The 570,446-nt window shown below is 39.7% G+C and overlaps 7 protein-coding genes across 7 annotated transcripts in view; 3 read left to right on the top strand and 4 right to left on the bottom strand.

Moving 5' to 3' along the window:
* Positions 1 to 17,092: 17,092 nt before the first annotated feature.
* Positions 17,093 to 19,537, bottom strand: RFESD (Rieske Fe-S domain containing). Its single transcript, XM_009820194.2, has 4 exons — positions 19,460 to 19,537; positions 18,417 to 18,597; positions 18,292 to 18,326; positions 17,093 to 18,058 (listed from the first exon to the last, which is right to left on the bottom strand). The coding sequence occupies exons 1-4, from the start codon at positions 19,535 to 19,537 to the stop codon at positions 17,765 to 17,767; spliced, it is 588 nt and encodes a 195-aa protein (XP_009818496.2). The 3' UTR covers positions 17,093 to 17,764.
* A 7,988-nt stretch (positions 19,538 to 27,525) lies between these two features.
* Positions 27,526 to 51,599, bottom strand: ARSK (arylsulfatase family member K). The gene is made up of 8 exons (XM_059833726.1): positions 51,441 to 51,599; positions 46,040 to 46,169; positions 43,827 to 43,986; positions 37,869 to 38,151; positions 34,505 to 34,676; positions 32,836 to 33,060; positions 29,600 to 29,824; positions 27,526 to 29,491 (listed from the first exon to the last, which is right to left on the bottom strand). Exons 1-8 carry the CDS (start codon positions 51,597 to 51,599, stop codon positions 29,217 to 29,219), a joined length of 1,629 nt encoding a protein of 542 aa, XP_059689709.1. The 3' UTR covers positions 27,526 to 29,216.
* Positions 51,600 to 52,139: 540 nt separating this feature from the next.
* On the top strand, positions 52,140 to 100,275 carry SKIC3 (SKI3 subunit of superkiller complex). Its single transcript, XM_059833586.1, has 41 exons — positions 52,140 to 52,243; positions 53,146 to 53,243; positions 53,745 to 53,888; positions 54,946 to 55,037; positions 55,701 to 55,776; positions 57,161 to 57,301; positions 58,494 to 58,592; positions 58,684 to 58,792; positions 60,616 to 60,756; positions 62,446 to 62,547; positions 65,482 to 65,615; positions 66,290 to 66,376; positions 66,466 to 66,569; positions 66,682 to 66,808; positions 67,992 to 68,171; positions 68,959 to 69,083; positions 69,533 to 69,786; positions 72,225 to 72,327; positions 73,136 to 73,312; positions 74,270 to 74,414; positions 74,584 to 74,662; positions 74,784 to 74,845; positions 74,967 to 75,023; positions 76,020 to 76,088; positions 77,062 to 77,136; positions 77,768 to 77,909; positions 79,094 to 79,187; positions 79,756 to 79,833; positions 81,141 to 81,265; positions 82,114 to 82,237; positions 85,106 to 85,324; positions 86,138 to 86,210; positions 86,901 to 86,954; positions 87,069 to 87,180; positions 88,456 to 88,584; positions 89,212 to 89,333; positions 91,195 to 91,353; positions 94,091 to 94,243; positions 95,971 to 96,101; positions 97,770 to 97,893; positions 99,415 to 100,275. The coding sequence occupies exons 2-41, from the start codon at positions 53,154 to 53,156 to the stop codon at positions 99,490 to 99,492; spliced, it is 4,689 nt and encodes a 1,562-aa protein (XP_059689569.1). The 5' UTR covers positions 52,140 to 52,243; positions 53,146 to 53,153; the 3' UTR covers positions 99,493 to 100,275.
* Positions 100,276 to 104,350: 4,075 nt separating this feature from the next.
* FAM81B (family with sequence similarity 81 member B) lies at positions 104,351 to 158,905 on the bottom strand. The gene is made up of 8 exons (XM_059834046.1): positions 158,751 to 158,905; positions 125,518 to 125,761; positions 121,813 to 121,931; positions 116,575 to 116,704; positions 112,937 to 113,043; positions 109,423 to 109,558; positions 106,890 to 107,085; positions 104,351 to 104,457 (listed from the first exon to the last, which is right to left on the bottom strand). Exons 1-8 carry the CDS (start codon positions 158,903 to 158,905, stop codon positions 104,351 to 104,353), a joined length of 1,194 nt encoding a protein of 397 aa, XP_059690029.1.
* Positions 158,906 to 168,368: 9,463 nt separating this feature from the next.
* Positions 168,369 to 449,970, top strand: MCTP1 (multiple C2 and transmembrane domain containing 1). Its single transcript, XM_059833339.1, has 21 exons — positions 168,369 to 168,947; positions 274,143 to 274,257; positions 293,197 to 293,339; positions 296,128 to 296,207; positions 296,771 to 296,876; positions 303,673 to 303,711; positions 317,967 to 318,137; positions 319,732 to 319,862; positions 332,265 to 332,451; positions 337,348 to 337,441; positions 349,410 to 349,512; positions 351,628 to 351,730; positions 352,083 to 352,184; positions 352,530 to 352,604; positions 354,426 to 354,545; positions 394,977 to 395,096; positions 412,192 to 412,245; positions 441,945 to 442,054; positions 445,127 to 445,236; positions 448,684 to 448,781; positions 449,899 to 449,970. Exons 1-21 carry the CDS (start codon positions 168,369 to 168,371, stop codon positions 449,968 to 449,970), a joined length of 2,712 nt encoding a protein of 903 aa, XP_059689322.1.
* Positions 449,971 to 467,601: 17,631 nt separating this feature from the next.
* On the bottom strand, positions 467,602 to 501,857 carry SLF1 (SMC5-SMC6 complex localization factor 1). The gene is made up of 16 exons (XM_059833597.1): positions 501,744 to 501,857; positions 501,512 to 501,587; positions 498,897 to 499,140; positions 496,516 to 496,678; positions 491,488 to 491,619; positions 489,987 to 490,040; positions 486,004 to 486,156; positions 485,270 to 485,436; positions 483,742 to 483,879; positions 482,879 to 483,044; positions 475,320 to 475,467; positions 473,031 to 473,176; positions 470,891 to 471,060; positions 470,284 to 470,417; positions 468,207 to 468,299; positions 467,602 to 467,813 (listed from the first exon to the last, which is right to left on the bottom strand). The coding sequence occupies exons 1-16, from the start codon at positions 501,855 to 501,857 to the stop codon at positions 467,602 to 467,604; spliced, it is 2,310 nt and encodes a 769-aa protein (XP_059689580.1).
* A 38,446-nt stretch (positions 501,858 to 540,303) lies between these two features.
* The window catches only part of KIAA0825 (KIAA0825 ortholog), a 210,175-nt gene continuing 180,032 nt past the window's right edge, over positions 540,304 to 570,446 (top strand). Inside the window, exons 1-3 of the mRNA XM_059834124.1 lie at positions 540,304 to 540,437; positions 551,038 to 551,206; positions 556,290 to 556,959. Of these exons, the coding sequence (XP_059690107.1) occupies positions 540,307 to 540,437; positions 551,038 to 551,206; positions 556,290 to 556,959 (970 nt within the window). The 5' untranslated portion in view covers positions 540,304 to 540,306. The remainder of the gene's footprint in view (positions 540,438 to 551,037; positions 551,207 to 556,289; positions 556,960 to 570,446) is intronic.

Raw genomic sequence — 570,446 nt, 5'->3', positions numbered from 1 at the left:
GGGTGCCCACCCGCTGCCCACACGCCTCAACCTGCTGCAGAGACGAAGGGCTGAAACAACACTACATGCTGCAGAAGAAGACACCCCGTTCACAGTGGGAAGAATCGCAAATGTAGATGTACAGCTGCACCACGTAGTTCTCACGTCATTCTTGGACAAGAGTTATTCATCGCATTAACACACAGGTCAAAGGATCAGAGAGGTATTTGATATGTTATTTCCGCTGCTTTAGCAACAGAAGCCGTCGCCCCGAGGTGGGCACAGACCATCACGTCACGCAGAGGAGCACCATCCGAAGCCCGCGCTCCCGGCACAGCCTGCCCTGGTTCTCCTTGCCGAGGCTTGTTGGCTTGGCCTGGTGCCGAGGCTGAGCTGCGGGAAGAAGTGGGCACAGACCAAGCACCAAGGGGAACGGGGAAGGAGCAGCTGCTCCCTTCCAAAGAGGTGGGGAGGGACTCTTCTGGGATGGCCCAGCCAGACGTACTGACCAAACCGCTCCACAGGTCTCTGCTGCCTGGGTGGCCCCTTCCACAAGGTGCTTGGAGAGGCACGGGACCACCTTGGCAGAAGAGGCTGCTGTAGTTTGGGGGCAGGGAAGGGATGGCATATGATCAGCATGTTTTGAAAGTGCTGGGCTATTTTAATCCACTTAATGATCCCCTGGATAAGTGCTTAAGACCCAGTGACCCAGCACGTGAGTTCTACAGAGAGAAGTGCCTCAAAACCACTTAACGTGCTCCTGCAGGAGCTTTGGCCTTTGCCTGCCCACAGTTTTGTTCAGTAATGTATAAAGTTTCTAGTTTTTCTTGCAAAGAACATACTACAGGGGTGCAGATAGCATTCTTTAAACAGGTAAATGAAAGCGATGTAATAATGTCAGCTAAACATGTGAATAAATGATGTGATTCAAGAAGAAAAAATTAAAGAACAAAGAATTATAGCTAGATATACAAGTATCTGCCATATAGTATATGCATAACAAAACCAGGTTTTCACCTGTAGTTGTAAGTTCTCAATGAGTCATAAATAAAACTTCACCAGGAGTCAGTTTCCTGTTTGAAGTTACCTTCTAACTCTTTTTACACAACTGCACTTCTCCAGAATTAAAAGACAGAGCACATTGTTAATTAGCTTTCCTTATACAGGTGTTAAACACCTTCCAAGTTGTCACTGGATGGCCATTTCATATTTGAAAAATTGTTTTCGTTTCCAAAAATCCAAAGATCCAGTGCAGGTCTGGGCTTTAAATCGGCTGTTTATTTATTTATTTATTTACTTATTTATCTTATTTCTGCTTTCTTATTTTCCCTTCTGTTATGATTTCACAGCTATTTAATACTCCTGGTTCTCACTGGTTCTCAGCCTCCTCTGCCGTCTGTATACCTCTAACTACAGAAGCATGTACCAAGGCAGCAAGAGGGAGGATGATCTGGGTGCGGAAATGGAATGCTTTTCATGGATTTGAATGTCGTCCTTACAGCCTTAACTGCAATAGAAAATCACTGAATTTTAGTCTCATAGCCTCTCGCATTCTTCTGCACTCTTACATTACTTATTCCAAAACCAGAGCACACGCTCAAGAGGTATTCAGCTGCTCGGAAGCCTTTGCTGGGTGACGAACTATACATGTGATGTGAGAAATGGCACGTGCTAAAAGGACATAAATAAAAATATCTTTATAAATAGACTTTTTTTAAGAGCAGAAGCCAGTGAGTTACTCTTTTCCTGCCTCAGATCCTGGGTATATCATGCATAGTCACAGAAGGGTTACTGTTTTGGCTGTTGTCTCTATAGGAGTGTTACTGAGGTCTTGCTGCTTGAACAGCCTATTTTTACAAAACTAATAGGAATTTACAATCTTCAAGGCTTTTCCACCATCATTCCACTATAGTCAAAGTTTACTAATAAGGGCTGACAGATGGACAGGTATGGACAACATGACTCTACACATTGCTTCTTGTGGAAATCAGGCTGGCAATCGCTCCCTCTGAAGAGGAGGGAGATGGAAATTCACAGCACTGTGTCATCTTTTATTTTCACAATCCTTTCTTGGAATTGTTGTTGCTGCTGTTTGGGTTGGTTTTTGTTTGTTTTGGTTTTTTTTTTTTTTAATTTGAAGTGCACATCTGCGCTAAATACCTCACCTCTGAAATCCCTAAGGGGGACCAGGACGTATTGAGTAAGTTGTCAAGTAAAAAGTTTTCAATAAAAAGCTGACATTTCTGAATGTCTGAACTGAAGCAGAAACCTTGACTTAATCCATAAATCAGCATTGTACTTTTAGCCTTACTTAGACTCTAAGTTGAGGTAAATAAAAGTAACCACAAATTACCTCGTATTTGTTGTTGGTCTAGAGTTTGCACATGTATAAACTGATTGATTAGAACTAAATATTTTGTGGTAACTGGGATCAGTGTTTATTGCTTTATTAATAGTATTGTAGTCGCAAGAAAAATGAGGCCAAAAGGCCGGACTGGTCAGCCTGAAAGATTGTCTGCTCAGAAACAATCAAAATAGATTAGCATTAAGGACCTAGAATTTTCATATTGGAAAAAAAAGAGCAAGAAGAGGAATTTTCCTATATTATAACAACATACTATTCTTGATACTGCAGAAAAACTAAAAGAAACGCCAAACAATTTGAAAAAGGACCTGGCAAGTAATTGCAAAGAGAGTTGGTTGAGCTGGATGAAAAAGTTACATACCTGTTTTGTTTTCCACTTTGTGTCTACGAAGGTCTAGCAAACATTGCAGTCAGTAACTTGCCTAAACTTCCTTTTTTTACTACTTGTATTTTCTTTTTCATGGCAGGTGTGGTTCTTTTCTGAAGGCAGTATATGCATTATGAATTTCCATCTGCTTCTCATCAGTTAACCTCACAGTAAAACGTCGTGCTTTGTTAATAAAAAAGAATGAGATTTTGTTTGAATTTCATAAGTATTTTTCCCTCCGTTCTTAATGTTAACCTTTTCTCCACTGAATTGTAAGAAAGCACAAAATTGGTATTGTTTTCAAAAATCATGTTCGTAGTCTGCTAATGATGACATCTCACTTCCCAGTTTAAACTGAAGACAGAAGCAGCATATGACAAATAGCATCAATTTTATTGTGGCAAAGGCCCTATTTTTGCCTTACTTTCACTTCAGAGGCACTGGGTAAGTCTCCAAATAATTAAGATCCTCTGACATTCTTACAATGCAAGTATAAACAGTACACACTACTAAAAGGTAACATTTCAGGCACACATTTGACATGCTTTTTTCTTCTCGGAAAATGTTTAAAAAAAAAAAATCAAATCAGGGTTTTTCTGCAAGAAAAGATTTGGCAGTTCTTGGTTTGGTGGGGTTTTTTTTTGTATTTGAGTCATCAGTAATCTTCAGTTTTCTACAGTGAAGAGTCTTAAATTACATTGTGATTTTCAGTTACGTATTTGGCAGCAACTTAAGCCATAGTCTGGAGTGTAGATTCCTATCTCCAGAAATCTTGCCAGGGTTGCCTAACATTGCTTTTTAGTCTAACAAAAATAGGAAAGTAGGGGCATGATGTTTGAAAAAGACCGAGCAGAGCAAAATATTTGGGAGCAAGGTAAAACAAAGTGGAAAACAAGCTACAAAGAACAAAATCAATTGTATTTTCTCGTTAATAGCAATAGTGGTTTTCTATAAGCGTCAAGGTTTATAGACTTTCCCGTGTATTTTACAAACAGTAGTTTATTCAACAACATCCCTACAAGACGGTTTTATTCTCTTCTTTTTGTTGACTTTTGACACAAATGTGTTCTGCTGCGACAGAATATTCTGGTTTTACACTTAGTTTCCCCCTCTGAAAGCCGATGCTCAGTGAAGTCTGTGTGCAATGATTTATGCAGCTTGTGGTTATTAACAAAAGTCTTTTCAAGGGAGTTCAGAACAAAATAATATACAGCATCATGACTAAACCAAAAATAACTCATGCTTTAAGTCCAAGAGTAGAGTTACTTAGTGGCTGGGCTTACCTCTTTTTTACTATTCACTACATGAAAATTTGGAGAAAAAAAAAAAAGAAACTTATTTGAAAAGCTTTGGTCTTTAAGAGTATTTTCCATTCTCTATCAGTGAAAACATTTGTACTAACTTAAAATTGAACTATCAGCAAAGTAATGAGCTAGTATATAGAAATATTTTATGTGATACATTTCCACAGATTTCTAAATGGGATTTAATTAGCTGAGTTTTAATCTTGTTTTGGTACATCCATGGTTTAATAGGTACTTTTCTGCTAGAGAACCTGTTGTTTTACAATCCAGTCCTTTTATGAGTTTAATTCCTGAGCAAGAGAAACCTTCAACAACCAGTCAGTAAGAGCAACAAATCTGATAATTGGCAAAATTTTTGAACTCTCTAAAAAATAATCAGTTCAAGCCAGATATATACTACAGAAACCTCACATGCTGTGACAGTAGGCTCTTCAAAAATCTTATCCACCTTCTTGCAACCCCTGTGTCATGGTATGGAGCATATATGGTAAATGCCTGTCTATTAGATATGTCACAATATAAGTATCTCCTCAGAAGCTCCAGATTTTCTAAACTCAAAAAGGACTAACTTTTTATGAGAGAGCGATCAAGGCATTTGCTCATGATGAGAAATGAACATTTTATGGTTTTGATGTTTTGAACTCTCCTGACAGCATTCTGCATCCATCTGAAATTGTGACTCGCTCAATTTATATTATAAAAAAGCAGTTTGCTGACCTGAATTTGCAGTTTCATATTTGACCACTGAAGACAGGAATCGCTCAGCAACAGGAAAAACAACTTGTCGAAGCAGGTAATGAAGAAAACTTGAAAGAAAATGGATAGTGAAATATTTTGCCTGTGATTAGATGGTATTTTTTGCAAGGATGAGGATGAGCTCTTCATGGCTAGCTTCATGAAAACCGCTTCACTCGTTTGGGACGGTGAATCTTCTGGCCTGATTATTGCAGGTGATGGCCGTGCACAAGTAAACTTTGAGCACTCCTGAGGAGATGGAGGTCCAGTCCTCTGCTTTATAAATGAAGTTTACAGAAACAGTACCAGGCACCCAGCTCTTCCACCACGAGTGCCTGAGGTTAGCTCCATGCCAATGAACCTCAGAAATTTTATCAGTGATGTCACCTAATTCTCTTGGTGTTCGAAACGAAACCCTCCCAAGATGCGGCGCGAGGGGAAGGGGGTAGCCAGACCTCAGTCCTTGCTGCTGGACGTGTTTCAAAAGAAGGGGTTGTGCCCCGCTGCCACCTTACAGTCTGTACCGAAATTTTGAAACAGAGTTTTATGAAGGATGGATTTTACCGAAGAAGCATTGGAACGCCAACCCCTACTCCCTAGCAAATATTAGGAGTGTTGCTATGGTTATGTATAGAATGTATACATGAACACAACAAGCTAGGGATTTAAATCTAAAGACTTCTCATTTAGATTGATCCCTAACCTGGTATCAGGCAGACTTTGAAGGCTAATGAAGAATTGCTGTCATTCCTAACTGCCAATCTTTTGATCCTTTGTCCTCTGTCTCATTTCAGTTGCCATGTACACTCTGATTGTAAGACCACAATCTTTGTTATCAATAAGAGAAACTCTCCCCGCCAGCCTGCCAAATCCGGACTTAAGAGACACTTAAAATAACTGAGGAATGGCATCAGTTTCTGTATGGATCACCCTGTTAGGGTCTTTTTGTACAATTACGTGAGGATTAGGACTGAGGTCGGTTCTGCTTGCACGCACGGTATGATGCTCTGCCTTCACAGCAGAGCAGCAGTGATGCACAAGCAAAAAATCAAACGGAGTACAGCAAAGAATGATGAGATAGTAAGAAACTTCAAAAATATCAATTTAAAAGGTATAAACACTGGCATAAAGTGTTGAAACTAGTTCACGAAATTATTTCTTATAAGAATATTAAGGGGGGGAGGCAAACCAATCCATCTTTACTTCTGTCACTTTAAAAGTAATTAAATACTAGCTTTGCTGTGTCAGAATAAACAACCAGCTTATCACATTAATTTTTTCTCATTGCAGCCAGCAGAAGTTCCACTTCTCTAGTCTTCCTTTGGGTGATGAGCTACCCATACTGTGAAATTAGCTGCAGCAGATACTCACAGGCTATTAAAATAACCGTCGTTCCTCAGAAGCTTCTCAGGTAAGTGCTGGTCTAGAATAAAGTCATGCCAAGACAGTGAGACATTTGGAAAAACACTGTTGTTTTGCAAAAGGGTTCTTATTAAACACCGTGGCTCCCAGAAGGAGATCCTGCAGAACAGTTTATTTGGCTCTCCGAGCCAGATCCCCACATGGCAGAAAAATAAAGTATTTGTGTGTGTCTCTGCACTTGCATCTTCTCAGAACATCAGTCGAAAAGTTTGCCCTGAAAAATCAGTTTGTTTTTATTTCTGACCTTCATATGGAAAGGAGGAGGAAAAGATTTCATGTCAGGCAAATTGCCACAGGGAAGGATCACATAAATTCATGGTCCCATTACGTAACCTGGACATTTGGAATTGGATGTATGAATTAGGCACCTAAATAAATGAGATGCATCTGATGTTGATGTCAGCTAAAAGTCTTGCTGCCTGAAGTAAGGGATGTAAGATCACACATGCAAGTTATGTCATTACAAGTGCTAAGGATGCTCAAAATTAATAAGGTATTTTATTAATCTAGTATACTGAAAGGAAATAATAAAGTGTAAAAATACCACGCCTAGCTATTTTAGCCTCACTATTTGCTTTTAACAAGCTTAAAGAAAATCTCTGAACAATGTTGCATCGTAATTAATGAAATAATAGAAATTCTCAGGCCTTCAAACAGGTTCTGCATTGCTTGTTTTTCAGTAATGGGTTTGATTGCCATTTATTAGCACTGAAACATCTTGCATTGTCCAGAGATGAATCTATGTCTGATTTCTTCCTTGACACCATCTACCAGTAAATAGATCATAATTGTAATTTCATCTAGTAAGACATTATGAAGTCCTCCAGCTCATTTTGGTGGATTTTGGCCAGTAGTATTAGGTGATTTGGAATTGGAAATCATGTGTCAGACACCTGGTTAGGATGTCATGCAACCAGCTACAGGAACGACAGCATTTTCTGAGGTGTCTTCAGCATAGCTTAAATGGCCCTTTTAATGTCTCAGAAGGAGGGCCTCTGATGTAATACGGTAAATGATAGCAAAACTCTTTTTTTTAAACTAGTTTCTGATTATTAAGCATAATGGCAAAAATGAGCACTAAAAATACAGTATTAGCATTATTATTGGGAAATGCAAGTGAAGAAGTTAATTATAAGAAAGGAAAACATCAGCAGAGTGATGTTAAAATGTTATCTGTGTTTCAAATAGACCTTGTGCTGCTGTTTCTTGTCCATTTGTTTTCAATACCAATTTAGGCCTTCCCAGATTTTTTTCAGACTTTCTGTTCTGCTAGAATCAACTAATGAACATTTGTCCTTATTGTCCTTTTCTTTTTTTTTCCCTTTTGGCCACACTACCCTATACCTGCACAGTTGTATATTTTCAAGTAAGTTTTTTTAAAATGAAAGCTTAATTACTTGAGCACATTAAAGACATTTTGCTGACGGAATTCAGTTTCTTTAGAGGCTATATACCGTACTGTCATTAACTGTGTGCTAATTGTTCATCGAATGCCTTGATTAAGGTCCGTTGGGTTTCCAGCCAGGAGACAGCAGCTCCGGGCACTCCGGACAGGCGGTCTCTCCACCAAAGCCAAGCTGTGCCTGTGACCCCCCCGACACGGTCCCTCTCTCTCGCCCCCAGACCTCCAGCTGGGATTTCATCCATACTCCTGCGGCACTCACACCAGAGGAGCGCAGGGATGGTGACGTGCTGAACTCAGGTCCCAAGAAACTGGGACTGCTCCTGACAGGACTTGGGAGATGCCCCGAGACCAGAAGGCACCTGGGTCATCACTTTGTGCTGCAGCTCCCATTAAGCAACCTGGGTCTCCATGAACATTCACCTTCCACCTTCTCCTCTTTTCTGTAGCATTTTAATTCTCTTGTTTGTTACATTCCAGATTAAGGGGAAACAATGATGTAGGATCTCAAAGCCATGACCAAGGTAATAGCAGGAGGTTGGGACAGCAGCTATGACCATGACAGCATTACAAAGGTTCTTGTCTCAAAACTTTGCAGTGCGCCGTCACGTACAGCTTGAGTGAATGAGTTCATTATAGATGTGAAAAATTTCTAGTTACTCCTAAAGGATTTTCTCCATGCTAGAATTCTTAAATAAATTTAGGCAAGTCACTTGAAACAAATTTTAATGGGCAATGACTAATCATACATTTCTCATTTTCTTGACACTTTATGCTAGGATTCATTTAACTACAGAGTTCTTACCTGAAACCGGCACTGGAGAAAGCTGTTGTTTCACATAAAAGAGCTGTATGTTATTAGGTACTCAGAAAAAAACCCCAGGTTTTCAGTGTCTCAGTTCAGAGGTATGGGACTGGACCCGAAGTTAACAAGCACTGTTTATGTTAATTTTTGCCTCATTTGCCAGGAATAATGGGGATCATTATCCTTTGATCTTGCTAGAAAATTGTGGTAAGTTTTTCAATGAAAACTTGGATAGTACAGTGGTACAGTTTGAGACATACACAGAGCAATTAAGGTAAAACAAAGCTCAACAGTCAGAGACTATTTAACACATAAGTAAAGACGCAAACTGCTGGACATCAGGTCTTTAATCCTGCAAAACAGTGTATGTGCCTGTGTCTTTATTCACCTAATGGATTTTGCTAAACTTGCCTTTGCATCAGTCAGCACTAATTAGGGAGTGGTATGAGATTCCCATATCTTGCTGTATGAACTTCCTGTGAGAATCTCCTAGTCTTTTAATCCATGAGTTTTGCCCTTAACTTCAAGGCTGTCATGGTTTTACATTTGAAAAAAGGTGGCGTGAGACACGACTCCTCTACCACATCGCGCCTGGAGAGGATGAGCTGTGCGTGTGAATACGCTGGGATTCTAACACAGCTCAGGCCAGATACAGGCACTACTTCAAAATGTATTACTAAGTCATGCCCTCATAAAAAAACACTGGTTTTCAGCTGCTGCAATACCCCTAAATTATAAGGCTTATGTTTGTCTGTTGGAACCTGGATCGTCAAACTCAGAAAAGGATGAACACCTGAATGAAGAAATGATCTGGCAGCTACCTCATTTGCCATTCACCGTGTGCTGTAGCCTAGCAGCTAGAGCTTTATTTACAGAGAAAGTTTGTGTAATATGGATATATATGCATAACCATGTGCCTTACCTCCTCTTAACCCAAATTAAAACCAACCTGTGACTAGGTACCATTCCCAGGTACCACACAACGTTGTGCCAAGGTCCCACCTCAGCAGAGTAAGCATCACGCACGCCCCACGTTCAGCACGACAGGACATGGCTACAGCCATTTCTCAGACGTGCATGCTGTCAAGTGCTGCTGGGTGTGCTGGTTTGGGCTGGGACAGGGTTAATTTTCTTCATAGCAGCTTGTATGGGGCCGTGTTTTGGATTTGTGCTGAAAACAGTGTTGATACACAGGGATGCTTTGGTTACTGCTGAGCAGTGCTTACACAGAGCCAAGGCCTTTTCTGCTTCTCACACCACCCCACCAGCGAGTAGGCTGGGGGTGCACAAGGAGTTGGGAGGGGACAGAGCCGGGACAGCTGACCACAACTGACCAAAGGGATATTCCAGACCATATAGTGTCATGCTCAGTATATAATCTAGGGGGAAAGCTGGCCGGGGGACCACTGCTTGGGCTGGGCATCGGTCAGAGGGTGGTGAGCAATTGTTTTCATTTGCATCACTTGTCTTTCTTGGGTTTTATTTATCTCTTTTTTAAATTTTCCTTTTAATTATTATTTTATTTATTATTATCATTATTACCATTATTATCATTGTAATTATTATCATTATCATTATTATAATTATCATTATTTAATTTCAATTACTAAACTGTTCTTATTTCAACCCACGAGTTTTCTCACTTTTACCCTTCCAATTCTCTTCCCCATCCCCTTGGGGCGGAGTGAGTGAGTGGCTGTGTGATGCTTAGCTGCTGACTGGGGTTAAACCGTGACAGTGGCTTAAAAAAGACCTTGCAAAGAGCGAGCACTGCTTGCTTTGGAAACTCAGTTCCTCCCCTTTGAAATAAACCCTGAAGGTTGCTGGCTGTTGGGCACCTTGCCCTCCATTGCTCCATCCCCCTGCCTGCAAGGAAACTCAGAGATGGGTGATACGTGAAAGAACTTGACAGTGATTTCGTTAGTGGTATTCATTCTTCGCTAAGGTTTATCTTGCTCCTGACATATAGAGGCGACGTTGCAGAAGCCTGTTTTATGTTAAACACCAGGAGTTTTTCGGGGGTCCCAATGTGAAGTTGCACTTTTTATCTCACCTGGAACAACTCTGGCCAAATAAAGTGACATTCTCACTGTCACTCTTCCCACCTGCAGCTCCCTTATCAAGGGACTTGGAGGGGTCTGTGGGAACCCCATCCTCCTCTGTAATCGACCTGGTGACCGATTCCCAGCTTCCCCGCAGCAGCTCCACAAGCAGCCCCGCCACAGGACCCCAGCCTTGCCACGCAGCCATCAACAGCTCTTTGCAAAATACCCTGAGCAAAGTCATCCAAGGAACGGGCACAGACCCTCCGGTGCATTTCTGGCTTCTGCTGGTGACCACCTGAACCACTGCAGCTGTATCAGGAACCGCCGCTGCTCACGGGTGTGCGGATTTCATTGAGTCCGAGATAGTCCGTAAAGGAATACCCGGTCCCCTCGGGTCCCAAGCACAGCTCCCAGGTGAGCTCTGCAGAGCCAGGCGCGGGGAGTGTTCGGGAGCTTTCTGGCAAGCAGCCTCGTACGTGCAAGAAGTGGCTAAGTATGTCACTGCTTAAGTAATGGAAAAGCTAGTCGTCACCGTCACCGCTAAAGAGCGTAAACGCTGCCCTTTGCAAGGGGCCGCAACGACAAAGCTGTGTTGCTTATCTGAAATCTCAGGAAGGGGATTTAGAATAGCTGGTTTTGTTGCTTTTGAACTTAAAAAGACAAGACATCAGGCTTATTTTGCTTAGCCCAAAGGAATTTTTGGATTCCTTCTTGTTTCCACTTTGCACTGGGGACATATGGGGAGAGTGTTTGGGTAAATGCCAAAACCACGTTGAGTATTATTTTTGTTTCATTTTCAGTACTTACACTTTTTTTCTAGAAGAATACTCATCTACACCAAAACTAGGGAACCTTTCAAATGTTAATTTCTGCTTCAGTTCCACAGCTATGAAGTACAGATAATATTATTCACCAAGAAACTGACTAATAAAATATGAAAATACAGGCTATATGAGGCAATGTTATTGACTTACTGTATTTTACTGCTATGAATGTTCTCGGAAAGGATTCTTCCATTCTGCACAGCAAAGAAAAATTTTCTAAAAGATGTTCATAGAAATGAACAGATAATTACCATTAAAGCTTGCATTGTCCAAATTACAGAAGCAAAGCCCACTGGGATAACAAATCAACACAGAAGTAGCACACATTTTTAAATGCCAGTAGGTTTTGTCTATAAAGTTGATCAGTTACCAGTTATTAAAGAAGCAAGGGGAAAAATAAGCAGGAGTACAACATTACATAAAGTGATAGAATCACAGAATGGTTTGGGTTGGAAAGGACATTTAAAAGTCATCTAGTCCAACCCCCTGCCATGAGCAGGGACACCTTCAACTAGATCAGGTTGCTCAGAGCCCCGTCCAAACTGACCTGGAATGTGTCCAGGGATGGGGAATCTACCACCTCTCCAGGCAACCTGGGCCAGGGTTTCACCACCCTCATCATAAAAAATTTCTCCTGTATAACTAGTCTGAACCTACCCTTTTCTAGTTTAAAACCATTACCCCTTGTCCTGTTGCTACAGGCCCTACTACAAAGTCTGTCCCCATCTTTCTTGCAAGCCCCCTTTAAGTATTGAAAGGCCACAATAAGGTCTCCTGGAGCCTTCTCTTCTCCAGGCTGAACAACCCCAACTCCCTCAGCCTGTCCTCACAGCAGAGGTGTTCCATCCCTCTGATCATTTTTGTGACCTCCTCTGGACCTGCTCCAACAGGTCCATGTCTTTCCTGTGCTGAGGACCCCAGCGCTGGACACCGTACCCCAGGTGGGGTCTCAGCAGAGCGGAGTGGAGGGGCAGAATCCCCTCCCTCCACCTCCTGGCCACGCTGCTTCGGATGCAGCCCAGGACACGGTTGGCTTTCTGGGCCGCGAGTGCACATGGCCGGCCCACGTCCAGCTTTTCATCCCCCAGTACCCCCAAGCCCTTCTCCGCAGGGCTGAGCTCACTCCCTCCATCCCCCCAGCCTGCACTGATACCGGGGGGTGCCCTGACCAGGTGCAGGACCTTGCACTTGGCCTTGCACATGAGTTTAGGTAACATCAAGCCTCCTTTCTGCTTAGCATACGCCAAGCTGGTAAGGAAAATTGCTGTGAACACCTGCATCTCCAAACTGATGTCGAGCTTCAGGTTTTCTTCCAGTGCCGGGTCTTACGAAAAATACCATGAGCACTGCCAGGCGACACAGCCTCCTGGGAGGTGCTGTTCGTCCTGAACAGCTATTGCTTTTCAAATTCAGATGATGGTGCTGGTTTCTTGGGTGCTGTGCCAGTACAGCACCCGGAACACTGCAGGTCCATATAACCCGTATAGGGGACGGCCACCCCTGCACTGCTCTCCTCTGCTTCCCTGGGCCAAACCGCAGCTACAGAAGTGTGCAATTTTCCCTGGGGCTACCTGTGCCAAATAAGCACGGAAATTTTTCAGGATAAAAAAGATTGTACTTTTTACTTGAATGAGGATATAGCTATGTGTCTCGGATGTTAATTGAAATCAAGGCAGGACATTTACAAGCAGAGGTAACATCTCCTACTAAACAACTCATATGTAAACACAAATAAACCAGAAAAGCTTTTAGGCACTACAGCCCTACTTCAGTGTGCCTAAAAGCTTTAGCACTTATTCCAACTACAGTGGCTGGCTTAATAAAAAGATTTTTCCTTTATCTGTAATCTCTGTGTTGTCTGGGTCCTAAGTTAACCACAGCCTCAGCAAAATACCAAGAGTGTATGGAGAGCCACAAACTGAATAAATTAATTTGTTCATTGTAATCTGAAGAGTTGAATTAATTATAACTTTTTTTTTTAAATAAGATAACAAACGTTTTACCATAGCTTTCGTATAGGATAATTATTTTTGAAGCAGTCTTTCCTTCATAAGCCTTGGATGTCTAACTACTACAGTTTGCAACGACAAGCCGTACTCCTCAAACATCTCTTTTAGCAAAGCTATCCCACTGTTCAAGCATCACAGCCACTGCTTGTCAGGGCACTCTCTTCATCTCACGGAAGAAGAGTCATTAATGGGCTAATCAGCATATCTGCATCGGTTTCTCAGTTTGTGTGCCTACAAGCAGAACCAGCATTTTCACTGTTAGCCCAGTTCAGGAATTTATAGATGCCAGATGTTGAGAACTGTGCTTACTCTTCATTCAAGTAAAAAAATCCACTTAGCAAAATCAGTAGCTTTGCATGAATAAAACCCACAAAAAACCTGCCGGAGAGAGCTCGAAGAACTGACCCAAGCCATCACACCCCCTGAAGCCTCACCTACTCCTCCCGCATCCCTGCGCCGCTTCAGCCACTGGCGGAGACGGCCGAACTCGCCGTCCCGGCAGAAAACCCACTTACCCCGGATGCCTCGGATGCAGCTGCGGGGGGGAGCCCGCACTGCTCAGATCCGCTGTGGGACTGGCTCTCCCACAGCACTGCCAGCGAAGGGCAGCCCCCACACACAACCAGAGGCTCAGGTACCTCTCTAGCAGTATTACGCCCATTCCCCATCCCCTGCTTCCCCCAGCGACCTTCGAAGGCAGCTGCCCAACCAGGCGGGCAGAGCGATGAGATGCTTGGGAATCGGCGGGCGCTGACTCTCGCAGCCCACGTTTGTACGGTCAGCAGGGGAACGACGTGAATTGCTTTTCCTAATCGTATGGGAACGAGCAGGTGCAAACTTCAGACCTGATTTCATTCCGAAATTAAGCATGAGATTAGGAACTGCACAATGCTATTGAAAAAGGCTTCAACAGCGAAAGGTTGGTTTTAAAATTGTTTTCCTACAGCCTAGATGTTTCTCCCTGCCTGGTGTGATCCCTGTCCTGCAAAGGCTGCTCTCACCTCTGTATGTGCTCCATACGGGGTACGTTCATAAGCTTCTCAATCCTGACTTTATCACACTTCTGACATTGAAGCTGTCCTTTATTTCACCGGCAGCACCAAATGAAGTCAAGGAGACGCTGCAGAACAAGGCTCTAGACGCAGAAGGAAAACGTACAGCATCCAGCCTCACAGTTAATGTTGTCTAATTAAGGTTTATGGTGCAGCTATATCAGGTCGAGACTCAAGCTGCAGTTCAAACTACTACAGTCATAGTTTTCACCTGTCTTTCTCGAAAAGATGGCTCCATGATAGGATAAATATAACTTGTTTGTTCTGTTCAAGCCACTTGTGAAAGCAGCTTACAAAGCGTGAATGTCTCACAGAGTCATCATGAAAATTTTCAAGCCAAAGCACAAAATATATTTCTCTGTTCTTTGCCTGGCTGATTAATGATGGGAAAACAGATGGTGTTTTCTCATTTGTCAAATTAAACTAAACCCTCAAAACTATCACCAACAAAACACTCCTCCTGAATGATTTGGAGGGTTGATCTCAACATCGCTCTCATTAACACATCTCTCCAGGAAGCTCTAATTATCCAGCCAGTGACTTTTTGGTCTCTTGCTCACAACCACTCATTCCTTCTGTCTCTTCATTGTTCCTGAAATGCCGTCTCAGTCTCACTGCCTTGACTTAACCATTCCTCACCTCCCTCCTTATCCCGCTATTAGTCTCTAATTGCAAACAGCCGCGTCCCAGCTGTCCTCCACCCTCACCAGCAGTTCCCTGGATGGCTCTCGGTCCTCCACCCTGCTTCGGTCTCTTTGCTCCCGAAAGTGCCTTTTGCTGCCTTTTCCCTTTTTTTTCCACTGACGCCTCCTTCCCCGACAAGTGCCAAGACCTCCTCTTCTCACCTGTCCTGACACTCCTCACCCAGCTCCGGCGCCTGCCGTCCCTGCTCCCCCATCACATCCAAGATCCCCCCGTGTTCCCCCTCCATCCCTCCTTGCCGATCTCCAGACTGGCTCCCTTTTGGGATAACCCCCGCATTTTCCATGTCTTCACGCGATATGCCTGTGAAACTGAAGACCTAGACAGACAGGACAAGAGACTCAGAAATGTCCAACTCTGGGTCATTAAATGGTTACAGCATTTTCAAACCAGGTGCATATTCTAGCACTTCAAAGCTCAGACAAATAAAGCTGAATAGCGCACATATTTTTTTAAAGGTAGGAACTTTAACACGCTGTAGGTTTTGTTCTTTGCTGTCAAAAAATAAAAGAATAAAAGAATAAAAGAAAAAAAAAGGAAAATCTAACAGCCAGCCAACTCTCCCTCCTTTGTTCACAGTCACCAGAGTTAATGATTCTCTGTTCCTCCTGTGATCGTCAACAAGAAAATTGAGGGGAAAGCAAACTAACTGACAAACTTCAGATATTAAATTAATGTGATCTCCGTGAGAATAAGAACATGTTTAACGTAACACCTTAAAAGATAGTGTTTAACTAGCAGATAGTTATTACTCTTGAGAAGTACTGAAGAAAAGGGACTTATCTAAGCCTGGACATGCATTTCCACTGATTTCGTACGGTTAACAGTAAACACATGCTTAAACAGTTTGCTGGGTTTTAGCCAGAAAAGTCAATTCTGCAAAAGGCTGAGCACTCTTCCACTAATATGAACATGTTCATGAAACTTGCAAGTTCCTATTCATCCATTCCACTTCCTATTACTAACATTCTACTAAATGTCATACAGGCAATAGCATATTACTCATAATTGGTGCTTTCTTAAACTGAACTGCACATTTATTAATTTAAATTGCCAATTTCTATTAATGACGTGCTTTAAAAAACAAAAGGCAATAAAAATACTATCTAAGCCACCACATGAGTCGGTGCAGGTACATCTGAAGAGCTCACAATACTTTTCCTTTATAGGATCCGTGTCTTTCAATAGGACGAGACATCAATGCTGAAGTTCTGTTGCAGGCGCGGGTAGTTGGGTGAGGTGGGAGGGAAGGGAAGCAATTCTCCGTCCCCCTCTGCACCACCCAAAGGGATGCGTGCTGCAGGACCCTTGGAGCATCACCTCTATCCCCGCCCCACCTGCTTTACCTTTCTTGTGGCTGCAAAAGGAGTGAGAAAGAGAGTATTATGTATTCGTTTAAAAACCAACCAACCAACCAGAAAAACCCCACAGAACCGGTCAGTAAACAACGGCCTTTTCTAGCAGATGATGAAGATGTGATTCATCTGACAGAAGGCAGGCGTTTGCATCCGATCTCCTCGGCACTAGCTGGCTGAGTAGTCAAGGAGAGGAGGAGGAGGAGAAAACTGGTCCTGTGCCGCAGTTCTAAAATACAAAACTGGAACAGGTCAGCTCAAGAGCACCTTGAAGGTGCCACGTCTCCCTGTCGACCACAAAAACCGTGTAAGGAGGCATGAACAGCGGTGGACATCTAAATTTAAATGCGGTGAAATAAATTGATTGCGTGCTTTGCTGTTTTCATTGTGATCAGTTGGGCACAGATGTTTTCCTCCGATACTTCCCTATGCCTCAGTACTTTTAAATATGTTTATATGAACAATGGTGTTGACACAGAATTACCCTTCTTATCCTTCACACACATGAAAAGCAAGACAACCCACTGCATGCACCGGAGAAACTCACAGACCAGGCAACTTCAAACTGAAGCTAATTGCGACCGAACTTTGCAAACAGCCAACACATCACCCAAAAAGCACATTTTTTCAAAGGAATGTATAAAAATGTATTTACGATAAATAAAAACAAACAAACAAGAGCCACTACATTATGTATCAGGTTTTTATACCCAATAACTTCTTTCTTATCCAAGAGAATCAGCAAGAACAAGCTATACCCGACAAATGCTTGTGACATGATTTGATGAACTACCAAAAGGAGCTCAGTGCAAAGAAGGAAAATAAATACTTCTATGGAATCATGTTAGTAATACACAAAGAGGCATAAAGAAGGTCACTAAAATATGCTCAAGTTTTGTACTTCTTTTTGTGGCACTTAATAAACATCCAGAGATTGGTCACATATCTAAAACGTTAAAAATTTCCATGTCATTCATACCAAAGGCATTATAAGTATAAACTGTTAGGTATATAAACATAACCTTTACCCCTGGCTATTTACCTTAAACTATGTAACGTGTTTTATAAGCAGTAATATACTACATACCCTTCTAAAAATCAAAACAATTCTAGCAAAATAGGATTTCTAAAATACCAAATGTTATGAAGCACTCTGCTGTAAATAAGTCTTTTTAAAATGGAAGTGCAAAAAAAAAAAATCATTGGCACAAGATCAGTCACATTTCTGACAATGCAGAGCTTCTTATCTTACTCAATTCCCCGTGTTTCAATGCTTTAACATAACCTTAACACTAGAATTTAGTCTGGAGACAATCTTTACGGCCACAGTACATTTTTATTTCATGACCGTGGTTCTTCGCTGGTGCATTCACCAGGATTTTGCTTTCTGGCCACAATTTACTCTGCTGCTTGTGAGTTGCTTTGTTTTTCCATGGCTAAGTCACCACCATTTTTGTACTTATCAGCAAAATAATCAGAGTCAAAGCTTACAGACAAATCTGGAGGACTCACATAAACATTTCCATTGTCTATTGTGACTTTATGAATCCTTTGTTTGACTCCTTTTGATAGCCACTGTGGTGTCGGTGATGGCTCCAAAGGGTTTATTCCTTCGTATAATCCTTCTCCTGTTTCCAAAGTAATTGTATACTTATGCCAAGGGCAAATAATACACGCCTGACCATTGATATCCTGCAAAGAAGAAGAAGAAGAAACAATAGCAAGTCATCGGCTTCTGATGCTTCTCCTGGAAGAATCTCTAGGCTAAAAGACGTGTCTGGTGATTCGGCTGTATAGCTGTATGCTATTTTACATCTATCTCCATTTCTTTCGATGTTACTTTCGGATAAAAGTATTAAAAAAAAATGCATTAGAGATTTCACATGACTCTATGCCCCTACAGTATTTTTATTTTGCTTACATACCTCTATTTCTCCAAGACATAAAGGGCCTCCTTCATCTGAAACATGGTAGAACACAGTATTAATTTATGCAGCAGGTTATATGCTTAATTGTTGCAACACTGAGATCGTATGTGCAAATATCTTACGGTAGCAGCGAGAGTCCATAGCATGAAATTTCCCTTCGTGGTAGAAAACAACAATTTCTCTGCCATTGACTTTGGCTGTTATTCTTCGGGACCTCTTTATGTCATCTTCTTTGCCAATTAATATAAGACTATCTGGCTCCATTTCAACTGTTCCTGTGCTTGAGCTGGACGAATCCACATCCTTAAAACACAAAAAATTCAAAAAGCCACTTTTTGAGACAGCTTCTGTTTGAATTCCTACATGTAGAAAGGGTGTCTCGATCCCGGAGAAAACCCCGACCCATTTAACACGTGAAGTGAAAGGAGAAGAAGTTTTAGCAAAAGCCTATCAACGTGCACACGAAGCAAAGCGCGTGAGTTCGGAGATAATGTTTGGCCAACGTGTTCACTTACAGAACTGGGGCTGGGCAAACCAGCTGTCGCAAACCTGATACCTGAGGCTGAGGCAAGTTAAATTCTAAATCACTATTCATTTACTCCGCACTTTAATCACTGTATCCCCAGGAAAGCTACATGCAAAAAAATGCAAGGATGCTACATGTGAAATACTATACTATTTAGCTATGCGATGGGTAAACGGTTGCATTTACATGTAAATCCAATACTCTTTAAATAATATTACGGCTAGAAATACAAACTGATGTAAAGTGATAAAAACCGGAAAATATCATCTGCAAAAGGGAAAAAAACTTGTTTACTGAGAAGCTGTATTCCACCTGGGCTTTTTAGCAAATGTGCCTGCCTTTCCCTTCCTCCTCTTACATATTTCAAATGCCTAATAGCCTCTCCCTCTCCCAGCAGAGGACTTACACAGTTTTATCCCAAAACCTGCCTTCCTATTAAATTTCCTCACCATTACCTACTGTGTTCCAGTTCCCTCTAGATTCCCAGTACAACCATACTACCCTTGCTCCCGCTGAAAAATCATGCAAAAAAACGTGTTTGTAGGCGCTGAGACTGCAGGGGAACCGCGGGCGGGGGGGATCCCGCTGCAGAGGGGTGCAGTGCCACGAAGAGCAGCGTGGCAGCAAGCCACGCCATACCTTAGGTCCACGCCAGATCGCAACGGAGATGAGAAAGCAGATGAAGAAATGGAGGCTCAGAATAATGAGGTCCAGCATTGCCTCTCTTCGCTGTGCCTATCGCAACTGTCCTGCCTTGTTTGCCTATGTGACGGCACGCGTCGCAGCCCCTCTTTACGTGCAAATGGGAGGCAGTGGGGCTGGCCCCTATGGCACCAGGGGCAGGATGTATGGAGGCTCAGCGTGGCAGCAGCCAGCTCTGCCAGGACTGATAAGGAGCGGGGACACACCGGGGCTGGCCTGATAACAGAAGAAGGGCGCTCAGGGCTCCTCCTGCCGCCTTCCTCCCTGTGAGCCCGTGCCACCACCGCCTCCTCCAAGCGGGACGTGCCAAACCGAAACCCTGCTCGGAGTCATGCGTTACGTTACGTGTTTATTTGAGATCAGCAACCGCGTGTTTCCGAATAAACCGTTACAGCGGGAATACTGGTGTAGATAACAGTGTGGCGTTTTCAACGCCAGTTATCTGATTTGCGGACGATCACCCGTAAGGACCGACTCTCTGCTCTCCAGTTCACAGGAACTTCCACCCAGCCTTACACAGAAAGTGAAACGTCACTGTCGGACTCACAGGGCCATCCAAGAAGGCAGTCACGCTTACTTGCTTTAGAAAATAAGCACAGCGTGTAGCAAACTAACCACAAGAACCAGAGTAGGAAACCCCCAGTTTTTTACTCTCGCCTTTTGGCTGACTCTCCGTATAAACTTCCCAAATTGGCCAGAATCTTAAAATGCAGACACCTGTAGTCAGAAACACTCTTACGAAGACACCTCTGAAAAATTGTATATCTATATACCTACATGTACAGAGATACAGACACACAGACACACATATATCTACATACACCAACATGCACACATACATATATATGTGTGTCCAGAGCAGTACTAAGATAACACTTGGCACCAAACCTCCAGTTCATTTAATGATGACATTTCTACAGTCAGCCTGGATTTTGTATACATAAATTACCCAGGCATCCCCGTCTGTAACCTGGCTCAGGCTGTCAGCACCTTGTGGACCCTATATGGCCCAACCGACGTAGGCAATCAGTAGCCAACGGCGTCATTTTTCAGTGAAGACTTCCACGGTTATCTACAACCAACTGCAGATGAGAATCTGCCTTGGCACATCAGAGGTCCTCCAGAAGAAAGCCCTCGAGGCAACGTATGCTTGTTAATACACTAACGAGTTTGTTAAATGCATGGTGGCAAAAGACATTCCCTTAGAAAAAGAGTGCAGCTAAGGACTCCTCATCATGGCAAGATGTGTAACTAGACCCTCTTACTGCAGGCCTACTGTTGGCCCCTTTCTCATCCATGAAGTGGACATGTACTTGCAAAGTATGAACAGAAAACGAGAGATTTCAACCTAGAGCAGCCCAAGCGGCACTGAAAGCCCCAAAGGAGGCAGCAGTTTCTTGCCTCGAGGAGTTCCCTGAGCTTGGGACAGGACCCAGCATAAGGGAAGGGCAAAGGACCTCCGAGGTGGTTTTCGCCCAACGTGACATTCCCCTCTTCCCCCTCAGCCCCCGGCTTGGTGCCATCTGGACAATGTTTCCTCCACAGCTGGAAACAGGCGAACAAAGACCTGCTTTCTCCTCCCTCTCTTTAAAAAGCGCATCCGCAGGCATTGAGCCCGGACCAGGGGATAGCTGAGCTGGTGAGTGTCACCTGCCTGTCAAAAGCACATTAAAATGGCAATTTGCCTGCCTGCCCTCTCACCGCCTCTCGGGAAATGCGCTCTCCATCACGCTCTACCTCAGGTGAGGTAATAACCAGTTTCGCTTGCTCCTGCTTTTTCCAGGCTGATGATCGCGTTAAAACCACCCATTCAGACAAGACAGGGAGTACGGTGGCCCACATAACACCCCTGCCCCAGGTCCCACCACAGAATCCTGAGCTACCAACCAGCTCCCACAGCGGCACCTACCAAGGGACGTGAGAAGATTTCAATCGAAAAGAAAAAAGGTTATTTCCCCCTACACACGCTTTAAGTTGATTTTCTACTAGATTTTTCCTAATGTCTTCTTAATGAAGAGTTTGGCTGCTTTGACGTTTTCCGAGTCACTGCGCACCACGCTGGACGGCGGCGTCCCCGCAGCCAAGAGCCGTCTGGTGGGAACGACAGTCAAAGGGGTTTGGGAGCAGCGAAAGGATTCGTTTTCCGGCTAGAAATACAGCTGGGTTTCCGAGTCGTGGTCATTCATTGCTGTACCCTGCTCTAACTCCTTCTCCTCCTTCGGGGAAAGGGAAAAGGACCTCTGCCGCGCGGGGCGCGGGCCCGACGTGCCCCGCGGACACGGGTGGGCGGGCGGGGGGCCCTCGGGGACCCCTGCGGAGACCGGGACAAGCGGCGACGCGACCCCCAGCTCCCCCCTCGCCTCCGCCGCTCGTCCGGGCTGCCCTCCGGGGGTGCCCCGCTGGGGTGGTGGGGGCGGGCAGCGGCGGGGCCGCTCGGCGGGGACGGCTCCGCCGGGGCGGGGGGTGCTGCCGGCGTCGGGCGGGAGCAGGTTGCGGCGCCGTCGGGGGAGGATGCCCGCCGGTGTCCGGGGAGAGGACCCCCGAGGGAAGGCGCCCGCCGGTGCCGCGCTGTACGGGGGCTGGGGAACGTCGCGGAAATTTGCCCGCCGGTCCCGGGCGCTGTAAGGGGATGAGGACCGCCGGGAGACCGCGCCCGCCGGTCCCGGGCGGTGTGGGGCGAGCGGACCGCCGGAGGAAGACGCCGCCGGGGTGCGGGGCTGTACGGCGGTCGAGGAACGTCGGGGGAAGACGCCCGCCGGTGCCGGGGGCGGGGGGCGTGCGAGCCGCCCAGCGCGCAGCCCACCCCCGGCGCCGGGCGCGGGCCGGCCCCTATATATCTGCCTCCGGGGAGCGCCGCGCCGCCGCCGGGGGAGCAGGGGGGCCCGAGCGGCGGCTGCCCGGCGGCGGCCGGGGCGGGCGCCATGGAGGAGGACCGCTTCCCCCCCGGCCTCAACCGCTCCGCCCCCGGCGCCCCCCCGCCCCTCCCCGGCCCGCGGGCGGCCGCGGCGGGCGCCGTCCTGCTGCTGGCGCTGGTGGGCAACGGGCTGGTGCTGCGGCGGCTGTGCGGCGGGCGGCCGCGCCGGCGGAGGGACCTGCTGTGGGGCACCTGGCGCTGGCCGACCTGGCGGGCTGCGGGCTGGCGCTGCTGCCGCGGCTGGCGGCCGAGCTGCGCGGCGCCGCCGGGCCCCCGGGCGCCGCCGCCTGCCGCCTGCTGCCGCTGCTGCAGCGCTGCGGGCCGCTGGCCTCGGCCCACGGGCTGGTGCTGCTGGCGCTGGCGCGGCGCCGCCCGGCGCTGCCCGCCCGCGGCCTGGCCGCCCTGGGCTGGCTGCTGGCGCCGCTCCTCGCCCTGCCCCAGGCCTTCGCCTTCCGCCCGGCCCCGCGCCCCGGCGGGCCCCGCTGCCGCAGCGTCTTCGAGGAGCTGCCGCGCTGGCAGGGCCTGGCCTTCGCCGCCTACGGGGCGGCCACCGGCTTCCTGGCGCCCGCCGGCCTCCTCTGCTGGGCCTGCGCCCGCAGCCCGGCCGCCCTCGGGGCCGCCCGACGGCCGCGCCGCCGCGGGGGGCCGCCCCGCGGGCGGGCGCGGGCGCTGCGGCTGCCGCTGGTGCTGGCGGCGCTCTTCGCGCTCTGCCGCCTGCCGCGCTGCGCGCTGGAGCTCGGCCTGGCCTCGGCGCCCGGCGGCGGCGGCGGCGGCGGGCGGCGGGAGGCGCTGGCGGCGCTGGGCGTCGTGGCGGCGGCCAGCAGCGCCCTCAACCCCTACGCCTGCCTGCTGCTCCACCGCCGCCGGCCCGGGGCGCGCCGCCTCCGCCGGGGCCTCTGCGGGAGCGGCAGCGGCAGCGGGGCGGGGACGGCGCCCGCCGCCGCTTGCTGCTGCTGCCCCGGCCTCGACGGCCGCCGGCGGCGCGGGGCCGCGCTCCGCCGCCGCGCCGGCGCCCCGGGCTCCCCCGGCGCCCCGCCGCAGGCGCGGTGTTAGAGCAGCGGCGGGGCCGCGACACGCGCGGGCGGAGGCCGCGGCGGAGACTCGTCACGGAGGAGCCCTCATCCCGCCAAGGGGACGGGAGGGGTCGGGGCTGTGCGTGGGGCGGCGTGGGGGCAGCGCTGCCCGCGCTCTCTTACCTCGGCCTGGGCTGAGCTTGGGGGATATACTCGTCGTTCGGGTTTTTTGTCTTTTCTTTCACTTCTCTGGTGTGCTTTCGTCTCAGACACGCTTACGGAAGAGGGCAAAGTCAGCAGGGGGGCTGTTGCCACGCAAGCTGCCCAAATGTTCCCGTTCAGAGCCTGACTTGTCATCCTTGCAAAGCCTCACGAGTATTTCGGTCGTACGTTGTGGGTCTGGTGATACCTCATTCAGAAATAAAATCGGTCAGTCCAAGAAATTGTTCTTCTTTGTTGTTGTCGTTGCTGCTGTTGTTTAAATCCACTGGAGAGGTATAGATGTGACCATTTAATTTCAGGCGGGATGGTGTAATTCTTGCATTAGTTAACTGATCAGCTGTATGGGCTGAGCGAGGGGCTGTAACAGGCACGCTGCAATGGGATGTATGTGCAAAACGCGGCAAAAGTCTTCTAAAACACGGTTATATTTATTCCTGCCTAGCATGTTTTAAGGCAGAGCCATGAAGGAGTACTGCATTGAGTCTGGCTCCTTCTCATTTAGCTGTGGTTTTATTTGTAAGATTTCCATTACACCCGCTTCACCAGCTGAATATTTTGTCGTGTTGACGCTACCAGTTAAGCCAAACCTACATTTTTTTGCGATACGAGAGCTCTGTTCCTGTAGGACTGGGCACGAATAATGTGCAGTGTTTATAGCTGGCAGCATGTGTGTATCAGTACCCTCCGTATGTTGGTGACAGCTGACATGTATGAAAGCGATGGACAAACCAGAGCAGGTAACAGCACTGTACCTGCAGACAGGAGCCGTGTTAGGTTCCATCATCGGACCTGGGAGGGACCTCACCGATTCCTGACGGAGCGGGAGGTACACCTGCATCCCCGCATCTGTTTGCTGCGGTGGATTCCCAGTCCGACCGACGCACTCGAGCCCGAGACGCTGAACATGAACTGAAATGTGTTCATGCTGTGACTGCGTGAAGCCGTTTCTCCCCTGAAGACGCCGGCTGTAGTTTCTGGGCAGGTACTGTACTACCAGCCTGGGGCACAGCGTGGCCATCCGTGCAGGTTTCAGCGGCTGCACAGCATTTTTAATGGCAATGTCCGTTTTCAGGGGAAGCAGCTGAGTGGAGCTTTCCCGTTCTCGCAGAATCACAGAATCGCTAAGGCTGGAAAAGACCTGTGAGATCACCAAGTCCAACCACCACCCCAACCCCACCATGCCCACTAAACCATGTCCCGCAGTGCCACGTCCACACGTTCCTTGAACACCTCCAGGGATGGTGACTCCACCACCTCCCTGGGCAGCCTCTGCCACTGCTTCACCACTCTCTCAGGAAAGACATTTTTCCTAATATCCAGCCTGAACCTCCCCTGGCGCAACTTGAGGCCGTTTCCTCTCGTTCTATCACCTCGTACCAGAGTTACTCATAAAGGTACCAGATGCTGTCTGACAGGCAGCTGTACCATCTCAATCTCAACAAGCTTCCTCCGAGGAAGTCAGGCGTAAGGTGACTTTTCTTAGAAGGCGGCATTACTCCGAAAACAGTGATCTCGTGATGTTTTAACAGAAGCTCATTACAATAATGCATGTCTACTCATAATCACTGCTGCTGATAAAGGGTTATTATAAAGGTGGGCGAAGCTGAAACTGTGCTGTGTGAATGGCGCTGAACTTTGTTCAGTAAGGAACAAATGGTGCTGAAGCCTAAATCCCCACCCAAGCAGGCAGAAAGGGGCTGTAAAGAGCATCCCGGGGGCATATGGTCTGGCTCCCTGATCTACTGCAGGATCACACATACCTTGGCCATTCCTGACAAATATATTCAACTTATTTTTAATAAATTCCAGTGAAAGTTCAGATAGCTTGACAGGCTGTTTTAATCTTTAACCACTTACAGTTCATTTTTTCTCCAAACAGCTCATGAGAACAGCCCTGCCTGAAAACCAGACATTTTCTTCCGCTCTCAGGGGCAGCGTTTGAGCCTTGCTCATAGTTGACTTGTCAAGGTTTCTCTGGTGGCTGAAACACACCTCGTATGATTCACAACCCCCTTATTTATGTTATTTTCCTCCGATCCTCTCATCTGTTTACGTCCTTGTTGAAAATCAAAGCCGTGAAGCGGACACAATACCCCGAGGGTTCACTAGTGTTAAGAATAATAATATAATTGCCTCTTGTGTCTTACATACAACACTCCTCAAAATCACCCTTGAACGTCACTTGTTTCCTTTGTCACCACATCACGCTGTTGATTCATACTCTGCTTCTGGTTCTCTATAATCTCCAGGCCTGTGTGGCTTTTCTTCCTACAAAACCGCAGCCTAGACAGTTCGTTGTTCACCATTTTCATATTTTTCACTTTCCCTTTTATTTTGACCTTTAACTAACCCGTGATGAATTGTACCTGACTGATTTCAGATCATTTTTCCAGCTCATCAAGACTATTTCAAATTTTAGCCTACCCTCAGAAGTGCTGAGAGCTCTCCCCGGGTACATTTTCTTACGTTTAATAAGAAAAAAGTGCCTACTCCTACATTCAAATTACTTCCTAAAAAAGTACCAAACAGCACTACATCGAATTCTTGCAGACCTTATTTGACCAGCCTTCCCACTTCTTAATTTCTGGTATCTACTACTGAGTTTGATATTTGATATTCACTGGTTGTGAACCTAACTTACAGTAATTTCATCTAGATTCTATTTCCATAGCTTGCTTTAAATAAGATCAGATAGGCTGTTGCCCAAGTGCGTTCAAAGTCTGGATTTCGCCACTGATTTTTCCCTTACTGACTAGGCTAGTTATCCTCACAAAGGCAGCAGATGATTATTTTCATGTGATTTGTTGGCAAATTGGCAGTGCCAGTCTCTTACCTCTCCAGTGACCACTAGGACCTTGTATTTATGAAAATAATTCCCATTTTTGTTCATCAGGACAGCAGCACCTCTCCTGCCTTTGTAAGCACTTGAAGGTAACAGTTCAGAAGCTGATCAGGCCAATGCCCTTGGTAGTCTCGGATAACCATCTCACGAGGCTGTGTTGACCTGGCTACATCCAATAAATACACCTCAGCCTGCTGGCATTCCAGCCTTCCTTCTCCCTTTCACTCCCCAACGTCTCTTCTGTATTAATACTGCGTTAACTCGTTCAGTGTGATGGAAACCCAGGTTTTTTCTCCTGTGTTAGCTGGCCAACCTTGCATGTTGCAAACCTGATTTGATTTGTGTTACGATAATGCAGATGCATTGGCATAACTAAGAGTAACTGGCTATGACCACATTGTTAAATGTATCTGTTCTGGACTTAAATGAGCTCAGTTCTGTACCAACACAGGTAGATTGTTTATTGCAAATGAAGGCAGGAAGGCATTAGGGGGCTTTTGCCATCTCTAACTCTTCAGAACAAAGGTTCACTCACACACAAATAACTTGCAGAAGTCAAAGTTTTGCTTTTAACAAACAAGTCAACGTTTTCTTTTTAAATAAGCATTTTAAGGAGACCAGATGCAAAAAGAAGTATTAGCCTAGACGTACTGACTTCAGATCTTATTGCAGTCTGGTCACAGGCCACAGAATCACCCGAGGTTCTAGCTCCGCTAGAACCAGGGGTTCCCTGCATTGCCTGGAAACCTGCTCCTGCACACTGGGCTTCTGTGGACAGCCTGTGACACAAGAAGTTGTTGCAAGGAGTTACGGCAAGAAGTTTGTTTTTCCGACTTGTTTTTCCATTCCACCGAGTATCACAAATTGCACTTTTGTAAGCCTAACTCATAAGTACATCTTAAAAGCTCGTGTCTTTGAAGAAAGCGCTGTCCACAGAACTGACAAAATAGTTTTGCCCAGTAATTTCTTTAAATATTCAGTCTTTTAAAAAAAAAAGTACACACACAACACATCCAGTTCCCCATAATTTTATTTTGCTGTATTCTGTACAACGTACTGCATTCTGTCCAGACCTCTGGAAACTGATCAGTTTATTTATTCTTTTCCCTGCTAAATGAGGCTTTATATGGATATATTTATTTTCTCTTCTTATGCAGCCATTTTACATTACACTGCTAAGATGTGTTTTTCATAAAAATTATTTCATCGCTATCTGAACTCATTTTAGCAAGGATTATAATTACATGTGCTACAGTGTTTGAAGGCTTATTTCAACTATTAATTTGTTCCTTGCCTACAAAAAAGAAAAAAAAAAAAGAAGAAAAAAAATCTTACCGTAGCAGTAAGTAGTGTAAGGTTAGACCTAATGTTCTATGAACACAAAAATATAAACCAGCTAAAATATTCACAAATATGTACCTAATTCTAGTGTGGTAAGTAGTTTACAAAATGCATGTAGAGTGCTTAGCCATCAGAAAAGACATGTATTTTTCAGGTTTATTTTTACTACCTTAGTGCTACTGCTGAGTATTTCATTACAGGTTCCAGAAAGCATTTAGGTATTATGCATAATGTCATCCTGAATTGTTACTATAGCAGCAACAACTGTGATCAAGACTAAGCAGAGGTAAGTGCTGCTACAATTACATTTTTCCTTAAGCAGAAGGGTTACTAGCTAAATCTTACCTTCTTCCAAAACCGCTTTCTTTTTTTATCACATCCCTGAAAAAATGTAAAATAGTATTTTTATGTTAACTTCCTCAGCAAGGTTCAACTGCATCTCCTCTGCGTACACTGCAGGCTCCAGTTCTCCACTCGCTGATCCACATTAAAACACTTACCTGCACAATCTAACTGCATAACAGAGATTTATTTAAGCAGCTTTCATCTTATGCTATGCAAATCACACTACCACTTTTCAGAGAACTGCTCTACTCACAGGTTTGGTCAGAGAGGTTTGTTTTGGTTTAATTTCCAACAGTGATCAGAAATCAGATTTCTCTTCACTTGCACACATGTTCAATGAGTACCCTATGCATATTATTAAATTTTGAACAGCAAGGAGTGATCAGGACCAGATCCAAAAGCAAGAGATTAGAAGGCAGATCTTGAGAAGATGGAGAGTCAATCATGTATAAAAGAGGAATGCTGACATAGTAAGTACTTGAATAAACTGCATCTACATTCAGACCAATACTAGTTGCTAACTTTTTGATGATACTCTTAACTGCTATAGCTTCTCTAAGGTGGAGGGATGTGTATTCATTGTGGACTTAAAATCTGTCTTGATGGAAATTTGGCTCCAGCACATTCCATTGTAATTGGTATCCCACTACACTAAATTTTATAATCCTTGCTTTAGGCTGTCCTTAGAAATGGAAATTCCTGTTGAGTTCTAATGCTTAATACTCTGCCTTTTTACAACCGGCTAAATATTCCATACATGCAATTAGTACTTACGTACTACACTTCCTATGTATGCTTAAGTGTTACAGAACTATAACATGTAAAAATCTAGATTTGTTGTGATGGCTAGTTGTATAAAGTGCTTTTGACTTCCTAACACAAAGCGGTAATTGTTCGGGCATCTTTCCTTTCAATAGCTTATATAAGACATAATTCTAACACTTGAAATACAGCATAATATTACAAATGCAGAATGTTTTCATATCCTCAGTCCTACGAAGTCTAGATTGTTTTTATTTACTTACTTTGACTAAGCCATTTGTCAATTGCATTCTCGTATTTTTTTGGTTCCTTTAACCAGTCTTGATGCCACCTAAGGTTGGCAATAACATTTGAGTAATTCTGACCCAAACTTTGTTTCCAACTGATAAACTGTCTTTTGTTATACTCCTGAACAGAAGAAGAAACTTTTGGATAGTTTACTACAGAGCGGAGTACTTTGTCCAAGGAACGTACAATTACTGGGAACTTTATGGCAACGTTTGTTAGCTCATCTGGATCATCAGAAAGGTCTGGAACAAACAAAAAGTCAGTTAAGAGCCAATTTGCATTTAAGTAAATTGTCGGTTTAAAGTTGGTTTAAATAAAAAGTCGGGTAGGACACAAAAGTTGTAACATACCAAACAGCTGTGGAAGTACTGAACGGCCATCTGAGTACGCGACGTATTTCCATTTGCCAGTTCGAAGCATGTACGTGGAAGAATTCACATTGCATCCATGGAACTCACTCAACACCCATGAGGGCCTCGGCCCTCTGGGTGATACTTCGTTTTCAGCCTTTCCACGTAGCAGCGGTATAAGAGAATATCCACTGAGGTTCTGTGGGACAGGAATTCTTGCTATATCTAAGCAAAGATATACAAAGTCAAAATGCTACTCCAGTTACCGTGATTAAAAAAGCCTAGCGTAATGCTACAGGTGTCTGAACATAAATTCTATTTCAGTAATAAAACATGCATTCCTAATTATTCTCCTTGTAGAACACAGGAACCCCAAAATACACAAAAAAAATAAAAGAAAAAAGCTTAAGGAACTTTCCAAAGTCAGCTGCCCACCACCTTGATCAGAACCAGTATCGGCTATGTCCAAGTCAATGTTTAATGAACAGATGTTCATTAAAACCGATCGTGATAGCCTCCAGTGATGGGTGGTGCTTTTTTATTTTTTTAATCATGGTTTTATACATTTCCCTTCTGCTCTGACCACATCAGGCAGGAGAAAGAGATTGTCATGGCATGAAAGGACTTTAAAAGCTCCATATCCAACACGGTCTAACCATTAATTTCTTCGATAATAATGGTGCTACGCTCCTATCTAGCATTCTTCATTAGTAAGTAACAAAAGACTTTACATAAGGTAGCCAATATGGTTATCACCTATAAGTGGTGGGGAAACTGAGGAACAGGGCCACTTGCTTCTCTGGTAGGGATGGAGATTCAGATGGTTATCAGAGGTGGTATCAATACATGTACATATGGAAAACACTGGATGACTCTATACCCTACTAGATGGCCCCTAGCAGATACTATAACTTGAATAAGCTCCTCAGTATCAACTTACATCACAAGTGTCTCTAGCTCCCAAAGATCAGGTCAATATTATGAGGCTGCAAAGATCTCTCAGAGACATTCTGAAAAACATAGTTCAGAATCCCAAGGATGTTACCTAAACTTCAGCATGTCCTAAAAACAGGGTATGACCACTACTGCTGTCTTTTATCACCCTAGTGAACATAGCATATAATCATTCAAAATTCAACACTTTCCATTTCACAGAGCACTGTGGTAGTATTTTATCTTCTGTTCTATGCTGAGTGGTGATACCCAGTGTATACAGATTGCCTATAGGTGACTTTATCTTCCTGCTTCTCCGTTTCTACAGCATATATGCCTGTCATTAATCTGTAGTTCTTCCTCTAGTAAATAAAAAGGCCAGCATTTGACTAAGCACTAGGAAGACCTGTAACATGTAAACCCAGTAGCTTCCAGGGTGTCGCCTAAAAACTTGAACAAATACATACTACATTTGAACAAATGAAAAAGGGATATAGGCCTTCCTCTTCTGTCATCCTAAATTAGTAATGCTATTAATTGCAGTAACTGCATTCTCCACGTGCAAAGAATGCTCCAGGCTGGCACCTTCAGTAATTCCTGCTTTTCCAACAGAGATCCAAAGGTATTTCCACCCAGACCAAGAAAGCCACTGCTGTCTGGAGGAAAGCTCATGCTACATCCTGTTAAAAAATGGAAGAGCTGTTGCACTCCTGGCTGAATTATCTGTATCACACAGATTCTGCTGGAATCATAACATCTGTACCACACTTGCTATGGGGTGCGCCTAATCTCAAAGTCAGTAAAGGAGGAAGTATTGAGCAAAGCATTTGGATGGCATCTTAAGAGAGATTGTTGCCCTGAGACAACGCAAAGCAAAGGGATTACATTTATCACAAAAAAAGACTCAAAATCCCTTTCCTCATTAGTCAGCAGTAGCATGCAGCCTGAAGAGATAATAGATGACAGAGATGATTCTTCATGTTTTCACATTCATCTTGACGTATGTGCCTTTTTTGACATTCCAATTACAGGAAAGTGGAACTGCCAGAACAGAAGGAAAGGACTTACAAAAACAAAGTTCTGGGAAGAGAAAAAAGGAGGAAAAGAGCAGGAAGGAGGGATGTTAAACCACCTGACCAATTATGTTATTTGGGGAAAAGGCACAAAGAAGAAAAAAAAAAGAGATTTTTAACTCTTTACATATGACACCACAACTTATATAAGAACCATATCTAATACATATTACTTCATATATATAAAGATTTGACATCAGAATTTGGAAGAGAAAGCTACTCAGATTATATCCTATTTTCAACTGGGTAACTGGTTCAAAAGTTTTGAGAAGAGTCAGATGGATAAGTATCTTTTGTTCTGTTTTTAGAAAAATCAACTTAAACCAATATAGAAAAGGATTTTTCACTGGCTTTTACTGATAGAAGTACAGTTTCACCTACTGCCCCACATTCTCTCAGGTGACTGCAGTGTACATGGGACATTTCTTAGAGAGCAAGCTTTGCAGACTGTCTTGAAAAGACCATTTTTCTGATCGGCAGCCTAAAAGATCCCACATAAGGCTTAGAATGGCAACTTCACCTAATGTTTAGTTCCAATGAGATTCATCTCCTGCATGCTTTATCACAGGTAACTGTTCAAAACAAAAATAATCACACTTAGAAGTAATTTCCATCTGTAAGTAATTTGATGTCAGTCCTTTTTATTTGATTCTCTGCCCCATAATGAATTATTTCCATATCCAAGATGTTAAGAATGGATGGCTATTATCATATCTTATTACGCTTGCCCAGATCAGTTGTACATTTCCTATACAAAGTTTTTAATCACATTTCTTCCACATAACCCTTCATAAAGGACATTCCTTTGATAAGCTAATGAAGCTGCCATACTTTCAGGTTTAATCTCATCTCCGGATGCATCTACACTATAATTTTTACAGTAAACTGTTAGGTATGAAGGCTAGCAAGGATTATTCATATCTAAACCACATCTGATTGTTTTTTATCACCTTTTTTTCTTTTATAACAAACAATCCTGTATATAATCATTCACTGTAATTGTGCTGATGACAGTAACAGTGATAAGGAACATCATCAGCTCCTTTATTTAATTTTTACATCAATTTTTTGCACTTTGTATTAAATCTGTATGTATGCTCCACAGATAAATTGTTATCTCCTGTTATGTTACTACATTGCCTCACAAAGTGGAGACGTAATTCTGACTATAATACAAATGCGTAATAATAACTGGGAAAAAAAAATTTAATTTGAAATTACTTAACTCACCAAGCATGGTAGGATATATATCCACGAGAGATACCACATTTGGTACTTGCTGCTGTTCTTTTACACCTGGCCCCATAACTAAAAGAGGAACATGGGAACTTCCTTCATACATGCTCATTTTATAGAACTGCCGGTGTTCCATGGCAAGTTCGCCATGATCTGCAGTGAATAGAACGATTGTTTTTTTAAGAAGCCCAGTATGTCTCAGAGCTGAAATAACCTCACCTGCAACAAGAAAAAGATACTGAAAAGGATACCTTCAAAACATTCCTTCCAACTTCTGTACCTGCAAAGCAGCACGCAAACCCTGAGGAATCCTAGACGGAGGGTTGGAAACTCCTCTCTCTGCCACAGAAGGCAGAGCCCAAAGCATTCAGCCCAGAAGAGTGTATAGTCATCAGGGAGTTGAAGGGATCTGTCTCCCAAAGAAGTGTGGAGGGCACTGAATAACAATCACAAAAATTTCAAAACGCAAGGATGCACCACAGGACAAGCTGCATTTTTGCTGTCGTCACTTTTTTTAATTTCTAGCGTAACCAGTAATAGTTATTTCAACAGCAGTAAAATAGGTCAGCAGAAGGCCTGACACTACATTTAGGGTGAAGGACTCTTGACAGTATCCACCTTACACACAATCAGTGGAAGTCTCTCCTTCCCGTGCTTATATCCCCACAGGAGCCCCTTGCACATACATCCGTGCAACTAAGACAAGGTGAAGATCAATGAAGTCGGTAACAAAGCAAAGTACTCACACATCTTTAACGATAAAACACTAAGATGATTCTTGCTTAAGCGGACTAGTTAAAAACTTAAAATTATGTTACCAAATTAAAGGCTGGTGCAGATACTTTGCAATAGCTTCATTCCCTAAAACTGTCAGGCTCCTGTTGATCTCTTTTCTTTCATAAAATGTGGAAGAGTAATTTTGTGTCTTTTAAATTACTTTATCATTCTAACATTACTAAAAGGTTAGCTTATTTATTAATGAATTTCATACTAGAATGCAAGGGAATTCTTGTTCTTTCATGGTCACTTTTCAAATTAAGAAATAAAATACTGTAAATGAAGACCGATTTGCATTATAATTTTTATGTATGTAGACCTTGCTGCACACTAGGAAGAATTCTGCATGCCTAATAAGTTGGGTTTTTTCCCCTTCTTCTTAACTTTCAATAATAAGATGCTAAGGGAGACTTCAAAGGTAACCTTCCTGTTTAGTCTGTGCGTAATAGCTGTCATCCAGTCTGTGCATTTGAAATCAATCTCCAAGGAAACTGCTTATGCCCTAACATTTATCTTTCCTTCCAGCTTTGCTTTGCCGGTCTGTCCCCTTCACAACTGTTTCCATTATTTCTGTTAGTACTTAATGAAAGAGTATGTAGTTCCTCTTGTTCATGGGTCAAGCAATGTTTTGCTGCAGTTACTGGGCTTTTACAGGATTTCTGACTGGTGGTTGTGATGACTTTTCAGAGTACTCTGAATTCACCTTGCAATAGCCTTAAAAGCTATCCAGTTATTTATCATATAGACTGATTAAGCAACATCCATGTGACTCACTCCCAGATCTGAATTGTGCTTTTGATTCTTTTTTTCCAAAGACCAGCCCTACCAGCATTTTCTTCCAAAAATCAGAACAAGAAAACCCACTGTATAATGAAACATTACCTACCCAGCATGGCATCTGTCTCCGCACACATAGCATAATAAAATGCTCTAATATTTCTCACTTCCTGCTTTGTAAACTCTCCTGTGCAATTCTTGGTGTAAGATGAGTAATAGTCTACTGGATGCATCTCTGAAAGAGAAGACCACTTGGGAATTTTAATAGCTTCATAAGTTACCTAAAAAGAAGAGGAAATTAACATTACTTTAGCAACTGAATTAAATAATTTTTTAAAAAACAGATCTAATTTAAAACTTCTTAGCATAAATTCACAGTCCTCAATTTGTGGTCCAGGAAACACAAGCTGCTTATCTGTTACATGGTGCTGCTACTTCCTCCATACTTTCCCTCTGCTTCCACAGGTATCAAGGAATTTTAAGAGAGAGCTATAAAAATGAGCTAGAAACTAAGGCTAGGAGCCAGAAATACATGCTTTACCAGCTGATATCTTTTTTTAAGAGAGATACCGCAGAACAATCTTCTAGAACTGTGCTCTAGAGTTAAGTATTGGCATAGTGCCTCATTAACTATAGGATAACTATAAACCGTATGTATCAAAAAGATCAGGTGTTATGTGAGCCTACAGAACAACACAGAAATTTACTTAGTCTGGGAAGGTCTCCAGGACAGTGGATGACATGTCTTGACATCTTGATAAAAAGAATTCACTACATTAGTCCAATTTTCTAATCCTTTTCTATTTGTTTCTACAGGTGTCAATCCCTTTCGTTATAAAGAAGTTAAGATCAGTTTGAAACTAAAAAGTAGGAGCCAATCAATTACAAATAATGCTGGATTTGTATATTCAAACTGGCATGCTCACAGACACTGTGTGCTGCAGTACCAGCTTTACAGCCTCAAAGTTTGACACACAGATTTAGCCTAGGCAGTCACACTCCTAAGCATTCCCTTAAGTAAGCGCTGCATTTAACAGAGTTTGTTATTTCTATACTGTAGACTTAAAGCACAAATTACCACAGAGCAGAGAAGATGTAATCTCAGACTGGAAAACTTCAGTTTATTAAATAAAACCACACCTGTTGCTCTCATTTACCTCTGAAAATCTTCTCTAAGAAACAGAGCTGAGGCCTAGACTACGGCACAGCAACTCCGGTGCCTGTGTGGCACGGTCCCAGGGCTGCAGCCACAGCTCCACTCGTGGGCTGGCCCCAAACGTGGGCAGCACGGGTTCCTGATAAAATAACCGAGACACTTACTGTCCAAGGGGCTCCCTGCAGCACAAAAGCAATCAGACTAAAGTTGCCCCTTGAAGCATTACATGCCTGTTTATTGGTGTAGCAATTAAAAGTATCAATCCCTGCTGAACCCAATTTGGTTTTGCCCCAAGGTGTGGCGTGGATAACCAAGAGCTGTCTGGGGAGCTACTAGCGTAGTGTCTGTTTCTCAAGCAGTGGTAGATCTCTGACCACCAGTGCCGTAATGGTCGAGTGTTCCAATACCCACAAAGTTCCACCCCCCACAATAGTCAATATTCTCTCTTGAATCATCTAGCACGTGTATTAAGTCATCTAAACAGTTCATAAGACAGCAAGAGTTAAAGTGCCCATAACATAGGGATAAAACCTAGCTTTGTAATAGTCACACAGCCATACCAAACCCTAAGTTTCCTTAGGTTGTATAGAAAATACACTGCAAAAAGTTATCATGGAAGATAAAATAATAGCAGACAACTGCTTCAGTCATCTTCCTGTTGCTGAAGGTCCTTGGCTACACAAAGTCATATTTTAGACTCCTCAAATGGTATTCATTAGTTGCTTAAGATACAATATGAGCAAAAAGTGTCCCTCTCCATCCACGATTCGTCAGAAGACTGAATCCTTTTCTACAGGACTACAACCTAGTTTTAAGGAGTCACAAAGTCATAATCCCTTTGTCTGTCTGTGATAATTCATAGCTAGGAAAGAAGCCACCTGCCCTGAAATGTGCCAGCTTGTGCAAAATACAGGGGACCATCTGCTTAGCAACACAGGGCTTCATAAACATACCATGTTGATACGCCATTCTGTAGTAGCTCCCCAGTAAACATAAAATTTAATTCAAGTTCTTCATCTATGCCCTCAAACTTCTTCATGAGATTGATCTATGTCATTTTCAAAGACTGCTTCTTCCATGGCCAAAACATAGATACATTCCAGAAGAATCAGCCAATAATCAATAAATGATAATATGTGTTTCACTGAGTATGTACATGTAGTGGTGGAAAGGACCTCAGCAAACTATGGAGTTTAAGTACTCTAACTGGATTAAGGATGACAAAACATTTGTCAGAGATGTTAAAACTCTGTCTGTTACTTGAAAAAAGGTACCCCCACTTCCCAAGACATGTCTAGCCTAGCAATTAGCACCTAGAAAGTTTTCCTTAATGTCCATGCTACATACTGCTTTTTGCAAATGAGGGTTTTTTTCCCCCCATGCTCTTCCTCTCCCCACAAACTTCTCACCATTCCTAGAAGAACCCACAACCCTCACTATTATGAAGAAATTCATGTCGCTCAACCTTCATTTGTATATCCTTTTTTCTAAGTTTTTGTATTTTTGTTGCACCTACATAAAGAGATTTTTCTGTTCCCCAGTAGAAAAGGCCGAATGAGTTATATAAATTGCATATGGGTTTTTTTGAAGTAAGCGTAAAGTCTTTTCAACTTAATTCTCAGTTCTTCAGCTGCAGAGAATCTTAATGCCTTTATGCAGTGAAAGTTGTTGTAACCCATTTATATTTTTATGACAGATAATGGCGCCTAGAAACCACAAAAGACAGAAAAAGTATTTACTACCTCTTTGGAATGGAGTGCTATCTGTTAGGTTTCCACATACAGACATAATGGGAGTCTTCTGCTCTCTAAAAACATTAAAAAGCTACAGTAGCATGGAAAGAAGTTAACAGAAAAGAGAGGCTTCTGCTGTGTTGTACTACTTCACGTTCTAGGTCCATATTGCAGGAAAAGTCAATATCTCACTATAAAACTCAGAGAGAATGATTGCATATAGCATCATTTATAACAAGCACAATACAGAATGCTACAATGAACTTCAGACCATTACTGAAAAAAATTGCAGCTAAGTATAGCAATGATTTCATTCTCTGTTTAATGCGTTTCTAGCCACTGAACTCCAAATGTCTTTCTTGATTCAGTGACTACTGCTAACAAACCATTTTCTACAACAGAGAGAAATTCTGGACTTCTATTCGCTTAGCCTTAAATCAGAAATCTAACATCCAAGTACTTTCTTACTGTGTACTGAAATATCAAAACTAGGTCTGTCTTGAAAAATCACGTGATAAATAAAATACTGCTCATAATATGTACAGTTATAAATAAATTTATATTTAAATTTCATCTTCACATACCTTTTCAAGCCAATAGGGAGATGTTAAAAATGTAGAGGACCCAAAATTTTCTCCCGTAGAGGGTGATGGATATGGGTGTGGTAAATTTAGTCCCAAGTAAAGAACAAACGGTTGAGCAAGGTTAACGGCTTCTTCCTTTATCCAGGTTACTGCTTTATCAGTATTCTGCCAATCTGCTTCCATCACTCTCACATGCTTCTTATCACCAGTAAGATTTACCATGGGTCTCCCTTCTTGCCGGAGCAGGAAGTCGACATCCCTAGTCCAGGCTTCCACACGGTTACTGAAAAATATATACTCAAGATACATACTCAGTGGAAAACGTTTTCTTCACTCTTCCTCCAAGTCAAAAGAGTTAAGAATTCCTGAAGAACTTCCCCTATACTTGTAGCTGCAATCTATTCGTAATTTCTACATAAAGGAGATTTGTTATTCAAATGATCAATAGCTATTGTGCATCTATTTTATACTCAAAGCTTTAGCCATTTTTTCTGCTCCTAAATGTTCTTTCTTATTTATTATCACTTCATGTCAGAATGGTTCTTCTCACATCTACAAAATATATAGTATTTAGAAATAACATCTCCATCTTGTTGACCCTGCTTCCCGTTCTGGCATGGATTCACATACTATTTACCTGGTAAAGAGGGCCTTAGATTTTTGTTATTTGAAAGAGTCCTCTGGGAAGTAACTTGCCTGGCAAGGCTGCCTTTAGAAGCAACCGTCTGGTTTTGGATTGTACTGTCACAACATTTTTAAACACTATCACTTACGACAAAAATGTGTAACAGCAATTTATCTTGTACAATTGCTTTTGATATAGTTGATAAATGCTATCAAGAAAAGGGAATAACAGAAGAGAAGGGTGTGGAGAAAGCAAGAAGGGGGAAAAAAAGACAACACTTTAATGATAAAATATTTTTGGAACAGATTTTCTAATATCATGACAATTGTTTCCTCTCTAAAACACTGAGAAATCTGAGCTGCAGATGGCCTTTTTTCTTTGCCAGAGTGAATGACACCACAACTGCCATAAACAAGGGTTGGGAGGAAACAGCCTATTTAAGACCTTGACTGATCTTCATTTTGGTCATGGCAATTTCAATATAAGCAAAGAAATGATAGAAGAAAATATGAAACTGCTCAAGGTTTGATCATGTACTTTCATCAAAACACAGCATTACTAAAGACATCTAACCAGTTTTGACCCCATAGGAATTTTACCAGTGCACTTCTAACCTCCAGAAAGACTATTCAGAATTATATGAACAACAATTTTTTTATTGTTTTAACTCCTTGTCTAGGCTCACACTTTCAAGGGAAACAGGTTTAGCTAAATTACTTAGAACAAATTAAGGTAGCTAGATGGCCTATAGAGAAAGCACATTTCATAAACATTAAAATGAAATGATGGTAAAGGGGGCTGTGTGTGTGTCAAACTGCATCTGATGTCATAATACTGTCTTGCACAAAAAAATTATTATCTAGGCCACAGGCCAGTCTGACTATCCGATCAGATTGAGGTTAGGATCAAGTTAAAAAAAACAAAAACAAAACCCCCAAAACTAAAAAAAAAAAATAAAATTAATAATCCCACTTCAGACCCTTTCCACATTCTGGAGCAACAAAGGAGGTGTTTTGATACATCTAAGAGGAAAACTAATCCTCAGGCAAAAGAGGAGAAAAAAATATGCCAAAATAAGAATCTTCAAAAAGCCAGGTGGAGCATTGAAAAAGGGGACAATACTAGATTCACATCTTGAATTTAAAGGAAAGAGCAAGGGCTGGACAGATAATTATTTAAAAGCTTCAGTAATTAATTCCAATTTTCAACACTTTCAATGGGAATGAAGGGGGATCATATCACCATTGCTAGCAGATAGTACTCCAGCAGTTGTAACAAACACACAATGGAAAAAAAGCCAATAAAGGACGGGAATACAACAATTCAACATTGAAGACAGAGCTTAATGAACTACCATCATTATTAACCCAAGTGCAAGTAATTACACGACAGTCAGTAACTACACCTATTTTAAATTTTAAGTGAAGACGGCCACCAGCATTCAAAAAGACAAACGGAGTCTTTTTGACAGGAAGCAGAGGCTTCACTTATTCAACAGTCCAGAGGCTGAAGATCCAGCTCTTTCTTGCTGTCAGTATATATTTCGTTGTGTGTACTTCCTAGAAGCCCTCTTCCTCAAATCTGATTAATTCACAGCTATGAATAATTATCTTATGATTAAGTCACATTCAAATGGATACTTAGTACATTTCACTATGGATTTGTATTTTTAAGATACGTAAACTTCCGTAGTTACAGAGACAATTTGTGTTCGCAATGCACTATTTGCAATAGGTTAGGACATAGCAAAATCAATCTATGTCACACAACTTAAATGTTGCAGCAGCAAAGTTAACAATTATTTTCTTACTAGGTAAATACGGGATCAGGAGCAGTGGTGGTTTTGTTGTTTAAATAAACAACATATGTGCTTAAGAAAAGTTTCCAAAGAGATTAACACTGCCCACTGAATCTTGTGCTAGCTGAACTGTTTTATATCCCTTCGCTACTTTCCTTTTTAACAAGGAATTAAAACAGCAAGACATTTTAATTATCTCCACGATGAACAGGAACCTTTGCTATAACTCTTCTACACTATTTATAGATTACTTAATTGGCTACTTAGGGTTTTTAAATGTCTACACAGATGCCATGCTAGGAACGAGACGTACATTTTTCTCTGACTGAGGAATTGTATTCGCAGTTTTCATTGTTTGAATTAAAAACCATGTAAACTGCCATTTGCAAATTCCTCTTGTGTAGGCATAGAAAGGCTGACTAACCATGTGTTTATTTTCATTTATTCTCAACCCCTACCCACACTTATTCAAATAACAGTAAGGGCTTGATCCTGTTAAGTACAGATCTCAAACTCTCACTGAAGGGAAAGTTAGAAAAAACGTATCAAAAATTTGCACCAGGTAAAAATGTAGGATAAATGCCTAAATACAAGAGAATTAAAAACTGCAACACCATAGATGTCACAGTATTTTTCTGTTATCTTTGAAGTGCCTAAGAATTCAGCCTCATGGGTCCAAGAGCTATGCAAACATGATGTGATTATATGGTTACATCATAATTTCTGTTTGTGAGACTCGAACCCTATTGCTAAAGTAGGTGAACCTATGCATGGCAGAATGAGGAAAATCAGAGCACATGATTATAACTCCACTGATACTGGTGCTGCTACAGTTTTGCAAAACCTGAATTGTCTTAATTTATTTCTCATCTCTGGAGACTTGTAACAAAAATATTTAGAATGGTATCAATAGAACCATTCAAATGTGAGAGTACCAGACAAAATAAGTATGAGAGCAAGGTTAAAGCAATGCCATGCATCGACAGCCAAGAACATGAATGACATCAGCAAAACAGGTCAGTACTGAAGAAGGGATTGTCAGTGTTATGATCACCATACAGATGACTTGTCAGTGGCATCCTGATAGCAGGATGGCAACCAGATCATTGTGCGCTCTGTGTGCTATTCCTCTTCCTGTTATTCTAATAGGAAAACAGAATACAGTAAGATAGCCACACTAAGGAAACAAAAAGGTTATTTGCCTGATGTTCCTGAAGACTGACGTAAGCAAGACACCAAGGTAACAGTATCACACCATAGCAACTTTCCACTCCTAAAGAGTGTAAAATACCTATGCAAAATGCCATTTCATTATTGCCAATCAACAGAAGACTAGGAAAGACCTCACTGGATGACATCCCTTGCCCTACTCCATGCCAGCAATCCTGTTCATATTACTCGAACACGAATCTTAGTATTTGCGGGTATGAGATTATGAGCTGGCAGAGTTTACCAACTTAGAAAGCTAAGCAACATAAAAGTTACGTTCCTCTTCTATATATTCTCACATTAAGGTTTTCTTTGCATTAATTCCTACACAACAGAATTTATTTGAGAACTAAGGACTATCTGTTTGCTCAGCTTCGCACTTCCCACGTGAAAGCCTTTGTACTGAAGCCAGAATTCACCTATGGTCTTCAGCTCAGGCAAATGAAAGCAAGACTTCTGGAATCCAGATATTTATATGCAACCAACCTTTTTTTCAGTGCCCCCTTTATGTTCCAGTTATCATATGAACAGCCAGGAACTTCTGGAATTACTTAGACCTGCTCTTCTTTAAACCTGGAGTGACTTTAGATTATAGATAAACAGATTTCAATGTTATAAAACATTTCTTCTTTCTCAGTGAAAGGCAGGGCGAGTGCATACTATATACTATTTAGACAACACAGAATTTTCTCTGCACAAAAGTGATTCAGAAGAAAAGCATGTCTGTATAATACTGCAGACAATTTTAATTTTTCAGAGTAATTTACTGAAAATCTATTCTAGAAATGCGTAAGAACGACACACCCACAGAATAATTTCTATCTTGCTTCATTACACAGAACAAAATCTGACCCTTTGCTTTCTGAAAGAATGGCCTGTTACTGTCACTTTACAGAAGGCTGTTAAGACTATGCACTTTTGAAAAGCGTGAATGCCTGAGGCAGTCAGAACAAACCACCTCTACACTACAATAATACTAACATCTGGAAGCGTTCATCTTAATGTTCAGTTACTTCTGGCCAGAGAGGAAACTTTCCCAACATTCATATCAGCAAGCACAAAGAATCAGAATAACACTATAGCAGATGACTTTTTAGTACGTTGTACAAGTGATTGTTTCTTTCTGGAAAAAAACAAAAAAGTTTTAAGAATAATGCAGTCTTCAGAAACATATTCAAAGCAAAAGGCGAGGGGTTGAACACCCATCTGTTCATAGTTAGATGCTAAGTTACTAACAAGAGCTGCACCCAGAGACAAGAGAGAAGCATCAGTAGTACACAAATAGGTACACTGTCTGGTGAAGTAAGTAATCATGAAGTTTTTGCTGTAAGTCTGTATTTGAATAACCTTTTACTTCCAGCGTAGAACTGATATATTGAAAAAGGGAAAAAGCTTTCTTTTCTTTTTTGACAGTCTTAAACTGGAGAAGAAATTACTACTTTGGCCAGATTCCTAAGTGGATACGATTTATAAAGTATCTGGTAAATAAAAAGCAGTGTGTACGTGCAACATACTATTAACTACCCATGCGACCTTTCAACTTCCAATTGCCCATTTTAGTGAGGGAATTGAGGAAATTTTAAGTAACACTAACCAGTTTATATAAAAGAAAAATCTACTCTCTATTATTATTTCAACAACAGACATCATTATTAGTCAGGGAGATTGTGCATCTTCATAAAAAACACACAGAAGAAAGCCACCATATTTTGTCCCAACTGTCCAGACACATTATGCTTATTATTTTTTGAACATAATGCAGTTAGTCTTTAGATTTTTTTTTTCACAAATTGCTGTAATTCTAGTCAAATTTTTTAAAAGAAAGGTTTAGAGCATAGGAAGTACAGCACAAGTCTGTGAAAACATATGGCCTTCAAAAAAAACCCCAAACACACCTCATGTTTTGTGACGGTAGATTTAATATTAACGTATTATCAAATACATTTCTTTGTTCTGCTTTTCCTACACTGCTACTATAATCAAGCCAGGAAGACTCAAGGCAAGGCAAAAACGGTTTATGAATTTCACATAGGGAGCAATACCAATGATCAAAAATAACCTTCCTTCATGTTGGTCAAAGCCACAGTCTTGCTATTCACCATCCAGCTACAGGTAAAAGCCAAAGCGCATCTGCATGGGATATGCTTGCTTCTGCATAAAGTTGCAGGACAGACCCCTGCTAACACAGGGGTTCCTGTGCTCCTAACACAATTTCTTTTAAATTAAAGCTACCACCATTTCAATCAGAGACAGAAACCACTTGCCCGACCATTACATGATTTATTCACTCCTGTCCACTTCATAGCAGGAGAACCTAACTGATTACCTTACTGAATGATGTCCAGAAGTATAGTCCAATTTCCCATACTTCTGTGTGTGGTAGCCATGCTTCTCCATGAGATCCATCCATGTTACATAATCTGGATCTAGGCCTTTGAAGTTATTCCAAGATTCTGTTAAATGAGTGAAAAGACCACTCCACATAGCTGGGGGGGAAAAAAAAAAAGAAAAAAAAAAGAGGTACAGTTTTTGATGAGTAAGTGGTACTTCGTGTCTAAAGCTGAATATACTTGAGAAGGGATCAATCTTCTCATTATTTTTGATGTTAAAAAGTCCACATTGTGATCCAATAGAGCAGGGAATACAAAGTATTACTCTTCCAAATCTTATTTTCATCATCAATATGCATAACAACATTTACTAAAATAATCCCCAGAATCACAGAAGAAGGTCCCATCTTTCCAGGTGCTATGCAATCATTAAATCAAGGTTTTCTGTAGATCAGGAAATATTCTTATTGATCACAGAAAGAAAATGCCATGGTAGTCGAGATCCTGATGAAACAGTCATGTCTTTACACGTGTTCCAGAGTATTATCTCTCCTTACTTCAGTTTGATTTTAATGTGAATTTAAAGTTAAGTATGTTTGTGGAGGGAATTAGAGTATAGTCTTTTTATAAATACTATTTGCCCTCAGTTTTATCCTTTTTAGGTAATCTACTTCACAATCAGCTGTAGAAACAAAGTGAGATTATTAAAGAAGAGGCCAAGAAGAAATGAAACCAAGGGAAGAGTTGCAAAGGAACTATAAAGAAAGTTTTTATTAGCGAATTCCTGTGTTTCATTGCAGCTTGTCGAGAATCGTTCACTCTTCCCAATGCTAATTTAGAGTCAAAGGGAGTCCTGAAACGAAACTAAGCTGTGCTATAAGCAATGGAAATATCCTGTAAGCACAAACAGTGTGTCAACCCCAAAGCCATACCATGGCAATACTCCTACTTTGCCCACCCCAAAGTCCTCCTTCCCACCACCTCTTCTAGTATCATCCCCAACACCTCCACAACAGAGGTATCCTCAGTTCCTTGCAGGTCTCCAAGCTACTGGCTAAACAAGAGATGTCCCGCTGGTTCAGTGCTACACTTGTGATGACTGACCAGTGGTCGTGATGATGTTGATGGACCACCTAAAATGCTAAACAGAATTGATGTATCATTGAATTCATCATGCAGCCTCTTCCTCACTGAGAGCACTAGCTGCTATTTTCACAAAACGTCTTAAAATTAAATAACCTAACACAAGGTTATTGTTCTCAGCAACAAAGACTGGCTGAAAGGCTCAAAAATCAAGAAAAAGAAAACAAGACTAATGGCGTGTTCATGTAATCTCACTCACTTAAAACGTGACCTTGAGAAACAGAAAAGGGGACTAGGTTACCAATAAATGGAATACTGAACACTAACACTAAATTTGACAGCCTGTGCCTGCTGCAGTCAGGACTGGTTGCTTCTTCCAATATACGCTTGAGAGAAAGGGGGATCTCCCTTTCAGCTGTAGAAGAAATTTCATTTACATCACCTCTGGAGGGTCTCTGCAACAACTGAAAGGGCTAGAAATGTTTTAAGATGTAACCTTTGATTCAGAAATATAGCTTCCTTCTAACTTCCCAGCAAATTCTGGAAGGGTGAAATTGAACACAGGGCAAAGACTGCAGCAAGTAAAGAAAAATACTCAAGTATTCAATTAAAGCTACTGAATGATGTATCCAATATTTAACAGAGTGTTTGGAATAAATGTCATTGGAAGGCAGTGCTAACAGCCACCGATTTATTCAGCTGTTACTATTTAATACTTTTTCCTGAGAACAGGGAAGAGATTTATTAACTTTGTATGGGGAATGGAAAGTACTTCCAAATGGAGCCTCAGCACCGCAGCAGACAAACTGATGATTTCTCCAAAAATCCTTAAGATTTTTAAAAAATACTGAAGCTTCAGTACAGTTTGCAAAATGATTTGGGAGCTCACACATAGCTGGAAAAAGGAGAACAAAAAAAAAAAGAAAGGAAGAAACATGAGAAACAGAAAAGAGAAACAGATCAAACATGAGAATACTGTATCAATTCAGACACAAACTAAAAAAATCGAGTCTTATTGAAAAACAAAACAAATCCCCCAAAATGAAATCCTTTGAAATTTCCCATCATTACCACATATTTAAATTGACATGTGCAAGTATTTATCCGATGTTTTGCTTGGTCCTACCTGCGCGGGAAGGACAACAAATTGGAGAATTGGTATAGGCATTGAGAAAGACAGTGCCGTATCTTTTCATAAAATTTATGAAAGGCAAATCCACAGTCTGATTTCCTGGATAAAATGTCAAGCGTCCATCCTGCAATCAAACAGAGAAAAAGAGTATATAAACAGCATTAACCCAAACTATTGGCTGCATTAAATCATAGATTTGTTACCTTGAACTTGTATTACTCAAATGTTGTCAATTCTACTCAGGTAAGTGTTGAGAAGCTACAATATAAAATTGATTACTTATGAAAAAATGTTATGTAAAAGATAACTGGACTTCTTCACAGTAACATTACTTCCTTTCTATTACTATACATATTCTAAGCTCCAATTCTTGCAGGAGTAGGGTCCTACCATGATGCATTCAACAGGGATAGGTACGGTAAAAGATGAAAAGGAGTCAGTCTGAATCCCAATGCAGATGTGTACACTGGTACATATTTCTGTGAAACCAGAACTGATCCCTCATCCTTTTCCTCTTTTTAAAGGTTTATCCACGCCATGTCTCTGTGAACTTATTTTAAACTATGGACTGGAAAAGTGGTCAGCATGCTGAAGGAAGGCTATTCTCCCACTGAAATGGCACCTGCAACGGTTCCCTTTTGATACTCTATTGATCCTTCATTTTACCTATTTCTTTAGCTTGAGTTTTTAACCAGTAACTTTACAATGACCCAAAATTTTGAATTGGTACTTTTACTGTACAAAATTATGATGTGAAACCATGTTTCATGTTCTAGGTCACTGTCTTTTCCTGTCACTTATAAGTCTTTCCTTGGTTCCATAACATGTCCCAACTCAGCCCCAGCCTTACCGGTCAGCTCTTTGGTGGAGAGACTGTTGACAGTAAGTCTGCACAGTTTTACTTTATCTCCGAATGTAGGCATCTGACTAACCGTCCTCTAGATTTGTGACAGAAGCACAAACACCTTAAAGCACAGGTAGCTTAGAAGTTGTGTTTTGCACAGCATTTCGTTTGCAAGAGCATGTAAGCAGGCAGACAAGAAGACCTGGAGAGTGCATCAAACGCCAGTTACAAGTTCACCAGCTACTGGCTCATTTGTTACAAAGACAATGTACAAATTACCACATCAGCCTCTGCATAACAAATGCCATGCCAGCATGCAAATTCTTACCTCTGTTCTATATATGGGCAACAGACCATGCTACCAAGTTACTTTAAATTTTTTTTTTTTACATGTGAATAGTTCCTATATGAGGAACCACAGCAAAACAGCTGGTATGTGATTGCTTGTAACTCTGCAGTAACTTCTTTGTATCCGCATGCAGCCTACCAGCATCAGCAGCCTACAAAAAATGTTTTCCGTGCCAAACGTTGAGCAAGCCTCATTTGGCACAATGGATTCTTGGTGTCTGCTGAAGCTAACAGTCATCATTACAGGACATTAAGCACAAAATTGCCCTGTGGATTTTACCGTTATTTTTTTGTTACATGAGAAATCTTGAAAACAATTATTTAGTAACATATTACCTCTTCAACAGAAAATATTCAACTGAACGACCACTTTGCTCCTGCTGAATCATAACCAAAAATCAGCAGATATCACCAACAGTGAATCATGGGAGTTACTTTCTCTTAACACTGCATAGGTAGTTTTATTTGACTAATAAAAACTCCATGACCACTTCAGATGGAGACCTTTGATCAACTACATCAAAACGTTAAGAACATGTACAGTCTCAAGGGATGCAGGACCAAGGCCTTACCTTCTGTGAAATTTTAGCTTTAGATAATGGTACACTTGAAACAGGTACAAACACTTCTCAGGCATCTGAATCACAGTGAAAACTCCAAATGATAACAGAAAATGATACTAGCTTAGAACAAAACAGGTAGATGGATGCAGGGGTTCTGAAAACTTCTAGCCTCTACAGTTTTTAATTAAGAAAATGCATTTTTTTTGAAAGACTGTATTTGTTTTGAAAATAACTGTTTGAAACAAACATTGTATTTAATATAATATTCTCCTATATGAAACATTAGGCAAGCTTACACGGAAAGAACAACAGTTTCTTTCTGTCTTCAACATTTAAGAATACAGATAAGACACTGTAAGACTTCCTATCAATTTCATACTATGCTGTTTCTGCACATTAGCAGATATGTTTCTGAATTTTCACTTTAGTTTTACTAGTTTAATTTTCTGGAATCATTTGTGAGAGGACAAAAAAACCCAACACCAAAGATAAGTGATAGCAGACCTGAAGAATTTGCAGTCTATGCTACTGCTGCTTCCCTTACCCAGGATTCCCCAGTGGTAGGCACTAATCGCCCAAGTGAAAATTTACAAAGAACACTGCATATAATCAGAGTTTGCAACATGCCAGAAAGAACCCAGAGAAGAATTAAGCACAGCATAATTGTGCTCCACAGTAGGAAATAATTCTTTTAAATTACTGAAATATTTTAAGATTAGAATTATTCTGTCATTGTTCAAAATATTTTAACCTTACATCACGAGCGCTTCATTGCCTCACTAGCAACTCAGCCACTGCTCATATACTAAGTCCACAGCCAGAGAGTTAACGTCATTTTCTTCACTCTTTAGAATTCAACGCAGGGACTGCATGCAGAAGAAAACAATTCCCTCCATTTGTTTTCTGGCAGAAAATGCTATTGGATAACACGGCGTTGTAGAGAGAATCACTTCATTTGGCACCAGGAGAGCAAACTGTGGCATCCCAGCACCACATTGCAGTGGACAACTATACAGTAAACCGGGCCATTGGAGATCAGAGTATGATAAAAGACCGATCGCCTTATTTTGTCCACTACTACTAATGGCAATCAGAACAAGCATTCAGTAGGACAAACTGGAAATAAGCTGTAATCCGCAACATGAACTTGAAAGGAACTTGAAAGTGCTCTTCAGAAAGTACACAACTGATTTGTCATCCTGTCAACAACATATTCACAAGTTTCTCCAACAAAGACATTGTCTGTTTGAACAGCTGGAGACAAGAGTTCATTCTTTCGATACTGGACAGACAGGCGACATGTGTATTCAGTGAAAGAAGTAAGCTTCTTCAACAGGCTGAGAAGGTGAAAGGTCTACAGCTACTCCCAGAAATCCGCTCTCCAAGAACTGTGTAGGACTTGCGGGTTTTGCAGTACCTCAGGCAATACAATCATTCTGAGTAACACAAGCAAGCTCATTTCACCCAGGAATTTGAGCTGCATTGCAAGCAAAGCCTGTCATCATTCAGTTAACCTCAAGTAGCAATTTAGGAGCTGAACTGCCTACTAGCAGATTTCACCAGCAAGCCCTGCGAAAAGGACAGTGCTTGATGTGACACCACAGCAGACAGCTGGCTGTTCAAGCAAGAGGTCACTGCGCTGGAGGCCAAGCACCATCCAGCATCACTGAGTAGAAAATTTGTGTCACACCTGCGAAAACAGGTATGAGTCTTTCGTAGACAGCATCACCCACGACAAAGGCAGGCACACTTTCAAATGAAAGCCTATACCTTTTGACAGCCTCCAGGACTTAAGCTTTTTTTTTTTTCCAGAAAAACTGTTAGTTTCAACAGTACTCAACTCTTCCTGTTCTCTACTAGTGATGTAATCAAAATGGTTAAGCCACTTCTGCCTTCAAATCCATCTCGTAAAAAACTTATGCAAGACATCAATTCTTTTAACATATTCTTCTTTACATGCACTTCGCAAATACAGTTCTTCTCAGAAACAGCACCTTGTTCTTAACTGTTTTTGTAAAGAACATCACAAACATCTGGGGTTTTGTCTTTCATTTTTGTAAGGGTTACCTCACTAATCCCCGTAAGATAGTCAAGAGAATCCTCCTGTTTACAGGACGATATACAGAAGTCTTACTAAGATCTGTCTGCAGCTTCTGCTAGCATCTGGAGACAAACTGGCCATTGACAAACTCCCAGAACCTAACTATTATAAATTTGGCATTTTATTGGTAAATAATATAGTGAAAGCTGAAAACTTGGAGAAAAATTCTTATCTACAAAAACCAGGCACTACTTTGGAATGTTAAGAAAGATGATATTCTCAAAATAAAATAAAAATAAACAAAGAATACAGTCAGAGGAAGGAAAGTAAATACGGAGCTATTGCTTTACCTTTGAAATCATAGCAAACACATGTTTTAAGAAAGGCTTTGAAGGATAATACATGTTTACTTAGGAAGAACTCATCCCAAGAATGACAAGCAGCAGGCAAGAAGTCAAGCGCTCTTAACTGTGCCGTCAAGGATGGCATTCTGAGATGTCTGGGAGCCAAGCGCTGATTTCTCAACAGTGAGCGAGAAGTCATGAGATGTGAAAGTCTTGGCAGTAACATCATGGGGCTTACGTTTGATTTAACAGAAAGGAGAGCTCAGACGAGATAGAGAAACTAAAGCTTTCCCTTTCCTCAAAGTAAAACCTTAATAAAAGCATTTCCAGTATGCTGAGTGGGCAGATAGAAGCATGGTGAGAAAAGGGTGACAAATGTGCTGTCTGTAGCTGAAAGCAAGGAAATATACTTAGTATTTGAGAATGGGAAAAAAAAAATTGTCTGGGTTTAAAACAAACTTATCAATAAATCACTCTAATAAAGCCACTAGAAATTTATAAACATGTACCTACTGGTTCCTTTATCCTTTTAGCTGTAGTTACTCATCTGAGAAGTTTATTGTCATATTTGTTAGACCTAATAAAAGTCTGAGTAAGTCACTATATGATGCCCAACAGCTAAACTCAGTCATCTCATCTGTGATTACAGAAATTCTCCATTTCATTTGTTGTGGAGACCTAACGTTCTCAGGATTTACAATGGCAAGAGTAACAGGGTTTAGTGACCTTCCATTTTGCTTTTCAAGCCAAAAGAAAAGCATTCATTTCACACCCCAGGTCTGTTCCATTAATTGCTGCCCTGACCCACTGTCCTGCTGGCATACCCCCACCCACCGTAAGCTGCGGTGACGAGTTCTATGTGCCACAGGAGACCGCGGGAACCACCTATGCAGAAGCTTCTGATTATTGCAAGGCACCTGATGAAAACACGTAGCACACTCCTGGGAAGAATGACGAGTTTGGTTTAGACAACAAGTTACCTAAGGTCTCAACGACACGGGAGGCCTGCCCTCATCATCCCAAGCAAGCCCTCCACCCTGTGGAGGTGGTGGAGAACAGAAACTGCCCTGTTCTCGCAAGCCTGTGGTCGCAGCCCGGGCAAAGCCACAGAAAGCCCCCGCTGCCACAACCTCGGAGGTCCCTGTCAGGCGAAACGCCACCGCCGAGGCAGCCCCCGCCGCTCTCCCGCCCTCCCTCAGCCGTTGCGGCGGCCCGGCCCCGCGCCGCCGGCTGCCATCCCGCCGCGGATACTCACCAAGGAGTCGCAGGCCACCAGCACCACGCTGGGCCGGGGCTGGTCCCCGGGGGCGGCGGGCCGCGGCCTCGCCCCCGCCCAGGGCGCGGCGGCCATGAGGAGCAGCGCCAGCCGGAGCAGCGCCAGCCCGGCCCGCCCCAGCGGCCCGCCGCCCCTCATCGCCCCGGCGCCGGGACCCCCGCGGGGCCTCGGCCGCACCGGAGGACAACAGCTGCGGGGCCGCCCGCTACCCGCGGCACGGCGGCCTACAGCTCCCCGCGTGCCCCGGGGCGGCGGGAGGCAGGAACTACATCTCCCACAGTGCCCGAAGCAAAATGGCGGCTGAGCGCGGAGACCCGCTGCGCTGAGGTGGGCGGGGAGTGCGCATGCGCGCGGCCGGCGGCGGCGGCGGTAGGTGAAGGTGAAGCTGAAGCTGAAGTGGCGGGGGGCGATGGAGGGGGGTGGCGGCGGCGGCGGCCCGTCCCGGTCCCGTCCGTCGTGTCTTCCCCCGCCCGGATGGCTGGCGGCCCGGCCTGCGGCGGGGCGAGCGGCCGCGGTCGGAGGGGCTGCCGGCGCGGAGCCGCTTCCCCACGCGGCCCGCGGGCCCCGTCCGCGGCCCGGCCTGGGCGCCCCTCGCTCCGGAGCAGCGCTGCGGAGCCGACCTCCTGCGGGGTGCCCGGTTTTGCGCTGACGTGGTGTCTCTTTCTCTGTAGGGGAAAATGGAGCTCGGACTGGGAAGTGCCGACGGGGGGGTGTGTTTGTGATGGTCGAGGCGTCTGTGCCCTCTTAGGAAGCAAATTTATCTGCAGGAGCTGTTGGGCAATGTAAGTTTGACATTTCTTTGCATTTTTTAAGCTCTGAGGGAATCTTTGAAATCCGCCCTCTTCCTTTGTCCTTTGATTGCTAATTTCTCTCTGGGCCCTTCATCCACGCCTTTATCTTTTGCTCTTCAGCTGCTAAAAGTTTTTTTTTTTTTCTTGTCACTTTTTCAGTCTGTTTCGGTGCCTGCACCAGCAGTGTTTGTCCTCAGCCTCATCCCATCTAGGCAGTTTTGACTATGAGGTTTCTAAAGTTCATCTGGGGCAAAGTATTTACCATTTGCATGAAAATAGTGCATGATTATGTCAGTTCAAAAGTGCGAATGCCTCTTCAATCTGTCCTTAAATGCTTATTATTTTTCGCTATACGGCTGTCGTCGGAAGCAGGGTCAGCCGTAAGTGTGTGTGAAGGGAGCAGAGCATTGTGGACCGTGCCTGAACATCGGTGACAGGCTGGCCGTGGTACTGCTGTAGATAGCACACAAGAAAAACTGATCCTTAGGAACTCCGTGAGCACATGTCCAGTGCGATATGCCCCTGAAGCACAGTTCACTGCTTAGTAATTCCCCTTTCCTTGGAAGACACCCTGCATATAGTTTCTTTTGAGTCTAACCAAGGTGACTGTCATATAACACCTCTCCTCCTGTTCAGATTTGTCTTAAACCTCAATACAAATGTCATTCTAGTTTGTATCATTTAACTGTTTGGAATATTGAGTTAATTCTGGGTTGGAGCTAAGCCTAAGTAACTAATTTTAGCCATATTATTTGTTTTTAGCAGTTTTTAGTGCTGTATGCATTTTGGCATATTGAGCTGTACTTCTGTGTTTAAAATACTCTCTATGCTATTACAATAGGATATAAACATCTTGAGTTTATAAGAACTGATTATGTGTCCTTTTTACTTAGTAGCCACAATGTCAAACAAGGAGGTGAAGGCAGCATTAAAGAGTGCTAGAGATGCAATACGAAATAAAGAATATAAGGAAGCCTTAAAACATTGCAAGGTAATTAATTTTTTACTTGGAAGGTAACATTTTTGTATATTTTGTTTGTTGTTCCCATACCCCTAAAGCTGTATGGTAATGCAGAGTGTGGAGTACCTTATTAACTTCATAGCTGAGATCGATTTTCAGATTTAAGTTCATTGATCATTCATGTTAGTTGCCGACACGTAAACTTTTATTCCCGTTCCTTTCGCATTTCCATCTGTGTGGCGATAAGAATACTAAGTCTAGAATGATGGAGATAAAAATCAATTTCTAATCCAGACCTCAACAGGAGTGCTTTAATTGCTGAGCTACAGGTATGGTTACTGGCAGAACAGTTCAGATTTGAAGCATTCTCTGCCATGAAAAGCTGAAGTTGTTAATCTTAGTCTTTTCCTAAAAATTACTTCTAATACTACCATACAGAATAATTCATCAAACTGTAATGGTAAAACTCAATACTTGGATCTATGAGATGCATTTCATTCATCAGTTTAACTTAAAATTGTGTATTTCTAGGCAGTCTTGAAGCAAGAAAAAAATAACTACAATGCTTGGGTATTTATTGGCCTGGCAGCTGCTGAGTTAGAGCAGCCTGATCAGGCCAAAGGAGCATATAAGAAGGCTATTGAACTTGAACCAAACCAGTTACTGGCGTGGCAGGTATGTGAATATCCAGATTCACTACTTCGTTCCCTGAAAAGTGTCACTATGGAGTTAAATATAGGAAAAAAGCAGAGTTGAGACTTGCGTCTTGTTTTCTTGAGGCCCTTAGTTCTACTGAAGCTTCGGAGTAGCTGAGGTTTGTATTATTTGTGCGTCCAAAGTAAAGCCATGGGTAGCTGCATGTGTATAGCAGGGTGAACTTTAGTTCCAGTATATTTAAGTTTTGTGTTTCTTGTGTAGGCTAGTAGCAGTGAAACATGCAAGGGTGAACATGAATTGAAACAGCTACAGTAAATCCATCCATGCTTAGGAATTTCTGTGCTTGTAGCTCAAGAAACGTTTGACAGTGCATCTCTCGTAGGAAGGAAAATGTTTTATCTAGTAACTTACTTTTCCAGCTTCCAGCATTGAGTGGATTGTTACTGAATTTTGTTGTTGTTACTTTAAAACAATAGTATACACTTAAAATAGCTGTGTGCTGGGTGGTGTGTGCATGACAACGTATAACAGTATATAGTTAAAACATAAAGTTGTGTTATTTGGAGACTTGTGAAGCATAAGGTTCCATATTAAGTCTGTCTCTGATACGAACAATCGATATTTTTCTGAGGTAGTAAGGTTCTTAGTATTTTCAATATAAATACCTTTCTAAAGTATAACTGTTGCTGCCTGATTTCACGGTATATTGAAATTTCCTCAGTTTTGCAATCAGATTCTGGCTTTCTGTTGCTGTACAAGACAACATGATACGTGGGTATAGATCTTTTATCATCTGACTTAGTGTGCTTTGTATCTTCTCTATTATGCAGAAAAGATTATGTCATACATAGAAGTTTCAAATAGTTATTGGTACTAGTTAAGAAAGTGAGGAAAGCTTTTCATTCAGAAGTCTGTACAGAAGTATCAACGTACATTCTGCTCAGAGTTTACTACATTAACACTTGACCCCATTAAAAGCAATGGAATAATTTTTGTCGGCAGAACTTGCAGTGTTCTCATAACACATAACTGTTGACATCAAATCTTAGTTATTTTTTATCTTTTTTTTTTAAAGGGATTAGCAAATTTATATGAGAAATCCAACCAAACAGATGTCAAAGAAGACTTAGCAGATGTTTACCAAAAGCTCTTGGAACTCTATGAAAGGTAAAAGATACTGAACACCGTACTTCAGTGTAAGATTTCTAGTTCAGTGAGTGCCATTGCTGATACACAGGATAAGCTTTTCTTTTTTTTAAAGCCTTGTCACATCAGGGGGTCGGCACTTGTTACTAAGGTTTTCTGTACCTGTGTAAGGTTTCTTAATCCTGTCCCTTTTGATAGGGCAAAAACTCTTGGAATAATAGTACTTGAGGTTAGTAGTGTAGAGAATTCTGTATTAGGCTATGTCTTCTGTCTAAACTCACTGTCTTGAAGCGTTTAGCTCTGATAGTTCATTGTCTGCATTAATAAGTAGGCTTATTTTTCTCTGCTTTAAGATCACAGAATATATGTCATCCAATTCATATAGGTACAGTTCTAAACAAATCTGACTCTCAGCTGTCACTGTAGGTGACTGGAGTGTTCAATTTGTTTCCTTAATTTGAAAATAGTTCAAAAAGAAAATTACAATTCCTTAAATTAATTTGTTTTTAACTAAGTTACAGCAGCAATGAGTAAAACTTTTAGGGCAATCTATAGGTTTTATTCTAAATATTTGTTACGTAACTGAACCTACTAAAAAAAGTAATTTGTCAGAATTTGAAAAATGTTACATTATTTGATGGAAAACTTAGCTTGTTTGTGTGGGATTTTCTTCCTCCTTTCTAGTGGTGACAAGCAGAAATGGTGTGATGTATGTAACAAGCTTGTGGAACTGTATCATCATGAAAAGAAATATTTGGAGGTAGGTTAAGTACTTTACTTTCTCTCTTCTAACAAGAAATTTCCATTTGATCAGAACTAACTACTTTTTATCAAGGAATCCCCAATTTTTTTGGCCACAGACCACTTAAGATCGTCCTTGTGGACCACAACCAGGAAGAACCGATTTTAAGTATATTCCTTTCTTTTCCACTGCGTAACACTTGGATGCAATCCATTAAACAGACAAAACTTGACAAAGAACATTAGTATACAGGCTGAAAGGGTGCAACTTCATTCTTCTGCTTTATTTCTAGAAGTCAAACATGATCCCAAATGCACATTTACATGCAGTCTGCGTGAGTCAGGTGTCCTTTGCCTCGCTTGGCCAGTTCTAGGTATCTGATCAGCTCTTCACTGGTGTGCTGATCCCTTCCTAGACTGTCCCTGATACTTCATGACAGAGGGTAAGGTGGAATTTGTGCACAACCTGAACTCGATTGCCTGTGGCTTAGGTACTGCATTCCATGCACAACGATAGGGATGAGCAAAGCTGCTCCACGGCAACCCAAGCTTCAGCCCACCTAGTGCTCCCAAAGTCGTGTCAGCATGAACATTGCAGAAATAGTTGTGACTTTTGTCGGTTTACCACGAGGTGGAGCTGTTAAATGCCTGAATGGTTCAACAGTAACGTTGCTATAGTCTCTGTAGGAATGTTGCACGATACCTATTTTTGCAGTTCACTCTTCCTTTACTGTTTAAAAAGGTTGCTTTCTTACAAGGTGGTGCATGGTCTTACTCCATGTCATCTTCTCCCCTTTCCTCCAACGACGGAAAATGAAAGATTTTACATATCACTTAGCATCACGCTCAAGACTGTTAATTAGTTTCAAAGCCTCTTTGTATACCCGTTTCTGAAACTAAATTCAATGCTAATAGTTTAGCATATAAAGGCAGACTTGCTCTGTGTGCAACAGGAAACTGCAAGTTAGCCTTCAGGGTCCTATTTTCTCTTTTTCAGTTCTGTTGATTCTCCCACACTGGAATTTCAACATGGACTGCTGCCGTTCTTTTTCTGTTCGTCGTGCTGTAGATCCAACAAGGCTTCAATTTTTTTTTCTTCAGAGTTTATCAGAGGACTGTTAGGTCTATTTTTACTGTTGATTTCCTCCAGGAACCAGAGTCAGAATTCATACTCTTGATGTTGCCTCCCTTGTTTACTGTACCTTGGAAGGTGGACAGGTCCCACACAATGCTTTGGAACTTGTTATTGCTTTAATCAGAAAGCGGGTAAATCTGGGTCGTTACGTTAAATGTTACCCTGTTGTTTACCCTAGTGTGGTAGAGTTGACAGTAATTAGAAAGCTTGTGTCAGACCTCCAGTTCTTTAAAGAGTGATAGCATTGTTCATTTGCTCCTGTTGACAGGTGGCTGAAACATGGCAGAAACTGATACAAATGAAGCAGGAGGGAGGTGCTGAGAAGGCAGAGCTTCATCAGCTTTGGAAGAAGATGATCCAGTTGCTGAAAGACAGTACACCGAACCAGGATAATAAGACTGGACAGTTGGTAATGTTTCTCACTCCTACTCATCTAGATACATAGATATGTACAGTGCAGCTAGACTTCATTTGAAGCCTTAAAAAACATGTAAATCTTGTGACTGTTTGTCTCACTAATGTTCAGCAGTACTAAACTTTTCAGGAAAAGGTGGGTGATTTTGACTTCTGATGAAAACAGTGAGGGTGCAGCAGCCTGAGATGGGCCTTAGGTGGAATAAGGCACCTAAATCCAAGCAGTCGTCCTGGAACTCCTTCATTAACTGCCTCCTAAATTCTGCAGGAGTCCAAGTTTGCGCTAACACCGGGATGCATTGTTCTACCTCTGCCTGTTATGAGCAGCATCACTCATGAGCTTTGACAGTGTGGTGGGTTGACCCTGGCTGGATGCCAGGTGCCCACCAAAGCCACTCTATCACTCCCCCTCCTCAGCTGGGCAGAGGAGAGAAAATATAACAAAAGGCTCATTAGTCCTTTGAGCTGGGATTAGATGTGAAGAAGAGTCTCTGTTCTTACAAATTTTGCCTTCCTTGTACCCATCTTATGTTATGAAACAGTATACTACTGTTTTATCTTGTACTAGATTAACAATTAACGTGCTTTGGATCCTATTTGAGTACTACTTCATGATAAGGAACTTGCTTTGTGACTTTCTCTGTTCACAGTACTAGTGTAAACTTAACAAGTAGGTTCCAGATAATGACATGTAACTATCCACTTAACTATGGAAGGGCTGGAAGGCATGTCCTATGAGGAGCGGGTGAGAGCTCTGGGTTTGTCTAGTTTGGAGAAAAGGAGGCTGAGGGGCGACCTCATTGCTCTCTGCAGCTTCCTGAGCAGGGACGTGGACAGGGAGGTGCTGAGCTCTTCTCCCTGGGATCCAGGGACAGGACGCCTGGGAATGGTTCAAAGCTGCATCAGGGGAGGTTTAGACTGGGAAGCATTTATTCACCGAGAAGGTGGTCAAACCCTGGAATAGGCTTCCTGGAGAGGTGGTCGACGCCCCAAGCCTGTCAGTGTTTAAGAGGCATTTGGACAACGACCTTAACAACAGGCTTTAACTTTTGGTCAGCCCTGAAGTGGTCAGGCAGGTGGACTAGATGATGATTGTAGGTCCCTTCCAACTGAAATATTCTATTCTATGAAGATAGCATTTTCCTAGAATCATTGTTTGTTGCACTCCTAATTATTTCTTATTTCAGCTTTTGACTGCATTTGAACACGCGGTAAACTCTGCTGACACTGTTCCTGGTGAAGACCACCAAAATCTTTACAAGGACTTTATTCAGTGCTTGTCAAAAGTAAGGTTATGTTAATCTGTCTTCATCGGTGAGTAGATGTAATATTCCACCTCTGATAATTCACACAAACAACTATTTTTTTCCTTTCAAGTTTCCTCATGAAACAGCTAGGTTGGAGAAGGCCTGTAATGATATGATGGCTTTGTATCCTACTGTGAGCTATCCTTTGGAAGTACTTTGCTTGCACTTTGTTCAATCAGGTGAGTAGGACGCATTTAGACATTTTTGAGGCTTAAATTATTTCTTTTATAGTTAGTTTTGTGACAATCTTCTTACAAGTTTTTAGCCTTCACGACCCAATACGAGTAGACTATTTACTTTTATGTTATATTTCTGTCTGTCTGGAAATGAGAAGTGTTTGGTCCTATGGTTTGCTATTTCCTAGCTCTGTAATTGAGTGGTGACTGTAAATTGGCAAAAAACTTCTGTGAGTTAAGTCCGGCTCTCGCAGTATACAAAGTCGTAAAGAAAGAATGCCTTACGAAAGTCGAAAGCAGCCTCTCCAGATAAATGAAGGTTATCTTTTGAAGCTTAGAAAAGGGAATGCAGAATGTTAACCAGTGCTCTAAGGCTGAGGACAGGCTACACTTAGGTTATTTTTGACACAGAAGAGCTCTCTTGGTGAAAAAAACCCAAGCAAACATTTGTGAAACTTTTTTCAAAAGAAAGCCTGGTGAATAGGGAATAAACAGATCTGTTTAGATATTTCTTCTAAGTAGAAAAGGAGAATCTCGGAGGAAAAAAACCACCCTGATGTGTTCAGTTGTGCAGGGACCTGAAAGTATACAATTGCTATTTTCAGTAGTTCACTAAACAGCATTGCAGTACTGTTGGACACTTTCTCAGCATTTTCAAAGATAACTACTAAATTTTGCTCTTTCATTTTATTGTTTAAGGCATCAGAAGTTGATTTTATTTCTTTTTAAAACAAGGAAAGAAAATCAGGAAAAAACCCCTCTGGTTTATATAAGGAGAAATAATTTTCAGCTTAGGTAGAAGAATGCCTTTTCCATTTTTGAAGGTAGCCTTCATGGAATTATGTAGCAACATAAAACAAGAGAGAATTTTTCACTTTGATTGGAAAGGATGAAGTCAAATGAGGGCCAGACTCTCATTTCCACGTAACAGTACTTTACAGTTTGGAGAAACATACAAAAACCAATTTCCAAAAGAAAAGGAGCATTTGGTTGGCACAGTTCTTGTATACCAATGCTCTGACAACATCTCACCATCCCACAGCCATCTTGGCGTGGGGAGGATGATGCTTAGGTTTTAGTAAGGCTGTTTATATCTGAGTCATTCCAACCATGTCATAGTCCTTCATGCCCCAAACTTGTGAGCTTGTAACTCCGATGCATTATTAGTCACCTTTACCAAATGCAAATCAAAGGCAACCTTTATGTCAAATGAGTCCATAATTTTTTTTAAAGAAAACAGTAGTTCAGAGACTGATGTTGCAAGTCACAACAGTTGCTTTAAGCAAGGACTGCCAAGTCTACAATTACAGCTGAACACAAGCTTAGAAAGTGAGTGGCATCGATTAAAATTAAGCCAAGACATTAAATTATGTGGTTTCATAGCAAGACTGTTTCAGCAAGCTCATCATAGCAGGTTTATAGGTACATAAGGCCTACTCTGGAAGGAAATTATTTTGATTTATTTGTGGCAGATTTTGGTATGTGGGCATTCAGCTGGGCTTACATGAGAAGCATATGAAGGAATTAGTTTTTATTAATAAAGGAGCTATACCTGTAGTAATTTAACACAAGTGGTTAAAAGTTCAGGTTTCAGACTGACAGTTTATTTTGTTTGGTGGTACTGGGTATTTAGATTACTGCTTGTTTTTTGGGTTTGGTTTTGGGGGTGGAGGGTGATAAGTATGTAGTACCTTTGGAAAAAAGTTCAGTTAATAAATTCATTACTTTGAGCTCAAAGGATAAGGGTCATATTTATGTAGGTAAGGTATACTGTTGCATTTTTTTTAACCTAAAACTCTATAAAATATTTCTTTTTCTGAAACCAGGTACTTTGTCGGAAGAGGCCCTGCACTGTTTTTCTAGGCTTTTGGAGATGGATGCAAGTAGTGGTCCAGGCATCATTGGTTTTGGTATAAAATGCCTCCAAGAAAAGAAATACAAGGAGGCTGTTAAGAGTCTTACTGAAGGTAAATGTGTAATATGAGGTATAAGTAGTCTGTAACTTGAACACCAGTTAGTTTATGCTGGATATTTTGGGAATCTTATACTTGCATAGTACTTTGCCAGTTCTAAGACCAGCTAGATTTTAAAAGAATACTCAACACTTTCTCTGACTGGGCATTGGAATTTTTTTAAATATAGCTTTAAGTATAACATCTCTGAGGTCTGTCATTGCTCTTATAGTCACCTCTGTAGTATTTTAGTGTGATCAGCTTTAAACTGTTTTTTAATCTGACAGTTATTGGGGAATTACCTAGATCAAGCAGTAAATACAGCAATAGCAGTTAATGAAGGAATGTGGAATTTATAAAGTAAAATACAATGCAGCTTCCCTAATCTAGTCACTGCATTTCTATACCTGAACAAAGATGCCTTCCCCTTAAAGTTACATCATTTTAAGACCTCTTTAACACTTACATTGGGTAATTGGGTATATAAAGAGAAATATTGGAGGATTTTTTTTTTTTTTTACAGTAGCCAGATTTGCTGAAGAGTTGGCGTACTAATCTGTAATTATCTTGCTTGTATTAAAATAGCAAAGCTCTGTGAAAATTATTCATAAGTATACTAGTGGGAAAATAGGACTTTACACTCTAGCTGTGCTGGCCATGGATAATTCAAAACTGCTTATTGAGAAAGCTGGGTAGATAAGCATTTGGGATCTAAGCAGTCGTGAGTCAGTCAGGGTATGCTGTGATTGTCTGCATCCTTTCACCCAGGTTTAGAATAAGATTGTTTCGGAAAATTTAAGAATATTCTAAAATACTCTACAGTTGCTTACCCACAGTGAAATGACATGTCTTGCCTAAAACCTGAAATAAAAATTTCAGGTGCTTAAGAGGAAGAAGTCTTCCATGGAAAGCAAATTCTTCTGGCTTAAATGGCCATTGGATGTTTTCACAAAACATACAGCCTGTTTTTGACAAAAGATATATCTTCCAAATAATTTTATGGATTTATTTTTACTTTTACATGTAAAACTCTGCTCATGAAGGGGAGAACGCAAAGGGGAAGGTTCTTGGTATCAGCAAAAATGTGTAAAGCTTGGAAATAATGTCCCTCCCAGTAAGCCAAGTGTTTGCATGTTAGGCATTGAAGCTTCAAGGCATTATTTAGTAGTAATATTAATATATGTATATATCAGAAGACTCAAATTCAATTTTATTACTGAATCTTTAATTAAGGCAAGTTTATCAGGAAGTTTCGGTTAAACACTCTTGCCATCATTTTTTTGCTGTCTTAAAGTTCTATAGGCCTTTCTGGTTTCTAGTGAAAACTTTACAAAGTGGTCTACAGGCTGCTAATGTTAATGTCTGATCAGAGTGAAGGACTTTTTTCTTTTTGAAACACAAGTGCACGTTAAGCCAATGTTGTATATTTCCTCACTTTTTCCCCTTTTTCTTTTTTAGTATATGTAATGTTATATGCAAAATTAAGCCTAACAGAAGCTTGCATACTTCTTAGTCTACTGTATGGAGATCTGTGTGTTTAAAACAGTTTAGAAGACGACTCAAAAAATTAACTGCAAGTCTTATTATCTGATTGATAATATGCTTTTGATGGCATTATATAGTCATACAGGATCTGCCAGCTACAGTGTCTTTGCAGCCCTAAGCAACTTTTTTAGTGCCTTTTTTAAACTCTTCGTTTTTTAGGTTTGCAGAAGACTAGCCAGTGTCCAGCCGCGTGGCATTATTTGGCAGAGGCACAGATGAAAATCCACAAACACAGGGACGCTGTCCTGTCCTGTAATCAAGGTAACTGCCTGCTAATTGAAAGAGCAACTGCAGGGTTACACCACTTTATGTAGTCCAGCCAATGTGGCCTTTGCATGGTAGGTTTGAGTTAGCAGCAGTCATAGTCCTTTGCTTTTTGCAGTCTCACAGCTTGTGCTGGTGTCCCCTGCTTCTTGCGGTTTATGACAGCTGAAAAGCGCCTTGTGCTGCTTAGTTTCAGGAAAAGAGAAAATCAGAACCAGAAAGCTGTCTGATGGTTAATATTTAGAAGGTTTGCATGTTCTGATGTGCTTCTTCAGCTGGTGGTTGACAAACTCTGCCAAACAACAGATAATTGCCTGAAACCACAAGAGTAGGTGTCACAAATTTTTAGTCTGGTAGACTTCATATTTAGACTTAAAAGATAAGATTTTAATCAAGTTATTGTAAAATGCAGAAATGATGTGTGGTACACCTGCACCTTAAGAAACCTCACTGTGAGTGTAAGTCTTCATCTGTGTTAGCTGGGAATGAGGGCAGTTATTATGATCCAGTGATGCATATCTAATCTGAACAGAGCCATTATCTGATGGTTATAAATGAAGGGGCAGCCAAAGTGGACTTTTTTCTGACAGAGACAAATGCAATGAAAAACTTCTCAAGAAAGACTTGAAGAGGTAAAAGTATGCAGACCTGGCTTAACAGTCATGGGAAATTAGTAAAAGCAAGGGGAAGTACTTGCCAGTGAGGGAGATTCAAGAGGCCTACAAATTTGAGTGGAGGAAATGTGAAAACAGAACAAAGTAGGTAAAAAGTAATTAATTGCAGAAAGAACGAAAATGAGGTGATTCTTTTCACATCTGTGTTCAGTGTGGAAGAGCTCAGGGTGACTTCTACACTATGACCCTTCTTTTCAGGGGATTCATCAAACAACTTGTCTGTGATTATAACATTAATAGAAGTTGCTATAAAACAGGATAAGAAAAATTAGCATTAAGGAACTATGACTTAGGGATTGACTGAGGAACACAAGGATGAAATTGCTAAAGTAGTAAGTTGTTTATGTAACTGCTTGCTTAAACTGTTTTGACACCCAAGTGCTTGAAGGTAGATAGTGTGACCCTAACTTTTAAAAAGGGTTCTAGGAAGGATCAGGGAAACCACCAACGAGTCTGGTATGTTTACTGGTTAAATTAGTTAAAACTGAAAGAACAGAGTTAGGGAATTTATGTAGAAAAATTATTCTGTGGGATAGACAGCATGGCTTTTGTGAAGTGACATTGTGTTTTTAGAACTCCTTGAAGGAGTTTATGAGCACATGGATAAGGGACATGTGATTATAGTCTACTCTGATTTCCAGGTGGTAATTGATAAAATCACCTACAAGACTGTTAAGGAAACTAAGCAGCTTTGTGTTAATAAGTAGAGTTGTAGCACTGAGTGTTTTTTATCAGTTTTAAGTAAGTTAAAAGCTAGACCCAGTATAGTAATAACATCTGTTTTCAGGCTGGAAGGAGGTGTCCCTGACATTTTCACCACTGTCTGTGTTGTTCTTCCTCTTTCCTAGTCCTTTATGAATGTTGAGTAATAAGGTTATGAAGTTTGTTGCTATTCAAAGCAGACTGAAAAACTCTGAAAGTATATTACCAGAGTGTGTAACTAGGTGTTAAAATAATGAATAAAATTCCATAGTCTTAAATGCAAAATCATGCAGTTGTGGGAAGAAATGTTCTCACAAAGCTATTCTACAGTCTTGTTGAGGTAGACAGCACAGAAGTCCTCATTTGGTATGAAAAAATAGGACTGTTTCTTTCCCTTTCTATGCTTTACAGGCAAGTCAAATATTAGGAATTACAGGGAAGGGAATGGTCACTGAAACAGAGCACCAACATGCAGTTGCTTTAAGAACTCTAGCAGCATGGTGAAATCTGTGTGCAGTTTTGGTCGCCATGCACCCCTACTCAAAAAGAAAATAATAGTAGAATAATAGTACAAGTTAATAGACTAGTAATAAGGATGAAATAATATGGAAAATGCAGCATATGAGAACAAGTAAATAGCCTGTAAGTCCTTTTCCAGCCTGGAGAAGTGATTTTGAAATCTGTGAAGTTGTAAGTGATGTGGAAGATAAATAAACGTCAAGTGTTTTGTTTTCCTATGTGAGGTCTAGTTAGTATCAAATGAAACTAAAAGCTGGCAGGTTCAGAACAAACAAGTTTTGTTATTCAATGCAGGGTGTAAGTTAATATTGTACCTTGCTAAAAGATACTGATGCAGAAAGTTGCCTTGAGTCCACAGAATGTGTGGAAAGTGGGAGAGAATTCTAGGAAAGCTTTGTTTTATGCTTGGCCTGTCTTACTGGCTGTATCAAGTCAGAGAAAAGTTTATCATATGTGAAAGTAAATACAGTCAATTGAGTTACTCAGCAGGTTCTTGCTGGAAAATGCTGAAGCTCAACAGAGATGAGATTATACTGTGTATTGGAGGTGAGATTATACTGTGTATTCTCTGAGGTGAGATTCTCTGAGGTGGGATTATACTGTGTATTGGAGGAGTAATCAATGCTGCATAGAAAGATACAAAGTTACCTTTACATAGCCACAGAGTTAAATCCCTGGTTTCAGTAATAATTTTTTCTTTAAACACTGAAGTGTAGAACAACTTGTTTATTGAAAGGTCACTCTTTCTTCAGAACACAGATCAGAAAAATGTGGCATTCCATTTATAAGGCCAGCAGCTAGAAAGCAATCAGTCTGAGAGGACCTTTCTAAAATGATTAAACTTGAATGGATAAAAATTTTACAGAACAATTTTCTTCAACATGAGGGAGAGCAGTCAAAAAAATCGTTCTAGTAAGTGGTGCTCTATTAGACTAAAAAATTGTAATAACATTTAAAAAAAATATTGGTAACAGTGGTGCTTTTTATAGTTCCTTTTGTCTGTTTTCACTTGATGAAACTTTTCTCTTGTCAACAGCTCTCGAGTCTCTTGGAACTCCTGAGGGTCCTAATCTTCGGTGGAAGAACCTTATCCTTCAGTTGAAAGCAGAGGCTTTGATTAAAATAGCTGATGCTGATGCTGCAGAAGAAGCCATTAAAGCACTTGAGCAGGTATTTTCCTTGACTAAAGTGTATATATTTTTTTTTATTTTAAAAAGTGCTCTCATCTTTCTGTACTAAAAACTCAAGCTGTGTATTTCTCCCCTTGCCTCCTTTTTACATTCTGTGTGGTTTAGACAACTCCTACCAACTATGGTGCAATCCAAACATTCCTTCATTCTCTTTTTTTTTTTTTTTTTTTAGGTTTTGCTACAACTCTTTTTCACTCACAATTCTAGTTTTAGAAGCTGTCACTTTTGACCTTGAGCGATCTTGCTCAGTGCTGCTGGATTCTTGCTAGTTCTATGGCTGTTGTTCATCTTAATTTGAATTGTTGTTACAATCCTGCTCCCCATGTCCTTCATTCACTTGTCATTAGTCATGAACGAAAGCATATTACTTTAAAGATGGAATTCTTAAGCTTTAAGCAGAACTTGCTTCCCCTCTTTTTTGCCTCACAGTTTCATGTAGAATACTTCTTTGCTGTTTAGACCTTCTGGACCCTTGTCCTTGCTCTCTACAATCTTCTACCTGTTCTCCATCAAAATTATTCTGTTTCAGGCTTCTCAAGGGTATTCTATCTAAATGGTTTTTTGTCTTTATCGTCATGCAGTCTGCTTTTGCCACCTTTGATTTCTAATGTGGGGAGAGAATAACTTGGTCATGTCTATTACTTGGTTTTCTAGATTGTGGATGCAAGCAGTGATCCAGTGGTTTTGTCTATCAGAGGTCAAGCTTATCTAAACAAGGGTTTAATGGATCAAGCTTCAAAGGTTAGTGCTGTATTGTCCTTCCTGTAAGCTAAGTAGAATTCTTGGTTTCATAGAGAAAATAACTAGGAAAGAATGACATCCTTTTGCAGATTTCACAAGAGCTTCTGTTGTCCCACCCTGATCTGGCTGAGTCCCATGCTCTAGAGGGTTTCATCCATTATTCCCAAAAGAACTATGAACAGGCAGAAAGAAGGTAGATTTATTTTTTTCTTTCTTCTAACAGGGAAGTGTGGGAGGAGAATAGAACACAGTGTTTTGCAGCTTTTGAGAGTTTGTCTGATCTGATGTCTATTTCGTTTATTTAGTTTTCTAAATGCTATTGAAAGAAAGGCTGAAACTGCAGAGTATCATCAGTACCTGGGTCTCACATACTGGTTCATGAGTGATGAGACAAAAAAAGACAAAGGAAAAGCACTCACTCAGTTCTTGAAGGTAAAGGCTGCTTTAACTACTCATGTAGAATTAGTGTTTTCCTGTATCAGAAACCAAATCTGGAAAATACACTGACTGGAATGACAGATTTGAATATTCTGCTTGTTATCATTTACAAGCCTCCAGAAGCTGTGAACCAAGTTCAGTTGTGCAAAAAGGCATTGCAGGGAGTTGTGCAGTTATCTGGAGTCTCCCTGCTTTTGTTTTCGTCTTCTCACCTAATTCTCTAGGCCTTTGATTAAGCCAAAAGTAGTGGTGATTCTCTCAATCTTTTCTCCTGGAGGTCTGTAAAATCGGGGCCTCTAGATGGCCAGCACAGATCTTTGAAGACATTTTGAAATGGGGAGGGCAAAATTCAAATTGGAAGAGAAATGAGGAAGGAGAAAAGATGAGAATGGTGTTAGAGTTTCAATGTCTGTCCAAGGGGGTAAGTCTGCAAAACCCCACAATTTATATACTTTTCCTGATCTTTGGGTTTTTGGTGGTTGTGGCTTTTTTTCTTAACATAGGTAAGAATGTGAATCCAAAAGATTTAGTCTGACATCTTTATTGGGAACATGGAAGTATAAAAAATAAGACTGTAGACATTGTAAACTCACCTTATAACTTCATGATAGGTGTTGGCAGCTCAAATCATTGCCTACTGTTTGCACTTCAATAACAACAGAGTACACTGGAGCATGTAGCTCAAACGAACAATACTTTTGGCTCTAAACTGTCTTTTTTTAATTATTGTCAAAGCTGTTTTCTGCTCCTTGGGGGCTGTGGATTTCTTAATTATAAACAAATGTGCCAAGTATATCTAAAAAGAAACTTAAACTTTAGAAAATGCTGGAGTTAATTGTGACGTAATATGGTATGAGTACGAGCATAGTGGTTGAAATGGAGTAGAATATGAAAATGATGGGATGTAGTAAGGAATTGTTTTCTCCTAGCACAACTAGCTTGCTAGTACTCCATGTGCAAAATGCTTTGTGTCATGAGGTTTGTAGCAGATTCTGCAAATATTTAAAGCTCCAGTAGTCTCTGTAATGTTAAAACAAAGTTTGATTCCTCAGATGTATCACAGAAGAAGCTTAAATAAGTTGATAAGCAGAGATTGAACAAGTAGTTGTCACTGGACCTGTCCATCAGCATAATCTTTCAAAATGCTGTCTTATATTGTGTTCATATTTCCTTATAGGCTGCAAAATTGGACAGCTACTTGGGAAGTGTCTTTTGTTATTTAGGTAACTACTACAGAGACATTGCTGGAGACAAAAGTAGAGCTCGTGGTTGCTATAAGAAGGCTTTTGAACTGGATGGAACCGATGAAGAATCTGGAACTGCAGCCGTAGACTTAAGCGTGGAACTTGGAGACATGGTATTGTACATTCAGGGCTTTGGATTACTGATGGTTTTTTTTTTTCTGTTAATCCTGCTCTTTGAGGAATCGCTTCAGGTTTCCTCTGTATTTGAGAATAAGATCTGAAAACAGATGTTCTGTCATTGCTTAGCAGTTTTCATAGTTGGACCTACTTCAATGTTATGCTTCAATTCCAAATTAAATCTATCTGGGGAGAAGGGTAGGGCAACCAAGCATACCACTGTAGTCATCACATATGTGATAACGTGAAGAGAAAGTTAGTTTTCTTTTCATAGTTAATTCATGCTACTTCTTTTCTTCATCCTCCACCTTGCTGCTCTCAGGAAAAGCACACAAAGTCTTCAGAACATTTGAAAATTATTTCTTACATAGCATTGTATAAAAAGTTCTTAGCTTATGCTACTACAGTGCAAGAAAGCAACCCATGCTTTGACAGACTCTATTGGAACATCTGGAAACTCAGTCTAAGTATCTGACTTGCTGCAAATATTTGTATCCTTCTCTAGTTTAAAATTAGTCTCTACAAAAATGCAGGACGCTACTGTCTATTTGCAAAGACAGGTACATAAGAAATAATTACGTCTTTAGATGTGATAATTTCCTCCTCTAATCTGCCACTCAGCCTGCCAGCTTTAAAAAGCCCCTGTAACATTTCTTCATTACAGTAATTAACAGATTAGACAGTTTAATGGTTTGCTGGATTAAGAGTATTCTTCTTCAAGAAGAACTTTGTTCTTTACACATACATATGTTTACTAACCTGGTATTTTTGGTGCTTTGTTAGGACACTGCTCTGTCAATCCTGAATGAGGTAACTGAAAAAGCGAGTACTGGTACAGCAAAATGGGCCTGGCTTCATCGTGGACTTTACTACCTGAGAACTGGTCAGCCGTCACAAGCAGTGGCTGAGTAAGAGAACTAGTGGTTGGTTTAAGCCATTTTCTACAAATTGCAATAAAACAGTCTTTGATCTTAGCAAGTTTTGAAAATAAGCTAGCAGATTATAGGATGGCTTGTACTAAACAATGGGAAATGGGTCTGAGCAAGCTGTATCTATCTTCGGTTCCAGAATTAGCACAATGTAGTCTTTTCAGCATAGCAGTGTTCTGTACTAACAAGCCTGGTGACAGGCTTGTCATAGACAAGCACGGTATAGCACTGAATAATGAGCCAAGATTAGGTGCAATGTCTAAGCTTGTACAATGTGCTCTGAAGGTGAAAACACTACTATGCTGAGTTTAAAAGTTCTGTATAATTATGTGTTTGTGTCTTGAGAATATATAATGCAAGGAAATAATTTGTTTATGTTTAGTTGTATTGTCTTTTACTTAAATAAATTTATATCTTTGTATCTTCAGTTTGCAGGCAGCTCTTAGGGCTGATCCAAAGGATTCCAACTGCTGGGAGTCTCTAGGGGAGGCTTACTTGAGCAGAGGTAGCTATGCAACAGCTCTAAAATCCTTCAGGAAAGCAAGTGAGCTGAACCCAGGGCTTGTGTACAGCATTTACAGAGCTGCAGCAGTTGAGCAGATTCTAGGCAAATACGAAAATGCTATAGCTACCTATCAACAAATCTTAAAGAAGACAGAAGATTATGTGCCTGCACTTAAAGGTAATATGTCTGAATTTGAAAGTGTTAAGTCTTTCTCTCTCTACACATTGTAGTGCTTCAGCCTCATGGAGAGGTTCTTGGTGTATTGAGGTTTTCCTGCATGGTAGTATAGGGTTGGATTTTGGGTATGTAGTGCACTTGTGATCCCCTGCTGGAAAGCTAGTATGTAGTAGCCTGCAAATATCTGAAGAGCTCGTAAATCATGATGCGTGGGAGTGATTATTTCTCTTTCAAGTAACTATGAAAGGTAATTATTCCTGTATAGCTACAGGCCAAGTGGGTAGAAGCATTGAAGATAGATAGAGGAAGCCAGCTAACGATGCTGCAGTTTCATCTAAGCAGTCAAACGCTGGCTCAACAGGAAATGGAGTCAGGCTGCCATTTCAAAGAGGCGGGCAATACTAATTTTCTGCTGCTCCTGACCATTCATTCCTCACTTTTTTGGTTAGTCCTGGTGGTTCAGACCCCTCTGAGTGTCTTCAAGTGATGAAAATAGCAGTAAAGTATGCCAAGAGGTCTCACAAGTGTTAGAGGTGGTGATAGGTAGAGGTCTTCAGTATATAGCTAGGAGCCGAGATAAACGGGGGGAACTGGAACTCCTTTCTGGTGATAGAACTGCGATTCTCAAGATCAGTAGTATTGGGAGCATATAAAATTTTGATAGCCAATGAATAACTGGTTCACATTCTCCCTTCTACTTAATCTTCAGTCATTCTCAACCCGTACATCTGTCTGAAATAGATACTGTTTGCTGCTTGGTACTGGTATGAATTTTTAAGGTACGGAGTGTTCTTCCGTTGTGTGTAATGCCTTTTGATTTTTGGGTAAATGTAAGCTGATTCTTGTAAGACTAAGTCAGAAGGGTTAATATTGCAACAGTAAGCTTTTCATCTGAAAGGATGGCAGGGTGGTTGTCCCACTACCTCCTCCTGTATACTTCTGTCACTTGGAATTTGCCAAACTAAAGTGACGTGACAAAAGCTCTGTGATGGAGTTGGAGAGTATTGCGGATAAGCAGTTTTACTAGTCGTCAGGCAAGAAGGCAGCAGCTGACTGCAACAGCCGTTTGCAAAGGTGTATAGAAGTGTTCATGTGTATATCACTTTTTTGGTGTCTGTAGGTGACAGTTGACAGCATTACCTGGAATAAAATGCTTAGAGAGGACATAAGCACATGGTATCAAGGTTTCTCCCCCTCCTCGGTTGCATCTATACTTATTCTTTTCTTAAATCTCCGAAGTCTTTTCTCATAATCCTTCTCATCCTAGTCTGTGATTTTAGCTCTAGATCCTACTTTGAGTCCCAAAACAATCTTCACCTTCTTAGAGACTGTTTAATGTTTAGTCTGGTTTGCTAGCTTTTTTGGGCCGCCTTAAAACTCTCTGAAACATACATCAGTGTTCTTTTGGTACTGTTCTGATCAGTTGAGACAGTTTCTGAATTGAGTTGTTGGAAGCATAGTCTCCTAGTAGGTGAGAGAAAACTAAAGTGATGTTACTTGAATGCATCTTTTCGATGTATTTTGTGTTATTAAATTGTATGGTTATTCTGCCTCTGCTTTAGCATATCATTTAATGTATAACTTTGAGGAGTAAAATAAATTTTGTTTTTAGATTACAGAGCTTACTGACATCTGAGAAGCTCATGACCTTGGGACTTAGGTGTGGTCAAGACAAATACCTAGTGGGGGCAAGATAAAGATGCTTACAAAACATTACTATTGTGATTACTAGTTTGGTATAGGTACAGGGTACGACAGCATGAGGAAGGTAGCTTCAGAACTGTGAAAATAATACTGCGAATGAATGGTACTCATAGCCAGTGACTTATTGCCAGACAAAATCAGTGCTGGTGCCAGCAAGAGTATAAACCAAGCAATTATCCTGTTGGTTCCAAAATGCTAGAGATTGTGGCATTAGATGCAGTTCCTTCTTAACAGTTGGATTTATTTCCACATTAAGTAAATTCTTATATAAGTAGGATTAAATAACGTTGATTTCAGGTCTTCAAAGAAGACTTCCCCTTTTGCCTACCTTGACATTCTTTCTTCTTTTTGTGTTTTGGCAATGATTTTTGATTCTTGTGAACTGAAAGTTGGTGTATTGGTCAAAGACTTACCAACGCAGAGCAGATTTCTCACCAGGGCTTTAGACAGTATTTGAGGACAAATCCAATCTTAAATGCTATGGTTTTTATAATTAATTAGGTTAGTTTTAATATTCAAATTATTCTACAGTTCACACTTGACAGGATAGCTTAAAAGCAAAGTCTCTGTTGTGAGCACTGTGGGTCTTTCGATTTTGGCATAGCATGTGCAGGGTATAAATCTTTATAACAAGCAAAACGCTGAGCAGGCTTCCACCGTCCCACCACACCTCCTTTATCAAGCATATCATAAAAGCATCTCTTTACATAGAGGATATTTTCTTTTATTTTCAGGACTTGGTGAGTGCTATCTCATGCTGGCAAGATCAGCCCTTGATAACTATTTTGATAGGAAGGCTGTGGATTACATAGAGCAGGCTCTTGAATTTTTTACAAGGTTAGTACTAAATATTCAGTTATTTAATTTCCACTGGGACTGTGGGTTGACAGGCAGAAGAATGAGAGTTAAGTGTTCAAGGATTTTCAGTTAAAATAAATCGAATGGACCAGGCTTCTAATCTAGAAGTAAGAGTGTGCTTATTGAAAATGGTTTGAATAATGCATTCTGGACTTAGGCTGCTTAAATGAATGGTAATTATAGAGTTTTGTCTTTTCTGTTTAAAGATACAGAGCCATTTGATTATAACACAAGTGCGAAATGACACACAGTTCTCTCCAGCTGTCTTCCTGTATATATGGGGCTGGGAGGAGGGGATTTCTACCAAAAATGGTGAATGAGAGGAAATTGTTCCTTCCCTCCCTCAATCTTTTTGTTTTGCATTTCACACAAAATGCGTTAGTGTCCTAAATTGAACCTTGGGATAGCTGCTGTTACAGGAGAAGGTCCATCAGGTTTCTGCAGATGAGTCATGTCTTATAATGTAACATGATAGTGCTCTGAAATGCAAGAGTGGGTGTAGTTAGCTGACATGTTGATAGATAATAGATAATATTCAGAACTGACTCTTAGTCCCAACAAAGTTGGGATACATTGGCATTTTGTAGTTTCTCTTTTTTTGGTTACTTCTGACCTTTTAGACCTGTAGCTTGAATAGGAGGAAAACTGAATCAAAAATATCAAACAGCTCATTAATTAATTACATTTGAGTTCGTGCCACTCTTCAAAGTGGTGAACTTTCTTTCAGAAAAGGATATTGAAGTGTCTGAATGGGTGTTGTGTGGATTTTCTGTATCATTAATTACAGGGCAACAAAGCACCGTCCTGATGTATCTTGCCTCTGGAAACTGCTTGGAGATACCTGTACAAGCGTGCATGTTATTTCACCAACGAAAGTGAACGTTCAAGTTCTAGGATCCCTTCTGGGTAAAAATGCAGGCAAACAAATGCTGAAGAAAAGTGAACTGCTCAGACTGGGAGGAAGGTAATAAGTTTTCACTGTCAGAAGCTTCTGTGCAGCTTGAGTCTCTATAGACTTTGAAGTATTCTAGACGATTTCATTTCTAGAAAATGAAAGACATGCTGATCTGTCGACACCTGCATATTGAGCAAAGATTAATGAAGTAGTAAATAAATGCTTCTTCCAAATTACACTGCTCATTTCAGAATACGTTTGCTGGATTGCCATAGTGGCTGTCAACACTTCATATAGCACCTGCTCTTCTCCTTGTTTCTGTCTCCAGAGCGTGGCTATGTCCTGCCTGTCATTCCACAAATTGCACCTCTTTAAATGCAGTGGTTGCAGTAGTGACTAACTAATTCTCCCAGGACTACTAAAGTCCAAGATAATACTTTAAGCTTTCAGCCTGTACTTCTTTCTTATAAAAATGCCATCAATTCTTGCCAAAGGTATGGGGTCTACAGTACATTGGAAGAGGGAGTTCCTTGTTTCTGGCCCTGGAAGCTCATGATGGTAGAACATATTTGTACTATTTCTGTAGCCTCTTCTGTGACTCCCTTTGAACTTTGTGCAGTTGGATGTGTAAGGCAGGAAATGCAGCTGCTTAGTAAATCTCAGCCATGATATGTGAAGTTACATACTTCCTAGAGGAAGTCTGATTAACTGCAAAAATGACTGATGTTTGTTTTAAGTAAAAGCATGCATATTGCAACTGACACAGCTTTGATTTAATGCACATCTGTGGCTTCACAAGCTGTGGGCACTACAGACTGCCTTTAGACCAGGATAGATTCTGTGAAGATAACTGTGTGAATGAAAATCGGGTAGTTGTTTGCTTTCCATTCTTGTCTGGTTTTGTTTGTATTTACGCGTGTTTGCTTGGTTTAGGTTTTTAAGCACTCTTTTTGAATGTTTTTTCAGCTTTCTGCTCTTCATGTAGAGAGACTTGGAATAATGCTTCTGTGATTCATGTTTCTGTAGGTGTTACGGCAGAGCTTTAAAATTGATGTCTTTGCCTAGCATATGGTGTGATCTTGGAATAAATTATTATCGACAAGCAGAGCACCTCACAGCAGTGGGCACTGACATGAATGAGATCAGTGAACTGCTAGAGAAGTCTTTACAGGTATTGCCTGTTTTTCCTGTTACATTCTTTAAAATTTAAATTGGTCATGGTGCTTCTCTGCATACTCTCTCCGTCCTCAATAAAACCTACATCTCTGAATAAGTAAGTGCATAAAATCTTAATTTTTTGCTCTTCTAGTGATGTAATCCGCATTTGATTTTTCTTCCAGTGTATCAAAAAAGCTGTGAGGCTTGACAGCAAAAATCATCTTTATTGGAATGCACTTGGTGTAGTTGCTTCCTGTAGTGGTAAGTCTTCAGCAAAACCCCTAGCTCCATAATGTCCTAGAGTAGAAGGCAACTTGACTAATGGTGTTTATGAAATTCACTTAGATCTAGCTCTCCTTTTTTCTTTTTTTTCCCCCTCCAGCTATTGGGAATTATGCTCTTGCTCAACATTCGTTCATCAAATCTGTTCAAGCTGAGCAAATCGTAAGTGCTGTAGGCAGCTGCCATCTGTTTCAAGTGGGCTTTTAAAACTTTTTCCCCCTGATGCAGTTATTTTTGAATATAGTGATAATACATTTGTTTTAACTTTATTTGTTCTGTCTAGAATGTTGTTGCCTGGACCAACTTGGGGGTTTTGTATCTGGCAACTGGAAACATTGAGGTAACTCTCTCTCCCCTCCTCAAACGTAGTTTCCCTTTACTGGGGTTTTTTTGTTGTTTTTTTTTTAAGGGAGTGTATGGGGAGTGTATTTGTTCTGGAGGGGATAAGTGAACAACTTCTGAATTGGTGAGGTTGCTTTCCAAGCAACTGGATGGAATGAAAAGTATTTGGAAGGACTAAGAAGTAGTTAATCAAACCAATGCACACCAGGTTTGACCAAGAACTCTCAGCTGTAAGTCACAAACTGAACTTTGAGTTTGAGTTTCTGATAGGTAGCTACTTTCTGCTCATCAGCATGTCTCATGATTCACTGTAATTCTGTGTAAACTTCAGAGTTTCTCTGGAGAAAAATTAGAGTACATCTTCAGTGAAGGCCAGAGTTCCAGTGCAGCTAAAACTACATCCTATCCTATTTGCTGGTCAGAATTACAGAAATTTTGTTTAATTGGAAATGTGGTGGTCAGAATTATTTTTAATAAAAATAACTTGATACTGCAGACTGCTTACTTCTAAGACTACTAAAGCTAAGACTTTGTTGAGGGAGGAACTCTAAACGTAAGCAATCCACAGGAAGAGATAGTTTGTTGGTGGTAAACAGTTTTATGATTTTGAAAATGTGTTTGGTGAACTGTTTGCCTGAAGGAAAAGCAAATTTTCAAAACTGGATTCTCCAAGAGTCAGATTTTATAATAATAATTGTTCTAAGAGGTAATCTAGCTCCTGAACTGTTTTAAGAAGGAAGTGTATTTGGAAGGGAGGGGAACTTTGATCTTGTAAAGATTCTTTTTATTTTTTTTTTAAATAAGACGAAACTGGTTTGTTTCTCTGGGCAAAGCATTGTTCTCTATGTTGCAGTAGATGTTTTTAGTAGTGACCTAATTTCGTCCGTGGAATAAATCTCTTTCCATCTATTGTATGTCAATACCTGTGTATACTCAAAAGTCCTCTGTTACCATGCCAGACAGTTCAGTAGTACTGTTATCTTTGGTTCTACAGCAAGCTCATGAAGCCTTCAAGGTAGCCCAGTCTCTGGAGCCTTCTTACTTACTGTGTTGGATTGGGCAGGTAAGATGACGAAAAAACACAATATTGCGCACCAAAACCAGTTGTTAGTCAAAGACAGGACTTGGACTCCATCCTAGTAACTGGCACTTAAGCATGTTCCTGCAAATTAAATATTTTAAGTAAAGGGAGCTTCCACTACCCCTGAAGGTGGATGGGACCCTTTGTGTCCATAGTGGTAATACAATGAAGCTACATTCATCAGGTATCTTTAGATAATGTTTTTCTGCCTGATGTGAGTTCTGTGAGAAACTAGCTATTAGAAAAACAATCACTGTTTGTGCTCTGAAGCTTTTTATTGAGCATTGTCAACAAAGCACTGTCTTCATAAGATGCTAGTTATTTCAGCTTCAGCTGTACCTCTAGCATATTATATGGTGCTGCTTAACTCTCTTCTCAGCACCCCTGTTTCTAATACCACTGTTAGAAAGAGCAAGTCTCTGATGTACTTGGGACAAAAGCAGTTCTTACTTCCTGGGAGGTCCCTTCCTTTCCCTACCACTGAGGGTTGGATATGCTCCCACTGGTATCTAGGCCATCTCTGAATAGTGGAAATACTTGTGACTCATAATTTTATGATCACTGTAGTTGCACTTCGTAATCCCATGCCACTGACCTGCTAATAATACCTAATTGAAACTGGATTCTAGGGAAGAACTAGCACCATCACATGTTGAAAGTCAGCTCCTGTCAGATGTTGTAAGTTGTGCTAACATGCACAAAGCCTTTGTCCTGAAGAATGTAAAGTAGCAGCAGAAGACTTTAAGTTTCAAGTGCTGTTACAGTGGAAACTGCTTGTGCTCCCTTTAATTGTGTTAATTTTATTCCTAAAACCAATGTTTCTTGGAGAGTATGAGGAAAAGAAAGTGTCTTCATGTTAAATGCAGATGTGCCTGAGGTAAAGTGTGCTGAGTTTCTTGTCAATGTCATAATTTTTAAAGTACCTGACCTGACCACAACTCCTGCTTCTCTGTAGGCTCTTATTGCAGAGACAGTAGGCAGCTATGATACCATGGATCTCTTCAGGCACACCACTGAACTTAGTATGCATGTAAGTGTAATGGTTGTATCATCCTGAAGTTTCTGCTTATCTAATCTCTCTACTTAGGTGATGTAATTTTTTAAAAAACAGGCATGTCTTGAATAATAAAACAGTTACGGTCATGTTCCAAATGAGATTGTCTGACTTCCTGTTGTCGTTCCTGGCCTGTGCTGGCACTGAATTGCAGGCAGTTATCTTATTAAATGCTTTAGTCCCAGTGGTCCAGGAAATCGGCTCCACAAGTTGTGAGAAAACATTCTTGATGTTCCACAGAATTGGACAGACATCAAAGGCATGAATTACAACTACTCCAGGAGAGACCAAGGATATTGCCAGTACCCTGAGTTCTAAGAAAGTGGAGGACTTTACATTCTCTTACAGCTTTTTTTGTCTGTCATCCATCCAGTGGTGCAGGAAGTGATATGTTAATGTAAGAATTATCTTTGCCCAAAGGACAAGTTAAAACTGTGTGTGGAGTAGTTCAGTTTAGTGTTTTCTTCTCCTGCTTAGCACTGATGCAGATTTTTAGCCAAGGCACTGCCTTAAAACACAGAATTGTTATTATAGTCTTTAATTATTTCAGTGTTGCTTGAGCAGGTTTAATGACTACTATTTTGGGGTTTTTTGTTTGTTTCTTGAGACTGAGGGAGCAAAAGGCTATGCCCACTGGGTATGTTCAACGCTGCAGGATAAAAGCAACAGAAACACTGAACTATACCTGTACAACATTGTTCAAATGAATGCTATTCCAGCAGCCCAGGTGGTCTTGAACAAATATACAGGTAGGTAACTTAAATGCCTCACTAACCTGTCAAGCGTAAGAGATGCATTCAGAATGAATGGATACACTTGTACTAGTTCTCGCAAAGAGTGATCTGGCTGGTTTGGGGAGAGGGTTTTGAACTGTAAAATAAGTAATCAAGACAGGGTAAGTGGGCCACTGATTTTTACTACCACTCAAAGGTGAAATAGATGTGAGTTCTGTCTTCCTACTCATTCCAGCAGATTTTGTTTCAAAGACCAATCAAAATAAGGACCAGAGCATTATCACACTTGTCATCAGGTGTTTGCTATCCAGCCTCCTTTGGGTGTATCTGTATGCATAGGTGCAGATAGATGCTAGCCCCTCTACCCCTGTGATGTTTGGCAGAAGCCAGCTCCTGGATGCTGTGTAACTCCATAACCTCCAGCATAGGGTTGTGTTAACCTTTAGCAGGAGACGGACTGTGTTCTTGAGCATGGTTCCAAGCCAGTGTGGCTTCCCTGTTGGGGTAGGCTTGTGTATGTCTAGCCCCAGAAGGTGATAGAGCAAAAGTGCGTTTCCTTTAATCCGCATCTATTACTGTAAGTAAATCCCTTGATGGATAATCTGTTGTTGATTTTTGAGAGCTACAAAATAAGGTGCAAGCACTTAAAATGAGATAAATGTGCGACTGTATTTCTTTGTCTGTGAAATCCCTGTTCTTAAATGGACTGCGGGAGGGGCCTACAGGATCCTTCCTAGTCTGGGAGAAAAGGTTAGAAGTCTGAGGTGAGATGACAGCTGGCAAATCTGTGCCTTAGCTACTAATAAGCATTTCAAAGTTGTAGTATTAAAAATGAACTGTAAGATTCTACTAGTATTTTACTAGAGTCAATACAAACGGAATAGTTTCCTATTTCATTACAAAAAACCCCTAACCACTGAGGGCTGAAAAACTTAAAATATATTGAGTGCATTAATTCTGTGTCATAAGATTTTAAACATTTTTGAGCTAACCTGTTGTCATGTTGTGGGTCTTAGTATCTCTTCTGTATTTGCCTGCAGCCTGTCAAAACGGTTCCAGTCAGGAGCTGACAGAAGCACTTGGCAAAGTGTTTTGTATATATGCATACGCTGTAGCATCAATGTAGCAATGTTTTTGTAATGCTTTTTCACAGCTCTGTCTGATCATGTTCTCTTATATTGTCACTTCTGATTTTCTAGAAAGAAATCCAGACGATGCGTCTGCTTTCACAATGCTTGGTTATTTGAATGAGTATCTGCATCTAAAAAGGCAGGCAACAGATGCCTATGAGAGGTAAACTATACACCCTGAAAAGTTTACTGATAGAAGGTCCTTGACCTCTTTCTATGCACAAGCTGAAAAACTTAAGGTTTGCTTTAGTAAACCTTACTTTCTCAGTTCAGCAGTACACTTCAACTAAGTTACTGTAAGGGAGGTGTGATCATGTTCTTGTATCAAATTTGGAAATGCAGAACACAGAACTGGAGAAGTAAAGGCATTCCAAGGCTTGAGTCTCTTACCAGGACAATAAGAGAATCCACTGTATGGGATTTAAGTGAAATTTTGGTTAGGTTGATTTTAGTTTTGGTCTCTACCCCATTCTAATTAACAGAGGTGGTGGAGCTTTGTTTCATTTTTTTTTCTTCTCTCTTCTTTTCAAATGGTAGGGGGAAGTGGCGAAGGAAACCATGATTGGTGAACATGTTTGCTCATGCATTAAAACTGAAAAATAAGCTCTGTTTGTGCTTAATTAGCATAGAAAAGCTGCATAAAACATTTGTCCATTCTGCTCTGAGAACTATTGTCAAAATATGCATGTTATAGTCAGATGGTAATTATTCTTAATTGTGGTTATTTTCAGGGCAGCTTCATTGCTGAAGAACTCTGACGATACTGAGAAATATAATACAGCAATGCAAAACTATGGCAGGTCACTGTGGTAAGTGTTTTTTGACATATTTTCCCAGGCCCTAACTTCAGCTTTGGATGTGGTGAATACAGTGATGCAAAACATGGGCGAGGCTGAAAGGTGAAAGGTAGTTGCTAAAAATAATGTATTAAACATTCCTAGCTGTAGACAAGTTTGACTGAATTTTGTATGTGCTCCAGAAACGACTAGTGTTTTTTTAAAAAAAAAAATAAATCGCAAGGAATTGCTATATGTCTTCACAGTTTATAACATAACAGTGATTCCCTTATCCTCACTTGATACTTAAGTGCCTTAACATAGTCTACACAATGTAGCTGTTGTATGGTCTCCAGAATAAATTGAGTTTTTTACAATCTCCGTGCTTGAGATATGCAGTAGGCTTAGTCTGAACAAAATAGCTGCTCTAGGGTTTATTTGAAAGCCCTTTTACTTGCCCTTTGAATTTATATTGACTTGTACAACCTGAAGCATGTGGGGTTGGGGTGTTGTGTACATGTATGTGATCTGTCTACTGATGACCCTCTCTGCTGCAATCCCACTCACAATTCACAAGTTCCCTTCACGATTCCCTTCTGGTTCTGAGGGAATGCAGGACACAAGTCTTAACAAATGAAGACTTTCAAACTTCTTTTTGATATGAGATAGCTCAAGCTCTGCTAACTAGATTTTTGTCAGCCCTCTAGGGAAACTTCATATATTCTTAAGTTTCTGTACATGACACTGAAACTTCTAGGCTGTGATAATGTGATAATTCACTCTAACTTCAGGGAAGATTTTAGAAGCCACTCTTCAGTTTCCCGTAGTCTCAGATCCCAGCTGTATGCTTGGTGATTCCTGTGTGCAACTAACACAAGAGCAAAGCTCCAGTAACTAATAACTAGTTCTAATAAACACAATCCTGTATAATTTCTTCCATAGTTGTCTTAGAAGATGAATGCTGTATCTCCGTCTGTACATGCACTTGCCTGAATGTGTGCACGCATACTTTGATTTGCTTTTTTCACGTTTCTCCTTTGCTATTTTCTCCTGCTCCATTGTGTTGACCACTAAGTGACATCCTTACATAGAGCTGTTGTGCTATATGTAGAACTTTTTCCTATCAATTATTCTTCATGTAACAGATAGTTGGAGAGAGTAACTGCTATAACAGAAGAAGGGTGGGGAATATTGCACATTTTGTCCTAATCTTGCTCTTTTCCAGATGTCTGCTTACAACTGGTGTGGAAAACAGGGTACTGGTCTGCAAGGACAGTTTGTCTGAATCATAGCAGCGGTTGCTACATCCTTCATACCAGTGACTGTTTTTGTTTTTACAGTGCCCTTGGTCAGTGTGATAAGGCCATTGAGGTTTACACATCCACACCACTAACTGAGTTTGATGGCATTGTGGGGATAGCGTTAGCCTACTTCAAGAAAGGACTTTTACAAGAAAGTATCAAAGGTAAGAGTCTGCCTAATTCAAAGCGTTATGGGACACTTCTCTTGAGATGAATCTTGTTTGTCTGACCAACCTAGCTGTAGTTCAGTTTACTTCACTATTTCAGTCCTAATGCATGAGTACAAATTCCACAACTATTTTAATCATTGGGCTGTTCAGCAGGGTGCTAGAACTATTAAAATGTACAAAGGGAAAGCTACATTTCTTCAAATGTTTAATTCTTGTCCATTAAGCTGTTGTGCTTTTAGCTTCCCTTGTTCTCAAATGAAATGGATTTCCTGGAAAAATCAGTTCTGGGTAGGAGATTAATGTGTTGTTGAAAGCGCTTTAGTGCTAAATATAAGTGCTGTAGTGTTGTGTTCTGCATTGCTAAGAGAGACTTCACAAAAAGGTATACTGAATTGTCAGTGTAGAAGTGTAAGTACTCACAAAGAAGCAGCCAGCTCACCATTTTAAATAACTCTTAGTTTTTAATTGGAGTGATGCGTGCCCATGTGAAGTACTGTTTCATAAATAAACTATCACAAGGGAGTATTTAAACTGTATTCTTTTGGGCATTTTCTGGATATCCCAATATTGCTTTTCAGTTCTGTTTCCACTTGCTACGTATTAAACAACTCCCAGGCTCTAAAAAGCCCTGTAAATCTGGTGTTTCCCAACATACAGTTACTTCCAAAGTCTTAGTCAACTTTTTTTTTCTTCTGCCTGTGATTTGAGGTGTGAAAATATAGTGAACCTGAAACCAAAGTGCCTCTGTGTGTGTGTGTTCTAATATCATGCCTTTCCTAGAGGCTTTATAAACATTGTATATTTTTCTCCTGCTTCAATTCCATGTCTTGAATTTTTACCAGCATATGAAAAAGCCTTGTCTGTTGCCGAGTCTGAACAAGATAAAGCACATATCCTGACTGCCTTGGCAATAATAGAGTATAAACAGAACAAAGTCGATGCTGCAAAGGCGCTGCTGTTTAGATGGTGAGTGGAGGGAATAATAATTGGTATACGATTTTTTTATTGTACTGCTGAATCCTTAAATTTACTTATTTTGGGGATCTCAGGTGGGTATTTTCTTTTTGTGTTGCAGAGTAGAAGTAGGAGTGGATGCAGTGTTCTTTTAAGCTTATTCACGTGATATATCTGTTTTGTTTTATGGCCTGGGTCTTCTTCCATATTCTTAAAGCAGTATGGAGTGGAAGGGTTAGTGGGCTGGGCAGTTTGGATGTCTAATATCCTTGAATGGTAGTTTCAATAGGCTTATCTTTTAAGATAATATTTATCTGTAGTTGTCCTAAGCACTAGGCAATATTTTTGCTCTTTAGCTGTAAGAAACTTAGATGACTATTGGAAAACATTTTCAGTTTTAGAGGTTGGAAACCTCAAGAACAATTGTTTTCCAAGCATCATAGACAAGGACACTCTTGTAGCTTCCCCATGAAAAGAAACAGAATTGTATCAGTTGTTCACTTAAGTCATGAATGTCTTTTTTTTCAGAGATGTGGAGGCTAAAAACCCGTGCATCATTGTTAGTCTTCTGGTAGCTATGGATTAAGAGCTAACATCTCAGCCTTTCAGGACCAGCTCTCTGTCAACAGAGAACTCCAGTATTGGCTGTACAGTCTCTGTCTTGCCAGCAGTCTCCTGAAGTTACTGAAATAGTGAAGGTCCATGATCTAGTACCCTCTAAATCCTGAGTAACTGATGATTAACTAGTTAGGAACCTGATATTTCCTACATCCTATTAATCACTGCAGACTTCTATTTTCGTCATAAACATCAACAATGAGAGTTTTCTAGATGAGGTTAGCTGTTTGTGTTTAAAGAAAAAAAAAGTAGTAAATAGTTTAGGAAAATAATACGACAGTGAATATGTCTGGATCTGAATTGGAAGCACAGTGCTGTAAAGGTATTTGTTGGATTTTAGTAATAAGAACAAAAATGGTGCATTCTAGTCCAATAGATGTCTTTATTGACTGGAATTCATGCTAGATGACTTAAAGGGCCTGATTAGGACCTTGAACAAGAAGCTGCCTGCCGCCTTTTCTCATGGCCAACTTGGCACAGAGATTTTTCACAGTGAGGGTGTCTTTATAGCTAATATGATAGCATCCCACTTCTTACTTGTCGAAGGGCTGCACCTTTGCACCAGATAACATACTGCTGGCTATTTCTCGTGGTTTAAGCCCAGCTGGCAGCTAAGCACCACACAGCCACCTCCCCCCCTGCCCCAGTGGGATCAGGGAGAGAATAGGAAAAGTAAAAGCGAGAAAGCTCGTGGGTTGAGATAAGAACAGTTTAATAAGTGAAATAAAGTAAAATAATAATAATAAAAATTGTAATGAGAAACACAAGAAATAAGAAAGGCAAGTGATGCAAATGAAAACAATTGCTCACCACCCTCCGACCAATGCCCAGCCCAAGCAGCAGTCCCCCGGCCAGCCTTCCCCCTAGTTTATATACTGAGCATGACATCATATGGTATGGAATATCCCTTTGGTCAGTTGGAGTCAGCTGTCCCGGCTGTGTCCCCTCCCAACTTCTTGTGCACCCCCAGCCTACTCGCTCGTGTGGTGGTGTGAGAAACAGAAAAGGCCTTGAGGCTGTGTAAGCACTGCTCAGCAGTAACTAAAACATCCCTGTGTATCAATACTGGGTTTAGTACAAATCCAAAACACAGCCCTATACTAGCTACTATGAAGGAAATTAACTCTATCCCAGCCAAAACCAGCACACTATTCAAGTTTATGTTTAACAGCTCTTAGAAATTTTTCTTGTTAGGGACTGAAAACAAAACATAGAATTGGAAGTTTACATTCTTGTATTTTTTTGAAGGCAAAAATAATCATTAGAGGCTTGATTAGGAGCCTGTAGTCACCTGATAAGTAAAAGTAAGCAGCACTTCATTCTCTAGTTATGTTTAGGACATTACAGTGAAGTAACTCCAAATTACTGTTGCCATGCACTGTTTTGTTATTTGCCTCCATTCAGTTTGTATTGCAATTTATTGAATTGCCTTTATTGTAAGAACACCTACAGCTAATACATCAGTTAAGGTCTTTGATTTTGGTTGTTTGTACTGAGCTCACTGTTTTCACCACAGTTGAAGATCAGGGAATTAACTTGAGTTAAGACTTCTCCACCTATACTAGAAAAAAGTGCTGAAAAAAATCAGTAACTGTATCTAATGGGTCTCCAAAAAAGCTTGGAATACTATTGATAGGAGGTTAAACTGCTTCTCATAATGAAATGAATGGAACAGTGCAACTGATAGTGGTACTAAAATTGATAGATGGTGAAAAGCATGCTCAAACTACCTTACGTAGGAGCAAATCTTGATGTAAACATGGCATAATTTCTCAGAACATCCCTGTTCTCAGAAAGAGCAGTTCTATGCAGCAGGCTCATTTCTGGCTTTTTCCTTCCTGGATTTCTGTTGCAAAGCTGTAAATAGGCACGCTACAACTCAGGTTTGATATTAGTTAGGAGTACAAACGTCTTGAAGAAAAGAAAATAGTTGTTGGTGTTACACGTTACACAGGATCTTACCATCCATTTTATGGCTGCTGCTGAAGGACAACTAATGTGTTGGAGTCTTGCCAAGTAGGTATACATTATAAGCTTGAGTGCTGAAATGGCACATAGCCACTGCTGTTTTCCATATCCTGAGATCTCAAGGATACTGATCTAGCTTGATCCATCATCCCACAGTGAGAGGCTGTTAATTCTGTTTACCATACATGATACATAGGAGCAAGAGGACTCAGAAGTAACAAGTACTGTAATGTTAACAATAAGTTTAATTTATGCTCCAAAATAGTGTCTTCTTCCCTCCCTCTGATTCAACAGCTCATTAAAGGAACCTAGTATGGAAAGTCTGCAGGCTTTGTGCACGCTAGGACTGGTAAAGCAGGATGCTACACTTGCAACAGCAGCCCTAAAAGAATTACTGAAGCATGAAAAAGGGGATGACAGGATTTATGAGAGGTGCCTTATTGCGTCTGCTGTTTATGCATTACAAGGTAGAAATCTGGGGGTCCAGAGAGAAGTCTCCAAAGCAATACATAGGTATGTATTTTGTCTTTCTTTAGATTGCCTTGTAAATGTGTTGCTTTGATTACATTGAATAGTAAGCAAAGCTCTGTTCGCTTGCAGCATTCTTCTAAAAAAAATAAAAATTGTTTTTCAAACGTGAAGTCCTCACTTAAGGTTGTAGCATCAGGTGACGAAGCTTGCTTTCTGATATATGGGATCAAATGGCAGAAGTTTCATGGCTTGTTTGGGGTTTTCTTGTTACGGTGGCTTCTTTGGTAGCTAGATCAGCTATAAAAGTATTTTTCATCATTGTAGCAGAACCTTCAACCTAGAAAAGTCTCTAGGGCTTTTATTTAATATTTAACAGCCTCTGAAGCTGTTCATTCTGTTAGCTAAATGTCTGTGTTTAAATATGTTTCGATTAGCCTTAAAAATATAGAAAGGGGGGGGATTTTAGTCAATGCCTTTAAACAAGCCACACCTCATAGTCTCTCCAAGTGTTTTCAGAAACTATTCTCTATGCAAATTGTTTTTCTTCAACTTCAATTAAAATTCCTTGTTCTTCAGACTATGAGGACAAGACCTGTAGTCCTGGAGTTTATTTTCTTCCCATGACTATTGATATGTATATTGTACAGTTTATTTCTTTAGCCAGCAGTATAACTTCAATATTGTGTTGTTTGTTTTAAATTACTACTCATGTCTATTTTCAACCACACTGGGTTGTTTTCTTAATAAAAAAAGATCCATTTGGGATTTATAGCAACTGCCTACTGAGTCATGAAAGACCAGGTTCATATCTAAACCCAAAAGTCCTTGTTCTTAATATCCTTGTTCTTTTTCCAGTAACCCTGATAATCCTGCCCTCTGGTCTCTTCTGTCTCGACTAGTTCCACTGTATGCATCACGAAAAGCAAAAGTAAGTGCACCGCTGTAATACACGTGTGCTGTTTACATCCTGAGTACTGTGTGTTGTTTCTTGACTAAAAAAAACCCCTGCCCTTCAGTACATGGACGTTCACTAGTTAATATGAAAACTTAAGGCCTACATACATGAGCACATATTTCATGGGGTAGCAATTCTTTATCTTCTTGAAATAAACTTACAGGAAAAATATACTAGAATTATTCCAACAAGAGAAGGCTGCTCTATATATAATTTTTTGTTTTGCTTTATAAGTATGTATGTGTGTATATAAATATATATTAGCATTTATCTATGTTTAATTTGGTTAATCTAGTCACTTTCATGTTTTGCATTGGCCAGTATTTCCTGGCCTCTTTTATGCTTATTATTAGCTCTTCTCCAAATAAAAACTTTGTCTTAATTTATGCCAATTATGTAAACAGAGACAGCACCTGAAAACAAACCGCCTTTCTATATGGGCCTAAAATTAGAAACATGACATATGGATAAGCTGTAATCCTGAATGTCTCTTCCTAATTCTTTACAAAGAGATCGTGCTGAAGGCAAGGAAAAGATCTCATTGTGCAAACTTTGTATTTCTGATTATCAAAGATAAAAGGATCTTGGCATTACATTTTATATAAAATCTCTTAATTAATCAGTTGTATAACCAAATCAACTTTTTTCTTTTTAATCTTGTAGGGTGGAGCTGTGGCAGGAAACATCGCACATGTACTTGATGTAAACCATGGAAAGGTCTGGCTTTCTTTTTCATTTTAATGCAGACTTTATAAGTCCATAAACAATACTAAAATTAATTCCATCTGATCACTTACAGCGTTAAGTCACTTTTATGTTCTTTTTTTACAGGAAGTCCTGCTGAATATTGCAGTTAATCAGTTGGCAGCAGGATGTCACATGTTAGAAGATGAGAAAAACAATCCTTTGAAAAATATTCAGAAGGCAATCCACCTCTGTCCAGGTTACTCTTTTTTTCAAACACAGTAGTGATTTTTTTGCCCATCAGAAACAAAATTATTGTGCTAACAAAAAAAAAAATCTACTCCTCTTGGGTTGTTTTGCTGTTTTGGGTTGTCCATGCATGTTTTGCGGAGAATGCTTAGACTTGAAATTTTAACTGTCATTCCAAGTTTAGACATGGGGAATTGAACTAGACAAGAAGAAAAAAATTGCTGAGTTTTAAGGCTTGTTCTGAACACATGGGCAATTTGTTAATCCCTCAACAGAAGAAGAGGTATTATTTTGTATATTAGACAAAAAAGAAAAACACTTGTTCCCTCAGAGACAGTATGCTACACCAAGCAGAAGAGATTTATTCATCTAGCTTGAGAATTTGGACTGGGATTGTTCTGTTACAATATGCCAGTTAGGAACTATAGGCAACTGTTCACCTATTACTAAATGGTGATCTTCATTAAATGTATGAAGTGCAAATCTAGTGGGGTTTTCAAGTGCTGATTTGCACTTCATCCTGAAATACCAAAACTTGTTTCCTCTGCAGTAATTTTGTTCTGATGCATTGGTGTGGCTGCAAGTTAAAAATTTCAATTACTTTCCTACAGGTACACACAAGACTGACTGCTATTCAAAAGCAGTATACTTTACATTTTACTTAGTTAGATCGTCAAGCTCTGTTTCATTTTGCTGGCAAAATTCATTATCTTTGGGATGAAAATTTACATGGGTGAAATCTTTAACTGAGCTCTGTCCAGTTCAGGACAGAGACAACTCTTCCAGTCATAGTTGCTCTTCACATGGCGACATCAGGGTAAAGCTGACACTGGAATTAGCTGATGCTAGAAGTAGGCACCTATCACCGTAACTTTTATGCTAGTCGTCAGACAAGACTGAGTCTGTATGACTGAAAGCTGTGGATGGCATCTTAGGATTTTTGCTGCCACAAGTTTATTGTGTGCATTCGGAAGAAAACTGACAGCTTCAGGTTAGCACACCAGTGGCTATGTGAAAAAATGTATTAGTTGCCTTTAGAAACAGCATCTTTATCTTACAATTTGAAGAATCTTACTAGTTAGAGGCAAATAGTTACCAGCTGCCTTGGGCTGAGCTGATGTAAGGGTCTGATTGAATTACTTGCCTTGTTCTTGCTATCTCTTATTTACAGTGTGTGGTTCCATTGTTGGCTATGTTTTTATGCTTAATCTGGTAAAGACTGTTCCAAATGAACTACCAGCATATTTAGAATGGGCACGAGTTGCCTTTAACCATTCTTTTTTAGATAATCCTGCTGCCTGGGCAGTGCTAATGGCAGCCTGTCATGCTGAAAACACCGTTGCCTGTCTAAATAACACTCAGCCAAAGCGGACGGATCTAGAGATGACACTTGTATCTACAGTTTCAGCCAAAAGTAAGCTATACAATTTTTCTAGTTTAAAAAAATAAAAGAAAATTGAAACGCTCTAAGCTTGCAATACTCTTCTGAATTTCAGAAACTTGCAAATAAGCTGAGAATTGCTCAGTAGTGCTTTGAGCTGCAATTGTATTTTATGACATAAAAATGCTAAATCCTAATGCACAGCTAGGGTTAATTAGTTAACTGCAGCTTGCTTTCCCCTCCAAAGCCTCAAATGCTTATTTAAATTAGTACTTCTGAACCCTGATGCCTATATGTATTGCAGCACAGGAACACTGCTTACAAGGAAAAGCTGAAGTACTCTTGAGTTCTGTAACTTTTCCAGTGGAGGGATAACCTCACCCTCAGTCTTGCCCAACATCCGTAGTGTTTTGAAAACTGGAATTAAAATTCTGTGTTTCGTTGATTGATTGTTCTCAAAGCATTAATTCAAATGGTGTATTCTTTTTTCCCCTCTTCTTGCTTTTAATTTTACCATCTCCTAATGTTCCTACTAATTAAGGGAGCCATGTCAGGTTAATACTCCTAAAAGTTCTCCCTCACCAGGTCTAGAGCATGTGACATGGTATGGCACTACAGTATATACAGTAATCTGGTTAAGTGTTTTATCTGTTTTTGCAGCTGGAGAAAATAACCTTCCGCATAATTATATCCGGACTCTTGAAGACTGGTGTTTATGTCAAGCTATTACCAGTCTAGAGGAGACTGGTAAACTCTCAGAAGCTGAAGCACTTTGTACCAAGGTATGATGCATCATACTGGCAGATTGTGGTAGAACTATATAAAAATCGTGATTTGTGTGCTTTTTGCAAAAAGGTAATCTTTGAATTAGTAATGGTTCTATCAGCTACAAGAAGCAATAGTTGTTGGCATTTCCCCTCCTCCCCAAGATACTTACGCTATTTGCAACACCAAAACTGTGTTAATAGTTGAAACAAGCAGTGTATGACATGACAAAGCTAACTCTGCCCTTTCTGCCTTTATTCATTAACCTAGTATTAAGCAAAACATTACTGAAATTCAAAGCAAGAAGTTCAGATAGGAGAATTGCAGGGGACTTAAATGTCTTCTGGTCTGTTCTTTTGGTACTCCATTTCAGATCCACAAGTGGATGCTACAAGTTTAATTACTAAAAAGAAAAGTCTTGAGGCAACACCGCTGGGGAAGTGGACTGGGGTGTTAACAAGCATCAAGTGTGTGCCTCTGTGTGTGTTTCATGTGTTCATGAACAGAAGACTTGGCAAAAGATAAGCAAAAAACCAATTGGACTCATCAGCGCACATCCCTGACTTTCATTAAGGAAAATGGCTAATCCCATGCAAATGCGCTCCTTGCTTATGGCATTTCTGTATTAACGGGGAATGATGTTTTTAAAAAAAAAAAAAGCAAACCAACAACAAGAAAAAGACAGCTTCTGTGAACATGCTGGTTTTCTAGGGGAAAGTACTTTCTTGTCTCTTTCTTTGCTTGGTGAGGAGCTGTTTTCCTTTTCTGGCCAGCAAGTCTACTGACCTGTCTTACATTAACAGGAATCAGAGATTTCTAGACATGTAAGGTGGTGTCTGGGCATGGGGGAAGGTTATGGTGGGTTTTGTTTGTTTTTTGTCAGTTAAATAGCTTCGGGAGAGGACAGTCAGTGCCTGCAATTTGTGAAGAAACAAGAGTAACACTCTCTGGTACCACAAACTCTCATTGATGGTTTTGGACACCAGGATTCTCAGAAAGCAGTATAACTGGGAGTGATGAGTCAGGCACTGCAGTTGTTCAATTTGAGACAAGCAACTTGATTCCATGCTTGTAAATGGGTGAAAATTGCAGGAAATACGAGCAGCTTCTATTGTGTTTCAGAAAGTCTCTGCCCATCTATGCATTCTTTGCAAAGCAGCAGCTTGTAAAGGACTCACAGACAATGTTTTGTTTTTTAAAAAAATGGGTGAAAAGTACAAATGTTGTTTCTTAGAACAGATCTGGTTTGAGTTATAATTCGTGGAAGTATTGTGATTTGAACAGGTAAAAGAACTTATAATGTGACTTGCAGAAGCTTCACATGTTTTGCCTGAGAAGGGTAAAGAAACAGATGGCTGGTTTTCTGTCTTTGCTTTTTTGCATGAGTTTATTCCGAAAAATACTCTGTAGGTATCTTCTGTTATTGAACAGGAAATGTTTAATAAAGTGCTTCTGTTCCAGTGAGACTAAAGCACCTTAGCTGGGAGAACTGAAATTGCTTGGAACATACTCAAGGTCACACAGGACAGGTTTTTGTCTCCATTAGCCCAAAACTTGTGATGATTGTGAAGCCAAAGGAGAACTAGAGGTCTGCCATATACTTATCTACCTTTCAGAAACCTCTAAGCGTAGGACAGGTACAAAATTTAGCATAGACTTCAAATGTATTTTGAGGACAGAAAAAAAGTTATCTATTTTCATGTGTCAATTCCTGGAACACTCCTTTCTGCATATTAGGAGGAAAACACCATGTTGCAAGCATCCTAAGAATGCTTTCAATGCTGTTTTCTGTAAAGACCAAGATGGAAAAATCAAAGTATCTTTTGGTATTTGGAAATGATAATTCTGACATGATGTTGAGCCTTGTTTTGGTTTTAGGGTTTAAAAAGCTGCCCTGAGCACCCAGCTCTGTTTTTGCTCTTGAGACAAGTTCAGTGTAAGCAGCTGTTGCAGTCTCACAAAGAACTTCCAGACACCATCCTGGAGGAGCTTCACAAGACAGTCATGACCAGTTCAACCTCAGTTGCAGCCTGGCAAGTAAGTGTGATTCTCTCCCTGACTTTGGTGTGTCACTCTCAGCCGAGTATGCACTGTAAGTGGGTCAGATTTTGTTTCTGTGCTAGCTTTTATTTGTCCGCCGACAGCCCGTGATAGAAAAAACAGCTTATATTCAGTTCTTTATAAAGTTGTGATATTTTGTTAACTTTCTTTAGTAGTTGAAATAATAAGGACTGTTCATAAGAGCAAGCAGACATGGAGGCAGGAGAATTACAAAGTTGAGATAAACCCCTGGCACCTGTGTCTTCAGGGACCTGTGACTTCGCATGTGAGCAGAAACCAGTGAAATATTTCATAACCCATAAGAATAGATGGAAGTAAATGGTTTCCTAATGTAATACACAATTTCTTATTCAGGGTCTGAAAATCTGAATAAGTCTCTTTCTCCCTAATCTCCTGGCATCACATGTCACCGTTCTTTTGAGTAAGTTGAGTCTGTAGGAAAGAAAAATCACTCCCAGTAACAGTGTTCACTCGCTCCCTTCCATGGGATCATAAGAGATCATTTTTAGTTAATATGAAGGTGCTATAATTTGCTTCATATGTTGCTTCTGTGAGACAATCTGAGAACTCTGTCTCACACATGCCAAGAGATCTTTCTGGTGATGCAGCATATTTATTTATTTACTTTCTAACCATTGTTGTTAGTTACAGTTACTATCTTCCTTCACCAATGTTAGCGTCATGTTGTTTAGAAAAAATTCTGTGAACTTTTGGAGTCCTTTATGTAGTTGCAGGATTTACGGTTCTCCCTCTGCCTGTTGAACAAATACAACCCTGTTTGTGGTAAGATTCACTAAAGTTGATTTCAGTCATAGAAGATCAGTACAAGGCTGCTGTAGAGATCATTATCTCACTTGTCAAAAGGCTGCACATCTTTTTCCCTTCTGGAACATATGAGTATCTTTTGTGGAAAAGTGCTTTTTTTGACACATTTTTTCTTCGGCTTGGGAGACTTGATCTTTTTGAACTGCAGAACTCATTGAGATTGGATTTGCAAAGTGTGAGGGCATGCAAGATACCTGGTTGTATCCTCTGTTTTAGTAATATATTTTTAAAATGGAATTAGGGCTTATATACATTCTTGAAGCACCCCTTACATAGCCCAACGTCATATTGCTTACAAGCGAGGAGAGGAATTGAAGTGAAAGTATATGTGGTTTGGAGGGACGAAAGGGTTGTTTTGTTTTGTTTTTTTAATCCAGGCCACAGTTTTAATCCAAAACACAGGATGATGTTTTCAGTCTTCAATTAGAGAAGTTATTTCTCAGGGCTTGGATAGCATTCTGATAAAGCCTGGCTGCTACATCTGTTCCTAATGGATAGACCTTTCATGTTTTCTGGCTCTAGACTTCCTAAGAGTTTGATAAATGTTTTGTCTTACTCAGAATTATCCATAGTGATGCCTTACAGTTTTACTAAGTTAGAGGGGCCATTAACTTTGGGTTTTGCTCAAGTTCTTGGCTTTTCCCTAAATGCTGGTTTTGCAGGATTTAGGAGTGCTGCTGAGCTACTGTTCTGATGGCTGTTCTATGTTCTATGCTGTGGCTTACCAGGAAAATAGAGAAGACCTGGTCTGTCAGAGCTGCTTGTTGTGCCTTTGCGTGAGGCTTCCCTTTTCCTTCACATCTTGAGTGCTAGATATCTTCAGCTGCAAAGAACTGCAGCCAAGGAAAGCTTTTTTTTCTGCACATGAATGGATGTTTTACTTTACAAAGCAGTCCTGCAGCTTCATGTCAAGGATGCACAATCTCACTAGTGCTAATAAATACTTTCTATGTGTATCTTCTTAATGATAAATAACTTCTATGCATCAGAAAGGGTTAAGAAATTTGCCCCTTCTAACACTAAGCAGTCTTTAGCTAGTAAAAGTCTAAGGAACTTTGCTTAAAAGCAAGGGAATTGTTTTTTAAGAAGTTGCTTTGTTTGCTTGGTGATCCAGCGAAGAATATTTCTAAATGTGGCTTCTGTATCTTGATGTATATCATGTACATGTCAGGGATTTGCAAATTTGTGGCTGCATCTGCTTCAAAAAATGTGACATGACTACAGACTTAAAGAGGGAGGAGTTAGAATGCTTTTCCATCTTTTCATGAGCAAATCCAGGACATCTTGTGCTGTCAGAGTAAGCAGCAGAAGCATGAAACTGCACAGATCCCAGTGTCTACTTCCTTAGCCCCATCTAGCTCTTCCAGCATGACCGTGCTGGGTCAGAAACTGCATAGCCCAACCCATCACCTGAGCTCAGGCTCGCATTGTGATGTCTTTCATGTTCCTGGCATTACTCAGATGGGCTTGAAAAACCTTTGTTCCAGAGGAAAAATTATCTTTCCGTCTCTACAGAACTTCTAGAGACAAATGAGGCACCACACAATGCTCTTCTAGTCTGAAGGATGATTTTCACAAAGCCAATCATGTTATATGTTCACCTGTGAGCAATCTTCAGATTAAGACAGCTGTCAAACAGTTGTCCATGGGTGGTCAAGGGAACTCCGAAATAAGTTACTGTAGTGCGGTGTACTGCCAGCTCTGCAGCAGCCTACGTTTTCCTGCAGGGCGGTGCGCAGTATGTTGTTGGAATGAGGGCTGGGTGGGTGGTGGTCTTTGAGCTAATAGTATTCTGTGGTACTCTCATAAATTGAACTAAATTATATTACCTAATGGATGTATTGTTTTGGTGGCTCCATAACTGATTTTGTTGGATGTTTATTTTCAGTGGCTGGCAAAAGTGTATCAGTCTCAAAGAATGATGGTTGGAGCAGAGATGTGTTACAGAAAGAGTCTGCAGTTGGCATCACAGCAGGGCAGCTGGAACGGGAAGTTATCCAGTCTGCTCAGGCTAGCTCTGCTCGCACTAGAAATCTGCATGGTAGGATAATCAAAATTACATAACTGCATGATTTAACAGGAGCACATGGGATGTAGGGCTACTGCAGTCTTTATATGAAGCCCCTGTTTAAATGACTTTGCATTTTATGAATGACAACTAGAGAATAAAATGAGACTGCAAGGGGCAGTGGACTGTTTTTAGAATGTCTCTTTGTAAGAGAGATTGCTGTGAAATAATCACATAGAACCACTGTGTAGATAAGGAGGCTAACTTGTTTAATAAGGCTTATTTGTCTAAAAACAGATTCAGTTCGATCATCCAAATTGATGTACCCTTCAAGTCTCTGTCCTCTTGTTCAGACAACTGCCTTAATAAACGTTTTTCCTGCACTGGTGCCTGGAGACTTCAGTCAAGTTTCAAGTAACTTTATGCCATATGGGCATTTCTAGATATGGTGCCTTGCCTTGAAGTATAAAGATAATCTAAGGGAAGTGTACCTTGTGGTATAAAGAAAATTATTCTCCTCCTGGCACTGAGGGGCCAGGTGGACATAAATTCTTGGCGAGTGTCTATTATCTTTCAAGCATTGTCACTCTAGAAACTTTAAGTGCACTACCAGACTTCTTTAAAGCCTGGTGTGAAAGGTAGATAGATAACTGCTGTGATCTTGGCTAACACTTTTTCATGTGTTTTGACAGATGATGGAGCTAACAGCAATAATCAAAATCAGGCAAAGGAACCCCGTATATCCTGAGCGCTTATATAAGAAAAGGCAGTCATTTTTACCATGGATAAAGCTGCAAAGCTGTTGCTCCTAGTGGGAAAAGAGAATCCCCCTCAGTGTAGACAAGTTTCTTTCTCACAAGCCATATGCTTCAAAATGCAGAATTTGTCAAGTGACAGGTTTTTTCATCCCATGATTCTTCTGTCTGTTTTGTAGTGCTTTCCTATAGCTCCTAAATGTCTCCACAGGTCGCAAGGTACCCTCTAACTTAATTAATACTACTTCTTCAAATTCTGGCCTGAATTGCCTGAGAATATAAAATACTTTGTTTAAAAATGTAATTAGTGCAAATTTGATTATCTCGTCTCTACTTTTTGCATGAGCAGAGCAGCTATCAGTGGATTTCTGTTTGGCCTCTCTGATGTGCACTGGCTTAATGAAATGTGCAAAAGCCTGGTGAAAACCTTACTCAGATCCAGGAAAGCTCTGTGTTTGGAAAATTGCTTATCTCCCAATTACCTGTCCAAATGAAAATTTGAACACCCCTTCAAGTACAGTAATTTGAATGCAATCCGGACACAATGGGGATAATAAGACTTTTCTTAAGCCAAAAGATACAGGGATTTGGTCAATAGTTGCTGTATTAGGTAATTACCATCTTGGAGTTGGTTTTTACTTCTGGTAAAATATGATGTCACTTTTGGGGATAAATTCTACATTCTAGAATATTCTTGTACATGGGATGAAGATTTACAAGCGGAAAAGCAAACAAGGGTTTGTGATTAAAACAAGCATTACTAAAACATGTATGGAAAAAATAAAAAGATTCTTTGCATAAAAGAGCAAGTGGAATGCTGGCAAGACTGGTCCTAGAATATTTAATGTGGCTTTTTTTTAACCTGCCAAGTACTTTATGTAACTCAGAACAGCTTGAATTAAACCTGCTCTCTAGAGAGCTGCAAACAAAAACTGATTTACACTACACACTACAATAAAGCCCTTTCTTGTTTGTTTTTTTTTTTTTCTTTTTCTTTTATGATAGGCTAATGTCTCAAATGAGCACTGGCCATCCTTGGTTCAGGAGGCAACAACTGAAGCTTTGAAACTTTCTTCTTGCCCCCTGGCAGCTCTCCTACAAGCACTGCTACAGTATAATCGCAAAATGGGAGCAAGGTATGCATGATCTGTTAAGTTTAAATGGAACACACTGTCTAAAAGTACAAGCAGTTATTACCCCCAGATCTAACTCCAAGAAAATTCTTGAAGTAGTATGGCAGTTAAAAGGGAGAGGGAGGGAAGCGGTTAGTAGTGTGGGGAGCAGGAAGCAGCAGAATCTTCCTCCTTTTCTCAAAAAAAATGTAGATGGTATACCAAAAGAAAAACAGCTGTAAGACAACTTTTATTTTAATAGCATGTTACCTAAATTAATTAATCAGGAAGACTATACATTTCTCAAAGATCTTGTTAAATAGCACAGTGGAAACAGATATTACTACCTTCTCTGCTGCTGGGATTCATTTTGATCCTAAATTGGGCTCACAGTTAAAGCTCGTGTTCATTCCCAAACAACCAGGTGCTCATTGTGGCTTTTCAAGGAAGGGGAGGGCGATCTGGGGGAGGGGGCTTGGAAGCCTCCTACTTTGTGAGTTTGGTTATTAAGTCTAGTTTGTCTTTTACAGTATTTTTGCTTAAGCTGTGGGAAATTGGAATATTCTTGATGGTTTTGTTCAATAATTTCACCTGGTTTTATAGATAATTCTAACAAACCGGCTTACTTTCTCCGTGGGCTTTTATGAAGGTGACAGGCAGCCTAATGTGATCGTGATGGTTGTCAATTTTAACAAAATTGGGCTGAAAACTTATTTAATCAATTAAAATCAGTCTTATAATTTCAGATGTTAACTTACATGAACAGTAAGGTATATCACAAGATCTAATTGATCTGCTTAGGTGTTTCAAAATCCTGAAACAAGAAATTAATAGCAAACAAAAGAACAGATGTAACCTCTCAACAGCCCATTAAATCACAATATACTGAAAAATCACATTGTTTACAAAGGACAGAATTCTTCAAACAAGAGCCAAAGCTGATGAAGTAGCAGTGAATTAGTATGACTTCCCTAACCTTAATTGCCCATTTTTACCAGTTTTCTAATGACACAGTGAATTTGAAAATGTCTTGGTTAGGTATAGGTGGGCAGTGTTGGAAGGTAGTATCAGCCAAATAGAATTTTAGACTTTGTGTAGTACTGTATTCCAATGTCCTTCTCTTCTGCAATTTCACATCTTGCTTCTGTGTTTGCAGGAACTGCAGTACTTTTTGTGAGTGCCTGGATTAAATAAATTTGTGTATGATATTAAATTGTATTTGGAGTATTAAGATTTATTGTAGTACCTGCTTCTCTGAGGTGCACTGTCTTCCGAAAGATTTATTTCATAGTTCTTGAACAGGAGAATACCTGCTGTACTTGTTCGGCAGATCACATACTGAAATCAGGGGTTGTGCTGAGTTCACAGACAGCATGATGTTTATCATGTTATTGCAGCAGTCATAAAATCTGCTATGTCAATCTAATTTGGGTAACTTGCTAGTTAAAGCACTAACTTGAGTGTAATATATTAGGCATAACAGTGGTGGCAGTATTCCTTAGCATTCTAGATGCAACTACATAGGAAACAAAGGAACATACAACTCTGCTATCTCGCTTTGTTGGGTGGTATGGAAGTAAGAACCTTCCCTTACTACTCTTCATCATTGTTGCTTGCCCTGGGATACTGGTATGTTACATGCAACCTAGTCAGCTGCATTTGATTTGGATTGTGTTTTGGTTATGCTTCTAGGGAGACTCGTCGGATGTTGGAAAGAGTGGTATATCAACCAGGGAATCCAGAAACCATAGTGTCAGTGGCACGCTGGTACCTCCTGCAACATCTGTACGCCAAAGATGATTATGAATTAATAGATGTAAGTCCATTTTATATAGAAATTCAGTCTATTTGCATTGAATATTGTGCTTGCAACTTGGAAGTGGGGTAGAGGGAGGCTAGGGAGGTGCTGGCTCGCCTGCTCTAGAGGTTGCAATGTTTAAGGATTCTATACTGACAAAATGTACCTCAATTTTCAAAATCTTATCCAGTTTGTTTGAAAGTTTTCCATTCCTTCATGCAATACTAATGAAAAACAAACAGTAAAATGTCTCTCTAATCCAAACTGGCAAGAATTCTACTAGTGACTCTTCAGTAGACATGAGGACAATTTTATCAGAATTTTACCAGAACATATTAATGCACTAAAAATGTTAATTCTCTCTAGCCTGGCTGGAACAGTGTGGTATCCTTGACCCAAAAGATCTGAACAGTGGAGTGCTGTACTTAAGATTTTTATTGTATCTGTAATGGTACATTATTTTCAGTACATAGTGAATGGTACATTAGTTTCTGTTGATTGTACTTCACAAATGGATTTGGTCAAACTTACAAATACACACAGCTCTTTTGCGTGATGCAAAGGGAGTGGTTCATTTTGGCTTGTAATTGGAACCACTTTGCTGCTCAAACTCTGAATACGCTCTCCTAATTATCTCCTCACTGCTGCCACTGGCACGAGCTCTTTTGCCCAGGTTAACAGCTGTTCCCTGGTGAAGCGTTGAATCTGTAACAAAGTACATTTGGAGGTACAACACACTAAGCAGGCTCAGCGTTGAGAAAAATCCCTACAGAGACACACAGGTTCATAAAAAAGCTAGAATTAATGAGTTCGGATGATCCTGATATGATCTCATTGCACTTGCTTCTGCAAAGTCATCTGTCCTCTCTACCAATGGGTACGATAAAAATAATGGCTAGAGTAAAGATTTGCTTGATTCTACTTAATGGTTTTCCTTTTTAATATGTATAATGTGATTGGATTACAAGAGAAGTGCCAGAAGCTTATGAACATCTGTGAGCACTAGGCTGTCATGGGAGTTTTTTTAACTAGTAGAAAAACTGGAAATAGGGGGCATGGAAAACAAACCAAGGAAGGGTAAATTTAAATGGGAGAGGCAAAAGGATACCTTGGCAGTTTTGTTTAAGAGCTGCAAAAAATGCTCCTATTTGGCAAATTTAGATTTATACAAATGTACTAGCAGAAGGCAAGTGTGCGTCAGCAGGGAGATGGGTCTCATCTAGCTCTACTTGTTTCATTGCCAGCAGGTAACTTACTTGTCAAACTTGGTCTCAGCCTCAAGTGACAAATGGTGCTGTTGTAGTGCATTGCAAGTGGCTACAGGTTTAGCAAGTCACTAGAGGGTGGGGTTTTTATGTGCCTGATGTTTTTAAGGAAGCTGATGTGTAATGTTGAGTATTTCCTATCTGGGCTTATGGTTTACTTGATCTTTTAGGGAAATTGCATAGCAGAAGTTAAAATGCATATGAGATTGCCAGTAAAATACTAACAATAAAATTATTAAGTTCCCAGGTTTTCATTGTTTGTTTTTCTCTGCAGGTGCTTATAGAAAATGCCAAAGCCAATGGAGATGTTAGAGCTCTGGAACTAAATGAGAAATTGTCAGCAAGTGCCTAGTATAGACTATATCAAGTGAAAAATCTTCAATTCATGCAACTTAATCAGTCCATCTTCCAGGAGCATATGTGGTTTGGGCTTTTTTATTTGTTTGAGTCTGGTTTTGTTTTTTTGTTGCATCAGTTGCAACTTTGTCTTTAGTTTTACTTTTTCTTGAACAGAAGTAGTTTATTTTCTTGTTGACATGGGTTCCACCATAGAAATACACTTTATTTGAAAGGAAACCCCTGAATTTTGCTTTTGTTTTCTTCCTTACTGAAACTTCAGTGCTATTCGCAATGGAGAGTGCTTGTCTGTATTTCCCTGTTGGCCACACACAGAAGTACAATATTAACTGCATTGGCAGTGATGCAAGGTTTTCTTGGCACAGAATCTCACCAGCTAAGTAGCAGCAAACTTTTCTTCTCTCCCAGATATTGTAACACATTCAGACATTTAAAAAGCTTATATTCCTCTGTTACACTTTGTTTTGCAGTTGAGACCCAAGTCCACTTGGAACTTCATGTGTGGTGTCAGTCTACACTTTTTTAAATATATATTTTTTTTTAGCTAATCTTAATTACAGCAGTGTATCCTCTTGACTGCAGGCTTCAGTAAACATTCCCATCAAGAAAAGCTTGTGATCGTCAGGGACAGGGTCATATTTATAAATGTGTATAACAGGCTGTATTTATGTCTTGGTAATTCTGCTGCTGACTGCTTAATTGGATGAGTCATGACAGTGGTTCTTAAGACGTGATGTTATTTTGCCTTTATGTACATGAAAATAAAAAAATAAAGCAATGATTCTACTCTGTTAGTGTTACCATTAGGGATTTTCAAGCTGTTGACAAGAGTCACGATAGCTGTCTATTTCCTGGCTTAACATTTCTTACAATTACACTCTGTCCACCAAAGTCTTACGACGGCTCATACGATCCCATGTTACAGAGAAGAAAGGGCACTTCCAAGGCATGCAGTAGGACCGCGTGGAACACACAGCTGGTTTCAGAACCAGTTGCGTCATCCTGAAAGAAAGCAGGACGCTGAGCTGGGGTGTGTGGGATGTGCATCTCTGCGACCAGCCATGCGCAGTCATCTCTGGAAAGCAGGCAAGAGCCGTGAGCGTGCCACTGTCCTTTTAAAGAGGAAAACTAAGCTCGGTAGGCTGGGGTTTCTACTCTGTGGAGGTGAGTAGAAACCTCTCTGAATGGCAAGAATCCCTCCTTGTCTCCCACACTTCCATCCTCCCACCCATCTCAATGCAAAATACCTTCCTTAAAAAGATTTTTTTTGGGTAAATTTAGATCGATTGTGCTTCCCTTCACAGCCTCCTGTCACATAGTCTTGAACTATCAGTAACTGCGAATATGAAAAGGGAATGTTGCAAAAGCCAGACTCGTGACTCTCGAGACTGGCTGTAACTTTTTTTAGCGTGCTGCTATTAAAAGCCTGGAAAAGTTCTTACAGCTGATAGTTCGTATCCTTCCGTATGGTCTTGATATTCGTGCCTCCTACTCTAGTGGTGGGAGAGCCATCATTGCCAGCCTGACGACAGCACAGTAAGCGGCTGCCTGCCCTTGTTAATGCTTTAGACAGAAATGCTTCTACGTGAGCGTTAGCCTACACTTTGTTCAGAACTAAACCTTGAATACTTTCTAACACCTAGGAGAACAGAGAACAACAGACCAGAGAAACCAGCTACATAACTGTCGGCTGTGAAGATTCTGTATTGGGAAAAGAGAGAGACAGTGTTTTTTCTCTTCAGAAGACCCTGAAGTTCCTTTTGCTGTGATCAGTGATGAACTCCTTGAACAAGATAATTATACAGCCCGAAGTTGTATTACATGCCCTGTAGGAAAAAAAATACCCCACATATCTCTACCACCTACTCAATGAAAAGTGCTCAGGGAACATGAGTTTAAATTTAAGCTGCTGCAAAATCAGACAATCATTTTTTAACAATGTATAGCCTCTACAAAAGCAGCACGTAGAAGGTCTGCTGTAACACTGAAAAAACTCGTACATTTGTTCAGGTTGAGACAGCCCTGTATTTTACACTGTTGTAGAGCTCAGCTTTAGAACGCAAAGTACTGTACAAAGGCACATAAGCATCACTGAGTTGGGGAACAGAGAGTTGTTTATGGATTTCACCGCCTGGGAAGTCATACGTTCGGCTGCTATTACTGTAAAGGGGAAAAAATAAACATTCCCCAACTGTAATTTGTTTTACTATGTTGACTTATGCTGAAGGCAGAATGGAATGAGATCTAATGAATTTCAAGGTAGAACTTTTCTCTACTTCAGATACGAAGGGTTTTATGTGCTTCTTGCATATCCTTTTATACAAACATGAGACAATGGCTTGCTTCTGAGAATTTTATTTATTTATTTGGGTCATGCATGTTCATCTCATTCTCTGTATTTCCCAAAAATTGCTGGATTGGATTTCTGCCCAACTTCTGAACTTCTCTCAAAATGGTGTGATGAAGTACAGTGGGCAATTACATTAATTTAGTCTTGCCTAATCTTAAAGTTTAACGAAAACACAGATGTATACTTCTCTGTCCCCAGTAGTTTTGTTTGATACCTTTTATATTTAAAAAAAGATTTTAAAATTCATAGATATAAAACCCTTGAGAACTGTTTTAATGCTGCACAAATGCAGCTTTGCAAGGAAAAGTACATCCCTCATCCTGCAGCCCAGTTGGATATGGTCCTGGATGTCTAGAATTTAGCTTTCCTTCTCTCCCAGTTAATTTGCTTTCTACTGATTTAACTGAACGGCTGACAGCTAAATAACACTTGAATTCAGTGTTCTCAGGAAAGAGAGGGGTCATTTTCAGTCTGGTCGCAGTGTGGTGTGATAAGTACCGAGATAACTCCTTTATGCAGTGAAGCCACTCAAAACAATAGCAGCGTTCCAAATATATATTCATGTGTGATCTGAATTTGTAATAAGGCCCTCAAACCATTCTACTATCATCATACAAATCAGTGCTTAGATAAAGCAACATTCAGTTGTTCACACTGCCGTGTGAAAGGATGGATGGGTAGATAGATAGATAGGACATGTACAGCAATAGTTCTCTCCTTTTCTCTGTTCCAGAAGGTTGTCTTGGCTTTTTTTTCTGTCTCTCTCTTTTTTTTTTTTTTTTTTTTTTTTTTTTGACGCCATGTGCTTTTAGAAACACATTCATCAATAACCTTGTATTTCATCTTTTTGCTGTTCCTGGGTATACGGAGAACCACAGCGCCCAGGGTACTTGTTTGGGAGGCAGGTACACCAAGCCATACTAACTGCTTCTTCCCCGCCAGCCAATATATGGGCAAAAAATGGCAAGAATGCCTAGAAGGAGCTAAAGAAAGACAGTTTGGGAGGCTGCCCGCAACACCAAACATCTTGCTGTGACTGCACTAATGGACTTTAAGTCTGCAATGAAGGCAGAGCCCCCTGTAATGGACAGAACGTAGAGTGAGACCGAAATAGGGATTCAGAGTACATCAGAAACCACCGCACGTTACCGGGATTCCGGTGTTGCTGGTTTCCTGCATCTTGTAGGAAACGTGGCAAACACAGACCTGACCTGAGAGCTGGCCTGAGGCTGGGAGACTTTCCCAGGGAGTTCAGCTCTGAAGAGCCTGGCTACAAACAAAATGCAGAAAGCTTGTCTGCAACTTTAGTGGCCGTTCTTTGTCTTTTACAAGATGTGAATGATTTCTAGGACCTTTTACTCACTGGAGGAAGTTTAAACGTACCAAAGTTTCTGCCTGCAGGAGCAACGTGGTTAATTGCTGAAGTGGCATTCCCTCCTGGCTGCATGGATTCGGTTTCAGCCGTCATGCTGTGCAAGTCTGGCTTCTCAGAAAAGCCACCTGAGATCCATGGCTTTGAGAAACCTGCTTTTCTGTAGAGCAAAAAGCACAACAGACTTGACATACGGATTATTGGAGGAGGATTATCTGAGACCTTTTGAATTTTCTTCTCTGGGCAATGGATGGTATTGGACTTTGTGGAAACAAATGTGCTGTAGAAATTCAGGTTTCTGTTGCAATTGCATTCTGACCTCCTTTTTTAGCCTCCCCGCTAAAGAACTTGTATTAGCTTCTGTTGGGAAATTATACTGATATGTTTCTTTTGCCCTACTCCCAGAGCTTTTCTCCTTATTTCCAGATTGGTTTTCTTCTTTTTTGTAGCAAAACAAAACCCACAATATCAGTTACATTTTTGAGCATCTTGCTGCAAACCACCACTGACTTTTATTCAGTCAGACAAGATGGAAATAAACCTTAATAATGCATCTGCTAATAATTGCATTTTGTCACCTGTACCCAATTTGTAAGCTACTTTTAATGATCCAGTAACTAATTATAATAGGTCCAAATTGTGCATCAGTAGATATTCTGATACCAGTTTTCATAATGCTATTACTACATACACCTTGTGTACAGCTGGAGGAATTTACTAGATCTGATTTTAATAATTACACTGATCTAAAACCGATGCAGCTTATGGAGGGGCTGGGCTAACCATGCCTAGTAACTGAGTGCTTGTTTCCTTAAAGTCCTTCAAATACTATGAATATTTTTGTATGACATCTGCTTGTAGAATTCTAAGTCAATCTGTAAAGTTTAACTTTTCTATAGTGAAGTACTCTGTTGTAAAAAACCCCAACACTGTTGGTGTTACAGAGTTGTATTTTTGTGGCTGCACAATATCATAACTAGCAATAACATCCTACAGGGACAGGGGAAAACAAAATCAGTTGTGTCTGAAGGCTACTTCTTTCTTTAACTCAATGCTGCTCCTCACTGGAGAGAGCACCTGCAAGAGTGGACAAGGCTTGCTCTTGGTCTTCAGTCTTCTGGGCGGTCGCTTTCATTGCATCTTTTTTGTGTCTTTCTGAATTTTCTTTTTTTCAAGTTTCAGCTTTGTGTTCTGTATTTGTTTGAGCAGCTCCAGAGACTCATGAATGGATTGAAATCCTGGTAGAAGAATAGACACAAGTAATTAAATAGTGATTGCTTTCAATACATTAAGAGATTCTTCTTTTTCTTTGCAAAGGTTTCTGACCCACATTTAATACAGAGCACATTACCTCCACTCTGTTTCATCATTTTGTTGAATACCATGGACATGCATTAGCAGCTTGGGTTGCAAGCTCCTTGCCGTAGGAATCCTATCTTCCAATACATTGGACAATACCAAGCATGATTACGCATAGCCGTAAACTGCAATTGACATCAGATTTGCGGTGTGGAGTAAAGAAAATGCTGTCTGCCTTTAAAACCAAGGGTATTGTTAGCCTTGAAGCATATTGTTCTTCCATTGAGCATTGGGGTTTTTGGTTTGGTTTGGTTTTTTTAAGTCCACAGTCCTTACTTTGAATCAAAGACTCTGTGTCATGGCAATCTGACACTGTTCCTCTGCAGTCTGCCTACCAGATAGCAAGGTTGGTGCCACGGATCTCCCAGAGTTGTAGCAACTGTAAATAAGCATTACTCTTCACCTGAGATGGACACTGTTTTGTTGTGCGCTTCTGGGAGAATGGGAGCTCAACTTCACTGGCTAAGTGTTTGTGCATGTGTATATAGGTATATAAAAAGAGAGAGATGGGAGTGTGCAGGCACACTTTTTCTCCAAAAACAGAGCTACGGAGCACCTGATGCACATTTTTTGAACCGATGTACAGTCAAATATTGTCAATAAAGACTGGAAAATAGAATCGTGAGCTGCGATTACCTAGCTGTTTCCAGATCGCAGTAAGTTTCAAATTACAACGTAGTAGTTCTTCACACCTGTCCAGCGTGTCTCATAGGTGTTAACTCATTAGCAAGCAAGCAGCGTAACAGCGGATTACAATTAATTCTCTTACTCTTTTTTTTTTTCTTAAGTGCTTATTGTAACGTGGCAGCTGATTACATATTTTTCTTTTTGGAACGGTTGTTTAATATGGATTAATTTTGTCGCTGCTACACTTAGATAGTGTTCAACCAAATCACTGCATAGTGCTTAGAATTTTATAAATTCCAGACATGTCTCTGATTTCCAAGATGCCAACCTGTGCTGAAGCACAAACAGCTGCTGAGACAAACAGTCTATAGGCTGCCTCTGTGCCATTCATGCTGCTCCACACCTCTTCAGTGGCCTCTTTGCCCCCTTTTTGGGGGTCAGCCCCTGCCAGAGGACTGCCATGGGAAAGCGCAATCCTTCAACCTGAGTTTGAACACAAGGATGGCCAAAGTTTGGTATAAACAGATCTTTTCTGTTGTTAATTTCTGCAGGCAGGAATTTGAAGTAAAGAACTCTCTCCTTTCAGCACCAGAATCTTTTATTCTGAAATTTCTTAGCCACAACTTGCTTTGAGATGCTGCCTTGTGCTCGCTCAGATGGTCTTGGAGACAGCCGAGCCTTCCCGTGTCAAGCTGCACAAAGACTTTAGCTGATTTAGAGCTTGGTTTGCTACAGCCTTGGAGCAGGGCTTGTAGGTGGGTTGCAGATAATGAAGGAATTGGAGCTGGGGTTCTTGATCACAGACAGCTTTGGAGATGAGAACCAGATGCTTGAGTTTCAAGTGAGAACGTGTAAGATGTGAACCCCTTGCGTAATGATTTTCAGCCATCTGTTCCCTTGGAGAGAGGGCTGAATGATTTTTTTGGATAACCTGATGTGCCCACCGTGTTACCATGATCAGCTGCCAGTGGAGGGTATTACAACAGATTAGGTTTGAGTGACACAGGATAGATTACAGTGGGCAAAATCTTCCTTGTGAAGGCCACATGCTCAGTGCCAGGTGAAAGCCTTTCTAATTGCTGCTGAGTCAAACAGACGGAATCATCTCAGATTGGTAAAGTAGTTCGTGCTCTGTGAGTGTCGTTAATGTGACTGTCCCCATAAGAAGCAGCTGCCATGATATTCGGCAACGTTATCTAACCGCGTCCCTATTCACTTGCACCACGTATGGTCTGTGTCGGGCAGCTGTTACTCACCCAGATGCCTCTTTCTCCAGCTACTGTTGATTGAGAAGGGGGAGTAAAGGATGCAAATGATACAAAACCGTCAAACACGATCTCGGGAGCAGGGTTGGTGCAAAAGGGAATGACTTTTCCTCCCAACAAAGGTTAGTGAACTTGCTAACGGAAGAAATAGGTGCTTTAAAAAAATCTGGAAGACAGGTTGTGAAATCGCCTTTTAAATGATCTTACCTTGCAGCTCTTAGGAAAAGAAAGCAACCTGTGTGCAAATTCATGCAGGCTCTTTGCAAAGACAAGCGGGATAACCCATACCCCTCTGTAAATGGTGTTTGGGAGAGAGAGCTAGTCATTTCAATGTCTTTCTGTCTTTACTGCAAAGTGTTTTCTGGAGCAGCAAGTTACTGTAGAAATTTATTTTAAATTGCATGAAAGCCCGTCCTCACCTGATCTGTATTCATTTTGGATTTCCTCAAGCTCCTTCCAGATCTCTCTTTCAAATGCGGTGATTCTCGCATGCAGGTTTTTTTCATCTCTTTTCATCTGGTTCAACTGCTTTTCGTATTTCTGTGGTTTATCCATTTGTTCTAGCTTTAGTGACAGAAGCAGGAGCTTTTCTTCTGCTCTTTTTTCTGCTCTTTCCTTTAAATACATAACACAGGTAAGACATTTTAAATATGCCCGCATTAACCTGCCTCCTGCCAACCATGCGTGCAGTCAGTCTTGCTTCCTAATCCCATACATGACAGCGCTGAATAAATGCAGGTGAGGTCTGGCACCCCCGGGGATGTGCCGACCCTCTCTTCTCCAACCAGCCAAACAAACTGTGAAAGAGGGGCTGGGCCAGGACGAATGTGCTTTTTAAATTACTATTTTATTTCTTTATTCATTTTTAAATCCAGTGATTTGTTGTCACACCTTGCAACAACAGACAGGGAAGGCCAAAACAACCTGTTTCGGTTGTTTTCACGTGCCCGTCTCAAGCCCGACCTTCCCGAGCTAAGGGCTGCAACGCTGCGGTGTAAACCCAGCTCGACCACTGGCGTGAATAAGGAGGCTGAGCCCCGTAAGAGCTGCCTAACCGAGGGATGGCAAGCAGCCCTCTCCCTCTTAGAGGGAGCTCTTAGACGCAATTCCCCCTCCTCAGAGGCATGCTCAAACCTGAGCTGCGCAGCTGTCCACCCCTTCCTTAGTCTTCAAGTTGCACCGAGTCCTCTGGTCAGCTCTAAATCTGGCCAATATGATCGAAATCCTCCCACCTCCTTTAGCCCTTGCAGCCCAAGGGAGTCGTGTGGGCCCAAGGCAATGGCTCTGCTTCTCGAGGAAGGTGTTTGCAAACCTGGCAGAGCTGTCTGAACCTGAACAGAGTTTGGCACGGCGATGGAACACGCTCTGAGTTTACAAACACTGCCGTGCAGTGCGGGTGGCTGGTGGAGTGAGTCAGCTCCGGGAATAACCGAGCTGCTGCTCTGCACTCCCAAAACGCCTCCATCGCCAGCACGTAGCCTGCCAGACCCACCGGCCCTCCGGTCCGTGCGGCCCCGGACACAGGCAGGGTGGTACGTCCTCTCAGCCTGACGGAAGGACATAAACCGGACTGTAGACTGTGTAGAAGTGGCACTGCAGGACATGGTTTAATGGGCATGGTGGGGTTGGGTTGGTGGTTGGACTTGATGGTCTTACAGGTCTTTTCCAACCTTAGCGATTCTGTGATTCTGTGACTGCTGCTGAAGAAGGCTGCCTACGCTGCCAGGGCCGCTGCTGAGCAGGGACAAGAGCCTTCCTGGCGCAGGTAAAGCTCGTCTCCAACTGCTTTTCTCCAGCATTCATGCTGAGGTTTCCTTCAGCTCCCAGGGACTGAGCTCTGCTTCCACTGAGATGACATCCAGAGGACCATATTCTGTGTATGCGTACACAGAAAAACAAATTCAACCTATTTAAAAGTGGCTTTGAAAGCTTTAACACCTGTTAATGCCATATTCTTTTGGCACAGCAGCCTCCCTTAGGGGACAGTAACCACATATATTGCTGTGTTTTCTGCAAAATAATGACAAAAACTATTAGTGGAGGAAGGGAATTCAAATGGCAGCTTTGACATAGCAGCCGACAAGTCAGAAATGTTTTTAATATCTTCCTGGCTGCACTAAGTGTTGGTTGCATTGAGTATGAGAGATCATCATCAGGCAGAATAAATGGAGATGAAAGTTCAGGAGTGTTTTAGTTCCAAGCAGCTTCTGAATCTGGTCTTTGATCAGCAGCCTTCATCCTGGCGCTAAGACGTGGTGATCGTGTTTCGATCGCTTTTGAACTCTGAAGCGCAATGAACTGCACACAGCAGAGGAGGAAAAGCTTTAAAAGCTGTGAAGGAATTAATTAAAAGGCATTGGTCCTGTGCCAAGTGCTAACTGCTGCTGTGGAACCAGAACACGCCGCGTTTTAATGTACCGACCGCAGGATGGTGAGGGTTTGTCTATATTTAAAACCAGGCAGAATTTGCACAGATGATCCCTTTCTTTTCCGAGCTTGTCAATGAATGAAGCTGGGTGGTGTTCCATGGTGGCACCGGTGCTCTCCTTGGGATGGGAAAAGGGGAACATCGGGGTTACACAGATGTGAGGTGGTGCCATAATCAGGGAAGACTTTATTTCCCAGCATGCCCAGAGCACTGTGGGATCCCCATCCTCGGAAACAAAATCCATTTGGATGAGGCTCGAGCCCTGACTTTGCTGTTGACCCTGTTTGAGCGAGGGGTTGAACCTTATGACTTCCAGATATCCCTTCCAAAATAAAATAATCTGTGATTACATGATTTCCACAGCCTGCCATTTTGCTGCCTGTGCCCTGAGGCACCTTGTTTTTCGTGTGCGTGATTTGCTACCTGCTGGGACCGAGGGGTCGGGAGCGGTGGTTCTCGCTCCCGGTCCTGGGAGGGCTGGAGGACCTCCCATTGCCCCGGGCTGCCGCCCTGGAAAGTCTTACCAGCCTCTCCTTCACCGAGTTCAGCAGCTGATGCCTGTGCTGGGCTTGGTCTTCTTCAGACCGTGTCAACTGCGATTCCGTCCACTTCCGATGAGTCTGTATCTGATTCCTGATGTCACTTAGAATACTTGTCAACCTGAAATTATGGTTATTTTTTTAGTAACAAGACTAAGGCTTAGTCACTGGACTTAGTCACTTAGTCACTCAAGACTAAGTCTTGAGTCACTTGGATAAATTGTTTAAATTACTCCAAATCTCCTCAATAGCTTCCTAGCAAGTCCTAAGCTCAATTATTTTATTAATCCTTACCGTGAAGGTGGTACCTACATGCCAAAATGTGATTTCTGTAGTGCGGTCTACTTTAGGAAAATATCTGAGGGCTGAAAAATGTTAATTTCCCATTTGAATTAACTCTGTGTGAAGTGGATGAAGAAACTACGCTATCCCATTGAACATCGACTGCTTTGCTGGGCATCAGGGAGAGCAGCAAAACCGCTTGTGGTCTGAAAATGAAGTTCATAAGGATAAAAGCAGTTTAGAACTAAACGAAAAAGAGAATGCAGAGTTGCCTTTGAGGCAGCAGTTGGACAGAAATGTGAAAGCCCACCCAGAGGGAACAGAGCTGGCAGCAGCCGGAGGAGACAGGGAACTGCAGGCAAGAGTGGTAAACAAAAGCTGCTCGGATCAAATCTGCAAAATGCCAAGTTAAAGGGAACTATATGGTTTAGATTTTGCTTTTCTTATGCTGCAACCTGTAATTTAGAACATGAACCATGACAAGACATGAATGTAGGCCCAGGTTGCAGTCATACATATAAATTTTCATGCTTATGCATATGACCTGACTGTAGGAGTGTCACGGAAAAATTGAATGTACCTATTAATTTCTAATTCTAATTAATTTCTAATCGTTTTTTGCATGCAAACAACGATTGCTTGAAATTTGTTTGGGCCTCAGTTAGGATACAACCCAAGAGGTAAGGAGCAGGATTTTATAACCAGACTTAGTGCTTACGGCACTTCTAATATTTCATATCACTTTTCAAAAGGGTGTTTGAGCTGAAGTGTTTTTTATACCGAGTGATTGATAACAGCTCTGTATCAGTCTAATGAAGTGATAATTACCATCAGCAGTCACTGTAAATGTGTTAAAAAAAAAATTAATGACAGCAAAATCTCTCTAAGTGCTGTGTTACTGCAGTTCTTTTCAAGATGTTCTAGATAAGCAGCCTGTTAGGTCAGTTTATCACTATTACTCATTTTAGTAGTTCTAAGATTTGATTTTTCAAGATAAAAACTTGTAGAATTGAGTTTGTCAGTTTAGTCCTACCAGCACGTGTGAACATGCGCACAGAGCTGGCTTCCTCGAGCGCTGATCTTTGTTCATGAGAAAATAAAATGATACTGTGATAGAATCCTGATGATACAGAGCAGTATCCAACGGGAGCACGGGAAGGGGAGGTGTAAAGGGCTTTTCTCAGACGTAACAGTGAGCCATCTGACTGGAATAACAGGAATCGCCACCCAAAACCTGTTCAGGCAGGGATGGAGACAACATTCGGTCCAAGCCACCGCTGCCTGCCCTAAGGTCATTGTTCATCAGCGCGGGATCTTCACAGCTGCGGATCAGGGAACGGGCTGGTCATCGCAAGACGTATAGCTCTGTTCGACCACCGCAGCAGGCGATTACAGGACTGGTACCTCTTCAGACAGAGCTTTCATGTGGTTATTTTCAGACATATATATATAAAATCAGGAGGTTTTAATCCATCAAGCATAAAACAAAGGTCTCACGCCATTGTTTGTGTTTAGATTACTGAACAAATTTGGGGAATACCATTTAACAGGTGAAGATAATTAACCATGAATGACAGAATTGATGGTCAGCTTTGTTCAAAGGCTCAAAACCAAACTTTCTGTAGTTGGCAGCTGGCATTTGACATTGCTCCGATCCAAAGTTGGAAAAGGGGGAAGAAGGAAATATTTTAAACTAAAAATGAGTCGAGTTTTCCATAACAATATCAGTTTGTACTTTTACAATACAACTGCCAGACCACAAAGACAACTGGGACCCAGACAGCTGTGTGTCAGCTGAAGAGGTAACTCTGGGCTTTACAGCTGATTTAAACATGCCAAGTTTTATGGGGAAGCTCCAGTCTGTTCCAGAAGTTAAATTTTATTTCAGTTCTATAAAAAGAATACATAAATCTTTTAAAGGACTTTTAAAGGAGCAATATAAAAGGAGACAGACATTCCCCAAAGGGCATGCTATTTTAATTAAATTCTGTGTTAAGTGGAATAAAATCTCAACATGTAGTATATAAGTATTTTGGATTTTATGTTAAATACACAATGCCAGCACATCTCAGTGTCTTGAAAGCCACCTCTTTTCACGCTTCCTATTCCTGATGACGATTTCAGTAAGGTCTCATTACCTTTTGAGAAACTCAGCATTTACATCAATTCAGTTTTCCAATTTCTTATCTGGCATAGTTCCATTTTTCTTGCCATCTGATTTTGGTTTCATTTCTTGTCCCTTTCACATAATTTCAATCTCCCTCATTTACTGCTCTCTGTCTCCCTGTTCCTCCTTCCCTTTTGCCAACTTTAATTCATTGCCCACTTTACCTGTTATTTCCCCATTCACCACTATCCCTTCTCTTGTTCTCTTGGTGAGAACTTTCTTCTGTTCAAAGTTCTAGCCTATTTTTACCTCTGAATACAATTTAGGTAAAATCTTAATTAAAATAAGTCTTTATTCAAATGCTTCACCATTTTAAGGAGGGGAACTACTGCCTTTGAAATACCATTATTGCAGGATTATTATAATTAGATTTTAAATTATTTGTGCTGGCTCTGCTATTCAATGCTGGGGTCTTTTGCATTGTTCTGAACACGCATGCCAGATACTTTTGTTCATTGCATACTTCCCTGGAGCTCCCTCCTCTCTGAAACTCATCAAGATTAAAATGGCACCCCAAAAGTACTTCTGCAGCTAGAATGGGAAAAATATACCGCCTGAGTGAGAAACAAATAAACCACAAATCTGTGGGCACCTGAGGCTGTGCAGCTACTTCAGCTTTGTGTCCACCTTTCTTCATCAGCAGCTCCCTGCCCCGGACGCCTGCCTAAGAAATGGGCAGACGGTGCAAGTGCATAAAGAAAACGCCTTGTTCTGCATATTAGGCAAGTCACAAATTAGCCCCAATTATAACGGTAAAGAGCGTCTTTGTATTTGGTGCCCTTCTTTTAAGTATGGGAAGTTAATTGGTTTTATACCTTTGTTCTTACAGGGTGGCATTTAGCGCTTCATTTTAGCAATTAGCTTCTTGCAAGACAATACACTTTCATTATGTATTGTCATTATTTTATGGCATAGATCTTCATTAAACTTCGCTTAGTGTTTTGAATGGATGTTAATGAACGGCTTTGTTTTGCTGTTTCATGGCAACCTGTTCATCGCACTAAAGCATTCAGGGTGAATTATCATAATGCAAAACCCTCCATCACCTACTTGAAATCCAGAAGTTGCAATTCGTGATGTTGATCTCCCTGGACTGTCTTTAAATTCGAGCTTTGATCAGAGTTGGAAGTCTCTATCTTGTCTAATAGCTGCATTACCTAACGAGAATTCAACAGAGAATGCCTTTATGAGCCAGACTATGAGCACTTACATTTAAATATGCATTATGATTGCAAGTATGGAATAAAAGGGCTGAGATCAAGGTATAGCTACACAAACCCAAACTTTTCTCACAAATAATTTCATCCAGTAAAGACTGAAGACTTGAGCTCAGAGTCACCAAGGCTGAAGTCAACGTGGACGCAGGCTTCGCAATCATCACATGCACAGTTGAGCCACACTTTTTATTTGAACGAGACACTGGGCACCGCTCAAATCTCCCCAACAGTGACAGGAACCGAGGGGTAAATCCTTGAAAGTGCGTGTGTGTTGCTAAGTGTTGTCTGTCCGACACCTAACGGGATCCCAAGAGGAGCGAAGAGAGGAGAGGCTCACCCGCAATAACAGATGCTTTGGTGGCTGCAGCACTAAGAAGGTGCCTGGGGGACCCCGTTGAAAGCATCTGCCCCCCAGGCTGGGGTGTGCATCCCCAGCTCTGCGCAGCACCGTGCTCTCTAGGCTGCGGGACGTCGCCGGTACCTGATGCTCTCCCACACTTCTTCAGTTGGAGATGCCCCATTTCGCAGGATGGTTCCTTGTTGGGCCGAGGGGAAGAGAGACCACTTCAGCAACCTGGCCTCAGCTGGGTGCAGAGGACAAGACGGACTCACCAAGTGAAGCCAAGCACCCCATGTCCTGTGGGGACGGACACGCGTGCGCTCCCCTTTGGCGGCGGTGGCCTGACACTATGGGCAGGAAAAGCTGGAAAGATCTTGTCTGAGAGTGTTATTTCAGCCCTCAGAGGGTCTGGCAAGCCAGGGCCCTGCGCTGCTGGTCCATCACCTGCAAATACCTGTCTTCGTACACCACAGTTAGTGTGGAGGTGCAACGCCAAGGGCTCCCAACGCATCAGAGATGCAGCGCAGTGGAGCGGCTTGGAAACACTGTGGGTGCTCCAGCAACTGCATCTGCTATTTCAAGAGAAGTTGGGTGTCCATGTGCCTCTGGAAGATGGAGTGCGAGTGACTCAGGAGAGCGGAAGCCACCAGAAACCCATTTCTCGCATGACCTCTCCCTCCAGGAGTTTTCTGTGTACGACCTGGGTTATGTTACCCACTGCTGCAAGTAGACACTTGATCTTGAAGGGCAGTCTGATGCGAGGGATGAGGGATTCAGCCTGCCTACCCCCGGTAAATAAATTAAAGGGGATCTGAAATCCCAGCAGTTTTCTTCAGACATTTTACACCAAATGAGCACAAAAAATCCCTGGTGAGGCGGTGCCACCGCCTGTTTTGTAGCCTTGGCACATCAATGTCAAAAAGGTGCCACCGAAGGTTCATTATGTTGATTCGCTACCTTCTTCCTTTACAGCAACAGACGACTCCTTTTCACAAATTATTTCCTTTCTTCTTTCCTACAATCGTGAGAATATTTCTCTTCCCTTTTCAGCTGAGGAAGTTTCTTCTGCATCCTGCTCAATGTCTACCCTGACTTATTTTCACATGATTTTGTGTACTGTTTCATGTCACTCTGACACACGCTCCATTCCCCATTTCCAGGTGAAGAAGAACTTTTTTCATAGATGTTCAAGGAGACAGTCCAACAGTGTCTTTTAACAGAATTCCAGGTAAGATATCTTTGTCTGAGTTCTGTCATGAGTAATTTCTCCTTGGAGAAGAGGGGCTTGGGTAGGCAAGGTACACGATGACTGGCACTGTGCCTCGTGCAGCCGAAGATGCAGTCACAATACGGTAACAACACTATATTCGATACCAGCATGAATGAGAAATTGAATGTCCTACATCTGCCCAATCCTGGCAGGCACGGGCAACGTCTAGTTTGGAGCAGGAGCAGAGAGCCATCATGCTGCAGGTTTAGAAAGCTGAATTTTCCTGTACAGCTGGATTCTTGTAAAATATTACTGCTAATGCTCCTGATCCTGCGAGACGCTCCAAAGCTGCTACTAAGCGTAGTGAACCTCTCACAAGGAAAGACCAGCTCTAGGGAATGACAGGCAGTAACAGTTGTTATCTGCTGTCAGCTTACCCACTCCATGGAGAAAAAACCCACTTTCATACAAAGCACCATTTTCCAAAATTTTTTCAGTGTTATAGTTTCAAAAGCCTTTGAAACACTGTCAAAATTAATATGGAATTAGATACATGCTATTAGATGCCTCCCTGCCACTACCTTAAAACTAAAGAAAACCCAGTGTATTTAGATGGCCTTTTTTAGCTCCAAAATGCCTGCAAATGAATTTCCAGATACACTTGAATATATGTCATACTGAGAAACAGTAATGGGTCATTTATGATATGAGGATGCCCAAACCCTAGAATATTTTTATTATCTGCTATTACCTTACAACTATTATAAACGCCACTACCAGATGGAGATCAGTGATGAGTGGTGTCCCTCAGGGGTCCATATTGGGACCAGTACAGTTTAATGTCTTCATCAATGGCATAGACAGCGGAATTGAGCACACCCTCAGCAAGTTTGCAGAGCGCACCAAGCTGAGTGGTGCAGTTGACACGCCTGAGGGACGGGATGCCACCCAGAGGGACCTGGACAAGTTGGAGAAGTGGGCCCAGGTGAACCTCATGAGGTTCAACAAGGCCAAGTGCAAGGTCCTGCACCTGGTCAGGGCACCCCCCGGTATCAGTGCAGGCTGGGGGGTGGAGGGAGTGAGCTCAGCCCTGCGGAGAAGGGCTTGGGGGTACTGGGGGATGAAAAGCTGGACGTGGGCCGGCCATGTGCACTCGCAGCCCAGAAAGCCAACCGTGTCCTGGGCTGCATCCGAAGCAGCGTGGCCAGGAGGTGGAGGGAGGGGATTCTGCCCCTCTACTCCGCTCTGCTGAGACCCCACCTGGGGTACGGTGACCAGCGCTGGGGTCCTCAGCACAGGAAAGACATGGGCCTGTTGGAGCGGGTCCAGAGGAGGGCCACAAAAATGATCAGAGGGATGGAACACCTCTGCTGTGAGGACAGGCTGAGGGAGTTGGGGTTGTTCAGCCTGGAGAAGAGAAGGCTCCAGGAGACCTTTCAATACTTAAAGGGGGCTTACAAGAAAGATGGGGACAGACTTTGTAGTAGGGCCTGTAGCAACAGGACAAGGGGTAATGGTTTTAAACTAAAAGAGGGGAGATATAAGGAAGAAATTTTTTACGATGAGGGTGGTGAAACCCTGGCCCAGGTTGCCCAGAGAGATGGTAGATGCCCCATCCTTGGAGACATTCCAGGTCAGGTTGGACAGGGCTCTGAGCAACCTGGTCTAGTTGAAGGTGTCCCTGCTCATGGCAGGGGGTTGGACTAGATGGCCTTTAAAGGTCCTTTCCAATCCAAACCATTCTATGATTCTATGATTCCACAGTATCATGGAAAACTTATTTTTTTAATTGAAAATCGTGACATATTTTATAAATACTGTATCAGTCTTTAATATTGGTCAGCAATTAGGAAAAGAAGCTATATCTATATATGCACAGTCACCACTCACCAGGTATTTCACTGTAGGCTTCTCTACTCACCTTCTTCTCAAAATCCCCAACACAATTTTTGAGGGCAGAGCGAAGGCCATAAATCTCTTTTTCAGTCTTCTGGGCCTCATGTCTGATAATACTGATGTCTCCCGACAGCTTTGCAATGCTTGCCTCGCATCTGCAGTCAAACCAGAGACAATCCAATCTCAATAAATTAAATTAAATCTGAAGTGCAAATCGAGAGGCTAATCTCCACTCTGAGCACCCCCAGCTTTTGGATGCCTACCAGGAGAGACGGCACGCTGCTTCCACAACCGCCCCAGCCTGCAGCCTCCGCCGGCTGGACGCAGATGTTGGGGACGATCACGTTCAGCGCCAAAAAACATGGTGTTTTGTAAGGAGCATTTGTCGTTTGCTATTTAAACTCTTTCAGTTGCATTCACCAAAATATCTCGTTGCATTTAGAATGGACAAATGAATGACGTGAGAGTGGCGGCATTAATTGAGTAGCCCAGGGATTGAATAGCATTCAACCAGCTATCCTTCCCAGGTAGAATGAATGACTGTTTCAGCCCCTGTCTTTAATGTATGTATATATATACACACACACACAGTGTATGTATCATATATATGTATATATGTAATATATATATAAAAATATATTTTTTTTAACATGAGCAAAAAGACTTTCTTTAGTGTATATGAAATTATACAGATAACATGATACATGTACTTATCAGGAGCAAGGAGACATAGACTTCCCTTTCTGCACCCCTCCTGCACGTTGGCCCCCCAGAAGTAACCGCCTGCCCCAGTGAAGGTAGTACTTAAAACAAGAGTGTGGAAAAAAATACCTTAAGGCCACAAAGTAGTGCACAATTTAATATAAATAATGGAATAGAAGTTGAAAGAGGAAAACAGCTAAGTTTTAAAATGCCAGAGAAATTATCCTCCAAAGCATCACCACAAAATAAAGCTGGTGCTGTTGACAGATAAAGGATCTAAAGAGAAATTTTGACAGTTTAAATAGACCAGCTTTTTGTCATCTCCTGATGATGCTTAGATATTGCGAGACACCTACAGAGTGTGTAGATCAAGGAAATACAAAAAAGTTGCCGCAGATAATAGAGGCTTTGTACAAAGGCCAGAACTTTGATCAAAAGAAACCATTGATTCGGAAAACAACTACAAAATAGCTGAGAAGGCGAACATGGATCTGGAGAGGGAGGGGGCTCTTCCAGTGCTGGCTGCCATCACAGCTTCTCTACTGCAAACCTCGAAAACAAACCAGGAGCCGGCGAGTGGCAGATGCGGGGGGACCTGGGGGATGGAAGGTACCCATGGGGACCGGGGACAAGCGGCACCCCGGGGGGTCGGGGGCTCCTCGCACCCCCAGGGCTGGGTGGGATGTTGAGGTACGCGTGCACAAAGGAAGCGAGGCTGCAGTTGAGATGCAAGGCTGTTGACCGACTGGACCCACACGTAGACCAGGTCTTTCAACAGAGATCAGGGGATTGGGGCTCACCGCTCCCTTGGGAAAATCCCACCCCAAGGCAACAATTACAAGGCTTTGCAAGAAGTGCACAGTGTGAGAAAGAAGAGGATTAATGGATCCGTGGCAGTAAGAAGACATAACTTCAATTACAAGAGAAAGAAACCTGAATATTCTATACAGAGAATACTTAAAAATAGAGGATTTGATGGTAGGATCCAAAAAGCCCGAGAACTAGGCTCACAGCGTGGGATTAGTGCAACTACATCTGCATTACTGCGTAGCCTGAGGGGTCAGAGCCCTGCCTGGGGACCTGCAGATGTGGCGAGCTTTGCAAAGACCCTCAGCACTGCTGACGTCCCTTAAATCTCTGGTGTTGCTCAGATCTCACTTTCCCTACACCTAAAATTACTATGTGCAAAGTAGTTAAATGTATTATTGCTGTTTGGCAGATTGAGTCCTGAAGAGAATGGGGATACTTGGGACTTGCTTAAATCTTGCTCTAATTTGATATTTCACGTAGGAGACATTCAGCAGCTTACCGTGAGATCATGGTTTTCCAGTCATACAGAACAGAGTCCGGAGAGTGTGCAAGCAGCAGTGGAGACGGATGGGGAGCGGTAAAGAAAGCGTACTCCTATGAGATTTGCATATAAATTAAAAAGTATAAAGAAATAAAAGCCTCTGATGGTTATATCAAAGCATTTAATTAGAGCTGGGAATATAGCTACCTGCTATATGTTCAAGGAGCTTTATCCGCCAAAGTGGTGGAAGGAACAGTATATATTGGACTCCTATACTTGCCAAAGTATTGCGTTTTCTGAAGGGTCGAGTAACGTCACGGGTACACACCAGTGTTTTTGATAGTCTAGTACTATGTCTAGTACTAGTCTAGTACTTTTTCTCTGAGCAACAAAAATGCTCGCAAGAAAAATAAGTAAAATGTAACCATCTGTGTAAAATGCGTTGTTTATTCATTTGTGCATTCATTTATTCTTTTGTTGGTGGGGCTGAAGAGAATGAATTAATATTTATCAGAAGAGTGGGGGTTTTTACAGTTGATTACCTAATTCTTATTACTGTAATACATATTCCCATGCCCAAGGGAATTCTTATTAAGAGTTAGAATACAAATGAAATACACAGTTAATTCACCAGCAATGCCACTGTAGCTGAGATGCTGAAGGCTGTTTTTTTTAAAGATCACTGCTACTTGACACATACATGTTTACAGAGTGTAGAAATGCAGTCAGGAGGTCCAAGAATTAATGGGCAACCACCCCAGTAGTTGGTGAGAGGTCTCCATCTCTTTTTCAGGGAAAGATAGAGTAAAAGAATAGACACAATTTGAATTACAAGAGCTAATCCACATTAACCCTTTACACATGGCAGAATACAGAAGGATGAATCATCTGCTGTGAGAAAGAGCGGTGGCTCCATTTAAGGTTCACTTCATCCCAGATAGTCTTGGATTAAGGTTAGGCTACAAATCAAGAGGAAAACTGTCATTGCAAGTTTGCATTTGGAAGATTTCTATTAATTCAATAAATGTAAATTATATGAACATGTGCATTTGTCTCCAGGCACTCTGGGCTCTACTTAATATACATAGCAATTTTAAATCCTGAAAATCAAGAGCAAAGAAACATGAAAAATCAAAATATTAATCATCGCTGTAATGGCAGTCCTCTGTCTGTCAGTTCTGGCTGACTCCTCAACCACGATGCTGGGGCAGGTACGCAGCTAAGGCTTGGCATTTCCAGAGGGGAACTTCAGCAGCAAGAAAAACAAGAAAGTGCTGATGATTCATGAATCACATAAAACTATACTATGCTTTAGCTTAATGGCAATCGTTCACATAAAACTGCATTATAATATTGCTGTTGAAATGCCAGCTCTGGCTCTGCAATTCCAGTATGTCTGGATGAAGCTAGAAAACCTGCCACTTTCATTTTTCTCTCCTTAAAAATAAATGGGGTCTAAGGACTTATTTTTCAGCATCGTAAGATGATGACTTTGGTGCCCTAATGATAGGTTTTTTTACGTGCGATTGCATATGTGTGTTTTGGGATCCTCCCCTCTGCCCGTGGGAAAGGACAACCCGCGCACCCGAAAAATGGGTGAGGAAGGAAGAGGAAGAGGGGCCTCACAAAACAAGTTGTTGTGGGCCTCCACGAGTGCTCGAACTCTTGTTTGTTCTGGTGGGTTTTTTTTCTTTAGGCAAGTAGAGGTGGACTGGTCATTTTTTTCCCCATAATTACCCTGTTTTCCTGTTTTCCCCAAGTACTTTTTCTTTCCTTTGCTGCAGGCAAATGCTCCAGCACAAAAGATGGGAGCAAGCCCTGATACAGCTGACGAAGGGAAGAATCATGCCTAGGAAAACGCTGGGAAAAGAGGAGCAAGACACTTCACCTGTCAAATGTTATGGCTTCACTAAAAGCATATGGTCTAGAGAGTCTGGCTACCCGAATTGGAAAACATCAGGAGGCTCTTGCAGGATCACCTCCTACTTTGTTCCAATGTTAATCAGCCACAAGGTTAAAAAAAAAAACCATCTTTTTCCTGCCAACTTTGAATGTGTTGGCTTCAGCTTCTCATTTTGGATTCTTGGGTAGCTCTGCAGTAGTCTGGAGTCCTTCGGTACCCTATGATTTTTTTTCCTTTCCTCTCCTGGTAGTTATACATGGAAATGAAGACGTCTCTGGATTTATTTTTTTCTATAAACTGTACATAGATGTATACTTCTCTCAGCCAGAATTTTTCCTCATCCCACCATCACATTCCTGGCTCTCCTTTACACCATATCCAGTTTTTAATTCCAGAAAGGGGACTGTGGGCTCGGTACGGTATTCCGGTGTCAATCTCTGTGCCATACATGGAGCTAAAATAACGTCCCTGTTTTACCGGTCCTCTGCTTCTCTTGTTTAAGACCATACTCCTGGCATTTCTGATGCTGCATCATTGTAAGAGTTCACAGTAAGTTATTTACCTGCTGTATTCCCCAAAGTTTGCAGGGGGCACTCAGTAGTGGAACAGTTTCTTGTTGGGTTTATAAAATACATTTTTTTCTCAGTCAGCCCACATTGCCAATATAGCTGGTTATTCTCAATTACCAGCTTGTCCTCACTTGACCAATTCTTGTGCTATCCACAAATGTCAATAACAGTGTTTTATAGGAAAAGCATATGACTGACCTCTGGAGAAAAAAAAAACATTAGAAACACACCAGTTCAGGGAGTTTTCTTTCTTAATTATTACTTTTTCCTATATATCAGTTCAGACATTTCTTAATCCATGTGCTCTTTTGATACTACATAGCACAGTTTCACTTTGTCTTTCTTTTAATGGTAATATTTTACATTACTAAGTGCCTCATGGAAGTCCACCCATGTTACATATGTGCAATTACTTGTACCAATGAAAACTTACAATCTCACCAAAAGAAGACATCAAGTTTGCTCAACAAGAGCTACTTTCCAAGAGAGGAAGTAAAGATTTTATTGAAACAACAGGAGAGTTAAGTAGGAAGAAATAACCACTTCAGCTGAAGACTAGGCGGACTGGAGAAGAAAAAATTCTCTAAAATGTTAAGTGTGTGATAAAGAATGAGACAGGAAAATATGGGTTTTTCTCCCTGGCTTGGTAATTTTTCTAACATGGAGAGTGTGAAGCACAGATCTGGCACTAAAATGGGGATATAAAATGAGTGCAAAGTACTTTCATGCCCACTCTGAATCTGCTCTGCACAAATCGACGAGCAGAGATGAAAATGAGGGCCATTATGCATTCCTTACCTTGCCACTCTTCCACGCAGGTCTCCAAGACCCTGCATGTATTTATGGTCCAGACTTTGAACAGCAAAATTAGTTTCTACTGCGGCACCATCCCTTGCTCTTATTTGCCTCTCCAAAACCTGTAAATTCAAGACCATTAATGCACTTCTGGTTTTCTGCTTTGTTTTTTTCATTTCAAAATAGGCTTCAAAGCACTGTTTATGGTGCAGGTCTAAAAGCTTGGTTTTCTTTCTTGGAGAAAGTAACTGTGTGTTTTTCCTTTGAAAAACTGCATCTGCATAAGTTATATGTCCATTTTTCCCTTTACGTTGAGAAGTCTAGCACGCAAAAATTAGGAAATGCAAAAACCGGGAAATGAATTTTATTCTCCCCCTCAAACACCTGCAGTCCAGTGCAGCCCTTAATAAATAACACCCTTTTTTTTTAAGTTAGGCTCCTTTCTCCAGGGGATGCCGGGTGTTTCTAGGAGGGAGGCAATCAATAGCTAAGCTGAGTGTTTTGCAGCAGCCCGATGGCATTGCAGCAATGCTTTGGGGGGGGACAAGGCAGAGCAGAGACGGGTGCAGGATCTCCGTCCCGAGCCCAGTCTGCCCACGCTGCCAACGCACGACGCTCATGTCCAAGCCAACGCGCCGCACTTGGCGTGTATAAAAACACGTCCTTAACGCGCGCAGTCCCGCACAGGGCAGGTTTTGGCTCCAGCAAAGGCACGGACCTGCTCTTAAAGCGCTTTACAGATACACCCAGCCAGCCCTGAACATGGACGCGGGTCAGTATAAGCAGCTCCTTAGTGCCTTGTTTTACCTTTGCCGTTCAGTCTGTGGCCTGATTCCTGATTTATCGCACAGTATTAAAAGTCTGAGCTGGAGATGGAAGGAGTAACCACCCTGCAGGGTCTTCTGAAGTGGCTCGTCTTGATGGTATCCGAATGCTTCACAAGCGTTAATTTTAGGAAGCCTTTGTGCAGCTACTGTGACCTTCTACAGATACGGAGTGGAGCGGGGGAATGATTTCTAAAATCTCCCAATTTTACTTCTCAGGTTGAAAGGAGAGGCCTGGGGCTGATATTTCAGTGTAATTCAGCACTACACAGCGCTTCACCTGGTCAAAGCGCAGCTTGTATCCTTTTTTTATGCAAATATCCTATTTGTGCAAAAATAGGCTGGCTTTTATCGGCTTGTTATTTGAAACGTTCCTCGATGAGTGAATGTAAAAAAAATAAAAAATTAAGAAAGGGCAAATATCAAGGAAAATTTCAACTGCAAATGCTTAAAGTTCAGCCAAGTTGTTGCAGGTGGGTTTGCCTGTCCCACGGGTCGCCGAGGCTTGTCCCACCGTCGGGGCTGCGGGAGGGCACAGGGTGGGTATCAGCAGGGCTGTACCCCTGTCCTGAGCTCGTGCCTCCAGACATAGCATCAGACCCTCTTCCCATGCAGCCGTGCTCCTGCAAACAGGGTCAGGGCAAACGTTTCCCGGTCGGTTGCGAGCAGGGAAGGTGCAGCGGCACGTGTGAATACCGCTAGCTCCGAGCCCCCACGCTGACCCGCTTCTCCCGCAAAAGGAGACAGTGTGGGACAGAAATGGGGCACAGGTAGGTGGGGAAAGCTGCAATAACTCTGGAGTAACATTTAATTCAAATCTGTCATTTATGCAGTTATTCCTGAATAATCCTGGCTGCCCTGCACACAGGCTACGGATTACTGCAATACTGAGCTGGGACCGGGTATTCCTATTTTTGTTCTGTGTCAGGAAATAGTATTCTCAACGGGCTGAAGGTACTGCGCAACTCAAGTGTATTTTTGGCAGTGTATTCGACAATGCCACAAATCCGCGAAGACAGAGGCACGGAATGGGACCACCGCTCCCTCGCTGGCAAAAGCAGCACAAGACACTCTTTCATTAGGATGGAAAGCAGCAGCCTCCTGTTTATAGAGGGAAATCGATATTCTCCTTCTCCAGCTCGTTCCCTGGGCTCCTGGCAGCGCTCCCATCTCAGAGCTCACCAACCCTGGGCAAGAGAGAGCCACAACATTGTGCCTGTGATTGATGGTGACCCCTTAGTCTGTGTGCACCCCCCCCGACCGAGACACGGTCATCTTACGGTGTTATCGGAGGTGATGCCAGGCAAGCCTCCCCTCTGCCCCTAGGTTTGTAGTGTCGATGCTTTTCTCTTGCAGTTTGCAATCTCCTCCTGGGATTGTGAAGGATGCCTTCGCTAAAGGTCTGGCCATTTTCCACCTGGCACTAATTGTGTTGACGTCCCTGATGCAGCGGCAGCCGCATTTTCCTGGCTCTGCAGAAGGGTGTCTTTACTTGGGCTCAGCTTCGCTCCTGGTGGCAACAGCACACCAGCGTTTTCCCCAAAGCAGACTTTTTTGAAGGATATTCCTCCTGCTTTGGGGAAGATCTGGAGTATGAGTGAGTCACATATCCTGGCGGATCCTTTTTTTTTTTGCTTTTTTGAGAAATCGACGTCGCTCAACCACTCTCAGTTGCTGCGTGCCAGGAGCAATTCTCCAAACCTCCACCAATTCTCTAGCAACTTTGATTGACAGGTCTCACTGTGCTGTTCTCTCTGCTGTCGTACCAAATCCTCACAACCAAAATACACAAAGCAAACACGAACCTGAGATTAGGACCTAGAGAAGAGCAATGTGCAACCAAGGGAAAAGATTAGATTTAGATGCTGATAGCATCTTAGGCATTTTTCTAGTGAAACAGTCCTGTACATACTTGATCTGGATAGGGTTATAGGAACTGGATGATCTAAAATAAGCAAGTGGTTTTATAGCATTGCTTATCACCATAGTATCAAAATCATGAAAATAAAACCAGTATGAAATGAACACAGAACCGAGCTTTCATTCAGATTAATTTCAGGTGAGCCATGATTGCATAGTTAGGATAAATGCACAGAAGATCAAGTATTTCTCCAAGTACATGAAAAACAAAATGTATTGTGATTTTAGTGGCATTTGTAAGACATTTAACACTTCAAAGGACAAAACAAATCTCTGGAGAAGTCTATTTCATGATATTTTTGTACTTTACACCTTTGTCCAAAAAGAAAAACCAAACAGTGCTGGTAAATATCACATATAAATTCGACAAAAAACAGCAAATAATCAAAGGTCTTTAGCCGGAAAAAGAGCGTCCCATGCATTTCCAGCACAGAGCCATCAGTCAGTTTAAATAAAAGGTGAACCTGAACCTCTATCCCTGTCTGCGGTGAGCTTTCTGAAGAGTTTCTGCACTGTTTGATTATGTTTGCATGCAGAAGTTATGTAAAGTAGTAGAACATCTGCGTCAGGAAAACTAAGAAGTAAACCCAAACCTGAATCTTGATGTTATATGTTAGACGAAAATACAGCTTGCTCCTTACTTCCCTTAAACTCTACCTCCCGTACCCCAACAAAACTGAAAGCGAATAGAATCTGAACCTTTCAATTCAACAACCCCAAAACTCATTAATCCGCTTTTTATTTCATTTTACTTTCCTTTTTTTTACTTTACCTTCCCTAGTCCCCTTCCTTCTGTTTTCACAAGCAACTGCAAGTGCCACTATGTAAGAAAAATCAGAACTTAACTAAAACATAGCGGTCACGTTGAGTGCTTTTCTGCCTCCAAAGCCAATATTACTGCTGAGTGGACCACCGTCTAGAGCTGCACCACTAAAGCAGGGAAACGCTCCTCAGCATTTATTACCTCAATGTCCTGGCTGAGCTTTTTCATGATGCTCGTAATGGTCTGGATATGGTTTTCCAGCAGCCGCCGGGCAGAGGTCTCCCCGTGCTGATAACCATGGCTTCGCTGGAGGTAGGAGACGATGTCATCTTTAATTCGGAAAGCCTGATGGAGGAGGAAAGCCGTGGTCCTCTCCTGGCTGGATAACCGCTCTTCCAGCAGGCGAGCCCTGTCTCCGGGATGAGGAGGAGGGGAAGGGCCTCTCCTGTGAACACCAAAAACCCCGGTGTCAGACCAGCCATGGCAAACAAGCCGAGGGGTGCAAGGGTGGAGGGAGTGGTGATGCACTGGAAGAGGCTGCCCAGGGAGGTGGTGGAGTCACCATCACTGGAGGTGTTCAAGGAACGTGTGGACGTGACACTGCGGGACATGGTTTAGTGGGCATGGTGGGGTTGGGTTGGTGGTTGGACCTGATGGTCTTACAGGTCTTTTCCAGCCTGAATGATTGTGTGATTCTGTGGTTCTGTGTTGGCGGTCTCCTCTCCACAGCAGGACCAGTCTCAGCCCCGGCTGTCCAGATCGTCTGTTGTACCAGGGGCTTTGATGTTCCCGTGCACTGCTTATGCATCCCTGCAATACCACTAGTAATAACAACCTCTCCATGCAGGGCTAGCATTTGGGCATTGGTCCCATTAATGGCCTTGGAGATGTAAATGGCATTTTTGCAGCTATTAGGGAAAACCCATACAACTTAAGGACCTGGACTTATTTTTCAGAGGCTTTGAGGTACTTCTGTAATATATCATCATTGCAATCCTCATTTTAGTCTCTTCCTATTTCGTTTTAAATAAAGGAAAAACCAAATGCATCCAGTGACCACCTTTGGAGACATACTGGTGGATATGGTGATGCTCGTGCAGAGCATCCCTAGGAACACGCACTGGCTGAGAGCAGCCAGAAGGAGAGCTCGTACAAGTACAGCAGCGCTTGTGTTTGTTTGGTTTACCTTTATATTGTTTACACCTACCCACTGGAAAGAAATCTGAAATCCTAGTGGTTTTCTTACAGCTTACTGAATCCCCACCCGCCTGCTGAAGCACAGGGGAATGAGCCAGGGACTCAAATACACTCGGTGAAACTGCGTATAAATATAGGAGAGTAGAAGGATGTTGCAAGGATCTGAAACTGGCAGGTACAGAATAAAACTTAGTTTAGATAGGCACAATCTGGAGTTTGAGGGAAACTAGAATCACCGTTTATTTTTTGGTAAAAAGCCAGAGAGGTATTTAATTACTGCAGAAATTGAGGTTTGCATGTTATCCACAAGATTAAGTTTGTTTTATGTCTTAGTTTAACCTGAATGGCATATTTCTTACAGTCTCAATGCTGTATGAAGTACCCTTCCATCACACTGTTTAGCTAAACTCTGTAGCTTAATGATGAAGAAAAATACCCAGTTAGTCATCTGGGGAAGAAGTCATACACGTTTTCTCTTGATCTCTGCTTTTAGACTGCTATAAATAAAAGTTCTGACACAAAAATAATTTTTAAAAAAGAGAAGAAAGTTCAGCTGCCCTCCTCAATCAATACACAAAATGCAAACCTGACAGTTTAATGACCGAAGTGCGCCTGAGGATACTCTGCAACAAATTTTACAGCCATATGGGCTGCAATGGTGTTCTGCAGCTGGCTTATGGCTGTGTGTACCAGGAGCTACTTTACATTTGTCTGAGCAATTAAGGTTTTAAAATAAACATAACGTTTGGCAGCCATGAAGTACTAACAAGATCTGAACACTTAATTTCAATCTCTTCTTGGTGAAAACTCTAAATATCAGAACGATCGGCTGACTTTTTTCTACTTGTGACAGCAGAAGTCGCTGGTTGAAAATGAAGAGTGTCCATAATCTGTTTTTGCCCTTCAGTTTACAAAAACATCTTGTTGCTTACAAACCACCTTTTTTAAAAAAATAAAAATAAAAATATGATGTTTTAGAGGAAAATGGTTGTATGAGAATGTAAGTCCAGTGAAGACGACTGATGCACAGCTTACCTTTCATAGTCAGTCTCAAGACTGATGCTTGAGGTCTGGTCATGCAGCTTGACAAGTTACAAAATCTCGCCTGATGTGTCCATGACCATGACTGCAGACCGTAGTACATGTGGAACAGGACACCGTAAATCAGTGCACTCTTAGGTAAGTCTGAAACAAGTCTTCCCGCATTGCACTTCTTGTGCACGCAGCCACATGCACCACGGCTCCGCTGGGCTACAGCAGTGCAAGAGCAACGGCTCGATTTGAGCCTGAGCCCTTAGCAGGAGCTGCAAAGGACTTAAATGTATAATCTCCGAAGCTTTATTCCCCTTAGCCTCTCTGCCTTTCCACCTGCCTTGTGGCCAGTTTCCTCCTGAGGAGTCCCAGGGAATTCCCCTCGGACCATTCACGGGTAGCCAAGCTGGTCCGGTGACTCCCATGTTGCTCTCCCATCCGTGACGGGTGTTGCTCTCCCGTCCCTCCCTCCTGCTCTTTCCTCTGCTCCTTTTCCCCGCTCACAGTCACTCGGTCCCATTTTTGCATCCAGATCAGCACGGGGGAGAGAGCTGAGGAAGCAGCGAAGGGAAAAAAACCCACAAAAACTGGAAACCAGCGGTGGCTCATCAGGCTAACGAGACGTTTTGCTGTCACGGTTACTGTCTCCGGCCCCTCGTGAAGAACTGGAGCCTGCAGGATGCCTGTCAGAGCCAGCACCCAAACTCGAGGGACTTCTGAACCTTTTCATGTCGCTGGCCTGGAAGCCCCCACCGACCGGCCAGACCCCGAGCAAGCTGTCGCCGTCTTGCAGTGCATCTCTAATCGTGGACATCTGGGACCACGAGAGATGGCTACCTCACTCCATCTTCCATAAATATCTTCCTCCTTGTCACGAGGCTGGGACTACCATCACCCTCTACCCTCGGTCACCTTGTGTCGGTTTGAAGGCTTATATGCATAATCGGGGCAATAAAACACCCTCGATCATCTGTCGGCACCGGGAGTTTTACCAAAGATTTAGATCCATCATTTACAGAAATTAACTTCTGCTACAAACCTCGTTGGCCTTCTAATTTAATGACAATTTTAGATTTGATGTTGTTCGGCTTTAGTAGAACGAACATGGATTTAGGAGGTCCAAGCCACTTTGATTTATTAATGACCTCCTTCAAAAGGGCAGTAAGCTAACCCTGCAATCTACTGCTCTAAACGCATCAATTATTATTATCAGTCATAATTAACCGCTGAGTGGAGAAGCCAAGAAGGTTTTCAGATTCCAAGGACTTCATACCCTAGAAGTACTTCACACCGGTTGCTCCTCCCATGCCAGGATGCTTTCTGCAGGCAGAGCCACCTCCTGCCAATGCCGATGAGATGCTCTATTCTCCGGCTGAAAGCGTACATGCTAATGGCCTTTAGTATCCAGCTATTACCAGCAGAGATACTGCTAGAAAATTAAGGAAGCTGCTTGAGTAAGAGCTCCCTGGTCCTGGATAAGTTGCAGTAGCTGCTCCGGTGAGACTGAGGTGTAGAGAGCCAGGAGGAACTGGCTGTATCAGAAGACATCCCAAACCCTGAGCTCGGGTGCTGATGGGGTGTTCAAGAGAAAGCACGCCAAGCAATCGGAAGACGAAAACAAAGTGGGGAAGCAGGATCAGCTGGATCAGGTCTGGAGTGTCTGGGTCTGAAGACCGAGGCTAGCGGAGACGATGGGAGCTGGATGGAGGTGGGAAGAGGAGAGCTAAGAGGTAGGTGAAGGCAATCTGGGTCATACCGCTCTCGTTTTATCAAGTAGGAGAAAAATGGAAGTATGACAGCCCCAGCCCCTCCCCTCCCCTTGACAAGTGTCACTGGAGAGGTACAGAGGTTTCTGGGGGTCCCAGTGCAGCTGACTGGCATATTCACATCCCCCTTTTTGGAACTCTCCCCAGGAGAGGCAAAACCAGGGCTTGCCATGGGTTGTTGGAGACCACGCTTGAACTTCTTGTATTAAACAGAGCCCCATTCAAAACTTCCTGTGAACGTTCCGCGGTTCCCAAAGTCTGCAGTTTTATGGCCCCTCACCAAAATAATCCCTGTTCCTGTTTCCCGTGACCTTTCCCATCTGTCAGGCCGGGATGCCTTCGGTTCCCCATGCTGCCCCTGAGACCTTCCCTCCCTCCCTCCCTCCCTCCCTCCCCGTAACACAGCCTGCAGACCCGCTCCACCACCCAGAGGCAGCAGGCACGGGGTAGCTGCAAGCTGTGCTTGAGCTTCTGTGTGCTGCTGGTTGGAAGACCAAATAAGATGAGATAAAATTGAATAAATGACCTTCACTTCACACTGAAGATCAGCACTGACACTTCTCTGCAGCTCCACAGGTCTACTGATTCTCTCTAAACTTGAAGGAAGCTCAAAACTTGGAGCACTAGGCTTCCATTGAGTAGGTTTGAAATGTCCAAGAAATCAAAAAATTGTTAAAAGCAGAGAAACATCATTTTCCTCGAAAAGTAGACTAACAGCAGTGCAGGGATACTTGCAGGGAACTATTGCGCATAGAGAGAAAAAATATTCAAATGGGGCAAATACTTCTGGTTTTCTTTGTTTATTTTTGTTACTACTGAGAGTGCTTTAGTCAAAAAAAAAAAAAAAGAGGGGCATTTGGCTCCTAGCAAATAACTTCATTGTTCTGCCAGTTAGACTATGAGCATTTCCTAACAGACTTTTCTGGTGGCACAGCTGCAGTTTCAACTTTGGGAAACCAAGTTTAAGTCAGTGGCCCGCAGGGTTAAAGAGACTGCAAGAAAATATCGAGAAAATTTGGAGGAGGAACATTTATAAATGTGACATCAAGGGCAGTTAAGCAATTTGCCGTTACTTAAAGTCGTTCCCTGAATTCTATGAAAAAAATGAGTAAACTACCGCGATGGCACTTCATGGTCGTGAGTAATCAACATGCACCTTCAACTGACATGAACCTTGAATGTTCTCGGTAGATGCAAATCCATCCTCATTTCTCTGCTTACTCAGCAGAGAGCAGGGGAGGATATGTCTCACAGAGAATCTGGACTTTTTCCAGTCAAGCTGCTGATAGGGGCGTAGGAGAAAATACATCTAAGACCTAAACAGCGAATATATTTTTTTGTGTTGTTCCAGGATACTGCTGCCGTTCCTGACACAGGGACTTCCTCACCAGCCTGTCCCTCCCTGACCAGCCACCTCCACCGTCCCTGCACGGTGCTAATGCCAAAAACGCGTCCTGCCCCGCACGATGCTCACTGACTGAAGGGCAGGGATGAGCAGGCAGAGATGTTCCGCAGAGCTGAAAAACAGCTCCCGTCCAACCCGAGTTGTTGCACGACTGAGTTAATTTATATATTGCATAAATTATTTATTTTTATGTGGCTTTCGGAAATCCATACCCGAGGAAGAATTTTTATAAGCACCGACGGGCAGTTTGCCAGCGACTGCGCGTCCTGAAGATTTTCACCCGCTGGAGGTAGAGCAGTTTGCACTTTTGATGTAGGTCACTCTGCCCTTCCCGCAGCGTCACCGTCATCCTTTCTTCCCCGTTGTAACTCAGTCACAGATTTTTTTTCCCCATCTCCCCTGAGAACCGGGGACTGTACCTGCTGTGCAGAAGCTCTGTTAAAAAATACCAAGGCCAGTTTTAAGAACTGTCTGAAACACACAGTAAATCTGCCTGCACAGGATGGTTTCACTGGAGCTATTTTAACAGGGGTTTTGAAAAAGCCTTCCAAACCTTGTGGAAACTTACTGCATAGCAGTATAAATTATGTGCAGCTGCTGTTGCAATACAGTGATCACTATTTACCTCCTAGCTCAGTTACTATAAACATTTCCCATACTTCAGCATGGGGAAAAATATCTGTACCAAAAAGCTCTAAGCTGGCTCTGTATCATCTCATACCTGTTTTTTCCTACTTGCAGCAATTACCCACAGCACCTTCCATGCTTGCAGCGGCTCCGGGCACAGCGCAGAGGGAAGGAGCCCAGTGAGCTGTGAGACTCGACTGCTCTGAGGCAGGCGACCTTGAAGAGTCATCGAAGCTAATAGCTTAAAATGTCACACTTTGGCCCATAAACCAGACAAAAGTGTCATTTTAAGACGTGTTCTTATGAGCTTATTCTCCCTGCTAGAGAAATTAGCAAATGTTTGAGATATGGGCTTGAGACAGTATTACTCCTCAAGCAGAAGCACAGTGCCAAGCCAAGCGTGGACTTGTGAGTCTGTAACTTCAGCTGCCGGGACGGCCGAGGGACGGTGCACGGGTCACCCGTGAGAAGGAGGATAGAAGGCAAAGCGCTACACTGAAGGCCGTGCAGATGGCTCTAGCGACCCTAATACGAATATGCATAGGGGTGCGCAGAGATAAAAGCCAATCTGGCAGTCAACGTTCAGAAAGTTCATGATATTCGTTGACCGTCTAGGAAATGCTCCTGGTCTAGTGGTGGATGGTTGGTGAGCGGCATGAGGAGAAGCCAGGAGCATGTCCCACAGCTCTCCAGACAGCACGGGAAGCCAATCCTTGCCCAGAGGCACAGGTCACGGCACTGATGGAGATCTTATTTCAGAAAAATACCTCCGGCTGGTTCCAGCAGAGAGCGGAGCAGAGCTTGGGGCAGGCCAGGACGGGAGGTTTGGGAAGAGCAGTGCAGGCACCAGTTCACCACGGGGACTGAAACCAATTTTATGGGGTGAGGGAACCACAACGGTGCAGGAGAGCTGCAACCACGTGGAGCTCCAGGAGAGCCTCAGAGGTCCTGAGAAAGTACGTTACTGGACTGCAGAGGCTCACAATACTTCAGCATGAATCACTCAGCTCTTAACAACAGTCTTCATCCCTGTTGTAGAAAAGATGCCTCAGAAATCAGTTCACCGACACAAACACTCTTCTAGGCAGAGCAGTGTGTTTCATAACCATGCTGCGATAACCAAGGTTACCCTGGGAAGGACAGCAGCCTGGGAATCAATGAATGCTGTGAGATGGTGACTTGAATTTATTTACACTGTTCTCTAAGTAACCTGCTGAATAAAATGATCAGTGATGTGACCCATCTCCCAGTATCGAGATAAATATGGATGTAAATAGTGATGTATGTCCGAGAATACTGAACTTAAGGTCGCTCTTCTAAAATTATTATCCCTTGTAGCTATGAGCAAGCCAAGGAAAAATTTGTCAAGTAGTTTATTTTTAATTTAATATATTTAATATTAGCATATATCTAATACATTTTTTAATTTTTTATATATATGCCATGAATTACTAACTGGTTTTTATTTTATATATTACAGAGCACTCACCTCATTTCTACTGCTCATCAAATAAATCATTATGAAGGCTTCTGCATGAAGAGAAATGAGACTATAAAATAGGCACAAAATTGCATAGCTGTTGCATAGACATTCTCTTAAATAACCAACACACAACAAAGGTGCACACAATCCCTTGTAAAATAAAAAGCACAGCAAAGTAATGTGAAATGCAGTACTGTAAGCACAGCACAATACGGCTGCAATTTCAGTATTGCACCCGGCTGTAGCGATGGCTTTTTATCTCATGGGGCTGTAACGCCGATAGATGAGTTGGACCGGCAACAGAGCGAAGGTCTGACCTCCTCCATCCCACCCCTGTACCACAGCGCTCCCGGGGGCTTCTGGCCATCCTGGAGTAATGAGGGTGGGGATTTTGGGGTCATTCAGCTCTTTTTCCATGTTGTTTCTCACGAAGCAGCAGGGCACAGCCTGGGACAGAGCAGAAAAGGCCGTGGGCGAAGGGCGGGTGACCCGCAGCTGAGGTGAGCAGAAAGTATTTGATGAGTTTAACTCCAGGCTTGTTCCTTGCTGAAACCAATAACAAATGTTTTGCAGCATATCCACAATAACGATTTGTCAGCATTGCCTAACTGCTTCTGTCACGAATTAAATAATCCTGGTGTTCTTGTTAGCAATTCCTTGATAACATCTGCTGAACAGGAGGTTTCTAAGCAATGACAGTGTCTAAGGAGCTCAGCAAACGCTGCTGCACTCAGATCTGTCTCCTGAATTTTTATATAAAACAGGCTGAAGCATGAGCTGTCTCTTCCCATACCAGATAAAAGCCAGACAAGCCCGATGCCTTGCAGAGCTGGGTTTAGAGTTGTTGAGTATCCTGAGTAGAGTGAGTACACCAAGCATCGTTGAGTAGACCATTTAACAGCAGGAAAAACTAGCATCAGCGAGAACTTCCTGGCAAAATGGCTCAGACTGGGAGAGCTATCAGCCATCGCCGTTAAGCTGAAAGCCGTGCTCCAGGGACAGTGGGCAGCTGCTTGGCGGGTGGCCGAAGCCCTTCCTACGGCCGCCTCCACGAGGCTGCAAACAGGCAAACTGAGAAGAGTCCGCGGGGTTTGGGGATGCCCTCGGGAAGAGGCGTACGGCTTCAGTACCGCACCACGTAGGCAGCACAGACGCTATGGCTGTGGTTTGAACGTGGGCTTCAGGCTGGCTTTGGTTTCTCCTTCTTGGTAGTGCTCTTGGTTCATCCCTTAGCTTGCTTACTGTGGCTTTCCGAGGTTTTAAACCCTGAGGGCTGCCGTGATCGTCTGGCTGGTCTTCCCATACAACATGTTTCATCAAGCCATCCTACAGTGGCTAAACACAGCGGACAGCCTGCAGCAATTGATCTCAACCTATGTTCAGACATAGGATCAAATCTCCAGAACTGGGGCCAAACCCTGACATTTTATTGCCTGTCCACCAGATGTAAAATTTTAATATACATCATATAATTCCCCTCACATTTTTATCACCACAGCAAATTGGTGGCATGTATGCCTGTAATTGTCTAAAAGCAGAGATACCAAATGCATGCAGAACATTTTAAATTAGAAAGTCTTCTGAGACCAATCAGTCCACGATGTTGTGCAGAACATGGATTCAACTACTGCAAAATTGTGTAATTGCAGGTCTTTTCCTCTTTTTCCTTGACCAGTTTCGGTCCCTATTTACAAAGGCAAAGGCAGAAAAATAACTAATACTTGCAAGCACTTTAACTAGCTGGCTCTGCTAGTCTGAGGCTGCACGTCTCTGCCTGAGCGCGAGGAGGATGCTGTCTGCGAATGTTTTAACTCATCTGTTCTAAGAAACCCAACCGCAGCCCTCATGCGCTGTGTCACTTAATCGCATTTGCAAAACATTGCCCCATCACCTGCCTGTGGCAGTTTCGGCGCTGAACGAAAAATATTTGCAAAAAGCTCTGTCTTCAGCCCTCCACCCTGGCACCTCCCAGCGCTTTCCTCTTTTTCTGAGGAGCATCCCTTGCGACGCTCCGGAGGCAGAGTCTTCCTTATTCTGGCTGTGGGCACACTCAGAGGATACAGATGTGCTCAGGGGAGTCATCATACCTTTGAAAAGCCTCTCAGAATGAGGCTGGAAATAAGGACTACCTACAAGGCTCAGCAAAGGAAAGGCTCAGAGTTCCATGTTTTTGTGCATTTAGTGTCTGGACGTGGGCATTCCCGTACTCAGAGCGCCAGGAGATGTTCGTGCCATGGACTTGGGGTACCAGCTCCCCCGTACCTCCGCCCGCCACTGCATGGAGTGCACAGCTCATCCTTAGCCCCATACAGCGGAAGGCTGGGACTCAAGTGGCGGCTTCAACAGTTTTAGGTGGGCTTTCAACACACCCACAAGACATTTTAGACATTTCTGAGAGCACGACACTGTGTCAGCCTGGACTTCCTCTGCTACGCCTTCATGAACACTGCCAGACCCAGCAGGTTGGGGAACCGGGGCTGATCTCCCAGGGAAAAGTCTGATTTCAGATCCAGGAGGAATGACCTTGCTTTAGCGCAGCTGAATCCTCTTCGCATAGAGGATGCTGAAGGGGATGGCCATGTGGTGAGGAAGAGGCACAGCTTTCCAGGCTCTACCAGTCGTGCAAATAACCGCGAGGCTCTCGGTTCCTGGGGATGCCAACCGCGCAGAAGCGTCCGTTTTCAAAGGACATCAGTGAAAGGTTTTATTAGACAGCGCAAACACCACAAAATGTGTTGCCTGGCATTAGACAAGGCACATCAAAGAGGAAAATATCCAGACTGGTACAGCTGGCAAATATTCATAGTTTAAAATCACAGAATCACAGAATCACAGAATCACAGAATCACAGAATCACAACGGTTGGAAAAGACCTGTAAGATCATCAAGTCCAACCTGGAAAAAAAAAACAAAAAAAACCCCAACCCACGCAAGCCAACCACCACACAACAACAACAAGGCACAACACACCAAAAACCAACCCACCCAACACCACACAGCACCATGTCCATCAAGCTACATCCCACAATGCCACATCCACACGCTCCTTGAATACCTCCAGGGAGGGTGACTCTACCACCTCCCTGGGCAGCCTATTCCAATGTTTCACTACTCTCTCGGTAAAGAACTTTTTCCTAATATCCAGCCTGAACCTCCCCTGGCGCAACTTGAGGCCATTTCCTCTTGTCCTGTCACTCGTCACTTGGGAGAAGAGGCCAACACCCACCTCCCCACAACCCCCTTTCAGGTAGTTGTAGAGAGCGATGAGGTCTCCCCTCAGCCTCCTCTTCTCCAGACTGAACAACCCCAGCTCCCTCAGCCGCTCCTCATAAGACTTGTGCTCCAGACCCCTCACCAGCTCCGTCGCCCTTCTCTGGACACGCTCCAGCACCTCCATGTCCTTCTTGGAGTGAGGGGCCCAAAACTGAACACAGCATTCGAGGTGCGGCCTCACCAGCGCCGAGTACAGGGGCACGATCCCCTCCCTGCTCCTGCTGGCCACACTCTTTCTGATACAGGCCAGGATGGCATTGGCCTTCTTGGCCACCTGGGCACACTGCTGGCTCATCTTCAGCCGGCTGCCAACCAACACCCCCAGGTCCTTTTCTGTGGGGCAGCTTTCCAGCCACTCGTCCCCAAGCCTGTAGCGTTGCCTGGGGTTGTTGTGACCAAAGTGTAGAACCCGGCACTTGGCCTTATTGAACTTCATCCGGTTGGTGTCAGCCCATCGATCCAGCCTGTCCAGATCCCTCTGCAGAGCCTTCCGACCCTCAAGCAGATCAACACTCCCTCCCAACTTGGTGTCATCTGCAAACTTGCTGAGGGTGCACTCTACCCCCTCATCCAGATCATCAATGAAGACATTAAACAAGACCGGTCCCAAAACTGAGCCCTGGGGGACTCCGCTTGTGACCGGCCGCCAGCTGGATTTCACCCCATTCACTACAACTCTCTGGGCTCGGCCGTCCAGCCAGTTTTTTACCCAGCGAAGAGTGTACCTGTCTAAACCACGGGCCGCCAGCTTCTCCAGGAGAATACTGTGGGGAACAGTGTCAAAGGCTTTGCTGAAGTCCAGGTAGACAACATCCACAGCCTTCCCCTCATCCACCAGGCGGGTCACCTGGTCAGAGAAGGAGATCAGGTTGGTCAAGCAGGACCTGCCTTTCATGAACCCGTGCTGGCTGGGCCTGATCCCTTGGGTATCCTGCACGTGTCCCGTGAGCGCCCTCAAGATGAGCCTCTCCATAACCTTCCCCGGCACCGAGGTCAGGCTGACAGGCCTGTAGTTCCCCGGATCCTCCTTCCGACCCTTCTTGTAGATGGGCGTCACGTTGGCAAGCCTCCAGTCATCCGGGACCTCCCCCGTTGACCAGGACTGTTGATAAATTATGGAGAGCGGCTTGGCAAGCTCCTCCGCCAGCTCCCTCAGCACCCTTGGGTGGATGCCATCAGGCCCCATAGACTTATGAGTGTCCAGGTGGCATAGCAGGTCGTTAACTGCTTCCTCCTGGATCATGGGGAGCCTATTTTGCTCTCCATCCCTGTCATCCAGCTCAGGGAGACGGATACCCTGAGGATACCTGGTGTGGCTGTTAAAGACTGAGGCGAAGAAGGCATTAAGTACCTCAGCCTTTTCCTCATCCTTCGTGACAATGTTCCCCGCCGCATCCAGTAGAGGATGGAGATCCTCCTTGGCCCCCTTTTTGTTGTTAATGTATTTATAGAAGCTTTTTTTGTTGTCCCTCACGACCGTGGCCAGGTTGAGCTCTAGCTGGGCTTTCGCCTTCCTAATTCCCTCCCTGCATGACCTAACGAGGTCCTTGTATTCTTCTTCACTTGCCTGCCCCTTTTTCCAGAGGTGGTAAGTTCTCTTTTTTTCCCCGAGCCTCAGCATAAGCTCCTTGTTCAGCCAGGCCGGCCGTCTTCCCCGCCGGCTCTTCTTACGGCACAGGGGCACTGCCTGCTCCTGCGCCTTCAAGATTTCCTTCTTGAAGAAGGTCCAGCCTTCCTGGGCCCCTTTGCCCTTCAGGACCGTCTCCCAGGGGACCCTCCCGACCAGTGTCCTGAACAGGGCAAAGTCTGCCCTCCGGAAGTCCATGGTAGCGGTATTGCTCACCCGCCTCCTTACTTGGCTAAAAATTGCAAACTCTATCATTTCATGGTCGCTAAGCCCAAGACGGCCTCCGACCTTCACTTCTCCCACCAGACCCTCTCTGTTCGTAAACAGCAGGTCAAGCAGGGCACCTTCCCTTGAAGGACACCAGGAAGAAATTCTATTTTCAGTGATTCAGAAACAACTTTCTCAGAACCAGTACGTTTGTATCAGCATTGTCAAAACCTACACTTTTGGCCCATAAATGTCTACCATCACGTCAGTACTGTAAAAACTTATATAGATGTTTAAGAAGAGTTAGGCTGGATAATAAACATTTTCCTAACATTGCTAATGAGAAATCTGAGTAAATAACCCTAACATACTTCTGTCTGTCGGTTCGGGCATTGCTTGCACTGCGTGGTGAACGCATAAGAATTCATAAGAATGCATTCATAAGAATGCATAAATTAGGCTTGATAATACACATGGTTATGATTCTGTAAGAAAAGCAATGGTAAAGGGTTTCCATAATTCAAATGTCTGAGCTGGTGCTACATATGTAATACTGGCCTAGGCAACAGCAGTTTCGTCTATAAGCTTCTTAATTAAACAAAGGTTTTAAAAGCAAAGAGGCTAACAGAGCTGCAGGCTGGGACTTCTTGTACAAACACCACCCTAGTGCCACAACAGCACCGAATTGTCCCCTTCGACAGGAGCAGCTGAAAGCCTCAGGAAAGCCATAGACTCTCTGCTTTGCCCTGAAACCAACAGTTTCCTCTCCCTTTGTCTTTGGAAACTTCAGCTAATCTTATTCCTAGACAGCCAGAGCTCCCGAAGCAATTGCCAAGGAAACAAAGGTCATGCCGAAACGGTGCCGGACTCCACTCCCCCAGCAGCCCGCAGCCACTTTGCAGGTTTGCTGGGCAGACCAGAAAAACAGCAAGCAAGCCACAGACATGCTTGCTGCTAACCTCCCCAAAATCCTGTCCCCTGGGAGCAGGCAAACTGCTTTAAATTAAAGTAAGATCAGAAAGGTGGTCAAAACTTGCCTCCTTAGCATGTTGCGGCAGAAGCAGCCGTGCAGAGGGGCTACCGGGTCCCCGGTTGATGGGGACTGCTGCTGCCAAGAGGTTTGTGTTTGCTCCTGTCTCCAGGAAACCCCGGTGCCTGCTCCGAGGAGGAAATGTGCTGAGCTTTAATAGCTGCCTTTCTCTTGCATACCTCTTCTAAATTGCCGTGCTCAAGTCACGATCTCTCGACCTCATCCAGGAAAGCGCGGTGGGGCTGAGGAGCTGCCTGGCAGGAGAGGAGCCATGTGGGGGTACTGGGGGTGCTGAACCCTCCCCAGCAGCACCGCACTGACTGCTCCATGGTGGGCGCTTGGTCCCTTCTCTGCAGGTGTGTGGGTCCCTCCACCTCTGGTTGAGAAGACCCCTTCAGCTCCACGTTCAACGTCTACCCAAGAAAACTAGGGCACAGTAGGTTGCCCTTCAAGGGAAATATATGATCACAGGTGAATAAATTACAAGTGATTCAGGGAGCATGTTGGCACATTTGCAGATAATTTCCCCAAGACAAGTTGCACAAGACCTCTCAGGAACCTCTTCTGAAGACTGTCATCATTACCATTCGCCTGGTAGTTGCGGTGTCAAGGCGATGTCCAAGGGCTTGGGACCTGATTTGGCAGAAACACCCAACGTCGTTCTTGATTTCCAGGTGGGCTGGAGAAATGTAAAGCCATAGCCAGCATAAATGAGATGGATGTTCAAGAAATGGTAAACGCTGCCGTCTCCATGCGAGGTCGTGCACGCAGCACAGCTGTTGGTAAGGTACAAGGGCAGGGCTGCATGTATGCAGGGAGGTGGTGGAGTCACCATCGCTGGAGGTGTTCAAGGAACGCGCGGATGAGGCACTGTGGGACATGGTTTAATGGGCATGGTGGGGTTAGCTGATGGTTGGACTTGCTGATCTTACAGGTCTTTCCCAACCTTAATGATTCTGTGATTCTGTGTGATTCTGTATGTGGTGCATGTCATCATCAGTATCTGGAGGTACAGAGAAGGATCACACATGAACGTAAATGATCAGAGAATCACATTTGACAGCCTTCTTCATACCAGTGAAACCTTCTAGTGTTTTGCTTGTGCAGCGTGGATGTGCAGGGGACAACACAGAGCTGATCATGTCAAGATGCAAAACGCTAAACAACAGTCCCTTCCTTTTCCTTGATGCTTCTGCAAATAGAAAACAACTGTGATTTTCTACAAACATATGTCAAAAGCAAGAGCTGAATATGCAAGAAAATTAAAAGGCCCTTAAGGAAATATCTCTGAACATAGGCAATATTTTAGCTTGAGAAAACACCCTACAAATCAGTTTAAATCCTTCTGTGGCACTGTAAAGTGTCATATAGTGACAGCTGGATGGCTGTACTAGGGCAGCCGAAACACTCCACAGCCAAACATCTGGGCACTCCTTCTCAGCTCTGCTCCGGCAGAAACGACCTGCGAAGCGGCCGTAAGGCGGCATTTGGAAGTTCGGCAGTGCTGAATCCTGGAAGAGGTGAGAGTCCTGTCTGGTAGCACCCATTTTGGGAAGGATGGTGTGAAAATCAGCCTCCTCAGTGCCTTGTGACTCCCCCGGGGGTGACGCAACCCCGGGCAATATCACAGCACTTCTCTCTTCTCAGAGGAGAGATGGCATTTTGCCGTTCATTGGGACAGAGGGGAACCAAGTCCAAAATCCACCACAACTGACTGCTTCAGACTTACCTCTGTGCCCTATCTGATCCCCAGGGATCTCCTTTCCTCCCTCCAAAATATAACCTTCTAGGATGACCAGAAGAGGAACTCCATATACGCTTCATCAGTTGTTGATGGAAAGGAACATGCTGGAAGTAAGGATATTGCCTAATTTACCAACCAAACTGAAGGTTAGCTATTATTAGAAACTCAGATCCATTGAGTACCAAAGCTTGCAATGGAAGTTTGTGACTAGAAAACACGATAAAAAACTGAATAAATCACCAATATATAAAAAACATGCATCATATTTTAAATAAGGAGTTAAAATTATTTATGTACATTTTCCAAGACTTATTTCAAGACTCCCTGTGCACCTCTGCAGCTAACAGAAGGTTCAACCTACTTCTCAGACAGAAGACAGATAGACAGATAGATAGATGTATGCTTCTTATATATATATAAATATTCCTTTATGGTCCTTATATATATATATGTTTCTTTCACAGTAACAATGCCCTGCAGAGGCATAACAAGTAATGGTCAGTAGTGGGATGATAAGGTTAAGATACGGAAGGCCCTGAGGGTTTTTGTTCCTGTTTCTCTACCCAAGGAGCAAATCTGAGCTGTGTTCCCAACCCCGAAGAACTATATTTTGGTGGCAAACAGAACCCTATAAAAAGTGCTGAACAGAGAACCTGAAATCTAGCCAAAGGCCAATATTTTGCTTGTTGAGGGGAATCCATAGAGAAGACAGAGTAACTGGAAATTGTTATAAAATGTGGCAGTAGCTCTTGTAGTCTGAATTTTTATCAAGAAATAACCTTGAGAAATACTAGATAAACCACAGGCATTTGAACTTTTTGGAATGTGTCCTCAACTTGTTGCTGTCTTAATGGATTCCACTGGTTTTGGGCAACATTTGCAATAAAACAGAGAGAAGTGATGATGGGGAAGTCCTGACTGCCTGAGCATAAGAGAGGCTTGAAGTAAATAATTATAATAATAAATGATCTTATTTACAGAGCTGGTCTCCCTTTCTTGCCAAAAATTTTTGTTGCTTGGATCGAGTGGTGGAAATTCTTTTCCCAAACAGAATTAAGAAAAAACTAATCACACTTAGATATTAAACCAAAAAGCCTTAGGCTACATTGGAAAATCTGTATTTTTCAATATAAAGGATTATTGCTCCTAAGTTACTTCTAAGCAGTTGTAGTAAGAGTTTAAAGACATCATTTTTGTTACTTATTAAAGTGCATTGTTATCGCTATAACATCTTCTAAAAAAGAGGAAAATTCTAGACTTGTACAGCATTGGATAAGGGGATTTTTTTTATATAACCCCTCCCAAGAGAGGAAGAAATATACTCTTAACAAATATTGCTATGGACTTACTTTAAATTCATTTGCACTGGAAAATATTTCCATGCTGTAGTGTCCCCTGTCAACATCTGGATATTTGTGGTGGTGCATTCCTTCCCCCTCCCTTTTTTCCTGAGCCACTCTCAGGAATTCCAGCCTGGCCTTGGCCTTTGCGCAATGAGTTGGGCGGTTAAGCATCCCATGACACTACCAGGAACTCTGGCATGGCTAAGGTGGGGAGCAGCACTGACTGTACCAAGCACTCCTGTTACCTGACTCGAGGTGGGTAATGAGAGTGGGAATAATCAGTCATCCCCTGACAGCCCTGGAACATCCCTTTACCTGGGCTGTAGTCCGAGTGGAATGGTACCAGTGCTACCGGAATTCCAGTAACTTTCTGGTAACTTGCTGATGACTAAAGCCAATCATCTTATGAACCTATAAACAGCAGTCCCAAGTGAGACCCTTTGAGATCTCCTGGACCGCACTGGGCTGCAACCAGCATCTCCCTCTGAGTGGGACGCCTCTCAGAGTTTCACAAACTCTCCAGTTTGTGAAATTTGGAGGACCGCTGCCGAAAGCTGGTGACGGGACCTGGGCTGCAACCCTCTCCTCGTCGAGGCTCAACCCTCACCCATTGAGAAATGCTGAGACATTTGAAGTGAACTTGAGGGGGATTTTTAACAGGTATACCTTTACCTATCTCCTCCTATATGTGTATATATATTTCTATATCTTAGTGTCTCTGCGTGTGTGAATCAATTTATGTACACTCAATAGCAAGTATAATACCATCATTCCAAATCTGTAATCAAGCCACTGTTGTGATTGTAGTAAATTCTACCAACTCACTTTGAAAATGTTAAACTAATATTAAGTGGTGCTACAATTTTATGATTTACCTTAAACTGTGAATGAACCCTAGATTGCTACTAAATAGATGTAATCCTTTAGACATGAACAGTTGACCAAGTCTGAGACTAAGTCTGGATTCAGCCACACCTAAACTCCTCTCCCAGAAGGTTAGAAAGCAAGGGGGTCCATTCTGAACCTCGTGACTCAGTGGGAGCGTCCTCTTCACCCTTTTCTTTCTCTGGTCTCTTTGTATAAACCATTCTGATTTGATCCTAATTAGATTTTCCTTTGTATGTTTTAGTAAGTAATAGAGGGAACCTTGCCATCAAATTCTGTTAAGTCACATTTTTATAAACTTCTCTTAAAATTGCTTTTGCCAATATCTTGGATGGTCATTCTTTTAGGGGCCTAAGCAGCTCATTCGTGATAATATTAGAGTAAATATTATTGAAATAAGCTAGAAAAGTCTATCCTAAAGCAGGTAGGATAGAAGACAATGGGGTAGAGTCACTGTTTTCTTAAGTTAGTGACTGAAACACCTGGTTTTTAGGCATCTAGTTGGTGGAGCGGCACCCAAGCTGCTGGCCGGCATGGGCAGGTCCCCATGCTCCCTGCAGACCAGCCGCTCGCGCTGACCTTTAAAAGACGTAACGAGAGGTCCCTCTTTGCCCAGCAAGGGCCAGCACCTCCGGGGCTGGTGCGGTAAAGCAGGTTGTGTTGCAGTCCTCCAGTGGTGCCTTCAAAGTCTTCTAAAGATCCTGCCCCAACCCTTCGTTGCATCTCGAGGCATTTTTGCTCACACCTTTTTGGTCGGTGGGAAGGAGCAGAAGGGCATGTAGAAATACGCTGCTACTCGTTTCAGGAGTGTCACACGACACTGAAGCCATAGGATGGGTTTATAAGGGTCTGGTGTGGGTTTGGGTTTGCTGTCACCCTAGGGAGGGCACAAGCGATGGGCTCCTGTCATCCGACGCTGCCCGATGAGACCCTCTGCTGCGTTTTCCCCAAATGACAGTAAGATGGAGAGTGGTGTTCATGGTGCCTGTGACAAGTTGTATTCTCAGGCAGATGGGCTCCCACGTATCTTGTACCTCCGAAAACTCCCCAGGGACCTGGCAGTGCTGCCGGATAGCCATGTGTTTCTGAAGGCAGCCCCTGCACGGCAGGCTCCGGAGCGCTATCTTTAGCGCCGGGATGAACAGATGGGCTGTTTGCACGGTGCGCGTGCAGGCTGGATTCCCTCGGTGTGAAAATAATGCATATCTCATCTAGACGGGGTTTAAATGGAGACAGGGAGGATTCTCATGGAAGAGTTGCTTGGCTTTTCCCATGCTGGGTTTTTGTTGATGGTGCACTTCTGAAAGGAAGGTAGGCTGCTCCAGAATCAGGTTTCTTGGAAGTTGTCCGTTTACTGCGACTTTTCTCAATCATACCCCTGTGTTCTGCATAGACAGTACTGTCTACTCCTGGGTATGGAGTCTTGAACGTCTACCTTTGTTTCTACTCCTTCTAGTTATTGGGACTTATTTTGGTGTTTTGTTCTTCAGCAATTATCAATCCCGATTAGCGCAACTCTTTCTCTGCAGATAGTTCAATAAGCCACAAAGTCAGTAAGAGCAAAAATAAAACCATAAATTTTTAATATTTATTTCAGTAGTGACCCATAGAAATTGATCAGTTAAATCCTTCCCATGTTATTTTAAGAAAGCTTTTATTTATGGAGGTGGAAGGTTTGAGTAGCAAAATGAGGCGTGGGCTCCTGTTAGTGTAAAAGAAACCCAAAGTTCAGAAAAGCACACTGTGATTAAACCACGTAAATACAGCGTGGCTAGCTCAGAGGTGTACCCCAGTTTTGTGCAAACTGTGACCTAAACCAGAGAGGGAGAAGACCCACAGAAGGTAATGAAGGTTTGATCGTGAGGTCGACGGCTGGTCCGAGCCCCACGCCGTGCAGAGGAGGTGGCCGGCGGGCGGGAGCGGAGGGAGCGGCGAGGTGCTGTCGGAGGGCAGAGGGGCTGTCAGTGGAACCATGGGGTGGCTGGGACACAGTGTGGGACCCCCGAGCTCCTTCAGCTCCAAGCTCCCCAAAGCCATCAGGAGTCCACCAGCACCACAGGGATCAGGACAGGGAACCCGGCGAAACCCTCGGGAGGGGAGATCGGGAGAATCTCTCGGAGGGGCGTCACCGACATGCAGCCTGTAATCGCTCAAGAGACCGGGGCAAGAGCTAAAAAGCTTACAGATGCTTACTTTTTTTTTTTTCTTTTTTGGAATCAGATGGATTACTTGCATCTGAATAGCGCCAAGCTTTCAACTGCTCCGAAGGAAGACGTTGTATTTGGCCTCAGTCGGGAGCAGCCCGTTAGTGCAGACCTGCTCTGTGAACTTGGACTTGGTAGTTGGGTTTTTCTTTTCACATTCCTAATGCAATTAAAATTATTGCTGCTTTTATTCCAATGTAAAATCTGGCTATTCTTGCTTCTGTAAGCAAGAATCATGACATTGTCTTACAATTGAACATTTCAAGCTAAAAAAATACATGTGTCAAGAATACAAAAATGGAGAGTGTCAGTGGGAGCAAAGATGATACCGCAGCAGATTGTATGGGTGTGTATACATATTCAAACAGTGTAAACCACAAAATTTTGCAGTGTTAACCACTTGACAATCCAGATCACTTTACGTTAAAAGATCTAGAAGACAACAGTAGCATGATAATACCACTATTCCCCTGCGTCAGACTACTAGGTCTAGTGTGATAACCTGTTTTACTGTTTTTTATTTGCTGAATGACTAGACAGTAATTCCAATTAGATTTTATGGCTTCCTATCTGAAGGGTATTAGCTCCACATAAGTAGGAAATGTTGTTTCAATTATCTTAGCTGGACATATGGTCATAATATTTTTCAACAATGAGCACTACAGAAGTATTTATTAAATTCAGTGAATCCAATCAAATAGACTGACATACCTAACACAGCACCATAATTAAATAAATACCACTATAAAAGAATCTTGCAAGAATACAACTGTTTTATCCCATGATTAAATTAAGTAGAGACTTACACTGCATATGAAACATAGTAAAGCCCGAATTTAACTATACAGAGGATATTGTAATGAGCAATTCAAATTTTGCTAATCCTTTTTTTATCTGGTAGGAATAAGATGCACTTTGTAAACAAATTAAGGAACTTGACTTCATAACTTCTTTTTTATTGTCACCTGACTCTTCTGAAGGGGATATTTTGCCTGAGGCGGGTTACATGTTATTGTTGGAGAAAGATCATTATATATTTACATTAACACAAAGACAGACATGCAAAGCACAGAATTTCCCTGAGATTGTGGTCTTTTGCAGACATCAATAATACGGATTACTCTGTTTCTCCAATATTATGTTTCTTCTCCTCTTAACTTTGTAAATTCTCCTTAAAGTAAGAAACATGAGAAAGACATATTTCTTGACAGATCAAGAGGGGCTGCAGATGTTTAAATTTTTGTAGAAACATGAAATTGCTAAGTTATTAAGCCTCTACTTATTTTTAACATTTTTATCCTAATGATAGGGTACTTATCGAAAGACATAATATTGAGTAACAAACATAACAATTTTAGGGATTAATTCAGAAAAAGATCAAATATGTTTAGGGGCATGTGTCAAGCCGTTAGAGCACCCACCATCCTTTATTACATCTGATCAATAGTGTTGACTCTGCAGTAGATGGGCAGGAAAATAATTTCTGCACTACGTGCTCTCAGAAGTAAAATCTCCTCTGAGCGTCACCCAAGACAAAGAGATTGAGAAAATTTCTTATTTTGTAGAAATAAAAATAAATGTGCTCCCTATTATTATTTCTTGTTTCACTTCAACCTGGATCCTTTCTAAGTGTGCTCTTTCAGCAGCATAGACTGCGGTTTCTGCTTTTATTACAGAATTGAGTACACTTTCCTAGCTTCATGTATCTCTCCCAAAAAAAAAAGAAAGATGAAAGCTGCTTAATATTAGCAGCTCTAATGCTGATGAAATAGGAAAAAATGTGACTGCCTACCTCAGTTAATCCTAAAAGGAGAACAAGTATTGCAGCTATTACTGGGTTTACATACGCGCAGCGGGGAGGGCACGTTTGGTACAGTGCTGTAAAAGACCTCACGATAGACTAATCCCCGTGCTACCAGCAAGAGTGCTCCATCATGAGTATATAAACTCTGCATCTAAGATGTAATAAAGGTGTAATTTCACATTAGTGACATAATAATGTTGTGAAACAGATTCTTTTAAAGACAGAAAGTATTTGAATACACTGTTTTGTAGTTGCTAGTCTTGTGTAACTGATCCCATGATATATTTGTATCAATGCTTTATCAATCTGTTTGCAGGAGTATGATACTAGCACTGGACACATCAACCCAAAACTTTGAAGGTTGGCCAGGTAAGTATGGCATGCACTAGGAATGGCCGAGCAGCTCTAAAATAGGCCACGCTTCCCATAATCTCCGCCCCGTTCAAAATCATTTGGTGTTCCAGTCAATGCTTAGGAGTGGAAAATGCTTTATGTAATGAAGCTCAGCGCAGTGACGTCAAGTCCCCTTAGAAAACCCAATTTATTTATCACCCTTCTGACCCTTACTGGTCCTCACAGCAGACAGCTGAGGAGAGAGCAGGATTGGACCGGACGGGTCATCACCGGCCACCCTGGGATAACGAGCAGCTCCGGCTTTGAGACCTGCTCCTGTGTGCAGGAGGACATCTCTCCATTAAGATGTTGTCTATGTGCTTTAACTCGAACATTATGCTGCTTACTTAGGCAGCTGATAGTTTTTATCCACAGTATTCATTATAAGAATGGTGTCTCCTTTATTTTAGAAATTGCAGTGCTTGCAGTGGGTGAGGCAGGGTCAGTTTTAGCATGTTCCCCTCTTTGGTCAACACGTAACTTGTATTTCAGTATTATTTCTCTGAGAGATTCAGTGAAAGCATGAGACAGGCTGTATGAACGCTTAATGCAGAATGACTCTCTTGATAGCCATGCAGAAGACCAATTAATGTGGTTTAAAGCTTGGAGTAATAAAAGTATGAAATCATCTCCACAGAGAGAACGGACATGTAGTCATGTTCCTCTCAAGTGTCTTGAGACTCACAAAAAATGACAAAATGAAAGAGCCCTTTTTGGTTAGTGGAGAAACAGCAGGAGCTGGCTCAGAGAAATGCATCTTGTAATGTAATTGAAAGAAGCAATTTGGCTTAGAGTTGATAGTAGAAATTAAATATATTCGGGTTGAATATTTTTCAGTCAAAAAATATAGAATATTTTGTGGCCAATGGAGTAAACCAAATTTGATGAAAACTGACACAGAGTCCAGGATGAAAAAAAATGCAAAGACAGATAAACATAGGGGAGCCTAGGAGCCTTGCCTAGGCACCAACACGAAAGTAGTGAAAGTTGCCAAAGAAAAGGGGAGCTTGCCCATTGCCATCATGCTGGATGGCAGCAGAAGAAAGAAGAACTCTCAAATCCTGTCCCTGTTCCAGAAAAACAAAGTACCAGAGTTAGACATGGGTATCAAGAATATCAACCTTCCTCACAGCTCAAAAATGACTGTTTGAGTCTCTTAGGAGACACCTCTGAGTGTATTGATTTCACATCGTTCTTCCATTTATAGCTCAGGTTTTTTTGGCTGGACATAGTAATGCCTGACAAGAATTATGCAATATTATCCAGAGGAACAAAAAGCTGCTATGGAAGTCATGTAAAGTTTTGCTGCACTTACTTATAAACACTTCCTCAGAAGATCCTGTCTTTTTAATTAATTTTTGTTGAAATTGATGAAGCATGATGTAAATAAATATAAATTAATATTTTAATTGTACAAAAAAGTATACTGAAGTATCAAATACACAGTATAATGAAGATAATATTTAGCTCTTCTAATGACATGACATTTCTATTACATGGCTTTGAACCTTTAAGTCCCTGCCAATGACAGATCATCGGCTTATGAAGATCAGAAGGATGTAGGTATTATGCAGTCACTTCAGATGGAGGTGTTTATTACTAATCCTCTCTGATGTTTTGCTAAGCATTGCTAAATAAACTTGTCACCAACACATTGTCCCTAAAATCTAGGATATTTAATGCACTTACCACATGCCAAAGAACTTTGCAGTGAAACTATCTTTCCAGAAGAAACTGATGGGTGAATCCTCCAGACTTGTGGAGCCCACTGACCTGGTGTCCCTTTCCATCTGTTTCTTTCAGGAGGTCACACAAGACATAACCAACGGCAGTTGGTAGCCTCCTCTGCCATTCAGGAAGAACCAACATACCCTCATTCCCATCCCTAAGCAGTGCTAGGGCAGCTGGGGTAACCTTAATTCCTGGTGCAAAGTACAACAGAGAAAAGTACATTATTTTTTCCTATGTGACAATGACTTTCCAAAGCTACGATGATGACAAACATGGAGAACTACTTTAAAAAAAACCCCTGAATATTGATATATTCCAGGCACAAAATTACTCATAGGCTCTTTTATTGTTGTAACACCCTTTTATCATTTGATCGATATTCTATATAGGAAATTTGCAAAAGACTGGATTTGTCTTTTTTATGGCTTCTTTATGCTGTCCCAAACCACTTGGTGTCAGGTAGTGGTCCACACATTTATACAGATACTGGATATGGTTATCGTCCCATACGTAGCAAGACAATGAGCACCGTTGTGCATGTTCACTAAGGAAAAGGCGTCCTGCATTAAAATGTCATTTATCATATTATTAATTCAAATGAATGCTTGAAGAATGTCTAAGAAGGTTTCATCAGCTGCAGCAAGAGAGGAGGGACAGAGAAACTCACTAGAAATTCCTCCGGAATATTGCTACTTTTATCGTCCTCCAGCTTGGCTTAACCCTGAAGTGCAGGTTGACCTGAATTCAGCTAAGAGAAATGTCATTTTGACTTAGTCCAAACAGGCATCATCCTGCCCGCTGCCCACATCCAGGCAGGCTGCGCAGCCTGGAGATCTCGGCGGACGGCAGATTATGTAGGTCTCTGCAAGGAAGCGGCACTTGTAAACAATCCCCTGTGAGTTCTAATTACAGGAGCTGCGAAGCGGTGGTGATGATGGGTATGGACAGCGGGCTTTCTCAGCGTGTGACAGTCCGCTTCTATTAAATAAGCAGAAACCTGCAGCCTTGTCCACACGTATTACTGCTGATTTCAGCCGAGTGTCGCAGGGCTGTTTCAGGTGGGAAAGATGTGGATGTGGGTTCCCGTTGCAGAGTTACTTTTGCAGAAGTGAATTTACTAACATACAGAATAGTCCCCTCTCACGCTAACATGTACTCACATCAGATTTCTGATAAAATGTCGTCTTTTTCCCAATAGACACGGCCATCGAGTTCTGGACAAAATAATTGTTGGCAGTATTTTGTGATTACTCATTGTTTTCCACCTGACTGTGAAAGACTGAATTAATTAAGCCTCTCAATATCCCTATGAAGTAAGTGTTACATTAATCAAAACATGCATGGCCCCAAAAAACCTACCGTACATCTAAGAACTCATATTGCAGCATAACAAAATACAGGTCAGCTTTCTCGTACGTTAATGAAATGAAATGAGAAATGGATCTGCACACCAGCTTATTACAGTGCTCGAAGTGAAAGGCAGATAAATGCTTTTTATGGGCTCTATTGCATACCATCGTTTTCTATTGGAAATCCATACCAATAACAAGACACCAGAAAGAGCAAGCTAGAGAGGTCTACTGTAAACTCAGAACAAAAGGGAAGAATATGGACTTTTATATCCATCTAGGGTTCTTTTTTGGGGAACTAATTGGTCAGTCTTTCTTAATTAAAAATAAAAATGATGCATGACACAGCGAGCATGAATTTTACAAGATGTTGTTTAATTCTTTGTGTTCAGAATCATGAGGCAATGACTGCCTCAGAAACAGGTGGATTAATTAGCTTTGGAGGCTAGCAGATGAGGGTCATGACAGGCCAGGTGTCCTTCAGCATCCCACTCTTTGTGATCAGTGATAAAGAACACTATCTTTATTTATTCATACTGTGTCTTTTCCTAAACAGTTTTCAGGCCAGCTGAACAACCTGCCAAGGGATTTTTTTCAGAGAGTAAAGATGCTAGTCTACAGCATTTTCCATCTCCGATGTTTTGGGTCAGTAGTATTATCCTTAGGTAGTATTATTGCTAACCCAAAACATCGGAGATGGAAGATGCTATACCCTTAAAGCCCATTGCTGGGACAGCGTTAGTAAGAATACACATCCAACCCATATTGCAGCACAAGGGAAGAAAAAGGAGACAAAAAGCAGCATTCCTGTGTCCTGTAGTTATTTTCAGGCTTACTGAAGAGGCTGTGAGTGCTCAATAGATGGGGTATTTTTGGGCATATGTACGTTTTCTTCACAAACACTGAATTTAGAAGCATAATTGCTCCTGCACGAAAGCTGACGCAGGAGGCGGTGGCCTATACAGCAGCGTATTAGCCCGGTGCCATAACACAAGCCTGCACGAGACCTTTGGGAACAGGAATGCATTGGTTTGACGAAGGCGTGTGGAAATGCAGGTGAGGTTCAATTGGGGTGGCACTCCCCGCGCTGCAGGCGACCCCGGCTTCCCGCAGCACCTCGGCAGGGACCTGGGGACCCCAGCACATCCCAGCCCGGCACGATCCACGCTGCTGGGAAGCCGCCTCTGAAGCGGGACTCCCAGAGACATTCAGGGTTTCCAGGATTTCGGACGTGCAGCGGGGGCTCATAAAGCCTGGGAGCTGCCGCTCATCGGAGAGCTTTGCAGTTGGAGTCCTTGGTGTAAACTCATTTTCAGGTTTTCCTAAAATTCTCCTGGATGAGTTTTCTGTATGTGCCAGCGTCAAGTTAAATGCCGCAAGGTCAAATGATCGGGCATTCACAGCATGGTATAGCTCTGCACATCATTATGTAAACAGTGCACATCCACCACCCTTCAAGAGTGCAAAGTCTACAAAAATGAACATTGCAGTACCTGCCTGTGATCCTCGCTCATAGTTATTTGTACATGTATTTTACACACAAGTGAGTATTTTTAAATCAATTTGTTTCACGGACTGTAGCCTCCATTTCAGGAATGCATTATGCATCAAATGATTTCCAGCAATATTCAATCATCCATTAGCCCTTTTGATTTAGTTGAAAACGTTCACATTAGTTTCATTAGATGAAAATTAATTTTTTTATGCGTAATTAACTCCTTGACCAGCTGTTGTCACTGGTTCTTTGAGAAAAACACATAAAAAGAGCTCATTATGAAAGAGGAATCATTAAACCTAATTCCTGATTTCCCACCAATGACTGGGTTTCTCATGGCTACTTTCAAGGAAGAAGGAAAAATAACCATGGGAAAAAAGCACATCTGTCACGAGTGAGAAACAAATGAAATATCTTTTGAAAAAATGTCTTTAAATATCTACGTAGTGTAAGCAAGCAGGGAAATGTGCAAGTGTTGCTTAGATGGATTTTACTTCTTTACTTTTCATCATAATATTCCCTAAAGTGTTCTGACACTTTTAACTTCTTAAATCTGCCACTCAGAGTTAAAATGTGGTATGACAGACTGTAGGACTGAATCCGACAGAATTTCTGATTTTGCTTGAAATGAAAAGGCAAAGACAACTCTGAAAAAGCAAACAAGTCAAAAGAAGAGTGAATGAGAGAGATGAAATAGCACCCAGAAAGGAATAAACAGAAAAAGGCAGAGAGTAATCACAGTGCCTGAAAGGATCAGTGGGCGTGAAATGATGGAAAATGTATGTGGGCAGTGAGAGCACTCACAATGTGGGTAAGAACGTATCATCACAAGAGGAATTTGGGTATCAGAGGATGAAGGCAGCTTGCTCAGCTCCCATCTTTTGGGATGCTGTTGGAAAAGCATATCATGCTGTAAGATAGAGCTATAGCTCAAGACAAATATGTACCCTTGAATGCTTGTCATACCCCACATCTGCCCACGATGGCCCAAAGGAAGGAAAACACATGCTTACCGTGCTGCAGACTGGCAGAAGGAACAAATCTCTTCGGGGGAGTTTGTCATCCTGCAACAACTCGACCTGTAAAAGCACGAGGGCAGCACCGTACTTACCTTGAAAGACCAAATCCTCCCTGTGCAAACCATAAGTTGTGGAAAATCTTTCACGTAAAACAGTAACTGCTTGTTTCCTTACAAAGTCCATAAAAGAACGGGTGCTAAGGAAGCCTCTTGTAGCGCATCCAAATTTGGTTGGTCCTAGAAGAAAGGATCCGTGCTTGTTTTCCCAATGCCAGCTCCTTTGGCTTTTTACATAAATACAAAGTCCTGCCATAGGTAGCCTGTACAATTAGGGGTGGCCCTTCCCGGGGAGAGGTGTGGGGCTGATGTCTCAGGCGGCACAGCCGTCAGACAACACTTCTGCTCCTCAGCTCTCTTCAAAACTGGTCCTTCTTCAGCAGAAAACATGGCACAAACCGGGGGAAACACAGGTGAACCCTTCTGAGCGCTGCGTACGTGTAAATATACACACATATATGGGTATAATTCCACATATTTAATGGAAAAAAAAAGTGTCTTTATATAAATAACAGACAAATAATATGCTATTTACCATATTCAAGAGGTAGTTCTTTGCTTCAAATTAAAGGTTAATCTTTCTCACTCGAGAATATTCCCATTACAGATGACATCAATTCAGACTGCTACGCCAAGCAGATCATCTTTTTTCTAACTCCTTGTTTCCAGCTACTCTACTGTTTCTAAATTTCTGCTTTTCCAACTGAAGTTCTCTGATCACAACTTTCTAGACAAAAGGGATTTCTCAAATTATTTGATCAAAATAAGAATGCTGTTCTGCAAAGTAGCAGACAAGGGTTGGGAATACTTACTCTGCTGCTGAATAACTGGTAAATTTTCTTTTAATAGCTTTACAAGCAAAATGACTTTTATGTTGTGCAGAAAATTAGTTTACCTGAATTGAATTATGAGGCTGCTGACAGATTAGAGGGACAACTCCTCTCCTCCTCTTTGACTACCCCTGCTTCTTCAGTATTGTCTCCCCAGGGCCACGTAAATAAGTGAAATGCTCTGGCATCTCCCTACAACCTTCTAGTGAACATGCTATAAACCTGAAAACCAAATTATTGCTCATTTGCAGTACTGCCTGGCTGCACTTCATGCAGCAGAAACCTCAGCAGCATGAAAGTCCCCTTTGCATCTTTGCTACTTTTGGTGAAAACCGATAGTAACAAAATATAGGGAAAAATCAGATTTATTAAATTTTTTCATTTCCAATGCATCAGCTATACAGAGATAGACAGAGATATACAGAGATACCAACACTGGCTCCCAAAGACAGCATAAATTCTGAAATGCTGAAGTTTTGAAGTAGGAAATAGTTTTATATTTGTGGGTGCTGTTGCTTAAATACTTAAAATAGATAAGGAAAATGTCAGACAGAGCTACCTCTATTAATTCCATCACCTTACAAAAACATCAAATCACTGTCTGTAAAGTAACCATGAGTTACTGCAGCTGCGACATGTCCCAGTGATACACTCACCAAGCATCAGCCCAGTGCTTCAAATTCAACAGATGTGAATGGGCCAGAAACTTTCAGCAACGCTTGAGTACTGCTTTCTGAGGCTTTGGAGTACTCCCTCGTGTACAAAATTGTTCAGCCAGAAGCTAAAAGGTTTTTCAGCTTCATTTTCAGGCAAAGTCTGTTTCACATCTATTCACAGATGTAAGAAACCTGATCTCTTAATTGCGTATGTGACTGTATTGGGTTTGCCTGGACAGGTTTTGGTAACGGGGGCATACAGGGGTGGCTTCTGTGAGAAGCTGCTCGAAGCTTCCCCTGTGTCTGACAGAGCCAATGCCATTCGGCTCCAAGACGGACCCGCTGCTGTCCAAGGATGAGCCCATCAGCAACGGTGGTAGTGCCTCTGGGATAAGAGAGTTAAGAAAGGGAAAAACAACTGTGCAACAGCAGCCGGAGAAGAGTAGAGTGAGAATGTGCAAGAGGAACAACGCTGCAGACACCAAGGTCAGCAAAGAAGGAGGGGAAGAGTGTGAGGAGGAAGGAGCGGCAGAAATGACGTGTGATGAACGGACCGCAACCCCCATTCCCCATCCCCCTGCGCCGCTCGGGGGGAGAGGTAGAGAAATCGGGAGTGAAGTTGAGCCCGGGAAGAAGGGAGGGGTGGGGGGAAGGTGTTTGTAAGATTGGTTTTTATTTCTCATTATCCTACTCTGATTTGATTGGTAATAGATTAAACTAATTTCCCCAAGTCGAGTCTGGTTTGCCCGTGACGGTAATGGTGAGGGATCTCCCTGTCCTTATCTTGACCCACGAGACTTTTGCTGTATTTTCCCTCCCCTGTCCAGCTGAGGAGGGGGAGTGAGAGAGCGGCTTTGGTGGGCACCTGGCGCCTAGACAGGGTCAACCCACCACACTGACAAACGTATAGTAATTATAACACTTCCTTAAATGAAAGACAATTACTTTGTTTTGTCTTTTATTGGTGCCTTCTTGTACAAGACGAGTGAGCCCCGTCTGACAACCAGCCACCTGCGATCAGTAATGAGTACGAAGAAGGGTAAGCTGTAGTTCTAATAACTCATCAAGGAAAACAGGTACTGAATATTAGCAGGTATAGCTATTCTTGATTTTGTAAGACAAAATTCTGGATTAAAAACTGCATTTTAGAAAGTATTTACCTGCATGTTATGAAACAAGCTCACATGAGAAGTGCATACCCAGGACTCAACATGCAAGATGATGCACGCATTTTGCACATTAGACTACATGGATTTTGTAAAGATACGATCTCAGTTGCTTGTAGGCCACTTCCATGACACAGATCAGCCTCCTGGAAAATTTTGCTTGGTGGGAAAATTGCAAGAGTCATGCTTAAACTCAGTGATAGGGTAATGAGAGTTTGAGAATAATATATTCAGATGAAAATTTCTCATGGTGATCAGGGAAAATTAATTTATTTGTGGTATGAGATTGCTACAGTTTGAAAGGACTAGTCTCACGCTGCTGAAAAAGGATGTCCCTGGCATAAGGACACATTCTGACTAATGTATGCACTGTAGAAAAGATAGCAAATACAAAATCATTTTAACATTCAGAAGTATTAAATACTTACAAAATGAATTTCAGGTGAATTGTATGCATAATCAATCTCCAGCTGATAAACAAATGGCGAATGGGATTAATAATGGGCTACAAAATCTCCCATTTTCCATGAGAAGTCCTTGCTGGGAATGGATGGGAGCTCAAAGAGGGTTATATTCCCATGATAGCAGCTCTGTTGCTCAACAGCAGCTTCATTTTTCAGAGCTTTCAGACTGGCACTTTTTGGGTTCAGTTCTCAATGATGTGGCCTGCAGTTTGGGCATTTGCACACGCAAGTAATTAATGCGGTAATGCGGTAATTAAAGTAATGCGGTTAAAGCGTGTGCAAATACTAGTTGGTAGACATCCAGGTGAGATTTTCAATGCTTAATTCAAAATATAAAGCATAATAAAACATGTAAGTTCCATACATTTTTTTAGAAGATTACATGTGCAAGCAGGTAATTAGATAACAAGTTACTACTGCTTGCTTACTGTCATTTAAAAAGTCCAAATGCAAAGGAGTACGCAGAAAATATGACATTGCACTCACAGCTCTGAAAATCTGTCTGTCGATGAACACTAAATTCGCCATCTGGCTTCTGCGCTGTAGATGCCTTTGCAAACCCTCAAAAATCAGTTCTGTTTGGGCTCGTGCAGGATCCTGTGCACCAGATGGCACTTTTATTGAACTTGGCTCTCAAGTAGCTGGCCGCAGATTACTATGCGTTTTATCAACGTCGTAAAAACGTTTGTCATTAAAGGTAACTCTAGCTTACCTTTAAAGTTTGATACTCCCTCTTGACATGTGGAAGTGTTCGTGAGGCAGAATCCAATGAAAAAGGAGCGGAGAGCAATAAGACTAGAAGGTAACATGAAGAATCTGTGGTGAGATGTTAATAAGTTAAAAAGGACAGGGAAAGAAGGAAGATACTGGATCATTTGCTGGGTGAATTTCTAGGAAAAGGTAGCATAAAAATAAGATGTGTCTAAAACACTGAAGCTTCTGTAGGAAGAATCACTGCAATCACAGGTAACTAATGTTGGTATTCATTTTGTCCGGTGCGCCATGACGACTCTGGGAATGGCAGTGCGTCGGAGGTGGATGGAGCAACCTCTGACTGCTAATTCCCCCTTACGTCTGGGTGGGGGAAGAGGCACAAGCACACCTTACACACACAGGCCGCGTTACATACTGGGAAATATATATATATATATAAAAATATATATATTCCTTATCTGGAATCATGGAAGACTAATAACATCTGAATCTGAGCTATGCTTTTGAGTCCCATCTGACCGAACCTCAAGTTTAGGCAAAATACATTTGCCTAATTTGCCTGCACGTTGTAGTAGGATTTTTTTGGAAGATCTTTTATTAAAAAAACCCAAAACCACAAATCACTTCCTAAGATGATTATCTGCCATCCCGATGCTAATTCAGAAAGCGTTTTTTTTTTTTTTTTAATGTGTAAAATGCTCCTGAGGGAACAATGTCCAAAGGCGGTTTGGAGGAACAGCCGATGCTGAACAAAATAACTTGTTTTGTTTTTTCTTGTGATGAAGACTGGGCTGTCTCTCACCTCGTTTCAAATAGTGATAAATCAATCTTTAGATGATAATTGTTCTTTTATTATTGATTTGTGTAGGCTAGCTTTCAAATGCTGAAAATCATGAAGTTCTGTACCACACCTGTAATCCCCCAATAATCAAGTTCATCAAGTTGTTTCTTTCAGAAAGCTCTAATACTCATCTAAGCATACAGTATAGACATGGAGTGGCCTATATACATGGGCCTGACTGTTGTGTTCATCTTTGCAATCACTGGTAACTCCTAAATGAGGCTATATCAGCTTTTTGTGAGAAGTGTGATAAAGAAGTGATTTATAAGTGAAATATCTATGTTTCCCTGCTATCTCATCTTAAGTAAAAAAAAAAAAGAAAGTATTTTTCTTCTACTCTGTTAAGAGCAACAAGTAAACAGGACTCTTTTTTAAGCTCTGCTTATGTGAATTAGTGTATTAGAACAAAATATAGTTGTGGCTTACAGAAAAATGCGTGCAAGAAACGTGATGAAAACCTTCTTCATTTCCAACCTCAGCCATTTAATGAGTCAGTAAATGTTCTCCTTTCTCATATCAAATGCCATCCACATGGAGACAGAGAAACATAAATTATAGGGAAAAACTTCAGAATAAGACCTAACATTAAAAAGCTTACTCAAACGCCGGAAGACAAAGAGAAAATATCCAAAATATCAACAGAATGATCAAGGTCCATAGCAGAGAAATAGTTAAAAAGTCATACCGTAGTCACGTTAAAGCAATCCGAATCATAAAGCAGCAGTGTACCAATTACTTCTCATGAAAATATGAATTTTTAGCACTTAAAATTACTAGTTATGATCTTAAAACCAGCACTGCAGTTTTACTAAACACATACGCTTCCCTGGGATTACATTGGAATATGTATTCATGTTTAATTGCAGTGCCGTTACTGAAAGAAATGCAAGCATCTTGCGTATGCTTATTCACAATGTTCTTTCTGATTTACCTTCTCCAAACTACAACTGCAAGAAACGGGTACCAGTAAGCCGTAGTGAATAATAACTGGATTCCCAGAAGGTAACCACGCCGAATGTGTCGGAGCGGGTGCAGAAAACGCACAAGAGGTTTCATCTGACCAGGCAGGAGAAGGAGTGCCGTCTTGTCTTACCGCCGCACGCCGCAGGAGGTTTGTCCGTCTACCACTTGGTGCTGTCTGAACTTCTTCAGATATGGTCCGCACTGGGGATACTTCACCCCTGAATGTCCTGTAGCTGCTGAGGAAGCAGCTATATTGACGTCCAAATCTGCTTCATATCTTGGCATGTTCCTAGCGAAGCCCTTGCTAGATCTGTGGGACCCAAGGATGACGGATCATGGCAGGAATGGGGAGTGGAAGTGCTCTGAAATTCTCTACCTTGACCTACAAGACGTGTTCCCTGAGAAGCAAAGAAGAGCCTGAGCTTCCTCAGTAGTGGAGTACGCAAACAGCAGACAGAGCTTCTTCTCTTCCACCAGCCTCCAACGCCCTCCCCAGCGCATGAAGGACAACAAGGTGTTGATCACCTGCCCATGGAAGACAAGGTCTCCCTGTTGTGCAGAAAACAGAGCAGAGCAGTGACCGAGAGGCTCATTCTGCACTTGTCCTTATTAGCTTTCTTCGGTCATTGATTACTTCATAACTCATGGCATTGAGTTTGACCAGGTGCATCTTTGCAAGGATATATCTGATGCTATTAGAGATGTACATGTGAAAGGAGTCATGTACAAATCGATTGAAAAATATCTGGAACAGTACATTCTGCATGGGGATGAATTTTATGCTGTGCAACTGGTGAACCACAAGAAACTCTTCCTCTTTACAAGGTGGGATGTGCCGGGATGGAAAACCTCCTCACACCCGTGCGGTTCGTGCTGCACAGCACGGACCTCGGGCACACGCTTACGGGTGTTTCTCCTGCTGAAACCAGTGCACCAGCAGCAGCAGCACACAAAATTTCCCACCGGTACGGGACACTGCCTTACCTTAACACTGGTCAAAGCGGCACATCTTGGGTCTAAGGGCGCTGCCTTCTGCCACTGTTGACACATCCACCACGGTGTTAGCATCGCTGAGGGAGACAGCCTTTTTGTTACTGCTTGAGTGTTAAGGAAAGGAATAAAGACATGATTTACTTTCTCTGGGGGCAGGAGACAGGCTCAGAGCTATTCCTCCCTTTATCCTCCTGAATTCACTGGTCTGTGGTACTAGTGGGACCGCCGTGGTCGCAGGGCATCAGTGAATGTGATGGTCATAAAGACTGACTCGATAGAAATGGTTCTTTCCTTCCCACCTGCTGTCCCAAATGTGCTTTAAGTTTGGATCAATGCGGTCACAAGCGGGATAGGTAACGGATGCAGACCAAAGAGGAGCAGCAGACGGCCTTGTCGTTGATCCAGCGTGAGGGTGATCAGCAGCTCTGAAAGATGCAAAGAACGGGGAGAGCAGAAATGCAACAAGGTGAACTCAGGAAACTGCTCGAGTGTAGGCTCTGTAGCTGTGGGGATGGGCAATACAAGAGAGAGACATCAGTAACTTCTGACAAGGTGGTAGTTGTTTTGGGAGCAAGAACAAAATAAAAATAACAATAAAATAAAAAAAAAGTTTAAAAAAAGAGAAAAAAAGAGAAGCTCACAGTAGTGAATACTCAGTTCAATAAACTAACAACGACAGCTACAAAGATGGGTCCTAGTATTGAGGAGGACTTTGGAGACGAAAGAGAAGATATAAAGATAATAATAGCTCTGGAGCGTCAGAGACAAATATTGGAACTTCAGGGCTGTGATGAAAATATTATTACTTTAGGACTGCTACAAGGGGCCAAAAGCAAATCGTCTGCACTGCGGCTTGAAACATGGGTTCACAAAGACGGGAAGGTGGCAGTCAAATAAAATTGCAGCTGAAAGGATACATCGGAACAAAAACTTTATTAGAGTACATTCAATTAGAGCACGGTTATTCAGTTACAGAAACCTCTTTTCATTCTCAGTGCTGCCAGAAAATCGAAAAAAATAAGTATAGAGACAGCTAAATTGAAAAAAAAATAAGCACAGGGACAGCCAAGTATTTTTTAATTTAGGTAACCTGGTAGGCAGTTATAAGAAAAAGGCTGAATTTGCAGACAACCAAGGCACTAAAACTCTCAGTCAAAATTAAGAACCAAGACATTTTTTAACTTCATGCCAGCTAGCTTTCTATGTCCTTAGACATGAAAACAGTTTAAAAAATACGACCCAGAGGAAAAATCAGGCAGCTATATGCAACCAGATTTATAGGCTGCACAAGCAGTGTAACAGAGCTAGTAAATTCAGTCCTGCTCCAAGAAATTCAAAATGTGACAACAGCAGTACAAATGCAGACAACGGTTTTCCTAGAACAAAAGTTTTGCAAAGGAGGGGGGAAAAAGTTTTGCAGAATACTAATCACTGTGTTAGGAAACTCTGGGTAGCCTCAAGGAAATCGTAAAGTGGTTGGGAAAAAAGCAGCAATTTGGTATTTTGGGAAATGCAGAGCAGATGGGTAGACAAACAAGGAAGGTCCAGGGCCAGTATACTCTTGGATCATAATATGTTCAGACTGAAATGCAGTAAAGAGAGGTATTTGAGGTCAAACAACAGGGACAAACAGACACAGTACTGAAGTCATTAAAATAACTTCAGGAGGCTAGAGAAGATGTGTTTAGGATTGACGCAATTGTACCTCAAAGGGATACTCCAGAAGTCCAGCAGTCAAGAAGTATTGCTGATTACTTAAAACGCACTACTTGACTGGTCTTATATAAAGCATAACATACGATCAAGCAAAAAGCGCCAAAGACTGAAAAATGAAATACTTACATTCTGTGCCTCAAATCATTATGGTCTATGGAAGAATTTATTTGGGAAAAGACAGTCTGTACAATACATAGATGGAAGTCATATGTTCAAAACCAGAAAGTGTGATAATATGCATTTAAATAGATTGTTTCCTGTATTATTAATACTTCCAGAATAGAAGGGAACCAGAGCAGGTATTTGTATGAGAAATTATAACTAAAGGAGCTTGACATTTTGGTGATTGAAATACCAGAAAAAAGCAGTATGATTCAGATTTTATATATAAATATATGTATTTATATGTAAGCTCCAAATGATTCTCCAGTCAGCTTTTTCTTTTCCCACTCCTCCTAACGCCAGTGCTAGGATGGAGGAGGAAATGGAGGAGACCATGTGAATCCTTCACAATCCCTCATTTTAACTGGAATTGAAATTGCTCATTCTGCCACAGGACCCCACTGTCATTTGAGGAATCAGGGGACAGTTATAAATGTGAGCAAAGTTAACGTGAAAAAAATCACAAAGCTTATATCCTCTTGGAATATTGAGAGCTCAGAAAACAAGAAGGCTGTTGGGAGGGGAGATGATTTTAAGTGGAAATGACCCACGAATAAAAGTTTAAGAGAGAAAAAAAATCATAAGTTTCTCTAAATTTGTTCAATGGTAGTTAAAACAGGTGAAGCGTATTGACTGTAAAGATCAATAAACGTTCTGGGTATTGCAGTATTTTGAACTCTAATTTATGATTCACGTAGTCAGTTCCCCATATAACTACACAGGGTCAACAGAGACACCTGAAAGAACAAGCAGGAATGGAAAAAGGGGCTCACCACTGGTGATGCTCCAACAGGGACATGAAAGCTGTCAAGGACTACTGCCCAGGAAGACTCACTCTGAACATCCGAGGTGCTTAACATCCAGACAAACCTACAGAGATGCTTTTTTGACCGAAGGGTAAAAACACAGAACAGTGAGAAAGAGTAAAGCTGTTAAAAGAAGATTCAAGAGGCACTGTGTTAAGGTGGCTAAGGAACCAGGCAAGATCTGAAGGATGAGATGCCTAGCAACAGAAGATGCTATAATAAGATGAGTATGGAGGGTATCTGCATTTTTAAAACATTTTTTTAAAATTTCTTTTTGTTTCTAATGCTAAAATAAATGACATGCTGGTTCTGAGAAGACTCTCAACTCAGTGGCTACTGTGCACGCAAAGGAAGGAACTAAAGAAGCCTGAACTTCATACCCGGAGAGACACAGGAGTTATGGAGACAAAGGTCCCAGCCTAAGAGAGAATCTTGAAATTTCCCTGAAAGCTAGCCAAAGGCCTAAAAGAAGCCCCCTGAGAAAGAGCTTTCAGGGGGACTGAAAGGGGAAGGAGCTACAGCTGGCCCAGTAACCCCGACAGATACCGAAGGAAACACCAAAACCTGTCCTAAGGAAAACGCTGAGGAGCAGTGGAAGCATTTCAAGGTTTTCCCATTGATCTAACAGATTATGAACTTGGAATTTTGTAATGATACAGAACTAGTTGGGTCAATCAGCAAAGATAAATTTAAAAGTCAACATGACTATTAGTAATGAATCATAAGCACTGATGGGTTTTACAATACAGGAATAAGAAAACAAGGCTGAAGTTGAGATGAATCACAGAACAGAAAAGGAAAATCGATGGACATATTTTGTTGTGCAAAAATACTTGTCATGCTAGCAAATAAAGATTAGACTAGTAGAGGAGGCCAAATAGTTAATACTGCCAATTCCTGATCCTACATGCATTTAAAGATACACGTTTTTTAAATAAATATTTGTTCATATTATAAAACCAGCACAGATACAATATAAATTAGGCATAGGGTAGTTTGAAATGTTGTGTCAATGCAGACTTGCTTGTTAATGTTTATACACATTAACTGTAGAAATACTGAAGATGTCAGACAAATTTAGAATAAAATTGAAGCTTTATAAGATTTCTAAATTAATATTCCAATTTAGCACTAACATTATTCCAATTTAGTACTAACATTAACGATGAAAAAAGTGAGCCAGAACCCACTTAAAGAAAAAGAGCTGCATACGCGGTGGAGGAGACCTGAAGGGGAAAAATACCTGCTGACATCAGAGGGAGTGCCATGTCTCGATGCTCGCTCCTCGCGTGCTTCTTCCCAGTTGTGAGACTATCTTGCTGGATTTCCCACCAGTGTGTGTAGACCGGAACATGGTCTGACTACATGGTTTGGAGTGCTGCACGTGGCTTAGGGCACGCCGATGCCCTGACTTTGTAGTGCCCTGTGACTCTGCTTTTCCTCCCCTTCAGTCCCAGGAGCTGCATCAGACCTTCCCGCACATGTTGGTAGAGGAACTGTGTCAGGCATCAGCACCAACGATTAAACAAAGAGCTAAGGAACATTAGCAGAAGGCTAGCAATATGGCTAAAATATTAGAGACAAAGATGCACATGAAATGAAGGGAAATCAATCTCCAGTACATTGACTCAAATTCTCCTAAGGGTGCATCCTATAACCTTCATGGTACTTTGCTAATATAGAAAGCGGTCTAATTCACTTCAGGAAAACATTTTGAAGCCTGCGCTATCCTAGATTAATGGTTGAATCTGTACTGTCATTGCTACACCCAAAAAACTCAATAGCTGGTTAAAAATATTCAAAACTGCAGTAAGACGACGAAGTATTTTGCACAGCGAAATTGCAATTGGCTTTGTGAGATGCTATGTTTTGTCAAATTAGAAGAGCCATATGTGGTAGGAGCATAATTATCTGTATAAAATCCAAGAAGAAATGTACTCATTACTGTGTACTTGTGGGTGAAGACAGGACTTGTAGTACTGCCTATAGCTAAGGTTGCCTGAAGCTTCGCATCGTATGACACGGTTTCAGCACTTTCCAAATTTCAGAGCCCTTAGCTGTTTTGGCTACAATGCTCTATGCCGGATTTCTGTTTCATGCTGAATCCCAGTTAGGAAGTTTCAGGTAAATGCTTTAGCCACGGACAAGAAGAGTTAAAGAACGTGTGGTTGTCTGCATAATACAAAATTTCTTACAGCAAGTTGGGGAGAAATTGCCCAAGATACCGCTTATCATGCCAAGACCTGAAATTCGTCAGCGGGTTGCCTATGTCCCGTTGTTACTGTGGGGAAAAAACATGCAAAAAACAATATTCAAGGCTGTACTTAAAAACCGCGTTACAGACAAGAACTTTGCCATTTGAAACGTAACTCAGATGAAAAAAGGAAACACAAATTCATAGTAATTCAGACTGAAGAGACACTGAGAAAGAATAAGACAAAATGACAGCAGTGAACATATGCAAATGGTTTTAAAACGTGGTTCCAGGCTGAGAAGACCAAAATCATGTTCAGCCTTTGAGCCTAAGGCCATCTCCAGTCAAACACTGCTCCATAGTCATCTGGTATGCATTTCAAAATGTTACCATCTTTGCTGTATTTTAGATTCTGAATGATGGGAGAAGGGAGGGTGTATCAAAAGGAGGAGTTAACTCAGATTTTAAATATATTTCCAAATAGAAATACATCTAGGTAATGACCTAAATATCAGAAGCTAGAAAGTAACATTTTTTTTCAAGAAATAACCAAAACCAGACCAAGAGACTTTTATTTGATCTAAATCACTGGAGAAATTTGGGGCTTTAGAGTGTTAGAAAATAAATTTTGTGAAAAGCACAGTGCTTAGCATTGAGTGGTACATTTGTTTTAGCAGTTTAAATTAAACTAATTAGCATAATGACATATATAGATAGATGAAATACAGTTCTGGGGAGACTGATAGTTGCTTTCCTCAGAAAACGTTCTTCTTTTTTGACATGTATAATTGATATGTTGGAAATAATAAAAAAAACACCACCATTCTCTACTACGAATCTCCTTGGCTTCATATTTGAAATACCGGATCATTCTTTTTTTTGTTTCCTTTATGTTCTGTTTTGGTTTAGCTTACGAAACATTGAAGCAATAACGTGTGAAGAAACTTTTTCAGATATCCTTCTTTTATTTCTAAGGCTAATAAAGGCGTATTTGTACATTTTGAAAAGTGTCATTCCCACCGGTACAGGTGTTACATCCATATTCTTGTTAAATGTTGAGATTTCCATTTGAATGTTGCTTGAAGCCTTGCTGTGATCTTTCTGCCAGGTTCAGCTTCAACTCTAATAAATGAATCTAGCTCAGAGAATTCAACAGGCAGAATGACTCACTTTATTATAAAACTGTTTACGGTGAATTGATTTGAATTAATGCTAGAATAATCCCACTCTGCCTGTTACAGTGCGGCCATATACTGCCTTCTGGTCCCAGATCCACTTTGCCCCCAGGACAATGAGCGTTTCTGCAACTAAACAGCCTAAGCTACTTTGACCTTTTTCTTTTATAAGCAAATCTACTTTCTGGCTGGATAAAACGGACACGAATTAGACGGATTTGGAAATGATGATGTAATGACACAATTTTAATGTAAGGAAAGCTTGTGCAGGCATTTGTGAAAAAAGAATCAGGAGGCCTGCCAGCGTGTTCTTGGGGATGACGCAACGCAAGGGTCACAAAAATGCAGCACAAGCTGGACGGAAAAGACCAGTCTGCAGTGCTATGGCTTGTGCCCACTCCTCCTAGGCAATGAGCTTCCATGTAGTATTGCACTTAGGAGATTAATTGCTGTCGTGCATGTATCTACACAAAAAACAAAACTCTGGTCTTTTTTTTTTTTAATAGGAAAGTGATCGCTGCTGAAAATAACTGTCATTTAAAGATATGAGAGTAGTTCAGAATTCTGTCGAGTAAGCAGTTCTTCTGAATGCAATGTTGTGTTCTTCCTATACCTATTGGCTTTGTGAAGAGAGTATTCACTTCTCTGTAACTTTAATAGAAATTACTCTTGATCTGAAAAGCTGCTTATTTTAGAGCTGTTTCAGCTGTAATGTGAAAATAAAAACAGCAAAACACAAGGCAGATAGATATATTGAAATACTTCTTTAGATAGCCTTTGTCACTCTCCCCAGCCTGGATGAAGAACCAAATTCATCTTTTCTTTTACTCCTTTGATTCCTGCTCATTGAGTAAATCCATTATTTACAAGAAAGCAAACCTTTTAAAGAGCTTCCATTTCAGCACATTTCTTCTTTGATTTAAAGATGTCATCTCAGAAATTGAGACACATAAGCTTCCTCCAGGCCTTGATCTATTTCAGCTTTGCTATCTGACGCTTCTGCTTTTAGGTGGTTAGAAGCTGATTATTTGTATTCACTTCCAGGGATCAAAGTAGGTTGACTTATCTGTGATTTTCTATCTTCTTTTTTTTTTTTTTTTTTGAACTATGACTAAGTTTGGCTTTTTCTGGTCCCAAAATGTCACTTATCTGACAGGACTTCTCAAAAATAATCTCCAGTGGTTCAGAGGTTATTTTGGCTATTCTCTCAAATAACGTAGACTGAATTCCCAAGGCCCTGGTGATTTGAAGCCATCCATTTTATATCAGTGCTTTTCAATTGTATTCTTCCTGTTCTGTTCAGCAAAAGTTGTATTGTCAAACGCCTGGTTGCAAACTTTTTTTGGGAAAGCTGAACCAGTATATAAGTGGCCAAATCCTCAGTGGTGTAAAGTGACTTTTGAAACGAAACACAGAAAGTACACTGGATAAAGGTATGGCTCACTGTACGCAAGGAAGATTTCTTTTGCTGTGTTTCATGAATACATAAACCTGTTCTGAAATAATCTTGCTGCTATTAATTAAAAAAGAAACTTTAGTGAGTGTTAAACATCCAAAAATGCAGTGATGGGGCCACTAGTACAGCATGCTATGGTGAGAAAACAATGTCATTGTTTACAATTCTTTTTTTTTTTTTTTAAATATGAGTGTGACAGGTGAGCTGAGGTTTTTTCCCCCCACATACTTTAAGGAACCTGCCCGGCCGGGCTGTGCATTTTGCCTCCAAAGGACAGATGTGCCCCTTTCGGTACCGCAGCTGGCGCCTTCTGCTGCGCTCGCCACGTGTGTGTGAGCAGAATCACAAAATCGCTAAGGTTGGAAAAGACCTGTCAGATCATCAAGTCCAACCATCAACAAACCCCCCCATGCCCACTAAACCATGTCCCGCAGTGCCACGTCCACACGTTCCTTGAACACCTCCAGTGACGGTGACTCCACCACCTCCCCGGGCAGCCCGTTCCAGCGCTTCACCGCTCCCTCCGCGCGGGAATTTTTCCTGATGCCCACCCTAAATCCCAACCCTCGCCCCACAAGGTCACGGCGGGCGGGACCGCCGCTGGCGGCCGTCGCGGGTCCCCACCGCCACCCAAAGCTCCGGCTCTCCCCCGGCCGCGGCCCCCCGGCAGCAGCGGCCCCCCCGGCAGCAGCGGCCCCCCCGGCAGCCGCCGCCCTCCCGCCGGGCCGCGCCGCCGTTTGCCCCCTCATTGCTGCGCCCCGAAGGAGGGCGCAGGCAGAACCCGGGTGGGGAGGGGGGCAGGACGAGCCCACTCCCGCCGTGTCCCTGCACTGCCGCAGGTATATATAGGCGAGCCGCCGGCAGCCCGCGCCCCTCCGCTAACTTCTCCGCCGGGCTCCGCGCCCCTGCGCAGCCCGCCCCCGCCGCGGCCACCGAGGGACGGCCCGGGCGGGGGCTCAGGGCGGCGAGCTTCCCGCCCGCCGGGGCCGCGGAGGGCGGGGGGGGGGGGGGCTTCGTCCTTCCCGCAACTTCCGCGGCGCGGCTCCGGCCCCGCCGCCAGCCCCGGGCTCCCCCGGCCGTGCCGCGCCGCGCCGAGCGGGGGGCGGCGCGGCGGAGCCCCGCGCTCGTCCCCGGCGGCGGACGCCGCTCCGGCCCGCCCCGCGCGGGAGTGAAGGCGCCGGGCTCCGGCGGGCTCTGCTGCTGTTGCTCCCGCAGCCGCCGCCGCCGCCGCAGCAGCAGGAGGAGGATGGAGCCGGGCAAGGAGCCCCGGGCGGCCGCGGGGGAGAAGCCCGGCGAGCCCGAGCCGGCGGTGTCCTTCCAGGCGCGGCTGTGGAAGAACCTGCAGCTGGGGGGCAAGGGCCGGAGCGGCGGCGGGCGGGCGGCGGCCGAGCGCCGCACTGCGGAGCCCCCCGCCCCGCCGCCGGCGGCCAGCGGCAAGGGCGACCTGCCGCCCGGCGCCCGCTGGGGCGGCTTCAGGCGGCGGAGGCAAGTGCTGGACCGCGTCTTCTCCTCCTCCCAGCCCAACCTCTGCTGCTCGGCCGCCGAGCCGCTGGAGCCGGGCGGCGAGTCCGGCTCCGCCCTGCGCCGCCTGCGGGAGCACCTGCTCCCCCAGGGCAAGGGGCCGCCGCCCGCCCGCCGCGAGGAGCCCGCCGCCGGGGATGAGGGGCCCAAGGGCGGGAAGGAGGGGCGGCGGCCCGGGGCGCACCTGTCCCACCAGAAGAGCTCCTCGCTGCCCAGCACCGCCTGCCTGGAGCAGCTGCTGCAGGGCTCGCCCACCGCCGGCAGGAGGAAGGAGCAGCGGGCGGAGGACGGCGACGGCGGCGCGGTGAGTGTCGGCCCCCGCCGCCCCCCGCCGGGTTGCGCTAGCGGGCAGCGCCGGCGGCCCTCGGCGGGCGAGCGGGCGGTGCCGGGGGGGGGGCGAGGCGAGGCGAGGCGGGAGGGTGGTCCCCGCGGAGGGCAGGCGAGGCGAGGCGGGAGGGCGGCCGCTGGGGAAGGGAGGGGAGGTGAGGGGACAGGCGGCGAGGCGGGAAGGCGGCCGGGGCGGGCGCGCCGCCCGCCGGTGCGAAGCGCCCTTCGCCTCAGGGGAGAACCGCCCCGGGGCCGGCCTGCGGCGGTGCCCCGGCACGCCTTCCCCCGCCGCGGGGCTCGGCTCGGCGCCCCGCGGGGCCGCGGCGGCCGTCGGGACCGGCGGTGTCGCGGGGCCGTGTCGGCGCCGAGCGGCGGGCGCGCTGCGCTGCGGGGGGTGCGCGTCCCGCGGAGCAGGAGCGACCTCCCTCAGACCTTCCCTGTGTAAACCATACAGGGAAAGGGGGTCCCGACGGCCGGAGTCGGAGCTGGGGGCTCCTGCCCGCAGCGCGGGTTCCCTCGCACCTTTCCCCAGAGCCACCGTGCCTCTCTGTGAGAGCCCCTCGCTGCCGGCTTCGGTCCTTGACGCTTCCAGCACGGCTTGTCACAGAATGGCTACGGTTGGAAAAGACCTGTAAGGTCATCAAGTCCGGTAACCTCCGCTTTTCCTTGCCTGGATATCCAAATTTGAATTACTACTCCATTTAATTTCTGCGGGACACCCGAACAACGAACACTAGTACGAATGTAATAGACAGTAGATAACCAATTGGCAGAACATACCGGGCACCGACAGAGGCGTCCGTCGGTTCAGGCTGATGAAACAGTCCTTCTGCCCTCGTAGCTGTGGGAAGGCGGGGTACAAAGCCATAGCTCTTCCGACTGCCAGCTTTGAAATTAAGTGGTGAAGCTGGTGTTGAGAGGGGCTGCCGAATCGTGGAATAAATTTCCTGCGAGAAAAGTGCAAAACATATGAGTCATTCTGGAGTTTGTGTAATTCTAAGCAGTCATCCACTTTTTGACTAATACGTATTAATATATATTGTCTTCTGTCATAATTAGGGAGAAATGAGAACTGAAGTAAAAGGCACGCTCTGGCTGTTTGGCGTCAAAAAGAAAAGCTGTATGAATATACTTGGCTTTTGCTAGGGCTACAGAATCTGTGGTTGTGGTCTAGCGAAGAGCGGTAGTGGTTCTGCGACGACTTGCAAGCATCCCTTCAAATCAGCGGGACTTCCACGTCCCTCTGGAGCGCTCAGCCCTCATCTTTACGAACGCGGGACTGAGGTCTAACTTTATGTCTGAGTCCCACGGGGTTGTTGTGGTGATAAGAACCGTACTGGCTGGAAGCTACTGTGGTTACCCCTTGTATAAATCATGTTTTGGGTCGTTGCTTCTTGAGGTGGGATTATTTTGACAGGTGTTTACAAAGCAGACATTTCCCTTCAGTAGTCAGTCCCTTTCTCCCCCCACCCCTGGCTCACAAAAATGTATTGCACATTTTAAGTATGGTTGTTCCAGACTACAGGATATTCCTCTGTTTTAAAGAGAGTTACATCTAGCAATTAATAAATATAAAAATGTGGGTGGGTTTTTTTTTCAGTGCTGTTCTGCTGTTGTGTTCAGCAAAGAAACAGCACATTTATTTACAAAACATGTCAATTGTTATTCAGTTGTGAGGGCATTACTCCTCTTGTGAACAAGGTACAGTCATAACATTTGGAAGGAATACTGCTAATCAAAACAAAGCGGTACCCAAGTTTTCTAACACTTGTCTTTAATTAGCGGGATTATGGCCAATTCCTCCGAGCAGTTTCTAGTATTAACTTGGACTGTGCCTGCATGCCAGACCTGCTATTTTTGATATTACGTAAAGCTTGTTACGTCCCTTGCGTGCTGGTGGAGTTTGCAGAGCTACTCATCATGATGTTTGTTTTGGAGGGATGATTTGAAACAGCTGTTCTGCTAGTCCATCATCAGCACGTTTTCTGCTCTTCGCATCTCTAGAGGTGTAATCTCACTCAGATTATTAAATCTGATTTAATTCCGCAGCTTCGCTGAGCTATGGAATAGTTGGGGAAATGAGACTTGGACTACAAAGCGCTGTTGGACTGTCCTCAGTTGTGTCTGGTACTCTTCAGCGGTCTGTTACAGAGCAAGTAACTTCCACTGTGGGCAGCTGGGGTTTCCAATTCAGTGTATTTCAGGAGTCAAGTCTTGCACACTTACTTGCTGTACCCCCAGGTCAGTAAGGTCCCTGCCTAACTTCAGTCGTGGCATTTACACACCTCTGAGGATTTGGGATGAGAAGTCTGGTAACATGAGTTTGGAATAACTTGCATTTTTCAAATCCAAGTTCTACTTACAGCAGCACAGATTTTCAGAGGTGTCTGGATTTTTATTGCCCAGCAGCCTTACATGTCCAAAGATCAAAAAAAAATTCTAGTAACTCGCGGAATCACAGAAATGAGATTATCTAAAAGTAAAACAATACTAGAATTACAACTTGCTTTAAGATGTCTTTTAAGATTTGATTGAAATACAGAGGCAAGCAAATGCTGCTGCCTCTTTCAGATCAAGCATGTTGAATTCTTTAGCAGATCTGTACACAAAAAAGACTTACTAGATATTTTAAGGGGGATGGTGGGGAAAAAAAAAATCCCACGGGAAGTCAAATTTCTTGTGCTTTTAAGCTGAAATAATACAGGTGTCATCAGTGAAAAGAAGCACAAGTCAGTGTGGTGGATGGGAGGACTTGCAATGTAAGTTGCACTACTCTGTCTGGATTTAATCTTGGAATGTACGTTTTGGCATAGTCAAACCATTTAAAAATAATTTGAACGAATTTTAATTGAGCTAATTTGAACACATTTTAATGCGGTATAGCAATATTTCATTGGACAGGGACAACCTGGCGGAGGCCTAGTTTTCTCAGCACTGAATAAAGCTTCTGTTGCAGTGAATAGGGTTAGTGTCTTGGTTCAAGTAAAGGTGCACACTTAAGAGTGGGGTCTAATGCAAAGAATAACCCTTACACGTGAATACTAAATACTGATCTGGTTCTCCCCTGAAGACTGAATACTTCTCAAAGCTGTCCTTGAGTAGTTTTGGGGAGAGAAGGGCATCATAACTGATATATTTGTTGGCAGAAGACTTGGGTTCCTTTGAAAGGGTAGCCAAAGTGTGAATATGGTTTATTAGGACAAAGAAATAAACGCATGTGAAATTAAACATCATCGTTCTTCCAGCTTCCAAAGGCTATATGGCACGTTTGCTTGGCCAAACCTTTCCTAACCCTAGACGTGGCATCCAGTCACCTTCATGTAGCTGAGGGCTGCAGGACACCTGCTGCATCCTTGAGGGAGCCAGCCGAGGGTGACGGAAGGCTCTCAGAGTGTTTCATGGGCAGGAGATGACAACAGCCCGCCAGGGGTTCTGCTGCTCCAGTGGCTGAGCGTGCTACCATGCCCCAAGGCAGCGCAGCAAGGGTTCTTCCACTTACCCCTTATAATTTGCCAGCGGCAGCTTGGGTTTACCCAGCAGTGGCTGTGCCAGCATGGCCTTTCTCCTGGCTGTGAGATGTAGCTTTGCTTGGAAGGCTTTACACCACTTGCAGTTTGTCATAACCACGTAGTGAAAGCCAGGGGGGAGGAAATATCGCTGTTTCTCAAGATTTGCAATCGTAAAGGACCTACAAGTGTTTCATCGTCTTTATCAGAGCACATGGGTGTGGGCATATGTCATCTTGAATCAACAGTGGACATGAAGAGCGCTTAGGGAGAGGGTTCCTGTCTGAAGGGGTGTCCAGGCTGCAGTCTGGCTGCCGCAGTGAGAGCTCTGGTGGGCACGCGTCCCCGCTGGGTCTTCTTGCAAGATAATGATAGGGGAGCAACAAACTTTGTGCCTTTTTTTAAAGTATGTCACAGGTTGATCCATTAAGTTGAAAGAGCGGGCCATTTCTTAACCGCTTCCCCCCCCCCGTCTGTCTCCAGTTCTGTGGTTACGGGGGTAATGGTTGGACTTGATGATCTTATAGGTCTTTTCCAACCTTAATGATTCTGTGATTCTGTAAATCGGAGACGTGGGAGGGCTCTAGGGTTACTGCAGGGGAACGAGGCGGGGGAAGGCTAGGGCTGCCGCTCAACCTCTAGATGCATAGCCGTAGGAGATGAAGCTTCATTAGTTTTGCTGCACACAGAACTATTTGCTTAATTAATAAGGCATCCTTCAGACCTACATTTGTGGGTCTTCAGGGTCGGACATTGGGTAACAGTGGTCTAGATTATGTAACACAGCGTAATGCAAGAGAGAGCTAGACAATGAGAAAAACTGGAGATAGGTGTCCAGATACAGGGTTTCTCCCATTCTCTCACTAACGTGTAAGTATTTCTCAATGAAGTTGGTGTAAGAGAGTGAGCTGTGTGGCGCATGAGAGGGGTCTGCAGAAAAAGGGGAGTTTCGTGAGCTGGGTCGTATGAAGAGAGGTTGCACTTTGAGGGCAAGGAGCATGGTGTTGTACTGAGATGTCTGGGAAGGAGAAAGGGAAGAGTAGTGATGAAATAGGAGCAGAGGCAGAGCTGCAAGGAAGCCTGAAGAGAAGAGAGGACACTTTTGAATTTGGTGTGAAGGGGGATGCAGAGCCAACAAAAACATGACTGGCATACCGTGCACGTTTTTCTGCCTATACCGGAATAAATCTGTATCTGGCTTAGAGCCACTGGAGTCAGTGAAGTTACACAAGGGAAAAATTTGGCTTGGTTGTTCTAATTGGCGTATGCCACAGGTCACGTTTCAGTAATTGATCCAGCCAGTGAAGGCAAAAGAACAAAATAAAGACACCAGAAAAGGCAGAAAATGTCAGTGAAAAGCTGCATAGATAATGTCACCCAAGAGAATCTTAATCACTACTTCAGATTTCTAAGAAACTGCCCTGGGAAAGGTGAAGGTGGTGAGAAAAATCAAACACTTTTGACTGTCAAGGATTACCTTTTCCTGAGGCAATGCCAATGCAAAGCAAAGAGTTGGAGAGTGCGAGTTTGCACAGGTATTTGGAGCATGATTTGAGGGCAACAGTGTTCTGAGAATAAGAGGGCAAAATCTTAGACGACAGGAGAAAGCTTGCTTTTGGGGATCTGGCCAGTGACACATAGGGAATAAGTAGATGAGTAAATGTTTAGGCTGGGTCAGAAGAGCCTGGAGCTTGTTAACAGAAATTACATAGCAATAGAAGCAGGAGTAAAAAGCTGTTGCTAACGTTCATTTCTTTTTAAGAAAGCTGTTGCAGTCTCTGAAGGCTGTTTGTTTCTCCAAGTGTTTAATTATACATCTGATTTTATCAAGGGGTGTCCTGTATTGCCCTGTTACATCATTGTATTAATTTCTGATAAAAGGTTTATCTTTCAGCAGCTTGCGATGCATTGGTCTGTTTCTTACGCTCTGTCACCCTCAGACCGGTCTGTCAACTTACAGTATGTAAACACAGTCTGTGTATATTACTGGCATGAAAATCAAGAGATGGCACAGCAGAATTGTATTTAATTATATCCTGAATAACCTCTGCTTAATTAACTAAAAAAAAAAATCTCTCCAGAGTTTTCAAAGTGAGCTGCATAATTTTTCAAAATTGGCCAGTTCGCATTTATCCTTGTGTGAAATACTTAAATATTTTAAAGTGAACTAGTAGCAGCTGGTGATCTACTGTTTATTCATGACCTCATTTAAGATTTACTTTCTCTTTTTTTTGGCCCCTGCCTTCACTGCTCATATATAAAGGTGTTCATAGCAAAATAATTGTATTGAGAATAATAGATGGTTGGTGGATCGGAATTGCAACAGTCCTTGCACTGAAGGAACAAAAACCTGCTTATTTTCTACCGAATGACGCTGCTGTAAAGTGATTAACTTTCAATGTAGGGATTCTAGCTGTGTCAAAACTCTGTTACTCGGTGTACTTCATGTGCGTATTTCATAACACACTGAACTGTGAACTTTTTAAATGTAAAGAGACAAACGCCTAAACGTGGTTCTAGCATTAAACTTTTTCCCAAGAAATGGTGAAAGATGTTTTTTCCCTCTTGTTAAAATGTTGGATGCAGAACATTATTAGGCTTACCAACAAGACTCATCAGCAGTTACTATACTGTTGCAAAGAGAAGTACTTTTTAGCATTTTAAAAAAATATCACTAAAACAGTTTCAAAACTGCCAGTGTGTCATTCAGCATCCTGCCCTGTAGGTAGTTCTAATTGAACTGTTTTATCTTGTGATGTGATGCTAACATATTAATAAACCCAAGTGTCATCTTTTTTTTTTTCCTCTTGGATGAATTCCTGGTCTTTGGCAAGGCGACTGAGAACTCTGTATTGATCTGAAGACTGAATTTGGCTTTTCCTTTCTAATCTTACTATTGATCCGAGATCTCAGATAACAAAGGTGTTATCTTCTAGGGAATTTTAAGAAGGTAACTATAATGTAAGCCCTGAAGCCTTAAGTTTTAAAAAGAAATTTTTTCCTCTTCCCTTGTAAAAAAAGACACAATCCCCCCAAACTTCATCTGTGGTGGACTTAATTTATCAAAACTACAGATTAGATCACCTTTAGTTCAGTACGGAGTTTCATTTTATGTAGACTTTGTGTTCTGCTCAGGGATGTAGCAGTGTATGGTCCGTGTATTTCTGTAATGGTGAACTGATGACAAACCATAGCAAGCACACAGAAAAACGATCCCTCTGGACTTCTAAGTATTGAAGTCTTGTGGGATAGCTGATTCATAGCTTGCCACCAAGCCAGAGGTTTCCCATTTCAAATACTTGGAGCTATGATCAACCATCACTGTCGGAAAACCTAGTTTTGAAAGTTTTGTGCTCTGCATGTGAGAAGTGGGACCTGAGGATAAAGCTGCTGCAATACTGGGATATTTGTCAGTAAAGCCACCTTGTTACTCATGTTCCATGTGAGTGATTTTTTGGTGAAGAGGAAGATTATGTCTCAGCACATCAGGTAATTAATAAGGACACCTCCTTTGTGCTCTGCTTGGATGTTGCTGATATGCTTTCCCATGTAGTCATTTGATGAAATAAAATCCATAGCTGCAGATTATTGACCAAATAAGAGTTGTATTTTCAAAATCTTAAAAGTTCGCAAGTGCTTAATTCCTTCCCTAAAGAGAAGGAATTAACTAATAAGTGACTGGAGGTGATTAAGTGTATATAAAAGCCCTAAAATAGATTCCTTTGCTTATTCCAAACAGAGCCTTTAGCAGTGATTAACACGGAACAGTGCAATACAGAATAAAGATTTTCTTGAGGGGTAGTATTTAACACCGCGCTGAAAGATATGTAGCAAAGTAATGTTGAAAGGTCTTGCCTTTATGGTGTTCTTTTTAGTATTTCCATTAGTATTTCTTTTGTAGGCTACGTCTGCCACTACAGGATGACCGTGCTGTAAGGTAAATAGATAATTTTTGTCTCTGGAGCAATACATCCACCTCTGGCTTGTTTCTGCTTTTCTGTGGCTTGTGGAGTTGACATAATTTTGCATTTGTCTGAGAAGAGATTCAGCAGTAAGTCATTAACAAAGCATATGACGTTCTTCCTCCAGAAAAATTAGCTCATTTTCCAGGTGGACAAATCCCACCTGGAAAATCCAGTAACTTGACTTGTAATTTAGCTATGGCCCATCAGTAGAGCATGTCAGGGGAAGGGCCATGAGATACTTGTAGCCTTGTTGGTTCATATAGTTGGCTTTAGGTTTGCATCTCAGCGAGAAAATGGGAGAGACAGTAGTGCTATACCATACCATATACACCATACCATGTTTGGGCAGTGCCTCAATACTTTCAGATTATTGTCCGTTAAGTCCTATTGCTTCTAGAGCAATGTGATTTTTCAACTTGTTTTTTAAAAAAAGACTAAACATGCTTAACGTTTGTGTTAAGGCTTCCCTAAGGGAGTAATGATTTGGCAATGTATTTGTGCTGCTCTGTCATCAAATTCTTCTGCGGATGGTCATAGGAGTTTCTAGTCATTAGCACTGATAGGAGTCTGGTAATTACTTAGCATTTTATCCTTACAAATGAGGGCTTATGTTTAGAGCATACTTTTTCCTATTAAACCCAGTTCTTGCTCTGATGCATTTGAGATGTAGCATCGCTGATGCTTAAAATAAAACTTTTGGCTGTTGCTGGGTATGGTGTGGTGTTCGTGTTTTGCATGTTCCCACTTCAGCAGGGAAAGCCTTTAGCTGCTAAGTTGGGTAGCAGGTGCTGTAACTAGGTACCAAGCAATGGATGCTGAATTCTTGATCAATTAATGAATTTTTCCTTGTGGAGCCATGTCTATATCCCAGAAGATACAGGCTAACACTACAGGGAAGTCGGAGATGATGTGTAAACACTACCCCAGAAAGATCCTGTACCAATGTTTTGTGTCCCCAGTGAAGTTTTTCTGATCTGAAGACGCAGGTTAAAAGAGCATCTTGACAGGTTGTTTTCTCTGGGAGCTCTAAACACAATGCAAGTCCTGTCAGGCATAGTGCATTTGATGGTCCCAAGATGGGGGTAAAAGATGGAATTCTTGACTTTATTATTCTTTGGGATTATGCAATTGCAAGGCTGGATGTTTTTTGTTTCCCTCTAAGCAGAGAAACTCTGCAATAGATGACTGATATTTTAACCGCCTCTTATCAGAGGGATTTTGATCAACTTACCCTTCTTCTGCCACTTCCCCCCAACTCTACTGAAATAAATGTTATTTTCTTACTGATCTTATGTAGATAAATAGTTCATGTCTCCAGGACTGTTGCTTTGTGCTGCGCCTGCCCCCCCAAAATGTAGCAGAGCAAAAATCTGGCTTGAATTACAGACATGCTATTCTGATAATGTGTCTTTCCACAGCCGAATGTACGCCATGAATGTTGGACAATGTTGAGGCCAGGTAATCGCGCAGCAGAAACACATCTAGAGCTTTTGGTGTCAGTAGGAAGGGAACTTAATTCACTGGGACAGATTTTGTTGAGCTGTCAAAATGTTAAAGTATCTGCAACACTTTCTCTGAACTGTCTCTTCATTTTGATATTGGGAAGTGTGAACCTCTGTGAGCAGAATTTATTCCTTCCTTCAGCCTGTATTCTCTGTCATTCTTGGCTGTTCATTTTTTTAGATATTCTTAAAATAATTTTTTAGCTCAAACCCTTCCTATTTTTCCCACCTCTGTATTTCCTCCTTCATACTAAGATCACAAGTTGCTGCAAAAAATCCAGAGGCAACAACAGTGCATGCTTCTGAATGAAATGCTGTATTTCAAACTTTGCTCAAATATGTGTAAATCTAATTCTTTATAGCCTTGTAATTTTTCTCTAGCTTCCCTCTGCTCATTTGAAAGGGGAGGGAGAAGTAAATTTCTTTCCAGAAGAGCAAAGCCAATTTAGTCAATTGTTTAACCACTCTTGTAACCACTGGTATTGTTAAGATGTTCTATAAAACTCAGTATCGAAACAGTTTTTGAAATGCTGCAGTGTTCAAGCTTTTGCTCTCCTCCCTCCCTCCTATTCTGGGGAAGTTCTGCAACTGTTTCTCAAGAAAATCATATTCAAGAATGAGTCATGAAATGTGATATCAGGCAGATCAGATGTTTTTTTGGAGGAAGGCTGAGTGCTATTTACATAAGGGAGTTGGCTTTAGTCTGAACGCCAGGCGTGCTATGGGTAGGATGCCATTTGGTTTTGATGTGTTTGATCTGGCGGCCTTCAGCTTACAGTCTCTGCTGCACTTCTGATCAGGAGATCACGTTAGGCAAAGATCAACAATCCTCTGAAGGCTTGCAAAGATTTGATGGAACAGGATAAAATTAACGTGCCTCACAGATTCTTTGTGTATTATATCCAATTAAGCCATTTAGTACCTTGCAGTTAACGAATATTCTTATTGGTTTCTCACCTTGTGTGAGCAGTTCTGTTTCGTATCTCTCATGTAAGAGATGCACGTACTGGTGAGACACTTGTTTGCTGCTTCTGATGTGCATTATTAAATCAGCGGCTAGACTGCCCTGTAGCTAATGATAAATATTTTATGGAGTTAAGTTTTAGACAAATACCAAAATCTTCTGTGTAGTGCCAGAGGGGCAAGAATGCAGGCACTTTTCTGTTGCCTGTGTTTGGTTAAGGTGGCTTATGCTGCAGTTCATGTAATTACAAGAGAAGAACAATAGCTAAAGCTTTTGTTGGTAACTGTGGGCCAAGTTCTCTTTCCAAGCCTTTTCTACCCAATTCTGGAGCCTAGAACAAAGCACACGGCAGAGGTCACTGGCTAAAATGTGGTTTCTCTCTGTGCTGGCTCTCTATATGATGGCAGACCCAATGCATGGTAAAGAAGTTGAGACCTTTCCCAGAAACTAATTCTTGTCCAGTTCGGACAGGACTTGGTTTTCAGTTGTGGCGAAGCCCCTATGCTCTGTCCAGAAAATGTAACTACCTTCCAGGAACTCTTAGATCCTTTTTTTATCCCCAAAGCTAGAAAATTCTACCTATTGATTTAAGTGTTGGCTCAAAAAATCCAGGTGATTCTATCTGGCAAATGGCTCCAAATTCTTGAAGAGAGGGGACAAAACTCTTTCCAGCAGGAAAAAGCAAATGCTGACTTCCTACTGTTGTATTTGCTGGGTGAGGAATGATTATCAAATGGAACTTCATGCACAGCAGAGCGGGAGTCTGAAGTTCTAGGGGGCTTGATGAAAAGTAGGAAGAATTATTGAACTCTGTTAATTGAAGGTAAGAAATTGAGCTTCCACCTTTCATTTTAAGGGCATCCTTACTCTTACAGTTAAAGGCTTATTGCCCTCTTTGGCACGGACTTTTTATATTCTGTTAGAGTTTTAATAACTCCATTTTTAAATTTTGAACGTTATTGACATTAGATGGGTGTTTTGATGTTCTGCATTACTGTAGTCAGTATAGTATTAATACGAAAATGGTTTTATGCCACAAGAACTGGCTTTTGCAGTTTGGTTTTCTACTACATTTTTATGGAAATAGCAATAATACCATGTGGGAATCAGCTGGAGTCCAGGAAATGTGGAGGAATAGATGCGTATTCATAATGTAACCCTGTGTGATGCATGAAAATCCCTCTTTGAATTACAAGAATTGGGAATTTTAATCTTTATCATATTTATACTATTTATATCTTAAGATTCAGTTAATAAATGTAGTTCAATATTCAGGGTAACAGTTAATCTTCTCATGCAATTTACATGTTAAGATTTATGTTACAGTGTTTTCTGTGAGTTAGTGTGGAGTCACAGTAGAAATAGTCTAATCATCTTGATGTGTTGGAGATCTGCATTTCTGAAACAATCTGCAGAATGAAGAGATTTTCCTTTTAAACTTGTGCCTACACAGTTTGGTGTGGGAGGGTTTGGGGGTTTGTTTTTGTGTTTTGTTTTTTTTCCTGGTAGAGCAGTCAGGTGCTTTGATTGCCTGGCTTTCAGACTAGAAACATATGGTGGATGGCTATGTGGTTCTGTGTGGGGAGGACACACTGGGTGTGATGCTATAGCAGTATTTGCACATATAGCATGTTGCGTATAGGATTCCAGATGATATGTTAGGTGTAAGACTTAGGTTTGTTTTGGTATGCTGAAAATGGGTTCCTCAGCTTTAGAAAGTTTAAGTGTATTGGTCATCTAATCTGGGATTTCAGTTTTTCATGGATCTCTTAGAGATGTAGTGTTTCTTAGTCGCCTAATGCAGAAGAACTGAGCAACTTCCCTGTTTGCAGGTACCTCCTTATGTTAACCAAGACTAGAAAAATGAAATAGGAATCATCCTAAAAATTCTGACGTGATAGAAAAAGGTATGTTTGTAGTATCATGAATTATACCTCTTTCTGCTTTTCTCAGTAGACCCTTTTTAGCATTATGTCAACATACTAAGTGCTGCCTTATTTTGATTCCAAATTCTTGCTTCTTTTGCTTTCTAATTTTCCTTAAAACGTGGGAATTTTGAGAAAATTCTGTTCCTTCCCTGTGAGTATAAAGTGCTAGAAAAAATTGTCTCTAAAATGACAAATACACACAAACGGAGCTTTTCAAGGACATTCAAGGTTCCCCTGTGCTCCCCAAAGGTGGTGTGTCAAAGGACAGCATGTATCTCAAGCCTTGTTAAATAATTCAAATGTTTAGAAGCCAAATATTAACCGCAGCCGTACAGTTTTCTGCTCTTTCTGCCGGTGTCCTGTTGTGCTGTTCTTCCAGACAAACGTTAACTTGAGGCCTATTTGTAGCAACGTTTTGAATAATACAGGCTGTAGTTAGTCATGTATTGCCAGAAGCCTCTGCCAGTTGCAGAATCGCAGGCTAATATTGAATTTACTTGATCATTCTAGCTGGTGTTTTTAACTATGCATATCTTGGCATTGAAGGCCTGCCATACTGCAGATAAACCATTTACTAACGAAAACAAAGTAAAAGCATAAAAAAGTATGCTTTACAATTATTCCTGCTTGTTTCTGCTTATACTTCTTTTTTTTTGCTATAATGGTGATCACAAATGACACAACTGAGGTGGTGGTACACTTTATTATTTAGAAAAGAAACACCAGCACTGGGTTTATTGGCCAGTTACTGTATTACATGATCTGTACTCCAACAACAACTTTTGTCAAAATCCTGGTGTCAGTTGCTCTGGTTATAGAAGGAGGAGCAGCTGCTTAGTACGTAAGAATATTCCTGTTTTTACAAGTGATTGAAAATATCTAGAAGAGAAGGAAGAACTTTTATTCGTCCTTACATCAGACAGTAGGTGTTTGGGAGCAGTACAGGCGCAGTTGTCCGGCACTCACCAAGAGGAGATACCAGGGCCTTTTAGCCACGTGCCTGTAGCGCTTTTTCCCTGCTGTGATGTCTCTTCCCAGAGCTAGCTCTGGGTATTTTGTGGGGCTCTTGGATGTGTCCAGAAACCTAAGGATTCAGTTGTATGTGAGTGGAGGGGTGAGGAGGGCAAGGGGGAGAGAGATACCCGTGATGTGCAGGCAAGATGGGGCGCACAGTAGTGTATTTTGTTCACTTCTAGTGTAGTAAGTGATGCAAAAGAAGAAAAGGTGTTGACATCGCTTAACTGGAATTAAGTATGGGTTGTTGTCTTGCTAGGCACAGAGATCTTGACATACTTGTTTCCTTGACAAATGCACTAGAGAATCCATACCAAAGTTTTGAGAGTTACTGTTGGGAGAGGTCCATGACATCCAGGAGAAATGGGTCCCAGACAATGCACAAAGCATTTTGAAATGGAGTAGTTATGCAAGAAAAAGCTACTCAAAATCTCTGCAAGTCCCTTTCTAAGGAAAAGGATATCAGTCAGTTGCTTGCTCTGTCTCAGTCCTTTTTTTAGCAAAGAAGAATGACTTCATTCTGTTGATTTATTCTGATATGGTTGATGTAATGTGTGTTGCTTTTATTGCTGTTGAGATAGGCAATGAGAGCCGTGGAGGGAAGAAGAGATGGGGTAGTAAAAGGGGATTATAAATATCATTCTTGGGATGCAAGGGGAGATGGCCAGTCATGGGCAGGTGCTTTGGTCTGTAAGACTGCTGTCAGCTGGTGCTGGGAAATCTGTTCTGGCAAAACAGGTTTGAATTGGTTTCAGAGTTAGGTGACGACAGTGTGCATGTGAGTGTGCACGTGTGTGCATGCATGCATGGAAGCGGGAGGGAAGTAGCTGAAGTGGAGGGGAAGACACAGGGCAAATGGGCAGAAACTTTTGTATTAGACAGAAGTCCATTCTGCCTCACTCTCTCATTGCCATGCGTCTTCATCGGTGCCATAATTTCTGTACTAATGGTTTATGTGCCAATAGCAGGAGCACAATAAAGTCCCAAGAGATTTACCTAGTGAATTCCGGCAGCTTTTCTGGGAACTTGTTTCCTTGTCTCTTAAGTCAATGTTCCGGATGGAATGGGGGTCCTTCACTGCCCCAGCTGTTGTCATCATCAGTGTTTAATCCTGTTTTATAATGGGCCCATTCTGGACCATTTATTTCAGATTTTGTTGTCATCTTAATAGTATTGCAATGATGTTGCAGTACTTAAAAGCATCAGTAGCTCTTCAGTCTTTCTGTCTTATTTATGTAACACTCTTATTAGCGGTTAGTGTTACAGGTTACGGGTTTCCATATGTGCGCTGCAGTTTAGTTGCTTGGTAAGGCAGATCTGTAGGTCTCAATTATTAAAACAGTGCAGACTTCTGCAGCACAAGGGTGTGATGGCAGATGGCATAGTGATGCCAGATTGCAGAAGGGTTGCACTAGTGTGTCGCTGTCACATTATTTGGGTACAGCCTTTAGAAGCTACTGGTCTGTTCCCTTTCACTGCCCAGAATCTGCGGTCATGTTGTCCTTCGGAAGGCACTTGGGAAAGGACACAGGAGAGGTTTTCTTTCATTCCCACTTTCTAGGGCATCCTGGCTGAGGTAGTCATCATTTGGTTTTCCTGAATTCATCGGGGAACAGAGTGGTTTTCAGCTATATATAGTGCATGATGAAGTCAATATTTCAGCACTTTGAGGTTTGGCAGAAAAAAGGATTGACATCTTTTATTGACTGAATTTGTTAGGAGTGGGGCAGAACTACAACCCATGAATTTATTTTTAAAATATGGAAAGGTTTATTACCATGTTGCTGAAATCTTTGTTGTTGGGCATAAGATGGAGGTATTAGAGACTTACAGGGTAAAACTGTTTGATGTTATTCTTGTTTTCAGTACTAAAAGTGAAGATTGAGATTTGAGAAGGCAGCAATTTGAAAATGTTTTTTTTTTTAACAAATCTTGTTGAAAAGTGGGTTATTTGTGACCAGTACATACAAAAACTTGAAGTTTTATATATTGTATTCTATCTGAAGTATTTGATATTTGGGGAAAAGCTTACCTATCTTGTGAAAAGTGTATGAAATATTTAACGTGTCCTGTGCTATATATGCTTATGTCATGTACAGTCCTTGTCACCTGGTGATGTTTGTTTAAAAGAAGCAATAGTTATTGCAGGGGTAGAGTATAAATTTTCACAAAATCCAGGATTGCTACTTAATTCTCATTAGCCAGGTATAGTTATTCTGGTCAATGTTTTGCTCATTGTCCAGGTTATTGGATGTGAATTATTTGTTACATCATATAATTTAATGGAAATCATCATTTTTGTCTTCGTTGTACTGCATAGGTGGGAACCTGTAGTTGTATTTCACAGTTTATCTTCAAATTTTCAAAAATTCCCTGTTATCCAGTGACAGGACATGGGGAAATGGTTCAAACCTGCATCAGGGGAGGCTCAGACTTGACATTAGGAAGCTTTTCTTTACTGAGAGGGTGGTCAAATGCTGGAACAGGCTTCCTGGAGAGGCAGTCGATGCCCCAAGCCTGTCAGTGTTTGAGGCATTTGGATAATGCCCTTAATAACATGCTTTAACTTTTGGTCTTTAATAGTATGCTTTAGCTTTTAACTTTAACTTTTGGTCAGCCCTGAAGTGGTCAGGCAATTGGACTAGATGATCATTGTAGGTCCCTTCCCACTGAACTATTCTGTTCCTATTCTATTCCTATTTTAAATTTGATTTTTAAAAAGTGGGAAAAATTGCAAAAGCACTGATGATAGTAACACTCAAAATAGCTCCGTTCCAGTTGTTCAGCAAGATTAGGGGCTTCTGGTGTTCACTGTATTTGTTCATCAGAAAAAGAAGCATTTTAATAAAGTTGTCCTCTTAGCCTGTCAGAGGAATTGCTTTCCTAAATAGAGCTAAATGTCAACTGAGTTGCGAGTCTCAATCCACTGTGTTGTAGTTTGCTTAGACAAACAGAAAACCAATGCCATTTCCCCTGTTTGGGAATCTACAGTTGTAACCCATGGGAGAAGAACAAACTAGCATTATTTAGTTAGTTAGTTAGTTGTTTATTCATTTAACATCAGAAAGGGCCAACCTGCTGTAAGTAACACTTGCATTTTATTTGTGCTGCTTGATTGCCTATAATGGAAAAAATGCCTTGAGGCCTAAAATACATTAAAGTGGTGGGTCTTTTTTCAAAAGGACACTGTGGCTCCAAAAAAATAATTGAGTAAAGTTACACACTTCAGTTTTTTCCCATGTGGCAGTCATGCATCAGTTCATGAGCAGTGTCTAGATGAAGTGATTACAAAATGTGAAAGACAAGATTATTACTGGACTAGCCATTATAACAATAAGCAGGAAGGGAAATCTTTTGTGCTTCTTTATGGCAGATGTCTAACATCGTTTTCTGCAGTGCAGCCATAGTTACTGTAAAGGGTGGCCAGTTAGACTACTCTCCTAATAACCCAGAAATAAATTTTGCATCACCTCAGTCATCGGTGCCCAGATGCAATGTCTGTTATAATTGGTAAATGTTAAAAAACAGGCAGAAAATCAGCCGTACCTCTCTTCCCGCCCTCTCTCAATCCCGACAGCTTTCCCTGCTTTTGTAGGTTTGGCTTTTATAGTACTTTATACCAACAGGGGCAAGAATTTTTTTTGGGGAATTGGAAATGATTGTATTATGATTAATCTGTTCTGCTTGTCTTTATATGTAAAATATTTCTGTTTCAGAGGTTGACTTCACAAGACTCTTGTATTTATCATTTTTGTATTGATGTCAGTTTAAAAAGACATGCATGTTGATCTGTGCTGATGTAGTAGTATTTTTCTTAAATATTTTCTGATACTTTTCAATGAGAGCCTCTGAGAGTCCTCCATCTCCTTAAAATGCCAAGAGAAAAAAATTAGACATGTAATAAACTGGCCTCGGAATAAGCTACTCTCCTAGTCAAGCAGCTTTCCTGCCCACGGAGGAGCTTTCCAGTACAATTACTTTCAAAACATGAAATACACTTGCTGAATGACCTAGTAATGGCAGCATGAGATTAATGTGCTGTGCTTGTGAATATGACGTTGAGCTGTGGTTTGGGAAAAATCTTTGTGCTTCCTGAAGTATATGATTTGAATGGTCATAATGCACCTGTTCTGACAAGAATAACTAGTCATGGATTTTCCTACCGTTGCATTTAGGGGAGAGAAATTTTCTGATAATTGGTATTTTAGTTTCTTAGCAGATCAATAACTCCAATTAAAAAGCTTTCATCAGAAGTGCACCAAATTTTTATTTTAACCTTCAGACTGAAATAATAAATTTTTGTGTTATTACCTAAGAATGGTAAGGCACAAATATATAGGGAAATGAGAAGGTTTGTTCACAGAAGTTTAAGGTGAGATGTAATCTGGTAAAATGTGATAGCAGTCACAAGCAAACAGCAGAGGAGGACAGTGAGACATTTAAAAGCAGAAGAATAAACACCATTCAGCTACTCTGTTCAGTAATTGCTGTTTCTAAGGAAGCTACTTAGAAACTGACATATGTGATATCTTATGTAAAACTGTGATTAATTTCTTTCCTTGTCAGTGAAATATGATACATGGAAAGTACGCCAGACTTCCCTTCAGGAAGGGAAAGGTACTGCTAAGATAAGGATGAACTTTTTGAAACAGTAAGGAAAACTGTATTTTAATTTGAATGAAAGCTGGCTTTTCTCCCCGAGGTGTTTGTTTTTCAAAACCGGACCATGTAAAAGGGAGCTTCAACCAGCAGAGTGCTGGATCTGTCACTGGGCTTGGGATGTACTCCTTCATTACATTTTCCCATCTGCCTGCAGGTTCTGGATGCCTTCTGTAGGATCTGTTTTGTGCCAGCAGGGTGAGTTAATCGACTTGAGCTGCTGGAAAATGAACCTGTTTCACTTAGTGGTCACGAAATCGCTTGATGTAATGCACGGGAAGAAAACATCCCTTGAGAGAGATCGAGAGTGATCCCAGATGACCTGTCTGATAGGGCATTTAGGTGGGTGGTAGCTGACATTATTAAATTCCAGCTCCAAATTAAGCAGAACAAGATGCATTTGAACTTGTCTCAGTTACATTGTTAAGATTGTTCTACAATGGGATATTGTGTTTAAAATGAATATGTTATCTCCTTCTGTTCGTTTTCTCTGATGTCCTGAAGGGTAGGCATACCCCAGGCATTTCTGCCTTATGGCTTTGCCCAGGCTGCCTAGATGGGAAGATGCTTTCTGTGAAAGTACCGAGACGGTTCGGACAATGGATGGGGTTCAGAACAGCTCTGTGGTGTGGAGTATCTGAAACCTTGATATCTGGAAGGCTTTGCTGGAGGAAATGAAAATGCAGACTTCACGTGCTCCTACCTTTAGGTGGCATTTGACCAGGGATGCTGAGGGTCTCAATGTTAGTGTTGGATACCAGTTCTTCCAAGTTTGGCTATGTAAGTGTCTCATGAAATTCCTTCAGTGGTACGTTGTAAGACACGACCTTGAGCCAAAAGGCTGTCAAGGATATTATTTGATAAATAGCAGTATAAATTTTTTGTTTGGTTCGGCTGAGAATATTTCATATGGACTTGTGGCATGAAGAGAAAGAATTGTTACAAACATCGGTAACATCAAATCCCAGAATCTCTAACGCTGCAGTATGACAAAAGCCTAAGTGCTTGCAGAGGTGTATGAGATACACAGGTCACACTTGGTTTACACTGCCTCCCTCACCCAGAGATTTTGCTTAGGCAACGTCAGCTTTGTGTCAGGAATTTGAAATGACCCTGTCCTACAAAAGACTTTCAGAAACTTGGTATCTGCAATCTTTCATCCACCTTTTCTCACCTGTTTTGGCCTATTTCAGACTCGTAAAATAGCAAAAAAAAAAAGAGTAAAATTCGGGATCACATTTCTGACCCAATCCTGACAGGATGTATTTTTGTAGTCTGTAGTGTTGCGTGCACCGTATTCAATATCATACCACTTCTGAATAACTGTAGTCTTTGTTTTTGTGTGCAAACACAAAATGTTTTTCTGACGTTTTTAATATCATTGTTTGTTGTGTAGTCAATGTTCTGCTAAAACAAAGGAGTTGATGTAGTTTATCACGTGTATTTTTGGACAAAGGAGAACTTGCAAGGTTTAAAGTGAGGTTCAATATTTTTATGCATAAAATACTATGACTTATTTGTAAAAGTGAAAAAACAAAGCCTTTTTCTCCCCTGTGATCTAGCAGCAGCTTGACAGTACCTGTGTGCAGGTAATACACAGGATTATTCTAGAGCCTTTCCACCTGAGAGTTTGCATGGCTTTGATAATCTGGGAACCCTCTCACCCTTGAGCGCTCATATTCTGTTGTTCAGTGTCAGCGATTCTCTTTCCTTGCCCCTCTTCCCCACCCATGCTGCTTAAGTTTTGTTTGCATTGTGTGGGATTTATCTTCATTAGCTTTACTTTCTGAGCTTTATTACTTCACGTGTGGGTTATCTGAATGAAAGTATGGTGAGTGGTTTAAATTTATGCTTATATTTAAGATAATACTTGCTTAATATACGTGATTCATATTTCCACACACACCCCCCCTTTTATTCTTTCCCCTGTAGAAGTAAAAAGTTGCATTGAGAGTGAAACATTCAGCCTCTGATGGTCCTAGACTGAGACATGGAAATTGTGGTCTTCCTCTTTTAGAGTGGTCCTGTCCTGTGATGCTGCTGTGCACATGGAGATTTACTGCAGGTAATCTCCTCCTGGTCTGCAGCTGCAGACAGACTTGATTTACATTGAGTTCTGTCTGTATGCTTTTTTCTTTTTTTCCTTCCTCGTGTGTTGATCTAGGCAGAGAAGAAACACAGATGAAATGGAGCAATATCATTTTAGCAGGCAATTGAAGAAAAGCTAATTAGCATTTTAATTGTTTCGAATTTTAAGTGGCTTCTGCTTATTCACTGTGGGTTGAAGAACTCCTTTCTATGCCTGACCTGATTACATTAATTACTATTCTTAGTGTAGACTACTTCTATTACTTGGAATTAATTTTTGTATAAGGTTAGATCCCCAGCTGGTATTAATGGGTGTACTTCTGTGATACGCCAGGCAGAGGATCAGTTTATACCTGCTCAGGATTTGATCTGGGTTTGGTATAATTAAGTCATGCTCTAGGGATACAGGTAGAAAGGTGAGGCATTTAGTTCTACCTGTCAGGAATTGCTGAGGAGTCCCTTTGTAGTAGGCATTCAAACCCATTAAACGTAGCTGTTTGACTTCAGAGCTCTCCAGAGGCAGGTGAGTCTGCTTTGTGCTCCTCTGGAAGTACTGCAGCCTGAGCAGCCCCCTGCAAAGTTTCTATTGGAACGGGGGGCCTAAAACCAAAGTGGGTCTGTGTCTAAGTGCCCTGAAGAGCTTGTTTTGCTAGTCTGTTAGGCACTGCCCAGTGGTGAGATTGGGATCCCTACAAAAAACTTGGAGAAGCTGTCTTTTACATCCTGTGATGGACAAGAATGTGGTTGTGTCTGCCTCCCAGCCCATCATGTTGTAAGAGGTAAAACCTGTCACCTAGGAGTTGGGAGACCTTGGTTCATTACCTTCCTGTACAGAAAATGTTGAAATTCTCATCTCCTGCCTCCTGACAAGCTAGATTCTTTTCTAGAATGTGCTTATTGTTAAAGGTGTGCTACTGTAAAGGAAAAAAAGTAAAAGATGGAGTGGTAGTAGAAGACACATGAGTAACATGGATCTATCACCTAGGATCTAAGAATGTAGATGCTAATACTTGTTTAATTGTTGCTGGTTTTTTGGGGGGCAGGGTTGTTGTTTTGGGCATTTTGGTTCCTTTTTTTTTCCTCCATAAAGAATGCTTAATGTGAAATTAAGCAAGAAATGGCATAAGGAAGAGAACTTGGTTCACCTTTTTGTCCAAGATGATACTGAAATTTTTAGTAGCCTGCAGGAAAGAAAATAGGGTTTGAACTGAAGGAAAAGCTTGGTTGCAGGAAATAGCTGTCTTACCATTTCAATACCAGTTTACAAAACAGGTGAAATAATATTTGTTTCTTTTGTATGTTAATTTTTGTATGTTAAAAAAATGGGAATACATTTTAATTTAATTTATGACATCACTGAAGTGCTCTGTTAGGAATTGGTGCATCCATGTGACCACAGATGCATGCATAGCCAATTAATAGTAAAGCTATCACCTACTTAATAATAGGTTTTTCCATGTGTGTTTATTCCTGTGTTAATGCTAGAGATTTGTCCAATTCATTTACTCAACATATCTTCATTCAACAAGAAAAAAAATTATATAAACACATCCAACTGTCAATGTTGTCCTTACCACTTTTATAATAATGTAATGAAAAGTGAGGACTAATTTGTCTATTTGCCATGTAAATGTAGGTAATTCTTGATAACCGTTCTCACATATTTGATTAGGATGTGATACCTGGATGGTTAAATATTTTTTCCTGTGTGTGCACATCATCTAAAAGTAGACAATTCAAGTAACAAATCCTGTACAATTTAATCTTTGCCATCAAATGAAGCTTGTTCTATCATGGATGAGTAGTTTTCTTTTCTGAAGTATTTTGCTGAAGGCAGCCTGTTTAAGTTGTTATTTTAATGTGGTTCAGCTTGGTGTTTGTAAAAGGTCGATGTTTGCAATAAATCTTTTCTTTTTTTCCTCCACTTCTATATGGAGAGCTACGCATTTGGATGAGGCTTTTTTTTTGTATTGTATTTTATTGGAGAAACATATTGCTGCCTCCTTGTTTATACTATCAGATTGCCTCTCTTACCTGTGTCATGATTAACAGCCTTATGGCAATTTCAGTTGCTTGCATATAACAGACAGTATTTGTAACATTTGTATTTATCTCTGTTTTAATACGATTTAGCAGTGGAAACTAGGAGAAAAAAACCCCCAAAAACCCTACATACTGCCCCTCCCCAGCAATATGCGACAAGCCAGCTGCTGACTGGCAAACTGTAAAAGACTTCTGAATTGCCACTGATTTATTTTTAGAGTCAAGTTCTTGCTCCTCCTGGAGAAACTTGGAGAGAGGCGACTTTCTTTTCATCTGTGGGATTATGTACTATTCCTAGCCTTTCATGACCCTTTTATATCCCGATAAAGTGTCCACTACTTAACCCAGCAGCCCAGATACAGGTTTTTGTGGTGTTTGTGCTGCTTTGCACCGTTCTGAAAACGCTAGAGCAGCACTGAGCAGCTTGATGTGCCTCTTCTCTGGGGTGACATGTTCAGGCATCTTTTGCCTGCCCCAAAACCTGCTCCTTGTGTAGCTGTGTCAGATGTTCTGGACATGTCTATTTTCACTTCAGATGCTGGAGCAAATTCCTTCCTCTGGTGTTACCGGTTGTAGAAGTGTACATGCTTAGGCTCAGACAAACATGGCTCCTTTTTCTGCAACTTTTTGTTCCATTGTGGGTGCAAGAAGCCCTCTCATGGGTCTCCTTCCTTGCCTGTGAATCGGTCGCAGTAGAGCTGAGGTCCTATTTCAGGCTGTCTGGTGGCGTGCTTGTCAGGGGAGCCAAAGCTGGAGGAGAGAATGCGTTCAGGGAGATCTCCATCTGCCCGCAGATTTCTCTAGCGGCAGTTCTGCATCCTTGGCAGCCAAAATTCGGCCTGAAGAAGAACCCCTTACGTTGGTTGTTACTATTCAATTTTAATGGTAGAAAAAGATCATTCTATTCTTGGTAACAACTTTTATTTCTGGTAACAGTGCAGCAGACAGAGCCAAACTTAATTTTGGTCTGAAGTTTTTTATAGGATTGGGGGGGAACTTCAAGCATTTGGTATGGAAAACATTGAAGAACAACAAACAATTCCATGCTGCAATTTTTATAGAAAAAAAGTACAGAACCTAATTTTGAAGAGGAGTTTCACTTGGAAATATGATGGTAGATAGCCTCCGAAAAGCTAACCTTTTTGGTTTTGACTTGGAGTACCTTTAAGTGAGAATTCTAAAAATATGGAAGAGTGATAAGCAGGGACAGGCCAAAGCTACTATATTTTGAGAAACAGAAGGTACAGAGATTAAGATGTTTTTCATCCAGTGACCTAGGAGGATTTGTTCTGAAGGCTGTACATTTCATCTCAATAAATTCAAAACCATTGCATTTTTAGGTCAGAGCTGAACAACTACAGAGTTAGATTAATCTCCCTAATTTATTCCTTTGTGAACAGTCATTACAAAGCTTTAGGAAAAAGGCTTTGGCTTGTAAGGAAGACCTGAACTAAAAATATCAGAGAAACAGTTCAATCTCTTGTAGATACTTCCACTAGATAGCAGTCGTCTATTTATTTTTTTTTTCCCCCATTTCAGAGTTATTTAAGCATCATGAATTTCATGTGGCTTTATTGTACCACCAGTTATAATGTTCTTTTGTTCCTCAGAATTTCAGAATCTTGGGTTTTGAAGGAGCTCTGCTTTTGCTTGCATGAACATTTTTCCACCCAAATGTGCACGGGTTCTTCAGCTAGTTTTCAGGGCGTTACCACTGTTGCTGAAGTGATGTTCTGTGGTGAATGACTTATTCTCTCTTCCCCATTTTATTTATGACTTCAACAGTCTGTTTAGAAAAACAAAAACAAACAACCCACACCTTTTTTTTTTAAACCTAAAATGTTATCTGATACATTATGCAAAATTAATTGCAAATGGAAGCGAGGTAAGTTGTGTGCTGGAGTTGCTGAAGCTCTTGTCTATCTAAATAATGTTGTTTCCTGTTTCTATCTAGTGGATAGCTACCTAAGCATAGTAACCACTTAAAGTATATATGTTTTTGATACGTTTTCTTGTTTGCACTCTATGGTATTATGATACTAATTAATGAATATGGTAATAATATATCAGAATGTAGAGTTTGGGGTCATAGGTTTTTTGGTTTTCACTGATGAGTGATCAGATACTTAAGAGTATCAGGTGAATGTTGCAAATAAATATGAAGTATCATGGAGTTTTTACACATTCTTTTAAGATGACATTACATGTTGTGAAATGTGTTCATCTGATTCGTGTCGATATGGAACAATGCTAGGGCCGCATGATGAAATGTGACTTTCTGTCCTACATACCCTTGTTAACCATAAGCCTAAGAGACACAGAGTGGTTAATGTATATAGTTCCCATAAGCCTAAGAAACACAGAGTGGTTAATGTATATAGTTCTTGTATCTTGCAAGGGTTGCCTGACAAATATTCCAAAACTGGTTTTGTTGCTAACCGCATAGTATTAAGCAAACGAAGTCTAATGTGAGGGATACCCCCAAAAGCGATTTTATGCGAGTGTGATTTGGATTTCGATCCGAGTGACTATAGTCACGGGGTGGATAATGTGGAGTTTGGATAATGAGGTGGGATTCCTGTGCACAAAGAGCTGTTAAGACTGCCCTTGCTATCTCTTGTGCGACCCGGGGGAGTGGAGACTCGCCCGGCTAACACAGGGTGCAGATAAGGAGGGGGCCCTGTGGAGGCAGGATAGCCCTGCTTATGGTCAGCAAAGACAGTAAAATAACAGGAATGTGAGAGGTCCTTTGTTCTTCGAAAAGGCTTCGTGTCCGATAACTGACCTTTGCTTCATTACCTGTGAAATGCATATTACAACTCACACCCCTGCATATGCTAATGAAGATTATAGAGGTCATGCTAAACATATATGACTATAGCACTCGTCTCTCCACCCAAATCATGCTACACGTCACATATGGGGGGGGGATGACACCTAATTCATTTACAAAGACCAACCTTTCCTATGAATATGTAGCAGCAAGAGAAATATAAACCGAAAACAAGAACTGTACGGTGTGCGTCTTGGTGGAGCAGAGACTCCCGGCGCACCCAGCGCTGTTTGCTTGCCTTTATTCGTTTAATAAATTGTAAACTTTAATTGCAATCCTATTTGGGGTTGAGTCATTTATCACACATGTCAAATAAGGTGGTAATAGATTGCAGCAGACAAAATGAAAAATAATTAAAAACTTTTTTTTAGGACAAGTTTTATTTTTAAATAGTTTTATTTCTCCAGGGAAAGTATTTTTCAGACTACCTACCCCATTCACCCTCACAGACAGTGGCTCCTTTTTGGTATTGACTGTGAAGCCAATAACTGTTTTTTACCTTGGACCGAGAATATGTGTGTACCAAAAAGCCACAAACATGATACCTCAAAAGAAAAGTAATTTTTTTCTTTTTAAGGTATGTAAGCATATGCATGTGATATTCATTAACCTTCAGTATGCTTGATGCTGAATTTAAAAAACGTACCATATAAAAATTTTGTGGTAGTGTATGTACTATCTTTATTCCCAGTGATACTGTGATACCCGTTTAGACATGGAACATTTTTTCAGTAGCGGTGGTTTGTTCAGGTTCTTGTGTCTATGTTTTAATGATTCAGTAGGAAACCTGATTTTGAGAAGTGTTCAGCAACTTGTGTTACAAATGGAGCTGATGAGGGCTCTGAATTTCAGAAGTCAAGCTGCTTATTTAAGCTCTGAAACACAGACATGTCTGACTTAGGCATTCATTTGAAAAACACCAGATCTTGTGAATAATTTGTACTCATTGTTAGGCAGTACTTCTGCTGAAAAAGAGAAGTATTCTTAGAAAATTCTGTAGCTGATCCAAAAGTTGTTTTTTCCTGCCTTGGAGTTTTAACCCAGAAGATAAAGGGGCAGCCCTTGGTGCTACCAGGGGTTGCACAGAGATTTTTAATGTTTTTTATTTTTTCTTTTAATGCAGCTAACTGTTTAGTGAAAAGACAAAGTAGTAATGAATAGAAAAATGAGAAATTATCTCAGCAGTTTGGTTCATATACTTGACATAATCATAAGCTTTAATCAGTTACTAGCAATGTTTGCATCCTGTATTTGAAGGCAGATTCTGTTAGGAGGAAGATTACCTTTGGAGCAGCTGCTCCAATTACTGTATTAAAACTGCGGCATAGAATAAGAAGACAAAAGCTTGTGGCAGGAGTGTGGCATGCCGAATATAATGGTGCTCAGCGTCACATCCGTGGCATTGTTTTGCACCTGGAGCTGCTGGTTTGTTATGACCCTGGTAAGAATGGCACTCTGTAAAGTTATAACTTAAAATGCCATTTATTGGAGCCAACACTCTTAGGAAAAAGGGTAGGTACAGGTAATTTCGCATCCCTTCAGGTGCTGGGAACCGAGCTGTGTAGCACTGCTGTCAGGGTGGCATCCTGTCTGTGGAAAGATTATGTGACATTTTGGTCTTTTGAGCCCTTAAAGAATTTTCTTGAAAGAAAACAACTCTGTTCATAATTTCTGTTACCAGACAAAAAGGATGTTCCCATGAGAACCTGTTGCTGCGCTGTTAGATAAAGACAAGGCCAGGCAGGTGGTGTAGTGGCCGGCAGAAGGTGGGAGCTGCCTGCCGGCATCCCCATTCTGTCAGCCGGCCACGCTTATCGTCTGGCAGGGGACGGGCAGGTGATCTCCGCTGAGCGCCGCTGACTCCTGGAGGTACCGTGGTGTTCTGGACAGGGTCACCACCATGAAGCGCCGCGCACGGAGGTGATGTGCTCCGGTGGAGCCATTCCTTAACCCCTGCCCTTGGCATCGCCTTGGGACTGTCACACCTGTCTGAAAACAGTAAGTGGCAGGGGGTAGAGACACCTCGCCACTGTCAGCCTTCCTTTTCACTTTAGTAGATACACGTCAGAGGTACTGACTTTCACTTCCTCTTTATTTGTTTTCGTAAAAGTATCCTTCAACAGCTGAAAGAAGCACCAGTGCTGTTTAATGCTGCAGCAGCGAGGGGAGGGCTGGGTCTCTTTTTCCTCACTCAGTGCATCCCGAGCTGCTTCCTGCGCTCGCTGCAGCTTCCATTTAAATTCAGATTGGGAGAGGTCTCTGTGTTCCCATATGGATCCAGCCAGGGCTTAGGGGCGAGAGGTGTGAGAAAAACCCATCTGGCCTTTCCCCTTGCACCCTATACTCTTCTGTCTCCCCTGTGCTCTCTTCCTCTCCTCGCTTTCCCAAAAACTCTGTGAAGACTGCAGTTTACTTTGAGCTGGTGTGAGGATGGAAGGGGAGGAAGACTAGCTTCAAGCCTTGGTGTACTTTGTGTGCAGTAAGGCCAGGTGCTATCCCTCCCGTTGTATTTTCTCCTGTCTTCCTCAGCAAGACCTGCAGATCCAGGATGGCACGTCTGGCAGAGACCAAGCTGGGTAATGGGCCCAGTCATGGAGGGTGTCTCTGTTGGGGGGCCTAGTGAGGGATGGATTTTGCAGGGTGTAGTGAGGGAAACTCCTTGCTGGCAGCAGCTCCCGAGGAAGGGAACGCTCTGGTGCGGGGTGCGGAGGGCAGACTGCTGGGTGGACGCTCCCTCCTGGGGGTGCTGGGCTTGGGGTCAGTGTGGGACCGTGTATGTCTGGGGAGGGAAAGGCAGTGTGGATCACCACGCTCGGGGACCTGCGGCAGCGTCGCCCGTCAGGGGCTGATGCAAGGTGAGGCCGGAGAGCAGGCGCGTCCCTACCTGTCGGTGTGTGGAGAGGGTCAGAGGGCTGTTTCATAATGAAAAAAGAGAAGCGACGTTTACAGTCTTTGAGTTCCTGCTTTGCACAGTCTTGTGTGGCTGTGTCAAGGCTTGACATGCTTTTTAAGCATTTTCTTTTCTTTACCACAGGTGGGCCCAAGGGTTTCTGTTTTGCTTGCTGGTCGCAATACTTTGAAGCATTGACAGCCCTAACATGGGACAAGGCTAACATGAACAAGTCTTACGAGGAGAAGCTGAGGGAGCTGGGGTTGTTCAGTCTGGAGAAGAGGAGGCTGAGGGGAGACCTCATCGCTCTCTACAACTACCTGAAAGGGGGTTGTGGTGAGGTGGGTGTTGGTCTCTTCTCCCAAGTGATTAGTGATAGGACGAGAGGAAAAGGCCTCAAGCTGCGCCAGGGGAGGTTTAGATTGGATATTAGGAAAATTTTTTTCACTGAAAGGGTTGTCAGACCCTGGAAGAGGCTGCCCAGGGAGGGGGTTGAGTCACTGTCCCTGGAGGTATTTAAAAGACATGCAGATGAGGCGCTTGGGGACGTGGTTTAGTGGTGGACTTGGCAGGGTTAGGTTTACTGCTGGACTTGATGATCTTAAAGGTCTTTTCCAACCTAAATGATTCTATGATTCTGTGATTGTAATAATGCATGAGAAGTTTTGAAAAAGTCCTTGTGGGGAAGTAAGGGGGTTGGTGTGGAAGAGGAAAGGGCAGAGGAAGAAAGAGCCAAAAGGAATTATGTGCATGTTTCTTCTCTCTAGACCTTTAGGTATATCCTCAGCTATTCTTCTCTTCCCTGGGATGCCTACCTACAACAGAGCTTCTCAGTATGTGACCAGAAATTAATTTTTAGAAGAAATTAGTTGGTACAGGCAGTCCTGTAGGAAAGCAAGATAGATTTTTTTTTTTTACATGGCTCTAGTCGCAAACTCTAAGTAAGAATGGAAACAAAAGGTTACTAAATCCTACTTACTACATGTCTAAACATTTATGTTGTCATTATTTCATTTTTAAGGAATCCATATCCTGATTTTAAAAAAGCACCTCTGTTAATCCAGACTTCTGGCTGTGACTGTCAGTTACTTAAAGTCTTTAAAATTCAAGTCCTGCTGTTTTACATTACTGAAATGGGATCGAGCTGCTAGCATGATTCGTGCCAGTTCCTGGTGAATGCCTTGCACGTGAGGAATTCCTGGGTGCTGAAGGCCTCAAGCACCCTCAGCCGTTAAGTCTGTAGCACAAGAGAAGTTTGCAGATTAAAAAAAGAAGCATAGGCAGCTCTGTATCCTGGCAGCCCCTGCTTTTCTGAATGCTCTTCTTGTCCCAGAATCGGGCTGCAACTTGATCTTAAGACTGCCTGGGGCAGCAGTGTGGCTGTTGTGGTTAGCCCTGAGCCAGAGTGGTATAAAGTTATCGATCTGCACGTCCTTTGTCTGACAGATCCTGTAGCACATTCAGCTTGCCAGTTGGGAGAATCTGCTCTTAAAATTTGCTTTATATTTAAAAGTTGTTCTCGCACCCCCAGAAGACATAAACTCATGCTGTTTACGTCGAGGTTACTAGCCTGTGGACTAGTTGCTTTGTATGTGCGTGCAAGATAATTGTTAAAGGTGTACTGTGGAGCACGCTTTCACTGTGTCAGTGGTGCTGAGAATTCTCGGGTTTCTTGCTGTTACAGAAATGGAATATTCCTCTTAAACATTTGTTACATGTTTGTCACTGAGAAGACCAAACAAGTTGCTGGGAGAAGCTGGGTATCAAGACAATTACCTAGAAACACGTGGAGAAAAAGTGCTATCCTGTTAGAGCGTAGATTTAGACTTACAGTAACCACTGCAGGCACAATGAGTGCTCTAAGAACTAACTGAGGAGGAAAAAGGTAATTGTGCATTTATCTTGAAGTGCAATGTTGTACTGCCGTCGTTGAGTGTTCAAGAACGACTCATGCTTCTTTAAGTTTCAAGCTTAGAAACTTGAGAGAGTGAAACTGATGTTTTATTTTCAGTGCATTCTGAGGCTTCCTTTTGACTTCCAAGAAACATTCATTTCTCCTGAATCTTCAGACTCAAAAGCGCAATGGTTATTAAAAGAAAAAAAAAAAAGGAAATGTAATTAAAAAGGCATTTTTTTACCTGAGGTGTAATACTTCACTGTGATGTGTCAATTCTAGGAGCTCTGAAGAAAACCTCAGAATATCATGAGACCTGTGATAAAAAATTGGGGCATCTTTCACACTGAACGGACGTGTGGTGCGTATGATCCCGTGTGGTACAATAGAGGAAATTCCGCAGTAAACTCTGAGTAAATACGAGTAGACAGACTGTAGGTATTTTGGTATCTTCTCCAAAGATACTTGTGAAACTCTTATGAGTGAGGTGAAGCTAGTGTTCAAATAGGAGACATTTAGTGGAATAAAAACGAAATACAGATCAGGGTGAACTTTCCCATGCATTTTTGCAGCTGTTCGTGCTAGAACTCTTTCTCATCTGGTATAATCTTTAAATTGGAGCTATCTCAGCTGTGTCTTCATTCATAAAAACAATAATAACGTCCGAAGGATGCAGATACAAAGTTATTATGCAGCTGCTGAGGTTTTCTGTGCCAACATCTACCGTACGTTGCTCATGGGGAAGTTCTGGCTTCCCGGCTGTCCATATGGCTCCCGCCGCACCACACCTGGGAGGTGGAGCGGTTTAGGTAGCCCGGATCCTTGATTCATTTGCAACTCTAACCTGAAGGCATTGGCAGGACCCCACTCCTCACACCCTGGTCCTTGGGCTGTGGAGGGGGACAGAAAGGAATTCCAGCTTTCTGAAGGGGAAAAAAGACAAGTTTTAAAACACACACAAGGTAGAGGATTTCCGCAGCTAAGCCAGAGGAGAGGAGAGAGAGGGTGAGGGATCTCTGGTAGAAACCCTGTTTATAGGAAATCTCAAAAGTATTTGTAAACAGTTTCCAAGTTTTCCTTCTGCACAGTGGCCTCACATGCTTAAGCACATGAGCACTTCATTTGAAGTCCAGTTAAAAGTGCTGCCTGAAGTTCAGATAACCCTTCAGACTGATGGTGTCGATATGTCCAAGGACAAAGGTTAACAGACGCTTTTTCTGTCTCTTAGGTGATTTCTGAATGCAAAGCTACAGATGCTGCAGATGACTGCTTAAATTAAATACCTGTCATCATTAACTAAACTAACATTAATGAATGATTAAATTGTACAGTGGTGTTAAACTATTGCATATGATCATGTTAAAAGTACCTGAGAAAAGCCAGTTAGGCTCTGAATTTTTTTAGTTCTTGAAATTTCTTGCTTTATTGTGTTGGGTTTTCTTTTTCTTAATCAGGTGTTAGCTGTTGGTTGGTTTATTTTGACTGATTTATCTTAAAGCATGAAATGACTTTGTCAAGATGGGGACAGGAAGGAAACTAAACCAGAACTATTCAGGTTGAAGTGCTTTATCAAAATGTTTATGGGGAAAAATGAAACAAATGTTCAATAAAACTTTTAAATAATGCAAAGATCACAGTGCAGCCATATGTAACAATAATGTGAGCTGCAAGGAGTCATGAAGCCATAAAGGGATAAATTTATATATGCAAGCATGGCATTTTAAAAAATAAGTATACTGCAGTTTATCACATGGCTTGTATTTTATCTGTGTGCTTGCTGGGTTCCCTGCATACTTAGCTGTGCAAATAATATGAGTGAGTACGTGGGTATGTATACATATCATGTATGATGCTTCATGCCATTGCAGACTTTGTATAGGGTCTACCCATACACTGTAAATGGAAGACCTGTAGTTGGTAGGTACTGGTAAGCCAGAATAGTGGACACCACAGAGACAATGGAGTCCAAATTTCTGGTCTAAGCTTGTTTTCAGCTTTAGAATTTTTTTTAATTTTTAAAAATCTGATATAATGCAAATTCTACCCTTCTTTAGATCTGAATGGTTGTCCATTGCTTGGAGCCTTGTGGGGTGTTAGTAGGAAAACTCACGAGTCAAGTATTTCTTGGGTAAGATACTGCTAATTTATGAAGAATGTACAACAGTCCCTTCTGCACCTCCATTTTGCTGGACAAAGTAGGAGGAAAAAAAACCCCAAACAATCTCCTTACTTATAATTTCAGGCTAGCCCAGCTAGCCGTTACCCTTCCCAAATCTTTTTTGGCTGTCACCTTGGCTTTCTGTTTCTGTGATTGCTTCTGCCATACACACATACAACTGCATCCAAATCAGTTCCTAGCTTCTGTGTTTGTATTCAGCCTGGTCATGTGGCATTTGTCAAGAGTCCCTAGGGTTGTAATTTTCACAGTTTTGGCCGGTAAATATCAAGCTTCTCTTTCATTTAACTACATTGAATGTTGCTATTGCATTTTCAGCTTCACCAAGGCTTGTGGCTGCCCATGGATCACAGGCAGCCACAAGCCTCGATGAGGCCTTGCATTATTCAGCATGACAATGCTATATGCTTGCAGGCACAGGGAACACTCAACAAAGTAAGTACCCTAAATAAAAAAGCCTACTTCTGTATTTGGAAAAGTCACTGTTATGTTGTTGCAAAACTGGGGAATGAGTACAGACAGCTGCAGCCAATGAGGTTACTAGAGCATATTTTATTTTACATTTGCAGTGGGCTGAGGACATTTTCCTGAGTCAGTTAATATAGGTCAGCTAATAGCCACTTACTAAACCACAGTAGGTCAAAAATATGTAAGTGACTTGTATGTACATCTGTGAGAAGAGAGAAGGAAGAACTGCTGAGCAAGACAACTTTGCCTATTCAGTCTGAGGAGAGGGAAAGGATTCCTGATGAGGCAGCAGAAAGTGCGGAATAGGAGGAGGACCAGCAGCTCCAATGTGCGCTCGGTTCCTCTTGCTTCGTGCTTTCAGTCAAGCTTGCAGAATGTCTTCTGCTGCCTTTTCCTGGTGATCGGGAATGGTGGAATCAAAGGACAGACTCCGTGTCTCAAAAAACATCCAGTCGAAATGCTACTTCTGTTCATTTGTTGTTACTGATGTCTGTGTAAATATCATGTTTGCAGGGACGAGTGTTAAGAGACTAGAGAGACCAGAGATTAGCTTGTAATAGAGAAGCGGAGCTCTGAGAACAAGTCAAGGCATGAAGGAAAGGGAGCTGCTCAGGTTAGTGGCTAATACAAGCTCCTTTTCACTGTGCCCTTAACCTGGTTCTTTTCTTCCTTCTCACACCTGACCATTGCTCAGAAACTTCATACAGTGAAAGTGACTGAATATTTTAGATTTTAAAAACTTTAGAAATCACTCCATAGATTATGGTGCATGTTTAGGCCAAGGACTGAATGAAAGAAATTTTTTTGGTTGTATTTATCAGTTGTGGAGTTGAAGATCTTCAGGCTGTCTTAAGGCTTCAGGGTGGTAAGTTTGTTGTTGTTACTAGGTTTTTTGACGTTGGCTGCAACTATCATTTTATTTTCATATACTAGGAGCCTTCATTTAATTTTTGTCAGCTTTATCTTTACTTCTTGCTGAATATAAGAAGAGTTCCAAAAAGATTTGAGTGCATTGCATAGACACTGAAATCAAAGCAGTAGAACAAAACCCCCAAATTTCTCTACCTACTTCTTGTGGTCTCTTTTCCCTAGCTTTTGAAGATTCATCTTTTGATGCTTTAGAAGCGTATTTCACCTAGTATGTTCTAGGGTGGTCTGAAAAAAGGATATATGGTTTAATCTTCTACCAGTCTCTTTTGTGCCTGTCATACAAGGTTGTTTAGGAGTTTTTTGTGTGGACTAATTTTGAACCACAAAGAGGTTGCAGGCAAGGAATGGATTTTTTTTTTTTTTGAAAATGAAAACAAACCTTAAACTTCTAATCAGACAAAGCAATGTAAAATTGGTATGACTATCTCTGGCACCAGATACTGGACCTCCTTTATCTATTGAGTAAAAATGTTTGTGTTATTTTGTTCCCTTCAAGGTTAAGATGGTTTGCATGTCTTCAGACATTAACAGATTTTTCACACAGCAGAAAAAGGAAAATAATGCCATGTTTCTTATTTTAGTTGATACCAGCTGGCCATGAGCAATTTTGTATGTGTATTGTAATTGAAACTAGCAAAATAGATATCTTAATGAGCCAGGTCAGCTGGTGGAGCTGATTAGGTCATGCTGCTCTTTCTGGATTTGAGCTGTTTGTTCAGCAAAACACAGCTGTGTTTCTCCCAGTGGTTTTGAGCAACATTACCTGATTTGTAAATTCTGAGGTATTTTCACTTCAGGATCACTAGTTATACATCAAGGGGATATTTTTTTCAGTTACTTTATAGTATATTAATTTTATAGATTAATTTTTTTATGTGTACCTTGCTTATGTCTGCAGAGTAACACAGATTGCCATAGGACCAGCTGTAGTTAGTTGCTTTCTATAAATGCTGCTGCACTATTTATGTCACTAAAAAAAATGATTGTGATGCTTTACAAGGTGACAGTTGACTCTGGCTGCTCTATACTAATTTGGGGAGTATGGAAGGCATCTCTATTGTATCCACGAATGTGACTCATTTTCCTAACTATTCTTATGTCGTGCGTGGTATAAATTCAAGGGGTTAACTCTTGCTTCAATCTGTCCATCTAGGAAAAGGAGCAGTGAGTAAATTGTTAAGTCTTGCACTACTCTTTAACGGTAAACACAATAAGGTAGTAATTGGTTAAAATATGTTTTCTGTCTTAAAAGCAAAGCTGGATGTTTGAAGCAGCAAAGCATAAAATTGTGACATTTGGTTCTGTTGAGAATTACTGATACAGATACGTATCATGCAGTTTTCGTGGATAAAGCGCAGAGGCTGTTGTGGCGTGGTAAGGTAAGTAGGGACATAATGTTTTCCTGTACAGTAGGGCACAGGACAGACACCCTCAATGCTACTACAGACTCGAAACATCCATTTACTCTGATGCATGCTCAAGTCTGGGGCAGGGCGGGGGGAAAGTCCTCCCCTGAAAAGGACTAATCAACTTGTGCATGGCAATCTTTGGATATAGGTACGCTGTCTCCTCTTCTGGAGTTGCAGTTCTGCCAAAGTAGTTCAGATCTCTACTCCAGGCTCTGCACATCCTGAGGAAGGTATGGGTATGTCCTAAGAAAGGAGAAATTGGAAGATAGCTTAAATCATGAGCACAGACCTTCATCATTAATTTAATCAGAATCTCTTGAGTTCGGTGTTTCTTTGGAAAAACAACAAATGAAAAGATTGGGTTTTATCTGTGCAAGCGGAGGATTGGGTCGGCTGGGTACTAAGGCAATATGGATCCTTCTGAAGGAGGCAGGTCAGTAAGAAAGAGGGGTGAAATTCAGAGAAGCCCTCCATGAGTGAGGAGCCATGGGAGTGTTGGTGAGGCCCCTGAGGACTTCCTCTTAGCAGGAACCAGGTAAAAGAAACAGGGTGTGTGCTGCAGTCTGACTACTAGAGATCTTTGGCTTTTGATTGAAGCAGAGAAGTTAGCTTTGAAACTACCTTCATAGAATGGCATTTAACTTAGTCTTTTAATCCCTGAAAAAGGCTCATTTGTTTGTTTCAAATACTAGTTTTCTACTGCTTTCCAAATGCAGAGTGTGTTTCCAGCTGGCAGCTGAGAGCAGTGAAGCACAGAATTTGCCCCTACCCTGTGAGTTCAGGCTACTTGCTTAAGAGGAGGGTTTCTGGTTTAACAGAGCTCTGTTGGCCATGCTATGGATCGGGATGCTGGGGAGATGTGTACAGGGCTGTGGCGTCTCCCGCAGCGGGGATGACCGCTCCCAGAGAAGCCCTCCTGACCTTGACTCAGGTATCTGTTATCTCTGTGCTGCTTTGGTGTGTCTGCCCAGCAGAGAGGGACTGAAGTGTAATGTATGAGAAACACACTCAGAATTTATCGTACAAGTGAGCACGGTCACTAAACAATATGAATTGCTCATCACAGGTCAGCACATACTTCTATTAAAGTATTTTACATAGGTTAGTGGATTATCAAGCACAAAGTGTTTGGATTTGTTAACATGCTAGTGTGCTTTTGTAATGCAAAGCACACTAGCTGGAGTTGTAGTCCTGCCAAAGTAGTTCAGATCTCTCTGCTAGCCTCTGCACACCTTGAGGAAGGTATGGGCATGCCCTAAGAAAGGAGAAATTGGAAGATTCTCTGAAAAGCTATCCTAGGTACCGGTTTTCTTAAAAACTTCGAAGACCAAATTGGTCTAAATTGATGTATACAGGTTCTGGGATGTTTTCACATACTTTTTGTTTGATGAAGATCCTTCTAGGAGCAAAGAAGTGGAAGAGGAATAGGAAACAGGTGAAGAGGCAGAGCAATCTGGTAGTGTGAAGCACCAAGAAGGAATAGAGGGTAGTAGTGGAAAGTATTCCCTTTTCTATTTGCCAAGTAATGCAGTCTTTCTAGGTGATTGTCAGGGTGCCAGAGAGAGTGCTGTGTTCCTGGTCTTTATACGGTCTCTCTGGGAACATGTTCTTTTAGCCTCGGGCCCCCCTTTTTTTTCCCCCCAAGGATGAACCCTGTAACCATAGGCTGGGGCATTGGTTTCAGCTGCTGGGTTTTATCCTCTCATGATTCTTTTAACAAAAGAACTTGAACTCCTGTGCAAGATTTAGCCTCGTTGGGAGGTATGCAGAGAGCAGAAATTTTACCACAACACATGGTGACCTTTTCAAAAGAAGCCAATGTTTATTAGTCAACTTGAATACAGCACGTTCTGTTCTTGAGCTGCAGTGCTGAAGAAAAACTTTTGTCTGTGCTGGCAATGTTACCTGCCTCTCTGGCAGACATGGCCAGGATTTCGCCTGCCTTAGTATACGAGGAGCAGCCGAATCCTCAGTCAGATACGTGTTTCATGTCTTAAGTCTGTTTGCGTGTTCTTTCTTGGAGCAGATGACAAAAAGTAATGTTTAGACAGCTATGTGTTGGGGTCATTAGTTTAGAAGACTAGTTAGTTCGTGTCAGCTTTTATTATCCTCTGTCCTAGGGAAAGAATTTTAACCCTTCCATCACACAGTGTATCAGTGTGTGGATCAACTGAGTGATAGGTACATTTCATGAGTGTAATTTAGAAATTTCCACATTCAACGTGGGTATGTGTCAGCGTTTCCCTACTGTTGAGCCCCATCTGGACAGTGAAGACTCTACGTTTACTATTAATGACATTTATTTTCTTTATGTATGGAAACTTACAAGTAGTATGACTTAGCTCAGTATCTTAGTTGATGGTCTTAGTTGCAGAGAGACTCAAGATTGAACGATTGTGCGGTCTGACTTTGGAATTAATTTGGTATGCTACTATGCTCCAAGGAAAGCATGAGGTGTTACTGGTTAGGAAGAATATTTCCGCCCCCATCCCCATTTCCTAAAGACGACTAAGTGGGGATCATGGTTGTATTCTGCTGGATGCTGTAGTGTTGCCCAGGGAAGGGTGCAAGTCTGAAGTGCAGAAGCCAGGGCAGGAGCTGCAGTTACTGCTGGCAGAAGCTTTATAGGAGCTGGACTTGGGGGTCTCCGTAGAGGGAGCTTGTGAGGTCTGGGAGCAGAGCAAAGATGTTCATGTACCGCTCTCTCTTCTGAACTAGGGGTAAGGGAGCAGAATTCCAGTTTCTGACATCTAAAAAAATATCTTGTCTCTGCCAAAAGTGGGTTAAAATCTCCTTTTGTCAGTCAGGGTATGAATTATTTCCTTGTTATGAATATGGGGGTCTCCATGTTTAGCTGTGGAAGTGCTGAGCACTGGCTGATTTGCAATGGTTGCTATCAGTTACTATTCTGGAAAGGGAAGTTATGAAATTTCACTATTGAAGAGTATTACCCTACAATTTGCAGGATGACATTAACACCCCCCCCACACCCCCCCCCCCAGCTAGCCCAGCTAGCCGTTACCTTTCTTGTACTAATTCCCTGTACTGATCCGAACGATGAATTTTTTGAAGTGGCATAAAATCAAAATGTGGCAAAAACAGTAATTGAATGCAAGGTTTCAGAAAAATAGTGATGAAAATCTCCATGTTTGATTGTTTAAGTGCCATTTATATATAAACCTGTATATATGGGAGAAATTTGGTATGTGGGATATATCATGATGACAATGTACAAACTGTATTAGACTAAAGTAAGAGCTACTGGGGCAGTTCAGACTGAAAATTCATCTAAATCAAATGGAAGAATATTGTAAAAACTTAAATTGAAACTTTGTTTGCTAGCAAGGGTTTTAATTCTGTTAAAATGCATGAAACATTTGGCTTTTGAAATGTGAAGGCAAAATGAGTTTTAGTGACTCGGAATCTGATGAATATAAGATACTGTTATATGGACAATCTGACATGAAGGGATTTTTTTAAATTAGGATAGTAAATCCTGAAATGTATTGATTTAACAGGGTTAGAATGTATCAAGTAAAAGGAAAAAAATTTGACATTTATAATCAAATTTTGGGATAATTATTTTGATAAAATATTTGGCATGTATGTTCAAGTTAAGTAAAGATAATACTGGAACTCAGTTTGCATGCAAGCATTAGATTAAACCAGTAGAATAATGCATCCTGAATTTGTGTGTCATATATGCCATATGTGACCAATCAATGTCAATAGGTGAATATGCTAGCTGCAGAGGGGGAGATGCTCGAGTGGTTCTCGGAAGCTGTTCTTACAGGTGATGTCTTGGTACCTGCTTCTGACCTTAATTTAAGCAATGAATTTGGGTAACTTTCGGTTTTTGTGGTACAAACTCAACTCCCTGTAATATTTTCATGTGATTATTTAGCAAGACAAAGCCAACAAAAATAAGAGTTTTGATCTTTAATTACAATTTTTTTTCCGGTAAATCCTGCCCAATCTCCACTAATCTTGGACTCAGAAATTTCTGAACTATGGAGGGGTTGTGTTCAAATCAAGTCACCTTTTTTTTGACGTGCTCATGCAACACTGAGTTTTTTTGTCTTTGAAAGTTTTAAGTAGACAAGACTTAGTAAGCAACAGTACTAAACTACAGAGGAAATCCTGGCAGTGAACAAGGCTGAGATTTCTGACAATAGAAAGTGCAAAGAAACGGGAGAGGGAAGGTAAAAATGGTATTGATATAAACTTTGGTAACGTCAAGGCAGAGACTGATGGATGTATGCAGCTTTAGGAGAGCTCCTGCTGGTTGTCTTGAAGGATTTAAAGAAGGTAGCTAAAAAGAAGAAAAATTCCAAATAAAAGCAAAAAGAATTGAAATAAGTTTATAGCTTAACTTCGACCTGCGCTACGCTTGAGCAAGAAGCAGAAATCCACAGGATTTACTCAACCAATGAATGAGACAGCTAATCTGGGGTTTTTTGTGGTGTAGGATACCTGTGTGAACACAGGAGATTGACTTCCCATGTTACCACAGTCTATTCAAAATCTAGGTCCAAGAAACAAATTAAGGAGTTTGTAGAAAAGTGAAAGAATGGTTGCTTTTTACTAAAGGGACAACAGGAAGAATCTCTTCTGATGGTAAACAGTGTCCTTTAGTTCTGGAAAATTGATAAAACTGAAGACCAGAAAATTCTGTCGTACCTTCCAGTACTATGTATTATTACATTTCTGGAAGAAATAGACAAATGGAGAACTCATGTACTTGAAGGTAAATGCCTAGAAATAAGTATGTGGTATGCTAATCTCTTGTGAGCCCAAGAAGAAAAATATTTTAAAAAACATAGAGTGGTTTTTTATTTTTCTTTAAGTGTTTTCGTACACGTTAGGAAGCAAAGTTTTTACCACTTCATCTTCCTGAATTATCTAGATTTGAAAACACAAGCAAACACATTTATTTTATGAAAATTATATTTTTATATATACACATTTATATTATACTTATTTATGTTATGAAATATAAAATAAGAACTGCAATTAAAAAAATAAATAGATTGAAACAGATTAAAACAGAGAAGCCAAATATGATAGACACAGAGAAGTGTGCCCTAAACTTCAGTGAGCTGTTTTAAAAAAGTAACACTTCTGAACATGCCTCCTCCCAACTTCAGTTCATAAAATCTGATAGTGACAAAACATAAAACATGTTAGAAGAGACAAGAGATTTTGCACATATTTGTACAGATACGTAAGAGCAAAGGATTCCAAACATGACAATGCTTTTGTTGTTAAAAGAAAGTTTTTAAAAAAAATTTTAAATCTTGTAGAATTTTGATATATGAAATAATGTTTTGATGCTACTAACTAATTTACTACTTACTAATGACCCTTCATTGGAAGGGTCAACTCAAACACCTTGCACGTTTTTTGCTTTTTGTTTGGTTGGTTTGGGTTTTAGGATCAACATGTAGAAAAATAACAGAAAAGAAAATACCAAGCTTTAAAACAAATAGAAGGTGATTTTCTCTGAATTATTTCATTAATGCTTAAAAAAGACCCCCCCAAAAAAAATGAACAACAAAAGCAAGGATTCAAATGATCCTCTGGTACTTAGACATTTATAAGGCATTTGGGCCCCTGAAGACTGGGACATTAACCTGAGTAATATATACAGATATTCTTCAAATTGGGAGTACTTGTTAAATTTCCAGCACTGCTTTTATCTGCCCGAATTCCTGTTTGTATCAGCTCAGATCTGTGTGGGTAAGTCCCTATTTGTAAGCGTTTTTCACCTATTGGTGTCAGTTAAGTGTTGAGAAGTATCTGTGATCCCCGTTTCTGAAGCCACAATATGTATTATTATTACCATTCCCTCTGAACAGCTCATTCAGAAGAGGTGGCAATAGATCAGCAAACTATTTGACATCAAAGCATACCTAAAAGTGCTTTACTGATGCATTGTGTAGAGCTCAGTATCCTCTCTGTGTGGAAGATGTGACAGTCTGTAACTCTTCACCTGCGAGTGGCCATGTATGCACGTTTGCTGATAGAGTGCATGGCAAAGTGGAATATTCTATCAGAAAATCAGAATTGTAATTGGCAGAGTTTATTGTCTGCACCTTCACATTTGAGTGACGTGTTCTAGAAGTAAAAAAATCTGCATCAGCCAAGCGCTGCAGTTACGATTTTGTTTTTTTGCCAGCTGGAAGAAGTGGAAATACAACCTGATGACCATGTGTCTGCTTGTTTCTGAAGAACTTTTTCAGGGATGTAATTTCTGTGATAGTATTTTTTAGAATATTTTTTTTGTACAGTATTTTTCAGGACAAAAAAATAATCGCAGGACAGAGGTTGCAGAGGGAGTTTTTCACTGATCGTGTGACTGGACTGCAGTGTGTCCAGGCTCCATCTCCTAGGTGGGCTCTTCGGCTCACTTGCCAAGGTTAACTTACTTCAAGGTCACAGCTGCTGTTCAGCAGCCAGAACTTAACAAGAAGTCCGACTGCTGCACAGAGCATGAATAGCAGAGCTTGTACCTCCTTTGCTCTCAAGGCAAACACCACTCAGACAGTGCCGGGAGTATATTTGTAAATTTTAATTCCACAGGCTCAAGCTAATCTTGTTTTTTCTTGCCTGTGAGATAAGTGAAAGTATTTACCTCAGCTACAGAGTTGAACGAGGAAGGAAGCAGCATGTGAAGGAAGCAGCTGTGTTACGAATGTGTATGAATACACATTCCAGAAGCGTTCTCTGGGCTTTACGGGCAGGTATGAAGAAACGAGTCTTGCTAAAAGGAGTAAGTGGTTTAAATAGGTAAACTGAAATAATTGCATGATCTGCTTCTGATGAGAGCATGTGTGAACTGCTCTGTCAGAATATTCCTGTTCATATGTTCATAGGAACTAACAATAATTTAACAATGGCTTCTCTGGTGTATAGGGACTTTTTGTTTTTATTTTTTTTAAATCTTTTTCTCCTACACTTTTCCTGTGCTGTGATAAACCTGTTTTGTTTGTGTAGATTCCAGTAGCGTTAAGGCTCTTCTGTTAACAGGTAATGGGTTTCTGTGGGAAGGGTGGTAATTCGTGTGCTGGGAAACCTGGATGCTGCCACTCACTCCCTGAAATCGTTTCACCAAGTCCTGTCTTAATGCTTCTGTTTCTAGGATAACAGTATGCCTAACTCATCAATGTCATAGTGGTAAAGACGAGTTAAATATTAACCACCAATGTCTCTATCGAGTATCGTAGCTTCAAGAGTAAGGATCTCGGCTGGGTTTAACCAGCATGAGTATTGCTGCAGGTTCTCTTGGCAGTTTCTTCAGCTGGGGCTAAATTTGCTCCACAGTTGGGCTACCTGGGTAGCTTGAGTTAAATCTCACCCAGCTGCAGCCACTGCAAGGTGAGTCACAGCTAAAACTGATGGCATTTTGACCGAGATTAGGAGACTTGATTCTGCTTTTGGAAAACTGTGTAGCTTATTGTTTAAATAATAGTAAACGCCAAACTTTGCAGTGTACCATCATGCAAAATGATGTGCTGTACAAATGTACTTCGTTAGGTGTCTGGAGTGGAATGCAGTCTCAAAATAATAATCTTTACTTAAATGAGGCAAGTCGTACACTGTAGAAGTTTAATTTATGACTTTGACCTCAGTCTAGTAAAATACTTTTAATATGTACGTAAATTTAAGCATGTAAGGGAAGAGTTGCATGGATTTGTATTCCAGTGGCAAACAACAGCAGGCCCTTATTGTCCCAGAAGTATTTTTGATCCTGCTGACTTTTGCTTAAACCCAGTAGGTGTATTCGGAATCTCTGTTGAATAGATAAGTAATGAAAATAGTGAATTTCACTGAATGACAGTAATTCTGTTGTGGTCATTCTCTGAAAGCAAACATTTTTCTGCCTATGCTGCTTCATAGAAATTTTGGTTCTATATTTTTAAAGTTAATTTAAAATTAGTTTATATTAAACATAATGTCTAGTTAGTAACCTTCAACAAATGCACTTTGCTTTTCAAAAAGTGCATGTGTTTAAATGTGTACCCTGTATTTTCAGATTTATGTGTAACAACTGAGACATTTCCAGCTTTATGTGTAACAGCTAGGGCATTTGTATTTCTTTTAAGAGTAGTGCAGTGGGGTGATGAAAGCTTTTAAAACAACTCTTCGACAAAAGTTATCTATGAAAGGAATTCACTGAAAGGAACGCTAATACTCAGTTCCAGAAAGGAAGGGGTGTATAATCTGTTACAATGCAAGGATATTAAAAAAAGTATATATGCATGTTTGACTAATTTCTAAATATTCTGACATATCACACAGTTGGTTTCTTAAAGCAGATCTATTCCAGATACTGGTTGTTAATTTGTGTTTATATTGTTGTTCTTGTAGTGTGCAAAAGGTGTAGTCAAGATGTTGTTTCACTTTTTAAGTACGTTCTTTATCTGAGGTGACAAATTGAGACTATGCCGTGTTACTTATTTCACCTGACCATATTTACATTATCCTTTAAAACTTAGAGAATTCTGTCAAATAGTTGGGAACAAGTAGAGCAAACAGTTGTCTGAGTTCTAAGAATAAGGCAAAAAAGTCTGTTTGTTAGAAAAGGAATGTTCTTCACTAACAGTGATCCTGCAGTTTCTGTATCTGTCATAGCTAAACCTTGGAGACTTTTTGCACAGGATGCAGGTTACCGGTATCTCTAAAAGAAGCACCTCTGTCTTCCATCCCCAATATTCTGGTGAACAGTGACAGTGGGTGATTGCAATACCCCATTGCTTGTAGGGACATGCTCCAGTTCCGTTACCTTTTGCTCAGGTTAGTTTATTAAGAAGTGTTCTTTAAGTCTTTTCAGGTTGGACTCGATGATCTTACAGGTCTTTTCCAACCGTAGTGATTCTGTGATTCTGTGATTCTTTGTTGCAGTGAAGGATGCTATAATGTGTTTACCCATGGGTTTGTATTGGGGATGGTTGTCTCCTGTGATACAATGCATCTGGAGAGGTCAGTCTGCAAAGAGAATGCAGGCTTTTTCCTTTAACTGTTGAGTTGTCAGAATGCAATAGAAAGAAATATCTGTGCATGGAGCACTTCTTGGGAAGTATGAGTACTTTTGTACCATATAAACTTGGCAGCCAGGTAACTTAATGTGCTTAGGTTTAGATTTATTCCACTGAGAGATTTCTGGACCTTCCAGATGTGGAAGGTCAATGCTACAACGGGAGAAGCTTGAGGTTTCACTGCTGTCCAGTTATACGGCATTGGGAAAAGTCTACTCTAAATCGCTGTCTTTTCTCAGTGGTGATTTCATGTTTTTATTAGTTATTTTCTGTGTCACTGTCAAACTCTGAATCTGAATTTCTTTTGCGTGATCAGCAACGGAAACCATTTTTCACAGAACTGAGGAGGAATGGCGTATGCCACGTATGACACCAGGAGAGCACTGAGACATCCCACCATTCTTCTCTACCTTACCCAAAGGAATTTGCTGATGCTGTTGTATAATTTAGATGGCTGTGTTTCATGAGTGTGCGGTGTTTATTTAGCCCTGGTCCTGTAAGTGGATTACCTTAAGGACCCAGCACAGACTTCTGGCAAATGCTTCTTCTGTTTGGGATGAAGTGCTCTGTTCACCAGTAACTTTTTAATGTGTCTCAAGTGTAGTGGAGGAGATGCGAGCAGTACATTGTCCTAAAATTTAAATTAATATGTTAAATATATACATTTGGGTTACATTTTAGTGGTAAAATAGTGCCTCATCATGAAAATAGAGAAACTGATTCACTTGCTGCCTTTCCGAATGAGTGAGAAGTGATATGACTTTAGGATTGCCTGGTTCCAGAGGCTGTGTGGACAATGATGCTCCCAATGCTGTGGATAACTGGACATGAAAGTAGAAGGTTACTTCTTCCATGTATCTCTGAGCAGGTGGTCCTGCGTATGAAGGCAGAGGTCTCTAGCAGCAGCCTCTTAAATTAAACAAGGGACAGGGAGAAGAGCTTGGCTTACTGCCTCTCAGAAACTGGATCTGATGTGGAGAAACTATGTTAAGTAGGCAGGTTTTAAACCAGGGCTTTATTTATAGTCAAAAATCAAAACTCTTCCAGCGTTTCTAATCTAGTAAGGAAATCTCTGATATAGCTGCCATGTATTTTCCCAGTTAGCAAATATCTCACTTCTGTGGGCAAGAAGTGGTGGTAGTGATGGAGGGTTTTTCAGCCACTGCTTTAGTTTCCTGTCTTGTAGGACATAAAGCATGTTTGAGGGAGATGGAGATCTGCTGGAGCACTCATACACATGAATAAACTGCCGTTGTTTCAGTCGTATTTAACTGTATCATTACATAATTGTTATGAAAGAAACTCTAAAATGTTATGTAAGTTATGCTTCTTCATCCTAATCATCTGTTTAATTAAACTCACTAGAAGTCTTTGAGAGAAAATAGTTCTTTAAGAGTGATTACAAATAGCTCTTTCATATTGCCTGTCACTTGAAGATTAACATTAGTAAAATGAAGTACTACTTACTTTTCAGAGGAGAAGAATTGTATTATAGCTGTATTTCTAGAAAATATTTCAAACGTGCTTGTAACCATAGAGGCATAAGCCCGCAGACTATCCCTTGTGACTGATGAGGAACACCATACTAGTCACTAAATCACAGCTGTTAATCCTTCAGAAGAGTATGCTGCTGACACTGGAATTTTAATCTGACCTCTCTTCTGCTATTTCCATCGTCTGTTTCTAACAAGTGAACAGTTGGAATTTTTTTGTTGTTTTGTGGTCTTTAAAATTATTTTTATGGTGGTTACAGTGGCAATTTATAAGTGAATGACAGTGCTTTTACTGCTAATGTGTACGGTTTCAGAATTGTTGTACTGTAGCAGTAAGCATCAGTAATTAATTCTTACTGTTGTAAACATCTGTGTCTTTCAGTGCCACCAGTGAGCAGATGACTGAAATTGTTCCCTAAGTGCCCACTGAAATCTTACGTGACTGCAAGGCTGTGTGTGCCTTAGCCAGTGCTAGATAGCCAGACGTGATACCCTGTTTCTTCTATGAGGATAAGTTGTTTGATGCCCTGTAAAGTTAAAAGCAGAACTGTAGTCATGGGATTTCAAGTTCCACTGCTATAATTACTGAATTTTTCTTCTTTGTTCGTTATTTCTTTTTCAAAATGGAAATGGTTGTAAGAATATCTGAAATAAGACAGAAACGTGTCTGCAAAGTGATTCTTCAAGTATTAAGTCTGATTAGAGTACGATATAAGTTCATACTGTTAATGAAAATGTAGAAAAAGATCTCGTGAACCATTTAAAAGTACCTGAGGGATGAATATATGAGAATAACTTCGTCTTTAAAATCTGCTTGCAAATTTTCTATTGCTTTTATGCAGATTCCTTTCTTTCATTGTATATTTTGCTGGCAAGTGCAAGTAAGCAACTATATGAAGGACTAGCTGACATTTTAGATTCTTACAGATGCTGTGCTTTGCCTTACATTTGTATAGGAAACTCACCATAACCAGAATTACTAGGTAGTGAATGGGAGTTAGTCTAAACACTGACCGTGTGTTTCATTGCTGCAGACTCTCTCTGATGGTTTTGGTCAGCTCTTTCAGCCTTTGAATTCCTATTCTGGTTGGATTATGTTCAGTGTTTTACTGCAATGTCAGTGGTCTCATGTGGATGGTCCTGTGACTGGATACTGTATTTTCTGAGCAAGATTTGTATTGGTAGCATCCAGTCGCAGCTTCTTGCTGTTAGGCGAAAGGACTTTCTCTCTCAGTCTCGCATTCTGTCTCATTTTTGTTCATGACTGGTTATTTTCTTTGGGCCATGTAGTTTTGCCATGCTGCCCTATATCCTGATACCAGTTTTCCAGCATGCAGTCCTCCATTTACGCTGCAATTATCATGGCTTATTGAATGTCTTTGAAGATGGTGTGGCAGGAGCCAAGGTGAAATGGCGTTAATCCCAGAAACTTTCAGGTTTTGACAACTGCAGATTTTTACAAGATGTTTTGGAGGTGTATGTTCATTTAGATTTGACCTCATCTTTTCTTGTGGGAGACTGAGATTTGTCAGTATTTCAATCTTATTATAGTGTTTCTAGCATCTTTTTTTCTTCTTCAGGTTATTTGTAGCAGAGGGGGCATTTTATTATTATTACTATTTAAAAAATATTTTTATCATGCATGTGTAGGAAATCCAAATCTGTGCATGTGATACCCTTTCACATTTCTCAGAGAGCAGATGCTACACCTTTGGTTAGTTGTAGGCTACTGAGAGGAGGTGCACGGGAGAGCTCTGTTTCCTCGCTTTGGATGTTAGTGAGCTCGTGCTGAGGGCAGGAGTGGGAGATTTGAGGCATAAACTTAGCCTTTTCCTTTCATGCCAGTGACAGCATTACAGGGAGCTGATCTAATACTGCACAATTATATCTAAAAATTTTTGCTGCATAGTATCATTAAAACTCATGTTAAAAATAGTCATGCACAAAAAATAGTCATTTTCTAGCATCACTGAACAGAAATATTTCTACTGAGGTTCTTCAGGGCATTCCATCCAATGCTTTCCAACACTTTATTTAATGAACTAGAAGTAAATACATTTGCTGTTAATGAAATTGGCAGGCGACGCGTTGCAAAAAGGCATAGATGACAGCTTGAGTGACTTTATAAAGTAGCCTCATTTAAGCAAAGAGCAGTTTTTAAATACAGTCAGAATTGGTACTTGCCTATACACTGAGGGATGAGCAGTGCAGATCTCATCTCTTTAAGAGGGGAATGGTACCCTGGAAAGCAGAAGTTGTAAAAGGGATCTAGGGGTCATAGTTAGCAAGTAATTCAGTGAGAGAACCTAGCGTAACATTGCAGCAAAATGATCTACAGTGACCTTGAGATTTACAAAACTGAAAATCCTGACTGCGAGGAGGGTTGATTTCACCTGTGAGTAAGGAGTAGCTGAGAAGGACATTAGAATATTGCACACAGTGTCTGCATTTTTAGGACAATGTTGAAAAACAGAGTCTTGGGTTGTCATGAAAATGATTTGCAGGCTGAAGAAAATGCGGAACGGAGAAAACCTTAGAGGTCACTATGCTCAGCTTACCTAAAAGAAGGTAGAGAATGATTACAGTCCAGGAGTACCTCAGCAGAGCAAAAAGGGTCTCTTCAGCAGATTTTTCGCTGCAAGATTGCTAGTGGTGAGAGTAGGGAAAAGGGAGACAGCATCTTGCTTGCTTCTGCAACATTACATAAATGTAGGCACATCAATCAAGTGCTTTTGATTCTTGTTATGTAAAAAGGCATATCTGACTTATTTTTATTAGTATGATTAGCTTTGAGAGCAACCTATCAAGTTGTATAGCAGGCTTGCTATCTCTTCGCACCTCAGGAGGGTCTGTTTTATCCACGTGATGTGATGGACACAGTGGCTGGCCAGTATATTTCAGAGTGCTGCAGAACAGTCGACGTGGGTGATTTAATAAGTCCTCTAAAGTCTTAAGTTCTGAAATTGGTGGGTCAGTGGAAACTTACACAGTTTTTTCTGATATTTTATCTTTCCTAAACGTTATGCCATGGAACTTCCTGAATCAGGCCATGCTTGTTTCCTCTGTTTTTCATGACAAGTATATTATATTGTATGTTAAACCTGATTGAGTCTGAAGGGCATTCTTCTACAGAAAGCATGTGAGATCCCTAAATAGGTTTGAGGATTCTTTTAAAAAGGCTGCATTATTTCTACATTGTACTTTCCCTGACATTTCTGAGAAGAAGTTGTATGTAGCAGGGATAGACTTGTATTGTTCTTTGCGCTGATGTCAACATGGCATTTTTAGCAGATCTGTGCCTTACTTAAATGAGCAGATAGCATTTAATCCTGCAATTTATATACCCAAGTCAGAAGAGCTTTAAAGCACAAGAACTCTTTCTGCACTGTAAACAGAATAGTTGTTTACAGCAATGGTAAGTCATTCTGTAGTCATGTGTTTAAGAGTTTGGATTATAAAGTATATTCATCTTTTTTCTTTTTTCTTTTTTTCCTGTGTCCCAGGCTATGCGTGGCCGAGGGCCTCGTCAGAGAGCTGCTGAACTCCCACAGGGACTGTGACACTAGTGGGGTGTTGCAGGTTTCTGCCTGCGTTCAGAACTTCTCAGAGCTGGATTCTGAAAGGATGAATTTCCCACATAGATAAATGAGTTTGTTTACAATTTGTGTTCATAAATTCCTATTACAAAGATGTGCTGAAATGGGGGGAAAACACGCCTTCAGTCAGGACTTAATTACAAATGAGACTGGGGTTAAAGCATTATCTTTGCAAAACAAAGGAATGAGGGAAAGATAGTGATTTGAAACTGCATATGCAACACTGAAGAGAAGCTATGAGACTTTATAGAAAATGTAAGTGTTAGACATACAGTACACCTGAGATTAGCAGAGTAAGTAGGGCAGGAATACCAAAATGCAGGACTGGGAGGTACCTCCTGGATGCAGTCCTTCGAATGTGGTTTGTAACCATGTCATCCTATCACATTCGAGAACTAACAGACTAGCTGGGAAACGAGGTAGGCTTTCTCTCTCCTGATTCTGCTCTTGTCTTAGAACCGTACTGCTTGGGTCATGGGACACTTCAGTTTTCCAGCCCAGATTTGTTCATGGTCATTGGCAATGTTATACCTTACTTAAATAGCTAGTATTTGCCTGCGTCATCTATATACAGACCACCATGTGCAAGCTTGATTTTTAAATATTTTGTTTTTTTTTTAAAACAACTTCTCTTTTATGAACAACTTCTGTCCCCCCCCGTCTCCCCCCTCCCACCCCCAAAGATAAAGAAATGTTTATATTGCTGGGCTCTGCAAAAGCAGTAATACCATGGTTCCTCTCTGCATATATAACAACATTTTCTGATTTGTTTTTATTTTTAATCCATCTGTTAGTTGTATTGAAGTTTTCTGATATGTTTTCTAAGATTTTATTTAACGAATTGAAAACCTAGTAACTATACCTAAGGAGCCTTACCAGTTGTTCATAGCCTGAGGAAGTCTGAGTGGCCATCAGTACCACCCCGGTGTTTGGGTGATGGCTGGAGCATGGAAACACCACAAATGCCCAATTCCCACTTCGTGTTCCTTCAGGCAGAGGGGATTGTGCATTCGGAGGTAACTCTACCAGCTGTTGCTACCACTTTTAATTTTATTTTCCTATTCAATCCCATGGGTTGAAATGATTCAGTGAAGTAGAGCTGATAAGCATGTTGACTTTGGAGGAGTAATCCTTTTAAATAGTAAACAGCCATTTACTAAACAGCTAACCTTAACCAGAGTAGAGCCATTCTCTGCTATTGTTACTTATTGTAGCTATCACCCAAAAAAGCATATATGGCCATTATTTAGAAAAAAGCATCTGGAAAGATCTTACTTGCCAAACATTTGCTTCAGTGATTGGTGATGCAGTGGTTCTAAATGAATGTCTTGCATCCTAGAGATGTTAGATCATATATTGAGTTTTACTGCGTATAATCATATATGTCATACTCATCATATAATGAGTTCTACCTTATGCAGATTACTTGAGTTGAATGCAAAATTTGTGCCTGACTTATAGCTAGTAGCTAGCTATGTTTAGAAGGATATGCGGTTGATAGTTGCTTGGCCAGAAAAACATTCAAATAAGGTTAGATACTTGTCAGAAGATAAACAGTTAATACTAGGAACAGGTAAAAGCAAAATAAAGATATGCCAGAAAGCTCCATCTTCAGTCTTGAAAGGTGTGGCCTGATGTCTTTTGCTGTACTTAGTGTCCTGTCTAGGCCTGGCGTTTTTGCAAAGGTTGGAAGTTCTTAAGGTTTGCAGAAGTCATGCTTCTGCACGTGACTGGGAATTCATCAGCACAAATGAGTTTATTGTGGATAACATAATTCCTTTAAAATTATCTCTTATCAGAGCAGCTTGCTTTTATGTGCCCCCACCCGCAAATAGAAACTAAAGGAGTTTGGAGACGTTCAGCATCCCTCAGGAGTGGCTTCATTCACCACCGATCTAATTGTAGGGCATGTAGCAGAAGCCAGTTTAGAACCTGTTCCTGGACGGGCCGTTGTCGGATCTCCTCTGGTGTCTGCCGCCTGTAAACTTTGGTCGACTTGTTTCATACAGTTCCTTTGATACCCTGAATATTGGAGGATCTCACTGGTGTTGTCATGGTTGTTTCTGCTTAGGTAAGGCAATCTGAACAGTTTTCCATTGATTTGTTCCACAGAGGTTTTTGCAATATCTCGACACAAAAAGCTGTCTGTCCTGTATGTTCTTTCTGCTTGGTAAGAAAAGAGAGCAGTAGTACAGCACATTTCAACTCTCAGTTTATGTCATCGCAGTTTCATACACACTTGAAAACTGTAATTGCCTAAAATTTTTTTGAAGCACTCTTAATTCCAAAACTGATCCTTTATTTTGTGTCCTTCCTGCTGAAATGTAAGCAAATCTTACAGCCTTTCATTGTTTGGCCTGTCATTTGACATTGTGGATTAAATTATATCACAAATCCTGAGCATGAGAGGTGTGTCTGTTATTTAAATGCCCAATTACTGTTCTCTGTGTAGTCTGCCTCTGTGTTATGGTAAGTTTTTTTTGCACTTATTGGGCAGTAGCTATTTTGGTATATTATTATAATTAAATTCATACCTCTGGAGCAAATGAATTGAAAATAGCAAACCCAACCTCTTCCCTGTCCAAACCTACTGATTAAACAGTTATAGTAACTGTTTTTAAATGTCTTCTAGTATGTGTGTCAAGCTCACATTAAATCATCTTTAAAATGTGTATATATGTAATGCAACTTGAAATTGTCTATTCATAAACAAATGTATCATGTATATATTCAAAATGAGTGGTTCATAAAAATTTTAGCAGAGAGGTAGTGCACTCCTGTACATTTTAAATCATATTTAAAAATTCAGATTCTCTCAGGAATTAGGTTAACTGAATATTTGATAAGGACTCCCCAAACTCATATGGCAGACTCTCTTGTTCCTCTCCAGCTCCTTTCAGAGGCATGCAGACTGGAAGTCTAGCTTCTAAGAGCAAGTGCATTAATTTTTAATATGTTAGAGTTTCATATACATGAAAATAGGGACTTGGAAGGGTTTGTAAATGAAGACCCTGAAATGCCAGATATAATTCAATGCTTGAGAAAGAAAGAAAAAATCCTGAAGGAGATTGGAGTTGGGACAGTTTCTCTGCTCTGTAGAGAAATGAGTATGAGTAAGCTTGAACAGTTGAAGGTTCAGCTCTGTTGAGTACTGCCTGACACATCTCACTGTATCTTGGCATTTTGCCTATAATCAATTTTGTTCTTACTCTGTGCTTAGGAATGATCAGTTGCCAGGTTTAATGTTTTGTTATATTTTTAATCTTTCATATGAAAAGTTCTTAGGTGTTCTTGTGGTTTTTTGCATTGTTGGAAATGTTTTAAAAATTAACAAATTTACTATATGCTTCCTGCCCTTTTGTTACGTCACGGATGTTATGTATGCAGTTCATCAATAGGAAGGTACGAACCTAAAATTAAATGCAAATGTTTTGGATAGTGTATTAAAGAACATGTCTGTGATGTGTCCATCGTGATAGAAGTGTGGGAATGTATTTGGCTGTCCTGCCTTCTTAGTCTTTTCTAGACATCATATTTCGGCTTAGTTAGGCGCCTTAGGTGTAATTAAAACTTGTGTTTTAATATTAGTGATTGCAAGCTAGCTAGCAAGTTATGTAGTACCCTTGTCATCCTTCCAAGACGAGCCTACCTACCCAGGGTAATAGTTCGCCACTTGTGCCTTTCCCAGTTACTTGGAGCGCAGAGAAGCAGCAGGTGAGTGTTGGTACAGTGCTCTGACGCGCTGTGGGAAGGAGCTCAGATGTGGTAAGATGAAGATGACGAAATACCTTAACCAGGAGAGGATGTTGGTTCCCCGAGTTCTTGAATCGTTATTGTGGTCAACCCTCAAAATACCTTAACAGAAAACTTACATTTGAGAATGCTGGAAAATTCATGTTACCTTGGGCCACTCGCCAGGTGAATCATTGGGAATATATGAATGTAGCTCTATTAATACAGTGATCAAAAATGTGTGCAATTTCTATTAGAATATTATGCATTAGCATTCAAGTGTTCTCAGTTAATTAAAAAAAGGAGCTGTATTTGTAACTCTAACAAGTAATTGTGCTGACTCTACCATCTCCTACTGATCCCACTATTACAAATGTAGGTAGAGTGAAACTTAGATGTTTGACCACAGAAAAATACATAGGCCTACAGGCCTTGTATGTTTTGTCTGTATGTCTTGCACATAGTCGTTTCTGTGTACCTTCTGACTGAAGTGGCCTGCTCCCTGCTGCTGGCTCCATCCTTCTTGCATAGCTGACACAAGCTGCTTTAGTTGTTGAGTCTGTCTGGGATCTACTGGTTGATGGGTACAAACGCAAACCCCTCTCAACAATATCCTTTGGTTCCCACATGTCTTGGGTCTCTGATGTATTCTCTTGGCTTGATTAGAAACTTTCTATGATAGCTAATCTGCATCTCTCCTTGAAATGTGGGAAAGAATGGTCAATTCTCACGTTGCTTTGTGAATTCCCAACTAACTCAGATAATTACGCACTTTAATATTTGTGTTATTACAACAAAAGTATTGTCAGCTGGCTGAGACATGCAGGAGTAAGCTCCCTAAGCTGTTACTACTTCCATAGAGTATGACTTTTAAAGTTCGTGGTTTTTGTTCAGAATCCCCCAGTGCTATTTTAGGTTTATTTTCTGGTCAGAGGTTTACAGAAAGCAAAGTTCATACACCATTTAAGAGGTGCAGAGAGTGGGGGATACTAAAGAGCAACCTTTTTAAGTTCTGAAGTGTAGAAATCAACCTGACTAAAGGGATTGTTTCATCAACCAGCACCAAAAAACTCTTCCAATGGCATGTTTTCTATTCGGCAACAAAACTTGTGTTGCAGGAGGTTACGCCTTTCCAAACTCCACTTGGAGGGTAGGAATGTAGTTAGCTGAGATGCAGGAGAGCAGCAATTACTGACAGGAGTCCTCTATAAAACTCTTGGGAATAGGAGAACCACCAGAGCACATTATGAATGTTAAAAATATACACGGGCTTCTAGGGACCACTAAAATAAGATGTTTCAGGGTTTAATGTGTTGGTTTTAGCATTACTAGAAAGTCAAAGCTGTGAGATGCATAATTCCTCAGTGTATCTGTTGTCTGTCTTCATCACCAAAGAAGGCAGTTAAGAATGCATTTTTGAGCTCTGGTTTTACTTCATTAGGCAAAACCTTACAAAAATTTCTCATGTTATGTTATTTTCTTAGAGTGTATGAATTACTGCTCTCAAGTGTTTTATTGTAAGATTTGCTAAATATTTTTGGGAGCGTGTTCTTAAGTTACAATTATTACAAAATAAATGCATTAATTTTTTTAAAGCTAACTTGAGACTTTCAGCTGCCATTGTTCCCTGACATATAGTATTACTTATTATTGTCTCAAAATTGTTGTACAGTTAGAATAGAGCAAAGTGATCATTAATTTACTGAATCTTTTGCTATATTACAGATTTGAAATAAGCTAGTTAGGACCTAGCTTTTTCTAACAGTTCTGGTTCTTATAGGAAGCGGTTTCTGTTTCAGTTTCTGTTGGTTGCTGTTTGCTGTAACTGAGGAAAAATACTCGGGATCCGAAACTTCTCAATCGTGAGTTTAAAATGAGAATGCTGTACTTCCAGCAGCAATTGTTGGTTACCTGTTAGCTAGAAAAGCAGAGATCTCTCAAATGAAGAGGCTCATGAGGGAAAGAAAAAAGTAGAAGGAAAAGTTACATGGTTGCCTGATTTGTTTCTCCAAATTCATATTTGGTCTACTTGGTCCAAACATGTAGATCTGGTGTTTCTAATTAACTTGCTTAATTAGATCAACGGTTTGAAGTTCCCTTTGAGATGGGAATTACGGGATCAGGTTCCTCAAACACAGAAATCATTGAAGTTGGAATCTCTGGCTGCTCAGGCAAATAACTTCTTTAGTTACAGATGCTGCAGGGAGCAAGGGAGGGAGGCCCCTTCCCTTCCAGCTGCAGGGAGCCAGGTGCATCAACCTGAAGAGGTTTCTGGAGCCTTGGATCCTGGATCGTGACAGGTGCTTTCCTGCACCACGGCATGAGGTGCTTAAATCGGTAAGAAAGGGAAGCAGTTCCCCTCCCTCGGTAGCATTAGCATTGGCTATGATTCCCCCTTAGCTGTGAAATCTCAGTCAGAGGTGCTTAAATTTCTCCTTGTACTGTGGAAGCGAGACATTAACTAGTTCAGGGTTGCGTGTTCCACAGACCGCTAGAGAAAAATTCTTCATCGCTGCGGTGACTTAAAATTAATTTTGTTTTCTTTTTTTACGATTCCCTTCCTGCAGATTCTCCTCCCTATTCATTCAACTACTTCTTTCCAACAGACTTCCTTGTCTTTTTAATGATTATGGCTTCTATTTATGTTCATGTGCCGGCTCTCTGCTTTGAAGCATGAAAAGTATTTTTTGAGGTTTTCTTTGGGGGACAGAAAAAACATACTGGAGGGTATGTACTGGTGGATATAAGCTGCTAAAACTAGTGTAGGCTACTCAGACTCAGTCTGCTTCCAGCTGGACTTTGGGAATGAACAATTAGAGTGAGAGAAATCTGTGAGCCTCTTTGGAGCAGAGCCTTGCTGCGCTGTGAGCTGCGGGACAGAGGTGACTCTCCAGCTGTTGTTCCTGTGCATGGGAGGCTCCAATCCAGTCACCGTCCGCAGCCCCGCTGTGTCTGCGTCTGGCTGTAATCGTCTCAGCTGCAGGGCGATTCTGTATGCTTCTTGGCTTGCTGCTTCCTTACCTCGAAATAACCTGTGCGCTTGAGCGGGGCTGACTGTTGTGTGCATCGCTTGCAGCACAGCAGTTTGCATCCGGTACTGGAGGGCGTGCATTTGTTTAGGTAGCATTGCTGGCCCCTATGCAGTGTTTCACAATTGAAAGGTAGGAGACGTATTTTAGCTTAAACATCAGTTCTAGTCACTTCACTGTTAGAAAATGAACTTCCAGAACAGCTAATCTAATGTACTGTAGAGGCTGTATTTTAGTTATGGTAATGTTGCTTTTAGTATAATATGAAGCACTCGTAAGATTTTTAGTTTTACCTTAGTCTTTTCCATGGAATACTAGCACTAGTTTTGCTAATGGGCTTTACTGGTCCCCTAGGAATTAAGACATTTTATAGATGAGCTAGAGTGTATAAATGTATCAAAAAATGTATCAAAAGTTTTTATTTTCAGACTCTAGTCTTCCATTAAATGTAAACCCCATTGTTTAAAGGGAAATCAAGATGGAATGAATGTTACTGCTTTTCTGAATTTTTGTGCATTAATGTAGGGGAAGTACCTGGAGAAGATCTGAAGGTGAATTAACTGGAAGTTCTTCTGTAGGCATACAGAAACTTGTCTTGTAAGGAAACTTTCATTCAGCTGCAGCACTTGGAAGAAATCTTACACTTTTGCTAAATTATTGCTAAGACCATGTAGGGAGGGCATGCAGTGTAGTGCATCACTGATACTCAGTTGCCCCCAGACGACCGATGTGTGTGTATTCCTGCTGGCAGGAGCAGTGATTGCAAGGTGTGTGCACTCAGCTGCAGAAATACCATATAAATGAGGGGTGAACTGGTTTTTTGGTGGGCCAGTGAGGCAGCAGTTTTGCCTGAGATTGGTTAAAGGGGTGTTACAAGGAAAGCTAACAGGGTGTGATTAGAAATACAGAACCAGTTTCTGAGAAGAGTTCATTTTAAGGGAGGTCAAGAACTGGCATAACGGGTAAGTTTTAGGTTCAGCCAAGAATCTATTCTGTGTTGGGAATTGCAATGCATTTTCCTGCACAGCTTGGTTCTCTCACTGTATAGTCAGTGCAAGGACTTAATAATTACTGAATGGAGTCTTATCCTAGGTCTAGTCCAAGATAGAGGTGGAAAACTAAAGAATTCTGACAATCTACTTTTCAGGTGCTGGTTGATATTTTACTTAACACGGAAGGTACAAAATTTGCACATTCCATGAAAGAGACTTTCAGAAGTTACTGAGAACTAATAAGGAGCTGAGGTTTGCTAAGAAAAAAGAAAGCTTGTTCAGAAGATGAAAAGTATAACAATCTGCGTTTCTGGAGAAGGTGGGGGTTTTTGATGACTTTGGTGTTTTAAAGTAACTTTTAACAAATAATTCAATTTTGTACTGTCTGAAATCTGGTAACTTATGTACTACCAAGTTTTACCATTCACCTCACTTTTGAGGGAAATCAAACTGTTACACAAAAAACCTCAGCTGTCATTAAAAAAGAAGAGGGCAAGTGACCATACTGCTGAGTGAGTAAATAAAACAGACATTTTTAGTCTGAAGGAGGTTCTCAGTACATGGGATGAAAAATAGCAGAAACACAGAGGCCAGGGATGGAGGAACAGGAAGGAAAGTGTTAACTTTGTAGGAGAGCAGTTGGCCTGTTTTCAGGTCATTATGTGCTAGCAGTAAATCATTACTCTCCTGGAGGGAAAGGAGGGACCATCCTAAACCTCCCTTTGAAACAAACAAGATGTCAAGCCTCTTCTGTCCCTGTTCATGTTTAAGCAGCCTCTGCAACCTCTAGGTGGTAAGGAAAGAATGTGGCTTTGGACCTTTTTTCTGTAATGATACCTATTATCTGGGTGTTGGTCCACAGCGTGAGCTACTGTCTTCCTCTCCAGCCCGTACACAGAGACACCCGTGCACAGGAAAACATTCATCCCCAGAGAGACATTCACAACCTTTTCCATTCTGATCAGCCTTTGTGATATAGTTAAAGCATAAAAAATTCATTCAAGATTCAGACCTGTTTACTTGGGAAGGAGAAAGCTGGCTAGCCTACTTACAAAATGTGAAATGAAAGTTGCGGCAGCTGAGGCTATCATATGGCAATGATTGCTGTTGTTGAGTGATGAGTTTTGAAGGCAGTCACACTTATAATGAGAGTTTCCCTGCTATGTAACTCTTTGTTTGTTTTCTCCCTACAGGAATGGGGCAGTTGTTTTGGAAGTCAATAGGCTGCTTGAATAACTGCTGTTTACCAAAATCCATATGCTCAAAATGCCGAGACAGGGCAGGTGTTGAACATAAGTAGAGTATTTGAGCACCCTACACAGATTTTCTTCAGCGAACAGTATTGTCTGTTACATACTCTATTTGTTATTAATTAATTACTATCTGGAAAAGTGTTCTCTTCAGACATTGATATGTTGTTGGTTGACAATCGCTTTTCCACCTTGTAGCTGTTTTGGAGTATTGCTGTTGAGGAGAGGGGCATGGCTGAAGACTCCTGATTTTTTTTCTGGCCACACAGATCAAATAAGCCTGATTTATGTCAGGATTTGCCTCATTTGTAGAAAGCAAAGTAATAGAGTACTGTGCTTATATACGACTTTTGATAGCACATGTTTTGCAGCATTTTCTAAGAGCTGTCAAACATGATGGTATAATAACGAAATTCGGCAGCATTATTGGCATTCTTGCTGTCTCACCATTACTGTCTGATTTAATTAATTATTTTGTGTGGTAATTGGAATGCAATACACTATAAGCATCAAGTATTATTTGTAAAGATGAAAACCTGCGTCTTAAAAATGAAGCATTTATGACCATGTGTTAGGTGAGAAGTATCTATTTTAATAAATCAACCAATTATTTATTTTTTAGCTACCTTTTATATATACTTATAATAAAATACTTATATATCAGAAGTATTTTGTTAGCTGGTAATTGTGCATAAAGATGACAATGTGATAAAATACGGCATGTTATGCAACTGTGCAGTTAGTTTTTATAATACTTAAAAAACTAAGACATATTAATCATTTCAGTCAAGCAGTCAAAAAGGAGTTATACTGTCTTTAGTTACGAGATCATGTGCTTTTTTATTTGTTGCTTCTTGTGGTATCATGCCACACTTACTAAAGACACACTGAGTAGTTTGAAATGAGCTAGGCATGCTATGATTGATGCTTTTCTGTAAATCCTTTCCTTTATCTGTTGAAAAAATGGAGATAGGGAAGCAAATGAGAAGAAGAGGTCAGGAAGACAGCAGTGCACAAGGTTAAAGTATTTAAATGCTGCCGTGGAGAATATATTACTTCCTTTGTTGCAGAGTTCCTAGGTGTTTCACTTTTTTCCCTGTGTGCTGAACTTGGAGTGCCTGGACTCTGATTTGCAGCAGTGCCACAGGGTTCATTGTTCCAAAAAATCTACATCCATAAAACATGGATACTTTAATTCCTCACAGGATTTCTGTGACAATAAAATAATGTGGTGAAAAATTACTTACTGATTGCCTGTTGGATAATACTTATCCGGAAAGAATTCTTTGAAAGAATAAATTTTAATGAGCATTTTATTTTGGCCCTTCCTTGCCTTAGAGATTCACTTTAACATACCATAGAAGTGTTCGTAGGTACCCCGTGATTTTGACAGGAATATCTAGCAGTACACATCTACCTGCTGCTCGTTTTTTCTAGCATGATGCTTTCAGCTAACTTTCCTGATGGATTTTTTTTTAATATGTTAGTATTATACAATGAGTAATGCAATTTTTTTATGCTCTTGGCTATGCTAAACTATTAAGTTTTATTGCAAATACAGATAATCAAATGTGATTATCTGAAACATTATAAAGTAGTTCCCTTCTAGTATAACCAATAGCATGAATTAAAAAAGTTCTTACTACCAATTCTGAGGCTTATTTCTTTAGAACAGGAGACCTTGCTGTGGGTGTAAACTGAAGAAAATGTTTGCATTTCAATTGTGTTACATTTTATCTGGTAAAGCACCAAGCTACTAGAAAGAAGCTTTGCAATGAGTAAAGGATGTTGCAAGTAAATGAAGAGGTGTGGAAAACTCATAAAGGCAGCTGTAGAAATCTGTTTGGTTTAGATAATCATGTTCCAGTGCCATTATATAGATCCGTGGTAGTCGTTTACGGTATGATCCCGGGCGATTTGGACTGTGCAATCTACTTGGTCAAAATGACCCAGTAGTCTTCAAAGCAGGTTGACGACTGAATGCTGTCCAGCTCAACCCTTTATTTCTGTTTTCCCAAGCAAAATATCAAATGTCCTGTGACTACTATAATTTATTGCAATTTAAGAAGTCTTTCCTGCATTATGCTCCTGTCCTGTAACATTAAACTTCTAGCTTCTTTAGAAGTAGGCTATTTTTTTTAGTATTTCTGAGTTCTGCATTCCTCTGCATAATTTAGATTGTGAGTATTAAATTGTGGTTTAAATTAGTACTTTAACTATTACATGAAGTCGAAGTTATGGTCATAAGTGTAACAACTTTCTCATAGCTTGCTTCCTGTAGCATAAATATATTTAGTTGTTGCATTTTCTAGTCAAACCCATAGCAATTCAGGCAGTGGTTGACTTCCCTAATTCCTGGGATTTTTTTTCTCTTCCAAAAAATACCAGTTGTGTCCAGAACTGCTTAGAAGGAGGGCTGTGTTGCAGTTTTGCTAGTGTTACTATTTTCTCATGTGTTAAAGCACGATGCAGCATCTTCTAGTGCCAAGAGGAGTCCTTCTTTAAGTAAAATTATTCATTTGCCTGGGGTGATGTTTGCAGTATCAAACCATGGTGTATGTCTATTCTTTTATGTTAAACGGGAAAATTACCAAACGTAGACAAAATGCTCACTATAAAAAAAAAAGCGGGGGGGTGGGGGGGTGTTGAATCCGTGGCTATTTTCTATGACTAAGATCAAGGACAGTATTGAAGTGAATAAAGTTTATGTGGAACATAAATGATGGCCTAAATTAGTCTGGATGGTAATTGAACATATTAGACTATAAACAAGAAAGTTGTATATGACATAAACTGGTCTCAGTATTTAGTCACTGACAAATTTGGTGCTAAAACAGCTGCAGATGAATTACTTGGTTGTACGTGGAAGCATATGGAGCCTCTGAAACTTGAATATGAAATTAGCTCTTTTAAGATCTAGCATGTTTTCAAAAAGACATGAAAGAATTCAACATCAAAACCAGCAACTTGTTACTGAGCGATCAAATGAAAGGCCTAGTATTTTGCTAGAAATTTTACGGGGGCGGGAGGGGGAGAACAGAGATTCATTAATTTTGGCAAAAATATTCAGCACATACGAAAACTATAAAGTGAGATGGAGGTACATGCAGTGTATGTATTTTGGGGGGGTTCTCGCAGTACTGAAAACTTGATCAATCTTTCGATCGTGTTCAGGGCCACCCACTTTCCCGGTGACGATGCTGAGCCTGCGGAGCCTGTGCTGCCTTGCCATAAAACACTGTTGCCACGACAGACCGCCTGCGAGGACCGCTCTCTGTGTGCTACACCGAGTAACTTCAGAGGGTGGTTTTGGGTGGTGGGGGGTGGCTCCCAAGTCAGACGTGTCGCCCTTTCTCTCTTCTGTACAGAGAAGCCAGGAAAGCTTCTGATGTGGCTGAGGGACGGCACTTTCAGCAGCAGCGATCCAGTGGGTCAGACTGAGCCTTTGTCACATGGTATTAATCTGAAATGGCCGTATCTGTTGTTATGATTCATTTTCTCCTAATAATGTCATCGTTCACATCAACTAGGAAATGAATTGAATTTAGAGTAGAATAAAGTAGAAAAAAGTAGAACAAGTGAGATGTACAAATCAGATGTGGTCACCATGAAGTATGAAACTGGAGAGAGCATTGTTATGTAGGATTTATTCATAGCTACCTGGCAAATAATATGTGAATTTAATCCCTTTTCCAGAACAGAGCATCCATCAAGAATGGCGTATACTCTGCTTTTTAAAAAGATTAAACTCTTAAATAGTGAGAACAGAGTGATGAGAAAGCATCTGTCCGTAGTTGTCTCATGAGCTGTTGCTCTCTTTTGTTGCTTGAGGCCAGTGACCCTTCTTTGTCCTGCCAGTTTCAGCTCTTCCATCGTTTTCTAGATCACGCTCAGGGACAGAACAATATTAATACATATACTAATGCAAAAGCTATTTTTCTGCTATGATTATATTGGCTTTTTTAGATATCGCATAGTTTAGGGAATATTGTATTTCTCTGCCAAGTTATGGGAGAAGTGCTGCAGAGCAGCACTGCAAAGCAGCAGTGCATATATTGCTTCATGGATTTGGCTACTCTGCCCATGAGGACTAGACTCCTCTCTCATCTCTTTTATGCCCTCTGAATGGTTAAAAAAATTTACAGCTATTTACATGTTTCTCACAGGAATCCATTCTGGAGAAACTGTCTAAAAAGCTACACTCAAAGATGCATTGTAAACTATTTCTTAAATACTTTTATTTGCTAAGATTGGGTTATTAGAAAATATTGTAGAATACATTGCCTGTCAGGGAAAACTACTCCTCTTTTTAAAGTAAATTCTTACTCATTGTTAAATTCACAGAATCACAGAATCATTAAGGTTGGAAAAGACCTGTAAGATCATCAGGTCCAACCATCAACCCAACACCACCATGCCCACTAAACCATGCCCTGAAGTGCCAAATTCCTCATTTTTCCATTTATTTTTACTACATTTTACTCCAAATTTCATTTTACTACAAACTACTAAAAATAGTCGTCGTGACTGGTCCATGAACTTTCTGAAAAAGCTCAGCATGCAAGTACACGCCGGAGCCAGGTATTTTTGGCGTGGGGGTGGAAGGCTGGTCATGAAGCATGTTTCCTTCTTCTTTACCAGGTGTACTGCCCCGCTATGTCTCTCTTTTTCCTCATTCCTGCCGGTTTGGGAGCAGGGAGGAGCAAACTGTGTTCATGTCTCCCCTGCTGGAAGATACACGTGAAGTGCATGGTTGAGGTGAGGATTCCTGCCACAGTACATTACACCTCTTCTCTTGTAGTCTTCCGTAATGTGCTTCTAAACCACTCAGAATCGCTCTGTGAGAGAATATATTTATTTTACTATATCATGCAGAGGATGTCCTTGATTGCATGCTTTCTGAATCTGAGGCTTAACCTGTTTGCTGGATCAGCCTTCTTCACCCATGAGAAATAAAGGACAGAAACACAGAACCTCAATATGATGAGTTTCAGAATTTAGATAGTCTCAAGCTAGTTACTGTCGTGTTAAAGGACCGAGCAATCTGGCAGAAAATAAACCCCCTTGCGTTGCAGCTTGTCCTCAGGTATCAGGGGGGCTGGGGGCGGCTAGGCACCTCCAGCAATAATTCCACAGTTACCTGTCTTCATACTAGGTGTATTTTTGTGCATGTTTTGTACTGCACTGTTCAAGGTTAAGTGTCCTGTGATAAAGCTAAGTTGACAGTAATGAATAATGCCAGGCAGAGCATACATACTGAGAGCCAGTGGCTTTTCTGAGCTCCTTCACTTAGCATTAGTGAAAGAAATGGATCTAACACAATGAAGGGTATTTTTTAATTTCTTTTTTCTGTTTTAACAACAAAGTTTATTAGACAATTAATTATGTTGTGTGGCTGCTATTGAGGAAGACTCTATTAGATGCTCCTATGGAAGAACATCTTGAAGGCATCTATGGAAATGCAATGGGAAGGAAAGATCTGAAAATAAGAGCAGGCTTTCCTGAGGTCGGTGAATAAACATGACTCCTTTTAATTTTCCTCTGTCTTTATGGGTCAGTCTTGAAAATCTCAGCAAGGTTTTTAGTTTAATCAGAACCAGATGGTATGAAGAGTACATAATTAAGGGGGAGGGGATTGAGGGAGTTCATGTGGAAACTGAGGTAATGAGCAATTGCCTACTTCTATTTGAAGGGAAAAGAGTGAGGTGAGCAGCTAATATTCAGGTTTGACTATTCTTATACTTGAGGTCGTGTTTTGTATGGTTGGATGTATCTGTTTTCTGGTGGAAAACGAAGCCAGAAAAATAAAACAAGAAAGCTGCTGGACTGTCTTGGGGAGTAAGGAAACGCAAAAAAGTGTTGAGGAGTTTGGATAATGAGCCAGGAGATAATTGGTGAAAAGCTTGACCAGGAGAGGAGTAAAAGCAATTGTGGCTACCACAGGGGTGTTGTATTCTGTGTCCCTTTGAGACTGAGACCTTGATAAATAAGCCACTTCCGTGGGCTGGCTTTTCTTACGAGCAGCTCAAAAATCTCTTCTCTTCGGGCAGTTCCTGAACTCCTAATAAGGAACTGCAGAACTGACAAGCTGATGTTTGCTTCTGGGGGATGGGAATGGATACAAATCTCCTCTAAATGAGTGCTTTATTGTTTTGCTTTGTGCCTGTGTTTGGGAGAAGTTGTTTTTTGTTTGTTTAGTTTTCCTCAGTCAGTGATCTTCTGAAGGAAGCTTTAGTTGATGTTTCATTTGGACAAATGGTCCTGAATGTGTCTCCTGCATAGTGGTTCATCACATTTTTGAGTGCTTTGCATCACAGCAGTGGAATAATGAATAACATGTTCAAACACAGCAAATAATGTTTTTGAGTTAGTAGGAGAAAGCTGATGATCGGAAGACTGACTTTTCTGAACAAACATGTCTTCTTAAGGCATGTGAACCTACTTATTTACAGAATATTGAAGATGCACATAATTTATTACTTATGATTATTCTACAGTATAATAGTGCTGTGGTTTTTCCCTGTCTGCCATATTGCACTTGGTGGTTTTATGGTCTCTTGCTAGGTGGTGATTCTGTGTTGAGTTTCTATAAATGTTACACATACTCAGTTTTGGAGAGAGTGAGAGAATGAGAGAAAAATGAATTAGGTTCCCTTAGACATCACTTTCTGTTTGAAAGGTAACTTACACTTCCTGAAGTCAGCCTTCTAAAAGAAAAAAAAAAAAGGAAGATAAAGCAACCATCAAAAAAAACGTAAGATGAAAGGTGTAGCTGAATCTGTAAAGGTAATGCAGGACCTTCCAGTGTGATCTTTTTGAACAGACTGTACACAGGGGCTCAAAAATCAGTTCAAGCCAAAATAAAATTTGAAAGTTTCTCCTAAAAAGAACACATGAAGTCCACCTCCACAGCCTCATCTCCACTGGCTGCGAGAGGGTAGAATTTCCTGTCCAGTTGAAACTCCAAACTTATCTGTTGTCTGTGTGTATCTGGAGGTGTTCAGCTGAAAAAGAAGTTCGGTTCTGAGCTGCCAGTTACGTTTCCAAATGCGTCCGTGTATCTGACTTTGCAGTGTTGCTTGCATTTTCTGCCCTCCTCCTTGCCTGTAATGGAACAGCTTTCCTTTTGGCCTTGTTCTTGCACTTCGTTGCACCCTGGTGAGTCCTGAAGCAAGCATTTCGTTCCCAAGGACTCTGTGTAGGTGTGCTGAAATTTCTGTTTGAATCCCAGCACTCCAGAATTGTGAGCATTGCCATTTAAATGCTTATGGAAGAAGGAGTTTAAGTTTCATTTTAGTGTGTAATCCTGAAGATAGCAGTGCTGAAACAAAATAGGTGAGTTTGGTGAGTTATAAGCCAGTTATTGAAAAAATTGAGTGTCCTTTTATTGCTGTGCTGTCAGTATTCTTTATCTTCACCGACTTGAACTTGTCTCTCTCTATGATTCAATTTTTATTCTAACTTGTCCTGTTATGCTGAGTACAAACTGTGCCAGATTGTCAGTTTTATAAGTGAATCCCTAATGAATATAAAACTGTACCTACTCTACCGTGTGAATTTGATGGATTAGCAGTATAATTTACAAGGTAAGCTTATTTCTGAAGAAACGATACAGGTTTCTATACAGAATAAATGAGCTATGGAGATTTCATGTTTTCATTACAAGTGTAATTCAATTTGTACTTTTGGAATAATCAGCAGTGAATATAAGAGATTTTTCTGACAGTCTGGCTTAAATAATGCTTTCTGCCTTTTATACTTAACCAATTCTCTTCTTACAGTCTAATAGAATCAGAATTCTTAATCGGAAAATAAAACTAGAAAACATCTAAAAAAAAAAAACAACCTGGTTTAAAATATTATAACATGCCGCTTTGACGTCCTTATGTTTAAGTGCTGATTTGGTAATTGTTGAAGTTCGCTGGAAAGGTATGGGCAACAAAGACGGAAGAAATAAATGTGATGGAAAATTACTCACTGCCATTTTCCCTTAGTACTTCAAATAAAGGCCAAAATCTAATGGGCCATTTTTGAAGTTTCTTTAGCCACCCATATCTTTCCAAAGGCAAAAAGTTCTTTGTACTGCAGTGTTCTCTCAATCAAAAGTCGCACTAGGGTAAAATGATTAATTTAAGGACCATACACTTCAAAGGTTTCTTTTTTGTTTTAAATGCAGCTGTAATCTCAGCACAGTTTGAGCTGTAAAGTTAGTCCACATAAAAATACAATAATAATATCACATTCAAATTTTAGGATCACTGTTACTTGTAGTACCAAGATTAAGTGCTAGAGAACATATGTTGTCATTGTCAATAGCAGTGCATTTGGTTGAGTGATCTGTTTGGTTTTTTTTCTTTAATTGAGCCTCCTGTAATATCTTGAATTGAGGGCTATTGAATGTCATTCTCACATGAGGAATTTATATTTTTAGTGGCAGCTAATTAAGAGATGTGAAGAGCTGAGCCTTGATGCTTCAGTGAGTAATCACCTCCTCTTGATACTTACGTTATTTTAAATTTGGCTTATAAAGAGAGTAATTTGTGGCTTTCAGCAGAAGTGTGTCCGACCCTGGAGACGGGGGCTGCTCAGCCGTGAGGAGCTGAGCGCTGCTGCATTAGCTGCTGCTGGTGGTGACACCAAGGGCACCAAGGAACTCGTGCCTGTATTTTTGGACTGGCTTTTGTTGGGAGTGCAGCTGGCCTCCGGTTCTTTGTGGGGGCTCGGGTCCCCGCTGCCCTCCTCCCCAGAGTCTCCATGCCCATATGGCTGGCTTTCTGCCACCCAGGGATTACTGCTTGCAGGGGAATCCTCCCCTGGCAGGGCTGCTGGGTTTCCAGTTGCTTTGCACTGCTGGAGCATTGCAGAGTGAAGAGGTCAGAGCCAGAGAACGAGAACGTAAGGATTTACTAGTGTCAGATGTTAAGATTGGACTGGAAAGTTACTGTGGGACCGTGACCTTACCCTTTGCTGTGTGCAGCAAGAGGCAGAGGTGAAGAAACTATTTCTGACATCTGCCATACACATAGTTCCCCTTTTGGCCATTTATTTAAGCAGTGTGCACCAGTTGTCCTATTTGTAAAGTATGGACAATTTCTGAGATAATGTGCAGTTCAATATGATTTTAATAATAACACATTTAGACACATTTCTGTAGTTTAGTAAGTATATACATAAAAGAGAGTAATTCAGAAGTAATTCATTACTTCATTATTGTGTAGCACTTTCTGATAGATATGGTATTAAGGTACAATTCAGAAGCAAACAGCTCTTTAGGACTTAATACGCTACTACTTTATTTCATTCAGTGCTTATTTGCCCGCATCAGTGTGTTCTGCTTGCTTCCTGCTATTTCATAGGTAATTTATCCACTTTTCTGTGTCCACGCACTGTTTCTTTTACAAAGTCTGTTTTTGTGGAATGTGGGTTCTAAGTATTGAACATTTATTTTTTCTGCTGTCTAGAATTAATCATAAAGATTATGAAATGCTGTATGAAATTAGTTTTGGATAATAGAAATAATGCTGTGACTGGAAAAGAATAGATAGTTGAGGAAAAACTGTACTTGAGAGGATTTTGCAATGTTGTAGGACTAAAAGTACTTAAGTTTCATTGACTGTAACTGAATGGCAATAACTTGAACACTTTAAAGATGATTGCTTGAAAACACTTCAATAAAATGCTCAAGTAATTTGTGCTGGAGGGTACTTCCCACAGTTTCTGTAGGCATCTGTGGCTCGTAAGAACGGTACTGTATTGGAGCATTTAAAAACATTTCTGTGGGAGGGGTTTGGAAGCATCCCTTGTCAGTGGTATTCATGGCCCTTTCAGTACCTGGCAGCAAAATTGAAACAGTGTGAAGTTTGTTCTTCTTCTGAGACAGAGGTGAGGCAGGCTGGAAGCAGCATGCCAGCTACTTACTGAGTTAAATGTGAATAATACTACCATTTTGTAATTTATGGCTTGCTTTTGCTTTATAATTAGTAAGAGGTCTCAGGCACCAAAGCAGTGATTGAGGTTTTTGGTGTAACAAGGGAAGATTCTCTCCTTTCCTCTCTCCAGAACAAAACTTCCCGTTTGGAGGGTGAAAGAGTGCGTTAAATGGCTGGGGTCACTTGCCAGAGGTCTATGGCAAAGTGTGCAGCTGGTCATTTTGGCAGCAGTGATGAATAGGCAGTCACTGTAGTTTGAAACTTGTTACAGACTTCAGTGCAATAGTTAATTGTTGATGTTTGTGTTTCAGTGAAGCAGAATTAACATTCTTGCAGGACTTCGGGCATGGCTTCTTATGGCATGGACTTCCATTGACCTTTTTGGACTTGACGTGTAGGCAGTTTTCCTTGTAGAAAACCACAGTAACTGCAATTATGTGATACATTAGGTCTTCTGTGTATATGTTTTTACATTATTTGTTAAACTGGCACTATACTTAAGCTCCAAATAATATTTGAGCACTTTAGGTGTCTTGGCCAGTAGCTCAATAGCCTTTGCTGGAACATGGAAGATCAGGACGTTGACTCCAAAGTTGGTCCTCAGATGAGTGGAGGAAGTACAGTGTAGGTACAATGTGTGGGTGAAGCAAAGCAGTAATTGTGAATTCTGATCATCTCTCCTCATGGTTTTTCATAGAGACTTAAAATAAGTGCATTAAATGCAGTGTGGGTAGAAAAAGAAGCATAGTAATGATTTAGGAGTTGCTTCATGACAAGACTTTCTGCTGCTTAGCAAGTTTGAAGAGTATTCTCTCTAGCGGGTACTGACAGGCACGTATGAGTTAGCATTTGCTATCCCATACAAGAAACCCCCATAATTTGTTTCACTGAGATTTTAATAATGATTTCTTATCATAGGTATATAAGAAAATTATGGAGGAAAATAATGGAATTTATGGAAAACTATTGGAAAGAGGTTTTTGTTTTGTTTTGTTTCCTGGAACATTTTGAATGTAAGACACTGCTTGGTCTACTACACCGAATACTCCTCTACAACAATGGACTGATTTAAAGACAAATTCTACTTAACTTATTTTTTTCCCTATTTAAGATTGTTTGCAGGCTCTTATACAGGTGAAAAGATTATTTAAAGCAATTATGAAAATCAGTATCATTCCTTTATAATCTGATTGATTTCTTCATTTTACTTGCTGGTTGGATTCAAAAATGTCCTGCAAAAGAGTGCTTTTTCTTCAGTCTTATTCTATAAACTTCTCTAAAAGTCAAGTAAGTGTTTCTGTCAATAGAAAGAAAGCAGGAAAAGGGCATGAAAGAATTGAGCAGCTGCAGATTAGAAATATTAAGTCTGTACTGTTCATTGATGTTCTTACAGCTAGAAAATTGGCTAGAAGACTGTTGGCCAAGATCTGAGATGCTTGACAATGGTCTGAACTAATATGGTGAATGTGAGGCCCCAGAACCTTACAGAGGCTTATGAGGTGATGTTACAGAGCTGGGAGCGTAAGACAGAGATATGAGAGAATTAACATGAATGACTTATCCGTTGACAGGGAAAAAAAGTTAAAAAGCACAGAAATACAGACTCCCTCTTGTGTTTGATTCTACCATTTGGAGATAGAATTGAAACATGTTGGGATGTAGCTTCCTGAAAAATCTCTTGGTTTAGGCAAGATTTAATGGAAGAAATCAACAGACCCACTGCAGCAGTTGATTTGTTGGACACCAAGGTCAAGAACTGTATGGTACCACTTGATGAGTATAGTATCAGGTGAATTAGGTGTATATGCACTTAAAAGTTCATGGGCACAAGTTAAATTTACCCTTCAGTTTGTCTCAGAAGAGATTTTTAAGACTACAGTCATAATCTTTGTGTGTATAAGTTTATGGTTTTATTTGCATGTTCTTACTTGTTCCAGTACAATGATCTTGCAAAATCTTGATGTGCAATTACATACTTTTGACACACGGCTTTCTTGTTCCTAATTTTAGCTGCACATGAAGAAAAGACCCCTGAATAACAACTTACGAAGTTTAACAGCCACTGTGCATCCTTTTTTTTTTTTCTTTTTTTTCTTTTATACGCCTGATTTCAAAATATATTTGAGTGTTGTTTGACTGACAAAACCTTCTGGTAATTTAAAAGTTACATGGCAGTAGCATTTCAGTGATTCACTTTGCTTTTTATAGATACATTTTTACTTTAGAATGAGATTTAGAGGCCTAGTAGAAGGCAGTCCTCCTCTGATACATCTGATTTCTTTCTTTTTCACTTCAGCTGTCTGTTTTCAGAGAAATTATTCTGTATTTCTTAATACATAGGAGAAAAGGGCTAGGCTTCAAGGAGTGAATGGAAATAAGCATTAGGAATGTGAAAGCAAAAATTTGTACAGTATTTTCCAAACTCCGTAGCACACTTTATCATAAGTATGAAAAGTATCATAAAAGTTCAGATAGTTGTAATATATGACATATTATCTTGCCAGACATCTGAGACTCTTGGCTAGCGCTCCAAAATGGTTGTCTCAGTGATAGCTTTGGTAATGACTTTTATTCCCTAAGAGGAAGTCAGTGCAGTGTAATAAATTAAGATTTCACTAATGCATAATAGCGGTGAGGGATGTTCAGTTCTAATTGCTGAGATAACTATTGTTTCATAGCACTTTGCAGAAAGAAATCCATGCAGAATATATCTAGGCTGTGATTTCTCCTTTCCTGTGAGATTTAGTTGAGTAGACTCTTTCACACAGGCTGTGGCATCTGCTTGTGTGTAACTTTCTGCAGGGTTGGCCATTTGCTTAAAGGGGATGGCAAGTATCTGCAGTGTACTGAGATCACAGAATCATTAAGGTTGGAAAAGACCTGTAAGATCATCAAGTCCAACCATCAACTCAACCCCACCATGCCCACTAAACCACGTGCCACAGTGCCTCGTCCACACGTTCCCTGAACACCTCCAGTGATGGTGACTCCACCACTTCCCTGGGCAGCCTCTTCCAGTGCTTCACCACTCTCTCAGGAAAGACATTTTTCCTAATATCCAGCCTGAACCTCCCCTGGCGCAACTTGAGGCCATTTCCTCTTGTCCTGTCACTCGTCACTTGGGAGAAGAGACCAACACCCACCTCACCACAACCCCCTTTCAGGTAACTGTAGAGAGTGATAAGGTCTCCCCTCAGCCTCCTCTTCTCCAGACTGAACACCCCCAGCTCCCTCAGCCGCTCCTCATCAGACTTGTGCTCCAGACCCCTCACCAGCTCCGTCGCCCTTCTCTGGACACGCTCCAGCACCTCAGTGTCCTTCTTGGAGTGAGGGGCCCAAAACTGAACACAGCATTCGAGGTGCGGCCTCACCAGCGCCGAGTACAGGGGCACGATCCCCTCCCTGCTCCTGCTGCCACACCATTTCTGATACAGGCCATACAGGTAATTGTATCAAAATAACCCAAATGTTTTATGAAACAAATGAATCTCTATTCATGTGTTAGCTGCTTTGATCCATACAAAATGGAGGTGTGGAGGAATTCTGTGTGCTTTATTTAAGTTGTCTACTGTGTGTACTCTCTCCATCTGTGAGGCAAACTGTCGAATCCATGTTAAGCGTCTGTTACTGTAAATCTAGCAGACCGTGATTAATTTTCCAAATTATCTTTCTGCTTAGAAATTTTACCATTTTTAATCTAAATGAAGTAAGAATACACAGGTAGTATTGAGACAGATACTAATCTTTTAGGCACAAAGGTTGTGTTTGTTTAGAATGTATATAATAATAGGAAACCAGGAGTAATGTATGATCTTTGTTGGAAACGTGTCACAATACATGTAAGTGTGTGTGTGCGCACATAAATACGTGTTTGTTTGAAGTGACAAATCTTAAGAAAGTATTACTGTCAAAACTTCATAGTATAAGTAATTCTTACAAAGAAATACTTGATGCTTTTGTTTTCCTGTGCATGGTGCTATTTCAATATTTGCATTTGAAGATGATTTCCAAATTCAGTCTTTGCCTAATAGACATAGACACTAACCTACTTTTTTTAAGTGAGTCTGCATGCTGTGAGCATGGTACAAGATGGAACTAAAATGTTTCACTTTAAAATCTCCTATTATTGATAGTTACTTATATTGCAGACAAAAGAATAGACAACAAATGCAATTTGTTGAGTAGCATTTGGGACACCAGTATGTGTCTTGCCTGTGACCACTGTAATCTAAGACTGCTGTTGTGTATAACAGACTCCTGCAAATCTTCTGGATTTTGGCAGTACCTTTCTTGCCCTGCCTCTCCCATGCTTTAGGTGGCCTTAATACAGACAACTCACATTGCTTCTGAGAGGCTCATTGACCTTTGAGAACTATTTTGGTCAGGGAGTGATGCAAACCTGTTCGTTGATTGTCACTGGGAACAGATGCATTGCTTAAACTGTACTTCTGAAGTGTATTAGATATGCAGTCTTTCTCTGCTTAGTCACATAGGATATAAAAGTCTTATCACTTCAGTGAAAAGTATAGCAGTTCATGAACAAACTTTTGAAACGTGTATTAAAAGTTTTTTAATGTATAGTGCAAAATTTCAGTTTGCTAGTATGAAAGAGCACTCATTTCTGGATGTTCAGATTAAAAAAAAAAACTATTACAAAAGTTTATAACCATTCTGCATTTATACTGTAATTTTGAAAGTTCTGTCAAGTGTGCATAGGCATTTTGCAAAGACATAAAATACAGGAACTTTTCCCCCAAACTGGGTGATAATGGATGCTATGGATTACAGTCTTTTCTTTTCTTTTTCCCTTAATCCAGTCTTACACTATAAAATGTAAGACTGATGGGTGACAGCCTGATAGGCTAGAAGTGGAGCAATAATACCTTAACCTTCTTTCAGTAGTAAGAGAAGCAAATTAGAAATCAGAAGAGCCGAGGCTGAGGAGTTGAGCGTTAGGGAGAACATCTAAGTGACTTTGAAGGCTTTCCTTGCTAAAGGTTGGTGACTCTGAAAGTTAGGCACCAAGGAGGAGGTCGGGAATGATGGATTGTCAGTGTAACAACTCATTTCCTTCAGATAGAGGATGTCCTGAAAGAGATGTTGTTGTTGTTGTTGGTAAATGACTAAAAGATGTTTGCAGCATGCAGAGTTTTTCCTGATCTATATCCCTTCATTTGCTAGAAGACATGCACTTGCAGTAGCAGGTTGTGGGGTTTGGGTTTTTTTGATCTCTCTGCTGTGTCTTGGCTATCACCCAACTTTCTATTAGTTCTTGAGGTGCCGGAAAGTGAAGAATCGTGTCAAACATTTCATAGAGGATCAGTCCCAACCTTCTTGTTTGCGTCCTGTGAAAACTTTGAAATCGAACACAATGGCTTTGGGCTTGCACTTTTACAGAGATTATGTTCAGTCTGTGGTGAAGAGATTGACAGTGCCCTTTTGCTGTTTGCTCGTTCTGGAAACTTTGTAGATACGGTTGATCAGTGCTTTATTTCTGATGAGACCTTAAAAAGTTTAGACTTGGCAGCTCTTCTCATTCCCTTCTTGTTTCCCTTGCCTTGGAGAAGGAGAAAGCAGTATCTCCAGCAAGATTGTAATCAGGCTTCCCTCATCTTTCTGAGACAGCAAATGGGAGTCAGTAGAGTTTGGTTTTCATGGTATGGTTACCAAAAATACAGGCTAAAGCCGATAGTTTGTGTTTGAACACTGCAGTTAACCAGTTCAGAAGTAATTGGCACACAATAGGTGACAGTAAGCAGTAAGAAATGCAAGCTGTGTTGCACGTGGTGCTCACTGAACAGAGATGGAGGGGAAGGATAGGCTGTTTTCTTTGGGTTGAAATAGTTGGATGGGTGGAGGTCACTGTGTGCTCTTTGGTCATGGGCATAGCGTCTTAAGGTGCATTCTGCGTCTATACAATACTGAAAGCTTCTTGCCACGTCTGGGGTGAAGTCCAGCTGTGTGGATAGTCAAAGCTGAGTGAGTTTGACCATTGAGAGGAGATGAACAGGCCTGGGAACAGCTAATTGTGCCTTATTCTACCCTGCAGTTCAAGAGGTGGCTACGGTCCCCAGCAGTGCCAGCCCTGAATTGGGAGGAGAGGCAGCTCCTGGAAGAGAAAACTTCCCATTTCATTCACCAGGCTGCTGTCACGACTGCTGCTATATTAGTACCTTGTGGCTTGCAGCTTACTGTTTTATTCTGTACTTTAAGAACTGGATAATCCATTGTTATATTGGTGTGTAACTAATAACTGATAGTGAAGATAGTTGCAAAACTCCTGCAAGGTCAGACACTGCTCAGTTAAGTAATGCTTTACCGGGAAACCAAATTGGTTACATAGACACATCAAAAAGTTTCCCGGTAAAGCATTAACTAATTGAGCAGTGTCTGACCTTACAGGAGGTCACAAAAACATACCAAAAAGATTGTGCCAAGGAGTGTTTGAAAACTGTTGTTTGCTTTTGTACTGTTACAAGAAAGTGCCCTGTTACAGGGGTTTGCCATTGTATTGCTCACGGAACTTGTTCAAGCTTGGGCTTGATTATTGCAGGGTCACTCTGGTCTCCCTTCCTACATGATATGGGTTAACATCATATGCTTGCATGTTTTCTCGTTCTTTTGTTTTTTTTCAGTGATTTTGTAAATGTTCTCAAATGTCTTAAAGATCGTAATAGACTATATTCAACATAGAAGAAACTCCTTTTTTGCACAGATGTTGGATGCAAAAATGTGTTTCTTCTGCAGAACATGACCCAAGATATGAAACTGGGGTTCTCTTAAAAAGAGTTTACATCTTGGCAGACTGTGGAATCATAAGAAGGGTTTTTCCTAGACAGGAAGCTCTCTCTCCATTTCAGCCTTACTGCAGGTCTGTGCCAGATGGTCCTGTGAAGTGTAGAAAAGCTGGACTATCAGGTTCTTAGATTTATTTGGATCCGTTGCGCAACCTCTTAATCGCTTCATTTTACCCTAATGAAGGGTTGGAACTAGTCATTAAGATCACTTATTGTCGTTGTTATCAGTCCATCAAGACACTGTCTTCTCTTTCCTACCTATCACCAAAACTTTGGAGTAAACTCAGCTTTCCCATCCAAGAAAATACTCCGTGTTATTTGGAATATAGACAAAATATCTCCTCCTTGATTGTTCTTTTCACTCTCAGTAATGGCTGTATCAATGCCTAGGATTGTGTATTATTTAGGAAGCATTTAGACAAATGTTGCCTCTGTTTTATGAAATGCTGCTTATGTTGTCTGCGAGGTACATATACTGGTTTTGAATCCATTGCTCGTGGTTGAAAGCAATAAAACAGGCTGTAGACAACTCATTTTGGTGTTTTGAACTGATAGTTTTTGCAAGGTATTTTTCTGAGATGAGGTGTCTTCTGATGTGAAGCTTAAGTGACAGAATACTGAGAGATGTGACAGCTTGTGCATTGAGCGGGGAGTGTTCAAACTGTGCCTTTCAGTAGTGATTTACTGCTGTATACCTGCACTACTAGCATGCCTTTTTTCCAAACAAATGTGTACTGCAAGAAGAATGTGCAGAGAGGGCAAATCCTTTAACTCTATTTTCTGGTTTTTTTTTTAAATGGAATACTTTACAAGTATTGTCACTGTAGTTTTACCTAGATATAGCCAATATAAGCTCGAGACTGTTAGTGTGCTTTTTCCTGTGTATCTCAGCAGTTACTGGTCACACTAAGACAGGTGATTTTTGCATGACTGGCCAGTATGTGCTCTAGCTAAAACAAGGAGTTGAGTACGATCTGTCAGCACCCTACCTGTGGTTGCCTTGCATTACTTCTCCATCACCTCAGACTACTGAAAATATTCTAAGTTTCACATTTGTGCATTATTTGGAGAAGTACATTTATGTTTTGTGTTCAGCTATTTGGACTAAATCTTTACAGAAATGGCTTTTTGTGTGAATAAAAAGAGGACAGGGAAAATTTAATTTGATTTTTAAATGATAGAAAAATGCGAGGTAATCAAATGTACCTCTTCTGTGCCCTGAGGAATAGAGAAATAGTAGTAGTACTCTGGGTTTGGTTTGCTCTGGGTGGAGCATTAATAACCATTACTGTGAGTTATCACAGCTTGTATGAAATATTGGTAGTTGCAGTATGTGTTTACTAGATTTCTTTATGGAAAAATCTAGCAAGAATTATCATTTAGGAAACACATTCCTATTTTCTTGAATTATCTTTTTTTTATGGAAAGGTACAGCACGCATTAGTGGCTTTGGCTGAAGAGGTTGCACTTCTTTAAAGCGTTTCTAGCACCCCATGGTTTCTGACACAGTTCTAGTTCTATTTTCTTTGTTAGAAAATTGCTCTTCTCTTTTATCTCTCAACAGTGTCAGGTTTCATGTGGGGGCAAGTGATTTCTGTGAGAATGCCAAATGCAATTATGAAATACCTAATCCAGTCGCATTTTTGAATTGCCTACCCTTGGTCACACTGTGTTATTCATAATTCTCGCTCTTTCCCATTGTGCCAGGTTAAATGGAATCAATCTCATTCTGTACAGATCAGGCTTAAAGTCAGGGGAAAAAAAATAGCACAAGAGAGAAAGCCTGATTCTGTTATTCATTGGCAAGGCGGGGTGCCTTCCAGAAGGTAATCCTGACTTCCAGTCTCCTCTCCCAGGATGGATACTTAGAGAAAGCCAGAGGAGACAGAAAAAACCAGAGAGGAAGGGGCAGATTGTGGGCGACTGTCTTCCCTCCCCTTCTCCCTCCCTCCTGCACAGCTTCAGCTGAAGGGGCTGGGACCAGCGGTCCTCTTGGCTGGTCCTTGGGACGATAGCTGCGGGGTAGAGCTGTGGGACTGGAGTCCCCTCTTCAGGCCCTGTGAGTGAGCCAGAGTCTCTCTCCTCTTGGGTGATGGTGTAAGGAAAGGCAGTCCCTGCCACCACAGCCACCTCCTGTGCTTTTCAGATGACTCTGTGAAAGCCTAAAGGCTCAGGGGAGTTCTGACAGTGCCAAGTGAATTGAGTAGGGGAGGAGCTGGCTTTGGGTTGCAGAGGCAGGACATAGGTGTTGAGTTTTCGGCGCGAGTGAGAAGGTCTGTGCTTGAATCTAACTTCAGAGGAACAGCAGTAGATAACAACTGAGAGCAGGTACTCTCCAGGATAGATGGCAGATAGGGAGGATTTGGAGGGCCCAGGAGGTTGCAATGCACTTCAGTCTGTGAGGTCTGCGTTCAGCCTACATGCTGAAGGAAATTCCTATGTGCTGTAGGAAACTCAGATCTTATTTTGATCTAATAGTAACTGACGATCTTAGCAAGAATCCTGCTGTGTTAGTTTGTCTGCGACATACTCGGTCTGTTTCTTAAGCAAAATTGTACATTTGCAAGTGTAAATAGAATCTTGCCATGTGACCACAAAACAAACTGCCTGTGCTGGCCCTTTAATACATTCTAAGTCTCGTTTGCTAAATTATTTGGCTAATTAGAGCATGAGGACAGATGAAAGCTGGGCATGAGGTAGGAATGTTTTCTTTCCAAATAAAATCTAAGTTCTGTTGAAGGAAAGGTGCAAATATATGCACTTACATGTTCAGAAGACTTTTTGTAAATGATTAGTAATGTGATAAGCTTTGGACTTCTTTAAGTAAAAAGCCATCTCTGCATTTCTTCCTGAGATTAAGTGTTTGTACAACTTGTATGCCTTCCTGCCTACAAAGAACAAATTACAATGCAGCCTGTTAAAAAGATGCTTTTCCAAGGTGTCTTACTTCACCAGAGGAGGTGAAGAGGGTTTGCACTCTGTGCTCTTCCAGGAAAGTCTGCAGTGTTCCAGTGAATAAAACATGCCATACTGTGCAATGACTGTGCTCTGGAAAACAGTGAAGCAACTATTTGATGTAATGTTGTCTCCAACAGTCCATCGTGAATATTTGTATTTGCAGAGATGTTGTGAATCCAGCACAGATTTGGGAAGAAGCCTGGGGAAGTGTCATAAATGCATTTTTATATGAGTAGAAAAAGGAGCTGCTCTTCAGGTTTCCAGACTGGGAAATGGCTATCATAGCAAATCAAAGCTTTGCTCACTCTCTTCAATTACTGAAACCTCTTGGGCCCAGTCTTTCCCTGGAGCTCATGATAAATTCTGCTCTCTGATTGTTTGGAAGAAATCATTATGGAAATGAAGAAAAACATACAGACAATCATAGAGAAAGTCTTTGAAAATAAAAAGTACGCAAGCTACTAAAATGAGAAAATGCCCGTTCCGCTCCTTAAGAGTAAGACTTAGCATAGAAAATACATTTTTATGGTGGATTAGTTTTATATTTTTGCCCTTACGCTGTTCATACTGTCCAAGAGGGATTATCTCAAAATTCATTGAAAGGTGATAATGGGAAGAAGATTAAGCATTCTGAAACTGGAGCTTTGTAACAACAATTGAACAGTACATGTAGATTTCAAAAGTCACTGAAGCACTTAAAGGTTTCTGAGAATACTTACAGCAAATTCCAGAAGTGCCTGGCCTGATACCAGAAAGCACAGTCCTGAGTTGCACATTTAGGCCTCCTATGTAACACCGGTGGCTACAGCGAGGCACCTAGTACTAACCTATCAGTTAGTATTCACATCTTATTATTAGTATTTTCTTGATGAGAAACTTAACATCCTGTACCTCCTCAAGAGGAGCCAAATGTCAGAGAGGTGCCCTTGGAATTCACAGACCAGCACTGCTTCTGAAAGTGGGTATGTCTGCTCTCTCTTAGAAAAAGAGACAAAATACCACATCCCGAGGAAGAGTCTCAACTGTCTCCTTCCTTATCTCTACACAATACAGTGGTATTTATAATGGCCTTCCTTGGTCAAAAGTGCACACAAAATTACGCACAAAATTGTGCTTTAATACAAAAGTTAAAATCTGGTGTCAGATTGATTTGGAGGAAATATCCGTGTGAATTTTCTATTACTTCTGATGGTTTTTACGTCCCTCTCAGTGTAGTGGCTGTGTCCCAGCTTTCATCCTCTTTTCTGTGGTTATTATAAAAGGAAAGTCATGAAGGTTAACTGGAGCGCTTTCATGGTGGTCACGTCTTTGATGTATTGAAGAAGACTGCTTTATAGTAAAGGGCAAAGTATAACCCCCTTGTATAAAGTCAAGGGATACAAAGGGGCATCTTAGGCAAATGAGATATTTGTGCTGAGGTGTTTGTTTAATGAGTTCTGGAAACATAGTTGTCTTAAGTTTATAAGCAGTCTAATTGATGGACATGGTATATTCTACAAGGTGATTATACAAGTCTATAAAGCTACTTAAAGCCCCCTACTATTAGTTGCTTTAGCATGACTTCAGGCTATTTTAGATCAGCACAGACCTCTTTTTTTCTGTATGGCTTTTTTTGTAGCAGAAGTGTCCTCTGTCATGCCACTCTCTGGGCCTTATTCCTTTTCTCTTAATTTGGGGTTCTGACATAAACATCTGTCATAACACATGTTCAGTTGACATCTGAACTGTATGCTCAGCCATAATATTTGTTAAATAAAGTATTTCTAATCAGTGGAAAAGAAAGACCTGTACAAACACAGAAACTGCCTGTTGTGCCTATGAAGGTACATGACATTTTCAGTGGTTAAAATAAAGAGGTGTGAACCAGTCTCAATTCTCAAAGAGTCTGTTCATACCAAGTTCATGTCTTCAGCAGTTACATTGCACCAGGGCTACAAATCTAAACTGAGGTGGTTCTGTTCTTCATAGAGCTTTTTCTTAAATTCCATTAGCATTTAGTAAGATGGTAACTCCCTTAGTACTCAAGTATGTAACTGTAAGTGGATGATCTCTCATTTACATGAATAACTGCTTATTTCAAAATCCTTAATGGTTTTTCAACTTGGGTAAAATGCAAGACCTTGTACAAGATTCTCTCCCATGTCATCTTTAATGGGTACTTAGTTAACAAAGCCTTTCACTATTAGAAGAAATAATTAGCAGAATTGTGTGTGCATGTAGGTTTTCAACATTTTTGCATCCCCTGGTTCTCCACACAGACGTGAGCCCTGTCTTCATGCATCAGATACTGGAAGTTCAAGTTGGATTACAAAGTGCTGATCCATTTCAAAATTGTGAGTTTTAAAATGGAGAATCAATGCTATTCAAGATTGTGTTTATAGACCTAGAATTTCTGCGAAGACGTTAATCTCTCATTTGGGCAGCTATAATGGCATCAATAAATTCTAAATGAGCACCTGCATTAGGGTTTACTCTTTACCAGGAGTTCCTTTTCCATAAGCATTTTAACAGCTCTATTGTGTGATCGCTGGTTAGTTTTCTACTCAGCTGAGCTCAGAGTTGTATTTTACAGGTGACAGGAACAGAACCGGGAATTTCAAATGAAGTATGTGCTTCTTAATACGGAAAGAGTAAGGATTTAATCTGAGTTCGTGTTGTTGCGTGTTAGCTGTGGTTTCCACTTAGTTTACTGAGGGCAAGCTGACTTTTTTAGGTCTTCAGGGCAAAATCCTATGACTTGTGCTTCCAAGTGAGAACCTATGGGTCCTACTGTCAAATCCACGTCCAAAAAGTTAGACAGCTCTTGAATTAGGGGAAGAAAGCTGTAATTTCCATTCAACAGGTGAAATAAGTGTTAAGATCTGTGGTAGCTTTGCCTGTCATGCTGCTATCAAAATAGATTTGTTCCCCCAAGAATTCTCATGATCTGGAAGATGTTAGGGTAGGCAAAAGAAATACACAGAAGAGATCTACCCAAAGAAAGTTACAAGAAACGTATCGAGTATGTTGTGTTAGAAGTATTCCAAGCCAGAGGGCAGGAAAAAAACCTGGGATGTGAATTCTGCCAGAAATGCTGCCAGATCTTTCAGCTGATAGGAATTGCCTTATCCCGTTTGTGTGAAAATATGAAAAGAGATATTAACCCACTTTGTGGCCCGTGATAGAGTGTGTTTATGGGAGAATATAAAATACATGACTATTGTCCTGAATTAGCTCCTCCCATTTACATATCACTATAGAGTTTCATAGATCATTGAAGAGCAATGTAGAAAAGTAACATTTTAAGGTCCCAGGGGCACTTGCATGTGTGTTAGCATGGGGTTGCTCATCTGTGCCCAACTCTGAGCTCCTGATTTTGGAACCAGGTTGTTCATGGCTGCCTAGTGATTTTTGCATAGTATTGCACTGTGTATAGGCATACCTGAGCAGATTGTCTGATTTACACAGGAAGGCAGTAGCGTAACCAAAATCATCTCAAGTCGTATTCAGTTGTCTGACAGACGTGAATGAAAACAGATTTTGTAATGAAGCTCTAGAATGGGTTTCAATATATGTAACACAGAAAGGCCTGGAGGAATATTTCCAGGAATTTATATAAATACTATAGACATTATCTTCCATTATGCATGAGCAATGAAACTAAATTCCTAATTGAGTATAAGTAAATGTATTCTTAAAAAGATAAATAAATAAGTAGAACTCCATTAGCTCACATCATTGCCTTTTTTGGACCTAAGTTTTAAATGCATCAAAATGCAGTTTGCATTTGCATGATTCAGCAGTGCTTTAAAGGAAGAAGTGCTCTCTTTGTTTGCTAGCTTTCCATGGTAAGAGGAAAAAGAAGGTGTTTCAGTACGTTTTGGTTTTGGTTAACTTGGGACATGGCAACTCTTTCTAGAGTACTCTGTAATGTGTTTATGTTACATGTGTAGCTTACATATTTTCTAGTTCAAGCAAAACTTCATTTTGCTCTTCAGGAGGAACGTGCAGTTGCTTTACCCCTTTCTGTAAGCTGTATACACTTTGAATTACCTCAAGTTCTGAAAAGATTAGGTCTAGTGGAAAGGAGAGAAATTACAATTTCATTTGATTCCAAGCACAAATCTACTGCAGAGACAGCTTTCTCTATAGACTGAACTAACTTGCTCCCCTTTCTATAAGTAGTGGAAGCGTATAAGTGCTGTTAGCTTGACAATACCATAGCATGGCAAAAGTGAGATGTCATCCCAGGATGACTCTTCAGAGGTTAGTATATGTATACTAATAAAATAAGTGAGATTCAGAAATCTACAAGAATAATTGCTCAGGATTAAAAAGCGGGCACGATAATTTCAATTTAATAAGTTATTTTTGATAGTGTTCCACCAATATTGAATTATCATAGATGCTATCCTTTTGCTAAATTAGAAAAAAAAATAAGACATTTGACATGTAAGTCGGTATTTCAAGTTGACAAAACTTTCTAATTTATGAAATCCCACTTCTCAGTTCTCCTCAAAAGTTTAAAGCACAGTATCTGATAATTAATAGTGAGGTCTAAGACTGTATTCTGTTTAAGTCAAACATCAAATAGTCCAATAGTAAAATTTGTCAAAGTTTGTTTTATTGAGCAACTAAGGTCAGCTTTTGCATTAAAACTATTTATAAGATTGTGATGGGCTAACCTTATACAGTAGCAGGTGTCATTTTATCAGATTACCAAATCCAAAGCCTGTCCTTGTCCCTAAACCTACCTGCCATTTGATCATTTATATATCATTTAAAGCGAACAAGCTGCTTCAGAAACACAATCATAAACAAAACAAAGCAAATCTTTAAATCATTGTGCAGATTCACAGCAGAGGTTCATGGCTTGCAGAGCCTCCACTGCATATGGTTTATGAACAAGCCTTTGAGCTCCGAATATAAGCGTTGTGGTGAGTGATGGACCAAGGGTATGTTAACGGTACTGGTGAGTATTTCTGTGCACAGCAGTCTGTTCAGCTGAAAGGATACATTTCAGAACACCTTGTGGAGCAAGAAAATGCGTTATCCTGTCGTCTCTATCAAAGCAGTCACTAAATGATTAACGTGAATGGGAAACCAGTGTCTTAAATAATGTAGTTTGTTACATTTTTGTACATGCTATGTGTATTATTGTATGCATATATACGCAAAAGATCTGTATACAGCTTAGAGAATGTAAGTCCAAACATTTGAGTAGCTTATAATAAAATAATAATTGATATATGTTGTTTCTTTTCTTAATGTGCACTTTTCTTGGATCTACTATTACTTTTTTTTAAACTGACCTTTATTATATGGTTCCTTAATTTATTATTGGTGATTACTTCATTGACAAACGTAAGAAGACTGTTACCTTGAAGTGTCTTGAAAAATGAGGTTCTAATCAGCGGGTCCCCGAACAGTTCTTTTCTTTTTACATTATCAGATAAAATGCAAAGATTTTCAGAGAAGTACCAAGTGGCTGAGGTTGGCAGGGACCTCTTGAGATCATTTTGTCCAACCTGCTCAAAGCAGGGTCACCTACAGCCAGTTGTCCAGGACTGTGTCCAGTTGGGTTTTGAGCATCTCCAAGGATGGAGACTCCACAACATCTCTGGGCAACCCGGTCCAGTGTTTGACCACCCTTACTTTCCTCATGTTCAAATGGAGTTTTCTCTATCTCAGTTTGTGTACATTGCCACTTGTCTTGTCACTGGGCTCTGCTGAGAAGAGCCTGGCTCCATCTTCCGTACTCCCCCCATCTGGTATTTATACACGTGGGTAAGATCCCCCAAGCCTTCTCTTCTCCAGGCAGAGCAGTCCCAGCTCGCTCAGCCTCTCTCATTACAGGCGCTCTGATCCCTTCATCATCTTTGTGGCCCTTTGCTGGACTCACTCCAGTAACTCCATGTCTTTTTTTTTTTTTTTTTCTAATATACTGGGGAGCCCGTAACGCACCACTACAAATGTGGCTGAGCAGAGGGGAAGGATCACCTCCCTTGACCTGCTGGCAGTGCTTTGCCTCATGCTGCCCAGGAGGCTGTTGCTCTGCTTTGCTGCAAGGACAGGTTGCTGGCTCACGGTCAGCTTGGTGTCCACCAGGACCTTCCCTGCAGAGCTGCTTTCCAGCTGTTTGGCCCCCATACTGGTGTATGGTGGTGTTCCTCCCTGGGGTAGAACTTGGCACTTACCTCTTTCTCCAGCCTGTCCAGGTCCCTCTGGACAGCAGCACGACTGCCTGGTGTGTTGGCCACTCCTCCCAGTTTTGCACTGTCTGTGAATGGTGAGGGTGTGCTCTGCCCCATCTTCCAGGTGATTAAAGATGATGCTAAGCGTACTGGCCCCTGTATTGCTCCTTGGGGTACACCGCTGGTGAGTGGCCTCAGCTGGACCCTGTGCTGGTGGTTGCACCACTCTGATTGTGGTGGTGTAGCCCTTCTTCAGCCTACCTTTCTGTCCACTTACGCGGTCCATGCTTGGTCAGCTCGTCAATGAGGATATTATGGGAGACGGTGCCAAAAGCCTTGTTGATGTGGAGATGAACACCACTTGCTGCCCTCCCTTCACCCAGCAGGCCAGTCATCTCATTGTAGCAGGCTATCAGCTTGGATTGGGTGGCCTCATTTAGAATTTACCAGCTTTGGTCTATCTGGCATGCAAATACACTTTTTCAGATGAGCAAAGCACAAGTGGGTGCCAGTAGTGGGTGAGCAGAACTGCGGTATTGCTGTGGAATTCCCAACACCTTTCAGTGTTTGTATACCACGGAGGAGCAAATAACTGGTATAAATTGCATTAGTAATGTAAAATGCAGAAAAATAAATCACACACCCCTGCCTGGTTTTCTGGTTGTTTTTAATTTTTATTCTTCCACATTTCTCTGTGCAAGCATATTAACATACAATTTTCCTGGTTTTAAAGATCTATTGTCAGCTTGGCTGTTGTCTCGGCTGCTGACTCTTTACAGGTAAGTGGGGTTGCTGCAGAAGTTCAGTGAAGCTGTGCTCTCTGCCTAACGTGGTGGCACGGGACGGGGCCCCAGTGTCTGTGCCCATTTGCAGCAGCTGTTCCAGGCCTTCTAGAACTCTTGTTGGTCTAAAGAGTGTGTATTTGTGTTTTCCTCTCTTAAATATTGATTTAGCCTCTCTGATATCCCCACCTCAGGCGATTCTGTTATGAAGAGCATACTGTGAGAAACATTCTTACTCTCTGTTGGCTAGTGGTGTGAAAGTGTAAGTAAGTGATGCGATGGATACCAGATAACTCACTTCTAGTAGACTACTAGCAGGTAGATAGTATCTTCCCTGGGAAATTCATAGATGATCTTTCGTATGTCTTCCAGACTTGCTGTTCCCTATGTCTAGAGAAATCCCTTCTGCCAGGGTTTGTTGTGAAGTTCTTGGGCAGTTGCGGTCCTTGTGTTTGAAGTTTTTGTCCTGATTTTTATCAAGGGCCTCTTCATCCTCGTCACCCTTCTTTGGTATAACAGACAGACAGGCATGAGAAGCCTGGTCTTCTTGTCCTGGAGGGTGCACTCTCATGGCTGCTTTTTGGAGAGGTGTGCTCACAGTGGGCAGGACTAGAGTAATCATTTCCCAGGCTTCCACATGTACAAGGAGTAGCTGGTTTCAGTTTTCTTTCCAGCTGGTAGCAACTGACTCCTTAGTGGTCTGTTGTGGACTGATACCTTCACAGGGGCCCGTAAAGGGCTATGTGCTCACTGAATTTGTTATTTATTTTTTGGGAAAGGTTATTTTGTATTTTGGGAAACTCAGTATCTTAGTAAATCATGTGTGATTCCATCTGCAGAAATAGTTCATGTGGGCACATGTAATTAATGAGAAATTCAGATGAAGTATGCTGCCATTGGGCAGAGGAAAACAGAGGCATTAGTCAAGGTAAAGGGAAATTGGCATTAGTAGTTTAACTGACGTAAATTACTCACACTAGCAGCCTCATGGTTTTGGTACCAGTATTTGTAGTTAAGTGTTGTCGCTAATAGTTAGGGTTGCCATTCTGTCTCTCGGTTATGACGTTAAGGCCCCACAGAGCAAACGAGGGAAGGAGCGCTGGCCCGGCGGCATTCGCCTGCCTGAGGCTGCGCAGCCTGAAGAATTGTTCTGCTGCACGCAGGGCAACGCCAGTGCTGCTAAATGTGCCTGTGGTTAGCAGATTAGGCATTCACCAGTGCTGAAAGTAGCTGTATTCTGTGAAAGTAAAGAAAAAAATGCTATCACATTAAAGAGTTCTTGAAAGAAATACAATACTTGTCAGTTTAATATTGAACGCAGTGTGCTTGTATCCTTCTAATCAGACGTTGTTGCAGCATTACAATTACTGTCTATCCATGAAATGAAAATTATTTTCCCCTTATCGTACCAACACTAACAAGAGCTCTCTCACTAATTCTGTATTAATTTAGAATGCTAAACGTTACAGAACTCTTGTAGGTAGTATTTTCCTTTTGAATGGTGCAGCAGACTCTGGGAAACTGGATGCTGCTCACCAAGCTGTAGTCTTCTGAAGAAAAACAAGACCGCTGTTGTCTGAGTGGAACAGCTGGAATAAGTTGTTCCGGTCTTTCAGGTCAACGTACAATGCGTTACTCAAATGGTTGGATTAGGATGTAGTTAATCACAGTTTATTATTTCTTAATAATAAATCATGTTGCAGATGATTGTTTCAAAAGCTAAGTCATCTAACTGAGATGTGCACGTGGATTCTGTAGAAAGTGGTTTTATTATGTGTGTTTAGGTTGGACTTGATGATCTTACAGGTCTTTTCCAACCTTAGTGATTCTGTGATTCTGTGATTATTGGCATGTCAGCTTCATCAGAAAATGCACATTTTAAACACACTACTCAGTGTCGCTGGTCCATTGTCTGTTGCTCAGTTTCTCATAGCAGAGCTATGAGACCTCTTTTGCCTTCCAAATAACTGATTTCTCATCCGTTGTAATGGGGTTTCAAAAACCAAATTTGCAAAATATTTGTTAGTGTAACAATACATCCTCATGTGCCTTTAGGAACTAAGGACAGAGGCACATTCTGAAATGAAAAAAAGGAGACAAAAAAAAGGCTTTCTCCCACCGTTGTGGGAGATGTGCACTGTTGGGTGTATGCTGTAGCGTGGGGTGCTCAGTATCCTACTTTTTCATCCAAGCATCCATTTGAGCACTTTGGATGGCGTTTCTCAGTCCATACTCGTTTCCTTCCCCCCTCGGCTGGCATGGAAGAGAAGTCATCAGTGGCTTTGGGGGAATCCCTCAGTGTGAGGACCCAGGAGAGCGGCAGCTGGGACTGGCTGGATGATGGAGAGTTCAGGAGGCATCAGTCAAGAAGGGGGTACCTTCTCAAGAGTGCACCTGATGGGAAATATAGTGGTCTTCATCTCCCTGTTGTATCCACAAGTCTAAAGGGCTCGTTGGGGTTGGTCCCCATCAGCAGCATCCCTGTCTTGAGTAACAAAGTGCTTTCTTCTATCATCATGAAAAGTGATGGCTGCTTTACCATCTTTCAAGACACTTCTGCAAAGAGCTCTTTCCAGATGGATTTTGACCATATATAAGAACCTGTCTTTTAGTATTTATTACTTTGGAGCACATGGGGTTTACTGCTTTGGAAGGCAGACAGCAATGATAGATGACATTGCGTTAAAAAACGTAAGCCTTACTATTTCTTCTTGCTCTCTGTAGTGTTTTGTCCTCCATTGCTTGCTTTTCCTCTATGGAAAATACGTGAGGTTCTTTGGAAATTGCCATTAAATGAGAACAGCAACATATGTGCTACTTAAAAATGAATTCATTGTTCTCCAGAGCCGCAGTCAGGGAGATAACAAATGTTACTATTCCTTTCGTGGACCCTTTCACAGCAGTATCTGAGTGCTCTGCCGTTCATCTGCAGAGTAAGGGAGAATTATTACACTGCTTTCAGTGGTCGAAAATGAGGCTTAGAGGGATTAAATGATATGGGCAAGGGCAGGTGCATGTATCTGAAGCCACAAAAGCCACACAGATCCTTATCTTAATAACAAAGCCATAACTCCCTATCATTTTTTAAAATAAAATGTTGCTGGTTTAGGGAAAATATATCTTGTAGTAGAGAAAGGAGATGCTTTACTCCTTATTAATCTGTTATTCTAAGTTACTTCTAGGTGCTGGTAGTGAGAAGTCTGCCAAAATGTACGTTGTCTTCACCTGTTGGCATGGAGATTTTAGTAGTGTCATATATGTGGTCACATGTGTGTGATATGTAACATACATGATCTTTCTTCATGTCATGGGAGTGATGACATCTCGAGGTTTCTTCTGCACCCATTGCCTATGATTTCTATTATTTCAGTGGCTTGCATCTCATCTGGATCTATAAGAACATGTAGTCACATTTTCCTTCTTCAGGTGAGCGATTCCAGTATGCGCTCTTTTTTCTTTAGGGATGTGTTTTACTTTTTTTGTCCTGAAGTGAATGCTAAAAGCATATTTAACTCTGTCATTTTGAAGTGATAAACTAAGCTAAAATTCAGAAAAAGGTGGAACATTCTGACAAAGTCTAGTGTGCAATTTGGCTACTATGTGATATGGTATAACTAATTCCTCCAAAACCTTTGGCTTTGTAGCAAGCTGCTGTTGAATGAAGACTCTGGAATTCTTTAACGGTGTTTCATTACAGCCATTTAACTATATTAAATCAGTCATTTCAGTGTTTAAAATGTGACTTCCTGAGAAGAGTGGTTTGCCCACTTGGATGCAGTCTGCTGTGTGCTTTCTGATTACCTGTAAAGTGTAAATACTGGTATTTCAAAATCACACCACTGGATTTAAGTCTAGACTTGCATATTCTTGGGTGAACTGCACCAATCTGAGAGGGGGTCCCAAGCAGCCAGGGGCATCCTTATGGAATGGAGAAGTCTAGGAAGAGAGAATCCTCATTTCCAAATAGAGCTTGTTTCCCATCGCCTGTGGAATATTAAGTTTACTGCAGAGAAACCAAACCCCAGAAAACTAAGAACCCATAGATCAGAAGCAGTCTGATACAGAGGGATGTTAAAGGATCAGAACTGACTACAAAATGTAAAAGACATATAGAGATTTTAAGGAGGGCTGTTTCTGTATTCAAGATTCAAGCTAAATTAAAGCAAGATTTTCTTCAGTGGGTAGAGATCAAAGAAATAAATTGTCATACTAAAGGTATATAAGACTGGACAGGCTCTAATGCCAAACAAATAACAATGTGTATCCAGTTGTGGAACACTTATTCAGTTATAACTGAATGCATATTGAAATTCAGTTGGATAAAATCTATGTTTTTATTGCTTCCTTCTTATCTCAGTTCCTTCTTTTTCCACTTCTGGTATTTCTGTAATGGCCAAGAAGCAATTTTTCTGAAATTTTTTGAGGTTAACATCAGGTGGTATCTGAGTTCTGCTTTTAAATCTCAAAATATCTTCAGAATTAATACCGTAGAATAGAAAGTATGCATTCTCTTTTATTTTCATGAAATACTTATATATGCATTTATTAAAACAAACATTTAAGTTTAGTATTTCTCTGCTCAAGGTATTATTTGGAAAAAAGTCAGTATAGGGATGGTCTATAATTTAGTGTTCACCAGTTGAGCTCTGATATTTGTTTCACACCAATGTTTAATAAACAAACCACAGAACCCTTCCCTTTACACCATCTTCTGCATGAGGGAGGGGGGAGGAAGCAGCTTTCAGTGTTTAAAGATGTAGAGATAGTTGAGTCATTTCCTCTGAATATGTGTTGAAACATATTCACATATCAGGATTTATCTTACTTTCATTCTGAGTAGCTGCTGTTCACAGCAGTATTCAAGTGATATTTGCACAGAGCTGTTGCTACCAGCTGGAGATGAACAGCATTACCGAGCGGTTGTCAGCTCCAACGGCTAATTCAGATTTGCAGGTATCTTTGTGAAGCAGAAGGTGTTTAACTCACTCCTGTAATGCTATTTTAGATAGGTGAAAGCTGGAGGAACTTCTCAATTTGGACCTGGTATGGTAGGAATTTAGGTTTTTTATAAGTTCTATTGTGCTCTCATATAATATTATATGCATCCTGCTTTAAAATGTAGGTAATTTAAAATTCTGTTTTGAAAATAATTAGATGTTTGCTTTTGATGGAAACTGCATGCACTAAGTGGATAATACAGAACTGTTTCTTCGGTTTAAAGTATAGAAAATCACACAGAGAGAAGCATCACTCACTCCGAGGTAGACCAATATCTGCAGTAGTTTATAATACAGGAGATTTTCTGAAATCTGACTTGTTCTTTTGCTGACTTCTCCATGTTCACAGAAGAATCTGTTTATTTAATTACTTACACGTTTGGTAGTTTGAAGACTGTCGTTCTTCCTTTTAAATTGCTCTCGGATACCTGTCTTCTGCTGAGTAGTCTGTGGATTTTTATGGATTTGTGGCTGTTAACACATTGTTATTCCTTAATGGCAATTGAACATGGTCAAGTAAATCTAGCTTTGATTGCAAAATTAGAGTCTTATTTTTGAAATGTTGTTGCTGTTTGTATTTAACAGACTGGTGTTGCCCTCATAACGTTGGTCTTTTGAACTGTGAGTGCAACAAGCACTAAGGAAGTTCCTCGTAGAAGCAGTGTAGTGTTGTTTTACTGGTGGTGATGCTATTGCAGAATTTACTTTAAAACTGATTCAAAATAATTCAAATGCCATGTTCTCATAGTTATATTTCCCCAAATGTAAAAATATAACTTAGTCATATAATCTAAATATAAAACTACCTCTGAATAAACTAGGTTCAGTAAGTGTGTGTATATTTATGTATGTAATCGATTATGAGTAATAATATGGAAAATTAAATTAGGACTATTTTAGTGTGGTTTTCTGTTGTGAAAATGTGGACAGTGTATTTTTAATTTCAATGAGTGAAGAAGATTTTTTTTTCTGAGGGAATGATGCATGTGGCATGTATGTTGGCTTCAGGTATTTATCTCATTTTGAAATGGAGACAGCTAATTGTTCACAGATCATCTTTGATATGTATGTGACACCTGTCTCTAGTCCCCAATTGAGTTATCCTTCATGTGCCATGTTTGACATAACTTGCAGTGTAATTCTGCACTCTTCAGGCAAGTGAGAGGATTTTTGTGCATGATATTGCAAGTTTCTCTAGAGATGACAGAAATGCTAGTTGTCAGAAATCAGGATAGTGCTGCATCTGCCTGAGACTTAGTCTTTGGAAAAAATAGAAAAAAGAAATGCAGACATGATTCTAATGCTTCACAGTTTGATAGTTTTAGGCATTTAAGGTTTATTTTGGACAGAAAAAAGATGTGATTTTTGTATTTGCAGTGTATTTGCATTCCCTTACAGACTGCTTTTATTTCCCCATTTACTTTGTGCATTCATCATGCATTCATGAGTGCAAGTGTGTGTGTTCTTGCACAAATGTACTCAGACAGCCCATGTAACTTCCAATAATCTTAAAACCAAAATGGCTCTGGAGTGCTCATTCTTCTTGCTTGTCCTGGGAGCTGAATAATTTTGCACAGATGAAAGTCGGATCTCATGTGTTTCATGATGATTTTCTTTTATTCTGCCTCAAGAAGCAGATTTTTTTCATTTTTGAAAAAGATGATACTCTTGGGGTTTTTGAGCGTGCAGGTAAATCCACTCTCAAGTGCTTGCAGGAAGCAACTTCATGTTTATGTATGTAGTCATACACAATATGTCTTGCTGTACCTTTGAAAATAAGGGATTTCTTTACAGAAAAAGACTGGAATGTGCAAGGAAAGGTTTGACTTACAACATATGTGAGCACTGCAGCATAAACGCAAGGCGCATATATAGGCTTGTTCTGAAGTGTTCGGGGTTTATGTGTACCTTGATATCTTGGACATACTCTGCTCTTAAGGGGTGGAGAGGATGGTCGTTTTGAATGCCAACTGCAGCACTGCCGTACCACTCCAACCAGAAGTGGAAGGCACAACAGCGCTGTGAGGAAAGGTAGCTGAGGTCAGCATATACTTTATTTATTATGATATTTCAAATCAATAGAGAGTCACAGAATGGCTGAGGTTTGCAGGGACCTCTGAAGATAGCTCAGTTGAACCTCTTGCTCAGAGCAGGGTCATCAGGTTGCCCAGGACCATGCCGGAGCAGGTTTTGAGTATCTTCAGGGACACTCTCTGGGCAACCTGCTCCAGTGTTTGACCACACTCACACCAGAAAAATAGTTTTTTCTCATGTTTACAGTGAAATATCTTACATGCCTCTTCTGTCACGGGGCACCACTGGGAGCCTGGCTGGTATTATACACACGAGAAGGACCCACCTCTTGGATAGGAAACTCCTCTTCTCCAAGCAGAATGGTCCCAGCTCTCTCAGCCTCTCCTCATACAACAGATGCTCCAATCCCTTCATCATCTTTGTGACACGTTGTTGGATTTGCTGCAGTATGTCTGCGTCTCTCTCGTACCGGGCAGCCTCAACACCGCAGATGCGGCCTTACCAGTGCTGAGCAGAAGGGGAAGAAGTGTTGAGTGACCTCCTAAAACTGAAAAATAAGCTGTTGGAAAAGGAGGAGGGGCCATGAAAAACTCCCTTTAATTAACTTTTTCCTAGGGTTTTATTTTACTCTTAAAATAGATTTTAAAGTGTTACTCTCTGATCAATTTATCAAGGCCCTTTACACATTTAGTATATTTTTAAAATTAACTTTCCATTAGAGGAGATAATTTTGTAAAGTTGTGGGAAATTCTGATAAGTAAGGATTGAGGCCATTAACCAGCTCCGTGTTCCCGTGCGATAAGCTAGCCTGTTGGTAACTTTTTTCACAAGTAAGTTGAATAATCTGATAATAAAATTGGCTCTAGAAACATTTTGCATACTATTTGTTATTTAGTAACTAATGAAGGGTTGTATCCTTCTTTCTAATATTATCTCCAGAATTTAGAGTAAACCTTTCTCCCTTATGATTATAGGTTTTCCATATAAGCAATTTTTGCTCAGTTTCCCTCTAAAATAAAAATGGATGAAGGGGACAGGGTAGGGAATGAGTATAGGGGGAAGGGTGCTGCAGCAAATTTCAGTAGACTTGACCAAGTTGTCTTGAGTTTCAAAGTAATTCCCATTCTGCTTAACGATCCTCCTTGAAGGGATTAACCCAGGTGGAGAAACCACTGAGGTGCACATATAGCTAGGTCAACTGAAGTGTATCAGTAATGGTGCAACGAGAGCATCTCCTCTGGGAGCCTGCTTAGATTTGAGACAGCTCTAATTGTCTGGGGATATCCATGACATTTCTAGCAAGCTATCTGCCTGTGGAAGAAAATCAGTTCTTCTTACTCTACTGTGTTTGGGCATATGCCAGTCCACTTGGATTGAAGAACTTACCGGTCAGCAGCAATGAATGAGGCAAACCTGGAGCTACCACATCCAACGTTGATGCTTTAGGAGAAGGAGTAACTCCCAGGGTAAGCCAGTTCCTTCTCTAGCTGCAGCTTGAGCCGGAGCACTTCATTTCTCCAAGTCCCTGACCTCACTTGTCCTTAAAAATGGGTAGTTAACGGTCAGTTGATTTGTTTATTTCTTTATTTTCTATTTTACCTTGTGGAACTGGCGTTAAGTCTCTTGTCATGGGATTCACTGTGAGGCTAAGTGACAGAAACACAAGATGTTGATTTCCTCTCTGTGCGATGGGACATCAATGTGCCTGTGGTGGGACAGCAGGTCCTCAGCCTGCAGCTCAGACCTGGGATGAAAGACTTCACAGAGGCTACTGCTTAACAGTTCAGTCGAATATATGGCAGGCGTTTCGGGTGCAGAGAAGAGGTGTCTGTCATGTCAGTTTCTCCTGGGCCCTTCACCATGTGTTGTCCACTGCTCCCCTGGTGCCGGTGGTGGCTCTGCAGGGACTGTGCTAGTGCAGCTGTAAGGTGGACCCTTGAAGTGTTCATGCGTTCTTCCAGGGAGGATGAATACTCTCACAATATGTACGTGCTTCACAAAGGTGGGGGAAGTTCAGATGATGTGAACAAGACAAAGAAGGACATGTTCGCCTGTCACCCGTGCTGATACCAGTTCTCCTGAGCTGAGCAGTCAGGCTGCCTTGTGGGGGTCTTGCACTTGTTCGAATCCACTTTAGCAGAACCGGCCTGTTGGCACTAGGTTATGGCTTTGTCACAAGACTTGACTTGATAGGAATGTTCGTTCCAGTGCTGCTGCCTCTGCGTGAACTTTTGGCTTAATGTTCTGGTATCATGCATCCACATTTAGCTTCTCCAGTTGTAATGGTGTTGGCTTTGTGGGCACTCACAGAATATTTTGCTTCCAGAAATTTCTTGATTACTGTGCTGTTACTCTTATTTTACCCAAAGATGCAAAAACAAATTAATCTTTCAAGAGTTGTGAATGGTGATTTTTGTGACAACAGCACTATTTGCATTAAGGAATGGACCAAAATTTTTTTCATAGTATAAATTAATGAGAGAAGGTGAGCAGTTGCCTCCTGAAAGATGACAATCAGCTCTTTTTGTTATCCCCATTCTAGGAAGAGTTTCTTAAACTGAGAGTTGATTAATGTGATAATGGTTCATATATGCTTCATTATTACTGGTGGTATTTAGGAATAGTTTCCAGCACTTGCAGACTATATTTACAAATTATTAATGAATCAGAGCTGTGTCTCTTTAGGAGTTGAGAAGGGAACATCTTTCTGAAAAGTCAATTCTTGAACTATGAGCTGCTCCCATAAAAACTTCAAGGGCTAAACCCGCTAATAACTCAGTTTTCCTTATCTATCTCTGGATGACAAAGCTGTGGTAACAGACCATGCTGTCTGATTGGACAATATTATAAGATCTTCAGTAAGCGATGGAGGAGAACAATGACACTGCCTCATACACCCACTAAGAAACTGTTTTCTCTGAGGCTGTGGGCTGTCCTCACTTTTCAATAAATGAAGTTCTCTTAGATTGTGTTTTGCTGAAAAACTGTTGGAGGACTAGAAGAGAACTTGCATCAACCTGAAAAAGAGGCAGCTTGTCAAGCATCCTGAGAGGGAGCAGTTACTGGTGGCGTTCAATACAGACTCAGAAAACAGCAGCCACCGGCACCCGGGCAGGTTGATACACAGCCTTGGGTTGACAGGCATCCAAGAATTATCAAAGCTTAGGCAGCGGTTCCCTACCAGAAGCTTGGGCATTGTGATATACAGCTTAATAAATGTTTTACATCTTTTTTAGAAAAAGAACCTATCCCTGGCAATTACCAGAATAAAAGAAGTAGTAAAACTAGAGGAAAAATGCTCTACTTCTTTTAGGTGTTGTCTCACCTGAACAGCTTCATCATTGTGTCACCGATCAGCAGACAGGCGTTCTGTTGGAAAGCTGCCTGCGTTTTATTTCATTTTCTTCGGCCCTTGATCAGTTACTTATGATGGCAGGGGTTTATTCTGGAGCTGGGAGTTGACTTGTCACTCTCTGATACTTGCCAGAGACGCACTGAGTAATGCCGACAGGAAAGCACTTTACCTGGTATTTGGTGATACCGGCCCCTAAGCAGACGTGTGCACTGCTGGAGATCTGTGCCCTGATACCACTGCTCATAAAGGGTTCATTTCTGCTTAGGAAATCAGTATGACTCTGGTGGGTGGGGTTTGTCTGTTCTGCTTGCAAAGATATTTCTCCCCTTCTGATATTTGATAAATCAATTTGAGATTCAGTCGGATACTTGAGGGGGTTGGTATGGTCCAGTCCCCATTTTCACAGGATTTCAGGACCTTTCTGAGAACTTATGAGCAGATTCCTCTCTCACTTTTTTTGTCTTAGAGCAGCCAAAGCTAAAATGTGAACAGTTTGTCAGGTCTCTGAAAGATAGGCTTGAATTTCTGCGTGGGGTACAGACCAGGCAACAGTGGGTTTTTCTGTTGGAGAACTGGGCCTCCTCCTGTTCTCCAACCCAAAAGCAAACTGTACTCCACCTCGCAGCTGATTTCTCTCCTGGGAACTGTGTGTATATATTAGGATTGGGTTAAGGAACAGTAGACCTACAGTAGTACTTCTGAGCTGGTTACAACTTCTTCTCATCTCACCATCTTGGGCATCCACCCTGGAACTTGTGGTTTCTGCCATCCCCAACTACTTTGCAGAGCTACAGAATGACAATCCCAACTGGCTGCCACCACTGGGGCCTCCAGGAAGTTCTTGACAGGCCTTAGCCCTAAAGCTATGCCTGCAATTGTGAAAACGTTCACCTTAGTGAAGAGCTGTGATCTTGTGTCATGGGACCATAGTCTCACATTTCAGCATCAGTTGTCATTCTCAGTGTGGCGTTCTGTGTTGTTGGTCACCATTAACACAAAAATTAGCTACGACATGCCTGGCCATTGCAGCTTCTGTCTCCAGAAAGCATCCATTGATTTTTTTCTGTACTTTTAACAGTTTTTAGGTCAGTCAAGACAAGTGAAGACTATCTTAAAGTAACATGCAACAGTTCTAGGCTTTGCTGTAGGCAGGAAGAAAACCCAATGACTTCAGTAATGGCTTCTTTCACACTGTTAAGCCTAATAGTATTACACTTCTTTTCAATACGGAAGATCTACATTTTGTCATATTCAAACTTGGAAACCTTGAATTACTCCTTAACTGGCATCTTGCAGGCGGGCTGAGGTTCTCATCCTCCCAAGATGCTCAAATATGGACATTTGGATATCAATTGGATAGATGACTGCATAAAATGTGTGTGGGGTCATTACTTTGCATCTCATTCTTGCATCAAAAATTAGGCAGTAGATGTCTGTGTTGAATTAAGGAGCTTGCATGAACAATTTAATAGCTGTAAGGCTGTGGGTTTTTTTAGGAAAAAACATAATGTGCATAAACATATCAGAACTAATACCCATCTCTTACATGTTTATAGGCTTTCCTAAGGAAGACAAAAAATTGCATGGTTAGCACTTTACTGTTCTTATCATTGCAAATTGTGTTTTTCTGGCAGATTCATCTTTGCCATTCTTTGTTGCACTAGTCATACTGGATTTTGGTTTAACTATTTCTGGACATACCAGTTTAACTGTTGTTGGTAGGAAGCCTTTCTGTGACCAGCTGGTATACAGACTGTTAAAAATGATGCAAAAAAATGCCTTTAAAGGAACAGGGACAGTTAGACACTCTTGGTCTTCTTTGAAGACTATGAAACCTTCAGTAGTGGAGAATTTTGCTCTGTGTTTTTGAGTGTAGGCTTCACCTGAACAGTGGTTAACATTAATTTAATTTCCAGTTTTTGGAAGCATTTTGTTCAGATCGAACCAAAGTGATCTTGATGATAATTGCTGCCTGCAAATGTCTTTGCCCCATTCAGCTGAAGTCCCCGGCAAGTAATTATGCTTATGATACTATATTGAAATCTCATGTGGCTGTCTTCAGTGTAGTTACTAGGTACCATGCAGCAAGGAAAGATATTCTGGAAAGGTCTTTCTAGTACATTTCAATAGTACTGGTTTAACTGGAGGAGTTTTGTACTGGGAACATGTCAAAAACAGTTCTTCCTGATTTGTATCTTGCTTCTGGAAAGCAAGTTATTTCGGGATGCCAGAAAAGAAAGTTTTTTCTTATGCTTTAATAGAGATAACCCCAGGTAAGTACACGCAGTCAGGAATAAATTATTTCTCTGTTAACATAGCTTTCAGGGTTACATAAATAAGCATCTGAATTTTATAGGCTGTAAAGCCAAGGCGATTTAGATAATGTGTTTAGAAAACGCTTTCCTCCGATAAACATGAAGCTTCCGTTTATACTGGATGTTGCAACTATGTTGTGGGTAAATGTTTTGTTGTTGGTGTTCTTGTTCATTTTCCAAAATGGCAGTTCACAATGCCAATTTTCGCACAAATAAAAACAGAAGAAGAGCTCAGTGCTGTGGAGGGATAGAGGGTTAGTAGTCCCGTGTGTTTGGTTGTATTTAGATGTGCGTGTGTTTGTATACATGTTTGCAGGGTTAGGGCTGCTTTTGTTGAATGCTTTGTGTAGTTTGCTGCTGAAAAGCCAAAAGTGTGACTTAGGAATGTGGGTATCTTTTGTAGAAAATAGGGGTTTTTATTTTAAACAAAGTAAACTGACTCTGGATGTGCGATTTCCTGGTTTAATGAAGAAGCATTGTCAGCGAAAAAGGTGCTAAAAGAAATGGTTCCAGGGCAAACCAGTAAGTTGTAACAAATCACTTTGTTCAGAGAGTAAAATCTAAGCGTCAGAACAGCTGAATTCTTAGCACAAACACGTTTAGCTAAAAGCAGTAGCTGTACTGGACTGCTGGGCAAAAATAGGTAATTTTAAAGACAGTGGACTGATACTGATATTTCTGTACTGACGATCTTGATCAAACTCTAGTTCCAAATTCATAATAGTTGAAATAGCAAATATAGTAGTTTCAAACTTAGGTCTTCTACAAAGGAATTGCTGATCAACTGTAGATTAAAAAGCTTTGAATTTATCAAAGCAGTACCACACAAGGGGAAACAAAGTGGAAAGATGTATTTGGACTTTGAAAAAAACCTGTTACACAACCCATTACAAAGAGGTTGAGGCAATATACTTTTAAGGATGGAAAGAGGAGTAAGAGTTGGAAAACGCAGCAAAGAATTATCTGCCCTTATATATGAAAATGAAGACTTTCTTCTGTCCTTGAAAAGCTTATGGTCTAAATCCCAGTGCTTATAATTTGTTGTATGTAGGTGAACTATAGTGTCTGTAAGAAACACTGATAACCCCAGAAGCATTTGGCATGATCACAGCAGTTGCTTTTCGCAGAAAAGACCAGACGAGAGCTTTTAGTTTGTGATGTAACAAGGGAGGATAATAACAAGGGGACAGGGTGGGGAGGTCAGGATGGAGTGTGGCAAAACCGGGAAAGAAGCTGTGGTTGCTTTATTCAAGAACAAATTTATAATCTTGGTGGAGAAAGGATTATTTGTTTTTGTTTTCTGTTTGCTTTACTGTCTTAGTCTCTGGAAGGGTGCCGCAGAAGTAAAATTTTATCATAGATTTGAATGAATAAATGGCACCAAACTGAGTTTTCCATCCCAAAAACAGCATATGGAGACAGATAGAAGGAGGAACAACTTGGTACGATCTCTTCTGATTGCTTTGTCAATATCTGTATTTGTTTGGTTTCCTTTGCTGACCGACAGGGTTAGTGCTTCAACTGAAAAAAGTGATTTGAAGTGTACTTCTGAATACCAGAACTTTCAAAACGTTGACACGCTTACATCTTTTATTATTATTTCTGCATCTATTCATCACATTTTCAGAAGGAAACATAGCAAGCTGTTGACAGTAATCAGATTGATACTGAAAATGAGCATTTGCTTTTGGTTGCTTTCAAGTAACATCAAAGAGCAACAATTAGTACAGATGTCACCAGAAATATTCCCTTTATTCTGCAGACATAAATGGTCAGTATTGCTATTTGATTCTTAAGGGTTTTCTTTAATAAGCAGATTGAATAGCTCTTTCAGCCATAGCCAAAAAGCTCAGAAAAGAGGCTGCATCTTTTATGCACTTGTGACTTATTTAGCCACAGTGGATTTCCTGACAGTATAAACTAGACAGTCATATTCGGAGCATACCGACATATACAAAAGTGTGTGTGTGTGTCTGTGATTAATGATAACTTTAAAAACGTCTTTATTTGGTGGAAATAATCTTGAATTCATAGATCTTTGTAATTGAGATATTTCAGACTAGCGTGTATGCACTGTTGTCATTGTGTGATAAAGAGCACATACGCAAAATCCAACTTTTACAATTCATCAGTAAATTTTATCCAGTTCAAAATCTTCACAACAACAGTTGAGGCTTTTCACATTTGTTATACATACTCATATCTTGTCTATGGGAAACATCTGTTGGATGACAAGCTTTAAGAAAGTAGCCAGTCCCATCCGAAGCACATATGTGGTTAATCAAAAAGCACATTAGTGCATATAGAATGCTACTAATAATTTCTGCACATTTCCAATAATAGTTAAAATCCCAGAATGTGCTCTTATATGGCTGTTGGAATGGATTCACATTATACACCTGCCTTTTTATTTAGGGAATAGGAAAAATTGAATGAATGAGATGAAGTGAGCTGTATAGCAGGTTTCACTCAGAATTCCTCAGTTCTTCCTGACTTGCCATCAACCAGAACACTAGCATACAAAGTGTTGTTTAGGGCACGATCATCATAACTCTTAAGTTAGATAAATAAATACTTTCAGCGAAATTAAAAATTGCTTGTCACTTGGCTTTATTGTTGTAACTTTGAAGCACAGTCAGTTCCCATTAGTTGCACCGACAAGGAGTTGACAGCCACTTGGATATTCAGAATTTCCGAATGTCTTGCAAGCAGGTGTTTCCAAAGCATGAAGCTTTGACAAATGAAAATGACCTGAAGAAATCAGTTTGATCCAGGCAGTAACTGCAGTGGAAAATTCTGCTTATGCAATATTGAAGACACAGTTACATTAATTCAAACTTTTTGATGGTTTTTTGTGTTTGAAAGCTGGTAGTATTTCATGCCATGCTGTGAACCCTTGACTGTTGATGTTCTGCTGCTTCCTCCTTGCAGGACACTTCCGTTTAATTTCATCCATTGTATGCAACTGCGAAAGGAATGCCCATTTATTTCACCGTCCCATTTCCTGACAATGGCCCCAGCACATGGACAGTTGTTGCAGGCCGATCTCCAGCTTCCCTTGTCACTCCTTTTATATCACTCCCGTTACATTTCCCTCTTCCTTTATCTACCGAAGGAAATGTTGATGCTGACGCCTTTGTTTTATGCTGGAAAAAAATAAGTGCTTTTTGCTTAGCTTATCACTGTGTTCTGGCAGAACATTGAAATGGAACAGCAAATCAACAGAGTTGGAACCTGTTGCTTAAATGACTCAGATAAGAAAATTACTTCAATCTAGTTCATATGCATTTCCAAAATGTACTTTTAAGCATAGGAATATGTTAGGGTGTTTTTTTCAGCTGTATTGCTAAAGATTTTTTTTTTCCTTTGTGGAAGGAGGGAGTGTGCTACAGGTGTAGATTGCTTTTTTAAAACTGCAGAATATTTTCAATTTTGGCATTGAACAAACTATATCAAATTTTAGGATCTGTTCCTCCGAAGTGGTAATTATTTTCTGCAGCGGAGTGTTCCTTAGGTTTCTTACATCCCCTGAATTGCTGGCACAAAGTCATGCTAGTGTATGGTATATAAATTGTAGGAAAGCAGCAAAGCCATTGATTTCTTGGGTTGGTTTAGCTGATTCATTGTTAGAAATGTTAAGAGCTTTGAAGGAGAGTGCTGGTATTCATGGTGATGTAAAAGGGTGATAGATAGTTTTTGGTGGCAAGAATGGTAGTAATCTTCAGGTTCTCAGTCTGGGAGAAGTTAATGAGCTAGCCTGAAACTTTGTGATGTGGTTTGTAAGAAGATAGCACAAATGATGTTACTGTTTCTCATCTTTTAGCCATAAATTGCTAGTCTGACTTCACCAGGTTTACCCCTGACTTCAGTAATGCCTAGTGACCAGAATCAGTTTAACTGTCTTTCTGTTTTATAGTCTGTTTTTAACAAACAGCTAAAAATGATACGATGTGGGAATGGTGGTGATTTTAGCCCTCCTGCCAGTTTCAAGGTGGTGTCACTTTTCTTGCAAGCTGAGGTGTAACTGGGTTCTGACCAGTGAATACTTCTTACGGTGGAAGCATTGGATGTACAAAAACTGGGATAGCTTTTTCCTTTATTACTGATGTGAAGCTACTCACATGCACCTACCCACCAGCTAGCTTACAGTCCTTTTACATGCTCAACATTCATTCAGCTGAAAAAAACTAGTTTGTTCATCTGGTTGTTAAGCTGCTGAATCTGGAAAACACAGTGAAGTGTCTCTCATGGTGTGAACAGAGGTGGAAGTACTTGGCTGACTTCTCACGTCAGTGAATCACAAAGGTTTAGCAGTCAACAGCTTCATGACATAGCTGCAGCCAGAGCTTCCAGCTGCTCTAGAAATTTTTTGGAGAAAATACAAATAATTTTCTTCTTTATATGCTGCAGAAATGGGCGTTTTAAAAAAAAAAAAATCAAAACCTTTAATTACCCTCTTGACAATAGTTTGTGTAAGCTTGGGTAGCAGAAACTCCTCATAGGTATTTGTCACAGGCATCAGAAAATGAGGGTTTTTTGGTGCTAAGATGCACAGACTCTTTGTGTTGTTTTTTGTGTGGCCCATAATGTGACAGTGGCAGAAAGCCTGGGCAAGGGCATGTTCCTCTTCAGCTCCCCTTGGTCTTGTATGTCTCTAGAATGGCAGATGTCTCAGTAAATGTCTAAACCCCAGAGCTTCTGTAAAAGTGAGCAAACATACTATTTCACAGTATTAGACTAACAGCTTAGCTCCATAAGTGTGCTTAATACACACTCATGTAGTAATGCTGTCTTTGATTTTTGGTCTTAAAATACAATACTGACTGTTTTCCAGTTAGAATTTATCCATTCTGAGTGTTTTCCAGTTAGAAGTTATCCATTCTGCTGTTTGTTGGTAGTTGTTCTAATAGAGCATCCCATGTCCATCCTGGGCTTGCCTCATGTATGCCTCTAATGTAAACGGGTTCGGCTGACTTATAGCTAATAAATAACCCAGCTGAATAATAGTTGTTGGGCTAAATTGGAACTCAACAGAAAAATTATTTTATTTCTGCTTCCTGGCTTTGTTGGAAATAGTCTTGTTTCAGATTTCAGATGATTTTGTATAATATGGAGATAGTTCTTGGAAAAACAAATGTTTAAAGGAGTGTTGCTCGGAGGGGCCATCAAAAGCGTGGCCAGTGTGAGCTGTGTTCAGTTTGGCCCAACGAAACGATGCATTTTCTGGGCATGTTAGAGCATCACTTGACATGCTGTGTGTCAGAAGTGAGTTGCAGCTGCAGATTCATTTAAGTGCAGGCTATTGAAGAACTTCTTGCAGATGTGTCACTGAAAGTGAAAGCAGCTCCTGGTGTTGCTGTCACTATTTGGTAAGAGAACAGCCTGGGGGCATTTGGTATTAACGGAGTGCAACTGAGGACAAGCATGGTCATCAAGACATCTGCCCTGACCTCTGCACATGGCCTGTTTTCAAGACTATCAGCGTTCTTTAACCTCTCTATCGAAATTCACTGTATACAAGGCTTCAGTGTTTGTGCCAAATAATATATTTCCCTTAAAACAGATTAATTTTGGTTTTACAGGAAATTGTAGAGTGCAAGAATTTAGTCATAGCTAAAAAGAATATTCTAAAGTAAAATAGTGACAGACCACTACTAAAAATTAATTCAAAGGAATTAATTCAGGCATTGCCTTCCCATAGGCAATTTGCATATGTGAAAATATGGTTAATTGCCTTTCTGGTCTTTGTCTGGAATCTCAACATTTTTGTTAAAGATTTAATAAAAGTAATTTCAAGACCACCTATACATTTTAGAGACTACAAGTGAAGGCATGCCCTTGCTTTGTCAGGCTTGGTGTCATCATCCTGAAGCAGTCAGTAAGAAACAGCCCTGTGGCTCACAATAACTTCTAGTCATGATTATTTTTTTTCTAGCTACAGTGAACTTGTTTTCTTGACATTGTTAGTTGGAATCTAGAAATTCAGAAAATTTGTGTTTGAAACTGTTCCATGGTTAGGGCAATTGTAGGCTTTCATGAATGCTCTCAAGTTTCTTGTTCAAACATTTCTAACTTCAGGTCATTACTACAGACCACACAACTGTGCTTCTTTGTTTTTTACTAGTTACCATCTTAACTTTTGAACTTGTTAATTAAAAAAGGTGATTGAAAAATGATTTATTGATAGTTGCATTTATTATGGCAACCTCTAGTTTTAATTGCATACTTCAAGTGCTGCTGTTCTGATGCAGAAATACTGGTTTGAGTTCTAATACTTATGGATAGTTAATATCTGTTTGGTTTTTATTTCATTTGTGTGACTTTATGTCCTGTAGGCTTGTTACAGTGCTCACCTAAGTGCTTCTAGCCTCCTTGAGCAGCTCTCTGAAAAACTAAGTAATGTAAACGTTAAAAAGAAAGTGAAGTTCCATTGCAAGAAGAAAGGAAGGAAAAACATTGAAAAGGAAGGAAAGGAGAAAGGGAAAAGAAGGGAGCAACATGGCACTGTTTAAACCAAGGAATTTTAAACTGGAGCTTGTGTTGTACCGCAGAGCAGGAGGGAGAGGGGGATGCCATCAGGAAGAATCGGGAAGCAGGTTATAAATGTTGGGAGACATGTTTTTTTGGGTCTGCAGGCTCTTGTAGAAGGGCAAGAAAGGGGAAGGAAAAGTTTTGGTGATTATTATTTACTTCAGAACACAAATTTCTTCTTTCGCAATACCCTGATGAATGCTGGGGCCTAGGATGAGGCTGAGGATCAGGCCAGTATGCAATTTTTTTCTTATTTCTGGCTGGAGTAGATACTAAGCATTGCAGGCATGGGGTGGAAATTCACTGTTGTCAATCTTGTATCCTTCTGCAATCAGTGCATTAATAAAAAATAAAAATAAGAGATGGTGATTGAGGCATTAGTCATTTAAAAGAAGGTGGTGGGTGCCTTCTGCAAGAGTCCTGCAAGGTCTTTTGAAAGTTTCAGGCATGCCACAGCAGTTACTTTACAAGGACAAAATTAGAAGATAAATGTTGGGACATTTCAAGAACAAGACCCCCCCCAAAACAAAGCTCATCTAACCATTTTCTTTGAAGCGCACTAGTTTTGAACAATTTCATTGCTGTGGAAGTGGTGAGCAAGTCAGTGTGCAGTTTGGCCAGCATTGTACGCGTTGCAGCAAAGGTTAATAAGCTAGGGCTCAGAGTTGTGACTCTGGAATAACAAGAATAAACCGTATGTTAAAATGCCTTTATTTTGTGGCTTCCTTCATGCTTTAGATTTATTACTACATTAAAAAGAAAAGGTGGGTAGAAGGAAGAGAAACGTCAAAAGTATCGTATTGAAGTGGTATAGCACTTAGTACACATGTAGTCTCTGAGATGTTTCTGTCATACTGCCTTTTTTTTTTCTTACAGAGGACCCATAATCGCATAATAAAATATTAATAGCACTGATCTTAAAAGATTTAGCTCCTAGCATGAGAATATGTAACCCTGATGCTCAGTGTGTATAATATATGAAGCTCCTGTATGTACTGTGAATGTATAATAGATACAGTTGTTCTAGTCTTAAAATTAAATATGGTGTTGAAGCGTGCGCTGTAACTAGATGCTACTTATGGAGAGATGTGTTAAAAACTATTTTGCGAAAGCTTATACATACTAAGAAATATAATTTCTCTCCTTTGTCGTTTGGGGCAGAAATGTGGTTACTATTCATGCAGTCCAGAGAATTCCTTGCATTCTGACTTCCTTTATTACCTTTTTTTAAATTTTTTATGATAGAGTTTATACAAATAACTATTGTGAGAATCTTATCTTTTCCGTGCCGTATAGGCAAACTAAGAAGGCGTGTGTTACAGAAGAGCTACAGCTACATTTAATGTCTTTATGATTTTTTTCCCCTGCAGTTTCACCCATAACTCTTTAGAAAAAAACACGTCTTGCAAAGTCCTGCAGTAGCTGACAAAATCATAACTCATCTATGTTTATTCAATGCATAGATTATCGCTGTTGAATAAATACAGGGTTTGAGGGTAGTAGTAATGACTAGTCCAAATAATACTGTAAGGTCCAGCTCTGTTTTTTCTTACTTATTCTGCTCTAGTGGGCCAGGAGTGTATGTGAATATAATTGAAAATGGAGGCTGCCATAATAAATACAGGTATCAAAGAATTATTTTTCAATCACCTTTTCAAAATAATAAATATAACTATTGAGATGTCAAACAGTTATTTTATTAAAAAAAAAAAAAAGGATGCTCAGGAATTGTTATCCTGATGACAGCAGTGGGTTCTTGGTGTTGGGGTATTAGCTCTGAGGTGGGGGAATGGGATACGGCCTTGTCTTAGTTCAACAGGATGGTGATACAAAAGAAAACTATGCCTTACATGAAACTTTCAGTAACGTTAGCTATTGCATTTTTATTTTTTTCCCCTCCAGAGAACAAATTTGGTTGGAACGAGTAATGCAGATTTTCCCTCTGGGGATCCCGGGATGTACCAGTTGGACGTTACTCTAAGAAGAGGACAGAATTTAGCAGCACGGGACCGTGGAGGTAAGCGTGCTGGTAAACGCTGCCTTAATGTTTGGGAAGTTACAGTTCCATTGGGTAAATTTATATGAGGGTATTAAAGTTAGAATTAAGGTTTGAATTGTAAGTGTGTTAGTTAAACTCTGCTTACAACTATGTAGAGGTTTTTTGACTCAAAAGCACGAAGTAAAAGGAGCTAGGGCCAGCTAAACCCACATGGGAGGAGAAGTAAGATTTAGCTAATACCGGTTTAATTCTTCTGCTACCTAATTTTCCTCCCTTTTTGGAATGTTTCAAACTAAAAAAGGTGTGACAGATTTACTTTAACCATGCAGATTTGTGCTGTCTGGGAACTTATTTTGTTCCTTGACTGCTTAACTGATAAATACTGGAGCTGTGTTTAAAGACAAAAAAAAGTAAAACTCCTCTATTAGATGTGTCCAGGCTTTACCTGTTGGCCAGTCTGCTGATCATATATTGGAGTTTTACAGTCTGCTCTGAGACGTGTATTGCATACGTTGTTCAGATGAAAGGATTCCCAAAAGGTATTTTGACCCAGAGGAACACAGAAGGCTGCCTCAGTGACTCTGTACATGCAACTGCAGCTCATATTTAAAATTAGATAAGTCAGTAATCCACTTCCTGAACAGAAAAGTGAGAATGATAAATCCAACAAACAGCCTGTTTTGGATTCGCTGGAATAGATTCCTTGTGAGAGAGAAAAAGCCATAGTAAAAATTCAGCTGCAAAAATAGTATTGCACAGGACCTTTCCATGCTTACCTGATGGAGTTACCTGACTGATTTCAGATCTCAAATATGGTAGCAGAAACCTCAAAGGCTGTTTACATTGGTAGGAAGTTACTCCACTGATACTTATGTCACTGAAACTGAGATTTTAATTTACTCACTGTTGCAAGAATAAACTTTTGTGTGTATTCTTCCTCTGGATATATTGATATTCTATCAAGCTTTGTCTGACATTCATTAAAAATAGATACTAAAGTATTTTTGTTCCATCAGCTAGAGAGCCTTGCCCAGTTTCTGAATGATGTGTTGTAATTCAGTCATATCCATCATTCATATTATTTATAAATGAACAAAACTGTGAATGTAAATGTGATTATTTGTATGCAAGGAAAATATCTGTAGGTTTTTTTTTCCCCATAATACAGGAGTCTAGGTCTAGAATAGATGAAAGGGTAGGAGATCGGTCTCTTGAGGTAGAATCCCAGGGTCTGAAATGAATACTAGGTGCTGTATAAAATGTCAAGTGCTTTAAAAGGTCAGTTCAGAAGGCTGCTGCCTGAGCAGCGAGGAAACCTCCTCAAGCTACCTGGGAGGCAACAAGACCAGAGTGGTGTTTCCTCAGTACTTACTAGTCCTGGAGCCCAGACACTAGGGTTGCAGTGCATGGTCGTCGCCCATCCTGCTTCAGAGCTTGTAATTCACTTTGGATTGTATACACCTGTTGCCTTTCAAAAGGCTGAGCAAGTACTGCTTTTTCTTTTGAAAAGATACTGGGGAAGAAGGTAGTTGTTGAGCTCTAGTTTCACAGACTAGTCTTGTAGCTTGAAATCTTACCAAAAAAGTGAAATGCCTGGGTTACTTTCTGCTCCCATTCTGAACTTTTTCCTGTCCCTGAAAAATCTCAGCCCTCCCTTCTTGAGCAACCAAGGGAATGTTTTACCAAGCCACTGCAATCTTGTCAGGAAGTAGAATGTGTGTTGCATCTCAGTGAAGTGTAGAAGATCCTTCAGACCAAGTAGGGAGCTACAAATGTGCTCGGCCCACATTGACAGGGTTTCAGATCTCAACTGGGTTTGGGCTTCCAGGACGGAACCTTTGTTTCTTAAGGGGAAAATACAGAAACAGCACCTTGTACTGGGACCCCACGCCAGGACCCATCCACTCACGACTGAATGTCCTGGCTGCCATCCACTGTGTTTCTGCTTGTTTTCCCTTTCTCTTAGAGCTACTCAGAGTGAGATTTCAGGAGCACCTGCAGAATTTGAATTGAGGGGACTTTACAGGCATTAGGCAGGCACTTAGTGGATCTAGACGGCTACTGAATGGGAAGTGCAGAGAAAGGGCCTTGATTTGGGAAGTCAGTTTTGTCTAAATCCTCTCTTGAGTGTAATGGTTGCTCATTTTTTATTTGAAGTATTCCTGTGGTAGTCCCAGTGGTGTTCCACTAAGAAACTAGCCATGTAAACTGAACCCTTACTGGAGGTTTATGTGGGTGCAAGAGGAGATTCAGTGAGTTCACGGAAGAAAAGTCCACAAAGGGCATCGAAATGCACAGAAAACACATCTAACTTTACAGGTCTTTGCTCCAAATTCTTGATGCTTAGGAGGACATTAGAGGCACATAATATATGTGTGTATCCTCTTATTTCTCTGTTAGCATCTGCTGGAGGCAGAGCACTGAGCTCGCAGGACCTTTGGTCTGAGCCAGTACCAGCGTTTCTGTTGCATTGCCTGCATGCTGCAGCAGTGATTGTCTCGGGGGTTATGAGCCAGAAGGTGATTACAGGACAGTCCGTGGGAGACACTGTGTAAGAATATATATCCAAATGCTCAATGGAGCTGTTAAGACAGGTACGTCAGTTATTAAAACCAGAGCTTGGAAGATTTATCCCAGGACTGTCTTAGCGGAGTCTTATCCTGTAAGTCTGTAACAGTGCGTAACACCCTACTCCTCCAAAACTCTTCCCAGACCCTCTGCTTAAAGCCTGACAATTGCTTTTTCTGCAAATCCTGTGACTTTCACTCTAAAAAGTGACTTCACTCCTTGAACTACATGGTAGAAAAGAATTTAGTTTTAATTTTAGCTTTTTGTTCTTTAATTTTTGAACTGCAGTTTCAGATATCTTTTTAGAAACCTGCTGCTGAACATATTGCCGTCTTGGAATTCAAAGTTGAATTCTCATGTCGTGAATGTTCTGCACACTTTGTCTTCCCCAAATTTATAAAAAGAGACACCACAACATTCTCAGAAGAAAAGGGGAAAGATTGAAGCTATATTTATGTGGCTAGCAATGCCAGCATTAATCACGGCTGTTAGTTGACAAATAGCACCATTGATAGTCACAACAAAAAGGGAACAGAACATTCTTCATGAGAGGACCAACGTATTGCTGTTGTCTTCTCAAATGATTGGAAATAATCCTTTGTTATAACAGGCAATATTGATGCTCTGGTGCATGCAGTATGACACAAGGAAATATAACTATTCATTTTAACTCCTCATCTTCACAAGAAATCCTGTCTTCAGTCTGATCCAGCTTCCCTTCCAAGTACCATGGAGTTGTAGTACCATAACTTCATCTCAGCTATGTGATGAGACAGTTTACATCTTTGCTTCTGGCAAAATCCAGCATATGCTTTATAAAAGCCCATCCTAAAGTAAACCGTATACTTAGTTAGATTTAAAAATTTGTATTCTGAGACTTTTTCCCATAAGGTCAGGAAAAGCTGTGTAATGTTGGACCTGGTAAGTTGGTAATACTAACAAGTGAACCTTACTACGTACATCTTGATGTTTTCCTTTTCAGTTTTGATTTCTCATTTGCTTTTTGTCATAAACAGTGTTTGTGTAATATCATGTATTTTTTTAAAAGTTTTTCCTGGAGTTAAAGTTTTTAGGTTAAAAAGACCCCTTTGATTTGTTGCTGGTCTCTGACTTGTTGCATGTGGAATTTATGTGGCTACTTCATATTGGTAACATGCCTTTATAGATGTTCTGCAGTATCTTAAATATTGTTTTTAAACAAACAAACAAACCAACCCTGTGGTTGATCCATTTTTGCTTTAAAAGAGACTTATTTTGAAATGAAAACTGAAGTGTTATAGCACAATTGGTGAAAAAGGGAATTATACCTTAGTCATTGGTTTTCTACGATTCTTTTCAGTCAAAAGAAAGATATCAAAATATTCTTTTAAGTGTTTTAAGTATGTTTTCCTCACAGTGTTTTCTTACTTCACTGGAGCCTGGAATCCGCTCCCTTTGGTGCTTTTTGAGAAATGTACAATGTTGGTTTGCTGCTCTGCTTCAGACAAAGTTGGGAAATAAATAGGACAGGTTAATCCCAAGGACTTTGTGTCATGCCAAAAAACAGGCTAGATACATGATGAATTCCATCCCTTCTGGCTTTAAAATTTATCTTTTTTTTTTTTTTTTTTTTTTTTTTTACAAAATGCATAAAGATCGACCCGATCTTGCAAAATAGCACAAGGAAAATACTTTCTTTAGTGTAAGTGAAACGTTCGTTGGTTTTTTCACGATGATCAGAAGTAGTGTATTTCCTGTGTGAAATCTGACAGGAGGAGTTCCTGAAAACAGATGTTTATCATCATCTAAGGCCTTGACCTCTAAATGGATAATACCACCAGATCTCTCTGTCTCTGCAGCAGACAGTTTGCTAACCCTTCCTGAGACTAGAGAATCTGTCTTTGTAGAAACAGCTGAGGGGTTGATCCTTACGTGGCTGATTCTGGTACTGAAACCTGCACCCAAAGGTGGCAAGAAGTAAGCCAGAAATTGTGTGCAATTAGTGTCCTCGTGCAGTGCAAGACTGCATGTCTGTTTCATAAATTTACCATTTCCAATATGAAATATTTGTATCGGCAAGAAACTAGCTGCTTAAACTGAGAATAATGGGGAGAAATGACTGTCAAAATGAGGAGAATATGAAGAACTGTAATAGTGCAGTAACAGGCACGTAGACTTGGCATTGGTGAATAACTGTATACATCTACGTTTTCAGGATCTAGGAGAAAAGTAAATGCCAATGGGATAATAAGTAAAGTGAGATGATTAAGTAACCCTTTAAGATACACGTAATTTTGTGCAATGACACAATATTGAAAGCAAACCTATTATGTACGCATTCAAAATTGTTGAAAAGACTTTTCATTTAAGCCTAACTACAGAGCGTGTCATTTATGCTTGAACCGTGGGTATCACTGACGTAGGATAGTGAAATTCAGTCCTTAACTTGGTTAAAATACAGTGTATACAGTGTAGCTTTGGAGATTGAGAAACTCTGCATCCTTATGATTCAGGTAGACCAGGATTATGGAATAAATTTTACTTGCTGTGAAATATTGCTAAGTCTCTCACACAGTTGAGAAGGATAGGAACATGCCCCTGTTCTGTTTCCTGGAGAGGTGAGTTGTATTGGCATAAATCAGTAGTGTAGTGTTCGCACCATCTTCCAAATGTGGCAAATAGTCACAAAGCAGTAACCAAAGAGAAATGCTATTCATGTTATAACAGGTAGCCAGATGCCAGATTATTTTTGAAAGGCCTTTTGGATCAGTATTTTCATGCCACTAACTGTGAACATTCATGAAAGTAGCTCTTTAATTATATTTTTATTTTAATGTATTAATTAGGTGTGGAATTTGAATGCTTTTTAATACAAATGAAATCAGATATCATTAATTTTTGGACGCAAATCAAAGGGTTTATATTTAGTTTAAATCAGAATGGGCAAGAAGGTTAGCTTATATGAAGGTATTTCAGAAGACTCATATTAAGTTTCATCTGAGTCAAAAATGTACTTAATTTTTAAGAACTCCTGGGGATGTGAATGTCTGGAAGAACTAATTTTTAAATGCTCAGTTTCCTTATTACAGAGATAGTGAGGATAAAATGCTGAAACACGAAATGGCAGCTTGGCACACTTGTTACTCTGGAATTCATGTAAATATACGTAGGTAAGTGTGCCAGCATTCATAGTGTGTAAAAACATTTACAGGATGTTTTATTTAAAGGTACACATTTGTTAGGTAGGCAGTGCTTTTTGGCTGTATGTGAGTAAAGAAGCCTAAGATTTGGTAAAAGGCTACTGGAGTTTTGTCTCTTTTTTTCTGCAGAGAGAGGTTAGCTTTGGCTAAAGAGAATTGTGACGCCGGATTTCATTCTGATTCGCAACAGGTACACATCAGCACTGCCCAATGTAAAATGTAGGCTGGGAAAATACTTTTCAGTTTCCTTTCTGCTCTGCCTTAGCCTTGCTCTCAGCAGCAGTGTTGTGTTTTCCCGTCGCAGCGATATTTTCTCCTCATCACAAGGCAGCCAGATCTCAGGCAGGGTCCTGGTGGCAGCGACTCATACCTGGTGGCGGTGGTGAGTAGTTGTCCTTCTGCGGTGTAGAAAAGCAAGGGAGGAGTAGTGAGAAATGGTTGCGCACTCTTCTAATGCGCTACAAGCAGCTTGGTCCATCTGAGCAAGTCCCTTTGCAGAAGGTGCCAAGGTCCGCTGGAGGATGGGGTCAATCTCTTGCTTTGGTCCATCTGCTCTCAGCGTGACGCGGTGCCTGCTCTCACTGCCAGGTCCCTCACCTCGCCATCCAGCAAACAGCTTACATGAGGTCTACATGCAACATCTTCCTTCCAGTGTGGCTTTCTGTTTCTATCATAGCCAGGAATTCTTACACACTTTAGGAAGTCCTCACCTGTTGGTGGTACCCTACGGTCCCCTTGAAAACTTCAGCGGCAACAGCTTCTCCCCTTTGCATGGGGAGCTAAAAGAAAAGTCCATCATTTGCACCCTACTGATCTCTTGTTCTCCCTTGTATTTTGGTAAGCATCTGACCTGTCGTGTTCCTCTTAACACACTGTGGCCCTCGTTTTTCCTCCTCATTTCTCCGTCTCAAGAGGAAGGAAGCACCTGTGGAAACTGCATGGCAGCCTTCTAAGAGGGTGGCTAAATCCCCTTTCCTAAGTCTCTAAGAGGGAGTCTGTTTCCGTAGGAAGATGGACTGTCTCAAGTAAATTGTGGGATTATTAAATAATTTGAGAACATGGCTTAGCAGCTTTTCATTGGCATTTTACAATGAAAATTTCTACAAGAATTCCAAAATAATCTCCGTCCTGATGCCTCTGGAGCCAGCAACAGTTGCTGTGAATTTCCGCATGGCAAGGTCTGGCAGAAGCTGCTTGTGAGTGCTGGCTGTGTGCCACCCTCAGCAGAAACTGGCAAGTACAGGCATTTTTCAAACACTGCTGTCAGTAGGCTCATACACTTTACCAGCTTCCTCACAACCCTACAGTTTAGGCATCCAAATAAAAGATAGTTATTTTGGAACTGCAGAGTACTTCCACCCAGAATCTACGTCTGTGGGTAGCAGCCTATTTAATATAGTGAAAAATGTAATAAAAAAACCCCCAACAATAATAATTCCCTAAACTGAGATTTATTTATGAGAATTATGGAGCATATGCAGAAATGTTTATTGATGTGACTGAGTGGATATTGAAAAAATATGATTATGAAACACAAAAATAACTTTCTAGTATTTTCAAACATTTTTTGATTAGTTGCTTTTAGGCACTCAAAATTGAAACTGTCAGTTTGCAGTACACTGGGAAAATTCATATGAAGCAAAGATGACAGTTGTATTGAGATGGGCTCTGGTCTAAATAGGTTTATTGTAGGTTCAGAAATCACATACCATATTAAACAGCAGGCTTCCGGAGCATTTTAGGTACACTCTAGATTTTATGATTACTTAATTTGTTTCTGATCCATTGAAGTTGATAGTAGAATCTCCATCAGTTTGAGTGGACCAGAATTTCCTCTCCTGTAACAGTCGCATGTGTAAAATAGTACATACAATATATCACAGAATCATTAAGGTTGGAAAAGACCCGTAAGTCAAGTCCATCAAGTCCAACCACCAACCCAACACCATCATGCCCACTAAACCATGTCCCACAGTGCCACGTCCACGCCTTCCTTGAACACGTCCGGTGATGGTGACTCCACCACTTCCCTGGGCAGCCTCTTCCAGTGTCTGACCACTAACTGATTAGAATCCTGTAAAAATGCAGTAGAAAGAAAACAATAAAATAATCCTTACTTTCTTGGGAGGAATGCTGTCAATAGGTTTCTTGTGTTTTCTAGAAAAGGTTATTGAGGGGTTGAGTTTTACAATTAAAAATAAAAACTAGAGAAACTCTTCAGTAGAGCACTCATAAATAGCTGCTCAGAGGTGATCCTCGAGGCATTTTTTTGTATTTTGGTTACAGGGCAATTTAGAAGAATAGGAGGGAATTCTAATGAAACTTGAAGTGCTCATACAAAGTGTAACATAAACGGTGAGTAAGAAATGATGCACCTGGGTACAGTGGTATACCTTGAGATGATGAAACACTGGTGAAACCCTGGCTCAGGTTGCCCGGAGAGGTGGTAGAAGCCTCATCCCTGGAAAGATTCCAGGTCAGGTTGGACGGGGCTCTGAGCAACCTGATCTAGTTGGAGATGTCCCTGCTCATGGCAGGGGGTTGGACTAGATGACTTTTGAAGGTCCCTTCCAATCCAAACCATTCTATGATTCTATGATACAACTTCAAGTATAATGTAACTTGCAATTTAGAGGAGTCCAGCTCTCTGAGAATGTTTTCTCCAGGGTATAAGGCCAGGGATTTTTTTTCCTCTGTTCTAAGGCGGCATTGGTTTTGTGTGCCCATTCAGCTGATCTCATGATGCAGTATGAGAAATAATAAAATTGATGTTCAACTTTGTAAAACTTTTCTGACAATGTACCATTAGATATTACAGCTGTGATCACACTGTTGCCACTGTTGTTAATTACAGGTAGAGAATGCTTTTGAATTAGCACATTGATACAGAGAAATATTAAGAGCAGTTTTTAGAACAGAGTTGTTCTGATTACTTAGCGAATACTGTTGTAATGAAAGGCAGAAATGGGAATTTTTAGAATTATGTATTACAGAAGGGCAAATGAGACAAAAACCCTTCTCTCCAGTAATCTAATCCTGTTTTCCTTCTGTATCTTTTTCTACCTATGCTCCTGTTTTAATGGTTTAATACTATATAAAACAGTATTTTGAACTATATAGTATGTGTAATTTTGCTGGAGAGCCAGTGAGCCATACGAAGTGAAGATCTTGTATTTTCTCAGTCTGTAGCCTAGTTCCACTTTCTACTACCTACACTTCTATGAGTAGCATTTCTCAGTCCAAATGTTCCTTCCCTTTTCTTTATGTTCAAGAAGACATTTTTGAAATAAAAGAATGCAGTCCATTAATCCCAGCTTCTGCAGTCTTTTTGGACTGATTTCTCCACTGATATCCCTGCAAAATGTTTAGGAAATAAAACAAGGCAAAATGATAAGCAGGGTAGTTATTTTTCATTGTTACGAAAATCAGTTTGACTGGAAATAGTAACTCACCTTCATATCGGGTAAGAAATTAGCTGATTTTCAATCAGCATACTGCATCTTGTCTTCTGATGATGTTTGCTTTCTGTATTGATTTTGAGGTGACCTGCTACAGTCATATTCTCGGTAGCTCTCACTATAATAAGAAATGAGTGTTTTCCCAATAGGAGAGGTTAATCATTCTACTGTAAATATTCCTTTTCTGATTGCTGTCTGTCATTGATGCTGTCATTTTCTTATCATACAGTTTGGTGAACAAATGTTGTCATGTAATTTAAGCTATAATGCAAAAGACAGCAATCAGGGGAAATGAACCTTCTGGCTCAGAGCAGTAAAAGTCTGTTGTTAAGACCTGGCAGAAAAACGGTGTAAGTGGAAACCTTGCATTCCTGAGGCTGTTTCTCTCTCTGGTGTGTTTTCTCCTGTGAGGTCTTGTGACTGTAAAAACTCAGAGCCGGTTATTCTCTGTCGAAAAACTATTTCAGCATTGACTATGCTCAGAATTTGACTTCAACCCAGGAAAACCAAACCGCTGTGTTTCTCTACAATTCAGCCCTAACTGGACTGCACAGAAGCTCAGATTTGTGAAATGGACTTGCTGTATTTTTTTCTGAATGATATAAAGGTCCTGGTAGGCTTATATTTTTATTTATTTCTTGCCATGTCCCAAACAGGAAAGTGAATCATGGGCACAATCCATCACCGAGTGATCCTGATCTAAACATGTAGACATGCGCAAAAGACAGATACAGACAGATGAGGAAGCATAAGGAACTTCATTTCATCCAGAGAAGAGCCACACTTTTCATAGCAGTTGCACAATGTGGAGGCATTGGTGTGAGCTATGTAGCATGAGATTGAGAAGGAAGGAAGAGCTGGGCTTAAGTGAGGGCAATCTATTATAGATGAACACAAATTCCTGTTGGACACCAAAAAGTTCCCTACTCGTTCAGTAGGATCAGCAGGAGATACTTACAGGATGCAGGGTGGGGTTTCCTATTGTTACGTTCTTCCAGTCCGTTAGGGCTTGTTGAAGTGGGAGTCACACTAATTGCCTGCTCATTGATCAATACACTTCATCCAAAGCATGACATGGCTTGGTACTTGTTCAAGTTCTTCCTTGTCAGTTGTCATAGTCTAGAGGCATTATTTGGAACTTTTTTCTCCCAAACTTGAAAACTGTAGTTCTGATCCCATTTTTATTAGTTCTGAAAAGGACAAAACCAATCAAGATTTGTTGGCAGTAAGACTAACAAAAGATTCTAGTAATAACACTAGGGATCTTTTTTTTTTGTCTATAGCTTTTTAGTCTTTGGGTTTTTTACCATCACTTAGAAATGGCTATTTCTGGTTTAAGATCAGTACTGAGAATAGAACACATTTCTTCTTTTTATCTTCCATGATAAATGCACCAGGGAATTGCTTATTGAGCAAATACGTTTACTTAATAACAATTCCCAAATTATTTCGCTTTCTTTCAGTTTCATTGCCATGATTCTTACTCTTTAAGTGTTGGAGGAATGTATTTATCATTCACTTTGATTTCGCATGACAATGTATTGTGTAGTCAAATGGATTTTTCCTTTGCTAGCCATGTGGAGCATAGTGCTAACATTGCAGATCACAAAACGTGCTTGTTTACCACTGGTATTTGTAGAGGCTAAGCTTTCATTCTTTTTTAATAGCTTTTGTTCTCAAAGAAGATGTGAATATTCGTAAGAGGGGAAAAGCATGCATGTTCCTGGATACATCTCTGGGTCGTTGTATGAGTGTAGGTGATCACTAAGTCTTCCCAGGTTGTAAACATCTCATTGAAGCTTTGAATCATCTTACTCCTCTAGCTATAAAGTAATGGAGGTGAAGCAGGAGGACTTTGACAGTGCTGAAATGAGGTAGGAAGTTTAGTGGGCTAAGTCACCTATAGGCTGTAATAGGCATAAATGCATAATATGTTAGTAAAATGGTATGGTTTAAATACTGTGCCTCTGCACTGCTATGGCGAGTGCAGATACCTGTGTCAAAAGCTGAGTGATGTTCCTGAGCGGGCTATTGCAGTGGGAATTTATGCCAAGACTGAGAAGAGAGAGTCCTCCAGTCAGGTGACCTGTTGGCCGGGGACGACGAGGTAGCACTTCAGTGGCCTCCAGTAGCCCAGATCCCGTGAAGCCTTTTCTTGGTAAGGTGAATTGGCAGAGCATCGGTAGCAGCAGCTTGGCTTGGGACTTCCAGACAATTGTCCTCTGTCATTCGGGCGGAGTAATCTGGTCTGTTAATTCAAAGTCATTAGAAGGCATCAAACACCTCTGTGTCTGATCGTTAGAAGAGAATAGGAAGTCCTGCTTTGTTAGCATAATTCTACCGTGTCCTTTTTTTTCAGATGACTATATGTAAATAAGGAAATACCAACATTAAGGTTTTCTAGCTAGTAAAATATTATTTTAAGGCAAGATTCACATAGTATGTTTCTGTGAATGTTTCTTTGTACTGTAGGTTTTCCTTCATGTGACTTTAACTGGGATTGTATATGGAATGAGTATCAGTTTCAACCATGGTATTAAATATACAGTGTACCTTTTTTTATTGTGCCAAATATAGGCGGGCTGCAGGCTGCTGAGGCTTCTATTTTTTATTTTTTTTTTACACTTTAAGATTCACCTTTTATTTCAGTCTGCATTTAATGTCTCATCAATCATTATCCCTGGGGAGTGAAGAAAAACCTGCACAGTTTACTGGAGAGAAGGATCATTGACTGCAGTTACATTGACAGGGGCAGCTCACGTGTTTGTCAATTGCAATATCAAATGTCAATTTTCAATATCAAAAAGATGATTTCTATAAAACTGGAAGGTATAATGTACAAGACCAACAGTGAGCTGTGCTTTTTAGACAAAGCGAGTCAGAGCTCTCTGTCTTTGTCCCAGAAAAGGTGAAACCTCTGATTGATTTTGCAAAAGCTGGCTGTCTTGAAAAACAAATGGTCATGCTTTAGACAGTTTCAGGAAGATTTTAAACAATTTCAGGAAGATTATAATTTCAGTCCTGAGGTTTTAGGGGCAGAGCAAACAGTGTTTCCTTTGATTAAGGGATGTAATTCTGTTTATATTAAAGTACATTAACTAGAACAGTAATTTGAGCGGCAAGGAAAACATTTCCGTGCCATGCTTAAATCCTGTTTAAATTAATCTGACTTCAGCCATGCTTAAAATGAAATAAAAATGTTTTCTTGAAATTAGGCTGACCATTGGACATTTACTTTTTGTCTATTCTGTCCCGTGCCAGTATGTTTTTTCATTCTTTCTATTTCACAAGCAAAATTAGTGTTTGCTTAAGTGAGTATTTACTAAACTAAGTAAAGATACTTATCATGGGCTACATTGAAATACAGTTCTAAAGCTGCCTTTTTTGTGGCAGGAATGAGTCTTCAGAAGAAAGATTAAAAGCTGTGATTGTTATAACCAATATTTTTTTAATGGGCACTGAATAATTAAAATTTTTATTCCCTGTTGAATTTTGAGTGGAAGAACTCTGCATCCTGTGGCATCCGTGTGCTCACTGTGAATTTGTAATTGGCATCTTCATTCTTAGGATATTAGTTTTCCAGAAGGGCTTTCTATCATTTAAACTGAATAGTGTCCTTTTTAGGTTGATGGGATGGATAATTCTTTGCTAGGTGGATAGAAGGACAGAAAGTAGGATTATTTATGGAAAAGCTGTAGTTTTTAGTGTTGTAGTTGTGGTGTTTAGGGGGTTGCTGAAGACCAACAAGAAGATAGGCTTGGCAGCTCTTGTACAAGACGAATAATAACAATCACTATTTCTGTTTGTTAAATTCACATAAACTAATTCATGGTAAGTAGTTTCCCTGCTTTTCAGAATAAAAGATTGGACAGAGCAGACATAATCTTCTGTGTTTCTTTTTATGAGATGCTTCATATTGCGGTTTGGAAATAGGAAATATGTAAAATGCTATGAACTGATACTTGTTGTGCTTGACATACCCAGCTGACACGTACATGAGAACTCTACCCCCAATCTTTCTTCTCGCTTGGTTGTAACAAAGAAAATAACTAGAGACTGAGAAACTTTATTAGGAGGGGAATGAGTGTGGATGGAGTCAGAGAAAAGGGGAAAGAGCTGGATGTCAGTGAAAGAGCTCTTCATGCAATGAATCCAGAACAAATGCTTGTATTAATAATTAAGCTTCTCGGGAATCATGACATCAAAGTTATTGCGCATCTCTGCACATCTCTAGTGGCTTGCTTTCTTTTCAAGTAATTGTAGATCAAATGAAGCAATTCCAAGACTGAAAGTAAAATGGAAGAATAATAGAAAGCCATGACAGAGGTTTAGTTATATTTCTAAGTGTAAATGAATTAAGAACATGCTTTTACCTTATTTTTGCTTCTAGAAATGTGTACATTGCCTGATTACTTGCAGTGGTGAAAAATTCTGTTCCCCATATTTATTGGGTGTTTACTGCTTTTTACATTGTGCTTATTCCTGCAGTATTCCTCCTATGTCCTGTACAGCAGCAAATCCTATTTAATTCCTGCGATATCCATTTAATATTATTTGAAGCTTCTATTTTTTCAAACCACTAGGCAGAAAGTGGTCTAAGGATGTTAGTTATTGTGTGTCTGTGGTGAATCCAAAGGAGACTTGTGATTTACATTAGGAACTGGGCGGGGATGCAACCTTTGTGACATTACTGCTTAGCCTCAGTACCTCTGTAGGTAAAAGAAAAAAGATCTTGTGTCGGAGTGGTCCACTTTGCAGCAGCAATAACTACCTACAGGGAAGACCTTAATGAATTGGTTTGTTTGGTTTTTTCCCCTATGACTAAAGCCACAGGGAGAGAAGAAGATAGTTTATCTGATTTGCTCTGTTTTCCTTTCTGAAGTCTTTTTCTTGACAGGCCGAAACCAGGTGTTCCCCAGGGGAAAGCTGTTTTTTTAACTTTTTAAAAAAATTAAACTAGAACTTGGATTGCACAGTGATGAGCATCTAAACTATGCAAAGGCTTTTATGGCACAGTCGCTCTTGTTTTTCAGAATGGGCTTGGATATGGCTTTCTGTTCTGTTGCAAAAGTTAAACTGTGCATGAATAGCAGTGGTGGAAAAATGAATGCATTTTACCGTGCTGTAGTTAAACAGTTTTAATTAAATCGGCTAATCACCTTGTGTAATAAATGTACCTGCTAACTCACCATTTTTCTAAAACGTAGCATCTTTCTTCTTGTTACATGAAGTATAAAAACATCCCTACCTGAAGCGACAGCTGAAAGTGCTGGTGTTCAGTATCCTTCATCTATATTATATTGGCGTTTTTATAGCCTGCATTCTCTCTTTTTAGTGTAAGATTTAAAAATTTGCCTTTAGGAGTTCAGTGTCTGGTTACTGTATGCTATAGCTGGATTTTCAGCTGAGGTTTTTGACATGCTGGTAGTTTGATTTCATTCATGCTGCATCAAGTGCAAAAATACCATAGAGGGACATGGAGAGTTTTGCCTCGTCCTTCCTGTCTCATTAGCAGCAGTTACGGGGAGCAGTCTCAAGTTCATTATTTGGTCTCATGGTTACATTCCCCTTTGTGTTCACTGTTGAATTGTGTTTGGTTAGCAGTTTATCACATGATATTAAATAGCATTTCATTAAGGAAAAAAGTCTGTTCAACAAGTGGCCTAATAATGTTGACAAGCCTGTTCTGAAGCCTCGGGAAACAATTAAGTCAACGTATACAATTTGTTGAGAATGCATGTTCTTTCTATCCAACACAACTTAGATTATTATTCTGGCCAAATTTGCCTTTGCAGCATTTCCCCTCTGTTACACAGCCCTGGTTCTTTCTGAAAAACAGTTTAGTATTCCTTTCAACAAACATCTTGAGTATTTCTCCAGCGAAATATTTTTTTAATCTTCTTTTATATCTGCTTACGAGATCTAATCTGTGTCCTAAACTTGCAAAGCAAAATCCGTTTTAGGAGATGTCTGCATGGACAGAGAGGAGTGTTAGACCCTGGTGTTAGTGCTGGAGTTGGAGCTGACGGACTGGAGGAGTGCTTGCTCCGCAGGGTCAGGTAACAGCGGCGGAAGTGATGGGTAGTTTCTCTCCTGGACTTTGGCAGCATCTTTAGGCGTCTGTTGGGCCGATGTTTCCTAGGAAAAGAGAGGCTGCCACCCTGTGCAGAGAGTCCTTATTGCCTTTACAGAGGCAGTGGCGGTGCTTCAGCAAGAGAGCAATGTCTCACGATTTGTTTTTTCTGAGAGAAGGTTTTAAGCTTATGTGTGAAGGCTCACGGTGCTGTTCTTAACTGCTGCAGATAAGACAAATGTTTGTGCAATTAGGCCTTAGTGTGTCAGGTTAATTTGAATGGTTTGGTAAGCAGGAAACGGGTGAAGAGTCCGAGACTTGAATAACAAGAATCTGTGACGGCTATCAGGTTCTTGAAGGCTCAGTCTGAGGGGTCTTTGATTTTTTTCTCATTTTCTGTAATGAACCTGTAATCACGGTTAACAATAAGGTCCTGAGTAAATGGAATTTATTTTTCTCTTTAAAAGAGCAAAAATTAGTGAATTGAATTGTTGATGTTGAGTGAAACAACATATTAGTATATTATTACATAATATATTTAAATAATACATTAACATACGCTTGATGTGTTATTAATAATTTCATGTTAATATGAATGCAAAATTACTATATTGAAATTATATCATATGTGTGAAAATAGTTGTTATTATAATATATATTAAAAGTGGAACACTGTGACTTAGAGCAGTGCTGGAGGGGGCTTGATGCAGTTCAGCAGAACGGAGACAGGACCAAGTTTTTATCTCTGTTCTGCTCCTCCTTTTGCCCTCCCATTAGGTGAAGGTATTACTGAATGATTGCAAGGCTGATTAGAATAATTTTTTTAATCTTCTCTTTCTTTATACATACACTTTTAAAGATTTGATGGTCTCTCTTCAAGGAATGGAAAAGGTCTGTGAAGGGCTTGGAGCTTTTAACTAAGTGGACCTAATGAGTTCTCAGCTTTAAAGAGATGTGTCGAAGCAAGCTTCTTAGTGGTTCTCAACATTCATAGCACAGAGATACAAACCCTGAGGTTTTGCAATGTGTTGTAAGTGGAATTAACATTTGACCCACCCTACTACTAAATTTACACATAAAAATGAATTAATAATAAATTATTCGACATCTGGATCCTAAGCTATTCATTGAGAATGTATCTTACAGCAGTGTTTTACATCAATTTCAAATTTCAAAAGAGTTTGAGATTTGTGAAGCCTGCACAATAAAAGACAGTGCTTAAAGGCCAGCTGTCTGCGCTTCGAGGCAGCAGTGAGGAAAACGAGTGGGAGAATTACGGCTTGCAGGGGAGTTACAGCTTGTGTTACTCTTGTTGATTTGTTGGTGTCCATGTTCAAAGTATTCTTCAAATTTCACAGAATTAATTAAAGTGTGTGATCTTTGCCTTAAAAAGCATCACCACTACTTGAATAACCAAGGAAAAAGTTAATTGTGCTCGACTAAACATTTTTACACCACTGAAATTCTGCCCCAGTAATTTCAGAAGGGAATGACCATAACCCTGTCACATGTGAGATCACAGTTTTCCACCGCTGTAGTTTTTTGAAAGGGATATATAATTTTGGGTAAAGAGTACTGACATCTTGTGGCTGCATGAAATAGTGCAAAGAGCTCTGGTCACACCAGTCTTTATATTTAGAAGAGCATGTGGCAATTTTAACAAAAGCCAATCACTGCATTTCCCAGTGGATGTAAACACAAACGTCTAGAACATGCTGGTCTTGTGAAAAGCGTTAAAAGTACAAAAAAAAGTCTGTCTTACGATTTTGCTGTTGCTCATGAAGATGCAATTATTATTCATGCTACAATTATTGTTTATTTTAAGATATTCTTGGATCAGTTAGACTCAAATATTACTAAGGCTCAGAAACAGCTGACAGAGAAATAGAAATATGAATCCCATCCAATATTTTTCATTAAAATGAATTTCAGTTACATAACAATGAAATCTTGCCAACTGGCATTTTAGGGAAGGTATTAGTTTGAATTTTCTATCCAGCTTTTTTCTTTTGCTTAAAAACTTACCTGTATTTTTTGTAATCAAAGTACGCAGGAAAAGTTGAGTACTCTTTCTTCAGTCCACCATGGAGGTGGTGGTTTCATGCGGACTGTCACAGGCACAACTTCCATGTCTTGTAGCTGTTCCCCGGAGCCCATCCAGCTGCAAAATGATTGCCTTTCTCGTCCGGACCAGTTCCCAAATCCATTTGCTGGCCGGTTCCTGAAACGGTGCCAGCGCAGGGGAGCGGGCAGCAGAGGGGCGGCAACAAGCCCTGTGGTTACTCCTTCCAGCAGCAGCAATGGCTTGCTCCGGCTTCAGCGTTCATCAAGAGGCAGCCTTGTGCTGCTCAGCTGCTGGTCTCCATGGTGGGACTGCTGGACACAGGTGGAAGAGGCATTTGGCCCCATCTTTGTGCTGTCCTTCCCCCAGGTTTGCTCTCTTTCCCACACGTCAGCTCTAGTCAATGCACCGGGAGATGAGGTGAGATTGTGGGAAATAGAAATAACATGGCAATGGCGACGTAGCAAAATCTCAGTGTGAAACCTTGTGGCAGGAGAAAATGATTTTATTTTAAACCAAAACTGGTTTTTGTCATTTGCTTTCATGCTCCCACACACCCGCATGCTCACTTTCACAAGCACAGATGTGTTGTCTCGGTCGCGCATGATGGGGAGCGGAAGGACACCAGCAGACAGGTCCTCCTCACATCTACAGGGCTCCTGCGAGTCGCATGACCATGTCTGTGCTGGATTCGGATGTGCCATTTTGTACCTTCTGGTAGCTGGCAGTGATTTATCTCTCAGTCTTGTCACGCTTCTGTGTGCACCATCAGGTTTTTGCTTGCTGTCCTTCATCTCCCTGCGTAGGTGTCTTGAGGACACCGATGTGCTCCTGGGTGGCTGCTAATCTCTGTGCCCCCAGCACATGCCACCCCAAGAGTCCTCCTTCCACCAGTTGTTCCTTCTGACACTTCCACACCCACGTCCCATCCATTCTCCTTTCGTGCCATGTTTAACGTTTCTCTTTCCGTTCCCTTCAGAGTTGTCTTTCGGGTCGTAGTTAATAGCTACTCAGTTGTATCAGGGGGCTTGGACCTGTGCTGTCCTGTGGGTAGGTGATTGCTGCAGGAAGCACGTGAACTTTGTGGACTGAATTTAGAGTTGATTTGCTCATCATGACTCCTGTAGGAAGTGTGTCTTCGCGGAAGAGGGAAGCCTGGACACAGTGAAGTCAATGAGGACTTACACTAGTGGTGTCAGTGGAGCCAGTGCCCTTTCAAAGGCGTAAGATAATTAGATCCATATTTGACAGAAATGATTTCAACTTTATAATCTAATTTTTGTGATTGCATTAAGATAAAATCCTAGTCCTAATAAGGACATAAACCTGTTAACTAAAATCTGTGCTGCAATAGCCAGTATTTCATGTATGACTTTGAGTTTGGATTGCAAACAACAGAAGGTGATGCAAGCACCCATTTGATGTTAACACAGTGAAGTGCCTGAGTAATGACACTGTGGAAAATAATAAATTGTGATAATAAAAAATTCTTTCCTCAGCTGCTGTTTTCACTTTGACTATCAGAAATTACATTTAGTCCTGTTTAAGGTAATTTAGTCTCCATTCCCTTGATGTATTAAAAGGACATAATTAACAGTATATATGTGTCTTTAACAGGAACCAGTGATCCGTATGTCAAGTTCAAACTTGGAGGAAAAGAGGTGTTTAGAAGTAAAACGATACACAAGAACCTCAATCCTGTGTGGGAAGAAAAAGCTTGCATTCTTATAGATAACCCAAGAGAACCGTTGTATATAAAGGTGAGACACTATCTTACTTATGTCTGTCAAATTACAGCAGAATAGTTATTGAAAGAATTTAGATTTTGTAATTTTTGTATACTGAAGAATTTATTGTGCAATAGTGCATTACTAAAGACTATTTAGAGGTGAAAATTATTTACATTACATGTGTAGAACAATGATGTCAAAATTTAAAAAAACCAAAGGTAAATACAGGCATCTTTGTTTATTTCAGGCCATAATTGGTTTATACTTCTTTAGTGTGATCTTAGGAGAAGGACAGAGAAAGTAAACTGTGTTTCATGATGATGGCATCCCTTTTATTTATGGAAATATCATTGCATAATTCTGATTTGAAGCATCATCTATCCTATTAAAAGCAATTCTTTGCTGAGGTTGATTTGATAATTTATCAAGATGTGTGCCCATTGTCCTAGGTTTTTTCTATTTGTACCCGAACACAGTGGGTTTGCTTATATGTTTCATAATGCTTTATGCTCTTTTTTTTTTTACACTGTAACTTTCCTTAGTATATCACAGGTGAGGATGGTTTTGTCATAATAGAGGCATCACTTATTCCAACATACCAGATAGCTTGAGTTTCAATCAAAGAGAGGCCAGCAATGCCCAGAGGAATTAGCAGCAGTGCCACTAGTACTTCTTAGCAATCCATTTTGGAATGGGAACTAGAAAAGCTGTGATCATTGTTTTATAGGCACGGAATGGAAAGGTGCTTTTCTGGCCCTGATAGTTTATGATGATCTATATCAAAAAGTGATCATTAGTTGTGTAAAACAAAGTAGATAAAAATAAAGTTCTAAAAATGGTATCGGAGAAACTGTAGTCTTAGGATTCTAATTAGAACATACATAGGTCAAAAATACTTTGAGAAAGTATGGAAAATTAAGTCTTACCTATGTAATCCTTTTAATTCGTCCGAAATGATATAATGCTTCAGGTCAGTATGAGTCTTAATCTCAAATACATGAAAAAAATTTCAACTGAAATATCAAATTGTAGATTTTTTTTTAGTAGATGAATGCCACTTAAACAGCCTTTGAGTATTGATCTGTACTATGTTTCATGTGTTCTGTGCAGATAAAGTACATCATTATAGAAAAGCCTAAAGTTAATTACAATTCTCAATTGACATTTTCCTGCCCTTATTAAGCTTAGTGACTTAGTGACTCCTAAGGAATGAACACATGCCCAGCACTGTGAAAGAGTGAAGCAGATTCAAAGAAGGACACTTACAACACAGCTACCTGTTTTGGTTTGTTTATGCCAAACACCAAGCCTGCAGTAGGCTCACAAGGGAATAGGTGTGTGTATTTTATGTTTTTTTTCTAGGAAGAGTGTGTCAAGTGGTATAATGTCTGTCCACGTCTGTACTCTGAACACACTGTGTGAAATATTTCAGTTTTTGTAGGGTTTTTTTTTTTTTTGTATTTTTTTCAAATACTCTTAAGGCATGATTGAATTGTGATAAGTCAGCTAAAAATACTTATTTGGTATTTTCATCTTGGTAATTTGTAGGGGGAGAAAACAATTCTGCTTTGTAACATGAACTGAGATATCATCACTTGTTTTCTTGCCCCATTAGAATGAATATTAGACAGAGAAAATAGGAGGGTACACACTCAGGTAGATCAATGCATATGAGAGACTTGTGCTCAAATACTTGCATTCAATCCTTTGAGCCCCGCAGCAGTGCTGTAGCTTTTGGACCACGGCATTTGTGTTACTGCTGTCTTAACCCAGTCCCTATCAAGGTATTTGTAGCAGATGAACGCCTTTGACTGCCTCCTGGAAAGGAGTTTCTGTAACAGAATAGTTGAAGTATTTACATAAAAATCAAAGACCTTGAACCTAGGGCTGTCACATATCAGTTAAATGTTCTCACTACTTTTCACAAGTCTCACTCTTACTTAGAGCTGAAGGTTTATTCTGGTCCTCAGAAATTCTCAGAAAGTTGATTTTGATAATTGACATGTTCCCTTTTTTTTTTGGTAATTTTGCGTCACAACTTTCCTTTATTGCCATCCACTTTTTTTTGTTTATTTCCCTCCAAAAGCCATTTGCAGTTCATTTGTTATTCTTTCTTCTGATCTGGGAAGGCATAATCCATCTCAAATCATTGATACCATTCCACATACTGGCCACAGATTCCTGTCTGGATGTGAGTAAATTTGTCCAGATGCTTTCTCTTTTAAGTAGCAAGTTAGCAGGCTGGGTCCTGATAGCAGAGTAATACTGTCACTATTTCCTTACACATATTCATTAAATTTCATCTTCTATTATAATATTTCTAGAAACTTACACAACCTTCAAAACATACAATTTTATTATTCCTAATACGGATGCAAGTGCTGTGATAACCCACTTTTCACAACCATATCCTGCCCTCCTCCCTGTATGTTGCAAAACCGATGAAGGTATCCACGTACAGCAAATCAAAGATTCTGCTTACCTTCAGTTATTCTTTTGGTCTTCCCTCTTTTACTGCCTATGTTTATAAAAATGCTTCTTTTGTTTTTATAAAATTGGTGTTCTTCACATATGCAGTCTAGTAGTAGTATACCCCTGTGTCTGCACATGATGCATTCTGGCTTTTACATAAGCAGTTTCAAACTTGATTCTGTGGCCAGAAAGTTTCAGGTTAATTCCAGATAGTCCTGGTTTAACATGTGAGAAACATGAAGCTATAACTCCAGAAAAAGAGTTTCAAGAATCATTCATAAAGCCAGAAGATATCAAGAAGATATTTCTAATACTGGAAAATGCTTTTATCTCCTGTGCATCTTAGGTCTTTGACTATGATTTTGGACTTCAAGACGACTTTATTGGTTCGGCATTTTTGGATCTCACTTCATTGGAATTAAACAGGTATGGCACAAACAAACCTGCGGAGTAATTCTTTATGGTTTTCTGCTAATATCATGTTTGTGGAACTGCAAATAGAACGTTATGCTGGAAAATAATTATATAAACCTACACCCCATAGAACTAACTGAGGAAAGCCACATATGTTTAGGGAATTACTGTAATATGAATGTTAATAATGTATTAACTGATCATGCACAACATTTTTTACAGTGTCTATGGAGAGGTTAGTTTTATAACCACTTTAATCTTGTTTTTTTATTATCTTCATTCACAGCATTACCACCTACTGTTTAACTTCTTTTTTTCTGTTTTTTAATCCATTAATGTTACAGTTCAGATTTAGTTACTTCAGTACGTATAAGTACTTAACATGGAGTAACAGTATTTAGTATTCATTTATGAGTGTATAGACTGCAATACTTAAAAGTGGAAATAGGGTAAATTTGTGACACCGTTTTCAAATAGTTTCATATAAATGCAGATGCCTTTTATTCTCATGATTCAGAAATTTCAGTGTCTGAGAGCCTGAAATCAAAATAAATGCATATATTTTTGTCTCCTAGGCAAACAGATGTTACCTTGAGTCTGAAGGATCCTCATTACCCTGACCATGATCTGGGAAGTATATTGTTATCGGTTCTGTTGGCACCTAGAGAAGAACAGCGAGAAGTGGTAATTTTAAATATTTTAATATGTGTCATCACACTTGTGATTGTTCTGTGGTTGGATGACTTAAAGCACAAGAGTAAACCACATGTTCTGAGATTAATTTGATTTTTCCGATTTTTAAAGTAATGCTCTACAGTGTTCCTGGTATAGTACAGCATGCTTCATCTGAGTTGGATCCTCCCTGAGATAGTACTGAGGGATCCAGATGGACCATAAATGTTGAGCAGTTTCAGATAAAATCAGTTGCAGGTGAATGGTGCTGATTAATATGGAAAAATATCAGTAAAACACTGGTGAAGAATTTTGGACCTAGTGCTGCCATGTCTAGATAAGAACATTTGAATCCTGTTCCACACTGAAAATAGAGAACCTTGAAGAAAGGTAGTATTTACGCTTTGTGGCATCTAATGATGACGTATTATTTGATGTCTTTCAATTTTGTGACTAGATTCCAATTACAGAATTGTGCAGTTTTCTAGGTTTGTTGTAATTCCTTCATCAATCTTAGTTTTCTGAGTTGCTTAGTTGTAAGTGAAAATAGTTTCCAGTTTTATAGATCCTGTTAGTTGTGACAAATTCTGTTTCTAGTTGGATGTATTTTACTAGCTTTTTGTCAGTTGACTTTTGACCAGAGCAGTAGTAGTACAACTATGGCAGAAATACAAGAGATGACATCTCATTCAGAGGTTGTAAAATAATGTGGATTCCTTTGGCTTCAGAGAGGCCAAGAAAAAAGTATTAATCTGATTAAATTTTCCATGGATATGGTCAACGATACGGTTTTTGTGGGTGCATATATGTTTCTGTATGCTGCAGTGTGACACATCATCTTGTTGCATACCTGAGGAATATTGGCAGGTCGCAGTATTGTTCTTTTTCCACTTTTCTCCTAGCTATTATTAAATAGCCTAGTAAGTCAGTTATTGGAACTAGATGTTTGGTATTTGGTATGACAGAGATGTAGAGTTTTGAAAACAGGTTTCTCACCTGTTAATTTTCTTTATGACATTCGGTTAGAACTTAGCAAAAATAATGGAATATGGTAGTAATGTGCGGAAAGTTTATTTAAACAGTCTGTTTTTCTTTTCCATTTAGCAATACGTTCATCCAGATGACTCGGAATACTATCTTGCAAATTCACACCACAAAAGTGTTTAGCACTTAAATCGAAAAACGTATTTCATTCCAGGATTTTTTTGTGTGTGTATTTGCGTAAGATGAGCATTTCTGAGTCAGCTGGTAACAGCCCTGTTTTTCCAAGTCGCTTTGGCATTATCCTGCTGTAATCCTAAATCATGCAGCACAGAAATACTATATTGTTACGTGGGAAACCATTATCTGGACAGCACATTAGTTTCCTTTTTTCATCATACAGATAGGATAGCTACCATGCCACTCGTTATCAGCTCAAGAAAATCACAGCTGAGAAGATGAAATTAAGACACTACAGTGTAACATGTCTTTCATATGGGTATTGACTCAGTGAACTCGCAACTGAATGTCAGAAGTAATGGGAGTGCCGTAGACTTGCCCGGTAGCAACTTTTTTCATATCCAACTGACTGGTTGTAATAGGAGGAAGAATTAGTTTTGTGCTATTATGTGTTCATTATTAGCTTTCTATTTAGTAAGCTAATCCTTTTAGTTTAGCTCAAAAGTGACCAAATTTTCTTCCCATTCAAACTGTTATATGGGACTTCATTCCGAAAATGCCCAAGATCCAGATTAAGATTCTGATTCCTAATCTGAAGCTTTATATTTACTATAAGAAACCAGTCTTCCCAAGATGTGGTTCTGAGAGCGGTTCTCACAAAGTTGCAGTAAAATCAGAGAATTTGTGTCACAATGCGGGGAAGATGACCTACAAAATTAACATTGAATTGCTGTTTGTGAATGTGTTAGGGGTTTAATAATTCAAGGCACAATTATCTTTTATTCAGTTACCACATGTATTTATTTATTTATTTATCAGATTTTATTCACTCTCTAAGGAGTAGATATATTACAAAATGTAACACTCCAATTAAACTGTCATCCTTGGTTATTTTTAAAAGGTCTTGTAATAATGAGGATAATTTTTATTGAATTTAATATGGTTGAGATCAATAAGTTTTCAAATACTACGTTAGAGGATTGAGGCTAATTCTTGTCCACTCTGGAAATGTGCACCATATAAAGTAGTAATTAAAGCAACTCTTATATTCCCAATCTGTGTAGCGTGCTGTTTGAATGATTACTGCTTCCCTTCTATTTGGATATCTCTATATAGGTGATAATTCAAATAGTATAGTTGAAATATTTAGATAAAAACCTGTTGGCACCTTTAAATATGCTTTAATGACTGCTGGATAGAAGACATAGAAGCACTATCTGTTCACGTCACATGCATTTTTTTCTTAAGTCATTGCAAATTTTCTTAAATCCTGTTGGTTTAATATCCCTATATGGCCTACATTTCAAACCCATGTTTTCTACTGAATAAGTTTTAATTTGTTCAGGTGATAATTCTAAATTGCTTGCACATGTTGTCACATGTAAATGGTGTAAAATGGTTAAATCATCAAGCTGAAGAATTCAGAAATTAACTGCTAGTACTTAAATTTCAGGTACTTCAATTCCATAAACTTAAAATGAGAGTGTTTATTAAGGCCATTGGGGAAATAAAAAAAGGAGTAGCTTCAACGAAAGAAGTATTAGCTTTCCCACGTAGCCATAGAAGTAGCATTGTGTCTGATCCTGTTTTTTGGGCAGCTTTATAGTCATAATCCAAACGCGGCCCTGCTGAGCACGACACGCTGTTCGTGATGAGTTGTTTGGTAGCTTTTTGGGGCAGATTAGACTTTCCAAGGAGATCCCTTCGCTGCCTGAACTGGATCAACTCGGGGTGGTTTGGGTGTCATGCACTGATGTGCAGATAAAGGGAGAGTCTTTTGATATAGTGCATTTGTGTAGCTAGAAGACAGGTCTTCTGGCAAAGCATTTTATTGGCATATCAAAATAATGTTACAGGAAGATGCATCCTGTCACGCTGGTTAAGAAATACTGACACTGCTAGAGGATAAGATACTCCAGTTTGAAGTTAAATGGTACAAAATTGGGTGCCTTGTTGTATATTGCTGCCTTTCTGTGAGAAAGGTATTATTACAAATGGTTTAAAAAACAAGCTATCAGTTTGACAGAGAAATCTTTTATTTTCTTTTGGGTGGAACTGTCTTTTGTGAAACCTTGAGGTGTGCAAAGAGATGAGAGGGAGATTTGGTACACACAGGAGCATTCTCTTCCTTATCTTTCTGAAAGAAATTCTGATGAAATGCAGATTTTCCATCTGCTGACTGATGAGATGTTCTTTAGAATTTATAGCTGGAAGGTCCCATTTCCTAGGATCAAAACAGATTACATCTTTGCATTCAGATATCAATTAAGAATATTAACATATGCATATGTTCATGTAAGTGTACGCAAAATTATAGCACAGACTAGGGGAGGGGCATATTTATCTTTGAGTTCTGGTGGATCGTTAAACAGCAGTGAAGTAGTTTACAATTTGTGTTTTTCCAGTAGAAGAATATTGGACATGGTGTCAATTAAAGGAGATTCAGTATACTAGTTTCATAAATAAGAACACACTATTTGATTTTTGTAGTAAGTTTGCTTGGAAGAAAATCTAGAAGTAGCCTGCAGTTACCGTTGAATATTAATGTAAGAGTACGGGCAGGTGAACAAATCAAAATTTTAGCAAATCTTGTATGTAAGTGACCTTGTCTTTTGCAACCTAGTGCTTGTTCCAAAGGCATAAATATGTGAACTTCTAAAGTAATAATCTTGTACACAGTTTGAATGTGATATTACATGAAGAGAAGTCCTATTCTTTTAAGTTTTGACAAATGGAGGCAATCTGATTTGTTCCGATCTTTGAACAATCATAAATTGTGACTCAGAACTGATGAATGAATTATTCTTATGTAACTGTAAAAATAAGAATGTCCTTAGTATTTGTGAAAAGTATAATCTTTTTCCAAACTAAGACGATTAAGTTGCAGTAGCACTAGTTCCAATAATTCATTTGCATTTGCTCTGTGCTGTTAACAATACTTGTCCTTCAGATGAAAGCAGCATTTTTAATTATTTTGCTTTGAGAAGACAGATAGCTTAGATAAGTAGTGTAAAGAAAGAATACTTGAAATAAAAAACTATGGGAAAAGTATGTCTATACAAAAATGTTAAAACCTGTGAGCTCTAAAAAAATTCTAATATTTTTAACTCTTCTTTCAAAAAATAATGTGTTTATGATGTACTTTCTGTATTTTTCATTAATTTCTCCTTTTGATGACCAGTTTAAAAGAAGTCCGAAGTAGCAATGACTTGATTTGTTTTCTTAGACCTGCTCCAGTGACGATTGTTTTATTTCTTTAATTCAGACAGTATTCTATTAATATTTCCCTTTGGATACATGTAGTGCTGTGCATGCCTTTGTGCCATTTGTAGCTGCACGCATGCCAATTAAAATTGTGTCCGTGATGTCTGCAGATTCTGTGTTGGTGTTGTAATCATGGGTGCCGCAGTGCATGTGAGTTTTTCTGGCTCTTTCTCCAGCAGAGTTCAGTGCACAGATTTCATCACTGGAGAACTTGCAGTGTGACTGTGAGTTCCTCAGAGCTGCATGTCTCCCACGTCTTCTCTACAACGTTTGTTTCCAACCTCGGTCTTAGAGGCAACTCTCAGTTATGGGAAATGAAAAATTTGGTACCTTGATGAGAACTGTTGCCTTGGGGCCAGCAGAGCTTGGGGACTACTGTTCCACCACTGCCAATGGCCTGAGTAGCATAGAAAGTGGAAAAAAGGAAACATATGAGTGCTACTTGGATGTTGTTATTTAATGAGAATAAAATTCACGACATTTTTTTTTCCTTAAATAATTTATCCCAAGTGATGCTTAATACGTCTTTGCTTCATATGAAAATATTAACAACATTAATATGCTGTAAATTTGCTTGCTGTCTTAAATCTTGTAATGCAATATTATTATTTTTTTTATTTGCCAGAGGGATAATAACAGCTTAGGAAAAAAAGAATGACAGAGATGGACTCAGGGCATGGAATATTTTCAGATGAAATAGTTCCATGAGGGTCATCCATCAAAATCTGCCCTATGCTATATATTTGTTTTATTGGCTTCTAAGGACGGTTATGATGGCTTCAGCTTATCCTGCTACAGCCCGTGATGATGCTGATGCACTCAACAAGTACAGTCAAATGTTTCTGTAGCTACTACTCAGACTGAGCTCCTTAGAGTTGAAATAGTATTTGATATGTAGTTAATGCAGCTGTTGGGCCATATTCTCCTCCTTGCTCCGGCCCGAAGCCTGGTGAAGCTGAGTTTGTGCCCTGACTTGTAGCTGTGTAGGATTCAGCAGCAATGAGGAAGGGAGGAGCTCTGGTGTCTTGCAGGAACTCGGGGGTCTTCTCCAGGGCTGGATGCAGGCCTCAAACCGCTTAATTGTTACGTGCCTCTCCTGTAAAAATTAGTTAAATGGCCTTCTCCAGCTTTATAAAACATTTATCTATGTATCTATGTATATATCTATCTATATCTATGTATATTTTCCTAAGCCAGAGTGCTACAATGATCATTAACTTACTGCAGAGGCTTTAGGCTTCAACTGTCGATAGCAACTTAAAAATTTTCCTCAGCAGCTAGTTGTTTTTCTTCTCCCAAAAACTGTGTCTATTTGAAAATTTTCTGGATATTTCAAAAATATAAACCCCAAATATTTGCTACCATTTTCATTTTTTCCCCGTGTAATACTTTTATTTCTTAGCAAGGAAAATGTTTGCATTTCAAAATTTATTTCTGTTATCTGAAAAAGAAAAGTGTTTTTTGCAATAGTTAACACAAAAAAAAAGTTTGTTTTTCATGACATGAAGTTTCAAAGGAAATTAATCATCTGATTTATTCTTGCTCAGTGTCAGCAACAGGCTGCTAAATGTTATTAAATTGTACAAATTAATTTCTCTGTGTTTCCACAGAACTGCTTTAAGGAACAGTTGTGTTCACACATAAATTGTCCACATCCATCTTGACCAGTACGCCTCTTTCATTTAGTGATTAGAATCTGTGTCTGTGGACACTTTGCCTCCCGGCATGTCAGAGCATTGTCTCCAGCAGTGCCAAGGTTTTACAGATTATTTAGGTAATGGGATAGGGCTACTGCATTCTGGGTTTTTTAAAGAGTCAAGGTATGAATTTTTTGCTGTCCCATGTGCATAATTATCAAACAAAAGAGCTGTTTTTACTGCTGTGAAACTAATTAGCAGTGGTAACGTTAAGGATTTTGTAACAGATGCATGTTGTCCAAAGAGCCTTATGCAGGATTTCTCTTCCGTGGGTACACCTGTGAGCTAAACAGTAGTGTTCCAAAAAACTGGAGTATGTTAGTATTAAAAAATCTATCATTCAAGTATCAGTCAACATTGAAGTCACTATCAGTAACGGCACGTTCTTTTTTTTCATTTGTTTATCTAATTATTTCTGTCTTTTTTTTTTGTTTGAACGATTTCACATCATGCATTGTCTCCAGACGTGAGATGTTCATACCACCCAGAAAAGTATGCCTGGGTGCGAACACTGCTGCAAGTTGTCTGGATTTATTTCAGTCTTGTGCAGTTGTCGCTGGAGTGTACGTGTTGCTGCTTCAGTCGTAGTGGTGGTGAATTGTGGATTGTCCCGTTGGAGACAGTAGGCCTCCTTTTCTGTATTGCAGAGAAAAGGTAATTAAAATGCTCTATTTTGTTTTCAGACAATGCTAATGAGGAAGAGTTGGAAAAGATCAAGTAAGGTAACTTTCAGCATGTGGTCTTCTGGCTTTTTTGTTTTTAGCAGCACTATGATGTTTTACCAAACATGCCATCTAGGACTGGAAACTTATGGCACAGGATTTACTCAAATTGTGTTTTAATGACATTGTTTTGTGTCTCATCAAATCACAATCATGAAACAGTTGAGCTTTTAATGAAATTATTAAACCTCTCAACTTTGTTACAGCATCATAGCCTATCTTGAAGTCATCTAGTAACTTCATGTTAAGTGGCAAACGTGTCCTGATTCTTTTTCTAAAACCTTTAATTTCTCATGTATAAACAACTTCCTTAAAGCTTACTTGTTGACAAAGAATACATGCCAAAGGGTAACTGTCATTTTCCTCTTACTACTCTTACTGGGTAGAGTTTTTGTGTGCAGAAGTTTTCAGAGTGATGCTTCTGAAAGAGAAGTCTCCCTGATTGCTGGACGTGCACAGGTAGCAGTCGCAGCCAGGCTTCCCAAGAGCAGAGTGCTTACGGAATCATTCTCAGTCTCCACTTTATACAGCTCTTTAAATGCCTCTTCAGACAAATTCAGTATCTGGCTTTTCTCCTCTTAGGAGTCGTATGAGTGATAAAAAAGGAGCAGTGTATGGTCTTTTCCACTAAGGAAGGGCTGGGAATCTTACTGTAGTAGAACGCAATTAATTTTTACCTTTTTCCTGTATGTGTCTCCAAAAAGATACAGAAAATGCGTGTAGTTTCTCAGCAGTTTTCTGGCCACTCTTAGCTAATGCTGCCATGCTGCTTTCAGGTTTAAGCCTTGTTATAACATGCATAATTAGAGCTAGCATTAAAATTTCTCAAAGTCTTGAGCTGGTTTGGTAGGTCTGGGTTTTTTTGAGATATTATCATGTAAAGGTGTTAAAATGAGAAAAACAAATTAGCGATATGGGGTGATTTAACTTACTTTGTGAAGTTATTTACTTTTCTAGCATATTGATGCACAAATTTAAATAGAAGTTTATTAATAAACAGTGTTGTATATAGTGCTCATTGACAAATATTTGCACAGTTTTTTTAACCTTTAAAAAAAAGAGCAGGGTTCATAATTTTGAGGTTATGCATGGGGTTTTCACACAGTTTGCTTCTGTGATACAGGACAGTATTCAATCTCCGTTAACCTTTTTGAAATCTGTGAAGCAAAGATACTCGTTGAAGTGATGATGTGTAGTATTTTGATTCTCATGTGGTTCGTCTAACTTTTCCTGAAATACCTAAGATGCTCAAACTTCTGAAGAGTTTGGGAAGAGCTGTGAGGATGGTGAAGGACAGGGCTGTTTTCCATCATGGAAGTGATGCTTGAACTCCTCATGTGCTGAATGTGTTGGATAACAGTTTGTAAAACTGGTTTATTAAGAACTTTCCCATACTTCAAATTTCAAATTGACACAAATGTGAGCTTCAATAATCCTGAATGAATGGCACAACATGATAGTTGGGAATTCTTCAGAGCTGTTCAAGTGAATTATTTATCCATACTCTCCTTTGTTACATTTATTTGATAACATTTCAGTAGTTGCCATTTTTGCAAAGGGGCATATCAAAAGATGGCAAATAGTGAATGTATGAATTTACATACTGCGTTTTTCTACATCTACCCCAGCTGAAGTAATAATTTTACCTAGAGATGTAATGCATGTACAACATCTCACCTGCACTGTTGTGTGTGTGATTTATATACAGAAGTATCTCAGTTAAACCTCAGGAACTCATTTGCCCTGTAGGGCTATTCCAGAGTTCCAAATGTTTGGTCTGCTGTAAGGAAGACAAATTAAAAAAAAATCTTTTATTTACACAGAATTCCTTCAAAAGAATTGCTGTTCTCTGGGGTGCATGGTGATCAAAATTAAGTAAGACATCATTTGCAGATTTAAAAAAATGTCTAGAAATAGATGCTTAATGCTATTAGGTAATAGAGAAAGTGCCCTAATTGAGATCCTTCTTCTTCAGGAGGTGTTTTTCCTACACTCCTGAGAGCTGAGAAAAAACAGAATATTAAAATTTTTCAGAGGTATCATTATAAAATTTCCTAAGCCTACTTTTTTACCTCTCTAGAGTCTTTAAAACGGCACTTCTAGTAAAATAATTTGATTTTACAGATTATGAGAATATATTTTACTTTTAAAAATTTATGTACTTGAAGCCTACCTCTGCTGTCACGTACGTAGCCAGAAGTTAAGACGTAGCGGTGCAGACCACTATGGCATTGCTTGTGTTTGTGAAATGCATTGCTTGCACATAGTTCCTTGGGCTTGTGTAGTGGCTATAAAAAGAATGGTAACTAATCTTCTCTATTATAGTATTAGGGTATTCCTGTACTTGCGAACAATTACTTTGGCCAAATTCTGATTCTGTACTTCAAGTATGGCACGCGCTATGCACCCTAAAGATGAAGTTAAGGTCTCACGAAAAACCCAGGTCAATGAAGCTGTGCATTTTCTCTATTTCGTCTGTAAACCAGTGTTTTCAAACACACTAGTGTTGTAAACAGTTATTAGAGGCGATGCAAAAATGCAACACCACTTTTGTTTTCGTTGTTAGGTTTTTTCCCTTCTGTTACTGTTGTTTGGGTTTGGGTTTGGTTTTTTTTTTTTACTTTTCCCTATCATGTTTGCTTTATTCCAGACATGACCTTGATCAAAAGTTATGGGATCTAGATCAGTCCCTGTGTGGTCTAGGTCAGAGGCAATACTCGTCTTTCACTAAATCTACCAAAATTAAGTTCAGACAACTTTGAAGTCGCATCATTTATGTGTTCTGTGAAAAGGGAAGTAAAACTTCCTGTCTTCAGCGAAAGGAGACTCCCGGTGGGCTATGTAAAAACCCAAAGCTCTTTTTTTACAAAAACCAAACTTCTGCTGGGAGGTTACAATTTGCATTCAGTTTCAAACTGATTGTTTTATTTCGTCCACCACAGCTTGCTGTTGTGTTAAATCAAACTGGTGGCCAGTGATTATGACTTTGCAGGTGGGCTGGTTGCTGCATGGTCTAAGAGAGGAAGCAGCTCCATTTCTACCACTACATCTGTACTAAGATTCATTACACCTCAAATAATGGTGGAAGTGGATTATTCCACGTTTCATGTACTTTTTTGTGATCCAGGTGTTTGCTCAATAACCTCAATGTGCCTGTTCCTCAGTCCCTGTGGTTTAGAGTTCACTTTGTTGGATATTCTGTGGGTTAGCAGAGAAGTCGTACAGCAAAAAGAGAGTGCTTGCGGGATCTGGATAATCAGTCATTCATTCAAACCAAATACAGGATTTTTTAGCTTTGTTTTTCTTTTTAAAAAGCTATTGCAAAAATTTTGACCTGTGCAAAATGGCTTTCCTCTCCGTATATGGATCTGACCTGTTCTGCGTCTGTCGTTCTCCGTGTCCACCAAAGTTTTCCCTCAGGACAGATTTTCCTTTTTGCATTAATTCTTCTGCTGAAGATGCAGACTTTCCTGATGGCTTTCCAAGGAAACAAACTTCCTGCTTCTCTCTTGCTTTCTAAACTGCCTGGATACCAGATCTAACAGTTGTTGCGGTCTAGGTATACAAGGAGCGCAGAAAAGCCCAAGCTTGCAAGAGAGGTATTTTATTACTAATAGTCAACACCGATTCTGGCAGTGAGATGAATAGTGCTAATTGCTGAAGTGATTCCTGTTGCAGAATCCTTGAGGTGCAAGCTATCTGTGTGATGAGAAATAAAGCATTGCTATTTCCAGCACGAGCCAATGCAGACAAATGGGGAACAGTTGTTTTCTCCTTTTTCCTCTGGTTATGAAAACAAGAAGAAATCAATTCTGACTTCTTATTTACTAATTCTCCACTGCACGGAGGCTTAATCAATAGCTGAGGAAGGATATGGGAAGGGAGCCTATTAAAATGTAGGCAGCATAAAATTGAGTTAGAAATGCACATATTGCTCTCTCTCCTTGTCATTTTTGTAGTGTTCATGGCAGTGCTGTCAAGAATAATAGTAAAAAAAAAAGGCTTAAAGTTTTCTTAACCATTACTAAACCTAAAGCTGATGACAGAGAGAAGAGACTGTTGAAATGCGCTATTTTTCCTCATGTAAGAAATTATGTTCTCTTTAATGAAGTACTTCCTCCTCATTCTTCTCTTAGCTTCTAATGATGAAATTTCATTACTTTTGCCACACCTTTACTACCAACATTTTTAAAAGATAAAATCTTATTGCTTCTAGCACTTTTTAATGTGAAGCAGTGTTTAACTTTAAAATCAAAAGCACAAATACTAAACTTGGGGTCAGTGAAGCTGTAATTGTAATGCAGCACTGATTTATATGTGTATTTAACATACATACAGACATATGTATTTTCCAGCCAAAATCAAAACTTTCCCTTGATTATAGCTGGAAATGGGAAAGGGGAAGAACCTGCATGCTGCAGTTTTGTTTGTTTTTTTTTTTTTATTTAAGAAGTGCTTTTGTTGCAAAATGTCAGGTATTTTATGGTCGTTGCCGCCTTCTAGTAAGTGTCCTCTTTGCAGATGGTGCTCCCCTAGAAAAGTTAATGTTACAGTTTTTAGATAAACACAGCTTCTGTTTTTTTTAGAGTTGTCAGGTAATCCTACCTGCACTTGGCACCTAATTGTTTGCATTAACTTAAGCAGAAGCCTTTCTTTGGATGTTCCCTCTCAAAGAGCATTTCATTTTATTTAGAGCAGGCAGACTCTTCTGTGAAGAATCTGAAGATACCAGTAAATATTTTATGGTAGATCACCTGTTCCCACTGTTGCTGTACAATTTGCTGTATGATTACAGGGGGTTAATCCAGAAAAGGGTAAGGGATAGTGGATTCAGGTGGTGCTATTTGCTTACAGGGTACTGCAGAGCTTGGAAGTTTCATCCTTGCTGTGCTGAGTGGGAGACATGGAGGCAAAAAAATATGAGACAAGGAACTTGGGAAGATAACAGGAATGTCTCTGGAAGACAAGGGCGATGGCAAGGCAGGTATTGTTGCTGGACAGACCAAACCTCACCTCCCCGGATTTCAAGTGTCTGGGATATTTAAAAATCTACCTGCGCAGGGTAGCTGTGAAAAAGACAGAAAGTAGGAATAACAGCCTGAAAAGTTGTCTTCCTGCCCTAAAATGGGAACAGTGTCAGCTAAGCTGTGTTTGACAGGTGTTTGTTTAATCTGTCCTTAAAAATCTGCAGTGATGGATATTCTATAGCCTCCCTAGAGAGTTGGTTCCAGTGCTTAACTATCATTTCCATTAAAGGCTCATTTTTTCCCTAGTGTCTAACAGTATTTCCCATGGTGCAAATTAAGCTCATCTCTTCCCACAACACAGATGGGTATGTTTTATCACAGTGATTTGGGTACAATTTATACACACATTTTAGAGTGAGTCTGAAAAAAATGATCCTTGGAAATATGTATGTGTATATATATACTTAATTCAGAGGAAAGTTTTGGGGTGCTCAAATACTAATGATTAGGAGTGTGTAAGTGGAAACAAAACAGTGGTATTTGGAATGAAGTTTTACCGTGAGCAGAAAGTAGGTCAGAATGAATAGTGAGAAGATGGGAGAAATTAACAAGTCTGGTGGGTTGACCCCAGCCAGCACAAAGCAGTGATGCCGTGTGAGCACTGATCAGCAATGTTGCTGTGTTACCAACACCAGTTTAGCCACAAATGCAAAGCACAGCACTGTACAGGCTGCTGTGAGGAAAGTGGCCTCCACCCCAGCCAGACCCAGTACAAGGTGAGGTGAAGCTATGTGGTCAGACTGGTTTGCTGTATGTTCACTCACTGATGGTATAGAGCATGGAGGAAGCCTCTTTGTAAGGACAGGTACTGCACTACCAATTGCAGATACTTTATATGTCTCCCCACTTCCACTGTAACATAGAGGGACTTCACTGGCCATTCCCAGAGGAAAGAAATGTGACAGATAACTGTAATTTGCTTTCATCTGAGAACCTTTGTAAGCTTCCTTGGGTTTGTAGTCCTGTAGGACAACGAACTACACCATCTAAGACGAGAGCACCGAGGTCTGATACCTGCTGAGAAGTTCTGGTAGTTTATATAGGGCACGTAGAATGTGCTACACAAGTAAGCGAAATACCCATTTTTACTCAGTAATTGAGAGGAAGGTGCGGCACCTGAGTCTTCTTTTCCTAAGCTTTCAGGATGGAAGACATTTGGAAATTAAGGTTGGTTTGTTCACTTGTCAACATATCTTCTCTTCCTGCTTATTACTTTACAAGACAGGAGTATGGGAGTGACCAAGCTCTGTCCCAGTATTAATTTAGGTCTTCCCAACTGAAGATGAGAAGCTGTTGGTGTAATTTTTGCCTCATTGGCGACAGTTGTCCTCCCTGTTTGTGAACTTGGGTGGGAACCCTGGTATGTCCTGTGTTCACTAGACAGTGTACTGTTGAGTTAGTGGTCTTATAGATACTCGTAGGTAGGATAAGTAACCAAAAACCATAGTACTGGCTGACCAGGTTGTTTATATTTCTTGGTTTTGTTAGACATTCTGATGAAATTGGCATGTTCTCACACAGAGGTTTGATTTTCTCTGAACAGCATTTCCTGATGGTAGGTTGTTTATCCTGAAAATTTTTGATTGGCTCAGCTCTAGAGGGTGAGTGAGGTGCTATCCCATATAAATAGTTTATTCCAACAAATTCTACACCCATGGAGATCTAATTAACATGCTCACTGCCTCTATTCAGAATTTGTATATGAAGAAATAAGATTAGCTCATATTTTCCTGTGTAACCATAACTATTTAAGCAAAGGTAAGAGCACCTTTTAGCCAAAGCTTACCGAGAGAGAGCTCTGTCAGAAATGTTCGTTTCACTGAAAATTATTTTCCTCTGAATAAGCTCTACTCTTGCCCTTTTCACCTCTGTGGGAGAATTGCCATTAAATTGAGTTCAAAAATGATCAGACCCCATGTTAGGCTTGCTACGTTAATGGCACATTAAGAAAACACCAGAAAAACCTTTTGAGTGCTTGAATTTAAGGACAAACAGAGGAACAAGTGGTTTGGCATCTTTAGCCAAACAAAGTACGGGACAAGGTATTCAATAATTATCTGCTATGCCCTATCAAGTCACAGTATTCCAGTAAAATCTGGAGGCAAAGATAAGATGTTACCTTCTCTTATACCGTCTCTTCTGTTTCATATTATCAGTGATGAGTTTAGAACTGGGAATACTAGAATGCACTAAAATGTAATAATATTCTTAATTTATACTATTAATATGTGATGAGCTGTTTTAGTGTGACGTTGATCAGCTGGAACCAAAGGTCCATTCTTCCCAGAAATGAAGATAAATTAGTCTGGGTTGAAACAGGTTATGTATAAACTAAGAGGAAAAATACGTTATCATCCCAAAGCCATAACTGAGAAGCTACTTCTGACTAATTACAATTGGTGATAAAAGAGTGTATTTGCTGTCTAAAGCAAGTGAATTGAAGTGATTCTTAATTTGCGTTTAGATAACTATTTTTGCTTTAATTCAGCTTTAGAAATTTTTGCATATACTTTAAAAAGGAAAAATACAATTTATGAGCATTTTAAACAAAAATGAATTGCAAACTGTAAGGCTTTCAGCTCCTAACTGCTGACTGTTTTTTAAATTTATTTCAGAAGCTTTTCTAAAAATATATATGTTCCAGTTGCACTAACTGAAGTGCCAAAAGCTATGGCCTTATTAACTGGTGCTTTTACGCCCAACTCAAAATATTTAGTTTATGTAACTCCTGATTTGCCTTTTCCTAATATCAAAATCATTATGAAGCATTTTTTTCTGTTTTAAAATTGAAACAAATGCTTTTCCGATGGAATGAGATGCCCCTTGAGTAGGGAATAAAATTGGAAGTAGCAAATCATGGTCTAAGGATTGCAAAGAGCTGTATGGTATTTCATAATTGAAGGAATTTGCAATCACTTCAGTCTTTCAACCAGAATATTTCAACCAAAACTCTCTGAAATTTCAGAATAGAAAGTAGAATTATCAGGTTTGGGTTTTTAAGAAGAATCTTTCAAGATTGAGAAAATACTTGCTTTTGTAAGCTATGGGGTTCTAGATGTCAGTTTATCAGCTGTAAATAGTGCTTGATGGAAAGCTACTAAATAATGGAATAGAGGTAAAAAATGTCAGAATAGATACACTTGTCTGTTAGACATCTGGTTATAAGAATTATGCAAATATTTGGTGAGGCTTATATTTGCATTACCTGTATGTGAGTGATAACAGCTGATATGGTTAACAATCAAAACAGCAGAGTAGCATTTTGGTGGGGGTTTTCTGGGGGCATGCCCACAATTCAGAAAGCACAGGGAGTCTCCATCACGTCTTGGTGGACGCTGTCCGTCTGTGCGTCACATTCACGTCAGTGTTAGGACTGTGGTGACACTGGTCATCCCGGGCAATAACAGGATCATCAGGAGACACGTTGACTTTCACGTATTGCAACCACAGTTTCCAAGAGGGTTTGCTGGGAGGAAGACAAGGGTGAAGGTTAGGATTGTACTGACTTAGCCTCTCTGACAACTCCTGCCGGCACAGCCGTGCCTTGTATAAATATTTCCACACTTTTCCAGAAAATGCAAGTCATAGTGAGTGCTTAATAGAGTCACAGCCTTCATCATATTATGCCTGTGCACCTAAGTAGAATGCACAATTGTTGGATTTAGCAAACCACAAAAATGCGTGAAATGCTGCAAAAGTATCGGCTTTTATTACAAATATTGTAGTGTCAACACGAGATTGCTACTACAGTGACAATACCAAGTTGTTAGAACAAACATCCTAAACCAGGTTTAACGTGGCAGTCATATTGAAAACACACAGGATATACGACAGTGTAAATTTTTCAACTACAGAAATTTAGATTAGCTTTACCTAGAATTAAAATATTCTAAAATGTAAAATAGATAGTAAGTTACAGTAAATGTTCTTTCATACTGCAGTAATTGCCAGTAGTAGTCCCTTTTTAAAATTTGCTTAGTCACAACCAGCCAACATTAAAAAGGAATCATCATGATCCCATTGAAGGCATTTTTGTAGCTCAGTGTCTACATATTGAGAACTTCTGCAAGGTGTTACACTTTGTGTAGTTTCTAATGGGGGAAAACATTGTGAATGCATATATGACAGTCCCTTGTATATCCCTTTTTGTATATGACTGTTCCTTGATTTTTTTCATCGTGTGATCAAGGTATGTAGAAGTAGCAGCTGCATCTGTTGACATTCTCAGTCTTTATTTTAATTCTTTTATCCAAGCCATGCAAGCATCCTAGAAATTTGGGGAGAAGAATTCTGTTTACTTGAGTTGGCATCAGTCGTTTAAAATGCTGGCTTTGGTTCACTCTCCTGTGTTTGTACATCTGTGCTCTGTTCAGCAGTGAAGAAGAGAATCATTCTTTCCTGCCTTCTTTCATTATTTTCTTGATTGGTCTTTTATTTAAAGCTTCCAAACCAAAGTAATTCTTTGGGTAGAGATGCCTTTGCAGGACACACAGCTGCATTATTTATTTGCTTTTTAAAACTTAAAAAAACCCAAAAAAACAAAAAACCAACTTTGTGGTGTGCACACTGTTCTACTTCTGTCTATTGTTGAATTATTCTTGAACAATAGATTTTGTGTTCAGGGACGCAGAGGAGGAGGCATGTGTCCTAGTGGTGTGTCTAACAAGGAGAAGATTTAGTAGAAGCAGTCTGTTCGCACGGGCACGAGCACGTGCTAGTGAGCGAGGTGGTGCTTTGCAGGGCATGAGGACTGATCAATGAAAAGGTGAGGTCAGGCTGGGAGAGCACAGATTGTGGGGTTTGTCCAACTCATTATGGGCTAGAGTTTCAAAGGTCACATAGATATCCAAAGACAAATACTTTGGGGATTTTCAAAAGTACTTACTAAGGCTTCTCTTGTTTTGAAGAAAGTAACAATGAAGTTGTGGCAGTGAATACACTCATCAAGCACATGGTCTTCATGAGCCCGGGAACAACACCCAGATTCTGGCTAAGCCTAGTTGGTTTGCCACCCCGTAATGTTAACCCGTAATATGTGACCATATACAGAATATTAAGCCATGCTGTAAGATCATCTTTCAGCCCTGCCATTGTATCATATCTAATAGAGCATACCATCCTGTTTCTGTGTCAGAAGATCTTCTGCTGTTGGCGTACCTAGCCCTTCTGCTACCCCGCATTTAGACACAATAGGTGGAACACAAATAAAAGCTAGTTTGTTTTATCATCTAAGAAAGCGTTGGGTTTGCTTACTGTTTATAGTAGAAGCATTAAAGCAGTGTATGGATATGAAAAGATGTGAGGTTTTCTTTCACAGGCAGCTTTGACATGAAAGATTCCTTTTCATAAGTCTGATTTTAATTCCTGTTTGGAAAAGAGAGGAAAAGCTTCACAGTATGCAGGCTGCAACTTCTTCTCTTTATTATTTTTTTTTCCTTTTGTTTTTGGTTTAGAACATGGCAGGTGGGAGTCCCCATGCCTGCTTCTAAATGCACAAGACCATGAATAATAGTCCCCTGTTAATGATGGTTAGTTGTGGCCTGAGATCTTGACCTTGCTTCTTTCCAAATTGTGGCATTATATAGATGGTATGGCCAGTTTCAGATGGAACGTTATGAAATATATAACTTTCAACCTATTCGTAGAGAAATTAAAAGCTGTGCAGTTTCTTCATGGTTTTGTCTGTTTGTGGCAAAAGAGTGAAGCCAGAATGCAAAATGAATTACCTGCTTTCTGAGCGAAATATGTTGTCTAAGAATTAGTCTTGAGAAATATTCATTCCTAGGAGAAACTTGGAAAGATGCGTGCTCATTTCTTTGTTTTACTCTCAGAGTTTCCCTTCTGACTTTGTAACTAACTCACTGTGGGCTGGATTACACAAGGTTGCTTAGATACCTAAAAACGTACCTAGAAATGATGTACCTGTCTTACACTGTGAAATAAATTTCATAAGGGAAGAATTCTAACATGTGAAATCAATCTTATTTTCCCATTTTTCATCTATTAGTTTTTTGTCAAATTTGACTTGAAATCTAAACATTCATATTTATTTATCACAGAATCATTAAGGTTGGAAAAGACCTGTAACATCATCAACTCCAACCACCAACCCAACCCCACCATGCCCATTAAACCATGTCCCACAATGCCTCGTCCACACGTTCCTTGAACACCTCCAGGGATGGAGACTCAACCACCTCCCTGGGCAGCCTGTTCCGGTGTCTGACAACCCTTTCAGTGAAGAAGTTTTTCCTAATATCCAGCTTAATGATCCCCAGCACAACTTGAGGCCATCTCCTCTTGTCCTGTCGCTTGTCACTTGGGAGAAGAGACCAACACCCACCTCACCACAACCCCCTTTCAGGTAGTTGTAGAGAGCGATGAGGTCTCCCCTCAGCCTCCTCTTCTGCAGACTGAGAATGTTACTTCCTACAGGAAAGACTGTATGAAATTAGAGATTATGTCAGTGGCTGTAATTTCTGAGGATAAGGATGACTTTGGGATGAAAATGTGTTTTAGATGTCTGTTTAGATGCTGTTCAGTCTTGCTAGGAAACAAGAAGAATACCATCTGGAAGTTGTTCTAGCAGGATAAGACCACATAGCACTTGCCTTTCATGTCCAGGAAGTCTCAATAGCTTTAGCTCCAGCTAGCTGTACCCCGACTCGGTCAGTATGTCTCCCTTTTGCTGTTCCATTGATCTGCGTGTTACCGATAGGGAGAAGAAAGCACCCCTGTGGTCCAAATTCCCTGCCTTGAGGAAGAAACAGCCACAACCAGCCCACACCACTTTATTTTTAGCAGCCAGCTGCTTTTCTTCCAGCGGATTGAGATGTAGGCTCTGCAGCTTCACTATCGGTCAATTTACGCTCTGTGCGTGGTCATTTAGATCTTGCCTTGCCTCATGTGTAAATTACCTCTGTTGATGAAACTCCCTACTGGTCATAAAAAAAATTAGTGTGTCTTACATTGTGGCAGCTGCTCTAATGCAGCAAATTATTTTAAGAGCCATGGAAAATATGGAGTTTAGATCAAGTATACTCTCTAAACGATTTACTGTCTCATTTGTGATTAGTGACATACAGAGCAATGCAGTTGTGCTTAAGCTTTACTTTAAAAGAGCGGTAAATGCAACGTCATGCTTATTTTCCATTATAGTATCCTGGAAATCATTTGGATTCACACTCAACTCTTAAAAAAAACCCCAACAACTGTGTACTCTTTGCCAAAATAAGTCTGAACTAACTTGTATCCCCGTATGAAATACCTTCCTAAACATGCTTTGTCTCTTCTTCCTGTATCTCTCATCACCTTATGTTCAGGGCAGAGTCAGTTTTGGTTATTTACTTTTCAGTCTTTCTTTTGCTCTAAACCTTCTAAGAAACTAGAACATGAAAAAAAAATCTACCACTTCTTCACAAGACAAGTCTTTGGCAGTGTTGACTGTATACCCGCAACAAAGGGGTACTTGTGCCGAGAAAAAATTTATGAAGTTTAATAATGTTCCTGTGTTGTAGATGAAATCTCTTCTGGCAGCTGAGTTCCCACTTGTGCCCTAATTTTTGTAGAGTTTCTGCTTTCTGGTGTCCTACTGCTGCTTCATGTCACAGGTTAAGTTAAAGGTTATTCCACTTCTCAGCTGAAGTCCACAGTTCCTTGTTTACCTTTAGAGAAACAGTAAGTTTATGAGCAGTTTCTCTGCAGTCAAATCCTTCACTTCAGGAAGAGAGAGCTTTAATAAATATAGTGAAATATTTTGGTTGTAACCATACAGCTTGGAATGAGTAGTCATTAGAAAATACAAATATGTGCCAATACGATACCTGAAACACTGCTAAAAGCGTGTTATTCAGATTTGCTCCAACCCCAGTGGCCCAGTCCTCATGTATAACACTTCTCCCTGGAGTCTGGTGAGTGCGGATTATAATGCAGTGATTACACGCCAGTGTACTCTCTGTAATCTTCCCTGGGTAATAAAGCAAAATTACTGCCCTGGGCACTTGCATAGCTGTAACCATCCAGCTGTGTTTGCCCTCTGAAAGACTCAAACCAAGCTTGCACTGAAAACCTCTAACAGAGATACGGGCGGTGTGGAAGTGATGAAACCAGCCGTGGAGGGTTGCTGAGCCTGTAAAGCCTTTGTTGCTCAAACTACATTGCACAATAAGGAAAATGCATAGATTTGATATATGTACAGCTGAGTATACATGCAGACTTGCTTTTTTTGATTTCTAGAAAGAATAATTTGTGAGTTTAAATACTGTTTAGGTATCCAGTGTTCTGGTTTTAGGTAAGGTAACCTTGAATGAATACAGTTTCAGACTAAAAGGGAGAGCCTTTGGCAGCCTTGCTCCTCAGATGCACCCGAGACGCGTTTGCCTACCTCAGCCATGCAGAGGTGGTTTCCCAGTTTTGGAGCCACCTGGCAGTACCTTGTAGCCCGATAGCTCAGAGCAAGCTGGAGCTGATCTTAAGTCACTCAAATTTATCAGCGCCCACTCTCCTGCCACCAGTGGAGTTCACGGATGAACGCTGTGGCCATCTGGTTTGTGTGGGTGCATATGAATTTTCTTTTAACACCCAAAGTCAGCGGCTGAGGGTTCATAGTCCACAAATTTCTGCACAGTTCCGATCAGAGGCTCTGCAACAACTCATTTTGAAACCCTTGAACTTTTTTTGAAACCCTTTTTCTTGCTGTTTCTGCGAATACCATGTCTTTTTAGAGGCTGAGATAGTTATCATGTGCATGGGCGTTTATTGACTTATTTTTCCTTGGTCCATGCTTTTCATGGTGGTTTGATATTATTTTAACGAAGTTTCACGTTCTTGCTGTGTTTAATGATTATTTTACTGTTTGTTCAAGTTCATTCAATCATATGCTACTAATATAAAAGACTTTGTAACATTTATTTGTAATGTCGTTAGTTCTATCAGCAGAGGGAGAAGTGAAACAGGAAAACACTTTATTTTTTCCTGAACGTTTCCTTAAGTAGCATTTGCTCTGCTTGCTTCTGCAAAGGCAGCATATGACATTACCTGTGTATTTGTCACTGTTTTGTTTCTCTCCAAGTAATTCTTTGTAGTAGAGTTTACATATGTACTGTCAAATAACTTTGAAATGTCTTGAGATGGTTGTTTTACATTCATAGTTATATACAATTGTGCATTAAAATGCAGGGAAGTTTTGGGAATTGTTTTACCTAAATCTGTGTTTTTATTTCCCTAAAGTTTCAGACCCAGAGCTTACGTCTCTCAGACCTGCACAGAAAATCTCAGCTATGGAGAGGGATAGTTAGTGTTACCTTAATAGAAGGTCGTGAACTTAAGGCGATGGATGCAAATGGACTGAGTGATCCTTACGTGAAGTTCCGGTTGGGGCATCAGAAGTACAAGAGCAAGGTAATTTTAGCTGTGACCCAAAATACGCATTGGCTGTATTTGAAGTGTTTTGTTCCTGTTTGTGGTCTTTTGGCTTGCCTGACTACTGAAATAGTGATGAAGATTTATTGTTGTATTAATTAGCTGTCAGAGCACGTGGAGCTTTATTTAGATGTTTCTTTTAATTTCATTATAAGCAAAAATAATATGAGATGGTGAAAAATGTAGCACTGAAAAATGCGGGGTGGCAGGGAGACACACCTCATTTTCCATACTGATTGTGTTGGCTTTTATTTCCTGTTACGAGTCATTCATGGCAGGGGAGAGATGTGGAGTGATTCGGGCAAGTAGACACCACCTTTGTGTCTTTCTGGCTTGATGCCTGTCACCTCTTGGATCCTTTGCATGGTCTTGTCGTCAAACCACGTCATGCTTATATTCTCACTTTCCTCCTTGTGTCCTTACAGCAAGTTCCATTAGTTTTCTATATGTATGAGCTTAACAGGTAGAGAGGATTGACTAGGGGGAAAATGATTGTGGAGGCTTGCTTGGCTTTCTTGCTATTATTTCCCTGATCCCTATTGGTTTGAAAATTGCTGTTTGTGGAAGATGCTGGGACCGCCGATGACGCACATGACCTTCCTCTCTCCATGGCTGTGACAGCCCATGTGGTTTTCACAGCCAGACGAAGGGCAAAGTGAGGAAGAGGCCAGGAGCGTTTAGGTGCCACGTTTGCAGACCTCTGAGCCCACCTTAGGGCCTCTTAATCTGAAATAAGAAGAAATAAAACTTCGTGGTTTTGTGACTTAAAAATTTTCATAGCATTTCTGCATTTTAATCCTCTCTGATTTTTCCATTTTTTCAAGCCAGTAGAACCAGTGGATGTAGAAAGTAGCGATAGGGGATGAACTAGGCAGTTTCCATTCTTGCTCAGGACAGGTGTGACTACTGTGACTAGTGCTTTTCCATTGTGGCAGAAAAACCTGCAAGCTTTCTGTTCTGCAGAGCATGGTCAGAATTACATGGACTGAAGTCCATTGAAGTTACTTCTTTTGTCAGAAATAACTGGACTGAAAATGACTGAGAAAGCTGCTTTCATCTGAGTTGCAAAGGAAAGGAAGTAAAACACAGTTTTAAAAAAAAAAGAGTATTATTCCATAAAAAGTAAACCATAGTATCATTATTACTGCACCTGGGGAAAGAGGACATGATAAAAATGTTTCTGTTTAAATACTTACAGTCACCATCTACTTGTCATTGCAGGTGCTTTGTTTTCCTTTAGGCTCAGACACATAACTTTGCAGCTAACTGCCACTCAAGAGAGGGCGTAATTATTCTACAGAAAAATGGATCCATTCCCAGGATAAATCCTTTGTTCAAGAGGCTTTTGAAGGTGACAGGTTGTAGGACTTTGGAGGTTGCTGTTGTGTCAGAGAGGCATGAGAGAACTGGGCAGCAATCTTTTCTAATTACTGTTTTTTAATTCTCACTGCTTAAGATACTCATACTGCAAATAGAAAAAACTTCCTGAACAGACTCTAAAGATCACATTTACAATTCAAGAAAGTGTATGCCTGCACAATGCAATATGACTTTCTTTTTGCTCTCCTTTCAGATTGTGCCAAAAACTTTGAATCCTCAGTGGAGGGAACAGTTTGACTTTCATCTCTATGAAGAACGAGGTGGAATTATTGATATTACCGTGTGGGACAAAGATGCTGGCAAAAAGGATGATTTTATTGGCAGGTTTGTGCAATTACAGCCTTCTTGTTCCCTAGGGATGAGAGCAGATGATTAAAAAGAGCCTTGCTGTTGAAACTACTTCTTATGACCATTCGTTCTTGCCTTTTTTTTTTTTTTTTAAAGGTGGGGGAGGATTTTTTGCGAAGTATTGGTATGGTTTGCTGCATTGATGCAATTCTTTACTTCGATGGTGTAAAATAATTTTTATTGACCAGTAGGTGGCAGCTTTTACCAATTGATAGACAGGTTTTCCAAAATAAAAATCCCACGTTTAGAGCAATAATCAAGAAGCAGGAGGTTCCATATGGCAACGTCCGGCTTGTAGGAGAAATAACTCTCGTGACCTGTAATAGGCGCATAAGACCAAAATTACATACTTATTTTTTAATCTATTTGGTAAATGAAGTGAGAGTCTTGGAAGGTGTACACAAAGCTTTGGGGACAAAGAAATAAGATCATTCGCCTGATTTATTTTCAGGAAAAGTGAATCTTTGGAATCTGTCTTAGAGTTCAAGAAATTATATAGATTTGTGTGGTTATTCTGCATTTTACTGTGTAGGAAGAAGATAGATGCTAATGTTTTTTAACAACTGCATTAGCTATTAGCTAATGGGAAAAAACTGTCTTGTGCTTATAGATGTTAAAAGTTGGTGCTATTTTGAAAGCTCAGATATTTGTTTACATCATACTTTAATTGATATCCATACATTCATAATAATGGTAATTATTATTAATCCTATAAATTTTTATTTTTTGTTAGAATATTGGTTCTAGGTGCTTTCACTAGGACATTGATACTATTAACTGGTAAAATTACTTTTTTTGGTAGTTTCAGGAATGGAAATTGCACAGACCAAGCCATGTACTTCTGTTGTCAGTGCAGTTATGTTTCTACTAACCTTTTCCTCCCTCTTGTTCTGTTTAGGGTAATGGCTTTCTTTATCAAATTAAATCAGTAGGATAACATTATGTGTTTATTTCCTACCGTAAATTGTGGGAACTCGGAATACATGCAGAGTCTGTGGCAAGCAAACAGTTTTAATATCGGACAAAACCACTTTTCAAATGTGTACAGAGTAGGGTTTTATTTTATATGATGAAACCCGATGGATGGGGTGATAAGTTTGTATTTAAATTTAAGTTTACTTTGTATTTTTTCCCTTGCTTGATTTTGGTTGGCGCATATGATTACAACAATAATTATTTTTCTGAAGTAACCTAATCATTTGGTCTTAACATCAATACGTGATATTATTCCTATTTTCTGCTTAACTTTAACCTCCTTATCCAAAAGACGGTGAGATTCAGAGTTTTCACATGTGATTTTTCAGAACACTGTCATCAAAGCAGCACTTACGTTGTTACTGTTACCAGTCATTATAAAGTCTTTTGAAGACCATTGCATAAAATAAAAGACCATTTTTGCTCCAAGGCACTTGAAACCTAAATAAGAATGTGATAGGGAAATTAGAGAAGGTAAATTTGTAACTTCAAACACATGAGCTGCATAGGTAGCTTTTCAGATAGCTAAAAAAGTTGTACCTCTTCAGTGTGCATCTATTTCTTTTTAGTGACTGCATGCTGTTATGCAAGGAACAAATGATTTCTACATTTTATTTAGGCCCAAAAAATTCGATAGCATGAGAAATCGTCTCTCTAAGAAGAATGCTTATGCTTTAACATTTTTCAGTGGGAGAACCTTGTTTTGTTTTGTTTTCTATCATTTTCCTAAACAGATGTAATTCTTCTATATACCAAAAATATGCTCCTTGGGCAAAGCTAATCTATAGTGCTTCTGCAGTATATAACTGATTTTAACAAAATCAGTGGTATTTTTCCCAAAATCTTTCTGCTCTTGATTTTTGTGACCTCTCTGCTGTCAGTGTATGTATAATCCCTCTTCAGTTTGTCCTTTCAGACACTCTCATTTCACCTTCTGTTGGTACCTTATCTCTGGATAATGCAACCTGCAAACAAATTCCTCTCCATGAAGATTTCCGTGAAAAACTTTGTCATTTGTCAAGCTCAATCTGAATACAAAAATAGGTCTTCATATTCCCCCTCCCTGATACTCTTTTCCAGTCACTGTGGATAAAAATCACCGAAATCTGACAGCTCCGCTTTACATTGACCTCTCTTCCCCAGCTTCTCCTTTCGAGGCTGCCTCTAAAAGCTCTAAATGCTTTGGTACAGACACTGCAGACTTGCTCTGTGTGTGTCTATGTTATGCTAAACATATATTAATTTTGTAAAGCACGGCCAAGTCGTGCTCCATGACTGAGGCTCTGTGGCTCTCAAGGCACATGTAATAAATTGAGTGTTTTGATTGAGGTTCCAGGAAAAGTGATAATGAGGCTTGTTCTTTGTAGAAAAGACATCCTGGTAGTATTCTGGCATTGCTCAGTGATGGAGAGTAATCCCTTTCATCTTATTGTCATCTTCCCACTTTCTTGAGTAATGCTCAAGCAGCAGCTGTTTTATTATGTAGGAATATTTCTATTAAATGCAAATGAAAACAATTATTTCTTGAAGATGTCCTGCCTGGCCAAGGTATGGTTAGGCAGAAGCCACGCTTGATTGAAGAGATCCTACTCATTGAGGGAAACAGCAGACCAAACTGGGAGAACGGAAGAAAAAGTTTGTTTAAGGAGCAGTTCTCTCCTCTCATCCAGAGTGTTGGGTTTTTTGTGTCCTCCCTATTCATCTGCTTGCTGAGCACACATCAAGGTCAGCAGCATTTCCCATGCAAAATAGGCGTTATCGAGCCGCTTTGCCGTGGGATCTCTTTGAAGCATGCCATCCCTAAAACTGGTTCAGCATTTCCAAACTGAGCTGGCTGTGGGAGAACAGGGTGGAAGGTTGAAAGGACGAACTCCGGGTTCCTCCTGGAAAACAGCACGGGAAGCCCCCTTGAGTTGAAGAATTCTTTCTGTGCTAAACTCTGTAACCTGCAAATTTTATTCCAAAGCAGAATGCGTAACTTCTCCTGGAATGATACTCTGTCTCAGCTACACTTCAGTGAAATAAAAAAAGTTGGGAATGAGGAACATAGACTTCTGTGGGCCCTGCGAGTATCATCATACTCATTAGGCTGCAGCGTGTTAAGGGCTGGGATGAAGTTGGGACTGTGACAAGGCGGCGATGGCAGGTGTGCTCAGACTGCAAGGGCTTGGGCTTGCAATCCCTTTTTGCGGGCAGGAAGATGAAGGAAAGATGTTCGACAAGGCTGAAGACATGGAAGTGAGATTCTGGCTTGGGGGCGGCGTGACAGGAGGAGGATGGAATGGAAGGGGGGTGGCTTGCAAGAGGGAGGAAGGTATTAAGAGGGTAAGACTGACAGCGTGGCATCCTAATTCAGAGAAGAAAGAGATGTCTGTCACAGAACTAGCGTAAAGCTCCGGTTTCATCTTGGTACCCAGGCACGTTCGCCATGGCGGTTCCTGAAATGAGATGCTGACTGATTTCCATTCATAGCTTTGAGCACTATGTGTTTGTGAAATTCATTTGAGTCTCAGTTGTGTGCATTCTCCATGACAGTTTAAAGGACGTAGCACCTTGTGAACCTCTGTCTTGGAATACTATAAAAACCCAAAATCCTTGAACCATTTCAGAGTTTCTTTTGGGATTTCAAAAGCCTGGAAAAAGACCTCACACAAAAGCTTCAAGGAAAATGTATTTCCACTCCTATGCTGATTTGTATGAGGAAACACTGGGCTTGACCAGAACTGAGTTTCATCATGCAGGACAGTAAATTCTGCCATTCTTCTGAATATCATTTTCAACAAAAAAGTATTCCAGGACCAAAGACATGAGGTCTAGAAGTTCTTTTTTTTTTTTTGGAAACCACCAGCAGCTAAAGGCACAGGGGCAGCCTTCTTGCGTTCAAATAAGCGTGTGGACTTGCATGAGCAGTATTAGTTGTTGCTTCATCTGATAAGTAGAAAAACATACGTATGTGTGTATATTGTTCAGTTTGAGTACATTTAATATGCACGTTTTTGCTATGAGTAAATCGTTTCTCCTCCGTATTGAGTCAATATAATCCTGTGATTAAAAACATATACTGCAGTAAGTTTATGTAGGTAATACTAAGATCAAAATGAAGGTGAAATGATTTTAATCTTCATGTAATTATTTAACTTCCTTATCATCTGCGTTTTTGAAGGCGATCCTGACTGTCACCTTTACAATAATCAGCTAATAAATCCTCATGATTGTTACACCTTTATGCATAGCAGTAATCTGAACAAATTGGCTGCTGACAGCTGCAATAAATTGCCAAGAATGAGTGCTGTCAGAGAACAAGTTGTTTCTGTGAACATACAGGATAAGTAAATCCCATGTCATGCAGTTTTATTCAGCTGAAGTTATTTGCAATCCAGTACAGCAGGATTTATAGCATTATTTATTGGTATGAAAAATGCATGTTTATCTTTAAAATGACATTGACTTTTATTCCTATTTTGTGCCAGGAAATTACTGTTGACTTCGTCTATATCTATTTTCATCAGTATTTATAGATGCCACTATCTTGTTTCCCATCTGATGCAAATTAAGAACAGAAGACCATGTGTATAGTATATTCATTAAAGCTGTGTATTAATTTTTATCTGTAGAAAACGGAAATGTTCCATAATCTCTATAAATATTGCCACGAAAATTCAGATCGATTTTGTGTGCACCTGTGTATGGGTACACACTGTATAAGGGATGTTATTAAATACGGATGTTAAAATACTGAAAATTAAGCATTTAGGTTTTCAACACCTAATCTGCTATGTCTTATCTGGTTAGTTTTTTCGCAGTAATGAAGCCATAGAGGGTTTTTTGGGTGCACATAAATGCAAGCAATATGCGACCTATGCTGCTGCATTATTAATCTGAAAGTACAGGAATACACTACTCGCTGTTCTAAACTGAAGTGGGATTTTTATATAAAATATTCATGTCTTTTTCATTTTTATTTTTTTCCACTGAAATTTATGTAATTTCACTACGGGAGACTGAACGTTATCAGAGAGAACTGAGTGGTGCTGTAAAGCTGTGTATGGGTACACCAACATGCATATAAAGTTGAGTGAAGGACACTGAATATGCTGCTGCTAAGATTTCTTCACAGATTTTTTTTTTATAGAGATGTTGTGGAGACTGATTTATACTAAAATACTGGTAATTTTATTTTTAAAATATTGTTGCTCGAGAAAGAGGTTTTGAATAGTAGGTGTGACAGTCTGTGTTAATGTTGAAATTGATGAATCTTGACGTTTTCTCAATTTTGCAAAACTCTATAGAGACAAAATGGGTGTCTCTGGAATTGTAAATAGTACTTTATTATGCTGATCTTTCAAATTTTTTTTTTCACATGGTGGTTTGAAAATTTCTGCATGTTGAAATAACTTCAGAAGGTTACATTATTTTGAAAGTATAAACCTAATGGTTAATATACTATTGTAATTAGGGTTTTGAACTGTGCGCAGGTGTGAATTACACAGCAATTCCTTGCAAACTCAGACAAGCACACAACCAGCAGCCTGTGTGTGTAGCAGTTTGTTGATTGCACATGATGACTAAAGTTAAGTTATTGCAGATGCATTTCTCTGTGTGAAATGAAGGTTTTGCCCAAAGTATTAAAATCTAAAAATGCTACTGGCAGGCCTGCCCTTGACAAATCCTGAGATGTGCTGAGCCATCTCCATTTCTGATCATTGTCAAAGGGAGTTAGATGTAAATAGTGCATCTCAAAATTTGGCCTTCAGGTATTCCACACCTCATTTATTACTATCTCTGCACATTTTAACTTATTCTATTAATGCCGAGGCACTGCTGTTCTGCTAGAAAGCCAAAAAAGGTTCAGTTTTGGCTCACAAATCTTCAGTAACTTTCTCTTACCAGATATTTCATTATTTACAACTCCTACTGACCCTTGTTATTGTCATGTACTGTTGCAAAATTGATAGTATTCCCCAAGGTATTAATTGAAACAGAGAATGCTGCGGACAAGCTGGATTATGTTTATGGATCCTTCTTCTGACCCTCTGTCTCCTGCATATGGAAATGTACTCCACTAAATGAAGTGAGGGTGGCAAAATAAGAGGAAGGGAGAAGGAAAAGTGGAATGGCTGCCTAGGTATGAGGAGCATGACAGTAAGTGCAAAAAGTGCTTAGGGGTGTAGAAAGGGGTTTGTGAGGAATTCTGGAAGGCACAGATTGGAGCTGTGTGAAAGCCCTTGCAAAGTTGCTTAGACCAACTGGTGAGGGGACAACCAGGTAAGAAGACATCGAGTTCATCCTCGCAATAGACTGGTTTAGCAGAGAAGTGTTCATTTTGCTGCAAAGAAATCGCACTGGTGACAGCACTAACAGTGCTGTCTGTAGTGTATGGCTGTGCCATGGGGACAATGTAGGAAATACCGCATCATAAAACATCAGCAGGTACTTTCTTCTGTCTGTGCAATTTCATGAGTAAATCTGTGGGTTTATTGCAAAGAGCTATGCTTAGGAAAATGTTAATTGGTCATTTCAAAATCCATCAACAGGATTTTGTGGCATGGACCGTATTTCTTTCAGCAAGCAATGAACACTTGTCCGTATTCAGGTGTTGCTCAGCGACCAGTGAGATTGTCCTGTGTTTCATGCATCTCTCACATTTCCGTTACCAGGGCTGACTTACCCCAAACTGCAGGGCTCTTCCCTCCTTTCCATGTGTTGCTGCATGGCACCTGGCAGCCCCATTTCCCAGGTCCTGCTGAGCTCTGCAGCGAGGCAGTGCGCTCCCAGCTTCCCGGGGATCCTCCCCAGCTTCCCGAGCTCCCTACCGCTCTCCCCCTCAGTCAGTGTCCTACTAGGCTGGGTTATGGTCTCCAGCTCCTTTGGGAGCGTTCCTGCCTTCAGTCTATCACCTCTGTCCACCACCTATCACAAGCATCGTGTGGGGTCTGTCATTTTATTGCTTTCTCATCATCTTTAATCTTAAAAATGCCGCGCTCTGGTTCTTCCAAGAACTGCACGTTACTGCAGTCCTGTCTTTCTGAGCCGTGTCATTTTCTGTCGGTGCTTTGCAGAATTTCCCCTCTCCGTTTGTTTCCTGGTTTTACTGGAACATTGTACTCTGCTCATAAAGGATACGGAGTCTCACAAATTGTAGCAGTTCATGCCTCGCTGCTTCTGATGTGTGTCCAGCGCAGTTCTAATTGCAGAATCGCACAGTTTCCTCTCCTTGGCATCCTTTGGAGCAGCATAGACCTGGATCACAGTGGAGTTAAAAGGCTGTCTTCCTGAACAAGTCCTGATGATAATTAAGTTGCCTGGGTTGTAGCCAAGTGGTGCTTTTCTGTCCCTATCACTTAGGATTGTGCCAATTCCTCTTTTATGCTTTATTTTGTCATGTGAGAAAATGATCTTGCTATCTGCTGTCTCTCCCTTGCCTGGCCACCTGGCTTTTAAGAGGCCTTCTATGTCTTGTCGCTACCTTTGTAATTCATTCATTAGCAAGGATATTTCACCAGGGTGCCAACGCGGTCTTACATTCCAGGTTCTGTTAGAACTAGAGAGGGGAGATGATTTTTACCTCTTAGACATGCTGATAATAAAATACTACATATAGTTCTGGTTTCCACACTTTAAAAAGGATGCAGGAGAATTTCACTGGATCAGAAAAGTTACAAAAAGTCATTTGAGAGCTGTAGGAGATGTGTTCCAAGGAAATGTATAGGGAGCTGAAGGTGTTCAGCATATCAAAAGGAAGATCAAGAAGAGGTATGATTATGGTATATGAGTACCTTCACTAGAAGAAAATACGGGGCACCAAAGGCTTTCTCAGCCGAGTAAAGAAAGGCATAAAAAGAACCAAAGGCCAGATATATTCAAATTAAAAATAAATCAGAAATGTATTTCTAACAGTTCAGGCAATTAACACACTGAACACAGTTTCAGAGAAGTGGCGGATTCCCCTTGAATCTTCAAATCTTCCTCCACGGGAGCTGTACTCTGTTCCTGCAGCCACTTCTCTGTGGTACTTTGGCACATGAGCTTGAAGAACTCGCGTGGGTTTTCTCCCTTCTGATCTCCCAAGGCCTGAAAATCCAGATCCACCCGGTGCCTGATAACGTTCACGTGCAGAGCTGGTCTGGGGTGATGTGCCTCCGTGCCTCTTCCAAGGGGTCAGCCAGCCAGGGGGGATCGTTCCAGTGCCCCTGCCCACCGCTTCTAATGCGACAGAGGTGGGGGCTGAAGGGACCATGCAGCACGGAGCAGCGGAGTAATGCAAAATACTCGAACTGCCCTAAAAACTAAAATTCCCTGAAAAGTGATTTATAGCCGTGCTTGAAAATCTGTCTATGGAGATAATGGCTATTTTTGCCATAATTCTTCAGGCTGACCTCTTCACAGGTGGAGAACTTACCCTCTCAGCAGCATCATGTAAATAGTAATTCTATAAGAAACTGAATTGTCCAAAATTACTGTTATCTCCTGCTTTCAATGTGACAGCTGCCCGTCATGTGCAACTTAAAGACTTCTCCAAATGGCTGTAATTTTTCACGGTCCTCAATTTGAGAATGCAAGACAAAAATTTCTACCACCACGATGCTCGTTCTGCATCACTTTCCGGTAACAGTCAAGTTCACCTTCATCCTCAAAGCATCTTTGTTCTCCATGGAAACAGTTGTAGGTGACAAATGTCTTTTAAGAGAACATCTTAACTGATGTAAAAGTCAGCGTTGCTAAAGCTTTAAAGCTTGGAATACTTGTATATACTATCAGTAAAATCTAAAGGGGCATTGCCAACTTGAACTTTCCAAAGCTATTTATCTTTAGAAGTATTTTGTTAACTTCAGTGCTTGCAAGGAAATCTAATCCAAAAAGAAGTTTTGTGGGTTTCCTACTGATGTCTGTAAAGGTTATTCCAGGATAGCGTTAGTGCTTAGGTAATGCCTTAATAAAACCAGGCTTCCTTCACTGTTTTGGTCCCATGCAAAAATCTGGTGAGGGCAAAGTAGATCTAACAAAAAAAAGGTTTAATTTTTTTTGCAGGAAAATTTGGTGTGAGAGCAAACAAAGTTGCTTTTTTTTCCATGAAAAACTCAACTATTAATGGAAAAAAAATGGCAATTTTTCTTACAGTCTCTGTAAATTGGAAGGTCTCATCTTTCAACTGCAGTGTGTGTGCCACCGATGCACTCACCTCATGCTGAATGCTCCTTGAGGCTCGGCACCTTCGAGTTTAGACACATGCAAGCTGCATCTCCTGCAAGGCCAGAGGAGGGGACCCGGCACAGAATGAGAAATGTGCTTTCACCTGCCCATGTACGCACAGAGAGGCTTCTAACTTAGGTTTCCATAAGCTGCAATGGTGACACTCCTTAATGGAATAACCCTAGTTTTTTATCCAATTATCTGAGGGCCCTTCAGAGGATATTTTTCCTGTAAAATGGATAAGGCTTTCACTGGAAAAAGCTCCCAGATCATTCCCTACCCTTTGTATGATTTTAGGAAATAACAAGCTGGTGACGGGCTGTTCATGGAGATCTATCAAGCAGACAATAGAGACATATTTCCCAGGTAATCTGTTCTAGATGTGGTTCTATTAGGAATATATTCGTGTCCAGAGAAGAGCGACGAAGCTGTTGAGGGGTCTGGAGCACAAGTCTTATGAGGAGCGGCTGAGCGAGCTGGGGTTGTTTAGCCTGGAGAAGAGGAGGCTGAGGGGAGACCTCATCGCTCTCTACAACTACCTGAAAGGGGGTTGCAGAGAGGTGGGTGTTGGTCTCTTCTCCCAAGTGACGAGTGACAGGACTAGAGGAAATGGCCTCAAGTTGCGACAGGGGAGGTTCAGGCTAGACATTAGGAAAAAGTTCTTCACTGAGAGAGTGGTGAAACACTGGAATAGGCTGCCCAGGGAGGTGGTAGAGTCACCCTCCCTGGAGGTATTCAAGGAGCGTGTGGATGTGGCATTGTGGGATGTAGCTTGATGGACATGGTGCTGTGTGGCGTTGGGTGGGTTGTGGCTTGTTATTTTGTTATTGTTGTTGTGTGGCGTGGGTTTTGTGGTTGTGTTGTGGTTTTTTTTTTTTTTTTTTTGTGGATTTTTGATGTTGTGTGTTTCCCCCCCCCCCCCCCCCCCCCCCCCCCCCCCCAGGTTGGACTCGATGATCTTACAGGTCTTTTCCAACCGTACTGATTCTGTGATTCTGTGATTCTGTGATTTTATTGCTGCAGGAAAGGTGCACTGGTAAAATCGAATTGTCGGTTGCTTCTTTTAGCCAAAATAAAAAACAGCACCGACTACTAATGTTGCAAAAGTGCTGTAACTTCAAGAATGAGAGAACTTGGAGCTTGTAGCTCTGATGTAAATGCTGTAATTTTACAGTCATCACAGTTTTCTGATGCATGTAGGGTTTTTTGTTCCCGTGGGGTAGCTTTTGTTGCCTATTTTTGAGTGAGGGGTGGATTATTTCTACATTACTTGTATGATAATGCCTTTCTGGTTCTTTTACTAACTTCAAGAGAGTTTAGACTGGTTCTTTCAGAGATTATTGGTTACAATCACAATATTGATGCAGAGACATATTTTTGAGGGGTATCTGTTTTGAAACAAACTATCAAAGAATATTTAACACCAGGGGCATCTTAACCTACTCTGGCTTTGAATGGCTGGTTACAATATTTGTTATCTTAGGGACAACTTTATACTCCTCACTGCACCCTAAATAAAAATTTGACAGCCTATGTACATGTACAAAACTTGTATTGACCATCAGTCTGCATTGACAGCAACAGCTTTAGTCTTTCCTTACTGTTAATTTCATTTCTCACTCCTTATCAACCACAGAGTTCAAGATAAAAGCTCAAAATGCTATGTCAGGCCGAAATTTTTTTCATTGTAAAATAACTGAACCTTGCTATTGTATGAGCTTTGCGGTAGTTTAATTTTGACAGCTGCACAACAGACAGTAAATGTTTAAAAAAAAAAAATTAGAAGAAAATTTTCCTGTAGCAAATCTAATCTGCCCGTGATAGCACAGCACCCATTTTATGAGGCCACATTTATTCTCATAATTGGCTATTTCCTGTCCTTAAATGCCTATTTATTCATGTCTGCCACCTTTTTCTCAGCTTATTGGCCCTGCGGTCACCACATTATCTTTCTCTTCAAAATCAATTGACATTTTATGAAAAGAGTTTGCTAGATGTTTAGTTTAGTGAGAGTGGCATATAGAACATGTGCTTGTCACATTAAATAATCGCTGTTAAAAGTAGAGTATTCAGTGGCTTAACTACATATAGAATGTATTCATTTTCTTTATTTCAGTATTGTTACTGGTTTTTTTTTTAAAGTAACGAATTGCCAAACATTACTGGCGGATGGTATAACTAGAAGTATTCCAAATAGTGTTCTTTCACAGAAATTCCTCTGCAGTGCAAGCCGACATTAGATTTGACACAGGGGTTGAATTTCTAGACATGCTCAGAGTTGCTATCTAGGAAAGTTGAAACTTGTGAATTATACAAATTAAAATATTAAGACTTCTCAGCTGTGCATAGACTAATTACTAACCCTAAGGTATTCTTGTTCTAATTAAAAGCTTATGGTCAGCTCTTTGTGAGCAGTGATACTGGTTTTCCTTTCATGCACTACCTTTCATTTTTAAGGACGTTGCGAAGCTATTTCTGCTGGCTGGCAGGTATGGAGCCGTTCTTCATTAGTTCAGTGTATGGTACAGCCAGGGTTATTCAGAAAGGGATCAAGCAGGGTGGATTGGCTTCAGACACTGCACAGTTATAAGCAGTCCCTGCTCATTACAACGTGAGACATCTTATTTTATAGGGGGCTGTGGCATCAGATTTTATCCTGGATGCTGGCATGAAGCTTTGACCCTGAGCCCCGCGCAGCTTACTGCAAGAGAGCTGAGTCTTTTGGGTGGTGCTCAAGTCGTGTTTGTCTATGCTCAGTCATGTTAACTCCATCACAACAAAGTCCACACAGATTAATTTTTTTAAGAGAGAATTTTTACTGTTGTTAGACGGATGGTATCAAAGATGTTCACATCAAAACTTACGTTATGTGTTTATACAAGAGGCGTAATTAAAAAGTACGATTTGCATCTGAAGCTGGGTTTTTAAAATTCTCTTTTGACTGCGTTTGAGTAAGGTATATTAGCTAACCTTGTTTCTAGTGTCTGTACGTCCTTTTTAATATTTATTGTTCACATGCATAAAAGGTCATAGCTTTAAAAAAAAAAAAAGTTAAGCAAGCAGCATGGGTTGAAGCAGAAGAGAAATCCTGAAGAGAAGCTGGGAAGGAATTTCTACTGATTGAGGTTTTTGTCCAGCAGAATGCAAGTAAGCCAATGTGCTCTTGTTTCATGTGAAGAAAAACACATGCAGATGGAGAATGTTTGTTTCTAGGTGCCAGGTTGACCTGTCGACCCTGAGTAAAGAGCAAACCCACAAGTTGGAGATGCCGCTGGAGGAGGGAGAGGGATGCCTGGTGTTGCTGGTCACTCTCACAGCCTCAGCTGCTGTCACTATCTCTGACCTCTCCGTCAACTCCCTGGAGGACCAGAAGGAGCGAGAGGAGATACTAAAGAGATATGTATGGAGTTCTTCTCTTTTGCCCTTTGCTTGCAAAATGTTTGCTTATATAAGTAATAAGTATCAGGGGAAAAAATCTAAATATATCCCTTATATCCTTATCACACTCAGCCAGTGACAATCATTTAAACTAGTTACTAATGTTATCACGGCTGGTATAGGTAACGTCAAGAAGGCTACAAATCCTCGTTATACAATGAGGTATTTTTTACATAGTAATTCAGCTATTTGATAGGATCATGTGACAAAAAGAAGTTAATTTTACTGCCTTGAAGATAATTTTTACCAAGCACAAACTAGCTAAGGGGTCACTTAGTGCCTGTACAGTTTCTAGTGAGTGCTTATGTCAAATGGTTTGAGGTGCCAATAGTTTTTGGCTTTTTTTTAAACCTCTACTAAAGGGCAAGAAAACTTACTTCTTGTTTGCACATTAGAGGCTGGAGCAGTACTTTGTATCACCAAAATAATTGTTTTAAACAATATTTCCATTTCAAAATATTCTGAAGCAAATTATTTTCATTTCCCAGCATCCTCACATTACACAGAATCTGTGTAGTTTTACCAAAGCAACAGAGAGGGGAGCTCTTACTCCAGCATTTGCTAATATCTAAATCACTAAAAGTAACTGTCTCACTACACACGGAGAAAGAGGAAAAAAAAAAAGCTATTTCCACTTAAAATTACAAAGCTTTTATTGTACAATGCTGCCAGGTGTTTAGAAAGGCTTCTCTAGACACTCAGCCATTAAACCAAGCTCTGACTAACAAAGAGCCGCTTAATTTTTTTTCAGATTTTAAAATATTCCTATTCCATGACTGACATCCTTTCAATAACTGAATTTAATAAAGATGTACCTTATCAGGCTGTGCAGATAACATGAAGTGCTAGTACTAATGCTGTACAATATTCTTCAAACAGATTAGCAGGATGTGCGCTTCAGCAAATTTATTCTGGCTATCTCCACTGAATCAGCTGTCTGCTAATGCTTGTACAACTCATACACCAATAGTGTTATCATAAACACAGTTTAATAGAGGTGACTTAGTGAGGCTAAGCGTAATATTCCTAAACCAACTGAGAGCTAAGGTGTTGTGCACCATCTTTGAAAAATAATTACAATTAAGAGAGTTATTGCACGTTTTGGAATCCACCAAGACACTGTGGTTGTCAGAATAGATCTTTATAAATATAATAAATTTCTGATGGATATGTTTTTGAGGTGACACACTTCTTGCTACCAATTGCAACAATACCATATTTCTGTGGATTATCGTGTGTGATGATATGGGAGTCAAGTGATACTGATGGTTTTGATAATTTATTAGCAGTATAGAAACATGTTACGACTGTGTATTATTAATAGGTTTTCCTAAATCCTCAATTTTTTGTCCCCAGTGTGAAGCATAATTATGTGGTGTAAGATTGATCTATTTATTTCCATTTCTTACATATTCATGGCTATGTGTCTTTTCTTATATGTACATTACTGTATGCTTTTGAAAACATTTACGATTTTGGAAGATGTTCATATTGCAAAGGCATGAATTTCTCATTATGTGTTTTTTGAAAACTGTAGCATCGATATACATTTTTGATAAATTTTACTGTTTTTATTAAAATGACCAGTGGACACCAGAAGAAAGAAATTGCAAGGATTAACGAAATACAACTAGTTTATTTTCACTGGTGTTTGATTTGTGTTTGGTATTTGTTTCTCTACTTCAGAACCGATACAAAGAAAAGAGTATGCAATTAGCAAGATGTACTCTTCCCCATTGAGTGGCTGTATTTTGGGGTTTATTTTTCATCCTCTTAAAAAAATCTAGCTTTCATTTGAGAAATGTATTTTGCACCCTTTCTGCAGCCAAAAACAGTTAATGAGCTGACCTTGCCATCAGATCAAATAGCCTTGGAAAATGACTCTATTACTGTCATTTAACCATTTGTAGCTGAACATCAGAGCCTTACAAATTAAACAGGCATTACTGTTTGAACCATTATTTTACCACAATTGTCTGAAAAGATTAATTCCTTTTGGGGTGAGGAGGGGGGCGCATTAATGGGTACAGACCAAGAGAGATTGTATGACCTTTTCAGAACGGGTGTGCTGAACCCGCGGTCCCCCTTGTCACAGTTTAAAAACCAGAGGAGCTAGTTTAGAGAAGAAGTTGTTAGCATTCCATTTTTATTATGACATTTCACAGTCATCCGATTTAATGTCCCTTGACCAGATTGTCCACCGTGAGACGATGGGCTTGAAATGTTATTTAGAGCATTGATAAAAGGTGAGCAGTTCTAAGATGACAGCGAGTCATAAGGCTGGTGGTGTGACATTAATTTTCTCCATAACAGAGATGGAATAAGACGTCATGGTGACAAGCTGTCAATCAGTACTGGCCCCTCAGTGTATCTCGATGCCATAGGATGGGGTATTGCTTCTCCCATAATAGAGCTGAACTGAGATGCTCTCCCTGACAGCTGCTGCAGCCATACAGAAAATATATTATACAGCCTTTCATTAAAAAAATAAAGAGGACTCATCTCCAGAGCATTTCAATCTTTTCCCATCTATTGAGGGCTGAAAAGATTCACAGCAAATCACAGATTCCTCTGCTATGGAAATTTCAGGCTTCAGAAACCATGCGGGTTTTGAGGCCTTCAACAATAATCATAAGTAAGAAGACAGAATATCATCTGGTAAATCATTACTTAAAGTTATGTATTTAAAGTAATGTATTAAAGTCATTTGCTTCTCCCAGAGCCTCTGCCGTGGCGTTGTGTACATTTTCAGCAGTCTCTGCAGTCACGATGTGCAGTAAATGAATCTAAGCCAGCTGGCTCGCTGGAACTAAAAGTTCAAAAATAATCATTCTGCCGAACGCTAACAACGGTAGCAAAGTGAACCCCAGCGTTGGTGGCTTTTTGCAGAATGAGCTTACCGGGATGAAATTTGGAAAAAGGGGACTGTACAGCACAGCAGGACGGGGGGCAGTCGCTTGGCTTGCTCTGTGTTTGGCTTTTGCTTTGTTTTCTTTCTGCAGCTTGGTGTTTGTTTCGGTCATTGGGAAACTTGGGCAAAATGTGTAAATCCTTTCACTTTCATCACGGTATTAGAGCAGAACTACCTCTACCAGTTCTGATAAGAAGCTTCCAAACCTTGATCGTTACTGTAATAAATGAGGGATGGTGCCAATGTGCTTTTGAATTATAACAGTGCTATCTGTAACACCGTCTCTACCACCCTCAGCTTGTAAGCACATAAGCTGGGGATTGACTGTGTACTGATTAAAGTTGACCATCAGTATTTTTAAGACGTATGTCTGATGATTAATGTATTAAAAATGATAAAAAATTATTACCATTATCCTGTGACAACATGCATGCATGTATCCATATGTACGTAGCGTGTGGAGTACTACACTTAACTGGATTCCTCAGTTCAGTTCACCAAGGTCAGACCTTCACTGTAAACAGTAAATAGTCGGTTGGGGCTTAGGAAATTAATATCGGAGTGTGATTTAACTGTTAGAATGGTCTTATTAATAAAAAGACAGGGATGCATATTATATGTCTAACATTTTAATGGATAGTTATATATGCATAAACATACTATAGTTTCTGCAAGCTGCCATTTAGTGTTTCCTTTAAGCAGCACCTGTGGTTTTCAGATCAGTGATGTTGTTCTGGTTTTCCACAACAGTTGATTTTGCCTTCATAATGAATTAAAGAATTGTCAACTTCGTGTTTTTACCTGATGTTTGTGTTTGTTTTCTAGAAATCTGGACATTATCATAAACAGTGGAAAAGGTTTTACCTGCACTACATTAAAATTTTAGAAAAGGCCACAGGCATTAAATGCATTCATCCAGATTTTAAAATACTTCAAAATAAAGATACGCACTGGTATTTATGACTTGCAAAACCAACTAAAAATTAGGTCAAATATATATATGATTTAAAATTGATTTGAAAATCTAATTTTAGTCTCCTCTCTTGGAGTTCCTCCCTTAGGTTATCTAAAAACTGAATGATAATGCCAGGTTTGTTATTAATTGATTGCAGATTCAAAGTTGCATTCAATGTTCTATCATTTGAAATTCTGCAACTTTTAAATTATATTCAAAGTTAGAGCTTGAGAATTTTAGCAGATCACACCTAACTGGTACAATACTCCCAGTTTGTTACTTTTAGTTATTTGAAAAAAGAGCAGCAGCAGAACATGCTTTCCAAGCAGCATTCTAAAACTACGTTGGATGAATAAATGCAAGTGTTAGGCTACTCTTTAATTTTTTCTTCCTCTTTTTAATATATGTGGATATTGCAGAAATTTATGGTAAAAAAAAATATAGTAAGAGCTTTCTGCCATGGAATCAGAATAATCTTTTAATTAATATTTTTTAATATATTTGCACATGATCATTATGAAAATTATTAAGTTGTTATAATCCTCTTTTGATTGTTTTTGCTCATGTTATTTGCAAGCTATGGTCAACTACAACAACAACAATATTGGCCCTAAGTCACTGTTCAAAATATTATTGGAGCCATCAAAGGGAAGGAAGTGTTTTATTGTTTGTATTAAATTTGTTAATACACTGCTATCATTTAAAATTTTGATGTGCAGTTGTTCATGTACTATTAGGGGATTAATTCAGTAGAATTAGTGTTATATTTAATCATTCTTATTCTAGTTTTTCTTATGTATTTTTCATTGGTAAGTTAAAGTTGCAGAATACTGAAAGAAACACTGACAACTGTACATTTTTCAGAAAATAATAGTTAAAAGTATGAGTATGTTACACTAAGTTATATCTGGGCTAGGGAGGACACTATTAATATTGCTTTTGGTTTGTCTTTTTTGCAATCCAGAATTATTTTTCTTTTTATTATTTTTTAGAGTCCAATGACGATGTTCCATAACATGAAGGATGTGGGATTTCTTCAGGTGAAGGTCATCAGGGCAGAAGCATTGATGGCAGCTGATGTCACAGGCAAGCACTCATTTAGTTTCTGTTACAGTACATACCGTAGTAAGTCTGGGCCTTTTCAGAAGTGAAAAAAAGAGGTTTAAACCAGAACTTTATCTAAAGATTATTGTCTGTTTTGCAGTCTCACCTTCTGCTCATTAAGGAAAAAATCCACAGACAAACAGACAAAACTTTTGTAAGCAAGGCAGCAAGTCATTCTAATGCTAGCAGAGCCCTGCATAGGTTGTTTCTCAGAAGGGTGAAATATACATTTTTCTCCATCAGAGGTCCTGGAAAAAATACATAGAAAAGGCTTCTTTTTCTAGTAGATAAAAGTGTACAAAATTATCCAAATTGAAGCTGAATTCCAGAGGACCGGACAAATGAAAGGTGCTAGACTTAGACACGACTTTAAAGTTATTGCCAAAAGAACCGCTTGATGCCTGCCAGATATTTAGCAAAGCTGCTGTTGGCTTCAGACATTTCAAATAAATGTGGTTTCCTGTAACTACTGCTTATCGGTTTAAGAAGGGAAATAAAATCTTTTTTTAGTTTCTATTTTATGTGATATAAGCTGAATGGATAATTTAACCTTTTGCTTTTCAAAACAAAGAAAAAGTATTTCAGCCATATACTGACCATATTTCTCCGGAAATGTCCAAGTTACCTCCTGTAAATACAATCACCTTCACACTGCACAAGTTGAATGGAGCAAAATGAGCTTGTTCTGTGTCAGAAAATAGCCATCTCTGCTTTTAAAAAAAAAAAAAAAAAAAAAGAAAAAAAAAAGGAAACTATACTAATCTAGCTGGTTTAACTGCAATTTGGACATAAATGTTCTGTTCCAGGAGCAGATGTAGCTGTATAACAACATACTCACTTTTTAATAGTTTCTTGTAAATTAGATGAGTACCAGTATTTATTTTTTTTCGCAGACAGGGTAACAGAGAAAACATTTTATTACTGAAACTGATCATCCAGTTTGTGGCACACAGCATAACAGATTCTATTTTCAGGGAGGTTGGAGAAATGCTTCTAAAGATTCCTCACTCTGCTTTGACCTTATAATCCAATGTGGTCTGAACAGAGAGAGAGATTAAGTTATTCAGGGGCAAATGGGATAATTCAGTCCCTGACCTCGTTCAGTCCTCGACTTTTACAGATCAACATGTCAGTTGTGCTGGTTGAACAATTTTTTTGGAAATACATTTGATTCAATTAAAGATGTACAGAGCTACCAAAAATTTTCAGACGTTGCACTTAGAACAACGGTCAGAAGATGGGGAGGAACACTCAATACCTTCCTGTGTCAAGCATATTTTGTTCATTAGCAAGAAAAAACATGTATCCAGCAGATATGTTTTGTAAGATGGCTGTGCATTCCAGACATTACAGAAATCATTGCGTATTTTGGACAAAAATACCTGGTATTTTGAAAAGACATGAAAGGGTTTTTATTAACCACTGTAGTAATTCATAGCTATTGTTAGTTCCTTGTGAGCATTCATTTCAGATTAAACTTTGAATAGTAATATTTAGAAATAGAGTAGTTATTTGGTGATTGTCAATAAATCATGTTTGCAAAAATTGTATAAAACTTGACCCTCCACCTTTATTCAACTGAGCAACACTTATTAGTCGGTGTGGAGAGCGCTGTCATCAGCGGTGTAACTTACACGATTAAGGATTGCTTATGTGAGTAAAAGCTAAGGACTAGTTTGCTCTTCTTACTAGATCGTTTTTTCCGAGTTAATCTTTTGTCCTCCCCTGCGTCTGAAAAGTAGCTGAAACACCTGTATGGTACCTGCGTGGTTTGCTCTGTTTCCTGTCTGCTGAACATATCCCATTTCACTTTCAGAAATCTTTTCATGTGAAGTAATAAATCAAAATTTATTAGTTTGGGCTGAATGGATTTTAAAAATCCTTAATATGCCATCATTAAGCATAAGCACAGACGGAAAAAGATTTCTGTAATCTTTTAAGTAGTCATCAATCTTACTACAGTTGCAAGGATTTTTTTTTTTCTTTCAAAATGTGAAATTTTTCTTTTGTTACCACACATTCATTGAGCAGCATTGTAATACTGTATTAACTCTGTGTGAATAAAGAGCAATTGAGACTCCCGTTGAATGAATGAGTAAAAAGCACAAATTACTTTTTAATGAAACCCTCAATTCTTCTCCTTTCCACAGAAAGCCCATAGCCTTGTTCAGCTGAATGCTGCTACAGTAGGTCACTTCAGTTAAGCCCCTAATAAACTGTTGATAGTCGAGGGCAGTTTTTTCTCCAGTCTCAATAGCCCAGTGTTGGACAGTGCGCTTCAGATCGTTAAGGTTAGTACAGATTTTTTTTTTTAAAAGAGAGAGAGAGATTAAGGGTGGCGGTTCAGGCGTTGGTTTACAGCCCCCCACATACACGTGTGTTGAACAAGATGCCAGGGTGGGCCAGAATTTCGGTGAAGTTGTGGGTAGGGGAGCAAGTGGGCACCACCAGTGTGAAAATGGGGTGCTGCTCGAACGTGCCCTAACTGGGTTTGAAAAATACCCCAGGAAAGAACAAAGTGAGACCTCTCTCAGCCCGCTTGCAAGGAAGTCTAGGAAAGGGAGGGCGGCTGAGGGGTGAGAGATTCCCCACCAGTGCTGGAAGGCTCACCTTGATTTCAGGGAGAGCTGAAAAACAAGGCATCTTCCAGGACCAGGGCCTTTGAGGTAACTGTCGGATCTATGAGGAAGTTTCCTCCAGAAAAACAGCATCTTCCATGGTCAAAACACAATTTTAGGCCTTCCACCAATGCAAAATTGTGTTCTGTTGGGAATTGTGGTCACAGCAAATACCTCTTCCTGGAAAACATCTATTTTTTAGTATGTTTTTTGAAACTATAATCTAACAAATGGAAAGACAGTGAGTGTGTTCTTTATTTTTTCCTTCTCTTTCTGAGACGAAAGTTTGATTTCAATCTTCTACTGTGTTTTAGCTATTCAGCACAAGGCTGTTTTCTTCCTAAATCCTCAGCTAAAGGAAGTTGTCTCTTCCTGTTTCCCCACATGTGGGGAAACCACTCACTTGTGGTTCCTCTGGAAGACAGGCAGTCCTTCTTGTGGGTTTGGCTGCTCGCAGAGCCCTGCCATAGCAGCGTGCGTGCCTACAGTCATGTTCTTCTGCGTGAAGAAATATTCTGATGGTGCAGGAAAACGTAAGGTGTAATGGACTCATCATGTCCGTTTGCCTCTGAAATCAGTACCTATTCTGCTCACCTCACCTGTATGAGTTTCGGAAAGCCATAGACCCTTCACCATGAGATAGTGCCAGTTTAGGCAATCGTCAGGTAAGCGTGGGGTACAGCTGGGTCGTGGTGGAAGGCTGCTGGTTTTGCAGGCAGTGCTCGCGTCTCCTTTCCTGGGGTAGACGCATTCCTTCTTTTTCTTGTACCACAAAATAAAAATCCAAACCTCCGCCTTATTATTGATGAGAAGCAAGCAGGGTGGGAAAAGATGTACCGCAGGTTTGATCAACTTCAGCAGAAGTCCTATTATTTTAAGGAATAATAGTTAGCAACTCAGATTCATTAGCAGAGCAAAATCTAAGCTCCATGTGATGGCCTGCCTGCAAAACAGTTTGTTTTGCTGTCTTTGGGCTTTAATTAAGACGTGTTCAATTCTAGCCCCCTGGCTCCCCTCTCCCCCTGCCCCCACCATGCTTGCTGTGTCACAGACCGGCGATCAGACGCTTTCAGATGGTCCAGCCCATGACTTTGACCTTCTGCGCGGTCCGGCGTTCCCTGGGGAACCGTTCAGCTCATGAGGTCTGATTTCACACTTCCAGGATGCCTCGGCTCTCTTAACAATGACAGGGAGACAAAGCCCTTTAGAGCGGGCCGCATGGGGACTTGTTTAAATTGGAAACTAGAGAGGAGTCAAGGAACAAGGTTACAGGCTACAGAATAGTGCTTTTAATAAAGAGCTCACAGCTCTGGTTCAGCTCAAAGAGGGCTACCTCTGTACAATTAATTGAGACATTTATCTGGAGCATCTTAGGCCTCTACTTTCTCACAGAATTATGTGATAAATATCAGCTAAGAGGCAAATGAGATGTGCATGAAATGAATTTTTAACACTTTGATTACTGTGTCTCCAGTCTTCATTAGAAGTAAATTTATTTGTATTTCTGACCTCATTATTAATCAATTGTCTGCAGTTTTTTTGGGTACTGTGATTTCAGAACCTGGTATATCAGACAGATTTTGCTAAAGACCTTGGTGATATTTAGAGTCAAAAGCTTTTCAGGCTTCTCCTCCTCTGAAGAACAGAAACTAAGCATAGAAAATGAGGCTGAATTTTTTTTCCTTCTTTTCCAGTTTTATGGCTGGAATTCAGCCCTTCCTCTAAGAAAATTCCATGTTAAAATTTTGATTAAAGTACTTGAAAGTAGGATGAAGATACCAAGATGGCTAAATGTGCAGAATGTAAATGAGTTTTCTAAAATCTGTTCTGCTAAAATGTCCTAATACCACATGTGCAAAAATAGTCTTTTAAATTGTTCTTCAAATGCTAGGAAACGTCAGAGTGATGTACACAAACGTTAAATTCACAAAGGTATGGAAGCCCATGCATGTAAAATTGAAGGAATAAATTCAGAGGCCCTTTGGAAATATGGTTCCAAAAGTAATTTGCTCTGCCAATTAGTGCAACCAGATTTCAATATACACTTGAATTATCTTCACAAAGTATGGAAATCTGCTAGATGGGCAGTATTCTATGGTAGATAAAATCTCACCTGGTCCTATCGTATAGGTCGCCTGAAGACATCAGTCCAATATCATGTACTGCAAAACTACTTTTTTTTAAAGAAAGAAGCAGTTCTAGGATACTAATGGCAAAATTAGGATTTAAAAGACATTTTTCTTTAACGATAGCGTTTAGAATTGAATGTACAGCGAAAGGATGACTTGTGTTTATTATTATTTTTTTCCTTTAAATATTCTGTGGAAATGAGTTTAGCACGATTGTGGCACTGCACTGAATCGCCTGGCAGGATATCTCACGCATTTGTGATATCAGTCCGTTGCAACACGTTTGCAGCAGCACTGTTAAAGAGGAATTACCATTTCCATTTTAAAGATGGAAAACTAAGAAAGGTTAACTGACTCAGCTAAGGCCGACAGAGCAAGTCCTTGTCAAAGCTGGCATTTGGCTTGGGTCCTGTGCTTAATCCATTAGGTAAGGCAGCTTCTCATGCTATTGAGCCATTCCTCCTCCTGGCCAAAGGTCAGGCTGACTGCTCTGTTGCAAGCAGCTGGCTGGCAGGGAGCTTGGAACAACGTTAGTGACATTAGCGTCTGCATGAGTGGCACTGCCCCCCAGAGTCATGAACTGGCTGTCTTGTCTTCCCAAAAAATAAAGGCCTTTTTTGGCTGTGGGGACTTAGAGCTGTAATGGACAGGCATGGGCAGCAGTAGGGGAGGACCGTAATAGCCTATGAAATATTCAAACAATATCTCAGCTTTCATAACCACCTTAAACTTGGTTGAACTTTGTGAAGTTGTGGCTTGTGAACTTGGCTTTTAAAAGTAGAAATGGAATTGAAGTCTCCAGTTAAATTTTTAAATATCCTAAACATTTTTAGTAGTCTTTGTGATTCTAGTTCAGTTTGGATAATGTAATTTGAACAATGCAAAAATTCATCTAGTGCTTAGTTCAGAATAAAGTTACCGATTTGCTTAAAATCAGTTCATGGGCTAGCCAATGCTGGAGTTGGCATTCTATCAGTTCATACAACTTCACGGACTGATCAGTGACAGGTGAATGCTAAATGCCAATCTATATTTAGCCTGCCACATGGTTCCTTTTGTTGAGAAAACTGTTGAAGAAACAAAACTAGGGAATTATTTGTGTCTCTGGACATATACCGAAGCAACACGTGCTTTCTATAGCCATGATAGAAGTATCTCTACAGGGCTCACGGGGAGCTAGCCCCATGCTATCTGATGTCCCTTGTGCATTAATCCTTATGAAGCGCAATGAGTTTTTCAGGGGACAGGCAGGTCTGCAATATGCTTCTTGGCTTGCATCTACTCCGGAAAGCAGTTTCATCAATGGTAGTTCCTTGTAAGAGTCCATGGCACCTCTGATTAAGAAAGAAAGAGTTGTTCTACAACGACTGATCATCTTTCTGATTTTTTATTTTCTTTCCTACAAGCTGCATTTTCAAAGATTGAAAACAGCAAATCATAATGTTTATGACTGTACACAGGTGTTTCTTTCCTGTCTAAAACAGGGAGTCATCTTACTGCATAAAATATGGATGTTTCCATAGGTTTGTTTACTGAAGTCTCCTTTTTTACAATATTAACCAAATAATATGCAGGTGAGATGCAGTTTTCTGGAGACAAGTGTGTGTATTTAATAGAGTTTTATAATGAAAGGACATAGAAAGTTTAACTTGTACAAAACATGGCAAGCAAGAAATGTAAATTCAAGCTTTGATAGCTTTTCATCAAGAAAAACTCCTATTTGTGTACAAGTGGAGCTAGAATGTGAGTGCGAAAGTGCAATTATTTTGAATTGAAGTCCCTGTTTGGAAGAATTACAGTGCTCCAAAATGAATTTTTGCTGGGAAAACAATCTACCAAGAATCAAAATTTTTTATTGGGCAACTTCCCCCTCAGGGGTCATTGAAGGACATATCTGGTTAACTTGCCCAGAAATATGAATTATACTGTATTGCAGTTTGACAGCTCTAATATTCAGCTAAAGTTCATATTTATACAAACAAAAGATACTTGCATCTGAATTGGCCACATGTCATTCGATCTCTTGTGAAAAAGCAGTACTTTCGGAGTTGCATTTGTGATGAAGCCCAACGTTTTGTTGTTTCAGCTACCCACCTAGACTGGATGGAGTCCAGCTCAGCTCTAGCCTGGAAGATGGGCTGCAGTGGCATGTGTCTGAGACTGGTCCACCAGCCCTAGAACATCAGTTCACAAGGGTTCACAAGCCACCTAATATCTCTGGCGCTTGCTGATGAGTTCCAGCATAGCAAGCCAGCTGATCTACAAATATGGAAGTCCTGTGCTCTTTGAACTGATGGAAAGGGCCTTTCCCAAACTTTTCCAAGTGAAAAACATAGCAAAACTTAGGCAATGTGGTGCTGTAGCTACTTGAGAAGAAAATTCAGAAGCTAAAGTTGCATGGAGGTTGAGTTTTTGTTGTTTTGATTGTCTAAATGTTTTGAGAAGCCATTAAAATTTGTCACTATTTAGGTCTCTTTTCTGTCATGAAAAAGTGTATTTTATATACTTGCAGGAGAAAAAAGCGGTTCCAATGGCCAACCTTCTGAACTCCGAATAATGAATCTGAGCTACAAACTTAATTTCTTTTGTGAAGGACTTCCTGGGCTGTGGGGGGCTTTGACTTTTGAAGCAAGTAAGACCTGTCTAGTTTCTGGTTAGCCTCTCTTGCAGCTTAACCACTGTTGTGGATTTGGGCTTGTTTGAGTTGATGAGTGTACAGTTCATCCTGGGGCATGTGGTAGTTCTGAGAAGTAAAGTGACAAGTAAAAGACTAACGTTCTGATTATTGTGTGTATAGTCTGCAACGTGAGGGACACAGTGCTGATTGTAGTAAAATACTTTACTTAGATCTAAGTAAAGTAATCTCAGTTTGTGCTCCGGTCTCGCCGACTGTCTAAAGATTAAATGCAATACAGCATAGGACAAACAAAGATAGCTGTCAGACTAGATGCGATGTGTGGCATGATGAAGAAAATGGGAAGCTTCAAAAGATAAGTAGTTCTCTAATTTTTTTCAGTGGGAGCTTGCATTACAAAGTAGAATTCCTTCTAGGGGACATTCTCAGATAGTCCAGGTCTGTAATGGGTAATGGGGGAAAAAAAGGTGAGGGAGATCCATCAAAAGAGAAGCTGCTTTCCCTTCCAGATGATTATGTTTATTATGTAAATTAGCACTTTGTTTCTGTCATTTCAGGAGCCCTTAGGACTCTGTAAGTAAAGTCCAAAAAGCATGAGATGTTACAGCAACAGAATGGATTAATGAGATTTGGTTTACTTCTTATTGAGGTTTACTGCAGGTCAGTGGGAAGGTGCACTTCACTGGTTTTACTGCGTGCTTGTCTCATGAATTCCTTCAGACAGTGCTAGGTGTAATAGTGATTAGTCCCACTGAGGTCATGGGATTGCTCAAAATGGTAAGTGCTTGTTTCATTGGTGCTGGGAGCATGCTCTTAATGTGTAAGTGCCTTAGGCAAGTGGTGGTTGTCTTACTCTTTGCACAGCACTGAGCACACATTTAGGGCTGCACTCAGAGGACATTTGTGGATGTCCTCCTGATCAATAAAGTTAAGTACCTCTAAAGTCACTGGAATGGTAGCTGGAGGTCTACGAAAGGCACAGAGCAGGGAGCTAGCTGGAAGGTCCTCAGCAGACACAGGGAGTTGGGTAGAATTTCTTGACACATGACAGGTGGTATATGTGGTGATATATGACAGTCGTCATTTAGTCTGCAGTGAAAGGCGTACTTGTGGTGACAACATAATTTAGAGTGATGTAATTGAGCTTAGGCAGCACAAGTCTAATCGAAGGTTTTTAAGTGTCCTTTTTGAACTGCTAGATGGACAGCACATACTTTTCTGAACACGTGGTTGTTTTTTATAAAAATGAGGAGAACCATTTCTCTGTCTCTTGTTTGAAATTGCTAGTGGCATTAACTAGACAGAAGTTGTCTGAGGCTGCCTTGATTAGAGTATGTGTTTTGCTTGGGTTTTGAATAATATAGTGATGAATATATGTTGTAAGTTCCTGGATTTACTTGGTCCTCCTAGAGACCAAGGAGGCCTAAGGACACAATCTTTTAATTTTTTAGCGCTCTCTTAAGGCTTTCGTTGGGAATGATCCCATTATTTTGAACACTCTTGCAATGCAGCAGGTTGCCATGGCTGTCAGTGAGAGTTAAGATTGCAGTTATTCTTTCTAATAATGAGAACTTGAAAGATGACAGATGGATGAGAGTTTCACCAAGTACTTGTACGTTGCTCTGGCTTTGCCTTTCTGGATCGTGTTCGCGTATTTGGGTTGGTATCCAAATAACGTTTGCACATACCATATGTTTAGCACGTCAGCAAGGAGTGTTGCCTTTCAGATACCCAGGTTGGTTATGAATGTTTTAGCATACGGAAGAAGTGCCTATAGGCAATGGTGAAGGGCTTTGCATATGGGAACTTCATAGCCTCCTCATATGGTAAAAACAGTATTCCTTAGTAGAGATCTTCCTCGCCAGGAAACTTCTACTTGTCAACCATGATATTTGGGCCTTCCCTTGTACCATTTCACAATATTTCCTTTTATCAAATTTGGTCTCAAACTGTTTTAAAGTTATAGCAGTGGGGGAGACATGAAATGTTGACTGTGAGAGGAGGATTCTTTATTTCTGAAAACGGTTTGTCCTTGGTTTGATCAAGGCCCTCTGTGATTAATGTTACATATTATTTAGCTCTCTTAAGTGAATTGATACCCATATAAATCTATAAGGAGAGTCATTGAAAAAGTGTGTGTCAACAGATGCAGAAAATAAATGAATGTAGTAAATACCTTCTCTTTGTTTACAGAAGGTGGCCTTTAGGCACTGCAGTGCATTTTCCTGTGCCTGTAATTAATAAGCGCAAATCACATTGTACCATCATATGCAAATGTGATTGATGATACTTTAAAAGAGGAGATAAAGTAACATCACCTAGTTCACCTGCTGTGTCAGTTCTACCTTGTTATTTTAACTATCTTCTGGGCGTTTCTTTTTCAAATACTGAAACCTAAAGAACCTAAATAAATAGGAATTGTTTAAGTCTCCTACCACCTTTTAGGCTTGTGAAGTAGGAAGACATTGAGATGTGTGTTATATCCATCTCTACTGACTAATGAATGAATAATTTTGAAGTTTAATGGGAAAGCTTCAGCGGCATATTGTTTTCTAGAGAAGGTAAACATCAACTCTAACTGTAATTCACAATGTGTTTAAAACAATTATTCTTTATCATTAAAGTTAATAATATGCACATTAACCTCTGATGTAGTCTGAATCAATACTGCAGTTTGGGAGATGTGACCCCTGGACAGCTTTGTCTAAATATTGATTTCATTGTCATTTGTATAAGGTATGAAACAAATTACATGCCTCCCTAATACCATTTATGTAGCCCCATTGAGCTACTCAATTTACGGCTTCTTATAATGCACGACAAAGCGTTACGGAATTATTGAAGACAGTATGAAATACAATTGCTTAGTGTGCTAGAGCTGATTGTGGAAGGCCAATGCCAACACTCAATAACTTTCAAACACTTTTCTGTCCAACGGAAGTCCAGAGACAAGAACGAACCACTCTATAGTGTGCAACTGAGTTGTTAATTTCCCATCAGACAAAGTTCCCTTGGGTTCTGGGGGCAGCAATTTATCCTACAGCTTTCTACTTACATATTTGTAGCCCTACATGAAAATAATGCATACACTTGTATTCTGTGCCAAAGGCAAAGGTTGTTCTTTTCAGTTACTGGAGGAAATCAAAATGGGTAGGAGGGATAGCATCTCTGTGTCTTGGCCAGCATTTATAGTGGTTGTCATTACTGTCCTAATTTGAAATATGAGTTAAATAATTTACTCCACACTGTGATTTCTTCCCTTTATTGCCTCTTTATTGCAACTGTCTTCTCACCATGCTTCTCATGTTTTTGTTACTGTACCTTCCATCATAGCTGTTCCTCACATCTTCCTTGCAACACCTTCTTACCCTTCCAGGAAATTTCAGGGTTGCCCCGAAACCCTGGAGATACCAATCTTCGCTTCTTTTAATTCCTCCCTTTTCGGAGAGCTGCTTTTTTACAGAAGCGAACTGTTGTTAAGAGTGAGATTCAGGTGTCTACTTTCCTCCTTCTTCTTTCCAAATACAAACCTTGTCCTCCTGGACATCTAAGAAAAAGCTTAGTATAAGTTTCATGTCTTCCCGCTAAACTTTCAGTCAGTATGATTTTTCTTGCTTTTTGCTTGATATCTAAGCACTGCTCACCTGCAGTCATTGGCTATAAGCTGCTTATTTCACATTCAGGGGCACACACACACACACACACACACTCTTCTTCCCGTTCTTTTTCTTTAGATTAAAAAAAAGAAAAAATCAACTTCCATATCCAGTCTAGGATACCGCTTCCATTATCTACGTATTACATTTTCAAAGCAGCATCTTCATACTTTCTCCTGTGGTGGCTTTCATGCTGAGGGACCTTCTTGTAAATATATGCAAAGCTATTTCATTGTGCTTTAATGTATACAAAAATCTCAACCACGTTTGAGCTTCTGCTGTGCTGAGACTACAGCCCATCATTCCAGCTGATACTGTCTCATTGTTTAATTGTACTTGCCCATTTTCTCTGGTGTTAGGCTTTTATCTGAGACTCTTTAAGGCTTTTTGATTTTGGGGAGAGGATTTGTACAGCGTGAAACATGTAGGGCATAGTAATCTTTGGATAAGTATCATAGGTGCTATGTTATTACAAATGATATGGAATAGTACATTTCCTACATATCAAAATGCTCTAATTATGTTATCATTACAGTCAACGTAGGATTGGCACCATTAAAGTAAAGTTCTCTTAGCTGTCTCAGAAGGGTGCATGGCACCTTTTAGGAACATGCTGGTTTTTCATCACAAAAGTCTGTATAGTGATTTTTTTTCTTTTTTTTTTTTTTTTTAAAGACAAAAAAGATGTTCTTTAGTGAAGAATGGTAATAGATTACAGAGATGAACAGCCTGTTATGATCATCTTGAATATAATGCAGACCATAGGACTTCCCTGAATTAATTCCTAGGAGAATTAGAATGCAGCTTAGGAAAAGGAAAAAAAAAAAGCAAACCCAAGCTAATTTTTATTTAAACCTTGCTCATGGTGGGTTTTCTTAGTTTACAAATTTTATTCCAAATTTTCTCTTATAGGTAAAAGTGACCCATTTTGTGTAGTTGAATTGAACAATGACAGACTGCTGACACATACCGTCTACAAGAACCTCAATCCAGAATGGAACAAAATCTTCACATTGTAGGTGTTTGGATTTAGTGAGTGTTTGGGTGGGGGGCAGGTTTTGGGGTTTTTTGGGGGGCTGTGTGTTTTGAAGGGGATGTATGTGTGAATCAAAGATACTTATTGCTGATTCAGAAGAAAGACAGTGATGACATACTGATATTTCTAAACCAAACAGCTGAATGCTTTTATGAACATTAAATACATGAAAACAAATTGGAGAAAAGGTACCATTTTAAAGGTAAAAAAGCAAGGTCTCTTTCTTAGAAACCAGGTATGAGTAATGCTAAGTACTTCAGACTCCTGCTAGCTTTGGTGAGAGTTTCAAGAGCTCATCATGCTAGATTTGGCCCTAAGTTTTGGGTGGAAAAAAGGATATTGTGATTACCACCTTCATTAAAATGTGGTTGTTAACTTTAATAAATATTACTGTATGAAGGAAGGAATTTTCAATGCATTCATACTTCTCTGAATTATGATCAGATACTTTCCACGTGTTCTTTCCCCTTACCAGCTGCACTTCTCACAACACTGTCTAGTGTCATACTAGTACAATGCTGGTATTTGGTAAAATGCAGTCTTAAGCATTTAGTTTATTGGGAACTGAAGCGGTTGGGGCTTTTTATCCTTCAGTTATTTTGAAGACAGTAAAAGGTTCTGACGAAATAGAAGAACGTCTTCCACGTACAAATGTTTCTGTTATTTGTCATGTTCAGTTGCCTTCTTTTTCTCCCTGCTTCTCTCTGTCTGACTGCAATGTGACACCAGTGAGTAGAAAACTGACCAATTGCCGTTCCTCTGCTGCTGAAATCAGCTAACAATCCACTGCAAAACCCGTAGAAGCTTTAGCTTTGTGTACACTTACTTCATCATAAATGAAAATGCTATATTCTGCCCTTGATCTCAAAACACAGTCTGATTTTAATTTTTTTTCCCCTCTAAATTTGTCATTCATATACTTGGCATCCGTAGCTTTTCTTGCCCTGCAGTGAGCTCTCAGCAATGAACTCAGAACAAAAGAAAAAACCTCACAACAGTTGTACTTCTCATTAGCTTATTAACGTACTTCTCATTTATGTATCTGCAAAACCACGCTAAATTCTTCATTAATTTATTTTTAATTATCTACTAATAGAGCCAATAACTAATCAACCTTTGCTGCTCGACAGTGTTCTCTGCATAAGAAATTGCCTGGTTTTGTGGAGGACAAAAGACTAATCAGGAATCAAATAGAAAAACTCAAAAGGCCTTCAAGGAGAGTTTTCACCTCTCTTCTATGTATATTTGCATTGACTGTTTTATTTATCCTTAGATTTGTTAATTAATTTTGTGCTAGCAATGCGGTTTCATCTGGAGGCATGTATTTTACTGAAGTTAAACTGCTTTGCTTGATTTTGTATTTTCCTGGATCGGCCATTTGATCAAAGATGAGCTCTCTCAAACAATTCTGGTTTTTTCTCTGAATGAGGAATGTGAATTTTTCACTTGAGAGTTTGCAATGTACAGTGACATTTGTTGGGCATGGTGGTGGAGTGTTTAAATAGCTCGCAGGCAAAAAACAGTTGTAGCTGAAAAAATGCATCCTTTTATATTGCTTGTTCCTAATTTGTTGTAATGACTGTTGTGTCTTTGTAATTAAGCAAGGATTTTAGAATTAAAGAGCTTGTTCTCAGTTCAAGGATGTGCTTGTGTAGTTCGTAATTATTTTCGTTTACAAACCTACAAATTTCACAGTATTTGCAGTAAGAATTGCTGCAAGGATAGCAGTGTGTGAGGGATAGTCTTTACAGGCTCTCAGCCCTGCTGCTGGCGGCTCTAAATCCCCCAGTGCTGCTCGGCGCTGGCTCTCCTTGCAGCTCATGCAGCGCAAATGCCAGGTAGGAGATTTAAAGCAACATCCTTCGGAAAACTTCTGCTGGGAAAGCCTCGCAGAGAGAGCCAGCGATCGCTGCAGCCTTCAGAAAGCATTGCGGTTATACGGAGGGGTGCCTCATTTACTTAAGTTCTGTTCTCTGCCGTGGCTTGGAGAAATAGACGGGTATCTGTTTTGGCTAACCTTTCACGCTTTTGTCCTTGGTACCCGCTGGTGTGGGTGACTTCTTCTCTCTTCTGTGTGTGCTTCTCCCTTTGTAGCAATGTTAAAGACATCCACTCGGTGCTTGAAGTGACAGTTTATGACGAAGACCGCGATCGGAGTGCTGACTTCCTAGGCAAAGTTGCTATACCGTTGCTGTCTGTAAGTTTCATTCACCTGACATACAGCTCTGTATTTTTCCTGCTGAAGGGCGGGGGGGGGGGGAAGGAAAAAAAAAAAAAAAGATTTGCAGCTCTGTGTCTGTCATTTCTCAACCAAGGTCTGTAATAAGAACACTAAAATTTTAACATACTCAATTCACGGCCGTGTTGAATCCCATGATAGTTAATTTTTCCTGACAGACTCGGTCCTGGTAATGAACAGGTACTTGTCAGACTTGCCACAGTTGTTTTGGGTTCTCTGTCAGTTTCAGCAGCTGGGGGTCAGGGGTCACCGGGGGGGTGTATTCAGCGGAGACCGCGAGACAGACGGCTGTCATGTCCTTTTCCCGCAGATTCAAAATGGTGAACAGAAAGCCTACGTCTTGAAAAACAAGCAGCTGACAGGGCCAACAAAGGGGGTCATCTATCTTGAAATAGATGTGATTTTTAATGCTGTAAGTCTTAACTTTGGCTTTTTTGTACTGCTAAAGAGTTCAGTTTCATGAAAGCTTTTGTTCCTGATTTGTAGAGAATTTCTGTCATTCCTCATTTTCTCTAAACCTTGATGTATACTACAGAATACTCTTCTGCCACTGCCTGGCACACCCACTCTTTTTGTTGCTGCTGCCGCGGCTACTGCTGCTAACGTAAGGAGCAGCAGCTCATGCCTCTGTGTACGTTTATGTGTCGTAGTCTTGGCAGCCATGACTTTGAAACTTCGTCATTTTTGCAAATTGAAGCATGTGTTGTTAGTAAGGAGCGAGTAAGCTTGAAATATTGACACGCGTTTTAATGCGTAGGTGAAAGCCAGCATACGAACCTTAATGCCCAAAGAACAGAAGTACATTGAAGAGGAAAACAGACTGTCTAAACAGGTAAAGAGTAAGGAAACGCTAATCCGTTCCAAAAGCCTTAATATCAAGTGTGCACATCCAAATGTCTGGTATTATACTGCTGAGGCTAAAGAATAACATTTTCATTACCTGTTTACAAAAGAATATGATAGGTCGGAAAAGGCAGAAACAAAATACATGGGTTTATTGTGTCTGCTCTAGAAATTGCAGCTTAATTTCCATGAAATACGTGAATAAGAACACAGTTGAAACCATCAAGTTCCACACATATCAGATTATAGCACAGGTGCATGTAAACTAAGTCTTGCATAAATTTTTGCTGTTAACCTTGACCTGAAAGATCTCCATTTGTTGCAGGGTAGAGAGTCTTTCAGCATTCTTGTAGCTAAATTTTAAATAAGTTAGTTGAGTGAGGTTTGAATCAAAGGTTAAAGCAGACTAAAACTCTCTATTACTTTTGAGAGTCCTGTGCGTAGGAAATGTCTGGACCCTTTTTATTCTGGGTATTTTTGCCACTCACAGTTTTTATGTTTTGGTAGAAAAATATTTAAACACACATCTTATCTTTTTCTCCACTTGAACTACTTCTGATTCAGTTTTTCATGTTCCACAAATGATGTATTTTGTATGGAGAGAACCAGGCTTTTGGCTGGACTGTGGGAACAAGCTATTTGTTGTTTGCAGTGAAAAGGCAAAGGCCTCAAAACTGGTTTTTATTTTGCTGAAACTTTATAGACTTGAGCGTAATTTAAATTATCTGCTGGATGAATTTTATGTCAGTTGTACGATGTATTTCATTAAAAAAAGTTTTCAAGAGGCAAAATATTTGTTTCTTGACTGTTGTGAGTAACGCAGTCACCGAAGCTGCATTTTGCACTGCTATTCCAGCGAAGAAAAAGCAAGGCCTTTTATTCAAGATTCATTCTTCTTCCCACTTTCATAACAGAAAATGGCATTGTGCTCTTTGCAGATGGCAGGAGGAGTAAACTTTAAATACTCACTTTGGGTTGGTTTTTTTTAAATTAGCTTGCATGGGATACCCCACCACAATACCGCTTAGAGCAGGAAGAAAAAAAGGAATCTTTATGTATGACTGATGCAGTTGCATTTTAAAACATCCACATTTTCCAAGAGTGAATGTATCTTACCTGCCTTGCATTTTCTATGCTACTCAATACACAAATTAAATCATCCACTGATTTGTTCACTTTTTTTTGGTCAAGCGTATTGCCATTTTAGAGGGTTTAAGGGTCCTGAATCAAAACCCACCACTGTTATGTCTCATCTCTATATAGATTGAATATATGTAGTTAAACTTACTTTGATAAATACTTAAAAACATGTGGTCAACATACATCACAGCAGACAAGTTTGTCACAAATGAGGGAAAAATTGGATGTAAGGGGTGCAGCTGATCTTAAGTAGATTAGAGCAGTAACTTTGTATGGTTTTAGGTTAGTGTCCTACAGCATCTTTTTATTAAGCAAGGCCAAAATTTGTTAAATACCTGAGGGTGGGGAAGGTCTTGCCTACGTAATAAAACTCTGAAATCTTAATAACATAATCATCCGTGAAGTTTTGCAAGTGGCTTTTTAAAATTGAACAACAATTTGTGTACCATTTTGAATTAAATTCAACAAATATCAGTTGACACAAATAACAAATTCTCTCTCTTCCAAGTCTCTCAAATTTAAACTATCTTTCTCAATTTGTGAGCTAGATGGCTTAACGTGTTATTTTCTCAATCTTCACCCAAATTAAGAATGACAATATTGTAAGCATGAGCCTCTTCTGAAGCTTTTGGGGTTTTGAAACATTTTCATTCTTTCATCTTTTTAACAGCTACTGTTAAGAAACTTTATCCGGATGAAGCGTTGTATCATGGTGCTCATAAATGCTGCCTACTACATTAGCAGTTGCTTTGACTGGGATTCTCCCCCAAGAAGTCTTGCTGCTTTTTTGGTATGATCTTCTTTATATTACCGTTAATCACCCTGGTGTATTTGTGTTCTAGCCTGAGAGATAATACAGTGTTGATGTGGGGGGTTCTGATTTTTTTTTTATTTATAACTTTGCATTATGAAGATACCACAAATCATGTTTATTCACTTTTTTTTAAAAAAGTAATTAAGTTTGAAATGTCACACAAACAAGGTAGGGGTTTTTTTTTAATTTACAATTGCACAAATAACATAAGCAAGTGATACAACTCAAAATACAGTCAGTGAACTATGGATGATATATCTTAAGCTTCTCACACATTACTTCTGTTAAATTTTGTTTGGCATGTTTGTATATTGCATATTTACTCTAAACCTTGTTTTGAATATTTCATGAATGCTTTTACATGTCATGAATATAAAATTAGTGTTATTTTGTCCTCCACATATAAATATCTGTTGCACCTATAACTTTTTTGCAAGTACAAAGCTCTGGACCCAAATAGTTGCTTCCTTATACTGATTTAGTGTTCTTGGATTGTAAAACAAAACAAAGTGAAAATTAAAAAAAAACAACTTCAAAATCACGAATGCAAACAGACTAGTACCTTTTAGACATCAGGCTCTGGTCATAGCTCATTTTTTAGTGAATTCGTTTTTAGTGATTTAAATGAAACTCCTTTTTCTCCATAAACATTAGTTTCATTAATAGTAACCTTTATTTTCCTGTTAAATTTGGAAAATTCCAAGCGTAATCATAGACTAGATTGTGCTTCCCAATAAGTATCTTTTTATTTTCAAAAAAAATACAAGCTACAAACAAGACTAGAGTCCCGGTTTGTTTTCAGCCTGAGGGAGTCCCACCAGGAGTAAAAATGTATGCATGGACATACTTTCTGAAACATCTGAATTTACTAAGTCAGCTGAAATACTGAAGTTATGGATGTCTCCACTAGAAATATGATCAGAGAATGGTTTTGGTCTTACTTTGAATAATTGTAGAGGGAGTCTGGTGACAGTGCTCCTAGCTTGGGTGCCTGAAGCTTAGGTGCCTCAAATTTGGAGACATCAGAGCAGGCGTGGGAGTTGGCTGCACTGGAGCAATAAAATGGGGTACTTTGGTGTGTCACTAAATCAAGCTGTTTTGCAGGAAGTGTCTTCTAGCAGGACTCTATTTGTACTAGAAGTGATTCGTTAAACCGCTGTGTAGCCTGTCGAAGGATGGCAGCAAGCTGTCAGTCTGTGGTTGCAATGTTCATCAGGAGTACAGGATATACATCTGTTGTTCAAAATTACAGGGTTTTTATACTTTTAGTGACGTCTGTAGTAACCACACTATGTGCAAAAATCTAAACATACCTGCTACTGTTTACTTTAGAAAGATGATCTGTCATCTTGTGGTGTGGGTGGGTTGTTTTGGTGTGGGTTGTGGTGTGGTTTGTGGTTGGTTTTGGGTTTTTGTGGGTGTGTGGTTTTGGTGGTGTTTTTTTGTTTGGGTGTTTTTTGTTTTTTTGGTTTTTTATGGTTGGACTTGATGATCTTACAGGTCTTTTCCAACCGTAGTGATTCTGTGATTCTGTGATTCTGTCATCATTTCAGTTTAAAATGGTCAAAATTTCATAGGAAAATGCAGTTTTCTATGTAAAACTCAAATGTTCATGTTGCTTTTGCTGCTCCAGTTAGTAAATACTCATCTGTCCAAGTCTGATTTTAATACGGATGTGGAACAGCCACCTGTTACTGGCGGAAGAAAGCAAAATGGAAAGACATCCTATTCTTTGGGGCAAATGAAATTATTTCTGTCTTGTGGTGCACTGCTGTGGCCATGGGAAAAGTTGTGTTGCTGTTAAATTCTAATTGTTTCCAATCATCGAAGAACTTCAGTGTCATAGTAAGTGCTTGGAAATACATAAACCAGAATTTGAGCAGGGAGGTCTATAGCCAGTGTATGTCATTATTGTAGTTATAGTGTATTGCAGTAGAAATGTGTTCCTGGTCTTATTTTTATATATGCTCATAAATATATATATTTTTATATATATCAAAAGCCTACTTTTCTTAGTTTCCTTTTAGTATTTGTTTTGCTCTATGGTGGTTGTGGTAGTTATGGGTATGTTACCCCTTCATCAGCGCTGTGACTTCACTGTCGTGTTCCTGCTCCAAGGGGCTGGCCTGTGCTTTTCAACCTGATGTTATTCTCTCCAAGGATCACATCATCCCTCTGCTGGGCAAAACATTGAGAAGTTTTTGCCAGCCAAGTGAGATCTACATGAACTGCTGTCACAATCATAAGCTTTGGATTTAGATGGTTTCTGGAGTTTCATAGCTATCATACGCCCTTGAAGAGTCTTGAGAGTGGCTCACTTGCATGTGTAATGCTGAATTATGCTTGCACTAAGGTTACAATGGAATTTAATAGTTTCTATAAAAAAGCTGTACTTATATGTATCATTTTTGTCTCTTCACTATTACACAAATCGTATCTCCTCTTGGAGTTGTCTCCCAGAGGTTGGAGAATGTCACAGTGAAATGTCAGTGCCAGAAAGGAGATGAGAAATAGGCCATTCTGGAGGCTTCCAGCTCTGTAGTCAGACTAATAAATAATGTACGAGAAGTAAACTTTTAAACTAACCATTTCTTCCTTCCTGTTGGATTTGAAGACGTACCTTGATGGGTAACATCACAATACAGATTTACAACCGTTTCACATAAGTTACATATGCGAGGGTTGATTTTTCAGATCTCACATTGCCCCAAGTTCTTGGCATTGCAGTTACAGGTACCCTTTTCTCGTATCTCACCCCATGTCTTTACTTTCTGATGGGGCTACTCTTACAGAGGACCACAGGTGAAGAAATTCTGGCAGGCTAGCTCAGTTTTCAGAAGTGTAGTAGGTTAGTTGTAATTAGTCAGAGCTCTGGAAAGAAGGACTACTCTTGGAAACCCACAGAAAGCCTTGAATAATAAGCTACAGTTACCTGCTTTATTCTCTTCGCACACTGAAGTGTTCACTGCAGCTCTTTTTAAAGTCGTTCTCCTTGGAGGCAAGACTAAAAGTGTTCATTGAAGGGGCTTGCTGATTTTTTGTACTCCAGAACTTTGCTGTCTCTAACCTTTACATTATTTGGGACATTTTAGGAAAGGAAATGCTTTATTAAAGTTTTTTTAGCGTGGTTCTTTCTCAAATCTGTCCTAAGGCATCAGCTCAATGACCGTCGTGCATCCTATACCCAAAGTACAGAAACCTAGATGTTAAGTTTTCAGTGTTCTAGATTATGCATTTCCTCAACTAAACAGAATTTTACCTGTGTCTGTTGAACTTCATAAGCTCATCGCCTTCACTGGGGATTTTGCCTGAATGACTTAAGGTTTTGACTCAATTTTTTTTTTTTTTTTTTGTGCCTCAGTAATTCACAGCAGAAGAACAATTGCTACCCAGACATAATTTTTTATATTTTCGTGCTAATATAACTGTGATGTATTATTAGCTGTTACTTTTCAGGTACTCAAAGATACTTGTAAATAGCTCATGAAACTTAGGTTAATCTGGCTAGAATATGACTTCGGATTTGAACCATCAGAAGATTTGATATTTTCTCTTCCTTTTTCATATTTATTTCCTGTTAAATAAAGGAAGTATATAGCAACAATGTTAAATTAATCTTTCAGTTCCAGAATAGCTTTATCATATAGCATATAGCCCTGTTGTGTCTAAAGACTGATCAAGAATGTATTACGTATTTGTGGTTTTGCTTTTTAAGCACCTGAATGCAATGGAAACGAATAGAAAACATAGAGAGAGTCTTTGCTGTAAATTCACATGATTTTTTGTATTTAAAACAGACCTTTGGATTATTTAGCAGTTAATTTTTATATTTTTTTTTAATTCAGTAATTAATACGGTATGCTTCAGGCAGAACTTTATCAGACTATGCAAAAGTGGATGGTTTTTCTTTAGATTAGTCTACTGTGGGCACTGAAATGTCTACTAAATTGGGCCTAATTTCCATCAGCTTCTTGACCAGACATTTGTGTTCTTGCAGATGTCAGTGGGTGCGACGTAGGGGGGAAAAAGTGTACACTCTTTTTGTCCAGTACTGTCATTTCTCACTGTAATGAGCACAAAAATAATTGGACAACTGAGCTATCAGTAAAAGGACACACTTCAACGTGAGTCAATGAGTTATTTTACGGGACAAACTTTAATCTTTAAATGTGATTGTAGATAATTTGTGCTACCATCTGTCCATTTGGAATTCTTTTAGCCTTTTCAGTCGTTATACAGTAAGTGCTGCTGTGTTTAACATTAACATTTGATATTTTACACATTTAATTTCTGTACTGCTGCGTGGTCCTTAGGGAGCTTCGCTCTAGTGCTACATGAGAGAGACAAAGTATTGATCAGTTAACATTTCAGCTACATTTATGTATGTCGCAAAATTAATGAAAATGCCAGACAAAAATGTCAGAGTGCACAAAAAGGTAGAATTTAAATTTCGTAGTTTAATGAAAAGTTTAAGATGTGCATTATCAAAAATGTCCCCTTGCCTTTAAAGTACAATTTATAACTGAGTAACTAAAGGGAACCACATATTTTACTTAGAGGGACACTGAACATGAAATATGGGGGAATATATATAATCTTCGAAGTGTTTGGTATCCCAAAATGGCCTCAGTAAAGCACTTTAATTGCCTGCTTGAACATTTAACTGTTACTCGTAAAATAAACTTGTTTCCTTTCTCATTTGGAAGCAGAGTACCCTCACCCTATCACACACATACTTTTCAGTATGTCCTCAAATTAACGCTTTCTATGAACATGTTCTCCTATTCCTGTTCTTATTCCCCTGAATCTCTGTATGTGTGTATGCATGCACATAGAAAATACTTTTCTTTCTTAGGCTTTGAAATATTGATAAAATGACTCACCCTGCATCCAAGTCATTTGTCAGGTCTAACTCACCTTCGCTTTGTCTTCTAACGTTACACAATTCATGTGTGAAAATGACACAACAGTGTCCCTAGCCTTTGATTAAGTGTTACTACTCTTGCACATACACCATTTAGTTGTGCTGTTGTCATGCTAATTAATTGAAACAGAGAAGGGAACAGGAGAGAAAAGAGATGGTTGCTAGCAGGAAATAAGACAGCAAAGTAATTTTGTCAACTTGCTTAGCTTTTCCCTATCAAAAAGGGAAATTATTACTACTGTGTATTTCAGAAGCAACTTTCACTCAAAGCTGAAGGACAGAGATTATGTTTTGGGAGAGACTTGATATGGTACCATCAGGAGTGGGAATGCACTTGTGTTAGTTATTAAAGATTTTCCTTTTTTCCCACACTTCAATTGTAGGAGAATCAGAATTTTGCAGATATATTTAAGAGCTCATCATAGATTTTGCCACTGTTGATAATGGTTACTGACGATATATAAACACCTTCAGTTTGCTTTTTACTAAACCTGGGTGAAGCGGACCATCAGGTTGTCTTTGCCACCTGTTGTCTGGAATTTGAAATTGGAAGAAGTGCTGGTAGGGTAGTTGCAAAAACTTCTTACATCCTAAAAAAGCCTTTCCAAAAATTCCTGTTGCTGTCAAAACTGCCTGTTCTCAAAAGAGAGATTTACAGAGGTAAAGTGACACAGCAGTGGCAAGGCCAGGTACCAGATTCATTTCTGATGCAGGTTGCACACATGTGCAAGAGTCTTTCAGCTCTTTGTCAGCTGTATCTTCACCAGCAGGAAAGAGAATGAAGTAGACCAGACTGCTGTGTTTTGGTTTTTTCAGAAGTAAAGCAGACAAAAATAAGTGTTTTAAATCCTCTTTTCTCTTTCCTGATTTTCTATAGGCCACCAGAACTACTGAGAGACTGCTACAGAAATACAGTGGGATTTGAGCTTTCTGCAACACTGCAAGGTTTTAGAAAGTGGGATAGGAAAGAAACAGATACATAGTGCATCCTGGAATATATGACCATTGAGATTCATTAACCATTTATACATAAGGAACATACCAACACCAGCAGCGATTAAAAAAACCCTCTGTACTTAACTATAGCAATTGAGGAATGATGCTGGTGTGGAAATACCGGGTGTCATTGATCCACATCTTGTGTTTGACACATTGTGTGTTTGCAGATCTGATAGAAGGAAAGACTGGGCAATATTTATATGCTTAAAAATTTCTTTTAGTGTTTTATTTTTAAAAAATCACTTCCATTTTACTTCCTTCACAGAGTGAATGCATACTTGCTAAACCAGTTTAGCAGTGCGATTCATTGCCCAAGTGCAGACTTGGTGCCCTTTTAGGTCATCTAGAGCATCCCGTGTGCTGCCCAGCTGCTGTTCCAGGAGGGCATGTGTCTGCCTTAGGTTCTGTGTCGCTTCTGCTACCACCATCCAGGTGACTGGGGTACCCACCCCAGGGTGTCTAAAATGGCACCAGCTCTACCTTTAGGCACTTTAATTGCTCCCTTAGGTGTTTATTTTACCTCCATATCTATTTTAGGTACTTACCTAGATTCCATTCTAAGTTCTTTATAATCTTAAAGTGTTCAATCTCAAAAACACCAATGCAGCGTGAGGAAATACTTTCCTTACTTTACGTTACCATTTGAGGTAAAGAGGATTTATGATTTCTCAATCAGAAAGTAGATGGCAGAGTAGAGCATTGGTATCCCAAGTCTTGGACTTCTCCTTTCACTACCAGACCGTTCTTCCTACCTGTTTTTTCTTTTCTTCCTACTTAGAAAACGGACAACTTTGCAATGACAGCATTTGATTATCAAAGCTTTCAGAATGCTATTATAGCTTGATACACCAAAAGGTCTGATGCACCAAAATGTAGTTGATCAAAAGTTATAAAAATTAACAAAAAAACCTATTAGTTACTGTCCAGTATTTAGTGTTACCCAAAGAGTTCTAAAAACGAGCTTAGATTTCCTCTTCAGGCAGTGATGAGACTAGAAACCTAGGCAGCCAAACTGCGTGAGTTGTAATCTCAGCCTGGAGTGCGTTTCCCATAACGCAAATGACGTACAGGGCGATCCCCAGCTGCCTGCTGTCGCTGCGGACCCTCCTGCTTGGCGGTACTGGAAGAGTTGCAGGGTGGTGGCATTTGACCCAGCGTGGCTGTGTGTCCAGAGAGGGGTTGAATTGCATCATGTATTCCTACTTGCATTTTCCTCCTGAGTGCACAAAACTCCCCTGAATAAAAAACTTTGCAGTTGAAGGACTTCACATAGCACTGATACTGAATTAAGATAATTATTTAGTAATGGTGTTCTAAGGAGAAAGTAGTTGTGTAGCTTATTGTCATTGGGTTCTGCGAGTTGCTATTTCAGTCGTTGCAGGAAATGTTGGCCATTTCAATTTTCATTACTTAAATAGTGCACATGGGTGGATTGTAAAATATCTTACTTTTTCATCATCTTTTCGTTATGAGTCATATGAGAACCAACACATTATAAAATCACATTGCAAAGACTGTTTTACTTCTTCTTTCTTTTAGCAGCGGTAGGTATTACAATGGTTTGCCTTGAAGTGGAAGGACTATGGGCTACACTGATTTTACTGGACCGTTCCATATTTAAAATAATATAGTGCAATGTTTTGCGAAAAGTTTCAGTGTAGTAAAGAAAGAAGCAATAAACAGGTATGTTGTATGCTAGTGAGAAATGTGAAGTAAGGAAAATCAAACGGAGAAGCAGTGTTTCAAAGCTTTTGAAAATAAGATGCACAAAAGGTTTAGAAAGGCAGCCTTTTCAGGAATGAGGCTGCCAGTTTCTTCCTGATGCTCCTCAAGGAATCTTCAGTGAGCTTATCCCTAGAGAGTAGTCGCTTGTTTAGTAGGTGTGTAGCTGGTAGGTGATACTGTAAGCATCTGTGCATGGGTGGCAGAATGAAGAAAAAACAAGTAGTTTTCAATTTGCTGGATTTTACTGGAGTGAAAACACTTAGGGTTACTTTTGTAATGTTTCAAATATGCATCATAAAAATATTTGTCCTGCTTATATTGTTTAACATGCAATTTTATACTTTCAGTTTTGATTGTGGAACGAGAAATCCAGACCGTTAATATAAAAAAGCTTGCAACACACTTTCTTTCTACTAGTGCTCCACATGCTGTATGACTAACAGTAATTGGGTTTATTGGTGTTGTAAATAAAACCTCAAAACACCCATAAGTAACTGTTGCAAAAGTTACACGGAAAGTTTTGTCCCTTTTTCCTAAAAGGGGACTGTCTGCCACACACCGCTTTATCCTGCGCTTTTGGCAAAAGAGGGATGCTGCATGCTCCCATTCCAAAAAGGGCTGGTTGGGGCCAGGGAACGTTTGAAAGCTTGCTTCCCACTTGGAAATAACTGGTGAGTGGCGATGCTGCTTGTGATGATGATACCCAAAAGCAGCAGAAGTGTCAGGGAGGACGAATAATCAGTCTGTTCGCCTCGGGATGGTAGGAAATTGAAGTGAAAAACGGCTGTGTCATTCTGCTGTCCCCTTTCTTGTGGCCGCTCTGCCTTCCTCCTCAGTGCGAGGTGGACTTTCCATGCAAGAAGCTTTATTTTCACCTGAGCTCCGTTAAGATTCATGTAGGAAAGTCCTATGAAGGAACTGGGCATTCACAACTAGACTAGGAAAGCTGCAGTTAGGAAAACTTCCTTGTGAGAGAGTGTGAAAAAGCAGTAGCAGTAGAAGCTGTCCTTTGCTTGGCATAATGCGTCTCTCTGTGTACTGAGTAGACCATCTTAATTTCAAGGGGACAAACCACTGAAGTGCAATGTCCCAAAGAATACTTCAGAAATTTATAAGTGGTGGATTTCTTCGTTTTTCTTATAAATTAGGCACGAGTTGAGTTATACAGCACCTTATTAACATAATCTTTATTTTATAGTTTAGTCAGGGTAAGCATTGTTTCCACCCAGGCTGTTTTCCATACCTGAAGAACTAGGATTAAATCCATTCTTCCAGAAAAATCGTGCTTCCCTGAGCTGCCTTTCCACGTGCTTTTCCCCCTTCCCTCCTGGGTGTTGGCCCGAGGCAGTGGCTGCAGATCTCAGTGACAAGGCTGCATTGAGCAGATTACTATCTAGGCAGAATGTTTGCTTGAATTTCTTAATTAAAGGCCACACTGATGGCTGCAAAGTTGTGAAGAAAATCCTCGCGTAGCTTTAGCCATGTTATTGGTAAAGGCTGGATGTTTGCAATGGCCTGTCTTGCACAGTAACATTTTGTATGGGTCACAGCAATATAAAAAGGAGCAAAAACTGCCTTGAAGATCCTTTTAGTTAAGTATTAATGCAAGAAACAAAGTTGTCTATATATTTTTTTAATACTTGAAACACTCAGAGTGTGCACAGAATGTTAGATTTTTACCAAGTGTCGTGCAGAAGTGATTTAGCTTCTGCAGGAAAGGAGAATTTCAGTTGACCTTGAAATAAAGAGCCTGTAAACCTCGTAGCCACTTGTTTGATAGAAACAACATTTTTTTTTTTCAGTTTATTTAATTTTCAAAAGAAAAATAACAGGTGTTTATATCCCAGAATCTGTTTATTACTTTGCAATAAACAAGGAGGCATAATTTAAAAGCATGATTCAACTTGGTTTCACTTGTAGATTTTATTTATTCCAGAATAGGTATTAACACTTATCCAGTAGAGATAACTAGCATTGTGACCAGAATTGTTACTGAAGAGAAAAAAAATTTGATAACTGTAAGCGAAACGGCCACAGCTGATACTGAATAGACTTGCAACTGCGTGGCAGATCTTTGGAGTTTGTACATTTCCGTGAATAACATCCGCACAATTACTGTAGCTCTGAAGTGACAAGACACCAACTGCTTTCCAGAGACACGAGTACTCTAAGAAGAACCCACTGATTTGCAAAAGCAAAAAATTGGCATAATTTAGTCTGGTTTATTTGAGATTGACCGCTGCTCTCACAGCTATTGTTAGGACTGCAAAGTTATCTGTTAAAACTGGTATTATGCAATTGGAACTTCTTGGGCAATTAGTGTGCAGCACCAGCTGAATAGGAGACATGATTTTCTCTCCACAGCCGTCTAGTAGCTGTGATTAGACGTGCCTGTATTCCAGGTCTAATTGACTGGCCTCTGTAAGTAGGCACTGCTCATTAATGAACAGAGGCAGACGCTTCCTAACCCCATTAAAAAAATAAAAAGGTAGCAAAGAAATGTGCTCAAAAATGAATAAAATTAATTCTGTTTTGATATGACGATCCATATTTTGTATTCGTTGCTACAGGAAGTGGCAGTGTATACTTGGGAAAGCTATGATTAAAAAAAAAATCAAGCCAACATTAATGCACATCTGTGATTCTCTGCACTCAGTACATCTCCTCTAAATCATAACTTGAGGGGTAAACATGTTAAGCTGAAGGTAAATCTCTACTTTAATAGCAGCCCTGGCAGGATTAATGCATATGTCTTTGCTATTTCCTTGTATTTCTCCTCAGTTAGTAAGTATACGAATGCATGGTGTCTGTTTAGCTCAAGATGCTCCTTTCTGGACTATTCTCATCTTAATAAAGTCAGCTTGTATGATATTTCTGTTCTCGCTCTGTCTCTCCTGAGGTCTGTCTCTTTCTGGTGCTCATTTATAAGGGAGAGGGAAAATCTCTTCCTTATCTCAGAGCGGAAAGCACAGGTGTACATATTTGAAACTCTATTTTCCAATGACAAATTCTTCAATTTCCAGGAAAAATGTATTTTTAATCGTTAAAATCAGCCAATTCCTTTGAAGATGAGTGATCGGTACTGTAAGGGATACTGCTAATGATCATTGAATCTTGTTTCCCTTCTTAAGAAAGAAAGAATGAGTATTTTCTGCTTGGTAGACGATATTCTTTTTGCTGTTTTCCCTTAAAGAACCTCTACTACCAGCATACACTGTATCCCTTTCACATGACTGAAAAATTTAAAAGTAGGTATTTTTAATATTTGCTGCTGTCTTAATTATTACTTGCTTAAAGCACCACTGTTAGCAGAGGGATTATGAGTTAATAAAAATGTCATAGTATTAGTATATAAAACACAATATAATTTTCCCAAGATCATGATTAACAGCGTAACGCCACATTAACAACACTTAATGCTTATTCCCTAAATGTGCTTGATTTTCATCTTTTAGGAATAGTATGACAATATTGTAGCAAGTAAACATGGAAACATTTTGGAGTGATATATCTTAAAGAAGAGGTAACTAATGAAATCTCCCGTTGGAGCTTTGTTTCTGTATTATGTCACTATCTTCATAGCATTACAGCTTCACATCAATGTGAATAGTGTTTTTAATACTGGATATTAATATTCCCCAGTGCAACTCCAGTGAAACACATTAAAAAGTTATTTATTCATCACAGTCTATCAGCTAGAGCATTTGGAAAATAACTGTAGTACGCTGGTAGGTCATTATTATGTCAGCATTCCTTTCACATACAAGACTCGCTTTGGGTGTGGGTTGTGGGTTTTTAACCTTTTAAGACATTTTCGCTTTGTTCCAGGGCTGCTTCAGGTTTTTATTAGGTGCCGTGATTCCATCAGTATGAGCAAGATACACCTCTATAAATTATTGAATCGCTCGAGCACACTTCTTTCTGCTTGTTGGGAGTTGAGGACTCCGTCAGCCCCTCCAACGGGCGGTGGAGCGGGCGGGAGTTACCTACCACAGCACGGGCTGCCCGCCCGGCTCCATTGCCCTCCTGCCTCCCCACCTGAGCACCTGCGAGCTGAGCCGTGTCCCATTCAGCGCCGCAAGAACGGACCTATTGTCGCGGGAAGAGGCGTTTGTTTCTGAGGGAAGATTATCCCAGTTCTCTTCTGAATGAAAGACAAGGCTGTTGTTACTCAAGGGATATTAGGCCTCACTGCTTTTTTGAGAAAACAAATTTGCTGTAACTTTATCTGTAATTTTAGTACTGCACGGGTGCAAGTAGAGTCTACATTGTGCGGAATAGGAGGCAGAAGTAAGGGTTTGTTAAAGCCTTAAAAAGGGTTGGGTAACCATTATATTTCCGAAAGCGGCCTTATCAGAGTCATTAGTTTAAAAAAAAAAATTATTACCGTTAACTGTCTGTTTTGAATTTGCTTTAAAGTCAGTATCGAAGAAGTAAGGTTTCTGTCTATATGGAGACTATGGCAAAATTACGCTTCCTGGAAGAGAATGTTCCTATTTTGCCTTGACCAACAGCCTACCCAGTGAATGGTTACGGTGAACGCTACTCAGATCTTTTTCTGCAAGGTTGGTTTTTTTTCCCCTTTCTCACAGTAAATATAGCAGAGCCTTGCTGTTCTCAAGTTCCACTTTCTTGAAGAATATGATGTCAAAGTGCTTAAATAAAATTTCCCTTTTGTTGGTTGATGCTGGATTGATAGGAAGAAATCATCAGCATTTGATAGGAAGAAATAATATGAGTTGTTTAAAACTTTTGTCCTGTACGCGGAGGAAAACCTAGCCCTTGCAAATGGTGCTGTCAAAGCTGGTCCACGTCAGTGGGGTATTTTATTCCATCAAAGTTCATTTTTACAACTGTGTGCGTGTTCACTGCCTTAGGTTCTGATTAGGTAGCAAACATGCAAACTGCTTCCTTCATATTCTTTCTCTTTTTTCCTTTCTTTCTTTCTTTCTTAATAGAAAAAATTCCAATCTGGTTGTAGGAGTTTGATCTTGCTGATTAGCAAAGTTAAAGTTAAGAACTTAATGTGGTTTCTAATCATCTGGCAGCTGTCATTAGTGAGTGACAATGTAGTTAATCCCCCCCGACAGACAACCCTGCTCCTCCATTCTCCCAAAAGCAAAGGCAGCCACCTCCAGGCACACTCCCAGCTGAAGCTGGGAGCAGGGAGTGCATATCTGACCCCGGGATCTGAACCTGGGAATCTCTGGTTAGTATGCTTCGTTGCCTCCGGATCACTGCGCTCACCCTTCTGCTCCTTACTTACAATGTCTAATACGCCTAATTTAAATTAAATTATTTTAATTAAATCATTCAGCTGTTTCTCACAGTGCAAAATAGTTAGGAACTGTAGCTGGCGGTGTTCTAAATCAGGTGTCTCGAGTCGATCGGACCAAAGTTAGCCAAAGATGGCTGTGGGCTCTGGCACAGGCAGATCAAAAGGTGTATGTGAGACGACAGTCACAAATTAAACCAGGACTGGGAGTCACAGCAATTACTCTTACAGATACACACATCAGAGCATTCCTGCTGGTTTGTTTCTCTCGACGCTGTGCCACAAGCACTGGCTTCACAATTTGCAGAGAAGGCAGAAGGCTGAGCAGGGAGTTTGTGATTTCTGGATGGAAATAAAGCTCATCTCGGTTTACCTCCCAGTTTGAGCAGTCCTGTCATTTGCCAGTCAGCGAATGTCATGAATTCGCTGCTGCATCACCGGCCAGGGTTTTCCGTAGGTAACCCCTCGACAGCTGATGACACTGCACTGTGGTACTCCGAGACTGGTATTTATTTTATTTTCTGCAGACAACTCTTTCTCACGTTTCTTCTGTGAAAAACCTGAAATATTCCCCTCCCCCAAGTTACAGAGAGCAAAGCAAACCCAAAACCCTAAAGAATTCTAATGCAGGAGGAGTGCTTTGAAACAGGCTGTCTGTGCTCTAAAATGTGGTTATAGACTAATTAAATTCTGTTGTCTGCCTGGCAATGACAAATATGGCACTTCTTTGAGACCACTTTAAGATCTGGATGGTAGAACCAACAACACCCCCATGCACCTCTACAGTACAGGACTATCTACTTGCTCTGTGATGGATCTAGTCTCTGCTGACTTTGGATTTTTAGAACTGATAGTTGAATATAAAATATAAATCAGTTAAAAAATGACAGGTTATTTCTGGGGGCGTTTTCAGTGTTCACCTTTATGATAGTTGCATTTTTTTAAGTTAATGCAGTTTAAAAATCATTTTAAGTTTCCCAACACAAAGGGAAGAAATGAGATATTGGATTCGCAAACAAAAGCTTTATTGGTTTATGACAAGTAATCCATCTTTTTGCATTAGTGTAGCATTCTACCCCAGATTATTTTTCATAATTGATAATTTGTGAGTCATATATTTGTTATCTATTCTTTTATGGGTTTCTAAATAGTGAATAATGTCAAAGGTCATCGAGCTTTCATAAAAGAAATGTTTTTTATTTTATTTTTTAAGTTTTGATTGGTGTTCTGAAGAACGAACTTACTTTTTGTGAACATTTCAGGGAAGAGTACAAAGAAAAAAGTGATAGCGGTTTTCCTGGTAGGAACTTAATGCAACATAATGTTACAGCAATTAAAGAAGAAATGAATGTTAGGACACTCATGAAGTACCAGAGCGGGGTAAAAATGTTTAAGTGGAATTATTTTACATTAGAAGTCAATTATAATTTATGTAAGAGTGGTTAAGTTTTAAAAGTTGGAAATGCATGTATTGCATATGCATGCAGCAAAATTAAGAATTATATTTGCATGTGACTGATTCATTTTGATTTTTTTCCTTATCAGAAATACTTTTACAATAATCAACAAGCCATTGTTTTCCTTCTACCATAAAAGTGGTGGGGGGGCTGTAGTCATGTGCCATTCGCACTATTTGAAAGAATTTAATATTGGTTATGGATTAACAAAATCTAACAAGGGGAAAAAATCTTTGCATCTAAAATATTAGAAGGCACCAAAATGAGGTTACATGTTGATACATTAGTTTGTCACAGGCAAGTAATTAATAAAAAGATGTGGGCATATGATTTAAAATTTAGTTACCCTAATGAGAAAGCTAGTAGGAACTTTTCCCTTTACTGATGTTTCTCTAGCAACCCGTGAACATTACCACTAACTGTGCTCACAAAGCTTTCTGATGCAATTAAAAATTAGGAGAAATGAATAAAATATGAATAAGTTCAGTCAGTGGGAAAGGCAACTTAAAATAATTTGCAGAAAACTATATAGGAGGCATAAAGTATTTTAGAATTAATTAAATATTAATTTCAGAGCAAATTTGTTATGAATATACTGTTACAGCTTGTGTGGTTCTCTCTTCAACATTCATTTAAATGTCCTCTGAAGAATGTAATTATAATGAGACATTTCTATTAAAAAAAAAGATTCAGGATTCTCTTCTTAATTAAAATAGAATTGAGCTAATTTAATTGTGATGTAATTATATTACTGTATGTAGAATGTCGTTAAAATGATGTAAACAATTTTTTCCCCAATTTTTAAAAATAAGAAAAAGAATTGCTGATACAGTTTGGTACAAGTACTCTTGAAATTTCATCTAAGAATCATGAATAATTGAATATTTTGCAAAGTAATGTAAATCCCAAATCAGTAGCAATATTAGTAGGATCAATATATTTTGTCCTTAAGAGATATTTTAGTTGCCTAAGAATAAAGTAGAAGTTATGTATCATTACCGAATACTTTTTATTTCATTCTATAGCGTACATCAATAATATTGGCTCTTCTCTGAGTTATTTTTTTTAACCTAACTTTATGTTGTTTTGGTTTTTTCTTTCTAATAAAGTTTCTAGCCAAACTGGAATTTGTTAGTGATGTATCCTAACTGTTTCAGAAAAGTACTTTAATCTAGCTGCTTTGTTCAACTGGGACTGTAAAATAAAGCATTTATTCAGCTCATCAGATTATTATTTTTGAATATCATAATTATTTGATACAAATAAAAATACATCTTGACATTTACTCCCTGAAGGGTATTCAGGACTCAGACAAATGCACACAAAAAAGACTTATGTTAAAATTCCCCCTTTCATAGTATTGCAGTGATATTAAAATGTCTCTAACTGTATTTGTGACAGGGATATGTCCTTTTGTCACTATGGATATAAAAATACAGCCTTTAAATACAGAAATGCTGGATTCTAGATCTGGAAGGAAAAATGCTCACAGTTACTACTCTGTTACATAATATAAAACACCTTTAATAATCTATATCTCTTTTTTCTGTCTTTATACTACTTGTGAAACTGTTCCCCCCTCCAAAGAGCAAAAAAAGAAAAAGAAAGAAAGGATGTCAGAAATTTTTTTAAAAGCTGGAATGTACTACTTTCGAATTGCATGGCTTGCCTGAATCTTAGCCAATTGTAAATGCAAGAGGACGCTGCTGCTACTGCTGCTACTACTGTTGTTATTATCTGCTGGTTGCGTACTGCAGTGTTGTCTGCAGGGTAGTGGGCGCGCTGTAGGGACCCTTGTTCTGAAAAGTTAACAAACTGAGCCTATGCTGTTAAATTCATATCACTAAGTTCAATTCAAATTAGTAGAGCTGTCCCCAGGAGTCAATTTACACATATGCATAAGTATTTGCTATATCTGACCTGCTTGGGGAAGAGGCAAATGTGTGTAAGACATCATAGGGAAGAAAAGGCGTGCACTTAGATTAATGGAGCTTCCCAAGCATGTCTTCATTATCTCAAAAATATTGGAAATACTGTTGTATTTGGGCTATCATAAGTAATTCTCAGTACAGATGCACTGTATTGAATGAAGCATGGATTATACAAGAGATAAGGGATAGAAATATATTAAATATGATAACAAATACTTCCTGTCTAGCAACTTAATGTATTTACAAGAGCAAGCACTATTTGCGATCTTTGAATGTGATCTTTCAATAGTTACAGCCAAAATCACGTGTCAGCAAAAATATGTCTGAAAGATGCGTCAGAAGAGTGTAGAGGTTATTTAATTTTTGTTGGTTAAAAAAGTTAGCCTATTTTTCATGATATTGGGAATGCTTTAAATATAGAAAATATAAGCACCATTGTAAGATTTAGGATTAAATTGGGTTAACCGAAAATCTTTGGGATTATGGATTTAAAAAATTTCCAGTAAAACATATGTTCTTTAGCCTGAAATTAAGAAGGATTTAGTTTAGTGATAATGCTAGTTCTGCGCTATTTCCTCATAAAAACAGGATCTTTTTTCCTAATCTTCCCTGGCTGTCATTCTCTACTCAAGCCTGTAGGTAGCACCCTTGCATCACACAAAAAATCACTGACTTTTCTGAGGCACAATTGCTATTTAGGTCGGGAAGTCTTTGCTTGTGCAGACCTCTAAATGTAGCTAGTACTATTTGCATAATTTCCAGACTTTGATGACAATCTGTGATCTTAAAACAGTAGCCTAAAGATTACGCATTAAGTTGTTTGGCCTTGTGACTCACTTCTCTCTTAAGACGTATCCTTTTTTTCTGTGGGTCGGGTGGGGGAAGGCACAACCGATCACTCTCATGAGCAGCCTCGGAGGTACAATGTTCTCTCGTGATTATTTGTTTTAACATACTGTCCGTCAGGAATGAATACATGAGCATAATTCTACATTTCTATTTGGTATTTTCTTCTCCGTTCTGCAAAATACATGACACTTATGGTCTCTTTGAGCTGCTGGGCAAGGTAAACTCTACGATTGTAAACACACTATTCATCCTCCTCACCGTGGGCTTGATCCAACACTTACTCAAGCCAGTCCCTAGAGTTGCGGGCTGCTCACTTGGTGGTGACCGAGTTTCACCGAAGCCACTGCAGTGCAGGATCAGACCATCCCAGGAGGATATCGACCCTGCTGTCGGTACTGGGGAGGTGACCCATTACCGGTGCTGCTAATGCTTTCTTTTTTCAACTTGTAAAATATGCAATAGCAAAAAATGGAATGTAGGCATTATTTTTAAATCCAGGGCTGTTCAGATAGAAAATTGTTCTGCAAATTATCTTTAGAGTTTAACTTTTCTTGCCTCAGTATATGCTTCATAATATCACTGCTTCCATTACAGAACCCAGAGGTAGCCTACCGTCTCTTAAAATGACAGTTTATTTTCCTTCGGAGTTGCTCTTCTGTCACGTAATGCAGAATGTCTCTAGGTTTATTAGTTTTTTCCTAAGAGGTCGTACCAAAGAAGATCTGGGTATCATACTTACCCGTGATCGCAGTATGCTGAATAAAACTGTTGACATTTACTCTATTTTGCTAAGTTTGTATTTAATTTTACTGAGAGTCACTAAGCAGGCTGTAAGAAAAAAATTGTACAAAGCTCTTGTTAATGTAAGAATTTATGATTTTGTCCGTGTGCCGGACTGGGATATTTGAGAAGGGAACACTGAGCATCTCAGAGAGCCTCCCATGAACAAACTGGTTTTTAATCGTATTGTTTGAATGCTTGGTTGTGTATTAGAAGAAGCAAAGTGCGATGCAGGTGGGAGGGAACTAACCTTTGACTCACTGTAGCAGCAGAAAAAGATCAGGACTATCAGCATGGGAGTTTCCAGCCTTTCCCTTTCTCGTTAGAATAGAAGGCATTTTTGTCGTGGAGGAGAGAGGCACAGATTGAGTTCCCACACACACCGAGCCACTCTTTGTCTGGGTTTTTTCTTTTTTATAAAATGCAAACCTCCTCATCTTTCAAATCGTTACAGGAACCCAAGCATTAAAAAGACCGAGAGGAGAGTATTTTTTACTGCTTGTTTTGCCTGGGCAAGTGCCGCATGGTTAACAAGAAAAGCTGACTTGTTTTTGAAGGCCCTGCTTCAATTTGTCGTGTCAGTGGCCAAGTTAGAAAGGCATACCAAATGCTCATATCGTAACTCGTTAGAGAAGGGAGTCATTTTCCAGCGCAAGGTCCCTGAGGGAAGCAGGACTCCCAGGAGGAGGACCCGATCACGACTGACTTTTGTCAAAATGAAGCATATACTTATATAGACAGGAGAAGGAAAAAAAAAAAACAGTGTGGCGGAAGGAGGCTTCTCCATCTATACATTAAAAAAAATTACCTTGTTTTAATATCATTTCATTTTTTTCATCTGTTACATCCTCACAGCAATGCACGTTCTCACATCAGATATTTTATATGCAGGTCATACACAGGTATCAATTTGTGTAGCAAGGAAAAGCTAACCATGTACAGGCATGGCTGGTAGGTTTTTTCTGTATATTGCATTCTCTGTATTTCTGTTCTGTGTGTGGAAAACATAAGGCTACCCAAAACGTGACAGGAAACCATTTAACTGCTTGTCTGGAGGATATGCTGTAAGTTATCTTTTTTAACTTTGCGTAGTTAGATAGCAGTAGGTAGAAATCTGTTGGGGTCTGTGGCAGAAAGATTACAGAGAAATACACTTATATGCTTCTACAGTAGATTCCTCTAAACTTTAAAGAAAATCACAAGTGAGGGTATAAAACAATACCTCATGATAAACCTGTGCTAAAACTGCTCTAGTGCCATTTTGGGTTTTTTTACCCTGTTTTCTCTTTCTGCTTCTTTAAAGTGAACTAATTATTTTTTAAGATTACTGAGAATATAAATACTTCATAGCTCTCATTGTGCATGGGGTATTACAGTGGTGTAAAACTTGCATTTCACAGATAATTGTGAACAATATCTTAAGAAAAATGGGCATTTTTAATGTTTGAAGTAGTAATTTAAAATTTACTTGGTAATCTATTTTAAGGTGTTCTGTCCTATGATGACATTCAAGCAATTAGATCAAACTCTCTTTCAGTAAAGGGCAGGCTCAGTCCATGTGAATGTGTTTACCTGAAATATTCCGTCTCTTGGGGAAGAATATCTTCTATTATCAGGAAGGTCCACTGAGCAAAGAACCAGCGATTTATCACTGTCAAGACACAAGATCAAATTTTCAAAGGAAAAAACTGGAATGCAATCACAAGCTTTCACGAAGCAGCCACTGAGTATTGTGGTCCTACTTTTAATGTATTTTTCTTTTTGAAACCTGACACGGATAAACATTATTGAAGTACTGTTTTAGGGGATTACTGGTATTACTTTGTTGTATGATGTGAAAAACCTGAGGCCGGATTCTGTTCTCATTAGGCTACTTTTACATCAGGATTTTAACTGTATTGGATTCTCCACTTGCTTACACCCTTTTTTGATCAAGTTTCGGGTATTTTGTTGCTGAGACAGGTTTCCTGAGGCAGACTGCTGGTGATATCGTTCTTTTAGGGGAGAAAGGATGATGCGTTTTAGCAATGGCACTTTCATTCAGTTCAGGTCAGTGCTGACGGTATCCAGAAGTGACTGCATTCTGGATTTCTGGCATCGGGAGGGCTGTGGCTGGGTCTCCACCGACACCTGCGTTTCTGTCATTTGCGTGGTATTGTCTGGGCTAGGAAAGGGTTTTCCGTTTCCTAGTTTTGGGATGCTGTTGCCTGAAGTTGTAGTGTAATGGATTAAAGGTCTGAGAGAAGAGAAATGAAGAGGCTTACAGCCTGTTCTTTCTGATGTGAAATCTTTGATCTTAGTGTGGTGGTATTTTAGAGTGGGATGCACATGCTGCGCGGTTTTTGGCTTTCTGCTTTCTGAAATAGCTGGACCTTTCAGTTTATTTGTGCCTTCATAAAAGGAAGGTCACCAGATTTTTTCTTCACCCATCTGTATCCAGAAATCTATTAACTAAGAGCACCTACTGTAAAATATTCAGCTATTTAAGAAGCAGCAGACAGTGTTGTTTGGAAACCTCACAGTTCTTAAAAGTTACTGCAAGTTGATCTGTGAAGGACCTTTCTTACACCAATAATACCCAATTTTCCCTTGATCCATTCTGTTTGTGCAGAAGTTAACATCCCTCTTGGGGATGCCAAGATGTAATGACACCAAAGAAACCTTAAAATTATTTTCTTTTTTTTGCTGAGTGAATTCTTCATGATCAAATCAATAAACCTTGTGTTCCTGTTTTTAAAATCTTTTGCCAGTTAACTACTGAACTTTTTACTAACCTGAAGTCTTCAAAAGAAATCTAGTCAACACTATTACCATCTTGTAATTGTCCTTCTGCTCATAGACCAGAGCAATCATTTTACTCTGAAATGTTTTAATTTGTGCCATCAGTTTATGAGTTTGCTACCCAACTTTTCTGTTTGTGCTAGTAAAACATCTGCCTGCAGACACAAAAATAGCCCCACCCTGTAGGTAATGTAAGGATAATCATGGCTAACAATACTGTAGTTAGCAGAACAGCCTTTCCAAAATTGCTTTTCATAGTTCTAAACCTTGCTTCCCTTTATATATATATATTATGTCAGGCATCCTTCTCTTACTTGTCTTTTACTGGGGAAATCAAATGGTCCTTCCAGTAAAAAGTTCAGTTTAGTTTTTCCTCCTACTGGGGTGGAAACTAACGGTTCCCCTTCATCCTGATAACCCGTAACAGACTCTGCTTTTCTCCCCATGTCATTGTTAGCTGTAAGTGACCAAATGGCAAAGAATCATTCATTCTGTTGCCCATATTCTTTTCTCAGACCGTTTATTATGAAGGAACAGCTTTTCTGCCAAAAGAAAATGTCAGTAGTTGTTAGGAACTACATAAAGAAGGAGATGAAGTGAAAGACAGCTGGCAGTGAAACCGAGTGGATGTCTAGTGATGGTCCCAAATATGAGAACAGGAGATCAAAGTTTGGTCCCTGCCTGTCCTTGGACCATCAACTCTGCTCAAATTCTGATGGACTAAATTGGCTGGACCAAAGTGTAATGGCTTGCGTTTCCCGCTGGGTGCTGTTAGACCTTCAGAGGCGCTTAGCAAATAGAAAACAACAGTCACCTTGCTGTCATAAAAGATGCCTGCTTGCTGCGGTAACAGTTTTGGAAAAGAGGGCCAATGCAGTAGGGAATACATATTGCTCAGGCATTACCCAAACAGCAACTCCCTTACCTCAGTCGGGTTTTAGCTGGGTGCTGGTTGTTCATGACCACCTGGAAATGATCCCTTTTCTGAAGCAGAAGGTGCATAGTTAAGACCCTGCACCCTGGGTGGTGTCCAGTACTTAGGGACAGAGCTTCACAACTTTTGCCAGTTAATTGTGATAGAGATCTTATAATTTCTCCAGGGCTTTCCAAAAATTACAGCTCTGGTTGTACATTTTAATGCTTCATCGTACTGAACTCTGAAATTTGACATTTTGGATGTAGGGAATTAATTTTCCGTTTCAGAGTTGCGTATGTATGTTGGAAGATACTCTTTTTAATTAAGGAGGATTGTCAGTATTTGATTTGTCATATTTAGATTTGTTTCACATTCTCATAGGGTAGGTAGTCTTGTTCCCCTCTGTCTTTCCTAAAACGTACATAGTATTCTCACGTGTGCTGGGGTCTCAAGCCTGAAGTCAAGCCCAAAGTCCTTGCCCACGCTGTCAGCAAGACAGCAATCTCACTCTCAGATCCTGAGCGCACTGTTGCTGGCCCAAACGGAGATACCTGGGGATGTTGCCGTCGCTGGCTCAAACTGTGTCCGTGCCTCTGTAGCCATACTTCCCTGAGCAATGCGATGTGCAGAAGTCAAGCCCAGCGGGGCACACCCCAGAAGTGCTATAGATACCAGCTCAGTTTTCCTTGAATACTTCTGTGACCCCTCCGTATTTCCTTGATTTACACTCTTGCTTTAAACCTTTTGTGGGTAAGTGAAACCCCAACCTTCAGCTGGGGTTTCATTCAGTCGTATCTATTTTATTATTCTTCAGTAGTATCTGTGAACTGTCCGTGAAATAATTAGAGTTGAGTTAGCAGGCCAATGCATAAGTGTGTGAGAACTTTGGAATAATTGCTGTTACTGTTTAAGACGAGTAAAGATGCTTAAGAAGATGTGTAGCTGTGAACATTTGGAGATGCGCTTTCACATCTTATTTTTGATACGACATTATGTTATTTCCTTTGCGTGTGTGTGTGTCTGTGTTAAGAAGGTACAAGCTATGAAATAGCATCAGACTTTCTCTCATAACAAGAAAAATTGGAAGGAAAAGAGGATTGAGTTGGGGAAAAAGAAGGAAAGGAAAGAGAAATACTTCATTTTCTTATGCTAGGTGGTTTCAGGCCAAGTTGGTTTTACGTATTGATTATATAATTTTTTAAAACGCAATCACATTGTAATACCTAACTGCTTTCTACCTGAATTTGAAGTCACAATGATTTCTAACTTGGCAGTCAGTATTAGCCTGTTAACACAGGTTTACCCATAAAGAAAAAAAATAATCTTGATTGTAACTTGGAGCTGAGGGTTAGTATTGACTTTGTCGAGAGCAGCATTAAAATCAAGAAGGACTGTACCTTCTGGATGTTTGTTGTAAAAGAAGTTGTAACGTCTTTACATTGTCTTGCTATTCACTACAAGGCTAAGCCATCCAGTGAATCTAAGCCTGTTTATTTCACAGCTACTTTAATTTTACCTTTTTTTTCCTCTCTGTCTGAATGTTTAAATAGACCCTTTCTTTCCAAGTCTATTTAAGCAATACAAGACCTAAATCAATCCTAAGCGGCAACCACTTCTCACACTGTTGTGTGTGGCTGTGTGTTAATTAGCTGAAATAGATTATCCCCTGGTGTGCGGCGTAGTGTTTGTGGTAACTTTTAGTGTGCATAGTTTGCAGTGGATTTCATGTTTATTTTCATGTACTGAGGCAAATTCTCAGTATGTCTTCAAATTATCTCCTTGGGGGTGTTTTTTCCTGAGCTAATCCTGACAGACTCTCCCTGCCAGATATGCCCATCATCAAGAACAGGAGAACACTACACATGCAGGAGCCTCTGTGCTTGGGGCTGTATGCAAATTTAATGCCCAGCTCATTTCTGTTTCTCTTACATAGATGACAGACATTTTAACAATAACTTTCACATTTCCCCATGGAAATCCCATTGTATTACTGTATGTATATGAGTGCATACATGCATTTACTTTGTGTACATGTTTGAATATGATATCGGGAACACCTATACTTGTAAATATGTTTTATGCCCTTTCTGTGTATTTACATATAGATAAAATGTATGTAAGAAAGCTTGTGTCAAGAACACTGTCGTCAAACAGCTCTTTATCAGAGATGTAGCTAGATCCCGGGGAGACTTATCAGATACTAAAAAATAGATAGGGTGGAAAATGTGATAAACAAGAAATTGACACTGAAAATAATTCTACAGCATTTGGGGGTTTCATGCCTTCATATGGTAGTGAGAAGCAAGAGCATAGGAAATCAGCTTTTGTTTTCTGATGTTTGAAGCGGGCACAGTCAGAGGAAATGATATTCCAGCAATTGCAAATAGAGCTTTCTCCAGATATGTCACAGTCTTCGTGACTGAAATGAATTCTCCCTGGTGCTACAGGTTTTGGAAGAGCTGGGAGTAGCTGAAGAGCTACTAACTTATTTTTTCCTGCGTTATGAAGGCAGTAATGCAATGTGGGCATTTGGACAGCAACTTTTGCATATAGGCACTGAAATAAAAAGTGACTTTACTGGCAGGGGTGCAGCACAGCATACCCGCGGTCCCTCTCCTCTTCCTCTGTGTTTCCTTTTGTGTGCACATGCATGCGCCTTTCTGGAAGGAATTACGAGAGGGAAGGATTACATCCTCAGCCCAAACTGTAGATGGGACACGTGGCTGTTCCTCGATCTCTGTGAAACCAACATTCAGTTATGCTGGTTTATTTGTTCAAATGTAGGTAGCACAAAAGTCACTCTTCAGTATAATTTTGAAACAGCGATTCCAGAGATACAGAGAGAAGCTTTGAAGAGACTTTAGGACAGAGAATTAATACACAGAGTAAATACTACTTTTTCTTTTGATGAGAACTTTTTTTCTCTGGAATTCCTGGTCTGCCTGTATGCCAAAGTTATGTTTCAATAAATCTTTTCTCTTCTTCTCTGTTCATCGTCGTTCATGTTGCATTTGGGGGCTTAAAAAGCCATCATTATCACCGTACTATTTTTTACTTTAGTGTACTGTTAGAAAACTTGTTCAGTTTTTTTTTTTTTTGTGAGGTGGGAATGACAATTTCATGGTGCTGGTGTGCAGAAGAAAAACAACAAAAAACACCCACCTACTAAAGTATTCAAAGATTGCCATCAGAGCTCAAGAAGTTCTGTGAAACTAATAGTAATATATTCAAGTATAAAAATACACTGTAGAAATAATTCAACCAATTGTCTTTCTTTTTATTCTCAGAAACAAAATTGTTATTCATATGGAGAGATACAGCTAAACCTATATGTAGATGTAGTTGCAAAATACATAGATATAGAGAGATATCTATATATTCAGTTTTCTCTACCTTCTGACACTACCTGCTCTGAAGTTATATCAAGGAAAATTAAAGAAAGTGTCTCATAGTTGAGGTTCATTCAACATAATATGTTGTACCTCATAAATTTTAATTTTATTTTACAAATAATGAGTACTATGTAGTAGCACTGAATCGTATGAAATAAAGTGACAGGAATGAAAGAATTGATACAATTATCTGATGGGGTTTTGACACTGCCTATATTTTTGTAACTGCATGGGTTGATTAGTTTTAAAACATAAGGAGTACCTACAACTTTCCAAAATGTCTGTGACTTCAGCATGTTTTTGTACTCACTGGTGTTACTTCTCTTTTTTACCTCATTATTATGCCCTCTTTTGTTTCAGATTGTATTTCCTCTGTTGCTTTCTTTATCTTTTATTGTGCTATATAATAACTTGCTACACCACTAGTTCTCAAACTGTGATTTGTAGTCGCTTCCCATAGCGAGTGCTTCCCAGTTATAAATCCATATTAAACAGCATGTATTTAAAAGTTTGATGATAAGGATGTGTGGTAGTCTGGGAGAAAATGTGATAACATAAAATGGCCTATCATTTCAAAAGCTTGAGAAGCAGTGCTCTAGGCAGTACAGACTCACGGAGGTATAGCCATGTCTTGAATGATTTGAAGGTAAGGTGAATAACTCACTCTCGGCATGCTGTCTCATCCTTACATTAGCCTGCTTCACAGGCAGAACATGTTTTGTCCCTATAACGAAGAAATAAAAGAAGGTACCCAAATCTCTTGGAGTGGGGGGAGGCCTTGGACAACATGGCAGTGACTCCTATGGCACGTCTTGTGCAAGTGCTTTCTTGCCGTTGGTGCAGGTTAAGGATTTTATACTCTGTTACTACTGGCCATAGTGGGATTGTGTTTCGGGACTTTTAGGCTACCATATTATTTAATTTTTTTCCACCCATGTAGCGGTCAGTATGCATCATGGTGGTTTGTGTCTTGGAGGTTGTACTGCTCATTAACATACGTGGAGAAGCACTGGTGGGAAATTTCAGGTAGAAAAGCTGTATGAGCAAGCCTGGACGGATAGGAAAGTTCTGTGATGCTTTCACAAGATTTGTGTTTTATTCAAAAAAATGCTTTCTGCATTGTTTCTATACCTTACTGACAATTCTTTAGTCTTAAATTATTCACATTCCCTCAGTGTAGAAAGCTTCATTGCAGTGGGCCTTGATATAACGTATTGGATGATATATATAAATATTTGAAGAATGATGTTAAAGTGTTCTGGACAGTAATTAAATAGAGTTTTAAGAAACTCACGTAGTTTATGGATGATTTTACTTACGCGCTGCAGGACGGAAGGGCACCCAGCCAGATTTTCACTGAGGTGTGTTGCTTGTAGCATGACAAAAAGCCTGTAATGTTCTGAGAAAATGGTAAAATACCAATCATTTGTCACTAAATCTGGCATTTTGTCTGTGTTTACCCATATCTGTAATTTTTTTTTCTTGATGTTTTCATAGAAGATTCCAAAATTAAATACCAACTAGTTAACTGTAGATGCAGCATCAAAACAAAAACTCCATGACTTTTTAATACTGTCTTACGCACTCTGAAATCATGTAGGAAAAAAGGATACTCTAATAAAGCAAAAGGAATAAGACCAAAATAAAATTTTCCAGCCCTGTCTGTAAAATCAGAGTTGTTTACCTTTCAATAAGAGTAAATATTACGTATCATTTTCACCTGGGCAGAAAAAGTACAAAGTAGTAGACAGCTTTTCTACTTTTTGTCTCATTTCTTAACTGTGCAAAGATGTAAATGATCAAATGAGGCACTGAGCAATGAAACCTCATCCCAACAATGATATTACTAAATGATGTGTGTGGCCCAAAGGGCCTATGCAAAAGACGTAAAAATGGAATTAAAAAATGTGTGGAGGAAGGATCACTGTGCTATATAAATACATAGTTGTGTCTCTGTGTGCACACATGTAAAATTATGTATGCATGTAATGTATATTTATCTCTTTATTTGCAGCTCATTAATTTCTGTTTCTAGTTCATATGCATTATTTTCAGTGCCACGACAGGTATCTTCCAACTATGGTGATTTCCACCTCACCAGTATTTCAAAAAAAAGGAACTGTGGAATCAGACACCAATATGTCTTCACTAGTTAAATTCCACTAAGGGTTTTCAAAGATCCAAGAACAACTTTCATGCTTTTAAGATGTGAAGAGAGACTGTAAGAAGGGACTCTTGATAGTTTGTTCTATTTTGGACGAACCGTGCAGCTGTGAAACTGTTAATGAGGAAGACAGCTTTTGTGATTATCTCAGATCTCCATAGAGACTTTTTCCAATAACTCAGATCCTGTTCTGGTTATACACCCAAATTCCTTCTTTCTGCCTGATATTTATTATGGGTTATTTCAGCAGTGCTGTCTGCGGTTAAGATCTGTCTGTAATCTCCTCAGTTGCCTTTGACTTTGTCAGTCTTAGAATTCCAGGGTTGAAACTTTTCATTGAGCCAATGCAGTAATGTAGTTTATTTATTTCTGAATTAGAAAAAATATATGTTTATGCTCACCTTACAACATTTTGAGGATGCATTCCTATATTTTTAAACTTACCAGGACTTCCTAAAAAGGGGTTGAATTCTGATGTTGGTGTTTTGCCCGTTGTTTTCCGCCTGCGCACTGACACATATTGGCCAGCTCTAGAAAGCTGCTCTGTATGTGTCTTGTGAGAGGCACGTTAAACATGTCCATCTGGCCACCATCTTCTTGTATACACTCCTTTCCCCTACCAGCAGCCTTGGTTCTCCATCCTGAAGCACCGAGGACTGCAAATGGTCCTCCAGAGCCAGCACGGGGGAAGGAGACATGCAGGAACTCAGAGCTGGAAAATCCCATGTTTTCCTTCTCCTCTGGTTGCTCTCCAGGCAAAACAAAGGAAGAGGAATTCTGATTTGAAACGAGGGCTTTTTTGGGAGGGAAGGAGGAAGGGAACAGAAAGGCTTCCCATTAGAAAGGATGGGAAAGGGGACAAGGTAGGGTTCTGCTAAGCGTCGTGACAATCTGGGAAGAGAGGCAAGAACGGGAGAGAGTTGAGTGCAGTTCATGAGGTGAGAACCACCAATGGAGGGTAAGCCACCTTCCTTGTAAAGACAGAACAGGTGGAAAATAAGGGAAGGACGTCCGTCAGAGCTGGTCAGAGGTCTGGTGAGAGGGAGCAGTAGAAGGGTAGAGGGGTCTGTACCTGCTGGAATACACTTTCCTAGAGAACACGTAGTTGAATTCCTGAGTCTTGCCAATAGCTTTGATGAGCATCAGCAAAACATTTAGCCCACCGTTGTGAAGATAGTGGCCAAGCAGTGCCATTATGCAGAGTGTTACCTCAAGTGGTAAACACTGAGCCACAGCTCTGAAGAGCCCAGGCCTACTCACAAACCATCAGTCTACTTCAACATGACAGGTCAATTCTGAAGGACCTGGTAGGTTTTTTAAAATCCCAGCTGAAACTACCCTTGCCTTCCTCTCCCTGATGTCAACAAAAGCTCAGGTGGAGGTCAGGTACCGGGGAGTTTGGGAAGGAGGAGGAAAATTGGAGGAGGAATTGGAAAGAAGGTCTGCTGTCTTCTATATTAGTAAAAATACAAGGTCAGTAATTATACCAAACATACTTCAGCTGCTTCAACTATGAGAATCACAAGGTCAAGTCTCCATCTTGGGTTTTCAAGGTCATTATCATTTTGGTTTGCTAGCAATGCCAAAGTGGGTAGGGAGGTGAGGTTTTTCGCAAGTGTGTAGATCAGCTAAGCATTAGTGATTTTGTGTTTGGAAAAGAAAATTTACTCCTTTTGCCCTAGGGGTGACTTCCTGTTGTGTTTCAAAGACCCTTTAAGATTAATAAAGGCATTAGAATGTCTATAAAATTGCAAAAAATCTTTCACAATGGGAACTGGTAGGCAACTTAATAATGCGAGCTTCTGCAGTACCATATTCAGCTGTTCTGGTTTCACTGAAAGATTCTGAGACTTGAATAGGCTGTTAAGGTATAGAAACTACATATTTATAATTCCAAGTCCTGAGTTCTGCTCGCTTAAATTTGTGAAATGTCTAATTCCAGAGTTTGGTCCTTTCAAGGAGAATACTCCTCTCCCTAGTCTGTGTAGCACATTTAAACACACAGACACAGACACAAAATCTGCCCTTGTTTTGACACCGGTGCATTCATTGCTACGTTATTTTGCAAAATTTGAGAATGTAGCAATAGCTATTAAGAAAGATGATACGCTGTTCTGTAGATAGCAATAAAATACTCTGCATTCCCCTATTCACCTTTTAAGGATGTGCTTTGAAATGAGCATCTATAAAATGTACTATTCTTCGCTGGTTAGCAAATGTTATTGATGATGCTGCTGGCTCAATAAATGGTTTTTTAGAGCTGTGGAACATTTCTATGTTAAAGTGCGGCTAAACGTGTTGGAGTGGCAGACGTCTAAATAAATGAAGTGTAATGTTGCTGAAACAATGAACTGCTGAAAGGTGAGGTAGATTCTATGAAACATCATATATTTGGAGTGCACATCCGCACTTCCTGAAAGCTGCTACAGCATGGAGAGAGATGATTGTAAAAAGGGAGACAGCTTGGATTGCAGCATTTGCTGGCTGGAAAAAGTAACTGTGAACACAACAGGAAAGTTGCCAGGGCACACCTCTCTGTGCTAAATATGATTTAATGTAGTTTGTGGAAATACAAATATAATTAAATTTATTACAGAGAAACAATTGGAAGGGCATGTTTGTTTTTTAATAGCATGAAAATATTCTTTTCCCTGGAGAAGCATTACCTCAACAAAAGCAGCAGGAAACAGTTTTCCACTTAGGATCATAAGAAAGAAAACCTTGGTTTGTTGAATTTGTCTGTCTTGATAAATTACATTATAGGTTATACATTAAAAAATTTATTTCTCAATGTATCTGGCAACAGTGAACCTTAAAAATCAGATTAAAGATCTCAAAAACTTTTGTAGGTTGTTTAATTACTTGGTATGCTTTTTCTTTGTTTTGGATGGCTTGTGCCCTATCTAGCTTGCTGGTGTCCACAGAGCCTGTGGTTACTGCTGTGATCTTTTGAGTGTTGTCCACCTTTGCTCCTCTTTCAGCCTTCACCTCACTTCTGTTTTTCCAAGACCTTATATGAATGGTTACTTAACGCCAGCCAGAATGTGACTTTTTTCCTGTAGTTTCTTAAAAAAAAGTCACTTTTGTTTTGCAAGTCTACCTTTAACGCTCTTTTTCTTCATGCAGCGCTTTCTCCAAGATGTCAGTTTTGTGCTTGCCCTCATTAAGAAGGGCAGTTAAGTGGGTATTGAGAGAAACTTTTCACAACACTGGAAGTGCATCAGCCATTGTTAGGTGTCAGTAGCATATTTCTTAACCAGGTATCTGACTCCATTTCTTGTACATCTCCCCGCAGTTCAGGATGATGCTCTTGCAGGAAAATGCTGTATGAATCTGGTGCCGCTCCTCAAATGCACCTGAATGGAGCTTTGCAGACCAGAGAAGTTGAGCAAAGGAGTGGAGAAGTAAACTCAGCCAAAGATTGAGTAGTGATACAGTAGTAGCTACCTTAGTTTTTCTTTAAATTACTTTTATTTATTCATTCATGACTGATTCTACCAAATTGTAAGGGGATTGTTAATAGCCATCTTTCCACTCCTTTGTGCTGTGTTTTACAATAAAAGGAGTCAAATTGAAAATGCAAAGATACCTTATATTTCACGAACTGTATTCTAACTACTGTTGTATTTATTTCATTGAAGTATTTTGAGTTCGTACTGTTTATGCCAATAGCAGAAGTCATTGCTTTATTTATAGTGCAATTTTTTTAACTTTTACCTAGAAGGATGTGAACATACTTTAGCTTTCTTTGGTTCTACTGTAGTTTACTAGTGGAAACTGTCAGCAAAAAATGAACTTGGAGAGGTTTGTTTTGCATTTTGTTTAAAGAAAGCATTGCAGAATATAATTATAGCTATCTTAACCAGGGAACTAAAAATACTCACTTGTCTCAGTGGCCTCAGCCCAGGGACGATCTTATAACTACAGAATTCAGGTTGTTCAAACACCTGGAGCTGCCTTGCTCTCCTGTCTAAACTAGTATTCTCTGCTGACTTCTCATTTCTACAATCTACAATCTTACTCTCCACAAGAAAGTTTAGAGGCTTGGTAAATATGAAGAAAAATATATACCTAGCATGCTAACGTGTAGATGTCTCTGGCATCTAAGTAAGTTTAAACAGATCATTTGGGGCGGAAGGGCTGAACACTATACGATGCCCACAGAGAAAGAGTAAAACACTGTAAAGAAACAAGAAGTCAGTAATATCATCAGCACTGGATTAATACTAGATTTGCAAATAGAAACAGACACACATTGCTAGAGTTGCTACACATAACTCTGCAAGTTTTCAGAACTGAAGTTTGGGAGGGAAGTCTTGAGATCAGTGAAGGAGAAAATTAGAAAATTACAAGACAGACTGGGAGATGAAGTTACAAAGAGTGGTAAGGTAGCTGAAATGTATTATTATTCATTAAAATGTATGTACAAAGAAGTACTTCAACAGGTAGAAAGACGTTTTCTTACATTGTATTAACAACTTGCAGGTTAGGCCATATGTACTTAAGGAAAGGTGGTCAGTGAAAGGCAAACAAATCCTAGGCTTTTATTTATTTATTGTTTTATGGTTACACTCAACCAATACTCCAGACATCATAGAACAACAAAATTAAGCAGGTCATCAATGACAAGTATGAAAATCAGCCTGGAAAGGTCACTAAGGTTGACTGATGGTCTTGAAAATTTAAAATAAGCCAACATTAGACTAAGTTACTTGATATCAAGTGATAGTTGATGGCAAGTGGCACCTTCTGAAATCACTCCTAATATGTAAAAAAGATTTTAAAGAAATCACTAGGGAAATTTGAATGTCTACATATATTAGTCCTCTGATGAATGCATATTCTCATCATTTTGAAAAGCAGTGGCCCTGCCTTTTGGTGATTCTTATGTCGTCCTATTCTTTGGTGCCTCTATCTCTTTTTCCAAAAGAAAAAACCAACCGCAAAACAGATCAGAATATTTTTAAGAACAGATAAAAAAATAGAAGAAGCAGAAAGATTGCTTGATTCAACCTTAATTTCATCTTTGTGTGAAGAGATAGAATCAGCAAGGGGTTTCTGTGTGTGAACAGTTGACATCTCCAGGACATCAGAGAAACAGTGTGTTGATGCAGCTATCTCCAAATAATTGTGGAAACAAAATTATAGGATTTAGCCCTAAGTAAATTTTAAGCCAGAATACCTTCAATATATAGTAAGGGAGTACAGTTCCAGTCTGTGAAATGAGCCTTCAGAACATCTTGTGGAAGTGTCTCTGCTCTTCTGTGGAATCCAGTATTTCGGTTTGCTCCATACACGTGGGTAGTTATCAAACCAAAAATCAGTATTTTTTCATTTTATCACTGGAAATGACAGACTGCCCATATACCTTTAACCACGTGATTTCAGTCTTCATTCATACAATTTAAATTTTATTGCTGTCCCTTTCACTTCTGACAGACAGTTCACAAAGTGTAGGTTTTCCTACAGCCAAAGGGCTTTTTCAATGGCTAGACATCCTAATACCCTAATGGTCCATTTATTTTTATGGTGGTTATTTGTGAATGAATGATGATGAGAGGTGGTTTAGTATATCTGTAGTACCAATAAAGATGAGCAGTATTTAAACATTTGTGACATTGAAGTAGTTCGCATTCATCTCTTTAAAGTATATGTCACTTACTACTTATTTTTCTTTGGAAAAATTAAGTCTGCAAGTCTTTTATTTTCCAGTGTTTGAGTAATGGTGACTATTTTTAACTTATTAAAATTTTCATAGTGTTCATCTTAAAATGCTGAATGATTTCCCTTGATCTGCAAAAATGGACAGAGGATAAGGGACCAAATGACGGGAAAGTTAGTATCTGATGCAGTATGGGATGTAAATGAAAACACAACATTTGGAACAGGTTTTATAAAGGATATCTGGAGAGTATGTCTGTTGTTTGAACTACAGTGGATGTACAGTGAAGCCATGCTCAGTAAGCTAAAGAAGATGATACCCAATATTTTTTCCCTATACCCAGCTTAATAACTGTTGACGGACAATTTAATTTTATAGTCTTCAGGAATTTGGGAGGAACAGGAGGCGGGTTCAAAGCCCATCAGCCCCTGCTCAGTAGCTCAAGCTGTAAGAAAGGAAGGGGGCAATCCGTTACACATAAGTATCTGTAGTTATCTAGCATGATCCATGTTGAGATTTTACACTTCGCACAAAGTCAACACTTTGGATTTTTCATCTAAAGTGACACATACATTTACACTTTCAACAGTCTCACCCTCATAGCAGGGCAATTGTAACAGAGGAGAAATCTGCCAGAGTCTAAATTTTTGTGTAAAAGGAACATAAACAGAGATTTGTGACATAGATCTGTGTGTGCAAAAAAAGGGAAATAATTATGTGAAATGTACTTTTTAGAAATTTCTTTTGTAGTATGACACTTCCAACAGAAATGGCATGTGCAGTTCTGTAACTGTTAGCCAATTTTTAAGGAATTTTAAAAATGGGAACGACGGGATTGATGTCTGGGACGGAGGGGGTATGTGCAGTGGCAAGAAGCCCAAAGTGCGTATTTTAAAAAAAAACAGGGTAAAATTGGACAGTCTTGAATCTCACAGCTGGTCACTATCCCTCTCAGCAGAACTGTGCTAAAAAAAATAGGTCAGCACAAGAGTTATATATTAAAGCAAAGCAAAGTCAATCTGCGGACAGGCATTAAAAGCACTTTTTAACTTGGAAAATAATTAATGTGTAGAACAGTCTTCTAGGTAATGTTGCTGAAACAAAGTCACAGATCATTCAGGAAACAGTTGGGTATTGTTCAGAAAATGCAGTATTAAAATGGGACAGAGGTTCAATGAATGTAATAGCCCCATACTCAGACATGCCTTTGATCTAATGTATCCTAGTTGGACATTTGTTACTTGATACCAGGTGTAACTGCTCATAGAGAAAATACTATCAATTTCTCTTAGTTTGTCTGCATTTTAGCAGTCTGAGAGAACAAATCTCTGTTGAAGTGCCCTGAGAATGCCAAGAGGCTGTGTGTATGGGAATGGCCCCAATGAACCGTATTTTGCCCTTATAATTTTAATCTGGATACTAACTATGCAGATGTAATAATGTACAGCAGCTCTTAAGGGAAGGGAAAAAAATTACCAAAAAGATTCCACATTTGGTAAATATTTGCAGGGTAATTTTTATTTCTATCTAACTTTTGCCACGTGAAACTGATTACAGCGATACAGATTTTGTATCGGTAATTCATATGCTTGTTTAAATGGCATTCATGCTCTGGGGTTCACATTCTTGGAATTATCAGCATTCTCAAAGCAGAGTTATAGCACTTCTGGAAAATGATGTGAAATGTCAGTTAGAAGCTGTAAGGAAAAAAGGAAACAAAAATTAAATGAAAAATTTCAAGCTTTTAACTAGAATGTTTTATTGGTGCTGACAATCTTGTAAAGACTCAGGTAGCTTACTTGTGCTGCGGTTGGATGACATTATCATCATGAAGGTTGTTAAGATGAGGTAAGCCTAGCTGTAGATGTGTTAAAAACAAGCTGGGTGAGTTGAAGCAGACCAAGTGAGTCACATCTAATTGTCAGACTTGTTTCTTTAATAACTAGTGGTACACCACGCTGAGATGAAAGAAGTGAGGTGAAATAAATAGAACTATGGGTTTGTTGTACAGGTTATCAACATGGAAAAACCATGACCAGAAATGTCCTACCTAGGAAGAAATGGATTCTTTTATACTGAGTGTTCTTCTAGATATGGGACCCGAATGCTCTAACAAGAGCTGCCATAGGTCTTTCAATACACCAAAAGCCTCACTGAGACTGGGTTTGAAATAATACTTTATCCAGTCTGTTAAGATCTTTTTATTATCATGGAAGTATTTCCATTTTCTTTTACTACAGGAAATAAACAGAAAAAATGAGAGTAAAAATCTAAATTGCAGTGAACTGGACTGTTCTAACTCCAGCAGAGATAGAGAATGTGCAGGGAATCCTCTAAGTTTGTTTCTGAGTTAAAGGAGAAGTTCTCAGAGAATCAAAAATACTAATTATTCAGCATTGCTCAGACTACAAAGACCTCAGGCATTTAAAAAAGAGAACCAACACTAATCGAAGGTTGCACTGGAAATCTGTCAAAATAGTGCAGCTTGGAATGACATGAAATTTTTTCTGTATTTTTTTTACATATTCCATGCTTTTGCTATTTTCAAGTTGACTTTTCCCTATTTAAAGAAAGAGAGTAACAGATAATGTGTTTTAGGCTCAAATCTTTCAGACTGCATCTTCTCCAGGCACACAGGTAATTGGAACTGAAATTGCAAGACTACTGGAAAAAAAACATTGGAGGATGCTTTAGAATATGTTCAAAAGGCGCATTTCTTCCAGACTTACCTGAACGAGGGCACCACGTTTGAAACGGATTCCCATAAGTGTTGACATTACTACTAGTGTGTTTGAGACCTGATACAGCTGAAAGAAATACTTCCTTTTTAATTTTTTTAATAGAAGTGTCATACAAGACGAGAGGAGCCATGACTGCCAGAGGTAACTGAACTGATTTTGTAATGGAAGAAGCTACTGACTCTCCGAGGTACAACGAAAAGTATTTTCAGGTGTTCCGTAGTGTAAACACCATGCAGGATTTTACCGGAGCCTTAAAACCTGCAGTACTTAGTAGACAGTCTGTACCATGCAGATATGTGGGTTATCTTTCATTCTTTCTAGTCTTCTGAGAATACATCCAAGGGACAAAGCCTCAGGAAATACAGTTGTCCTTTTAAGCTTAAAGGGCAAATGGATGATCTTGCGATTAGAGCACAGTGTTTGGAGCTGCAGACATCGGCTCTGTTTGTGATTGTGCCAAAACACCATGCAGCCAAATTCTGCATATCCAGGGTAATCAGGAGTTGGATAATGCATATAATGCAAGGATATAGGTAATATGTAATTGAGGCTGTAAGGATCCTCTTTGAAAATGACCAGAGAAAGCCACAGCTTGAAGAGGAGACTGCAGCATGAGTGGCAAGCCCTGTGTGACACGATGGTGGTGGGAATGGCCGTATCTCGCCATACGGCCCAACACATCACAGCTCATGACTCTGGGCGCTGCCAGTGCAAATCTCAAAGGCTCTTTTCTTGGGTCAGCCTGGGGCTGGCCGGGTGGCTCACCTCCTGAGGCTTCCCCTTCCCCGTCGCTGCCAGGAGAAGCTGGGGGAAGCTGAAAGGCTGGCGTGCTGTCAAAGCCCCCTTTTCATTTTTGCCTGGAGGTAATCCACACATCAAGGTTGCTGCAAGGCTGCGGATTCTGGTGAACTCCCTACGTGTCACCTGGGAGCATCTTGCGCTCAGTCCTGTGACCTTCACTGAACCTGGGCATTTCCGTGGAGTGAGCAGTTTCCAATTTTTGTCGGAAAGTGCTCAAAAAGTGGTACTCGCAGCCCACCCTCGTCGTGTGCTCTGCTCTCTCCTGCACCTGAGGATGTGGGTCAGTGTCTCCTGTGTGGGGTGCTCCTTTTTTTACATGCTCTTCTCTGCTGGTGGTCAAAACAGAAGCAAAAGGAAAAATAAAAAGAGCTGGGAAACGCAGGTGTTAATGCTGTGAAGTCTGTGGGTGCAAACAGGGTTCTGCTAAAAATGAAATTAAATTGGGTGGAGGTAGATAAAAAGGAATCTGAAGTAATTGTTCTGTAGGATATGGCCTTTCCGCATAGGCAGAAATCTTTCTCTTCACTTCTGTCTGAAGAGAGAGTCAAATAGAGAATCTCATCTCTTAATTAGAAAGAAAAATACTCATCAAACACATCTCATCACTGGAAAGCTAATGATCCACAGCTGCTAGTCTGAAAGGGCAGGCTTTTTTTTCTGAACAGTAGGAAGTGTTAATCATTTTGGATGAGATTTCTTTTTAAAATATACTGTAGTTTGCAAAAGAATAGGATATTCAATATTCTAACTTAAATTATTTTTTGAAGTGTTGTACACCAGGGATAGTGTCATGTGTCTCCCTGAATGATCGTTTAATACATGTGTCTCTCACTAAGAGTATCAACTGATGTGATGTTGTAAATGGCCAGTTCATGCCTGTGACTCTGAAAATCTTGATCTCATGGGGGAGAAGAAAAAAAGTCCTCCCTTATATTCTTCTGTGTAGGAAATGGCAGCTATATTAAACTGTAACCTTTGAGACTCCCACTCCTCCCTTAAAATAGTTGGCTTGTTTCAGTAGTGATGAGGATCCTTTTTTTAGACAGGCTTAGAGCAATTATTTCCTTGGAAGAGATCATACCAGATACAGTCCGTGTTCCACTGGATGCTTTATAGGCATGGGCAAGTCCCAGAACTGCCCTTTTATACTCATTCCTTACCTTTTCTGGATTTCCCCCCCCCGTACTTGTTTAATGGATGGATATGTAGGTTTCCCTCCCCTTCATGCGGGAAGTGAAGCTAAGGTTTCTACGTACCACTTCGCTTCTTCCCTCTCCCCCCAGCTGTCAAGCCCTTTATGCCCAAGAACTGAATCCCTTGATTTTCTTGCTGTTCTGCACCAGATTTTGGGTTTGGTTGTGTTTCCTTCAAAGTTTTGTCCAATACTGGGAATCTGCTTGTTTTCCCCCATGTGTGTCATGAGTTCATGTCTCTTCTGGGGAAGATGGTCAGGCCATTTTACTTGCAGTGCCATCACTGTGCTGGTCTTGCATAGTGCACATCTCATTTGTGTTGCAAATACAGAGTCCCTGTTTTACTAGTGCCTGGCTGAGACAGGTGCCTGCAAGGAAGAACTGGTTAAAATTCAGCCAGACTAGATGGAAATGAAGCTGGCAGGTCAGCAAAATCATCTACAGGAGTCAGCATGTGTAATATCCACATTTTTGAAAAAGATGTCCATACAAGTTGTCAAGAGGTAATATCTTAATGTAATATTTTAATGGCCTACAGAGTACAGAAATGTAAGGAATTAATACTCTTAAGGGTCATTTGGTACTTAGGAACCCCCAGTGAGGAGTGTTTGGATGGGAACTCATTAATGATCTGGCGTACAGTGTAAAAGATAACCATGTTCCTTTCTCTGGTCAGGTCTATATCTCCTGAGACTGTCTAGGTTGCTGGCTGCTTTTTTCTGGAGCCAGGGATTGTTTGGATAGTATTTGATTTTCTTTCCGTCTTTCTAACCAAAGCTTGGATGGGACCATAAGAAAGACTGTATGCATTGCCATTTCTCAACAGGTAATCTCTAGTATCTGCTTTTTTGATAGTTGGGTGCTGTTTGTTGCCTCCCAGAACTCCCTTCAGTTTGTATACATTGACTTCGGGTGTTTCTGGGGTTAAAGGATGCAAGGATTTTTTGCTTTTCTTTTGGGATGCAAATTCTGTTGTAAGTTGGCTATATCAGATTTACCGCATCAAATCCCCATAGATCTTGCTCTCAGAAGGGTAGTTAGCAAGCTCATAGAAAAACTCTCAAATTCCGTGAGCTGTTGTTTGCCTCTTATTCATTACCATTTCTAACAGACTTCCTTTTAAACTAAACAACCTAAAAAAGACAGTTTTCTTTCAAATGAGATATTTACTGTTAGAAGTGCCAATATCCTCTTATGTATGTCACACACACTGCTTTTTCAGTTCTTTCAGTATTTATCATGTTTGTCTTGCAGTCTCACAGGACTTCCATGTACATAGTGTTCAGTGATAGATAGTAGGGGGGTGAGGTAAGTTAGCTGATCTTGAGACAGCAGATTACTTACTTAAAATACAGATTTTTTTTCTTCTTTTATGTGGGAGCTTGCATTTGATAAGAGCATTTTGTTTTAACTCTAAACAGAAATCCAGCAGAAGACTATTAAAACCCCCATTTTTTTCTTACTCGGCTTTATATACATTTTGGCGACTGATTTGGGCAAGTGAGCCTCTTTTTAGTTTACCTAGGTATTGGCATTGCTTTAGGTTTGCTAGTTCTGTGGCACACCACCTTCATTCTTTTTAATAGGTAGTAAAAACAAATGTTCAAAAGCTTTACTATTTGGATGAAAAGGCTTAGCAAGATTTCTGGGTGTATATCCAGCTGTTGTATATAGTGTGATTTGCTGTAATACTTTCATTTGGGGTTTTTGTCATATTAGAAGAAAACAAACCCAAGTTACGGCTAGAGCTGGCTCAAATAGAGGGGGTTTTGTTCACAGGGAAATCTGGATGTAAAAATGGTTTTAGCGTGACGCCATCTAAGTCGAAGTATTTTTAGTTCTCTCCTGTGAACCAATAATTTTGTACCAGCACAAGTAGGGAAGAGTATCCAGCTGGATGTGTCTCTGCCAGACAGCTACAGTCTCTGAAAAATGCTTCGGACTTCCAGGCTTCAAAAAAAGTCAGCTCTGTACCACTTGATGGGTCGGAGGCTGAAGTCCAGCCTGTGAAGCTCGTCGGAGCTCCACAGCAGAGAGCTGTGGTGTACAGAGCTGGCAGAGGAGATGTGTTTCTCCTGGGGTACGTTCCCCGCGTGGCCCCCAGTGCCGGAGAGCAGCCCCCATTACCGAGGCACACATCTCTGGGAGACGTAACCTGGCCACGCTTCTGCCCAGCCGTGGAGCTCTTGAGGTGTTTTGAGGAAACACTTCAACAAATCAGAGTTTTTGATAGGGTACACTTAGGTGGCTTCTCAGCATTCCTTTTAATCCCATTTTGATGAGTCTGTGGTCAGTACTATGTTTTCATTAAAATAGTTGCACATTTTTACATTTTAGTGTGATTTTTTGCTAGTTTTCTATGCAAAAGGCTTTTTCAGGTTTAGTTGTAGTGTTTACTTCTTCTCCTTGTTTGTGTGACATTGCTACAAAATGACCAATTTTTTTCTTTTAAACAGCAAATTAATTTTTATCCGTGAAAATAACTAACTTTTTTCCTTTCTTAAATTGTGATCTTATTTTTATGCTATTTTGCATTATTTTGTCCACATAAGCATTAGTTTATGAGAGAAGAATTAATATTCCTCTTAGACTACACTACATCAATTTCCCTTTTGCAAGAATTAAGGTATGAAGCAATGGGAAGTGCAGCAGTTGTTCCATGCAGGTAAGTGGTTAGTCAGCAAAGTGGTTAAACAACTTCCCTGTCTAAGGAGAGGTGGGTTTCTTTACATTGTTTTAATTTATTGGTCTTAACTGTGCACAAGAGTTTAATGTAATGCTGATTTGAATCACCTTTTTTCCTGCTCTGTCTTCTAGCTTTTTCTTTTTGTGGTCTGGAACTTTGAGCTCTACATGATACCACTGGCTTTGTTGTTGCTGCTGGCATGGAACTACTTCTTGATTGTATCAGGGAAAGATAACAGGCAACATGATACGGTAAGTCTTCTCTACTTCAAGTGCATACATGTCCTTTTCTTTTTTTAACTAGATAAAATTTTGTAACTCAGTTTAAATATGACATCTTTTTGAAAATGTCTCAGTTCACAGTGCTCGATGGACAATTTTTCCACCTGCAATTTAATTTTTTCCAGCTGTCCAATAAATGTGTCTGTTTTTGTTGAAAATGTCATGTAAAAACACAGTAGAACACGTACTATCCTCAGAATCTGGTTTGTGTGGGAGCAGAGATGAGAGGCTTATTGGTCAGGAGAAGGCAAATTCTTTGAAAATGGTTTTGTGTGGCTTATGTTACATTTTTTATTTCACATATTGAAGTTAAAGGTTAAAATTATTCCAATTTGTTAACAGTTTCAGAATGTATCACATTTCATTGTATTTCACATTTTATCTTATTTCACGTTATGTTACTATTCATTGATCTTAATATAAGCCTTTTCTTATTTTCTTCTCTTCATCTAATGCCATCATCTAATTAAATGCATGTAGTTGGGATATAAACTAGCAAACATTTACTAATAACTGACATTTATTAATGATAAAAGCATGGTTCAGATTTTCAGAAGTACGTATCAGAAGTTGAAGTTGTATTCTATGCTGTGGAAATTTTCTAGTATCCAGGCAGCTTAAGGATTTTGCATGTATTTTATTGCTGAGCCTTATGAATTTGATATTTGTATCAGTATTCATATCTCAAAGCAGTGTGTTGTCTAGGACATAATGATCTGGATGGATAACTGGATGGGTGGAGAAAAACCAAAATGGCTTAGATAATTGGTCTCAGAGGATAGTGGTTAATGGAGGTTGGTAACAAGCGGAATACCACAGTGCACCAGGACTGGTCCTGTTTAACAACTCTATTGATGACCTGCGGAAAGTGACAGAATGCACTCTCGCAAGTTTTTTGGTTATACCAGGGGTGGGGGACCAGCTGGGACCCTGTATCTGCCAGTCAAAGAGACCTAGTTAGGCTGGAGGAATGAGCCAATAGGAACCTCATGAAATTCAAGAAAAAAACCCATGAATTCTTGTTCTTGGGGAGGAGTAACCCATGATACAGGCTGGGGATTGATTGCCTGGGGATTAGCTTTGCTGAATTGGGCCTGGGCGTCTTGGAAGACAGCAAGGTAAATGTGAACGAGCAGTGTGCCCCAGCAGGAAAGAGCCCAGCACCCTGGGCTGCCTTAACAAGAGCGCAGACAGCGGATCGAGGGAGGTGATTATCCCCTCGGCTCAGTGCTTGTTAGACTGCATTTACAATAGTGTCCAGTTTTGGGCGTCCCAGTTCAAGAAAGATGTTGATTAACTTGAGCGAGTTTAGCGGAGGGCCACCAAGGTGGTGAGGGGACTTGAGCACTTGCCCTGAAAGGAGAAGGTGAGGGTAGTGGCACAAAAGAGCCTGGAGAAGAGAAGGCTTTGGGTGACCTGAACAGCAGCCCCCCTATTGCCTACAAGGAGGTTATCAAGAAGAGATACAAGAAGGGCCGGAAGGAGGATCCGGGGAACTACAGGCCTGTCAGCCTGACCTCGGTGCCGGGGAAGACTATGGAGAGGTTCATCTTGAGGGCGCTCACAGGGCACGTGCAGGACAACCAAGGGATCAGGCCCAGCCAGCACGGGTTCATGAAAGGCAGGTCCTGCTTGACCAACCTGATCTCCTTCTCTGACCAGGTGACCCGCCTGGTGGATGAGGGGAAGGCTGTGGATGTTGTCTACCTGGACTTCAGCAAAGCCTTCGACACTGTCTCCCACAGCATTCTCCTGGAGAAGCTGGCGACTCGTGGCTTAGACAGGTGCACTCTTTGCTGGGTAAAAAACTGGCTGGATGGCCGAGCCCAGAGAGTCGTGGTGAATGGAGCGAAATGCAGTTGGCGGCCGGTCACAAGCGGAGTCCCCCAGGGCTTGGTACTGGGGATGGTCTTGTTTAGTATCTTTGTCGATGATCTGGATGAGGGGATTGAGTGCTCCCTCAGCAAGTTTGCAGAGGACACCAAGTTGGGCGGGAGTGTTGATCTGCTGGAGGGTCGGAAGGCTCTGCAGAGGGATCTGGACAGGCTGGATCCATGGGCCCAGGCCAGTAGTATGAGGTTCAACAAGGCCGAGTGCCGGGTCCTGCACTTGGGTCACAACAACCCCAGGCAACGCTACAGGCTTGGGGACGAGTGGCTGGAAAGCTGCCCCACAGAAAAGGACCTGGGGGTGTTGGTTGACAGCCGGCTGAAGATGAGCCAGCAGTGTGCCCAGGTGGCCAAGAAGGCCAACGGCATCCTGGCCTGTATCAGAAAGAGTGTGGCAGCAGGAGTAGGGAGGGGATCGTGCCCCTGTACTCGGCGCTGGTGAGGCCGCACCTCGAATGCTGTGTTCAGTTTTGGGCCCCTCACTGCAAGAAGGACACTGAGGTGCTGGAGCGTGTCCAGAGAAGGGCGACGGAGCTGGTGAGGGGTCTGGAGCACAAGTCTGATGAGGAGCGGCTGAGGGAGCTGGGGTTGTTCAGTCTGGAGAAGAGGAGGCTGAGGGGAGACCTTATCGCTCTCTACAACTGCCTGAAAGGGGGTTGTGGTGAGGTGGGTGTTGGCCTCTTCTCCCAAGTGACGAGTGACAGGACTAGAGGAAATGGCCTCAAGTTGCACCAGGGGAGGTTCAGGCTGGATATTAGGAAAAATGTCTTTCCTGAGAGCGTGGTGAGACACTGGAATAAGCTGCCCAGGGAAGTGGTGGAGTCACCCTCACTGGAGGTGTTTAAGGAACGTGTGGACGTGGCACTGCGGGACATGGTTTAGTGGGCATGGTGGGGTTGGGTTGATGGTTGGACTTGGTGATCTTAAAGGTCTTTTCCAGCCTGAATGATTCTGTGATTCTCCTGTGATATGTGGTGGAAGAGACAACAGGCATAAGTTGAAGCAAAAAGGGTTCAAACTGGAGGACACTTTTTGCCAGGAGGATTGTTAAGCAGTGGAATAGGTTGCCCAGGAAAGTTGTGCAGTTGCTGGTGGAAGTTTTCAGACCTGACTGGATAAAGCCCTGAGCAACCTGCTCAGACCTCATGGCTGATCCTGCTTTGGGCAGGAGGTTGGAGGTCCCTTCCAGCCTGAATGATCCCATGACCCTAATCTCTGGCAACTGCAATTATTAGTCACCGGAGGAACTGGTATAACCCTGATCCTGGCAGTGGTATTACCTGTCTACATCACTAAGAATGTTACACTTCCAAGGGTCATCTAAAATTAAGGGTGGGAATGATAGAAGTATTCCCTAATCCCAAAGGTTGTTACATTTATGGAAAAAACCTAAGATCAAGATTTAAAAGATGCATTACTTAAATCACAGCCCTTAGTCTCCTGCTGCCTGAAATGCTTCAAGCTTCTCAACCTGAAGATTTTATGAGTGACTGAAATCCCTTGTGAAAGGAGAGATTTCACTTGTGAGCTGCAATACACTTAATTTCTCTCTGAAATACCACCTGCCTGTGAAGATTAATTGGGTCATGTAACTTTTCTAACAAAATAATGAAGCTATTGATGGGCGCTCTGTTGAGGACTCCAAATGCTGCTCTAAAAATGTTCCTCTTGCTGAGATTGCTTCAGACCAAGCTATACAGCTTATACCAACCAGTCATGTGCTTCCCAAATACTTGATATCTGTCTGTCAATTACTATTTTTTATTTAGGCTTTATCACAAGTAAGTTGGGACCTCATTTTCAATGAATTAAGTTTGGTTATCATCATGGTGAGCATCTGTCTTCCATGAAATGATCTGCAGACTTACTTATTGGATGCCTTTCTAATTACCTCACAAATCTTCAGTATTATCACAAGTCCTTAGCTCAGGTCATTAGCACAGTATCATTAGATTAGGAGTCATTTAAATATTTCTGGTTTCCTATGCAGAGTGTAAATATTAACTAAATTAATTAAGCAGTGTTTCCTAGTGGCTAGAGAATGCTTCAGGATTCAGATGATCTGGCTTCTGTTCCCAGGTCTCCAGAGATTCCTCATGTGCCTCAGTGAAATCATTGACTACTTACTTATCTTACGGATATCGTCTATCTTTAGAAGTTACTTTGAAATCCTCAAGCTAATGATAAGACAAAAAGATAAATATATATGTTAACTTTTCTTACTCAATTAACACTAGACAAGTGTAGTTAAAAATTGTGTGCACTTTATGCTTGTGTAATGTTTATGGAAAATTTTTAAATTTGGGATCTTCAGAAGTAGCTCAGAAGAGTTAGTTTCCAATGTAATATCCCCACAAGGAAACAGTTATCAATTGTCTCATCAATTCAGGCATTAGGGACTGCACTCTTCTGCAGGTCAATGAAACAGTGATCACTAAGTTTCTGTCCAGATATGGTAGATGGACCAGCCTTAACTCATCCTTGTTTGACTGTCTCTATAGGCAAGGTATCCTTTGCTGTGTCCGCTTGGGCACCAGTTTCTTTGAAGTAGTTTGGAACTTATTTTCTTGCAGAATAATTCACCTGCCAAATGGTCTGGGCTGCTCTGTCATAATATGAGCCTGCACTGCTCATTTGAGTGTGAGTATGATAATTTTGCCATTTACTCTGACTCCTAGTAAGTTATATGTGAAAGTCTTGTCTTGAATTAAAAGTGCAGTGAGGTTGGGGCAAGGGGGAGACCTGAGTGTATTTACTAATAGGAGATAAGTCTATTGGAAAGTCTGATGGAGAGGTGAAGCAGTGTTATTAGGCATTATTGCTTTCATGGATTCAGCTGGACTCTCTTTGTAGGACTGATCATCATTGCGGTTTTAGTTGAACAACGGCACAAACTTCAAAGAGAAGCATTGGATTCCCTATCTTTTATACATTTAGATCAAGATTAGTTGTGTTTCTGAAAGGTATGCTTTCACAAAGCACAAACTCTTTGCATTAGGTGTTGGTGTAAGCGGATGTAGATAGATGTAGATTTTAGTGGATGGTTCTCTAAATGAACCTGTGAGAATTCAGAACTGATCTAAAATGAATGAACTTCTGGCATTGAGTCATCTGGCAGGTGTAAAAAAATCACAGAATAAATAGTTTCTTCCAATATTAAGCAAGGAAAAAAAAAATCACTAAAATGGCATTCTTAATGCTTTCCTCTGAATTTTGCAGTAACATTTTTGCCTGAAGCTTACTGAGCTGTTTTCTCCAAGGATCCTTGCTCTTCCTTATGATCGTACTCCTAAATACCTGACCTCACAAAATAATTTATTTTTAGCACAACTGCCATTCTTATCTTAAACCATCACCACCTAAACACACAAGACTAGAACTGAGTGGATCTTACTGCTTTTGGGTTTTTTCCCCCTGCCTTTTTTCCAGCATCTTTTTCACATCCTCTGAGGGAGAAGAGAGGTATCAACCGCTGCCACTTCTCTGTCCCCGCGGCCCCTTGTCACCTGCGCTGGATCTGTGCAGTGGGGAGCAGCACGGGACTGCTGCCCCTACACATTGCCAGCCCTGTGCCTATGGCAGGTATAGGGTAGAGGAGCATGGCACAGTGACAGACCGCTCAGGATGCTCTGGGAGAACAAGGGTAGAGTGAGAGCAAAGGACGGGCTTATTTCATAGCAGCCTTGACTGTCTGGGAACCCCAAGTCACATCTTACAATAGATGGATGAACAGAAAACTTCATCCCACACAGCTGTAATTGAAAGACTTCTAGATGTATCCAAACTAACAGAAAGTATGCTGGGGTTTAAAGCTTCTTTTCAGTCTTTTTAAGAAACTACTTAATATTTGGATGTTTTCAAATGTGTTGTACAAAAAAACCCTAACCTTTATAGCTTGGAGAAAACAGCAGCACTGCTGTCTGGGGTCTTTTTTTCACTTCTATTTCTAAGCAGAAGTCACAGTTACTAGAACTGCATGCAGTTAGTGGAAAAAAAAAATTCCACACACACACACCCACCCCCCGCCGCTTTTCTACTTCAGGCTGGGTTCTGACTGCCTGCTGGAGCTGCCTAACTTAAGGAATGGTCAGGTAAACCCTCAAAGTGATTAAAAATGTTTGCACTCTTCCAGCTGCTCTCGTCCCTTTCCCTGAGATGAAACACTTGATTGTGTGGTTGGAACACGTCATATTGCGAATGAAACCTGTTTTGCATAATTATATATTTTTTTTTCCCTCCGTGTATGTAATCGTGACTACCACAATTAGGGCAAACTGTGGACAGTCTCTCAGCTGTTGGACCGTAACACTTAACTGCTGTAACAGGCGCATTGGAGAGGGAGCCTAGGTGGTCTCCTTGACAGTGCCATGGAGGAGGAAGGGCTGGAAGAAGAGTGGACAGATCTGGCGGATCAACAACCAGTTGCGCAGCTGTTATCGACAACAGGGACTTGGTTTTTACAACCATGGGATACTCCTTGAGGATTGAGGACTGCTAGGAAGAGGGAAGATCCACGAGGCAAAGTCTTCTTTCCCAGAAGGATGGCCAACCTGAGGAGGAGAGCATTGAACTAGAAATGATGGGGAGGGAGGTGACAATGACCCACAGTCAAGTGAGGAAGTGGTGGTCTGAGTTGGTGAGCGAAGGGTGGAGCGTGAAGTGGACGGGAGAGACCTCAAAACCAACCAAAGAGGGCAGAGGGGACCCACCCCAGGCGTAGGCACACAAATAAGGAAATGCCACTCTGGAAGAAGCTCTTGCACCCTTTCTGAGAACCCAGCATGCCAGGGGGTCTCTCCCTGAAGTACCTGTTTTATAGTGTGCACGGCATAGGAGCCAGTAGGAGTTAGATGTCTACGTGCAGCTACATGCATGCATGATCATGGAGACGTGATGGGATTGCTGTTGCAACCATCATGCATTGGATGTATACTGGCTCTTTAGTCAGGACGGGCAGTAAGGCAAGGAGGGGGTGTTGCCCTTCAACCCAGCAAAGGGAAGATGGTGAAGCGATCAGAGCATCAGGCATACAAGGAGAGGCTGAGCAAGCTAGGTCTACTCTGCCTGGAGAAGATGAGGCTCAGGGGGGATCTGGACGATGTGTATAAACACCTGAAGGGAGTGGAAGAAGAGAGAGACGGGCACTTCTTGGTGGTGCCCAGTGACAGCACAGTATCAATGGGCAAAAACCGAAACATGCAGAATCCCATCTGAACACAAGAAAGCGCTTTTACTGTGAGTGTGGTCATGCCCAGGACCAGGTTGCCCAGAGAGGCTGTGGAGTCTCCATCCATTCAAGACCTTACTGGACATGGTCCTGGGCAACGTGCTCAGAGGTGACTGTGCTTGAGCAGGAGAGTTGGACTTGACAATCTCTGCTGAAGTAGGGGGCTTGATCTCAAGATGTGCCTGCCAACCTCTGCCACTCTGGGATTCTCTGACTGAAGATACTAATCCTTCTCTCCTTTTGGTCTATTATTTGTTAGGGTTTTTTTCCAAGCAATTTAAAATTTAATAGAAGAACAATGCACATGCCTGGAGTTACCTATGAATGTTCTTCTGCTGTATATACCCCTATGGAGAAGAGGTTTAATCACTTCACTTCACATCCTGCTTTTATAGTTAATACTTAGAGCCTTTAAGGAAATATTAAATAGCTAATTTCCTCTTGAAGTTTCAAGTTGCACATGTCATTGCATAGAAAATGATGGTGAGCAGCTGGGAGTTAATGTGCCATACACAAATTCTTACGAATCTGTATAATAGAGTATATACACATATTATTAATCTTGTAAGAATGATATAAAATGGCACAATACATCTTTTAATTTCACTGGAGATTCTTTGCAAAATAGGCTTTGATGACTTATGTTTCTAGAGTATATGTTTCTATTAAAAGTTTGAGCTGGACACATTTAGGATGAAATTTTGAGAATAGAAGAAAAATAACTTTTGTTAAAGACAACCTTTCATTCTGAGATTTTAACTAGCTTCTGTGGGTACTTTTTATGTACTCCTCCAGTATGATATGTATGCTCAGATTTTTTATTATTTATCTTTATGTGTCTTCTGGAAATTACCACACAAAGAAAAACAAAAGGGGGAATGGGAAGAAGGATGGTTATGAATATATCCATCTCATTGGATATCTTCTTACCTCAAGAAGGGGTGGTAAGCATGACAAGCCTGAGTTGGTTGTGCAAACCCAGCTCGGCTGCAGCTAGAAGAGCTTTTCTGCTTAGAGTCCGAATCAGTTCCTTCTGGGGGCAAGTCAACAGTCCCTGTCAGAGCTTTTGGTGAATTTGTTTCTGCTCCTGTTTGGGGCAGAGAGTGCCACTTTGCAGTACATTCAATACAAAACCAACCCCACCAGGAAAGTGCCTGACTCTGACCACCTGTCCTCCTGCAAATTGAAAACTGAGTTACCAAGCAATTAACAAGGTAGTAACTTGATTTTTCTGTGTTTCTTCACATTATGGTCTTAAAGCATGGAAGCACAAGTCCATAAAATTCTTCAAAAGGGTTTCAGAGGGTTTCATCTGCAGATGAACAGGACAAATACCAAGTGCTTCAGATCCATTGCCTGTGCAGCACTGAGGGGCTTTATGCTTGAAGTCCAGAAGTCTTCTGCCAGGGAGTCAGCAGTGATTTCTAGCTGAGGACTAAATTCTTGCTATGAATTTATGGCAAAAATAGACATCATCCTCCCTCTATTGTAGCTGGAGTGTCTGGAATATGTCATTTGCGCCAGATGATACAAAAGGGCGTTGTCAGGTTGGCAATTACATCTTGACTTCATTTTGACTGTACTTCCCTGAGAAGTTTTGCTTCCAGTCTGATAGCAACAGCAGCAGCCACAAAATCTCCAAAACACCGGGATGGTGGGAGAATACCGTGATAGGCGTAGAGCAATATGTATGTAACACTAGTCTGATTTATGACACCTATAAAAGTAAGGAAAATGTGGTGGCTTTTATAGAATTATTTTCAACGTTACGCAGAAGGGATTTTACCTTATATTTACTAACCACAAACTACTGTTCTCTGCCCCTCAAAATAGGGAGTGACTCTCATTCTGTTCCTGCTCGAGCCAGATGCCGATCAGCGCATCACTCCAAACGGTCCAGCAAAGTCCACGCACGAGCTGTTCTTAAAATGTGCGGCCTGCCTTACTTTTGCCAAATTAATCAGTCACAAACTTGCTCTCCATTTATTATCACCAGTAAAATAACCTAGAGAGGCTTTTGCAAACAGGTCATCGTCTGTCTGTGCATTCAGTCTGGGTGCTACCATAGCACAAAGACCACCGGCAACACGTGCCTGAATATTAAATAGTCTGCTGAGAACCATCGCTGTCTTCATGCAGCTGTTTGTTCTTTCTATACGATCCATATAGTCAGGGAGGAAAAATACACTATGCTGCCCCACTACAGGACAGCGGGTTTTTTTAAATAAATCAGAAAAGAAACATGAAAATGTCAGCTTAATCAAGCATTTAAATTTTATTAATCAAGTCTAATTTTTATGAGTGCAAATAATCGCTGAAGCTGGACAAATTTGCTCTAGATTGCATCAGAAACATAATTTTAATATTTAATGGCCTACTGAATTTAAATGGAGAATTATCTTTATGAAACATGCTCTTCATAATTTGCCATTAAATGAGAAATGAACAAATCAACATAAATCTTACATAAAGGTTATTTAACTAAATGTTAGTACTATAAATATTTTAAATGCATTATGCACTAATTTAACAGTCAGACACTACACTATATAAAGATATAAGTTGGGCAGAAAGCGTTTCTCTCCTGCAGCATAATAGAATGTAATACTGCAAGTGGCTATCTGGGCTACAGTTAAAAGAGACTGTCTGCGCTGCAATTATAATCCCTGCGTCAGACGTTTACATACCGTATCAGAGTATGTAGTAACCCCATGCTAAAACTTCACGTGGCTGTTCTCATGCCAGTAGCAGTTACAAAAACCAAATGCATCACAGAACTGGAATATTTTGGCTGGTTTTGGTCACCTGAAGACGAAACACCAAAACCAAAACCCCACCCTAGTTATCTATCTATCTATCATCTCCAGCATTTAAAAAACTTGGGGTTTTTTCTATCATAAACCAAGTGATTTTTTAATTTAAATTTTGCCACATTTTTTCAAATGCAATCTTCCAGTATTGTGGGCATGTAAAATAAAATTGAAGTTCACTGCACATAGAGGCCTTTTTTCTATGAGACTGTTTTAATGATTTTTTTTTGCATTTGCATCAAGATTTACATGGCAACAAGATTCACTTGACAGGTTGTAGTGGCTATTATAAATAATCAATATTATATAAACTAACATCAGTATAGTTTCTAGTAAAAATTCCCATAGTTATGTGAGATTTTTATTCATCTTTGGCTTGGTTTTCTTCTGCTTTAGCACATTTTTAATTCAGCCTAGACTTTAAGGACTTTGGGATTGTACTGCAGTTTTAATGTATTTACCAAAATGTATCAATACGTGGAAAAAAAAATAAAAATTTAACTGAAATTACAATAATATGTGTATTGCATATGTTGTCACCTAAAATACGTAACACAGCTTTTTTCTACCAAAAAGCTTGTCAGCTCCAAATTTGTATGTAATAGATTGTGTCGCACCCACAAGCTTAAAATTATTTGGATAAACACTGTTTTATAAGAGAAGTGTATCTGGTGCTACTAGCTTCTGAAAAGTATTTGAAGAGAAGTAATAATAACAGTGAAAACCAATATTGAGCCATTGTGTTAGTTGATCATGAGGTTTTGCCCAAGAATTCTAGTTCACAAAATTTTGTGAAGGTGTTATTTTTAATAGTCCTGCACAGTAAACTTGTTGTTGATACTTAGCCAAGCAAAGAATGGTTTTTTTCATTCTGCTGAGCTAAAAATGAGGCATTCTAAGAAAGAGCTGACATTTCAAGTGTACAGTACATATTGAAGCCTTTAGATGGAGACATACTTCAAATAAACACCTAATATTCAGTTCACAGTGCATTGTGTAAATACAAGAAAGAGCTGAAATAAATGAGAACCAAATATTGAAAGACATATGGAGAAAAAGACCTACTACTTGTGCCGATTTTATGTCAAAAATTACTTAGTCTTAACTACATTGGCAATGGAATGTTGAGGGCATACAAAGCTGACAACAGGAAAAAGGTTACATGTTCTTGTATAATAAAGTGTATTTACTGCCCATGCATGTTTCCAAGAAAGTTATTATACTGCAAATAAAAATTCTGTTGTTGACATTACAGAACTACATGTAATCAGTAGCATGCATCAAAAGGCATCTGATAGCCGTATTAAAGTCTCATTTCCTATTAAGAATCAGACTAAATTACAACATGAGCACTTCCCAGAATAAGCTAACAAAATGCATTCAGTAAGAAGAAATAATTGTATTTGAGTGTCTCTGTAAAAATCAGGAAGTATTTTAGCAGTAAAGTACTAATGCTTTTCTTTTTAGTCTGCTGTCTTCTGTACTGCAATATATTCAACCTTACTGGCAAGCTTATCATACTAATTAATATTGCATCTAGTGGTTCAGTTATCTCGATGATTACTGCAGATGAAATACCCCAAGGTCAAAACATTAATAGTATAAATCAGGATCGGTTGTATTCCAGATACACTACACTATTAAATCAGAATCTGTTAATTTGATTTTTATTTTCTTTATACATGTGGTATAAAAAAGGTAGACATTTTAATTAAGCTGTATCTCCTGTAAAGTTTCTCCTCGACAATTCCATGAAAGAAGCAGATGTCATGTTGTGAAAACAAGCACAAAACTGCTGCTGTAGCGGGCTTATTGACAATGGACGTCTTTGCTTCAACTTGAAGTACTTGGACATGACCTGAGAGAGCCCAGGTGGTTTCATGCATCCTTCTTCATCCCTACACACTGCACAGTTTTATATTACATTGACGCATAAACACTGAATTGAGTGACACAAAAATATACGGTACAGATTATGTCGGGACAGTACGAATTAACATGAAACCTAAACAGTCCTAAGCAGTACAATTCTGACTGCATTCATTGCACATCTAAAATGTGTTGAATTCGGAACCAAATCTCATTCTGTCTTGTATTTTGTCTTATGAATGTTAATAGCTTTATGTGAAAATACAAATGCCTGCAGATATGTTGACAACGTAACACGTCATATAGCACAAAAAGTGTTTTCTTCTGTTTTTCATTTGAAACCCCCTGTATTTGAAGAACTACATCAAGTAAGACACAAGCTAATCTAGAGAAGTGCTAATGGGAGGCGGGGGAGTTGCTTCACATTAAAGACTACTAAGGTAGCAGTCATCAGGGTTATCTGCAGTCTGGTAGTGCGTCTCCTTTTATTTTTTCTTTATTTTGTGTATTAGTGCAGATACCTGGTGCTGTTAACATGTAAAGACGTAAAAGTATCTTCTGTGCAGGTGTTTCGGTTGGATCATCCAAAGAAATCAGAACAGAAGACAATTCATGGAGTGATGCGGTTTGTACATTTTGTATGAGAAACGGCAGGCTGATAGAAAGAAGGACCTTTCATTAAAAGTGGTGTTTTAAGTTTCAATGTGTCACTTTTCCACAGAGTCTTTAGATCCAGGAGGTATTTTTGAGTTCTCTCACAGGGTTTTGATTCAGCATGCTTGTAAAAAGCTAGAATCCAACCATCCTTTGCAGGTGTTGAGGTTAGAAGTCAAGATGAATTATTCTCTCACAAATCCTATCCTGTTAGTCAATAGATCATCTTTAGAATAAATGCAAGTTGTACTTAATTGTCAGCTTCCTCGGAAGACTGCGTTCTAGCCCACAAAGACTGGGGTTTTCTTTGGCGTGCAGACGTGGTGGTTGTGCTTCCTTCCCGTAACCTGGTGTAACGCGGCTGCGCGCCGTCGCCGCTGCAACAGAACAGACCCTCCTCCAGTCTCCTATGGATTATGAATCGTACAGTATTTATAGACTGAGTTCCTCAAAGAGGGTGGGAATGGAGCGGGAACAATGGCAGTACGTAGGAATTAGACTGCATGCTGCTTCTGATTAATAAGCTTTTACTAGGGCTGTTTTGCACAGGAAGGATCTTACTTTGCAACATTTAAACATCATCTGCTTACTGTTTGGCTGCGAAGTAGCTGACATGCTGTATTTGAGGCCGTCCTCGTGTGTTTTTTAAAATGTCATCTGTATTAGTATTACATTCAAGGGACAGTACCAAGAAACAGGTTCTTTCAAGACCTTCTACCAGTATGCGGCATATAAGTCTGTGACAAGTGACATTACAGAAGGTCATGTCACTTTTAACTGCTTGCATTAGATCTTTCTGATTTCCCCAGTGCCCTTCCTTTGTTTGATTAATACTACTTGATTTCAAGCAAGGTATCGGAAGGCATAATTTAGCATGAGTATTCTAGGGGCAATCTAAGATTTTTTGCCATAGAACTTTTAATAAAACAACTCTAATGTCTCATTTTATCTTCATACGCTTTTTCCTGTCCTCCCTCTCTCCCTCTGCCTCCTTCCCTGTTTCCTCCCTCCCCCCATCATACCTCCCCCAGGTACAATGCTTGACACAGAGATCCGAATAACTACTGTCTTCCTTCAAACCAAAGCAGCACATGTGCACTTTATTTGAATAGCAACGAGGCAGAATCAAAGGAGAAAAAATTCCATTGTGCATTTTTTTTTCTACAGTATTCATACTACAATGTTAAACTGAAATCTGTTGCTCAGATCCACTGTACCTCTCTTGAACAGCCTTGCTTTGTTCTGCAGAAATAGACTGTACTTCAGTATATGGCTTTTGTAAGGCTTCAGCATACCTATTCTTCATCTATCATGAGATTATGAAGAATCTACTTTCCTTGTTTTAACTTGGGGCAAAGTTCTGAAAACACTTCTTTTGATGATAAATTATATTACCGTGACTGTATTGTCTGAATGTTCATGGCTGTTTTTTTTTCTTTTAACTCTTCATTTTTAATTTCAAGACAAGTGAAAGCATGGGCTAAGTTTCATATACTGTAAAGAATCATATATGCATCTTGGGCATAGGAACACTTTTACTACATTTTATTTTGCTACAATTATTGAATTCTGTTTTCCTTTCCAGACAATTCAGTACTCTAAAGCTCAGTGTAATTGATGATATGACTAACCTAGAACAAGAGCATAGACTGGTAGTGGCTTTTGAATTAAAAGGTGGAATGGAGGAGCTGGAAATCTGGGCTCAGTCCTGGGCTTCAAGCGATTTCAAAGGAGTTTTTATGTCCTTTGAACAAGTTAACATTTTGCCACTCTGTAGAAGCTTGTAATGTAGTTTGAGATCATTAGATGGGGAAGGAAAAAAAAAAAGTGAGTTTGAAGTATTATCATCCAGATAATTTAGAATGGGTATTGTCATGCCAGTGATTTTGGTGAGGTGCCATCATTTGCAACAATTTTAGAGGTTTCCAATTCAACTAATTGTCTCCATGCTAACTTTAGCAGTAATGTGAGATAGGCATTCTGCTACTGAATCCTGTCAAGACAAGGAATTTCTGGATGTACATAAAAGAGATCTTCAAGTGTCTGGGGAATATTAACGTTGAGAAGTAAGAGACCTAGTGAGTTTAGTCAGCTCCAGACGTAGGCAGTATCTGAGTCAACAGATTCAGGTTTATACCTTGGGCTTTAGTCACCTAATGATGTAATTACAGACTTTTTTGCATATGGCAAAACTGATTTAAGAGGGTTACCATCTCGCTGTAGACCTTAACAGCTTGTTTTCGTCCTCTCCTCTCAGCTCACCATTTCCTCGGTAGAGCTGATGCCAGCGTTTCTGGAGCTGCTTGGTAAAGTGGGTCACTGAAAGCATCCACATTTAAAAGCTTTAGGGTGGGTTTTTTTGAAGAACTTGATCAGTCCAGGGGTGTAGTTTACAGCTCAGCTCCCCAGACACTTGGAACAGCCCAGGGAATATGACAGTGAGCTACCAGGAGAGGAGAGGAACAAAGAGGTGATGCAGGTGCCTGGGAAACTGAAAATGCCTTTGTTTCCACAGAGGTCCATGAAGACAGGACCTCTCAGGCCCCTCCCAATGGGACGCGTAAAATGGCGTGCTGAGCTAAGCAGGAGGTGACAAGCATTTCAACAGCATGCTCTCAACATTTCTCTTTCTGCCTGCTGAGAGCTGTGACCATCCCAAACTCTCTGGGCACTGTCTCTGATCTCCTGTCTTTAAGAAATGGAGCAGAGCTGGCCTAGACGGGAAACAGAGGAGAAACTGGTGAGGGAGACTTCTTCTTCACTGGGAGTGGCTAGACCCCAGCCTTGATTCCTTCTTCAACCTGAGGGCATTCACAAATACATCTGCTTGGCTGGCGTCAGGTCACAGGCTGCAGAAGATTTGGTCAGTCAGGCTCCTCCTGATAAAATTGTTCTTCTAGGCAGGAAAGAATTCAAGAGTAGTTCCTTAACTGCTTGGGTCATGCTTCTTCCTTGTGCTTTGGGACATGCTTACTCTTTGCTGTTTCTTCGTGTTTCTAGTCTTTCTTTTGATTCTCAGCTCCAGTAGACAGAACGGGAGGCTCCTTCCCCTCCAAAGCCAGCGGCTCGTTGTTAGAGGTGTTTTGGGACTGGGTTCAATGAAGGATGAGCAGCTGAAACTGGAAATATTTTGAACTGTGCGGTTGGCTTCATGTATGCAGAGTGCTCTACTATATGTGCGTGTTAAATGAACCTATGACCCATTTTGCATGGGCCCGTGTGATGTGATTAACTGGGATCTTCGTGATGGTTGAGCTAACTCAGAGAAAGGCATCTGATACACACGGAGTTTTCTTTTTTAACAACTTCTCTTTCCTGAATTTGGCTCTTGAATAGTGTTAAAGTCCCTTTAGTTCTTGTACATGGATTTGGACTTGATGAGAATATCCTTGCAGCTGTGTTTAGGGGGGGTGATTGTGAAGTTATAATTTTAATGTCTTGCCTTAAAGGACAAGTACACTAAAACGGCTTGTACCTTAACCTATATAACAAAGTAAACTATTGTTTTAGTTGGTGGCAAGTCTGTGAAATAGGCTGAAGTATTAATGTTTCATATCAACAAGTTTTTCCTCCTCTTGTCCTTTTTATGCATATTTTATAATACATAGTATACACTTTTTGCATCCATAATATGACACTGGGCTAGGTGGATCTTTGCTAACCTTCATTATGGCTGTTCTTATATCCTGATAAGTACTTACATATAAATAATGATATAAAGAGCCACATTATTTTCTGTTTATAAGGAGATACAACTTTATTTCAATTCCACCAACGAGAATTTTCCCTTTAGGGTAGGCTGAAGTGTTGTGTGAGAGGGCTTTGTAAGTTTTGAGTCTGAATCTGCCACTGACCATCTTCAGAAAGTAATTTAATCTCTCTGTAACCTGGATTTAATAGTGGTTCATTTCATGCTCGTGCTGTGATTAATAATTACTAATATTTGTAGAATGAATTGAATGTATGTGTGTATTTCATAGTGTTAGACTGAAAAGACTGTTTAAATGGAAGAATACAAAGATGCAGTCATGTGGCGACTGCCATGAAAGTGCAGAAAGTTAGATGCATTGGTTGTATAAAATCACTATTAAGAAACACAGTGCTAATGCCGATAGAGCATATGGTATACATCATTGTTGTAGATCATAAGGAGATAAGCTAGTATGAATTTATTCCCACCCTTGAGTTTTTCAAAAATCTCTTGGTGAATGCTGTAAATGCTATTAAAAATGTTGCACGTTTCTGTAGATAACAGTAAATTTAAAGCAAGCATTTGTGTGCACTGCATAGGCACCAGTGGAGCTAACAAAGGATTCCTTTAGTTAAAACAATCATACACTGAATTTTGAACTACCTTTTAAATACTTAAATTGTCAAGCAAGCATTTTGTACAGGAAGGGATTTCAGTATATAATTCCCTAATGTAGGTCAATTAAAGCTATAACACTTTCCTAAATTTGAATCTCTAGATCAAGTGGTTTTTCCTAGTTGTACATTTTCCTTCTGTGCATTTATTTCAAATGTTAATAAAGTTTTCATCTACAAAAGGTTTAGAATTGACAGAACAAAACTCTTCCTTTTTAAATCATGACAACTACTACTGTTTCTGTCTGCAGGTAGTGGAGGACATGCTAGAGGACGAGGAAGAAGAGGATGACAGAGATGACAAGGTAATTATCTTTCCTAGCACTTGGGTATCTGGGGATGGGAGAATTTAGACATGACACTGTTTTTACAGACAGTTAAAAAAGGAGTTGAAGTGTTTTAGTCCAGAAAATTGGACAGAGCTGTTTATCATCCTAACAATGCTACAGTGTGTTGCAGGAAAGGATAGAGGACTATAAATCCTGCCTTTTTTTTTTTTTTTTTTTTTTCCTTGGTCCAGAGCTGGGTCAAATATTTTTTCTGCCAGGAACAAAAATAATTCAGCCTGTCTGGAACTTGATAGCGCTTGTGAAGATAACTGCAATGACAACTGTTCTTGAAGGACAAAAATTTGTCCTGTCTTCAGTATTACAAATAGGGCTGCACTATAGGGGAAAAACGGTGTAAAAATAGCAACTCCACACTGGTTAAAGATGGGATATTGACATCTATAATTTTCGAAGAATTACTTGGTAGAAGAATGGCTGAAATGTTTTACACTCTGTATGACATTTAAATAAACACAATTCTCATAGACGTCCACTTGATTTGAAGTTGGCATTGTGGCCCGACAAGGCAGGAAACTGTTGCAGATCATTCAGCTATTTGAGCAAACGCGGTTCAGTTGGGAGGCTGCTGGTTGGGTTGAGGATTGCAACCACAGTAAATAACAGCTCATTTCCACATCTCATTGAGCCAAGCTATGGGACTGCTTGGATTGGTTGTCCCCCAGGGAGAGGGAAAAACCAGAGAAAAGAAATTAGAATGACCTTGCACCACTGAAGCAATGGCTAGCGCTGGCGGGACGGCTTTCCGGTGAGACGAGTGCAGTGAAGACATCCCTGTCGTTGCTGGTATTTTCATACCAGGAAGGTGATATTTGTGGAAGAAAAGAAAAGGGAAAAAATAGGTAATTTTACAAGAACTCTGAATTAAAGTACAGGTGATTTTGACCTTCACAGATGTTCCCCCACTTCTGTTGAGGTAAAGCAATGAATATTTTTTTTTCGAGAGGAGAAAAACAGTGTATCTTAATTTACGCCCTTGACCTTTGTTTCTAGTTGAGATGTACAGTTATATACCACTGTAAGAATTCATATGCTGGCAGCAGCATTTGAAATGTCAGAAAATTCACCATGATTAGTTAATCCTCTGAATGATTATTTTTCTGTTAGCAAACACCGAAGATCTGAGAGATGATAAAAAAAAGAGTATTTTCCTCATTCGATTGCCAGCTCAAACATTTTACAATTGACAGAAAGTTATTATGTGAAATTCTTCTATACATCACTTAAGTCGTTAGCTACATCATTTCAGAATCGGCAAACACTGCAGTAACAAAACCTTCTTTTACAAAGCACGTATGTGATGGTTTTTAACACTAAATGATATGAGCGTACACTTCTGGCAATAAAATATATGATTTATTGCAAAGGTCAGTCATGTAGGTGTGGAGAGCTTGTATTTTAACTCAACATGCTGGCTTTGAATCATCATTTCTCTTCTGATAAACACTGATCTGCCATCCATTTGAGGCCATTTTCTCCCGTTTTTTCCTGCTTTATTATTAGAGCTGGTGCAAAAGTATCATCCCAGTAGTGTGTGTAATCCTGGATGTTTTAATAACTGTGATTAGTTCACAAAGAATAGTGCTTGACTGCTTGTAGTTTAAGCCAGCCTATGTAGTTACCGCTTACTGGTTTTGGGAAATTGCTAAACAAACTGCTTTAAAAGGGAAGATGAGGGTGGAGGTCAGCCCCCCCACCCCTCAATTCTCTAGCGATTAGCAGATGCCGGGCAAAACATACCCAATTAGAAATATCGCTCTAGGTTCCAATGTTGTGATCTAATATTCAGCTTTCTCAGATTGACACCAGAGTTCAAACATTTTTCTAGATCTAGTTATCCAGGTGGAATAAAAGTAAGTACTGACATTACCATGTGCATTCAGTGAGCCCTTTTATTGAATATTTAAAAGCTGTCTTTCTATACAGAAGGTGTTTAGGTTGATTTTTATGAATTCAAAGCTGTCTCCATCATTGCAAACATTTCGAGTTCTCGTGATTGAATATGCTGTTTGAATGGAAAAGAAAACGACACTTTTTTAAAATAAGCATGTATGGACCACCATGTATATTCAGTGCTCTTTGCTGTGGGCATTATTTTGCACTGGGCTAAAACGTAAAACGTAAGCACATACTTAGGACTGAGTTGTTTGTTGTTAGAAGCTGGCGGGGTGTTTTTTCCTGTCTGGTGCACTAGACATACTGTGTTAACTACTGCTGCTCCTCTTACATCATTTTGTCAAAATGGAAGGGCGCAGCTTTGTGTTATTTTAAGTCATATATCTGTTTTCTTAAAGCTATGTGCAAAACGAAGTTTTGTGAGAAAACAAATGCACATTTTGTAACACCAGCTGGTAGTGGCCTCTGGTTTTTATTATTCCCCTGTTTTTTCATATGGTATAATAGAAAAGTCAGGTAAATGGGTCTTCTTATGCGATAAAAGTAAAAAGATTAATAAATGTGCCAAAGCCTCACTTTAATTGAAACTGAAGCATATGTTGCAAGTATGTAAAATATGTCCCAGATGTTTGACCATGGCCAGTGTCTTTGCTTTCCCTGGTTACCACAAGGCAGCTATTAGTCCTGTAACCTTTGGACTTAACGGTAAATGGGGTATTACATGGCACAGACCTGGAGCACCTGTTTTCCATTCAGTAAAGACCCCTGGCAGGCCTTACCTAAGCCTATCCATATGTTTTCACTTAGCAGATTGTTGGGCGATTATGAAAAGTGTCTTTCTTTAGAGCCAACTTAGATATTAGTCACTTGCTCGTAGTGAAAGGGCAACTTTTTGGCTACTTGATGAGGTCCGTGTGGGCATGCACTGATGTAGGTTACGGGATGTGTGGTGGAGGGACGTTGCTCGACATCACGAAATTGCAGAGTTACATAAGTAATAAACTGAGGATGATGAATGCCCAAACGCATGTAATTAGTTAGAGTAACGCACTTTATTAATAGCAGTGTGTAGTGCTGAGAGGAGTTTGACAAGGTAGATTTGCACTTACCGTATTACTTAGTCTCATTCTAATCTTCCGGATTTTAGTAACTTTTTTTTCACCCTCTGCTGCAATTGAGGTAGACAGGACTGTCAATTTAAGGTCACAGGATGTTTTTTTTTTTTACTGGAGAATATTAACTTTCATCTTCAGTTGCAATATAATAAACTAAAATGGCGAGTATACTTCTTATGTCCGTTACAGAGTGGTGCTTGGCAGTGGAACGCTTTTTTTCCAATGTTGTTTCTTTGTCACATTATGTATTTAGGAACTGAAAAAGATGTTGTAGTTTGTTTGGCTCAGGCATTTGTCCTTAGTCTAAAACAAGTTTTTCCAAGACATAGCACTGGATTCTGCATTCCATATGTTCTGTACCGCTTGCTAAACCTATGCCAACCACAGATTTACAGTTTAATCTGATTTCTCTCTCTCTCTTTTTTTTTTTTTTTGGCTCCCTTCCAAACACTGGCTTACACAGTATCTTAGCAAATAAGGGTCAGTTAACTTACATGAAGTCAAGTTATCAACAAGCTATCAAAAGGATTTTTACACAGTTATGTTATAATAATGTAGCGGTCAGTGTGCATAATCTATGTATGTAAGATTTTAGTTCGTCATTTAAGAAGTTCAGATATGCTTTTCACACAGCTTTATTCTTTGAACAAGCTCCAGATAAGATTTCAGATAATCACAAAGAATTTCAGCTCAGCATTTTGCTGGAAGCCCTCACCATGCCACAGAATCAGGCCAGTGGTCAAGGCTACTATTTCAGATTTAAGTGGAGGAATTTGCACGGTATAAGCACTATTTTATTTTACCTTTTTATTAACAGTAACAATATTTTATTGATACAAAATATTAAAATCATTTGCATCTTCGGCTTCTCTCTCTCTTGGCTTTCATTCTTTGAAAAATTCTTTGCAGTTCTCAGTCAGTGTGACTATGTTTTGAGATAACTAGAAGCTTTTATAATGAAAGATAGTTGAGTCAAATTAAAATGTGTTTTAAAGCTTCTAATCATCCCTACTGAGAGGTACCAACTTTGTTTTCAAGCCAAGACACGTTCGTAACCTGTCTCAGAAGCATGCCCTGCGTTTTTACCAAGAGTAGGTCATGAGGAGGAGGAAAGATAACTCTGATGTAGCCTGTATTTTTATATTCTATAAAAGAGAAGATTGTAATCTATTATAGTGGCAGTTATTTCCTATAAAATAAATGGTGGAAAAACAATAAAGAAATAGGGAGTGAGTGGCATGAAGAGAAAATTCCAGAATTAATAAATCCATAGGTTGACCTATAGCTTGATCCCACCCTTAAATTCTACGTGAACATAGCACCTAAATACTAACTGTAAATAAAAAACTAGTAACAGCTTCTACCGAAAAACTGTAGCTGCATATGAAACTGCTGTCCCCTAAAAGCTTAGCTAGACTATGTGTACTTATCAAACAAACCTAGAGCAGGGCAGTCTATAGTACATAGCCGCAGCAGTCAAACTTCTCAGTGCAGTTTGGTTTCAGCTTGGTTTCATTATTCACATAGAGATGGTGACAGGAGGCACGTGGTTTTTGTCAAAATTGTGCATAATGGGAGGGGTGATGGTGTAGACTGCTTCGACCCGTACACTGGAATATCAGCTGATGCTGTTTCTGATCATTGGATCACCCCAAAGTCACAGCCATGGAGTCACTTTTGCCTGGATGTACCTTGGATCACGTAGACCCTTTGCACAGGTGCTTCCACAAAGGGCAGTTTACATCCTGCCCTGTACTGGGGCATCGGATGGGCTTCATGGTCGAAGTGTGCACCTTTGAAAACAGGTAACTTGGGCAGCCTTCTGAGAGGTTTCGTGTTAGTGAGATTGGGCTGCTTCATCTCGGTGCAGTCCTGAAATACTGTCAAAATTAGCGGAGTAAAATGACGACTAGTGAGATCAGAATCTGAGATTTCGATCTGAAGTTTCGCACTCGAGGAGGGGTGTGTGTGTGTGAGATAGTCCCTGGGGGACCGTGGGTCTATAAACTGTTGAATGAATTACACTCATCTATGTACGTGGTTTTTTTCACCTGTGACTAATATAGTGTGGGTAATGTTCTTCATTTATTAAGTAATCCAAGTATAATTCAATAAATTATTAAATCAAATGAAGAATATGTCTTAATTATGTTAGCTGTTTCAGAATGTGACATAATTTTGCCCTACATTTTTCCTCTACCCTTATTATTTCTTAATATAACTAAGCAGACTGAAATTCTTTGAGACCAAGCAAAGGTTTGTTTTCACCTAGCTCCTCAAAAACTAACTTTATAAAAGGGGCATAGTGAAAACATCTGCATGGTCTTGTCTGTGGCTCTGGGGAGAGAATTGATCAGTGTTGAAGGAAATGACCAAAAGCTGATGGGTTCTCTTTGAAACCTTCCTACGTGTGCAAGTTGGTTTACTCCTTAGCTCCAAAGGCATCCTTCTGTTAGGAGGCTTCCAAGGTGGTGAGAATGGACCATTCCTCATTCTCTAACAGATTTTTTTAACGTAGTTTCACACAGAACCGTGAGATCTGGGTTCTGTTTAAGCCACTGCCATGAACCACTTGTGACTCTAAGCAAGCCACGTAATCACCGATACATGAGTATTTGCCAGCCACACGAATATTTCTTCAGGTTTATTCATCATGCCCCATTTTAACCTTCCAAAGAACAGCCCCAAACCCCTGTTTTATAGAGATGGCTTTTGAACTTTTTCTACAGCAAAATATAGGGCCCTTAATACAGAACGAGTCTTCAGCTAAGTCACAGAGAAAGCAGAGATGGTAATGGGTAAGACACAACTTTGGAAGGCTATTAGAAGAAGGGCGATGGTTGAGGTGTGCTAGCATGAGGGTGAGTGCTGCATGGACCTAGTCCCTGGTGCAAGGCATGTGGCTGACACAGTGTACATGAAGCAACCAGTAGTGAACAACCCAGTCTAGTTGAAAATGTCCATGGTCGTGGTAGGAGGTTTGGACTAGATGACCTTCAAAGGTCCCTTCCAACCCAAACCATTCTGTGATTCTATGAATGAGAACAAAGGACCAGCAGAGATGATGCTGTAGGAGAAGGTGATGCTGAGCAATGTGGCTCTCTGCGAAATGGATGGCATGTTGTGGTCTGGGTTTTCAGCTGAGGTTTGATGCTGAGGCTCGCAGCACAGCACAGCAGAAAATCTACCTTTTAAGCTAGGTGTGTGCCTTTCACTTCAATAAAATGCTTGTAAGAAGAATTGCAATCTTAGCTACAAAAATTTGCCAGGACAGTTGATCAGGCATTGCTGTGCTTTACGGAGGAAGATATAGGAATATGGGAAAACACATCATTGCAAGTTTTTGCAAACAATATGCATATATTTTGTGTGCAGTTTGAAGTATCTGTGTGTCAGTAGAAGATTTTATGTTGTTTACTTAATGTTGATGTGTGGATCAGTGATGAAGTTGCTGGACAGATCATCCAGGCAAAATATAATCTTGAAAAAGCAAAAGAGGGACGCCATCCCCAAAGAATTCAAGTGCAAAGCTCCTCCTAGAGCTGCGGTATGGAATTACAAAGTTGGCTTTTTGCAGCAACATCCAGAAAGACACAACGCGGCGTGGTAGAGAGCAGAGTCTGCCGCTGCTCAGGTTTCATCTGCTGGCAGATAAAAAGAGGTAAATTTGACATAAATACAGCTTGTGGACAAATAGTGCGTATAACTGGTTTCATTCTACTTCCTTTTTATTTCGTAGATACGGATTTTATGCATTTATGGATAATTACTAGAAGAACTCCAAAGGTGTGGCAATTTACCAGGACAGTTTGTCCTCCAAATGAATTACTGTGATCATCTGCTTGAGAAAGCTTTAAGTTCCGTTCAGAAAAGGCAACTGATTCCCCCATCCCAGCAGATGTTCGTGGACATACAGCTACAACTAGCAGATGTCTGTAGATGCCTAGAGGCTTTCCAACAGGAGTTTTGTTACCAGGCATCTTCCCCTCCACTGCCCTGGACTATACATGTCTTTTGGGGAAGAAGAAGTGTATGAGAATACTGATAGATCGGACAACTTCATCTCTGCCAAAAAAAGCTTCTGCCCCCATCCTGCACTCTCTCTTCCCACTTTCTGTTGGAATAGAGGTTAAAGCAGCCCTTGCTTCTTCGTTTTGTAGCTTCTTGGTTTCAGTGTCCATTGGCATCAGCTGCGCAGCACACATCAAATGTGTTTATTTTCCAGCACCCACAATCCAGCCTTAGAGACGATTCTTGAGTCACGGGAACTTTCCATTAAAACAGTTCTGTAGATTTTAAAGCGTAAGTGCAGGGAAGAATATATTGGTTTTCAGTGTGGAAAAAGTATATATTTTTGTTGATATCTACCCCCCTGCACTAGCAGAGACTTGAAAATAACCAGAGAGACAGGTGACTGCTACGTGAAGGATGAGGCTTTCCTAATTCCTGTGAAACTCTACCCCTGTTTGGACAGTTTATGCGGCTCAGTGGGAGGTCTGGCTGGGGGAAGAGGCAGCAGTCTGCCAAACTTCAGTAGAAATTGGGTGAAGCCAAGTAGCTGATTTGTGAATTCCCACCTGTATCCTCGCAGAGCATCCTTCCAGTGGGGCAATCCCACCTGTATCCTCGCAAAGCATCCTTCCAGTGGGGCAGTCCCACCTGTATCCTTGCAGAGCATCCTTCTAGTGGGGCAATCCCACCTGTATCCTTGCAGAGCATCCTTCCAGTGGGGCAATCCCACCTATATCCTCACAAAGCATCCTTCCAGTGGGGCAATCCCACCTGTATCCTTGCAGAGCATCCTTCCAGTGGGGCAATCCCACCTATATCCTCGCAAAGCATCCTTCCAGTGGGGCAGTCCCACCTGTATCCTTGCAGAGCATCCTTCCAGTGGGGCAGTCCCACCTGTATCCTTGCAGAGCATCCTTCTAGTGGGGCAATCCCACCTGTATCCTTGCAGAGCATCCTTCCAGTGGGGCAATCCCACCTGTATCCTTGCAGAGCATCCTTCCAGTGGGGCAATCCCACCTGTATCCTTGCAGAGCATCCTTCCAGTGGGGCAATCCCACCTGTATCCTTGCAGAGCATCCTTCCAGTGGGGCAATCCCACCTGTATCCTTGCAGAGCATCCTTCCAGTGGGGCAATCCCACCTATATCCTTGCAGAGCATCCTTCCAGTGGGGTAATCCCACCTGTATCCTTGCAAAGCATCCTTCCAGTGGGGCAATCCCACGTGTATCCTCGCAGAGCATCCTTCCAGTGGGGCAGTCCCACCTGTATCCTTGCAGAGCATCCTTCCAGTGGGGCAAGGGCCTCCTGCTGCTGCTCCTGCCTGGTGCGGACTCATGAGAGGTCAAGCGCTGGAACCGAGTGCTGGGGGCCAATGGATTTTCTGTGGATTTACTGACTTTTCTGTTGAGTCACGCACTAAGGTTACAGATGCCCACCCACGAGCCTTATAGGATCAGCTCTGGGTTGAGGAGCCTGTGGGATCAAGAGCTGGAGGAGGCAGAAGGAGATGCAGACATAAAGGAAAAAAACACCTGGAGACAACTTGGGGAGCAGGGTGGCCAGGCGTTGGGCAGGCAGGGATGTAGGGAAGGATGCTGAGATCTACGGCAGGAGAAGACGAGGAGGCAGGGAGAGGTCACGAAAGCCCGGGCGGAGGTGGGCTGGGCGAACAGGTGTGGATTGAGCATCCCTGTAGCAATGTGCAGAGCTTACCTTAAATCTCACATACATTAATTTGGGAGCGGTCGGCTTTGCCGTCGCAGTAGCGCTTGGAATGTAGTCTTCGGTGTACAATTTAGATAGATAGACTTGAAAATTAGAATTTATGGCATATGGAAAATCAATAAACGGTTGTTTTAGCACTCTGGCTTAGGATTAAATGTGACTTAAGGACAGGGGTGGTATCTGTGTTATCTGCATGATCAGCAAATGCATGTTTGACTGGTTTGGGAGCAGATGAGGTAATACGATAGGTTAACATACAGCTGTAGCAGTCTGATAATGCAGTGTTTTTATTGATTGTCTAACTGAGGAACTACACTGGGTATTAGGTTTGCTTGTCACAGTGCTTAGTGCCTGGGGTAGTTGAGCAAGTTACTTTTCCACTGAGTTGACCCCAAAGTCCCAGAGTCTTTCAATCAAACTCCTCGGATTTCATACACTGGCAATTCCTTTCCTTTTCTAATGGGCTATATTAAAGAAAATGTGTCACCTTTTGCACCATGTAATACTAAATCAGATCAGAATTCATGCACAATTATGTCAGTGGAAATCTAATATTACAGACCTGCTTATCTCGAGATAGCACATGGAAAAATAAACTTGCACAACTGACAGATGTACTTGATTCTACAGATAAATTATTTGTAAGTAATTGAGCTGAGGAATGTATATGGATTATTTTCATACGTCTTAAAAAACATATAAGAAAAATGGCTAATACATATTTAACTATTGTTTCTTTCTTCTTTCTCTCTCTCCTGTTTCCTTTCTCTTTTTATCTTTTCTTGGCCTGCTCAAGTGTTAAAGTAACAAAGCCCAGGATGGGAAAAACAGATTTTATGTTAGCAAACTGTTTTTGTCCTGAAGGCTAACAAGTTTAGAAAAACAAAATGGACACCAGTCATTTATGTCATGCCACAGATATCTAATGGCATCTAGGTAACACAGAGCTCTGAGAAAAAAAGCATTCTGTTAAAAAAGTATTGCTTTCTGTTTTTCTTTAACAGTGTGAAAAAGTCAAAACACCGTTGCTAATCTGAAGCTTTCTTGCAATCAGAAATAGTAATTTCAGATCGATTGCTCAGCAGATGTGCTTTTTAGTATTTTACACAAAAGAATGGTGCAATTCCTCCTACCTTCAGGATATACAGCAGTGCATTGTTATCCCTTCAGTGTATGTTATTAGCTACAATTTTAAACTATATGTATGGAAAAGCTGTTTCTTGGCCTTTAATTACTGCTTGATTAAAATTTTAAATACCAACAGGGAAGGAGTAGATAGAAATCCTTTGGAATACCTTCTCTGCTGCTGAGTAGGAGGCTAATTTGTGGTTGGATTTTTTTTTAATTTTGGGGGAATTTGAAATTTGCGCCTATGTTTATGTGCACCAAAGCATCTTCTTGTCTATTCTGTGAAGTCCCAGGGCTGCTTTCCTTCCCACTCTCAAAGAACAAATGCTGCCTGAATGTTTTTTAGATCAATACATAGCATATAGCGAAGATCAAGAAACAGTTTACTCAGCTGTTTTACTGAAGTATAACACATACCCATGCATTTTGATAGAGCAATGGTTTGCATAGTAATAGTTGTGGTTTCTGGACAGTCAATGAAATATTAAGTTTGCATGCTCTGTTCAGGGGAAGCTTGAAGCTGCATTATCAGAAATTACATTATATAATGTTACAGGCCAAAAGCCAGTTTGTTGTTACTAAATAATTTTTTCATACAGCTCTTAAGTAAGCTGCGTAATCCTTTTCACCCATCTTCCTCAGGATATATTGATTCAGAAGAAAATGTGTTCTAACACCGTGATTTTTTTAAGAAAAGTTTTATGCTGACTTTTGAAGTCTTAATGCATAAATACGGAAATGTCATTTCCTGAAAGTGCTGAAGATTTTTTTTCCCCAGTGAAATGTTGTCTGTTTATTTGATAATGGACTAGAAGTGTTCAGATGACAGCTGTGTAGTCCTTTTGTTGCTTTGCTTTTGCAAATCGATGCCTGCAGACTAAGGAGAGGAACTGCAATGGCTTGCTGAAAGTTGTTTTCAAACAAGATTTAAGGTGCTTTTCAAAATTATCTAATATCAGGAATGTAATTAACTTTGTGCCTGAGCATAACTCACCAAGCAAAGAAAGACCACCTTATGGTATGGTCTTTTGGAGACACTCTGTTTCTGGAGACTGGAACTTGTCCCTGTGCACAGAGACCATTGGAGACTCCGTGTTCTGCAGACTGGCTGTCTTTGGAAGGAAACCACAACAGTTTGGACCAGGACCGTGTTTTCCTCTGATGCCAGCCAGATTTCAGGGACAGCTCGTTCATGGGCTGTAGCCCCAAAAAGCCCCAAACAAAAGCCAGCAGATTCAAGAGCAGCGCTTTACACTGTTGAAGCTCCCGAAAAAAGTAGTAATGCAGCTAGTAATGCAGCTGTTTGTCACTGCGTCTGTTGGTCTAGTCAACAGCACAACCCCTTCTTGGGAGCCTGTTGGAAGAGTAATGCAGGGAAAGTTCAGCGTGTTTTATATCTCCAAATCACTGTTTCGATAAGGAGCTCAGGTGTCACCACAGATAGACGTACTCTGTTGAGTTTGAGGAAACACCGTTTGCTTTTAAAAGCAGGTCAGCATTAAAATGCAAGGAAAAGTAGAACATTATGCAAGATTTGATGAAGTATGTGGAACAAAGACAGATATTTTTTTTCCAGATGACCAAATCGGAGTAGTTATAAAAGGTAGAAAGTAGTCATTGAACCCTACAGAGTTTTTTGAATAAAATACATTGGGTTTTTAAGTTATTTTTCCTGCCAATGCACTGTTTATTTTTTATTTATTGTCAGGACAGTGGAGGAAACTTCCTTTGCTGATGCTTTTTTTTTTTTGTTTTCTGTGGCTTGGGGATCAAATCATTGATTTCCCACCAATCGCCAAATCCTCATATTTTTGCTCTGGAATGCATGTTTTGAAGCCAGCTACTGAGGTCCTTACTAAGACACTGGAGTATCTGTTTTGTTCGGAGTTTGTTGGGGACAGGAAACGGTTTTAATATTGTACTTCCAGGTCATTTGCAAGTGCTACTGGCAGTACATCAAGCACACAGGAATGTTTTAGACTTTTCTTCTTTATTCTCATTTTAATACTGAGAAATTTTTATGTGTGAATTCAGATTGTTAACATGCAGCAGTCTATCCATGTGTCCTGAACTAGAGTGGAGAAAGAAAGGTCTTTTCTCCTTTAAACATTTCTTCTCCTATCTATTGCCTATGCGTTGGCTAAGCACCGTGCCGAAGCCCAGGGGAGTGAGTCTGTGAATGGTGTCATTTGTCAGAAGTATTAATAGTTCTAGGAAATCACTGGTTGATACGGAGCAGCACAGTGGAGTAACTCTTTGAGCAAATATGGTGAGAGTGAGTCAGGGGAAAAGATACGGGGAATGCAGAGAGGAGAAAAGAAAGAAAATGGCTGTACGCTTGTGTTTCACTGGGATAGGTGGGGACTATGGATGAAGAATTCACAAGGGCATGGTCTGCAGAACTCTGTATCTGTAGAGCATTTCCAACGGATAGATACAATTTTTGTGAATTATGTCTCTTAAGATGATAAGCAGACAGCAACTTGGAATTTGTGGCCCAGTTAATACAATTCAATACATAATGCGGATTGGGGTTTTAGCCCCACAAAATACATTGAAGTTCAGAAAACCTGTGATGTGATCTGTGTTCACAAATCCTTTGGGTGGAAAGGACAGCCAGAAGCATCCCATCTCTGTAGTCTCACAACAGATTGCTTGAAGATCCAAGGTTAAAACAAAATTATATTGAAAACAGATAAAAGGAATTCAACCAAATTGGACTGCAGTCAATTAAGACTTTTTAGGGAAAGAGGTAAGGAGGGAACAAATTAATCAGCTGAAAGGCATAAGGGGAATAGGAGGGGATTTCTGCTTTAGCAATGAAAAAGAAAATGCCAGGGAAATGTTGTATCCCTACTGCATGAGGAGAGAAATAAAATTAATTGTTTAAGAACTACTTGATTTTGGACGTCCTTTAAAAATGTTTTCAGCAACAGAAAACAGGCGAAAATTTCAGTTGAAAACATGCTAAATTTCTAAAGACTATTTTGGGGGAATACTTGGAAGTGATGCTTAGACTATTAAGGGAATTATCTAACAATCTTACTGCTCTGATGACATTTATTATCCAAAAGTCATGCCAAAATACAAAAGTGCTGAAAGATAGAAGCATGTTATACTTCAATTTTTAAAACTGATGAGAAGATCAATCCTGACAATTACTATTGTTTTAATCTGTTGTTCTCTGTAAATGGTAGAACAGGCTTGAAGACAAAGTGGCCAAATGTGGATTTATTCCCATATTCAGACAGAGAAACTCAGAGGACTTCATGACGAACCCTTGGCACCATTGACATCAGTGAGAACCACATACTCTGTGTGCTGCCCATCATAAAATGCACTTTTATATCTGAAAGCCTTAAACTATTTGCAGATCATGAGATTTACCGCACGTATTTACAATCCCCGTCACCACTATTAGAATTATGATATAAATCTGTGCTTCCATTTCAAAGCGTATGATGATTATTTCTGATCCAAATGGTCCCCAAAATCAGTATCAGGACTTGGACACCTAAGGTAGTTTCTGTACCTCCTGTCAGCTTCCGAGGAAGGTGAAGAGGGTTGGAGGAATTAATTTTCACAATCTGAACATGAAAAACATTCAGAAAGTATAATATTACCTTTTAAAAAGGCACTAAAAATAAAATAAAAGAGTCTGCAGTCAGTGGGATCCTACCCCATGTTCTTATTTCAGTATTCCATTTTTTTTCTGTTTTGAATAAGGTCGTTTACAAGGATGAGGTATGTAATGGCTTCCAAGGAGTCAAAAACAATGTATTTCCTCAAGGATGAGACTAAACAGCAGAAATACTGTTACAACTATGCTCTAGTAGTATCCTGCTTTGCTTTCTCCATCATTTATCTAGAGAGGGGTTAGTCAAGGATGGGGAGCACTCCAATATTCCTCCACTACCTTGAGACACATAGCGCTCTTCTTTCCCTTCGGAGATGTTGATACCATCCAGACACTGTATGTTTCTTCTCGGCACTATCAATATCTTTATTTAGAGTTTTATCCTAACAAAACGTGTAAGGGCAGAGGCAGAAGCATAGCCAGAGCGCTGGCATGAGTTTATCAAGTATGATACGCTAGACAGGTTAACTGCTGTTAGGACTTTGAAAAGTTTTTGTGCTTAGGCAATCTTTATTTTCTTCCTTCTCCCTCCTCTTTTCTATCTATAATTCTTCCTACTCTTACACTCTAGGAGAAAATTGAAACTGTGATTAGATATGCTAAATTACTTCCACCATAAACTACATTTGATTTGCAGCATTTAGTTATTGCTGTTGTTTTACAGGTTTAGATGTCTATTTAAACCACTCTAATGGTGGCTGAGTTTTTTTAAATGCTTATTGAAAGTAACGTTTGTAGTAACAGTGAGGAAGATTAAATGTGCTGTGAATGAGATTGAGACATATTGCTTCTTAATAATATTTCAGGTGAATAATTTGGATCTTTCTTTTAATAATATACATCCTTTCTAATTAAGATACTTCTGTTTTACTCCATAATACTAGACAAGGTGGGGAGGGAAGAGCTCAGTGCAACTCTGTCACTGGAATTAGCCAAGAGGATTTATGCCACATAAATGGAATATTAAAAAGTTGGAAACAAATGACCACGTGGAAGGCTGTAATAAGTAACAGCCTCTTGCCATTGAGCAGATCTCAACCATTCTGACACTGGGACTGCATGTGAAGACACAGTGCTCTGCATAATGGTGCCCTCATACTGAAAGGGTCTTTTAGGCACTCACAAAATGCAACTAAGGACACAACATGGCAACAACGGAGGAAGGTAAATAGAGCCTGTGTGTGAAATATAAAAAATCATGATGATTACCAGCTGTGAAGAAGGTGGCTGTCTTTTTTATACTACTGTTCTGAGAAGTGGTGCCCATTTTACGTGGTTTAACTGGGCTTGCTTTGTTATGTTGCATGCTCAGAGGTAATAGATAACTTACTTAGTATTTAATGCACTTTGACTTTCTTCACCCACCGTCTCTGGTGCAGCTAATTGTTTTTCTGCCCCCTGCTTCAAGGTAGACTTGTCCTCTGGGGATGCTGGGACCCACCAGGCTCGGCTCTGACAGGTCCCCCTTCCCCTTCCTACAGCAAACAACAAAAAAGTCTTAATACTGATGGTTGTTAATGATTAATATTAATAATATTATCACTTATTAGTGTTAATACTGCTACTCATAAAGAGCTTGATCCATCTCACTACGGTGGGTAGCAATCTCAAACACAAACCTGGAAGGTCTCCCAGTCAGGCCGTGTCATCTCCAGTTGCCACGGGATCTTCCTCATTTTCCCTTGGCATTAGCGTAACACATCGGGGGAGTCTCCCAGGTGCTTGCAGGTACTGAAGAGAAATGCTTTGCACACTACACACTTCTATGCTCCCCTGTTTTTGAGTAAGCCTTGTTAGTGAATTCCCTCCCTTTCTCTCCCCTGTCGCACTATATTAATATTTTCCACTGCGTACATTAATATTTTCCACTGCACGGGAATCAAAAGCACTAAAGCCAATACAAAGGGAATGAGATTTCAGGTCCAAGGAGGTGCAGTAGGATGGCATGTGGGAGCTGCACACTCCAGAGTGCCAGCTTCTCCAAAGCTCAGAGTCCGTGTGAGGGTGAAGATCAGTACTGAGAAGAAATTCCTACAAAGCTTCCAGGCACTGACTAGTGGGAGATGATTTCCGAGCTTTTCTATCATATAAATAAAAAGTAAGCAAACTCAAAGAAAAACACTGTTGTGTTTTTATATGTAAAGCAGAGGTTCTCGGGTGATTTTCAGTTTGAGATTGGGTTGAGGGTATTCAGATTTCCCCTCCTCCCCAAAAACGCAGGAGATCTTCGTATATGTTTGGTTTTGTACATGTTATTGTACAACCATGTAATAAAAATGAATCTATTTCAAAGCACAGATTGGCAGACTTCAAGAGAAGGAAACATAAAATAGCTGTTAGGACATAAGTATTGGTGTAAGTGACTAATGTTACAACCATGGGTGTGTCACGCATTCTCTTAACCCCAATCTCCATTACTAGAAAAAAACACGGTAAAATTAACCATTTATTCATCTGGGATGGGAATGGTTAGCTAAAAGTAGAATTTGCAAGTTTTTTTTCATTCTAGAAGAAATCAGTGCTGTAGCTGGAAAACACTTACGTGACCCTGTTTGTTCAGAAAGTTTATTGGAAGTTTATTTTCACTATATGGATGAGGTGAAAAACCAGGAGACTTTTCTTTCATGCATATCTGTGCAATCCTTTCTAGCAAGCAGTGCACTGTATTTCTCAGTATTTTTTTCTAGGCTACAGTGTCGGTAGTTCCATGATTCTGTCTATTGATTTCTTGTTCTCCCACTATTGCTCTGCCATGTTTTAACCAAGATGCAAGTATCTCAAATAATAAACAGGAAAGGTTTCAGCTCATGTGTTTATTGTATATGCTTAATTTTCATAGTAACTTCTGCTCTCTATTCTGACTCAAACTCTTGTTTGAGTTCCGCAAGAGATTTTAACTGTGTCATATTTTTGTCTGAAGTGATGGATAATTGTTCTACCCACTATTTTGATAATTTCACAGGAAAATGATCATGTGTGTGCTTAATTCTGCTATTAGTTTTATTAAGCTTTTCATATTAATGCTGTTTTGGCAGCGAGTTCCACCACTGAGTTTTGCATTGTATGGAAAAAAGAATTTACTTCTATCAGTTTTACCTCTGCTGCCTTTCAAGTTCATGGAACATTTCTCTCTACTGCCTTATGAGAGTAATTAAGAGTCCCAATTTACTTTCTCTAAACCATTCATTAGTTTGAATATCTTGATTAAGTTCATTCATCTTCTGCGTAAATTAAAATGTCCTAGTACTTTCTGTTGCTCATTGTCTTACTTTTCCTCACACAATTTTCATTATTTCAGTAGCTTGTGTCTGCATTTTTTCTGCGTCTGCTGTTTGATTTTTATTTTTTAACTTGAATTCCCTACTTCAGCTGAAATTACCTCATCAGGTTATATAATGGTGCTAGGTAAAGGTAAACCACTTGTGTTAGTCATTCATCTAACCTTGTTATATTCCTCAGAAATTGGACATAACCTCCCTAAGTAATTCTGTTGCCTACGAACTCGTCATCTCAACCTTCCTTGTTTTTGATCTGGATTAATAAATACATTAAACATCAGCTCTAGTACCAAATTTTATGACAGTTTACTATTAATCTTTTGAAAGATACCTGCTCTTTTACCTCTTTCTCCTCACTTAGTTATTTTAATATCCTTTTTCGTTTAGGAGTAGTCTAAAAGATTTCTTTTAAGAACAATGTAAATTACCATTTGCTTTCCCAGTATTGATTTGACTGGTTTTAAGTAAGTCCCAAAAAGTTTCAAGAAATTTGTGATAAATTATTTAAGAAGTTCTGTGTACGGTACTAAGAACTTTTAAAAGCAAGCTACCTGGGGGCCTTGGATTTAAGCCCTACTCCTAATTTCTTGCATGTGTATTCGTTGTGGAACAGCCTAGGGAGGTTTCCACAGGGATTGTGACAGAGAATCTGCTTCAAATCAAGTGTTGGTAAAAGAAGTTGTAGACAGAATCAACAAAATGAACAATAACAAATTATCAGGACTGGATGATGTTTGCCCAGAAGCTCTGAAGGAACCTGAGGAGAAATAGTTGAACCATTAACAGTGGGTGCTTGAAGCTTATGTAGGTCCAACATGAGCATGGACGAACTCATGGAAGAAAAACCCATTGAGAGTTATTAGGAACAAAAAGCCGTCCTTTAACACTGGAAACTTCTGAACCACTGAAAGCTTGAGAAATATTCTGGGAAGTCGAAGTACCTGTTTGACCTCTGCTTGTTCATTTCTGTGGGTATCTCCTCTTGACCACTCTGTTTCTGTACAGGCGTATGTCCATCCAGTGCTTCCATGTGTTTGACCGCAAACAACTGTCGTACAGCCTGGGTATTTCTAAATAACACACAAATCTGTCCCGTTACAAAAAGCTGTTTTAATCCAGAACAGTTTCTTATTGCAGGCTAACTGTTGAGCCACAAAGTCTAAATACCGCAAGTGTCTGTGTGCTTCATCTCAAAGTGTCAGGCTGGAAGAGTGCTGCTCTTCCAGAGGAAGAGAGCACCTGCTCTCTTCCGTGTTTTCTTTGGAAAACGGATGAATACGGTATAACCTCCCAGCCAGTTGTTTCAGTGATGATAAAAATTTCACAACCCTTCTCCCTGTTTACTTAGCGTTGCTGTGCCCTAGATATGACAATGTGTGCAGATCCAGGAGAAATAATGAAATCTATGGAAAGCAGACACACAGGAGAAAAAAGACGTTTTATGATGGCAGCTTTATTCCCTGCTGTTGTTGGACTGCAAATGGGTACTGAGTTTGCAACCAAGGCTGAAAAACATTTAAACTTTATTTACTAGACCATAAATAATACAAAGACTGTTTGCTGAAAGTTGAAGAAGAGAGCTGTCGTCGAATTCTTGCTGGTCGTTGTTGCTTTTCTGAGTGTCACTAAAATAAGCAATGAGTTTAAAGTTTTGGAAAAAATGAGCTTTTTTTTTCCTAATATGGAGGCCTAATTTGTCTTCTCTGCTGAAGAGGCCTACAGGAGTAAAATAGGTTATTCTGAACAGACTGCACCTTGTTGGAGATCATACACTATACAACACCCGCAATTAGATGGCGATGGCGGAGTTGGAGAACAGGAGGTGGCACAGCGCTCATGCCTCTGTGGGCAGCTGGTGCCGGCAAAGCTTTGAAGCTGATGTCATCCTACATGGATCTCTGCATTTGTGAAAATGTCAGGAAAGGATCTGGGACGTAGGAAGGGAGAGATGGTCTCCAGTTCTCTTTACAATTTCCTGTTTTCTCTCCTGAAAATAACGCTGTGTTCAAAAGGGTCCACTTCCAACAGGGGTTCATCATGTGTTGAATGCCAACTCCTTCTGAAGCTTTTCAAGCTAACTGCTGTTGGGTGCCCCTTTTGCTCATTCTAGAGTCAGTCCCATTCATTCATTTGCTTAATGCCCAATATCCACTCTGAATTGTTAAACATTTGCTGTCAGGCTCATTATTCCCTGCAGGTTTCCCGGCCTTCCTCCTCCAGCATTTGTGTATCTGTGGATCTTGGTACTTTAAAGTTTTTAAATAGGCAGTGTGCAAGTTAGCAGATGATGAAAAAAAAAAGTAAAGTGGGGAAATGCACGTCACATGGTGACTGGTTGAAGTACTTTGTTTATTTGTTTCTTTAGTAAAGCAGATAAATTCCACTGAACACCTATTATGCATCTTCTGTAAATTAGGTATCTATATCTCACCTGGTTTTTTTCTGTTCTTTGGTTTCAGGATTTAGTATAAATAGTATCATCTGTGATCCAGTATACTTCCTATGTCATGAATACTTAGCGGTCAAGTTAATATTGCCTGAAGAACGACAAATTTTTATTCCTGCCATTTATTTTTTCAGCTGTCATTCTAACATTACAGTAATCATCTGGATTTTGTATTTAATTTGAACAACACTTTGCTTTCCTTTTTCATTCTAAGGCATCTCCGTTCATTATCATTTCAACTAAACAAGTTTCTGTATTCATGTCTCAAAAGTAAATTCGCCGAAGGTGACTAAAGACAAGCTGGTAGCTTTTCCTGCAAGGTCTTTTATTGTAAAGCTACAGATATATACATATAGTACACAGTCAAAGCTTTTGCTTTAGCTGCAAATGTTTTTCTAAAAAACAAATAGACATTTGTGTAAATATTTGCCTTTGAGCTACTCTTTTTCTTTCCGGTATTGTAGACTGCAGTACAATACCAGAACGTGAACACCTCACACAAAGTTTTCAGAGTATAATTTACTGTGGTCCAGCATAAATATGTGCTTTTTTCCTTCTGAGACATTAGCATGCTGGAGCATATTTTAAATGAATGTAGAACAGACTATTGCAGTGCTTAGACATTAAAATAACATTGTTACAAATTACCCTTCATTGTGATTTTGCATATTCATGGAGCCACCCCATCTTCACTAGATGGCTCAGCTTTAGGTCTTTTCAAAAATTTCAGTACTTCCTAATAAACAAAGAGGGAGGTTTTTTCCCCGTTTTAGTGAAATAACCATACAGAGAAAATCGGCAGTAGAGCCTTTTCAGGCTTTTCTCTGGATTTTCTCCAAAAGGACTTTGGAATTCTTAGTTCACTCATCACTCCTTGCCCACCGTACCCCCAGAATATTTGCAGGGATATTTTCTAGGTGTTGCTTTTTTCTTCCTTTTAATATTGTTTTGCGTCAAATGCCAAACTATTTTTCTACACTAGGTAATTTTCCAAAAGCACAGCTTGAACGTTTATCCAGGGTAATTATGTGAAAAATGAGTGGTTTTGAAAGGCTTTCTTTCTTTCTTCAGTTTATTAATATTTGATAGATTCCTTGAATTATTGTAGCAGCTAGTTGAAATGTGTATGTATATATGGAATATTACTTAGTCTTTCTTGCTCTGGACATGGTAGGATTTCTTCTGAGCTGAAGCAGCAGAGCTAGTGACATGATCATGCTATTGTGCTTTTCATTTTTGAGTGCTCATGGTTCTTCTGACCATCATCTTCTTCACTACTTCGGAATTCAATCCCCAACTGCTTCCAAGATGATATTCTTTGAACAGTCAAGTCATATGGAGAATGTTGCCCAGATCTCACATGTTACTATTTTCGTCTTGATTGCTATAAATTGATGTTTGGAATGAAATATTTCAGATAACCTATACTTGCCGGCTTAGCTGAGCATTAGGATTAATGTAGTCCTTCTCCCAGTCAGGTTCCTTAAGAGAAATTTTGCCTAATCATTGAGCACTTGACAGCAATCAAGTATTTCAGATTTTAGGACTTGGTCCTCAACTGGTGTAAACCCTCTGGGCTCTGTTGACCTCAGGATTTGGTGGCAACATGCAGCCGCTGAGAATCTCGCCTGTTGTTTTCAAGTCTCTCTGAGCAGTTGCTCTTTACTAATAGTGTCCCCAAGAAAATGATTTTGTTTCCCTTTTTTCATAGCAACTTAAATCACTAGAATCCAAAGCAGCAAAAAAGTTTGGCTTGGTTGTTCCAAAAGAGCCCAGTTTGGGCAGCAGGTGATACCAATTTCTGTAGTCCCCTGCTCAGCAGTCTGTTTGACCAGGCCCAGGTAATTTAGTACTGAAACTGTGTGTGCCTGTTTGGGTATGGAAATTTCAGGGGATGAAATCCCTTTTAATTCCTGTGAACCAGGAACATTAGCAGTCCAAGGCATGATCCCATGAATTTTGAAATAGAAAATTATTTTTGTATGTGTTTGATCTAAACGTATTGTTAATAGCAGTGAGCGTGAGAGAGAAACATCAGGGCGATAGCCCTGCTTAAAAAGGAGCTGGATATTTTAGCCTGGTAATCCAAGGAGGGAGGTATAGGACTCCTGTCACCGATCTTCACTCACAGGCGGTTTAGGTGTCTAACCCAGAGTAGCGGTACAGGAGAAGGCGAGAGGAAGACCACATTCCTCCTCCTCAGGAGAACACTTCTAGAGAATTGTTCATATTAACTCTAAAATAGAAGCCACGGCTGGAGTGCTGAATCGTCTTTTAGATCAGTATTTGACTCCTTTTGCTGGCTCTTGTGGTGTCAGTTGTTATAGTGGTGGTGACAACTGGAGGGTACCCTCCGTAGTCCTGCGCTGGAGATGGAGGTCTTTTGGCAGCAGAAGCAGTTACAGCTGCTGTCTCTTAGGCTTGCTAGGTCTGGGCGATAAATTAGTCTAAAATCATTACCTCTGTTTGTGGAGGTGAATGACTTACTTACATAAGAATTATAAGACCATAATATGCTGTCAACACAGGACTGGGACACTTCCAGAGACAGTAAAGTAAATCTAAATGCAGACTTCAGTGCAGACATAGTGTCCTAGCTCGGTATGGAGTTGAACTTGAACAGTTAGTCTTTATCCTCTGCCCAAGACCTTGTTTATCATTATCATAATCTTTTCAAGGAAAAAATGAAAATTATGTTCTACATGCACTAAAACATCAAATTAACTTTTACAGCTGCTACATTCAAGCCAATGTATTTCAGAACCACAACTGAAATTTTAAATGACTGTAGCTCCAGCAGAACTCCATAATTTTCCTTTTGTATCAACCAGTGACAGCTGTATAGACATTTATTGAAAGATAAATTTTGAGGCTACTCTAAACTTTCAAAACAGAGCACTATATTATTTTGATGATGCCCTTATTGGTAACGAGTGGACAACAAAAATGTGTGGTTATGATTTAGATAAGCGTCTCAAAAATTAAGGCATTTCACTAACCGCAATCCTTCAGCATTCCCTTTCTGATTTCTCTGTCAGTTTCTCTCACCCCCACCTGGATGCATAATTTTTATACTAGCTGATATGACTTCTTTTCACCCCACCATCCTTCCAGGCTCTTGCATAACAGGGCTGTTCTTATGTAAAATAACTCTTTCCAATAGAACTAGCAGGGTCTTTCCTTACCTTTTTAAGATTACTAGAGCTTTGAGATTTAACTTTTAAATTTGTCATCTGTCCCTCACATTTGTATCACAGAACTTGAAGAGTTGCATTAACGAGCACATTGTTAATTGCAGTTTTGCATTCAGCTTAGATGATAGAGGGTAAATGCTGTTAGAACCACTGGAATTTATAAATTCAACTACAAAATCATGGTCAAATCTTGTCCATTAGTAGAACCTCAGGATTGTGTTCTAGTGAAATTAGCTATTGCAAACAACTGATGGACAATACACGGAGATTTCTGTGTCAGCCTCTGTCGGACGGCATCAATGTGGCAGGATACAAGAGGAATATTAATGAGATCACTGTCAAGGTCCAGTGTAGTTTTGTCTTGCATAAATTAAGAAATTCTCTCTTCCCTTATTTAAATATAGTACAACAGGGGGAAGGGGAGAAAAAGAGGCAGTCGAGATAAAAATTTCAGGTTTTTCAAATTTGAACATAATGCACATGCACGTGGCGGATTCTCATGACCACAATGCTTAACCCCACAGTGCCTTAATTCTTTAACTTTCCTTCCAAAATAATGTCAAGAAAGGCACGGCATTATTTGGCATTGTTGGCATTTGCCCCTGAATGTATCACCATGAACAAACAAGCTTCCACCTTTTTCAAGTAATGTATTTGCTTACAGTATTTATGAAGTGAACACCTCATAAAGGTTTAGCATTGGCCTAAAAGGTATCATGCAAGGAAAATTTAAGTTTTTGTTTCCCCCCACTAGATGGCCCTTCTCTGAAACGGAATCTCACTCCATTTACTGGCTCTATTCGGTTCATGTTTCTATCTTTTATCTGGAGTGTTATCTTTACAGTATTAAAATGTGTAGTGAAGGAGCGATCAGGAAGGAACAGATTTAAACAGCGTTGGGCAATTCTGTGGAATGTAGTAGGGAGAAAGAGAAAACAAAAAGCAGTGGCAAAAAATTCTCCATTTAGTAAGGATTTACAGAAGAATTGCCATTAAAGTGTTATTTCTCCACTTTGTAGAAAGCTTGCAATATCATCTTTTTCCCTAGGCTTATTATTGTCACTCTAGACTTCTTTTTTTCTGATTTTTTTATATTTATGTTCTAGCACTGCAGCAGTTCATTACACACGAGAAAGTTTAATTTGTTATATAGGTGGTAGTGCCAAAAAGTCACAGACGGTTCAAAATGATTTTTATCAACTCTCAGTGTATGTTTGAGGAAGAACAGATTGTTGTAATATTCATCCTCACAGGCATGGTGTCTTCATAAACAGTGAATCTTCAGTATTTTCGTCCACGTGTTTATATGGTTTCTATTGTGCCTACTTTCTGCTGTTTTAAATATGGAATGCTTAGGCATTAACATTTTATTGCTTCTTTCTTTAATAATTGTGACCACAAATGCCATTTCTCTCTGTAAAACCCTACTCTTTTAATAATTATGTGGTTTTCCCCATATTTTAAAATCGTCACTCTGATTTCCATTTGGGCATGAGCAATTATTTTCAGACCTATTCTCCATGCACAAGTAAAGACCCATGTTAGCAGGTAGACTTTAGAGATGACATATCAAGCATTTGTAAACAACTGATAGTGTCTTAAAAGTGTTGTCACTGAAGGTGTGGTGCCAGGTAGTATGGGCAAAAGTGAAGCCCACGGTTTAAAAGCTGAGTTCTGGTTATCTACGTAACCCTGGGATTCGATGTCCGATGTGAAATTGTGCCAGCGCTGTAAGGAAGCCTGCTCCCACGGTTCCTTTTCCGGATGGTATGAGTACCAGCCAGGCCTTCTCTTTTCTTGATGCTAAGGGGAGAACATATGCTGGTACCTGTCTCCTGGCATGCCGTCAGTCCCAACTTAAAATAACTGAAAGTCTGAAGAGTTAGGAGCTGGCTTACTGGAAGGGTGGAAACTTCTAAATCGTTAAGGTCCCACTGAAGGTTTTAATGTCTCCAAGAGTCTTCCTGTACTTTTTCAATTTAAGAAGTGGCAAGACCAGATGGTTATGGTACTCCACAAGTGGCAGCTTTCAGGAGGGAAGAGCAGTTAAAACAACCTGACCCTCTCAGTTCATTACAGACTTAATGGAGGAGGCCAGTTTCAGGTCGCCCCATGCACCTTTCCAGGTCCGGTAGACCTCATGATTGCACTTCCCCAGTCAGCTTTAAGGTAACGCTGGTTGTCTGACCTCTTTCCATTTCCCTCAGAAAATGATAAAATAATAACTTACCCATGTATCCATCACCAGATCTGAAGCCTTTTGATAGGAGTACAGAAGACCTGGAGGAGATCAAATGCCTCCAGAGCGGCAATAGCGTTGGCTTACTATGTTCTTCTTAGTGACCTTCCCAGAAAGCAGAGGTTAGAGTCTGGGAGGTAATTGCAGAGACCATTAATCTCCAGTGACAAGTTTTTGAGCAGCAGCCAGACCATAGGATGGTATCCAACAGTCGGTGTCTGCCTGCCCTCCCTGGGAGGTACTAATGAATCCTGCCGGTAAAGGGCTAATGCATTTCCGACTGACGCTTCTGGGTCTACTTCGTTAGCCTCAAAGGGAGGTCTACCAAGGCGTTACAGCCCTGCGCATGGCTGAGACTCGTGCTGGGGGATGACACGGGGCCTGTGGATGGGCTCTGCTTTGGAGACCATTTATGAGTTGAAATAATCATCTGCAGTGTTTCCTCGTGGAAGTAGTATTCTTCTATTCAAGTAACAGAGATTTAAGGCTTTGTTACTAAAGGTCAAGGGATGATTAGAGGGGTTCCTCACTGATAGCAGTGGGGCTCTGCCTTTGTGGCCACAGGTAGTCCAGCGTGACAGAAGCAAAGAAGTGTCTTCTGGTGGCCAAGTGACATGACCGTAGCACTTACAGCATACCAGGTGAACACTCTTGCTCTCAGTGGTGGCTTCATATCCTCTCTCTGTACCTATCACAACTTATTCTGGCTTTAGCTCAGTCGCTTTGGTTTGTACAGAGGTGCTGTATCATATCAGCTTGGGCAACGAGGGGTGTTTTTGGAAGATCCATCTGGAGCCTCTGTTTTTCTCAGCATCTCCTAAAAATTTCAGAATTTAGTTCTCTTCTTGAAACTCTCCTGCGATTCTTCTTTTTATGATCTGTGCCTTTCTGTCCAACTTAGCAGTTACTAATAGGACAGTTATCCACCATAAAATACTCAGAGCTTTATTCTCTGTACTAAAAATGCCTCCTTTCACTTAAAGCTCATTTTTGCTGGCTTAATTCTATTAACTTTATCAAAGTTTATTTTTGAGTCTGGCTTATTTAGTTCTCCTGCTTTCCCTGGTTTTTGAAATGTTCATTTTGTAAATGCAGTTTAACCTAGAGAAGAGAGAGGTTTGAGGTTAGAGATATATTCCTTTCCTAAATGACCCTATTTTGTCATGGAATTGGAAGCATAGTCGACTGAATAAAGAGACTCGGGCAACATGGGTTGTATTCAAGGTTTCATGTGAATTAACTCCACACAGTCTATAGCCAGTCATTTACATTGTTTTGCATTGGTTTCACCAAATGTAAAATATGGTTATGGCTGAAAATCAGTATACAAGAGTTAAGTATTATTATTGGACAAGCAGCATATCGATCTGTAATCTACAATTTCCTGTGAAGGAGGAGGAGGACGTGGTCTCAGTCCTTACTTCGGGTTCGTTCCCTTTTGTAATTTCAGGCCTGACTACCGACATCAATTTGACTTTGCTTTTGCAGTTTATGCTCAAAGCCATCCCCTAGCAAACATCTTGCTTTTCAGATACTTTAAGCCTACTGCAAACAAACAAATAATGGAAATTAAATAGTAATAAAGCTGTTGCTAGCTTTGTATAATAAATTTTATCTACTATTTAAATGGCAATTATTTCCAGAAACTTGGCAACTGTAGCCATACAAATGATTAAATTGATTCCAGTCACAGCCCATCTTTCTTTGGAAAGGAAATACCAGTAGTGTTTGAAAAATGGATTATTAAGAACCTTGGTTTGCTCAAGGTGGCTCATATGTTGTATTTGCTAACACAGCATCTTGCTGGAAGAAAATAAGTGCAGCTTTTCCCTAGCCCAGATTATTTTCTCCACAAATCTCTGGAGCAGGAAATAAAAAACAGCTAATAGTTGTGGGGCATGTGGAATTAGTTTAAGCAAAGCCGAACCCTGATCCTTCTGACCGCCTCCTCTTTCCTGTGCTGTTTTGTCTGTTCCTGCCTTGGAGTATGTCAACAAATTTTCTTTAAGCTCAGAAGGTGCGGGGGGTGGAAATGGTGATTCTTTCTCTGTCTCTTTCTCTTTTGGGTTTTTTTTTGGGGGGGGGTTAGGGGAATGATTTAAAACAGATGTGTTTTCAAGAAAAGGTACAAGTTTGTCTTGTAAAATATTTGTAAAGAAAAACAGCCTCAGGACCTCTCAATGTAATCCCAGCTGAGTTCTGGAGATGTCACAAAGGGTGCTGGTTTTCTTACAGTGACATAATTCTTTTCTCATGCAACTTTTAATTATAAATCAAGATAACTTTACAGAGAAGGCAGAATCTGTTAAACAAAACTGTGTATACAAAGTGTATACATATTTGAGAAGCAGAAAAATACCTCTGTTTTCTGCATGGTTTATTGTTTGCTTCTGCTGGATGAGAAAAGAGATTATTTTCGTGTTTCTCCAGTATTGGAAGTATGTGTTTTACATGAAGGAATAGAGCAGGTATCTTTCCTGTTGACAAACGAAACATGCTGGTGCTGGATATATGCTGTACCTCCTCTGAAGCTGTATACCTGAGGACAATAATGTTTTCATTGCCAAGGTTTCAAGAATGTAATAAATATTAAGGCAGTAACTTCACAAACGACTCGGTGTGGCTGTGCAGCACTGGGTGTAGTTGATATGGGTGGTTGTGGTTGTGGTCATCCTCGAAAAAAAAAAAATTTCTTGGTGACACAAATGAGTATTAATCTTGACTGAGAACACAAGCTATTTCATGTTGCCTGAGAAACTGGCTGTTTTGCTGTCTCTGAAGTGTTTGGTTTTTTGAATTACACTCAATCACTGGAAGTAGGTTGGACATCTCTGTCTGTCTGTCTCTCTCTCTCATGATTGTTTATTTTTAGACAATCATCTGTGTTCTGTGGCTTAAATACTTTCAACATCTTCACAAGATATCTTGACAACGTAGTTGCAGAGCCAGTGTCGCTGAGGTAACTTCAGATGGTTAAATGTTAAGTGATGTTTTCCTCATCCAATCTGGTTTATTAAGACAGCAAAAATGACAAGAAAATAAATGAATCAATATACTGTCTGCTAATTAAGCATCAGGAGAAGAAAAATGAAATGCAACATATGCTAACGTCTTAGGTGCTGGACTTTGGAGTCAATTACAGAGACTGTTGTGTCGTTTGTGATGGAAAAATCTTGAACAACTTTTTTTATCAAATATTTTGCTAATCTTGAAATACTTTTCTTTCCACTTCTTTCTTTGAGAAAACACTAATTGAATTCAAACAAGATAGGGTAATACAGCATCAATCCATTGGCAATATTGAACATCATTCATAGACTTTTGAGTTATGTGTAGTCTGGGGAAAAATGAAGATAAATTGTATTTTTTTCTGTGGTGATCCTTCATTTTAATCCCATCTAACACAGCATTTTTTTGAGAGTGCTGTTGGGTCTGTCTGAATTTGATGCTGTGGCCTGTCTGGGTTTAGAGATAGATAGAAAACTTTTTTGAGGAAAAAAGAACAAGTCATCACAGCAGGAGGAGGCCCAGTTGAGGAATGGTCCATGGGGTGCATTGATGTACCCAAGCAGCACCTTGTTGGGTTCTTCTAGGAGGCAAAGTCTGCTTGAGTTGGCAGAAAGAAGGACAACATTCGTTGACGGCAAATCTATCAAAGACCCCAGAAAACGTCTTAGTGAGGGTGGTTCCTACTTTTGAGGGACAAATGGTCACTGTTTTTGGAAAAAACCTCACATTTTTAGGGGCACAAAGAATCTTGATAAATTTAACAAAAAAGAAATTATTGTTAGACTTTTACATTACCATAAATTGATGGCTTTGTGGATAAAAGTCCAAGAGTGTATAGAAACCTGAGTAAGTAAGGAGGTAACTAAATTACTTCCTACAATGACACCTCCCCCTGCCTCTTTTGTTTTGTCCATGGTTGGCATTTTATATGCTTTTGGAGCCATGGTCTGCACTAATCATATTGTAAAGGCAGTCGGAGTTACATCTCCCATGTATTTCACGTGTAGCGGCACTTGAATATTAGTAAGGAAAAATGAGAAAGCGTGCTCAGGCCAAGCAGAAGAGTAGACTAGATGATGATGGGAGGCACAGGTACATCTGACAACGTAAACATGTATTTAGTGGCTCATCTGCCGCAAAGGTTTGCCTGGGGCGGATGCCACTGGCTGTGCTGTGGGTGTATGGAGTGTCCTAATGCTGCAGTGCTAATGGATGGTGGAGTAAAAGAAGCACGGAGGATGTGTTGAAGGACTAGCAGAGTTGCCATGTCTGTAATAGATACATAAAACTATGTATAAAATAGTGGCATGTGATACAAAATGCTAAATGAGTGTATCTTTCCCAAGCTAAATGAGATGCCTCTGATGGTCCCAGTTAAGCAGAAGAGCAGCACATCTTCATATCATGTCCAGATGACTTTGTTTAGTATTTTCTGTTTCATCCTTGTGGTCTGGCCCAACGTGGACTGAAGGAGCAGGGAAGGCAAAAATCCCATGTGGATCCTCGTGAGCCAGAGGGGATCGTGTCTGTAGGAGCCGAGGTGTTTCTGGTTTCTCGGTCAGTGCCTCCCACAAGGAATGTTTATCTTCCTGGTGCCTACATCAGCGCAAGAACCAGCATTTCCACAAACGGCCCTTATTCCACCTTTTGACTCTTAATCACTTCAGAGAGTGCACAACGTATGAGGTTGGCACCTTCAACATGTTTATAAACCGGTGGCCTGGCTTGTTGAAATATATATTTAGAAACTAATGCAATGACAAACAAAATGGAGTGGTGCTCAGCATATGTACTAAAACATACTTACTGTCAATATGCACTGCTTAAAGGACAAGAAAACAGTTTCCGATTGCCAGGTTTTACCAATTACTTTTGGATGAGTCTATAACACGTGCACTTACGAAACTTAACTGATGGTCACATGGTCCTTCTCCAACAGTCATAAATTCTTTTATTCAACCACTCCTATTTTTCTTTAGGACAGTGAAAAAAAAGGATTTATGAATAGACTTTATGCCATCCAGGAGGTGTGTGTCAGCGTCCAGAATATCCTTGATGAAGTGGCTTCCTTCGGAGAGCGGATCAAGAAGTAAGTGCTGACAGAGGTGCTGGTTGCTCTCCGATACTGTTTATGCTGGGGTACAAAGTGTTAGACTTTTTTTTTTTTTTTTTTCTTGGAGGGGGACACTCCAGTTTTGGATGATCCATTGTTGAAACTCATCTATAGTCACTTTGCTTCTTGGAGGCCTGCTGTTAATGAAAATTCTGTCACATTAATTTTGGAATTTAGAAATATATTAATTGGGAAAAAAAATCAGAAATAAGGCTTTGAAGTTAAACAGAAAGAGAATCTTGTTGTGAGGCCTAACAGTAGCTATTTAAAAGTAGTAATAAAAAATGCGGCTTTGATAAAGGAAATAAGCAGAGCTGAATAGGGGTTTCAGATTTTAAGGATATACGTATGTTCAGTTGCTGGAAGAGTTATATTTATGTGAGTTAGCAAAACTTTCCTCCTAGAGCACATGTAATTTGTAACACCTAATACATGATATATAAGAATTGCCAACAAATTCAGGCCTTAAGCAAGAGAGGTTCTGAGATTTATTGCAGGAAGTTTGGTGTATTTTCGGCATGGTCGGTGAACAGCGGTGTAAGGTTTATTTTTTAAGATCAGACAGATTCCAGAAAGACGTTTTCCAGCCGTCAGCTGCGAAGCAGGGACGGGATTGACTTGGCTTTCTGCCCCCCAAAAGCTGAGATCATCTCATCCTCACTGGACAAGAAGGTGGGAGCAGTGCCTTCGCAACTGCCTTTCCGCTACGGGCGGAGGGGACGGGCAGAGGGATGACCCAGGAGCCACGCAGGGTTAGAAAACCTTCAAAGAGGCTTTGCTGTAAAACAGCGCATCTTACAGGAGAGTTGAAGTGGTGTGTTGCCTTGTTCTGGGTGTGATAGGGCACCTGTCTCACCCACTGCTGGTGCCATCTGCAGCGCGTTGGTGTTCCACACCTTTGAGACCGTAGCCTGTGCAAGGGGTACAGCCCCAAAATAAGCACTGACTTTTGGAAGTGAATTTTAGGTAACTGATGCATTGGGTGGAGGTCAACAGGAGGATCATCTGTCGTGCTGTTTTGCCTTTTTTTTTTTTTTTTTAAATCTATCAGCAATGGCAAGCGTATCAGAACCAGGAGGAAGAGGAGATTGCCATTTATGCGTTTAAGAGCAAAGTCCCTAATAGGAAAGCCTGGGAAACATTCCCATGGAGACGCTTCCAGGCAGGCTATGTTCACAGCAGCAGAGGCAGGCGCAAGCACATTGTATTGCACAAGTTTTCCAGACAAGCAAAATGAGCCTCTCTCTGAAAGAAGTCTTCTATCAGAAGTCTGTGGAAGTTGCCTTGATGATGAAGTTTTTCTAATTGTGCATTTTGGAAGTAGGGTTTGCTCTATTATACACCAGATGAGAGCAACAGAATTTTCTAAACCGAGTGAGACCGAATCTTCCTATAAATCTTCGTAATTTGTTCCTAAAACTATAACGGGAAACCTGTACTGAATGCTGTGCTAACAGAGCACATAAGGAGGTTTGCTAAGTGAGGAGCCAGTGTTCCCACACATGGCGTGTCTGTGATCCATTGCACAAAGCCGAGTCACAGGAACATGAGCAGACCCTCAACCTTCTGTTCATCCCAAATGCATGCAGAAGAGGGGAAAAGAGCAGGTGTCCCCTGAGGAGAAAAGGAGTGATCCTGCACCAAGTGACACTAACATAATGTTCACTCTGGAGACATGTCAAAATTGCCAGGGAGAAAAGAAGACAAATAAACACAGGAAGCCAGAGCTCATTATGAAAAATATGGCTAGCAATTCAGATAATTGCAATTATTCAGCCAGAGAAGCCAAAATAATGTAATCACACTGATTGGGCATGTAGCTTGTGGTAATACTTTAAAGAGCATCGTCAGATTATTAGGAGCCAAAGCCACATTTTCCTTCTGGATAAATGTCACGCGGCACCTTTGACATGGTGGTGCCTTCATGGAACACCCCTGTTGAGCCAAGCTCCCTCTAACCAGCGTTCCCGTGGGACATGTATATAAATTGGCCATCTGGCCTTTCTGTCTTCCCTGCACGCAGAGGTTGGAGAGCTACAGCACGGCTGTTTCAAGACTCGTTAGCTTTCACCTCCTCTCTGCCCATGCCTCAACCTCTGCAAAATGAGGTGATCAGCAGTTTTTTTATCACAGTGTAGAGTTTAGGACCCTTATTAAGGATGTTTTGATCCGGGACTTTTTTGGAAAGCTGAAAGTCTGGTGGGATCCCAGAAGTTCTTTTCCTTTATCAATAAAGAAATAATCTGTATTTGATTTTATTTTATCTGGAATGATAAAGTTTTTCTTTGCTTTTCCTGCCAGGGACTTTATCTTATGCCACTCCCTCCTTTTTTTTTTCACCTTCTGTCCTTTTTCCCCCCTTTTTTTTTGCCACCCAAAGTATTTTTATTTCCTTCTTCCATCCAGTGCTGTCACACCATCCCTGTCTTCAGGACTGTTTGGTCCCATTCCTTTTCTCCTTCTTAGGTGCATGGGTGAGCTTCCAGCTTTGCATACCCACACACCTGCTTGTTCCTGAATGTACCCCCCCCAACAGAAGGATTCCTGGCTGGGGAGTGCAAATGCACATCGAGTCGGGGGGAAGGTTCCTACTCAGCCTTTAACTGCTTCCTCTGTCCTTGTGCTAGAGCAGGGAGGAGAGAGAACAGAAAGCCTTAGCAGTACTCTTCTAATTCTCACACCCTGCCTCTGTACCGGTGTTGAAGAAGGGAATCTGGGTGCCTGTGCGAGTACGACTGGGGCAAAAGGAACTGTGTGTGTTTTGCCTGATGCTGAAACTGAGGGTGGGCACTGACATTTCCGAAAGCCGGGAGAGGTGCCTGCCTTTCAGCAGGCGAGAGGGTGAAGCCAGGACCTCCTTTCGTTTCCACTGGGAGTGGGTCCAAGCCCAGCTCGCCCTGATGTCCGTCATCCGTGCATTCACTTGTAGTTTCAGTTTGCTCTTACTGATGGAAACTGGCACTTCTCCCCCTCTCCTGCCCGTTGCCTCTTTTCTTATTGGCTCTGTTGGGCGACCACAGTTCTGACTTTTGTTAATCCTTCTTTTAGTACATTCAACTGGACTGTCCCATTCCTGAGCTGGCTGGCGATTGTTGCCCTCTCCGTCTTCACCATCATTCTGTATTTCATTCCACTGAGATACATTGTCCTTGTCTGGGGTAAGTAAAGCCTGTTTTTAACTGTCTGTGCCACTTTTACGTAGAAAAAACCTGGTTTTTAAGGGATGACTTACATTGTCAGTACTCTTCTGTATTTATGGTCATGAAGCTGCGCCATGATGGAAACAGACAGGTTAGTTAAAAATCACAACTGCGTAAAGATTTAGGCCCACCTGCAAAATGCATTTTTCTTGGCTGGCATTCTAGACTTCATCATACTATAAACATGTAGCCATGAGGTTCCTTCATATATCAAAGTGTAGCTTTGTCTAGATATTACTCTGATTTATTTTCACCACTTATACACAAACAGAGGCATTTCAATCTATATAGTGCATTTAGGACAATATGCCTTTTTTACTGTAGTACTTTATCTTGTGAAAGCGTATGTAAACATAGCAACAAGAAACCTGTTTAGAGGGTCACCTTTAGTCCGACAGAAAGGTATATGTGGTATTTGGCTGGTTGATAATGAACAGAAATGGGGCAGGTGACAGGATGGGGGGGTGGACTTGTGATTGATCCAAGCCCTCGCTACTTGTCCTTATATTTTTTCTTTATACTGATTTTAAACAGCTACCGTTACCACATCTGTTGTAAATAATGCTCTGTGTTTTCATTTGTACACTTTTTATACGTCTTACACCACCAGCAGCTGTACCCTTGTTCAGTAGTGCAGACCTGTGAAGAGCACTGTCCCAATTAAATCTGTGGCTAGATTTTCTTTCTGAAGAAAAGAATAACAATCATGCCTTTGTAAAAACTTCTGGACTCAAGTGACGAAATAAAATCACTGAACTGACTCCAAAGAATATATTTGTTATCTATCAGTCAGTATTAGTAATATTCTTACAGAGTCTTCACAGGGAAGTGTAGCAGAATATACAAAGTGGAGAAGAACCAATAAGGAGGATTAGAAGAAAAAAATTTTATGGAACTAAACAAAGCAAGCGTGCGGGCTTACTGTCCTTTCCTGTCTCATAATTTCATTTATTCCCCACACACCCTACATCACTTGGGTGAAACCCAAAGTCCTACTTTGTTCCCAAAATTTCATTCTTCCGAGCACACACATGACAGTAGGCCTCTTGTCACTGAAGTTGGAAGTACTTGGTCTGTGTCCTTTTTCTGTCATTTTCGGACAGATCTGGCATCTTGTACACTCGCTTTCATACATCCCCGTGGTTTCATGCAAGAACCTGAGATTATAATACCCTCCAAGACCCACAAACCTATAGAGTCAGCACTGTTGTTTGAAAAGCTCCTGACACGTACCCCTGCGACACCCAGGGAGGGGTCACACTCCACCAGAAATGTCTCTGTTTCAGATGAGGCACAGCCTTGACTCCCAGACTGGAGTCCATGCCTCCCAAACCATGGATGGATAGCATAAGCACCAATTATTGTAAGTGCACCTTGTTCTCTTTCCCTCCATCCCTTCCCTCCCTGCCCCCAAGTTATCTAGTCTGTCTGGTACGACTTCAGGCACCTTTCTTCACTAGAGGTTTCAGCTCCACATTATTCTCCCGTATTTCAGTTTAGGTCGCTTCTTATTCAGCAAGTGTATGGGGATCCCTTCTTTACAGAATATTTCTCTTCGTTGTACTGGGAGACCGGACTGGTGCTGCTGACCCACAGCTTCAGCAGTCCAGACCTCCTCGGGGTGAAATGCATTCATGCAGGGCCACGTCGTGCTGCGTGTCGCTGTGAGCAGCTGTCCCTTCAAAAAATGTGGTATTCCAAACACACGCCTGTTTTCCCTATTATTGGTGTCTTCAGCCTCCCCGGTCTATATACATGTCTTCATCCCATGCGTCCATCCTGCACTTGAAAGCAAAAGACTTCTTTGTCTGACTTTTGACTGTAGGAAGGTTTGAGCTGATCTGTAGCAGCATCTGCCCGTTTTGTTCTTTGGCAAAACAGGGTTTTATTTAATGAAAATCGACCCATGTTATGGCTTGTTTTTTGTATAGCTGTGTAGGAACCATCTCTGCACTCCAGTCCCGTTTGCAAGAGTCCGGAGTCCTGCTAGCTGCTACAGCTGTTCAGGTGGAAAAGTGTATGAAGAAAATAATGTTAATCTGAAAATTTTCAAGCTTTTTGAAAAGGCCTAATCCCCTTCTTGTGTTTTGCTCCTCCTGTAGTGTCCTGTCTCACCTGTTCAGCTCTTCTCTTTTCTTGAGCCTTGACCACGACTTACTCATGCATTTCCTTTCATGGGGTGACTGGTTCTTTTCTTTGTGGGAAGTGATCGGGTGAGACCGTATCAACTCCTGAATTCACCCCTGGGTGGTCCAGTGGCCACTTGCAATAAACGGTGGGGTAGACCTTGAATTTCTCAGTCACTTGCTGATGCAAAGTATCTTCTTAAACAAAGGTGTTTGACTAGAGAGATGTTCTTTCTCAACACTCACTGTTCGATCACCAGATAAAGGGGTGGCAGCATCTCCTGTCTACACCGCAGAGCTGAGAATTCACGCAGTGGGAGGCCCTGAGTGTTGCTGAGACTGCAGCTTGTACACTCCGTCCCGAAGCTCTAAATCCTTGCTAAAGCTTTCTGAAAGGCCTGGGCAGCAAAGACTTTCTGGAAGATAAACTGTATTATCTTATCTGTGATGCAGCCTTGATAAATCACAGAGAATGGCACATTTTTAATGCTGTCCCGGCTTCCTCCTGCTCACGTGAGCGTCTGTGCGGTTTGTAGCATTCCTGCCCCTGTTTTAGAGGCATGTTCGCAGAGCCCACACACGAGGTTCCCGTGTGAAAAGGGTATGAATCTCACCCGGTATGTAACGATAAGAAAACGAGTCCAATTTAAAAGCCTGCTTTCTGCTTAGTTTGGGAAGGATTTTCTTGGTGCTTCTGAACACTGTCAATAGGCATTGTAAGACTGCGACGTCTAAGGCAGACGTCGCATCCCTTCTCTGCACTGCCATCAGGTCATCTGTATCTGTCATTCCTGGACAGATATTTGTGTAAACTCATCCTAAAGCCTTCGAGTGATGCAGACTTCACTGCTTCCCGTATGCTTCACCATCCTTAGCATTGGGAAGATTTTTCTTGGGTCTAACCTGAATCTTCTGTCCTGCGATTAAGCCCATTACTGCTCATCCTCTCTGCCACAGAAATGGAGTACACTTTATTCCTCTCCTTTTTGCAACCTCCACATAATAACCACAGTTTCTGTCAATTTTAAAAAAAGAAGTACTGGAGAAATTTGAAAATGTCCCTGGAACTTTTGCATTTTCAAGCCAAGGGAACTGCAGGAGCAGATTACGATGCCTTATAGACCCTGAGTTTACAGTTCATTCACTCATTAATTCAGTGCTAATGTCAGATTTTGAAATGGATCCTAAAATCTTTCTTAGAACTTTGCCAAAAATATATATGTTTTGTTGGTTTATGTTCTGAATTATGCTAGTAACATTTGAACTTTAACTTTTGCAGGCATCAATAAATTTACAAAGAAGCTTCGAAGTCCATATGCAATTGATAACAACGAGCTACTTGACTTTCTGTCCAGAGTCCCTTCAGATGTGCAAGTGGTGTGTGCATTTTTTAAACTGTCCTTACGGTAGTCAATTTTATATGTGGCATCATGTCTTTCTGGGGTTTTTAAACAAATTTTAAAGCAGTTATTTTGATCCAACATTATATCCTTTGTCACAAAGAAATTGCAACTCCATCTGGGGGTAGTCGGCGAACCTTTAGGAGGCTGCTGGACGGTTTGCAGTGAGGAATTAGCTACTGCCTCGGTCGTGCCTTTGAGGATCCATAGGGGCAATCAGCAAAAAGACAAGTATTTGGAGATGGTAGTGGGTGCTAGTTTGTATTAAGCAGCATCCAGCGCCATGTGAATCTGACTGGCATAAGGCACTGTGTAGGAAATGCTGGAGCTGAGGCTGTCAGGACATGCAGAGAGGGAATAGGAAGGTTGAACGATGAAAGGAGCTGCACCGACATGGAGTCCGCGGCGCGCGGCTTTGCCCAGTGTCTTGTGACGGCGCTTAGAGCACTTGAGCCTTTCCTTTCCCAGGTTGGAAGTTTTTGCTGTGGCCACAGTTCAACGGTGCTTCTAAACTCCTTTAAAAATAAGCTGGTTATGAATTACAAGCTTTTGTAACACAGTACACAATCTCTTGAGAAGGTGCAGGCATTAAGATAATGTCAGGTGCATAAATCACCTGCAGTATCACAAAGATTATATACTTTCCGTATTTCTAGGTAACGGTTTCAGTTCACAGCTGGTATAAATTGGAGGTACAGGTGCACGTACCCACTCTGAATCTGATCCCCTCTGTGGCAGACCTTTGAAAATAAGCAAGTTTTTAAGAACCATTGCAAAGAATATTCATCCAATTCATTAAAGAGCATACTGTTCATGGTCTGTTAGAGCTCATGGAGAAAACAAAAAAGTAGCCTTCTTAAAGTTTACGTCAGCACATAGTTTTACTTCCTGGCAGGATTCTCCTGGTGCTGTTTTTCCTTCTTACTCTAGATCTGTCATTCTGTTGTTGAATCACAGCTGCAGATCCCATGTAGTTTGCAGGGGGATAGTTTTCTTTTTCCTGCTTTTTTTGCCCTGGGAAAAAAAATGGAAATCTTTCTTTTTCTAGCAAGCGCCTCCTGACCATTTTCTTTCTGAACGTTGTGTTTAAACAGGTGCAGTACCATGAACTGAAACAAGATCCCAGTCACAGCCCGAGCAAGAGGAAGAAAAACAATCCTGGCTAGCCAACTTCACGTGTTGAGGAGACTAGCATCTGCTGGGGGAAGATAAAAGAAAAAGCCTACAGCCTAAGCAGAATTTCCTTTCCCTAAGCTTTTTATTTATTTTGCCTTTTTATCTAATGAGGACGTTTTGTAAATATTGTAAAAAGGCATTTCTCATTGACTGTATACTTCGCACTGTAAAGACACATTTGACGAAGGTTTCAAGTAGGGTTTTTGCCATTCGAAAGCCTTGTTAGAAACAGCGTAAGACATTAAAGGAATCAATGTAAAATGGTAAATATGCACGGCTGCTTGATGGTCAAAGATACCTGAAAAAACACTCAAATCATGCCGACTAAATCTACAAAAGGTGTAAATTTAAATCTGACTCGAAAATTCAGTCAGATTTTATTTGTGAGCATTAATATTTTTATCCAGGAAGTCACCATTACGATTTTCTATGTTTTATACATTTCAAGAGAAATACAATGTAGTGGAGCCTACTGCACTTCAGTTTTAGCAGGTTTTTTTTGAACTCCAGACCCTGATGTTAACTCCTGGTGCCACGTTTTCCTGTGCAGTAGGGCTACTTACAAGATAATGAGAAACACCAAGTGCAAACCTCTTTCTGGAGCTCCCAAAAGAAGTTCCTGCCGTTTTTATCATTCCATTATAAGACCTAAGAATCTCTGTCTCTCTCAAAATACTGCCAGGTTTGTAACTGATTGATAGCCTATCTGATTTTTCTATATGTACCAGTAATCTTCATTTGTACTACATTATAGTTTAGTGAACAAAGTTCATAGTTCTGCTGTAATGGAAATACTATCAAACTAACTCCATATTGCTTTGGGTGTCACGCTATGAACACCTTTTGTGTGCATAATTATTTCAATATGGAAATCTTGCAGAAAATGTTTTTGCTTTCAAATCACAAGATCATATTAATACGCTTTATGATACAACACATTACCTGTTACCAATGTGAAATATAGTGTAGAGGAAAAAAATGCAGTTGTGGTAAAACTGATATACTGGCTTTATTTCCTTAGCTAATAATGATGTACTCAGTTTTTCTGATACGATTGTGCCCTACTGCATGGAAACTGCATTATTTTATAAATTACATGGAACATAGATGAGAAACGTTTACATTTCAAATGTCTTAGTGGCCACTGCATAACGAGTACTTGGGGATATATTCTGATAGCTGCATGTAGACTTCCATGCTCAGCTCCCCGCGTAGTGAGCAGAGACTTCATTCCTAAGGGACTACCTGTGCACAGCTCTTAGCCGTAGCTCCCGGTGACATTAAAGGGGATTTTTGCCCAGGGGAGAGTGGCAGGACCGCGTCCTCGAGAGGAGCTGTTCCTGTGGTCCTCTCTGGGTTACCTCTCATTGGTTGCAATTGCTGATAAAGTTACATTGCACTACTCTAAATACTTTTTGAAAAGACTATTTAGAAATACTTTGCAAGCAAATGTGTATATATATTTGTCTAAAGAATTATATGTTAGCTGCATTGCTCATGAAAGATCGTCCTGGATTTGTTTATTTTACAGATACGTTGATAGCCAGTTTCTGATGTGACGGTTATTCTGATCTTTCTGTTTGTATGTTTGAAAGAATGCCAATCATCAAATGACTGTTCTGCAGAAAGTCTTGGACCGAAATACGCTCTTGTAACATCATGACTTTAAAAGAATTTATTTGCGAAGCTTGTGTAAGCACCTTTTCACTGTATGCTGCCTGAAGAGCAACATACTATTGATGAAGTCAGAATCACTGATAAGCCTGTTTTGTTTAAAAAAAGCCAAACTTTCAACTTGACAATGTGCAAATGTTTGTTGCCGGTTGTCAGTTTTGCAGAGTTCTTTGATACACTGCAAGCCTTGTACCTTCTTAATGTCGCCCATCGGTCTGCGTGCGATTTCCTGTTGTGTTTTTTTTCTGTACTCAATTTCAAATGTCTACTTTGTTCGTAATGTCCGAGTTGTTAGTTAGTTAGTTATACACATTTACTGCATTAAACACAGTTTTAAGCATCTCTCTACCAGGTATTAGGAAGCCTCTTTCTTTGAAGTCCTATGCTCTCATTTTCCCATGAGTGGTGTGAAGGGCAAGCGAATGAAAACATCATATTTCTGTGTGCAGGTTTTCAGTATTTTAAGCCCCAAAACATGTAAGTGGAGGGGGCAGGGGGAGAAAAACATCTGTTTGTTGAAAATTGGTAAGCCACTTTTAATGCCTCAGTCATTCAGAGTTGATCTCACTGAAAATATAATGCACAGAGGCAAGACTAAGGATGCACATTGGTTCTCCTGCCAAAAAAGGACATTTTAAAATCACATCTTAAAATAACTTGTCTGTGAACCCATTTTCAGTATTTGCAGTTCGTCTACTCTGCTTTGTGTGGGAGGCCTCTGTAGATAATCAGTCCAGCCTCATGCCATAAATATTTCAACACACCTTCCATTTCCAGATTGGTTCTGAAGTCAATGTCTAACCTGTTAGATTTGCTGGGTGTTATTCCTAAGAAAATTGTCCATTCATAGTCAATCACAAAAGAATAGTGCAACTCATGAACATGACATTCTTTCTGGTCTCAGAAAATAAAATTTAACAGCTTTATTTGGGTCCAGTGAAAATGAGTCACTTACTTGGGGTCCACACTTAAAGCAGGTGTCAGAGCACTCGGGATCTATCGGGGCTAATTGTCTGAGAGCTTCTAGTTACATTTCTGCTGATGACTCACAGTACAGAGCTTACTTTTACACTATTTTCACAGTTATTTGAAGTAAGGAACAACTAAGTGTTTTTCATAATAGCAGTGAGCTTTATCTTGAAGGGCTACTGTACTGTAACTTAGCGTTTTAAATCCAAGTGGAATAAAAACCAAGTTTTTTCTATTGCCATTCAAACAACAGTGAAATAATCAGAAAGTAATGAAGCAGGCTGCATACGGTATATCTGCTAACGTGGGCCCTAAGAGCACAGGCTTTTTTACCAACAAGAGGAAGAGCTGCTGGACCTGCCAGCAGATGTTCTACATGATGCTCAAGTATTTCATTCTGGGATAGCCCAAGAGCAGAAGGCGAAGGAGAGAAAGGAAAAATTGTTTCTCTCATCAGCGCTAGATCGCGTACCCACCAGACAAAACATAATAAAACCTTTGCAGCTCTCTGCCCGGCGGCCAGGGATCCCCACCTCGCGGGAGTGGGGCATCTTCCACCCGTGCCTCCTCTCCTTCCTGGGCTGCAGGAGTCTTGCCGACAGCCAGACACAAACTTCTTTCCATTTCTGAGCCTGCTTCTCTTTTGAGGGCAAACTGTTTCCTCCCAACTGGGCTCATTTCCAGACTGCTGTGCAGCTGCTTCTATTAAAGACAGCTCATTCCCCCCCCCAAAACTGCTATTGAAAATTTTCACTGAATACCTCCTCCTCCAGAATTTTTCTGAAATCTTGCAGAGGTGAAAACCCAGAACTTTATCCATCAAACACAGTTGCAATTACAGCTGTTTTGCAGTGTGGAGCACCGGATTTCCATTGCTTTCTGCCTAATTAAGTTATAGTATAAAAGGAGTGTATTATCAGACTCTCAAAGGGGAAATTCAGCTCCTCCGAGATAAAATGCAATCTTTAGACATCAACCTAGAAAAAATGTGAAAGCCTGAACAAAAAATACACTGTTCCCTACTCTCTCGCTTATGGAAGTGGGTGAAATGCAACTGGTTGGAAGGGTCATGCCATTGGTGAACCAGCTAAGGGTGAAGCAGAAGGAATGAGGATGAGGAGCAGAAGCCCAGAGAGAGACAGCCACAAGGGCTCACCTCAAGGCAGTGCTCTCCCTCCGCACTTGGTAGAGAAAGAAAAGATCCTTCATACTAACGTAGCTGTCCTAAACCACCTTTAGCTCTCCGCGTTCCTCCACACTGCGAATATGGCGGCTTCACTTGGCTAGACTTGGCCTTTGTTGTGCATACTACATCCCTACCCTTAAGAGCAGCCTCTCGCTCAGGAAAAGGAAAAAAAAGTTACTGCAGCCATGGAAGACACAAGGAAGTGTCAGTCAGGTCATCAGACCAGGAGGTTGGATCCTTCTTGCTGCAAGAGGCATTAGAAGTTTTCTGCTTCTCTCGTGTCATAGTAATCAATCAAGAGAAGGCATGTTTCTCATGAAATAAGGATTTTAGATCTGAATTTAAAAAAAAAAAAAATCCATAAGGTATCAATGAAATAAATCTAAACTATCCATTGCACAAGACATCATTGTACTTCTGGATAATTTTTTTTTTCTCTTTAAGAATTTAATGTGCAAAAAGTCAGATTTAGCCATACTTCAAACAGGACAAATTCCCCATCAATGAATCTTGAGTGTCCAACTTCTTAAATTTCTGGAAGTTTGAAATTGAGTTCTTTTACCAAAGGGGCCAAGAAGAGTATAACTATGTTTTTCTTCTCATCAGCCTTAGTACTGAATGAAATTTAAACGTCAAAAACTTTTTTATGGTTCAGGTTGCGCAATATAGAAGCCTGAAACCCTTAGTCACTATTCATATGGTAATAAATATTTTCCCATTTTAATATAATGAAAAGAATCTTAAACCTGCTTTTCTTGCTCAGCTTTTACGTGAATTACAGCAGGTGATTAAAGGAAAGCCTAACATGTTGATCATTTATATATATTTTGATTAAAGAGTGTTGTTAATATTTTCTAGAATGGTTTGATAAGTCAATATTGCCTGACCTGCTTTACCCTGACATGAAGACACATTCCTTTTAAAGTTACTTTTTGCATGATAGCAAATGATCTTTTTTACACGTCACAAAAAATCCAAACCCTTTTACATCCTCACCTGATGAAGAAGGATCCCCAGTCAAAAGTAGTAAAGAAAGGTGAAATAAACACATCACTGTAAAAAAACATGGTCAAATTTGTAGGGAGTGTTAAGCACTGGTCAGCTGCATGGAAAGAACAAGAGCTGCAACTCGGGAGCTCCTATCTTTACTTTGAGCATGCCATTGCAGTTGCCACAAGTACCAGAACTTTGAAAAGACAATTAAAATACAGAACAAATATGTTGTTGTATCACATTCCTAGATATTACTGGAAGGAAGGAGGAAAGTGTTTTAATTAACTTGTAGCGTTGGTAGTTTAACACAGCCGGAACGCTTTCCAACAGAAGCTCCTCACTTGACACTGACCCATTTTAGTATCTGCACCACAGCTCCCATAGGCTGTTCTGAGCCTCTACCACCATCTCACCTAAAGGTGACTGAAAAGGGGATTGGCTTTTAGCCGAACTGGGTGCTGGGAAGTCTCTTTTCCAGTGGTGTTTTTATCACGTTACGGAATTGGCCTTTTTGCTTCATGGTGCAGCGCACTGACCATTTCTCTCACTTGCAAAAGTTTTTACATCTCAGAAAGCAGTCTGGTCGATGCACATCTATCCCTGAGCTACAACACCAAGGAATATTTCTCGCTGCCTCCTGAACAAGTACAGTAACAAAAGCGAACCATATTTTCTTTCCCCAGAGGGTTGGTAGCCCTGGGACATGTAACAAGCTCGACAAGCAGTCCTACTTGTATTGGAAGGAGCTATTGCTCATGGGCATGAGATAATGGCTTGATCAGAAGAAACGGGCCTGGAGACTAAAGCAATTCCTTCCCTCAGCTACATTTCTATTCCTCAGGCTGAGGGTCCCTAAACACAGGTATTGGGGAAGGGGGAGGAGAAATGGGGAAGGGTCTGGATTATGTAAATAACAGATGTACTCGTAAACTGGGTAACTGTCAAATACAACTTCAATTCTTGCAGGATTTTTTTTTTAAGGACTGGGATTTATTTAAAGGACAAAAGTCTTCCTGCACTATGTTTCCAGAAGTAGATGTCTCACTTCTTTTACTTAGAAAAAAGTCCAGTCACTGAAGTTTGCTGTGGCAATGTACAATTTTGGGAAGAGTGGGTGACATCTTGGAAAAGAGCTGGGGAAGAATTAGACTGCATTACAAAGCTGGAACCAGCCTGTCTGTATTTCCCCTTCACAATACAGACACATCCTTTCCCCTGGCATCCTTACAGAGATCCACGGCTCAAAACCACAGTTACAGCCACACCTTCCTTTCCAGCTACTGCCCCGTTTTCCATCTCTTCTTGACCTGCTGATGACACGCCGTGGAGCTGGTCCCACCCCTGCCGATGTGAAGGGTGGCTCTTTCCCTTTTTCCGCCTTGGCTGCAGTCTCTAGGTGACCAAACTCAAGGCTACTGCACCATACCTCTTCTCCCTGATGTCCTGGTCACCTCTGACTCTAGCAATCAAACCTTTCAGGGAAATCTTGCTGTTCGCTGTGTCATGCTCTCCTGCTTCTCACTGTTTCTCTTTGGTTTTTGGTGGGCTTCTCCTTCCTTTCCCCACCCACAATTTCTTTTTGCCTTATTCCTCTTCTTACAGACCTAACTCTTAGGCAGCAGCTTCAGCTGCTGGTTTTATGTCAGAACTTCAGTTTTTCCTTGGTTTCACCTCACTGCGTTCCCACCTTTCATCAGTGCTGCTTCTCCTGGGCCTGTAATGACTCTCATCTAGACCACCCTCCTCTTGGTATTCGACATCCAGACTTTGTCCACCCCCTGCTCCCTGGTTGTGACATATTTTGAAGTTGCCAGTACGGACAGGAAGAATACATAAAGGAAAATCCATGTTTAGAGGAAGGAAATCTCCTCTGCAAGTTGTATAACCATTTTTGCAATATACGTGCATCTTGTTGTCGGTTACTTCGTTCTGAAATACCTGAACTTACTTAGAGTTTTGCTTTGCTCCAGTTAAAGGATTTGTACCTCTGTGTGGTTGGAATCAAATCATAATGGGCATTTTATTTGGGGGAAAAAAAACCCAAACAACCAGAAAGCCATACAAAAGCAGGAAACCTGTAGTGTGTGAAGGAAGGTTATGTTTAAAACAGGCAATTGCACTAAGTAGGGGTTGTTTGGGGTGGAGGAGGACTGCCCTAACAAATTCTCCATCATGGAAAGTGGCTGTTGACTGTGCAATTTGCTGTTCTTCATTAAGTCCTATCGTTCATAATTAAATACAGTGCAGTGATTTTTGCAATTTGGCCTCCTCTACGGGGTACCATATGTGGAGGCTGCACTTTGACCAGACACTTCAGAACAAACAAACGGAAGCATTTTAAAAAGACATTTTTAAAGTAGTTGACACTTACTTACACTTGATGCCAAAGATGTCAAATGCCATAAGTTTAAAGCCAGGGTTTCTGTTCACCTTTTAATTTAAGTTGTGATAAAGCAAAAGAAGCGCAGAGAGGATCTGGAGTCATGCAGTGAGTTCGCACCCACCTGTCAGTGGTGGGAAATTGGTCTCAGGTATTATTGAGGGTACGGGGAACTGTGCGCTTGACGTGTGCTGCCGTGGAGCCGCGGACGCCCTGCACAGCTGACAGTAACTGGGATGAGATGATCAGGGCTGTAACAGAGGAGGCATGAGCTGCACTGTTACCTTTCTCTGAAGAGCTTTATAGAGCATCTGCCCTGCTGCCCCATCTGAAACGGGTGCATTAGTTCATTGTTTTTGCAAGTGTGAATTTAAAAGACCAATTTACAAGAGGCAAATGTCAACGGTGCAAGGGAAGGAGGAACTCTTGGCCTTAACTTTGAGTTTCTTGGTTTTTCTCCATCTCAGCCTGCATGTTAAACCCTTTTTCTGCTTTCAATACACAGCTGAGGAAATGTGACATACACCACCGCGGCTATTTGACAAGTTCTGAGCTTTTAGAAATACCAGTTCCTGTGTTGATACCTCAGTTCATTTACACACCTCCAAAGAGCGCGAATCCAGCGCTGATGCTGAGCAGTAGCCATTCCCCATACATCACAGATCCGTGCCACAAGGAAAGGCCAGGCAGCTCAAATTCTCAGTAACATTCAATGATGAGAAACACATGCAAATTCTGATGTTATTTCCTAATAATGTGTTTTATAAATAACTTCTCTGTCCCTACATTCAGCGGTGAAATGCAGCTGACAGCTTGTCTCTTCATTTCATCCCTGTTCAGCCCGCTACCAGAGATGGACATTTAGCCACGGGATGAAGAACTACAGCCATCGAGCATCAGGCACTTGCCCAAGTTGGAAGAGAGACCTCAGTTGTACTTTGTGTTTAGTCTGAGTGGACTCAAATCCACACTGCGTATTTCCTAAGAGGGTGCTCTGGTAGACATGAGGCGGTTCAGATGGGGGGAGAAGGGACCTATTGATCCTCTTGCAGCCGCAGGTCGGTGTGGAAGAGGAGCCAGACCTGCCCGTACAAGCGACGGCGGAGGCAGGAGATGGCCCGCAGCCTCAAGGGGGATGCCGCCAGTAGGTAACGGAAAAAATTGTAAATAAAACCGGTAAATATTTATGCAATTTTCATGTCGATATGGCAGAGACAACAGTGCGCATGTGCACCACTGCAGGAGAAAAGAAACCAAATGTCTCCTCCACTTGAGAAGATGCTCTGGTCTGTAGAAGTTTCTGGGGGAGGGTGTGGTTTTGAAAGATAAGTATAATCCTCATTCTGCTTTGCAGGGACCTCTGGCCCCATGTGTTGCTACACAGAAGCCTAGAGGAGACCTGAAAGTTTTTCCTTGGATCTGGCACTTGCTAGCAACTCAATGTGTTATTCAACTGTTATTTACAGGCCTTTACTTCAGGATGCTGCACAGGGTAAGAAAAAGAGGGTTTTTTTCCTTAAATTTATATAAGGGGAATACTTGAAATGGCAGCCTGCTTGCCTATGTGTGGCCTGTCATATGAAGCGAGAGTTTTCCTTCTTTCCCCTTGGGCAGCCCAGCAGACTGTTCGTTCGCTGTTGGCTAGCACTCATTGTAGACCAACGAGATAATAATACCATATCAAAGCCTCATGTCTTAAACCTGCTGCTGCTATAGCACAATATGCATTTGTAAACGATTTATCTGGATTTGTCAAAAAACAAAAAAAAAAAGAACAAAAAATCCCAACCTGAACCTTAATTTAATAATGGTGGTGAAGTCCTTATAAATATGGCTATGCTGGAGCCTTTGATAACTGCACCCATCGTTTAATCTTATTGTTATTTCCCTCCCTGCTTTTTTGTGTAGAGTTAGCAAAGGCCCATCAGGGAACAAATAATTCTTCATGTTCTATGAACACTCCTGAAATCAGAAGGGGTTGATAGAGGAGATATACGTTATCATCAGTCCATGTGGTATCCATATGAAGTTCAGCCTTCAGTAGTTCAAGAGCCATTATAGATAGCACGTCCCCCGTGCAGAGAGGGTGTGCTTTGAACAGCTGAAAGTGGTGACTGGTTGACCACCTCAAACTGCCAGAGCCGATTTGCTCTCAGAGCAAAATTTCAGCAGGCGTGCACATATATATTGGGGTAGATAGCATAACATCATTAAAGAAAATCAGAGTTGGAGCATTGGTAAGAATTAGCAAATGTCAAATTTTAAGACCGACTGGGTAGGCAAATAACAAACCAACAAGCTGTGTGCACGCAACAAGCCACAACAGGTAAACTTCCCTGTGTCAGCACTCTCAACAATTTGTATAAGCTGACTGTTCACTCTTTTATTTTCACTTCTCCTACATTCAAGATTAATGACAATTTTCCAGCATCAGTAAGATTAATGAAACTTGCATTGAAAGAACCCTGAAGCTGGATCACAGTTTCTTAACTGGACTTGAGTGTGGTATTTTTGCACCGTTCTGTCCTCTTTCTTTCTTTCCTTCCCTCTCCAGACAGCAGTCTCCTTGAATGTGGGTGGAAACAGTAATTCCCAGTGTTGTTAAAACCCAACGAAATAGTCTAATTATTTTAAATTTATTTTCTCATCAGCTTTAGGTAGATTGAAGCTTTGTTTTTCAATATTTCTAATTATTTTTGGAGCAATTTAATCATGTTCTCCAAACACCTGGTTCACAGATGCCTGTGTAGATAGTGTTACTGGAGCTTTGCAGCTTTACTGTTTCATCTCTTCTGCACGGGGTTCCCTGCCTGCCTGCAGGACAAAGTCTGCTAAATAGTCCTCAGCTCATCCTGTTTTAAAAGAAGGTATTTTGCATTTCCTCAACTGTCTAAAATATGCTACTATAATAGGATCCATTGATATCCTGACTTGACGCAACTTAGACAAACCAGAATCTGTATTTTTTTTCCACAGTAATTCCAAGTTTGGTGGGTAATTAGGTGTATTTTCAGTATCTTTAGCTGAATACGAGAGCAGAGATGAGTATTATGCCAAAGTGTAATTTTTTTAGTGCTGTTTTGCTGAAGAAGTATCATTTCATACCCTGGTAAATAAGATGATAAATTTATGAACTTGTAAGGATCTTTATATATTACAGTTTGATGATTGTAATTATTTAATGTGCATTTAACAGATTAAAAAAGGTTATCAGACAGATTTTAAACAGTATGCGTTGGGCAATAATCACTGAGCATGAAATGTTTCTCATGGTGTTCCTCTGGGATTGGCACTCAGACTGGCATGTTTCACCAACAGAGTGAATATACAGTCATTTGCATCTCATTTGCACATGGCACAGGAGGTGATGAAATGACCACTCATACAGATTGGTCTGGTTTCAGTCAATAAATTGGATCCCTGTTTAAAAAAAAGTGTCTTAATGCAGCCAGTGCAAGTTAAATGTAAGACCACACGATGCAGGCTGTACTTACCGGACAATAACTGGAGGTGGGTTCCTCTCAATTTATGGGGCACTCTTGACTGCCTGGGAGCACGGCGTGGCACTAAGGCAAAAAGGCTCAGTGTGGTCCTTGAATGTATAGGCAAAGGGGCAGTCTGTCATGGAATCATAGAATCATCTGGGTTGGAGAAGACCCTTAAGATCATTGAATCCAACCACTAACCCAGCACTGCCAAGTCCACCACTAAAGCATGTCCCTAAGCACCTCATCCAAATGTCTTTTACATACCTCCAGGGATGGGGACTCCACCACCTCCCTGGGCAGCCTGTTCCAGGGTCTGACAACCCTTTCAGTGAAGAAGTTTTTCATAATATCCAGCTTAATCCTCCCCGGCACAACGTGAGGCCATCTCCTCTTGTCCTGTCGCTTGTCACTTGGGAGAAGAGACCAACACCCCCCTCCCCACAACCCCCTTTCAGGCAGTTGTAGAGAGCGATGAGGTCTCCCCTCAGCCTCCTCTTCTCCAGACTGAACAACCCCAGCTCCCTCAGCCGCTCCTCGTCAGACTTGTCAGCAGTGTGAAACAAAACTGTGTGTCAGAGAAAATGTAATACTGAACTTCAGCTTAATGCAACTTTTTTGGCGAATTTTGAAGCTTGACCAATGTCTTCACACGCCGTTATAATTCCCGACTGCATAGCCCAGCGCGCTCCACCTTCTATTTTGCTGCTACCAACCATCGTGCTGCTGACCAGGGTCACTCACCTGACTGGGCAGCATTTGGTACATGTGCAAAAGGGATACGCTCCAATTGTGTGCTGAAGGTGGAGAATAATGAACTTTTTCAAGGCCTGGGAAAAATAGGATTGATTGAGGATGAAGATGTACCTTCGTGCTCGTGACGCACATCAGCATGTCAAACGTGGGCATAGAGAAAAAAAGGGGAGGGGGGCTGTTTGGCTGATTTTGTTTGTTCTTTTAACTAAGGCAAGAAGTGGGAAATACCTTACGTACCAAGAGGGATTTTAAAAAGCAGACAATTTAATCACTTAATAGATCTCACTTCATTGCAATCATGATTTAACAGGAAAGTTTTGCTATTGCAAAAAAGAACAGGTACTCTCTAATAAATTAGGTGAAGCACATAATTTTATGTTAAATACGACTGAGATATTCTTAAGATTTTTTAAGGATATGGAGTTTGCAAACTTCAGTATATATAAAACTGATTATGTATAAAACTGAACTCTGTTAAGAGCATAACGGAGAAGTATCAGGAAAATTTTCAGCATATGATCCTTACACCGAGAGAACATTAGGGAGAACAAAATTGTGTCACCATATAATTAAAGACTGATGATGCACACAGACAATATTTAAGTTGGGGCTACATGTGGAATATTAATTCAGACATTCACTAACTTTTGAATGTTTCATTTTGCAATGTTAATAATGTTCATTTAGCAGATGTTATCTACTTTTCTTTACAGTATCTTGGAGAGATACTTGAAATTAGTTTCAATAGGTAAGTAGGACTTAGAAATGATTGATGTGCTTTTCCTGTCTGACATAATAGCAAATAATTGTGGGAATACCTTGGATATATAAGCAGAATCACTCTTTATTAGACCAAAATAATGCTTTCCCTTCTTTCATTTCAGTCACTAAGGCATTTGTCTATTAGGAATATATATGAATATTCTGAAGTATTGGCTTTTCCAGATCCACCAGAATTCTTCTTCTGTGGTTCTCTGAGTCCCAATTATTTTAAATTCCCAATTACCTATCAAATTAATGACTAAAGAAAACATTAATATTGCCAACTTAAATGCGGATTTTGTATTCTTTAGAAAGTATGTACATAGCATTTCCTTCATCACATTCTGCAACAGGGAATACTGACATTTATTAGTCCATCTCATACACGACAGAGGTTTTTTTGGTGTTGCGTTCTTACTACAGAAAAATCAAAAGTGCACAAACAGAAACAAATCCAGTATGCACTGACCCTTTATTCTATTAGAGCAGGCTGTTCTGCATACATGTATAAAAATAATAATCAGTCATTAATAAACACTGAACATTTGTAATGAAGGTCTGGTTCCAAGACCAACTCAGTCTGAGCATCTTCAGTGGATTAATTGCTATGAGATCATATATCTCAGCTGCAGAAAGGCTAAATGGAAGTTTTAATGCACTGCAAGCCAGCTGCATCAATGTAACTTATTCCCTCTAGTCAAGCAACGCAATTTCAGAAGCAGCTATTATCCACACCCTTTCTTTTAGGGTTCTTTTTTTAATATTACAAATTGCTATTACAGAAGAACTGGAATTGGAAGCGTTGCTAATTAGTACCTTCCTTTTGAAGGCTAAGATTTTAAATTACTCCTGATCTACTACTGAATCTGTTAGAAAAAAATCAGGTATCCTCATTCTAAAGCAGCACTTCCTTCTCTTCCCTTGGAAGGAGAAGGGATAAATTTCCCTTAGAAGTGTCTCCCTTCCCAGACCCTAGTCTGAAATGTATTTGGCACTGGATCTCTGCAAAGATGCAAGGCAGGAAGAGTAGCTGTTGCTGTATAAATGTGCAATAAGAGTTCTCCAAAACAGGTAACTCTTCCACATCTCCAACCCCACACAGCACAATTACGTAGTTCAGCTGGCTCACGAGTCTCAATACCTTTAAAGAACAGCACAGGATTTTCTCTTTTTCTTAATTAATTAAAAGGACCATCTGATAGAATATGTAGCACACAATCCTAAATTAGGTTAGAGGATTAGTTTAGAGGATTTATCATGTGTAGTTTGCATGTATTCACAGAATGGAGAACAAAATTCTCATATTAAATGGGGTGTAATTTTTAAGGAGATCCATACTTAGTGTCAGAATCTGATGCCCAGTACATACTTAAACTGTCTTGTCTAATCCTCTGTAAATTCCCCTGCCAACATAACTAGATTTGTGCCACTGCTTCCACTGGCATCTTTAGTTGAGGGAATTCCAGGAGTGTCACCAGATCATTTTATACACTGCCCGCGTAATGGATTTATCAAACCACTGCAAGCCAACACGAGTCAGAGCAGAGCCAAGGACACGGTAAGTTATGCCTCGGGTGGATTTGGCCCTTCGCAGCATCACTGTCCTGCGAAGCAGCAAGATTACTCGATCGTTTTAAAGCTCTAGTCAGTGGTGCCCACTGGAGTTCTGCAAATCACTCGAGTACTTGGGCCAGTCTCCTGAAGTCAGTCAATGCACAAATGAACGTGACCACGAGCACCGTGGTGCTGACGAGGGCGAAGAAGATTTTCCACGTGCCTTTGTGTGACCATTTCTATCAAACTAACAAAGACGTGGGAAATGCTAGTACACCGACTGACTCTGTAAGTATAGATATACTACCTTCTGGTTTGAATTTTGTAAGACGTAATTAATTTACACAACATAATTTTAATCTTTACAAGACAAGGATAAATAAAACAAAAATGGATAGAAGGAATTTGCTTTTCCATATGTTTAATTACAGATATTTGTAATATCAGTTTTATAAAAGGATATTAGGCACAAGACTTTCTCAAGGAAAAACTGCTTGTTGTAGCGTTTCAACTCTGTTTAACTTCAGGATTACTACCTCTGGAAACCAAAGTGAACTATGGCATGAGACAGGTCACAAAGACTTCCAGGACTGAAAATACAAAGCTTAACTTAGTGCAAATGATATAGCACCCTTCTGAGGTGGTCACAGGCATCCAGATCTCTCAGACAACTAGAAAGCATTGGTATTGGAAAAATTTTGCTGAAAAAATGCACTGAATCAATGCATCTGACTTCCAGGGTCTGGTAGAGGAAAGTATTAACAACATGGGAGATACTAACATGTTGGGCTCATGTAGGGCTGTGATATTTATACTTCTTTGGTTGCCAGAAAAAAAGTTAGCCCACTACCAAGGGTTAACAGTCAAGATTCAACCCACATGGCTTGTTTGGAAGCTAACTGTTAAAAAGATTTAAGTAAGAGCTGATATGCCTCTACCATTGTTTCCAGAGTTGCTAATAAAGCCTTCATCTGTTCTCCGGGGAAAAAAAACACGTTTGCAGATATTTCTTGAAGAAACTGTGGTAGCTTTTGAAAAGTTTCTAGCTCTCTAAAATATCTATCTACTAACCAATCTTCAGAAAATGTATTTTTCATCTTACAGGTATCATGAGCCATTACTCGAAGTACATTTGAACAAGCTACCTCTCTGAGAGTTAAAGTAAAGGGTGAAGACAGATTATAAACCGAACAAAAATTCAGCAGCATCCTATTAAATAACATCAACCACAGTTCTCTCTCCTGATTGCAAAAATCTTGTTCTGTGCGTTCACAGAAGCTTTCAATGTTCTCTTCTGGATGAACAACATTCAAAAGCTCTTGCTTTACTGGTACAGACTCAACATAATCCAGTGGCAATTTTCCGTTGGAGTCCCTCTGCTGTAGAAGGAATGGTCCTGCAGGGAAAATATAAACATTAATAATAACAGCACCTTCAATTTGGCAGCCAAGCAAGATTTTGGTTTGGTTTTTGCCAGAAGCTACGAGTCTGCTTAAATTCCTTTTTGTACTAAGTTATGGTGATGTAACTGATGGATGAGTTACACATTTGCAATACAATCTAGAACACATAGACAGACCCTTTGTAACAGTTTCTTTATGATACTGTCTTAAATTTCTTCCCAGTTTTGCTAGGTTGAAAGCCAAGGAATATTATGTAGAAATGGAAAAGAAATTCAAATGTTGCTTATCCTAAAATTTCAAGTAACGATACATAGAGTATATAAAAATGTAATGTTATTACTGTTGTAAAATTCTATTAAGTATTTTATAGACCGGGTTATTTGCTGACACTGACTCCAAATTCTGTGATGGTCGTTATTTTACTTTTCTGGATGGTGTGGCCAACCTTGTCCTAGGCTATGCAGCAAGGTAAACTACTGAGGCAGGAATCCGAGTCTTCCCCAACAACTGAATTTCAAAATTTGGCCTTAACAGACTTCTGAAATGCAGAACTTAATTACTCTAATAAATAAAGAAAGTAAATGGGACATGTTTTACTTGTTCAGATTATACTACATTCTTTTCGTATTCCCTGTTTATTAGTACCATGGAGCTATTAATAATTAAACAGCTTACAGACGTCTTGATGAGTTTAAGAAAGGACGCATCAGTAAGAAAAAAATGAAGGCAGTTAACACACTATAGGTGGTGTTTTTCAAAGATGAACACATCAGGAATCTTCTTGCATAAATTTGGGTTAGTATGCTAAAGTAATGATGCCATTTTAACTTGAATGCATTTTCAGAAATATATTTTAATTACAAAAGGTAATTCACTGCATTACATATCCATACTAGAGGTTTTGACTTTGCTGCGATTAAAGCTGTATTGTTTTACTCCATCACTGATTATGTAATATAATTAACTTTTGCAAGCTGAAGGTCTTTTAGAGAAAGAAAGTGAAAAAAAGTTTTTGCAGAGATGTGTCCTAAATTATTGAGCTGAGTAAATCCACACTGAATGGGTAACATGCTTTCTACCATAGTCTTGTCAGCTATTTGACAGGCCAAAACCCAGAGTGTGACAAAGGCAAAGATAAGGGTACACACAGCCTTATAGTTGCCAGAAAACCTTGATGAATGCAAGTGCAAGTAGAGCTCTTCCCCTAGGACAACAGGATCATCCACTACCTATTCCTCACAATAGCCTAGGAAAAATGCACATCTGTCAGCGCAATGCCATTTCCAATTGAGGACCTGGGCTTACTATAATATTGGCTATTGCATCACTTAGACCGATTGAACTGAGCCCAGGTATTGGCTTGGCATGTCAGATACATGGTTCAGTAGATATATAAAACACCTGGGAGCCACAGAACTGAAGCTCAGCAAACACAGAGGTAGAACTGCAGAGCAATGTATTGATTATGAGCTGGTGCTTGCAAAACAGACACAGAAATAGCCTTTAGGGGGCAGGAGAAGACTGTAAATACAGAGGGTCTTATGCCAAGAATGAAATCAAATTTTCTCTACCTTAATTAAGTAATAGACCACCTAAATACAGTGCATTCTTCTGCCTCATGGCTATAGGCAGAATGATTTTTATTGAAAAAATCTGGACTCAGCACGTAATGCACAGAGATTAAACGGACACAGTAGGTCAATGGTAAGGATATTGCAAGTACCCATTTTAGTAAATTAATTAAAAGAAGGAAGAGTTCGTATCCAAGACCACTCTTTGCAGTTGTTTTTTTAAAAAAACATGCCAAGTTAATTATATTGATACAGTATATTTCAAGACAAGATACAAGTTCCCTGTCACTGAACACAAAATATTGTTCAAAACATTTATCATGCATCTGCCTAAGGGGCAATGTATCTTTTTTTAGAAACTAAGGCATCCCTCCCACTATTATCCCTAAACAGCAGTTATCACAATTACAATATAGATTCCTTTCTTAAACTAATTACCAAGCTAATTGTGTTCTTCAAAGACCATCACATTAATTTTCATAAATGCTGAACAAATTTATATTGAAATACATGATTATGTAGAGATTTACTGATCTATTTTTGCATCGTGGTAAAAATAGATCAAAACAAAAGAAAATCCTTAGCTTTGCTTGGTGACTAGGTAACCTTTATCTTCATTAATGAGTTTGGAGAATATAGTTACAATGCATATGGTGTAAAATGCACAATGAAAACATTACCATATTGGAAAAAAATGTGAAAATCCTGGTTAATTTCATATTCAGCTGATCAAGATAAGTGTGAAAACAGTATTATTTTTATTGTGACCAAAACAGCTTGGCTTAAAAATGTTTTAAAATAAATATTTCATAATAACATTGTATTTTAAGTAACTATTAAGAAAAACACCATGAACTTCATATGGACTCAGAACAGTGGATAATTTCCCTAAACCAGTTTAGCATAAATGCACTCACCCCCATGCTGAAGTAGCAGCTTGCCAATTTCTACATGTCCATTTGACAGTGCATCATGCAAAGGAGTCACCCCGTCCACTTGACTGAGCAGGTCTACCTCTGGACAACGTTGCAAAATTTCACGGACACACACTGTGCTGCCATGGTTACAGGCTTCATGCAAAGGCGTCCAGCCAGCATAGTCTGAATTATAAATCAAGGGAAGTTTTAAAACAGCAGAAGTAGTACTAAAATGTTAATAATGTAATTCATTAGACAGCAAAACACTTTACTTTTCAGTATTCACCATGCCTACAGTGGCAGCTTGTGATTTCAAAACAAGAAATTCTATTGAAAAACATCTGAAAAAAATTAAACAGCATTTTTAAAAATTAATAGAAAATGTGTTGTTAAAACACACTTTAGTTATAAATTAACCTTTCCTCAATTTTTGCTGCAAATTCCTCATTTTGTGTTGTTTAAAATAATGAACACAGATTTAATAGCAAAAATACAAACTTTATTACGAAACAGATATTAATACAGTTCTTTATCTGGCTTATTTTCTTAGTTCTGTAGAGAAAATGAATAACTTACCTTTAGCATTAATGTCTGTTCCAGGGGAAGAGAGAAGCTGAATCAATCTCTCCACTTTGTTACTTATGCAAGCTTTATGCAGGGCTGTCTCTCCTACCATAAAAAATTAATAGATTACACTAGACTAGGCAAGATAGCAACTAAAGAAAATAATCAAAGTGCCTGGAACTAGGAGACCTGGCTATATGCCAGAAAATTCAATAACGAGTAAGATTTTCCTTTATCCTGTTTAACCATCTTTTAAGAAAATTCAAAAAAAAACCCACAGAGCTTCTGTTCCACCAGAGATCCAGCAATGAAATTGTATTGCAAATGGTTTAACACAGGAATTATCTCCCCCCAGTTCAAGGTTTAAAGCTTCAATCACACTATAAAAGCACCAAGTGATCACAGAACACCAAAAATACTGGGTTTTGAAGCAATAAAACTTTAGAGTGCAGTTGCCCTCCCTTAAATTTATTCATGAACCTACGTTAAAATGTATGGTTCTTTTTACACAGCATTTATAGCTTAATTCAAATGAATGTTTCTGGCTAAGCACGAGTGCCTCTACACACTCAAGTGTAATTCAGAACTTCAAATCCGTTAACAGATGGTTTGCTGTTCCTCAATAGGCTGTCTGACTTGGCTACAGTAGCAAGGGAGGGGGGAAAGAGAGAGAAATAAATGAAGGGGACCTAATAATAATAATAAAAAAAGAAAGTCCTCTGGAAAAAAAATCCCAAGCCTTAGTACCATGTAAAGCTGAAGTAAGTGTGAAAAATTGAACAGCAAGCAACTGAGAACTGCTGCTTATATGTAAAGACACCATTCGTTTCTGCATGATAAAAACTTCAGACCCATTCTAAATGCTGTTTTGCTTTCACTAAATGATTAGGTTTGAACAAGAGCCAGAGGAAAATCTTGATGCCAGGTGAAAGATGGTGCAACAAACATCTTTGAAATGAAAAATATCTCAGGCTAAATCTCTCAGCCTTTGCAATAAGATTTACATGGTATATTTTGTTATATTAATACCTTCACTATGTAAATCTGTCAGCTCCATACTCAATCTTTCAACAGAAGATACTACTTACAATTTTGGCAGGGGAAGAATAGAAAAAAATGCAGTTGGGTTTGGGATTTTTTTTGCCCTAGTCCTTCAGCTCACTTTTCTTTGTAGAAGTCAGCATGTAATAATTCACATCAATTTTACTTGCAAAAGCAATAAAGAGAAAGGGAACCAATTTTAAAAATGCATGGTCTGGCTCTGTTACTGAAGCTCTCTTAAATCCCAGAAGACAGTGAGGAGATTTTTTTTGTCCTTCAGTGTTTGTGATACAATTCTGTTTTTAATTTTTTGAACAATCCCAGCTTGCTTTTGCCATTTTTTTTTCTCAGCCTTCTCTAGGGTGCCGTAATTAATATAGTTGTGTTTTAAGTGATATAGGTAAATTTGTGATGATAAAGATGACAAAAAGTAGTTCCAGCAAGTAATTCTGTTCAGGTAAAGGCTCATGTAAAGTACTATTTATTAAATTTGTGTAATAAGTAGGGAACCGAATGAATTACTGCAGTGCTGTTTTACTCCTTAGGTACTTGGGTTCCAGAATAGCTAAGACAAAAGCCAAATGCCTTTCATAGTCTGGGCTGAATGCCTGGAAGAAAACAGTCCATATGCTTAACACAGCTATGTAACATAGCATACTCCTCAGTCTTTGTTCACAAAATGTCTAGGACTGAAAGAGATGAAGACTGAATTATACTTTCAAATCAGAAGACGTTGATCCTACCAAGCACAGGTTGAGGTGGATTAGCAAAGTAAGGCAGGCAAGACTGGAATGAGCTCACACAAGCTGTACACTGTATTTAATATCTGGGAGGGGGAGGGGAATGAAGAAGGCAGCTTTATTCCACCATATATACAATTCCTCCTTTTAAGTAGACATCAGAAAAAAGAAACATGAACCATAAGAAAATAATTCTTAGTCACAAGCCATCATTTTAGTTCAGCATTCATCAGGACAAGATTTTTAAACCTGAAACTGTCAATTCTAATGATACAAAGTTTTTAAGATAAATTAGATACGTAGAATACCTTTAGTATTTCTCCTGTAAAAATGTACCTCTTCAGCCAAAAGGTAGCAATTCTCTTTGGTGTATGAAGCCTCAACTTCTGCTTTTGCTCTAAGCTTCTTTGTCAATGGAGGGCACTTATTAAAGATTAAGTCACTGAAAAGAGAGCAAAGTGGACACGTCTAAAATCACTGTTTTATATTTTAAGATAATGTATATGTACTTAATGCCTTTAAATGTCTATATACAGCATACTTAGATCTATCCATTTCAGAGTTATTTCTGAAAGGTCTTAATTATGTAATTTCTATGTCATTTAATTATAACTGTATTTAAAACAGTAATAAAATTAAATTACTCACAATTAAACTTTCTTTGAAGGTAATTCTATGAACAGTTCAACTTCTCTATGTACCCTTTAATATTGGGAAAATATAACTACATCAGTCTGCATATAAACTGAGATGGAGGATGGGGAGAAAGGTGTTACAGGTTTTCAATGGCGCTTTCTGTCAGTTGCAGTAATTTGTAGACAACAAAACAGGTCATATAAAGTTCAAGAAATGTGTCAGGTTGGAAGCTGTCCCCCAAAGCAGAATAAAACTGATGATGTTATAGGTATTACTTACGGTAGATCAGGCAGCACTTTGACTTGGTTCTGCTTATCGCCATTTAGCATCTGTAATGCCCTTTGAGACTCAGGGCATGGCCGTTGCCCTGTTTTCTTTTTCTTTGCTTTGTGTATCTTTCTTGTCTTGTGCATCCCTACCTCTCGCAAAGCAGGCAAATAAGAACAGACCTGTTGCAAAGGTAGTATTTTCAATGACTTTGTATACAGTAAAGTAAAATGCAGTCATTTTCTTTTGCTGCACTTCATGCAAAGCAGTCATTCACCACCCACAGCTTGCTCTAAGTTTTTTAAAATATGATCCCTAAATGATTGCATATACAGATTGTTAAAGTTTTCTTCTGCAATCTTTTCTTATGTTCTCGTCATTCACTCTTTATGCTGGCCTCAGAGGTGAGTGGTGTCTGAACCACAAAGTTGGGAATTCTAAACCTCTCTCTTGGGTTTCTGGTAGCCAAGAAAATTTTGATCACTTTAGCTGGACGTAAGACTGAAGTAAAGCTAATTGATTATCAGGTACTTAATGGAAGTATTTACAAGCTTCCTGCTCCCAACCCAGGCAACAAAACCCAGGGAGCAATTTGGTAAAGAAATACTCACTCCCCTCCTTCATCTCTTCTAAGATGAAGGGTTGGATTAAGCCTTTGAGCACTGTGAAGGCAATAAGCTAGTTATCTCTTAGGTGCTCTCTCTTATTAGGATAGCTTTGGACGTTGTAGATATTTCGGCTTCTTTCCAGTAATATGGAGCTTTCAGTGCACCTATACCGCTCATTTGAAAAGTCATGTAAGTTTCTGCAGTTTGGCAAAAGCATAGGAAAAAGTCCAGTGAAGGGACTCATTCAATGACTACACAATGATTGTATCTGAACAAAGATACTAAAGAAGGCTTTGACTATCTAGCAGATCACTGTAAATTCTGCAGGCAACTTGCAATGGGTGAGAGACACCTTACTTGCACCTTCATTGTACATTTACCACCAGGGAGTAGGAGGTCACTACTTGAACCCACAGAAAAGCCTAGCTAATGAGATGCTGTATGAGAAGACGAGGCAAAATGGGACGATAGTTAATGTTTATTGTATGGAACAAGAAAGGAAGCACAGTAATGCTACGGAAAGCCATAAAAAGCACATGACCTTGTTTAAAGCACTACAAAAATTTACAAAGTTGCAGAGCGTGATCAGTAGTCATGGCAATACTAGAAATAGCAATTGCTGCTGCGTATGTGTTGGCAACATACGTTAAATATTAGATATATAGATGGCTTATTTTTAAAATTCTGACAGCCTTTTGTTTGAGCTCTGTTTCAACATGATGTATTAATAAACAATGATCTCCGTTCAAAAATCCTGTAAAATTCAGGAAACCTTATGTATGGAAAATGTATAAAGGTGTAAATTTGTTTTTCTTTGACTCTACCTGTAGAATTTTAGCCTATACAGAAACAGTTATGGATTCCATATTCTAGTTAGTTGTTAGTATTAAGATTACTGAATTGAGGCTCTAAGGTAGGGCATGTCATTACTGATTTGCCTGCATCCTGCCAGCAGTCATGGTTTTGAGAATTTCTTTCACCATGTCCTTCCTCATCAACTACCAGAAATTGTGATTTGAAGGCAGGAAAAGGTTTGCAAGTAGGAGAAAGTTTTTAAGAGGAGAAATTCACAGGAATACACTCTGGTTCAAAATCATGACCTCTTGTATTTAACAAATGCTTGGACCCAGTAGAATAATAGACTGTCACCTCTTCACAAACCCTGAAGGAAAAGACAACCCAGGAAAATCACACTATATTTGGCATTTTCCTTAATTCCAAATGTAACATTGCAATAAAATATTTAGAACAGTGATTATTTTAAAAAGCTTTCATTGTGACTTTTCATGTTAAATGCATGTAAACAGATTTATCAGATGTTACAAATTTTCTCACAAGAAAAATCTTACCATTGTTTTCAACCCAGATCTTGGGCAAAGAGAAATTTAAATGCAGTAGAATCTATCTACAGGTGGAAAACAATGTGTGCAATAAGCATGACCTTAGACCACAAAAGAAAGATGTTTTCCAAGACTTTCATGAATCCTATTACTTGTAAAATACTTAAGTGTGATAGGTTATTAAGGAGTAGGAGAGTTACTTACTATTTTCTGAAGAGAAAGAGGTTCTGTAGAAATGGTTATATTCCTCTGTAAACACATTTTTTTAAAAACTGCTTCTGCGACAAACATTTGAAGCCAGAGGGATGATATGGAACAAATGAACAGTTTTAATTCATGTATCGAAAAATCTGGAAAAAAGCAAAGGGAAAAATAGCCTTAAAATGAGAATATACAAACCTGTACATCTACAGTTATCCAGAAGATAACTCTTCCAGACTTTTTTTTCTGCTGTTGCAGATTCAGAAGCTATTCTCCATGAGAATTACTAAAAATATTCATATTAAAAAAGATTTTATCCATCATCTGATAGTAAAACCAGCTTCTGAGAGAATACTCAGCAGATTCTAAAAGGGAAAGCACCACTTTTTATGTGAAACTTTTTTTAAAAATGCTCTAAACACAATCTTATAAAAGTTTTACCTTGATTTTGAGAATGAAATTACTTATTTGGGAAGTTATGCAAGTGATCACCTTTAATATCTGTAAGTGACACAATACAAACACAATTCAGATAAAATGTATAACACATTAACAAAGAAATCTGCAAGTAATGCAAATTTCAACCCTATTCAGATGTACCAAATAGTTAATACTGCTTTAAAAAAAACCAAAACAGACAGTGGCAGAAAAATATATATCTATCTCAATATATATCACGCATATGTCTGGCCTACCTCTCCTTTTTTTTTGAAAAGGAGACAGAATGACTCATTTTTCTTAGGGTGATATTTTTATTTTGATTCTAGCAAAATAGTTTTGTCAAAGTAGCAACTGAAACAGGTGGAAAGCAAGGTCTGCCAATGAGGAAGAAAGTCTTTACTGTATTGAGGGAATATTCTGTTCTGCTAAGAAGTGCTCATACACGAACTGATCTGTAGATTAAATCAATACAGAAACACAAGTTTTAAGAGTACAGAAGTTTTCTACTCTAAGAGTGACAGAATTTAGAACTCTGCAGCAGTTTCTTGGGCTTTTCAGTGCTGTGGACTGAACTGAGCAGCAGTGATGACCAATAGGTCAAAGAATCTTCACTCTTTATAACCAGACTGTGAATGTTCTGATGAATGCTCTCAATGAAGGAGAACATAGAAAGTATAATCTTCCATTTGTGTACAGGAAAGTGAGAAAGTCTTACAGAAATACGTATCCAAGACTCTCCGGTTATATGAAAGCCAGAAAATCCGCTGGAGACGTGAGAATAGTAGTAGATACTAAAAGCTCCATTAAAGTAAATACTATGAAGTTCCAACTGATTTGGTCTTATAAGATCTAAGGCAGGATATAACGGTTCTGGTAATTTGCTTACTCTAAGAGTGGAGTGGAACTATTTATCTAGAGACTAAGATTTTAGTTTTATTTTTTCAGGATAGTTCTTCTCAAGTGTCCAGGTAGGAGAAAGCAGCAATGCTTTAAATGAAGCCTACATACACCTATCTCTAAAGAAAATGACGACTGAAACCAGGATATCCATACAAGTGTAACAGCTGAGTTACAGTTTTCCCACTATTTTCTAACTGGGGCGGGGGGGAAGATTTCGTGGGAATCAAGTTTGAAAATGAACTTTAAAACATTCAGTAGTTTTCTTAAGATTTTTTTTTTTGGTCTTTTGTGTTCCTCTTCCCCTAGTTGCTAGAAGGACAGGTACTTCAACCGACATTCCATGTTAGATGATAATGGTTCACTTGAGTCATGACATTTCTCTTTATCTAGCACATTTAATGAAGAGGAACATAGTGATTCATGGCATTAGTTGGAATTCTCCCCCAACCCCCAAATAAACTCCATTAAGTCTAAGGATTTGGAGTGAGACACTGAAATGTTTCATTTGAAGCCTATGGGTCAAAGAGTTCAGCATAGCTTTTGGACTTATGGCTCAAGTGTCTTTAGCAAACAAGAGCAACTTTGTGGAGTGAAAAATTCCACCTGAGAAATGGCCTGAGCTAAGGTGTTTCCAACTGCCTCTCCTAAACTGACAAGAGAGCTCCAAAGATTTTTTTTCTTCTTCACACTGCATAGTCTTGCTTTCACATTAACACCTGTTGACATTTACTTAGAGGGATTTTAAGAAGAAAGCCTGTTCTGCTTGGTCTTTGCTTGGGACAGACAAATAGACACATACACACAATAGTTTCCTGCATACGTACACATCACACCGTAAGACTGCACGGCTGCAACAGAAGGTAAAATGTAACTTGAAAGTAAACCAAGGATTTTAGTTAGGACTTTAGTGTATTTGATTAGAAGACTTTGAGAGGCCTTTCAAACACTCACCATCACATGAAATGGCAAGGTAATGTGCCAAATCATCAGCTATTTGATGAAACACATTTCTGTCCAAAAGCAAACTTGAGATGATCCAGTATTCCACTACAGTTCCAAGAATTGCATTTAACAGACCAGCTATTTCACATCTGAAAGCCTAAATGGGGAAAAAAAAAAAAAAAAAAAAAAAGAGTAGCTATAAACCTGTACTGTATAACATCACTTCTTCACTGGCTTTTCTTTTTCTGCTCAAAAGCTAACTGTTGCAGCCAGGTCAATAAAATTAATATGCCATTGATGCCACATCAATGAAGATTTAGCACTGGAGAAATAAAAGTTATTTGAAAACATCTTGTCTAAAACAACATGCAAAATGGGATCAAAGCTTACAACTACAAAATGTGACTTCTTTTTAAATTAGGTTTTGTTTAACTGTATGATTTCAAGTACTGCATTTATGCTAGTTAACCTTGTGTTTAATTTGGGGATCTTATTTTCCATGCTCTATTAGGATTCTCTTTTCCTAAAGATTTCATCATGACATTAAAGTTCCTTTTGTGACTAACTGTGTATGTCTGTGCCAAAAGTGAAAAGGATGCAAGGTGTTAGTTTCGTGCATAGAAAAAACTTTGGCAGCCAGTTTGTGGGATCAGGAAACTTTCTGCTGCTACCACAAATCCCAAAGAGATTAGCAGCTGCAAATTCAGAAATAACATATTTATGGATATTAGCCTTACTTTTTTCTCCCCTGAACCTGCACAAAATGGTCACGTGCAGACAAAAAAGCCAAAGTGTATTTTCTTCAGGAGACATCAAGACAATATACAGCATTTTAACATGCTATCCCAAAAGTACCATGAGATAGATGAACTTATTTGTTCACCCATGTGACCCCTCCATCAGTACTGGTTGGGTAAACCAGTGCTTCTAGTGTCCGAGTTAGTCTGTGCAAAGCCAAGTCAGATCTGCCTACTCAACATCTTTCTGTGCCACACAGAAATATTCTACTCAATGATACTGAAATAAGTTATTCCTCTGACCACATGTACAACGACAGAAAATCCAGTATTTGTATGTCAGTTTCGAAAGTGCAAATTGGAACAATATGTGCACCATAGCAGGAACACAAGATTCATTTGCCCAAAGACACCTACCTAAGGCTCTACCAGAGAACCACTACTGTTACACTGAAGCACCAGCCAATATATTGCATTCTAGTGAAAGAGAACGAGTACTTCAAAATGGACAATTTTGAATAAGACGGAAATTGAACTGAGTATGTACTTATATGTTAGCTTCAGATTTTACATAATTACTTAACGGAAACAAAACTTTTCTGTCTTTTGTTGTGGTGTCATACCACAGTCAATGGTTTGTCTGATACTCCTTTGAGAACAAAATACATTCAAGGTTGATTTAAAATAATTTAACAGGATTCCCTCAGAAGATGGAAAGCACCAAAGGCTGAAACAGTTTGAGCTTCATCAATAAATCAAACAGACATGTGTAAGAGCAACAGAGACTATGACACAGATGAGATTTATAAGAAAAAGATTACAAAGCAATTTGTCGAAAACATACATAAATACTGTCCCTACAGTTAACAGACTTACTTGTCATTCAAAAGAAAAGGAATAAACACAACTACAAATAAACATTGTGTGGGGAGGCAGTATAATCTCCATCACTGAAGGCTTTTAAGAACTGGCCAGGAAAAATCTATTAGGAATGTGATCTCTGAGATCGCTTCCAGCCCTACTTCCTCTTACTCTGTTAAACGCTACTTGATTTGGTTTGCCCCTTGCTTTACTATATCATAATACTTTACTGTAGAGGAACTGTGGGATGTCATAATAAAAAAACCCTGGGAACATTGATACGGCATGTCAACAACATGAAAATAATTTTTTTCAACTAAATATTTTAAAAGCAACATTACTCCCTATCTTCTGATGATTCAGGAGTAGAAACTGAAGAACTAATTTAAAACATCTGAAATGCATTTAAATTTCCCTTAAGTATGCATACCTCTTTTATCATTGGACCCCAAAGCAAAATACTGGGTGAATAATTTAATTCCATCAATAGTTCTTTGCAGGAAATAAATTACACAAATGCAGCAAATAAGCACAATTTTAACAGAGGTAAGTGATAGAATCAAGGACATATAGATGTAACCTGAGGTAGATACAGACGTAAAGCACAAGTATTTACATTCTTTTTCTTGTTTCTAAATCACAAGCTTGTATTACTTCATCTATGAAATATTTTCAAGGAAAGGAGTGGGGAGCAAAAGCTGACCTTGAGGCAGCAGATTGAAATATTGACTGTTAATACAGCAAGTATTAATAATGTTTCACAGTCCGATATACAGCTGCAAATTAAATGTGGCTGATAACACTAGTCGCAACTACGTTTGCTCAGCTAAGTATCTCTGCATACTGACAAAGACAAACCAGATACTGCCAACGGGTGTAGGCTTGGTTGACATTTTGGTAAAACAACAGTAGTACCAACCAAGAGCTTCTCCTATTCTGAAATAAATGGTTCAATGCTACAAATGAGGGGGAAATGCTTGAATTTACTGAAAGTATCATCTGTTCTAAAAATATTTAAATATTAACATTTAAAAAATATTTTCATTTTCAACCACAGAACAATACAAACCTAGTAAAGAAAACACATACAATATTAAAGAAGAAAAAGAAGCAAGCATTTCCATTAAACATGGGAATTGCTACCATGTATGACAAAACATCATTGTGCACACAAATAGCTTCTGCTATCAAACTCAAGAGGCTAAAGGCTAAATCTTAAGTCTCTTCTACTGCTTCACAACTCTACTGCTCGTTTAAAGCTGCAGTTTTTCTGAAGTTAAATATTTTTAATTACCAAACTAACATAAAGGGAAAACTATCAACAAATAAAAAAAAAGTTTCAACAACAGTATTTTTACAATGTAAGAATGAAGTCTTACAAACCTCTATATATTAATCAGTGAAAAAGTAAATGCACAGGAGCCACCTGATTTTTTTGTAGATACAGAAAAGCAATATTCAGAACATTGTATGGAAACTCTTATTCCTGGATATGAAATAAAAAGTTACCCATATAAAGGACATGAATTGCTATTTTATTAACAAATGCAATTTTGGATTAAGTAAAAACGTATTTAAATGAGAGGTTTTTGTTTACGCTGTCATTTAGATAATGGTGTGACTACTGGTCATTGGAACATGAGTCTTCACTTAACAAATATTGAGAATACTCTATTTTTTAGGTATATTATAAACTTTTCAAGTCTCTCCGTCTTCCCCATAAATAATCTATATTTAAAATTCCTAAAAATAATGTACTACTACAAAAAGTACTATGTCAAATCATGCTGAAAAGATTCTTAATAGAACTGCAGTATTATTCTTCCCTATAAAACCAAGTATACTGGGTTTGCCTGGAACGGAGTTAATCTTCTTCATAACAACCTGTGCTGTGTTTTGAATTTTTGCCTCGAACAGTTCTGGTAACACAGGGATGTTTTAGCTACTGCTGAGCAGTGCTTGCACAGTGCCAAGGCCTTTTCTTTTTCCCACTCTACGCCCCCAGCAAGTGCGCTGGGTGTGTGCAAGAAGCTGGGAGGGGACACAGCCAGGACAGCTGACCCAAAACGACCACAGGGATATTCCATTCCAAACACTGTGCTCAGCAATAAAAGCTGAAGAAAGGAGGAGGATGGGGGGATGTTCAGGGTTATGGTGTTTCCTTGCCAAGTGACCACTACACGTGATGAAGCCCTGCTTTCCAGGAAGCGGCTGGACATCTGCCTGATGATGGGAAGTAGTGAATGAATTCCTTATTTTGCTTTGCTTGCACGCACAGCTTTTCTTCACTTACTAAACTGTCTTTATCTCGACCCATGAGTTTTCCAGTTCTTGCCCTTCCAATTCTCTCCCTCATCCCACTGCGGGGTGGGTGAGCGAGCGGCTGGGTGGGTGGGGACTTACCTGCCAGCTGGTGTCAACCCACTACACCATGCACAGCAAATTAAATAAGATACAGTTAAACCTTTTTCTTATTGTTGAGAATCAAAGCTACCTCACTGAGAAAAGCATTGAAGTGGGAAGCGGCTGTTGACTGTGTTAGCATACAAAGGTCACATCAGTACAACTGATGTCTGCCAGCTTAGCAAATGCAATTCCTACATTGCTGTTCCATTTAATGCTTTGCCAAGTCAAGTGCTACAGCGACAGAAGTTTCACAGTGTGTTTTAGTACACATAAAAGTTCTTATAGGAAAGCTTTTAAGTCATAGGAAAATTCATTTTAACTTTTTTACTTTGAATTAGAGTTATTTTAGAGTTGTTTTTTAGAGTTCTTTTTCATGTGGTGTAAATGTTTTTAGGGTTATGCAGTACTCCAAAAGTGCTTGAACATACTTCTAAGAAAGCTATTGGAAGTGACAAATAGACCAGAAAGACATTTAGTTCTACAATTTACACCACACAAATTTGTAACAGGTAATGGAAGAAAACAGATTAGATATATGCAAGATGATGCAACTAAAAAACTGAATTAATGCAGTTTTCACTCCTTTGTCAGTCTATGTAAGACAGCTTTTTTTAAAAATACACCAGTAGTATCAGGGATGAAAAGTATTTCTGATACCATCTGTGACATTGTGAAAAGCCATGCAATAGCTCAATGCTACTCAAAGTGTTCTAAGCAATATACATGTTCCTTTGTAAATTCCAAAACTGAATTAACAGCTTTGATTCACAGAACCTTGACCAGGAGTTTCTGCATAAAACCAATTTAAATAATATAATAAATAATAAATGTTATTTATATTAAAATTATATTCAATATTGATTTGAAGATCTCAAGTAATGGAAAAACTTCTATGTTCTTTAACAGTGCATTTTTAACTGCAAGGACAGCGTCTCAGTTTTATTCCAGGAAGTTGTCCCAGCAGATTAACACAGTGATGAGTAAGGGCATCCAATTTCCTGTCACTGATTTTATGCTAGTACTTTTAAGAGAAAGCTAACACAAGAAAGCAAATGCACTCATATATGTAAGTTAGGTCTTTATAGCTCTTCTTTCTTTCTTTTTTTCTTTTTACACACACAGACACACACACACACGTTTACACACATATATATAAAAAACAATTTTGCAACAAATCAGCACTAGAAGAGAAGAAACATATACAGATATTTTCCTCCACTCTAGTGCTGATTTGTTGCAATGTTTGAAACACACACACGCAAAAAATCTGATTCTAAAAAGTTAAAAATAAAAAATAATTGCCCACTTTTACCACTTAGAAAAGAATGTGTTAGATATACCCCCAAAAAGAATTTAATTAAATTATTCATCTGGTTTATTTATTTACAGATATTTTCACTGGAGAATTGCACAGAAGTTCGGTATATCACAACTGCCCTGTCACTTCCCACGAGCTAACACGCTTGTGTAAGCTGGGAAACATGGTCACCCCTTTACACTGTGCTACAAAACACTTAACTTCTGTGTCCATGCAGGTAGTAAGAATACCCAAAGTCATTCCTTTCATTTGGGTTTCTGAATGGCCTGACATGTTTCTTGCCAACGTGTTGCCTCTTAAGCAAACAGCTTTTAAAAACCAAAACTGATAACAATGACTCACACCCTTAAACTGAAGACAGGAAAGAAAATTTTGCACACAATATGCTATATTTAATGACATGGAAATACTGTGATTTATACACTTCTAAAATAATAAAAAATAAGGAGAAAAGAAAACACAGTTCTGCCTGCATAGCTGGGGAAGATCTGTTCCTTTGCTTTCTGAATGACCTTTTCAACTATGTCATGGAATTTTAAATGGAGTCTCTGAATATATGGAAAAAAAAATCAAGTTTTAGTATAATAAAATTGAGAGTGCAGAAAGCGATAATGACAAGTTTTGAATGTAAAAACATGGTATTTTGTTTTAGAGTTTATTTTTGCCAAAAAATGCAAACGGAAAGAAAATGCAATATATAAATATGAAATTAAAGAATAAGGCTGTAAGAAATAACATACAAAACTACAGATACTATGTGGCAACAAGCTGCTTTTTAAGGCTAGAATTCTTATCTGCAGGGATATTGTACATACAGTGCATAAGATCAAAGTGGGAAAGCAATAGGCATCTGGGGTTTGTGCTGAAAGTACCATTCTTATATATATGTATATAAAGAAAATAGAATCTAAACAAGAGGTAGGTCTCTATGGTTTATGTTATGTTCTATTCTCTATTTTAAGTTTATTTTTCATATATGTACAACACTCTATCTGACACAAGTGATTATTCTGCTTATGCAAAGAACGGTTTATGAAAAAGGTATGGCTTACAGTGCTGGAACTTGTCAAAAGAAGGCATAGGAGAAAAAAGAAAATGGTGCCTACACTTAAACTGCAGATTCAACACCAGGAAACATATGAAAGCAGTCTCATTTTCCAAAGAAACGGAATGGCCACTGACACCAACTGAATGCAAGCCTGCTTGGTGCTCAGTACCTTTGAAAAGGTAGGTTGTTTAAATATAAATATGGGTATAGAAGCCTAATTTTAGGCACTTTTTTAATATCTTGACCAAGGATAAAAGACAGCACTGTTTCAGAATGTCTTGCTTTGATAGCCCTCAAAAAAGGTAGGAGGTCTGGCTAGGTAAGATGAGTGAAGCTCTCATTACGTTTAATCTTTCTGCTTTCTTAACATAATGAAGAACTACTAGGTATTATATTGGAAGTGCTTTTTTCTCTGGAATACTTCATTTTCTATTGTTGTTCTGTTATTGTATTGAAAAAGTGAATGAAGTACCTATTTATTCTGTGCTTTCACAATAATTTAAAAGAGAACGCAGAGACAGCAGTAAGTGTGTATTTTATGTGAGAATCTAGAAGTCAAAGATTTTTTTACAAGGCCTCCAGCTTCTGAAAAGAAAGAGGTGGTATAGAGGACACTCAGTATCTTTCAGGTCAGTGTCCTGCTGGTCAGCAGGTCACAGAACAGCAATTAAGTTGCCTTCAAATCCGTTTTTACGAAAAGACCTAGGGAACATATAAAATGAAACTAAAGGACTTGGGAAAAAAACTGGGGCATTTATTAAAATAAAATAATGCATATCTGTAGAAAACAGCAAAAAATTATTATTTTTGTTAGCTTTCTCCTTCCAACATTTCCTGAATACAATCACTGTAAAACAAGATAATCACCTCTTTCGTTACACCTTATTGTTTGACAGAATGTGTTAAGCTGGTGTCCCTAATGACTACAGTAATACCTGCTGGTAAGGGCATGTGAACATCTGAATGTAGCCAACAAGCTACTCATGACTCGTTTCTTCTCTACAGATCAATATGAGAATCTTATGGATCAATTCATTTCCTTTAGTGGAGCAAAAACCAGCATGCTTCACAACAAAAGGCAGCTATAACAAGCAGCTGTGATACTTACATATAATTCCTCACAAAAGAATGAACAAAGGAACGCCTTTAAAAAAATATGTCAGTCTTCATTATTTTAAAGTATAAAATTCATACTCACATCATTTTTTCTGTTCAATTCTCTATGGGAAAGTATGACCCAATCTGCTAGAATATTTATGTGTTTGGTAAAAAGCACTGAGGTTTCACTTCCCACCCAAAAGGTCTTCAGAAGAACTGTCTGTGGCATGACTTGCTGATGCTGTGAATTGGTCCCTTCAACCAAACTGTAAAAAAGGAAAGTGAAAAAACCTGAATCTTTATGCCACTTTGATTACTATAGTTACCAGACAGAAACTTTGTCTGCTGTCAAAACACACAAAGGTTTGGCAATTTTTAAATATGGAAAGATCAGACACAATTTCTGATGAATAATAAGTAAAATGATGATGACTATTACAGTCAGACTGAAGGAATTCTAATATTGTGCTAGTATTACATAAAGTAAAGGCTTGCCTTTACTATATAAATGCAGAGCAAAACAAAGACTTTTTTTATACTTCATAAACTAAGGGAAGATAATTCTCTTCCTAGCAAAAGATAACAGTTAATTGATTTAAAAGAAAAAAATAATTCTGTTCAAAATGCTGTTTGTCTACCTTAAAGAATGAACACTGAAGCACTGCAAAGCTAAAAATACAACCTTATGACCAAAATTAAATGCTTACTGAAACTTGTAATATAGTGAAATAATAGGCTGTGAAAAGTTAGAGGCCTTAAAACAGGATTCGAAAAAAACCAATACAAATTACAATAAAAACCTAAGAATTGAGAAATATAAAAGGAAATGCTGAACAACTGCATCTCTGTAGAACAGTATCTTATTAGGGACATACAAAAACCAGGATACAACCTGCTGTAGATACAGAAATGCATGTGGAATTGTGAAAAAGTATTAAGAAGGTATTATCCTATAAAACCCACCTCATTGTCAGAAACTCTACTTCAGCTTTTACTAAATCAAAGAAAAACTTCAATAATGTTTTGTGAACTATCCTCTGTTCATCTCCTCTCCCTGAAACTGGGACTGTATGACAAATGGTTTGGCAATAAAGGCAAGACCTGAAAAACAAACACCGAAAAATCCATTTGTATGACGGAAATAATAGTCCGATCTATTGGCAAAAAAAGTCAGCTTTGACTTTGGACAATTTTTACAAGGTAATACCTTGCTCCCCAGCAACATTCAGCATTTTAAAGCCTAACTTTCTGGTTTTAAAGCTCTATTTATAAAAAAACAAAAACCAGCATGTTTGTGACTGGAGCTTTGTTGTAGATGAGTATTTTGTATTATAGTGTAAACTAAATAATTCAACCATATTTAATTTTTCTGTCTCTACTTGAGGTACTGTACAATTACTGAATTTAACAGAACCTCTTAGAAATCCTTTAATTACAAGGTAGTCTTGTAATATTTTATAGACATTGTAACATCCTACAAATCTTAGTTCAGGTAACAGTTCACACATACTATTGACAGGACTACAGTTTGTGGTCAAGTCTAATGATTTGTCTAACATGATGGAGATAATTTTGAAGTAAAACGTGAACACCTTTTCTTGGCTAGAATTTTGGGTATTGGAACCACCAGATATACAGCTGCTGGGTATTCACATTCTGCCAGTAAGTACTAAAAGATAAAATACTCTATCTAAAAGATAAATTCTCTTCCATCCCATGTGACATGCTCCTAATAAAAACTACTGAATGTCCAATTACAGTGATTCAAGTACAGTGATTCAACACCCTTCAAGACTATAGACATGCTTACAATCATACACATTCATATATCTGTAATCACAGTTGTATCAAAGTATTTAAATATTAAGATTTTATGACAGTAATAAGGAGGTACAGTTTCTCTTCCAAATGAATGGAAGAATTAATGTCTATTGATGCAAATTACAAAAAAAATGAGTTTTCAAGCTAAAGCATAGAATAAACATAGACCCAAACAGCTCCTGGGTACCGACTCTTGTATTTGTAGATGTATAGGATATAATCAGACTTCACGAACAAGTTGGTGAAGTTTATGATTAAAATCAAAATACAACATGAAGCTTCACGTTTGGTAAGGTAATACTGGAATTTGCTTTGTAACTGCGGATATAGATGTGTGTGAACCTGAACAGCAATAATACACAGATTATTCTAATTTGTGGAAAGCTTAAAAAATAAAATAAACAAATAATTTTTAAAGAAGGAAGGATGACAAGAAAATGTAGATTTTTTTCCTTTCCAAAAAAACCCCACCCTCTGCCTGTGAGCTAACACTTACTGAAACATAAAGTGCAAGGTCCAAATCTCAGTTAGACTTCTAGACCTTCACATACAGTTAACTTGTTCTGGTGAAAATGTGACTTTGACCCAACAGAATTCCAACCCTCCTCCCCCATCCCTGAGTATGGAGTAACATATGAATTACTGCATCCAACACCTCATTAAACTTTACCTTACAAGCATCTCTATCAAGGACCATGTGCCTTTCTTACAGATAGGACACTGAAGAAGATCCAAATAATACTTTAACATAGATGGGGACTTCCACGGAGGATCACGTTGGAGAACAAGGTACAAAATGTGATGAAGTTTCGCATAAAATACTGCATCGCTATTTCCCTGTAATAAAATAGGAAAATAATACTGGCTCCATACTGGCCAAAGATCCATAATCACTAAAAGTTTATATATTTTCTTTCCTTACAATCCCAAGTGACCAAATTTAAACAGTGAAGTAACATGCAATTTAATGTATAACTATAAGCAGCAAAATTCAGAGTTTACAAAAAAAGGAGGGTAACAAGGAGAGCTTGCGCTAGTGTGCTATTCCAGCTGAACGCATCACTGCTTAGAACAAACCTTCTCAATTGAGGTCTCTATCTGTGGCCTACTAGGTTAAAGAAAAAGTCACACAAGTGCTGTTTCTAAAAGCAACAAAAAAAATTCTGGGCCAATTCTTCCACAATATTTATAGCACTACATTCATATGGCTTGTAAACAAATAGTAATTTTAAAAAATCCTTATGTATTAAATTCTTTCCTTTTAAAGACACAAACACATGGATGAACAGAAAGTGAAGGATGAATACATCACTAAAAAACACTAAATACAATGTCAGGATCAAAGATCGTAGTACTTCCATTTCTTGCTTTCATATTTGTAATACTTTGGTCTTCATTTCTCACCAATAGGACATATTCTAGAAGAGAATGAAGAAGTTGCACAGGAGGTGTAGAATACTTTTGACCAGCAGCAAGTTCTGTGATTACATCTGGAAATAAATACTCTTCCACTAATCCTTCAAGTATATACCATGTGCCTCTGGACAGTTTTTTAACCTAGGAATGAGATACCTTTATAAGTAAAAGAACAGCTTAATTAAAAAAACCTTACAAGAACTAACAGGAAATCTCTAAGTAAAGTGTTGGTAATATAATAAAACAGGGAGAAGATTATAAATGAAACCTGAAATATTAATTATTGCCTGATCCAGTAAGCTGCTGTAATCTAGAAAGACCTTCACTCTTACTGAACTGGGCTTTCAGTGAAAAGATAGTAGGTTTCAGAATGTGCTTCTCTTCTAAGAAGATCTGAATACATCTACCCTTTTAAAAAACAAATTGTAATTCACACACTCAATAACTTGTCTATAATTTATTCTGGAAAGGTACGCAAAGAAGTGTTAGTATTTCCAAGAGTGCAGAGTACATCCCACAGTATATGACTGGAGCAGTAAGATAATTAGTACCACTGAACAGCTAAAAGAACTAGAGAAAAATGTAAAATCATGAAATACATCATTTAGGAGTACACATTATAAAACCATAAACCATGTAACTGTTTTATCTCCCTAGTTCTCCTATTCCCATATAGCATGTCAGTGAAGCAGCTAATGCTACAGATAGCACAGGTATTGATCCCAGTGGACTTCAAAGCTCTGAAGATCTTCTTAATGGCACAGGGCTTCCTTCTTATTCTCTGCCACTCATGACAGCAAAACACTTAACTCTGCAAGCTTTCAGAGGACCCAGAAGGATCTAATGGCTTTCATGAAATGCTGTATCTGCCCTGAAATTTCCCCATTATTGTCTGTACTCTCAGCTTTCCAAATCCTTATTTCCACAGATTAATGATACAAAAGAAGAGGTATCGAAGATCTGAGCTACACTGCTATTTACATCTTTCCTCTAGTCCAGGTTCAAGCCAAAGCTAAGATGCACAAACCAGCTGCAACCATACTGCTAACGGTAGCACAGCTTCCCTCTGCCTGGTAACTTCCGTTTTGAAATCCAGCTATTTTGCTTGACCACACAGCCTGAGGCTCTAGTACATTGAAAGAAACTGGGATAAGGAGTCACAAAGGAGAGAAGCAGAGTCAGGAATATCACTGATTGGACTGCCGGGAATTAAACAATTACATAAATTTATTATTACTTTAGTCCCTAACAACTTGTAAACTTTATGTCGTCTGCCAAAAAACCTGGCTCCTAATCTACATTAGATAAAGCTACTCAAGACATCCTACCAATTGTTTGAAAATTAGTTTAAAATTAAAATTAACACAGACTTTGAGTCCAATTGTGGTTTTGAGGTCTACGGAAGACACTGCTATTAGCGAGATAGTTTCTGAAAATGTTTCAGTAATACAGTTAAAACATCAGGAGCTTAGATCAAGCCTGAAAAACCTTTTGAAAGAAATGATTAATCATAGTTAAATCACAGCTAAAGTCTCAGTGAATGAGCTCCACCTTAGCATTAGATATTTAGTTTCTCTGCAAACGTTTCATTTCTCAGATTCCTAATGTATGCTGTTGTTACATTAACAATAAATAAAGCTGCTCATCTAGACAATTTTCTTTTAATCAAGTCTTTGTGCATCTGGTGTTTGCAACTCAAATTTATTTCAATTTTCTCATTCATATATGGACTATTAAAATCTTCACATTATTTCCTTTGGACATAATGGTTGCATTTATACTTTTGTAATGTTAATTATATGCAAACAGCACATCTAAAGAGCAATTATAAACTGTTTAATGGCAGTCAAAGAACAACTTCTCTGTCGCCTGGTTTTAAGACACGTGAAGATGACTCAGTATACTGTGCATGTACAAGCATGTTACTACTGGCCCTCATCTGGTCATCATAGCAGCATCCGCCTTTTTACACTGTGATTCAAACTTATCTCTCTTGAAAATTCTGGTACTAGAAGGAACGGCAACATCAATGCATTATTTGCAAAGTACACTGCAACAAAGCTGTTTTGTGAGGGTGTGAGGCCTTCTGCACTACATTCAAGATAAGGAGGAAGTGGAGAACAGGTTTTCAGCATATCTGTAAGGGGTAAGGAAGGATGACAGAAAACTGATGTGAGGAACTTTTTTCAGTATCAGGAGACACTTTTTGTAGGGCCTTAATATTCAGTCAGCTGTACAAAGCTGCACTGTCTCACATTCTGGATGATGAGGAACCAGCAGTTTCTTGTGAAGCATTGCTGGTACATCCATTAAAACTTTGAGCAGAAACAAATGCAAAATGAAGCTCCCCCGTCAACAAGTTCTGTTTTATATAGCATGATGTGGAAGAGAAGCTGAAAAAAGAGAAATGCGTATTTTAGGCGAAGATGATAGGTAAGAGAATACTTAGCTAAAGTTAAGCCTTCCTAGCAGATGCAAACTGAGATGACTGAATGTAGCTCTAACCTGTTAATATAGTTCATAGGTTTTATTTTACTTAACTAGTATTATTGGAAATGTTTATTGGAGCTGTTTTTAAAGGCCATAAATATACTGCCTATAAAAGTCCCACATCAGATGCAAAGGCTAGCTATGGATATTGCACAAAGCAATAAAAGATAGTGGCAGGTCATGCATAAGACAAGTATTAGTATTAGGCTAAAAATTTCCAAACAAAAAGTTGTATTAAGAATACAGAATAACAATTTCAGCTTACATATGTTAAAAAAGCTAAAGGTTTTTTCCCAGAAACTCAATACCTAAACATTAACTTTAAATTTAAATTCATATCTGTTCAGTAACAGAAACGCACACAGCATTTTGCCAATTAATGGTAGTGTTGGACAATGAGAAAGGCATTTTAGTGCTCATGCTTTAAAAATATTTTTCTCCTCCCTTCCTTATTGTGTCAATGGAAAGAAATCAACTAAAAAGAGATTTCTGTGAAGCTTGAGAGCTCATTTTGTCAGACTGGGACCTCATTTATGTATCAAGTAACTCTTCATGTAGTACAGCTCATGAAGATACCAAATCTTCAGCTACTGAGAAATACAGGAAGCTAATAGATATTCTTTGTTTCCCATTTTAACTTTTAAATAACACAAGTTGCTGTATAAAGTACAGTAACTCACAGCTACTATGTATAATGCTTTTTAAGTACTAAGAGGTAATGTTTCAACATATTTCAAGATTTATTCTTAGTATTATAGATAGACACTTTCAAAATTTTCCCTTTTCTATTTACTCTAAGAAATAACAAAGACTTACTAAAACCTGTTGCTGACCTGTACCTGATTTATGGAATATATTTGGCTCAATGGGAAGAAAAATGAGAAATTAACTAAATAGTACAAAAAAAGAGAAGTTAAGTCAAAGTAGTTATGAAAACAGAACTAGAAACCATAATGTATTCTACTTGCAATTTGTGCTTCAGTACACTCTGAAACCCGCATGATGGTGTTTAAGGCTTATGCTCTAAGAAAAACCACTGTTTCTTTCTACAGTGAGGTAACCTTTAGCTAAAGTCTGTGCCTACTAGCAAAAACAGGTGAGCACTCCAAAAAGCTGTGTATACTTCCTCTTTATTACTACTGCAGAAATACATTGCTTGAATAATTTAAGATGCTCTAAATCACATTAGGGCATCTTTGCTTCTTTTCTTCTAACATCAACAGGTAAAGTTCTCTTAATCAGCGTGATTATAGAGTTTTTTTTGTAATAAAATTTTTTTTGTACTGAAAGCACTGTAAGGACGAACAAAATTCCACAATATTCCAATGACGCTCTATAACTCTCAGTAACTTCATTAGAGGATTGGATAACAAATACTTAAAATTTTTCTTCGATAGCTAGTTTCACTATGAAAGTATGCTTGCCTGACTTCATAATAAAACTCTGTATATGCAACATGTCCCCTTTGTGAGAATCCTTACCTCTGGATAGGATTTATTCAGCTGGTCTTTTTGAGCACACCTGTGCTTAAAAGCCTGTAAAACAGGATAAAGTCAGCCTGCACAGTGGATACCAATAAACATATTCAATAAATACTGTTTAAACCTCCCAAAATGGCAACTTCTTTTAAACGCAGTTCAAGCAAAACATTCAACATAGCAATCTATTTATAGTTATCTTTTCAATATTTGGATGGCAAGATTATGAAATAGATTATTAGTGACCTAAAAGGAAAATAACATGGGCAATTTTTCTCCCCATTTTTCCTGTTACTTTCTGCTTCTTGTTTATGTGGTTGCTATGTAAGGACAGTTTTACTAGATTTGGTCTACTTAACCACATTAAAAAATACTAAATGTTTTCAGTTTTTCCACGGCAAAATGCAACCTTTGGATTCCTCTTGCAAGTTACCTGTAATGTGAAGATAGGGCAGTAGGTGCAAAAATGTATTACTATTATGCTGTATTTAGTTACGGCCTAGCATTACAATCTTACTTACACGTTACCAAAAAAGTCTTTTAGGAGAAACTGTCTTTAGGATTATGATTACTCCATCTGCACATAACTACATAATAGCTTGAGGGAAAGATAATCTGATAAGAAGTGTACTTGTTGTGCAGTATACATGAAAAGTCAAAGGCACATTTATTTTTTAAAGGTCTGGAGGGTGTAGTCTTGATAAAATGTCACTGATTAAAGATGTAGCATTTGAAGGTGTATAGATTTAAGCAGCATGAGTCTTCTATTTGTTAATCTCATATTTAAACATTGAGTACATCAAGGACTTAAAAATTCTAATTCTTTTGCTACTAAGAACTTGTATTAATACTCAGAGGACCTGATTTTGCAGGCACAAAATCATAATGCTTCATGTAAGCAAGCTCCTACAAAAATCTGCATCACTGCATCACTGTAACTTACAGAGATAATACATCCTAACTCACAAGTAATTGTTTTTTCTAGATATGAAATTATGTTTTAAATTACTAATGTAGCACATTTATCATTAGATATGTGACAACATTAAAACAAAGGAGTACATTTAGCTCTGTTTTTTACTTGTAATAAAAAACATCGATATGAATCAACAAAATACTTGCTCTAGATGTGGTTAGTTTTAAAAATGCATTAGTGTAATTCAGCTAGGTAACAGGAAAAGTCACAGAAGGACTGTAACGCAATGACAATTTGTTGAACAGTACTAGCTACTAGTGATCTCATATATTAGACCAAGATTTCAGGTAGTCCACCATGTCTTCCACACACCCGTGCCTAGCAATCACCACAACTAAATTATATTTTAGCTAATGATAGATGTAGTAAATATGGGATTATTAAACACTGCAGGTTCAAAGACATTATTACTATTTCAAAAGATGTTAAAATATCTACTTTATTAGCTCAGTACTATAATGAAAGATAAATGTAATAAAATACATTTTACATTTTCTGCTAAGAAAGCATTAACTGATTGTTACTTACCGCAGCAAAATACATATGTTTTATAACAGCATTTTTCATTTCAGCAAGCTGCATGTTAGACATGATTTGGTCCGTTTCTTGTGCAGCCACGAAATGATTCATTTGGATATCTTCAATATTTTTCATTTTATTCTGTGCAGAGCAAAAAAAATACCACTTTTTTTTAGTTTCAAAGCTAATGCTTTAAAACAGCTTTTACACGCTAATTTTTTCTATATATTCCATTGTAAACCCTTACGTGCATATGCATGCTTATGTAATTGTTCAAGGGTCTGCATCATGTGCCAGATAAACAGCTGGTGAATTGGAAACAAACCACTGATCTTGTAGGAAGCTATAGCATAGGAATTATCAATGCAGGCTTCCCCATAATTATTTTCCTAACTGACTTTGACTCTGACCCAATCCCTGTGGCTGAAACAAGAACTGTGTTTCCATAATGGATTCTCTCCTTGGACTTTTCAAAAACTAAAACCAAAGCCCACACCTTTTCAATTAGTCAAAAAATATAGTAAGGATTTTTAAGACATTTTTTCATCACTTTGACTATGACCATGCATTCATTTTATAAAGGCCACTACAACAAAATCTTTCCAGTTTTTGCCTGTAAGCCTGAACTAAACTAGTAATTTGAAATTTAAAAGTTCTTTTTTTTCTTTTTTAGTAATTTATTCTCTAAGTCCACCCATTGTTTCCAGCTATTTCTTCACCACAGGAATGAGGAAGCATTTCTCAAACTGGTTTCCATTCTGGAAAGACACTCAGCGAAGCCACAGGATAATTTTTGTTAGTAAAAAATAACTACAAAAAATTTAAAAAGTTATTTCAGGATATGAGAACAATATATTTCAGTAAGAGTTCCAATGTATGCTTTTAATGCGAGATACGCAGACTAAGAATAAAATACCATCTTTGTTGTAGGCAAATAAACATTTAACTACAAAACCAGCCTCTTCCTGCAGTGTGATGAGTTAAGAACGCAGATGCAGGTGAAGTGTTCCCCTTGGTGACAGTACTGACGGCCATTTTTTATTGGGAGGAGGTGTGGAAGGCTTTGGGTAGCTTGCCTTTTAATTCAAACACCTAAATCTGATGGGTGAATCAAGTACGGGAAAAACAGGAAATAACAGGAGGCAAAAAACCGCACTTGTGCATGCAATGATAAGATGCAAGCCATGAACAGTTTACATTTTCAAATTTTCAAGATAAAGTTTCAAACACTGCACATGTTTCACCCTGTTTTCAGATTTTCCCTTAAATGTATAATTCAAACCAAAAGTATTTGGCATGTGCTAAATATATTCCTAAACAAATACTGAGTCTGTTGCACATTACAGAAGAGTTAAGTATTTTTGGTAACTTGGAAAGAGCTCTAAATAGCTTTTGATGAGCCAGGGATAACTGAACTCTGATGCATTAACTAGTCTTTACTTCTGGTGGCACTTTCTGCACATTGTTTTCAACATGCTTGTAAAAATACTTATATTCAAACAATTTATAGTACCATCTTGGCAAAATTTTATTAATTCCAGCATGCATCCAAAAAAGCATTTAAAGTCTCTGTTTAAATTTAAGTATGACTAGCTCCCTAAAATCATGCATGTGTTTTAACATCTTGAACCAGTAAATTTGACACCTTGTAGGATCAAATCATTAATGACAATCCCACAGAGTACTTTAACACTAGAGTTAGAAGGTTGAGATTATAAGAACAGATACTGAAATATAAAAATGAAGCAAAGACTTGGCTCAAAAAAAAAAAAATCACGGCATAGTCTGAACTACAGTGCAGTTGCACTGAAAAAAAGAATATAATACTGTTTTACTGAATTCAGCATCTGGACATATATGTGGGTGTTTAGGGGAGGAAGGGGGGTATTTATTTTTGCTAGAAGTAGCAGTCAAATAGCAGGACTATGAATTTACAAAGTTGGAACGTTCTAATGAATTATGTGCCAAGTACTTCTGGGAGGGAGAGAAAAGAGCATGTCCATAACATTCTTTGATAAAGCCTAATACATTTGGACAAGTATTGTGATTCGATTGCCTATGTTTTATTCTTTTCCTTTTAAGAGACTAGGAGTCTTGGCAGTTTTCTGAGTTCTTTAGATGCATTTAAATAGAAAGCTAATGCTCTCTTGGCCTCTGAGGTGAGTTACTTTAATGAAATCTAAAAAAAAAAGATACGTGCGAGTTAATGGACTGGTTAAGATGGAAACCTGTTACTACACCTGGGAGGAATTCAGGGTGCATAGTAAGAAACACTTTATTCTCATAGAGATCAATAAAAGGTGAGGTAGCCATAAAAACTTGACACTCATTCCTCTATTAAATGTAAATGTCTATCTTAGCTGAAAGGTGTAATAGAGAACAGTTTCCCAGAACAAGTTTTATTAAGAAAGTAAGCACTAGATTGAGATCCCAAGTGAATGTGTGTTTTATTCAGGGTGTAAACATTAAGACCTTTCAACCCTCTTCTCACTCTTTTCTAACACCTTTACTGCTCATTAAAACAGAAAGAGCAAAGCATATGCTTTGATCTGAAGAATCCAAAGGATTTTCAAATGAAGTAGGTTATTCCTCAGAACAAACACAGTTTCTGCTCCTACTTGCTTGCAAAGCTAGTATTTTCAATTAGCACTTGACTAAAATCTTTCTACAGTCTGAGGAACTACCAGGCTAATTCTGAGGCCTTTGAGTAGTTCCAGGTCAAAATGCTAAGAAGTTCTCAATAGTGCATCTGAGTCAACGGTGAATAGTGCATCTGGTAGGCAAAGAACTATGAATCATGAGGCATTTCTCTCTAAGAAAATAATAATAAAAAAAATTCTAGTTCTAGTGAATGCCTCACATACAAGAAAATTCACTGAGCAGTGACACCCCCTCATAGTTCAGATGGAAAGATGAAAGAGAAACAAGATGCTTTTCTTGCTCTGACTTCCCTATTGCATAGCTGTAAATTTAACTCCTGATCCAATTTTGGAGCTAAATGGTAAACCTAACACTCTGAAACATTTGATACTGCACTGGATGCCTCATGTGGCTTAGCCATTCCAACAAAAAACTCCATCTCTCTAGAATGGTAACTTTCAGCATGGCTCGTCTCTTCAAATAAGGTCCATCCAGGTCCTCATGTCTTAGTGGATCTGATGCTGTACTGTCTCGTATTATAGTTAACACAAGAAAGCTATTACAGGGACTTTGGAGAATCCTCTTCTACCAACCAAGAAATACAGAGCTTGCATTCTCAAGAATTTAACACTTCTGACTAGTAAAAGAGAAAGACGTTTTGTCATGAGTGGCAACAGGTTTTCTAACATGGAAAGAGACAAAGATGAATCCAGTCTTTGCACATGTAAGCATCATATGATTTGATCTGTAAGGACTCATTAACATTTTCTGAAACACAATTACGTCCCTTCTGACTCTATGGATGAGAGTTCTGCAAATGGAGAAGCGTTACAGTATATAAACTGTTGGTATATGAGACAGTCTTAACAAGTCTTCTTGGCATGCTAATCACTCTCATAGGGTTGCTGGTTGTTTTTACAATCCTTTAGTTTAAATTAGTTTTATTCAGTTTTGTCTACAAGTATGGAATGATCTTTCTACAGTAATGGAGAGTCAAAGGTATGCTCAGATAGCAGTTCATACAACTATTTTAGGAAATTGTAATTCTTGCAGCATCAAGCTCAGTGCATTGATTGAAAAGGGAATATAGGTGACTAGCTTACATCAGATTTCCAGGACAGATACAGGCTGAGTCAATTTCCTCTGCCTAGTATACAGTCACCTTAACAAAATTCACATTGCAACCACTGGTTCTTCCCATCCATGAAGGATGGCTAGCAAACTGATTTTGAATTAAGAATCTGAATTTTAACAAAATAGACTATGGTAAAATAGTCTGTAGATTATCTATAACATTATGAAAAAGAGGTAGAACAATTAAGGTCAGTTGACAAAAGAAGTTATTACATTGACCTTGAAGCATGAAGATACCATTACAATACAGCTTAATGGTGTGTGTCAAACCCAGTAAAAATATATGTACGTCCACATACATAGGTAGACAGATATATAGGTACATACACCCATTTTAAATCCTTACCACATAAAGACAATATAAATGAAAAATAGTATTTTTGTCTTGGTATTTTGTGAATAACTGTTTCATTGATGGTCACCTACACTGGAACTTCCTCCTGAAGTCTAATCAATTTTTCCAGTAGTAGTAGTACAAAGCAGGAGCCAAGGAAGAAGATGAAGAGGAAGAAAATGAAGAGGAAGAAAAAATAATGTACGCTTCCTTGGTGTTATTTCTTCTGGTCTGAAACAAAACACTGCCTTTGTAAAGACAATTTTTCTATTACAGAATCACAGAATGGTTGAAGTCACAGAATCACAACAGTTGGAAAAGACCTGTAAGATCACCAAGTCCAACCATCAACCAACACCACCATGCCAATTAAACCATGTCCCACAATGCCACGTCCACACGTTCCTTGAACACCTAGTGGGAAGGGATCTCTGGAAGACATCTGGGCCAAACCCCCAGACCAAGTAGGGCCACCGAAAGCCAGCTGCCCAGCACCATGCCCAGATGGCTTCTGAGTATCTTCAAGGACGGAGACTACATAGCCTCTTCAGGCAACCTGTTCCAGTGTTCCACCACCCTCACAGTAACAAAAAAAAACGTGTTTCCTGACTTTCAGACAGAACCTCCTGTGTTTCAGTTTTTGCCCATTGCCTCTTGCCCAGTCACAGGGCACCACTGAAAACAGACTGGCTCTGTCTTCTTTGCACCCTCCCTTCAGGTATTTATACACATTCATGAGCCTTCTCTTCTCTTGGATAAACAGTCCCAGAATCAGAAAGTTGTATTACCTTCAATCGAATTACAAACCATTTAGGCTGATCATATTCCCCTCTATTATTAATGCCGCATTATTTACAGTAATCAGTAAACCTGACATAAATTGCTAACAATGACAAACTAGTATTAGATATGTTTTTTAATTTACTTACCTCAAAAAGGTAATCTCCCAGATATTGCAAAGGGTAGTATCGAGCTTCAGAGAGACATTTTTTGTTTTGCATAGGAACAATTTTATTGATGATGAATACATGAGTTATATTGCGCTCTGCATTTTGAGATGAACATATGGTTGCCTTTCCAGCCTGAAGAACTCTAAATAAACATATTTGGAAAGATGTATTTACTGCATTATATTAATACTGCCTAAAGGTACATTATCATTCACAAACTACAAGCATGCAAGTGCAAAAAAATAAGCGTTCTGGATGTTTGACACTGCCCAACCTTCATTAGGAGGATAAAAGGGTGCTTAATAGCCTTCAGAAAAGGAAAGAACCCACTTAACAAGACACCCTTCTCTTCACAACTTAACACTATTAATTAAAATCAATGTACACCTCCTACGTATCTGATAGAAAGCTTTACCTGTGCATTTTTTTCAAAGATCAAATTTGGTGACAGCAGCTATAATTTACTGCATTATGTCTCCCACAATGACGATGGGCTTTCAATTAAGTTTGACAATAAACTAAGTGGTTTACCAAAAATGGAACACCGCTTTTCTGAACTGTAACATGATACTTTCATAATGCAAATACACTTTTTGACTTCATTTTGGAGTCATTTACAGCATTTGGTGCTGTCCAATATCATACACAGAAAACATATTTGTTTGTCTTTGGGACACCATTACATGTAAGATTTTCCCCAGGGGCAATTTCCTGACTTGTACTGGTGCGACTCCACCTACCTTTTAGAAAACATACCAGACAAAAAAAAAAAATGGTGGAAGAAATAAGGTCTCTTGACATGCTGAACATATGTTTTATTTTTCATAGTCCAGATATGTAAAAAGAAAATTATGCTGGTCTTACACACTTACCCATCCAACAGCTAGGCAGTAAAGGCAGGAAAAGCATAGAAGAGGGAAAAAAGGCACAGTGTTGTAAATATTAGAGAAAAAACGAACTTTCCCCAAAGCTACAGTGATGTTTATGACTGAAGACAGTACTTGCTGGAAACAAAAAATATCTACCTTTCGGTGTTTTCTGACTAGCTAAAAGGATCCCCATGTCGGTGTATGGGAAACAGTCTGGAAAAAGAGATTCCTTCCAGAAAACTACCTGTTCACCTGTCTTGCTGATGTAGTTCCTGTTAAAGGTTATTTCTATTGCAAATAGAGTTGTGCAAGGCAGTATTTCAATAGTGTTATCATGAAGATCTGCATAGACGGTTTTTAGGGAGAAAGAAACATTATTTTTCATAAGCGTAGCAGGATGAGTGCATCTTTTTGCAAGACAGCACATGGTAAATTCTTCCGCTCAACCAAGAAAATAGCATACTTAATGTCTCCAGTTGGCAAAATCAAAACACGGTAACTTCAGCTGCACCTCACTTTGTCTTTAGGAACTGCAGACAGACAGGCATTCTGCGATGCAGCATGCAGCCCTGTACCATCACCAACCAGACAAACTGCTCTTGCCTTCTTGCCTGTGCATCTGTGGCATGCCCAGACCTGAGAAGCACTCCTAACTAACTGGGGTATCAACAGAGAAGGAGAGTAGGACAGTATCTGCTCTTGCGATGAACGTAAAGCTCTAAAACAGCATCAGGGGATGTTTGCTTTCACTGTACCAGAAGCAAACATTAACTAATATGGTGGTTTGCGATTCAATGTAGTATTTAAACCACAGATTCCAAATGTGTGAGAACAGCACGAGGGGAAAAAAAAAAAAAACGTAGTGCCAGAATTCTTGCACTTCAGTTGTTTTCCTTTTCTCTGCTTTTCCTTTATACTTCTGTCCTTTCCCTTCTGAACTAGCTGTATTTACATCATATCAAAAACATCTGTTACAGTACAAATTAGGTCTTCAGAACTACAAGAAGCTGTTGCACAGATGTGACACAAAAACCGATCAGGTCAGTTGCAGTGTGGCCCAGATCCATAAGACACAGTTCACAGCTGGCTCAGGCCATCCCCCCCAGGTGAAATAATGTACCCTGTTCCAGCTACCATTTGAATGTAACATCCACACAAAATAAACCCTTAGTCATAAAAAATGTAAGCCTATGTATCTTGCCTCATGAAGAAAGTTTCTGTAAGCAGCTTACTTAACACGCAAACATATGAGAATGTATGTTATTTTTGACACTATACTAAAAGAAAGCAAGAAAAGCAATGATGTTAAAGACTTAAAAGTCATTTTATTATAAAAAATTATGGAGGTATATTAATGAAAATAATTCAGAGTTTGAAGAGCTGGAGGTTGTTATGGACCAAATTAACTGGGATGGAAGAACAAAAATGTGTTCAACCATACAATAAGTGCTCCATCGTTCATTATTTAAGCTTTAAGACATATCCTCCTACCTTCTAATAGACGCCATTCGTTTATCACCTTCCTTAACAGGGAGGACAACTTTCCATCTGTGGAAGGCCCCTGGAGCACTAGAGCGTGTCAGTTCTTCGCGCCATCTTTTAGGTGCAGATTGCATTTGAGGTGAATAATGGGTGTCTTTTTCAATTTCATATCCCCATTCGTACGTTGTTTCATCAAGCCATCTGCCGCTTTCGGCACTATTAATTACGTACTCCTCAGTTAGTATCCACTTTCCTAAAAAGCAAATGAACTGTCAACCACAAAAGATTTTTTGTGCAGACAAATGGCAATCAACTGAATATCTAATACAAAATTAACTTCAACCTTTCTTGTGCAAGTAAAAGCTGGAATTATAAGTACCATTTTAAAAACTTCTTCCTACTACAAGAGTTCTCCTCTTTACACTTCAAAATCAGAAATCTCACGATGCCCCTGAAAATTATCATTTTGTGTTCTTTTAACGACAAAGCACCTTTTTACCATCCCTAGATAAAATACTTGTCTATCTTCTCAGAAATCTGCAAATGGAATTTTTCAGCTTCCCAGATTTTGTTCTTAAGAATTCCACAGAACCTTGCTTAACCCTTTATTTTTAGTATCATTTGACACTTTGTGTCAATGTACTAAAACATAGTAAAATGAAGAAATACTTTACCACCAATCATTAAAAAGAGAAACGGAGGTTTTAGCATGCAAGCCCTTTCTTTTATATATTTTTAATATTACTTGCACTGTGAGTGTAGTGAATACCAATATTAAGGGGATACCGTTTTAGACTTTTGTCTTTCCCCTTTCTTCTTTTCACATCCTTTTCTCTCATCCCTTGGCTCCACCTCCTCCGCCTCTCCTCTTTTATCTTCCGCATGTATGCTTTTGATACTGTATGTAATGATCTTCCCCTTTTTCTCTGTCTCTCTCTTCTTACAGGTTCAGGTCAAGAGCCGTGGTTAGTACCCTGCTCCTGTATTGAAACACTACCTACAGAAGATACTGTAAGAGAAATTGACTTGAATTGTGTGAACCTAATTGGTTTCACAGAACAGCAGGGTTGACTGGCAAAATGTCTCAGTGCAGGAGCACAGATGGTACTTCTACATAACCTAGCATAGGTACCAGTAGGCTTATGACTGGAAAAGGTATGCTGTGCACAACCTGTATGTTAAAATCACTTTCATTTCAAAGTTTCCATCTCAAAACTTCTGTCAGCTAGGAAGTCCATGAAGACTGGCATCCTTGTTACTACTTCTGTTACCTCTGGGGAGTTCTAAATGGGTTTAAACATAATCTTTCACATTTACTTGGGAGAAACTGCAGTAGGAATGAACACACTCTCTCCGCCACCAAGTGCAAGAGCAATGATTATGCAAAAACAGCACCTCTTCCAGGATTAAAAAGTACTAGATGGCATTGGAGAAGATTTGCAAGTATAGAAACACGACAAGAGTTTTGCATTGCCATGTGGACACTACATATATCATGTCCCTCAGTTCAAGAAAACATCTCCAGATGTTTTAAATTCCAAAAAATAAGGAAACGTCAACTCAAAAGTTTATAATAGTTAAAAAGAAGTGCTATGCTACAAATCTGTCTGCATTTTAATATTGTTTCCCTCACGGAAACTTTGTTCTATTTCTTTTTGATTAGAGTACGATCAGAATTTTACATTAGTACAAGGACTTATTTGTGTGTGTGTGTATATATATATACACACACCCCTACGTTCTAGCAGCGATAGATGCTTGAAAATGCCTGCTAATACAGTATGTAAGTACAAATACGAAATCAAGAAATTTACTTGTATCTTTAAACCCAAATCTATGTTTAGTTATTTCTGTCTGTTATCTCTTAAATTTAAGATTATCCATACTAAAAATTGCTTTAATGCTTTGGTATAATATGATATAGGGAAAATAAAGATCACATTTCACCAGTTAACAGATCGGTATTGTAAAATCTTGTAACTCTGCAAGATTTTCCAAGCTCATCATAAAATACTTTCAGGTAATCTCTCTATAAAAGAAATCTTAAAATACAGAATTCTCATTCTAAGAGAATTTTAGTTGCTTATGTATGGGATTCCAGCATCAGGCCTTAAGTAAAAGAAAAGCAAGAGGGAAGACCAGAGGCTTGTTGTCCAAATGGCAAAAGCCTGGAATTTCCTCTCGCTGCATAAACAGAACTTACAGACAGTGACGTTTACCAGTGAATGTTGTGTGTGAATTTGTGTCAAAAATCCATGCTAATGACAGGTGTCCGTACTCTCTCTGCCCCCTTTTCAAGCAAGCCATTTTTAAGAGCCCATATCATTTGGGTATGGCTTCATGATCTAATTAATATATAACAGAGCTTTCTGTTTGGGAACAGGTGCAGGTCAAATAAAGGAAGATGGCAGGAATATCACTTAGGAAAAAATCCAAACCAAAAAGAAGTAAATCTGAACTTGAACATAATACTATGTTAAAAATCAAGGTTGATGGAAAAGAAGAGTCAGATTCGCAAGACAAGTCATTCACAAAATGAAAACAGGTAACTAGAAACCTTTTCAGGGTCCTTTCCAGTCCTATGCTATGATCCTATGAAATTTTACAGCAGATCTTTTACTCACCAGCAGCACAGGCAGCTAAGAACTTTTCACTCTTGCACAGCTTTTTTGCTATCAGATGTGTACAATTTCTGTATTTCTAGTAAAACAAAAACAAAACACACTTGCGTCACCGGAAACAGTTCAACTTCCCTTGGCTATTTATACACAACCCTAAAGTACTGCACAGTTTTTTATTTTAAGGCTTGCGTTTTTTCTTTCTGCTCTAACCATCAGGTACTTTAGTGAACGATACCTTGTTATCTAAAAAAACACAGTCCAGTCTGAACAGCCATTCCAGCAGTGCCTTCTTCTCTCGTTTTTTAAATCCAGTTAATTGGATTATCGGTTTCTGGCTGCCACTTGCCATCTGTTAGAAGAAAAACAAACGAAAAGGAAACCTTAACACACAAAACATACATCACAAAACGTTGCCTGCGTGACCTCACTAGTACTTCCTACTTGTTTTCCGATAAAGGGGGAAAAACACACCGCGAGGAATCAACAGTACCCGGCGGCGGTACGGCACGTTTGAAGCCGTCGCTGCCTGCCGCAGCCAGGACAGCCGAAAGGCGGCAGCGGGGTAGGCCAGGGAGCCCCAAACTGCGGCCTGCAAGGGGCCGAGCCCCCCCGGGGCCGGCACCGCGCAACCCACGCACCGGGGGGCGGGAGGCTCCGCCGTTCAAGCCTCTGCCCCGCTGCTGAGCGGGCACCGGCGGGCGCGGGGGGCCTCCCGCCGCCCCCCTCAGGGGAGGCCCCGCAGGAACGCGACGCAGAGGCGCGGCGGGCTCGCCGGCGGTCCCGGGCGGGAGCTGCGGGAAGCGAACCGCCTCCCCGCCTGCGGCGGGGGGACCCCGCCGGCCCTCACGTACACCCGCCATGGGGGCGACGTGGCGGAGGGCTTCTCGCTTCCCGCCGCTCGGGCCGGGCCGCGCCGCGCCGGGCGCTGCGCCCCGCGCCCGACCCCCGCCGCGTTCCCGCCTTCCCCCCGCCCCGCCCCCGGATGTGGCGGCGCGGCCGTTCCGGGCCGTTGTCACTGACGCTCCGCGGTCGCCGGGGCTGTCGGCGCGGAGCGGCGGGGGGAGCCCGGCCGGGTAAGTGGCCCCGGCGGGGCTGCACTTCCCCTCCCCTTACCGTGCGGCCGGGCCTCGGCGCCGAGCGGGAGAGGGCTGGGGGCCGCCGCGGCTCCCTGCGGCCGCCTCCTCGTCTCCGCGGGGCGGCCGCGGCACAGCCGGCTCTCGCGCAGCCGCGAGGCTCCCCGAGCGGCGGCGGCGCCTGGCGGCCGAGTGGCGGGTGGGCCCCCGCCCCCGCGGCGGGAGGGCGGCGCCGGCGCCCCTCTGAGGCGGCCCCGCCGGAGCGGCGCCGCTGGTCCGGCTTCGCGCCTGGGCGCGGGGCGGGAAGGGGAGGGCGTCCCTCAGGCCGAGGGGACGCGGTCCCCGGCGCTGGGGTGGGGCGGGGGGCGGGCTGGGGGCGTGTGGCGGAGGGCGGACAGGGAAACAGGCCGGGGCGGCCTCCGAGTCTCTGAAAATCACCGTTTCTGTTGCTCAGCAGAGTTAAACAAGAGTGGGAAGCGGTCTGGTAGGGATGTGCGCTGGAAGACGGAAGAGACCTCGCTGAGTAGAGGAAGCTAACGGAGGAGCCAGGTGGAGTTCGGTCTAGATGCAGGTGGAAGTGTCTCCCCCCTGGAACAGGCTGGCTGTGAGAGCCAGGAGAGGGACCGGGGGGTTCCGATCCTCGGCGCCCCTTTCTCTGTACCTCAGGGAAACTTCCAAAGTGCATTGTGCCGCATGGCGGCCCATCCTCAGGGAAGGTGACCGGGTACTGCTACACCAGATAGTCGAGCCACGTATTTCGGTGGAGGGATTCCTGCCCCACTGATGGAGTCGGTGCTGACTCTTCGCTGGGGAAGTCAGTGTTCGAGTTTTCTTTTTTAAATTACAAAGCAACATGAAAAAAGTCAAAGTAATAGTCACATTGTACCTCAAGCACTCGATTTAGAAATGTAGAAATGCCAAGATAATGATTATTAGTGAGACTTTGTTTTGGTCCCCTGTGTATTTGAGAGGTGGTTAATGACTTGATTCCAGTGTCATGTAATGCACTGAATGGATAGCACACAAGAGATCTGTTAGTGCTTTAAAATGAGTAAAATTAGCTTTGTAGAACACTTTCTTTTTTACTCCTTTTTTATACAGTTGGAGAGCAGGAGGCACGCATCCTGATTCAACCAAAACAAAGGTGATTGAATTGCCTGCTTAGAGAATTGAAGGCTACTCTCTCCCCTTCCATAAAATTCTTAGGTGGTACTGAACAAGTCACTTTACTCATTGAGGTAGCTCTGTCACGTTTAAGACCTGTAAACTGAGAAAGGTATGGCAAAACTTTCACAAGTGCTGAGTATTCGTCACTGCAGTCTGTATCAATAGAAGCAATGCATACATAGGTATTCCTGTGGAAAGAAAGCCAAAACCGCCTAGTTTCAGACATCTAAAATTTGTCGGCACATTAGACACTTGGGTTTAAATCTGAGTTTCTCAAATATCAAAATGGAAGAATAGTTCTGCCGGGCCTCAGATGGGTCTTGTTGCTGTTCATGAAGTATTCTGGTACCCTTACCGCTTACTGAAGTTCTTGCCATCTTCTCTTTCCTTAACGTTGCAGCTATATTTTTGTATGCAAGCATGAAGAACTAACCATCAACAACCTCTGTCATTAGTTTTTGATATAAGTGACACTGTAAAATCTTTAAACATCTACTTGAATATTCAGAGTTAAATGGCTGTATTTATTGCTTGCATTTGATTGACAATGAAGATTAGTTGCATTTTCTATTTTGTACCTGTTGCACCTTTATACCTTCACTATTCAGTTGTCAGCACTGTAAAGGTATTCATTTTAATTCTTGTAACTGGAGTGCAGAAAATCAAAAACCTGTGTTTGTTCTATAAAATGTAATCTGAAGTTTAAACCACACTTAATCTGTTGTCCCTAAATATTTTTTTTTAATTTGATAGTCAAAACTTATCTTACTTGAAAACTAGGTACACAGTTCATATGAATAAAGAATTCTGTGTTTATTTACTCTGGCAAAGCTGAAATAAGTAATTTTTATATATTTATTTATTATTTATATATATTTTTAAAAGTTAACAATTTAATTTAGATTAACTGCTACTAACCATTACTTAACTAGTAACTAGTAGCAATTTTATGCCATAGGGCTCTTAACAGGCTGGAGAAGTCTTCAGCATACATAAAGCAAACATACCATAAATTTCAGCACACAGTACTGTAAACAAGCTACTAGTGAAAAAGTTGCGTACTTCTACGATGACCATTTGTTACCTTTGGGGTTTTTGTGTTCTTTTCTCTGGTATATGAAATTTGTGGAATCAAAATAACTGAGACCACAAACATTTCATGTCTGTTTTCACTTTAAGATACATTGTTACTGAAGTGTAGCTTTAAGAAATTGAGAACATGTTTTTACCTTCATTTTAGTGATGTCTGATAAGTTTGGATTTCACTTACCCTCTCCCTCTATTATTTTTTCATAATAAGCCTAACATATTTTCTTATTTTCCATCCCTGTTGTGATCTCATAGTAGCTAGATACCTCTTAAATCATTATGTTTTTTTCTTATTTACCAGGGTTAATATTAGGTCTCATGGGTCTAGGGAGCAGTTGTCTTAACTGGCATATTTTTCAGTACCTCTAGGGTTTTTTTAATATGTTTGTCAAATATATGGTTCAGTTTCTCAGTATTATAAACTACATTTGAGCTGTTTGTCTTTGTGTTACCGAAAATCGTAACCAAGAAAACTCTCCAAACCAAATGATAGTTTAGAAAGCCGACATTGGTTTATTGCAGCGCTGGGTGCATGGGGGATCCTTCCTCCTAGCATGCACACCGGCTTGAAATCATGACAGGTATTTAAACAGTTAACAAAGTTAGTTACGCCTTCTGGTCCCACCCCGTAGCTAACTATTGGTTAGGATCTTTCTTACTTCATCTTAAAGATACAGTTCTCTTTTAATTCACTACGCATGCCCAGAGAGTAGGGGGCTTAGTTGGGTTGGGGGCTTTTCTAGCTAGGAGGTGTGGTTTTTAACAGTATAATGAGGTAGGTCAGCCTTAGGGCACCCATTTGGGGCATTTCACTGACTTTGCTGTTTGGCCAAGTCTCAAGTTTGCATATCAGCCATTGTCAGGAGACCCAGAGTCTGTATCAGGTGCTAGATCTCAGTATACTTTTGTCTCCAGGTAGACAACATTAACATAACTCAATAGAGCTAATCGCCACAGCCAGCCTGTTTCCGGGAAAACTAATGCATATTTCAGTTTGTGCGAGGCAGTATCATCTTAACTCATCTGTACAAAGTTTGCACAAAGGGATCTGGGTTTTTTGTATGCTAACTAATTTGTTTAAGTCTTTGGTATCATTTGGGTTTTAGATGGATATCCACTGTTACACTTTCTCTTCTCCAGTCGATGTGACATCTTTTATAAAAATTCAGAAGTGATTTTCAGTGCCACACAAATGGTATTTCCCTTATAAAATTTTCAGTTACGTTTAAAGGACTATGAAGAATGGCTATACAGCTCCCATGTCCTCAGTTCTTTAAGAAGCCAAGATCAGAGAAATGAGTATTCCTTTTATGCTTTCACAAAAAGAGTTTACTTACAGTGTTTCAGGCGCCCATCTCTTTCAGACTTCTGTAACTGCTTCTTTCTTAATTTTATTTCCTAGGGAGACAAAAAAAAGAAAAATTTCAGTTTCATTCCACTGTTCTAGCTTTCTACCTTATATTTTTTGTTTCCTTTGTGTTCTACACGTGATTGTATTACCACCATGTCTTTGGCATGAAATTTCACTTCTTACATTTTCCCACAGATGGCCATTTTACTTCACATAATCTGTGCAGTTGTCTTTCTCCAGGCCTCATTGGTGCAGCCATGATCAAGGTGATCACTGTTGAACCTTGTCCTTAAATCTCACAACCTCTTTTTGCAACCCTTCACCACTTTATCCCTAACTTTGCAACTTAGGGTTTGGGGGGGTTTTTTGTGCTTTTTGTCCCTCACTAGCCTTTTGATTTCCTGTGTCGAAAAGGGTATGTAATTTCTTGCAGTAATTGTGATACAATGCGTGCATAAACATCTTTTCCACTGTGAAATACGATCTGACAGATTTTTTTATCTAGTGGAAGGTATTTTGCATTATGTGCTTAAAATATTTTCCATCATGTGAAGAAGTTTACTGATTAACAATTTCGGAGTTTAAAAAATTATTCATTAGAGCTTTTTTCTAATGTTGCCTCAACAGAATGTGTGTATACTTGTTTAAGCAGTATCATTTGACAAAACAAAAATCACAATGCCACAGGCAAATTTTGGTCAAACATTTAGTAGTCACAGCTTTGTAAAAAAACCCCTGAGGCTACACTGAAAAGTCAGTCATAGAAGGTAAAACAGTATGAAGTGTCTCCACACTGCCTTCATGTGGAGAGAAATCTAACTTTGTGCCCTGTTTTAAGTCCATTTTGTGAGTCTGTCTTCAGTATGCAGCACTGACTCTGGCTTTGTGGAAACAGTGAAGGAATTTAAATTTTCTTCTATAGTGATAAGGGATTACAAGAATCGGACATAATATAAACAGAATATAAATCCTCAGAGGCCAGAATAGCTTATTAATAATAATTGTTCTTCTATAAGCATACCTGTAGTTTCTTTCATGAACTGAGTATGGGAATGGCAGAACAACCATTGTGAAAGTTGTTGCTTTTCTTCGAGCCTTACTGATGATGTAAACTCTTAGTTATCATGACTTTGTAGTTATATTTAAAAACATCTTCTTTATGGTCTTTTCAGGAGGTACCGTTTGTGTTTCTTCCGTGTAACCGTTTTTCTTATATATATATTTTTTTTTCTGATCATTGTTAGCGCAGCCTATCTTATCTCCTTGCATTCATCTGCCCTTCTGCCAACTCACGTTCCGTTAATGTATGTCAGTGAATCAGTGCTGAGGGACAAAAGCAGAAAGCACAGAACCGTGCTCAGCAACTTGTTCAATTACTCTTCTGTAGATGGTGCCAAGCTATATATTTTATGTGCATTAGTTCACTCATTAATGAATTGGTGAACTGCGCTTCATTAGTGCACTTTCAGTCACTCATGACTTGGAATAAGGTTTTGTTTGTTTGTTTGTTTTTTCTTTTAAAATACAGGTAGTGGAATGGTTCCATTTTTCATTTAATGCTTACGTTTCCTACCATGTGAAGTTCAAGTTTCTTGTCTTTGCCTCACATGAGTTAATCCCTGGCTACCTGAACCTTCTTTCTTAATCATATTACTGTTCTCCTGCCCTGACCTAAATCTGCTCTACCTGCCTGGAATACCTAATTGACCTAATTCCCCTGCTGACCTTCTAATATTTTCTTCTACATAGGAGATCCATTCTGATGTGATCAGCAAATGTTCCTTCATCAAAGTCCTTTCACCTTCTTTTTTTTGCAGAATCCACATAAGCTCATTCAGATTGTGTTTGTTGATTATTTTTGTTTGAGCGTGTTTTAAAATGCATTTTCTTTGTCTTTTGTGTATTACTCTTCCCTAAGTAACTGCAGTTGGAATGGTGAATGTGTGTAATGGTAGCAGAAATTATAATTTTTCTTAATAATTGTGTGTTGTTAAATAGCAATCAATATACTCAGAATATTCCAGAATGGTTTATTCTCTGCAATAACCCCTCTCTCCCCCTAGTTTTATTTCGTATTAGGCAGCTGTCAACAGCATGACTGATGCCCCACAATGCAGATAAAAATGAACCCTGGCTCATAGGCATTAGAAAATCAAGTTAGACGTAATGTAACCAGTGGGGTAATGTGTTGCATGTACACTTTTTACCTCCTCTGCTGTTCACTGTACTTGAGGTCGGTACAGAGGGTAGGCAAAAGGTGTAGATGACTGTGGATGGAAGGAGAAAAGAAAAACACTACAAAGAAGTTCGGAGAAAGTATGGCTTAAGTTATAATAGGGAAGATAATGAAGGAACAACAAGAGCAAGCTAGTATCAGAATACCCTACAGTATGTTACAGTTCTATCTATGTATTTTATCAATATGTAACTGGAAGATTATATAAAATTGTGACATACAAGTATCAGACATAGATTTGGTACTTAAGGTGAGGTTAACAGAGTATCGTAATGGTTCCTTGTAACTGTTTAGTTGTCCCTTAAGTTAAGGTGAAACCCCTGTCATCAGCAGATCTTGCAGATAACTGTCGTATTCTTACAGCTTTGTTTGTCCTTCATCCCTAAAAATTCCAGGTTGCTGCCGAAGGCAAGCTTGCCCTGGGATATCAGTGTCTCTTTAGTGTCTCATGAAGACTGTAGAAGCATTCAGTACTAAAATAATGTGTTCATTGGTGTGATTTTTTTATTTTATCAGAAATCATTGTCTACTAGACTCAAAAAGCAGACAGCATTTACCAAAGAATAAATCCAAAATTAACTGTCAGAGTAATAGCAAAAAATAGATCATATTAATGTAGTAACCTATTGACGTAAGAAAGTGGGTTTCTCTTCAGATGGCTTTGAGGTCTGTTTCAATACAAAGTAAGCTGAACATCCATGATCTTTATTTTTCTCACTGAGTCTTGTGAAGAATTAATTTGGATGAACCAGAAATTTTGCTTCATGACTGATTGTTTCCCATCACACTTGTGGACTTGGGAGTTAAGAGAAGTGGAGTTTTGTTACTGCTAAGATTACTGTGTGATTCTGCTTGGCTTTGGCATATGCAGATATAAGACATACAAGTTGTTCTCCCATCCAGAGATACCACTGTACACTATGAGAGAAGTGTTCCCTCAAGGAAAGAGACAGTCATGTCCTTTTGTGATGTGTAGTTCCAGGAGCTTTATGAGAATTGGTGAGGTCCTCCAAAATAGCTTCTTGAAAATAATCTAAGGATTGACGAAACAGTGGCTAGACCTTTTGCAGAAGGGGTGCTTTGGCAGTCCCTTATGCACAGAAGAATGAAAGACTTCCTTTGAAACGATGACATAGATAAGGTCTCTCTCTCTTTTCTTCCACTTTCCCAGTGAAGCAATGACATTTATTAGTGTAGAAGGTTTTTGCTGTCAGCGGTTTCTCCCATCTGGAGTGCCAGTATTGACAGAAGGGCTGCGTGGTTAGCAACATTATTGCTCATAAAGATCATCAGTAAGGGCTGAAGTAAGAGCAGGACTGAAATCCCTGACTGGGAACAGAGCATCTTTTCAGGAAATGATGGGGAGCATGAAAGCTTCCTTTGGGAAGGCATTATGGGCTCTTCTATACAAGCACAAACTCTCTAAGGATGCCAGCCCTGTTTCTCTCCTTTTCCTGCCTCCCCACTCCCAGCAGCATCCTCAAAGATTTATTAGGCAGACCAGGGTAGAGTTTAGGTACCCAAAGTCCTACTTCCCTGTTGATTAGAGGTAAACAGAAGCCCCCCTCACAGAATCTAAGAAATTACTTTACAAGAAGAGTTACTAGTACCAGCAGGCAATAGAATATGGATCTTCTCAGTAATAGGAATGTTGTAAGTGGAATGATTTTGCATTCAGTTCACTAAGGGATTCTGGGGACAGGTGGTCTTTGAGATGTGTCTCCTCAAGTGGAGGACTTTTCTGTACTCCTTTTCCATCTGCAGCTAACTCTTCCCATGTTTTGGTGCAGAAGGCTTAAACAAATATGACTGTTCCACTCATGGGATTATAAAGACAGTATGGCAGAGAAGGGAACAAAACAAAAAAAAAGCAGGATGAGGACTAATGGGGAGACTAATTAGGAGAATTGCATGTGTAGCATATTGGACATATATGATGTAAATCTTCTGAGGTAAATGGTAGATGCTGATTGAAATGTGGTAAATTAATCTGTCAGTTTTTAGTTTAAACATTTAGAGTTGCTTTCAGAAACTGATTTGCTGCAATCTGTGGAGGCATAAAATAGGCCTTGGTGAATTATATTCGGAGGTGTTTCCATATTTAAGTTAGTCATATGCCAATTTTTTCTAAGGAAAATGTCCACCTCTTAAATTTTCAGGATAAGTGTTATATTGGAATGAGCTTGTCTCTACAAGAGACAATATAGAATTAATCTGAGACACCACATCTAGTTAAAAATGTGTATGTGTACATGTGTCTGTATAGGATGGTATTATGTGCTATATGTTTTCTTGAACAAAGCAAAATTCTTTGCTAATCCAGTAATTACAAAATATTTGTACAGAGTATTGACATATTGAAGTATGATTGTGCATTCTATGCAAAAATTTCTAGAATTTTTTTTTAATGGCTATATTTAGGTCACTCTGTAAGGAAATAAAAGGAAAATTATGTTACGGAAAGAATCCTTGATTAAGAATCTTTGATATTTTTTTTCCCAGTTTCCCTGTATACCGTGTAGTTTAGAATTTTGCTGAATATGTGATTAGTGGATTTCACCATAACTCGTGTTATATTTTGTCCTCAAAAGCATTCTTTTTCACTTTATTTTTAATCGATACAGTGAAGCTCCTGCACTGTGATTTGGGTTTTAAAGACCACAGTGATAGAAGGACTTCATTCTCTCTCGGCTGAGGAGAAAAATTTCCATATTCTTACAGGCAATGATACTCTAAAATCGAGTTTGATCACTTTTTGTGTAGTTATATATGTTTCATCTGTTGGAAGGCTGGTCCAGGAATTCACCACTCTGATGGGCCATGCTCCTAATACCAGTTTAGCTTTATTTATGGACCCTCTATAGCCTTTAGTTCCTATACCAATATCGGTCTTTACCTAAAGGCTGAGTAATATAGTTAGCAATTCTTCCTCTTATAACTAAATATGTCAGATAGCTGTCAGCTCTGTGATGTGTCTGATCTTTCTCTCTTTTGCAGAATTCAATCCAATATCCAATCCAAGTCATCTGAATAGCAATGCAAAGTACTGCCAGAATGTTACTCTGTTGTACTTTGTAATATCCTCTTCTCCTAATTTTTAAATTTTATGTTTGATAAAGCTGAAATTCTTATACATAGTTGCTTAATTTTATTTCTCATTAGTTAATATAGGTGAAATAATCAGTGTGAATGTTTCTGCTTACAGTTTCAGTTTTAGCAAATATGCTGCTTATTTAACTTGTCCAAACATGTTGAAGGTATTGAATTTTGAGGCAAAAACATTCACAGTCTGAAAAGGGAACACTGACAAGTTCAGTCAAAAGGGAAAAGAAGAATAATTTATAAAAGGAACTGTAGATAATGATGCCATCCAGTTGTTTTAAAGTGCATCTACCTCACCTTTAATGAATTAGATTTGTCAACAGCATATGTTTTATGCACTACTTCTAATGAAGTGGCATACCAGCACCACAGTGTACTTTGAGGTTTATTCCATCAAAGCTTTTTGCTGTCGTAAAGTAGACCTTTTTAAATAATAGATACTAAAAACTACATTTAAATAACATTAAGGTTGTGACACAAACACCAAATGACAAACTTCAGGCAATTCAAAGTTAGGCTTGACAACTTGTCATTAACTTGCATTGTTGCTTTTTAAAAAAGAAGCACAATTGCATGATTTAAGGATTGAATGTCAGACTAACTTTAAATTTCTCCTCTTCTGTGGGCTGGAGTTCCAACCTTACTGTCATTTTTTATATAGTTTTTTGCATAGCCTCTGTTTTCAGAAAAGTAAGAAAAGCAGTGGAAAAAGTACAGGCTTTGTTGGCTTTGTTCTTCATTTAAAATACAGATGTGAAACTATTGGTCAAAGAACGGGCTATCCTGTTGTCAAACTTACATGCAGTTCTTTTAAACTTCCTTTGGTCATGTCTTCGCTGATTATTCTACAGAACTTCTGAGTTACAGGAACTTCAGTCCTGGGGTACTTCAGCTCAAACCCTGGAAAGTGCTAAGAGTTCCCAATTGTTTTCCACATAAAGAAAAATTTTCTTTTTAATAAACAGTACTGAATAAAACAAGAGTTTAATACATGTAGAAAGCTTTGGGAAAATATTTTTAATTACTTAAAATATTTTGAAACAAAAGCAGGGTAGCAGGATACTTCCTGTTGTTTCTTACATATGCTTTCCCATTTTGTTGCTGTTGAACATAATGAAACTTTCTGTTCAGGTATGTCAGCATGCGTGTGTAAACACAATCAATTCCTCTGTAGAGATGATGTCTCAAGGTCTGTAAGTCTAATGCAGGCAATCTATCATTTGCATCATAGTTTTGTCAATTTAATCTAGCATAAACTGGCACTGCTGCCAAGTGGGCAGGCCTGCACCAGCCACGCGCTGCAGTCACCTACCCTGTGCCACCATCAGGGCTTATACAGCTGCCTGGTAAATGGGGATAAATGGGCTTGCGCAGGGTAAGTGGCTGGTACAGAGGGGTGGTAGGATTTTTTTGCCAAGCTAGGTTTTAGCTACCTCATCTGATTCATTACGTTAGTATCCCCAGCCACTACTAGATGCAGCAGTCAATCTTTAGTTCTTTTAATACAGTCATAGAGTTATAGAGTCACAGAATGGTTTGGGTTGGAAGGGACCTTTAAAGACCATCTTGTCCAACCGCCTGCCATGGGGTTACATCTTTCATTAGATCAGGTTGCTCAAAGCCCCGTCCAGCCTGACCTTGAACATTTCCAAGGATGGGGCAACCACAGCTTCTTTGGGCAAACTGTTCCCCTGTCTCACCATCCTCATAGTAAAAAATTTCTTCCTTACGTCCAATCTAAACCTGCCCTCTTTCAGTTTAAAACCCTTGCCCCTTGTCCTGTCACTACAGGCCCTGGTAAAAAGTCTTTCTCCATCTTTCTTATGAACATATGGAATGTTCATCTCAAACTTCCACCTCTGCTAAGTTGCTTGTTCTACAAGTGGGTGACCACAAGGTAGGTTATTCTTAATGAAACTACTGAGCTGTGTGGACCTTGTCTAAGCATTTCTTATAGCTGCCATATGCTATTTTGGGACATTCTGTGGCCTTCTAATTTCCCATCCTGTACATATCTTCTCTCCATTGCTTTTATACCTTTGGGACAATGAAATGAAGTGTTATGTAGCACCATGCTTTGTATGATAAGTGTCAACAGAAATGGAGTCTCCTAAAGATAAAACTTTTTTTAACATTTTTAACTTGGACTACTGTTTAACACTTGAAATTAAGAAGCATGCTGTCTTATTGTATGAGCAATTTTAGATAATACTTAAGCAATTAGGATTTTTATCTGTGAAAGTGTTAGTTCCTCAAATACTACCTATTAGTAATTTTACTATTTTCTTTTTACACAGGACCACTGACGAACTGTTAACTGAATGTTATGCGTAGTCCCTTAAAACTGAAAACAAGATTTCAGTTACAGAGAGAACATATTGACTGAAGGTATGTATTTATGTAAATTGTACATTGATACGTTCTGAAATTGACTTGCTATAAACTATAAATGCCTAAAAAGTTCTAACTGGATGGTTAGATGAAACCTGTGAAGTTTATAGGAAAGTGCTTATTGGTACAAATCAAGACTATACACGCATTTTTATTGACTGAAGAAAATGTAGGAGATGCTACATTTAAATTTAAGAGTTTTTTAAAAGTTCTAGGCAAGCATTGTTCAGATTAATCATTTTATAAATTCTTATGTTTTTACAACATGTATAACAAATGACTAGCTGTTTCAACTATTAAGAAATGGATAGGTATTAACTTTGGATTAGTGTAATTTTGTAAGAAGTCTGAATAAGATACCTCTTTGTAGTAAGGTCTTATATGGTTATTGTAAAAGCTAATTTAGAGCACTGTTTTTGAAATGCGTATTGTAATTTGCAGCATTTGCTTAGGTGCAATAGTCCCTAATATTTATTACATTTGGGGCAGAATACAGTCTGTTCTGTAATATACAGAAAACCCTAATAACCTCTCGACCCTGTGAAGAAAGGGTCAGAAAATGTGGCCTATCTCTCAAGTTGTCTGAATCTCTTTTCTCAGTACAATCAATCTATTTCTCTCCACTCTTTTTATTGCATTGCCATTAGTGCATAATAGTACAAAAATCTAACTTAAATAAAAACTTGTAATCATTCCAAGAAGAAGTGGTTTAGGGAGCTGTATCATCCAGTAGCACAGATACGTGGATTATTTGAAATATGAATAGTAGGCTTTATAATGTTTTTAATTCTTACCATGCCCTTTGACTGGGAGCATGTGAGTTATGTCAGGTAATGGAGATACAAGGGGTAGTGAGGAATACAGCCCAGCTGATTCTTTTCCTATGATAAACTTACCCCTTGTGCACACTGTGATAGAAGGAAAAAATGGAAAAATCATTCCAGTCTGCCTTGATATTAAAAATCAAATTATTTGTTCAATGCCATTCCATGATATACACTTGCAAAGCAATAAATTTTTGATTCTCTTATTTGTAACAAACTTAAGAGTTTCTGAATAATGTTCAGCTCCAAAGATTAGCATGAGGCAGGATATTGTAATGTCACTTATTACCAGATTATCTAGGAAAAATATGTCATTTCCACAAATGCTCCCTCCCTTTTCTACCCCTGAACTCTTTCTTCATTATTCAGAATACATACTGTTAACTACTTTTCTCACTGGATGTTTTGTTTGTGCTTGTAACATCCTCCACACTGTTTCCTGGTGGTGTACTAGTGAAGGGTATTTTATGTTGGGACCACCTGCTGTTGGCTGGGTCACAACAAGCATAATTTCTCTTACAGATTAATAGAATAGAGTTTAAACTCTAAGCTTTGCTGTAGAACTGTTAAATAAAAATAGATTTTGTGACAACTCATGCTTCTGAAGGATATTCTGGTAGACTTGTTACCATACTCAGTTCTAGGCAGTTAAATTAAAAAATACATGGATTGAACCTTAAAAATTTAATTGGATTATAAGTTTCCAGCTTGAATCTTATATGGCCTATTAATTTTCAACTTTATGAAAGTTCTAAATGCTGTAAAAGTAAGGAAAAAGAAATTTGCTAAAATGTTAATATGACCCTAGAAAAAGTTCTACTCCTTTTCTTTAGTCTATGATGTCCCCCTCAGTTTCCCTCTAGAAACTTGAAATGTAGTTTTTGTTCAAAAAAAAAAAATCATATCTTTAGTTTTCAGTCCAGTTGTGTTCTGAAGGAAAAGATTTATTTCAAGTGATAGGCAAGTAGTGCACATTGTTTACACTGAAGTTACACTTGGCTGGTTGCACAACTCATTTGAGTCTTGTAATTATGTAAGAAATAACACAGTGCATGGTGTTCACTTGTAAGATATTTATGAACACTTGCCCTCTTAATCATGAAACCAAAGGCTAAGTGCTTTCTGCACTAGAGAATTTGATGTAATATCTTTACAGTAGTTGTTTAAGATGATAGGGAGGAGGAGCCCTTTTCTGCATCATAAATCAGCTGATTGTCTTTCCTTTTTACACAGTAATTTATGGCCTGGTCTGGTTGCAAAGAAAAATTTATTTTCCCCTGAGGGAATGCATTTTGTTATGATTCCCGCTCCCACCTTTTAACACTGTTGCCTCCATCATATTTTGAAATAGTGTTCTTGACACAGCATCTTCTCAGAAGAGATGGTAGAATGTATTAGAGCTCTCCATGAGTATTCTTGACTCATACCCACATGGTATTTCCGTGGCATATACAAACTAACAGTATAGAGGTAAACGAACTTCACCATGAAGTATGGGATGTCTCTTTCATGAGCTGCAGGATTCTTAGTTGCCCTATGTTAAGGACCTTCAGGCTGAAGTGTGAGAGAAGAAGAACTTCCCTTGAGAAGAAGGAAGTTCCTTTCACTATAACTATTCCTTTATTTTCCTTTCTTTCTTATTCAGCAGCAATGGAAAGGTATTGTGAATAATATTCTTTAAAAATGCCACTTGGTTATGCATTTTTTTTGCTTTTGTAGCTTCATAGTTGTGACTTGCACTTCCTGCCAAGAAATAAAATGTAAGTGAGACAAAACTGGATTGAAATAGAGGGGGGATGCTCTGGGAAGATAAAGGCTACCTCTGAGCAACTAGTTGAAAAAATCATTTATATATGGCTTATGAATTAATAAGAAGCTCCTGTCTAAAAAAAAAAAAAATTAGAAAATCTAGCCTCCCTCGTAGTTACAGAACTGCAAACCAGTTAGACACAAGGTTTAGTTTTGTATAACTATTTTTTATTACCGTTAAGTAAGATGTGGTGTAGACAGACTTTCATATCAGTCAGTATATTTGTACTTTAATATACTGTTCTACGGATGTCTTTCCTACCTCTTACTTCCATTGTGTTTGGTAGTGCTTAAACCCTAAATGATATATAATCTGTGCTTTTTTAGTGCATAAAGCTAGCTGGTATCAGTTACGAGTTCTGCTCTGGATTCAAACTGATAGTTAACTAGAAGTCAAGACATAGTCAAGGCTAAGCACTTCACTTAAAGAAGCAATGTCCTTTTAATTAAAACTGAGAATGCCATTGGTCTGTATGTTACTCATATAATTTTTTTTCTCCTTTAAGTGATCTTTTGATCAGATCCTTTTTTTAGAATTAAAAAAACCATACAGGTCCAATCTGATGCACACCTCCTATAGTAGAATCAGTATACTGCTGAGTATCAGAATTGTGCTTTGGCTAGCAGTGCTAAAGGAGAAAAATACAGTAAGCTGTTAAAACCCTTACTCTTCACCAGGAATCAAAACAGAATAAAAAGGCAAGCAGGAGGGTATCTGGCCATGAAGATGAGTGATCATGGAGAGCCAGTTGCCAGCGCAAACTGTTAAAAGAACACTGAAATGCTGCTCTATTAGTAGAAAGCGTAACTTTCTCGCTGTGCAACTCTAAACACCATCTAGGCATATGCCTCTGTGTTTCACAGTGATTTTATGGATTCCTCATAGATAGGCTTTTATTGTTTTGCTGTATTCTGACTAGTTACCGAAGAATCTTTTAAAACCGCTTTGATTAGTCTTAAACTAGAACTGTGCATGGGATAGGCAATCTGAGGTATTTAAACAAATAGTTTACGTGAGGCTTCTGATGGGAAGCATCTTGGTTATTCTGTTTTCTTTTTTAATAGCTAGTAACACTTCAAAACCTGATCACAACTTTAAATAAGTCAAAACACTAAGAAGCAAGAGACTTCCAAATGATTAGAGAGACTGGTGTGTCTATGTGAAGAGAATATTTTACATAAAATTGTATTATGCTTTGATTAATCCACATAAACTTCAAATAGAATGCTAATTATACAATACTGTGCCTCATCAGAGAAATCAATTACTTTTAAACTGATACATGCGAAGCAGCGAGTTATGTTATCAAGCTTACTTTGAAGGCAGGCCAACAGAGAAGAAAATGATTACAGATCACATCCTTTTGCAGAAGCTTATTTGCCTTGAACGTGTTTCCTGTTGTCAAATACTAACCTTTCTTAGACTGTTGCTGATGTAGTTGAATAATATAAAGTTGTCCTCCTTGAAATTCTGGTTTATATTACATGTTAGCAGCAACCATTTGGTCAATCTTAGAAATGTAAAATGATCTTGAAGAGGATGCTATGAGATCTACAAAGTTGAAATTATTTATATAATCTTTTTCTTAATTCAGTTAGCTTATGACATGCAATTGTCACCTTTTGCAAGCAATTTTTTCTTTGACTTGAAAGTGCTGGCTTCTTTAAACACAATTACAGTTGTTGGTTTGTTAATCCTGTGAGTCAATCTACACTAAACAAGAAGCTTGTATCAAACCCTTGGCAGCTTCAGTGAAAATTAAAAAGCATGCTTTACTGTAGAGATTGTCAAGAGTGGAAATAATATTTGTCCAGTTGGACAGCTTGCTTTTGTAGTCGCTAAATGAAAGTTGAGATTCTGTCTCTTCCTTGAAAGCTTCTGTGTCAAGAAGGTAATTTGGACTGTTTGTGGTTTGACAGGGATTATTAAAATCAGATGAAGTGAAGGGAAGGAAGTGTGAGAAAGCAAAATTGACAGTGACACTCTCTATTATTTGCAGCTTGGATCATGATGACTATGTTGATATGATAGATTCTAAATATTAGGTTCACTGTTGGGATATGTTAAGCAGCAAAGTTATAGATTATTTTTCTGACTTAACACAAAGCCATCCAGCATTTATTTTCATTGGGAAATTTGAGGAGGGGAGTGTAGCAGAAAACAAAAGACTAGGAGGGCAAATGGAAGGAAAAAGGGAGTAGTTCAGAAATAATTTAATTTTCTCCTTTGTGATTTGATTTAAGCAAAAACTCTTTATCCTTTTTTGAGTTCATACAGCTTGCTAGTATACTTCAGAGGGAATAAAACTGAGGATTACGAATTGATGGAACAGGTCATAAAATTTCTTTTTCCAATTACTTGAATTTTGGTAGGAATTTTTTAGCATTAATAGTTTTGCATAAAGTGAGCTCAAGTCTTAAAGATTGCTGTTTCACATCAATTTTTCATGACTTGCATCTTGCATGTTATTTTTAAATACTGATCTTTTCTGCCACTTGGAGATAAATAATTTAAAAACTTAAATTATTGCAATATTCATATAGCTGAATTTTTAATTGCTGAAGATACATTAACTGCACACTGTATGCATCTTTTGGTGTCTAGTGAATATACAATGTATTATTTAATCTTAATCCTTTGTTTTATCTCTTGGTTGTATAGGTAAACTTCCGATTTTTGAACAGGCAAGTTAGTGCAGAAGTAAGACATCTGATTAGTCAAGTTTGAAGGTTGCTCTCATTTCTATGTGGTTACCTTTTCTGTTTTCCTGTACGAGAACTTTGTTAAAACATTCTATTTTGGGGCAATTTTCAGTGTAGAGTTTTACGACTTTATAGGAAATTAGAGAACTGAAAGGAAAACGGGTGACACATGAAAGCCTTTGCTGTTGTTTAGCATAGCCATAGCTTCATATCTTTCAAACAACGTCATGCAACGTTTGAACAGTTAACTCATGCCAGTATAGCAAGTCTCATCTTCGCCTGTCTGCACAGTAGAGTGAAGCATGTTAGCATCCAGAGTGATTCATCTCCCAGAACAAAAGGGATAAGGGAGCAGAATGACTGAGGGAAAAAGAGGTTACATAGAATTGTTCACAGACTTGCAAAATAAGGACTGTCATGAGAAAAGTGGGTAGTGTTGAAAACAGTGGGGACACTGGTAAAGGAGGTGCTCCAATAATGGAGCACACAAAACTCATCGTTTAAGGGGGGGGTGCCAAACCTTGATGTGGGCTGGAGAGGGGAACGTGAAGCACAGACAGCCACCCTGAAATAGACCCTGAAATAAAAGAGGATTGAAAATGTGTGTACAGGACAATCTTGGAGGGAGGTAAAAGACACAGCAGTGAGCTACTCCTGTGCAAGAAATGAAATGTGTAGTTCTTTAGTTGCAGAAGCATGTACTTGTACTATCAAAAAGTTAGGTTAGTGTGACGGAGAGAAAGACTACACTGTCAGGTTCAAATTAACAATTTATTTGAACTTCACTCACAGGTCCAATACGCCACTGTTGCAGGTTCTTTTATGGATACAATGGAGGAATGCACTATTGCAATTAAATACACAATTCACAAGCGCGCTAGATATTAATACCTCACAAAAAAAAAAGAGTGCACTAATCGCGATCTTAAAGCATGCCAAATACCATACGTATGTTTCTTAATCACTTACCCTCTCTCTCAGGTAAGGCCTCTCAATCCCTGGGAAGTTACCTTGTAGAGCGTCCTGGACAAGGGGGAAAGAATCTCCTACAGGCCAGCTGTGTCCTTGGAAAAGCGACTCTCCCCATTTTTCTGCCCAAACCTTACAGTTTTTATTCCCTGATTTGATGGGTGGGGGCAGGCTTATGCACGAATGTTTATCTCTGGTGCCTTGATGACTCGGCTCCTTAGTCTATATGGTAATTTAGTGATGTCTAGCACACAAAGCTACTGAATAGTGGTGGAATGGTACTCAGGGCATTTTGTTTGTTAAGGGATCATTCAGGCTCCATTCGGGTTTCGGGTTTCGGCAGTGTTCAGACAACCCCGGGCTGAGCCGTTTCCGCAGCTCCCCCCAGGTCGTCTCTGCATAGATAAGGATTTGTCAAGGTGAGACAAAGCTGAGTCGAATCACAACTCCCTGCATCTCGCCTTGGTGCTCCGAAACAGGTTTAGCCGGGTGATCCCATACAGTTAGCATTACAGTTTTCTGTTTTGATGGAAATAGTACCTACTAGCCTGAGGTCCTGCCTCAGTTGTGGTTGATGCTAGGCATAGTAAAATACAGTCCTTAATCAGAAGAGCTCACAATATAAATAGGACAAAGGAAAGGGGAGGAAGAAAAGGCTATTCCTGTTTTAATCAAAGAGTAGAAGTAGGTGATTTACCCAACTCCTGCTCTATAGTGGAGTTAGTAGTGTGTAGTAGAACTAGGAATTGAACTCTACTCATAAGAGCATGATTGACACTTCCAACTGAATATAAATGTGGATGTATATTTATCATTTATGGAATTAGACATTTCTGTGTTGGTAGTGTATAGAAGACAGATCAGGCCAGTTTCACACTTCAAAGCGGTACTCCACTACTTTGACATTAACAGCTAAGAACTATGTGTATTGTTTATTATCAGTCATTATCACACAAGATTAAAACAGTTAGTCCTTAACAAGCTTTCCTAAACTGTGAGTATACAATACCACAAAGCTAATGCAGCATAGCTACCATTGATAGCTTGAGTCCTTGATGGTCTTAGTTACTGAAGCAGCCAGCCTCAAGCTCTTCAGTGAGGGAAATCATGAACCCAATAAGCAAGTCCCCCCCAAAAAATTTTTTTTCCTTTTTATTTTATGCTCCTCAAAGAGATAGGGAGGATCTCATTTGCTCTCAATATAATTGGTTTTATTTTTTAGGATCAGGACTTGTTCTGGTTTTGCCAGGAATCTTTTCTGTTTATTCTGCAGGATTATTCTGGTTCCAATAGATATATTTCCTGCTTTATTTGTATACTTTTATCTTGCACATTTTCCTGTTTGCACACGTTTTCTTGAGACCCTTTTGTGCAACCATACCATAAGTTTCTGTTTGCTCCTTTGAAGTTGTGTGCTTTTCTTTAGCTGAGTTACAAAAAGTGTACACATTTTCTCAGGTTATGCTGTTAGTAGTGTTAACGATGCTATAGGATGCTTATGCACTGTCAGCAGTTACACTGTTTTAGTGACAAGGAAATATTAATTATGTCACACTTAAAATGGTGGAAGTGGGTTTGCTGTGCCTAGAAGCAGGGGTTCAACAGTTGATTGCAGCTGTGAGATGGCATTCTGATGTTGATACCGAATGGGAGGTGACAGAGTACACTTGAGCCACAGCCACAGCAGTTCATTACCTTACAAAAAGCAATAATGAAGCAGTTAGAGAAAAGCGGGTTTACCCAGAGAGATGGAAAAGTAAGCTAGCTATCTGCCATTTCATGGACAAGAATTTATTGGTTCTTAGAGGTACAGGTACTCTTTACCTCCTTCAGCTACTGAGAGGACATAATTCATTGTAAACAGCATTGTGTTACAGCTGTGTATTATGTAGCCTATTGTTGACTATTAATCATGGTATAAAAGTGTGCAAGTGGAAGACCATCACTTTGAAGGAAATTGGAAGGATTTTCCTTTTTTCTCCCTTATAAATGAATTTCATTTGGGGACAAACGGTGACAAATCTCAACAACATATCTTCATGTTCTTCATGTTTAATTCTGTATCTCCATGTCATCATTCGGTGGTGGTATTCTTTAAATGCTTTGTGTGCACAAGTACTTCCAAGTGCAGAAATAAAAAAAATAACACAAATTATAGAATACTTAATTAGAAGAACATTTAAAATTCAGGTTACAGTTTGTGTGGACTTACTCTAGGTTAGTTAAGGTTGGGGGAGAGCTGCCCTTCCTGAATGTGCAGATTTTACAATGTTACTCAGCCAAATGCTTATGATTTTGAATATAACCCTGTTCTATTGGAATCCATCGCTGTCTCCTTGTGTCTAGTATTCATCAAAGGGGAGGTTAGTTGGATCAAGCTACGTTTTCTAATGTCTATCTGTGGAATTAGTCTGAAGAGCAATGAGAGAAATAATAAACTCAAAACCTAGCATTTCAGTATTTGCAGTGTTTTCAAGTACAAAAGGTAAGATACTTGTTTAGAGATTCAGAATACAGCAGATCAGAGGAGATGCTCCTGGCAAAAGTGAATATGAGTTATTTTGCATAGTTCCAGAGTTAATTTCAGATTCCTCATTGCTTGTTCATGTTAGTGTGTAATAGTTGTACTGAGTTTTATTCTTAATATAAACAACACAAACGCATTTCACAATTTATACAATGTAGTATTTTTACTGCAAGTGTAATACATATGTTTACATTTTGGCTTAGGTTAGTCTATGAAGATGTAATTTAACATTTCAGTTCCTACTGAAATGCGTAGTTCAGTTATCAGCTCAGACACCTTTCCTTGTATAATTTGTTTTTAGTGCAGGCCTTTCAGTTATGGGAAAGGTGCGTCTTTTTTTAATTTTTTTTTTAAGAAATAATTGTAATGTAGTGGTAGTATTTGTGATTAGCAGAAGTCCACTTCCCACAGCACCACCTCTCCCTGAAGGTTTAGTCAGCCAAATATAAGGGAAGGGGCCTGGAATAATTTCCTAAAGATGTCTCCTAAGAAATGGAGATAAAGGTCACCAAAGGCTTTTGGTGGGCCTCTACAGAGGCCATGGTCAGCAGAATCTAGCACACACAGTGATTAAACACTTCTTGTCTGCCCTTTATATTTCTGTCAGTGTTTTATGTAAAGGACTGATTTGTTTTGATAGTGGTGGCTGTTGTTTCCACAACCACTGGAGCTAGAAACTAATGCTATATTTTGGTAAAGTAACATGTTAATCGCCTGCCTGTTTGTGATACCAGCTGTTAAAAGCTTGTTGAAATAGAAAAGTAATGTGAGTAGAAATTTTTTTTTAAAGGAAGGGCATTATACTAAATAAATATAATAAATATTTTCAGTATTTTTAGAACATTGCCAAGGAGAATCTCCATCCTTTACTGGATGTGGCGGGGAACATTGTCATGAAGTATGAGGAAAAGGCTGAGGTACTTAATGTCTTCTTTGCCTCAGTCTTTAATAGCCACACCAGGTATCCTCAGGGTATCCATCACCCTGAGCTGGAAGACAGGGATGGAGAGCAAAATAAACTCCCCGTGATCCAGGAGGAAGCAGTTAATGACCTGCTATGCCACCTGGACACTCACAAGTCTATGGGGCCTGATGGCATCCACCCAAGGGTGCTGAGGGAGCTGGCAGAGGAGCTTGCCAAGCTGCTCTCCACCATTTATCAGCAGTCCTGGTTAACGGGGGAGGTCCCGGACGACTGGAGGCTTGCCAACGTGACGCCCATCTACAAGAAGGGTCGGAAGGAGGTTCCGGGGAACTACAGGCCTGTCAGCCTGACCTCGGTGCTGGGGAAGATTATGGAGAGGCTCATCTTGAGGGCGCTCACGGGACACGTGCAGGATAACCAAGGGATCAGGCCAAGCCAGCACGGGTTCATGAAGGGCAGGTCCTGCTTGACCAACCTGATCTCCTTCTCTGACCAGGTGACCCGCCTGGTGGATGAGGGGAAGGCTGTGGATGTTGTCTACCTGGACTTCAGCAAAGCCTTCGACACTGTCTCCCACAGCATTCTCCTGGAGAAGCTGGCGACTCGTGGCTTAGACAGGTGCACTCTTTGCTGGGTAAAAAACTGGCTGGATGGCCGAGCCCAGAGAGTTGTGGTGAATGGAGCGAAATGCAGTTGGCGGCCGGTCACAAGCGGAGTCCCCCAGGGCTCAGTTTTGGGGCCGGTCTTGTTTAATGTCTTCATTGATGATCTGGATGAGGGGATTGAGTGCTCCCTCACTAAGTTTGCAGACGACACCAAGTTGGGCGGGAGTGCTGATCTGCTCGAGGGTCGGAAGGCTCTGCAGAGGGATCTGGACAGGCTGGATCGATGGGCCGAGGCCAACTGGATGAAGTTCAACAAGGCCGAGTGCCGGGTTCTACACTTTGGCCACAACAACCCCATGCAATGCTACAGGCTTGGGGACGAGTGGCTGGAAAGGTGCCCCGCAGAAAAGGACCTGGGGGGTGTTGGTCGACAGCCGGCTGAAGATGAGCCAGCAGTGTGCCCAGGTGGCCAAGAAGGCCAACGCCATCCTGGCTTGTATCAGAAATGGTGTGCCCAGCAGGAGTAGGGAGGGGATCGTGCCCCTGTACTCGGCGCTGGTGAGGCCGCACCTCGAATGCTGTGTTCAGTTTTGGGCCCCTCACTCCAAGAAGGACACTGAGGTGCTGGAGCGTGTCCAGAGAAGGGCGACGGAGCTGGTGAGGGGTCTGGAGCACGAGTCTGATGAGGAGCGGCTGAGGGAGCTGGGGTTGTTCAGTCTGGAGAAGAGGAGGCTGAGGGGAGACCTCATCGCTCTCTACAACTGCCTGAAAGGGGGTTGTGGGGAGGTGGGTGTTGGTCTCTCCTCCCAAGTGACAAATGACAGGACAAGAGGAAATGGCCTCAGGTTGCGCCAGGGGAGGTTCAGGCTGGATATTAGGAAAAACTTCTTTACTGAGAGAGTGGTGAGACACTGGAATAAACTGCCCAGGGAAGTGGTGGAGTCACCCTCCCTGGAGGTATTCAAGGAACGTGTGGATGTGGCATTGTGGGATGTGGCTTGATGGGCATGATGCTGTGTGGTGTGGGTGTTTTGTTTTTTGTTTTTGGTTGGGGTTTTTTTGGTTGTTGTTTTTGGGTTGGTTTTTTTTTGTAATGGTTGGACTTGATGATCTTACAGGTCTTTCCCAACCTTAGTGATTCTGTGATTCTGTGAAAACAAAGTTTTAAAACAAAACTGACATAAATTTCCACATTTCAGAGGTCATATAAATGAAATTTCACTTAAATGAAATTGAGTAAAAAGTGTGTGACAAACAGTATTTTTTATTTTTCTCTACAAAATGTTACTGTCCCATTATAATTATTTTTATGTCATAGAGGATCTGCTTCTTAGTTATCCAGCAAGGACTCCTGTATCTTGCAGAAAGGTTTTGAGAAAATGCTGAGACCTCTTAATAGTTTTGAACTGAGATTTTTGGAAACAGTGAGAAGTTCTAAAAATTAGTAACTGAAAGAAAGGATTCCTGAGTTGACTTACTACATTATGTTCAACTGCAGTAGTATGAAAAACATCCAAATTCGTTAATTACATTTTTTCGACCAGTTACCCAATAGAGAATTACAGTTATTTTCTGGCACCTATTCTCGTGTCTGTTACAGTGATGCAAGCATGATGACTAACTTGCATATTCAGAAGCGATCAGGAGTAGCAGCCTGAAACTACAGGTGATTTAAGTTAGATCTGAGAAACACATGTCTAAAAACCAAGTCAAAATCAGCAGTAGAATTTGTAAGAAAGATGGCAATGAATATGTTGTATTAAGAAATAGAGTTGCTTCAAATGAGGGTAGAGTTTGTTGTCAGTAAATGGACTAAACGTTGAAGGAGGAAGTCTTTTGGACTATAACCCAGGCAAATCCTCATTTTTCTTCTTTTCCGTGTTTACACCATTTATGCAGGTTCTTAACACATTTCATGGCATACTTTGGAAAAGAGCTGAATAGTTTTATCTACAAACACGTTCTGTTTATCAAATCTTATATTTTGTCTTGATTACATTTAAAAGCTGAACTTTATAGAATAAAATACAAGCCTAACACAAAAAATACTACAATCCAGCCCCAAATATTGAATTAACATTTGGGGCTGGAAGGTTAAGTTTAAATGGACAAGGAGCTTGAGTTTCCACGTAAGTAAGTATTAGTAAAGTTTGTCAAGAGTTGTCTTTTCTACTTCTGCTTATCTTTAGCTAAACTTTTCTGCCTTTGTCATGTCCTTGAGGGTATTCAGTTTTAGAAAGTGACTTACTGCACTGTTTTCCGAAGCTGAAATAGGCCTGTAGATTGAAAAGCTACGGGCCACAAACTGCTCTGTGATCTAGGAAGACAAGATAAGTTACATTTGGAATCGTATTGTATTCCTTCTTTAAACAGTGATTCCAGTTATGTTTCATGGAGTACAAGAGTGTATGATTGTCTGTGAAAAATCTTGAGATTCAGAAGAGATGCCTGGGTCATACAGCAGCTATTCCAAAGTAGAAATACTAGCTGGATGTTCTGAGAGCTAACAAATACCCTTTCAGAACCACTGATGTATCTTTTTTGGCCACCTCCTTTTTGGTGGTTACTATCTATCTTTTCCCAACATATGGCAAACTAGGAGATTCAGAATAGTTATATTCTTTCTGCCTTTGTTGAGCTACTTCAGCAAAGCCAGGAGACTTGCTTTTATGTATGTATGTTCTCAAACAGAAATAGACTTTTCTCTTCATAAATATATCTCAAAATAAGAATTAGGAAGTTTGCTCACTTAGGCTTGGAAATATGTAAGACTTGTAATTTTTTACTAAACAACAAAGTCTATACAAAACCACAGTAGTGGCTTGAGTGGAATTCACAGGTTTGTTAAGACCTCCCCCAACCCCGTATTTTCTTCTGGTCAGCTATTTGAAGTGATCTGACTGGAACATGAACATTACACAGCTATCTTTATAGGATAATCTAAAAAACAATCCATGCTGCAAAAATTTAATTTTTCGGATCTTTAACTTCTACAGTTTAAGGAAGTATGAGTGTATAGTAAGTGTAAGAAAATGTAAGTGTATGATTGTGTAAGTTTAAGAAAGTGTATATTTGTGAACTGTTAATAAGTTTGCTCTGTTTAATCATCTTTCTAAAAACTATTTAATAGTCCTTCAAAGTTATAGTTTATGTAATTTTTCTTTATTCTTACATCTTCCCTAATATTGTACCCAGATTATGTCTGAATGGACTTTCAGTATTCAGAAGTCCAGCACAGAAACAGCTGACCTTAGTTTCTCATTATGACCCACCTATAACACCCACACTGTATCTTTCATGCCATAGCAACCATAGTTTGCTGTCCTACTTACCTGTGCTTTGGGTAACGCTCAAGTCTGGGCAATAGTGTTTTGTGGTAGGTGAGAATAAAATGCTAGGCAAGAAACCTGGGCTTTTGAGGGTTTGCTTGTCTGTTTAGCCTGCTGTGTTCAATAGCTTTGCAGAGGGATGCGGGAAACACAGACGGTGAAAAGCATGGTGTAATTTAAAAGACTCTATAACTCTGGGGAATGCCAGCAACTGGTGTAATTAGATAGTTCTGTCAGTGTGGCAACATTTGGTTAGGAAGAGAGAAAGCAATGACATTTCATTTATAAAATGTTTATTTTTTAAAAAAATATAAATATTTATAAAATGTTTATTTGCAAAATGTATATGACTTACTGCATTAAATTTTATTTATAGAAGTGCACTATTTCTTATGTATTATAGTAGTTTTAAAGAAAAATTGCCTTATCTAAAGAACTACTCTTAGTGCCTCACTTTTATCTTTTTTGAGAAAAAGTGGAAACTGAAAAAATTGGTAGTCAAATATTGTTTCTTAAGGGAACAAAAAGTTGAATATTTAAAATAATTTGGTGTGCAAAGTATTAGATAAAACATTCACAATATAAACAATAATGCATTCAATATAATTGAAGGTGACAAAATACAACCTTTTTAGTATGATTTTTAAGTAGGCTTTAAAAATTCTGTTAACTAAAAGGGGAGAAAATGAAAGCAACAGGAGCAAATCAGAAGGATATACAACTCCCTTTCCCGCTTCCTCCCTTTCCCGCTTCCTCCCTTTCCCGCTTCCTCCCTTTCCCGCTTCCTCCCTTTCTCTCTTCCTCCCTTTCCCATCTTGCATACTGCTTAATTGCAAAGATCTTGCAAGACTTATTTTGACTATATCTAAGTTAAGGAGTAAACAATGTCTTTAATAACCATCTTTCATAGTAAAAATGAAAGAAATATTGTTCTGTTTTGGTAATTAAAATCTGTCTATTCATTAATTAAGAAATAGTACAATCTAAAAACCTCTTTTATATTCTTTTTAAGATCTTATTTGTATGCCAAGTATTAGCAAGTCATCTGGCAATTTTTAGAAATGTATCATGTTTCATTTTAAGCACCTAGAAAATGAGTAACAACCTTTGTCACAGAACAACATTTTGATTTTGATAATTTATCCAACTTTGCACAGGAATTTCTACAAGGAAGAATAGATAGGCCTTAACCAGATCATCTTTTTTATTTGTCTGTGTTATTTATCGCATATCTTCGAACTTCAGTGATGACTAATGTAGAAGTCCTTGAGTGAATGGTTTTTATAAAGCAACCCAGATTTGTTTTTTAATCGCGAGCTGAAAGAGGTAGAATTCCTGTGGGAAAAACTTGGAGGGCAGTATTTTGCAAACAGTGTAGTTAAAGGCAATATCCCTTGCAGTTTTGCCCTCCCATTTTTCATATTCTATGTATTAATGTTTAGGCCACGGTGCACCTGGCATTGCTTCAGTTCTTCTCAGTTATATAAAACAATAATGCTGTTCTCAACCACATCATAGTCATGACAGTCTCATGTCTTCTGCAGTTTTGCCACTTAATTTTCTCATTATTTTCAAGAAGAATCCACACATACCTTCATACAATTTTCTTGACTTTTTTGATGGTTTTTTCCTTCCTCTGCATTTGTGTTTCTGAATAACTTCCTATGCAACATGAGGCAGCAATATGCAAATTAACATTTTGAAAATTTATTCAGAAACACAGACATAGAAGGTGACATGGTTCCGAGATACAGTGGAGAAGCATCTTTCTGACTAGTCTATTGCGTGCCACCCACTTAGGTTCTCATTCTGAGTGAGGTTTCAAAACTGCCTGATGAAGCCGAACCTCTGGATTTAATATAACCTGTGTCCTGAAATCCTGCCTTGGGATTTTGCTCTGGCGAGGTCCAGGTTCCTTATGTCAGCAGACCATTCTAAGTGCAGTAGCTGACATTTTTCCAAAGAGGTTTGATGTCAGGAAATACCTTTCATGAGTGTTTCAAAACACTGTCTTGAATGTACTGAGGTCTCCCCAACTCCACTGGTCATTCATGTTTCATTTTGAGTACAGTTTGTTAACACAGAGCTTGCAGCTCCGGTTATTCATGCATCTGAGTAAGTTGAAGGACCACAGATAGCGTGTCTTTTTTTTCCTTGGTACAAGAAAGAGAGGAGTCAAGCAGACACTCCTCGATGAGGCATAGGTTAGTCATCAGTACTTAAAAACACTTTGAACATACTTGTTTTGTATATATGGTGCCAACGTGTCTCAGAGTCTCCATCAGGTTGCCTTTTCTGCTTCTGCCCATTGGAGGTATTTCCTGTTTAAAACATTCCAGGTGTGATTCATCTGCCAAACAGCAAGCATCCTATGTGCAATTCGTTGTCCCAGGACAATCCATTCATTTTCCTGCAGTTAGACAATATGTCCTCATTTTTGGTAAGGTGTTTTCCAAGTGATGTCTCTGTGGTCCCTAGCTAGTAGATGCGTTTACCATGAGTCACATTGTGCTCATTTTTCACTCACACTTTCATCCAGTTCCTTTTTGAAAAAAGACTTTGGAGACTTACTTTCTTTCCCTGCTTCCCAAGACCTCCAGATAGCACAAATCAGAGTAAAGATTGTCTACACGGAAGCTGTTGTCACTGAGTGCTGAAATCAGGACGCAGCAGTGTGTGTGTTATCTTGATCCCTCGAGGAGGACTGATGCTTGTCACACAGCTTTATGAAGTACCAACCTCATCCTGTCCTTAACATTTAAAGATATAGGATCATCACTTTCCATGTTTTCCAGCATCACAGCATGTCTGCATCTTTAATTAGGAGTACCTTATGTTTTAAGGTTTTGTCTCTTATATTGGATTTCAAATTCTGGCTAAGTTCAGCAGAGTAATTTACAGGGATTTTCTTTTCTGTTTGTGCAACTATTTTCCTGAAAATTTTTATAACTTAATTATCTCTGAGTCTTCTACCCCTTTGCAAAACTTGGCTGAAATTGAGGAGAGGGTGCGCCTGGGGCAGTGTGGAGACAGGCAGATGCACAGACAACAGTTGCATAAGCCCCATTTTCTTTGGAAAGTAGACTGAAAAGCAGGAACACAAAAAAAGTTGAAGTAGAGGAATTGAAGATGAGAAGGCAATTAGGGTATTAAATAGAAAAGAGTTTTGCATAAAAAAGGGTGGGAAATACCTTTTTTTTTAACCTACATTCCACATATTTGTGCTTTAAAGAAGAAAAGGCTATAGACACTGGGGAGGAAGATGTTATTATAAGCGGTATGTCACTTGTCACTTATGCTATGGTGAAAAGCCTTTTTCTGAAAGGAACTGATACAGATGTCTTTAAGATTGTTTAGTCTTGCTTTGCCGTCCTCTTACAGTTTGTATGTAACCAAATATTCTCAGCCAAAATACTTTGTCTCTTCTGGGCCTCATCATGAATCTGCTGGTAAACTTTGAATGAGAGCAGTGAAGGTTTCTTACGAATTCAGAGATGGAAATTGCATCCTTAAGATAAGTCTGATTTGATCTATTGGCTGCTTTGAAGGTTTGAGTGAGAGACTAAGCAGCTTGATGTTTCCATTGCATACTCCTGGATGTGGAGTATGAGGGAAGCAAGCAGATGCTTTTGATTCAAACAAGGCTTTGTCTTGCAAGCTTGAAAATACCTAACACGTTCTAGATCATGTGTGCTCCAGTAGATGTACTTCAGTGTACATAGTAAAAGTAAGTAGAGTGTTACTACTTTACATACAGGTTTTTTTGTCAAGGAGAGAGAAACAGAAGCTTAACAGTGCTTTTGAAGTTGAAAATTGTAGGTGAATAAGAAGCAGTGTGTGACTGCATTACCCTGTAGTATCTTGATGATATATTGAGCATTAGGCAGTATGGCATGAAACCTTTACAAGTTGAGTTATGCCAGCAAAAACTAATTTAAACTTTTGGTTTAAGAAATGAAAGATTAAAAAAAAAAAAGAAAAAGGAAATTTAATGGACATTTACAGTTATCAGTAAAATGTTTCATATGACCCTGTGTTGAATTTAGTAAGAAACTTTAATAATAGCATTTGAGGGAAAAAAAATCCCTGACATTTGTACTACTAAACAAGCCTTTGAAATGGTGACTATAGACTTGGACCCACTTAAGAGACATCTCTATGGAGAGTTTCTGTATTTCATTTTAAAAATTGATATTTTTCAAACTCTCAGCTTTAAATTGAGAAGTAATGGAAGAAAATAGAATATATGTGCAGGAGTGAAGGGACTGAAATGCAGCCTACTTTTTAAAAGCTGTGGTCACAGACTTTTTTTGTAATTCTTTTTAAATATAATAGTTTCACTGTAAGGCTATTTCCGGTTAAAATTCTAACAACTCTGTATCTGATCTTCTGAACTATAAGACCTCAAAGGTCTTGAAATTTCTTTCCTTTAAATACCATTGTCCTCAAAGAGTATTCTGTCAGGATGGAGGATTTTTCCAATAAACAAGAAGAGAAAAGGCTTTTATGGTCTAGTGTAGAAGTAACTAGTATGTATTTGTAAGGTTTTTAGTTGAAAATGGTATATGTTAGGTTCTTTACCAGTGTGTTAGAAGGTTAGTTCCTTCAGTACAGTCCTTATAAATCTGCAATTTTAGACTTTAATGACATGCAAAATAGGAAGGCTGTAGCAAGTGTTTCTGAGAGGGATTTGGGAGTTTATAAAGTATTGCCTCTTCTTTCTGAGTTTGTAAGTGACAGAAAGTGAGAAAACTCCCTTATTGTCCCTAAATAGCATCTTATTGCCACAATCGGAGAGACAACTCTGCAGTAGATGTACTGTTAGTCTCACACATAGGAGATATCTTATGTTCTTGTCCTTCAGGAAAAAACACAATGCCACACAGTCTTTTTGGAGAAACTAATTATTGTTCTCAAACATTTTGTCCTACCAGTATGCAAAATTTACTCAATACTTATGACACTCAGCTGTAGCTGTAGAAAATACATTAAATACTATATGCTATTTTGAAATTATTCTAGTTATTGTATATTTTCTTGGCAAATACCATTAGTCAAAAAAAAAGGATGATAAGAAAACATACAGTAGGTATTTCTAACTAGGCTTCTAAGAATCTCTTGTCTATGCATTAGTGATTACATCAGTTGACTGGTAATTATTTTTGTAATTTAAAAGTATTTTTAAAACATCCATCATTCATAAAGCGTATCCATTTGACAATGAGATTGATTGATGTAGTCTTAATTGGGCATAATGGCAGAAGAAGATTTTATGCTGTGTTTGTATGTATGTGGCAGTGGCAGAAAAGTGGATTATTGAATTTTTTTTGGTAAGGCCTTAAACCATAGCTAAAGAAGACAACATTGCACCAGATTTATCGATTTTTTTAACTTATTAAATATAATAGAACTACAGGCACAAAAAAAAAAAAAGAATTCTGTGAGAAGAGACATCTTGAATCCTTCTTTTATCTCTACTAAAGAAAGCCAGAAAAGGGAAAAGAAAAAAAGGCACACTTATGTACAAACAGTTGTTGTCACACTTATGATTTTAGTAACTGTAAAGACTAATAAGAAGGTAGGGAAAACCACTGACTTCACAGGTAGAATGCTTAATGTTTGTGGACTTCTTGTCTAAGAATGGCTTGTTTATAAATGTTGAATCTTGGACATCGTACACTCTGGGATTCCAGCTATGGGGTAACTAGCTGAGAGACAAAGATGGTGTAGGGTTGTTTCACTCAAGAGCTACTCAGAAAATAGCCATTTCTTCTCTTCTGAAGGTTATGAAATCACGTTATGCTTTATTCCTTTCTTCTGACATAACTCCTCAGGAGTTTCCTTGCAACTCCAGATGGCATGTTCCTCTTTTGAAGTCACTGCCTTTGACCAATAGTGTTTGATTAATTTTATGTAAATGAGAATTCTCTCCTTGGCTTTGAACATCTCTTACCAGTCCCAAGTAGCAGGAAATTTAAAAAAGCAGTGCTGATTCCTTTGCTTTATATTCTCAACATTTCACTTTGTGTGACTCAAAGAATGGGGGAGAGGCAATAGGGAGAACTCATGGATCTTCGTTTTAAATTCTTGCATGTACATACGCCTAGAAAACAGGACTAAGCAATAGAGTTTGAAAAACCCACAGATATTAAAAATAATAGCATATGCTATTTGTCAGAAATGTGCATTAGCTGATTTTTAGTATAGGAAGATTTCTAAGAGAGTTACATATCCACTCCTTTTTCAAGGCTTTAGACAGTATTGATGATTCAATGGCTGATATAGCTGCCTTTGATCAGAGAACTGCATTCTGATATTACAGCTTTAGATAGAAGGCACAGCTTTCTGCTCCATCCACAGTCAGGACTGTGTTTCTTCAGTCCTACTGTGGGTTGTATCTTATTCCCACTCTCTTATTTGCTGTGTCTTTTAATGGCAGGATTTGGGAGAAAAACTGTGTTCAATACAGTTACATATTTAATTATAGATACTGAGAATCTCTCTTTGAAAGATATAAAGGAAAATGTGTTATGTGTGTGGTGAATAATAACCGATGAATATAAAATTAACATTTAAATACAAGCTTATGACAACAGCAAATGTGGAAAGTCTACAGGGGGAACATTACAAGATGTTTCTAATAAAACTTGTTTCAAAGTTATTTGTGGCATTCAAAATATTTTGTAAATACTACCCTCATGAACACTATTTTTCATATGCATTAAATGGTTTTTTACTGGAACTATATGGTATTCTTTTTGTAAAAGCTGTGTATGCTTGAGCAAAGTGTGAGAAATAGGTGAATATGAAGAGTAAATTGAAAAATGTAAATAGAGATCTTCAATACCAGCCTGTTAGCAGAACTGAAAATGGGTTGTTCTTTTATCAACAGAATTTTTAATTTCTTCCTTTTCTTTTACTAGTCTTTCTTTTAAACATTCATACAGTTTTGAAAGGATTTTTACCACAGAAAATTGGGTAAGAAGCTTGTACTGTGCAGAGTAGAGCTTGAGAAATTGCAATTTTTAAATGTATTTCTTGTGTAAGCTCTATGTGGTTTCCAAAAAAACTTTAAATATTCAGACAATGTGGAGTCCAGAACAGTAGGAATTTCACATTGAATAGTATTATCTCAAGCCACTGCCATCGCTGTTGCTGCCTGCTGTGCGATTGCAGATGACATCTTCTGTGCTGTAAAGCGGCTGGGAACAGTTGTGCAACTAAAGATAGATAAAGGAAATCATTGTTAAGATGATGGTTTGAACGTGTAAGCTGAGTGATGAAAAATCTTGTCAATTCTCTCATCCCCTTTTAGTTTTACAAGGATGCTAGGGCAATAAAGAGATATCTCCTGTAAGATAAGAAGCAGTATCAGAAAAAAGCTTCTATGATTTGGCTAGCTCTCTGTACATACAGTGCTGCAGTTTGAAATACCCATTTTCAAATCATGGGTACATTGACATCCTCTTTTTAAAGTAATGCTAATGGTAATAATTTTCTTTTATTGCCCTGGATATGGGTGGAATGAGAGCTCTAGGGTTAAAACTCATATAATGTTAAAGTAAGTTTTCAAATATTTAGATTGGCTGTAAAGTAACAGTCCAGAAAATTTGATTGCCATGGTGCTTGGATTGCACTTAGACAAAGCATTTTGTGCTGAAGTGTGGAATATTCTATGCGGAAAAAATGTTGCTAAAAGAATAAATGTATCAGGTAATAGTGTCTAAATATTTTATATGTACAAGTTATTGTTTAAATTCAAAATATAAATTCTTATTTAAAAATTATCTTGAAATACAGTAAAGGTAATATTTGAAGTATTTGGAAATAAGTATCATTATACAAGAGCTAAAATAGTACATTGGCATTAACTGAATGAAATTAATGACAGGTTATGAGTTCTTTAACTCTTGAATGACTTTTTAAAGACTGAATTGTGGAGTTGTAAAATAATGAGATTTGGTTTATACAAATCTTGTTTTAGAAATCAGTGATTTGAACAATATCAGTCTGCTGGTTTTTTATCCACTGAAGAGGTTTATTTACACATGTAGGCTGGTATGCTGGTTGTGGTGAATAACAGAAGTTATGATACAACCAAAACATTTTTTCTGTAATAATTCAGGAAGCTAAATTATCATAACGAAACTGAAGAGGTTTTTTTTTATTTTATTCTTCAGCTATTAGGCACAAACTTGGTATTTAATTCTCTATCTATGTTAAAATTATTTGGGGTTCATTTAATTAAGATTCTTAATTGTTAATTTTCAGTTGTCTGGAATAAATCTGTAATGTATTGCCTCATATTCTGGCCTTAACAGGTCAGAAATACTGGGAATTAAGACCTTCCACCCAAGTATACATCATTTACTTAATGTGACACCCCATAAATTTGTTGCTTCCATTAAATGTCTGCCAGTGCTTAAGCAGTAGGTTCTGTTTAGGTTTAGATAACTTCTTTAGATTATTTCATACACAGTGGTGTGTGTATAAAAGTCTACCTCTGGATTTTATTGAAACCTTAATGGTTTGTTTTGTCTTTTTTCTGAAAACCTACTGTGTAATTTGCCTAAGTAGGTGCTATAGTGCTCAAAGACAGATCTTTTTGGATCTGCATTGTATGAAGTGGTATACTGCCTAAGGCTTCTTAGTTTATGTAGAGTTCGCATAAATGTATACAGGGCATTTGAAAACCCATGGAAGTTTGAAGTTCAGTTGGAAGTTTAACAAAGTGTGATCAAACATTATGAGCAACCATAAAGCCTAACTTTAAAGTTACTGCTTTAGCTCTCCTATGATTTTCTTGAACACATATATACTGTAATTTTTTTTCAAAGGGCCTAGCAGCCCAGCTAATTAATTTTCCATTAGACTTAGGCAATTGATTTGGAGGAAACTCGAGGTGAACTGAAGTTTAAAACTGTATTTAGGGTTTCCCCCCTGCCACAAGGTGTTCTTTCTAACTGTAACACAAAATTTGCCTGACATTGTCCATGGTTGATGCTGTCCTGTGATATCTGAAACCCACTGAAGTCAAAACAAGAATCTTAACTGGCTGAAGTGCCATAGGGAAATAAAGGAGTAACAGGACTGAGTATTTATCAATAAATAAGACTGTCAACATTTACAAAGTTTCTAGAAATGCTGGAATGGATTTGTATGCTATAAACATGACCTAGTAATGTTTTACCCAGTGTAATGAAGGACTCATAATTTATATTTAAAAGGAAGAGTGTTTGTGTGAAAAAGTGGGAGATGTCTGTTAGCTGCATGTTAGACTATGAATCTATAGTTAAATATTGTGATTTATGCATATATAGAGGTATATTGTACATGTGTAAATTCAATAAAAGTGTTCATACAAAAATTATTCAAGTTTTAGGTCCACGCAACTTTTACAAACTATATGTCTGAAAACAAATGCTTATTAGAGTAAATATAAACATTACAAACTAATCTTAGAAATCCCGTGGAATCTCCCATATATGTTTGTAGTGGAAGGTTTTTTACTATGATGTTTATTGAATTGTTGTATCTGAATGAAGAAAGATCCAATTTGAACTAAGTATTATTTTATGTAGGACTTCTGTGAGAAGATTACTTCCTTTTGATTGACACTGAAAAAGAAAACACTAAAAAAAAGAAAAAAGAAATAGTGCTCTTTCGTGGTAAACACTATATGAATTGCAAAAGCCAGAAGTATCTCTTGTATCAACTTGAATGTTTCATAATGATTTTTCAAATAGGCCTAATTGTTTTTGGTAAAAGGGCAGTTAAATCCTATCAGTGCACCCAGGGCCCTGACACTGGTTAGGCCAAATAACAGTAGAATTTCTGCACAATTTGAATTAATGTATATCTTGATGCTCTCATTTTTTCCTTCTGAAGTATTTTGTGTTTTGCTTCTTCATATGATAGTCTTGTACTAGAGAAATACTTAGATTTTAATAAGAAGAAGTTACTATTGACCATCTAAAACAATGTTTGAAAACTGAAAAATCTAATGTTGCTTTTTCCCCCATAAAACAAGACTGAAAGGAATAATTACCTTGTTTTGACAAGTGAACCGAAAAAGTATGACATAGAAGTCTTAGAGGAATGCATGCATGAAAACTAGGCTGTCATGTTTACAAGGTGATTTTTTTCATATGATGAATTTTTTAAACCGTAAGTGGTCTGTAAACTATACTGACGTTTTTCTGAGGAACATAACCTTCTTTTGGCTATCCTGTAAGGAAAAGAGTTAGGAATAAATATAAAATTTTGATTGTGCAGCTATTTTATGAAAACTCTGAATCGTTCCAAGCTCTTATTATTTTTGCATTACATGTATCTATTATACGGTACATTTTACACCAATCATTGACTGTTCTCAAGCATAGTTGAATACGAGGTGGGTTTGAGTTATAGCTGTTGAACAGAGTTAGCATCACATTCTGTATAAACTCTGAGATATTTCTGAAGAGAAAAGGGAATGGATTTGTGTGACCATGTCTGAATATAAGTATACGTGAGTGAACAACTGTATTTTCAGTAGTCCTTTTATCTCAATTCTGTAAAGCGCTGTTTAATGTTTTTCCATTGGTTTCAGAACCTTCCCAAGTTGGCCTACTGTTTTTTTGCCAGAACAACTGACTGAGGTATTTCAGCATTTGGGAGAGTACTCTTTAACTTCTACTTTTAATTACAGTGTCTTTAATTGCAGTAACATCTGTTAACATACTTCGAGTCTTATATTCAAAGACTGATTTTCCCTCAATGTGTTATGTGACGTATTTGGTTTACATCTAAACTTGTTAACCAGAAGGGTGAGTGAGTTTCAGCTACAGTCCAAGATGCTGAGTCTTTGAGTTGTTATTTGCAAAGGGGTATTCTGTAGCTTCTGAGAATTTAAGAAAATGATATGTCTATGAAATATTTTGTAGTATTGTGCTGTTAATTCAGATGTGCGAGATACTAGGCTCTAAAGGACCTTCATGTTTGTTCTAACTTTGTTTTGAAAGAGCAAAAGCAGAATCAGTACTGTGATTTCTGCTGAAGAAATGCACAGTTCTACTACTTACAGGTCTACACTCATGTTTGACCAAAACTATCATCTTGACCTTGCATGTGTCTTGTAGACAGTTCACTTAGAAAAACTCTCAATCTATTTTTCTAGTAGTGCCTCTAGGTAAATTTCCAACCAACACTGTAATTGCTTCATAAAAGAATATTGCTTGTAAGAAAAATAGCATATTTATTACGTGGTCAGCAGAGTGAGGGAGGTGATTCTGCCCCTCTACTCTGCTCTGCTGAGACCCCACCTGGGGTACGGTGTCCAGCGCTGGGGTCCTCAGCACAGGAAAGACATGGACCTGTTGGAGCAGGTCCAGAGGAGGCCACAAAAATGATCAGAGGGATGGAACACCTCTGCTGTGAGGACAGGCTGAGGGAGTTGGGGTTGTTCAGCCTGGAGAAGAGAAGGCGCCGGGAGACCTTATTGTGGCCTTTCAATACTTAAAGGGGGCTTGCAAGAAAGATGGGGACAGACTTTTTAGTAGGGCCTGTAGCAACAGGACAAGGGGTAATGGTTTTAAACTAGAAAAGGGTAGGTTCAGACTAGTTATACAGGAGAAATTTTTTATGATGAGGGTGGTGAAACCCTGGCCCAGGTTGCCCGGAGAGGTTGTGGATGCCCCGTCCCTGGAAACATTCAAGGCCAGTTTGGACGGGGCTCTGAGCAACCTGATCTAGTTGAAGGTGTCCCTGCTCATGGCAGGGGAGTTGGACTAAGTGACATTAAAGCTCCCTTCCAACCCAAACTATTCTGTGATTCTGTGTTTCTATGATTAATTCATTATATTTTGTTGCCCAAACATTCTGTGCATCTGAATAGTTACATTTGTCCCTCATGTTGCTACTGCAATATGAATAGTATTATGAAATACAGAATAGTAAACATGAAATACACTGGTTATTAAGAAGTTTCCACTTTTCATGTAATTTTTTCTTTAACTTCGGTAGCAATTCATCACTGATTGTAAAATCAATTTTATTATTTCTCAAAAAAGAGAAAACAAAAACCAGAAAAAAGAGCTCTGCTCTTCTGATGTAAAGACTCATGGGATTTAGTGTCTTAGTTTGAGTAGGCCAGTGGATTTGACCTGTGTTTTGGCAAAGTATTTGTTGAGTAAAATGCATACAAAGCAAGATGACGCTTGTTTTCTGGTTCATTATACTGTTTTGGTCTGGATCTTTATGGTCTAGTAATTTGCAATGATGTGCTTAATTTCCAGAAAGCAGTTACTCCTCGGACAGAAATTATAAGCACACAGAAGATAAATTTACCCTCAAATGTATTTATTTATTTTTATAGTTTCCAGTTATAATAGTGAGAATTTTCTTTCTAAATCTTAAAAAAAAAAAATTAATGAAGAAAGCTACTACACTCATTAAGGTGAAAGAACTGAGTTTTTAAACTGAAAGAATGCAAGATATTATGAAATTTATTTCTGCTTTTATTTTACAGGCGTCACTCTCTGTAGAACTGTACTCAGGAGCATGCACAAGGTTTACTATTCAACACTGATTTTATATTTCCCTACATAAACACTCCCTTCTAAGTATTTCCAAGGAACAAAATGTTGTGTATTTTGATACTTACAGTCTGAATTTTTTTATTTACCCACTTTTCCGTATCTATTTTACAGATTCTGAAAATGGAATGGGGAGGAGAGTATTCTCTTGATTCTTCCAATTTAGACTGTTTGTTAAATATCCTTCCTGGAGAATTGGAGTTTCAACAAATCCTTAGTGATCTTGATGAAAAAATAAAGAAGAACTCTTCTAGGTAAAGAGTATTTTATTTGTATCCAAATTAGTGGAAGTCATTACATTTAGGAAGATATAACCACTTAAGCATTTAACAAATTTTTAATGCCATATAATTTTTGTGCTATGGTCTTTCTCTATATGATATTTTTAGCAGTTGAATCATCTTAATCTTAGGAATTATTGCAGTAGGTGTGATAGTGGAGGAAGAAAATGTGTATTCCCATGACAGTTGTATTTCCTACAGCTATGAGATAGAATTTTTATTCACTAAAAGAGCTACAGAATTTTACAAAAAAGCAGAATTTCAACTCAGTACATTCTTTAAGCATTTGTAATGGAAGTAGAAAAAGCAAGTAAGTTAATATATATAATCTTTCTTACATAAGCCATTATTTTACCTATTTCAGTTAAAACTGTTATCCTGCAATAGAAGGTTTTCTAACTAGAATTTGTTTTGTAATATATTTCATCGTCCACTTCTTTGTAACATCAGCATTTTTGGCAGGTGTGTTGTCACCTCTTTGACTACCTAATAAAAGTGATTTTGTTGTCATTAGGCAGAGCCAGCCTGAGAGTTAGAGAAATTATTATCAAGATGAGTCTTTGGAATACATGCTTTACGATTTTTGTTTTTGATGTGTGTAAAATGTACGCCGCTGGTTGAGAAAACTTTTGGCTATGGGAAAGCAGGCCAGCTGTTCATTCTTTTTAGTGGTGCTTTTTATCAGTTAACATTTTGTGTTACATTTTACATTAACATCATCACAGTGGAATTATTTGTACATTTTTAAAAAGGCTGATTGTCCCCATCTTAGGGACATAGTTCCACAAATTAGAAGGGCCTTTTCCTGTAAGTTTTGTAAGATCCAAAGGTATGATATCCAAAGAGAGCAGGAAATTGGATTAGGATGTGGTACACAGCAACGCATGTCAGGAAAAGCTTTGTATTTCTGCTGAATTGACACTTTAGCTAGTTTTTAAACTAATTTTCACAGGGAAAATCAGAAAGTAGCCCTGTAGTTACCAGGTGATATTTTGCTCCTGTAATATGTCAGTTTCAGAAATGGAGAGGAGTTTAAAAGAAGATGGACAGCAGCTGATGTGACTTTTAAATTAAAAAAGAGTCCTTTTATTGCTAATATATTAAAGGTAGCATGGAATGAAATCATTTTCAAGTTACCATTGATCTTTGTAAGTGGTATGATAAGAGCAGCTCTATGCGCTATAGTGATACAATTGGAATACAATCCATTTTTCATCAGATAGATTTATGATTTTATTATACCACAGAGAATAAACATAATAGTATACAGCATATATATATTTTTAAAAATAAAACATTGTGTAAAAAATTATGATCCAAAAGTGTGTAAATCACTTGAATGCTCATTTATTGCCTTCCAACTGAATAGCTTTTATAAAATTGTGTGACACGACAAATCAGATATGCTTTCCAGCAGTTGAATTGCCTTCAGTATTTTTGTATTGTACCAATTCTATTTGGTGGTATACAAAAAAAAAAAAAAAGACCATCTGTGCGAAATTGTTTTATTTGTAAGTTTTAAGGGAGTAAGTGGTTCGTTCATTCACTATCATATAACAGAGCTCTTACTACACTTGAATGTTAACTTTATTTTTACAGCAGTTTATAGAGGCAGGTGAATATGAACTCTCAAAACCATTGTCATTGCTGGCCAGTTTTATATGCAATGATAGTCTTGGGTTATTTTAAAGCGTGAAGTTGCATTCATAATTTCATCAGGATGGCCGTTTGTCTTCAGTCGTTCCCCTCATGTTTTCTTTGATTTTTACTGTTTATCAAAACTGAGCTTTTGGATTTCTTTTTTCTAGTATGGAGGATTAAGAATTAGTAAGAGTTAATTTTTGTTTGCAATCCACAGAACTAAACTTACAGCTGATACTTAATAGTTCTAAGCAGAAAATAAGGTTCAGAGCTTGAAATCAAGCTTATAGTGCATAATTTCAAAGTGATGGTAAGCATGAAATCTCTTCAGCAGTTGATTTTTTTGTGTGTGTATTCAGTTTTTTCTTCAGTGAGTGATTGGCTGCCTTTTAGTGGTGATAAAGTGATGATAAATTCTACGAGGCTGCAGGACAGTGTGAGGTATTCTAGGTCTTCTTCAAAATTCAACAAAATTATTTACTAATAATTATGTCCACAATACAGTGGAGACTATGTCTTTGTAAGACTTTTCACATAGGCTTAATTTTACTTCAGTCTGATAAACTTCAACCTGTCCCTCTGTCTATTTAACAGTAATTCAGTCATCTAGGATTTTGATGAAGGTCTTTTTTCAAGGGCTCTAATGAGGTCAATACTAATAAGTACTTACAGCATTGCATCTTGTCCCATAACTGTTCAATTTAAATTGTAGTCATTATTGAGCAACTAACGAGATCCTTAACTTGCGAATAATAGGACTATCTGGCAAGTACCTCAAGAAGGATATTAGTATGGCACTTGCCAGTTGTTGATTGTAACTTTGCTGGTTTGCATAGAAATACTTCTCACTATCAATACCTCACAATGAAGGGATGGAGGTGTTTCAAACAGGGTATTAAGCACTACTGTCTCATTCCATTTTCCTGTGTCAGAATTGCAGTGTGCAACAGCTCGTGTTTTTAAATGAAGATGTGCTGCAAGAGTTATCTTTATTTTATTTTGAAGAAAATAAATTTTTAGTCTGGAGAAGAGAAGACTGAGGTGGGAATCTTATGAATGCTTATAGATACTTAAGGGGTGGGTGCCAGGAGGATAGGGCCAGTCTTTTTTCAGCGGTGCCCACTGACAGGGCAAGAGGTAACGGGCACCACCTTGGTCATAGGAAGTTCCACCTAAACATGAGGAGGAACTTCTTTACTTTGAGGGTGGCAGAGCACTGGAACAAGCTGCCCAGAGAGGTTGTGGAGTCTCCTTCTCTGGAGATATTCAAAACTCGCCCGGATGCATTCCTGTGCAGTCTGCTCTAGGTGAACCTGCTCTGGCAGAGGGGTTGGACTAGATGATCTCCAGAGGTCATTCTGTGATTCTGTCATTCTGTAAAATCTTGGCTTACTCCTCTCTGGAATTTCTGGGAAGCAGCTATACCTCACTTTCTTGGTGTTTAAGAGAATTAGCAAAATCTTGGCATGTCCACCCAAAATCCCAAGAGTGGTTGAGTATTTGGGAGAATTGCAAACTAGAGCTAATAGTAGAGGAATAAAATTGATAATTTTATCAGTTTTACTCAGACTTAATTTTTATCACAGCTCTCAAAAAGAATTTGACTCTTCCATGTGAATGTAACCTGCTTGCTGTGCAAGTGCATTACTGTAGTATTTAGTTGAGAATTTAGTATCTATTAAGATATTAGAATAATGTTACTAAAATCTTTCTCAAAATACTATCTTTCTACCTACTGCCCTGGACTAATTGCTAGGAATGAGTAATTAGAATGAGAAAGGAATGTACTTTTATTCCTATGCAGCCTGTGTTGTCTTTTTGTATGATCGTTGAGTTCTTATCACCTCACTAGCAGGACAGCACAGAGTTTCTCAGAGAGTGGCTATTTTAATAGACACACAGTTTCTTAACTCCGATCTGCAGTGATTGTAATTGTGTCAGTATCTTAGGTAGTTAGTTAGCTGTCACATACATCTACAGAAGCTGTAATCAGATCTTTGACTGCACGGCAAAATATCCCAGTTCGTTTCATGTGAGGATACAGGAGACAATTTTTTTTAGCCATTATTTTTCACTATCATGTTTTGGTCAATGGAGTTGAAAGACTCCTATGTTTCACTGCCAGTCTTCTGAAATAACTTATCAAGGCAAAGCTTGCCTCTTGTGGACTGAAGTATCTCAAGTCTTTAAAACAAGATCTGAAATGAAAGGTAGCAGTGGTTCGGTTAGAACTGATAGTTCTTGTATGGTTAGGCTGTTGTTTCTCTTGCTGAGGTGTAGCAAAGTTATCACTATTCTATTTCTTTCTGGCTTCAGTGGTATAGTTACTTCACAGTTTTGGTGGATATGTTTTGTGAGTAGCTAAACTAGAGATATGAAGTAGCTTGCAAAGTCCTTGAAGCAGGGGCTGTGTTTTTGTTTTATGTCTTAAGGATCAAGATTACAATAGCAAGAATTTGAGGAAATTTTTTCATGGCTTTTAGCTTTATAATAAACCTGTAACTTTCAGATTCATATTTAAAAGAATTGCTGGTTTTAAAAACAAGTATCAAGACATATTTGTCTTAACAGCATTTTTCAAAAGAGGTAAAGCTTTTGTAGTCAGTCTTTCCATCAGTTTTGTCTTGCTGCTTACAAAATAATGTTTAACTTTGTTCTTATTGGTCTTATTTTATTTTGAATAGAAGTTAGATACAAAATATGAACAAGAGAATAATATAGTCAAACTATGAAAAAAAAAGTTAGCATACACACAAATATGAGATGATAACAAAACCTGTGTTATTAGGAGTAGCAGCTTTACTTTCTGGCTTTCTCCTCTGCTATTGAGGTCACCATTGTAAAGAACATAAAGTACAAAAAGGATTAATGAGAGTTAAGAAAATGGGCATGCCAGAAAGAATAAGCTGATGGTCAGATAGATGAGAATGGAACAGCTTAAACATTATAGACCAGGAACTATAATAATGTCATTTTTTTTAGAATTTTAGAAATCCTAAGAGATACATTGTATCACGACTGTTACTGTAGGTTATCATAAGCATTGCAGAAACATGCAAGATGATAAATAACCATTTTTGGTAAAACCTCTTGTTTCTGTTCAAGACAAAGTTATGAAAACATTCTTTGCATGAACCTTTATGGGTTTTTTTCAGTTAGATTGTATCTAGCCCTTTAAAAGTTACTAGAAAATAAGTTATTTATATTTATGGTTAAATTGCTGTTTATTAACACAAAGTAGTGCTGAGAGATCAGCAATGACCTCATAAAATTGTCTGTAGAACATGGGAAATTTTCTTAATATTTCCTTTTTGGCAGGTCAGTTTTCATGAAATAAAACAATATGTTTATTTCCACACGGGAGAAAGTGTAAGAAGGAAAATGCCTGTGGGAATTATACTGGTAAAAGTCTTTCTCAAAGATTTCTTACTTCTCGAAGTATACAGCAGGTCCTCTGACACACAGGTTTCCACATGATATGACTGATTTTGTATAAAATGCCCTGTATCTTTAGCAGTCAAGCTTTTTAATGAATATACATGACAATAACGAAGTAGTAAGATGTTAGTGCTTCTATCTTCAAAAAACAGTGGAAACAATTATTTACTTTTGAAACAAACTGTCTGTTCTTAATAAAAGACATGTAAACTCTGATTCTAAAAGCAGATCTCCATGAATATGAGGATCTTAAGCATAAGTAACATGAGGTTTAAAGATAATTTCACTTTGTAGCTTAGCAGTTTAATTTAACCAATCTCATTGTCATTTTACGGCTGTTCCATCTGCTATATGAATAAATTTAAACAGTGCTTGTTAGAAATTGAAAGGAGTTAGAAGATCATCCTTCAACTTACTCATAGTAATCTTAGGCAATGGAAAATGATATATGGAGACAGCAACCCTCATTTTGATACTGTGCTTTTCAAAATAATGTTGTATCAGTATGACAGTGCTTACACTATCAGTTCCATTATAGTACTTGCTTTGTAACTGTTTGTCCATTGATGCAGCCACTTAAAAAGCAGTCTCTCCTATCACTAGGTTATTCTTAAAAAATGTCATTAACTTAATAAATAAGAGGACCTAGTAGTTCTCAAATTGAGACTGTCTCTCTACAGTGGGAATACGTACTGGATGGTATTGACATGCTACTTCAGAAAAGCCCTCCAGTGTGGACACAGATAACGTAACAGAACTTTGCTTAGTGTGTAAAAAAGAAAAACCCTCACCTGTAAAAAGGAGACGCTATTTCAGTGAAACCATTTTCACTGGTATAGTGATACACCAGTAGTACTAACTGCAAGCATTGATGTGCCCACAAAGGCTCAAGATACTCTGTGTGTGGGACTAAAGATTTCTTTCTTGAAAGATCAGTCAAGTTTACAAAAATCCATATAAGCATAACTATCAGATTTCTATGCTACAGAGAAAGGTTGATTTTTCTTTGAGCTTTTATATTCCACTCCTTGTTTAGTAGTTTTGTGACTATTTTTTTCTGTTTATGTCTGAACAGTTCAACAGGTTCAAAGAAAAGTGGAATCATTTATGGAAGAAGAATTAATTAAGGGCTGTTAAATACTAGGACACTATCTGATTTAAGACCTTATGTCACAAACTGCTAGAGACGATGAAAATACTCTGAGAAATCTTAATATTTTTTTTTTCTTGGCTTTTTTTATTCTTCTTTGGCATCTCCTAATGACCACTGTCAGAGACATGGAGACTTTCCATCTGACGAGGAACAGCTATTCTAATGTAGTACTAGTAGACTAATTTCCAACAGAAGAATTAAGCACCTTCTGGTTAGGTTCAGCAATGTCTCAACATTGGTACCTGAGCACCTAAAACATGAATTGCACGCCTCACCTTATCATTAAGGTTTAGAGGTTCAGAGGATGTTTCAGAAAACATACATATGGAGCACAGAACCAGTTTATGAGAGTAAATAGGGAAAAAAGCATTAAGTACTGAACTACGTCTGATGTCCCTGTTGTACTCCAGATCTTGTATTCCTGATTTAGGTAGGGTTGCACACAGACATGGTTGTATTTTTCCATTGACTGCACATGATTTCAAGACAATTTCTGCTCCCATCCTACATGTATAGTGTCAGTTGACATGATCTGGGTTGATGCCTCAATTTGTTCAAAAAACGGAGCTTATTTACTGCAGTGAACTTATTAAATATGTATGCAGTTAAACATTAATGAAAAAGGATTATTTGGGGGGGGGGAGGAATTTAGCACTTTAGATGGCTTTTTGTAATTGGACTTTTAAGAATAAAATTCATTAAATTAATGAAGCACATTTTTCACATCAAAATTATGTATTTTGTTTACAGTTTTTAAAACTTCAGCAAATTTCCTTTCTAAAAAGGAAACTAAAGACTCATTTTCTCTGCACTGATGTGAAATTATAGTTTTAAATACTAGCCTACATAGTGAGAATAATTTTAATCCTATTTGGCAGAAGTGTTTTATTAAAAATTATTGCTTTCTAAACTCATAATACACAGTACAATTTTTTTTTTTTCAGTGGTAACCAAATTCAATTTCATTTAATGACGTGATTTGTGTAAAGGAATAAGTATCTATAATTAACCATGTTCATGTAATACTAAGTGTTGACAAAAATCTTAAAGAAATATCAATGTTTTTGAGACCGTGTTTACCTACAGTATGCTGTAAGTAAACAGGATGAAAATATTTTTACTCAATGAAAAACAGTTTTAGTCCTAATTTAATGTTTACTTTATTGGAATAAAAGGATTAAATAAAATGAACAGACTTATCATGATTTGTACCTACTGGGAGGGCCACTGAAATTTACCCACCTAATCCCCTTATCAGTGTTGGGACAAATTACCAAAATATCTGGTCTTGAGAAGGCTGTAGCCTATTCATAGCTTGTAGTTTATTGGCTTACAGATTCCTATGTCAAAGATGAGCATAAAAACTGGTTCCTAATTGAAGCAGATTGGCACAGACTAACAACAGTGGTCCATTTTACAATGCACAATGCTGTAATCTATTGGATATGATTGAATGAGACCCATCAGCACACAACAATAAAAGCCTTTGATAGTGACCCAGGAGTCAAGGTGTATGAACAAGGCATTTAGTTTCATAGTTCTGAGAACAGGTTTCACAACTTAAAAAGATACATGCCAATCTCTTGTCAAGTTTAGAATTGGTATTCATGGCTGGGCTATCCCATCAGGAACCTGAGTGGGCCACAGGCAGAGACCGATTGTTTTTTCATGGAGGTCCTTTGTGCTCCTGGTAAGGTCCTTTGATGATGGGGAGATACTTGTTTGAGTGCACTTCATTTTGAACTCAGTCATGCTCAGGAAAGTCTTAAGACTTTTGCATCAATTTTATAGAAGTGTTTTACAGGCCACCCATGTATTCCTAAGTTTTAAAAGTTTTTATCTATTTTGGCATTAATTGTAGTTACTGAATTTGGTTTCTGAAGATAATGCAGCTGTAAAATGTGGTGACTTCATTTTGATAGAGTAGATGCGCTTTGAGTGGTTTACCTCATGTCTTTTAAGCATCAAACAAATATACCCATGATTCTTAATAAATACAATTAAATATGGGAAAATAAGCTCTTCAAAATGACCTACTTATTTTGTTGAAAATTTTTTTAGAAGTTGTATAGTCATGGTTTTGGAAACAATTTTTGGGTTTTTTTTCTGTCATTCAAAATGCTACACTTCTGCACTTTCATTCTTATGATCGACCTCGCATTCTATAATTGTAGTTGATGCAGTTTTCATATTCAGCTTGCTATTATTTAGTAGTGTATTTTAAAGAAACCAAAGGCACAAAGCAAAACCTATCACAGATGATAAGTCTTGACGGCATTCTCAGAAAAAATATACTTCTCTCTTTTGTGCTTGTTGTAGGTAACTTAAAAATAAAAGGAAGACACAGACTGCTGTTTCTCTCTGAACTTAATTTAGTGTGATCATTTGCTTATTTTTTTCCCACTATTTTTTAAAAATGTCAGTTCAAACTAACAGGCTCAATTCCCAAAAGTATGGATGACAGTGATATACTTTATTGCTGTTGATCAGAATAAGACAGCTAGTAGGAATTTAGGGTACAGTGCATAACATCTGTAAAACAATAAAATGCAAATCACCCAACAAAGGAGAAAATCCAGTAGAAAATCAAATAAATACTTCTTCCACATCATGAAAACAGTACTGCAGGCAGCACTAGATATTGAAGTATAGACGGTGGGTGATATGCAGAATGAATGGTCTTTCATCACTGATTTCATGTTAGAAATTGATATGGCATAGTAGTGTTTAAATTTTTTTTTAAATTTTATATTCAAAGCAGATTATATTTTTAATAAAAATTTTTTCCTCCAAAAAGATGACATTTCATGGAAAATTAATCTTTCAACACAGAGAAGTTTTGCAGAAAAAAAAAATATTCAAGATTACTAATTAAAAAAAAGACGTTTCCTTTTTTTTTTTTTAAACTGGAGGTCTTTAATTTGATATTTTTGTCACGGCTTGTAATACACTTACAAATTTTATTTTTTTTCCAGTTTCTTTTCTTCCATCTCCTCTCGTTCTCCTTTTCTCCTCTTCATGTCCTCTTTTCTAATCTTCTTCTTTTGTCTTCTTTTGCCAAAACTAGTCAAGTTTGAAAATGATAGAGAGCAGTTAAAGAAAAAGAGCCATACTTCATCTCTATATAGTAGAGAGGTGAGTGGCAGTATAATAGGCAAGTTTGTTGTTTGGTTGATGTCACGAAAATAGAAAGTAATATGATCAAAAGTGTCTGACACCTGTAAAGACTTGAGTGTCATCTAATCCCGTAACTCTACAGAGATAGAAGGAACTCAATTTTAATTTGTGTTAAACCTTGCATCCCTTATCAGCTGTAAGAACATGAATGGAATAGCTAATACTGCAAAATAAAATTCAAATAGTAGTGGGAATCACTTTGCACTTCAATAAACCAAAACTGGCATCAGTCTTATTGTTGGCTCTGTTTGTATTAAACCTAGATCTGCCTAGATCTAGTCAATACTACTTTTCTAACTGAAACTATATAAAATATTAAGCATTGCTTTTAAAAAAAAGTAGTTCTGAAATACTGAAAAGGTGTTTTCTTAGGAAAAGATACAAAGTTAAATTGTTTCTGGATTTTTCTTTTTTTTGTTTTCATATAAGTGTCCACACAAATAGAAATTAAATAATGTTGGATATTCAGTTGTTCTTGTGATTTTTTGCAACTGAAATCCCTGTAATAACCATACCAGCCACATCTGAGTTCATAAACAGGTTTATGATTCTAGATGAATGTTAAGGAGTGGATCAGCTACTTGAAAACAAACTCGTGTTTTCTTTCAAATATTCTAGTGACAAAAACAAGAAAGAAAAGATCTGCTTTCTCAGCACAACTGACTCTCAAATTCTTTTCATCATTTTCTGTGATGTCAATGGGTCTTTAAGAAGTCCTTAGTATATGTTATGTATTATAAAACAACTGCTGATTGCTAAAGGGGTAAAATGACACATTCACCTTTGAATATGGTAGTTGATTCAGTTTATATTCTCTGCTTTAGCTAATTAAGCACCAAGGACCAGATCTTAGGTTGGATGGTGTCTTATTCACAAACTGCTTTCTTAAAAAGTCCAAGATTGTTTGAGAACTGAGGCAGTACTTACTCTTACTGAGGATGGTACAGTCTGGCCTGAAGGAAATTTATTTTAGCTCTAGCTCGAATGTATTTAAATGGTAATCCTGCAAATTCAGGCCTTATTTTGTGAGAATAATTTAATCTATGAAGAAGAAGGACCAGTGTTACAGTAATTTGAAGTAGTTTTTAAAATATGGAATATATAAAATGCTTTTATCTCCAAGTTGTGAAAAAAATCCTGTAATTTTTGGTTTTGTTTTTTTAGCATAGAACGATGTCTTAAAGACCTGCAATCAGAAGTAAATGAAATATGTACCGATGAAATCCTACAAAGTACAACTGACTGCCTTCAGTGGCTAAACAACTGCAATTTTAGTTCTCTCAGACCTTCTTCTACACACCACGGAGAGCTGATGGAGTTCCTTAGGACCCTGGTAAAATTGTTTACTAAAGACTTTACTGTTTGGGAAGGTTGGTTATATGATGGGTGGAGGGTTTTTTTGAGGTTAGTTAGTTTTCTCATTTCAGTCTTCACTGTGGTGAGGATAGTTCAGAAATTTTATTATAAGGCTTAGTACTGATTTTATGTCCGCAGCAGGGCCTTATGTTTCCTTTTGATCATGCCATAAATAGACAAACTTGGGACAAAATCTTTTTCACGATGCTACCACGTGTTCAGCACTGTTAGGACTGTTTTATAAACACATGTTGGTAAAAAACATCTGAAGTTACTGTCTACACTGAGGCTGTTACTGTGTGTTTTTCACTTGTATCAGTATGAATGTAATTTACCTAATACAGATTATTGTCCTTTATGCATTATTTCAGCATTAACTTCCTAAGTACTCTTTCTAGTTAGAAATGTGGGAGCTACATCCATTGTCCTAGCAAGTTGTACAACTAGCTGTAACCAGAAATCAAATTTCACTTCAGTGACGAATTCCTTCATTTTAGAAGGTATTTTTATCCAAAATTTTTTTTAAAAGTTAGCCTTAGAATATATAAGTGGAAATGGAAGTCTGGAAAATTGGCTAGATATGTGAAGGATGATACCTCAGTAAATGACAGCCTGCAAATTTATATATAAACTATGTATATGTGTGTTTATATGATGTACATGTGTATGAGTGTCAAAGCAAATAAACTATTTAGGGGATTGTTCTTTGTCACTTCCATGTCATGGTTTAGTTGTAGGACATGAACACCTTTAGGCTAAGATTGGCTGTATTAGCAGAGGAAAACTGCTGTGGAGAGTTGGAGTATTTTCTCCTTTGGGACTATCTCCTGACTAGACCTCAAGCTTCATCAACTCGCCTCTCAGTTTTTTAACTCTTAAAACTGGTTGTTGATCTTTCAGTCACCCTTGAATCCACTGGATATTAAGCTGTGTCAAATGAGGAAGTCATCTCTAGAAACACTAAATCTTTAATGTTCATGTGGTGAATTGATTTTGTCCCCTTCTAACACAGGTGATCAGCATGAGCGTTGCTGTTAATGATCACCCACTCAAGGGCGTCAGAGGCTGCTACATGTCATACATGATTAGACAAAATGAGAGAATCCCAGAAAATGCTGACTTACGAAGTCTTTTGTTAGTCCTCGTAGTCCAGTTAGATACTTACTTAAACCCCCTCAGAAGTAGGCATGGCAATGATGACTTAGTTGTGTCCATTCCCTGCTTTCTTCTTTCTCCAAGGTCTATTCAAGCCATATACCTGAACACCAGGTGGCGGCATTTGTTTGGGAAACACCAAAATGTCCCCATCTCTGGAATACTTCAGGTATATCTTACACATAACGTGCCTTCTAGCTCTTCAGCTTCCCAGGAGCTTACTGACTGCATGACAGTCTGGCTGTGGGCTGTAGAGTCCAGTTAAGCCTTGAGAATGGCTCTGTGACAGGTTGCTAAACAGACAGCAAAGTGTGAGAAGCCTTAAAGTCTCAATTCTGCACAGCTTATCAGGAAAACATCTGTGGAGCTCAGGAAATTGGACATCACTGTTTCCAGGCTCATGGCTTCTTAGATAATCCAGCTTGTTGTGTAGATGAGACTTCAGATGAAAAGTGTGTATCTATTAGCATAGACAATCCATCTGTAAGATAATCTTTAGCTCCGTAAACAGGTCTGCAGTAAACTATTTTCAGTAATACTCAGGATTAAGATTATTATGATCTGACTTTTCTTAAATGTGTATCTCCATCCATTGAACTAATTACTCAGTTGACTTAATTTATCACTTTAAGTATCATATAGTACATCTTCAATAATAGTAACCTTCCTTCTACTTCAGGACACTATCCCTATTCATTGTTAGCCATTATTATGTGTGTTTATTTTATTAGGAATTTTGTTTGAACTTTTCAGGTGCTGGAAAAATTAAAAAAACAGTGCAAAGTTCTGTATGTGCTTTGGCGCAGGGGCTGTATTTAGGTTTATTGTTAGCGTGGTGTTCTCATGCGTTTGTGAACTCTCATGGAAATACTGAGAGGTTCTTCATGAAGCCTGAAAACTTTGATTATGTGAAGAAATTTAATCATTCTGTGTACTGTTTCGTAATTCTAAATATTTAAAAGCTGAATATGTACATGAACACATCTTCATTGAATTCTGTTCCTGCTGAACTAATGACAAAGTCTTTTTTTTAACAAAATCTTCATCTTACTGGATTTGTTTATTACTATGATAGGTAGTAGTCTATAGTAGGTAGTAATGCAGTTCGTAGACCGCAAATATTTTTCTGTGTATTATTTTCACTAACTTTCTGTGCTTGTAAGAGAACTTTTCAAGCTTCTCTAAAACCTTTGGATACTAATTTGGATCTTTTTCTCTTGAATAGTTTTGGCATCATCTTTTGAAGTATTTTTACAGGTTAATTTTTAAATAGAAAAGCCTATGTCAATATAGGCAATGTTCAAAGAGACTTGATGACACTGTGTTTTCAGACCTTCAAAGTTCACTTCAGGGGCTCTTTTTCTCAGTAACACTAAGTCTAAGATGGCATCTGCAAGCTCCCTATTTTTAATGCTTTAGCTTAAGTTGCAAAGGGCTTGAAACAATTCTTAGAATCTTATTAACTTTCATGAATAAAAATGGTTTTGCTTAACCTTAAAAAACAACAGTAGGGATTTGCTTGGAAGACATTTTGGATTCATTATCCAAAGGCATCAGTTACATTCACTGTTTTGTCAGCTTCTCTTGTTTTGTTCATTTCAGAATATAGTATTTGAGCATGATTCATAAAAAAAATTAACCTTTAAACTCCAGAAGTCTACCTGTGGAGACTCAACTCTTTAACACAGTGGTTAGTGATTAAGTTTTGTTTACACACTGAGACGCATTCTCTTTGGGGCCGCAAAACTTTATAGAATACTTCAGTAGATAATGAAAGAAAATCAAATCAGTCTTATGTATATGCACATTGATGTGGATGATTTCAGATTTTAACTAGTTATACATAGTTCTCACATGTACATGCTTTTATAGGATGATATTTGACTGATAATTTCCTTTGTTATTCTGTCTTTCACATATGTTTCCTGCTTGCAAGTAAACAAATTCATATGAAGCATTCTGAAATAAATATGTAAAATGGAAGAAAAATAGCTAGTCTATTATTTTTGAGATTTTCTTTCATGGGAGGCAATCATGCTCTCTGTCTTTTGTTCAGAATTTGCTACTGTGGTGCAAGTCTTTTATTTGTTAATTTTCATCATGGAGCACTCCAGACTAGAGGGCAATAGGAAGGTTAAACTCTTGTTTTCTCTCATAAGAGTGCAACAGTTTTGAGTCATCCAGAACAAAGAACAGGAGTTCTGATATTGAAAATTTCTGTGACTCAAAAGCACGAGGGGAAAGAAAGAAAGCCCACTGAAGTTTTTTTCTAAATTTTTGTCTTTTCTATACTCTTATGAATTATCTGTTGATGAAAGCTTGCTACAGTAGAAAAATTAAGTATTTTGTATTTGGAAATTATTGTATTTATGCAATACCATAATGAAAGTTGATTTATTTCTCTCTCTTTCAAAATGGGAAAAGAAATAAAACTGATCATTTCCTCAAATACTGTAGGTTAAATAAATCAGTAGTTCTGAAGGTGGAAAGTTGCTGATTGTTTCTTTACCTGCCTTGCTTTATAGGATGGACTATAGCTGGGAGACGCAGATAAAGGACATGAGTGGAAAGAACTACCCTTATGTGATTTGCCACAACGCTTTTCTCTTGGAGAGAAGCAACAGGAGGTGGGGCAGCAAGTGAGAGGGCTGCTAGATACTGATTCACCTAAGGCTTGCCTACTTGGTTCCTGAAACCTAGAAAATCAAGGGTTCCACCAATTTCACACAGTTTTCTTGTGACTGTGATGGGGAAATCTGTAGTCAGCTCTAGTGCAGCTGAAGGATTGAGAGCAGGTCTTTACAAATAAAAAGGTGATGGGCCTAGGACTGTGGCCAAAGCCAGCCTGCAGTAGGAGAAGTGTTGAGGATGTGGGAAATGCATTTGTAACAGGCAAGTTTTTCTTTGAGAGAGGAAGGAGATTTTAGTGACCATGGCACTTTGGGGTTGTCTTCTACTCATATGTTGGACTCATCTTGTTCATGCAAATGGTTCATCTCGTACATATTAAGGAAAGCTGCAGAGTGCTGTTTAAATTTGTGTCATTCTGGGCAAAGAAGAAAGCATTGAGCTGTGACAAGAGGACCTGCTATTTTCTGCATGGCCTCTTGAACTTGAAACAGCTCTAAGGTCAGAGATCCTGTCCCTGGACTAAGAAGGAGCTCTTCAGGCTCAGATGAAATAGGAACAGCATATGCATCCATGTGGTTTCACCTGCTTTGTTATCTGGCTTCCTTCTTCTTCTCCAGCCCATATAGTTGAGATGTATTTAGAGGTCACTATACTGTTAATGTATCAGTCTGCATCTTGGTTTCACAGGATACACAACTTCTTATTCTTCTGCCCTGTGTGTTCTAAGCCTGTTCATTTCTTACCAAGTTTTCAATTTTAGTTCTTCAAGGGGGTCCTGGGAAGAGTATGTTATCCTTAGAATGGCCTTTTTGATGGTTGCCTGCTGAGTCAGAACATAGAAAGCAACAATGTTTTATTTTATAAATTCCTGTCTCAGTTCCTATAGTTGTCTGTGTAAATCTTGAGTAGTTTTTCATGCCATTTTCTTTCAAAGATATGTATGGACCACAACATACGGGCTGCCAAGTCTTACCTAATGAGTTTTCCAAAATGGCTTAGCATTGGTTGAGAAAAGAGGTTGAGGATGTAAGAAAGATGGGAAGAGAAATGTGAGTTATTGGAGCAGGTAGACAAGGAGATGGACTGGCACATAAATCCATGGGAAAACAGGCTTTGTTATTTCTGTTGTTTAAATAGCAATTTGTTTGAGTCTCTTACTTGTTGGTAAGATAATTAGCATTGGAAAGAATTGGTACTCTATCATGAAGCTGTTAATTCTGGTTCATAAAATGAACAAAACTTTTCTAAAATACTGTCCGATTTACCTTTGTTAGCAAAGCTTGCTGAAGAATGAGCAAAATCAAGAAGAAATGATACTCCACTTCCTTCTGGATCTCTCTAGCCAGTGTGGTGTCTCATTTCCCTGTACTCCAAGTGGGACGTCTTTTGAGTTAACATCTTCCCTTCATGCCATTGAGGATGATTCAACTATGGATGTGAAATCTCTCTGGGATGATGTGAGATTGCATCTTCGACGATTTTTAATAAATAGACTGCAAAGTCAAGAAGAAACAAGTACTAATGCTTTACAGCAACGAATGGAGTTTAAAACACAGTGCATACAGCAACTTCTGTTTCTTTATCCTGAATCAGAAGTCTTAACAAAGTACCAAAATATGCAGAATAAACTGGTTAGCAATCTTCTACAGAACTGTATTTTGTCTAGTTGTGGTGAAACGAATTTTGATAAGGTGGTTCATGGTTACCAAAGTTCCGTACCCACATTGTGCACAATGATAAAAGAGGATTTGTATATTCTAAGTGGAAGTATTGATCCTTCTTCATCATTGAAATTTATTAATGAAACTTATCTGGATACCATCACTGAAGAAATGACAGTTCTTCTGGAAAGACTTTGTGAGCTGCAGTTCAAAGAAAATGCTCTACACATAGTTAAGGCAAACAAGATTTCAAAGAAGCATAGAGGAACAGTTCATGCTGTGGGTTAGTAGCCTTCTTTTATGTTCATTGTAGTTAGATATTATTTTAATTATACTACTTTTTTTTTCAATATACTTGATTATTTCCTATAAAGAGGGAGGCTTGAAATTATTAATTACAGCTTTATGTTTTAACCATATTACTGCAGTTGAATTATAGACTGTGTCAGAATTGTGATGAAAAAGGTTTTAAAGTAAGGGAGACTATCTTATGCTTATGTATATAGAAACCCCATTATAATTCACTGGATAACATTGTCATGTCATAGTAATTTTTTTCAGTCTAACTTATTCCAACTGCTGAAATATATAATAGAATAAGAACTATTTAATCCAGATTTTAAAAAACATGAACTCTTCGGTCTTCTACACCCACTTTTTTCAACTTGTCAGAAATTTAAAGGAGATTATAGGAAAGCCCATACAATACTGTGACCATAGAATAGACACAGATTCATACATCAGAGCTGACCCAAAAGATTACTATGCAAAGTCTAATTCTAAAAAAAAAAAAATAAAATTTAAGTTTTCTGGTCTTGTGAAAGTACGGTAAATTAGAGGTAATGCTACCTGGTCATTTCTTCTTGTTCTGAGGAGTTTAAGGCAGGAAAGGAATCTGTTAGTGTTATGGTATTTTCTGTACTTTCTTATTACAGTTGGTGAGTCTGACATGCTAATTTCCAAAGGGAGGAATCAGAGCTTTAGAAAAAAATCATACAGAATGGAAACTTTCATAACATAATTGCATGATTGTATGTAACTGCTTTTTCAATGCAGAGTTTTGAGCACTCCTCTGTGCAAGAGCCGTTTGTTTCAAACATAGCCTTCCATAAAGGTGAATTAGTTTGCAGACAGGAAGTATTAAAAGTTTAGAGTCATGTGAAAAACACAGAAGCAGAAGATAGATCTTTGGGTTGTACAGCATACACAAAGGATGAGTGAGGTGATGATTTGCTAGGTCTATACTGAAGAAAATTATGCTCTTATGAGTTTTAAAATTAGTATACATGTTAATGTAAGTCAGCTAGAAATTCCACTAGAAGAAATACAGAAATAATTTTTCAACAAGAGCTGAAATATGGAGGAATATGTGGAACATATGAAAGATAAGGTAAGGGAAGAGGCATGCAGACAAATAACGTGAAAGGGTGAGAAGTTCAACATAAAGCTGATATATTGGTGGGATGGAGTGTTGGTGGGAAACAAGGAGAGGAGTTGTCAGAGTAATGTTGAGTTATGAAATAAATGACAAAAAATGTCATTTCTTTGAGTTACATAGTGAGTTGGGAGTCAGTGAAAGGATTCAGTGACAGAAAAAAATGACTGGTAGGGAGCTGGAAGTTTGTAACTTAATTTTTCTTTCAATCTCAAAACAGCTTACAAAGATGGGGAAGTTCAGTTATCTCCATTTTACATCTAAGACATGGAGATTAAAGTGACCATAAGGGTGGCTCTCTAAAAAAACCACACATTAACTGCTTCTATATTACAGGAAGAAAGAGAACAGTCCTTCAGACTATTAAGATAGTAATTCCTCTGCTTAAATTTTCTTTGCCAGAAGATGTGTCTTTACATATTTTTGTGCCAGCTCATCTGTCAGAACAGATTTCCAGTGCACAGTTCTATTGTATATTCAAAAGAACAGAGGAAGATGAAAATATACAAAATAAATCTTGGGACCTGCTTGCAACTTTTAAAACATTTGCTCCAATTAATTAAAAAAATTACATCTCTGTATTTCATAAATAGCACAGAAGATTTTTATTTTGCTTCAAGATGTATTAAAGGTCAGATTTGCAGGCACAGCAGCTGTCCCCTTACCACCCACAAAATGTGTTTAGAAGTGGTGTTTGTTAATATCATTTAATCCTCAAAATTACTTTTTTCACAGTGGTTGTCACGCTTGTGTCTTCATCTCTTCACTGTATAGTACTTTATATTATTTTACTTCAAAAGGTTGGTATGGGAGGCAAGCATTGATTCACCTGCAGTCTCTCGCACTAGTTTTCTGCAGAATCAGACTGTTCTAGATGATCTGCGGTTACAGACTGGAGGCAGCCAAACAATAAAGTGACAATAATGAAGTCAGCAGGCTAGAGCAAAATAGCGGGTCAGAGCTGTGAAGTTACATAGGATTTTTTTTTCATTATGTGGACATGTCATAGCCTAATATTTGGTATTATTAATCAACTCAAGCAAAATTTATACTTATATGGTTACCAAAACAATTATTATTGAACAGTTAATTGTATGTGAGCTCATCTGTGGAGAGTCTTTTCTAGAAAGAGATTTCTCTCTTCTAAATGTTTGAATATACTACATTTGTACCACAGTAAGTCAGAAAAAGGCACTTCTCCTTTGAAATTAAAGTGTTCACAAGGCAGTTCACGCTGAAATCACTATTCTGGAAAAAATTCTACAGAACAACTATTTTGGGAGGTTTATAACGGTAGACAAGTCCTTAGTGTTAAGTGGCTTTTCCTCCTTGGAACTCTTACTAAATTCTGATACCTTTGCTGCCCTCCCACAGCTGAGAGTGGAAGACTGTATTTATACATAGGTTAAGTTAAAAGACAGCTTTAATTGGTTGCCTTGACGGTGGTACCCAGTTTGCTGAGTATCAAAAAAACCCATGGAGTATGGATGGAAGGGGAGAAAGGGAAGATGTTTTTATTGGCTGAAAGACAGTTATATCAATGTGTTTCTTATTTTTTGATGCATGTTGCCTCTGCCCTCTGGAACCACCAAACCAACACATTTCCAAACAGCAAAATAATTTAATCTAGGGCGATGAATTGGGACTGTTTTCCCAGAGGTGGAAAAAGGGTTTGTGTTTACTTAGTCCACCCTCAGGGAAATGAGGTTTTTGGTTTGTTGGTTGGTTTGGTTTTTTTTCCACAGGAACTGCTGTAATTGATCTTACTATATAGGAGAGGAAAAAATAACAGACAATAATGAAATAATACTAGAAACTCAGAAAACTTTATATAGATGACCTACTTCTGTCAGGAAAATATAGGTAGTCTATAACAAGCTTTAACAGAGTTATAAATCTTTAAAATATTTCATAGGTAACAATCTATTTGTGAAGTAAGGAATTAACATTTTTGTTTTCATACCGTATTAGAACAGTTATTTGTCAAGTACTGTAATCACATTGTATCCATTTATCAGGATTGAGGATGAGCATGGTTTGAGAGAGAAGCTGGCAAAATGGTATGTGAAAAGAGGAAAATTCTTTGGAACTTGGTATCTTTGATTGCCAACTCTAGTGGAGGCAGGTGGTTTGATGTTATAACTTGATCTGTTCCCAGGTAAATCAGTGACTTTTATTATCTTTAACAGTGCAGGATTCAGCCATTAGTATTTGGGCTATGTTGTTGTAATAGGTTTTTATCTAGCATGGGTCATAATTTCTCTGTGTACTCTCAGCACATCATCAATGTTTCCAATCTGCTAAAATAATACCCGAGGAATGTTTCCCAATCCCCCCCCAAATATTTTTGATGGAATTTTGTAAGATGTCATTTCAGTCTTTCTATCATATTAGTCCTATGTGTCTTTCAAAAGTTTGTGGGATGTTACAGGATTTTAAAAAATAACAAAAATGTTATGTATCTGTTAACATACTTAGCATGGAAAGAGTCATGCAGACAGCTGGTTTTCAGCTTATCTTTTATGATTTTTTGCTTCAATTTCCAATATGATATTTCTCAGAAATTATTTGCAGTAAGTCTATTAAATGTGGATTGTACTTTTACCTTTTGAACTTTTTTCATGTTCCTTTGTTTACAAAAATGTTAAGCTAGTTTAATCGGGCATTACGAACCTATCTTAATCCTTCATCACTTTTAGATGAAGAAACAGCTATACTTACAAGTGATAAGACATCAGCCAAAGAAACTTAAAAACCATGAAATTAAACACATTTTATGTATTAGTGGAAGGGTTTTTTTGGGTTTTTTTATGTAATTTTTTATATATATACAGAGAGAGTATAAATACATGTGTAGACTAATTAGCCTATTTTTTAATTTCCTATGATTAAAACTAAGCAGAGATTAGAGCTTTGAGTTTTATTTTTTGTGACTTATTCAAATTCATTGGCTTAATATTTTCATTTAGTCACAAACTTGACAGAGACCCTTAAATAGGCTGTCAAATCTAATGGCATTTGTCAATAAAATGTATTTTTAGTATATTTATATAATCAATAACTTTAAAAATCTTAAATAAAATTTTAATATCTGAGGCAATACATAGTATGTTCATCAAAATCAGTAGTTGATTATTTTTAAGAAAATATTATTGCAAAGTAGAGGTAAACTGAAGTGATACAGATTTGACTAAGTACATTTTTAGCTGCAAAGTAATTAAATCACCTTCACTGATGTATTTTAATGTTTATATTTTACACTTTTACCCCAGTATACCGGCCTCTTACTTATGTGTCCAGCAGGCTTCCTTTCTCTTTTCTTTCTCCAGAATATGACCGACTTCTATTCCATTATAAAGATATATTCAAATGCAAACTGTGATTTAAATTACGATATTTTTAACTTATTATCTTTAAATATTCATGTGCTCCTAAGGAATGCATTCTGTTCATGGAACACCTAATGTGAATATGGCATATATCTAAACTTGAATCGAAGGACTCAATATTGTTTAGAGGAGCTGCATTTGTGCAGTGGAATTGATAGCAAGAAGAGAAACAGGTTTTGGAGTAACTTCTTGAAATGAAGGTAACTTTAGGACATTAAATGATGTATTTGGTAAGGAAAGTCTATTTTGAGGTCACTTATCCTTACATATTCCCAGCAATTTGCTGTCCAGCTAACTTGAAAGGTGAGTTTTGGTTTTTGCACATTTGACTTAAATTTGATTTCTCCTCTACATTCATGTGCACATGGCTTTATTTCCCCTAGTTTATCATTTCCTCCCTTTGAAATAAAGAACCTTAGTTTCAGACTTGCTTTTATACTTCCATTTAATTTAAATTCAGTCGGTTTGTGATCTCTTGAGCCACGATTATTGCCCACAACCAACCTTCTATGATCTTCATCTTATCTATCAAAAATATGCCTAAACTAGCATTGATACCTGCTGATTTAGTGACTGTGTGATGAAAAGTACAGTTATCCATGTCTGGGAATAATTAGGACTCAATAACTTTAGAATAAATTATTCTCCCATTTGTATCTGGAAAGTAAAGAATCCCAGACTTGGTTTCATGTAATTACTATTTATGTCTTTGCACCTTTTTTGAGATTTCTGTCCAGATTACAGTCAATAGCAGATAATTTACAGTATTTATGTTGTAGTTACAACTGCTTTTCCATCATGTTTTCTTATCTGTAGTCCATTGTTGAAATCTGGCTTTTTAGAAGTATTAGCAGGAAGGGGGAAAGTGTCTCAGTCAGTTGGCTTACTACTGTTCTGTCCTAGATAGTCCTGTTGCATCTTGCTGAAGTGCTGGTAAGGCATGCATGTAAAGTGGCCCATATGGATTACAGATTATAATATCCAGTATCACATCCTGCCTCAGCGGTTCAAGTTCATTATATTGCCCAGATCCTTGCATTAATATAAGCAAGTTTTCAGTTATATGTATAATGTGTTGCTAAGGGCAAAATGTTTTAGAAATACAAAATTTCAAAAGTATGGAGGTTTATTTAAAGTATTTTTTCATTAATTTAAGCTTTAAAATATTTCAAGACCTACATACCTATTGTAGTGACTTTTAGACATTAGAAAGAGAAAAATAAAGGAATGATAACAGAAACTGGAACTTCACCTTCCTTGCTTCCTTGCACGTCCTTCTCTTTTTTCTTACTCCAGCAGGCCCACAATAACCCTCATCCCTTCTGATGGACATGCTGGTTTTGTTCCTGTTTCTGCACAACAGCAGTAGCTGATGTGCTTCCATTATATTTCTGCCTGCTTGGCATCTCCCTCTCTCTTCTATTTCTGCTCTATCACTCTGCAGAGTGCTTGGTAACGTAGCTTTTATAGGAACAGGGCTTTAGGGGCTTGCATAAAGCAAGAAATGGAGAAGCTGCTGGAAAGAATGGTGCCTCTGTGCGTATGGGCTTTGCAACTGCTGACTCCTTGAGCTGCACTACAAATGGTGATGTATGGCACAATCTTCCCCATACCTTACACAGGTGGAGTGAAAAATCCTTCAGTTTCCATCCTTGAAAGATGGGGAAGTAGCATGTATCATGTAAAACCGTAGCACTTCTCTCTTATGCATATATAACCTTCACAGAAAACATGAGAACATCACCGAAAATTACATGGATACTACATACCGATAGAGTAAAAATGCACATGTTGGCATTAGATTTTTTTACTTTTTTACTAAATGCAAGAGATTCCTAATTTTGTGTTATGAGCCAAACAATATGGAGATATTCAATAGGTTTAATTGTCACCTGTTTAAAATAATGGAGAAGACAGCATTAGTGGGAATTTGTAATAGGAAGTAAAAATTGAAAACCAGTGGACATACAGATCTGATGCAGATTTCTGCATTTGTCTTTTTTCCTTGGGAAGCCTATAAAATTTTGACAGCCAAAACAAGATCCTATTACTCAGGGGAAACAAAATAAATGTCTTTGCATTTAATATAGGAAATAATGTGTTTCATAGCCTCTTTGTCACATATTATTTATTTCTTATCCTTGCAAGTATTGTATTTGATTTCTACTGCACAATTATATTAAATGGAAATATGTGTATTACTGAGGAGAAAATAAAACCATCTGTTTGAACATACAGAGCTGAAGTTTTAATAAAAAAGAGGTACTCTTTTAAAGGCCATATGAACATAATACCCTAGGACCACAAATGTGTTTCTAGTGGGAGAATGACATTTTTGTAAAGATTACAAAAGCATTAAGCTTGTTACTTTTTAAGCTTATAGTAGGGGGTAAGATAACAGTATCTAAGTTACTGAAATGTCATTGAACTGACAGAATTTCAAAGCTGTTAGCATGCCTGAATACCTTCCTTCTTTTTAGACCAGTTGCTTGAAATTACTTATTAAGCCCATAATATGAAGATGGGCAGTGAAATCTCATTATTGACTGTTTGTCACATTGAAAAGATGCCCATTCCAGAATTTTATTGTCATGTTGTTTATTTAATAAGAGAAGTAAACACTAACTTTACTTTTCAAGTCTTTTATATATTTTTAAACATGAAATTCTTTATGTTCTTTTGGGTTATATTTTTTTAGACTGTTGTGTCCTAATGAAGTTCTTCCACTTCAACTTTTCCAACAGGAACTCAAATCTGTTTTCTGAATTCTGTAGAGGTTGAAAGGGGCATAATTCCATTCTTGGTATTTTTTTTGCTTTCAAAATGTCCACAATTAGCAAACACCAACTAATTATCTTCCTTTTTTCTCTCTCAGAACACCTGCGTGTTCTTCCTCAGCATGAAGAGAGCATTTAACTCACTATGCCCTCTAATTATTGCATTCTCCTCCCAAGTTTAAAAGATGAAAGTGATTTACTCTCCAGTCTGATACTTCGTGAGTGGTCAGAGGTCAATTTGAGATTTATATACTGTAGTATTCTGTTTAATAATAAAAAGTGACAAAATCTGAGAGGGAATTACAAAGCTAAGCTCTCTTTTACTTCAGAACATAGGCCTGTATGAAGAAAAGTGTGTAGAACTATCACAGATAAGAGGACCCTTCACAAATGTCTTTTAAAGAGGCTCCTGCAGTATTGATTGAGAAGAAAGTTGTTACAGGAGTCTTTTCAATATATGCATCTACCATCATATAATCACAAGTTAATTAAATGGTCCTGGCTGTGATTTTTGTCAAGACAGAGAACCTATTCTGTCACAAGGTGTGTATTCAGAGAGCAAATTTAATTTTAAAAGGGCAAAATTATTTTAGTCACAATAATTTGTTTTGCAAAAAATTATATGTGTTTAAATTTGGGGTGTGTCACATCCACGAGATGGATGTTACATTCTAAGTTAGAACATGAATCTCCTTTTCACTGTGCCTTAGGCTTAGAAATTTTAAAAAACCCTCCATCAAGGGGCTGCTGAGTTTTTGAAAAACAAAGCTTTCAGTTATTTTGTAATACTTTTCACTACCTTTGCTGAATATAGGAAGGCAATGGAGATATTCCTGTATGTCTGATCTAGAGAGAATAAGGGTGGTTATAACCCCATCCAACTTCTTAGTTAGAAATTCAGCAGTTAGTGCTCTGGAAGTTTTTAGTACCCCTAAACATTGGGGACTGTCTGGAGTTGGATCAGTTATTGGTCTCAGACTTTCAAGAACAGCTTCCTTCTCCTCAGTAGCTTCATGCACTGATCAACTTCTGGCTAAGGTACAAACTTTTGTATTTAAGTACAAGTGGCGGTGTACTGACTTGCTGATTATGTGCTACGCAAGTCCAGCAATTTCTGTAACACAGAAATTAGGTGTTCTGTTACACGCAGTACTATCTGCTCATCTATAAAGAGGTGTTTTGAGACTGTAGTCTCAGCTCAGTGAGTAGGAACCTATATGTGTACATCCATGCCAATGTATGATTAATCCTTCATTTGTAACACAGAGAATATTCTAGCCTTTCTACAAAATATTTGTTAAAAAGTTATTAATTTCCAAACTTATTTCTCTAGAAGTTCTTAAATGTCAGTGTCTGTCCTTTTTTCTGTATGCCTAGACTTATTTCTGATTTTTATATTCCTTGTAAAAGTAATCATGAGAACTTTGTGGTGACATTGCCTAACTAGGGTTTTGAAATTATAAAGAGGTAGGAAGCAGAAATATGAGTATTGACTCCAGCTTTATAAGTAATTTTTTGAGTGTTTTCTCTTACTAGAATAAAAGCTGTCAGTATCTGCCTCTATTATATCTTGGAAATTCCAAGGAGCAAGAGAAGCAAATGTGACAGAGGCACTTTAATCTATTATTTAAGGAAATACATAATATCATATGTAGACTACACAAAGGAATGATGAACACTTGATAGGAATTCCTGATAGGTTGAAAGTTCCTAACAATCTAATTTTAATGGAGTGGGTCTGATGTAATGAACCAATGTGTGAGACACCCAACCATTCCACTGTGAATGTAAATGCCGAGGATAGAGACGAAGCTAGCAGACATTTTTATATTTGCAGACATTAAAGAAATTGCAATCAGATTAAAATAAATATGTTAATTACTGTGTTTTCAAATACAAATTACAATTGTCTTTTATCAGCCAAGTGTTTTAAATGGTTTACAGGGAAACAGATGCAAGTCCTATCAAAGTTAGAATTCATGAGAAAGTTTGACAGACCTGGCAGTACTTAATTTCTCTTTCAGCAAAGACTGCAGATGAACTTCTTAGAGTTCTTCAAGAACTCCTTTGTTTCAAAATAGGTGCTATCTCCAGTTTGCTACATGTTCCCTCAGTTTTTATGCTTTCTTCAAATGCTCTACTGTGGTGTTTTCTGTGCATGTGTGTGAAGATTTCGGGGAATGCAGTGACTCCCTCAGCCCACAGCGTAGGCAAGAAAATTCAAAAAATGTGTGTGGAACTGGTTTCTGTCATTGGTAAGGCCAGAATATGGTTTCAGTCCTACTGAGAAATATTACAAAGAGCTGCATTTTGTCATAGGATAATTCTTGCAGTTTCCTGAAGAAGACTGGTTGCTTATAGTCACTACTTCAGAAGAAATTGTCAATTATAGAACATCACCTAAAAAAGCCCTCCATAAATGCTATGAACAACTGCAAATATAGTCTATCTATAAGTATTCAGACCATTTTAATTGAAGGGAAGTTTAAAGAATGCCTGCTATTTCATTATTATGATAATTTTCAGAAAATGGTTGGATAGCAGCTGCTAAATTCTTTAAATGGACCCATCATTAATTAGTTTTAATTCAAGACTAATTAATTTGTTTACGTTTGAATTCTTTAAAATGTCATTGTATACCAGAAATTGCAGTGTATAATTGGAATGTCTTGTAATTTATTAGAAGATACATGTGTTTTTGAAAATGAAGGAGCAGGTTGAGTCTCTGGTTTCAGAGCAAGCTGAGATAGGTATCTGTGTAGAAAATAGTTTTATTAAACATTATTACAGGGCACTTCATCCTCAGAGCACTTGAGGAAGTCTCTCTAATTTGTTCAACAGTGTTGTAAAGTAGCTGTATGCTGTCAAGGAGTCAGATTGGTGAGATGATTTGCTCAAGATTGCTATGTAAATTTGATGTCAGAGCATGATCAGATATTCTTGCTCTCCAACCTGTGTTTCCAGCACTGGTCACTCCTTTCATGAGTTGGTTGGTGAATGTGATTTCAAGTAAGGATTTAATTTTGACAGACCTAAACACTCGGTGTTAACAAAGGACTTAAGCATTTGGTAGCAAATGTCTAGCCACCTGATATGGAACCAACCTTCACGATGAGGTAAAAACTGATCTCATTTAACTGGGAAGACATTATGGAGCGGATTTGATTAAAATTTCATGTATAGTGAATCTCTTTCAAAAGATTAGTGTAGTCTTCACTGAAGTTGTTTAATAGCTGGCAGTGACATACCTCGTTCTATGACAGACACACTCTCTTGATTAAATATATGCAAATTTATACATGCTTACCATGTTTATACATAAGTTGAGATCCCTTGCTTCACTGCATTTTTTGACACATGCACAGTATGGATGTATAGTATAACCATTTACGAAAGTCACAAGTTAATGGTGACGTCTAGTAAGAAAACGTTTGCTATCTTCAGATCTGAGACCATTTTCTAAAAAAAAAAGGGACAAAAATAAGCCAACATGTAAGTCTGTTTGCATAAGCTGCTTTATCAGATTCTCCTGGCACCCCTGGGTTTCACTGGAACTAACAGGGAGCTGCAAGGCAAGACAGGTGTTTGAAAAACCTTAAACACTCGGATAACAGTTTGCATCCATGTGGTTTCCTTTGCTGCACTGATAGTTCTTTATGGGTCTGTCACTTTCAATCAGCAGAGAGTACATGTGATCAGTATATCTGATAAACTTGTCAATGCCTTTTTAAAGCAGGATTCCCCAACCTATTCTATTCAACTCTCCTTCCCCCTTCCCTTTTTCATCATTTCAAGTAGAATCTTGATAAGACACAGATATGTCACAGGCAGCTGTGTATAGCTAGCTCAGGCTACAACTAATTTGTGCAGGAAAAAATTAAATCAGGAGGTAAATTATTTCATGATTGCTCATTCCCAACAGAGTTGGGCATCATTCTGAAGAAAATATCAAATAATTGGTTTCAGGCCATGTCAGACACATGCAATTCCCTTCACTAATGGCTATGTGAGGTAGCACTAGGCCTCAGGGGTCACCAAAGAACTGAAAATAGCTTAGTGCCAGGCACAGCAATAGAGAGACAGAGCACATAGGAAATGAAGTGGCAATAAGTGCAATCTATAGGGAAAATGTGCTTCACTTGGAGTTTAATATATTGGCTTAGAATCTGGCAGTAGGCCATGCAACAATTGTTTACCTTTTTGTCAGCATCTGCATCTGTTCTGTTTTGTAAACGGCACTTAACTTCCAGTCAGTAAATGCTGGAATCAATAACAACTGTTAAGGGATTTCCTTTCTTTTTTTTCATATTCCATAACAAATACACGCTACAAACAATGTTTGCCTTAGATTAACAAGGAACAGACATTAACAGGGTCAAAGGGATTTGGTTGGGAACATTTTATAGCTTCTTGGGTTTGCAGTAATTGTATCTGTGTGATTTGAATGTGTCTTGTAACCTATCCAAATTAAACTGTTAAAAAAATGCTACCATGCAGTAATGAAGATGATTTTTTATAATTATCTTAAGTACTGTGTATAGAAAACTGCTGGCACTGTTTGTAATAATTTAGTTCTGTGTAATATTGTGTATTACATCTGCTATGCAGAAATATTAAGTTGCCTCTTACAGTATGAGGAAATTAGTGATTATATCCAGTAATACTAATTATTTAAACCTAGCAGTTACATTAAAAAACATACACCAACATGCAGTTTGAGAAAACTGTGAGCAGATGTCCATAAAAATTGAATATATGATCACTAAATGCAAGTGAAAGAGTAATACAGTTTATATACAAGCTCTGTTTAGAGGATAGTGTGCAGATGAATGCCGTTATAAATGCAAGATTGTTATAATAGTTATAGCATCACTTAAAAGTTAATATCACTGAAAGCTGAAGAACACATTATTGTTAATGGAATTTATGTATGTAACTCCCTGTGCACTGCTTTGAAAATTTACCCCTTGAAATATCCCTATACACAGTGACTATCAGTGGCTGAGTTGCTGTTGCTTTATTAGGCTATTTCTTTTCGGATTTTAACAAAATGTTAGTTCCCTTTATGAAAAGGCTTTATTATTTGTACGCAGGTTGTAGTTAGATTTTAAGTTTATTATTACACTTTTTCAATTTTCTTCCTCATGTAGCTTTATTGGATGAAATCCCTGACATCGCTTTTTTGTGTCTCTTGTAGAACAATGTTGTAGATCTATCTTATATGAAATTAAGCCTTATAAATGGGGGCAGGGGAATGATATTTAATGTATTGGGAAGGTATTTTATAGTAAAATTGATTAAAAGCGTTTTAAACCCTTGGTTCCTGCTGAGGGAGAAATCCCCACTGTAATCACTGAAGAAGATAGTCATCAGGTTGCTTTCCAAGGATTCCATCATGAGTCTCAGAAGCAGTTTAGCCATGTGGCTCTGTACACCGAGTAGTAAGGCTAATTAATCTGAGAGCAATGCTGTTGTAGTGTAGCTATTCTTGAACATCCACAGCCAGTTCACCTATGATGCAGGGATTTCTGCACCACACTTCACTGTGTCACATCCCTGGATGGGTTGAAATGATCAGAATTAGCCATTCAATTTTTTGAATTGAATGTTGTGAATGCCACATTGTTTAAAACATATAAGGTGCTATGCTCATTTAAAAAAAGAAAGAAAAAAAATCACAAAAGTTACGTTAGAGTTATGGGATTCATTTATATGCATATTTTCTTATGCCTTTTGAGATTTTAAATGCTTCCAGGCTATAACCAAGGAAATTGGAAACACTTTATTTAATAGTTTCAAGAGCTACAGCTTTGAGGAAAGTACCACTTTTGAAACTTGCTATAAAATCACCAGTTAGCAGGTGTACACAGGTCATTTCGATCTAGCACAGCCTTATTTCTCATGCTGCTTCATTTTTAGAGATGAAGGCAGATCTTTTTAAGTGGTAAGATAAAGGCAGATATCTTGGCACTGAATTTAAGTATTTAGGAGAAGCTCAGGTACTATGATCAAGAACTTTATTGAATGTGTGTCTTTCACTCTATGTTGCTTGAAAAATGCTTTAATTAACTTATTAGCTGGCTTAGAATTCATATGGGCTCTTCTCAACTTCATCACTGCTGAAGTGAAATTCTCTAATACCATCTTTTTTTTTTTCCTAAGAGCTCCC

The sequence above is a fragment of the Gavia stellata genome, chromosome Z (genome assembly GCF_030936135.1).
Source record: "Gavia stellata isolate bGavSte3 chromosome Z, bGavSte3.hap2, whole genome shotgun sequence".
NCBI classification, from domain to species: Eukaryota; Metazoa; Chordata; class Aves; order Gaviiformes; family Gaviidae; genus Gavia; species Gavia stellata.
This window is presented reverse-complemented; position numbering and strand designations above follow the sequence as displayed.

Excerpts from the sequence above, each read along its gene's own strand:
- RFESD (XM_009820194.2), bottom strand. The coding sequence starts at position 19,537 with ATGCTGGACCTCATTATTCTGAGCCTCCATTTCTTCATCTGCTTTCTC. Across the intron at positions 18,327-18,416 it reads TATGGACTCTCGCTGCTACC|ATGAAGGAGGCCCTTTATGT; the intron begins GTAAGATATTTG and ends ACCATGTTTCAG. Across the intron at positions 18,059-18,291 it reads TATGTCTTGGAGAAATAGAG|GATATCAATGGTCAGGCGTG; the intron begins GTATGTAAGCAA and ends TCTTCTTTGCAG.
- ARSK (XM_059833726.1), bottom strand. The coding sequence starts at position 51,599 with ATGAGGGGCGGCGGGCCGCTGGGGCGGGCCGGGCTGGCGCTGCTCCGG. Across the intron at positions 38,152-43,826 it reads TCTGGACATCATTCAGTAAG|TAACCGTGTGGAAGCCTGGA; the intron begins GTAATCAGTTAG and ends TATATTTTTCAG. Across the intron at positions 33,061-34,504 it reads GGAGACAGATGCCATGCTGG|GTGAGGTTATTTCAGCTCTG; the intron begins GTAGGTAATGTT and ends TTCTTGTTGCAG.
- SKIC3 (XM_059833586.1), top strand. The coding sequence starts at position 53,154 with ATGTCAAACAAGGAGGTGAAGGCAGCATTAAAGAGTGCTAGAGATGCA. Across the intron at positions 74,415-74,583 it reads TGCTAGAGAAGTCTTTACAG|TGTATCAAAAAAGCTGTGAG; the intron begins GTATTGCCTGTT and ends TTTTTCTTCCAG. Across the intron at positions 97,894-99,414 it reads ATGATTATGAATTAATAGAT|GTGCTTATAGAAAATGCCAA; the intron begins GTAAGTCCATTT and ends TTTTCTCTGCAG.
- FAM81B (XM_059834046.1), bottom strand. The coding sequence starts at position 158,905 with ATGCCAAGATATGAAGCAGATTTGGACGTCAATATAGCTGCTTCCTCA. Across the intron at positions 121,932-125,517 it reads AGCTCAGCCAGGACATTGAG|GTTTTGGAGAGGCAAATAAG; the intron begins GTAATAAATGCT and ends TTGAATTTACAG. Across the intron at positions 104,458-106,889 it reads CCAAAATGAATACAGATCAG|GATTTCAATCCATTCATGAG; the intron begins GTGAGGACGGGC and ends TTCTTCTACCAG.
- MCTP1 (XM_059833339.1), top strand. The coding sequence starts at position 168,369 with ATGGAGCCGGGCAAGGAGCCCCGGGCGGCCGCGGGGGAGAAGCCCGGC. Across the intron at positions 296,877-303,672 it reads CTAGAGAAGAACAGCGAGAA|ACAATGCTAATGAGGAAGAG; the intron begins GTGGTAATTTTA and ends TTTTGTTTTCAG. Across the intron at positions 351,731-352,082 it reads TTGCTATACCGTTGCTGTCT|ATTCAAAATGGTGAACAGAA; the intron begins GTAAGTTTCATT and ends CTTTTCCCGCAG.
- SLF1 (XM_059833597.1), bottom strand. The coding sequence starts at position 501,857 with ATGGCAAGTGGCAGCCAGAAACCGATAATCCAATTAACTGGATTTAAA. Across the intron at positions 499,141-501,511 it reads CTTAGCTGCCTGTGCTGCTG|GAAAGTGGATACTAACTGAG; the intron begins GTGAGTAAAAGA and ends TTTGCTTTTTAG. Across the intron at positions 471,061-473,030 it reads CTCTTTCTCTTCAGAAAATA|GTCTGTTCTTATTTGCCTGC; the intron begins GTAAGTAACTCT and ends CCTTTGCAACAG.